Source organism: Muntiacus reevesi, chromosome 15 (genome assembly GCF_963930625.1).
Source record: "Muntiacus reevesi chromosome 15, mMunRee1.1, whole genome shotgun sequence".
Taxonomy (NCBI): Eukaryota; Metazoa; Chordata; class Mammalia; order Artiodactyla; family Cervidae; genus Muntiacus; species Muntiacus reevesi.
The window spans coordinates 29,702,144-30,251,217 of record NC_089263.1 but is presented as its reverse complement, the minus strand read 5'-3'; the positions used below and the strand labels follow the sequence as shown (position 1 = coordinate 30,251,217).

General features: G+C 39.8%; 4 protein-coding genes, 1 non-coding gene and 4 pseudogenes across 9 annotated transcripts in view; 4 read left to right on the top strand and 5 right to left on the bottom strand.

Moving 5' to 3' along the window:
* Positions 1-19,868, bottom strand: part of PSTPIP1 (proline-serine-threonine phosphatase interacting protein 1) — a 41,694-nt gene extending 21,826 nt beyond the window's left edge. The window contains exon 1 of one of the 3 annotated variants that reach the window (XM_065906368.1): positions 19,390-19,868. In XM_065906368.1, the coding sequence (XP_065762440.1) occupies positions 19,390-19,425 (36 nt within the window). In that variant the 5' untranslated portion in view covers positions 19,426-19,868. The remainder of the gene's footprint in view (positions 1-19,389) is intronic. The other 2 variants (XM_065906367.1, XM_065906366.1) reach the window with 2 other exon arrangements.
* A 45,814-nt stretch (positions 19,869-65,682) lies between these two features.
* On the bottom strand, positions 65,683-83,425 carry RCN2 (reticulocalbin 2). Of its 2 annotated transcripts, none has more exons than XM_065905973.1 (7): positions 83,088-83,425; positions 82,589-82,694; positions 79,518-79,714; positions 71,746-71,847; positions 68,358-68,454; positions 67,029-67,171; positions 65,683-66,517 (listed from the first exon to the last, which is right to left on the bottom strand). In XM_065905973.1, the coding sequence occupies exons 1-7, from the start codon at positions 83,229-83,231 to the stop codon at positions 66,365-66,367; spliced, it is 942 nt and encodes a 313-aa protein (XP_065762045.1). In that variant the 5' UTR covers positions 83,232-83,425; the 3' UTR covers positions 65,683-66,364. The 2 variants fall into 2 exon arrangements, with proteins under 2 accessions (XP_065762045.1, XP_065762044.1); XM_065905972.1 differs by having other exon boundaries at positions 71,746-71,859; positions 83,088-83,424.
* Positions 83,426-106,807: 23,382 nt separating this feature from the next.
* SCAPER (S-phase cyclin A associated protein in the ER) lies at positions 106,808-504,812 on the top strand. 2 transcript variants are annotated; one of them, XM_065906683.1, is made up of 32 exons: positions 106,808-106,867; positions 125,704-125,770; positions 142,991-143,108; positions 149,311-149,381; positions 166,531-166,728; positions 189,419-189,519; positions 192,883-192,999; positions 196,790-196,950; positions 211,342-211,604; positions 214,709-214,927; positions 219,821-219,991; positions 220,599-220,668; positions 220,870-220,987; positions 221,268-221,379; positions 225,042-225,182; positions 230,345-230,500; positions 235,549-235,691; positions 240,490-240,571; positions 241,995-242,147; positions 242,722-242,829; positions 270,555-270,691; positions 288,809-288,874; positions 297,251-297,377; positions 359,640-359,755; positions 382,169-382,292; positions 427,515-427,747; positions 440,371-440,526; positions 469,917-470,154; positions 476,084-476,233; positions 498,532-498,723; positions 501,508-501,559; positions 503,806-504,812. In XM_065906683.1, exons 2-32 carry the CDS (start codon positions 125,765-125,767, stop codon positions 503,907-503,909), a joined length of 4,203 nt encoding a protein of 1,400 aa, XP_065762755.1. In that variant the 5' UTR covers positions 106,808-106,867; positions 125,704-125,764; the 3' UTR covers positions 503,910-504,812. The 2 variants fall into 2 exon arrangements, with proteins under 2 accessions (XP_065762755.1, XP_065762754.1); XM_065906682.1 differs by having other exon boundaries at positions 214,709-214,945.
* LOC136147706 (U6atac minor spliceosomal RNA) lies at positions 114,129-114,254 on the bottom strand. The gene has a single exon (XR_010659359.1). It is a non-coding gene; the product is annotated as a U6atac minor spliceosomal RNA (small nuclear RNA).
* On the top strand, positions 182,590-184,013 carry LOC136147462 (mitochondrial intermembrane space import and assembly protein 40 pseudogene; annotated as a pseudogene).
* On the top strand, positions 249,292-250,875 carry LOC136147297 (protein shisa-5 pseudogene; annotated as a pseudogene).
* On the bottom strand, positions 310,029-310,759 carry LOC136147114 (cytochrome c pseudogene; annotated as a pseudogene).
* A 5,592-nt stretch (positions 504,813-510,404) lies between the features above and the next one.
* ISL2 (ISL LIM homeobox 2) lies at positions 510,405-516,080 on the bottom strand. Its single transcript, XM_065906632.1, has 6 exons — positions 515,957-516,080; positions 514,902-515,091; positions 514,381-514,643; positions 512,322-512,605; positions 511,567-511,734; positions 510,405-511,171 (listed from the first exon to the last, which is right to left on the bottom strand). The coding sequence occupies exons 1-6, from the start codon at positions 516,012-516,014 to the stop codon at positions 511,055-511,057; spliced, it is 1,080 nt and encodes a 359-aa protein (XP_065762704.1). The 5' UTR covers positions 516,015-516,080; the 3' UTR covers positions 510,405-511,054.
* A 12,170-nt stretch (positions 516,081-528,250) lies between these two features.
* LOC136147528 (cAMP-regulated phosphoprotein 19 pseudogene) lies at positions 528,251-528,588 on the top strand (annotated as a pseudogene).
* The last annotated feature ends 20,486 nt before the right edge of the window (positions 528,589-549,074 follow it).

Genomic DNA, 549,074 nt, shown 5'->3' with positions numbered 1-549,074 from the left:
CGACTGGAGTGAGTGAGCGCACACGCAGTTCGTCCCCAAACCATCAGACATTCAGTCCAGTTCAGACACTGACAGTCCAGCAACTCTGTTACATTTTGAAACATCAAAAAAAAAAAAAACTTTTGAAGATGATTACTCAGACTCCCTCTGCCTCAAACCAAAGCCGTGTTTCCGTCTGTCATTCAGTTACCATGGATTCTCAGAGGCCAGCTCCGTGCCCAGGCTGGGTCAGAGGATCACTGCCCTGGAGAAGGGCCGGCTGGCTCTGCAGATGTGAGCGGGGAGCCAGCAAACAGCCAGAGGCCCCACCCTCGCCATGTGGCACCTAGGGCGGTCCACCCCAGAGCAGGGTGCCAGATGGCAGGCAGATGCAGCCCCCTCCTGGAGAGACCTCCCCCAAGCCGGATGTGGGACCCCAGGCCTTGCCATTCACACTGGGGGGCCATTCTTGGCCTCCCTTGCCCCACACTCATCAGATCAGGGCTACAGAAGGTGTTCCAGGTTGCTCCGGCCAGAGGAAGCGTATTCCTGCCTCCACCTGAAGTCAGTCAAGAGGCCTGCGTGCTTGGGGCTCTGGGCTCTGCTCAGGGATGGCCCACCTGCTCCCTTGGCTGGATGGCCCTGGATGTGAGCCACGGTCCAGGCCGGCAAGCCGGCCCCAGCCCTGCCATGCCCCCACGTGCAGCTACAGAGGGAGACTTTGTATCCACTGCCACTTCCTCCTCATCACACCCATACCATTCTTGGTGGCTGCATTGGCTGGGCCACAGAGACCAGAGCCCCAAGCAAGTCACTTCCCTTCTCAGGACCAGGTTTCCTCATTGAGGAAGTGTATGCGGTGGACAACCTCTCCTGGCCCCAGACAGCCCACCCCACGTGGGCACAGCCCCCTCGGGGCAGACTGGCTGCCAAGTTTAGGGAGGGGGCCCAGGCCTGCCTGAGAAACTGGACAGAGTTTAGCAGACCATTTATGGGTTCACACCCCACCCTGTGGTCCTGGGCACTCTCAGCTTCTACTTCCCTCCCTGTAACAAGAGGCCTAATGGTTCCCTCCACCTACAGTTGACCTAAGAAGTCAATGAAACAATGTACACAGATGAGATGAGGAAACACAAGGTCAGAGGTTGCCCTGAGCTGGAAACGGGGCTGACAATTATCACAGATGAGAAAAATGGAGAGGTTACCTAGCCTGCTCAGAAGTCCGTGGGAAACAACCAGGTTTTGAGCCCTGCTCTCCCAGGCCAGATCTTAGCTCATCCCCTCACCTCTCTGCAAAGCCCCGAACTCAGTGACTATTCAGCAAGAGTAGCTCCCCACGCCTTGCCCTGGCCCCACCCGGCTCTCACCAGACAGAACCAAGCTGCTCAAGGCTGGAAAACACCGATTATCACCCTACTGAGTTATACACCCTCCCCACCAGAGGGTCCATTTAAAAGGCTGCAGAAGCTTTTTCAAATGTTCCCTTACTTGAAATTCCAGAATATAAAGTATCTCAGAGGAGAGCTAAGCCTCTCACCTCAGAAGGAGAGGCCTGGGATTCGGCCAGAAGTCTGATCTGCCGGGAAGAAGCTGGGTAGTCTTGGTGAAGCCCTTGTCCTTTCTGGGGCCACCTGACTGTGTTATGGGTTTGGGGAGAGGAGTGACCTTCAACTGTCCTTTCAGCCTGGAGGCTGTTGTGTGTCTGTTGGCTTTTGGAAACCATGGCAACCATAACTGCATCTTACTTGGAGATGTCTGAAGTCAGGGGTGGGCTGGAGCTGCCCAAGGCGAGTCCAAGGGCGTGTGAGGCCTGGAGGGGAGCAGTTGGGGACTGACACCCATACGTCTCCTAGGAACCAAGTGGAGGCCGGGAAGGTGGCTGGGAAGAGCTGCCTGTAAATCTCAGCTGGTGAGAAATGCCTGGCAGCAAAGGAGGAGCCCCCGAAAAAGGCTGCGTGGAGCAGATGACGGGGTGCAGCTGGGAGGTATCAGACGTGGACAGCTGCAGGGAAGAGAGTGGGATAGCCAGGGGACGAGGTCCCCAAAGGACCTGCGAAAGTAGCCAGGAGAGGAAGAGCTGACCTGGGGCATCAGTCACCTGCTGCACCAGCTGCAACTGCACCAGGGAAATAAGACCCTTCACCCCTTTAGACCTTCCGACCCCACACCCACGCCATCTGTAGAGACACCAGAAGCAGTAAGCAGTGGGGGTGACAGAGGCCGACCCTGTGCCCATCATAGGCTTCCAATCACAGGCAAAGTGGGGGGAGAGGGGAGCTTTCAAGTGAACAGGAAAGTGAGATTTTGATACAAGGTTGAACTGGAGGGAGTTAGACCTGAAAAGAATTGGACATGCTCTAACACATGCCCAGGGGTGAGGAAGGGAGAGCTACCACTTCCGCTTTGGAAGGCGGAAGGAAAAAAATTAAGTTTCCTGCTTGTGCCTTACCAAGTTCAGAGACTGTTTCATAGAATGCTTACCATTCTTGTCAGAAACCTCTCTAATGACTGATATGCTCTTGGGTTGCTAGGCTCTTTATATATTTTACCTAACTTTTTTTTTTAATCACCTTTTACTGGTGGAAGAAGAGACAGATCAGGGAGACTGGACTCACTCCTTTTATCTCAGGAAGCCCCAGAAGCCAAGGACAGCAATTTTGAATATGGTTATAGGCTGCACGGTACTCGGGTGACTTCACCCTCTGATTTCACCGCAATTTAACAGAAGGGACTTCTGTGGCCGATGCGCCTACCGTAGCTAGTTTACTAGTAACTAGTCCACATGCGTCTACCATAGCTAGTTTACTAGTAACTAGTCCACTGTTGCTTGTCTGCTGGGGGCTGAGAAGCAAAACCATTGGGCTTGTCAGAACACCTGAGGAAGTGAGTAATTAACTCTGGAGACGGCAGAACGTGGGGCGGTTTGCCTCCTGGGTCCCAGTGCCCACGTCTGTACAGCAATGCTCAGCAAATACACTGGACAAAGACTGAGGACGAAGGGAGGCCCTCACGTGGACATGCCTTCATGACAGCTGGCTCCTGAGCCGCCCCAAGGAGAAGACCAGACCATTTGTTTGCAATTCAATGACTAGTTACCCAGCACCTTTAAATAAGCCAGACAGACCCGTCTCCTCTACTTTGTACAACATGTTACTATCCCCATTGTACAGATAAAGAAACTGTGTCTCAGAGAGGATAAGTCAACGAATAGCAGCCAGGATCTTTCCACTGCCCCACAGCTAGTACCACACAGTAGGTCTCAGCTCCACCATTATTGGTTGCTAAACTGAGAGAAGGCACAGAACAGATACTCAGGTGTGGCTTGGATGAATGGGTGGATAGATGAATGAAGGGATGGATAGATGGATGGATGGATAGATGAACCAGAGACTTCAGTGAGCAAGCTGGATGTTTACCCAGAGAATCCCATGAGGAGGGTTGGGTACAGAGAGAGTCCCAGGCCTTAGCCCTTGAGGAGCCAGCAAGAAATGTGATCATTTACAGGCCTTTGTGGGGCCTTCAGTGGAAGAGGGTGCATCTGTGTTTGGTGTCCCCAGAGGCTCAGCCAGGACTCACAGGGAAGTAGTCGGGGAGGCCAACTCCAGATCAGTACAAAGAAGGACTTTCCAAGAGCCCATGTGGCCCCAAATATGGAGCGCAGGTTAGTTCCTTTGCTGGGTCGAGAGTGCCCCGCAGGATCTGGTAAGCAGGTTAGGGATCCTGCAGAGAGGATTCAAGCCTCAAATGATGTGTCCAAGTAGATATTCTGAGTCTAGGTGTCCCCTGACTTAAAGATTAGAGGGTCCCATCCATAAGCAGGCAAATGTGGCGTGATTTATGGCTTTTCTAAGATGGCTCAAGATAGGTGTCAAAGGGAGAGAGCCAAGAAAGCAGATAGACTCTTAAGGAACAAAAAGCACATTGAGTATGGTTAAATGAGCTAATCTGGGGCTTGGGATTAGAAATGAGTTTCCAGAGGGCTCTAGATCTCCACTGAGCCCTGGGCTGAGGCCTCCTCACCCAAGCAGCCCTGTTGCATGATCCCTGAGATGTCCAGGCCCTTGACCTGGGGCCCAGCTGGGCCGCAAGCTTTGGGGAACCTGGAGACCTGGGGTTGGTTGTTTCCTGCAGCCTTGGGTGAGGGGGTGGGGAGCTATTAGAGCCCTGTGAGTATTCGGGGGCTCCTAGGAATCCCACATTGCAGAGTTTAGAGGCCAGGGAATAGCACAAGTACCAGAAAGGGACCTATTGTGCCAACCTGGGGCCTCTTATCTCAGTAATACAGACCCCAGGAGGATTTGAAGATGAGAGAGGTTATATAACTTGTCCAGACTCCAACACCAATTGTGTGGGTGTGCTGGCTTCCGACTTTGTGACTTTGTTCTTTCAAGTAGGCCTCCTCCAACATCAGGAAGGAAAGGCCTCCTCTAGAGCACTCCCCTCCCTCATCCTGTGAAGTCCTGCTCACTTCCCCTCCACTCTTAAAGGCCCAGCTCAATCCCCCACTTCTTCCTCCTGCGTTAAGAAACCAAAATGTGCAGAAGTTAGCACAAGGGACAGGGCAGGGAGGGAACACCAGTCTGGGCAGAGGCCTGGAGGTGGCAGTGAGCCCCTAGGGTTCAGGAGCCTGGAAGCCTGATGCTCAGAGCTGTGAGTGGCCAGGGGGCTGAACGGCCAGAGCAGGTGTCTAAAGAGGTGGCCTGAAACCAGCTCAGGGAGAGCCCCGAGTCAGGCAGAGCCAGTGGTGGGACCCTCCCAGGAGGTAACGGGAACCAGGGCCAGGTTCCAAGGTCAGGAGAAGAGATCAGGCGGGTGGCATGTGGACAGGTAGAAGCCCGTGTCCTCTATGCCTCTAATTCTCAGAGAAGCCTGCAGTGTCAGGACTGTACCCTTATTGCCCCATGTCACAGGTGACAACTGAGGCTCAGCAGCCGCCTGCAATGCAGGAGTTGTGGGTTCGATCCCTGGGTCGGGAAGATCCCCTGGAGGAGGGCATGGCAACCCACTCCTGTATTCTTGCCTGGAGAATCCCCATGGGCAGAGGAGCCTGATGAGCTGCCGTCCATGGGGTCACAGAGAGTCAGACACGACTGAAGCGACTGAGCACGCAGACACTCATGAAAGGTGAATCACTGGCCCAGGTCGCACAGCTGCTCTGCAGGGGGGCAGGAGGAAGACGGCAGGGGCCAGGGCTGAGGGCAGGTAGGGAAGACGGGTAGAGGTTACTGAGCCACCCCGGACTCTAAGCCCCGGAGGAGACTCTGATCCATAAGCAAGGACAGGCAGTGACCACACCCTGTGCATAGCCAGCCCCACGGCTCCTTGCTGCAGGGGTTCCAGCTTGTGAGTGACCACAGGAACTGGGGGCCGGCGCCAATAGCCAAGGCTCTGTTTATACTTGTCTCTTTACCCAAGCATCACCCCTTCCACACCACCTATACCTGTCAGGGGATGGCCCATGGGTACACCCCCTTATCAAGAAGAAGTTCAGGCAGGGGGTGTGGAAAGAGTTCAGGCACTGGGTTCTGGTCCTGGCCAAGCCCATGCATACAGACAATGTGAACTTGGGCAAGTTACTTAACCTCCTGTGCACAGATTCCCTCCTGTATAGAATGACTGTGAACACACTGCCCTCCTCCCAGGGGCCCTGAGGACTAAATGAAATAATATATGTAGGAGCCCAACAAAGGTCATCCTGAGACTTAATGAGCTCCTGGAAAAGGGTGGCCATGGTGACCAGTATATGTTAAGTGAAAGTAAACCAAGAAAGGAAAGAAAAAAGGAGAGCTGGGTTTGAATCCTAGCTGTGATGCTTATCTCGACTGGTTGCTTCCAGTCTTTCAGCCTCAGGTTTTCCATCCGTAAAGCGAATGAACACTTGGACTTGGATGCTCACAGGGCCAAGGAGGGGTGTCTTGCTCGGTGGTATAATCTGCTGCAGGGTGAGAACTGGCAGCTTCTTTTGGGCTCGAGACTTACTCAAGACAGAGATGGGCCCACTCCTCACACCTCTCCCCAGAGGCAGGAATAGACCCGCGGCAGCCCCTGCAGAAGGCCCCTCAGCCTCCTCTGCCGCCCTTGGAAGGTTCTGGACCTCAGTGCTGACCCTGGGCTCTGGCTGCAACACTCTCCAAGCCCAGGGGCTTTCTGGGTCTCCTGTACCTGCTGGGGGTCTGCATGTGGGGTTCTTGCCTTTATTAGGTCATTAACATTCATTTGACCATGTCTCTGTCTTTTAACCACAGTGACAGATTTAATACAGACAAGGAGCCAGAGGCTGAGAGAGTGGAAGGGCTCAACCACGAGGGCAATGGAATCCAAGCAGGGTGTTGGATTCTAAGGGCAGTGTGAGAGACAAAGACGGCGCCCTCCACCATCTTTGGGTTCTGTTTTAGAGACTGGGAAATTGCTTTACCCTGTCCAACACAGCCTGCATGTATCAGGCGTAGAAGCAGTCAGGGAAAACACATCTTCAAGTGGATCAAGATGCCGCCTCTGGGGTCCTGGGGCGCTGGGGCTGCCTGAGAGAAGCCTGTTCTCTCTGGGACCATCACTGCTTAACTTTCCCCCTCAGCATTCACTTGCACCCACACGTTGTTGATGTGTGTTTAGTCGTTCAGTCATGTTTGACTCTTTGTGACCCCATGGACTGGAGCCCACCAGGCTTCTCTGTTCATGAGATTTTCCAGGCAAGAATAGCAGAGCGAGTTGCCATTTCCTCCTCCAAGGGATCTTCCTGACCCAGGGATCGAACCTCTGTCTCCTGTGTCTCCTGCATTGCACCAAACATGTTGGTAGGACTCAAACCAAGACAACTGGATCCTGGAGTGCAAACTCCTTCCCTCATGGAAACTGCAGTCCTTCTAGGCTTAGCGCTGATCTGCATACTGAAATAAAATTCCAGCAACCTCATGGCAGCTCCTGCACTGACCTGAGGCCTAGTTTTAGCTGCTGGTCTTCCCCTAACCCTGGAATCAGCCACACTGTTTCTTTGGTTCCAGCACCCATTTCCATCCTCATCTGGGTCAGAGTGAGAACAACGGCAGAGACCAGCTCAGCACCTACTACTGAGCTGCCTTCCAGTAGTGGAGACCCTCACACTGTGCAGACCTTCATGCCCGACAATTTCAGTATTCATGACAGCTCCATGGACACTGATCCAGGCTTTTCTGTTGATCCCCTGCCTACCACCTCACCCTGTTTGCGTGGACTGACCCCAGCTGACCTTCTGGACCTTCCTACCACTTGCAGTCTGGGGCCCCCAGGATTGGGAGAGTGGTCTCAGAGCTGGTCCAAATGAAGGGGAAACATTCAAGAGGTGACAAAGAAGGGGACTTCTTTTGCTTCTGTGGCTGCCAGTTGGGAAGCTGAGAATCAGAAATCCTGATTTTCAAAGGCTTCTCAGGTCTAAGCAGGCCAAGGTGGACATCAGTTCCCTCAAGGCCTTCTCACAGTCCACTGAAGACGTAAGTGACCCCAGCCTATGGGACAATCATCCTTGAAAGACGAAAGCTGGTGGGGACCCAAGGAAGCTCAGAAGTCATGGGCCTTCCCAGGGGGCCAGAGGTAGGGCAACTCTAAGGAGGAGCCCACCATCTCAAGGGGATCCTCTCAAAGGATGGTGTCTCTCCACATATGTGCAGGCTTGGGAGAGTTAGAGGGGGGTTGTCCTAGACTGGTGGCAGCCTCACGATGCATGCTAAGTCACTTCAGTTGTGTCTGACTCTTTGCAACCCCATGGACCATAGCCTTCCAGGGATCTTCCGTCCATGGGGATTCTTCAGGCAAGAATACTAGACCCGGTTGCCAGGTCCTCCTCCAAGGGATCTTCCTGACCCAGGGATTGAACTCGAGTCTCTCAAGTCTCTTGTGTCTCCTGCAATGGCAGGCAGGTTTTTTACCACTAGCACCACCTCAGAAATGTTCAAACCTCAGTTTCCTCGCCTATAAAAACACCTTGAGTCTAGAGAAAAAGAAACCCTCCAACACTGCTAGTGGGAATGTAAACTGGTACAGCTACTATGGAGAACAGTATGGAGTGTCCTTAACAAACTAAAAATAGAGCTACCATATGATCCTGCAATCCCATTTCTGGGTATATATGTAGAGAAAAGCATAAATCAAAAATATACTTTCATCCCATTGTTCATTCCAATACTATTTACAATAGCCAAGACGTGGAGACAACCTAAATGGTCATCAGCAGATGAATGGATAAAGAAGATATGGTACATATATTCAGTGAAACACTATTCAGCCATGAAAATGAAATCATGCCATTTGTAGCAACATGGATGGACCTAGAGATTATCATACTAAGTGAAATAAGCCAGACAGAGAAAGACAAATATCATATGACATCACTGAAATGTGGAATCTAAAAAAAAAGAACTTATTTATAAAACAGAACTAGATCCACAAGCGGAAAACAAACTATGGTTACCTAAGGGGAAAAGGAGGGAGGGATACACTAGGAGTTTGGGATTAGCAGATACCTGTGTGCTCTGAAGTCACTCAGTCATGTCTGACTCTTTGCGACCCCATGGACCATAGCCCCCCAGGCTCCTCTGTCCATGGGATTGTCCAGGCAGAATACTGGAGTTGGTTGCCATGCCCTCCTCCAGGGGATCTTCCAGACCTAGGGATCGAACCTGGGTCTCCCACTTTGCAGGTAGACTCTTTACCATCTGAGCCACCAGGGATACTACTATATATATAAAATAGATAACCAACAAGGGGCTACTGTACATTACAGGGAACTAGACTCAATGTTTTATACAATCTATAAGGGAAAAGAATCTGAAAAGCATATATATATATATGTGTGTGTGTGTGTGTGTGTGTATATACACACACATATATACACATATATAAAATATGTATAACTGAACCACTTTTCTGTATACTTAAAACTAATGCAACATTGTAAATCAACTGTACTTTATTTTTTCATTAAAAATTTAAAAAAACACCTCAACGCGGGACCTTAATAGCCAATAACATTGAAAAAAACGAACAAAGTTGGAAGACTCACACTTCCTGATTTCAAAACTCACTACAAAGCTATCGCAATTAAAATAGTGTGGTTTTGTCATAAGGACAGACTTATAGACCAGTGGAATGAAATAGAAAACTAGAGATAAGCACCCACATATACGGTCAACTGAGTTTCAATAAGGATAAGACCATGCAATGTGGGAAAGACCATATTTTCAACAAAAGGTGATGGGGAAATGGATAGTCACATGCAAAGGCATGAAGCTGGACTCTTACGTAATGCCATATACAAAAACTAACTCAAAATGGATAAATGACCTAAATGTAAGAGCTAAAACTGTAAAGCTCTGAACAGAAAATAAGGGAAAAGTTTTAAGACATTGAATTTAACAATGATTTCTTGCATATGATACCAAAGAACAGTCAATAAAAGAAAAAATAAATTAGTTAGACTTTACGAAAAGAAAAAAATTTTTTTCATTAAAAGACAGTATCAAGAGAGTGAAAAGACAATCCACAAATTGGGAGAAAATATTTGCAAATCATACTTAAAATAATTACTATCCAGACCATATAAAGAACTTTTAAAACTGAACAACAAAAAGATAACCCAATTCAAAAGTAGGCAAAGGACTTGAATAGACATTTCTCTAAGGAAGATAAACAAATGGTCAATAAATGTGTAAAAATATGCTCAACAACATTAGTCACTGGGAAATACAAATCAAAACACCAGTGAGGGACTTCCCTACCTGTCCCGTGGTTAAGAGTCTACACTTCCACTGCAGCGGGCCCAGGTTTGATCCCTGGTCAGGGAAATAAGATCACACACATCACATGGATAGACAGATAAATAAATAAAAAAGAGCCAAAGTTAAAAGAAAAAAACGAAATATCACTTCATGCCTACTAGGATGCCTATGATTGGGGAAAAAAACAGAAAATAACAAGCCCTCGTGAAGATGTGGAGAAACTGGAACCCATGTGCACTGCTGATGGAATGTAACTAGAGCAGCTTCTGGGGAAATTTTTTGACAATGTCACAGTTACTCAGCATGTTAAACACAGGATTACTTACGATCCAGCAACTTCACTCCTAGTTTTATACCCAAAAGAACTGAAAGCAGGAATTCAAACCAGTATTAGTACATCCACATTCATAGCAACATTTTTCATAATATACAAAATGAGATTAAAAACCCAAGTGCCCAATAACAGATGAATGAATAAACAAAATGAGGTATACATGTAGAATGGAATATTTCTCAGCCATTAAAAAGAATGAAATTCTAATACATGCTAAAACATGGATGAAGACATGTTAAAGACACTATGCTAAATGAAACAGGACAAATACTGCCTGATTCTACTTATACTGGTCCCTAGCATGGCAAATTCATAAAGACAGAAAGTAGAGTAGGAGATGAGAGGAATGAGATAAGGAGTTATTATTTAAGGGGTATAGAATTTCTGTTCGAAATGATGAAAAAGTTTTGGAATTAGTGGTGATGGTTGGTAGCACATTATGAGCGTACAGATGCCACTTAATTGGACACTTAAAAATTATTAAAATGGTAAATTTTCTGTTATGTATATTGATATTGGCCACAAAAAAGTAATTGTATAAGGTTAAAAAAAAACCCTCTATCCTCTACTAATTCACAAGTGAGTCAAATGAGGTCATGTAAATGGTAAAAGTCAGATATATGCTCATTGTTAGCAATGACCATGCAGCAGGAAAACCACAGTTCTCAACACCAATGGAGAACTTTGAAAACTACTGCCCCTCCACGATGAAATTTGTATGTAATTGACCTGGGGCTGCACCTGGGCATTGGGATTCATGACCCCTGTCACATTTCTGATCTTATCTCCAACCACTCTTCACCTCCACCACTCTGCCCCAGCAGCATAGACCTCCTTGTCCCCTGAATAGGTCAAGCACCCTCCTGACTCAGCCCACCGCCCCTTCTTTTTCTCTCCAGTATGGCTCAGCTTCTGCTTTTCTGTTTCCGCAGTTGGGAACCCTGATCCCATCTGGCTGCCCCATCCCCACCCTGGCTGCTAGTCTCTGGAGCATCAGCAGATACTTCCTGTTGCCCAATAGTGGGCGGCCTGTCAACACCAGGGGAAGGGCCTGTCACTCACCGGCCTGCTCCTGTTACCCATTTCTCATGGTGCCAGGTCTCAGCAAACCACCACACGCTCCTGTTAATGTCAAGGGCGCTCCGACCTGGTTGGGGAAGATAGCAGCCAAGCCTAGCTCAGCAGCCCCAACGTCCATCTGGGTGGCACACCCCAGGCCCACATCTCCTCTATAAGTCATGGTTTTCTCTCTATAAAGCAGGAATAAGAATACCAGCCTCATGGGGCTATTGCATCTTGTCACCTGAAGCCATAGGAATGACTGTCAAATGGTGGAATTTAGTATCCAACGGTGAACAGAGTTGGGGAGGCATCCTGAGATTAGGAAGACCCACATATGAGGCTCACGCTGTAGATGCCGATCCGATTATAAGTCAGGATCCCTTGGGATCGCTTCCTGGTCTAGCAGCTCCCAAGGCTGAGCAGCAGCACGTGGTCCCCTGAGGACTGGGCTTGGTGTCTCCATCCTCAAAGCCTTTATCTCAGTTGAGAATCACTCTAATATCCTACAGATGAGGAAACTGAAGCTCAGAAAGGAGAAAGGATTCTCCAAGTTCCCCCTCAGCAAGTGAGGGGGGAAGCTTCAAAGAGGCCTGTCCCCCTTCTGAGCCTGGAGCACAGAGAGTGACTAAGCCCGTGAGGAGGGGCCTTCCGGAGCTAGTTCAGCAGGATGCCCCAGCTAGCGTGGGCAGCCCCCAGGGCACCGGGTACCACTCTCTCTTGCTAGAAGTGAGGGAGTTTCAATTTCCGTAACTAGTTCCCTCCATCGTGTCGTTTGCAGCGTCAGACAGGCTCTAGCTGAGGCAGGCATCCTAACCACAGCCCGCAGCCTCCAAGCCTCTTTTTGCATGAGAGGAAACATCCGTCACTGGAGAGAGTGAAGAAAGGAAGAAAGGCTCTCTGCCTCCACTCAAGGCTGGTCAAGGTCTTTAAAAGCCCAGCCAGGGTCTTCCCTTCCTATAGTCACACTACGCAGTCCTCTGGGCCAGAAAGCCGTCTTACAAACCCACTGCACCCGCTCCCCCTTCCACACCTTTACCCATGCCAGTCCTTCTTCTTGGAGTTTCCTTTGCCCTCCCACCACCTCCCAAGTCCTCCCCCACCTTTCCAAGGGCAAGCAAGGCCCCCCCTCCCCATCCCAGGGGCTAGCAACCCCGGCTGTGTGGAGATGTCGGGAAAAGCCAGCCAAAGTCCCTGAGTTCCTGGGAACCGGACAACAAGAGGACCTTGAGAAGCAGATCTTGTTTTCCACCAAGAATAAAACCGAAGGTGTGGGTTACGTTCTTGACCCAGGACACAGCAGCCAGGAGACGCTACAGGGGAACAGCTGCAGGCATCACAAAAGCAGGGCAAATGCAACCATGAACCTCTCCAGTCACCTCCTGCCATCAGACGGTCGACAGCATCCTATGGAGTGGGTGTGGAGGAACCACAATCTTGGGTCCCTGGGGGCACACACACCACAAAGTGTGCACAGAGTATGTGGAAGAATTCACGCTACTGAACCACAAATGTCACCTAAAAGCACCGTCTCGGCTTAAAAACAGGAATTGCTTAGTTTTGCTTTTTAAACATTTTCCTTTTAAAGCATATGTAATCTGTGACCATTTGCAGAAAATTAATGGTGAGAGAAATCACCTTACTTCCAAAACCATGGAAACCAATGTTACCGAATAGGGAACCACCCTTTCATCCTTTAGGAATTATAATTGAATCAAGAACTTACCAGTCTCCTTGGATTCAGGGCAGAATGGGATGGGGTCCAGCAGAGCTAAGGGAAGGGGTGTCCCTGATCTGCCTTGGATGTATGACCATGAACTCGGCCCTTGACCGCCTTGTGTCTCCGCTCTGGACATGGGAGGACATTGGCAAGTCCTTCCCTGCAAGGCAGATTTGGGGACACACGTGTCACAGGGCATAAGGGGTACTGAACAACAGCCAGGCACAGCCACCTCTGAGAATGATGTAAGTATCTGGGACTCAGAGAAAAACGAATTTTCACAGAACAGGAAATAGACATCTTCTTTTTCATTTTTAATTGTGTAATTTAATTTTCATTGGGTAATATATTTACACGGTTCAACAATCAAACGCTATAGAAAAGTACATAGAATGCTCAATGCCACCCAGCCCTGAAACCCGTCAATCTTTCTTCTTTCACTTCCCCCAAAAGGCCATCACTTTAATTAGCTCTCTATGTGTCTTTCCAGAGATTCTCGTTGTTAATACAAGCCCGTGCGTGCGTGCTAAGTCACTTCAGTCGTGTTTGACTCTTTACAAGGCCCTGGACTGTAGCCCGCCAGGCTCCTCTGTCCATGGGACACTCCAGCAGGAATACTGGAGTAAGTAGCCATTCCCTTCTCCAGGTGATCTTCCCGATTCAGGGATCGAACCCAGGTCTCCTCTGTTACAGGCGAATTCTTTACCCTCTGAGCCATCAGGGAAACCCTAATACAAGCCTACACCAACACTAATGCTTAATTCCCCCCACTTTTCACAATGGGTTGCACACAAGACACACCGCTCGGCTCTGTGCTTTTTACGCAAAACACCATGCCTCAGAGAGCTCTGCGACCTCACAGAAAGAGTCCGTTCTCATCCTTTTCAACAGCCACGGCCAGGGAGGCACAGGGAGGGCAGTAGGCGGCAGCAAAAGAAGGCCAGCCAGGGGCCCCCCGCTCCCACCTCCTGCCTCTGCCATCCCCTCCTGCTCAGGAGGACCCCCTCCTCAGCCACTGGCCTCCCCAGCCTTCAAGGCCACAGGGCCCTGCCCTGCTGCAAGTCCATCCACGAAGCCTGAGTGATTCCCAGCAGAGTCCCTTCCAGGCCACTCTGATCCCTCTTTCCTGGATGAAAAGTTTCCTGCTCAGCCAGAGGACTATGAGGGGTCCCAAAGGGGCTGCTGGTGCTGAGTGCCAGAGAACTGGCCGCACCCTCTCACCCAGGAATGTCTCCTCCTGTGGGAAGCTATGCAAGAAGTGGTTGTCAAGTGCAAAATCTTGATACACAAAGATCGACCCAGAATGCTAAATAGTTGGCAGTAATCTCTGCTTTTTTTTAAGACAGCATATTAAAATGCAGAGAAATTACATTGCAGACAAAGGTCTATATAGTCAAAACTACAATTTTTCCAGTAGTCATGTACAGATGTGAGAGTTGGACCATAAAGAAAGCTGAGCACCAAAGAATTGATGCTTTTGAACTGTGGTGTTGGAGAAGACTCTTGAGAATCCCTTGGACTGCAAGGAGATCCAACTAGTCAATCCTAAAGGAAATCAGTCCTGAATATTCATTGGAAGGACTGATGCTGAAGCTGAAGCTCCAATACTTTGGCCACCTGATGTGAAGATCTAACTCCTTGGAAAAGACCCTGATGCTGGGAAAGATTGAAAGCAGGAGGAGGAAACAACAGAGGATGAGAGGGTTAGAGGCATCACTGACTCAATGGACATGAGTTTAAGCAAGTTCCTGGAGTTGGTGAAGGACAGGAAAGCCTGGCATTCTGCACTCCATGGGGTCGCAAAGAGTCGGACACCCCTGAGCAACCGAACTGAACTGAATCTAAATGTCCAACAACAAAGGACTGTATAAATAAATCACATGTGTGTGTGCTAAGTCACTTAATCATGTCTGACTCTTTCTGACCCTATGGACTGTAGGATCCTCTGTCCATGGGACTCACAGCATGTCCACCAAATCCACAAATTGAAGGACTGTACAGTCATTAACAATGGTGTTTTGAAGATAAGGAAATCACACCCAGGCCCACGCATGTTCAAGATAAAATTATGTCGAGAAAAGGGGTGTCCCCCCACACTTTCCTCCTCAGTAGGGAACCTCAGAGTCTCAGAACTGGAGAGGGGAAGAGGCCACAGTAGCTGCTCAGACACATGGGACCTCAGGCCTCTCCCCCTGCCCCTAGCCCACGCATCCTTGGTGAGTCATTCCCCCACCAAAGGAAGTGGTACCCCCTCTGTCTTCTGTTGCGGAGCTCAGCGCCTCCTCACTTAGCACAGAGGTCTCCAAATGAAGCTGGAGCCCAGCCTCAAAAGGGAGAAATGTAACCTCAAATCAGAGGGAAAAGTTCAGGCCTGGTTTCTTGGTCCCCTTTGATGGTTTCCGCCCAAAGCCATGATGGTGGGGAGGGAAGAGCAAGGCATGACAAGGAGTATATGTGGCCATTACTTTTCCTTTTAACAACCCCCAAAAGACAGGATGTGGGTCTTAATAAAACCTGGTCCAGAACTAGATTTTCCTTCTTAAAACAACATCTTGTGACTTCTTTGCAAAAGGGGTTGGATGTATAGGTCTGGGAGGCAATGAGAGGGCAGGAAGGGAAAGAGCAGCTCAGAGCAGTCCTCTGGGTGCTCCCTGTGCCTGGTCCATTATCAAAGAACTCTAGACCCCAGAAGAAGTCGATCCTGACTTCTTCTAAGGCAAGGCATTCTGACAGTCTCATTTGACTGTTTGGATGGGGGGTGAAGACAGGGGGGGCCCAGCTTAGACTACCTAGTAGAGAACACTTCTCCACAAATATCAGTTGAATGTAACTAAAGCAAAATGAAGGAGAAGATAGGTTCAGGAAGGCAGGAGGACCGTGGAGGTTCTTACTGTTGGTCCACTTATTCTATTAACATTGACCAAACACACACCCTACTCACCAGGCCTATGCTGAGGATGTAGACAGGTGTTTCTTGCAATACACTTTGGCTGCTGCTGGGAGCAGAGCCCCTGCAAGAAAGCTGTGTCTACTGGGGAAAGGAGTGGTAATCCCTCATTCTCTGGGATTCTCTGCCCCTCTGACCCGGTGCTGAGTCAGGTTCCATGAGCTCTAAGGCCCTGTCAGCTCGGGCACCTGGTACTCTTATCCTCAGCTTTCTCTCCGACAGCCCCCTGTTCTGAGGCTCAGTCACAAACTTCCTGCAAAACTGTGATCTTCTTTATCACTGTGTGTATATTAACAGAAATCAAATGATCCCTCCCCTCCCCTGTGGCTAGCCCACCCCAGCCTCACTCGCACAGAAGCCTGCATCTGAATGTTAGGCTGCAGATGGAAGTAGGCTATAAATAAATACTGCATGGTCACACCGACAAGATTGCAAATATAGGCCTATTGAGGGACAGGACTGGTCAACTCTACCACTTCTAACCACTGTGTCTGCTTTTTATAAGTTTTTGTCTCCTCTCTTACTATCAGGCTACCAGCGATCTGTGAAACTGTCTCTAACAGGTCAGTATCAGTTCAGTCGCTCAATTGGGTCCGACTCCTTGCAATCCCATGGACTGCAAGCACGCCAGGTTTCCCTGTCCATCACCAACTCCCAGAGCTTACTCAAACTCATGTCCATCAAGTCAGTGATGCCCGTGATGCCATCCAATCATCTCATCCTTTGTCGTCCCTAACAGGTCTAACAGGTCAGGCCCACCAATATTTAATCAATCAGTTTCCATGTAGTTCCCTACTATTTGCTATATCTATAGGTCAACAGGACCAAGCTTGTTAAAACTGTGGGTAAAATCAGAGTTCATGGGCCCTAACTAAAAGTTCTAGGGCATCTCGAATGAGTAAAGTATGCAAGCTTTAATGCAAACTCTTAGAACCTCAGAAACTATTTTTGTTTCCCTGCTCACAATGAAGTGCTGCCATGAACAGGGCTGGCTCTCACCTGTGTTTTGGATGGTTGAGGCTGCCAGATAAGGGGAGTGCTGCGGTATTAGACACATCCTTCTAGCTCAGGAGCTTCCTTCCACTACAGACCAGCCATTTGCAGGCAGCGTGTTCTCAAGCTGTGGTTAATGGCATTGCCTGGGCACAGGGTGGGGGAAAGCCAGGGGGAAGGGCAGGCTGAGCCCTGTCCCTAATACCCGCACAGTGGTTGGATCACTGTGTCTTTTCCATTTTACAGATCTGTCTGTAAATTGGGGTCCAGAAGACTTTGGTGGCACCCATCTGATCTGATTTCTCTGGGAGGTAGGAAGGACTGAGTTTTTCCCTGCTTCACCAATGTGGCCCAAAGATCCAGTGATGGGCACCATGGCTAAAGGGGCAATGAAGCACCTGAGTAAGCGCAGACACTGGGGCCAACCTGTCCAGGTTTCACCCAGCTGTGTGACTTTCGGCAAGTGACTGAGGCTCTCTGTGCCTCAGCCTCCTCTTGTGAACAACAGGTATCACAATAGCATCCACTTCCTGGGTCTAAATGAGTCAATAGATGCATAGTCCTGAGGACAGCCCCTGGAACATCTTTAGGGCTGGGTTAGTTGTCATTGTGGGCTGGGCCAGGCTGAGACACGTGTTAGGATTCAGAGCCCAGGGGCATCGGCCTTTCCCTCCCTGCTCCGGCCCTCCCTAGGGAGGCAGCACCTCTACCCCAGGCCCCGGGAGCCAGCAGCAGAGGAGAGGAGAGCTTGTGGGCGGCTCAGAGGTGGGGTGAGCAGAGTGTGGGCGGGATGCCTCACAGGAAGCTGCCACAGGTAAAATGCCGCCACCACACCCTGCGCCGTCCTGTACCCCTTCCCCCCTTCCTGCCCAGATCCTGCCTTGGGGCTGCTTCTTGGGCCAGCTCTGTCCTAGGGAAGGTGGAACCAAAGGCTCTGGGCTGGACCAGATGTCCTGGAACTAAAATACAGCCTGGGTGTGCTTGGCCCACCATGGGCTGCTAAACACCTGGATTTTCAAGAGAAAGTCTGGGTCTCTCAGTCATGTCTGGCTCTTTTGTGACCTGTTGGCTGTAGCCCACCAGGCTGCAATGTCCATGGGATTCTCCAGGCAAGAACACTGGAGTAGGTTGGCATTTCCTTCTCCAGGGGATCTTCCTAACCCAGGGATCAAACCCGGTTTCTCCTGCATTGCAGGCAGGTTCTTTACCATCTGAGCCACCAGGAAAGCCCTATCTTTCCCCCAGCTTTGCACTTCAAGTCAGAGCCATGATGTAGTGACTCACGTCCAGTCTGTGCATCCCCTGCTGACTGCAGCCCCCCACCCCTCATGTGGGTCCCAGATGCCAGCCTGGTGCTTGGAAGGGGCCAAGGCAGGTCTGCGTTCCTTGGCTTCTCTGGGCTGGTCCCAGCCCCTCTCTGTAGAGATGGGGAGACGGAGGCTCAGAGAGACAGCCCTCTGCCTACTGTGCAGTTAGAGGAGGCGGGAAGCGAGCCACTCAGACTCTGGCCACGGGCCCCAAGGAGAGCGTGGCCCAGAAGGGAAGGAAGACCTGGCTCGTTAGCTCTCGTCCTCCTGGCTGGAGGCCCCAGGAAAGGGCCCAGGGAGGCCAGACTGTCGGCTGAGTGCGGGCCGACTGAGCAAAGAGCCAGTGTCCTCTGCAGGCTGGAGGGGGTGCCCTCAGGACAGCCACGTTCCCCAGCTCTAACCAGAGAGGCCTCGCTTTTCCCTGGGAGCCACTGGGAACAGACAGCGCTTGAGAAGCAGGGGGGTGGGCTGAGAGACAGTGGGGAAAATGGGCGGTGGGGTCCAAATGGGGCTTGCAGGCTGTGTGGCCTGGGCCCAGCAATTTCGCCCCCACAAGCCAGCTGGGCGCTGGAATTTCATAAGGAAAAGGCTTGATTTACACGTGCGCTGAATTTAAGAAAGCGAACAAGGAATTGCCCAGCCCTGTTGCCTCCCTGAAGGACCCCTAAGGTCTGCAAGGAAGAGGGGTTGGGTAAGGGCAAGAGATTCCCATTTGGTGCTCCAGCGAGATGCAGGGGACTTTGTTACACCCTTGTTTAGCCCTCCCATTCAGTTAGTATGTTTGTTAATTATCTCTACTGTATAGATGGGGGCAGGGGGCGCGGAAATGAAGTTCAGAGAGGTAAAATGACTTGTCCAACCTCTAAATAGCAAAGCCAAGATCCAAATTCAAGTTTATCTGGTCCCCAGACCTGTGACCCTCCCTCCTTCACCTCACAAATCCTCATCAATATCAAATATATCAGATGCTCCTAAAACGTTCCTGCTGTGGAGAGGGGGTCTCCCAGAGGAAAGATCTGCCCTGAGAGCCCAGAGAATATCCATCCCTTGCTTGTTGAAGTTTGCAGAGGAATCAGTGCCCCAGATCGAGGACCCCCATTGTCCTCTTCCAACTCAGAAACAGCCTAGGTCACATCCCTCACCCCGCAACGATAAAGGATAAAAAAATCAGCCATCATTTTTATGAGAACCCCCCGCCCCTGGAAGCCACATCCCCAACCCACCACCCTGAGGAAATGTCAGCTGAGCTGGCCTCCCCAGGCACACTCCACTTGCTCAAACCCACAGCCGTCTTCACTCACCCAAAAGGCATCTTTGAACTGAAGCTGAGGCATCATCCTCAGGCAACCGCCACAGCAAAGCTCGCTCTCCTGCCTCGGTCAGAGCTGAACGAGGGCCAGGAGCCAGGCGCACCGTTCCAGTCCCAGCAGGGCTGGCCCGGGCCCCCCTCCCCGGCCGGCGGCGCCGTCTGCAGCGCCTCCGAAGGCTGCCGTAAGCCAGAGGCTGCCGAAGGGAGGAAAAGGGCTCAACCTGTTTTGTTTGGGGCTAGAATCAGCGGCAAAATGAGGAAGGACTGGTGCCCAGTGACGGGAGGAAGGGCCCCACGGTCCGTCCCGGCCTCTCGCTAGCCCCGCGGAGATGGAGGACTCAGTCCAGGCTGCAGGACCCAGAACAAGGAGGGCAGCCCCGGGTCAGCAGAGGCAGTGGCCGGCGGGAGAGGCGGTCCCCGGGGCCTCTGCAGGAAGGTTTGTGCAACCTCCCCGGGGCAGGCTCCAGGGCTGGCGCCCCACAGGAAGTGGAGCCGCCCGGCTCCCCTGTGCGCCCCGCCTGCCACCTGCCACCCTGCTACGCGCCTCCACTTGCCCCCTTCCGATGTTCTAGCGGGGAATGTTCTCTGAGCCACACGCTCAGAGAGCCGGAGGCCCACTGCAGTTGTGGGCCAGGAGGAGCGCAGGAACCCAGGTGCTGTCTCCCACCACCCCAGCCCCACCCCGGACCAGGTCCAGAGAGGCCAGACTCTCCACCGCTCACCGGCCAACCACTTCAGGAAGGGAGGGGCTCACCCAACCCAGAACATCATCAAACCCTGGGTGCAGGATGCCCCAGTCCACGTCCTGCCCTCGAGGAGATCCCAGTCTGGGAGCAGACATAGCTGTGGGCTTGGGGTGTGGTTGGGGGGGGGGGGGTCGGTGAGAGCACAGGGGTGGGGGGAGCAGGTAACTAGGCCAATGGAGAACAGCCTCCCGGAGCCTGCCTCTTCTCCAGGTCTCCAGATTAGACCCTCTCTGGGGCAGGGAGTCCCCTCTGAAGATGGTGGCTTCAGGCTGGAAGAAAGTGGTTGGACCGAGAAAAACAGGATTACAGAGGATAAATAGGGGAGTTTGAAAATCCAAGTGGAGTCCCCTGTTTTTGTTCTGTCTGGCCCCTACCCTTCAGAAGGACTTTAATCCACCCTCCAACTCTCTGAGCCTTGGTTTCCCCGTCGGCCACCCCTAATCTTTGGAAAAGACACAGTGTTGAGAACATTACTGGAATTTCTACTTTTGGTGGGGCAGGTGCTGGAGGTCTCTCTCTGTGTCTGGTATAACCTTGGGAAGAGCCTTGGGCTGGAGCCCCAGACACCTGGGGAGGCAGGGCCTGCCCACTCAGCAGAAGATGCTGGTGGGGGGGCCGGAGCCCAGGGTGGGTTGGCAAGAAGGGATGAATCAGGATCATCCACAAATCACCACCCTCAGCAATGCCTCCCTTACCACTGACTGTGGTGATCAGACAGATGAGAGCTGCTGCAGAAGAGAGCTAAGTTCCCAAGTGCCAGCTATGTGAACCCAAGGTTAGAGATGGGGCACACCCACGCCTCTGAAATAACCACCAAGAGAGAACTCGCTGGGGAGAGCTGCAGAGCAGTGGAGCTTTGGTGGTAGCCCCCTACCTCCAGAATCCTTGTGCGTGTGTTAGTCACTCAGTTGTGTCCCAACCATGGACCATAGCCACCAGGCTCCTCTGTCCATGGGGATTCTTCAGGCAAGTGTACTGGAGTAGGTTGCCAAGATCTCTTGCAGGGGATCTTCCCAACCCAGGGGTTGAACCCAGATATCCCGCATTGCAGGCAGATTCTTTACCAGCTGAGCCACAAAGGAAGCCCAGAATCCTTATAAACATCTCCAGCATTGAAAGCATCCCAGTTGGATTTTCTGTTGCTTGTAGCTAAAGACAGCTAACGTCAATATCACCTTGAATGCCGAAGGCCAAAGGCTAAGGCTGAACCTCATCCCAGTGGCATCACCACCTCTGATAGCCCCAACTCAGCCTCCCTGGCCTCAGATTTTCCATCTACCAAATGGAGTCATGCTTCTAGTTCTGGAGACAGATAAGAAACTCTCAGTTAATGACAGGCTCTTACCCTCTTATTCCCCTGGAGGAGGAAATGGCAACCTGCTCCATTATCTTTGTCTGAAAAAACCAATGGGCAGAGGAGCCTGGTGGGCTACTGTCCCTGGGGTCACAAAGAGTCAGACATGACTTAGCCCCTGAACACACACGCACCCTCTTATTAGCAAGAAACTTCAAGTCAGGCTCTCTCCCCTGCCTCTCCAGGGGCTCTTCCCATCACCCCTCATAAATTTCTGCTCAAAATAGCCCTCCTCCTTCCCCACAAAGTCCCCCTCTCTACTCCTACCTCCACATCTTTGCCTCTTTCTGCTCCCCAACCTCCCTCCTGACATGCCTTCCTTCATCTTCCTTCCTTGCACAAATCCTCCCATCCCCCAAGGCCCGCCCCAAAGCTCCCACACATGAGGCCTTCCTTTCCCAGCTGCCCTGGTTCAGCCAGGGCAACCCCAGATGGATAGCCATGCTGGTTGCGGGCTGAAGCAATTAGGGAAGGAAGTAATAGGAGGATTCTAAAGAGACTCTAAAGTGCTCTGCTGTAGAGAGGGCTTCCTCCTCTCTCCTCAACTCCCCACTGAGGCTTGGCCACCTCGGTGGCCAACAGCCGACTCTACTTTGGTTTACACTTGCTGAATACTGGGGGCATCATTAAGCCTTTTATGCGGAACACCTCATTTAGTCCTCCCTTATCATCATCCTCACCTCACAGAGGAGCAAACCAAAGATTAAAGAATTTATGTGACTTGGAACTTGCCTGGTGGTCCAGTGGTTAAGCCTCCCCCTTCCAATGCAGGAGGCATGGGTTTGATCCCTGGTTGGGAAACTAAGATCAGCAGGGTGTGGCCAAAAAACCAAAAAGAGAAAAGAAAGAGTTTATCTGATTCATTCAACACCTCACAGTCGGTAAGTGTAGTGTTGGTCTTCAGACTCAGGTTTTCTGATGCCAAAGCCCACATCTTGATCTCCCCTCATGTCTGTTACCAACAATCCCTCTTAACAGTGAATTTCATCCTTCCTTTCTCCAATTCTGCCTCCAGAACCTCTCACTCTGATCCAAAGCTGGAAAATGTGAGTCCACGGAGGCTGTTGGGGCTGATGGCACTATTGGGTGAGACTCTAGCCCTGGCGCATGATCGTCGTCCAGTTTCCCTTTGTTATTTGCACCATCTAAGGATGCTTTGGCCCCAAAGAACACAAAACCAGAGGGTCTGATGTGGAGGACATGTGTTATCATTCATACAAGGGGTCTGGAGGCAGCATGGCCTGGGTGAAATCATTAGGGCCCCAGCTCAGTTTCTCTGTGATTCTTCTCATTTACTGTGTCCCTTAACTTACTGTACCTCAAAGAGTTGGACACGACTGAGAGACTGAACTGCCTCCCTTCTCCAGCTCCAACGGCTCTGGTCTATGACTGCACACACAGCCTCAGAGGAAGAAAAGTGATTCCTCTCCTTTTGTCTCATTTCCTTCAAAGTCCTCCTTGCTCAGGCTCCAGGGAGACCTCCCTTCATGTCTCATTGGCCAGAATGAGACAGAATCACATGCTCAGGTATGGCCATCACTGGCCTCAGGAAGGGGATGTCTTGATTGGGGTGATGGGGATGTTGAGAGCCAACCACCATGACCACCATAGCCCTCTGTCCACCAGGTCCATGAACACTGCTGGGTACCAATTCCTGGCAGACCCTGCTGGAACTGGGGCTCAGAGAGGACACAGACCTGGTCTCTTCCCTGGAGGACCCACATATGGGTTCTAGAAAGATCTCTCCAGACGGGAAGTAGTTGGGAGAGAGTGAGACCAGAAGAGGATGTTATAATAACTCTGAGAGAGGGCTGAGTCCTAGGTGAGCAGGCCAGGAGGAAGGGATGGGTTGGTGGGACATTAGGGAGACAGAGGAGAAGGATGGATACATCTGAGTGCCCCTGAGAAGAAAAGGAACTGCTCTCAGGCCTCCCTTCATCAACAGTTTCCCTGGGGAAGGGAATCCAGTCCTAAAAATCATAATCACAGTTGCATCAAAACATTCACCTTGAGGTCCAGGCAACTATGCTTGGAGCCAGACTTTGCTGCTATTTAAAGAGGGAGTTCCCCCCATGAAGGCTGAGCCCCATCCTGTTTTGCCTGACATTTGAATACATCTCCTTGAAGAACTCAAACTCAAGAAGTAGTAGGTCCGCGGATTGAGAACAAAATGCAAAATCAGTTATTACAATATTGCCATAGCCAGCTCCTTGGAGGGGTTTGGCTCCTGCAGCCAGTTCATCCATCCTCTTGAGCCAAATAAACAACAAAAACAATAATACGAGCCAACATCAAGGAAGTATTACTGCCTGTGGCGCCCGCATGTATTTTACATGCTTGATCTCACTGATAGCTCTCTGCCAGGACCAGCTGTCATTTGCAGCATTGATGCAAAATGAAAGTGTGGGGCCTCTTATTAACAAGGCAAGGGAAAAATTGCCTTTAAAGGTTCTAAAATATAGGCTTTCCCTTTCCCATGTTCTGTCAACTTGCTTCATTTGCTATTTAACGTTGCACCCCCGTGGGCATGGGAACACTTGAGGGAGAAGTGCCCTCCGTCTCTTGACTCACTTGTGCAGGAAACCCACCAGCTGCTGGGTTTCCCCTCCTGCCAGTCACCAGACTGCATTCTCCGGCTGGGGGCAGGGAAGTCGAGCCAGGCATCTCCCTTTCTCACGGTGGAGGGTGATCCCCAAGACTACTGCAAACTCATACCAGGATGCCCTAGGTATGGGTCAGGAGAGAGCAGGAGACCTGAGTCACCTGCTGAATGTGCCATGGCGCTATCAGCTCAGTGCAGGGACAACTACTGCCATGCCCCATCCTGAAATGCTCCCAGGCAACACTGAGTCTCCCCTCAGCTATGCCAGGGCCCTGCTGGGGGCAGAGGGTGGCAGTGGTGGCTAGCCAGGAGTGGGGAGAGGAAAGTTGAGAACCCATCAGGGGAGGTGGTAGGAGACAGGGCCTTGCATGAGCTGAGGCTCCAAGCCCTGAATCCATGCCTCATTGTCTCATCAGACTTCACTTAAAAACAGAAATCTGAAGATAGTATTATAAAGGGTTTTATAAAGGGTGTTATAAAGGGTGTCAAGATGTACAGCCTTGTAGGAAACCCTGCTCACTACCGCCTGTTCTCCACACATCAGAATGACATTTTCACACCAAATTAGATCATGTACTTTCCATTGTCACCTTAGCTATGACTTCTCAATGCTCTTTGAACAATAGTCATTGGCCTTACATGGCCTGTAGATACTGCATGATCTGACCCCAGCCTACCCTTCAACCCCATCTCAAACAGGAAGAATCTTGAGCAATAGGTTTGAGCCTTCTAGAAAAGGGAAGGTGTTATAGAAAGGAGCATCTCAAAGCTCCTTGGTGACATTAGGCATTCAGAAGGCCTTTACCATGAATTTTATTCAGAAATAGCATCACCAGTGGCCCAGGGGGCATTTGTCTTGCCCCTCTCTGCCTGCAGTTCAGGAGACCTGGATTCTATTTCTGGGTCAGGAAGATCCCCTGGATAAGGAAATGGCTACCCACTCCAGTATTCTTGTCTGGAGAATCCCATGGGCAGAAGAGCCTGATGGTGTACAGCCCACAGGGTCGCAGAGCCAGGCATGACTGAGCAACTAACACTTTCACATTCACTTTTCTCATTGTTGTCTTGATAAGGTCTGCCATTGTCCAGGCAGGCCAGGTGACACGTGTATCTTTCCTTCCTGGAGAAGCAGAGCGCGCTGCCATGATGCTGGCATGGCTGTGGGGCGCCCGCTCACCCCATCTACCCCATGGTTGAACTGGAATGTTCCTGTACCCAAGCACCGTGGCTCACTGTTCCTGGGGGAAATGCGTCAGGCTCCTCCAGTTGGCTAGAGGCACATGTCTACCAGGCTAGGGCCCCCACATTCAACCGCAGCTACCCTGCCCCGAAATGGATCAAGCCCGGCTGCAGAACACCCACCGGCATTTCCTAGGCCTTCTTATCTGGGGACATGGAAGCAGACAAGACCGCACTCCTGCCTGTCTGATGGGGGAGGCAGCCTAGGTAGGGAAGTGTGCTGACTGCAGGACAGTGGTGGGTGCCGGAGAGAGGGAAGTCCTCCCGCAGGAGGGGAGCTGGGGCCTGAGTAGCCAGAAGGAGCTCGCTGGTGCAACCAGTCAGCAAGGAGTTTCCAGAAGGACAGCAAAGGCCTGCTGGGGTCTCAGCACACACGCCTGAGGTCTCATGTCATCCAGCAGATATGGAAGCTGAGGTTCAGAGAGTTCAGCTAACTCGTCAGTGCGTGCATGCTCAGTTGTGTCCGACTCTGCGATCCCATGGACTGTAGCTCACCAGGCTCTCTATGGGATTTTCCAGGCAAGAATACTGGAGTGGGTTGCCAGTTCCTGCTGCAGGGGATCTTCCCAACCCAGGGATCAAACTCACATCTCTTGTGTCTCCTGCATGGCAGGAGGATTCCCTACCACTTGAGCTAGAGTCCTACCCTAAGTGGAGTCTTTCCTTCCTAGAGAGTAGGGCTGGAGGTGAGGGGCTAGGGCAGAGTCTGGGGCTGAAGCCTGGTGAGGGGAGTCCTAGAGGGGAGTGAGGGGAAGTCAGCAGCTGAGGAGGAAGTTCAGGGACCAGGGGCCCTGCAGGGGGGGCGGGGCTCCCAGATGATCTGTCTGACACCTGGGGACATCCTGGCCCCAGATCTTCGCAGAGGGGCCTGTGGATGTGGCCTGTGACCCTTAGAATGTGCTATAGATTCCACTTTTCAGTTTGCCCCAGAAAAGCAGTTGCAAAACAATAAAGCTTCTTCCCAGTCATGCAGCTCTTCTGAGTTGACAAGGAGCTTTCAGATTTACTAATTCGCAGTCACCAGGGTGTGACTCTAAGTTTCCAGTCACTCTTCAGAAGCTGGGTGTTGCTGGCCGGAAGGCTTAGAAGACATCACAGAAGTGCTAAGTGCCAGCGGGTGGCCAGCAGGGTCACCAGGACCCCCCCTGCCCATCCCCGCAGATGTGGGGGAAGGGCTCCTTCAGCGAAGGCTGAGAACCATTACCACCAGCTCATCAGTCAGAGGGTGGAGGAATGCAGAGGTGGAAGGGCCCACAGAGACCCTCTTGAGGGTCTCAAATGGCAGGAAGGGGGCCTATCAGAAGACCTGTGGGACTTGGTTAAAAAACATTAGGCTGGATCTCAACTTAGACCTACTGACTGGGTAGGGGCAGGGAATCTGTCATAGTTTCTAGTCACAGTCTGTGAGTCAGATGCAAACACTTGGAAGGGAACTCATTCCCTTACTGCTCCATTTTACAGGTGGGGAAACTGAGGCCCAGCAGGACAGGACCACTGATCGGATTCCTTTTAATAACCGAGAAGGCAGGGTGTGATCACCTCCACCCCCCATTCCTGCTCCGGTCCTTTCCAGCCTGTTTTGGTTTGTGTTTTCCAGAACGGCAGCTGTCTCAACAAAGAGCATCAGCAGTTTTTCAAAATCCTCTCCCCAGTTGGGCTGGTCTTCATTTGGTCAGAAAGTATCTTTGCTCACAGTAAGGCAAAGCTTGATTTTGGCCCAGCTGGTGTTTAATTATTACTGAGATCCTGGCATTCAAAGGCAGGAGACCTTGAATTCAGTCTGGTCTGGACCAGAAAATCACTAAGTTGAGAAACGGGGAAGGGAGCATGGATGTAGCAAAGGAGGCAGCATGCACCAAGGCGCGGAAGCAGGAGGCGACTGGGCACGTCCAGCTCGGGGGTGGGAGGTGGGGAGAGCACTAGACTTGGAGACCGAAGAACAGGATTTGAATCCTGGCTCCAGCCACACCTCACCAAGAAGGCTCCTCGTCTGGAACAAGGGGATGATGAGCCTATGTATTTAACAGGGTTGCTCTAAAATTTATATGAGATGTTTCTAACATGCCTAGCCCAGTACTTAAGAACATGAAAAGTCATCTGGCTCAGCTCCCACGCACAGTGGCCTGTCAGCCCACCGTGATGACAGCATTTCAGACCTGGCAGTGTTGCTGCTAAGGTGCTGTCCTCTCAGGGAGTGACTGGAGAAGACCTACTCCCAGGACTTCAAACAGCAGAACAAAGCCCGGGAGTGGCTGGTGGCCTGAGCAGTCGGAGGGCGTGACAATAGACTCTCATCAGACGGTGAGACCCCACGTTCTTGGGGAGCTGGCGCCCAGCTCTCTAGTTTCTTCCCAAGCCCTGTCCTCAGCAGCACTCCTTTCCAGATATCTGTGATAAAGACATGTGTTCTCATATATTTTTTTTAATTTTTACATTTTATTTTGCTATAGTTTAAAAAGTAAAGAGTACAAGGAACTCTCATCCTCTTTCCCCAGATTCAGCAGATTATTTAAATTTTTACCATGGTTACTTTATTATTATATCTCTCTCTGTACTCACATAGGCCTACTAATTAGATGTGCTTAGTAATGAAGTAGATATTATCTGAGTGAGCTAGAGACATGGAACCCTTTACCCCTAAATTCTTCAGTGTGTATTTCCTGCGAACAAGGACATTCTCTTACATAACCACAGCACAAGTTTCAAAACCAAGAAACTGAACATTGATGCAGTGTTCTTGTCTAGTCCCACTCCTCACTCACCTTTAATTCCATCAGTTGTAATGTCCCTTAAGTCTATTTTCCCCTCCTGGTCTCCTTCCATCTCTGACAGTTCCTCTATCTTCCCTTGACATCCATGATACTGATACTTTGGAAAGTGGCAGGCTGGTCATTTTTGTAGAATGTCTCTCCATGTGGGTTTGCATCTGGTTCTTCCCTCATGATTACATTCAGATCACACACTCTGTGTGACAGGAACACCACATAAGTACTTTTGTGTTCTCAGGGCATCGTGTCAGGAGGCACATGAGGTCAGCTTGTCCCATTGTTGGTGATGTTAACTTCGGTCACTTGATTTAGGTGGTGTCCACCAGTTTTCCCTTTCATATTTAATAAGTATCTTAAAGGAAAAATTTTGAGGCTATGTAAATATATGTATCTGTTCCTCATCACACCTTCACCTGCTTGTTTTAACATCCATTGATGATTTTCTGACTCTACCCTTCCATCTATTAGTTGGCATCCTACTAAACAGAAGTGTTCCCTTTCCCTCATTTATCTATTCATTCATTTATATTAATGAAGACTCAGGAATGTCTATTTCAATCAGTTATAATCTGTTATTACTGTTATTTATGTTGATGCTCAGACTGTCCCAGATTAGAGCAGTTTCTCTTTCCTTTTCATATGACACTATTTGTTTTTGAGTACTTCTTACTTACCTGCCCCTAGCTCTAGAATCAAGGTTTCTCTAAGGATCCCTGATTGCTTTCAATGATGAGTCCAAAGTTTTGCTCTTTTTATTTTTTAAGTCTTTATTGAATTTGTTACAATATTGTTTGTGTTTGTGTTTTATGTTCTGGTTTTTTGGCCTCAAGGCATGTGGGATCTTAGCTTCCCCACTAGTAATGGAACCTGCACCCTCTGTGCTGGAAGGCGAAGTTTTAACTACTGGACAGCCAGGTAAATCCCTGAAGTTTTGCTCTTAACTCACTGCTCTTTACCTTTGTCTCCCAAAAATGGTTGGAGTAGATTTTTAAGGAGTCATGATTTTGTATGAATAGGTGAGCTGAGAAATTTTAGGTCATTGCTGATCTGAGCCCTCAGTGATGGATGGTTGCGGTTTGGAGGAGCCTAGAGAAACATGAATTCTTTTATTATTATCATCATCATCACTATTAATGACAATAAACACTTCCATTCATTCAGCGCTGCTGTGTGCCAGGCTGGGAAGAGGCAGGGCAGCTCATGCAGGTGTTGCATGCCAGGCTGAGGGTTTGGACTTCAAGCTAGGAGCACTGAGGGACCACTGAAGATCTTGGAGCCATCTCCCTTCTTCCCATGAAATCATGCCTCTTTCTAGGGCTGCCTTCTCACTACCAAAAGTCAAGAACTTGTGGCCTGATCACACAGAAAGCCGAAAAGGAGACAAATAGAACAATAATCTGACACCCCTTCCCAGCAGAAAGCATATTACAAGACCCAGGAGCTGGTGCAAGGGAAGGGGAGGAAGTGGTGAGACACAACAACCCGGACATTTCGAAACTGCCAGGCCAGAAAATCAGGAACCATCGTGCTCAGAGGATGTGACTCTCCTGATGGGACTCCTTAATACAAAGACAATGACCTGTCATTTGGTTTTTTTTTTTTTTTTTCCCCCTCATCCACACTTTTAAAAGCATCTAGAGAAGGCACAGGTTTGTGATCTCTAAAATTTCCTTCCCACGGGGCTGCCATGTACAACTGAATAGGTAGTTCACTGCTTAAGAAAGACATGAAGCCCAGGTCCCCTTCCAAAGGACTTGCTGCCCCGCTGCCGGGGGAGTACTCAGCACAGAATCTCCAGCTGTCAATTCCTTCCTTCTCAGCTGCAGGGGGCCGCCTTACCCGAGGTCACACCTTTCTGGCGTGACTATTGGAGGCAAAAGGATAAAGCTCCCTCCATTGAGATATGATGCTTAGACAACTCTGATGATCTGGTGCTGGGTTTGCTGAGCTTGACCGAGCCTGAAACACAGGTTGACTTTCCTCTGCCCAATCCTTTCTCCCCCTTCCTTTCAACAAGTGTGGACCTCTAATAAACATCATGTGCTCCAAACTCTGCCTCAGGGTCTGCTTGTGCAGAATGCAAACTGCCACAAAAGAAGGTTCAGCCAAGGGGATGAGTGAGGGCTGAAAACCAGAGCTTGCTTCTCTAGCCAAGCCGTATGACATGGGACTTCACCCACCAAAGTAGACACCATTTTCTAATTCTCCTCCAGCCTGCCTCAGGGCTTCCCAGTCCACTCTGCTCTGTGGTCACTCTCTCTGAGCAAGCCCTTTTCCTCTGAGCTCTGCACTTCCCCTTTCCAGTAATCCTCCAGAAAAGTCTTCCCATTGCTGCAAGAGACCCAGAGCAGTTCTGTATCCGGCAGAGATATTGCAGCAGAGAAATTGTCTGATAGATATTTAAACTTAGAGGACAAGATGGGGAGTCATTCATCTCTCCAGGGAGTTGCCTGCCCAGAGGATGTCAGAGATAGAAGGACCCCAGAGACTGCTGCAGGTGGGCCAGCCAGGGCCGGCAAAGGGTCAAGTTCTTGTCCGGGGAGCTAGTCATGGAACCAGGTGTGGGCAGCCTGTCAGAGCCCCTAGTCCCCACCCCTGGCCTTGGGACAGCTTCGGGAGACCTGGTTAGTACCTGGATTCACCTTACTTTCCAGTATAGAACCAGCCCTTCCCTTGGCTCTCATCCGCTTGGTCCTGCCTTTTCCTGTGGCCCCTAGCCCTCTACCCACTTCCCGCTTCCTCTCCTTCCCACTCCCCTCCTCAGTCAGCCTGGAAATCACTTCCTCCCTCTGTTTGCCCCCAGAGCCTCCTGTTCACGTTCTTTGGCCCCTTCCTTCTGTCCCGTTGCCTGCAGGGCTGCTGGGGCCTCTGGCTCGGCCAGTGCAGGAGACTTGTGCCTGGACTGGTGGAAGCTGGAGCTGAGGCCTCACCCCGCAGCCTCTGCTTCCAGGGGGCACGAATTCCTCCCAGTCCCGACCAGGACGCTGTCATCTGTGGCCGTCACCATTACTGCGCTCCTACTGTGTGTCAGACCCCGAGCTGTGCGCTCAGGTCTGCCATCTCTCATCCTCAGAAAACAACTCAAGGAGAGTGTCATTGCCCCTGTCACAGGAGAACTGGACAGGATGAGGAAGTAAAGGATCTGGGACTGGAATCCCAAGTCTGTATATTCAGATCCCCATCCCCAACCTATCTTTCTATTATAACCTCCTACTTCTACACAGACTTAAATCCCAGGGCTACAGCAGCCCCCGAAAAACCAATTCAGAAAGATACTTGGCAGTAGATATCAAGGAATCACTGAGGAATTTTTAAAATTTGATACACTGTGTCCAGGAATTCCATGACTAGAAATCTACCCTGAGGAAATAACAAGAAACATGGGAAACAATTTATGTACAAAGGTGTTTGTAAAAGCATTATGTATCATAAGGGGGAAAAAAATCCCCCAATCTACATGTCTAAGCCTAATTAAATTATGGTGTTGCTCTGCTGAAAATATGCTGCAGCTATTGAAAATATTTATAAAGAGTTTAATAATCACATGGAGAAAACATTTATGACTAACGCCAAATGAAAATAGCAGGTTATAAAATTATACAGCTTGAGCTCAACCATGCAAACTTGCTCTGCAGTTAAAATGAGAATAAAGAAAGTGCGAGCTTTCCGCAGCTCCACTTCTTCCGTGTCCCCTACCCCGTCCAGACTCACAGCACCTCCCACTCTCTCGTGGTGTCCTCTTGCTTTGTCTCTCTCCCCACTGGACCATGAGGGTTTCAGACAGGGAGCAGTTGGTATTCTTCCTCCCTGATGGAGCAGCAGGCAGACAGAATCCATTGCTGAGCAGAAACTCAATCCACCTCTGAGGAATGAATGAGCAAGTGAAGAAAAGGAAGGGGTGGGAAGGCTGGCCCAGGCCCCAAGCTGCTTACTTCCTCAGAATCAGTCTCCTGACTGGCACAGTCTTAGACTTGTCTTCTCCTGCCCTGGCTCCAAAAGCCTTTGACAGCTTTGTCACCTGAGAAACAGGGCGGAATTTCCCCTGAGCAGCTCAGGATGTCCAGGTGGGAGCATCCCTATGACCCTGGGTCAGGGGGTTGGAGACATGCCTGAGCTGTCTCTGCACCTTATACACACCATTCCCGCAGGTCCTCACAGGTGTGCCATGTTAGAATTGAAAACTCCCATTAACATTTACGAGCTTCCCTGGTGGCTGAGACCATAAAGAATCTGCCTATAATGCAGGAGACCCGGGTTCTAGCCCTGATTCGGAAAGATTTCTTGGAGGAGGGAACGGCAACCCACTCCAGTATTCTTGCCTGGAGAATCCCATGGACAGCAGAGCCTGGTGGGCTACAGTCCATGGGGTCACAAAGAGTTGGACACATCTGAGCAACTAACACACACACATTAACATTTACAGAAACTGAGACTTAGGGTCATAATTTGCTCCAGCTCTTAACAGGAGTAAGTGACACAGCTGGGCTTCAATCTCTAAAACCCACCCCTGGACTATAAAAATGACTTCGGCCTGTCCCTTCTCCAGTGTGAGCCTCGGCTTCCCCTCTGGACAGTGAGGCTTCTGACTCCGAGGGCAGCCCTTTCCACTCAGATAGCCTGTGATGATAGAATGCCCCGACTCAAACTCCACTTTTCTTTACACACACCACCCCCCTGAAAGTTACTGGAGGCAGCCTAGAGCCTTAAGGACCATGGGACTGCAAATGAGCCAAGTGACACCATGCCCACAGACCCTTCACAGATAGCCTGAGGCTGGAGAACAGCTCGTGCCTGCCCCCACCTCCCTGGATACCGGCAGAACGTTCTGGAGCATTGGAGTATCACATCCAGCCTCAGAAAGACACGTGTATCAGGTTGCTGGCCATTTCCCCTGCTGAAACTCCTGGGCTGGCGTCTGAGGGTCCTGAGAGTGTCCTCCTGCTGTCTTTGGACAACTCAGCTCTCATGGCCAAAGGGCTCCAAGAAACATAGTCATCTCCCTCCACTGTCAACACACACCCTGCCTATGGGAGAGACCAGCATAGTAACTAACAGCCACACCTGCACAGTCTCCCACCCACTCCAGCCCAGGAAGGTGCCTAGGACAGGATGGTAGCCCCATTTTACAGGTGGGCACCCTGAGGCCCAGAGAAGGACATAGTTCTCCTCAAGTCACACTAGTAAGTGGCAGAGCTGAGATTAATCTCTAGCCTCTCAAGCCGGTGTTTTTAGTGCTTTCCCACCAGAGCCTGTGTTTGTCCCACTCAAGTGGTGCACATTTATTAACCCCTGCCACAGGCAGGGAGAAGGCAATGGCACCCCACTCCAGTACCCTTGCCTGGAAAATCCCATGAACAGAGGAGCCTGGTAGGCTGCAGTCCATGGGGTCACTAAGAGTTGGACACGACTGAGCGACTTCATTTTCACTTTTCACTTTCATGCATTGGAGAAGGAAATGGCAACCCACTCCAGTGTTCTTGCCTGGAGAATCCCAGGGACGGGGGAGCCTGGTGGGCTGCCGTCTATGGGATCGCACAGGGTCGGACACAACTGAAGCGACTTAGCAGCAGCAGCAGCAGCCAGAGGCAGGACATTGTGGGGCTGCAAAACAGGCAAGACACAGCCCCTGCCCTTGAAGGGTCTGCAGTTGAGTGCAGCAGGGGAAGAAGCAAGGGCGAGGTGTCAGAGATGTGGTCTGCGAAGCTGCCTAGAATGGTGGGTGCAGAGCGAGATGCCTGGAATACCTGTTGAACAAAAGGTGGGTGGACGGAACGAATGAACTGCCTTATTAACAATGGAGAGGGGAGGCAGGGATGGAAGAAATTGCCTGAGCCAATGTGTGGCACACACGGTTTGACACACATGCAGGATGCACATCTGAAAGAAAGGAGAAACAAAACTCAAAATAGTTCAGGAAGGCCACATTTTGAATCACTGTAAATGCCAGGCCCAGAAGTTTCAAAGATCCTCTGTAGATAAGGGTTGCCATTACAAAAATGTTTTTGGACCTTCGTTTGGCAGCAAGGTATGAATGATCAGGCTAATGATGGCAACTCTGGAGGATAGGGGTGAGGGGTGAGGCTGGAGGCAGAGGGGAAGGGGAGGACTCCAGAGACACATGAGAAGGCTGGCCCCGGTCCGGGATGGGATGGATGTGGGAGAAAGGTGTACGGGTCTGGCTCCTGACACTGCCTTTCTCTGCTCCTAACACCTGGGGTTCCCTGCTGGTCAGCCTCAGCCTCACCCCACCCCAGGGGTCAGTCCTGACTCAGGAAAGGAGGACAAGAAGGCATCCAGCCACAGGTATCATCAGCTCTGGCTGGTCGTCAGTTTCATATCTGGATGAACCACAATAACACCCAGTGGGCACTCAATCCATGACTGTAAACCTAGACGTTAAGCTGCACTTTCCAGATAAATGTCACTCTGGATGTGGGACCGCCCTGCCCACAGCCTGCCAGAGCTGGAGTCATGGCCCTGAATCCCAGCTCAAGCTGCCTATAGCCCCAACGCTAGGGGCCATCTGCCTGCCCAGCCCTAACACCCCTTAGATTGGGATAGTAGAAAGAGGGAGGAAGATTTGAAGCCAGCCAAACTGGGGCGTGAGTTTAGCTCTGTGCTCTTGGAAAGTTACTCAACCTCTCTGAGCTTCGTTTTCCTTATTTATAAGAATCAACCAACAACACTCATGTAACAAAGTGTTAAAGATGGCGTTTTTCTGCTCCCACAGAGTTTTGACTGATGTCCAAAGGTGAAGACAAGAAGAGATTTCAGGGAACTACTTGTCCTTGCAGGACCTGCCAAAAGGGGGCTCCAAATAGATCCTGCACGGCTGCCCAACACCCGCCTTCAGCTCCATATAGAGGTGAGGGCAGAGAGAAGACTGATGAAGACGATTCTGAAGAGAGTTTAGGGGAACGCTGATGTTTCTTTTCCTCTTCCCTCCTGCAGATTCCAAAAAATGGCCTTAAGCCTTGATCGAAAGATCTCTCTCTCTCTCTGGAGAAATTCTCATCTCTGCTTTCCTTGAGGTCGGCTGTGTTCCCAGGCACACTCCATGTGGCCACTCATGGCTGTTCAAGGCTTACATTCTCCTTTTAATATCCTCAAACAAAAAAAGAGACAGCGTCTCATTCAACAGTCCAGTCAAAGCTCCAGCCTGACTTCCCTTTGCCTGATTGGGTCATGTGCCCATCTATGAACCAATCACTGTGGCCAGTGTGGGATGTGCTGCCCTGATTGGCTGGATCTGGGTCACTTGTCCTCTCCCAGAGCTTTGTGGCTCAAGAGTAGAGGAGGAAACCCGGAGGGCTGTAGGAGGAGAGGGAAAGGGATGCTGGGCAGGGGGAGACCTCCATAATCCCTGCTTCAGCCTGTGTGCCTGCTTTCCTGATCAGCATGTCTCCTTCCTCCCCATTTTTCTCTGTCTCAGCACCTTCCCAATTTCCCTCATTGTTCATATTGCTATTTAGAATTATATATTTGCTTCCTTGAGCTTCCCAGGTGACTCAGCGGTAAAGAATCTGCCTGCCAATGTAGGAGACAGCAGAAACGCAGGTTCGATCCCTGGATCGGGAAGATCCCCTGGAGGAGGAGATGGCAACCCACTCCATTATCTTGCCTGGGAAATTCCATGGACAGAGAAGCCTGGCAGGCTACAGTCAATGGGGTTACAAAGAGTCGGACATAATTATGCACACATGCATAAATATACTGTTTGTCTCTGCTCGCCAATATCAGCTCCAGACCATTGGAACAACACAGCTCTTGCTGCAACTAGCCCAGTGCCTGACATATAAGAGATGCTCAGAGAATAGTTGTGGCATGAATGGGTGTTACCCTCATAGTGAGTGCCCTTTCTCCAGGCAGGGACCATGCTCCAGCCCACTCCATGGGTTTCTACTCGCCTCCCCACTCTCCCACTCCCAATCTCACTGGCCTTGCCCCAGGCTCTCCTTAACTGAGAGTCATGCCCACGGGACAAAGGTCCAGAGGGCAAAGAAAAGTCCTCCTCCACACTGTCCTTCCACTGTTCACTGTGTGTCTATCATTCACAGGAGTTGTGGCTGTGTCTTTCTGGAGAAGGCCATCCTCAGGTCCTACCAGGGAAGGTCCATGCTCTCCTGCTAGGAGGTAAGGAGGCAGGAAACAGAAGTGCAGGACCAGGCAGTGTGGAGGGAGGGCTCAGCCTCTCTTGGTCTGCATTTTGGAGGGTCTCCTGGAGCAAGAAGGAGCAGGTGGTGCTATTGGAGCAAGGCAAGAGGGAGCCCAGGTACACGCCCAAAGGAGTTGCCATGTTTCTGCCTGACCCAGTTTCCTTTCATTCTCCCCAAACCTTTATCTGCAGGGTCTTTACCATCCATGTGAGGCAACACTGAGCTGTCACTTGGGAGCTGCCCTTGGTTCTTGCTCAGAATCTCTGATGTTGGAGGAACAGCGCCCCCTGAAGGTTGGCAGTGTGGGGCAGTGGAAATCAGCAAGAGCCCCCTCGGCCCCATCTTATGGCTGGAAGAGCTTCATGTCAGAGTCAATCGGAGTGTTTCTGAATTTTTTTTAGTGTGAGAAGCCTGAACCTCTTGACTTCAGTCCAACAGTTAGTGAAGCTGCCCCCCCAAAGGATTGCCTGGGGGCAGGGGCAGGTGCGAGAGAGTCGCCTAACCCCAGATTGTCCCTGCTCACGTCTTCTGACTGTGGAGACCTGGCCCCAGTCACTTCCCAACCTTGGGGTGAGGGCTGGCTGCCCCCCTATGCTGAGCTGTGCAGGCGGGGCCAACTAGGCATTCAGGACTTGCCAGCAAATTCTTTGGTGATGCTGGGCTTCTCAACTGGACCCCGCAGTGTTGTCTCCGAGAGCAGAGAGGGGGAGAATGGCTGCTCCTCAACTCTGACATTCCTACCCAATCCTGTAGTTTTAGGAGTTCAGCCTAGTGCTGCAGGGAGGATGGGAGGCGTCCTGACTCTTCAGACTTCCAAAACGTCTCCTCCAGGCACAGGGAAGGGGTTTTGGCACTTGTGTGCTTGTAGGTTTCCAGACTAAAACCTCCATCTCAGTCCTATGACCCAGAAATTCTGTTCCTGTGCCCATGATGGAGAAGGGAGGGGCAGCCTGAGAGTCCTCCAGCGGGGGCGTGAATGAGTAACACGTGGCCGATGCACTGCAGGCAGACTCAGCAACGTGGATCTTAAAATCAAGGCGTTCAGTGAAAAAAGTAGGAAAGCAGATGAGACTTTATAACAGAATACCATTTCCGTACATTCATAATACAAGTATAGGTGCATGCTTTTTTTTAGCATTGTACTATTGCCTCTGGTATTAATAAAATGAACACACTATCTGCTATAACTGTGTAAAAGATTTCAAAGACTCTGCTTATTCTTAGGGTACTAGGGGAACATTTTTCAACCAAAATTTGGATGCTCACTTTGTAGACCAGCATGATCATATAACAGTTCTCCTATGTTAAATTATTTTTATTTTGCAATTTTGCATACTTCTTACAGTTGAAAGGTATTTCAGTGGTTGCTTTCAATAATTCTGTACTAGTTCAAATGTACCAAAATTCTATCAGTTGACTTTGGAATAGTACACCTAAGTGGAAATGTGAATTCATGTGTTATTCACAATATATTTTTATCCATCAAAGTATTTTTCATTTTCACATTGCCCAGGCCCTGGATTTGGAATGATATGCTTATTCAACATTTGGATTAAAGTCCTGATAATGTATTAATTCTTCTAAGTTTTCCCTTACACTTAAGAAAAATAAATTATTTTCTGAGTTAAAAAAATATATGTACACAAAACACATGCAAGAACACATGCAAATACAGATATGCATGAAGCACATTAGAGTGCTTACCTATAGTAGATAGGATAACAGGAGGGAACTATGGGATAAGTGCCTTAGACAGCAAGGAGATCAAACCAGTCAGTCCTAAAGGAAATCATCTCTGAATATTCACTGAAGGATTGATGCTGAAGCCCAAAACTTCGGCCACCTGATGTGAAGAGCCAACTCATTGGGAAAGACCGTGAGGCTGGGAAAGATTGAGGGCAGAAGAAGAGAGTGACAGAGGATGAGATGGTTGGATGGCATCACTAACTCAATGGACATGAGTTTGAGCAAGCTCTGGGAGATGGTGAAAGACAAGGAAGCCTGGTGTGCTGTGGTCCATGGGGTCTCAAGGAGCTGGGCACAACAACTTGACAACAACAGTGGGATAAGAGGAAATTCATTAATTCAAAACAAAGGAAGAGGCCTCGCTCAAAGATGATAATGGACCATGAGGCCAAGTAGCTCAATCTCCCTGCCCACAGCTAAGGGCAAAACTGATGAGAAACCCTGCAAGCTCCAGTCTCCAAGCCCAAAGTCACATCCATCTGCTCCAGCTCCGGGGCCAAGGTCTCCCAAGAGTTTCAGTCAACAGCACAGTGGCATTTGGTTTATCACCCACCCATCCAGAGAATTCCTAGGAACTTGTGGTCAAGGTTCAAGAAATTGCACCCTAAAAAGACTATGAGACTGAGAAATGTGCCCCCTAGAGGCCAGAAGAGTGGTCAGAGGTCTATTTGAGTTGAACCAAAACTTCAAGAGAACAGAGGCTGGGCAATCTGTCCTGGCCTACCTCTAAGGCCTTGATTGCCTAACAGCTCAGTGCTCAGGCTGCTGTGACTATGAGGGCAGGGCCCTGGCAGCGCACTGGCCAGATGGGAGCCTGCTGGGCTTTTTGTCCTTACATCCAGCTCCAAAATCAGCCAGGATTCCAAGGACACCAGCTTCAAAAGCACTGCCTTTCTTACAGAGCCCTGAAAAACTACTGACCTTTGATGTCTGTGATCTATTCTGTATCACATATAGGAACCCTCAGCACAATTATAGAGAAGACAAACGTGGGTGGAAGTCGGTACCATTCCTCAAGGCCTGTGCTCACTCTTCACCCTTCCATACGGGGCCAGGAACTCTCCGGCTGCCTGGGTCCATCCTGTGAAAAGAACTGATGCACTTGTTCTCCCTAAGGTGTAAGGGAGTGAAAAGTTTCCCTTCCTAGAACAAGTTGCATGATGCTTTAAGAGCCTGGTGTGCACTGTAAAAGGAAAATTAAAATGGAGTCAGTACTGCTAAGAGAGCTCTCTAAAATGGAGCTGGGAGGCACGGAGTGGGTGTGATATATGCTCACCTCAGCCCAGATGGAATCTGAACTTTGACCCGTTATTGTCTCAACTCGTGCATCCAGAATATCTGCCCAGTGTTCCAGACAGTCAAGATACCACTTGGACCCTTACCCTAAATAATTCGTGACAGCCTTTTCCTCAAGGGGAAATATTTCCTTTCCTGTGTCAGAGTCCATCATAATTCCTGCCAGACCATTTCAACAACCTGTGGTCTTTGCCTTTATAAAATCCTGACTCTTTTTCTTCCCTGGAACCCTCTTTCCATTCTACTCAAATCTGTGTCTCTCAAATTGCAATTCTTTTATTAAAAAAAAACAAACAAACATTTATTTATTTGTCTGTGCCAGGTCTTATTTGCAGCACACAGGATCTTAGATCTTTATTGTGGTATGCAAGATCTTTTTTTCTTTTTTTTTAAAGTTGCAAATGTGATCCCTAGTACCCTGACCAGGGATCAAACCCAGGCCCCCTGCCTTGAGAACACAGAGTCTTAGCCACTGGACCACCAGGGAAGTTTCTCAAATTGCAGTCCTTCAGACCCACACAAATTTCTTTGTTCTTTGAAGGCTGGATACTGATTAGTGTTTGACAGCAATGCCACTAATGCCAAAGGAACAAAGTACTGAGGGTGGAGTTTTAGGCAGCTGAGAAGCAAAGATTGTTCAAATGAGGCCGAGAGACCCTGGCCAGCCATACCAGTAAACCCTGGGGGGCAACGTCCCCTGATGTTTGTTTGGTTTTGGAAAGCATGCCAGTTTCATTTTGGAGGCACAATATGAATTCAATTTCAATAAGGGCTGTGACTTTTTTTAGAGGGTAACATATATATAATTGATCTTATACTTTCCCCTCAAATTGAACCAAAATGATTGTGTTATTTATAATGTTACTCCAAACAGTCAGATTTTAAATCCTTAAAGGATAAATCAGACCCTTTAAGATGCCTTCCAGGGAACTCCTTGGTGGTTCAGTGGTTAGTACTCACTGCTGGGGCCTGGGTGTGATCCCCGGTCAGGGAACTAAGATCCCACAAGTCATCTTGTTGTGGGGTTAGGGCTGGGGGCCAGGAATATTATCCTCCTTCCGTCATCTCTTAGATTAAAGGCACGCATTTAATTTTGGATTTTGGAAACACCAGGGGCCTCTCAATTTTGCTTCCTCTGAGATAAAATTTCTATTCTCCCACCAGCAGTTGCTGGCGTCACCCTGAGGACCCATTGACCCCGAGCCCCCCATGGCCCTCCCTCAACCATATTGGACACATAATCACACAGAGCTGTGTATATCTTCTAGAACAAATTTCAGGTCCCCAAGATTCTGGAATAGCATGCCCACATGGCCCCTAAACTTGTAAGGGTCCCTTCCTCACAACTCTGTCCCTCTAAGGGTGAACTGAACTATTAGTGTGTGCAGCCATAGGTCCAGAGGATGGCCAGGGGCAGCTTTGGCAGAGGATGTGGATGGAGCTTGGATATGTGAGCTGGGATGCCCACACACATGTGCACAAGGTTCCTTGCAATGTGGGACATAGCTGGGGGTGGGGGGTAAGAAAAAGGGAGCCCTTTTCAAGGTTCCATGTTCCAGCACAGAGTTCAGGATTTTTATTTTTATTTTTTGGCTGCTCTGGGTCTTAGTTGTGGCAGGCAGATCTAGTTCCCTGACTATGGATCGAACCTAGGCCTCCTGCATTGGGAGTGGGGAGTCTTAACCGCTGGACCACCAGAGAAGTCCCAGAGTTCAAGAGTTTTTCACTCAAACCTGGTTTTCCAGGCCTGTAAGAAGACACATTTGTCAGGGTAACAGGATAAAATATGTTTTACTTAGTTATTTGTTAGCTTGATTTATAACTCTTATTAATTAGATGTCCCATGGCCCGCGGCCTCCATTGGTACTCTTACCTTGGGCCATGCAAATACTGGGGGCAGGCTTGACCAGGACTTCTCTTGTGAGGCTAATGTACAATCACCCACTCTCTTGTTCTATGAGGCAGGAAAGTAGAGAAGGAGAGGCAAAGGGGACTTACAGGGTAGAGAAAAATTCATGCCCCGAAATGTCCCCTCCAGTCCCTCCTCCACAGGCTGCTGCAGGGATCCTTGCATTTCTTCAGTGCTTTATATTTTTAAACATTTGATTGTGGAAAATCTCAAGCATTTCCAAAAGTAAGCTAGAAGAATGAATTCTCATGTCCCTATCACTCACCTGCAAGGATTATCAACTCGTAGCTAAACATATTCCTTCTTTACTCCCACCCACATCCTGCCACTCCTCTACTATTTTGAAGCAGATCTCAGATACATCATTTCATAATAACTACTTCTGTATATATTTCTAAAAGATAAGGACTCAGGAAAAAATGCAACCACAATAACATCACACTTAAAAACAATAATAATTTTAATACCAAATATCCAGCCAGTGTTCAAATTTGTTTTAACATTGTTTTAAATGTCACAAAATTTTTATCTCATTTTTTCAGTTGATACTTGATATAAATAAGTCCTGCACATTGTAATTAGTAATATATCTTTTAAGTTTCTTTTATATATCAGTTTCCTCCTCACTTTTTTCTGCAATTTATTGGTTTAAGAAACTAGATCATTTATCCTATAGTGGTTTCCACAACATAGATTTTACTGATTGCATCTCCATGGTGTCTTTTAATATTTTCTTAGATCCCATGTGTTTCCTATAATTGCTAGGTTGAATTTTTTGGCAAGAATACTTCACAGAAGCCATGCAATATCTGATTGTCTTTATTTGTGATGTTGGCAGATGTTGCTAACCCAGTGTCACTAACCATTAATTAATTGGGAGTTGCCAAATGGTGATATTCCAATTCTATCATTCCTTTTTCATTTAGGAACTGAATTACTTCTGTAAAGAGAAACTTTCTAGACTTCCCTGGTAGTACAGTGGATAAGAATCTACCTACCAACGCAGGGAACATGGGTTTGATCCCTGGTCTGGGAAGATTCCACATGCCACAGAGCAACTACTGAAGCCCACCCACCAAGAGCCCATGCTCTGCAACAGGAGGAAGCACAGCAATGAGAAGCCTGCAATGAAGAGTAGCTCCTGCTAGAAAAAGCTTAAGCACAGCAACGAAGACTCAGCACAACCAAAAATATATAAATAAATAATATAAAAAAGGGAAAACTTCCTCTCATCTATTATTTCATTATGCAGTAGTGCAGTTTGTGTAAGAAGGACAGATAAATGCTCAAAGTTAATTTTACATCTTTGTTGATTTTCAAAATAATGAATTTGCTAGTAAGCATACTCCAAAGGGGACCGATTAGATTTGTTTCAATATCATTATGAACTCTTGGAATTGAACCTATTTGATGTATTCAATCCATTACATTATTGATGCTAAAAGTGTCCATCTTTGGCCAAAAGGAGCCTCTTCAACTTGACTCCTGAGTCATGAGGATAACCCTTACACTCTCCTAGGAGTCTCTGAGGGCTTCCTTCCCATCTGCTATGACCAACTCATCATGACTATTTCCTGTCCCAACCCTGGAATCAACCATTTCTTCACGGAGCCCTAATGTTTCATTGGGAAATGAAATTTTAAGACTACATTCTGGGCACACTGGGGGTGCTTGTTGATACTGGATTATTATTCCTAGGTCTTTTCAGAGGTCAGAGCTAGAGAACATGTTTTCTGTTAGTCTTAAAGATAAAACATGTAAGTTCATACTGATACTTTCAACTCAAATTCAGCACTATGAGGTTTTTGTATAATTTCTTATTTCTTCCACCTGCATCTCCTTTCTTCAATGCCAAGAGTCTCATTTCTCAGACACCACACAATATAGAATTTTACATAATCTCTCCTTGGCTTCATCCCGCATTGCACTCACAACAGTCTCAGAACACCAGTACCAATTCTTCCGCCTGACGCCAAAGGCTCAGCTTCTCTGTACATTACTGCCAAATCAAACCTCAGATACAGTGTTTTGGGTGAAGAAGAAAAGGATAGTTTTATTGCTTTGCTAGACAAAGGGGGTCACAGCAGGCTAAGTTCAGTTCAGTTCAGTTCCGTCGCTCAGTAATGTCTGACTCTCTGTGACCCCATGGACTGTAGCATGCCAGGCTTCCCTGTCCATTACCAACTCCCAGAGCTTACTCAATCTCCTGTCCATTGAGTCGATGATGCCATCCAACCATCTCATCTTCTGTCGTCCCCTTCTCCTCCTGCCCCCAATCCCTCCCAGCATCAGGGTCTTTTCCAATGACTCAGCTGTTCACGTGAGGTAGCCAAAGTACTGGCGTTTCAGCTTCAACATCAGTCCTTCCAATGAACACCCAGGACTGATCTCCTTTAGGGTGAACTGGCTGGATCTCCTTGCAATCCAAGGGACTCTCAAGAGTCTTCTCCAGCACCACAGTTCAGAAGCATCAATTCTTCGGCGCTCAGCTTTCTTTACACTCCAACTCTCACATCCATACATGACTACTGGAAAAATCATAGCTTTGACTAGACGGACCTTTGTTGGCAAGGTAATCTCTGCTTTTTAATATGCTGTCTAGGTTGGTCATAACTTTTCTTCCAAGGAGCAAGCATCTTTTTATTTCATGGCTGCAGTCACCATCTGCAGTGATTTTTGGAGCCCCCCAAAATAAAGTCAGTCACTGTTTCCACTGTTTCCCTATTCATTTGCCATGAAGTGATGGAATGAGATGCCATGATCTTACTTTTCTGAATGTTGAGTTTTAAGCCAACTTTTTCACTCTCCTCTTTCACGTTCTTCAAGAGGCTTTTCAGTTCCTCTTTACTTTCTGCCATAAGGGTGGTGTCATCTGCTTCTCTGAGTTTATTGATATTTCTCCTGGCAATCTTGATTCCAGCTTGTGCTTCATTCAACCCAGCGTTTCTCAGATGTACTCTGCATATAAGTTAAATAAGCAGAGTGACAATATACAGCCTTGACATACTCCTTTTCCTATTTGGAACCAATTGTTGTTCCATGTCCAGTTCTAACTGTTGCTTTCTGATCTGCATACAGATTTCTCAAGAGGCAGGTCAGGTGGTCTGGTATTACCATCTCTTTCAGAATTTTCCACAGTTTATTGTGATCCACACAGTCAAAGGCTTTGGTGTAGTCAATAAAGCAGAAATAGATGTTTTTCTGGAACTCTCTTTCTTCTTTGATGATCCAGCAGATGTTGGCAATTTGATCTCTGGCTCCTCTGCCTTTTCTAAATCCAGCTTGAACATCTTGAAGTTCATGGTTCATGTACTGTTGAAGCCTGGCTTGGAGAATTTTAATCATTACTTTGCCAGCATGGGAGATGAGTGCAATTGTGAAGTAGTTTGAACACTCTTTGGCATTGCCTTCCTTTGGGATTGGAATGAAAACTGTCCTTTTCCAGTCCCGAGGCCACTGCTGAGTTTTCTCAATTTGCTAGCATATTGAGTGCAGCACTTTCACAGCATCATCTTTCAGGATTTGAAATAGCTCATCTGGAATTCCATCACCTCCTCTAGCTTTGTTTGTAGTGATGCTTCCTAAGGCCCACTTGACTTCACATTCCAGGATGTCTGGCTCTAGGTGAGTGATCACATCATCATGGTCATCTGGGTCATTAAGGTCTTTTTTGTATTGTTCTTCTGTGTATTGTCGCCACTTCTTAATATCTTCTGCTCCTGTTAGGTCCATACCATTTCTGTCCTTTATTGACCCCATCTTTGCATGAAATGTTCCCCTGTTATCTCTAATTTTCTTGAAGAGATCTTGTCTTTCCCATTCTACTGTTTTCCTCTATTTCTTTGCATGGATCACTGAGGAAGCCTTTCTTATCTCCCCTTGCTGTTCTTTGGAATTCTGCATTCAAATGGGTGTATCTTTCCTTTTCTTTCTATAGATATACAGTCAAATCACTGTGTTTGGAATGGTGCCCCTGCCTGCTTACCCTACTGACCATATGCACACGTATGCTCATTTGTTCCATTTTATTTCTTTACTCTTAGAAATTCCTTTTTTTTAAATTTAATTTTGTGGTTTACATTAAATATTTACTTGGTCCCAAAGTCAAATATACAAAACAACCTTTATTCAAATAAATTCAGCTTTTATCTCCATCCCTCCCCTGGAATGGTCTCTCAGCCCATCAGTAACCACTTCTCATTGGTTTGTCATCCCATTGTTTATTTTAAACACAAGTTGATATATCTGTATGCTTATATATTTGATCCCTGCCTTTCTTAAATAACTATTATATACACATTCCCTTTTTACTCAGAATATAAATGGATAAATTCCTCATTCCCAGCTACAGCTGCCTGATACTTTTTTATTCAACCAGCCTTTTGATAGATATAGGGGCTGTTTCCAATACAAAGTCCACCAACTAATTGTTTTTTGTCTTTTGGTCTAAGGTTGCTTGCATGCTAAGTTGCTTCAGTCATGTCCAGCTCTTTTTGACCCTCTGGACTGTAGCCCACCAGGCTTCTCTGTCCATGGGATTCTCCAGGCAAGAGTACTGGAGTGGGTTGCCATTTCCTATTCAGAGGATCTTTCCAACCCAGGGATTGAACCTGGGTGTCTCTTATGTCTCCTGCATTGGCAGGCAGGCTCTTTACCATTAGCACTACCTGGGAAACCTTGGTCTAAGGTTATCTGGATGCAAATCCTAGATGTTGTATCATTTCACAGAGGAGTCTTTCTAAAGTACAGATGTGGTCAGAACCTTCTTCTGCTTGGGACCCATCAACAGCTACTCCTGGCTCTTAGAATAAAGTCTCAACTCCCTAGTTGAGCAGACATTGCCCATCAGATCTTACCTTGCCCAGCTCACCAGGCCATCTGCTGCCCGCTTCTTCCCAGAACCTCTCCTGCTCATCTCCACCCAGGAGAACAGGTCCATACTTCTGTAACCAAGCAAAAAGGGCTCACGTGTGTCCACAGCACAGAAAGTCCAACTCTGACAGTAGGTGTTGGCAGCAAAGTGAGGCTTTTCTGCAGGGTGCCAAGCCTCAGACCCACTTACACTTGGTCTTTGAGTTAGAGACTTTTTAAAGCAGAAGAACAAAGAAGCTGGGGTTACTCATGATCTTGTGACATTTCTGTGACATTTCTTAATCGTGGCTTCAGCAGTCAGGATGTCTCTGGTATACAATTTTCCAGCCAGGTGGTGCATGACCCCAGGGTCTGTTAGCTCATCTTGCCCTGGAGGAACAACCTAAGTTTGTAGGTTATCGAGGTTACCTACAACAGCAGTTTTAGTCCTCTGACTGGCTGACTAGTGTTCAGTGAGCACAAGATTGACGTCAGAGAGGACAAGAAAGGAAATAAAATTTTAGATAGAGAGGCCAATTAACTTTTCAGTTTCAATATCCTAACTTCATGCTGGTTACACATTCCCTATTCTCTGCTTACACGGCTTTTAAAAAGGCTTTTCGTCCTTGTTTTATTCAGCCTGTATAAACCAACTGCCATCAATGCATGGATCCTGAACTATGATTTTCCCATGTTTATCTCCCGACTTCATGGCTTCTTCAGAACTGAAGCTGTAAATATCCCCAGTGCCCAGTAGAAACCCAGCAGCTCCATGGCTTTAGGAAATGTTTGTTGTGTGAATAAATAATTGTCTTTTCTTTTAAAAGAACAAAATCAGCTCCAGGTCACAGCCCTGCCTCTCACTAACCAGAGAAGTTGCCCCATAATGAAATCTCCTTGATGTTTTCTTTCTGTTGCTCTTTTGAAGGAAAAAGTTTCCATCAGGTGTTTATAAGAGAGACTAAAGCTATCATCACTTTGGTGGAGGGGGAAAGATGTTATAATCCAGAAAGTCAAGTGGTCCAAGAATTTTATGACAAAAACTCTGTTTCTGTTGGAAAAAAACAGACTCAGAGAGCCAGCAATGTTGGACAGAGAAGGGAGGGCCTGGCTCCCAGCCGCCTCACAGCGGGTCCCAGGTCCATCTCACATTTGGCCCCTTCAAAGTTAAGGAAACCCCCCTCTTCACTTCTGAGACCCCCCACCAGGGCAGGCTCAGAGAGAATTCTGAGCTCAAATCGGGGCCTCCGCCCTCACCTGGCCTCAGGATGGGAAGCCCTCATTGTGTGCATCTCTGGGGAGGGGCGTGTGAGGCTTGTGACTGCATGCACTCTTAGGTTTTTCTCATCTTCTGTAAGTATTGATACTTCAGTAGCACATATCCAAGGAAGCTTGTGGGCAACTCAAGAGAAGCCTGGGAAGAGAGAGATGTTCTGGTTTGCAAAGAGGTCAAAGAACCACAGAATCAGAGGAGCTCATATCGAAAGGGACTTTGGCACTCACCTGTGCCGATGCCACGCTAAGTCGCTTCAGTAGTGTCCAACTCTCTGTGACCCCATGGACTGTAGCCCCCCAGGCTCTTCTGTCCAGAGGAGTCTCCAGGCAAGAATACTGGAGCAGATTGCCATTTCCTTCTCCAGGGGATCTTCCTGACCCAGGGATCCAATCTGCGTCTCTTATGTCTCCTGCATTGGCAGACAGGTTCTTTACCACTAGCGCCACCTGGGAAGCCCTTGGTATTCACCTAGAATATTCCAAAGAGGACGTGTTCCCAGGATCACCGAAGAGGTCCCTCTTTGATCTGTTTTATAAGTATCGTGGTGGACTATCTCGCTTAAAGAAAGAGTTCTGAGTTTTTTAAAAAAAATCTGCAGAACATTGACCCTAGAGCAGCTTATTACATGAGACAAGAATACCCTTTATTATGGTGTTTCTGTCACAGTGCCACCCAGACTTACATGGTCCTAGAGTCAGGGGGCTCCGTTTTACCTCTAAGATGCTGCACCAATTGTTGGGCAGCTCTAATGAGCGAAAGGAGTCCCCCCCAACCCAACCCACCCCCCCGACACACACACACATGCCTCTCTGTGGTTCTCTGCTTTGGTCCTGATCCTGGTCTTCTTCCCCACAGTCTGGGCTGTGGTCTGTTGAAGGTCACATCCTCCTCCCCGCCCCCCCACCTCACCTCTTCTCCCTATTAAAGGTTCTCGGGTCCTTGGTCTGCTCCTTTGATATTTAACAGATCATTACCTGCCCTAAAGGGATTCTCTGGTCAGAAGTAAAAATGATTTATGGCTATCACTTCAATTGGCTCTGCTACTGATTCAAAATAGCAGTTGTTTTTCCCTTTAATGGATATTTTCCCCCTTCCCAGTTGCTGAGTGCTCTCCCTTTTTAAAGGTGTGAAGATTCCAAGCAGACCAGAGCATGTCTGAGATTTCCTCCCCAGGCATTTCGCAACACTCACTGCCCTCCTTCCCTCCTGCCATGGAGGTTGTTGCTGTCAGGGTCCATGAGGTGACTTCAGATGCACAGAAATACACAGCAGACTTTCTAAACCATAAGCAAAGCAATCTGAGGACCCACACCCACAGGACAGCAGCCCAGGTAGATGGTTCTCCCACTTGGCCTCTAGAATTACCTGGAGGGTTTGGTAAAACACAGACTCCTGAGTCTCTGAATCAGAAGATCGGGGTGGGGCCTGAGAATCTGCATGTCTAACCTGTTCCCAGGTGATGCTGATGCTACTGGTTTCAGAGCTACTCTCTGAGAACCGCTGGATGAAATGGAGAAAGACAGCAAGGTTTCAAGGAATGGAAGTGTTTCTGAGTGCCCAGTAGAAAAGGGTGCAGTGAGACCCACACACTCCACAGGTGCCTGAGTTCACCCTGGTTCCTTCCTCGGGCGCTGCCTCTCCCGCCCATGGAATTGCCTCCACAGGGAGTCTTGCAGGGCTGGGACCAGTCACATCAGCCTTGTTTTGCAGACCACTTCATCTCAAAGACCAAAGGAAACTGCTCCTCTGGACCCAGATTTGGCGCTTGAGGAAAAATTGGCGAGAAAACAGTCTCTTCATCTTCGAGGTGGCAGTGATCAAGGGAACAGCCTTCAACAAGCATTTGAACAACACTCCTGTGTATGCCTAAAGGCCCTGCAGACTGTCCTAGGGATCTGAACAAGGGCAATTTCAAAATTCTGAGAAGACTTTTGGGCCTATTCTGGTGATGAGCTATGGGAACAAAAGAATATTGGAGCTTGGGGAATGAAGAGTCAGTACATAGATGACAGGTTGCAGTTCCACGCCAGGAGATGTGGCTTCTAAGAGATGAGAAACACTTAAATAACAACAATGGCAACCTGACTTTGCAATCCTAGAGGATGCTAGGAAGGAAGAGAAGCTGAGCGGGGTGGGGGTAGGGGGAACAAAGTAGGAGGCTGGGGTGTCATTCGGACAAGGAGGTGTTAGAGTCTGGGGGGTAGGGGTGGGGGTTGTTGGTTTCTAAAATATTTACCACCACCTGAGCATCAAAGACTGACAACAGGCTGTGAAACCTCCTAGTCCCAGAGAGAGCCCTGGCAATTAAGTTTAAAGGGCAGGAGCTGTCAATTGGCGGCCAATATATGTATAAAAAAAGCCTTCATCTCTGGCATCTTAACTTCAACTGTGGAATTCATCTCACCTTGCAGCCTTATCAAAGGTTTGCCCTTCTGTTGCTTAAAAAAAAAAAAAAAAAAACACTTTATTGAGATTTTGAAATGCCAAAGTTCTCAAACCAGCAGCAGCTATCAAAAATTAAAGGAGCTTTAATCACAAGGTATTTCCTGTTTTAACTTCTAAGAGAAACTGCTACAGTACTCACTGAGGCTTGACAAGAACTGTTTCATGACAGCGGGTTCCAGAGCTTTCCTTCACATTGTGTTTTGGCCATGACTGCTTCATCTCTCTATTATTACTTAGCAAGGAAAGAATTTCCTTTTTTTCTAGTCTAAACATTCCCCATGAGAAAAACAGTCTGCTTCTCTGATGAATAATAGGCCCCAAAGCCTGTTAATAAAAAATCAACGTCCATTTAGGAATTAATGGTAGGTAAGAATCACATCATTCATGTTCATCGTATTTCTGCTTCCTGACAGAGTGTAAAAAGTAGATTGCCTTTCCGAGCCGGCTTTAAAGGAGTCGATTCTGTCTCCAAAATGTCTCCACCATCTGTTCCAACCACAGTTGTCTTACCCAAGGGCTCATTACTCCTTCTGAGATGAGTCAACCCCCTCCTACCTGATCTCCCCACTTCTGCACTCCTTCCCTTCTCATCTTACTTATGATCATTCTCTACACACTTCCCTAACACAGATCTTTCCCTAGGACCCACACATCAGGTCCACACACCTCTTAGGGGCGGGGGTACCAGGGCAGCACCCTGGACTATCTTCAAGGTGGATTTCCTGCACCTGACCTGCCTTTCCAGCTCCACCTTGCCCAGGCTCACAGTCCAGCTCCTGCATCAGATGCATTGATTTTTAGTCATGCAGCCAGGAGCACATTCATTCACTCAGCAGATGCTGTGCCCCAATTTCAGTCCTGGGAAACAGTTTAATAACAACAATAAAAACAGCCAACTGAGACCTTTCTGTATACCAGGCACTGTGCTAAGTCTCTTCAGGTAAGAACTCATTTGAGTCACACAATGACTCTATTAGGTAAATATAGCAACTCATCACCTCCATATAAAAGTAAGGAGACAGAGACTCAGAGAAGCTAAGCAGCTTGCACAAGTTCAGGCTTCATAGTTCGTCATTCATTTACTCATTCAAATGGTCTCTGGAGTAACTATTATGTTCATGCATTATTCTAGGTACTTAGAAGACATGAGAGAAGGAAACAAAGAACTCTGCCCTCATGGAGCTTACATTCTGATGGAGGGAAATGGACAAGAGAATAGATGTTATAAGTGAATTATCTAGTGTGTTTGGAGGTGATGAGTAGAACTATGGGAACAAAAGAAGAGCAGAGCTTAAGAAATGAGGAGTCAGTATGTAGGTGGCAGGTTGCAGTATTAAATAAGGGGGTCATGATGGCTGCATTCCCCAGGTGACCTTTTACCATGACCTGAAGAAAGTAAAGGAGGCACCCTATGGCTCTCTGGGGGAAGAGCATCCTTGGGAGAAGGAAGAGTGAGTGCAAGAAACATGCCAAGTGCCTGCTCTGTTTAGGAATTATAATGGTGTCCAATGTGGAGGGAAAGGAGTGAATAAGGGAAAAGGGTAGGGGCAGAATCCTGTAGTTATTTGGTTTTCATTCTGAGTAAAATGACAAAGCAAGGACTTCCCTGGTGGTCCAGTGACTAAGACTCCGCACTCCCAATGCAGGGGCCTGGGTTCCATCCCTGATCAGAGAACTAGATCCCACATGCTGCAGTTAAAGATCCCACAGGCCGCAACAAAGATCTAAGACCCTGCATGCGGCAACTAAGACCGCTGGTAGACAAACACTTCTTTCCAAGGGGCAGTGGGCAGTGGGGCCAACTGTACTCTATGGTCACCTTGTAGAGAAGAGATGATGGAGAAGGGGGTGGTGGGTGGGGGAAGGGGAAGTCAAAAGATGGGTGCAAAGAATAAGAGGCGATTACACTAATTCAGGCGGTAGTAATGAAGGGGTAAGCAGCAGCTGGATTGGACTCTAAGGTTTTTCACTTTAGAGCATGGGGAAGGCTCCATGAAGCCTGCTTCACTCCACCTTCCTCCAGTCTACTCTGCCTCCTTTACAGGTAGTTATCCAGGGGTCTCCTTAAATCATCACAGAGTCATTTGAAATCACACACCCCAAACTGGAACTACTTCATTTAAATTCATTTAATACAAGCATTACATTAAAAAAAAAATTAACATCCACCTTTCAAATTTCCTACAGACATTTTTTGTCTTTGAAAGTTAAATTGTTAAATCCATCATCTCCACTTTTAAATTCCTCTCGTAAAAAGGCAATGTTTCTTCCTGTCTGTTTAAATCATATTCCACCCTGAAATTGGTTATGTAACTTAGGAATGAAAACAATGTCATGCCTTACTTTTCATCTGTCTCCTGGGAGGTGGCTACAGGAGTTGGAGTGGGAAATCAGTAGAGTCATAACCATAAGGCAATTTCATCTACTTTTTCTTAATTAAATGGGAAATATAAAATTCTTTTCAATGAATGTATTAAATAGAAAACACACTCCAGTTCCAACTGGTTGCTAGGTAAAGCAGGCAAGGACAAAAACTCAGAGCTGGAAGGAAATATAAAGAACCACTCCTGTGAACTCTTCAGTAATCCTCTGATGAGGAACCAGATCGGGAACAAAGAGCGCTGCCCAGATTGCACTGAGGTTAAGTGGCTGAAACTCAGGTCCTCCTTCGGACATCAGCCTAGTGCTTTTCCCAGACACAATGAGGCAGCTTCCTGTCAGAACAGACCAGAGAAAACAAAATTATGGGCTTTCAAAACTAGACTCTTAAAGTGATATCCGGAGCAACTAGACCAGTGTTTCTACCTGGGGTGAGTTTGCCTCGGGGGACTTTTGGCAATGTCTGGAGACGCTATTTTTTATCTGTTACAACTGAAGGCAGGGTGCTGCTGGCACCTGATGGGGAGAAGCTGGTGATGTTAAACATCCTGCTATGCACAGCTCCTCCCTGCCCCCAAAAGGAATAATTCAGTCCCCAAAGTCCACAGTGCCAAGGTGCAGAAACCCTGAACTAGACCCAGCTACATATTCAGAGTCACCTGGGTGTCTGCAGACCAACTGGGTCAGAGTCTCTAGGGGAGCGGGCCAAACAACAGTGTTTCTGAAAAACTCTCCAGGTGAAAGTTTGACAATTACTGGTTCAACCCTACCAATTGGAAAATGAATCAACCAACCAACCAGAAACTGAAACTGTCCACCAGAAACTGAAGGACATATAAAGCAGTTTACATCACAGCCCCTGCCTCAGGGAGCCGGCAGTCTGGATGAGGAACAGACCAGGAAACACTGTCCTTTGTTGTGGGTTATTTAGGTGAAGAGCAAGCGGAGGAAGGGCTTTAGCAAACAGAAGGCAACATTGAGCATTGAGAAGTCAGAGGGCTGGCTCCTGAGTTGTAACCAGAAGTGAGTTCACTGGTAGGACTACTTCATCCATTTTGCATTTTTGTATTTACTTCCATGATCAGAAAAAGTCTCATTTTTTCAGTCTGCTAAAATTGGGTTAGATAAGGTACACTATCTTATCCATCAAACTATAATTATACATGATTTAATGATATTAAATATGATGTTACTGAGTCCAGAGAGACTGTTTTATTGATTTTTAAAAAATTATACAAGCAATTTGATATAACTTATATATTAAGAAAATAATTGTCCTTCAACTGTGTTTGGGTTAATTATACCCATCTTTTCCATTGGGAATTGGATTCCTTAAAGATATCTTGGGGTTTCCCTTGTGGGGAATAAAGAATCCATCTGCAATGCAGGAGACACAGGAGATGGGGGTTTCATCCCTGGGTCAGGAAGATCCCCTGGAGGAGGGCATGGCAACCCACTCCAGTATTCTTGCCTGGAGAATCCCATGGACAGAGGAGCCTGGTAAGCTACAGTCCATAGTATTGTAAAGAGTTGGAAACTACTGAAGTGACTGAGCATGCACGCAAGGATATCCTGGTCGGATTCCTAAACTTGCCTGTCATTTTTGTGGTTACAGCTCCCCCATTCCACAGTATGAGACACAATATTTAAGACATAGTCTTTTTCATTTTTAAACTAGTGTCTAGTCAAACCCTGTTTCCCTGCCTCCATAGAGGAACTGGTGGCTGTTGGCAGTGGTTTTCAATCCTAAACAGACCCCACGCTCCCTGTAATAATAATAATGTTGTTATCACCTGACTGCATCACCTGGGCTCCCTGTGGCATTAAGTCCATGGGAGGCACTGCTACAAAAGGCCACAGCAAAAGGAGAGAGGTGAGTGTACTTAATCCCTGCCTCACCGAGTTGCCAACAGTATTAACTCATCTCTGTACATGCAGTCACAGCTCATATGTGTGTGGGTGAGGGGTATGTGAGTGCGCGTGTGCTAAGTCGCTTCAGTCGTGTCTGACTCTTGGCGACCCTATGGACTGCAGTCCGCCAGTCTCCTCTGTCTGTGGGATTCTCCAGGCAAGAATCCTCAACTGGATTGCCATGTCCTCCTCCAGGGAATCTTCCCAACCCTGGGATCAAATCCATTTCTCTTATGTCTCCTGCATTGGCAGACAGGTTCTTCACCACCAGTGCCACCTGGGAAGCTCGGGAGACTGAATACTAGCCTGCGAAGGCTGCCATAACCACAGACTATGTGGCTTCAACAACAGATATTTACTTTTTCACACTTCTGGAGGCTGGAAGTCCAAGGTCAAGGTGTCTACTGGTTTACTTCTGATGAGGCTCCTCTCCTGGGCTTACAGACAGCTGCCTTCTCTCTTTGTCCTCACCTGGCCTTTCCTATGTGCACTTGCACCCCTGGGGTTTCTTCTTCGAATATGGATGCCAATCCTATTGGATTAACGCCCCACCCTTGTGACCTCATTTAATGATAATGACCTCTTTAAAGGTGCTATCTCTAAATACAGTCACATCCTGAGGTGCTGGGGGGTTAGGACTTCAGTTTATGAATTTGAGAAGGCTATTATCTTAACATGGAAATACTTGGGAATGACTATCCCAGAAGACTTCTGGAAGTACTGCTGTCAGATGTTTACACCGTGAATGAGCTTAGATACAAAAGCAGGATACCAAGGTTTTTATCAGGGACTCAGGTGCTGCTAGTAGTAAAGAACCCGCCTGCCAATGCAGGAGACATAAGAGATGTGGGTTCGATCCCTGGGTCCGGAAGATTCACTGGAGGACAGTATGGCAACCCACTCCAACATTCCTGCCTGGAGAATCCTATGGACAGAGGAGCCTGGCAGGCTACAGTCTATGGGGTCGCAGAGAGTCGGACACGACTAAAGTGACAACGCATGCACGCACGCACATACCACTAGTGGCAATGTCATTTGGGACCGTTTTTCTGCAATGGTGAACAACTCTTGGAAAAGTTTTAAATAAAAGAAAGCCTAGCTTCCTTTGATTTATATAGTATTGAATTTCTGGAAATGCAGTGTACATTAAAACTATGTGAAAAATTGTTTAAAGTGGAGTTTGATTCTAGGCTCAGATGATCATAAGCAGGAGTTTCACCTACATGAATGTCCACTGGGACAGTCTAAAACCAGGTAGGACAAAGTACAATTATTTCTTGTCCAGGTTTACCCCGCAAATGACAGGGCACCTGGGCCCCTGACCTTGCACTTCAAATGCTGGCAAAGTGCCCCCAGGGTGTCGCCTCTCCAGCACTGAGTTCAGAGGATTTCAGTGGGGTGGAGTAATTGCAGTCTCTGCTGTCCTCTGCTCCTTTCTTGTGCTGGAGTCTGGGAGGAGGGGTGGGGTGGCAGGCAGTGGGGAAAGATCACGGTCTGTAGTGAGGACTCTCTCCTTTCTGAGGTAGTTATCGTGATTCTGTGGCTCACAGTGACCCATCAGGGAAGTCTTCTGTGGGACTTCTGATGTGAACCCATATATGAGTTTGCTTTTTTCTTTTTAAAACATTTTAATTTAATTTATCTATTTGGCTGCACTGGGTCTTAGTTATGGCACTCAGGATCTTTAGTTGTGGCCTGAGAACTCTTAGTTCCGGCATGTGGGATCTAGTTCCCTGACTAGGGATTGAACCCAGGCCCCCTGCATTGGGAGCATGGGGTCCTAGTCACCGGACCACCAGGGACTTATTAACAGTCACTATTCATACCCCTACATCCAGACCTAGGTTACCGCTAATCTACTTTCTGTTTCTCAAGATTTTGGAGTCATATAGATCATGTGGTTTTTGTGACTGACTTCTTTCACTTAGCAGATGATATAGAGTCATCCATGTTGCAGTTTGTATCAGTACTTCATCCCCTTCCATACCCAGGTAACATTCCTTTATATGAATACACCACCTTTAATTTATCTACGCGTCAGCTGGTGCACGTTTGGATTGATTTCATGCTTTTGACTATTATGGGTAGTGCTGCAATGAACATTTTTGTAGTTTTTGTGTGTGTATGTTTTCATCTCCTCCGGGTATATAGTTGGTTGGCAAAAAAGCATGTTCCCGTTTTTCTGTAAGATGTTCAGAAAAGCCCAAACACACTTTTTGGCCGACCCAATACTTAGGCGTGGAATTGCTGGGTCATGTGGTAATTCTCTGTTTAAGTTTTTAAGGAACTGCCAGGATGTTTTCCAAAACAGTTCCATAATTTTACATTCCCACTGGCAACATACAAAGGTTCTAGTTTCTCTACTTCTGCATGAATGCTTGTTATTATCTGCCTTTTTTATTACATACATACCAAGTAGGTATGATGTGTTATTTCATTGTGGTTGTGATTTGCATTTCCTAAAGGAGATCAGTCCTGGGTGTTCACTGGAAGGACTGATGCTGAAGCTGAAACTCCAGTACTTTGGCCACCTCATGCGAAGAATTAACTCCTTGGAAAAGACCCTGATGCTGGGAGGGGTTGAGGGCAGGAGGAGAAGGGGATGACAGAGGATGAGATGGCTGGATGGCATCACCGACTTGATGGGCATGAGTTTGAGTAAACTCCGGGAGCTGGTGGTAGACAGGGAGGCCTGGCGTGCTGCGATTCATGGGGTCGCAAAGAGTCGGACACGACTGAGCAACTGAACTGAATGATTACTGAGGATTTTCCTGGTGGCTCAGATGATAAAGAATCTGTCTGCAATGCAGGAGACCTGGGTTCGATCCCTGGGTTGGGAAGATCCCTTGGAGGAGGGCACGGCAACCCACTCCAATGTTCTTGCCTGGAGAATCCCAGGGACAGAGGAGCCTGGTGGGCTACAGTCCATGGGGTCAGAAAGAATCAGACCGAGTGACTAAGAACACAATGATGAGTGATGTTGAGCATCTTTTCATGTGGTTATTGGTCATTTGTATATATACCTGGAATAAATGTTTATTCAGATAATTTGCCATATTTTAATTGGATAATTTGTTATTTTATTTTTTATGTTTAAAATTGAGTGGTAAGAGTCCTTTATATATCCTAGATATAAGTTGTTTATCAGGTATGATTTGCAAATATTTTCTCTTATTCTGTGGATTATCTTTTCACTTTCTTAATGTTATCTTTAAAGCACAGAAGTTTTAAATTTTGATGAAATTCAGTTTATTTTTTTCTTTTGACCATGGTCACAAAGATTTACTTATACAATTTCTTCAAGAGTTTTATAGTTTCAGCTCATATTTAGGCCTATGTTCCATTTTGAGTTGATTTTCATATATGGTTTGAGGAAGGGGTCCAATTTCATTCTTTTGCATTAGCTATCCAGTTGTCCCTTTTGTTGGAGAGACTATTCCTTCGCCACTAAATTGTCTTGGCACCCTTGTCTATCACCACAATTTTATTTCTGGACTCTCAGTTCTTTTCTCTTATGTCAGGGCTACACTACTTGACTGCTATACCCATATGGGTTCTTAGATGGACATCCCAAGGGCCGCCCCCATCTCATGCTTCCGTTCATACAGGAGACCAGCTCCTGTTCAACTTCTTTCATTCTCTCCATTGCAAACACCACAGGCTTTAACCCATGGCCTCTTACTGCTAGCCCACAAAGCAAACAGTTCTCTTAGATGAGAAAACGTGCCCATTTTCAGGGACTTCTCGTGAAAAGCTCAAGTATTCATAGATACCAAAAGTTGATGTGGAAGCTCCTTCAACACTGAGCTATGGACTTTGGAGTCTCATCTTAGAGAAATTCTCCAAGCTATGGGGGTAGTGAAAATAATTTAGGTAAAGTGTGGAAAGAGAAAAAGCCATGGATAAAACCCCAGATGGTGGAAGAAAAGCCCATAAAAGAGCCTGAGAAACAGTGATCAAATGGGAAGGAGAAAAATTAGAAGAGCACGGTCTCATGAAAACCGAAAGAAAAAAAAGCATTTTTCAGGAGGCTGAAGTCAGGAGACATGTGCTCAAGAAACTTTATGTGAATTCCATAGTTGGGCTTCTGTTTGGACTGTACTGCTCCAGTGTTCTTGCCTGGAGAATCCCAGGGACGGCGGAGCCTGGTGGGCTGCTGTCTATGGGGTCACACAGAGTCGGACACCACTGATGCGACTTAGCAGCAGCAGCAGTCATAGGGATGCCAGCCCACGTGAGCAAGCAGGGATGGGGACCCAGCTTCTCTGGAAGGAGCCAGCAGTGGTTTGGATTCAAGGTTTCTGTCATCAGAATAGATGTTTCCTCTCCTATGTCCTGTTTGCCTGGGATACTGTCCCATCCCCATCCCTGTGCTTAGTCGCCCAGTCATGTCCGACTCTTTGCGACCCCATGGACTGTAGCCTACCAGGCTCCTCTGTCCGTGGGATTCTCCAGGCAAGGATACTGGAGTGGCTTGCCACACCATCCTCCAGGGGATCTTCCCAACCCAGGGACCAAACCCAGGTTTCCTGCATTGCAGGCAGATTCTTTACCATCTGAGCCACCAGGGAAGTCCCTTCCTTGTCACTGGTGAACTCTACTCTTTTGTGTGGATTTGAATAGAGTCACCATATGCCAAAGGTTTCCTGTGTCCTGTCTGTTTTGCCAGCCTATTCAGTTATAATGTAACTTCATGGATACAAATACAATTAAAAGAGAAAATATCATTTTCTTTTCTGTTTTAAAAGCTCTCAAGATGGGAGGGGCAGAAACCAACAGGTATGATAGTATTGTTGGGTATGGAAATTTATAAAGAAGGTAAGTATTAGGAAACAAGAGACTGAGAGCATGAGCGGTCATGAGAATACTGAACATCTGGAGGAGGATTGGGTGCGGGTTAGGACTCAAAGGCAGAGATAAACTTTGGTGGCTCGGCACTTTGGCTACACATGCTTATTCCAGATCATCTTATCCCTGGAACCAAAATGACCGTCTCAAAGTCAACCTGACAAGCTTACACACTTCACGGCGTTACCCAGTAAACTCTGAAATAACCTACATATTTCCTGCCATTACCTACTAATTAAATCCATCTGCAGAAACAACCTTGCTGAATGGTGTATAATCAATCCTACTGTTGGAATGTATTTTAGGGGGAGGGCTAATTCTTAAATTTTCATGTATTTTTGAAACTTAGGTTTGAAACTATAACTTTGACTTAATCAACTACTTATATTTTGCCCCATTCACATATTAGTCTCTCTTTCCCCTCCCTCTTCCTCCAGTGCACACAGGACCTTTTTGTTTTTCCTGAACTATTTGAAAGTAAGTTGCAGCCATCTTACTCCTTTATCTTCTAAAAAATACTTCAGCATGTAAGAACAAGGACATTCTCATAACCACTGTTGTCAAAAGTAATGACATTTTTCATTGATACAATAGTATTAACTACAGTGCATTTTCAAATGTCAGCATTACTCCAATAACATCCTTTATACCTATTTTTCCTTTCTCTAGGATCCAATCCAGGATCACACGCTATATCGAGAAGTCATAGTTTCTTAGTCTCTTTCAAACTAGAAGAGCTCCTTGGCCTTTTTCTGCTTTTCTTGACATTGCCACTTTTGAAGAATATAGGTCAAATGTTTTGTAGGATGTCCCTCACTTTGTGTCTATGAGGTTTCTTTGTGGTTAAATTCAGACTATGTGGTGTTGAACCCTGAACAGCACTGGGGAGTAAGGGTGCCAACTCTCTGCACAGTGGAAAATCTGAGAATAATTTTCACATGACCCTCTCGATCCGCCGTTCCTCTACATCTACAGATTCAACCCACAGTGGATCACGTAATGCTGTAGAGTTTACTATTGAAAAAAACTCCGTGTATAAGTGGACCCCCTAATTCAAGCCCATGTTATTCAAGGATCAGCTGGAGTTTCTCAGGAATCCCACAGAACTGATGGTGCGCCCTTCTCAATGACCATATTAGAGACACGCACATTGTTGGTTAGTTCCTGTATTGGTGACATTAACTTAGACTGCTTGGTTACGGTTTGTCAGGTTTCTCAGCTATAAAGCTACTATTTTCCTCTTTATAATGAGAAAGGTAATTTGTGGGAAGATGCTTTGAAATTGTAAATATGTTCCTTATCATATTTTCACCCATTCGTTCTGGCATCCCTTGATGATTTTTTTAACTCCAGCATTTATTCTACATTTATAAGTTGGCATTCCACTATATGGAAGAGCATTCTTTTCTCACTCATCTATTTTTTAATTCTTTTTTAATTCACCATGGACTTGGATTTTATTTTATTCAAAAGCTTATAATCTATTATCATGATTTATTTTGATGCTTAAATTATACCGTATTTGGCCAGTGGGAACCCCTACAAACTGATTCCAGCATCCCTTTGATGTGTCCCCATTCTTCTTTCAAGCAATTTTAAGAATTCCACTTTAGTCATTTAGTTGACTCAGCTGGTCCCTGATTTGCTCTGACCTCATGGCTAAGTCTAAGAAACAAGGCAAATGAGATCTACCTGTGCATTGCATTTATTTTTAAAGCATTTAAGATTGCATTATATATTTTACACAATTTTATGCTACTAGCTTATGGTCACATAAAAAAATCCAGCTCTCTATCAATTTAAGTTAACCATAAGGCTTCTTAGTCATCATAGCTGACTGAAATCCTGCTCCAAATGCACTTAAATGCTAGACAAAATACAATAGAAAACATTTAAGATTATAGATCAAAGTATAAGAGCAAGAAAGAAACCTCCAGGTGCTAGAAATAAAGAAGGAATAAAAACAAAAAAGGAATGAACAAGGGCATGATGGCTCACAGGGGAATCATATAGGGCCCCTGAATGTGAACCTTAACCACTGGGGCTGAGGTCTTAATGCCAAAGAAAAAGTAAGATGATGCTTCTACAGTAGGGAGCTGGCCAGGACCAGGAGGCTCTCTCTGAGATGAAGACTAGAAAAACTCCACTCCCTGGTCTAAAAAGGAACAAGAAAGTACAATATCTGCCAACTGTCATCGATGAGAAAGTGTTAGTCGCTGTCGTGTCTGACTCTTTGCAACCCCATGGACTATAGCCCGCCAGGTTTCTCTGTCCATGGGATTCTCCAGGCTAGAATACTGCAGTGAGTAGCCATTCCCTTCTCCAAGGGATCTTCCTGACCTAGAGATCAAACCCAGGTTTCCCACATTGCAGGCAGATTCTTCACCATATGAGCCACCAGGGATGAGAAACTAGTCACCAAAACTTTGCTCAGGCAGATACATAGGGAGTCCAAATTCATACTCCTGTGAAGTATAGAAACTTTTAGGCTAAGAAATTTAACACAGAAACCTGTCTACAACTGATAAAACTCACAAGGCCTAAGGAAGACTTCTACAACCTCGGATATGCAAATCTCTCCATGCAAACAACTCTCACTAAATGTGAATTCAGTCAAAATTTGCAAAACATAATGAAGGTGAGTCAGTGGACTGACAAATGGGACAATACCTAGAACCAACAAAATAATCTCAAAGATACTTAAACATAAATACATTTAAATATCCAAAGGGGGAAGAAATCTTTTTTAAATGAGACTGCAAGACAAGAACAGGCTAACAGACATTAAAAAAAAATTACAGTCATTGAAACAAACTGATATTATGTCGGCTTTTTCTCATCTTGTGCCATTAGTAAATTCATTCAGTAAATATCTACTATGTGCTAATCACATACTGGCCACTGGAAACACAAGGATAAAGACACAGGAGTAGTCCTCAAGAAACTTATATTTCATTCCTTTAAGCAAGGATTTTTAGATAAAGTGATTTATCTAAATCACATTGATTTGTAGATAAACTGTTATACTTTTTCTCTTTATCATACAGGAAATTTTGTAAATGTTTATGTTTTTAAATTGAGCAGGAGAGTGGCATTAATACAAATCACCCTCATCTTCCCTTCTCTAGGCTGTTACTGTTGCTTTGGTGGGTTGTTTGGGAGTTAGTTTTGCTAAGGTGTTGGGGTATAAAAAGTGGAACGGTGGAAGGAGCACAGTGGAGGACTAATTGCTGTAGGATGGTGAGGTGAAATACCTGTAAACAACTAGTCACAGCTCAGTCCTACTTAGCCCAACTTCCCTTTCCCTATCACCACGAATTCAAGATCACAATTAAAGATAATCAGATTTTTTTTTTTTTTTAACAGAGTATGCTAACAAAATCAGTCACTTGCATGAGGTCATTTGTTACTAGATGGAACAACAAAGCACCAATTCAGACAGGCCAGCAGCCAGCACAGAGAAAATCCACCTTTGTTCATGCTTTTAGTGTGTTCTTGTAATGGAATGGTCTCTACCTGCGTTACCAACCATTATTAATGGGACCGCAGAGCAGAAGAGTGATGTCTTCTGTTCTTTGGAAACTGGCCTCAGAAGAGAAGAAAAATAACTTTGTAGAACAGAAAACAAAACTAGGGTGTTTTTTTTCTTGTTTAATCTTGTTTTTTCACAAAACCAAGATTAAAGGCTATGTGAATTTTTAAAATCCCGTTAGCATTTTTAAAGTTTCAAGAACTTAAATGGTTTACTTTCTATAGCTCATGAACTGTCTTTGGTTAATTTGCAATAAAGATATGGTGAACTCCAGGTTGCAATAAATTTGTTATTAAGATATGGTGAACAGGCACTGTGAAAGTGCGTTTTCCTTTGTACTTGAATTGAGTCCTTTTTTTTTTTTCCAAATAAAACTGAGACATTTTAGTAGCTGTTCTGGATGCCCTTAAGCTGAGCTACTCACTGATATCAGTTGTAAAAAATTTCATAGCAGCCAGAAAATCTGGCCAAATATTTGACAAAAACTCAATGTTGAAATGAAGCACACTGGTTGTTAACACTTGTTTCAAAAACTTGACTCTAATTTGCTTTCCCAATTTTAAACTTGAAAAGATCTTATAGAAGTTTTTTAAAGAAGAAATTTCTCACTTAAAAGGAAATACAGTAACACAAAAACCTGAGAGATAAATGCATAATGTAATGCATAAATTTAAAACTGCAAAGGAACCTAAAAAGGACATATACTGTAATAATTCCAACTATGTGATGTTCTGGAAAGGCAAAACTAAAGAGACAGTAAGTTTAGTGTTTGCCAGGGGTTGGGGTGGAAGACAAATGAATAAAGGCAGAGCAGAGAGGATTTTAGGGCAGTGAAACTACTCTGTAGAAAGGTAGATAGGTCATTATACATTTGTCCAAACCCACAGAATGTACAATGTCAAGAGCAAATTCTAAACTGTGGTCTTTGAGTGATAACAATGTGTCAATGTAGGTTCATCAGTTGTAAAAAATTCACCACTCTGATAAGGGATTTTGATAGTAGAGGTGGCTGTGTACGTGTGAAGAACAGAGTTTATGGGGATCACTACCTTTTGCTCAATTTTGCTGTGAAATCTAAGACTTTAAAATCAAGTCGATTTTTAAAAAACAAAACTGCAAAGGAAAGAACTAAGTAAGGCTAACATGAATGTCCTAGCTTCATTTAAGTTCACATCACAAACTATAAAGTCATTTTTTGTCCTGTATATTTGCCCAATCAGAAACATGTATGAACTGATTTGTGTATATACTGTCAGTTTTGCCATTTTGAAGTAGTACCTGGAGTCAAACAAAGGAAGTTATTAAGTTCTTCAGCCAGAATCAGCTAATAATTCAAAAACTCTCATTCTTTAAGAATAAATTCAAATTATCCTAATTCTATTAAAATCAAAATAAAAGCTTTATTTTTAAAGAGGCTTGTTTAAAATTTAAATCCAAATGAAAGCATTAAAAATAAGCTTTTCTATTTTGAATTAGCAAAAGAAATAAACTTTTCTATTCTGAATTAGAGAAACTCTGTTTGAAGCAGATTTTTTTTTCTGTATGCTTATAAAAACCAATTATTTGATGCTAAATCTTCACTTAGTAAGGATAGACTGTGTTTTTACCAAAATCTTAGCAGCTTAATATAATAAAAGTCTTATTTTTTGATCATCTAAAGTCCACTGAGGGTCCACCTGACCTTCCTGGGGTCACTCAGTAATCAAGACTCCTTCGGGACTTTCCATAAAGAAGCCACCTGCCAATGCAGGGACCGTGGGTTCAATCCCTGGTCCGGGAAGATTTCACATGCAGCTAAGCTGTGTGACATAAGTCCTGAGCCTGCTCTGCAACAAGAGAAGCCACCACAAGGAAAGCCCACACACGGCAAGGATGAGTAGCGCCTGGCTTGCTGCAACCAGAGAAAGCCTGTGCACAGCAAGGAAGACCCAGCGCAGCCAAAAAACAAGAAACCTTTAAAAAGACTACTTTGATCTTGTGGCTTCACCATTTCAAGTGAGGCGTCCTCTACAACACCAGGGCAAAGGCATGGCAGAGGTTTGTCACTGGTCTGCTTTGGGAGTGATGTATACTACTTTTACTCACATTTAACTGGTTAGAACCAGCCCTTGTTCACCCACATGGGGGCTGGGAAGTATAATTTCTTTATGCCAGGGATTAAAGAAGTATAGATATGGATGACCACTAATAATGTCACCAAAATTCTTATAGCCACATGAAATCAAGGCTGAATGTAGAATGCTAACTCTTAACTCATCAGATTAAAATAAAAGCTGTATCTGATCCTCTAACAATTCTGGTATAGATTTTGGAGAATCTAGTAAGAAAAACAAATGATTAGCATGCTAATCAAACTAGTTATCTCAAATACCCCGATTTCAGTAAGGCTGACAAATGGCAGATGAGTGATAATTGTGTATCTTTTAATTCTTAAAGAACCAGACAAGTATCGTAAGTTAAAATGAAAACCATGTACTTTAGCCACCAGGGTAAGCAAGCTATCATTAAAGTGTGAGAGTTTATAACCTGCATTCACAACTCACACCAGCAAAAATGGGAGCAATAGAGAGGTTAAGCAGACACAGTTTATTCTATCAGAAAAGAGTTTCAGGTTTTCTCTAATACTCATAAAGACTAGCTGAGCCTCCCAATGCTGTGCATGCTATCAAAGAGACAACTTCAGACTGGAAAACGATTAACAGAATGCATAGCTGACCCCTTCACCCACAAATACAGGTAATTTAAGAAAACAGAAAGAGAAACTATCTGTGAGTTAAAGCTAGGAAAAAAATAAATTTCTCACCTTCTCACTTTTCTTACTCCCCCCACAAAGGTAACAAGCTAACTTCCTGAATAAGGTTAAAACTGACCACATAGGTATGGACAAATGCTTATCAAGTGTGATTGTAATTTCAGTATGACTGATCTCAGGCTCTACTGGTAATTTCAATGCGTACAATCCTTACGATTGTTTCCAGCCTGAAAGAGCAAGACCACATTTGCTATACTAGCAACTGAAACATGTCAGGGGTACATTGAATTACAATATGATTCTTTTATCCAAAAAAACCAAAATAAGAATATGCAGCAAGAATATAATTTAACAAAGTTTTGAGAACATTTACTTCTCAAATACAGGAACGAAAGAGGTGAGGTAATGTATAATACAACAAAACTTGCTGGATTCAAGGTTTACCTGAAAGATCAAAGAAAATCAAACAAACATATAAAAAGATAGGACATTTCATTTTTAATCAGTCAAAAAAAAGAAAAGAGTTCTGGACAAAGTCAAATTCCACACACCGTAATGCTATAGTTACACATTAAATATAATTACTATCTATACATATGCAAAAATATAAAGTTCTATTTCATACAATAAAACCCTTTATAGAAACCATTTTAAAATTCTCACCATTAATATGTGAGGTATAAGTCCTTCTAAGGTTCCTTTAAAGGTTTAAAACAAAATGCTAAATCTAAAAACAATGTCCTTCTGTCAGTTCCCAAGTTAAACCTACTTAAAACAAAAATTGATAGCTTAGTCACATACTACTTAAATAATATTGTTCAGGCATCTCTAAAATCCTCCGTTTTTGTTTTTTTTTTCAAGTATGGAAACAGAACTCAAATATTTCACAATACAGTACTAAACAGATGGACTGTTTAGGAAAGACTTTTTTGTCATATGGCACAACATTGTTTCATTTCTTCAACGTATGTGGAAATAAATATCAGGTTTTTGTTTTACTTTTCTCCTGAAAGGCCAAAACTATAATGTACATTAAGATAATTTTGACTCTGGTAAGACTTAAGAGTGTAAAATATAACATCAACATTTTATCACAAAAGTAAAGCTGGTAACAAACTATAAAAGGAGCCAGTGCTCTACTCAGATACACCCAGGGATCAAAGCTCATCATGATAAAAATATTCATCATGAAGCTGTCTGCCATAATCTGTGGCTTCACTTGTAAGAAATAAGTCCTGGTTCTCCAGAATCTCTTCTTCAGAGAGCTTTCGGTCACTATTCAAATCCATTTCATCAATTAGATGAAGAGCCTTTAAAATAAAACAAAAAGGTGTCAAGCGTAATAAGTATTTTTCAGCAAGATGTTCACATTTTAATGGGATCTGATTTGTCAAAATCATTCAGGTATATCAAGTACTCATTATTGTCTAAGTATCTAAAAGTACTAACTCTCATGACTGGGTCTGTCTACGGCCATTTCTCATTACCTCCTTTCTTAATTTCTGCTGGGTTCTGTCTCCTCCCAACTCAAATCCAATTCAGGATATCTCAAAGTCAAGGAAAATTAGTATAACTCATTTTGAGCCCCAGAGGTAAATACAAACTTTCATTATTCTATTGTACTATTCAATTCATACATAATACCATCTTAACTTCTTTGTCTCTTTGACAGTCTAAAACAGATCTTACATTTAAATCAAGAAATAGCAATGCATTGATCCTAAATAACCCCACTACTTCCTTCTTTGGCTTAAGGTTCTGAATTTCCTTTACTACAATAGCACAAATTTGGGGATGAGAGAATCATTCTGTAATGCTTACCTCTTCTTGTGCAATGCCCTGGTTATTGGGTACAACCCAGGACAACAGTTCTTGCGGATCAAGTCTGCCATCAGCATCTCTGTCGTAATCATTCATGAATCTATCTTTCTCAACAAGTATCCACTCTGGATCTTCATTTGCAGCTATTAGCATATTAATATTAAAAAAGAACATAAACATGCATACACAAGAATATCACATGTATCCAAAAAGAAGTCTGATATAGCCCCAGATAGACGAAATGAATTTAAAGCTTACCACATAAAGGAGGCCCAAAGAAACAAAGCGCTTAACTGAAAAGGGCTTAAATAAGTGCAAACTCTGTAGTAATGTTCAAAAGTGATACTCAGAGTTTTAAAATTGTTGCATAGAGGGGTGGGATATGGAGGGAGAGGAGAGGGAGGTTCAAAAGGGAGGGGACATAGGTAAAACTGTTGCATAGGGACCCCCTTGGCAGACCAGGCCTTGGGCCTCTGTGCTTCCACTGCAGGCACCGTGGATTCAACGCCCTGGTGGGGGACCTAGGATCCCACATGCTGTTTGGTGTGGCCAAAAAGAAAAAAAATCAGCTTTGTTATAAAACTGTTCTGGGATAAAACTCAAGTGAAAAAATGGAAAAAAATACAAGCAAACATGAAAGTCTATGTAAAGATCTTATGGAGAAAAAAAAATTTTTAAGTGTTGCATATTATCACAAACTAATAATTTTGCTAACTGCTGCTATTTGTTCTGATATTGTTTGCCCAAGTTTGAACTGGGTAATGGTTTTATGAACATCATGTGACTAAATCTTCCCGTGTGTTCTTACAATGTGTGTTCTTACAAAGTAATGCCATAGGTAATTTTAAAGTGACATTCATAGTAAGTGACACTAAGCAAAAATTCTGAAAAGACAGCTGCTTACACAAAAAACTGCATTATAAAAACTCCTTAAACAGTAAGCCACTTTCCACAGTCTTATTCTAGTATTTATAGGATTTTATATATTTTTTTCTTCTAATATCTACATGCAAAGGTACAGGAGGTCTGTTTAAAAATATCAACCTTTACTTCCTCAGCCATCTGAATTGATAATTACATTGTATTTGTTTAAAAACAAAGAAAAATGCTTGGCTCTACATGTCGAACTAAAAGAGAGCAAAACAGCATTCTCAGATAGGCTTTAAGTCCCTTTGTTTCGCTAGTATTTTATTGAACTTGGCAGAACAAAGAGGTACCAGACCCAGTTCTTCCATTTTCCTCTGTCAAACAGAGCTCTCAATGAGCAAGACTATCTTTCAATTTCTTCCTTTTTTCCCCCTTCCTTCCACACATCCCCAGTCTACTTACTTGGGTCCCGCCTGTAGTCACCAAGAAATTCTTCCAAACTAACAAATCCATCACCATTTTTGTCATGTTCTTCTAAAGCCTCTTGAATGACAAATTCCTATTGCATGTATGTTCACAAAAAAAAAAAACACAAAATCTGTCACAAAAGTTTCAATCCCATCACCATCTGAATCAATCCTACTATAGAATTAATTATTGATCATTTCTACTATAATTAATCCTACTATAGAAATAATTAACATAATTATTCTTTAGGAATAATTATTTTGTCTATACTTGCCACACAATCTTTCTAAACACTGGAATTTAGAAGCAGGAATAAAACCCCAAATAGCTTAGAATTTAACATCCTTAAGCTTCTGTTACTGAGCACTCTACCTCATCCCCCTGCATAACCTTGGCAATAAACTCACACTTCTATTTTCTGCACATTACCGCCTTCTGAAGAATGATATATCTTATACTACCTTTGTCTTCTTTAATTTCACTTTCCTGCCAATCCATGAACAAGCCAAAAGAACCCTCATCTCAGATGTCTCTGCACAGAACTGTTGCCTGAAATAGGTCAGTACCCTATACAACTTCAACTTCCTTGCTTCCTCTTCCACCCATCTACCCTCATCCACCCTAGACTGCCCCCAAATCGGTTCCTGACTCTTTCTAAGGCTCCTTACCAACTAATCTCTTCTGACCCAAAGATCACACCCTTTCTAGTTATATTTTCCCGAGATGACCTGCTTCAGTGCTTCCCTTACTACATTCCTGCACCACTTGGACCCTTTTCTTATCATGCCAGTCCTCATGCTACATCAGACCCACATCACTTTCTCCTTTATTCCAGAATCTGAGGAAGATACAAAAATAGAAACCTAATCCTTATAAATTTATTTTTTGCCACTTCTGTGGGCTCTCACTGCAGTTTGGAAGTCTGTCTCTGCCTCAGCTTCCCTAACACTCCATGGCTGTCTTTTGACATCTCTATTTCCTCTAAGTCTTAACCGCAACTCTCTCCAACATGCTCTTGGCAAAGACTTCCTGTTTTTCTGAGCATGGTAGAGGTCTTCTGAAATCCTTCCTTCTCACCTTTAACCACCTCTATTTTGGTGCCTGTTCCTCTCATCCTTCTCTTTGATCTCAGCAGTTAAAACTCTGCCCCTCTTCTCTAGGATGAAGCCCTCAACTGTCTTCCGAGATCCTATACTTCCCCACTTCCCGAGTGCTTTCTTTTACTCTTAACTCCAGCCTCTCCAACCCTTTCCACTAGCTCCTTCTTCTATGCCTTTAAAACCATTCAGGTTCCCATGACTTTGCTGCACTCTTTAACCACCATCCTGGTCTTTCTTTTCCTCTCATCTACTGTTCTCATTTCCTCATTACCTGCTGCTGCCTGAATACTTTTTCAGCCTAGATTCTAGCACCACAACTACAGTGAAATATATTCTCAAAAGTCTCTTATTCTAGTCAAATCCAGGGGCTTTATCTACATCTGTATGAAACAACACTTAAGTAGAAGTTGTTGGTTTTTTTTTTCTTTTAAATCAAATATAACAGATTTTCGATACAGAAACTAGGGGATGTTAACCTGGAGACCCAAAGATTAGTTTTGGAGAGAGGATCTGAGAATCTCTTGATTCACAGTATTTTATGTGTATGAACACGGACATGTTCAGGACTTTTCGGGGGCAGGGTACACAACTTGCATCATATTTTTTCTAAGGGAGTCTGTGATCCAGTTAAAGAATCACTGATCAAAATGATTATTCCTCCATTCAAGTAATCTTCTTGGGAAACAACAGACTTATCCCAAGAATGCTGCCTTGGTTAAAATAATTTTTAAAATTATGTGTATGAAAATGTTTTAAAATTCCAACTTTTAATTCAAAGTAGAATCACTTAGTTGATCTTATATCCTGCCCTTTCCTATCCTATATAACCTTAAAGGGGAAAAAAGGAAAAAGGGATCCACAAAGACAATTAAGGTAAACAGAAATTAATGAAGCTGCTCTGAATGAGACACCATCTTAGGATCACGCATCTTGTGTGCTGCCATCAACTCCAACTCAGTACAAAGACCATCCTTTCCCATCCTACATATCCCATTCTGCAATGGTACTGCTTTTGTATCACTGTTACTCAAGCTTCCAACCTCAGAGTCATTTCTGATTCTTGCCCTCTTCCCCTCCCATGCTACATCAGTCAACATTCCTGTCTATGCTTTCTTCAAATGTTGGTCATTCATCAATTCATTCCACTGCCACTTCATATTTCAGGGCCATACACACAATGCCTACATTATTTCACTGCTATCACTGGTCATTCCCTTCTCAGTCTTCAACTGTTCCTTATTCCCCAGATAATCAAGATCCAACATCCTCTGCCTACCATGCTAGGGCTCAATTAGCTGATCTCCACTTAATTCTGGCACTTAAACAAACTGTGCTCAGCACTGTTCTCAAACTAGGTCATGTACTTTGTGGAAAGTAAGAAATCCAAAGCCTCACAATGGCAAGAGAAATGGCACTGATGGTGATGTCTTACCACTGAGCTAGAGAGAAAAAGGTTATCTGCAGTCCTGCTATCAAGGCAGCAGCATCCAACCATGACCCATTAAGCAAAAAGCTACATCTTCCCTCCCTGAAATGTCCAGGGAACCAAGCCACACAGCTGGGGGCTGATGCCAGGCAGCAGACCTCAATGTAAATGTTTAGCCTATTTTTTAAAAGCCATTTCTTACATTAATGTTTACTCTCCAATATGATAGTTTCTGCTCTCAAGAAGTTTACCAAGTCATAGCAGGGACTTAATCAGTGTTGAATTATACCTAGAGCTCAACAAAATTTTGAAGAGCTGGTACTTCTTTTAAGTTCTAAAGGGATGAGAGGACTCATTATGCCTAAAGCTGCAACAACATTATTAGTCATTAGCAGTTGCCTCCCCCCACCTCATCCCACCCCCATACCCTATGAAAAGGGATCTAAATGTGATAGTGTTCCCAGACCAAAAGTTTTCACAAGTAACCTTGTAAACTAAACAGGAAGTTCTAGTGTTACTAGTATTGAAACACCTGAGAAAAGTCTTAAAGCTATAAAAGGACAAGGAAGGCACTGAAGATAACCCAGTTATGAAACAGAAACTAGCCAGGGAAAGACAGATACACATACAGATTTCAGAGATTAAAGAAAACCTCATTCCTTACCTTCTCCCACCCTGTACACACCCCCACTCCACCAGAAAACCTCCTTCTTCCCACTCCTTTTCTGAAGCAAGGAAAAGTTAAGATCATCTCCTAAAATTCTGTTTTCTATATAATTCATTTTCATTACTGTGTAAAAGTAAGTTTTAAAGTTTTGGCTATTCAATAGTTATCTTGAAATTTTTTCTTCCTTACCGTCATATAATCAACTTCTTCAGGATGCTCAAAAGCAATAAACTCTTCAAGGTTCAAACCAGGGCCTGAATCCTGGTTAGCTTTTTCAAATCGCTTCTTGTCCTTTAAATGAAGCTTTGAAAATTAAATATTGAACATTTAAAGGTTTTCTCATTCATCCCATAATGTCATTAAAATACTTTGAAAAATACAAGCTATGTGAACTCTAAAGTACATTTATATCCATTATCACATTTTATCTTCACAACATCCCTTTGATGGTAAGTTGGGCAAATAATAAGCATTTACTAGAAGCAGTGCAGCGACATAGGGAGAATCAGATCTGAATTCCAGCAATGCCACTTACTAACTTGTTACTTAGGGCAAACTGCTTAACTTCTTTGGGCTCCTCAACTATACAAATGGGATAATTTGACACCAAAAACAACAGAAGCAAAAATAAACAAGTGGGACTACATCAAACTAAAAGGCTTCTGCACAGCCAAAGAAATCATCAACAAAATGAAAGCTACTCAATGGGAGAAAATATTTGCAAATCATCTATCTGATAAGGGGCTAATATCCAAAATATATAGAGAACTTGTACAACTCAAAAGAAAAATAAACAGTCCAACTAAAAAAAAAGGGCAGGTCTGAATAGACGTTTTCCGAATACATACAGATGGCCAACAGGCACATGAAAATATGCTCAGCATCATAAATCATCAGGGAAATGCAAATCAAAACCACAGTGAGGTACACCTGACACCTGGATGCTATACAACAAGACAATCCAGCAATTCTACTTCTGGGTATTTTCCTAAAGAAAATGAAAATACCAACTCAAAAAGATATACAAGCCTCTATGTTCACTACAGCATTACTTACAATAGCCAACACATGGAAACAACCTATATCCACTGATGGATAAATGGATAAGAAATTACTATAGCAATTATATAACATATTCCACTATATATATAATAGAATATTACTCAGCCATAAAGAATATAATCTTGCCATTTGAAACAACATGGATAGACCTCAAGGGCATTATGCTATGTGAAATAAGTCAGAGAAAGACAAATACTGTATGACCTCTCACATGTAGAATCTAAAAACAAACAAACAAAAACATTCCTCTAAAACCAAGTTCACAGATGGAGAGAATAGACTGGTGGCTGCCAGAAGTGGCTGGTAGGGAAGTGAGAGAAATCAGTGAACTGTTTTTTTTTTTTTTTTTTTTTTAGTTTAAATAAACTGAACAATTCATAATAAGAAAAAATCTCTATTAAGCAACTGGGATGAGAACTATCAAGCAATTATAAAACATATTAGGTATTCAATAAATGTTACATGTTACTATTATTCATAGAAAAACTGAGATTAAAATGATTTATTGAAAGGGATGTCAGGAAAACAGCTAAAATATATTGAACTTGGATCCTTCCTGTTCTTTCTACAATACTACACACTATCTTCTTTAACAGTCGCAGTAATTTTTTGAATGCCCCCAAAGCAATGAATTTAGATTATCTATTAGTTTCTTGGTGTGCCTATTTCTGTTTCTGGTCTTCAATATGACTTTTCAAAAACACTATAACAGGTTTCAAAAAATAGTCCTTTTATGAGAATACTTCTGGTAAATATTTGGAAGTCTACTCTCTGTAGGCTCTTCATAGTGCTAATTTTCTAAGTCCAGATAAATACATCAAAAGCTGAAAAGCCCCTATCTTGGGGTTGAGTTAAACAATCACACCATTTTCTACTTGTCATGCGCATCTTCCTTTCCTTTCCCCTCAAGTACACTTTGGTGGGAAACCAAGTGTAGCGACTATTAGGAAAAAGCTGCTTTTAATCAATTTTCTCAAAGGTAATTCTGTAATTAAGAGCACTGGAAGCCAATAGTGGCATATTGCTAATCCTGCATACATTTTATTTTGAGAAATTTCTAGGAATAATTTTCCTTTTTATAAACTGATGTGTATTAAACCACACATTTTTTAAAAAGCACAATTTCAAATATTTTAGAAGCTTTTAATTTATGTGTTTCACTGTTGAAAAGAAATGCTCTTTTCAATTTTTTAGAATGCTAGAGGTTAGGTAGCAGTCATTTACTGAAACACTAGTTCTTTTACGATGACTGATTTACAGCGGAGAGGCTCACTTCTTTCCCCAAGGAATTTGTCTTTTAAACACCCAGATTCCACTAGCCAGTTATATTCACCAAATCATGACAGAGAAAAAAAATGTTTCCAAATAGCTGCTTTTAACTTAATGTTTCATAATTTTAAATAACTAGACTAAATAATGTACATGTTATGTTCAGGTTTAACGTGGGGAAAAGTAAAAAAACAAGAACTGGAGGTACTTAGCTGAGTCAATCAAGTTTTTTGAATAAATCACTATTCAAAATACTAAAGTGCTTAGATTTCCTTATGAAAGAACCCTTCAATCTGGAGCAAAAAAGTCCATGTTTCAGCAGAGGGAGCTGAATTTGGCCAAATTTGCCTATGGAAAGAAAGGATCTCTTTCAACAGCTGAGATTTCTTAAAAAAAAAAAAAAAAGAAAGAAGTACTTTTCTCGTTTACATTTCTCAGGTTTTTTAAAAGTTTTATTCATGGTCATTTAAAGAACACAATTTATTAGAGACTCATATTAAAGAAACTAATACACCAAAAGATTTTTTCCAAAGGGGCAAATTTCTAAAAGATGACCACAAAGGACTGTCAGTTTCATAAAACCTCAACATTTTTTTTTTTCTGTATAAAACCCTTGTGTTCTAGTACATAGAAAATACTATGCACAGTAGTAAAAAGATAGAAACTACCATAGTCATTTATTTTTACATTGTAACAGAAACTTGTGAAGAACAAAACTGCCATCTTTTGGTAGACTAAAGATTTTACATGAGGAAATATATAACCTGTGATAATAGAGCAAAAGTCTAGGTCTTAAAATTCTGATTAGCCACATGCATGATTATATCTTACACAAATAAATCTTGCTTACACATGCACATTCAGCAGCTGGCTTTAGAAGTTAGAGGAATTGAGCTTTTGCCAGGTAGGTCCTCAAACTTTAATTATCCTGCTTAAAAGTGCTGACTATACTTGTTCATCAGGTCATAAAGAAATACTTTTTTCCGGCATCTCACAGCCTGCGAGTCATTACTCCAGGTTATCTCTATTCTTTATATGAAAACATTAAAAGTAACATATAATTCAGCTATCAAATTGATTTTGTTTTTTAATAGGCTTCCATACAGAAACATTTTATTTGGATATCCAATTACTTTTTATGATTATTTTATGGTACAATGTTTAGGCTCTAACTTTGATCGAGATCGATGCATTCTTCATCCTTTTATTTTTTATTTTGCAGAATTGTGCAGTTGTGTCTGGGTTCATTTTGACATCCCACATCCACTTTTAGTGGGTTATATATGTAAATATATATATATATATATATAATTCTAACAGTATTATAAATAGAATTTCATGTAGAGACATATTCCTATGTTGTTGAAGAATAAGCAATAGGATCAATAGGACTCCCATTGAGAAGTGTTCATTTCAGGGACCCATTAATTCCTTTAGGCTATAAGGTCCATCTAATTCATAAAGTACAGTCTTATAATCAACATGTCCTGAGTACCTGGGGGGGAAACACAGCATTAAAATCAGACTTCTTTATAAAAAAAAAAAAAGACTGCTCATAAACAGTTTATGTAACAAGTCATGTATTTCTTTAAAGTGAAGATTTTCTTCTCAATACCATCATGTATTATTACATTCCACCCTCCAAAGAATGTAGATTTTAAAAAATTACACAACTTTCCTACTTTCTGATGGGATAATAATTAATCCTTTGAGTGGAAAAAAAAAAACACAGAATCTACTTCTGCTAAGATTTTAAAATACTGTATTTAACATTTGTATTATTGCCTGGCAAAGAAGTCATAATGTCATACCATGGTTTGGTTTTAGGAAAATCTTGGAACGTGAACAATGCTTTTTAAGATGAGTTAATTCCTACAGTAAAGGAGAATAACTAGCAGACAGACAAGTTCTAGATCTCATTATCATCCTTTGTTTTCTTTTTAGCACTAAGTAGTGAAAAGACTGATTTACACTCTTTTCAGTCTGCTGTAAGATGAAGACCCAAGTAAGGAGAAAAGAAGGATATTTTCCCCCTATATATTAAATCTTATCTATTCTAAAGCTGATACAGTTAATAAATGCTTAAACAACTTCCAAAAGCTGATTGTAAGTATTAGAGATAAACATGTGACTCACATATTTTCTTCAACAATTTTCTTTCAAATTAACATAGAAGGATTTACCAGTTCAATGCTACTATTCATTACTATTTCTCCATACTATTATCATCCCCATTTTTACATATGAGGAAGCTGAGGCACAGGAGGTTTAATTTAACCTAAAGGCACACCACTGTCAAGTGGTATTGCGTGCATGCTCAGTCCTGTTTGATACTTTGCGACCCTTTGGACTGTAGCCTGCCAGTCCACAGGATTTTCCTGGTAAGAATACTGGAGTGGGTTTCCATTTTCTCCTCCAGGGGATCTTCCCAACCCAGAGATTGAACTCGCATCTCCTCCAGCTCCTGAATAGCAAGTGGATTTTTTAGCTGATGAGCCACTGGGGAAGCACTTGCTGCATGTAAAGCCAAGTTGACTGGTCCCCAAGCTGGAGTCCTTAACCTCCATACTGGTGGTACAGGCATAGCATATGCATAATCATGTCAACTACAAATTGGCACATGCCATGGAAGAGGACTGGCTCAGAGGTTAAAGCATCTGCCTTCAATGCAGAGACCTGGGTTCGATGCCTGGGTCGAGAAGATCCCCTGGAGAAGGAAATGGCAATCCACTCCAATATTCTTGCATGGAGAAGCCCATGGATGGAGGAGCCTGGTGGGTTACAGTCCATGGGGTCGCAAAGAGTTGGACATGACTGAGCAACTTAACTTTCACTCTCATGGGTGCTTGCCATCTACCTCTACAAGAATTAAATCACGCGCTGCTGCAGCTGCTGGCCTTCAACACCCTCTGAAGGAGCTCAGGACGGACAGCAGAAACCAGGCACTATGTATGAATTCTGGGAAAACTGGCAGGACCGGTCTTCAGATAGTTAGGTATTCTCAGGAGATAACTTTATGAGCCCAATTCTTGTATCTCCTCATCTCTAGAAAAGCACTAAAATCCTTCATGGTTGACAACTGTTTCTCATGACTAGCAGCAGCTTTCTAAGACCAGCAGAAACTTTCTAAAAAATAAAGGTGCTTGACTGTATGTACTCGCCCTTTACCAAAATCACATATATACTGTCCTTTCCTCTCCCCCTACATCTTTGGAGCAGTTTCTCAGAGCTATCTGAGGTGCTGTCTACGAGGCTGCAGTCCTCATATTGCCTCAAATAAAACTTAACACACAACCCTCAAATTGTGCATTTTTTTAGTCCACAATCCTTAGCAGAGAAACAACCAATTTTGAGTTAGTGATGACCTACAGAGTTCAAGTGGCCAATATGGTTCGAAAATAAATAGCATATACAATGCTACAATATGGCCACATTAAAAACTAAACTGTAGATACCAACAGAGGAAGCTCAAAAGTCTTCAAAGCACCCTTGACTAATATTTTGGGACACAACCTTTGCAAAAAGTTGTTTATTTTTTCCACATACAAAAACCTCTTTTTAAAAAAAGTCTTTAAAATTACCTCTAAAATACAAAGTATTCACAATATCAACTTCTAAGGCTTACAGTAATTTGTCTTACAGAGTTGCTACTAATTACTAAGTTTTTAAAAGTTCCTATTAATTCCTAAATATGTCCTCCTCAACTCTGCTTAAGAAGTATATTTCAACAAATCAAACCATGAGACACAACACAACTCACAGTGATACTGAAACTTTAAAAATAAGTTATTTTAAACGGTGCAGCCACTATGGAAGACAGTGTTGCAGTTCCTCAGAAATTTAAAAATAGAATTACTATATATGAACTAGCAATTCCACTTCTGGATGTACGCCCAAAGGAATTAAAGGCAAGATCTCAAAGAGATATTTGTACATCCACGTTCATAGCAACATTACTCACAATACCCAAAAAGATGAAGCAACTCAACTCACCATTGACTGATGGATAACAAAATGTAATATATACATATAATGGAATATTATTGTCTTTAAAAGGAAAATTTGACACATACTATGACCTGGACAAATCTGGAGACTGCTAAATGAAATTAGCTAATCACAAAAAATATATTGTATGATTCCACTTATATGAGGTACCTAGAATATAGTAAGTCTCCTTCATATGAACCTTCAAGTTGCAAACTTTCAAAAATGTGAATGTGCGTCTTCATGTCCAATCACTTAAGTTAATTCACATGTCTGGCGTCCAATGTCACATGCATGCATCCTCTCCAAGTGCTTATGCTTTTGTGTACCTTGCTGTACAGTACTGCACGGACTACGAGCTTTGAAGGTGGCATTAGTGGTACAGAACCAGTCTGCCAATGCAGAAGACGTAAGAGACACAGGTTCGATCCCTGGGTCGGAAGATGCCCTAGAGAAGGAAATGGCAACCCATTCCAGTATTCTTGCCGTGGACAGAGGAGCCTGACATTGCAAAGTCAGATATGACTGAAGCAACTCAGCATGCATGCAGGCACTGTATAGAATACAGTAGTACAGTCTCCTTATTTCAAGGCCAAGATGTCCAGAGGCAAGCATAAAAGCAGCTGTACTTTTCAAGGTACTATACGGTAAGATTAAAGCGATTTTATTTATTTATTTAGTGTGTATTATTTGTGCAAAAAGTATTATAAACCCATTATAATACTATGTAGCTGATTGTGTTTGTTGGGTACAGGCTAACTTTGCTGGACTTAGGAATGCACTTTTGGAACGGAACTCGTTCATATGTTGGGGAATTACTGTAGCTGAATTCAGATACACAAAGTAAAGCAGTGATTGCCAGGGACTGGGGGAAGTGGAAACGGGGAGTTATTTGAGGCTTCCCTGGTGGCTCAGATGGTAGAGAATCTGCCTGCAGTGCAGGGGACCTGGGTTCGATCCCTGGGTGGAAAAAGATTCCCCTGCAGAAGGGAATGGTAACCCACTCCAGTATTCTTGCCTGGAGAATTCCATGGGCAGAGGAGGCTGGCAGCCTACAGACAATGGGATTGCAAAGAGTCAGACACGACTAAGTGACTAACACTTTAATGGGTTTAGAGTTTCAGTTTTGCAAGATGAAATAAGTTCTGGAGACTGATTGCCTGAAAGTGTGAATACAATAAAAAAAAATATGGAACTGCACACTTAAAAATAGTAAAATGGTAAATTTTATGTGTATTTTACCACAATTTTTTAAAATGTTTAGTTATTTTATATAAACCTAGGTACTTAAAAATGGGAATAGATCTCTATAATCTTCCTAATAAATATGACACAAAACCAACCGTTCAATAACACAATAAAATAAAATATTGTGAAACATATCAAAATACACTAAAAAAGCAACCCAGGAAATGAGAACAAGTGATGCAGCTAAGAAAAGGATGTAGGGATAACTGAGGTAGTCCAGAATAAGAGTCCTAAATCTGGCTAGAAAGGAAACATCAAAAGGACCACTGAGGTAGAACAGGTGATTGCCTACAGAACAAGGCAATCCAGTTGATGACCTCAGGCTTCTTGTGCTCACTCATGCAGGAAACTGAACTGAAATGATCAAAAGTAAAAGCTCATGCACACATACTCACCTGCCTAAAAGACTCCTCTTCTGCATCATCCAGAGCAGTGTTCTCATCAAAGTCGATCACCCGATCATACATCTGAATGTTGTATTCATCCCATGACACACTACCATCATTGTTTTTATCATACTCAATAAACTGTTGTTTCGCTTCTTGCATAGCATAATGTTTAAAAGACATTTGAATCCATGAACTGAGTTCACCTATGAGAATTTCCCAGAACACAATGAATGTGACAGTAATTCTGATACTTAAGAGAAGTGAGGATTTCTAAACATTCTTTAAAAGAAAAAAAACTTTAGTGCTTATAAATATTTGATGAGAACTGGTTTAGCTGAGTTCATAGAAATAGGAGGAGGAGGCGAGGAGAGTTGTTTGGAATCTAAGAATGTTATGCATGATCTACCCAGAACGTAAGCCCTTTGAGTACAGAGAGTTTGGTATATTTTGTTCACTGAGGTACTCCAAATGACTAGAAAGCACCGGGCTCAACAAGTATTTATTAAATAAACTACCAATTGGCTGAGAAAGCACTTGACTTTTAAAACATATTATCCAAAAAATTGCAGATAATTTTTGCTAATTGGGCTTTCCTGATAGCTCAGTTGGTAAAGAATCTGTCTGCAATGCGGGAGACCCTGGTTTGATTCCTGGGTTGGGAAGATCTACTGGAGAAGGGATAGGCAACCCACTCCAGTATTTTTGGGCTTCCCTTGTGGCTCAGCTGGTTAAGAATCCACCTGCAATGCAGGAGACCTGGATTTGATCCCTGGGTTGGGAAGATACCCTGGAGAGGGAAAAGGCTACCCACTCCAGTATTCTGGCCTGGAGAGTTCCATGGACTGTATAGTCTATGGGGTCACAAAGAGTTGGACACGACTGGGCAACTTTTACTTTGCTAATTGTCACAGATCTCTCAGGAAGCACAAATATTTGAATAGCTACCCACTTATTACAATACGTATGAGAAAAAAGTGTTCTTCATTTACAAAAGTAATATAAAGTTTAAAATACATTTCACATTGAGTTGAATCAAGACTATATTAAGGAAATAATAGATAAGTAAGTATGATCTAAATTCTGAAAAGTGCACTCAAGTGACTGTAAGTTTGAGAAACATTGTTATAGTATATTACCATTAACTATGTCATAAATCATCTGGAGGAAATTTTAACAAAGTTATGGGTAGCAATTATGATTTATGCCTGTCTTCTAATAGCTATTTGTCTTAACTGGGTATCTGAAAACATAGAAGAAAAGTTTCTAAATCTCAAAATGTCCACTTTCAAATCAACTTTTAAAAATCTATCTTAAAATACTTTTAAATATCTATAGAGATATTTAGTATATGCATCATAGAAAAAAGGGGATGAGGGGAGAAAAACGTACATATTTGTAAGATAGCAAGAATACCCATTTGGTTTAAAGATAATACATATTTAGTTTAAAGAATGGTACTCTGTTAGTTTGGGGGAGGTCAGGTGAATAGAGAAAAGTAAAGATACTTTGTCTCTCCTGAAACTTTAAATTGGGATAGAATAATTGTGGTAACCATGGAACAATTACTTTATACCAAGTCCTCTACAGACGCTGTCTCTAATCCTCAAAACAAGGCAATTAAAATCATTGCTTTACAGTTCAGGAAACTGACATTAGAAATTGAGGACTCATAACTGATAAGTAGCAGAGTCCAGATTCAAACCCCATGTTTGGCTTCAAAGCCCAAACTCCTTCCATTGAACTTTGCTGTCTCTCGAGAACCCGAGTCCAGTCCTGGCCCTTAACATGCAAATAAGCAAAACTTCCCGAAGAGTCCTCAAGCGGAATGATCATCCAGGCATAACAAGATACAGAATGGAACAGAGGCCAGAAATAGGGCTTCACACTTCAGTTCTGCTGTTAGGGGTAAGTTTACCCTCTCAAGGTTTTGTTTTCTCATCTATTAAATGAAGATTTGGACTAAGTTCCTTTTAATTTTTTAAAAGCTTACTATTAAATATTTGAACATATATAGGCCCTTACAGATAAATGCCGCCTAGTTTTCCAAATCATTTTGTGCACTCTCGAATGTATCCAAAGATGGACCTATTCTTATTGGATAATTAGTCTAGAAGCTCTGTTGTTCACGTAGAAGGAACAAAACCTTAATATTGGTGACCACACCTGAGGGCACTTCATTGACAACACATCTTGAATTTACCAATCAGCTTGTAATTCTCTCAAGCAACTTCATTCTTCAGATGTTGAGCAGCATTTAAATGGGAGTTATAGCAAAACAGTTCCTGAATTTTTGTTGAGGATCAATTTGGAAAAGTTAACAGGGTTCTTCAAATGAATTAAGCAATGGGGAGAGGCAGGTGCACAGCTATTTATTTAGAATATTCTTTTAATAATCTGTGCATCTCATTCCTGATTCTAGAACCTATCTAAGAGCACTCAGTTTTTGTTTTTTTTTTAAGTGAAGGATATTAAAGGCTGAATTAAGGGCAGGAGACACGGATTCTAATTCTGGCTTTGCCACTCATTTGAGCAAGGTACTTATGCCTCTGGGTTTCAGTTTCTTCACCCCTACAAAAAAGAGGTGGATATAATGATTCTATGGTTCCTACCAAGTTATAATAGCCTGTCATAAACACAATTCACACGAACAGGTCCTTTTCTACTTGCTTATAAAAAGAAGCAAGTTCTTAAGATTTTAATGAAGCATTTATCAAAAGAGCAATAAACTTAATGCCTTAAGGTTTTAGTATGTTTCTTCAAAATGAGTCACATTGTTGACATTGATAAAAAGTCATGTGAGGAGTTGGGAAATTGCTCCAGGTATGACCTCAACACACCATGAAGGGTCAATGAGGCTTATGTATTACTGAAGAAAGCATTGAGCTTTACTTGGTATCCTATGTCTAAAGATTTCGAGGTATAAAACCTACTCACCATGTCCTTTTTCCCCTCTCACATAGCATCTCTAATTGATTGCAACACTAGTCATCTACACTCAACAGACACCCTGCTTAAATGTTTGTATTTGTCTCCTACAAAGGGATGTCTCCATTGTTAGTTGTGTAGGACGTCCTTACTTTCGGTGAGAAAGCCATCTGAGTCCAAGTCAATTTTCTTTATGATTGACTTCAGTCTTTTGTGTTGCTCTTCGGGGGAGAGTTTAACATATTCATCGACTTCTTCCTTTGGGAGGTAAGCGATATACAGGGGGGTTCAAGCATTAATATCAGGAGGGCAAAATGGTAGAGGAAAACAGAGCTATTAGAGACCTCCCTTGCCGAGGGCTTTTGGGGTGACCCATATCTGCTCTCCAAGGGCCCTGCCCCCAATGATCCCCCCAGTGATCCTGCCCCTTGCTGGGAGAGTAGAAGGGATCCGGCTCTTGGGACGCACTATTTTCACGAGCTTACAGACCCCGGGGTCCATCGGAGAGTGAGCGGCGCCCCGCCCGGCCCCCATTGTCAGGCTGCCCCGACCAGGCCTCGCCCGGCCGCCCCCTTTGTCCCGCGGGGACAAAGCCCGCGGCAGCCGCGCTGCGAGGCCCGGCCCTCCCAGCCTCCGGTCTGGCCGTCTCACCTGGCCGCCCAGCAGCGCCTCGCGATCGTAGTCGGCGCGGTGCTCGCCCTGCCGGTAGTGCAGCTCCTCGGCTTCCCCGGCGCCGGCTGCCGCGGCGCACAGCAGCAGCAGTCCCAGCGTGGCGGGCCTCGGGTCCAGCTGCATCGCGCCGGCCAGCCGCGGACACACAGAGAGGCGAGGAGGGAAGCAGGCGGGGCCCACGCCAGCGGCGGCGCTCGGACGGACGCTGCAGAGAGGCGGCGCGGCGTACGTACGGAGGTGGGAACGGAATGCGGAGAGGGCCGTGGCCTCAGTTTCTAGGGTGCTGTAACGCTGAGGCCCGAGCCACAACTGCGATGGTGAAACGGGCCAGGCCGAGGCCTATATAACCCCGGTATGGGGGGGCGGGGCGGCAGGCTGCGCCGCTGATTGGGTCGCACGGCGCTGGGGGCGGGCCGCGGCGATGTGGCGATCTGCCGCGGGCCGAGAGGTTCCCGTAGGCTGGCGATCGCGGCCGGGAGGGAAGACCCCCGGGGGAGCCTTTCCTTGCGCCACGACACCCTCCAGAAGACACGCCCTCACTCCACCCTCGCCCTGTCTCTGTCAGTCAGCCTCATTCCTGCCCGAAGCTCCCTGTCTACTCCGTGTAACCGACCCTGCTTCCATCAATGAGCAAGGCTGGAGATTTGGGTGAAAATAATACAGTACCTAGGAAAACCTTTGTATTTCCAAGTCTTTCATGTATCTCTACTTACTTATTTGACCAGAGCAGAACGAATGAACCCGGGTACTGAAGCCAGATATTTTATCTGATGCTCAATTTCGCGATTTACAAGTTCTGTGACCTTCGCAAAGTTTGATGTTGTTTAGTCGCTAAGTCGCTTCCTACTCTTTGCTACCCCATGGACTGTATGTAGCCTGCCAGGTTTCTCTGTCCATGGGATTTTTCCAGGCAAGAAGACTGGAGTGGGTTGCCGTGCCCTTCTCCAAGGGGTCATCCCCACCCAGGGTTGGAACCCGCGCCTCCTGCTTTGGAATGTGGATTCTTTACCACTGTCCCTAAGTGAAATGTATAATTCAGTAAATTATGTTTAAGACATAAATTATTCTTTAAGACTAGCGTATACTTGGCCTACTTAATATTGCTCTGCAGGAGACCTGAGACTCCTTCTCACAACCGAGTCCCAAACATTCCCTGCCACCTGCCTGGAGAGCTGGCACTCAGGATGAGACTTACCATCCAGGCATTTAAGAAATATTGACACCTTTTATATAGTTATAGCCGGACATGGAACAACAGACTGGTTCCAAATAGGGAAAGGAGTTCATCAAGGCTGTATATTGTCACCCTGCTTGTTTAACTTATATGCAGAGTACATCATGAGAAACGCTGGGCTGGATGAAGCACAAGCTGGAATCAAGATATGCCGATGACACCACCCTTATGGCAGGAAGCAAAGAACTAAAAAGCCCCTTGATGAAAGTGAAAGAGGAGAGTGAAAAAGTTGGCTTAAAGCTCAACATTCAGAAAACTAAGATCATGGCATCTGGTCCCATCACTTCATGGCAAATAGATGGGGAACAATGGAAACAGAGACTTTATGTTTTTGAGCTCCAAAGTCACTGCAGATGGTGACTGCAGCCATGAAATTAAAAGACGCTTGCTTCTTGGAAGAAAAGTTATGATCAACCTAGATAGCATATTAAAAAACAGAGACATTAGTTTGCCAACAAAGGTCCACCTAGTCAAAGCTATGGTTTTTCCATTAGTCATGTATGGGTGTGAGAGTTGGACTATAAAGAAAGCTGAGTGCCTAAGAATTGATGCTTTTGAACTGTGGTGTTGGAGAAGACTCTTGAGAGTCCCTTGCACTGCAAGGAGACCCAACCAGTCCATCCTAAAGGAAATCAGTCCTGAATATTCATTGGAAGGACTGATGCTGAAGCTGAAACTCCAATACTTTGGCCACCTCATGCAAAGAACTGACTCATTTGAAAAGACCCTGATGCTGGGAAAGATTGAAGGTGGGAGGAGAAGGGATGACAGACGATGAGATGGTTGGATAGCGTCACTGACTCAATGGACATGAGTTTGAGTAAATTCCATGAGTTGGTGATGGACAGGGAGGCCTGGCATCCTGTAGTCCATGGGGTCACATAGAGTCAGACATGACTGAGCGACTGAACTGAACTGAACTTTATATAGTCAAGGCACATGCACATGGGTGTCTGTTTTAAGGCTCATGGTACATGTTCACTATCTTAGGAAACAAAGTTATAACTTTTTCTTAAAATATTAGCTATAATTTATTTTTGAGACTTTCAACAGGGAAAGAAAGCCTACTTAATGTCATTTCTGTGTGAAAGTGGTTTATTATTCAAATATTTGTTGGAAGGTTAATATTATGATTTATTTATAGAAATGCATAATAAAGGAAAGAATAATTTTTCTGTACTTTACCAGCAGATAAGCTCATATAAAAAAGAAGAAAATTATTTTGAGGTGTGCTCAGAATATCCAGTTTAAACAAATTTACGAGGCAATTAAAGTAAAAAGATATTTTAGCTAAATCTTGTCTTGATTTGCATTATAATACTCAACTAAAAATTAAACTGTTTTTAGTAAATTAGACATTTCAAATTTATCATATTCTAAATTTACAATAGAATTCTAGAATTCTTAGGACAGTCAAAATCTGCCTAAACTGAGGATTTATAATCACGTGTCACAAGAAAAGCTGAACAATAGTAAATAATGACCTGCTTGCCTGCTAAGTCACTTCAGTGGTGTCCAACTCTTTCCAACCCTATAGGTAGCCCGCCAGGCTCCTCTGTCCATGGGATTCTCCAGGCAAGAATACTGGAGTGGGTTGCCATGCTGTCCTTCAGGGCATCTTCCCGACCCAGGGATGTAAACCACATCTCTTCCATCTCCTGCATTGGCAGGTGGGTTATTTACCACTAGCGCCACCTGGGAAACCCTCAAATGATGACCACCTGGGAAACCCTCAAATGATGACAGCATGATAAATTTTTTGTTACTTGGCCTCTAAAAACCTCTTGACGCATTTATAAAATGGGCAAAATAAGAAGACTAACTATAGAAGTTTATTATGAAGATTAAATTAATATGCGTCTAGAACAGTAACTGGTACATATGGTAAAGTGTTCAATAAATGTAAGCTTACATTATATGGGGAGAAAAGCAAAAGTTGGTTGTGCAGAAGGAACAGTTTAGTAAGTACCTAGGAAATTCTTTGCAGGCAGAATGCACGTGGAGGTGTTTTTTATTCTACGCCTACCTACAAGGCTCTGTGATTTCTGCCCCTTATCCTAAGTACACTAAACTAAAAGAAATTCATAGGCTGCAGCTTGAGCTTTCTTTCATCAATTGCTCCACTTAGGATCAGGTCTTTTCACACAGAAGAAAAGGCTTTCTGGGTCCTCTTTCACCTCTCACAGTCTCTATGTGGATTGGGTGCTAAGAATTCTGTTCCAAACTGAATGGGCACAAATCAGACAAATTTCTTGAGTCAGATTGGAATTTAATTGTCTTTAATCAGAGACTTCTGGAAAGTGTACAGAATGAAGAGTTCAATGGGATCTTTGGTGTTATATGGGATCTTTCTAGTGTTATAAAGTTCAACATTAAAGTTTTAAGTTTCAGAATGTGAATAGAGGGAACATCTCAGGATTGATTTCTCTAAAACAATTTTGAAAAAGGAAAAGAAAAAACTTTTATTACATTTTCATTTTAGGTTTAGTTCTGGGCTTTGAGGTAGTACATAAAAAAAAAAAAAAAGGATGAATGTCCTCCACTCAGCTTTGCACATATTGTTCTCCAATAAGTACCAGGTAAAATTTGGCCAGCTCCTGATGTGATTCCAATTACAAAATATAGGATACACGATATTATGGAAGTTCTTTTGAACCCAAGGTCTCCCCAGTTGGAGGCTTTGAGGCAAAAGAAATCTAATGATATCTAAAGAGGAGATAGACTGAACAGCATAAATGTGAACAGCATCAGAAGGTCTGGGTTTTATCTTCCTTCAGCCCCTAAACAGATCCCGTTCCTCTTTTGGCTCTTATTTTTTCATCTGTAGAAAAATGATTAGGTTAGCTCAGAGAATCTTAATTTGAGATCTTTGCCTGTTAGGTGGATCCTAAGTGGTATGATAATCACAAAATCCCATGCAAAATTTTGTGCAGAGTAGATTTCTGGAGAGGAGGGCTATAGTTTTGCTTTCATCAGAGCCTCAAAAAAAATCCAGGTGGCAGCCCTTGTAGAAGTCTCAAAGCAGCTCTTCATCTCTTAAAATACACAATTTTATGATCTTGGCAGTTAAGATCGTTAGGAAGCAGATCAAAGACCTATATTTAAGAGAGGCAAGACTGATCCATTTTCATTACTTGTAATTAATCCATTTTATTTAGTGAAAAATAATATCTAAAATAAGCAGGCTGTCAATAAAAAAGGCATTATGAGAATCCAGAGGTCAACTTTCTTGCCCTATAAAAGACATAGTACCTAGCAAATATGTTTTTTTTTAATTCACTTATTTGGCTGCGTTGGGTCTTAGTTGTGGCACGCGGGATCTTTGTTGTGACATGCAAAATACTTTCATTGCAGTGTGTGGGCTCAGTAGTCTCTGCTCTCGGGCTTAGTTGCCCTGCTGCTTGTGGGATCTTAGTTCCCTGATTAGGGATCAAACCCGAGTCCTCTGCTTTACAAGGTGGATTCTTAACCACTGGACTACCAGGGAAGTCCCACAAATATGTTTTTATGTGTATTTTTGAGGTATAATTCACAAATCTTACATGTACAGCTCAATGAATCTATACATATACCAACATGCAAAACCTGCCCAGCACCCTATAAGTCTCCCTCCTATTCCCCAAATATCACCTCTGCCAAACATAGTTACTATTCTGACCTCTGTCATCATAGGTAAGTTTTGCCTGCTCTTGAACTTTACGTAGATGGCATCATACAGGATGTAAAACTACTAGTCTTATACCCTTCTGCTTTGTTGGGAAGCAGTATAGTGTCAAGGAAAGAGGACAGACAATTTTTGAATCCAAAGCACAGTGTTTGAATCAGTCTCCATAGCTCACCCACTTTGTTATCTTGAACAAATGACTTAATCTTTTTAAAATTTTGTAAAAAAAAAAAAAAAATGTAGTAATAAAAACCTGTCTGGTAAGTCTTATGAGAGTAGCTTATTAAATACTTTACGTAAGGTGTCTGGCTCACTGAAGGGGCTCAAATTTGTTTAATTTTCCTTTCCTTTCCCCTAGAAAATTTCTATTCAACCTTCTAGATCCTGAGTCTAGGAGTGCTTCCTAAAGGAGGCCTTTTCTAACTTCCTACCAAGCAAAACTGCTATTCTCTCGGGTCTCTTTATTTTATTATTGTGCTTTGTATGTTCCTCTGCTATAGAATTTAGCAGAGTCTACTGTCAGACATGACTAAGTAAAAACAACTGTAGCTATTTGTTGGTATTACTACAAGAATTTGAGAATCTTGAGGTCAGGAACTATGTAATTTAACCTGTATTTCACCAGTGCCCTTACTAACAAGAGACATGCAATAAATTTTTGTGGAATAAATGAATTCTGCTCCACTGGCCTTCTTTTAGAAGTATGTATTGTAGATAGCGGAATTAACTTTGAAACTATTAAGAGAAAGAATGTGTAGATTTTGAGTTTGTTAAAATGTGTGTTTCAAGGATTAGTGGCTTAAAAAACAAAGTAATACTTAATATACATGGTACACACACTGCGTTACAGGCACATTTCCATGAAAATGAGTGAGATTTGGTACAATAAACAACTTACATGGAAAGGCTAACAAATGGAATGAGTTTGTAGCTTTTCCGAAGTTGGAAAACATAAGACAAAGGAATAGACTACAGGGCAGTGAATGAAGGAGCCACTTATACTGAATGGTCACACAATTAGAGGTATTTTGTTGGTTGTTTAATCTTTTATTAGTCTTTTGAGAAGAGAAGATGTAGAAATTCCAGGGTTATAATGGAATCTTAGAAGATGACAGAAAATATGTAGGTGGGTGGGTGTTATAGTACCTGGAACATACTTTCATTTCTAAGGAGTATCTAAAGTGTGTGCTGTTGTTCAGTTGCTAAGTTACATCTGAATCTCTGCAACCTCTTGGACTGTAGCACACCAGGCCCCTTTGTCCTCCACTATCTCCTGGAGTTTGCTCAAACTCATGTCCACTGAGTCGGCGATGCCATCTAACCATCTCTTCCTCTGCTACCCGCTTCTCCTTTTGCCTTCAATATTTCCCAGGATCAGGGTTTAAGTAGTCATAAAATTGTAATAACCTGTTAGACATAATTGCAACAAATTCAATTTAACTGTTTCTTACTGAATGTGATTTCCCTCAATTAAACAAGGATCTGTCCCAATGATCAAATGTAATGATAGCGCCATCCTCAAATTGAAGCCATCCTCTACATCCGGCAATTCACATTTATGGCCCCACGGCAGTTACACCCATCTCTGGCCCTAAAGGCAGCCTAAGTGGACAGATATTAGCGTGCCTTCCGTGACTTACTCCCCGCACACATGGGGTGACCATACCTACCTCCTGGTTGACCTGGCATAATTATTAATCGTGTCCGCTTTCACACTCAAAAATATCACAAAATGAGTTGACAAGTTATGTCACCTTACCTTTGGGCCTCACACACAAACTGTCCAGTCCTCTCTCTACCCCCCTCTCCTGACGTCCCATGCTTTATTAAGCCTCAGAACCCTTTCCCACACTCTTTCCCTCAAGTTCTCATCAATTAGTCCTTGAAGTGTTAGTCAAACACATCAGCAGTAAACATCAAGAATACAAAGCAGGAAGCGATGAAAGTTGGTTAAAGAAGGCAGTGAAAGAAGGAGTAAAAAGAGGAGGAAGGTTGTGTACTAAGATTTTCTTACAAATTATCATGAAATTGATTTTCTTTTGGCATTATGAAACTAGCTTTGAAGACGGTTTTGTGAGCGGAAACCCCAAACAGACTGACTTCTTTGAAAGCAGAGTGACTTCTTTGAAAGACGCGGCTTCCCGAACCTGTAAGTTTTGGAGTGTTTATGGGAACAAAACACAGGATTGCTTTGTAAGCACGTCAGGCATTCGAGACGTATGTGTTGTCAGATCCGCTGACAAAGAGGAAAACGTTCCTACCATTGTAACTCCGTACAAGGTGCTGTTTGGGCGCTTGTGAGAAATTTGTGCCTTTTTTTTTTTCTTGGTTCATTATCTGGACACTTTTGAGGTTGATTGCTGTTAAAAAAAAAAAAAAAAGATTTGTCCTACAGTGTAGTACAGAAACAAAGGAGTCACACAAGTATAGCATGCGTACTTATTTATTTTAGGAAAATCAGTATATACAAATAAACAAAGAGAAAAATGATCAGACATCCCATTCTTTTTAAAAAATATATTTTTTTGTTTTTGGTTGTGCTGGGTCTTTGTTTTTACACATGGGCTCTCTCTAGTTGCATAGGGGGGAGCTACTCTCTAGTTGAGCTGTTTGGGCTTCTCATTGTGGTGGTTTTCTTGTGGAGCACAGGCTCTAGGGTACACGGGCTTCAGTAGTTGTGGCACATGGGTTCATTAGTTGCGTCTCTTGGACCCTAGAGCTTGGGCTCAGTAGCTGTGGTCTACAGGCTTAGCTGTTCTGCAGCATGTGGGATCTTCCCACACCAGAGTTGAACTGTGTTCCCTGCATTACAAAGGCAGGTTCTTACCCATTGGATCCAGAAATCCCATTCTTATAAGTGATTACTATAAACATTGGTATTGAACTTTACAGAGGTTTTCTGTATGCATTATATACACTTTTAAAGGCAGATACATCTTATGCAAAAATAGGATTAAAAAGGAAGCTGCTACTATCAATAAAATAGCTCAAGAAAGCCAAGGAGCATAGCCCAGAATGACCTACAAGGTCTAGAGACCCCTTAAAAATCCTCAGCAAGTTTCCACATTCCATTTCAGGAATATTGATTTATGAAATAATAATAAGAGCAATATCATAACTCATGTCCAATATAGAACTTACAATATGAAAAGAATTGTAATATAGGACAACAGCAGCAGTAAGGTATGTGGTGGGTAGTAACTGTAACTAAAGGTTTCTAGAATCCTTGCATTGTTCAAGAGTTAGTGAAACTCCTAATTTATATTAGAGAAGTTTCCATAAGTCAAGGATGCATTATTATAATATGTTTTATAACACTAAAAATCAGTAAGAGAATGCATAACTAGCAAGCAATCTAATACAGGAAAAAATAAACTAATAAAAAGAAATATTTTAATTTTAAAAGGGCAAGGAAAGAGAGAAAAAGGAACATAAAATGTAATGGACAGGTTGAAAAGAAACCATAAGATAGTTGGTTTAAGACCAATTCTCTCAGTCACTGTATCAAATATGAATGGAATAAATACTCAAATTAGAAAAGCAAAAAATTTAAGACTGAGTGTAGAACTTCAAATATTTGCTGCTTACAATAAATACACCTTAATTATAAAAACACAATGATGCTGAAAATAAATGAATAGAAAAATATATATCTGCAACCAGTAATCAAAAGAACCCTGATGTTGTTATACTAACATCAGACAAGGAAATCTTGATGATGAAAGACTTTAATAAAGGTAAAGATAACATTTCATAATGTTAAAATCTCAATATTTCATCTTTCTTAGGCACACAGTGCTCTTTAAATTTGTAGAATATCTGAAGGTGATTGATTTCCTTTAATTTTTCATTTTTGATAAAATGATACAGATGTTCTCATTTAAGTATTATATCTTAATCTCATAAAAAGGTAAGAAGAATCCCATAGGACCTTTATAAATCATAAATTTCTGTTTATTGATTTCATAAATCCATATTTATTTAGAATTAACCCTAGCAAATTAACCCTATTTATCCTAGCAGTTCTGGTAAGAGAGTCATAGTGAAGACCACTTGGGTTCTAGAATAGAGCCATATCTGTAGCAGAGAATTTTATTTGAACAGAGAGTTACACTCTATTTTAACCTTGAAAATCATCTACAGTTATGTTATTGTGCCTTGGTAAAGAATGAATTTGTCTATGAAGACATTTGTGAGGACAGATCTCTATCCTTTTTTACCTTAAACCAATAGTCATTGTATCATACTGTATTCATACAATGTACAATACATGAGTCTGAGGATCAAAGAGTGGAAGTAGGAGGGCCAACTCACCATCACTTCCAAAAACTCATTTGAAGAATTTGTTCTTCCTAGCCTCACAATGTCTAGGTCCTGTGTTTCTGTAGAGCTTAGATTCCAGAAAGAGTACACTTCCACCAGGGAACAAAGAATCCTATTTAACTTAATACTATGACTGCCACCTTGCCACTTTGGGGTCTTTGTGAAAAGGAGCTACTACCTTGTGGGGGAAAATAACTTTGATAATCAGGAGGAGGTGGACCTGTTGCTATGTATGGAACAAGCAGGAATGTTTGGCACGTGGGTCATCCAGTAAGGAACCTCTTGATATTCCATGGTCAGTTTTAAATGTAAGTGGAAAAATTCGGCAACCATGACCTGATAATGGCGTCAGGATCCCCAGAGATGAGGATTTAGGTAACTCATTAGACAAATCACATTTTGTTGTTGTTCAGTTACTAAGTTGTGCCTGACTCTTTGCAACCCCATGAGCTGCAGCACGCCAGGCTTCCCTGTCCTCTACTATATCCTGGTATTTGCTCAAATTCATGTCTATTGAGTCAGTGATGATATCTAACCATCTCATTCTCTGCCATCCTCTTCTTTTGCCTTCAGTCTTTCCCAGCATCAGGGTCTTTTCCAGTGAGTCAGCTCTTCACATCAGGTAGCCAAAGTATAGGAGCTTCAGCTTCAGCAACATTCCTTCCAATGAATATTCAGGATTGATTTCCTATAGGATTGACTGATTTCATCTCTTTGCTGTTGAAAGGATTCTCAAGAGTCTTCTCTAGTACCACAATTCAAAAGCATCACTTCTTCTGCACTCAGCCTTCTTTATGGTCCAACTCTCACATTCATATATGAATGACTACTGGAAAAACCATAGCTTTGACTAATGGACCTTTGTCAGCAAAGTGATGTTTATGCTTTTTAATATGTTATCTAGGTTTGTCATAACTTTGCTTCCAAGGAGCAAGCATCTTTTAATGTCATGGCTGCAGTCACAGTCTGCAATGATTTTGAAGCCCCAGAAAGGAAAATCTGTCACTGCTTCCACTTTTGTCCCTTATACTTGCCATGAAGTGATGGGATCAGATGCTATGATCTTAGTTTTCTGAATGTTGAGTTTTAAGCCAACTTTTTCACTCTCCTCTTTTACCCTCAGCAAGAGACTCTTTAGTTCCTCTTCTCTTTCTGCCATTAGAGTGGTGTCATTTACATATCCGTGGTATCATCTGATATTTCCTAGAGGTTGTTGATATATCCCCCAGCAATCTTGATTCCAGCTTGTGATTCATCCAGCCTGGTATTTCACAAGATGTACTTTGCATAGACGTTAAATAAGCAGGGAAACAATATTCAGCCTTGTACTCCTTTCCCAATTTTGAACCAGTTAGTTGTTCTATGTCCAGTTCTAATTGTTGCTTCTTGACCCACATACTGGTTTCTCAGGAGACAGGTAAGTACTGTCCAGCACTAGCGGTCTAGTACTCCTGTCTCTTTAAGAATTTTCCACAGTTTGTTGTGATCTACATAGTCAAAGGTTTAGTGTAGTCAATGAAGCAGAAGTAGATGTTTTTCTAGAACTCCCTTGCTTCCTCCATGATTCAACAGATGTTGGCAATTCAATCTCTGGTTCCTCTGCCTTTTCTAAACCCATCTTGTACATTTGAAATTTCTCAGCTCATGTACTGCTGAAGCCTAACTCGAAGGATTTTCAACATAATCTTGCTAGCAGGTGAAATGAGTGCAATTGTACAGTAGTTTGAACATTCTTTGGTATTGCCCTTCTTTAGAACTGGAATTAAAACTGACCTTTTCCAGTCCTGTGGCCACTGCTGAGTTTTCCAAATTTGCTGGCATATTGAGTGCAGCAGTTTCATAGCATCATCTTTTAGAATTTTAAATAACTCAGCTAGAATTCCGTCACCTCCACTAGCTTTGTTTGTAGTAATGCTTCCTAAGACCCACTTAACTTCACACTCCAGGATGTCCAGCTTTAGGTGAGTGACCTCATCATGGTGGTTATCCAGATCATTAAGATCTTTTTTGTAAGATATAGTTCTTCTGTGTCTTCTTGCCACCTCTTCTTAATACCTTCTGCTTCTGTTAGGTCCTTACCTTTTCTGTCCTTCATCATGCCCATCCTTGCATGACATGTTCCCTTGACATCTCCAATTTTCTCAAAGAGATCTGGAGACTTTCCCATTCTATTGTTTTCCTCTATTTCTTTGCATTGTTCATTGAAGAACACCTTCTTATCTCTCCTTGCTTCTCTGAAACTGCATTCAGTTGGGTATATCTTTCTCTTTCTCCCTTGCCTTTTGCTTCTCTTCTCTCCTTGGCTATTTGTAAATCTTCCTCAGACAGCCACTTTGCCTTCTTGCATTTCTTTTTCTTTAGAATGGCTTTGGTTACTGCCTCCTATACATTTTTTTGAACCTCCATCCATAGTTCTTCAGGCACTCTGTCTACTGGGTCTAACCCTTTGAATCTATTTGTCACCTCCACGGTGTACTCATAAGGGATTTGACTTAGGTCATATCTGAATGGCCTAGTGGTTTTCCCTACTTTCTTCAACTTAAGGCTGAATTTTGCAATATGGAACTCATGATCTGAGCCACAGTCAGCTCCAAGTCTTGTTTTTCCTGACTGTATAGAGCTTCTCCACCTTTGTCTGCAAAGAATATAATCAATCTGATTTTGGTATTGACCATCTAGTGATGTCCACGTATAGAGTCATCTCTTGTGTGAGTGGAAGAGGGTATTTGCTATGACTAGCATGTTCTCTTGACAAAATATTTTGCCCTGCTTCATTTTGTACTCCAAGGTCAAACTTGCCTGTTACTCCAGGTATCTCTTGACTTCCCACTTTTGCTTTCCAATCCCCTATGATGAAAAGGACATCTTTTTCTGGCAATAGTTCTAGAAGGTGTTGTAGATCTTCACAGAGCCCTTCAAGTTCACCTTCTTTGACATCAGTGGTCATGGCATAGAGTTGGATCACTGTGACATTGAATGGTTTGCCTCGGAAATGAACAAAGATCATGCTGTAGTACTGCATTTTGAACTCTTTTGTTGACTTTGAGGGCTACTCCATTTCTTCTAAGAAATTCTCGCCCACAGTAGTAGATATAATGGTCATCTGAATTAAATTCACCCATCCCAGTCCATTTTAGTTAACTGATTCCTAAGAAGTCGACTTTCACTTGCCATCTCCTGCTTGATCACATCCAGTTTCCCAGACTCATGGACCTAACATTAAAGGTTCCTCTGCAACATTGTTCTTTACAGCATCAGACTTTACTTAACAAAATATGCATAACTGTTAATCATCGCTATAACTGGTCATAAGGTTAGAAGTGATATTTATTATTTCCTTCTTTTACTATTCATTCTGTGCTTCTATTGTTCTTTGTCTATGCTTTAGCTGGTTGTGGCCCTTTACCTAGATAGTGACCCCAAAACTTTATTCCTGAAGGATTCAAATCTTTAGTGGTCTTGCCTTTTTTGGGTTCTTTCTTTAGATGGAAAAACAAAGGATGCCCCAGTGATTCCTCCTAGGTACCAGATAGAATCCTCTCTGTCCTCATTGTTAATTGGGACAGACCACTCCATCCAGTATTGTAATCTCTCCTTTGGCTATTAGATTAGTGGCACGAGGACCCCAAAATAGTCAGGTGGCAGTTTCAATTTCTCGTTCAGTTGGACCATCACTGTGTCCCGTCATGAAAGCATGCCTCCCTTGGGGATATAGCAGATGAGGTAGATGCTTCTCTTCCTATCCCTTTGGCCCATCTGAGTCACCTGCAACTGTAGTAGAGGCTACCTGGACAATGAAAGCTTTCCCCCACTTCTCTAGTCTCTCCCTCCAGGTTCTCTTACACTCTGCCAAAGGAAAGCCCAGAAATGTGACAGAGTTAATGTGCTTTAATTGGAGTTGGCAGGTATATGTCTTGCCTTCCTGTCCTACCAAGGGACAATTCTGAAGCTTATTCCATACTGTTTTTCAGACGTTTCTTGGTGATAATGAGCTTCAGTTCCCCATGAGTGATTACTTTCTCATCCTCACACACCTTATTGTCTTTTCTTTTTTCTCTGACTCATTTTCCTCCCTTCATCACTTGTGCTCATTGGAGTGATCTTCCAGATAAATTGCCTGGACACAAGGTCCTGTCTTAGGACACGAACACAAACTAAGACAGGAATCAAGACCTATAAAAAAAGAGGGATTTATGACTGGGGAGAAGGGAAACTAAATTTTGTCAGTGGTTTATTAGGTATAATAGTTTCCAGAACCTGGGTATTGTGACTGTAAGAGAAACAGCACCATCTGTTGGTCACTGACTCAGAGCATAAAGTGTATCCTGGTAGCACTGGATCTCCCAGATTTGTCCCACAAGTAGTGCTGTAACTGGAACTTCCCAAGTGGTGCTAGTGTTAAAGAACCTGCCTGCCAATGCAGGTTGATGTAAGAGACAGGTTCAATCCCTCAGTCAGGAAGATCCCCTGGAGGAGGGCATGGCAACCCACTCCAGTACTCTTGCCTGGAAAATCCCATGGACAGAGGAGCCTGGTGGGCTACAGTCCATAGGGTCACAAGGTTGGACATGATTGAAGCTACTTAGCACAAATGCAGTGCTGTAATTATGACTTCAGTAGGTCATTCCATCAATCTGTTGGATTAGATGTTCTCAGATAATGGGGTACATGGTAATATTAGTGAAAAACAAGAGTCTGAGCCAATTTCTCTTGCTTTCAAATGAGACCCTTGGTGAGAAGCAATCTTATATGGATATCATGATAATGAGTCATGGAATCATCACATTCCATAACTCCACAGATCTTGTTGCTGGTAGAACCATTTTGGATAAGGAAAGAAGAAAGAAATATCTATTTAAGTGAGAATAAATCTCTGGCCCATTTTGATGGAAGCGGTCTAATATAATCAGCATGCCCTCAGTGCCCTGAGGAATAGTGTCATAACAAGGGTTCAATATTGGCTTCTGCTCTTGAAGTCTGAGCTCTCTGCCTTGGGGAGGAAAGTCCACTGTGTGGAGCCCTTATCCCTATTGCCATGGCTATTTAGTACACAAGCCTGGTGAACAAAGACTGGGAGACTGAATAATGGAGCCAACAAATACTCACAGAATAGGTCTTCTCCCTGATTATTAAGAGCTTTCTCTGTTTTAAAAAATTAATTAACTGACTAAAGTATAGTTGATTTACAATAATATGTTAGTTTCAGGTGTACGGAAAAGTGATTCAGTTATGTATATTTTCCTTATTTTTCAGGTTCTTTTCCATTATAGATTATTACATGACAGTAAATCCTTGTTTTTCTTCTTTCTTTCATCAATTTTATAAATGGTAGTTAGTATCTGCTAATCCCAAGCTCCTAATTTATCCTTCCCTATTCTGTTTCCATTTTCTGCTGATGGGTGAGGCTGAGCACCAAAAAATCGATGCTTTCAAGCTGTGGTGTTGAAGAAGACTCTTTAGAGTCCTTTAGACTGCAAGGAGATCCAACCCGTCAATCCTATAGGAAACCAACCCTGAATATTCATTGGAAGGACCAAGGCTGAAGCTGAAGCTTCAATACTTTGGCCACCTGATTCAATGAACTGACTCATTGGAAAAGACCCTGATTCTGGGAAAGATTGAGAGCAGGAGGAGAAGGGGGTGACAGAGGATGAGATGGTTGGATGGCACCACCAACTCAATGGACATGAGTTTGAGCAAGTTCCGGGAGATGTTGCAGGACAGGGAAGCCTGGCATACTGCCATTCATGGGGTCGCAAAGAGTCAGACATGACTGAGTGACTGAACAACAACTTCCCTTTCCCCTTTGGTAACCGTAACTTTGTTTTCTATGTCTGTGGGTCTATTTCTGTTCTGTAAATAAATTCATTTGTATTATTTTTTAGATTCCACATTTAAGTGATATCATATATTTGACTTTCTCTGCCTGACTTACTTCACTGAGTATGATAATCTCTAGGTTCATCCATGTTCCTGCAAATGGCAATATTTCATTCTTTTTATGACTGAGTCATATTTCATTGTATGCACACACACATCTTCTTTATCTGTTCATCTGCTGATGGACATTTAGTTTGCCTCCATATCTTGGCTTCTATAAATAGTGCTGCTATGAACATTGGGGTGCATGTTCACCTTTTCCAATTAGAGTTTTTATCTTTTCTGGATATTTGACCAGGAGTGGGCTTGCTCAATCATATGGTAGAAGAACTTTCTCTTCAGTGGATGCCTTTGGGTAAGCTTTCAAATGAGAAGCAAAAATCTTAATGCATGCATGCTAAGTCACTTCAGTCTAACTCTTTGCAATCCCATGGACTGTAGTCCACCAGACTCCTCTCTCCATGGGATTCTATGGGCAGGAATACTGGAGTGGGTTGCCATTTCCTTCTCCAGGGGATCTTCTCAACCCCGGGATTGAACCTGGGTCTCCTGCATTGCAGGCAGATTCCTTACTGACTGAGCTATCAGGGAAGCCCGCTGAGCCACTAGGAAAGCCCAAAAATACTGTTGGCCAATTTTGAGAGATCCTTTAGTAGCTCAGCTGGTGAAGAACCTGTCTGCCAAGTAGGATACACAGGAGACACAAGAGACAAGGGTTTGATCCTTGGGCCAGGAAGAACCCTGGAGAGAGAAATGGCGACCTGCTCCAGTATTCTTGCCTAAAAAATGCCTTGGATAGAGAAGCCTGGTGGGCTACAGTCCATGGGACTGCTAAGAGTCAGACACAACTGAGCATGCACACATGGTTACTCATGGTATTCATATTCCCCTTCCATAGATTTCCTTGCTACCAATATTCCAATATTATTCTTTACAAGTCTCTGAGCAATAGGCAAATGTTAGTTACTACCTATGAATCAGAGTAGATCTGTACCTCAGGCCATGATCCTTATAGGCTAAGTGGACATCCACATATACTGCCCAAAGCTCTCCCCACTGGGAGAGTTGATTTTCACATTTTCTTTCAAAGCTGCTCCTGGGTAATATAATAACAATCCACTTCCAGCTGATGCCAACATATTGTGTAGGCCCATCTTTAAACTAGGCCCACGCTTTATTTTATTTGGCTTTGTTTTCCTCTAAGTGATGGTCATAGGGAACTCCTCGTGAGGCCCTGGAGTCCATGCCATCTGCCTGTGCCACTTACTTGTGGCATCTGACCCAATCAAGGGTAATCTTTCTATGCTATTTTTAATTGATGATGGTTTGTTGGTATGTATGTCTAATATTGGGCTTCTCAGGTGGTGCTAGTGTTAAAGAACCCACCTACCATTGTAGGAGATTTATAAGACTTGGGTTCGATCCCTGGGTTGGGAAGATCTCCTATTGGAGGCCCAGCAGCCTACTCCAGTGTTCTTGCCTGGAGAATCTAAGGACAGGGGAACCTGGTGGGCTATGGTCCATGTATCACAAAGAGTTTTGAAGTGACTGAAGTGACTTAGCACACATGCACATGTCTCATGTCATGGCACTTCAAGATTGGCAGATCAGAGAACACCAGTCTTTATGTCATCATGATCCAGTCTATCAGAATCTAGTGCTCTTTTAGCATAAGACAGCATAGTATAATGTAAAAAACTTGAGGTCCTGTGCTTTGAATCTCTTATCGGGATTTGTGCAAGGGTCCATACAGAATCCTCACTCATCACAGACACTCAGATCTTCTGGATTATTAGACTTAAATGGCAGAGCCTGGACCTGCTGCAGAACCTTTTCATTTTCTGGGAACACAGGTTTCTCAGTAAATGGCTCAGAGAAATACATCCAGATGTGGTGTATGTTGCCTCAAAAATCCAAATGGGCCCACCATGATCTTTCTTAGTGTTTGGATGCACAAGGTACAGAAACCTGTCTTTAGCTTTTTTTTTTTTTTTTTTAGTTCTACCACTTTATTGCTACCAACCCATCTTCCTCCACCCTCGTGCACACATGCTCAGTCATGTAACCCCATGGACTTCAGCTTGCCGGGCTCCTCTGTCCATGAACTTTTCCAGGCAAGAATACTGGAGTGGGTTGCCATTTCCTTCTCCTGAAACCTGTCTTTAGCTTTAACACAGGGATTCTTGACTTTTTCATCTTGACATTTTGAATTTGATAGTTCTTGATTGTGAGGAGGTGCCCTGTACATTTCAGGATGTTTAGCAGAATCCTTGGGTCTCTGCCCACAAGATGCCGATAGCCACTAACTCCCTTCCCACAGCTGTGACAACCAAAAATGTCTCCAGATATTGCCTGGTCAATGTTCAGTAGGAGACAAAATTGTCTCTGGTTGAGAACCACTGCTGTACAGGAATCCTGCAATACTCCTTCACAGAAGTTGTATGTCTCTGGCATTCATGTATCTTACTGAGAATATTTGCTACTTCCTGTTCACTGAGTCAGTCAACAGATGCTATTAGGGTCTGGATCAGATGAATGTTCTATGGGACGTCCAGATGGTCAAGGTCCATGTGGGCTACACTGTGACAGTATTTAAGAACTGACATGGACCTGAAGTAAAACTGTAAAAGTCAGTTACTGTTCCTGACATATGAAAATGTGTTGCTTTGATTTTCTTTGCTAATTGATTTGAGGGGAAAATGATTTGCCAGATCAACAGCTGCATACTGCATGGGCAAGAACAGCATGGGCAGGACTAGGTTGATATATTTCAGCAAAGATGCCATATCTGGATCAAAAGGTGCAAGTGGAATCACTGCCTCATTTTGTTTTGGTTTTTTTTTTTTTTTTTGACTTGACAAATATTTATTAAGCACCTATCACACATTCAACACTGTTTTAGGTACTAAGAATGTATCTGTGAACAAAGGAATCATGATTTATGTTTATCTATTAATAGTTTGATGTAAATCAAAACTACACTGAGATATCACTTCACACCAACCAGAATGACTATCATCAAAAAACCCACAAACAACAAATGCTGGAGAGGGTGTGGAGGAGAAGGGAACCCTCTTATACTGTTGGCAGGAATGTAAGTTGGTACAACCATGAGAAAACTGTATGGAAGTTCCTTAAAAAGCTAAAAATAGAGCTATATAACCCTGCAATCTCATTCCTGGTCATACATCTGGAGAAAAACATGACCCAAAGGATACATGCACCCCAATGTCCATTGCAACACTGTTTACAATAGCCAAAACATGCTACTGCTGCTGCTGCTGCTAAGTCACTTCAGTCATGTCCGACTCCCTGCCTCCCCATAGATGGCGGCCTACCAGGCTCCTCTGTCCCTGGGATTCTCCAGGCAAGAATACTGGAGTGGGTTGCCATTTCCTTCTCCACTGCATGCATGCATGCTAAGTCGTTTCAGTCATGTCCAACTCTGTGAGATCCCATGGACAGCAGTCGACCAGGCTCCCCTGTCCATGGGATTCTCCAGGCAAGAATACTGGAGTGGGTTGCCATTTCCTTCTCCAATGCATGCATGCGTGCTAAGTCGTTTCAGTCATGTCCGACTCTGTGCGACCCCACGGACAGCAGCCGACCAGGCTCCCCTGTCCATGGGATTCTGTAGGCAAGAATACTGGAGTGGGTTGCCATTTCCTTCTCCAGGACATGGAAGCAACCCAAATGTCCATTGACAAAGGAACAGATAAAGAAGATGTGGTATATATAAACAATGTTTCAAAATCTCCTGAGTAGAAGCTTGGAAAATCTCAATTTCTGTCTAGTTTTGCCACTGTCAAAAGCAGGAATTAAACGGAGGTGAAATGAGACTCATCACTTTTGCATCTATCAAATCTTTGATGGTGGCACCGATCCCCGCAATTCCCAGAAGGCTGTGATATTGCATTGGCTTGGAGAATTCAACGGACAGTACAGTCCATGGGGTTGGAAAGAGTTGGAAACAACCTAGTGACTTACACTTTCAGTTACACTTTACCATTTTGTTAGGGAAGGGCAGTTCCAGGGGCCACTTGGCTCTGCCTACCGTAACAGTCCTTTCTGCATGGGTCAGGAAGCTAGTGCAGGAAATCTGCCAGTTGCCAAGCCTATCTAGTTTAAATATGCATTTAGGACCTGGAAAATTAACTCAGCATGGGTTTACAGAACTCTCTGAGCCCTCTGTGGATTGACTTGGATATAAACTTATTATCCAGTTACCCGAAGCTCTCAATCTATCCAGGGGTCCCAAAGGATTAGCATGAATTCAGATCAGTGTCTAATAATCCTTCAAAGTCTGGATATGTCCCTGCCCTCAGTGCATGCTCATTCTTTTAAAAGGCACAGGTCCTTTGGGGAAAGTCTTAGAGAAAGATTTATGGTATACAGTTGTGACAATGTTGCAGTGTCCTTCCTCAAGAGGACCCAGTTTCTCCTTTAATCACTGGACCCTGGGTATGTGCTATAACCAGGAACTGAATTAGGGGTCAAGACTTCCTTTTGTGGCAATTGAAGTGAGGTTTCTGTGTACTAGAATGTTAGTTTTCCCGGTTGTTTATATCAAGTAAAACTTTAGTAGGCTACCCATCCATTAATATTTGAGTCCTAGGGATCCTGTCATCAAGTTGGTACTCCCACAGGTCCCTGAGGATCAAAACATTGACTGCCACTCTGCCCCTGCAGTCCACTGTGGTCCATCATGATAACTGTGGCTCCTTGTCTCTATGGTTTATTGTTGGCACATGGCCCCTGCCACTCTGGCAACATTCCCACTGAAACCAGGAAACCCATTTCAGTCTTCCTTGGTCCAAGGAGGAGAGGCATTGCAGAGCTTCCAAAGAGGCCTATGTTTCTCTCACTAATGTTTTCTCAGTGTCTTAGTGCCCTCTGACTCCTTCTACAAAATAGTCAGGAGAAGGGTGAGCAGGTTACACATAATAAATTTACTCCAATATTTCTGTCACCTTGACTCTTTCATGTGTGACCCTGTAACTTGACTTTTTTGTGTGAATCTTTACATTTCTTTCTCCCCATTGTGCATGCTCAGTCAATTCAGTTGAGTTCAACTCTTTGTGACTCTGTGGATCCATCAGGCTTCTCTGTCCATTGGTTTTCCCAGCAAGAATACTGGAGTGGGCTGCCATGTCTTCTTTCAGGGGATCTTCTCAACCCAGGGATCAAACCTGCACTTCCTGTATTGCAGGAAGATTCTTTACCCTGAGCTGCTGGGGAAGCCCTCCTTCTCCCCATTATTTGAGTGAAATTCTGACTACTTAGTTTCATTGAACATAGACCACTACTGAATCCTGGTTTCAATCAACCGTATCAGGCAGGCTGCTAGAGATGCTCCTTTTAGAACATTAAGAGCAGAAGGACACCTGTGTTTAATCTGACATATTATATTCTACCCTTTCTTTTGTAATACCTTTAGAATCTACTCTGATACAGTTTTCCAGGCTATTGCTAATGTAAATACAAAAGATACTCTAATTGTTTGGGTGTATAAGTTCATTTATCTATTTATTATCTGGAATATACCTTATAATTCTCTCCTGGTTCCCTGGATTTAACTTTAGAAGTGGGTTTGGAGGTAGTAGGGGGATAGGATTTGGGGGAAGAATAGATATCTCTTTTCAAGGCAACTGCTTCATATATATTCTTTCAACAGGGGAAGGTCAGTTTTCTAAATAAAGGAGATGGGACTTGGGGATATTTGGGGGCCAGTTGGAGGTCACCTCAAATGTCTCCATCTTAAGTCACAGGACCATGCTAGTTTCCAGTTGATGTCCTAACTTTAAGACAGTGACTTAGGCTGTGAATTCAATGTGATCACATTTTAGCAACTTGAACAGATATATTTGGTTCTGATGTTCAACCATGGTCTGTCCTTAAGTGGTAAGAAACAAGAGATTCGTCATGCCACTGTAGAAGAACCACTTTCTGGTTCTCTGATCACACATTGAGCTGAGAGTTTAAAGCTCTGAATTTAATATTTTCCTTCTCTAAGCTGCTTAATCCTTGTGAAGTTGTCCGCCTACTCTGTAGTCCTTGTAATTATCACAACTAACACATAGTGAAGTACAGTAGCTCCAAATTTTCTTATTTCCTTACCTTCATCTGGCATTTTCTTACAAGCAACTGCAGATACTAATTTAAGCAATTATAGTACCATTGCTTGGCGCAGATTACTAGAATTTTATTTTTCACTTGTTGGAGGTGATAATGGCATTCAAGTTAAACAGGTGAGCAAATTAAACTCCTGGTGAACAATGGAAAGATGTGATGTTATCAGAACCTCAAAGCTAAGGCTGTCAGGCAAAATCTAGAGCCATGGCAGGAGGTTCCCAGTTGGAGTCGGAGCCACAGAGATGTTGTGTTAACCACTGGAGATGATGCTCGAGGGAGAACAAGAGAGAAGAAATCTCTTGGCTTCTCCTCTCCTACTGCTCTACGCAGAAAGAGGCAGTGAAGCCAGGGGATTTACCTGAGAGAAGCAAGAGAGGCTGGTTTTGAAGTCCTCTGCAATTCAATTCCAGTCTTATGGTAAACTTTACTTTTTACTGAGTGAGTCCTTGTTCCTTGTTTTCAAGGGGATCTAACCATCAGAGTTTGTACAAAGTGCTTTGGAAGCCCAATGGAGAGAGCAGCCAAGCTTGCTGCGGGTGTGCAGGAAGGGCTATTTGAGGTCCCAGAGGTGAGAGGCAGTTTGCCAGGTGGAACAGAAGAGAAGGAGCATACTGGAGGGCCCAGCGTGTCAGAAGTCAAGAGGTGGGGCAGGACAGGCAGCTAAAGGAAAAGGGACAGTTGTATGATAGTACGTGCCTGTGTGCTAAGTCACTTCAGTCATGTTTGACTCTTTGCAACCCCATGAGCTATAGCCTGCCAAGCTTCTCTGTCTGTGGGATTCTCCAGGCAAGAATGCTGCAGTGGGTTGCCATTTTCTTCTCCAGGAGATCTTCCTGAACCAAGTATCAAACCCATGTGTCCTGCATTGGCAGGTGGGTTCTTTACTACCAGTGTCACCTGGGAAACCCTATATGATAGAAAAAAAAGTGAAAGTTAAAGTGTTAGTCACTCAGTTGTGTCTGACTCTTTGCAACTCCAAGGACTGTAGCCCACCAGGCTCCTCTGTCCATGAAATCCTCCAGACAAGAATCCTGGAGTGGGTAGCCATTCCCTTTTCAAGGGCTTCTTCTCGACCCAGGTATTGAACCCAGGTCTCCTGCACTGCAGGCAGATTCTTTACCATCTGAGCCACCAGGGAACTCTCTATATGATAGTACCTACCTCATATTTAAGGCTAAATGAAAAAAAGAAACCAAACAGTCACTGGTACATTTTGAGCTCTAACTGTACACTAAACTATTTTAAGTGCTTTCTAAAAATTGATTCATTTAAGACTCACAAAAACCCATTAAGGTGTACCTTAATACTACATTTTACAGATGAGAAAAAATGAAGTTTAGAGAGTTTAGTAATTTTCCCAAGGTCACACACTTACATGACCTGACCGCAAAGTCAGAGTCTTTACTTCTTGCTGTCCAGTTCAGTTTAATGGGGTTTGGTGGGTTGGGTGAGAGATTTCAAGATGGGAATGGTCGTTTAGATGCTTATGGAAATGAGAGGGAGAGGAAAAAGGGGACAATGATAAGAGGAATAAGGCCCTAACTACCTTTCATGGAAGAACAGTATGTGCTCTCTTTACCTTACTCATTTTATTTATCATCTCTACCCTGCTCTAGGAAGGCACAGATTTTTATCTGTTTTGTTTACTTATTAATTCCAAGAATCTAGAATAGCATCTGATATACAGTAGGTGTTCAAAAAACACTTGTTAAATGAAAGAGCGAGTTTTCTAAGAAGGCAGGAGGTGGGAACTGCCAGAACCACCAACAGTATGTATGGTTCCTGCCCTCACAGCACTTACAGTCTAGCTGCGAGGTAAGACTCCATTGGATTCCCACACACTGTGGGTAACAAAGAGAGGGAAAGGTATAATGAGCTTGAGTTTCTCAGACGGCTGAGAAGTGACGGGGTAATATTTATGTGATAATTAATGTCTGAATGGTTCTGACATCGTTGAATTACTTAATTCGTATGTTTGTCTTTGAAGTACAGAAAACACAATTGTTAGGACTTCGTACTTTGATCCTTTCAAGTCTGGCCCGCGGGCGGTGCCGAATAAAGCTTTGCAGGAGAGGGTAAGCTGTGTTTGGCTTAGGACTGCACTTCTCTGAAGCAATTTCAGAGTTACAGATTTCTCAGGCGGACTTCTAGGTTCTTTATCTTTGGGACAGACTATGGTGATAAAGGAAGCAGAGGGAAGGGAGGGACTGATTTCGTGAGAGAAACAACTGTGTGGCCAAAAGCGAGGTGCAAGCACAGCCTGGGGAAGGGAACAGACCCGAGAAGCAGCCGCGCCCGGGTCACGAAAGAAACCCACGCCCTACCTCCCGCCTCGGCAGCCCGTCGGCGGGAAGCTGGCTGCGCTTGCGCGCGGGATGCTGGGGAGCGGAGCACCGAGGGGCGCGGCCGCAGCTGGGAGTCACGTGGTGCGCCGGCCAGCCGCCCCGCCCCTCCGCAATCGCCCCGCCCCGCCCCTTTCCCGGCGGGACGCTCGGAGCCGCCCCGAACTGCGCAGGGCGGCCAGGGGTGAGTGTCCGCGAGGGGCGCGCGTTACGCAGAGCCGGGAGATCCTGCACTGGGGTGCGGGTCGGCGGAAGGCGTAGAGGGGGCCAAGGGGACAAAATGGCGGCGGGGTACGCCCTTTCACCCCCTCCCCTCACCTGGGAGTGCGAGCGGAGAGGGACGGGGATCATTGCTGGGGGAGGGGACCGCGGCAGCTCGGGAGGGCCGTTGGGGTCCTCCGAGGAGGCCTGCGGACGGGGGTGGGCAGGCTTTGGGCCTGTCCTGCGGACTCATCTGGGGGTGTGAGCGACAGGGGACTCCGCGCACCCCGCGGGCCGAGAGGTGGGCGGGGGGCTGCTTTACTCCATCAGAGGGGCGGCCCAGGGCGGCCGCGGGTCGACGCTTTCGGAGTGTCCAAACTACTAGGGGCTAGCGGAGGAGCTGCCTTCCCAGCCTTTCATTTGACAGGTGGTCGTCACCGCGTCATTCTCAGCAGGGTTTACCACGCTTTTCCTGCACGTTGACTCGGATATGAGCTCTGCCCGGGAAGCAGGGCGGGAAAGGTCTCTGCATCTTACCGATGCGTAAATTGAGGCCTGGAGGGGTAAAGAGTTTAACCAGGGCCTGGCACCTGGGTGTAGTAGAACCTAGCCTTCTGCCACTTTTGGTGCTCCTTTCCCAGCCCCTCAGTCGCGCCTTCCATCCCCTGCCAGTGAGGGACGGGATTGTTTGAAAGCAGACAGAAAACTGGTCCTCCAAGCAGCACCTGCTGCTGTCAAGTGGCTCCCGCTGAGTTGGGACCCGCCCGCTTGAGAGCAGCTTCTTCCTGTTGTTGGTGAACTGTATTCCTCATTCTATTTGTGCCAAGTTATTCTAACATGAAAATAGCTCTTCAGTATAATATCTTATTGAATAGAGTCATTCTTTATATATAAGCACATGTTGATTTCACCAGCGTTAGCAATTTCATTCCCATCAGTGTCAACGATCCGAGGTGGAAGGATGGGATAAGCGTTGTACCTTTTACCAGTGGGGAAACTGAGGTCATTCCTTACCCCAGGTCAGCCGCTGGTAAATGGTTCATCTGGCACTAAGTTTTTTAAACCTAAGGTTGGTATTCTGACCAGTATCCCACTCTGGTTTATATTGATGCTCTGGTCCTTGTATTTTTTTTTTTTTTTTTTTTTTTTGGTCGTTGTTGTTAAATGCGACTTTTCCTCAAAATGTGTTCGTGGCAGATTGATTTATGCTGCATATTGAAGTGACTTGAATAATATCCACTAAGGAATTAATGTTAATTACAGAGTCAGTTTTTATTATGATTTGAAAAGGTGTGAGTGGAAGTGTGGCTTAAAGGCTTTGAAGGCAAACTGATCTGAGTTTGAATCCCAGCTCTCCTACTTGTCCTTTGACAAATTTTTGTGAGCCTTGGTTTCCTCGTCTGTAAAATATGGATATTATTGTCTACCTCACAAGTAAATGAGGTGTCTAAAGCTTTAGAACTGCTTCTGGCCCATATTAAGCACTCAGCATATGCTTTTTCCTTTTCTTTCTTTCTCCCCACTCCCTTGAGCTGCAATTTTTTTTTTTTTTTTTCATTTTCTGAACCCTGTACAGAGTTCAGTTCAGTTTGGTTTAGGTCAGTTTACCTGGTGGATAGGTATGGAAGCATAATCAGTGTGGCTGTATAGATACAGTTATGAAAAATTGGCTAATTGAGTGTCAAAGGATCTAGTGTTTTAAGCACAGACTTCAAAATTGTTCTTCCAGCTTCATAGATATTTAAGAATCTCTAAAATGTTGATTTGACACTGACTTCACTAATTCCTTCATCTAATCACTATATGAAGGGGATTGACATTGTCCTCTTTCACCTTCACACCCAATCACAACCCAACCTAGTTTAAAGAAGAAGCAAAAATTCTTTGGGAAATCATATAGGAACATTCTTTAAACACTTAGAAAGTAGTAGTGGTATTTAATGGGAAAATAAATAGGATTCTCTTTAATGGTGCAGTCTAATATCCTTTGTGAAATCAGCATTTCTGAAATTGTAGAAATGAAAATGGCCAATGGCTTGTATAACAAAACAAGTCACTAATAAAAGTCTGTTTCCAGTTTTATGCTGGGATGGGTTTTTCACACACGTGTGTTTGGCTTTGGTGGTAGTCTTATGGAATATAAAGAGAAAGATCTACAGTACATTGGTGGAGACATCCTTAAAAAATATTAGAAAGTATTTTTTTGCTCTGTGACATGAAACACTAATGAGTTCATGAAACTTTATTAAAACAATTTCTACATTTTAATGATAACTTCCTAAAGTAAGTTTATTATGTATTTTGAAAGCATATGCAAAGTGGAGAGAATAGAAAAATTAATTTCTATGTACCAATCTATTTCAGTAATTACCTGTTACTGAACAGACAGTCTTGCCCCACAAAAGCTGTCACTTCCCATTCTTTTGGAAGCAAATCTCAGCTATCATATTTCATTTGTAAAGATTTCTATGCGTCAAGCTCGCTTTTAATATATTGTTGGAAAAGAGAGGTAATTTTGATATTTTCAAAGAGGCATGGGTTTATGGGAGAAAATAAATACCTCTTCAGTTAAGTCGCTCAGTCATGTCCAACTCTTTGCGACCCCATGAACTGCAGCACGCCAGCCCTCCCTGTCCATCACCAACTCCCGGAGCCTACCCAAATTCATGTCCATCGAGTCGGTGATGCCATCCAACCATCTCATCCTTTGTTGTCCCCTTCTCCTCCTGCCCTCAATCTTTCCCAGCATCAGGGTCTTTTCAAATGAGTCAGGTCTTCGCCTCAGATGGCCTAAGTATTGGAGTTTCAGCTTCAACATCAGTCCTTCCAATGAACATCGAGGACTGATCTCCTTTAGGATGGACTGGTTGGATCTCCTTGCAGTCCAAGGGACTCAAGAGTCTTCTCCAATACCACAGTTCAGAAGCATCATTTCTTCGGCACTCAGCTTTCTTTATACTCCAACTCTCACATCCATACATGACTACTGGAAAAACCATAGCCTTGACTAGATGGACCTTTGTTGGCAAAGTATGTCTCTGCTTTTTAATATGCTGTCTAGGTTGGTCATCGGAGAAGGCAATGGCACCCCACTCCAGTACTCTTGCCTGGAAAATCCCATGGACGGAGGAGCCTGGTAAGCTGCAGTCCATGGGGTCGCTAAGAGTCGGACACAACTGAGCAACTTCACTTTCTTTTTTTTTTTTTTCCATTTATTTTTATTAGTTGGAGGCTAATTACTTTACAATATTGTAGTGGTTTTTGCCATACATTGACATGAATGAATCAGCCATGGATTGCAACTTCACTTTCATTTTTCACTTTCATGCATTGGAGAAGGAAATGGCAACCCACTCCATTGTTCTTGCCTGGAGAATCCCAGGGACGGGGGATCCTGGTGGGCTGCCATCTATGGGGTCCCACAGAGTCGGACATGACTGAAGTGATTTAGCAGTAGCAGTAGCAGGTTGGTCATAACTTTCCTTCCAAGGAGTAAGCGTCTTTTAATCTCATGGCTGCAGTCACCATCTGCAGTGATTTTGGACCCCCCCCCAAAATAAAGTCAGCCACTGTTTGCACTGTTTCCCCATCTATTTGCCATGGAGTGATGGGGCCGGATGCCATGATCTTAGTTTTCTGAATGTTGAGCTTTAAGCCAACTTTTTCACTCTCCTCTTTCACTTTCATCAAGAGGCTCTTTAGTTCTTTACTTTCTGCCATAAGGTGGTGTCATCTGCATATCTGAGGTTATTGGTATTTCTCCCAGCAATCTTGGTTCCAGCTTGTGCTTCATCCAGTCCAGCATTTCTCATGATGTACTCTGCATATAAGTGAAATAAGCAGGGTGACAACATACAGCCTTGACTGTATACTCCTTTTCCTATTTGGAACCAGTCTGTTGTTCCATGGCCAGTTCTAACTGTTGCTTCCTGACCTGCATACAGATTTCTCAAGAGGTAGGTCAGGTGGTCTGGTATTCCCATCTCTTTCAGAATTTTCCACAGTTTATTGTGATCCACACAGTCAAAGGCTTTGGCATAGTCAATAAAGCAGAAATAGATGTTTTTCTGTAACTCTCTTGCTTTTTCAATGATCCAGTGGATGTTGGCAATTTGATCTCTGGTTCCTCTGCCTTTTCTAAAATCAGCTTGAAATACCTCTTAGTTGATGTATTCATGGTAATAAATATGGGAGTGATCAGAATTGAAAACCTCATTAAACAACTTGGAATTATGAACTGTTTATATTGCTTTTCAAAATACTTACTTTACTGTTATATACTTATTTTCCAGTTGGCAAATGTGAAAAATTACTAGTAGTTTTGAGTGTGCTGACATCAGCATTGTTTCAGTCTCAGAAAGTAAATACTCAAGATTTTCTTTTATTTCAGAAAAGGCAAAAACATGAGTGATAAATTTTATGAATGTTGGACAATAACTGACTGAAACTCTGATTTTTCTAGAATTTATTGACAAACACAAGACAGTTCATAGATGGATAGATGTACTGTCATTACTTTGCTTAGTTGGGCCTATATTTTTTAGAGTCATGCTAATAGCAGGCTTCTTCCTATTTGGGGCCTGCCGTTTGATTCTTGCCTTTTCAGAACCTGTATGCTTGAACTCAGAGAGGACAGAGGCCTTTCCTGGCACTTGAGCCAGTCTTCACATTTTTATCTCTAGGACTCTCAGGTGCCTCTACATTCTGGGACTGCAGGGCAGGGTAGGACAAGTGACTTCAGTTCATCACAGGCAGCAACCTGTTCAGAACCCTTGGGCCCAGTTAGTCGTAGTGTTCATTCCCTGCTTACTAACTTTTGTGTGTGTGTGTGTGTGCTGTATTTTCTGCTTGGCCATTGTTTTCCTGTAGCCTGGAGTTCTCAAATTTAATTTGAGTAGCACTCCCAATATTTTGCCATATTCATTTTTTTATATTAGCTGATTTTTCATTTATGGTGGTATTATGTTTCCTTTTAAAATTTAAGTAAAAATGTAGTTCTTTTCATAGAGAAATGTTATGTAGATAATAGTACAGATGGTAGTTAGGACAAGTATGAAAGTAGTAACTGAAATTTTGGAAATTATAAGTCCTTTTTTTAAAAAAAGCAGCTTTATTGAGATATTTCACATAGAAAATTCAACCGTTAAAGTGTACATTTTAGTGGTTTAAAAAAACTTGCATCTACAAATCAGTAAATGTGATATGCCACTTTAACAAAATGAAGGCTGAAAATCATATGATTATCTCAATAAATGCAGAAAAAAGCATGTGACAACATTTAGCACTCATTTATGATAAGCACTCTCAACACAGTGTGTTTAAGAGGAATATACATCAACATACTAACAGCCATATATGAAACAGACCTTCAGTTAACATCATACTTAATGGTGAAAGCTTAAAGCTATCTCTCTAAAATCGGGTCAAGACAGAGATGCCAACTCTTGCCACTCTTATTCAACGTAGTATTGGAAGTCCTAGCCAGAGCACTCAGGCAGGAAAAGGAAGTAGAAGACATCCAAATTGGAAAGAAGATGTAAATTCATCACTATTTGTGGATAACATGATTTTGTAAATAGAAAATCCTAAGGATGCCACCAAAAAACTATTAGAAATAAATCCAGGGGAATTCCCTGACAGACCACTTGTTAGGACGCCACCCTTCCACTGCAGGGGGCGTAGGTTGATCCCTGGTTGAGGAACTAAGATTCCACATGCTGATCAGCCAAAAAAAGAAAAGAAATAATAACTACAGTATAGTTGCAGGATACAAAATAAAAATACAGAAATCTGTTGTATTACTATATGCTAACAATATGCTAGCAGAAAGAGAAATTAGGAAAAGAATCCTATTGAAATTGCAATAAAATAATAAAATAGGAATAAAAGTAAGGATGGAAAGACCTTTGAATTAAAAAATGTAAGACATTGTTGAAAGAAATTGAAGAAGACACAAATAAATAGATATTCCATGCTTATGGATTGGAAGAATTAATATTGTTAAAAAGGCCGTATTACCTAATGCAATCTACAGATTCAGTGCAATCCTGTCAACATTCCAGGGATATTTTTCAGAGAAATAAAGCCCCAAATTATGAAACTTATATAATATTAAAATTTATATGGAGGCACGAGATTGTGAAAAGCCAAAACATCCTGAGAAAAAAGAACAAAACTGGAGGTACCACACTCCCTGATAGCAAACTATTTTGAAAAGCCATAGTAAGCAATACAGCATGGCATTGGCAGAAAAATAGATACACTTAACCAGTAGAAGAGAATAAACCCACTCATATATGGACTGCTGATTTATGACAGAGGAACAAAGCTCATACAATGGAGGAAGAATGGCTTCTTCAACAGATGGTCCTAGGAAAACTTGACAGCAAGATGCAAAAAAAAAAAAAAAAACAAAAAACCCACCAAAACTAGACTGCTATCTTACACTGTACACAAAAATCAACTCAAAATGAATTAATGATTTAAATGTAAGACCTGAAACCATAAAACTCCTAGAAGAAACTATAGGTAGTTATGTTCCTTGACATCACTCTTAGCAATGTCTTTCTAGATTAGCTGCTTCTTTTTTTTTTTTTTTAATTTTTTTTATTAGTTGGAGGCTAATTACTTCACAACATTTCAGTGGGTTTTGTCATACATTGACATGAATCAGCCATAGAGTTACACGTATTCCCCATCCCGATCCCCCCTCCCACCTCCCTCTCCACCCGACTCCTCTGAGTCCTCCCAGTGCACCAGGCCCGAGCACTTGTCTCATGCATCCCACCTGGGCTGGTGATCTGTTTCACCATAGATAATATACATGCTGTTCTTTCAAAACATCCCACCCTCACCTTCTCCCACGGAGTTCAAAAGTCTGTTCTGTACTTCTCTGTCTCTTTTTCTTTTTTGCATATAGGGTTATTGTTACCATCTTTCTAATTTCCATATATATGTGTTAGTATGCTGTAATGTTCTTTATCTTTCTGACTTACTTCACTCTGTATAATGGGCTCCAGTTTCATCCATCTCATTAGAACTGATTCAAATGAATTCTTTTTAACAGCTGAGTAATATTCCATGGTGTATATGTACCACAGCTTCCTTATCCATTCATCTGCTGATGGGCATCTAGGTTGCTTCCATGTCATGGCTATTATAAACAGTGCTGCAATGAACATTGGGATGCACGTGTCTCTTTCAGATCTGGTTTCCTCAGTGTGTATACCCAGAAGTGGTATTGAAGAAAACAGTGGTTAGATGCCACGAAGTAGGTGGCAATGCCTTAACTGTATGCGTGTTGTCAGGCCCGAGAGCCTCTTCCATCCTTGTCAAGGGGAGTGCTAACCTTCTCTCCTTTCATACAACACTAGATTAGTTTCTTAAGACAAGAGGAAACAAAAGCAAAAGTAAACAAATGGGACTACATTAAATTAAAAAACTTATGCGCGGTAAAGGAAACCATCAACAAAATAAAGACAACCTATTGAGTGGAGGTAGGTATTTGCAAATGATGTATCTGATAAGGGATTAATATCCAAAATATATAAAGAACTAATACAGCTCAACAGCATCAAAAAGAAACCATCCATTGATAAGTGGGCAGATGATCTGAATAGGTATTTTTCCAATGAAGATGTACAAATGACAACAGGCACGTGAAAAGGTGTTCAACATCATTCATTAATAGGGAAATGCAAATCTAAGCTATAATGAGATATCTCCTCATGTCAGTCAGAATGGCTATTATTGGAAAGCCAAGAAATAACAAATGGTGGTGAGGATATGGAGAAAAGGGAAACCTTATGCACTGTTGGTGGGACTATAATTGGTGCAGGCACTTTAGAAGACATTATGGACATTCTTCAAAAATTAGGAATAGATCTACCATATGATCCAGCTATCCCACTTTCTGGTATTTATTCAAGGAGTATGAAAACACTAATCTGAAAAGATAACTGTGCCCCCATATTCATTGCCATATTATTTATAATCACTAAGCTATGGAAGCAATCTAAATGCTCATCAATTGATGAATGGATAAAGAAGATTTAACATAATGAAATACTACTCAGCCATAAAAAGATGAAATCTTGCCATTTGCAACAACATGGATAGAGCTTGAGTGTACTATGCTCAGTGAAGTAAATCACATGGGAGAAAGACAGATACTGTTAAGATTTCACTTATGTGAAATATAAAAACAAAAAATAAGTGAGCAACCCAAACCAAAAGAAACATGTGGATACAGAGAACAGAATAATGGTTACCAGAGGAGAAGGGACAGGAGGGGAGTAGGGTAAAATGGATAAAGGTGGTTAACTGTGTTGACAGATGGAATCTAAATTTTTGGTGAGCACACTGTTGGGTATACGCAAGTAGAAATACCATGTTGTGTATCTGAAATGATGTAACGGTATAAGCCAAGGTGACCTCAATAATAAATGAATCTTAAAAAAGAGAAGGCTCCTGCCAATGGTTCAGTCCCTGGGGAGTGTTCTAATTGGCTTATGGTCTCTGGCAGATACTTCAAGATTAGAAAGTGGGTCCTCATCACTTATGGTCTATGCACTTTTTAATCAGGTGTTTTTGTGCTGATTTCTGGGTTGAGTAAATCTACCTGTGAGTTTTTAAGAGTAGTTGTCCATTCTCAGAAGTTCTGTAGGTTTCCTGGACATATTTTCTATTGTTATTTAAGGGGTTGGAGTGCTTGATGTGGAGTTCAGATCCCTCACTTTTCAGAGAAAAGATCCGTACCTTCTGGTCCCTCCTGACTGTGAATTGACACAGCTGGTATTGGGATTTTCCTTGGTGAAACTATCTCTGCTTCTCTCATCCTCTGCCTCTCATATCTGTATTGATGTACTGCCCTTTTTGTGGAAGTTCTTTTTACCAAGTTTTTATGTCCTTTTCCAAGGAAATTATTCATGTATAGTTTTAGATTTGTTGTATACATAGGAGGAGTTGAGTTCAGGATCTTCCTGCAGCACTATAAGAACCCTTCCCATCCTTTTTTTTTTTTTTTTTTTTTAATAGAAATCTTTTCATAGAGCAGTTTTAGAATTGCAGCAAAATTAGGAGGAAAATACGGAGACTTCCCATGTACTCCCTGTCTCTACTCCTGTATAGCCTCCCCATTATCAATATCCCTTGCCAGAGTGGTACATTCATTACGATTGATGAACCTACACTGGCAAATTGTCGTGACCTAAAGTCCATAGTTTATATTACTCTTTACTCTTGGTGTACATTTTATGGGTTAGGACAAATGTATAATGGCATGTGAGGACTTCTCAGGTGGCTCAATAATAAAGAATCTGCCTGCTGATGCAGGAGATGCGAGTTTGATCCCTGGGTCAGGAATATTGCCTAGAGCAGGAAATGGCAACCCACTCCAGTATCCTTGCCAGGAAAATCCCATAGACGGAGAAGTGTGGCAGGCTACAGTTAATACAGACGCAAAGAGTTGGACATGACTGAGTGAGCATACACACACACACACACATAATGACATGTATCCATCATTATAGTATTATACAGAGTACTTTCACAGACCTAAAGATTCTCTTTTCTCTGCCTATTCCCCCTTCCCCCTCAATCCCTGGCGGTCATTGATGTTTTTCCTGTCTTGGTAATTTGACTTTTCCAAGAGCTTCATTTCTTTTATGAATTAATAATAATTCTATTGTGTGGGTACCACATTTTTTTTTATCCATACATCAGTTGATAGACATTTGGATTGTTTCAGCTTCTGAATACTATAGACAACGCTTCTATGAACATTTGTGTGTAGGCTTTTTTGTGGACCTGTTTTCATTTTTCAGCATGTATATCTAAGAATGGAATTGACGACTTGTAGTAAACTCCGGGAGTTTGTGATGGACAGGGAGGCCTGGCGTGCTGCGATTCATGGGGTCGCAAACAGTCGGACAAGGACTGAGCGACTGAACTGAACTGTAACTCTGTATCTAACCACTCTAGGAATTGCCAGACTGTTCACAGAACCAGCTGCACCATATTGCTTTCACAATCAGCAGTGCATGGTGGTTGCAATTTTTCACATCATCTATAACGCTGCTTTTGTTTGTCTTTTGGATTTTGGATTATAGCCATCCTGGCATTTGTGAAGAGGTATCTCACTGTAGTTGTTAGGTTCTGCTTTGTATTTCACTAATGACTAATACTGTTTAACATCTTTTGATGCTCTCACCAGCCATTCATGTGTCTTTTGGAGAGAAACGAGAACATAGCCTTTAAAATGTTTTTTAAATTTATTTTCTTTTTTTGCCTGTGCTGGGTCTTCATTGCTGTGCAGGCTTTTTTCCAGGTGTGGCGGGTCGGGGCTGCTCTCTAGTCGCGGCGTGCACACTTCTCATTGTGGCGGCTCGTCTTGTTGTGGAGCGTGGGTTTCAGCTGTGGTGCCTGTGGGCTCCCTAGGTGTGGTTCCCAGGGCCTAGGTCACAGGCTCAGTAGTTGTGGCACACAAGCTTAGTTGCTCCCAGGCATGTGGGGTCCTCTCAGATCAGGGAGCAAACCCATGTCTCCTGCATTGCAGGTGGATTCTCCATGACTGAGCCACCAGGGAAGCCGTAGTATAACATTTTTAACCTGACACAATGCGGCATTTAACCTGACTTGGGCTTTTGGTGACACTTCTGTGCTTGCTCACTCTATTGATTTTTCATTTAAATGGATGGCTCCTCAGAAATCCTTTCTGGTATTTAAATTTATGCTACACATGTCCCTTAATGTATTGATTAATCTACAAATTATAGTTCACCCAAGTAAGTGTAATTAGGTCACATTTGCTTATTTTTACATTTGTTTCCTTTGTGTTAGGAGACAGATCCAAAAATATGTTGCCTCAATTTATATCAAAGATGTTCTGCCTGCGTTTTCTTCTAGGAATTTTGTGGTTTCTGGTCTTACATTTAGGTCTTTAATCCATTTGGGTTTATTTTTATATTTGGAGTGAGAAAATGTCCCAGTTTTTTCTTTTACATGTAGCTGTCCAGTTTTCCCATCACCAGTTATTAAAGAGACTGTCTTTGTTCCTGTTGTATACTCCTTCCTCTTCTGTTGTAAATTAACTGACCATAAGTGCGTGGGCTTTTTCCTGGGCTCCCTATTCCATTCCACTGATACATGTGTCTGATTCTGTGCCTTTAGTATATTGTTTTGGTTATTGTAGTTTTGTAGTGTAGTCTGGAGTCAGGGTGTGTGAGTCCAGATTTGTTCTTCTTTCTGAAGATTGCTTTGGCTATTCAGTTTCTTTTGTGATTCTAAATGATTTTTAGGATTATTGGTCTAGTTCTGGGCGAACATGTCATGAGTATTTTGACAGGGATTGCATAAATCTGTAGATTGCTTTAGGTAATATTAACAATATGAATTCTTGCAGTCCATAAACATGGGTCACCTTTCCATTTCTTTGTATCTTTTTCAATTTCCTTCATCAGTGTCTTACAGTTTTCAGAGTGTAGGTCTTTTACCTCCTGGGTTAAGTTTATTCCTATATATATGTATATATATATATATGGTTTTTTTTTTGGATGTGATTTTAAATGGGATTTTTTTTTTTTTTTTTGCTTTCTGATAATTCATTATTAGTGTGTAGAAAAGCAACATATTTTTTACGTTAACCTTGTATCCTGTAACTTTACTAAACTTATTTATCAGTTGTAATAGTTTTTTGGTTGGGACCTTAGGGTTTTTTGTATATAGCATCATGTCATTTGCAAATAGGGATGGTTTTGCTTATTTCCTTCCAATTTGGGTGTCCTGTTTCTTTTTATTGTCCAATTGTGATGTGTAAGATTTGCAATACTATGTTAAAGAGAAGTTGTAAAGGTGGAAATCCTTGTCTTGTTCCTGATTCCAGAGGAAAAACTTTTAGATTTTCACCATTGATTATGATGTTAGCTGTGGATTTGTCATAAATAGCCATTATTATATTCAAATGCGTTCCTTCTGTACCAGCTTTGACGAAAGTTTTTGGATGTTGAATTTTATCAGATTTTTTTCTGTGGCTATGATTATGTGATTTTTATTCTTCCTTTTGTTAATGTTGTGTGTTACATTGATTGATTTACAGATATTGAGTCATCCTTGTATCCCTGGAAAAACCCCTGCTTGATCATGTGTATGATCTTTTTATACATTGTTGAAATCAGTTTGCTAATATTATGTTGAGGATTTTTACATCTGTATTCATCAGAGATGTTGCCGTATAATTTTCTTTCTCTGGAATATCTGTGTTTCTTTTTGGTATCAGCATGATGGTGGCATTGTAGGATGAATTTGGGAGTATTTACTCCTCTTCACTTTTTGAAATAGTTTGAGAAGGATAAGTATTAGTTCTTCATGTGTTTGGTAGAATTCCACTATGAAGCCATCAGTTCCTGAAGGTTTGTTTGCTGTCAGTTTTTTTTGATTACTAATTCAATCTCACTGCTAGTGATTGGTCTGTTTAGGTTGTCTATTTCTTCTTGATTCTGTCTTAGGAGTTTGTATGTTTCTAGAAATTTATCCATTTCTTTTGTGTTGTCCAGTTTGTTGCCATATTCTCATAGGACTTCGTAGTATTCTCTTGTGATTGGTTTTTTTTTTTTTTTGGTATCTCCATGGTATTAGATGTAGTTTCTTCTCTTAATTTCTCATTTTGTTTATTTGGATCCACTTTCTTTTTTTCTTGATGAGCCTGGCTAAAGGCTTTAAATTTTGTCATTTCAGAAAACCAAGTGTTGATTAAATTGATCTTTTCTATTTTTTGGTCTCTGTTTTATTTATTTCCTCTCTGGTCTTTATTATTTCCTTCCTTCTGCTCACTTTGAGCTTTTTGTTCTTTTTTTTTTTTCCTAATTACTTTAGATGCTAGATTGGGTTATTTGCAATTTTTTTTTGTTTGTTTCCTAACATAGGCTTATATTGTTATAAACTTCCTTCATAGATTTGCTTTTGCTGCATCACATAGGTTTTGGAGAGTTGTGTTTTTATTTTCATTTGTCTGAAGGTAATTTTTGATGTCCTTTTTGATTTGTTCATTAATCCCTTGTTGTTTTTTTTAGTGTACTGCTTGGTCCCCAGTGTCTGTGTTTTTCAGTTTTCTTCCTATAATTGATTATTTTTTCATACCATTGTAGTTAGAAAATTGCTTGATATAAACTTTCTTCAATTTGTTTAGACTTGTTTTGTGGCCTAGCGTATGATCTATTCTGGGGAACATGTGCACTTGAAAAGAATGTGTTGATGTACATTACTTGTTTTAAACTGGTAGTCATTTAAATCAAAACATATTCTAAAAGATCTATACATTTTCCTCACCCCCACTATATTTTGTATTCTTTACATTATATTTTACGTCTTCACATGTATCCCTTAACTGTTCATTGTAGTTGTAGTTGATCTTACAATTTTTGTCTTTTCATTTTTATGCTGAATTATTTAAATGGTTGATCCTTAGCCTTTGCTGTATATTTACCATATCACAGCCTTTAATAGTAAGGGCTAAATGGTTACTGTAATAGTGGAATTTCCCTTTAATATAAATTCTTACTTCTTGTTGTAGTCTTTTCTTTTCCACTTAGGGAAGACTTTATAGCATGTCTTTTAGGATTGGTTTAGAGTTGGTGAACTCTTTTACTTTTTGCTTGTCTGAGAAGTTCTTTATCTCTCTTTCAGTTCTGACTCATAATTTTGCTGGGAAAAATCCTAGTTTTTCCCTTTCAGCATTTTGAATATTTCCTGCCACTCCTGTCTGGCCTGCAGGCTTTCTACAGAAGCCTTATGGGTGTTCCCTGTATATGACTCTGTTTTTCTCTTGTTGCCTTTAGAATTCTCTCTTTAAGTTTTGCCACTTTAATTATATGTTTTGGTGTCGGTCTGTTTGGGTTCATCTTGTTTGGGACCCTCTGTGCTTCCTGTATATGATTATCTGTTTCCTTCTTCAGGTTTGGAAAATTTTCAGCCATAATTTTATCAAATACACTTTTGAATGTTTTCCTTCTCTCTTCTCCCTCTGGAACCCCCATAATGCAAATCTCAGTATACTTGATGTTTTCTTAGATGTTGCTTAAACTGTTCTGATTTAAATTTTTTTTTCTTACTGTTGTGGTTGGGTGATTTCCATTTTTCTATCTTCCAGATAACTTGTCAAATCTTCTGTATCACCTACTCTGCTCTTAGCTTCCTTCTAGTTTGTTTTTTTTTTTTAATTTCATTTATTACATTCTTCAGATCTAGCTGGTTCTTTTTTGTTTTCTATTCCTTGTTAAAACCCTCTCTGTGTTCATCTATTCTTTCCCCAGTTTATTTAGCATTCTTATTCCTGTTTTGATCTCTTTTCCTGATAAATTGTTTATATATTTTTTTCTTTCACTTAAAATAAATTATTCTGTCTTCTCATTTTGCTGAGATTTCTCTGTCTTTGTAAAATTAGGTGAAACTGTTAACTATGGTGATCTTAAAGGGGTATCCTTTTGTGGGTGTGTCCTTATACAGTCTGTGTGAGCCTATTGGCTTTGGTGGGAGAGCTGGATCTGAAGTGAGCACAAGTCACATCTTACCCCAGATTTGCTGGCAGCTGTCACTGTGGTGGGAGGTGGGGCTGTAGAAGGAGGAGCAAGAGTCAGAACCAGGTGTGAGCCAAGACTTCTGTGCTCAGTAGAGGACACACCAAGGTGCTGGAGCAGAAGCCTTGAAGGTGGGTCCAAACTGGTTCCATTCCCTCTTAGTGTATGCTCTCTCCTCTGTCAGCCTTGGCATCGTTCTCCAGAAGGGAGCTACAGTGGAGCAAGAGGGGCTGGAGCAGCCACGCAGTGTGGGTTGGGGCATGCGCTGGGACTGTCTTGGCACATCAGAGTCCACACTGCTCCACATATGCTGCCTCTGGGAGTGCCAGTAGTAGCTGCCCTTGCCTTATTCAGATGCAGAGCTGGGTCTGAGTCAGCACCATCCCCTCACCTGTGCCCTTCGCCTTGACAGTGTCGACCTTCACCCTAGTGGGGAGCTGTGTGGTGGAGCAAGATGGGCCAGGACGTGCACTAGGTTGGTCGTGGAAACCAGCTAGAGTCGCAGGCAGTCGCAGTATGCTTCCTCTGCCTTGTTTTGGGAGCAAGGAAGCAAGTGTATGCCTGCCCTTAATGAGTGGAATTCAAGTTTCTCACAGCTCCCCTGCCAATCCCACTGGTGTGCACACCAGCGAAGGAGATTTGTCTTTCTGGTCTCAGACTCTAGGCCTGGGGTGCCCAATATGTGGTTCAAACCCCTCTCTTTCCAAAGAGGATCTCCTAACCCAAGCAATTCCCCTACTTCTGTGTCCCCTCCTTCAGGTGTGGGTTCCCACCTGATCACTTCTCTTTGCTTTCCTTCTGACTGTGTGGATCTTTCTTTATAGCATTTGTTATGTAAGAGTCTTTCCACCAGGCTCCACATTGCTTCTTTGTATTTCCAATCTTTTTTCCAGTGCATATGGATCATATAATATTCATACATAAATTTGTGTCTCCCTTAAAAAGTTGTTGGTATCTAGCCTACAGCTGTCTTTATTGGAAGGTTCACTAATTGATTCTGGAATGTCTAAAAGAAAAAGGTCAAAAGAGGTAATTCTGCTTAATCAACAAGCCAGCCTACTTCCTTCCTTTCCTTAAAAATCTTTGTTCAGTGCCTAGCATTTTAAACATAATTATCTTAAATAGAGGAAAAGGAAGATCACTGAAATGCTGATGTTGTCTTTCAAGATTCTAAAATGTAATAGAGGAGAAAATTGTCATCCAAAGGAAATGGGGGAAAGAATATAACACCAGTTGAGCATCTATTATGTGCTCGTCTTTATGTCTTATTTAAAAAACCATTTGCGGACTTGTTATGTAACCGATATTGTGTTAACTAGTAGAAACTCTAGTGTGCTACCATTTAACTGTAAAGTAGATACAGTTCTCTTTACTCAAGAGAAAACTGAAGTTCTGAGGGATTCATGACTTGTGCGAAAGGTTATGCAATTAGTAACTATAATAATTTGCTAAATTGAGATTCAGTCCCATATTATTGTGCTGTCTTTCTCACTGTGTCGTGCTGATTTCAGTAGAAGTGTTTCTCATCTAATCCTCCTAACAACCTTATAAATTAAGGATAGCCTTCATTTCTTCCCCCCCTAAACTGTGTGTCCTTTGATCAATTTTACTGAGGTATAATTTACAAAAAGTATGCCCACCTTTTTAAAGTGGACAGTTCAGTGAGTAAGAACACAGTTACACATGGTCATGAACCACTACCGCAATCCATCTTTCCAGAAAGTTCCCTTGTACTTCTTTCCAGCCCTTCCCCTCCAACTAAGGTAACTCCCTTTTGATATTTCCACCCGGGATTAGTTTTGCATGTTCTAAAACTTGATACAAATGGAATCATTCAGAATGTGTTCTTTTGCATCCAGCTTCTTTTTCCAAGCAGACTGTCTGAGATATCTGTTTTATTGTATATTCATTCCTTTGTATTGCTCTCTGTTCTACTGTATAGATGTACCAAGATTAGATTATCTTTTCTTTTTGACATTTGGGTTGTTTCCAGTTTGGAGAAATTATGAGTAAAACCCCTTTGAATATCTGTACATAGGTCTTTGTGTGGAAAAAATTCTCTTGGGTAAGCAATCTAGTCTTCATTTTTATGGGTTAGAATACCGATATTTGAAGAGGTTGAATAACTTCTCATAGTCACATGACCAGTGATTTGGTTGACTCCAGTGCTTGTGTACACTTTTTCTACTGTATCACACTTCTCCCTACTTTTCAGAAGTGATGATTATAGGTCAAGTAGTCTGGGAATTCAGACGAAGATCTCTGTTAGCTGGGGATATCAAAATGGGCTTCTTGAAGATGACTTTTTTGAGTTGGTCTTGATGAATTGGTAGGCTTTGAGTATGTATAGGGTGAGAAGAAAGGAACATTTTGAACAAAGATTCTTTAACATGGGTTTCATTCATTGGTAAACAAGTATTTAATGAATGCCTCTCAGATACCAGACACTGTTCTATATTCTGAGGCTATAGCAGTAACCCAAAACCAAAGATCATCATGCAGCTAACTTTCTTGCAGGGAGAGATGGACAGTACACCAAGTAAGTTAAATAGTATAAAGTAATGAATGCTCTAGAGAAGAAGTGGGATAGGGATTGCCAGTAGTGGCAGTCAGGATAAACAGATTGCAATTTTAAAAAAGAGTGCTTCGGTAGGCCTCACTGAGAAAGTTACATGTGGGCAAATAGAGTCAGTCTTGAGCATTCCAGATGAGGACTTTAAAGTGTAAAGAAAGACCTGAGGCAGGAGTGTGTCTGGCATGTTGAGGAACTTAAAGAGGCCATGTTGCTGAGCTGGAAAGAACACCAGAGAAGAAAGGAGTAAGAGATGTGGTCAGAGATGTATGAGGAGTTAGCAAGTTTAGAGTGTGGGGACTTTGACCACTGTGGGAACTTTGACTGCATGAGACGTAGAGGCATTGGAGAGTTGTGAACAGAGGTGGTGTATTTTTTAAAATGTAACATTTTTATTGAGGTATAATCCATATACCAACAATTCACCCAGTTAAAAAGTGTTTTTTAGTATATTCACAGAGTTGTGCAATCACCACCATGTTGAATTTTAGAACATTTTCATCATCCCCAAAAGAAACGCTGTACTCATTAGCAGTAATTCCCATTTCCTCTAACTCTCTAGCCCTAGGCAAGCAATAATCTGTTTTTCTGATTCTATGGATTTGCCCATTTTGAACCTTGCATATAAGTGGCATTATGTAATGTGTAGTCTTTTATGACCAGCTTCTTTCATTTGGCATCTTGTTTTTAAGATTTATTTATGTTGTAGCATGTGCAAGCATTTTATTCTTTTTTTAATGGCTGAATAAGTTTTCCTTGAATGGATATAGCACATTTTATTTATCCATCAGTTTTTGGACATTTGGGTTGTTTCCACTTTTTCGCTATTGGGAATAACATTTCTATGAATACTTGTATGTAAGTTTTTGTTGGAACATACATTTTCATTTGAAGTGCTGTATTTAAAAGGAAGTGGATTCACTTGGTGAAGATAAGTGACCAAGGCCGTCATCCCAGAAAGTTGGGTTCCAATTGCTGCTTATTTTTCTTTGTTCAGCAGCTTTTCTTACAGGATTAAGCCACTGTTTCTTGCAATTTCTCTGTCCTCTTGTTGTTGTTTTTTTTTAAATCTAGTTTCCTAGCTTTGGATTTCTTTGAATGAAGATTTGACCACCATTAAATAGGTTCCCTGAAAAGTAGGATCTGTTCTGTATAGACCTGTAGGTAATCTATAATTAAGATATTCTGATCAAATCTCAGTTGTTGAAAGTTCCTAAGGAGAGGTTACACAGTGTTTTATATATTGAGTTGAAATTCATTAGTGGGCGAAACAGTATTCAGTGAAAACAGTATTTAAATAATGAAATAGAGTAGGAAATATTAGAGTGCATCTCTCACAATAGAGGTAAATGTTACTTCATGAAACTTTGTTTCAATGTAAAGTACGTATTTATAGATTATAGTAAAAAAACTTTGAAGCCTCCAGATTAATATATCAGAGACTATTTATGTAATTAATACTTTTTCTCTTTCATTTAATTATTTTTGGAGAGCATTGAGGTATTGTTCAGCATAAAACATACTATAGTATAACCAAATGACAGAAAGGAGTAATGTTTTTGTTGTTGTTGAATATAATGAGAAAATGGGAATGACATTTTTATCTTTTTATAAACAAATATGATTTTATGACAGTGTTATGGCTAACAGTATGTACTATATATTTTTTTATTATAGGAATCATACTCCATGGGTTTGTGTGGTAAATGAGCTTCTTGGCATAGAAAGGAATTAAAAAATGATGGTAAGTGATCAATTTACCTTAAGCATTAACCTTAGTCTTTTTAGCCTCCTTCTACCTCCTTTCCTTCCTTCTGTTTTTCACTCATCATCCTTTTTTTTTCTTTTTTTTTTCCCATCATCCTTTTTGATGTAATATTTGTTACCTGCAAGATACTCTGTGGAACACATGTTAAAAGCACAGCAGTTAAGGTAACTGACAGTGAGTGTGCTGTTCAACCCGAGAGCCACAGACTCTCACTCTTAACATTTGTATGACCTAGGGCAAGAATACAGGTGGAAGTTAGCTTTTTTTCTTAATGTCTTACTCTTAAAAAGTTATAAGTTGGTTTATGTCAGCAGCTTGATGTACTTTCCTACCCAGGGCTCAGCCAGCTTTTAAAGGAGAAGTGCTGCCCCTGGGGTCGGCAGGGTGGAAGCTGGGCCAGGATGGTCTCTGAATTTCAGATGGGCACTAATGTGAAACTCCCTAGAAACACCGGGCAATGAGTTCACCTTCCCCATATTCTACTTTTTAAACTCAAGATTTACAGGCAGCTCTCAGTATCTACGCAAACTATCTTACTCAAACCCAGGAGAAGGAGGAAATACGGTTTATGGGTTAATCTAGGTGCCCAGAGACTTCTTTAGGAAATGGGGGGTGGCCATTTTTAAGTAAAACTAGATATTTTTGTCTTGGTTTCCCAGCACAGAGGCTGTGCTTTGCCTTCTTCCTTCTCTTCCTCATTGTTTGCTTTTAGGGTGGGGAGGCCTCAGTTCAGTGTGTGAATCCCTCTCTATTAATTCATATATACTCAATTAGTTACTTGCTATCTTTTTGTTTTGACATTTTTGATGTTTTGGTATTTTGATAGGTGTAATCTTCTAAAGTGTAGGACTTAGGGCAGGAGCTTCCTCTTTTGGGTGTAAATGTAGGATTATATCTACTTATATTTTCCTTTCCTATCTCATCCTGCCCCATTCCACACTCCAGTTTCTTTTATATCTTAAAGACATAAATAGTAAGTTCTGAGTTTTAAATTTGTAAAGTCTGTCATTTGGGATCATTTTTCTCCTGCCTTTTATATTCTGAGAATTTCTTACAGTGAGGGCCATTCAGTCCTAAGCTCTGTTCTTGTTTGTCTGAGTCTTTTTTCCTGCCCTGATTTTCAAAGATGGTGTTGCTCAGTGTAGAAGTTTAGATTGAGAAAATTTTCTCTCATTATTCTGAAAAAATTTATTCCACTGTTTTCAGCCTCTTTTTAGTCTTTCAAAAAGTTATTTGATTTATTTATTTATGGCTGTGCTGTGTCTTCATTGCTGCATGGGCTTTTCTCTATGTGGGAAGTGGGGAACTCTCTAGTTGCGGTGTACAGGCCTCTCATTGCAGCGGCTTCTCTTTTGGAGCTCAGGCTCTAGGACGCATGGACTTTAGTAGTTGTGGCACCAGGGCTTAGTTGCTCCACAGCATGTGGGATTTTCCTGGATCAGGGATCGAACCCACGTCTCCTTCACTGGCAGGCAGATTCTTTACCAGTGTGCCACCAGGGAAGCCTCTCTTTGATTTTTTGATATTTCTTTTTGATTTGCTTTGTTTTAATATTACATACAATGTTTCATGCTTGCTAAGTCGATTTAGTCCTGTCCTACTCTTTGTGATCCTATGGTCTGCACGCTGCCAGGCTCCTCTGTCCATGAAATTTTTCTAGGCAAGAATACTAGAATGGACTGCCATGCCTTCCTTCAGGGGATCTCCCTGACCCAGGGATCGAACCTGCATCTCATTATGTTTCCTGGGTTGGCAGGTGGGTTCTTTACCACTGTACAATGTTTATGTGGCTCACAATGCAAACTCTTTTTTTTTCTTAATGTATACATTTTATTGAAGTGTAGTTGACTTACAGTGTTTCAGGTACACAGGAAGGTGATTCTGTTATGCATATACACATATTTAAAATTATTTTTGATTATAGGTTATTGCAACATATTGGCTGTAGTTCCCTATGCTATATAGTAAACCTTTGTTGTGTATCTGTTATTTTAATTAGATATCTAGCATTTAATTAGATATCTAGCATATTTAGTTTGATTCATACTAAATCAAACAGGTAGAATCAAAATGTCATAAATTTTTTAGCTAGGAAAAAAGTCATAAGTTTTCTAAAATATATAATTGCACATAGTATTTATGTATTTATGTGTAAAGGTTTTCTGCTATACTTGATAAAGGCTTGAGAAAGAACATAAAAAAAAGAGACAGAGAAATTGGAAAACATAAACTAAATGAAATGGGAGCACTGAATATAAAATAGAAAAAATTAAACAAACTAGATAAAAGTAAAAGATCATCGTATAGTCCAGTTTTTAAATATTGTTGATCATTAGAAACACATCTGGAGCTTTGTAGAAAAAAAGCAATACCTGGGCATTTGTATTTTTCAAAAAATTCCAAGGTAATTCTGGTATATATCTGATTTTAAAAAGTGATTAGAAGTTTTTCTATTAAATGGTAGCTTTAGTGATAAAGAATTCTACTATTTTCTGTTGACCAATCATAATACAATGGTATTAAGTGAGTAATAGTTATATCATCACAATAGTAAAGCTTCTTTTTAAAACAATTTTCACAATCAATAGCCAGACAAAAAATAAAAGATAATTATATTTGTAAGTTACAATGGAAACATAATTGACCTAACAATATAAAATAATTACATATAATTCGAGGGGTTAAGTAGAGTGATGTGGTTAAATGGAAATGCATACAGGCACATGTTTTTATCCACCCAGCCAGTCTAGGTCACTTGTCCATTCTTCTGGCATTTAATCTGTTTACATTTAAGGTAATTATCCATATATATGATCTTATTACCAGTCTTAATTGTTTTAGGTTTATTTTGTGTAGGTCTTTTCCCTCTCTTGTGTTTCCTGCCTAAAGAAGGAACTTTATGCCTAGAGAGGTTCCTTTAGCATTTGTTGTAAAGCTGATTTGGTGGTGCTGTTCATAACTTAAAAGTTAGCTATTCATAACTTTTGTTTGTCTGGAAAGCTTTTGATTTCTTCATCAGTCTGAACAGAGTCTTGCTGGGTGAAGTATTCTTGGTTGTAGGTTCTTCCCTTTCATCACTTTAAATATATTGTGCCATTCCCTTCTGGCTTTAGAGTTTCTCTTGAGAAATCAGCTGATAACATGATGGGAGTTCCCTTGTATGTTATTTGTTATTTTTCCCTTTTTGCTTTTACTATTTTATCTTTGTCTTTAATTTTTGTCAGTTTGATTGCTATGTGTCTTGGTGTGTTCCTCCTTGGGTTTATCCTGCCTGGGACTCTGCGCTTCCTGGACTTGGTTGAGTATTTCCTTTCCCATGTTATGGAAGTTTTCAGCTATTATATTTTCAAATATTTTCTCAGGTCCTTTCTCCCTCTCTTCTCCTTCTGGGACCCCTATAATGTTAATGTTGGTGTGTTTAATGTTGTCTCAGAGGTCTCGTAGGCTGTCTTCATTTCTTTTTGTTCTTTTTTCTATATTTTGTTCTGCAGCACTGATTTCCACCATTCTGTCCTCAGGTCACTTGTCCGTTCTTCTGGCTCAGTTGTTCTGCTATTAATTCCTTAGTCTAGTGTGTGGTTCATATCTGGTTGTTTGTTATTTAGTTCTTCTAGGTCTTTGGTAAATATTTCTTATATCTCCATTGTGTTTCTGATTCCTTGATCATCTTCACTATCATTATTCTGAATTCTTTTTCTAGAAGGTTGCCTATCTCCACTTCATTTGGTTGTTTTTCTGGGGTTTTGTCTTATCCCTTTATCTGGGACATACTCTCTGCTTTTTCATCCTGATTAGCTTTCTGTACTGTAGTTTTTGTTCTGGCTGCTGTGGGATTGTGGTTCTTCTTGCATTTTCTCTCTGTGCTCTGGTGGGTGAGGCTGAGAGCTCGTGTAACTCCCTGACGGGGAGGTGGTTGTTTCTGTTGTTCAGTTGCCAAGTTGCATCTGACTCTTTTCAACCCCATGGACTGAAGCACACCAGGCTTCCCTGTCCCCCACCTTCTCCAAGAGTTTGCCCAAGTTCATGTCCATTGAATTGGTGATGCCATCCAACCATCTCATCCTCTTGACACCCCCTTCTTCTCCTGTTCTCAATCTTTCCCAGCATCAAGGTCCTTTCCAATGAGTCGGCTCTTCACATCAGATGGTCAAAGTATTGGAGCTGGAGCTTCAGCATCAGTTCTAAAGAGTATTTAGGGTTGATTTCCTTTAATATTGACTGATTTGATTGCCTTGCAGTCCAAGGGACTCTCCAGAGTCTTCTCCAGCACCACAGTTAGAAAGCATCAATTCTTTAGCACTCTGCCCTCTTTATGGTCCAGTTCTCACATCTGTATATGATTACTGGAAAGACCCTAGCCTTGACTATACAGACTTTTGTCGGCAAAGTGATGTCTTTGCTTTTTAATATACTGTCTGGGTTTGTCATAGCTTTTCTTGCAAGAAGCAATTGTCTTCTAATTTAATGGCTGCAGTCACCATCCACAGTGATTTTCGAGCCCAGGAAGAAGAAATCTGCCTCTGCTTCCATGTTCCCCCCTTCTATTTGCTGTGAAGTGAGGGGACCGAATGCTGTGATCTTAGTTTTTTTAATATTGAGTTTTAAGCTAGCTTTTTCACTCTATTTTTCCACTTTCATCAAAAGGCTCTTTAGTTCCTCTCTGCTTTCTGCCATTAAAGTGGTATCATCTGCATGTCTGAGATTGTTGATATTTCTCCTGGAAATCTTGATTCCAGCTTGTAACTTATGTAGCCTGGCATTTCGTATGATGAGCTCTGCATATAAGTTAGATAAACAGGGTGACAATAAACAGCCTTGTTGTATTCTTTTCTCAATTTTCAACCTGTCAGTTTTATGTAAGGTTCTAACTGTTGCTTCTTTACCTGCATACGGATTTCTCAGAAGACAGGTAGGATGGTCTGGTATTCCCACCTCTCTAAGAGTTTTCCACAGTTTGTTATGATCCATACACTTCATGGCAAATAGATGGGGAAACAGTAGCTGACTTTATTTTTCTGGGCTCCAAAATCACTGCAGATAGGGATTGCAGCCATGAAATTAAAAGATGCTTGCTCCTTGGAAGAAACGTTATGACCAAACTAGACAGCATATTAAAAAGCAGAGACATTACTTTGTCAACAAAGGTCCATCTAGTCAAGGCTATGGTTTTTCCAGTGGTCATGTAGGGATGGGAGAGTTGGACTCTAAAGAAAGCTGAGCGCAGAAGAATTGATGCTTTTGAACTGTGGGATTGGAGAAGACTCTTGAGAGTCCCTTGGACTGCAAGGAGATCCAACCAGTCCATCCTAAAGGATATCAGTCCTGGGTGTTCATTGGAGGGCTTGATGTTGAAGCTGAAACTCCGGTACTTTGGCCACCTGATGTGAAGAGCTGACTCATTTGAAAAGACCCTGATGCTGGGAAAGATTGAGGGCAGGAGGAGAAGGGGACTACAGAGGATGAGATGGTTGGATGGCATCACCGACACAATGGACACGGGTTTAGGTGAACTCCAGGAGTTGGTGATGGACAGGGAGGCCTGGCATGCTGTGGTTCATAGGGTCATGAAGAATCGGACACAACTGAGCCACTGATCTGAACTGATACAGTCAAAGGCTTTAGAATAGTCAGTGAAACAGAGGTAGATATTTTTCTGGAATTTCCTTGCTTTCTCTATGATCCAGTGATTGTTGACAATTTGATCTCTGGTTCCTCTGCCTTTTCTAATCCAGCTTGAAGATCTGGAAGTTTTCACATAATGGAAAGCGTTTTGCCATTATGTGATGCTTCCATCTGGAAGCATTTCACATAATGCTAAAGCCTCACTTGAAGGATTTTGAGCATAACTTTACTAACATGGGAGATGAGTGCAATTGTCAGGTAGTTTGAACATTCTTTAGTACTGCCCTTCTTGGGAATTGGGATGAAGATTGACCTTTTCCTGTCTTGTGGCCACTGCTGGATTTCCCAAACTTACTGACATACTGAGTGCAACACTTTAATAGCATCATCTTGTAGGATTTTAAACAGCTCTGCTGAAATTCCATCACCTCCACTAGCTTTATCGGCAGCATTGCTTCCTAAGGTCCACTTGACTTCACACTCCAGGATGTCTGGTTCTGGGTGAGTGACCCCACCATTGTGGTTATCCGGCCATTAAGACCTTTTTTGTACAGTTCTTCTGGGTATTCTTGCCATCTCTTTTGCTCTCTTTCACTTCTGTTAGGTCTTTACCATTTCTGTGCTTTATTGTGGCCATCTTTGTATAAATATTCCCTGGATATCTCTGATTTTATTGAAGAGATTTCTAGTCTTTCCCATTCCATCGTTTTCCTCTTTTTCTTTGCATTGTTCACTTAAGAAGACTTTGTTTTCTCTCCTTGCTATTCTCTGGAACTCTGCACTCAGTGGGGTATATCTTTCTCTTTCTCCTTCACCTTTGATTCTCTTCTCTCAGCTCTACTGTAAGGGCTCCTCGGACAGCCACTTTGCCTTCTTGGATTTCCTTTGGTTTGGCTTGGTTTTGGTTACCTTCTCCTGTATGGTGTTTTGTATCTCAATCCATAGTTCTTCAGGCACTCTGTCTCTCAAATCTAATCCCTTTAATCTCTTTGTCACTTTCACCATATAATCATAGAAAGTGAAAGTGAAGTCTCTCAGTCGTGTCCACCTCTTTGAAACCCCATGGACAGTAGCCTGCACCAGGCTCCTCCGTCCTTGGGATTTTCTAGGCAAGAGTACTGGAGTGGGTTGCCATTTCCTTCTCCAGGGAAGCTTCCTGACCCAGGGATTGAACCCAGGTCTCCGGCATTGTAGACAGACGCTTTACTGTCTGAGCCACCAGGCAAGTCCTTATATAATCATAAGGGATTTGATTTAGGTCATACGTGAATGGCCTAATGATTTTCCCTGCTTTTTTCACTCTAAGTCTGAATTTTGCAATAAGGAGCTCATGATCTGAGCCATAGCCAGCCCCATGTCTTGATTTTGCTGACTGTATAGCGCTTCTCCATCTTTTGCTGCGTACAGTATAATCAGCCTGAGTTTTTGCTATTGACCATCTGGTGGAGTCCATGTGGGGAGTCATTTCTTGTATTGTTGGAAGAGGGTGTTTGCTCTGACCAGTGTGTTCTCTTTGCGTAACTCTGTTAGCCTTTGCCCTTCTTTTTTTTGTACTCCAAGGCCAAACTTGCCTGTTACTCCAGGTATCTCTCAACTTCCTACTTTAGCATTCCAATCCCCTCTGATGAAAAGGACATCTTTTTTTTGGTGTTAGTTCTAAAAGGTCTTGTAAGTCTTCATAGAACCACATGGTACCCCAATAAAAACTGAGCTATTAGGAAAGATGTTGTCAGTAAATGCTGGGGAGGAAGCCAATAAATGTGCATTGTAGAGTGGCAGAACATGCTAAATAGAAGAGAAAATCTTATGTAAATGCCCTGAATTAGGAGGGAGCTTGGTGGCTATAGGGAACTGATTAAATGTCAGTAGAGTTGAAGCATGGCAGACAGGAAGAGTAATGGAAGATGAGGCTAGAGAGGTAAATAGAGGCTGGTTTGTGCTTTTAGATAATGCCAGATTTCTAAGTGGTTGTATATTAGTTTAACTTTCTGTCAGCAGTGCAAGCAGTTGCCCAACTCCTTGCCATTACATGGTATTGTCATTTATTTTAAAATGTTTTAATATTTTCAGTGCTTACTTTTGAGTACCTTTTCATATGATAATTGGTTATTTATATATCTTTTGTGAATGCCTATTCAATTTTCATTTTCTTGTTGAGTTATCTTTCTTTTTCTAATCGATATAAGGAGTTCTTTATTCTGGGTATAAGACCTTTGTTACTTTTACACATATATCTTCTTTGTGGCTTGCTTTTTCATTCTTTTAATGATGTCTTTTTAATATAAGAATGTGTTCTAAGTTCCAGTGACGTTCAATTCATCATTTTTTTTTCCTGTATGATTAGTGCTTTTTTGTATCCCCCATTAAGACTTTTTTCTTTACCCGAAGATTGTGACAATATCATCCTTTATTATCATTATTTTTAGGACCTTTTATTTTCCTGTCATTTCAGATTTAAGAAAGGTTGCAAGAGGAGTACAGATAATTCTCTGATATTCTTTCACTAACTTTACCAATTGCTAATTTTGTCTCTTTCTTTTTCATATTCTCTTTTATTTTATGTGTGTGTGTGTATATAAAACATACATGCATACACACACATATAAAATCACATATAGGGAATTCCTTGGTGGTCCCGTGATTAGGACTGTATGCTTCCACTGTCAGGGGTCTAGGTTCCATCCCTGCTTGGTCAACCAGGATCCCACATGCTGCATGGTATGGCCAAAAAGAAAAATCACGTATACAGACAAAGACATATAGATACTATGCATATACATATATATACTATATATATACATATACATATATACATATATATATAGCTATACACATGTGCATTTATTTGTAGACACATCCCTGCATCAGGCAGATCTCCTAGAGAAGGGAATGGCTTCCCACTCTAGTACTCTTGTCTGGAGAATTCCATGGATAGAGGAGCTTGATGGGCTACAGTCTGTGTGGTTGCAAAGAGTCAGACACAACTGAGTGACTAACTCTTTCACTTTTTCATAAGTACATGCATATTACTCTTCCATGAACCACTTAAGAATATTTTGATCTTGAGGAGACAGCAGTGAGCGGTGGTGTGAAGAGATCTTAGTTCCCTGCCCAGGAAATGAACCTGGGTAGCCTGGGTGAACTCAATGGACATGAGTTTGAGCAAACTCTGGGAGATAATGAAGGACAGGGAAGCCTAGCATGTTGCAATACATGGGGTCATAGAGAGTTGGATAGAACTTAGCAACTGAACAATAACAACCCGTAACCCATATATCGCTCAGTCGTGTCCGACTCTTTGCGACCCTGTGGACTGTAGCCCACCAGGCTCCTCCATCCATGGGATTCTCCGGGCAAGAATACTGGAGTGGATTGCCATTTCCTCCTCCAGGGGATCTTCCCGACCCAGGGATGGAACTCAGGTCTCCCGCATTGCAGGCAGATGCTTTAACCTACAGCCTGGGTGAAAACCAGGAATCGTATCTACTAGACCACATGTAGGGCTAGCGGCTAGAAGCAAAGTTGCTCTGGCTCTTGTGCCTGTTGAAAAATGAATTTCTCAAGAAGGTAAAAGCTATAAAAATAGGTACAGAGTTTATTGTTAGAGACATAGCACAGCGAATGGGAGCGCACACAGAGAAACAGTTCATTTCAGATGGAAGCAAGGCAGAGGCACACACCCAGAGAGAAAGGGTGTGGGCGTCCTGCCAATGGGGAGGAGCACCGAGAGGTGCGTCAAATCCCTTACACAGGGCAGTTCTTTCAGGTCTGTTTTGAAGAATGTCACTTGATTTGGGTTGCATTTTCTTCTTCTTCTTATAGACTCAGATTTTGTGTTTTTGGCAGCATGTCACATGAATGGTGTTGTATCCTTCTCAGTATATCACGTCAGGAAGCATATGATATCAGTTTGTCCTATTATTGGTCATGTGGACTCTGATCACTTGGTTAATATAGGGTATGGTCAGGTTTTTCTTTTTGAAGTTTGCTTTGTCTTTTGAAAGTAATATCTTATTTGTTGAAAGAGAATTTGAGGCTATGTAAATATCCTGCAACTCATCAAACCATCTACCCACTAGTTTTAGCATTCACTGATGATAATAATTATTAGTTATCTACATGCCTATCTATCTGTCTGCCTGCCTTTCAGGTTTCTTGGGTTTTTTATTTTATTTAATATTATGATCTACTGCTACCATTTATTTTGATGCTCACATTGTCCTTGACTTAGCTGGTGGAAGTTCCTTCACACTGGCTCTTGTATCTTTTCATATGTTTCTATTATTCTTTGAGTCCTTCTATACTTTCTAGTCTAACAAGCTATTCTAGATGCACCTTATAATTTCCCTCTCATTCTTTTTCTCACCTTATTACAGGGACTAGGAACTTCAGTATCATGATGATGGAAGTGGTGATTGTAGGCATCCTGTCTCTTCCAAGAGTGTATCATTTAATATGGTATTTGCTGAAGTTTGTGAAGAATTTTTATCACAGATGGGTATCCAGGATTATCACATGCTTTTTCCATCTATTGAAAAGAACATCAAACTCTTCTCCTTTATTTAGTTAACATGATGAATTGCATTCATTGATTTAAAAATGTTAAACCAGCCTTGCTTCCTGAAATCAAATCAGCTTGGTTGTGATGTTTTAACTGGATTCAGTTTGCAGGTGTGTGTGTGTGTAAGTATATGTAATGTAAAAGTTCACATTGTTACTTTTGAAGGAGTTTGAACTGGTTATTTACTTTTCTTGTCCTCTTAGGTTCTAATATTCAGGGTCATGAGTGACTCTGTTACTTGAGATTCAATCCTTCATTTTTTTCTCTGGAAGAATTTAGTATAATTTCTCCTTCAGTGATTTAAGGGAATTCACCAGTGAAACCCATCTAAGCCTGAATTTTCTTTTATGAAATTTCTTCAGTATTTAAAAATTTTAAATTTCTTTAGTAAATACTCAGATTTTTCCCATTTCCTTTTATGCCAAAGAAAGAAAGAAAGAAAGAAAGATAGCACTCAGTTGTGTCTGACTCTTGAGATCCCACGGACTGCAGCCCTCCAGGCTCCTCTGTCCATGGGATTCTCCAGGCAAGAATAGTGGAGTGGGTTGCCATTTCCTTCTCCAGGGGATCTTCCCGACCCAGGAATTGAACCCAGATCTCCCACATTGCAGGCAGACGCTTTACTGACTGAGCTACGCAGGAAGCCCCAAGAGTTTATGCCAAGATTTGGTTAAATCGTGTTTTACAAGGAATTTGTACATTTCATCAAAATTTTCAAATTCATATGCTATTTATAACATCCTTTTATCTTTCTGATGTGTAGAGGCTCTACAATCTTGGTGATGTTCTTTTTTGTTCTTGGTATTGATAATTTTTGCCTTGTTTCTTCTCTTTGCTTCATTAGTCTTGCTAAGAGATATATGCATTTCTTGGTAAACATTCTGAACACTTGCTTTCTTAGGTAATGTACTGTAAGAGTCAAACTTAAAAACTTTACCTCAAGACTGATGTGTATACTTTTTATCGAAACATTTAGTATTTGAACAAGCCTCTGTAAAATCTCCTTATGGCACTAGGTGGCACACTGTGACTTTGGATGCAAATACATATATTTTGTTTGAATCTCTTGGAAGAAAAGAACCTATATGAAAATACTATTTGAAATAGACATCTGAAATATTACGGAGTACCTCGGACTCATTTATTGCTTTTCAAACCCTGATGCTTAAATTAAAAAGTTTAAAATTATATTAAGTTACTACTGAGATTTTTTTTATAAGAATGGATTACTAAAATTGATCAAAATATATGAGTTTTTACTGAAAAGAGTTCACTCAGTTTATGTTGCAGAAGGCAGCTGTCCTTTAAACTTAAAAATAGTTTTCAATCATGTGTTGTAGTAAGATGAGTGTTATAATGTTTTTCTTTATAAAGTATTGGAATTAAGAATGATGACAGTCCTGAGCTGGTGGTTTTTCTTTGAATATGTGTATGTGTACTAAGTATAAAAGAACTAACCTCATAATTTGTAGTAGAACTGAAATGTTTATAGAATAAGAAAATGCTAGATTTCACGTTTTCTGGTACTACAACATTGCTATCTTGTGGTCATTTTAGTTCTGAGAAATTCACTATTTTATGAAGACTCTTGAGTTATAAAGAATATGATAGTAAATTTATGATATATGTTTATATATATGTCTGATATATGTCTATGTATATTTACCTAATCAATTTTCTTTGATTGCATGAGACAATCATCTGAAAAAGAGATGAAAAGTAGGTGACCTATTGACATATAGTCATCTGGCCTGAAAAGAATAGTGATACTTCTTGGTTAAAACAATGCTTAGATAATCTAAATGATAAATGCCAACCTAAGTTATATAAAGCTAATAATCATTGGGAGATGTCTTTAAGCAAAAGGAAGCGATTTTATGATATTACATTGATTGGAAAATATGGGAATAGAAAAGCGATGATTCAAGTGTTTTGCACAGAATGGAGCTGGAACATTGTTCATGAACTAATGAGTTTCAGTGAAAGCTTATGAGTCATATAAGTAGATGTCATGTGTATATCCAGGGTAAGGTCAGAGTAATGAAGAAATGTGGATACAGGTTTTTATTTTAAAAATATCAAAAGTTAAGTTCTGGAGAGGAAAATTTGGGTTAACTTTATAATGCAGTATTAGAGTGGAAGAGAACACTCTTTGTTTTCCTAATATTTTGAGCTAGTTGTTTCATTTATGTATTCTGAAATTCAGAATTCCTTTTGAATTGTGATGTTGGAGAAGACTCTTGAGAGTCCCTTGGACTTCAAGGAGATCAAACCAGTCAATCCTAAAGGAAATCAACCCTGAATATTCATTGGAAGGACTAATGTTGAAGCTGAAGTCCTGAATTCCTGTTACTCACAGATTTGTCTTCTTTGATTATTCCCTTTTCCCCTATGTATGCAGTTTCACTTTCTGTGAATCATCCCCATCAGCATAAAAATACGCTGGCACTCATTTAAAAAACCTTCTCTGTTCATTTCTGCTTCCTTCTTTCTCAGTTCACCTTTATTACAATACTCAAAGTTTTTTTTTTTTTTTAATACTTACTGTCTCCATTTTCTTACTCAACATTCTCTTGAACTCTCAAGTCAAGATTTTGACCCAACTATCTTACCGAATGGGTAGTAATAAGTGACTGATTTGTTTATTATTGATTATTTATTTATCACTGTCTGGACAGTTCAGGGCTGTCTATCTTATTGTGCTGTTGTTTCTTTAAAGGTGAGCTTTCCCCCCCTCTTCTGTATGCTTCTAAAATTTTCCCTGTGTTTCAGGTTAGCATCAATTATTCTGTGGTCAGTCTCAGCATGGTTTTCTTTGTATTTGTATTTGTCTTGCTTGGAGTTTGTAGAGCTCCTGAAATAATTGAGCCTTATATCTCTTGTCAGCTTTATACTATCAAAAGCATTAGTGGGACAGTTGGTGACATTTAAATAATTACTGTAATTTAGATAATTTGGATCAGTGATAATTTTCTGATTTGATAGTCATAGTATAATTATATGAAGGAGTATCTTTTAGATATATGAAATACACATTGACTTAAGGGCAAAAGGTATCATGATTACAGCTTATTCTCAAATGTAAATTGTTTATTGTAGAAGTTGCTTGTGAGCCCCTGCCCTAGCATATGGTGACTTTTTTCTTCTCTCAAAGGCATTTCTATTTCAGCTGCTCAATTGTGTGTGACTCTTTGCAACCCAATGGACTGTAGCTCACCGGGCTTCCCTGTCCTTCACCATCTCCTAGAGCTTGCTCAAACTCATGTCCATTGAGTCGGTGATGCCATCCAGCCATCTCATCCTCTGTTATCCCCTTCTCCTCTTGCCTTTGATCTTTCCCAGTCTCAGGGTCTTTTCCAACAAGTTGGGTCTTGGCATCAGGTGGCCAAAGCATTAGACTGCAGCTTCAGCATCAGTCCTTCCAATGAATATTCAGGGTTGATTTCCTTTAGGATTGACTGGTTTGATCTCCTTGCAGTCCAAGGGACTCTCAAGAGTCTTCTCCAACATCACAATTCAAAAGCATCAACTCTGATGCTCAGCCTTCTTTCAAGTCCTACTCTCACGTCCATACATAACTACTGGAAAAACAATAGCTTTGACTATATGGACTTTTGTCGGCAGTGATGTCTCTGCTTTTTGAAATGCTGTCTAGGTTTGTCATAGCTTTTCTTCCAAGGAGCAAGCATATTTTAATTTCCTGGCTGCAGTCACTGTCTGCAGTGATTTGGGAGCCCAAGAAAATAAAGTCTGTCACTGTTTCCCTTGTTTCCCCATCTGTTTGCCATGAAGTGATGGGACCAGATATCATGATCTTAGTTTTTTGAATGTTGAGTTTTAGGTCAACTTTTTCACTGTCCTCTTTCACCTTCATCAGAGGCGCTTTAGTTCCTCTTTGCTTTCTGCCATAATGGTGGTGGTATTTGCATAATCTGAGGTTATTGATACTTCTGGCAGTCTTAATTCCGGCTTTGTGCTTCATCCAGCCTGGCATTTTGCATGTTGTACTCTGCCTGTTAAGTTGAATAAGCAGGGTGACAGTATAAGCCTTGATGTACTCCTTCCCCAATTTTCAAAGTTATACTTCTCATTAATAAGTTCCTTTGTTTCAGAATAATTTGTTACATTTCTTTCACATATTTCCCAAATAAGCCAGCAATTAAAATCAGCCAGTAGGTGAGGAGAACCCAAAACATAAAGAGTAATGTAAGTATGTAATGTAACCACACTGAAAGGGTGAAGATGAGAAGAACCAATTTAAGTAATTTAAGGAAAATAACGATTTAATGAAGGAAACAACTAATTTAAGTAATTAAGGGAAACACAAAATCCAGTACTTTGGATCCTGTAAGGCTAAAGATAAACCTGTATAGAAATGTAATCTTGCTAATAAATGAGTTTCTCACAGAGATATGGGTTAGCAGTTATGAAACTTTTTTTTTTTATTATTATTTCTTGACTGCACAGTGAAGCTTGTGGGATCTTAGTTCCCAGACCAGGGATTAAACCCAGGCTCTTGGCAATGAAGGGTATTCCCTGGTATCTCATTTGGTAAAAAAATCTGCCTGCAGTGCAGGAGACCTGGGTTCGATCCCTGGGTCGGGAAGATCCTCTAGAGAAGTAAATGGTTACCCACTCTAGTGTTCTGGCCTGGAAAATCCCTTGGACAGAGGAGCATGACAGGCTATAGTCCATGAGGTTGCAAGAGTCAGACATGACTTAGTGACTAAACCACCCACCTCAGCAGTGAAAGCCCAGAGTCCTTACCACTGGACTAGACTGCCAGGGAATCCCGCCCCCCCCCCGCCCCCCCACCTTTCTTTGAAACTGTATAATATATATTAGTATTGAATAGATAAGTAAATATATTTTAGATGATAAGAGCTGGGTTTCTTACTAATGGAGAAATAAATGACAAATAAGGAAAGGGGAAGGCTAAAATGAACTTTTGGTGCAGGATTGAAGTGAGAGGTTCAATATCTTCCAGTTTCAATATCTCTATGCAGATAAATACAGAAACACAGATGTGCATATTGTGGATTAGTGTGCATATATATATTTCCTGTTATCTGTCATGATTCTGTGGGTTGACTAGGTGGTTTTCCTGCCCGGTTGTGCCTGGAGTGCTGGGATGCAGCCGTCAGCTGGGGGCTTGACTGGGCTGGAATGTCCAGGATGGCTCAGTGGATGCTGTCTGTCAGCTGGGAGTTCAGCTGGGGCTGTCAGCCAGAATACCGCCCTTATGTGGCATCTCTCCTGGTAACTTTGGCTTCTCATAGCTTGATGACTGGATTTCCAGAGTGAATATCCCAAGAAGGAGCATTCCAAGAGACCCCGGTAGAGACTGTGAAGCTTTTTATGACCTATTTTCAGAAATTAGCTGTGTCACTTCCACCTTATTTTATAGGTCAAAAAAGCAGGTCACAGAGCCAGGGCATAGAGGAGGGGATTATACAGAGATAGGAACATCAGGACAAGTAGTTTATTGAGGGGAAGTGGGGCATCTCTGGAGACTAGATACCATACTGATGAACCCGTATGTTAGTTTTTGCTCTTATGGGTTTGGTCTCCAATTGGGACTGTTAATTCTTTGCAGACAAGTATACTACCTCATGGGCTTCCCTGGTAGCTCCGCTGCTAAAGAATCCACCTGTGGTGCAGGAGATCCCGGTTCGATTCCGCGGTTGGTACGATCCCCTGGAGAAGGAAAGAGCAACCCCCGCCCCCAGTATTCTTGTCTGGAGAATCCCCGTGAGCAGAGAAGCCTGGCAGACTACAGTCCATGGGGTTGCAAAGAGCAGGACACGACTGAGAGACTGAGCACCGCACAGCGTCAGTCCAGTTCAGTGGCTCAGCCGACGCTGTGCGGCCCCGTGGACTGCGGCGCGCCAGGCCTCCCTGTCCATCACCAACTCCCGGGGTTCACTCAGACTCATGTCCATTGTGTCGGCGATGCCATCCAGCCATCTCATCCTCTGTCATCATACTACCGTACATTTTTGTATTCTTCTCAGTGTCTCATACAGTGCTTTGCACATAGTAATTGCCCAGTAAATGTGTTGTTGCCTAAGGATCCCAAGGATGCTAAGAGGTTAGATTGGCAAGAACCAGAAGAGAAGACGAATGCACCATGAATGTTGGACTAGGATTTGGGGCTGGACCCAGTAGGAAACCCTCTTCAGAAAGTGGTAGATTGCCCACAATGAGTTAGGGTTGGGCAAGGAGGCTGCATCCTTATGCTCATAGGGATGCCTTAGAGCTCTTTTATTTTCATAGATTCTTGGCTTAGAAAAGTGGACTATTTTGGTATAGTGTTTATTTGTGGGAAGGTAATTGGCTTTATGTTATAGGGCTTGGCTTCCATTTGCCCAGGGTCTTGGTGCGGCTGAACCTGGAGGCTAGTGTTGCTTTCAGCTCTTTGGGACTAGAGAAAGCAAGAACACACACTCACGCCCCATTGTGTGCAGGAGGGCAGAATTTTAAATTTTGCAGCTTAAATTTGTAAGTTTATAAGAATTATTATTTAGATTCTCAATAACTTGGAGATAAAATTATGCAGTGGAAATTTACAACTGAGTGAAGATTTAGTTTAGCATTAACCATAGGGAAAAAATAGACCTCTTGAAAAACATTTTATGTTGTGGAGAGCTTTCAAAGAAAATACTTAGCATGTCTGTAAAAACTATGTCTTAACCTTTTGATACATAATGAGGAGTGGTGCTGAAATGGTTACACAGCAGTGTTTGTGCTCCTTAGGACACTTCTTAAAATCTTAGGTTGAATTTATTCTTAAAATGATTTATATTTAAAGTTGTAAAATTCAGTCTTGTAAAATTTTAGAACTAAAAAAAGATCTGTGACTTACTCTTATTTCTGTTTAAGCACCTTTCTGATCCCAAATTAGTTTTAACTGTTTTCTTTCTGAGAAAAGAAGAGTAATGATGAATTTGTTTGCCAACTATATTTTGTATGTTGACTAACAAACCAATGCATGTTCTCTTATCTGTGCATAGGCTTCATTCCAGCGCTCCAATAGTCATGACAAAGTAAGGCGAATAGTTGCTGAGGAGGGTCGTACAGCAAGAAACCTCATAGCTTGGAGTGTTCCACTAGAAAGCAAAGATGATGATGGTATGTATTTTAAAAAGTTTCATTTTTGTTGTAAATTAGAAGATATATTTAGTCTTGAACAGTAGGCAAACTGAAAACTGTTTACAGTTAGAAGTCGTGGGCAATTAGTATGTATGAAATCAGAAATAATTTTTAACTGCTTTTTAAATCTTACCTAATAGGCAAATGTAAATGACATAGTTACAGTTTCATATAGGGATGAAATTGGATGTGTGGTTATGACTGGCAGATGAGTTTTCTTTAAAAATATTCATTTATTTATTTGGCTGCACTGGGTCTTAGTTATGGCACACAGGATCTTAATTGCATCACGAGAGATGTTGCAGCATGAGAGCTTCAAAGCGTGTGGACTCAGTAATTGTGGCTTGTGGGCTTGGTTGCTCTGCGGCATATGGGATCTTGTAAGACTTCTCAGACCAGGGATGGAACCTGCATCCTCTGCATTGCGAGGTGGATTCTTCACCACTGCACCACCAGTCAAGTCCAGCAGATTAGTTTTTTTTTAAGTTATAGGAGATTTAGATTGTTTTTTTTTTTATTAAATCCTTCTTATAGGTTTAAAGAATTCATTGTATTTACTGTGATTAGATACAAGTTGATGTAATGATTTAGAAAATAAAACATATTTCTTTTAGTTCTCATTATAGTTTGAACTAGAAGAAGTGTCTTTTCTCTTCAGTCTGTTCAGTTCAATGGCGAGCAATGTGAGCATCGCCTAGATCCCGGAGATCTAGAAGGTTGAAGAGGGGACGCAGGAAACAGGATGTTGGAGTGTGCCAAAGTAGACCTCACTTTGAAATTTTCTGAAGGCTTGTAGGATAGGTAGTACTGCAGCCTTGGGTTTGTAGGATTTTTTTTTTCCTGGTTAGATTTAGTTATGTATTTTAGGAGGGAAACTCCGGAAGATGGTGAAGGACAGAGAAACCTGGAGTGCTGCAGTCCGTGGGGTTGCAAAGAGTGGGACACAACTGAGGCATTGAACAACAATAACTACAAAAATTACTCTTGTGTTCTTTTCATTGCATGGTAGGAGCACATAGTGTTGGTTTAGCTTGTTGCTAGTGATGTCAGCTTTAGTCACTTGGTTAAGGTTGTTTTGCCCAAGTATCTCTGCTGTTAAGTAACAAATTATTTCTTTTGTAGTTAGTAATTTGTGGTAAGATAGTTTTAGAATATGTAAATACCCTGTTTCTCCTGAGATAGTCTACCCACTGCTTTTAGCTTCCTTTGATAATTCTAAATTTAATAAGTTGTTGCTCTCCTGGTTACAAGGTGGTGATGTGCTAGTCCCATTGTTCCTTTATTGTTAGTTGACATTCTAGTGTAAGGAAAAGCTTTCCTTATCCCCCTTTGTATATAAAAAGCATTTTTATGTATTTTAGAAAGCTTTTATAGACTCATGACTTCTTAGTTAATGAACTATAATCCATCACTCTTGTTTTGAGGGTTAAATTTTTTCTAGATTTGTCTAGTTGAAGATATGTTAAACTGGCTCATTTCTACTTGCCATATTCTTTCTCTCTCAGAATATCCTTACACAATGGGATGTTTCAAGCTATATAGGAATTCACCTGTTTATATCTTTATGTATTTTATGTTTGTGTTTTTTACACTTTAATTTCACTTAAATTTTAGTTAAAATCTTATTTTAAAATTTATTTTATCTTTTTACATTTATAACTTTAATCCATTTGCAGTTTATTCTTTTATATGTTGATCTAATTTTATCTTTTTCAACATGAGTAACAAGTTGTCCCAGGATCATTTACTATAAAGTCTATCTTTGCTCTAGTTGCTTGAGATGCCACCTTTATTGTGAATTTTCATGTGTACTTATATTCTTTTCTACTAGTTTATCTCCTTCATGTGTGAGTGCCACACTATTTTAATTATATAGACATTATGGTATTTTAAAATATCTGCTTGGACCAATCCTTCCTTAGTAGCGTCTCATTGTCAGTCTTCCTAGATATTTTTAGAGAGCAATTATTTTTAATCACAAAGACTATTAAACAGAAGGTAAGTTAAATTTTTCTTTTTAAATTTAGCTCCATACTAGTTAAAATCTTCCTATGGAGCTTACTGTTACTTCATTTCTTTGAAAAATATGGCAATGTTATTTAGTACAAAAGTAGCATGAAACCTAAAAATGTTATGATTGCTTTGTGTTATTATTTTATGAAGTTTTTATTTTCTCAAAGTAATCTGAAGGTGTTATTATTAAAATTGCTTCTACTCAAAAAAATAAAAGGAAGGAGAATATAATAATGAATCCTATATCAGTATATCTATGTATATCCTGATACTGCATGTAAGTATATGAAAAATTGGCCAGTACAATTTTAAAGCTTCATTTACGCTTACTGCAAAATAAGGAAAATAAGAGCACAGAGAACTAGAACTTTCTGAATATCTATAATAATGACAAGGGAAGAATGTTAATATCATAATTTTTAATAAGGATTATTTTATATTGTTAAAATGTTGCCACTTACAGAATAACCTTTATTTTTGCTTTTTAAAAAATAGCTCATTCTTTTATGGCTATATGCAGATATTTCTGAGGCTAATAATTCAATTTTTAAAAGTTTTCTTCTGTTCTTTGTTTTATTCCTGTTTCCTTTAGCACTTGTTTTAAGCTGATTATTCTACTGGATATTCTAATAAGTCTTCTGGCACATTCTTCTCTATGATGAAAGGATGAATAAACAGCTGCATAGGGGAGTAAAGAGTTCTCTGCCTCTAACCCTGGTAGAACAGTGAGACAGGCCCACTGATGTGCAGATAAAGTGTTAGTAGGTGTTATGGCTCACTTCATTCTTACTGTTTCAGCTGTCCTGGCTCAAAATTATTTTGCAGAAAGTAAAGTTATTCTGTTGTACATCACAGAATTTTACTCCTGTTTTGGAATAACTCAAGAATAGAATGATTATAAAACAGTAGTGTCTTTCTTAAAAAAAGCAAGTGAGAAAGCTCTGTCTAACTGCAGAAATACAAAAGAACTGAGAATCTCCCTTTTCAAAATGAAACTGTATTTCATAAATCAGATAAATTAAAACAGAAAATACTGAGTTTTTATTTTTTACTTAATTTATTTTTAAATGAAACAAAGATGAGTATTTTTAATGATAAAAGGTACAATCCACAAAGAAGATAGGTGTCATAAACCATCAGAAACAAGATACATAAAGCAAAAATCAGAAGAACTATAAGGGAAATGATAAATATATATATAATCATAGTGAGACATATTAACATTTCTCTGAGAATATTTTATCAAATACAAAAAAATAAGAATAGGAGCATCTTAAATGATGTCATTAATACTTTATAATAGATTTCTATTTATATTAATTTATATTAATCTTATATCCTCTACAAATATCTTTAAAATTAGTATCTCATACATTGTAGTTAGATGTCCATAGAACATTTAGAAAAGCTGACAAAAAGGTAAATATTACTAAATTTCAAAAAGTAGAATTCTTTTTTTGTGTGTGATTCAGTTATACATATACATATATATTATTTCTGAAATTATTTTCCATTACAAGTTACAAGATACAGAATATAGTTCCCTGTGAAATTGAAAGTCACTGAGTCATGTCCAACTCTTCGCAACCTCATGGACTGTAGTCCACCAGGCTCCTCTGTCCATGGAATTCTCCAGGCAAGAATATGGGAGTGGGTTGCCATTTCCTTCTCCAGGGTAACTTCCCGACCCAGGGATCGAACCCGGGTCTCCTGCATTACAGGCAGATGCTTTACTGTCTGAGCCACCAGGGAAGCCCTGTGCTATATAGTAAAGCTTTGTTGCTTGTTGCATATCTAATTTTTAAATTAGAAATCTAGCATTCTATTTATACTAAGTCAAACAAGTGATGAAGGTGAAAAAGAGTGAAAAGGCTGACTTAAAACTCAACATTCAAAAAACTAAGACCATGGCATCTGGTCCCCTCACTTTATGGCAATAGATCGAGAAACATTGGAAACAGTGACAGACTTTATTTTCTTGGGCTCTGCAGATCACTGCAGATCACTGCAGATGGTGACTGCAGCCATGAAATTAAAAGACACTTCTTCTTTGGAAGAAAGTCTATGAGAAACCTAGATAGCATGTTAAAAAGCAGAGACGTCATTTTGCCAGCAAAGGTCCATCTAGTCAAGGCTGTGGTTTTCCTAGTAGTCATGTACAGGTGTGAGAGTTGGACCATAAAGAAGGCTGAGGGCTGGAGAATTGATGTTTTCGAACTGTGGTGTTGGAGAAGACTCTTGAGAATCCCTTGAACTGCAAGGAGATCAAACTAGTCAATCCTAAAGGAAGTCAGTCCTGAATATTCATTGGAAGGACTGATGCTGAAGCTGAAGCTGAAGCCCTAATACTTTGGCCACCTGATGTGAAGAGCTGATTTGTTAGAAAAGAACCTGATGCTGGGAAAGATCTAGAAGGCAGCAGGAGAAGAGGACAAGGATGAGATGGTTGGATAACATCACCGACTCAATGGACAGGAGTTTGCGCAAACTCCGGGAAATGTTGAAGGACAGGGAAGCCTGGCGTGCTGCAGTCCATGGGGTCGCAAAGAGTTGGACACGACTGAGCAACTGAACAGCAAAAACAAGTGGAATCAAAATGTCACAAATTTTTTTGTTAGGCAAAAATTCCTAAGTTTTCTAAATATATATTATGCATATTATTTATATAAGAGCTTTTCTACTACACTTGATAAAGTCTTCAGAAAGAGCATTAAAAAAAAGAGATGGAGAAATTGGAAAATGTAAACTAAATGAAATGGGAGCACTGAATATGAAATATAAAAAGTCAAACAAACTAGATAAAAGTAAAAAATCCTCATATAGTCCAGTTGTTTAGAAACACATCTGGAGCTCTGGTGAAGGAAAAACAATACCTGGGCATTTGTATTTTTCAAAAAATTCCAAGATAATCTGATATGCATCTGGATTTTAAAAAGTGATTACAGGTTTTTCTATTAAATGATAGTTTTGGTGATAAAGAATTCTATTGTTTTTCCATTTACCAATCATTATATAGTGGTATTAAGTGAGTAATAACTACATAATCACAATAATGAAAGATATTTATCAGTTTTCAAAATCAGTAGCCAGACAAAAAAATTAAAAGATAATTACAATTGCTCACCATGATGGAAACATGATTAACCTAACAATATAAAATAATTACACACAATTTGGGAGGTCAAGCAAGTCACCAGGAAATACTGAGTTTTTAAATGGTAAAAAATGTATTCTTAATTTTATTGTCAAAATAAAATTTGATTTCAAAAAGCATTTTCAAAAGTGTTGTATGTAAGTTGAAGGGTATCACTCATTTGACTTTGTTTTTAAATTGTCAGACTGTCTGATTTTTTTCCTGTTCTAAGAAAGTCAGTCAATTAAAACAGTCTCTGGTACCTTGGAAATTTGTTTTTTATTATACCTGTAGTTCATATTGGCCAGTTCAGTTCAGTCGCTCAGTCGTGTCTGACTCTTTGCAACCTCATGTACTGCAGCACACCAGGCCTCCCTCTTCATTGCTGGAGTTTACTAAAACTCATGTCCATTGAGTCGGTGATGCCATTCAACCATCTCATCCTCTGTCGTCCCCTTCTCCTCCTGTCTTCAATCTTTCCCAGCATCAGGGTCTTTTCCAATGAGTCAGTCCTTCACATCAGGTGGCCAAAGTATTGGAGTTTCAGCTTCAACATCAGTCCTTCCAATGAACACTCAGGACTGATTTCCTTTAGGATAGACTGGTTGGATCTCCTTGCAGTCCAAGGGGACTCTGAAGAGTCTTCTTCAACACCACAGTTCAAAAGCATCAATTCTTTGGCGCTTGGCTTTCTTTATAGTTCTACTCTCACATCCATACATGACTACTGGAAAAATCATAGCTTTGACTAGACGAACCTTTGTTGGCAAAGTAATCTTTGCTTTTTAATATGCTGTCTAGGTTGGTCATAACTTTCCTTCCAAGGAGTAAGCGTCTTTTAATTTCATGGCTGCAGTCACCATCTGCAGTGATTTTGGAGCCCCCCAAAATAAAGTCTGCCACTGCTTCCACCATGTATAGATTATTCTGTGGTCTGTGGAAGGGGATTAGGTGTTAGTATGTCTGGAAGATTTGCATAGCTCAGTTTTATATTATCTATTTGTTGATCTATATATTTATCTATTTTGCTTTAAGGAAAATCTAAATGTCAAACTGGTGGAAAATCAAAGAGGACAATTCAAGGCACTCATAAAACAGCAAAACAGGTACAGCATATATAACTTTATTTTTTTGTTTTTAGTTTCAGTTATAAATTTACTTTTTCAGAATTTGGAGATTATGTTTTATCTTCATATAAAAATTTAATGTAACAACTTTTATTTAACAAATGTGTATAGCATGTTATATGTCTAACTTGTACTAAATACTTTACATAGATTAATTTGCTTCTTATAACAGCCCTTCGATGTTATAGGCATTATTATTATCTTCATTTACAAATGAGGAAACTGAGGTAGAGTTTATGTAACTTACTAGTATGTAACACAGCCAAGATTTGAACCCATTCCATCAGTTTCTCCATTTTACACTCTTAACTCTTTTGTAGCACAGTCCATATTTGTGAGTTCTTCTATGATCTATTTTCTCAGTATAATGATGCCTTTCAATTGTAGGATAATCAAGATGTATTGAATCTAAAATTTTTCAAATTATTCTACTAGAATCTTAGAACACAAGCCTACCTTATTTTTTAAAATGTTTTCGCATATTTATAGTTAACTTTGTAATCTATAGGTATTTTCTCTGAACTTTTCATACAATTTTAGTTTGATGTTATCAAATATACCAATATGTATTATGTAAACCAAAAACTACGCATAAGGAAAACATGGACTTATAATCAAGGTGGCATTGTGAGTCCATAAAATATTCTTCACTTCTCACACACAAGGTATAAATGATAAAATATTTTTTTTAGTGTGTAATATTCAGCAGCTAATTTCCACAAGGTTTTTTTCTTTTTTTTAAAATTTATTTTTAAATTTGCTTTACCATATTGAGTTGGTTTCTGCCATACAGTATTTTTTTTTTTTTAATTAAAGAGACAAAGGATTTTCAAAAATAAAATAAAAATCCCAGTGGATTGGGAGTAAAACAAACAAAAATATTCACAGGTAAATGAAGTTGGGGACACACACTTACTAGACAAGTCCTATGGGATAAGAAAGGCTGAAACACCCTGACTGTAGTGGGAAAACAGATCCAGACTCATGGTATAAAACTTTAGGTTTGTGCAATATTCTGCAGTAGGAGACAAAGAATGCTACAATCTGCCTGGGGTTGTGGCCTGTGATAATTGACATCTGAAGCAATAAAAGAGAATGGCCCTTTGGCTCATGACTAAGTCTGCTATATTCTTGAAGGGTGAGAGCTTTAAGTCCCCAATAAAAGACCTCTGAAGGTGGGACCATGGTGGGCCAGATGATGGTAGCTGTAAAACTAGTACATATGTAGTGAGCATGAGCAAAATGAAAAACTAAAGTCAAAGAAACAAACGCAAAATAAGGTTGCAAATTAAAATATAAGATATAAACAACACATTCCACAAATGAGAGATGAGTTAATGAAAAAAGGTCGCTTTTTAACAATCTTATTTATTTATTAATTTTTGGCTGTGCTGGCTCTTCATTGCTATGTGGGCTTTTCTCTAGTTGTGGCCAGTGGGAGCTACTCTCTGGTTGTGGTGTGTGGGCTTCTTATTGCAGTGGCCTCTCTTGTTACAGAGCACAGGCCCCGGAGCACATGGGCTTCAGTAGTTTTGGGCTCTGGAGCATGGGCTAAATATATAAGCCTGTGTGGTACACAGGCTTAGTTGCTCTGAGGCACACGGACCTTCCCCAAACAGGGATTGAACCCATGTCTTCTGCGTTGCCAGGTGGATTCTTTACTACTGAGCCATCAGGGAAGGCCCAAAAGGTCATTTTTTGAAAGAGGATGTTCAAATAAATGAGTTTAAATTCCTCAAAGGAAAGATAAAATAAAAAAAGGAAAATTCTGAAGTAAAAGATGGATGTTAATTTTGAACATTTATAGATAAAAGTGAACATCTTAGAAATGAAAATGTCAGTGAAAATTTTAAAACCTACAATTAGTAAGAATAAATGATATATTGAAAAAAGAAATTAAAGAGAGAATTCGCGAATTGAAAGATATTACTTAAGAGGATTTAGAACATATCTCAGAGAACTGAAGAGATGGAAAATAGGAAAGAGGAATTGAGAAATTCTAACATATGCCTTCTAGGACTTTTGAAATAGAGGATGAATAGTGGGCATGCAGTATTTGGAGAAGATACTGTTAACATTTTCCTTACTTTGAGTTCTCAAGAGGGTAATTGTAGAGCTAAGCAGGCTATGTAAAAATAGATTTATACTTAGATACATTGTAGAGAAGGACTGTGGTAAAGAACTGGCCTGCTAGTCCAGGATCCCCTGGAGGAAGAAATGGCAACCACTCCAGTATACTTGCCTGGAGAATCTCATGGACAGAAAGAGTTTCACAGAGTCAAACATGACTGAGCAACTTAGCATGCATGCATATTCTAGAGAACCCGCAAAATATTAGAATTAAGGATAAAACTCTTAAAACCCCAGAAAGTAAACAAAACCACAGAGGAATAACAATAACCCTTGTTATGAACAAAAGAAGAGTGGAGCAATATCTGCAGTTATAAGGTGAAATAACTTTTAATCTAGAATTCTGTGCCCATTCAAATGATAATTCACGTGCAAGAGTGAAATAAAGCCATTTTTAGATGTACAAATGCTAAGGGTTTGCCACCTACAGACCGTTAATGAAAGGACTATTAAAGATATACTTCAGCAAAGAAGAAAAGGTAACCTGGAGAAGGGAGCTAGATTAAAAGGTAGCTGTAAAATATGTCAGTAAATCTCATTAACTATTGATGTTTTAAAAAACACTCACACAGTTAAATTTAGAGAGGTGGAGCTACAATTTTAAACAATATTAAGACATAGAATATAGATTATAGGAGTTTGCAGGGAAGTTAGTGTGATAAAATCCTTGTCTTCTTTAAGAAGGTGTCTTTGTTTAAGGCTAGCTATTAAAGGAAGAAAACAAGTGGGCACAATTTCCAAATAAACAGAGGGAAAGAGAAAGTGAATAAACCAAAGCTTACCCACTCCAGTATTCTTGGGCTTCCCTGGTGTCTCAGATGGTAAAGAATCTTTTTGTGATGCAGGAGACCTGGGTTCGATTCCTGGGCTGGGACAATCCCCTGGAGAAGGGAGTGGCTACCGACTCCAGTATTCTTGCCTGGAGAATTCCATGGACTATATAATCATTGGGTTGCAAGGAGTCAGACAGGATTGAGTGACTTTAACTTTCAACTAAATAGAAGACAAGAGAAAGAAAAAAAAAGAGGAAAAAATCATAGTAAATGAAAAACACAAAAGATAGTGGTAGATATTAAATATAAATATTTTAGCTAGCATAATACATGTAAACTGATTAAATTCAGTTCCTAAAAGTCAAGGTGGCTGAATTAACCCTCTCATTTTATTTTATTTTTTTATTTTTTTTTTCAATTATTTTTATTAGTTGGAGGCTAATTACTTCACAACATTTCAGTGGGTTTTGTCATACATTGACATGAATCAGTCATGGAGTTACATGTATTCCCTATCCCGATCCCCCCTCCCACCTCCCCCACCCCACCCCATTCCCCTGGGTCCTCCCAGTGCACCTGGCCCGAGCACCTTTCTCATGCATCCCACCTGGGCCGGTGATCTGTTCACCAAAGATAACATACATACTGTTCTCTCAAAACATCCCACCCTCGCCTTCTCCCACAGAGTTCAAAAGTCTGTTCTGTACATCTGTGTCTCTTTTTTTGTTTTGCATATAGGGTTATCATTACCATCTTTCTAAATTCCATATATATGTGTTAGTATGCTGTAATGATCTTTATCTTTCTGGCTTACTTCACTCTGTATAATGGGCTCCAGTTTCATCCATCTCATTAGAACTGATTCAAATGAATTCTTTTTAACGGCTGAGTAATATTCCATGGTGTATATGTACCACAGCTTCCTTATCCATTCGTCTGCTGATGGGCATCTAAGTTGCTTCCATGTCCTGGCTATTATAAACAGTGCTGCGATGAACATTGGGGTGCACGTGTCTCTTTCAGATCTGGTTTCCTCAGTGTGTATGCCCAAGAGTGGGATTGCTGGGTCATATGGCAGTTCTATTTCCAGTTTTTTAAGAAATCTCCACACTGTTTTCCATAGTGGCTGTACTAGTTTGCATTCCCACCAACAGTGTAAGAGGGTTCCCTTTTCTCCACACCCTCTCCAGCATTTATTGCTTGTAGACTTTTGGATAGCAGCCATCCTGACTGGCGTGTAATGGTACCTCATTGTGGTTTTGATTTGCATTTCTGATAATGAGTGATGTTGAGCATCTTTTCATGTGTTTGTTAGCCATCTGTATGTCTTCTTTGGGGAAATGTCTGTTTAGTTCTTTGGCCCATTTTTTGATTGGGTCATTTATTTTTCTGGAATTGAGCTTCAGGAGTTGCTTGTATATTTTTGAGATTAATCTTTTGTCTGTTTCTTCATTTGCTATTATTTTCTCCCAATCTGAGGGCTGTCTTTTCACCTTACTTATAGTTTCCTTTGTTGTGCAAAAGCTTTTAATTTTCATTAGGTCCCATTTGTTTATTTTGCTTTTATTTCCAATATTCTGGGAGGTGGGTCATAGAGGATCCTGCTGTGATTCATGTCAGAGAGTGTTTTGCCTATGATCTCCTGTAGGAGTTATATAGTGTCTGGTCTTACATTTAGATCTTTAATCCATTTTGAGTTTATTTTTGTGTATGGTGTTAGAAAGTGTTCTAGTTTCATTCTTTTACAAGTGGTTGACCAGTTTTCCCAGCACCACTTGTTAAAGAGGTTGTCTTTTTTTCCATTGTATATCCTTACCTCTTTTGTCAAAGATAAGGTGTCCATAGGTTCGTGGATTTATCTCTGGGCTTTCTCTTCTGTTCCATTGATCTATATTTCTGTCTTTGTGCCAGTACCACACTGTCTTGATGACTGTGGCTTTGTAGTAGAGTCTGAAGTCAGGCAGATTGATTCCTCCAGTTCCATTCTTCTTTCTCAAGATTACTTTGGCTATTTGAGGTTTTTTGTATTTCCATACAAATTGTGAAATTATTTGTTCTAGTTCTGTGAAAAACACTGTTGGTAGCTTGATAGGGATTGCATTGAATCTATAGATTGCTTTGGGTAGAATAGCCATTTTGACAATATTGATTCTTCCAATCCATGAACACGGTATGTTTCTCCATCTGTTTGTGTCCTCTTTGATTTCTTTCATCAGTGTTTTATAGTTTTCTATGTATAGGTCTTTTTTAAACCTCTCATTTTAAAGTGAATTATGTACTGCTTAATTTAAGATTGCTGGGAGAAATATCAATAACCTCAGATATGCAGGCCAAAAGCAAAGAGGAACTGAAGAGTCTCTTGATGAAGGTGAAAGAGGAGAGTGAAAAAGCTGGCTTCAAACTCAACATTCAAAATACTAATAAGATCATGGCATCTGGTCCCATCACTTCATGGCAACTAGATGGGGAAACAATGGAAACAGTGACAGACTTTACTTTATTGGGCTCTGCAGATCACTGTGGATGGTGATTGCAGCCAGGAAATTAAAAGACGCTTGCTGCTTGGAAGAAAAGCTATGACAAACCTAGACAGCATGTTAAAAAGCAGAGACATTACTTTGCCGACAAAGGTCTGTGTAGTTAAAGCTTTTGTTTTTCCAGTAGTTATGTATGGATGTGAGTTGGACCCTAAAGAAGGCAGAGCACCGAAGAATTGATGCTTTTGAATTGTGATGTTGGAAAAGACTCTTGAGAGTCTGTTGGACAGCAAGGAGATCAAAGCAGTCAATCCTAAAAGAAGTCAACCCTGAGTATTCATTGGAAGAACTGATGCTGAAAGTGAAGCCCAGTACTTTGGCCACCTGATGCGAAGAGATGAGTCATTAGAAAAGACACTGATGCTGGGAAAGATTGAAGGCAGGAGGAGAAGGAGAAGACAGAGAATGAGATGATTTTATGTCATTACCGACTTAATAGACATACGTTTGAGTAAGCTTCAGGAGATGGTGAAGGAAAGGGAAGCCTGGCATGCTGCAGTCCATGGGATCACAGAGAGTCAGACATAACTGAGTGGCTGAGCACCAGCAAATATACTGCTTAAAAGAGACACATTTAAAATGTCAAGGAAAGGTTTGAAACAGAAAAAAATCCAGGCAAAATACTTTATGCTTTAGATGTACTCTAAAGCTAGAATAGTAGTATTCATATCAAACCAGGTGAAATTCAACATGAAAAGCATTGATAACCGAAAGAAGGAAATTATATAATGGTAAAATGAATAATTATGCAAGGAGTATAAAAGTACAAATCTTTTAGGTACCTAACAGCATAGGCTTGAAATATTTAAAACAGTCTAATAGAATTACAAGGGGGAAAGGTGAATTCGTGATCATAGTGGTAAATATTAATATCCTTTACTCAGAAACTGATAGATCAAACAGAAAAAATGGTAAGAATATAGAGTTAAGACACAATTATGCTTGAGCTCATATAAATACATACATGTATGGGTATGTGTGTATGTATATTCATTGGCACTCAAATAGTGTACACAAAGCATATGCAAAAATTGATCACTTTCCTAGATTATAAAGGAGTCTCAGTAAATAGAAGTCAGACAAGAGTGTAGAATCTAGACACAACCTGTTCTCTGACTGTAATGCAATTAAATTACAAATAAAATATAAGATTATTTTCACATAATATAAAAAAATAAATTATTGATGGGCTAAAGAACAAATGGGAAAATAAAAAATTTCAGTTATCTGGAAGGATATATTTATGACATTGAATTACAAGAAGCTTTCTTAGATAAGACAAAAGCATAATTGATGGATATATTGAAATTTTTATGCTAAAAAACTTAAGATGATCCTGACAGGGAGAAGATACCATATATGAAGACTTTATAAAAGCTAAAATTCATCAGTAAAAGGACAAATAACCCAATAAAAGATGGGGGAAACTTGAATAGCCGGTAAACCTATGAAAAGACGCTCAGTTTCAGTAGTTATCAGGGAAATATCTCTGCACTACTCATGAAATTTTACCACTTTGCCCTCTAGAAGGAGGTTTATCATCAGCAAAATTTTCTGTGTTCCTCTTTTCTCTGAACATTCCGTTTACCTTCTTGTTCTAGCTAAATGCTAACTCACCTGTGGGGATGCTGCTTCTTCCACAGTTGTTTTAAGTAGTAGTTGTTTCCCTCCCACCTCACCCCCACAGCACTCCTACCTCTGATCCTAGAGGTAGGTTATGTTTCCTGCTTCTTCCTCACTGGTATTTCAGGCAGGCTTTCTCCCATCTCCTAAAACTCCTCAAATTTAAAGCACATGCCATCAGGCTATGCCACCTGCTTCCCCTTCTTGTTGCGGCACTTAAATAGAAGTCCAGGTCACTTCTCCTTAATCCTTGAAGGTATAATTTTCAGGCTCAGTGTGCGCGCTCTACCATTTGCTATCCTCTAAATTTTTTACATTTCTTTCCTCCAGTGGTTTGTCTTCTGCTCATTCCTATGGTCTTGGCTTGTTCTCACTAGTGGTGACTCTCCTAGGATCTCAGTCTCAGCCATCCCTCTTCTACCTGTCATCTTTCTTTCTTCCTTTTTCTCTCTGATCATGTGACTATAATAATTCTTTGCAGTCTATAGATTCCATGCAATCAGTAATTGACTGATCCTACCACCTTTTCATTATCCCTTATACTCCATATAAGGAAAACAATATAATGTTTTCCATATAGGGAAAACAGTAGAATGGGAAAGACTAGAGATCACTTCAAGAAAATCAGAGATACCACGGGAACATTTCATGCAAAGATGGGCACTATAAAAGATGGAAATGTTATGGACCTAACAGAAGCAGAAGATATTAAGAAGAGGTGGCAAGAATAAACAGAAGAACTATACAAAAAATATCTTCATGACCCAGATAACCACGATGGTATGATCACTCACCTAGAACCAAATATCCTGGAATGTGAAATCAAGTGGGCCTAAGGAAGCATCACTATAAACAAGCCTAGTGGAGGTGATGGAATTCCAAATGAGCTATTACAAATACTAAAAGATGAGGCTGTGAAAGTGCTGCACTCAATATGCCAGCAAATTTGGAAAACTCAGCAGTGGCCACAGGACTGGAAAAGGTCAGTTTTCATTCCAATCCCAAAGAAAGGCAATCCCAAAGAATGTTCACACTACTGTACAATTGCACTCATCTCACATGGTAGCAAAGTAATGCTAAAATTCTCCAAGCCGGGCTTCAACAGTATGTGAACCGTGAACTTCAGATGTTCAAGCTGGATTTAGAAAAGGCAGAGGAACCAGAGATCAAATTACAAACATCTGTTGGATCATCAAAAAAGCAAGCGTTTCAGAAAAACATCTACTTTTGCTTTATTGACTACACCAAAGCCTTTGACTGTGTGGATCACAACAAACTGTGGAAAATTCTTAAAGAGATGGGAATACCAGACAACCTGACCTGAGAAATCTGTATGCAGGTCAAGAAGCAAGAGTTCGAACTGGATATAGAACAACAGACTGATTCCAAATCAGAAAAGGAGTACGTCAAAGCTGTATATTGTCACCCTGTTTATTTAACTTCTGTGCAAAGTACATCATGTGAAATGCCGGGGTAGATGAAGCACAAGCTGGAATCAAGATTGCTAAGAGAAATATCAGTAACCTCAGATATGCAGATGATACCACCTTTATGGCAGAAGAAGAACTAAAGAGCCTCTCGATGGAAGTGAAAGAGGAGACTGAAAAAGTTGGCTTAAAACTCAACATTCAGAAAATGAAGATCATGGCGTCTGGTCCCATCACTTCGTGGCAAATAGATGGGGAAACGATGGAAACAGTGAGAGACTTTATTTTGGGGGGCTCCAAAATCACTGCAGATGGTGACTGCAGCCACAAAATTAAAAGATGCTTGCTCCTTGGAAGAAATGCTTTGACAATCCTAAACATCATATTAAAAAGCAGAGACATTACTTTGCCTTCAGAGCTATGATTTTTCCAGTAGTCATGTATGGATGTGAGAGGTGGACTATAAAGAAAGCTGAGCACCAAAGAATTGATGCTTTTGAACTGTGGTGTTGGAGAAGATTCTTGAGAGCCCCTTGGACTACAAGGATATCCAACCAGTCTATCCTAAAGGAAATCAGTCCTGAATATTCATTGGAAGGACTGATGCTGAAGCTGAAACTCTAATACTTTGGCCACCGGATGTGAAGAACTGACTCATTGGAAAAGACTCTGATGCTGGGAAAGATTGAAGGCAGGAGGAGAAGGGGATGACAGAGGATGAGATGGTTGGATGGCATCACTGATGCAATGGAAATGAGTTTGAGTTAGCTCTGAGAGTTGGTGATGGACAGGGAATCCTGGTGTGCTGCAGTCCATGGGGTCGCAAAAGAGTCGGACATGACTGAGCGATTGAACTGAACTGAACTGAACACTACATATGGCCACACTTCCCTGGAAATCCACCTGAGATTCTGTGGTTTGCCTGTCATGATTATGTTCTTGCATATTCTCCCGACTGTCTGGCTACCCTGTCCCTTAGTAGTTCATGTTTGACAGAGCTGTCCTAATTATAGCCACCTTTATACGTATTCTGCTCTGCACTCATGCATTTGAATGTAGCTGGAGAAAAGTATCAATTATGTTGAATAGGCTCTTTTGACCTTTATGACCACTGTCCCGATGTGGCTAATTCTGTCCCCAAATCCTATTTCATGTCCCTCGTTATTCATTACTCTCCACATGCCATGGGCATTAAAAGGGGATAATAAAAGAATACTATGAAGAACCCTTTGTTACAGATAACCAGGACTAAATGAACTGATTGTTTGAAAGACAGAATCTATAAAAACTCACTCAAGATGAAATAGACACTCTGAATAAATATAAATCTGTTAAAGAGATTAAGTCAATAATTGATAACCTTCCAAAACAGAAAGTACCAGGCTGAGATGGATTCATTGTTGAATTCTACCAAGCATTTTAGGAAGACATTATATAAATTCTCTACAATCCATTTTAGAGGGCAGAAGCAGAGGAAATACTTCCTAACTCATTTTATGAGACTGACATTACTCTAACACCACAACCAGACAAAGACACGACAAGGAAACTGCAGACCAATGACTCTCATGAACGTAGATATAAAAATCCTCAACAAAATATTAGCAAGTCATATTCAACAATATTTAAATAGAATGGCACCATGAGCAAGTGGAATTTATCCCAAATGTGCAAGGTTGGTTCATCATTTGAAAATAAATCAATGGAATTCATCACAGCAACAGGCTAAAAAAGAAAAATCCTGTTATTATATCAACAGTTGCAAGAAAAAAAAGTTTGACTAAATTCTCCAACTTTAAGACTAGGAATAGAGGGGAACTTCCTCAACTTAATTAAAAAACAAAACCCTACAGCTAACATGATACTAATGAGAGAAACTAGAAGCTTTCCCATTAAGGTCTGTTATGAGGAATTGCTTTTCAACATTGTGATAGAAGTTCTAGTTCATGCAGTAGTACAAGAAAAGGGAATACAAGGTAAACGGATTGGGAAGGAAGAAATAAAACTGTCTTTGTTCATAGATGACATGATCATCTATATAAGAAATCTCAAAGAGTCAACCAAAAACTCCTATTACTAGTAATTGATTATAGAAGGTTGCAAGATACAAGATTAACATACTTGCTTTAACATCAGTTGCTTTCTTGTGTACCACCAGTGAGTTAGTGGTATTTGAAATGAAATACATAGTACCACTTTATATCAGCACTCCTCAAAATTAAATAGGTATAAATTTAAATAGGTATAAATTAGGTATAAAATTAAGTAGGTATAAATTTAACAGAATATATAGAAGATTTATATGAGGAAAATGATAAAACTTTGATGAATGAAATTAAAGCACTAAATAAATGAAGAGATGTTCCATGTTCATGAATAGGAAGACTCAATATTATCAGGATTTCATTTCTTTCTGTTTTGAAGAATATAGTCAATACAGTCCCAGCAAATTATTTTATAGATATCAGTAAACTACTTCTAATGTGTATATGGTAAAGCAAAAGACACAGAATAGGCATCACAGTATTGAAGGAGAAGAACAAAATTGGAAGACTGACACCAACCAACTGCAAGACTTAAATAAAGCCACAGTAATCAAGGCAGGGTGATATTGGAGAAGAAAAGACAAATAGATATCTGGAACAGAATAGAAATAATAGTCATAATATGACCCACATAGTAGTCAACTGACCTTTGACAAAGGAGAAAAGCCAATACAGTGGTGCAAAAATAGTCTTCTCAACAAATAGTGCTGGAACAACTGGACATTTATATGGGAAAAAAAAAAGAATCCAGACACAGACCTTGCATTCTTCACAAAAAATTAACTCAAAATGAACCATTGACCTTAAATGTAGAAGTGTAAAACTCCTAGCTGATAACCTTGGAGAAAACCTAAAAGACCTTGGGTATGGTAATGACTTTAGGTACAGTAATGAGGGCATGATTTCTGAAAGAAATCATTGATAAGCTGTATTTCATTAAAATTAAGAACTTTTGCAAAAGATGATGTCAAAAGAATGAGAAGATAAGTCACAGACTTGGGAGAATGTATTTGGAAAAAGACATCCAATAAAAGATGTCCAATAACGTCTGGTAACATGAGGTAACTGTTATCCAAAATATACAAAGAATTCTTAACTCAACAGTAAGAAACAACCTGATTGAAAAATGAGCTGAAGACCTTAACAACCAACTCACCAAAGAGGATGTACCGATAGCATGTGAAAAGGTATGCCACATCATTTGCTATCAGGGGAATGCAAATTAGAACAATGAGCTACCATCACACACCTATTAGAATGACCAAATTGGGAACTCTGACAACTCCAATTGCTGGTGAGGATGAAGAGCCACAGAAATTCTCATTCAATACTGGTGAGAATTCAGAGTGAGAATTCAGCCACTTGGGAATACAGTTTGGCAGTTTCTTACAGAAGTAAATATACTCTTACCTTGTGATTCTACAGTCATGCCTTTGGTGTAGATGAAGATGAGTTGAAAACTTATGTCTACACCAAAACATGTACATGGATTTATAGCAGCCTTCTTTATAATTGGCAAAACTTGGAAGCAACTAGGATGTTATTCAGTAGATGAATGGGTAAATAAACCATGGTACATCTAGACAATGGAATATTATTCAGCTCTAGAAAGAAATGATCTATCAGGCCATGAAAAGACATAGGGGAAATTAATTGTGTATTACTAAGGAAAAGAAGCCAATCTGAAAAGGTTACATACTGTATGATTCCAACCTTAACATGTTTTGGAAAAGAGGAAATATGGAGACAGTAAAAAGATCAGTTGTTGCCAGATGTTTAGGTCCATAGGTGTTGTCAGGTTATCAGGGGGAGTTGACAGGAGTTCTAAGAGAGGGAAGTGAGAAATCTCAGTTTTCTCCTTCCCCTTTCCCTCTCTTTTTCTTTTCTTTCTTCCTTGTTTTCTCTCAAAAGTGATTGATTAAATTAGTATATAGCATTTGTTATTTTGAATTTTATTTAAAACATGAAGTTCAGTTGTGTTTAGCTTTTTCCAGAAGTTTAGATCGCTTTTTCTTCTGTTGCATGTCTTGGAAACAGGCACAGTAAGCCATAGCAATGAGATCGGTTCAATCACTCAGTCGTGTCTAACTCCATGAACTACAGCACGCCAGGTTTCCCTGTTCTGTCCTGTCCATCACCAACTCCTGGAGCCTACTCAGACTCAAGTCCATCACATCGGTGATGCCATCCAACCTTCTCATCCTCTGTCGTCCCCTTCTCCTGCCTTCAGTCTTTCCCAGCATCAGGGTCTTTTCCAGTGAGTTGGTTCTTTGCATCAGGTGGTCAAAGCATTGGAGTTTTAGCTTCAGCATCAGTCCTTCCAATGGATATTCAGGACTGATTTCCTTTAGGATGGACTGGTTGGATCTCCTTGCAGTCCAAGGGGCTCTCAAGAGTCTTCTCCAACACCACAGTTTAAAGCATCAATTCTCTGGTGCTCAGCTTTCTTTATAGTCCAACTCTCATATCCATACATGACTACTGGAAAAACCATAGCTTTGACTAGACAGACCTTTGTGGGTAAAGTAATGTCTCTGCTTTTTAATATGCTGTCTAGGATTGTCATAGCTTTTCTTCCAATGAGCAAGCATCTTTTAATTTCATGGCTGCAGTCACCATCTGCAGTGATTTTGGAGTCCAAAACAATAAAGTCTCTCTCTGTTTCCATTGTTTCCCCATCTGTTTGCCATGCAGTGATGGGACTGGATGCCATGATCTTAGTTTTCTGAATGTTGAGCTTTAAGCCAACTTTTTCACTCTCCTCTTTCATTTCCATCTAGAGGCTCTTTAACTCTTCTTCACTTTCTACCATAAGGGTGATGTCATCTGCATATCTGAGGTTATTGATATTCCTCCTGGCAATCTTGATTCCAGCTTGTGCTTCATCCAGCCCAGCATTTGGCATAATGTACTCTGCATATAAGTTAAATAAGTAGGGTGACAATACACAGCTTTGATGTTCTCGTTTCCTGATTAGGAACCCGTCTGTTGTTCCATGTCCGGTTCTAACTCTTGCTTCTTGACCTACATACAGATTTCTCAGGAGGCAGGTCAGATGGTCTGATATTCTCATCTCTTTAAGAATTATCTACAATTTGTTGTGATCCACACAGTCAAAGGCTTTGGCGTAGTCAAAGCAGAAAGTAGATGTTTTTCAGTAAAGCAGAAGTAGATATTTTTCTGGAACTCTCTTGCTTTTGCGATGATCCTGCAGATGTTGGCAAGGAAGTGGTTACCTAATTTTGATTCTTGGCTTTGTCTCTTAGTGTGAGACTTTGGGTTTATCATTTAATTTAGCTACACCTAAGTTTTCTCCTGTAAAAAATGGAGCTAATAGTTGTAACTACGATGGGCTTCCCTGGTGGCTCAGTGGTAAAGAATCTGCCTGCTAAAGCAGGAGACATGGATTCAATCCGTGGTCAGGAAAGGTCCCACATGTCTTGGGGCAACTAAGCCTGGGCATGACAATTATTGAGACTGTACCCAGAGCCTGGGAGCTGCAGCTGCTGAAGCTCTGGTGCCTAGAACCCATGTTCTGCAGCAAGAGAAGCCACCACGGTGAGAAGCCTGCACACCGCAACTAGAGAGTGACCTCTACTTGTCACAACTGGAGAGAAGCCCACGAAGCAATGAAGACCCAGCACAGCCAGTAAATAAAAAATAGTAACTATGATAAAAATTACTTCAAAGATTAAATGAAATATAGCTATATGGAAAGCACTTAACACAGTGCCTGGCACATAGCAAGCATGCCATGAATGTTAAGTGCTGCTGCAGTTATTATTATCACTGCTATTATTTTTATCAGTGGTTGGTAAAGAACCCTATATTTTGAAACTTTATACAGACTTATCAGACAGTTTGACATGTCTCTTCTACCTTTCTTCAGAAGTTTGGCAATTTTGCCGTTAGTTTATTCACATTTTTCTTTGAGCATATTTCTTTTCCTCTTTATCTTTCCCCCTCTAATCATAGCTGACATTTTATGGGTACTTACTGTGGGCTAGGTGCTTTGTGAAATGCGCTGTGAACAGTGAAGCAGAAGTTGGAAGTCTAGGTTCTGGTCCCAGTTCTGTCATTCAGCCTTTTCACTATGTCAAAAAATTGAATCTTACTAAGCCTTAGTTTTATCATGTACAAAATAGGGATAATAATATTTGTCCTGTCTTCATATTAATACTTTGTTTTGAACATTACATGATATGTTTTCAAGTGGGTGGGGCAGATTGAGAGAGCAGCATTGCCGTGTGTACACTACGATGTGTGAAATAGCTAGCGAGCGGGAAGCGGCTGTAGTGCGCAGGGAGCTTAGCGTGGTGCTCTGTGATGACCTAGAGGGGCGGGGTAGGCAGCAGGAGGGAGCCTCAGCAGCAAGGGCATATATATACACTTAAGCTGGTTCATGTTGTTATAAGCAGAAACCAACACAGTACTGTAAATCTATTGTTGTTTAGTTGCTAAGTTGCTTTACGACCCCATGGACTGTAGCCCTTCCAGGCTTCACTGTTCATGGGATTTCTTAGGCAGAAACACTGGAGCAGGTTGCCATTTCCTTCTCCAGGGTATCTTCCCAACCCAGGGATCAAACCTGCATCTTCTGTTTGGCAGGCTGATTCTTTACTACTGGGCCACCAGGGAAAGCATAAAGCAATTATCCTGCAATTAAAAAAAGCCATTCGTAAAATAAATGTGCACATATAAAGTATTGCTATTTTTGTCAAACTTAAATGTCAGATTTGCATAGTACATTGCCCTTCAGATAGAATTACCTAGCTGTGATTTATTCCTTTCTAGAGTCTTTCTTAATAGAAGTCTCACATAGAGCAATCACAGAGAATAGAAACATCTTAACCTGAAAGCAGTTTTGCCTATTATGCATTTTAAGAAAGGTTGGTTAAAGTATTTGAATAATATACATATATACATGATAGGGTAAATACATAAATGGGTAAAAATGAGTTAGAGTATTTTTGAGATTTTCATACAGTTAGTATCTGAACTCACAGGAAGCTACTAGTGCTTCACTGATTATTCTAGAAAAAGTTTGTGATGGAGGTATAATTCAGGAAAATTCAAGTGAATTTTAAGGTTGTGTGAAATATAGGTAGAGAAATGAGGTGGTCTGGAATATCTGGTAAAGGGCTGTTAGCACAGGGCCTTGGGGTGCAGTGTAACGGGAAGTCAGTGGTGTAATTGCAGAGCTCTAACTGGAATATGGTCTCCTGTGGCTCTATGATCTTGCACAAACCAGTCTGTAAATCTCAGTTTTCTAAGCTGTAAAGTGCAGCTAATAATACATACTTTAAAATTTGTATAAGGGGATATTTACTATCATAATTAAATCATTACTACTAGAGTTGGAAAGTACTTGGAGAGCCATTAAGGCAAAGATTTTGTGGGTTGTTGATGATTACTTTAAATTTTATTGCTTGAGTGTTGAGAATCTGGGCCTGGATTAGGACTGTCAGATAAAATATTTACTAATTTTTATTTGCTGTGTCTGACAGTCTTCATCTGGATGAGGGACTGTGGAAGGAGGATGAGCAGCTCCATCTCAGCCTCTTAAGAGTGTGTGTCTTTGTGTGTGTAAATGTTTTGTTTGCTTGCCTTTTGGTAATGAAGATTCTGTATAAGCCAAAGGCTGGCTATAAAAGAGTTTGAAGTATAGAAACCACTGTTACTTTGAAGGCCAAAGCATAAAACAACACTGAAGCCTATTAGCTTCTACTTTGGGTGTTCTTCACTCTGGGACTCTTATATGAAGAAGGGAAAACAGACAAGCTAGTAGGAGTGATTTACACACACACAGGACAACCCAAAGAAACTTGGGATTGTTTGCTGTTCTAACTGTGGTACAAGTATTTATTTACTTATCAGTTTAAGTAGCCACAGAGAGAAAAGCAACTCGTTTGTACTTCTAGTGAGAAGGTTCAAGTCTTCCTATAAACTACTTACTCATGTTTGTGGTGGAATGATTCTTTGGTAGTCTGTAAAAGTATAGAATATAATCTTGTATTTCCAAAGTCTGCCTGTACTACCGAGGAAAGACTGGGTCATATGAATGCTGTAGTTTATTTGGTGAATCTGCTCTGCAGCTGATGCTTGGTTTTATTCATCAATATTCTTTTCTAGTAAATTGTTTTGTATTTGTATGTTGATTTTTACTTTTAGTGGAAAAATGGTTTAAGATGAAGTTAAGTAACTGAATATAAGTAGAGAATATGTCATTTCTAAATGAAAATAATATATGCCAGCAACTTCACAATGATGAAATGGTTATCTATTATTTGTTAATGTATTTAAATATGCCATACATGTATTTTAGTAAACCAGGAGCCCTTTTAGTGCTCTTTTTTGACCAAGAGTCTATTCATCATTAAAATCATCCTAATTTTCAATGAGACATGTAATTGATATTACAAACCTGCTGATTTTATTTAAAATGAGAAGCTTTGTTTTGATGAATTCAGTGTGATGTAAGGTGAAAGGAAGGACATCATGTTTTTAAGTATTTATGTTAAAAAAATGTGATTTATAAAAAAATCTAGTTCCTGGAGGCATCAAAAATTTTTTTTCATGTTTTATTTCCTCAGAACACTACAGTAGACTGTAAAATGACATCATCTACAACTGGAGATAAACACTTTGATAAAAGTCCCACTAAAACAAGACACCCTCGGAAAGTTGATCTAAGAGCTCGATACTGGGCGTTTCTTTTTGACAACCTTCGCCGGGCAGTAGATGAAATCTATGTGACTTGTGAATCAGATCAGAGTGTGGTGGAATGTAAGGTAAGGCTTGCTTTAAGTTTTTGTAATCCATTTGATGTCAGATTCACCAGTTTTTGCTCTATCTAACTTGACTATTTACCTCTGTATACAGTCCTTCAGTATCAACTATAATCTCCATGCTATACCCTACATCCTCAGAACGTACTCATCTTAAAACTGAAAGTCTGTACCCTTTACCAGCATCTCCCTATTTCCCCTATCACTTGCAGCCACTATTCTACAGTTGACTTCTGTGAATGCATCAGGTTTTTCTTTGTTTTGATTTTTTAAGATTACCCTTGTTGTTGTTTGAGTTACCTAATTGTGTGCTTTTATATTCTGTGCAAGATTTGGTAGAAAATTGTCTTGATATATAGTCCTAGGCGAGAAATTAAAGCTTAGGCACACACACACACACACACACACACACACACAATTTATTTAAAGATCTCTCTTGGCTGCATTCTCCATTGGTACTGTAGGTGGCATTAGTGAGATTTTCACATTCTTTGGTTTCATGTTTAATGTCTTTAATTGGACATTGCCCCTTTTCTATTGAGAAACTTGTCACTCTCCTCATCAGCTTTGGTGAGGGGAAAGTGAGATTGATGGCTAACCGTAAACAACTCTGGGTGGGATTAGGATGTCGTTGTAAGGTGTGTTTTCTAATTTTAGATAACCTTGTGTTTGTAATAGGATGTTAAACAGACACATAGCATAATCTGTCTCTGAAAATTCACTAGAAAGCCTGGCCTTTTAGTAGATACAAACTATATGCTGTATTTATACTAAAGAAAATTATTTTGAGAAAAATCAGGATGATACATCTTTATAGAAAGATTACAGAGGCAGCTTCTGTTTCTATAGTGAACATGGTTAAAAATCCTGGAATTCATTATTTAACCTTTGAAACATATGAAGAGTCAAAGCAAAGTTATATGTTGAAACAATAGCTGTGTTTCCTGTAAAATTGGAAACCGCCAAATATGTTTTAGACTAACTTAAAAATATGACTCAACAGAAACAAGTTTCAGAATGAACAGTGATTGAAATCATCCAAGTTTATGCTTTGTTTGTCACAATTAATATTGTTAACTATTAGCATGTAAAACTTTATGTTTTAAGAAAAATATTTTTAAGGAAAATCATATTGTTGGGGTGTAGTCTCCACTCCTTGTTTTCCATTTCAACCTGCGGGGAACTGGATGTATGGCTCTGGGGTACTGGGGGCCCTGTAGAATATAGAGACTGGTATCTGCATCTCCCTTAGAGATTTCGTAGCATAACAAGCTTGCTGGAGTAGCTCATGCCAGCTGGGCTTAGAGGGACTTCAGGGTAGTAAGCTTTCTTTGGAAGGAGTTAGGATGGGACTGTCACTGATCGAGTAAAGAGGACCCCCAGTGCATCTGATGATTTCTGTGAGGGAAGGATTTTAGACATTGGTGAGGTTGTTGGAGTAATAGGGACTTCCTGTGAGGATACTTGGTTAGGTATCAGTAGAATATACCAAAGTCTGATGGAGTTGAGGCAGATCTTGCTTTGGGCAAGGGAGCCAGGGTGAGCCTGACCACTGCCTAGAGAACCACGAATGCTCCTTGTGCAGAAATTACCATGTACTGCAGGAGATCAGTAGGGACTACTCACTTCACATTGTTCCAGAGATGATTAGGGACTCATCTCTGCCTGGCAGCACTTGACTCTTGTTGGTCAGCATAATCTTAGTCTGATGGGCTAATGGGCTGATGACTGTTTGAAGATCCATCACTAATATCTGGTAAGTGGAATATTGCTCTGTTCCCATAACTGCCACTTATGGCAGGGACATAAGTTTGTGAATGTAGGATAGTGTTAAGGGGTACAGAGGAGGAAGAGGGGAAAGACTCCGTGAAAATAAGCCATGTTTTTCCCCACCACAGGCCTCTGATAAAGGCCATCTAGTTCTCACTTGCGCTAGGTTGTCAGACAACAATAGGCAGGTTGTCTGAAGATAGGATTTAAAAATCAAACTTTGATAATTGAATGTGACTGAAAAATTGTGGATTTCACTGAGCATACTCAGCAGGTTTAGGATTCAACTGAGTAGCTAGTTATTTGTGGAAAACGATAAAAGTATTCTATGTTTATATCTCAATAGTTGAGACTTCTCATTTCAACAAGTTAAGTCAGGATCAAAATGAGGTATGAGAAAATGCTTAGAAAAGTATAACATACTATAAAAAGAAAATAAATTTTATAGTTATATGAAAGGAGAAGTCACAGATGAAGATAGGGGAATATAGATCCAGGACAGAGAAGAATCATTATAGAAGCAGGAAGTATATAAGAAAACAGGAATGTCCCAGAGGCCATGGAAGAAGTAGGAGTGGTACATAGGTTAAGCGTGACTGCAGTTGAGATAAAGCTTGGCATTCAAGAGGGGTAAGAACAGATGGGATCAAGGCAGAAACTTGTGATAAGAATTTGAAATTCCATTTGAGGGGTTCTTTGCCCTTTTATATTTTCAAGAAGTAGAAGGTGTGGTGTTGGAAGAGGGTGGAAAGAGCTGAAATAACTGTGATGGAGAATGAAAGGGCAGACTTTTGGAAGCCACAGGGTTGCCTAGAAACCTTGGCGGTCACAGTTGAGACTGGAAATTCTTCTCTTTCTTGTATGTTCAGTTTTCCTGATTAGAGTCTTCTCCTATCAGAGCTCCTGTGAAACTCTTATTAAAGTCACTCCGTGTTGGTCAGCCCAGTGGATGTTTTTCAGTCCCTCCCTTGACCTCTGAGTAGCATTTCACACTGTGACCACTCCCCTTACAGCACTCTCTCCTTTGGCTTTTATAGAACCACCACTGCTAGTTTTCTTCTTTCTTTGTTGGTTGCTGCCTCTGCTTTCTTTTGTTGGCTTTTCCTTCTCCACCTTACCTTTAGCTTTCGGGAATTCATTAAGGCTTGTCTTATTCGCACTATTAGTTTCTCCCTCTGTGTTTTCTCCATGCCATGGCTTAATTTATTGTTGATTTCCTGATGATTTCTTAAATTTATATCTCTAGCCTATACCTTTCTTCTGATTTTCAGACTTGTATATTCAGCTAGCCTAGTTGGCATCTCCACTTGGATATTTCATAAGCATGTCAAACTGATGTATATAGAAACAAGTTCATGATGACTCCCTCTACCCTAAACCTGGAGATATATTTTTCTTCCCTGAATTGGCAGGGAGTCCCTCCATCTTCCTCCCTTCACCCCACCCTAGCCACTGTCCAATGAATGGACCTCTTTGAGTTCAGTTCAGTTCAGTTGTTCAGTCATGTCCAACTCTTGGCGACCCAATGGACTGCAGCACACCAGGCTTCCGTGTCCATCACCAACTCCTGGAGCTTACTTAGACTCATGTCCATTGAGTTGGTAATGCCATCCAACCATCTCATTCTCTGTTGTCCCCTTCTCCTCCTGACTTCAACCTTTCCCAGCATCAGGGTCTTTTCCAGTGAGTCAGTTCTTTGCATCAGGTGGCCAAAGTATTAGAGTTTCAACTCCAGCATCAGTTCTTCCAATGAATATTCAGGACTCATTTCCTTTAGGATGGACTGGTTTTATCTCCTTGCTGTCTAAGGGACTCTCAAGAGTTTTCTCCAGCACCACAGTTCAAAAGCATCAATTCTTTGGGGCTCAATTTTCTTTATAGTCCAACTCTCACATCCATACTGGAAAACCCATAGCTTTGACTAGATGGACCTTTGTTGGCAAAGTAATGTCTCTGCTTTTTAATACTCTTTGAATGTTAGCTCCTAAATCTTTCCAATCTGTCCACTTCTCTTATTCTCTACTGCTACCATTCTAGTCCAACCTGCCATTATATTAGTAAAGTCCCTGGATCACAATTAAAATTTTTTAGCAGAACTCCCTGCATCCTTCCAATCCATTCTCTATACAATAGGCAAACTGATACTTAAAAAAAAAAAAATATGAGCTCTGATTTCTTTCATTATAGCTCCTCAAAAGTTTCCCTTTGCTCTGTGCATTAAAATCTCCAGCATGACCTTCAAATCTTGAGTGAGTTGATTTGTGTAAACCTCATTTCACACCACTCTTCTCTCCTCCCTTCTGCCTAATTTAAACCAGCCTTCTTTCTATTACTCAAACATGCCAGGTACTCGCAAGTCTTCAGACCTTCCTACATTCTGATTTTTTTGCCAAGATACTTCTCATTCTTCTTGCCCAGCACCTCTTCACCTCCCCCATCCCTTTTACCTAACTCCCATTCCTAGTATAGGTTTCAATTTAAGTGTCACTTTCTCAGGGGAGCTTATCATGTTTCAGACTAAATCAGGTCCCTTGCTAATATAGAGTTCACACTCAGTGTCTGCATGGGATTGGTTCCAAGACACCTCTCCTACCCTTGCCATGTGGATACCAATATCCACGGATGCTCATGCCCCTTTTATAAAATGATGTATTACATTCAGCCCTGGATATCCATGGGTTCTGCTTGGGCACGTATGGCCTGACTATACTCTCAGAGCATACTTTCTCTAGAAACATTTTATCACAGTTGAAACTGTGTAATTGTTTATTTTGTTGTTTTCATATCTGTCTCCCTTACTAGACATTAAGCTCCCAGAAGACAGAAACCACACTGTCTTGAAACTGGAACTGGAACACAGTAAATACTCTGTAAATAGATGTTAAATGTCTGTGTGAAGCAATGAGGCTACATACATTGTTGGGGTAAAGACACATCTACACAGTTATGTGATTCCCCTCTACCCTGACTGAATACTTACTAGCATTCAGTCACTTGCTAAAAATGCCCAAAGATGGTGAGTAGATGAATTAATTATGGGTTGGTATTTTTTAGGTAGATTCAGTGGAATTTCATTAAGTAAAGGATTGAAGAGGTTAAGGGAATAGTTGGAGTAGTGGACCATGGAACTGAAGTTTCATAGGAAAAGAAATGGCTATCACAGAAGCCTGATAGATGTGGAGAAAGTAAAGAAGTTAAGTATTTGCAAATATCCTTTGGACAAGATAGGAGTAGATAGAGTGGATTCTCTATAGATAAAAATTGATGTTTATATTTTTAAAGTTACTATTTACAACTATAAATTATTAGCTTGTTTTTTTAATGTCCTTGAACTCTCAGGCACTGAAATATTTTAGTTTCCCACTACTATTGCAATTTCTTCAATATCTCTTTGAATTTCTGGGAATTTTTGCTTTACACATTTTAGTGTCTTCTTATTAATTATATGTGTTGTATTTTTTTCAATTTAATTTAATTTTAAACTTTTTATTTTATATTAGAACATAGTTAGCAAGGGAATGCTCAAAATCCTTCAAGCCAGATTTTAACAGTACATGAACTGAGAACTTCTAGGTGTACAAGCTGGATTTAGAAAAAACAGAGGAACCAGAGATCAAATTGCCAACATTCGCTGGATAATAGGAAAAGCAAGGGGGTTCCAGAAAAACATCTACTTCTGCTTTACTGACTGTGCTAAAGCCTTTGACTGTGTGGATCACAACAAACTGTGGAAAATTCTTAAAGAGATAGGAATACCAGACCACCTTACCTGCCTTCTGAAAAACCTGTATGGAGGTCAAGAAGCAACAGTTAGAACCGGACATAGAACAACAGACTGGTTCAAAGTTGGGAAAAGAGTACATCAAAGCTGTATATTATCAACCTACTTGTTTAACTTATATTCAGAGTACATCATGCGAAATGCCGGGCTGATTGAAGCTCAAGTTGGAATCAGGATTGCTGGGAGAAACCAGCATGAACTCAGATATTCAGATGACACCACCCTAATGGCAGAAAGTGAAGACGAATTGAAGAGCCATTTAATGAAGGTAAAAGAGAAAAGTGAAAATCTGGTTTAAAACTCAGCATTCAGAAAACAAAGGTCATGACATCCGGTCCCATCACTTCATGGCAAATAGATGGGGAAAAAGTTGAAACAGTGACAGACTTTATTTTTTTGGGCTCCAAAGTCACTGCAGATGCTGACTGCAGCTATGAAATTAAAAGATGCTTGCTTCTTGGAAGAAAAGCTATGACAATCCTAGACAGCGTATTAAAAAGCAGAAACATGACTTTGTTGACAGAGGTTCATATAGTCAAAACTATGGTTTTTCCATTAGTCATGTATGGATATGAGAGTTGTACCATAAGAAAAGCTGGATGCCAAAGAATTGATGCTTTCAAATTGTGGTGTTGGAGAATACTCTTGAGAGTTCCTTGGACTGCACGATCAAACCAGTCAATCCCAAAGGAAATCAACCCTGAATATTCATTGCAAAGACTGATGCTGATGCTGAAGTGCCAATACTTTGGCCATCTGATGTGAAGAGCCAGGTCACTGGAAAAGACCCTGATGTTGGGAAAAGTTGAAGACAGGAGAAGGGGACAACAGAGGACGAGATGGTTTGATGATGTCATCGACTCGATGGACTTGAGTTTGAGCAATCTCAGGGAGATGGTGAAGGACACGGAAGCCTAGTGCGTTGCAGTCTATGGCATTGCAAAGAGTCAAACACGATTGAACAGCAACAACAATGTTGATTTTGAGCATTATAATAATTTTTTGAGCGTTTTTGTCTACTTATGCTTAGTCACAATAGGTCTCTCGGTTTTCATAATGGGAAATGGCATAAGAGCATCTAGTCCAGAAACTTCCAAATGAGTTGAGATTAAAAATTCGTTAGTCACTGAAGCAACGTATTTGTATCACTTCCCAGGCAATTGCAAATTTTATTTATCCAAAAAGATTCTGGTAAGGATTAAATTATAGGAGAACACTTTTCATTAGCAAATTTTCATTTGGTAGGCTTTTATTTGTTGAATCTATTTTGTATGTATTCTTTTTCCAGCTTGCTTATATTGAGAATTACGGGGAGATATTGGAAAGAGGTGAATGATAAAGGAATGAAGATAACTGGCTGAATACTATTATTTGACAGTTTTGAAAGTGATTTACTTGCCATTTTGCTTTCAGATGATTTCTTTTTTAAACATTAGATTAGCAGTTTTAAAAAAATAATGCTTTTTAGAACTTGTTTCACTTTTTGTAAAGCATTTGCTTTTTGTAAGAGCCCCTTCGTCCCTGACTTCTCCTGTGATGGTTATTTCCACTTTTCCATCATCACAGAGGTGCACCACTGTACCATTCCTGCAGCTGAGTTGGAGGGCCATATTGATGTCTGGGCCCAGGGGTCTGCGCACCTAGTATTGCGTGTCAGGAGGACAAAGGGATGGCGCCAACCATCCTGCTGTGCGCCAGTAACTAGAATTAGTTACAAACCAATCGAATTCGTTGCAGCCAATTGGTAAACTAATTGGTAATTTTAGCTGTACATCCATATGTAGTTATCTGAATGCCTATAACATTACTTTCAGAGCCACTTTTGTTCTGTTTCATCCTGCTTAACAAAATAGCCTTCATAGCTGTAAGGAGAAGGATGTGCATCAGTGACTGTGAGGCTGCTCCAGCTGCTTGTCTTGTTTGTATTCCCTTGTTCGTAAAACATGACTCAGGTTACAGCTGCATGGTACCGCTCTGATCATTTCTGATAACAGTGAGCTAAACATTCCTTAAAATAGGTTGTTTAAGCCACCAAATGTACTTTCTCTGTGCCAACTTGTATCAGAAATATAGCTGCTTATATTCTTGCCTTTTAGAGGGTTTCTTCTTCTTTTTTTCTTTCAGTGAAAAGGGAAATCACTAGAAAACTTTCAAAGGAAATTATTCTGAATTAAATCTTTCTGTGCCCTAAAGTAGGTCGCTTAAGTTAATGAATTCAATTAAAGAATTTGAATTGTATTAGTAACATTGAGAAAAGGAAGTCAACTAAATTTTTACAATTTTCCTTTTCCTGATCATAGAAAACTTTCATTACCAGTGATTTGGCAATAAGATTACCTTAGAAAGAAAATAAACAGTACTTCTGTGTCAGGAGAGTCTTTTAAAGTGGAATATAACTTTTATGACTAAAGTGAGGTTGGTACTATATTTCATTTATGAATAACTTGGCATATATTTTTTAGTCTTGGGTCTGGTTTCCAAAGTGTACCTGTATGTTTAAAACATTTGTAAGTGAAAGTGTTTTTGAGGTCTTTGAGGCCCACTGATACTAAACCGTGAGTCTAATACTTTATTATGGAAAAGTAATATATTTTTAAAACAAATAACCGTTTTTATAGCTGACTGTCATTTTCTGATAGTCATCTTCTGGGAGAATTGGAAAGTTGCCTTTTATAGTAAAGTGAGACTGGCATGTCTTTACAGTAAGATGAGAGTAGTATGATAGTGGTAAAGTGAATACACTTTAAAGTTCTTTGTCATATGCATTTAAATGGCAACTATGGCCAATTAAGCAATGTCTGCACATAGCTAAACTTGACATCAATTCTCTTTTGTCAGACATGGAGTGGATCTTAGTGGCTTATGCTTTTAAATCTTTCTTGTGTAAAATTTTCATTGCCACTCTCATGTAAAACTAGTCAGTGCTAAGAAAAAAGTCTTTGCGAGATGAGTAGAATGTAGTGTCACAGCAATGTGATTTTGGATTTTCTAAAGAGGAAAATTAGAGTGCAGATAAACTGAATTAGAAGTGATTCCTGTGAAATCCAGTCAGTTTGAAATGTATTTTGTTATTGGAGGCTGAGTGTCAGTGCAAATGCTGTATCTGATAAACAGAATGCAGGTAACCCGTATTATGGAAACTGGTTTTACATCATGCATAATTATAATGGCCTTTGATATATTCAGCTTTGTATCATTTGCCTTAGAAATGCTGGTAAAATTTTAGACATTTACTTTTCCAAATATATTTCTTTTTAAACTGATGATTTCACATATATGTTAGCAGAATTAAAGATTATTTAAAAGACTAACCATTATTATTATTTTTTGAATTTGACTTCAGAAAGCTTCAGTTTAGTAGTAAATATAAAAAGTGTTGATGAAAAACACTGGAGGGAAGCATGCTCTTGTTAATGGATTTGCTAGTAACTTTTTTCATTCCTATCTTCTCTTCCTTTTATTTTTCTCGCTGCTGGTATAGAACATCTTGGAGGTATGACTTAGCAGAAAGAGCAGTGGGCCAGGAGTCAATGCAGTGGGGCTTGTGTTCTGTGCTGTGTTCACAACCAGATCATTAAACTCGGTGTTATCTTGAAAATGAAGTGACTGACTATAGACTATGTGACTTCTTCATTCATTAGATAATCCTCTGAAATTTACCCATTATTTAACATCTTTTGTCACTAATAGTTTTAACTTATTCAGCCCATTTTTTAGAATAAAAATTTCTAAACAAGACTGGAGAGGGTAGAAATTTCCTTTAAGAGGGATTGTAAATTATAATTAATTTCTGTCAGAAAGTACCACTGATAAATGTTACATTGGACATCTGAGGGAATAATCTTCTGTTTAATTCACTCAGGCTAAAGAGCAGCATTTGCTGGCATGCTATCAATGTTTCAAATCACTGAATACCTCTCTCTTGTGGTTTGAATTTCATTGATTCAGTGTTTTGACACATAGTGGGTTTCTAACAAATTTGATTTTGGTGAGTAAATCATAGAATCTTAGAACTGTTAGTAGCGTTGTCTAATCCATCTGCCCGTTATACAGTTACCCTTGACCATATTCCCTCTGGTAACTAATTCTTTTTTTGAGACAGCTCTGGCAGGTGAGAATCTGTCATTTTCACTGAGCATTGTTTGTTCTATAACTTGTATTTATGTGGAAATAATATAATCCCTTTTATGACAGCCTCTCTTATGTGAAGATGTCTATCATACCATCCCATTAGTCTTTAAGCCTAGTCATCCAATTCTTACTGTAGTTCCTACTATGATGTGATGTTAAAATCTTCCTTATTATCACACTTGGTTTATTGTGTTCTACTTTATCTATCTATCCTCCTTAAATTGTGCTTACCATGGCTTAGTGGCTAACAAGTAGCTAGCAACAGAATTAGACTCTAGCTGATTAAATAGAAAAAATAATTCTTTGAGAGGATAGGTCACAGATTTGATACTAAAACCCATGAATCAGGGTTAGAAAATAGGCAGAAATCAGGGAGGTTTTGCAGAGAAACATCTGGCTAGGATGTATTGCTCTTTTTTAAAATACCACCATTTCCTCTTTATCTTTGCCTTGCTTGCTTGAGATTCAGAGTCCCAGGTAAGTGAGTCTGATTGGTTAAGTTCCAATCATACTACTGTGCTTAACTGTCAAGTAATAGAGAGCAGGAGGATCTTTTCCTTTTATATCTGTGCAACAACCCAATTCCCCAAACTAGAAAGAGAGTGCAAATTCTAGTTAGCAGTAAAAAAATGTTTCATACAGACAGAAAACCCACAGAGGAAGTGGTCTCATTTTACCTTATGCTGATCAGACCCCAGCCTTTTCATAGTTGCTATTATAATTGTATTATTGAAGTGTGAGGCCATATTCACTTTTTCCTCTGTCTCAGCAAACTATTTACTCAACTTGAGTTTAGTGTCAAGTAAAATTACAGTCTTTTTTATATGTGTCATGTGTTTTAAAACCCACCTCTGCCTTTTTACTTGTACTGGATCAAAGGGTAGAATCAGAAACTTATCATTTAAAAAAGCTCATCTTTTTAGATTTGCCACATTACTATAGCTTGTCCATGCTGCCCAATAGAAATATAACATAAGCCCCATATGTACTTCTAAATTTCCTGCTTGTTACATTAAAAAGGCAAAAAGAAACATATGAAAATAACTTACATAATATTTTAAATTTAACCCAATACATCAAAAATTATTTCAACATGTAATGAGTATGAATATTATTATTTTTTTACTGTGATCATTATTATTAAGAAATTTTATATTCTTTCTTTTTGGTCAGAGTCTAAGTTCAGAGTAGCTACCTTTAATGTACTTGATAACCACGTGTGGCAAGTGAACATATTTTTTAAATTCTTTTGTCTATGGTGGATTTATTTCATCTGTATATTGGATGAGCATACCCTGTATTTCTTTATCAAAAGCCCTGTATTTCTTTTATCATACACTGGTAAAAATGTTTAGGTAGAGGGACTTTTCATATCTCTGAGGATAACTGGAAGAGCTAGGTGATAAATAATAAATCTACAGACAGCTTAGGGAAGGTGAAGAATTCTTAAGCAGAAGAATAATAGGAGCATGATCCAGGAAAAGACAGAAATCCTTAGGGGGAAGCCTCAGCAATAATAATCTGAGTAATTTATTGGTCAGAGAAAAAATTATAGTAGAAATTAGGAAATATTTTGAACTGAATAACAAAAATAATATATGTGAGATGGAGCCTAAGTCATATCTGAAGGAAACTTTATAGTGCTAAAATGCATATAATTTCTGGAATATAATAAAGTCTGAAAGCCAGTGATCAGAATATCCAGCTCAAGAAGTTGGGGGGAAAAGTAGGCTAAACCCAAAGACATTAGAAGGAAGAAAATGATAAAGAGTAGAAATTAATCAAATAGAACTGTCATGCATCAGACATCATCATCAAAGTCAGAAGCTGCTGCTGTGGTTAATCAAGAAAAGAAATTAGAAAGTATGGAAACTAGTATCAGTGATGAAAAAGATAATATTACTTCTAACATTACTATCAGATATGAAAAAGGTAACTGACTGCAGGTCCTATAGAACATTAAAAATACAAGAGCTCCTTCTCTGTTCTCTTGTTCTCCCACCTCATTTAAAAAAACAGGGATTAGAAGTAGCTGGCAGATGTGGGTTGGTTGCATAAGAAATATTAAGAAAATAAGTTAAGATTTTGAATATAAAGGGAATAAAATTTCAAATTTTCAGAGAAAGGATTTACCAATATGGAAAGGGAGAAGTTAGAATGAACTAAGGTGATTGATGTGAAGAGCCGACTCACTGGAAAAGACCCTGATACTGGGAAAGATTGATGGCAAGAGGAGAAGGGCAAGACAGAAGATGAGATGGTTAGATAGCGTCACTGACTCTATGGACATGAATTTGAGCAAACTCAGGAAGAAAGTGAAAAACAGGGAAACCTGGCATGTTGCCGTTCATGGTGTCACAAAGAGTCAGACGCTGCTTAGTGACTGAACAACAACAACAAATAGGTGATTGATTGAATTTGGAAGCATTGGTATGAACTTACGTTTCCTTTTTAAATACCTATATACAGCTAGATACAGAAATAGGTGTAGATGTGTTCATGTGTATGTGTGTGCATGTGTATGTGTATATTTGTTTTTCTACTGTCTGCTTTTGCTTCATTGACTACACTAAAGCCTTTGGATGTGTGAATCACAACAAATTGGAAAAATCTTAAAGAGATGGGAATATGAGACCACCTTCCCTGCCTCCTGAGAAACCTGTATGCAGGACAAGAAGCAACAGTTAGAATGGGACTGGTTCAAAATTAGGAAAGGAGTACATTAAGGCTGTATATTGTTACCCTGCTTATTTACTTATCTGCAGAGTTCAGTTCAGTTCAGTTCAGTCGCTCAGTCGTGTCCGACTCTTTGCGACCCCATGAATCGCAGCATGCCAGGCCTCCCTATCCATTACCAACTCCCGGAGTTTACTCAAACTCATGTCCATCAAGTCGGTGATGCCGTCCAGCCATCTCATCCTCTGTCGTCCCCTTCTCCTCCTGCCCCCAATCCCTCCCAGCATCAGGGTCTTTTCCAGTGAGTCAACTCTTCGCATGAGGTGGCCAAAGTACTGGCGGTTCAGCTTCAGCATCAGTCCTTCCAATGAACACCCAGGACTGATCTCCTTTAGGATGGACTGGTTGGATCTCCTTGCAGTCCAAGGGACTCTCAAGTGTCTTCTCCAACACCACAGTTCAAAAGCATCAATGTTTTGGCACTTAGCTTTCTTCACAGTCCAAATCTCACACCCATACATGACCACTGGGAAAACCATAACCTTGACTAGATGGACCTTAGTTGGCAAAGTAGTGTCTCTGCTTTTTAATATGCTATCTAGGTTGGTCATAACTTTCCTTCCAAAGAGTAAGTGTCTTTTAATTTCATGGCTGCAGTCACAACCTGCAGTGATTTTGGAGCCCCAAAAAATGAAGTCTGACACTGTGTCTACTGTTTCCCCATCTACTTGCCATGAAGCGATGAGACCAAATGCCATGATCCTAGTTTTCTGAATGTTGAGCTTCAAGCCAACTTTTTCACTCTCCTCTTTCACTTTTCATCAAGAGGCTTTTTAGTTCCTCTTCACTTTCTGCCATAAGGGTGGTGTCATCTGCACATCTGAGGTAGAGTACATCATGCATAATGCTAGGCTGGATTACGCATAAGCTGGAATCAAGAGTGTGGGGAGAAATATTAATAAACTTAGATATGCAGATAATACCACTTTAGTGGCAGAAAGCGAAGAACTAAAGAGCGTCTTGATGAGGGTAAAAGAGGACAGTGAAAAACTGGTTTAAAACTCAGCATTCAAAAAACAAAGATCATGGCCATCCATTCCCATCACTTCATGGCAAATAGATGGGAAAAAGTGGGGACAGTGACAGATTTTACTTTCTTGGGCTCCAAAATCACTGTGGACAGTGACTGCAGGCATGAAATTAAAAGACACTTGCTCCTTGGAAGAAAAGCTATGACAAAACCTAGACAGTGTATTAAAAAGCAGAGACATCAGTTTGCTGACTAAGATCCATCTCATCAAAGCTATGGTTTTTCCCATAGTCATGTATGGATGTGAGAGCTGGACCATAAATAAGTCTGAGTGCAGAAAAATTGATGCTTTCAAACTGTGGTGTTGGAGAAGACTCGTGAGTGTCCCTTAGACAGCAGGGAGATGAAACCAATCAATCCTGAAGGAAATCAGCCCTAAATATTCATTGCAAGGACTGATGTTTAAGCTGAAGTTTCAATACTTTGGCCACTTGAATCGAAGAGCTGACTAATTGGAAAAGACCCTGATGCTAGGAAAGATTGAGGGCAGGAGGAGAAGGGGGTGAGAGAGGATGAGATGACTAGATGGGTCACCCCTCAATGGGCATGAGTTTGAGCAAGTCCACAAGAGAGCAACTGAACAGCAACAGCAACTGGGAGCACTGTCAAGCACTGACACACCAGTATCAGTGAGCACATTAAACACCTGATCTTTAGGTATTTACATCATTTAGGTCAATATATCATTCTCCAGTGAAAAGAACCTGAGCTGCTTAAAGAAATAGCTGATTCCAGGGCAGGGGCAGGGAAAATACAAGATGAGCCTGAAAAATCTTTTTGTGACAGAAAGTAGGAAATAATCTGATGCAGTGGTAGCATGTCAGAAATACATAAGAGCCAGCATCAACAACTTCCCATTTGCCAAATCTGGGACAATTTGAGTATTAAACAATGATAGTAATGGATCATTCAAGAATATAGAAATTGGTGAATCCATACTATTATGAATAAGTAAATTAATAAATAGTCAAGTAAGGGAGAAGAGAAAGCACCTTTTCTATAATAGAATGCTAAGTAATAAATGTAGAAGGAATGATGGATTTAGAAAGCCATCATTTACCAATTGTTATAATAATTTATCCAGGCAATAATCACCAATGGATCTTAGTGAAATTTGTTGAAGAACACGATATTTATAGTTACAGAATATCTCCCTAAAAGATAGTTTTTAAGTACAGACAAAAATAGGAAGTTTAAGTGGGGAGTTGTTAGATACCACTTATCAGATTATCAGATTTATTATCATTAGTAATAGGACATATACATAGTGGGTGCCTCTTTATATTAGGCACTGAGAAGACCACAGCATCACTAATGTGGTGTTTCTGATAATTCATTTAATTTGACCTTAAATTGATTGACATATTACAAAATAACTGCCTATGTTCTTTAGAAGTATGAGGTCATGAATGCCTGAGGAAGAGCAGTAAAAGAATGAAGAAGACAGGACAGTTAAGTACAAGCATGATTCTCAGTAGGACCTTGGATTAGTTTATTTTTCTTCTGTAAAGCCACCCTGCTTATTTAACTTATATACAGAATACATCACATGAAATGCCAGGCTAGATGGCTCACAAGCTGGAATCAAGATTGAGGGAGAAATATCAATAACCTCAGATATTATGCAGATGACACTACCTTAATGGCAGAAAATGAAAAGGAACTAAAGAGTTTTTTTTTTTTTTTTATGAAGGTGAAAGAGTAGAGTGAAAAGCTGGGTTAAAACTCAGCATTCAAAAAATGAAGATCATGGCATCCAGTCCCATCACTTCACGGTAAATGGGTGGGGGATAAATGGAAACAGTGACAGACTTTATTTTCTTGGGCTCGAAAATCACTGTGGTTGGCTACTGCAGGCACAAAATTTAAAAGATACTTGCTTCTTGGAAGAAAAGCTATGACAAACCTAGACAGCGTATTGAAAAGCAGAGATCACTTTGCCAAGAAAGGTCCATCTAGTCAAAGCTATGGTTTTTCCAGTAGTCATTTACAGATGTGAGATTTGGACCCTCAGGAAGGCCAAGCACTGAAGAATTGATGCTTTCAAAGCTGTAGTCCTGGAGAAGACTCTTGAGAGTCCCTTGTTTAGGAAGGAGATAAAACTAGTCAATCCTAAAGGAAATCAGTCCCGAATATTCATTGGAAGGACTGATGCTTAAATTGAAGTTCCAATACTTTGGCCACCTGATGCAAAGAGCTGACTCATTGGGAGATTTAGGGCAGGAGAAGAAGGGGGCAACAGAGGCTGAGATGGTTGGATGGCATCATTGACTCAGTGGACATGCTGCTGCTGCGGCTGTCGCTTCAGTTGTGTCCGACTCTGCGACCCCATAGATGGCAGCCCACCAGGCTCCACCATCCCTGGGATTCTCCAGGCAAGAACAATGGAGTGACTTGCCATTTCCTTCTCCAATGCATGAGAGTGAAAAGTGAAAGTGAAGGAGAGCGCCGAACTGGAAGCGCCGAGGCAGGCGCGCGGCGGGCAGGCCTGGGGGGCGGGTCCGCGCGGGCCTCCGAGCCGCCCGCCCCGCCGCGGAGAGGTCACGGCGTGAGGCCGCCGCCGCGATCGCCGCGAGGTCGGAGTGCCGGGCTGCATCATGGCCTACTGCCGGCAGGAAGGAAGTCTCCAGGCCGCGGTCCGAGGGCCTCCCCGCGCAACCACGAACTGTCCCTGAGCCGACACCCAAACCCTCCAGGCCCAGTTGTCCAGTCTTGTAAAGAGAAGGAAGGATCGAATCATATTTGTGACCAAAGAAGACCACGAGACTCCAAGCAACGCAGAGCTGGTGGCCGACGACCCCAATGATCCGTACGAGGAGCATGGACTGATCCTGCCAAACGGAGACATCAACTGGAACTGCCCATGCCTTGGGGGGATGGCCAGTGGCCCGTGCGGGGAACAGTTCAAGGCAGCCTTTTCCTGCTTCCACTACAGCAAGGAGGATGTCAAGGGGTCGGACTGTGTGGACCAGTTCCGGGCCATGCAGGAGTGCATGCAGAAGTACCCAGACCTCTACCCCCAGGAAGAGGAGGAGGAGGAGGAGGAGGAGAAGCCAGCAGACCCCTTACAGGAAGCAGCTGCCTCCGAGGCCAGTGCAACCAAAGAGGAGGCGGCGTCGAGCTAATGATGGCTGGGGCACTGGGCTCCAGCCGCCTTCAGAGCCCAGACGAACGTCTCCAAGAAAGTGTCTTTTCCCTCTGTTCTGTGCACTGTAATGTACAAAATAAGTTATTGTGCTGATTGGGGTCTTGGCCCTTTGCCGTATATACACTGAAAAACGGGGTTGTGTGTATGTGTGTCTCACACAAACCTGTTGGTGAATATCGCTGCCACTTTTGAGTCCTCAGATTGTCGTGAATTTTGCCACTTGGAAATAACGTGCTGAATCATCTCAGCAACCAGAAATCACTATCTGGGAGTGACTCTTGTGAGTGAGCTGATTTGTTTTGATTCTTCGTGTTCCTTTTAGTAGATTTTATACCCAGTTGGAAAGTGAAATAGAAACAGAACGTTTTCCCTTACAAATGCTGGAGTGGGGCCATTCCTTGTAGCAGAGGTGAGACGATCAGCCCTCGAGTATTTGAGGAGGCAGTATGCTTCGTTTCTGGTTCCTTCTGGTTTCCAGTTTTGCCTTGAGCTCCAGGTTTTCTGCGGTTAGAAAGCAGAGCTTTGGACTCTGAGTGAATCCCTTTGTAAGTGAAAAGCTCTGCTCTGGGACCGCGTTCACACTGGTTCTGTCTCAGCTTGTTCGGATGCAGTGCTCCTGAGAGGTGGGGACCTAATCATTACCAGAGTGCGAGGCAAGAGAGGAAACTGTGTCAATTAAAAGAAAAACATGGTTTTTAAAAAAAAAAAAAAAAGTGAAAGTGAAGACACTCAGTTGTGTCCAGCTCTTTGCAGACCCCATGGACTGCAGCCTACCAGGGATTTTCCAGGCAAGAGTACTGGAGTGGGTTGCCATTGCCTTCTCCACAGTGGACTTGAATTTGAGCAAACTCCGGGAGGTAGTGGAGGACAGGAAAGCCTGGTGTGCTGCAGTCCATGGCGTCACAAAGAGTCAGACATGACTTAGTGACTGAACAGCGACAACAAAAGTACAGTAGTGGAACAGTTGGTAAAATTTGAGTGAGTTGGAGGACCCACACTTCCTGAGTTCAAGCTTACTCCAAAGCTCTAATAATAAAAATGATGAGTTGCCAGTATAAGGATAGGCATATAAATCTGTATCTAAGAATAGACATAGAGATCTTGGAGTAAATCTGTAACATCTGTGGCCACTTTTTTTGTTAGAATGTTTTTATTTATTTATTTATTTGGGCTATTCTGGTTCTTTGTTGCCGAGCAGACTTTTCTGTAGTGGCAGTAAGTGGGAGCTACTCTCGTTACAGCGTGAAGCCTTCTCACTGTAGTGGCTTCTCTCATTGTGAGAAGGGAAGAGCTCCGTGATGCACAGGTTTCAGTAGTTGCAGCTCCTGGGCTCTAGAGCACAGGCTCAATAGTTGTGGCCCAGGGGCTTAGTTGCTCCACTGCCTGTGGGATCCTCTAGGACCAAGGATCGACCCCATGTCTCCTGCATTGGCAAGTACGCCAACAGGGAAGCCCTGGTCACTGTTTTTTTGACAAGGGTGTGGAGAGTATTTCATGGGGAAAGAATCACCTTTCAGCAAACGTTGCTGGGATGACTAGATATCCACACACAAAGAATGAAATTTGGGTCCCTACCTCACACCATATGCACAATTTAGCTGAAAATGGATCAAAGACCTAAAGGTAAGAACTAAAACTATAAAACTTTGAAGAAAACATAGATGTAAATCTTTGTAACCTTGAAATAGGCAATACTTTCTCAAATATTATGCCCAGGGCACAAGTAACCAAATAAAAAATATGTAAATTGAACTTCATCTAAATTTAAAACTTATATGTGTTATTAGGACACTCACAAGTGAAACGATAGCTCACAGAATGAGAGAAAATATTTTCAAACCATATGTCTGGTAAGTCTAATATACAGAATATATGAAAAATTCCTGCAGTCCAAAAATAAAAAAGACAAATAGCCCAGTTAAAAAATGAACCAAGAATTTGAATAGACACTTTTGCATAGATGATATACAAATGTCAATAAATACATGACTATGTGCTCAACATTTTTAGTTATCTGGGAAAATCAAATAAAAACAACAGTATCACTTTACTGTCATTAGGTTGACTAGAGTCAAGAAGTCAGAAAATAGCAAATGTTGGTAAGGATTGAAGAAGATGCAACCCTCTCGTATTGCTAGTGGCAATGTAAAATGGTACAGCTACTGTGGAAAAAATTTTGGTAGTTAATGTTAAATGTTAGAGTTACCATATGGCCCAGGAAATCCACTTCCATTTATACACCCAAGAGAATTAGAAACATGTGTTCACATAAAAACTTGTACATGAATGTTCACAGCAGCAGCATTCATAATAGGCAAAAAGTGAGAACAGCCTAAATATGCATCAACTGAAAGTGAATGAAAGAAGTTGTGTTTACACAGTTATTTAGTTATAGAAAGAAATGGAGTTCAGATGCATGCTACCAGGTAGATGAGCCTTGAAAACATTCAGTTCAGTTCAGTTGCTCAATCGTGTCCGACTCTTTGTGACCCCATGGACCACAGCACACCAGGCCTCCCTGTCCATCACCAACTCCCAGAGCCTCAAACTCATCTCCATTGAGTCAGTGATGCCACCCAACCATCTCATCCTCTGTCGTCCCCTTCTTCTCCTGCCTTCAATCTTTCCCAGCATCAGGGTCATTTCAAATGAGTCAGCTCTTCGTATCAAGTGGTCAAAGTATTGGAGTTTCAGCTTCAGCATCAGTCCTTCCAATGAACACCCAGGACTGATCTCCTTTAGGACTGGTTGGATCTCCTTGCAGTTTAAGGGATTCTCAAAAGTCTTCTCCAACACCACCGTTCAAAAGCATCAATTCTTCAGCGCTCAGCCTTCTTTTTTAGTCTAGCTCTCACATCCATACATGACTACTGGAAAAACCATAACCTTGATGAGACAGACCTTTGTTGGTAAAGTAATGTCTCTGCTTTTTAATATGCTGTCTAGGTTGGTCATAACTTTCCTTCCAAGGAGTAAGCGTCTTTTAATTTCATGGCTATAGTCACCATCTGCAGTGATTTTGGAGCCCAAAAAGTTAAAGTTAGCCACTGTTTCCATTGTTTCCCCATCTATTTGCCATGAAGTGGTGGGACTGGATGCCATGATCTTAGTTTTCTGAATGTTGAGCTTTAAGCCAACTTTTCACCCTCCTCTTTCACTTTGATCAAGAGGCTTTTTAGTTCTTCTTCACTTTCTGCCATAAGGGTGGTGTCATCTGCATATCTGAGGTTATTGTTATTTCTCCTGGCAATCTTCCAGCTTGTGCTTCATCCAACTCAGCATTTCTCATGAAAACATTATGCTAACTAAAAGAAACCGCCTCTAAAGACCACATATCATATGATTCTGTTTATATGAAATGTCCAGAACAGGCCAGTCCATAGATATAGAAGGTTGATCAGTGCTTTCCAAAGACTGGGGAGAATGGAAAATGGGGAGTGACTTCTAAAGATTTCTTTCGTGGAATGATGAAAATGTTTTAGAATTAGTTGCATAATTCTGTGTATATATGATGCACAGCTCTGAATTGCATAATTTAAAATGGTGAATTTTATAGTCTGTGAATTATATTTCAATAAAAAATTGAGGAAAAAAAAGCCTGTATCATGCAAAATCTTCTAGAACATAGAAAAATAGAGAATTCCTTTTAGCATAACCTTGATAACCAAAACTCTTACGAGAAAGGAAAATATAGGCAACACTGAAGTACAGATGCATAAGTCCTAAACCAGATAACAATGTATTGAATCTAGTGATTTGACAATTGGACAGTACATTACAATCAAGTTAGGTTCTTTGCAGTCCTGCAGTGTTCCTTTAACATTTGAATATTAAATTAATGTTATTTACCAGATTAGATGAGTGAAGATGAAAAATCATATGATCATGTCAGTGATTTTGGAAAAATACTTTGTGAAATTCAGCACCCATTCATGATAAAACTAGTAAACTGAGAATAAAAGGGAACATCCTTTGTGATATAAGGAATCTTCCAAAAATTCTAGAGTAAACATCAAGCTTAATGGTGAGATGTTGAGAGCTTTCCTTCTGAAATTATGAATGAGACAAGATAGGCCACTGTCTTTATTTCTTTTCAGCCTTGTGCCAGCACAGGAATAAGAGAATAAGACATAAAAGATATGAGACTTATGGAGAAAAATAAGTATGTCATTATTCACAGATCACATATATATGTATGTATACACACACACACACACACACAAACACACTTAGGAGATCCAGGAAAATCAACATTAACTGAAAAAAAATTTAAAGCAACTACCATTTATTTAGTCTTGAGTCTAGCAAAAGATATGTAAGACCTCTACACAGAAAAATACAATACATTATTGAGACACAGTGAGTAAGATAAATATATAGAGCTATAGGTCTGTAAAGACTAGAAAAACAATGTTATAAGAATTTCAGTTTTCTTTCAGTTCATCTATAAAATCAATGCAAATGCAATTAAGATTCTATTTTTTTTTACCCTTGAGAAGTTGACAAGCTGATTTGAAAATTTGTATGGAAATGCTAATAGGGCTGAAATTAGCCTCGACAACTTTGAGGTCAAAGATAAAGTTGGAGAATTTACTGGGTTTTGAGATTTATTTTAGAGCTGTAGCAATGCATGATAATTTACTACTGGTATAAGAATAGACCAATGTAACAGAAGAGATACTCTAGAAACAGACCCATGCTTTAAAAGATAATTTTGGAGAAATCTTCCTTACCTTGTGATAGGAAAAGAATACTTAAAAATGACACAAATAATATCAGTCTTTACATAAAACAGTCGTAAATTAGACCACCTTAAATTTGGAATTTCTGTTCATCAAAAGATTCCATTCCATTAGGAGAGTGAAAAGGCGAGCTTATATGTGCTGCACATATAATCAACAATAGGCACATATCCAAAAGAAATTCTTCTGCACATCAGAAAGAGAAAGACAATAGAAAAACAGGATGAATCTTGAATAAGCACTGTACAAAAAGAGGTTGGGCAATAAGCATATGAAAAAGTGCTGAGAATTGTTAAATCAGAGAAACACATACTAAAACCAAAATGAAACCATTACAGCCCCATCAGCCAGAATGGCTCAGGTTAAAAACACAAAAAGAAGACCCAGAATGGACAATTCCAGGTATAGATGAGGGTGTGCAACAAGTAGTGTTCACATACACTGCTGCTGGGTGTGGCAACCACTTCGGAAAACAGTTTGTTACTATATATGCAAGCGGAACATAGGCTTACTCTGTGACTCAGCAATTACACTCTTGATCATACACTCAGCAGAAATAATACATATGTGCAGTGAACATGTACATGAGTAATAGCATTTAACTTGTAATATCCCAAATTTGGAAATTACTTCAATGTGCATCAACATTAAATTGTATAAATATTAGGTAAATAAATATTAAAATAAATACCAACCAATAAATTTTGATAAACTGTAAATTGGGTAAATAAATGTTAATAGAATACTGTTCAGTAGTGACCTTGGAATATGACAGTAAGTGAATGGCAGGTACATTCTGCAATATGGATGAATCAGATAAACAAATATACGACAGAAACCACAAAATAATACATAGTCTATGAGTTCATTTTATGAATTTCAAAATCAGGCAAAATAAAACTATTAGAAGTCAAAGCAGTGGTTACTTTGGAACAGTGATTTGGAGGGGGACATCAGGGAACTGTTATTAGAGACTGATAGTGTTAAATTTTTTGCCTTGGATGGTGGTTGCATGAGTCCTTACTTTGAAATAATTTATCAGTACATGTTTCATGTACTTTTCTGTTTATTAAATATAGCAATAAAAAGATTAAAAGAATATTCAGTTGAGAAAGTCTTGAGGAGGAGTATCAATACCATCTCTTAGTCTTTAGACTGTGAGCTTCACTAATTTCTTACCAAACAGAATGAAAATAACCCCACCTCCCCAGATATCAGTAGGCTTTGCTGCTTCCTCAGTGAGGAGTATTAGTGTAAAAGTTATTAATTCCTAAGTCCTTTACTCTAAAATTTTTTTTCTTGAAACTCTTTAGTTTCAGAATGGAATCTAATGTTTGTTGTTTGTTTTGAATTAGGAGGTGCTGATGATGCTGGATAACTATGTAAGAGATTTCAAAGCATTGATTGACTGGATTCAACTTCAGGAAAAGCTAGAGAAGACAGATGCTCAAAGCAGGTAATGAGTTCTGGTCTTTATATTTATAGCAGCTGGCAGATTCTAAAGCATTTATTAAAATTAACAATGAACTTGACCTCAGCTTAACTGGAAACTTGTCTAAATCTAAAAGTTGGGAGCTGCGTTTCTCAAGTTCAGTAACAAGTATTTTATTGGGTACCTACTAGTGCAAGGCACTTTTTATCTTGTACAGAAATTTAACTGCTGAGTAAGATACACTTAATGCTTTCACGAATTTGTAGTCCAAGGGTGGGATAAAATAGAACCGATTACTATGAAAAAATTGTCAATATTATAGGTGTTCAGAGGACAGAGTCATATCTCCGTTGGGGAATAGATCAGGAAAGAATTTGAGGAGGTTGTAGAAGTGTTTTTAAAAATGTGATGGACTTTAATAAAGTTGGGCTTTCAGATGAAGGGAATAAGGACAGCTATAGAAGTTCAGAGTGCATGTGAAGTGACAGTAAAGTAGGGAGAAGTATAGTATTCTTAAGGTAGTAGGCAGTGAGGACAATTGATGAGGTTAGGGGAATAATGAAAGATCAGAGCTGTTTTAGAAACCTTTGTTTGGAATCAGCGCACTGTGGAGCTGCAGTGTGTGCTGCACACAGTACACCTTCATTTGGAATCAGTCCCAGTGCCAGGCTCTGGGACTGTTGTGACTAAGAAAACAGACACAGTCCTGCCCTCAGGAAGTGCACAGTGCATACGGGAAGCACACAGTGCATACGGGAAGCACTGAGGCTGAATACTTATCAGTGTACAGAGTCATCCCGAAGAAACATGCTATACTTTGGGAGTATAATAAAAGGTACCATCAACCAGTTTGTTAAACCCAGGAGGATTTCCCCAAGGAGCTTATATTTTAGTGAGGCAGAAATACCAAGAAGCAGTTAGCTTGACAGGGAGAGAAGAAAAACGTAATCCCTGGTAGAGGTGACAGTATAGGGTATCCTGGAGGTGCAGAAGAGCGCAGAATAGTCCAGGAGCTCAGAGTTCAGCAGGGTCGGAGTGAATAGAACAGGGAAAGAATAGCATGAAATGAGCCTAGAGAGGTAGGCTGAGACCAGATTATGTAGGATGTGATAAAACTTTAGTGTTTACTTTGGGCCTTAAGGGTTTTTAAGTAAGGAAATTACACATCAGACTTGTTTTTTTTCTTTAAAGATCTTTCTGACTAGTGTGGGAAGGTTGAGATTCAGCAGTATAGTTTATAGATTAGATGCTGGCTACTCAGGCTCGAGGAAAGGCGGCAGGGAGAGCCGAGAGATACTCCAGAGACGGATAATCCAACTGTATTTAGTATCGTTTTGGTTATGTGCACAGGCAAAAGAACAATTTGCTCTTTAGTTTAGACTTATAAGTGAAGCCTGAGCTTTTGTGAAGTGGGTCAGTTCACATGAAGCTACAGTGATGCCCTTTTACCCAGAGAAAACAGGCCTAGGCTGCCTCTTTTCTTTGGATTTAACCTTGGTTCAGTCTCAGTGGAACCATCCTGTTGAGAAGGCATCTTTTCTCCCGTCCTAGTCTGTCAACCCCAGGAGGAAACCAGGAGAGTGAAGTAATCCCAAGGGACAAATCCAGAAAGTCTTGGTTCCCAGGAAACCAAATTCAAGGAAACGGGTTGTCTTTGCAATAAGCAGTTTCACCCTTACCCCTTGGTAACAGGTGATTAGATCGGGTGGGAGTGGGGGATACATTCTTTAGTGGGGTTGAACCAGATCATCATGCTGATTTGGAATTGGTGACTGTATTGCCCTTGAAAAGATAAGCAAAGGAAATCAGGTTCAAAGAAAACAGAATAGATGTACAGAGAGGGCAGAAATGAGGGAAATCATCTGGTCTTTCACAGTTTGAGAGTGTTGCTTTAAAGCCTGCCTCTTCCAGACCTAATCCTCATGAGCCACCTTGAGGATGTCCTTATCCTTGTAAGTTTATATCCTTGCAATAAATCTTTCTTTTATTTTTTTTTTTAGCTTAATGAAGTTTCTGTCCCTTGTATCCAAAAAGGGTCTGTAATGTAACTGTCAATGCATTATAGAAGCTAGCTAGTTTTTTTTTTTTTTTTTTTCCTTGCTTGCAAACTCCAGGCTAGCAGTGTCTATGTGGAAGATTATAGTGAGAAAGATTCTGAGGCCAACTCCAAGCTTAACAGCTATGCCTATCCGAGCATCATAGTTCAAAAATACACCTGAGGCAACACTTTAAAAAAACACATTTTATTTATTTGGCCGCTTTGGGTGTTAGTTGCAGCCTGCGGGATCTTTCATTGTGGCACATAGAGCCTCCAGTTGCAAGGTGTGGGGCCCCAGAGCGTGCGAACTTCAGTAGTTGTGACATACTAGCTCTCCAGTTGTACACAGGCTTAGTTGCCCCAAGGCATGTGAGATCTTAATTCCCTGATAAGGGATTGAACCCATGTCCTCTGCATTGTAAGTCGGATTCTTAACCACTGGACCACAAGAGAAATCCCTGAGGCAACTTTTTTACCTTAAGAACTTCCCAACATTTCTCCTCTTTGCCTCCTGAGGCAGCTCACAGATATAAAAAGCAATCTTTAATTTCCTATAGGTGGCATTATCCATCTTTCATTCATCATCTCAGGCATCAAAATTTATTTCCCATGTGATTTGGCAATAAAATATCAAAAGCTTTAGATTTTATTTGGATAAACATCTATATGAATTTTCTTGTTTTCTAGTAATTAGCATCATTTTTTAATGAGAGAAGAAATTCACAGTCACTAAATTGAATAAAGAGTAAGAGACTAGGAGATTTGGAGAGTTATGAAGTTCTGATTGAGGGCATGGGTAGAGAAGATATTGCTTGGGGAAATTTTTTTCAAGTAGAGATGATGCATCCTATCAACTGATTGGTGTGGGGCCAGTGAAGAAGGAGGAATAGTTAGCTTTTCTAGCAAAGAACAGTGAAATGTTTATGATGTTGCTCTTGTGGGTGAGGTAGAGGATGAATGTGTAGTCTTCAGTTTAACCCTCAGCACTGTCTTTCTGTTTTGATCTCTGCTCTACACTCTTAGCTCTCCAACAACACTGGATACAAGTAGCCAAAATTAGTACCATTACCTTTTTAATGTGTTTATAGCTGGGTGTATGGAAGCTTTTAAAATATAAGTAGTTTATGTCATGTCTTTGTAACCCCATAACCTGCTGTAGTGAATGGAAAATCCTGGACCTTACATCATCTGGAATTATTTACTGGTAATATGGCAAATAGCTTTCTGATAGACAGTGTGATCTGCTTATGTTTTCATGCACTTAACAACAAAGAGAAAAGATTAGATTACCCTACCACCACTGCCGCCGCCTCTTTTCTCTTTTAATCTTGTGTGTCTTGAATTGGCAGACCAACTTCGTTGGCATGGGAAGTAAAGAAGATGTCCCCAGGACGTCATGTGATTCCAAGTCCGTCAACAGATAGAATAAATGTAACATCAAGTGCTCGAAGAAGCTTAAATTTTGGGTGAGATGAACTCAAAAAAGGCTACTAAGGCTTGCATTATAGTAAATAAATTTTTTGTGGATAATATGCTTGTATTATAAAACTTGCATTTCTCTATAAATATTTCCTTGTACATGTTTTTGTTTATGCTTGATAAAAAGTTAAAATTCAGGAGAGTAAAGTTTTAACTTTTAGGAAGTATTTTATGTTCAAACATAGGATCCCAAAGTTAAAACTCAGAAACATATTTCATGCTAAATGATTAGTAGCATGAACTGTCAATTTTATAACAGATGACCTAAATATATCATAAACTGTGTTATATATCATATGGACAGTAATATATCTTTATACATTATAATCTTATCAACAGTTTTATAATTGCTATTTTATGCAGTTGTCTTTTATATCACACAAGAGTTATAGGAAGAAATAAGTTTGTGTTGTCTTTTGTATTTACCTACATAGTTATTTACTTTTGGTGGTTCTCTTTATCTCTTCATGTGGATTCAGGTTACTGTCTAGTGGCCTATCATTCAGCTGGAGCTGTCTTTAATATATCTTATTAGGCAGGTCTGCTGGTAGCAGTTTTTCTCAGGTTTTGTTTATCTGAGAATATCTTAATTTATCTTTCAGTTTTTTGAAGGATAATTTTGCTCTACATAGAATTATTGATTGAGAGTTTTTCTGTTTTAGCACTTTGACTATGTCCTCTCACTGCCTTCTGGCTTCCATGGCTTCTGATGAGGGATAAGGTGTTCTTCTTTCATGAGATACCTCAGTTCTCTCGGTGCTCTCAAGGTTCTCTTTTTGTCTTTGGTTTTCAGTAGTTTGATTATGATGTATTTAGGTGTGGAGTTTGTAGAGCTTTTTTAGATTTGAGGATAAATGTTTTTCATCAAATTAAGTTTTGACAAGTTTTTTTCCATTATTTCTACAGATACTCTTTCTGTCCGTTTTTCTCTCTCCTCTCTTCTGGAAATCCCACTCATACTGGGATTGTGTTACTTATGATGGTGTTCCACAGTTTTTGAGACTCTGTTCAAATTTCTGCATTCATTTTTCTTTCTGTTTTTTGGGTTAGATAGTCTCAATTTACCTCTTTTTAAATTTGCTAATTCTTTATTTTGCAAGCTTAATTCTGCTGTTGAGCCCCTCTGGTTAATTTTTCATTTTCATTATTGTACTTTTCAACTCCAAAACACCTATGTAATTCTTTTAAAGTATTTATTTGTTTATTTATTTGACTGCGACAGGTCTTAGTTGCAGCACGTGGGATCTTCAGTCTTCACTGTGGCATGTAGGATCTTTAGTTGTGGTGTTTGGAGTCTACTTCCTTGACCAGGGATCGAACCTGAGCCCCGTGAATTGGGAGCACAGAATCTTAGCCACTAGATCACCAGGAAAGTCTCTGATTATTTTTCATATTTGATTTAATTTTTATTGATATCCTGTATTTGGTGAAACATTTTTCTCACACTTTATTTTTAGACATGGTTGTGTTTGTTCTTAAATATTCTTTGAACATATGTATAATAGCTCATTTAAAGTCTTTGTCTAGTAAGTCCAGTGTTCAGGCTTCCTTCAGGACTTGTTTTGGTTGCTTTTCTGTTGTGTGTCTGTGAGTAGGCTGTACTTTCCTGTTTCTTTGCGTGTCTTACGGCTTTTGTTAAACATTGGACATTTGAACAGTATAGTGTGATAGCTCTGGAGAGCAGGTTGCTGCACTCGCCAGGTTTGTGTCACGGTTAGTCTGCTACTGTTTGTTTCGTGACTTTCTTGAATTAGTCTTCTGGAGTCTGTGTTCTTTGTTGTTATAGTCACTAAGTCTCTACTTCATTATCTTAGTTGTCAGCTAATGATTTGACAGAGATTTCCTTAAATGCCTTGAACCAATAAATCTCCTAGCTCTTTTCTAGTTTTATGTGTGATCACCATGTCTTCAGTGCTCTGGAGTTTACAATTCTAACTTTGCTCTCAATTCCTGCTTCCCCAGAGCCTCAAGGGCAGTCAGAGGTGAGAGATTAGAGCTGTTCCAGACTTTTCCTTAGTTTGCACACAACCCAGAGCATGTGTGTGGTCTTTTTGATTTCCAGGAATGTATTAGAGCTTTTCAAAGTCCCCCATGGACTTCTCATTCTCCATCTTTGCCTTTTAAGTTACCCCTGTTTGCCCAAAATGCTGTTGATACCTCTGGCACCTATGACGTTGTTCGTGGAAGTTATCACTGTTGTTTTCCTTAAGTTTCCATAGCAAAATTAGCTTTTAAAGATAAATATCTGTTTGGAGTCTAGTTCTTCAGAGTGAGTCTTAACATTTGTAGTGTGAGGGTCAGTAAGTAGTTTGCTTGGTCATTTATCTTTGTTCTGTTAAAACTTATCTTTTCTTCTTGGCTTCTCATTGCTCCTGTCTCCATGTCCACGGTCAGTTTCATCTCCTGTTATTGCTGGACCTTGCATATATGTATATTATTATTAGATTTTCAGTGTGTTAAAATTTTTAATGTTTATTTTTTGTTCTTACACTATGACCTTCTTTAAGGCAAGATGTTTGTCATATTTTCTGTGTCCCAAGCATCTAGCTTTGTACTCAGCCCTTAGTAAGAGCTCATTAAGTGTTATTCAGTAGAATCAATTTTTTGCTTTAAATGAGATTATTAGATAATATTGCCCTAGGTGAAGGTTGATGGACTTTGGAGCCTTATAATAATTGAACTTTAGTGGAGTTGGGGAAAGATATATAAGCAAATAAAAGCAAATGTTTGTATATTCCAACACCATTTTAAGAGAAATTCCCCTATAATGCATTCCATTGGTCTGTAGTGCAGAGAGTCTTGTATGGTGCATGGTTTATTTTAACACTGAAAGTCTTTAATGCATGCATAATAAAGTTCTCATGTTGATCTTCATGTGTTGTATCATTGAATTAATTGACACCTTTTATTATCATCATAAAATGATAATAAAGTATGCTGAAAAACTGTGGCTTATAGGCGGACTTTAGTATATATACTCACTTCTCTTCTTACTGGTTGAGTTAATTACTTTAGACTCTGCAGTTAGTTACCAAACTTGTTTATTTAAGTTGTCTGTATTTTAACTCATGACTTAAATATTAAGTAAACCACTAAAATATGAGTATAGAATGAGTCATTGTTTCTGTGAAAACTAAGGTGAGTTTTTGGGAAGCTTTGATAAAGTGAATGGTTAAAGTTTTGCTGTCAAATGAGGAGTGGATAGGACAACTATAAAAGCTTGGAGAGGTTATTAAAGTTGAGAAGAATTATGTACTTAGATTATTTAATAGTTGTCACTAAATTATCACTCCATTTCAAAAAACCCAAAATTGAACATTGTCAATGAGGCATCATACTTGAGGTTCATGTAAGAAATAATACACGTGAAAAACCCTGTTTTAATAGTGCCTGTGTTGATATATGGTCAAATTAATGGACATTTATATTATTAATAGATAAGAGTTTTAAATGAAAATAAAAAGTTAAGGGTATATGTGCAGGTATATGTGCATATTTTTTTAAGATTCTCCCTTTCACTGAGATTTTCTTTTAAACTGAACTAGTGACAGCTTTTAGATTATGTTTGTTCCCATACTATATGTTATGCTGGACTAATGAAGTATTAGTCCAGGATATTTATGAATACATTTGCCTTCAGTTGCTATGATAGTATGTTATCCTGTATGTGTGAATATACATTCACACATATAATTCATTTAAAATTTAGATATATTAAGTATATATTTAAAATTTTAACATATATTTATTTATTAAATTCAGTCATTTTCTCCATAGGGGTTCATCTGGCGCAGTGGCTGCTCCGCGCCTGGCTCCCACAGGTGTCAGCTGGGCTGACAAGGTGAAGGCTCATCATACAGGCTCTGCTGCTTCTTCAGATGTAGCACCTGCCCAGTCTTGCCCACCAGCGGCAGTGCAAAAGCCTTCCCGCAGAAATGGCAAGTGGTTCTGAATCAACCTTTTTATGCAGCAGACAAGTGGATTTATTTATTTTATTTGAAATTGGTCATAGTAGCATTGTATATTTATCTGGGTGCATCATTTCTGTGATGTTAGGTTACTTTAGTTACAATCATAAAATAATCTTAAAAAACTATATGAAAACTTAGGAAGATCATTCTAGTCTCAATTTTGAGAATGATGTCTTTTGTCAATTCATTTATTAAGATCCTTTATAACTCTTTTGACTTAAAGTAGAAAAGAAATACAGTAGTTCATCCTCTAGTTAAAAATATCATGCCAATACTTCATTAATATTTAAATACTATTTAAATGCATTTCATTAATATTTTAAATACTGAAATAATATCCTGTTTATCTTTACTCAAGTATCTTGTTTTCCATACCATCAGAATAAATAAAGGTCAAAAATAAATAGAAGGGCCATTATCTAAAGATCCACCTTTATTTATTCCATAGAGGTTTTCTACATAAATTCAGGGTGGATTTTTTTTTTAATTTTCAGCTACATTAGGTCTTCATTGCTGTGCCAGTATCCTCTAGTTGTGGCCAGTTGGGGGATCTACTCTTCATTGCGGTGTGCAGGCTTCTCATTGAGGTGACTTCTCTTGTTGCAGAGCACAGGCGCTAGGGTGCACGGGCTTCAGTAGTTGTGACCCATGTGCTCAGTAGTTGTGGCACGTGGGCTTAGTTGCTCCACAGCATGTGGAATCTTTCTGGACCAGGGATTGAACTGGTGGCCCCTGCATTGCAAGGTGGATTCTTAACCACTGGACCAGCAGGGAAGCACTGGGGTAGATTTTTTTATATATATACATTTTTAGAGACTTGGATTTTAGAGTGATAGTAAGAAATAATGAATTTATATTATGAGTTAGAGACAACTTGAGAATACTGCTTTCTTTTCTCTTTGATGAAAAATCTGTTTGGAGCTTTTTGGTTGGTAAATGTTTTATTGGATATAACAAACGTAATGCAATAGCTTCATTACTGATATTGTGTTGTTTTTTCCATTTTGGTCTCAGTAAGATGTATTGGCTTGTTTCAAACATATGCCTTACTTTTATAGAATATATTGCCTGTGCTTTCTCTATTGAGAAAGTAGAAAATTGAGACTCGGCAAGAGTTCTTTCTTAGGAAAAGGTAGGAAAATGTATAATCATAAAGCTTAGTGTCTGTATCTTGAAAGGGTCTGAGAGAGATGTATTAAAAAATCAAAACCACAAGGAATTATATTGGATTGGCCAAAAAGTTCATTTGGATTTTTCTGTAAGATGTTACAGATGTATCATAGTTTTGTTTAAAGCTGTATTAATGAGTGTGACTCATTTGGTTGAAGTGAAATGATTGATCTTAATTATGGCTAGACTGAAAAATAATATTGTTAATGTACCAGGGAATTTTGTTTTTGACCACTTACTAGTTTTCCATTTCGGGGTTTTGATGCACTGTTGTGCACTGTGAGCAAGCTCTGGGAGTTGGTGATGGACAGGGAAGCCTGGTGGTGCTGCAGTTCATGGGGTCACAAAGAGTTGGACACGACTGAGCAACTGAACTGTGCACTGAATTATGGTGTATAACTTAAGTTTAATTTATAACTGCAGTAGCTATAATACTCAAGTTTTTAATAATATGCTATAAAGTTGGTTTTTGTTAAAGATGACAAAGTGAGCACAAACAGTTATCTTACTCTGTCCCCAAACTCAACTGAAATTATATGGAAGGACTTAAAGAAAAAGAGACAGGAGAAGAGATGATATGAGCAAAATTTGGAAAGTTGGAAAGTAGAAAGACCAGTGGTGACATTTGAGTAAGCTCGCTGAATTTTCAGCTCTGAGAGTGGGCAAAACTGTCAACGTCAGGCAATCCAATTTGTTCCATATAACTTCCAAAAGATCAAAAATTGGTGTGAGCCAGTATCTTTGGACGTGAGAGTATAGATAGGGATTACAAGTTAAGAAGAATCTTGAGTCTTCCTCAATTCTTCATTACTCTGAATAGTAGGAGGAGAGTAGATGTATCTTACTCACCCCACAAAATATTGGGGGTTCATTCTCTTGAGAAGGTACAGAAGATAGTATTTGACCCAAGGGATACCATCTACATTGAAAGATGGGAGTATTGTATTGAAAATAAAGAAGTTAAGTGAAAGACTATTCATAATGTTAAGACGCCTCAATCTTTCTTCCTCTTCATACCCTCTCCTCCTACTGAACTGTGAGGTTTCCAGATCAGAAGAACCCATACCTGAGTAACTCATCCAGGTCTGGTATGCTGCTGCTGCTGCTAAGTCGCTTCAGTTGTGTCCGACTCTGTGTGACCCTATAGACGGCAGCCCACCAAGGTCCTCCATCCCTGGGATTATCCAGGCAAAAATACTCGAGTGGGTTGCCATTTCCTTCTCCAATGCATGATAGTGAAAAGTGAAAGTGAAGTCACTCAGTCATGTCCAACTCTTCATGACTCCATGGACTGCAGCCTACCAGGCTCTTCTGTCCATGGGATTTTCCAGGCAAGAGTACTGGAGTGGGGTGCCATTGCCTTCTCCGCAGATCTGGTATAGATCATGAGATACTGGTCTTTGAGGCTGATTCTGTAATTGGATGAATGTCTGGTAGTTTTGGAAGACTTTGGCAATTTGAAGCTAGGTTGTGAATTGTGTGATTGTTGCGAAAATGGGTCTGGACAATTTCTCTCATCCATGTGCATGCATACCATTCCCACTGTCAAGTAGTAGAGTCTGTTTTTCTCCCCGTAAGTCTTTGGTTGGTCCTGTGACTTGATATGAATGTACGTAGAGTGACATTTAGTAAATTCCCAGCGTACTTGGTAAAGAGTCCTTGCAGCGTCAGTTTTCTTGTTAGAAGTCAACTGCCCTGTAAAGAAGCCCAAGATAGTCTGCTGAATAATGAGAGACCATATGAAGAGAAAGTGGCCAGGGGAAGAAATATCTCAAGTCAGTAACTAGTGTCAAAACTGTAGGAATGTGGTGAGGTTATCATGCACTCTCTGATTTCAGTTGAATAACCCTAGCTGACACCATATGGAGATGAGAAGAGTACCCTCTATACCTCCCCCACAAAAACTGAGCACTCTTCAGGTTCCTGACTCAAAGACTTTCATGGAAATAAGGTGATTAATATTTTCAGATGTTAAATTTTAGTTTTCTTATATAAAAATAGTTAATGAAACTATCCCCTATTTGAATAATAATGGGTTATAGAAAGATAAAGGAAAAAGTCATGAAATAATTAAAGGAACTTTTGTTTAACCTGAAGATAATAAGTTTTTAACCATAAGGGCCGTTCATTAAATGTCCAGTATAATGGATGAAAGTAGAGTGACATCAAAATTTGTTGGGAAATTTATGAGTAATACAGGTGATGAGAGGCTCTAAAAATAGAAAAGAATCAGTTTATATACAAATGACCAAGAATCAGAATTGATTCTGAATCAATTAAAAAAAATCAACTTTTGCGGAATTACCAGAAGCCACAAGAAAATCGAACAATGTCTTCAAAATTCTGGAGAAAGGTAATCTCAAAGCTAAAATCCTATGTCCAGCCAAATTATCCATTAGATGTGAGAGTCAATTAAAGACATTTCAAACATGCAAGGTCTTAACATTTTTTTTTTTTTAACTTCATCAACACTGTCACTACTACAGACAAGAGGCAAAGGTAATAATTTTGTGGTGGTGATCCCAGGATGTTTGCATTGTGCATGTCTAGGGAGCAACCAATCCAGATTTTTTTATGGTCACAGTGCTCTGTAAGAGAGGAATCCAAAAAGATAAGTGAAATTCTTAAAGCAGCTAATGTGGTTGCACATGTTAGAAGAGATTTAAAATTTTAAGAGACTTGGTATTGAATTAATTCTAAGTCAGTAGAAAATACTGAGGTTAAATCATGAAGAGATTCCAAAGTTTTATCACTTTATAGAATAAAAAGGAATATAAAGAAAATAAAGAATATAAAGAAAATTAAAAAAAAAAAAAGAAATAGAATGCAGAGAAGAGCATAAGAGGCACACACGTAAATGGAGTCTGTGAAGGGATGGAGTGAATGGTGCAAAAGCAACATTTGAGGAGGTAATAATCACTGAAGATTTTCCCAAACTGCAAAAGACATAAAAGTCTTATATTTCAAGAAATGCTGTAAACCTCTAAGTAGGAAAAATACAAAATAAATCTCATCTAGATGCAATATACTAAAAATACTAAAAAAAAATACTAGAAAATCTTTGCAAATAATCAGTTTAAAAAAAAGACTTTTCACACGAGCAACAGTAAACTCATGGCAGATAAAAGCCAGATGAGAGTAGAATGAGATCTTTAAGGTGCTGAAAGAAAATAACTGGCAAGATAGAATTCTACATCCAGCAAAAATTACCTTCAAAATGAAGGTGACATAAAGGTAATTCTAGATAAATAAAAAATTAGAGAATTTGTAATTAGCAGACTTACACTAAAAGAAATGCTGCAGAGTTCCTCAGGTGGCACGTAAATGATCCGAGATAGAAACCCAAAAATACGTGAAGGAATGAAGAACACTGGAAGGAGTAGACGTGTAGATAACATTAAATGTGTATTGACTGTATGGAACAATGTCTTGTGGAGCTTGACATGTATGTAGAATGAAAATTCATGGCAATAATTCAAAAGATAAGAGCAGAAAAATGGAGTTTATATTATCTAGGTTCTAGCATTTGCTGCTGCTGCTGCTGCTGCTAAGTCGCTTCAGTCGTGTCTGACTCTGTGCGACCCCATAGACGGCAGCCCACGAGGCTCCGCCGTCCCTGGGATTCTCCAGGCAAGAGTACTGGAGTGGGTTGCCATTTCCTTCTCCAATGCATGAAAGTGAACTAGCATTATCTAGGAAGTTACAAAATAATTTGTATTAGATATAAGTCAGGGATGCGTTATAAACTCAAGAAGGCAAAAAAGAAGAATAAAAGAATGTTCAACTAATAATCCTTTTGATTAATCCAAAAGAAAACCAGAGAAGAGGAAAAAAGAAACACAAAACAGATAAGACAAATAAAAAACAAACTGTAGTGTATTAGAAGTAAATGCAATTCTGTCAGCCCCTACATTAAATATAAATGGTCTAAATACTAAATTTTAAAAACAAAAATTATAAAGCCATATTAAAAAAATAAACCTGTATTCTACTTACAAGAGATGTACCTTCCATATGAAGACATGGAGAAGTCAAAAGAAAAAGACAGGGAAAGATGAAAGATATTCTATACATACCCTTTTCAAATCAAAACTAGTATTTTTAGAATAACCAGACAAAATGGAGTAGATAGGAAGCATTTTAAAGAGAGATTTTTTTTTTTAAGTACTAAAGGGTCACCTCATCAGAAAGATAAAGTAATTCTGAATTGCTTTAGACATAAACATATATAAACATATCTTTAAGACATATAAAGCAAAACCAGGCAGGAGTGAAAGGAAAAATTGAAAAAAGTCTATATTTATACTGGAAGATTTTAACATAACTATCTCAACTGATAGTATATATAGATAAAGATCAGTAAATATAAAAATATCCAAACAACTTGATTAGTTAACTTTATGTAATTGATACATCTGACAAATAATGCTTTCTCTTTAACTTTTTATTGATATGTATTTTAATTATTGCACTAATCCTCTGTTCTATGTCTAATTCATATTTTCTTGAATATATTAATAACAGCTATTTAGAAATTTTGTGTCTGAGAAGTAAAATGTCAGAACTATCCATGGATTTGTTACTTTGAAAAACATTTTTGGGGAGTTTTTGGGTTTTTGTTGTTCATTTATTATTCAGTTATTTTATTAGTATGCAGCTATATTTAATTGAATGTTTAACACTGTGTATTAAAAGTTACAGGGGCTTTTTCTAAAAATGTATTTTTTTTTATGGCAATAAGAGAACAAACAGAGCACCTTAATCCTGTCAGGGTTGCCTTGAGGTTTTATTAAAGTTGATATGTTTTAGTTTTTTCTTGTTCCTTTTGGGGTCTTAACTGAAAACCTGGGGTGTTTGCCAAGACCACTTCATTCCTGAATTCCAGCTTTTGTTTCCTCAGCACCGTACAGTTGCTACAATATCTGCTTAGCTCGTTAGCAACCCAGCTGCTGTTGTCTTCTGATTTCTTGGAGTCTTGCCTTGTATATGCAAAGCTTAGCAGTTGTCAGACTTCTTAAGGGAAGATTAAATGCAGATTTTTTTTGGCTTACTCTTCTTCAGTTCCCAGGTCTCCATGATTATTTTTCCTTGACGTCCCAGTTGCTTTAGATTCAATGAACTCCAGTATCTGTCTGAGCTAGATAGGACTGGTGGTTTCTGCAAGGAGTCACTTTGCCTGCACTGTGAATTCCAGCAGTCTTCAGGGAAAATTCTAGGGTGAATGTGGATCTCATATTGTTGCCTCTTTTCTCAGAAATTGTAATTCCTCAAATCTTGCCTATATTGGTTGCTTTCCGGTACCTTTAAGCAGTTCATTTATATATTTTGTCTAGCTCTTGTAGTTGTGTTTGACAGGAAGATTAATTTTAATACAGGCTACTTACTTTCTTATGGCTGTAACTGTAAATTGAAATACATATTCAAGCACACATGGAACATTTACCAAAATTGACACATGCTGAGCCATTAAACGTTTCAACAGCTGTTGGATGATTGAACTCATTCTGTCTGAACATGGTGGAATGAAGTTAGAAATTAATTATAAAAAGATAGCCATGCAATTCTCAAATTTTTATAACTTTGGAATATATTTCTGAAAAGTCCACAAGTCAGGGAAGAAGTCATGATGAAGTTAGAAAGAAAAATGAACATTTAAAAATCTTTGGGTCTGGTTAAAGCTATGCTTTGAGGAAAATTTCTAGCCTCAATTATACCAGCTAGAAAGGAGGAAAACCTATAATCCACATTTTGTCCATCTCAAGAAATTAGAAAAGAACAAGTTAGACCCAAGGAGCATGGAAGGAAAAGGTTTATAGGTGAGAACACAGAGAAATTAATAAAGCCAAAGTGTAGTTATTCAAATAGACTAATAAAATTAACAGATTTCTAGTAATAGCAAGAAAAAGAGGAGACAAGGCCTAATACCAGGAATGAAACAAGGGCATTGTTAGAGATCCCACAAATACTAAAATTATGACCAATATTATACACCAAACTTAGAAACTTAGAAGAAATTGATAAATAACTTGAAAAATATAACAAAAATTGCATAGCAAGAATTAGAAAAACTTGAAGGAACTTATAAGTATAAAAGAGAATATGGGTTAATAATGAAACATTTTTTCATAAAGAAAATTCCAGGTCACGATGGCTTCACCTATGAAGTCTTCCAAAGATTTTAGGTAAAGATAGCTTCAATCTTAAAGAAACTCTTGCTCAGAATAAAAGAGAGATCATTTTATAACCTTAATATCAAAACCTAAATGATATTACAATAAAGCAACATTTTATCTTGAACATTGAACAAAATATTAGTGAGTTAAATATAGTGATAAATAAAAATAATAACAAAAAACAGGTTAAGATTATCCCAGTGCTTTTGAAATTATTGGTTGTATTGACTTGAATTTTGTACTACTTTTTTTTTTTTTTGGCCCCACTCCGCGCCCCCAGAGCCAGCAGTGGGCGCAGGAGGAGCCTTGTACTACTTTATTAATGACATTTGTGAAAATTCTGGAGTGTAAAAATGGTGGTGTAAAATATAGTTTTGAGCTTTTGGCACATCTCTAAAATTATTGTAAGTATTTAGAAGTTCTCTGATAGTTTAAATAATGATTTACTGTTTTTAAGAAGTATCCTTATTTATGGGAATGATTTTTCGATATAGTTTTTACTGAAGTTTTCATTAAAAATGTAATTTGTCCACAACTAATTTCTTAGTGTTTAATAGACCTGTGTTATAGTTTCTATTTTGATATACTCTTCTTTTGAATTGCTTCATTTATTTCAGGTTTTTAAAAAAAATTGTGTGATAATGTTTGTATTGGCCATCTTATTGGTTTCTGGATTAGGTCCAAGTTTTAAGCAGTATTTTTTTCTGTAAAGAAGCTTTCCAAAAGGGCTGTTTTTCTTTATAAAGTAATTAATCATAGTGTTCCTAAGGATGAGCCAGTTAAATTATCTGGAATCAAAAATCTTTTGTTGAACTTAATTTCATAATTTAGTTGTTTTTTTCTTTTTGTATATTTGGTTTTTATGAGGTTGATTTTAAAATTTTTCTTTATATATACATATATATACTTAAAGTATAGAACAGAGATAAATAAATTTTTAAAGAGTTAAACGTGAATTAAAATTGAATATGACTGGAAGGTATATGATTTAAGGTATTATTAGTAATTTTGTTGGTTATGTTAATGATGATGTTATATTTTAAAAATTCTATCTTTTAAAGACACATACTGGGTTTCCCTGGTGGCTCAGTGGTAAAAATTCTGCCTGCCAATGTAGGAGACACAGGTTTTGATCCCTGATCGGGGGAGATCCCACGTCTGCAGAGCAACTAAGCCTCTGTGTCACAACTGTTTGAGCCTGTGATCCTGAGCCCACGTGCCTCAGCTATTGAAGCCACATACGCCCTTCTCTTGAGCTCCACAAGAGAAGCCACTGCAGTGAGAAACCCGTGCACCACAACGAAAGAGTACTGCTCATTACTACTGGAGAAGAGCTCGCATGGTGCAAAGAGCCAGCAAAGCCAGACAGAAAAAAACCCAATGCTTTGAAAAAGTACATTAGAAAAAAGGACACATACTGAATATTTCCAGGAGAAGTGATGTTTCTAGGGTTTGTTTTAAAATATTACAGGGTTTCCCTGGTGGCTCTGTGGTAAAAAAAATCCGCCTTCCAAAGCAAGAGACACAGGTTTGATCCCTTATTTGGGATGGTCCCACATGCTGTGGAGCAGCTAAGCCCATGCACCACAACTCCGGAGCCTGTGCTATAGAGCCCGAAGCCACAACTCCTGAACCCGCGGGCTACAGCTACTGAGACTCCGACACCCTAGTGCTCATGCTCCACATGCTCTCACACCGGTGAGAAACCCAGGTTCGTCAACTAGAGAGTAACCCCCGCTCTCTGCAACTGGAGAAAATCTTCACAGCAACGAAGACCTAGGACTGCCAAAAATAAATAAAATTTCTCAGAATATCTCAGAAAATATCTCAGAAAAAACAATAGGGAAGAAGAAATGAAATAAGAGCAGTAGAATGTTGATAATTATTGAAGCTTAATGATTAGAGCAGGGAGTTCATAATACTATTTTCTGTGTACTGTATTTGAAAATCTTCATAATAAAATATATAAATGTAATAAATAATAAAATGAAAAAATAGTAAAAAGTTTAAGAAAACAACAAAAAATCTAAGCGTGCTTTCCCCTTGCAGATTTCAAAATGCATATTTTTCAAATAAAAGATTACAGGTTCCATCTAGTCCTTATTTTAAAGTATAAATAAATGTAGTAACATAGTCACAATATTTAAGCAATAAGGTAATGAGTTAATATACTAGTCACAGGAGTGAGCATTTTGTAAGTATTTTTTTCCCTTGAAATAAAATATCTTCCACACGGTGAATCATATAATGGCATGGCCTATTGTTCAGTCACTCAGTTGTGTCCGACTCTTTGTGACCCCATGGACTGTAGCATACCAGGCTTCCCTGTCCTTCACCCTCTCCTGGAGCTTGCTCAAATTCATGTCCATTGAGTCAGTGATGCCATCCAACCATTTCATCTTCTGTCATCCCCTTCTCCTCCTGCCTTCAGTCTTTCCCAACATCAGGGTCTTTTCGAGTGAGTCAGCTCTTTGCATCAGGTGTCCAAAGTATTGGAGCTTTAGCTTCAGCATTGGTCCTTCCAGTGAATATTCAGGATTTATTTCCTCTAGGATTGACTAGTTTGATCTGCTTTCAATTCAAGGGACTCTCAAGAGTCTTCTCCAACACCACGGTTCAAAAGTATCAATTCCTCGGCATTCAGCTTTCTTTATAGTCCAACTCTCACATCCATACATGACTAAAGGAAAAACCATAGCTTTGGCTAGACAGACCTTTGTTGGCAAAGTAATGTCTCTGCTTTTTAATATGCTGTCTAGGTTGGTCATAACTTTCCTTCCAAGGAGTAAGTGTCTTTTAATTTCATGGCTGCAGTCATCATCTGCAGTGATTTTGGAGCCCCCCAAAATAGTCAGCCAGTTTCCACTGTTTCCCCATCTATTTGCCATGAAGTGATGGGACCAGATTCCATATCTTAGTTTTCTGAATATTGAGCTTTAAGCCAACTTTTTCACTCTGCTCTTTCATGTTCATCAAGAGGCTCTTTGGTTCTTCTTCACTTTCTGCCATAAGGATAGCATCATCTGCATATCTGAGGTTATTGATATTTCTCCCTGCAATCTTGATTCCAGAAAAGCTTCTTCTAGCCCAGCATTTCTCATGATGTACTCTGCATATAAGTGAAATAAGCAGGGTGACAATAGATAGTCTTGACATACTCCTTTTCCTATTTGGAACCAGTCTGTTGTTCCATTTCCAGTTATAACTGTATGCTTTTGTTTTATTATCTAGTATGCCACTCTGAGTCTTTTGGTTGGAGAATTTGGTCCATGTTCTTTTTTTTTTTTTTAACTTATTTAATTTCTCTTTAGGAAATTCCCTCTGGTCATCCTTTAAGGGCTGGTTTGCTAATGACACACTTGCTTAGTTTTCGTTTCATCTGAGAATGCCTTATTTATTCTTCATTCCTGAAGCATAGTTTCACTGATTTAGAATTTGCGATTGATAATTCTTTCAGTCCTTGAAAGTTGTGCCATTTCCTCCGGGCCTTCAGTGTTTCAGAAGAGAAATTTGCTGTCGTTAAAACTGATGTTCTGCTATAGATAATTTATCTTTTCCCTATGGCTTCTTGTCTCCCCCAGCGGCTTCTTTTAAGAATTTTTCTTTGTTTTTTGTTTTCAGAGGTTTCATTATGATGTGTTTTAGCATCAGTTTCTTTGGATTTCTTAGTTCTTTTAGTTTTATATGTTTTTAGTTCCTTTAGTTTTATATCTTTCACTAAGTTTGGAAAGTTTTTATTCGTTCTCTTCTGTGCCCCCACTGACACAAGGGAGGGGCAGTGTGAAGGGAGGACTGACTCCTGACTTACCTGTGTGAGGTGGAGTGGAATCTTAGCTTTCTGATGGGTCCTGCTAGCATCATCACAGGTGAGATGGGATCCATGTGCTGAGTAAATGTGTCTTCTACTAATTTATTCTGTGGCAGTGATGTTGGTGAGGGTGAAAGCTCAGCTTTCTATATGGGACCTGCCAACACTGCAGGTGAGGGAGATCAGAATATTGACTCATTCTGTGTGTCTTTGATGTTGGATGAAGGTAGAGGCTGTGCCCAGCGTCGGACCCTTATGACAGTGTGCGTGGGGCGGATCAGTGTCTACCACTTCTGGCTCTCACTGCCTCATTAAGTCTCACTGCTGCTCAGTGGGTATGAAAGTTCAGTTTCCCACTGACACTAGGATTGGGGAAAAGTAGAGTGTTGACTAACTCCAGCTCCTTCTACCTTGTTTAATGTCATTTGGAGGGAGAAACTCAGCTCACTCTTCACCTTTGCTGACACTGTTTTGGTGAGGGAGTTGGACCATCTGTTTCTACCACGTGGGCAATGGAAGCTCAACTCTCTACTTACCCCTATTGAAACCATAAGGTGCAAGTTTTCCACTGATGCTTGGCTGAATAGAACGAGGATTGCCAAAATGATTATTTTCTTAGGTCATCGTTTCCTCTGCCTTTCGACTTGGCAAAACAAGCTTTGCTGATGCCTGTTTTGTCTGTATCATTTGTTCTTTCTGGGTTGGAGGCCTTTGTACCATCCTGTCATATATAGAAAGCAATTAGGAAACACAGAGAACTCATTGCTATGCTGCTTTTAACTCCCAGGGTCACTAGGCAGTCCACCTATCTCTTTCTGTCTTTTAAAATCTTCCTGTGCTTATTTTGTGTGTTTTTCCAGAGTTCTTAGTTGTAAGAAGGAGGACCTGGAGATGCAAGTCAGGCTACTCCATCTTGGCCAGAACTAGATATCTTCATGTTGACACACTACATTTTAGCCTATAAACTTAAAAATTATGGCTACTAACTGTATAGGTGTATACCTCAGGTTGTGGCATTTTGAAACGTAGTAGAAGATTCATATTTATTTTAGGCTATTTTGCTCTGTGTCTTTGGACATAGGCCCTCATTTTTTTATGTGTATGGTAAAATACTGAACTAGTTCCTCGAGTGTTCATTCAGTTAACATTCTATAATCTTATGATCATTAAAATAGTCTTTTTTTTCCTTTTTTGCTAAGTCAGTGTATACTTTGATACTAAGGGGAAAAGTACTTGAACTTTGGAGATAGGCCTATGTTTGGATTCTAAAAGATGGAGAGGCAGTTTTTACATATCCATTAGACCATTGACATCAGAACCAATTTGCCTGGACTTACATCTTGGCTTTACCTTTTGTCTCAGTTTCCTCATTGGTAATATGGGAATGATAGTACTGATCTTAGGGGAAGATTAAGAGTTATATAAGGCATTTATAACAGTGGTAGCACATAGTATACATTCAGTTCAGTTCAGTTGCTCAGTCGTGTCTGACTGCAACCCCGTGGACCGCAGCATACCATGCTTCCCTGTCTATCACCAGCTCCTGGAGCTTACTCAAACTCATGTCCATTGAGTCGGTGATGCCATCCAACTGTCTCATCCTCTGTTGTCCCCTTCTCCTCCCACCTTCAATCTTTCCCAGCATCAAGGTCTTTCCAGTGAGTCAGTTCTTCACATCAGGTGGCCAAAGTTTTGGAGTTTTAGCTTTAGCATCAGTCCTTCCAATGAATATTCAGGACTGATTTCCTTTAGGATGGACTGGTTGGATCTCCTTGCAGTCCAAGAGACTCAAGAGTCTTTTCCAACATCACAGTTCAAATGCATCAATTCTTCACCTCTCAGCTTTCTTTGTTCAACTGTCATATCCATACATGACTACGGGAAAAACCATAGCTTTGAGTAGACAGACCTTTGTTGGGAAAGTAATGTCTCTGGTTTTTAATATGCTGTCTAGGTTGGTCATAGCTTTTCTTCCAAGGAGCAAGTGCTTTTTAATTTCATGGCTGCAGTCACCATCTGCAGTGATTTTTTTAGCCCAAGAAAATAAACTCTCACTGTTTCCATTTTTTTTCCCCATCTATTTGCCATGAAGTGATGGGACCGGATGCCATGATCTTAGTTTTCTGAATGTTGAATTTTATGCCATCTTTTTCACTCTCCTCTTTCACTTTCATCAAGAGGCTCTTTAGTTCTTTGCTTTCTACCATGGAAAACTAACCAAACTGACCACATGGACCACAGCCTTGTCTAACTCAGTGAAACTATGAACCATGCCATGTAGAGCTACCCAAAATAGACAGGTCATGGTGGAGAGTTCTGACAAAACGTGGTCCACTGGAGAAGCGAATGGCAAACCACTTCAGTATTCTTGCCTTGAGAATACGTGAAGAGCATGAAAAGGCAAAAAGATAGGACACTGAAAGATGAACTCCCTAGGTCGGTAGGTACCTAATATGCTACTGGAGATCAGTGGAGAAATAACTCCAGAAAGAGTGAAGAGATGGAACCAAAGCAAAAACAATACCCAGTTGTGGATGTGACTGGTGATGGAAGTTAAGTCTGATGCTGTAAAGAGCAGTACTGCATAGGAACCTGGACTGTTAGGTTCATGAATCAAGGCAAATTGGGAGTGGTCAAACAGGAGATGGCAAGAGTGAACATCGACATTTTAGCAATCAGTGAACTAAAATGGACTGGAATGGGTGAATTTAACTCAGATGACCATTATATCTACTACAGTGGGCAAGAATCCCTCAGAAGAAATGGGAGTAGCCATCATAGTCAACAAAAGTGTCCGAAATGCAGTACTTGGATGCAGTCTCTAAAACAACAGAATGGTCTCTCTTCGTTTCCAAGGCAAACTATTCAGTATCACAGTAATCCTAGTCTATGCCCCGACCAGTAATGGTATACATTATATAAATGTTATTACTTTCTGACTGTGGGGTCTTAGGTCAGTCTTAATCTCAGTTTTATCATTTGTAAGATAGGGATAATTATACCTACCCTGTGTGGTCATAGGAATTAGATAATACACACATATACACACACACATGTGAATGCACTTTGCATAGTAATTAGTGTCATGTTTATAGCTTAGTTACATTCAATGAGAATTAGATTGTAAAATATTTTTATTTTATAGGTTTTTGAAAATTTATATCTTCTAAATAATTCTTAATTTATTTTCTTCTCTCAACTGCATAGAACGGAAAGATGCTGAAGGATGGGAAACTGTTCAGAGAGGAAGGCCTGTTCGTTCACGATCAACAGCAGTGATGCCAAAAACTTCATTACCAACAGAAGCATTAAGATCAAAGGATGACAGTGATAAAGAAAATGTACATCTTTTGCCTGATGAAAGCGTACAGAAAAGTGAATTTGTTGGAGATGAACCTTCTAATACTATAGAATCTCGGCCCAAGGACCCAGTACACTCATGTGATCATCCTCTTGCAGAAAGAACCCAGGTAGTACATTCTGAAAGTCCTTTTACTGCTCTTTATATGGGAGATATATATAAGTAGGAATGTCTTAATTTTTCTACTTCATTGTTTTACTTTTATTGTGAAAAATTTCAGATCTATAGAAAAGTTGCAAGAACAGAATAATGAACCATCTGGTACCCTTTTTCTAGATTCACAGATTAACATTTTGTCACAGTCCCTTTTCTCTCTTTATTTCCATGTTACTTTTGAAAGTAATGTACAAACATCACAGCCATTCACCTTTAAATTCTACAGCATGTATATCCAAAGAACAGAAAACTCTTTTCCATAATCATATTATAATAATAAAATTCAGGAAATTTGACATTTATATAATTTGTTATCTAAACTTATAGTCCGATTTTCAAAAATTCCAGTTGTCCCAGTAATTTCTTCACAGAAATTTTTTCCCTGATCCATGATGCTTAGAATCATACATTGTATTTGACTTTGTTTCTTTAATATCTTTGACCAGCATCAGTTACTCACCCTGTCTTTATTTTTCATGACATTCATTTTTTTGAAGAATACATTGCAGATTTTCTTGGTACAGTGTTTTTCAGTTTCTTTATTCATTATTCACTTTAGCTTATGCATTTTGGACAAAAATAAAGCAATTGTCAGCCTCACATCTAAAGAAATATCATACCAATGTGCCCATGTTTGTTGACTTTGATTACTTTGTTAAAGTGGTGTCCTCCTGCTTCATTTGTAGCGTTATTTAAAGTGATGAAAGTAAGAATCATTTTTCACTTGCTCTACTTTTGTTTTCTACAGTCCAAGTATAGAGTGACTTGCTAATATTTAAAATAATTCCTTAAGATTAATATTCCCAGTACTACTTCTTTTAGTCCATTTGAAGTTTATTTTACTTGTTTGGTTTAGCAATGCATTTTTGAAAGATATTTGTTTACAGAAAGATTTATGTTCACTTAGTATAGTTTTCTGCAAAGTCATTAGTGAAATATAAGAGATTGTTTGATATGGGTACAGAGACTAAGTAAAAAAGTTGTAAAATAACTGTAATATTTCTCAGTTCAGAATAGTAGCTTTTTAAAATTTTCTTCTTTTACCTGTAGAATATTTCTTTTTTTTTAGACTCCCATTTTTTTTTTTCTTAATGATAATAATAGCTCTTAATCCTGCATTATTCTTAATGTTTTAGAACTGTTTAATGTGTATATGTTTTATGCCCACATGAGATTGAAAACTCCTTGTGGGTAGTATCTTATGAAAGTGTGAAAGTGAAAGTCACTCAGTCGTGTCCAACTCTTTGCGACCCCATGGACGTGGCCTGCCAGGCTCCTCTGTCTATGGGATTCTCCAGGCAAGAATACTAGAGTAGGTCACTATTCCCTTCTCCAAGTTATCTTCCCAATCATGGGGTCGAATCCAGGTCTCATGCATTGCAGGTGGATTCTTTACTGTCTGAGCCACCAGGGAAGCCCATATTGCCTTTTAATTTCCAATAATATGGAGCAGAGTCATAGGCACATAGTAAGTTCATCAGTACACAACTGTTGGGTAAAACTTTAAGAAACTTTTAAATGTAGGTAAGTTTGATGAAGAAATCACTTTTTACATCATTTAACCAACATTTAGCATTTTTGCTAACATACATTTTAACTATAAAATTTAACATTATAAAAAAAGTGCTAATTTTGTGTAAAGAATAAGTTTATATGATTTTAAGATTTTAGAAATAGTCTATACATAGAGCTTATGAGTAATTATTGCTGAATTATTTCAGTATAAAAGTTCACTGCTTATGGTGGCCAAGCTAATATTAATAGCTGTGTTTTCTCCACTCTCATTCTGAAAATGGAATTAGCATATTCATATATTTTCACCATTACTTTATAGTTTAGCTTTGATTCTGTTATTTAAGTTGATACTGGTTTTTTAATAAACAGGATTGACTATATTGTAAAGATCAGTAATGCTAATATAAATATTACTGAGAAGATTATAAACCATGATGACTGATGCATGGATAATGTTGATAGCAATATAAACATTGTGATGCTATTTGAATAATGCGTATGCTAAAATGAACACTTTGGGACACTTTAAAGTTATAACCAATAGAATTTTTAAAGTAGTTTATAAGATTTGGCCAAGTTTAGTATTTACATAAATACTATATCAAGCCTGGGTTTTTATGGTCACTGCAGTGTTTATCTGATGTTTATTTAAGTAGTGGTGTGAGTGAGTTTTAAATTCACAACTTTAGATTTTCGTTCTTCTCCTTGGAGTTCATTACTCTTGAGTACTGAAAAGCATAGCCCCATTATTTCTGTACTCTGTTAGAAAGTGAAAATAAAGTCCTGTTCTGTTCACTAAACTCTAAAATTTTTAAAAGATGTAACGTATTTGACCTAAGCAAAAGTTGTATTTGTTCTAGATGGTTTTCACATTTCTGTTGCTTTTGTGTTAAATATTCTTAAAGGGGAATGGAGAGGCTATTGAAGTCTAAAGAATATGAATTGCTTAAGGAAATTGCTTGCTGACATATACTCTACTTTTTATGGTATATTTCTCTTTTAGATCTAAGATTTGGTATTATGTACCATGTGAGTCTTCATGAAAGATGCATTAAGGTTGTATTAATGTTATCTAAAGAGAGTGAGTTCCATGTTTTGAGTAAAATGCCTTTAAAGTACATATTTGGTGAGAAGTGCCTTCATTTGATATTAGTTTTCATAAAAACTATGTAAATACCTTTAGTTATTTGAACATAAAGCATAATATTTATTATATTTGTGACTAGATTTCTTTTGTGAAGCATATAGTATAGCCATCAGGAATCAGCCTACTAAAATCAAACATAATTGTAACATATATTGCTTAATTTCTTAAAGCACTTCAGTATCCTTAAACATAGTAGATATGTAAATAAAATTTGTGGCTTCTTAGCATTTCTTTTCTAACACTTAAAACGTACCAAAATAATGAGTGATTGGTCTGTTAGCCAGCCAACTGCTGCTTCACAGTTGGTGGGTTAAGCAGAATCAGCTTTTCTAGAGTGAAATAGTGAGTGAGTATTTTTTGTTACCTCTGATTCATTCTACAATATGTTTTGTTAGTTCACAGTGAGTACACTGGATGATGTCAAGAACTCTGGGAGTAGTTTCTTACCAGACAATTCTGTTCCAACTTCTGAAATACCTGCTGTTCACATTGATACAGAGTGTGTTTCAGTTATTCAGCAAGCTGACACACCTTCTTTGCAAGCAAGTGAAGACAAATTTTCAGCAGAAAAAGCAAGAATAGAAACTGAAATGGATCCTTCAGATATTTCAAATGTGAGTGCTGCTAACTTGGTAAGAACAACTTCTCAGAATTCTGAGTAGATATATTAAAGAAGCAAAAATTCCAATAATGCATTTCTCTACACTTTACAGAGCACTTTTAAGCATAGCATTTTATTTGTTTTTTTATGTTAACATGTTATTCTTATAGCAAACTTTGGATGTAGTTAAGATTCTTCTTATTTTGTAGAGGATAGAAATGAGACTGGGAGTCAAGTAACTTGCTCAAAATCATTTAGTTTTGTATGATTTGGTCCAGTGTTCTTTAGCATTAAGAAACTATAACATTAATGTCTTCTATGCAACATCTACCACTCTGTTGGGAAATGGTGTGTAATGAACTTAGTTTTAAAATTCTCTTAACAGAATACTTTAGATAGTTATCATTTGGAATTGGTCTTTAAGATGAAATTTGTCATCCCTATTGCTGAATCTTTAAAAATGCATTGACTTGAAATTATTTATAGGATTATGTTTTTGGATGAATAGTTAATTCTGCTCATGTCTTTCTCTTTTCCACTTAAGTAGTAAGATAGCTTGGCCTGAGGATAGTTCAGAATAGGTCATGCTGGCATTTTTAAAAAGTAATTTTCAGAAGGAGTAGCTCCATATAAAAAGCTGTTGAGAAAAGTCATTCCAATTTTCATTTTTAAATGGCCACCATATACTATAATTTCTTTTTAAACTTAGTGCTTTATGATGCTGAAAGATGATGTCAGCAGATGGTGCATGTGGCGTGCTCAGTAGCCTCAGTCGTGCCTGACTCTTGTGACCCCATGGTCACCAGCCGGGCTCCTCTGTCCGTGAGATTTTCTTGGCAAGACTACTGGAGTTGGTTGCCATGCCCTCCTCCAAGGGATCTTCCTGACCCAGGGATCAAATCTGTGTCTCCTCCATTGAGGTAGATTCTTTACCACTGAGCCACCAGGATTAGGCCAAATCATATATTTTAGATTAGATATAGATGAAACTTGATATGAGTTGTTTAAGGAAAAATAAGAGTTATAGTAATAAGAAAAACAAATTAATATTTAGATTCCTTTGTAAAGGAATAAGGGTAATTTGTTTTTAACTTACATCTTTTAGTGTGAATTTTTTGAAAGTTAAATGTAATTACTGTCATATAAGTAAGTTTAATGTATGGGGTAGAAATTATGTTTTCTTTTCATAGATATCATATTAAATTTCATAGGTATCATATTAAATTATTTATTTTGTGAATTGATTCTGTGAGAATCAAATTTCAAAAGAAGAAAAACATCCTATACTTAAGTAAGCATAAAATAATTTTTTAAAAATTCTTCTCTCATCATTTTTATTTTGATCACATAGGTAAAATTAGCTTGTGGTGGAATATTGAAATATTATTTTGAGCGTGACATTACATACTTGAAAGAAAATAAGTTCCACTTTACATATGAATATTAGTATAGTCTTATACTAAGTTTTAGAGGAAGTTTTAGAGAAGTTTTAGAGGAGTTTTAACTAAAGCAAGGTTTTGAAAAAATTTTATATTTTTAGTTTGTCTTGGCAGTGATACTTCTGTGGGTTGCTCTAGAGAAGCACCTCATTGTTGAGATTCTAAGTGAAGGATTATAGAGAACTGTGGTTGTATTGAGAAAACTGTTTCCTTTTTTCCATCTATATAATATTGTCTCATAGATGGTTAGAGTAAAAAAAATCTGCAGTTCTCTTATTTATTTAACAGAAAGCTAAGCTAAAAATGACTGTGAGAACCTTTATGTTTAAGGTTCACTTTTGCCAGCATTGTAAAAATGTGCTGATATAAATCCTAGCTACCCTGGATTAATTTTTTTAGATTTACTGAAATTCCAGATTTTAATGAAAATTTAGAAATTTAGGAATGATGATGTATACAGATATTTGTTTGAATTTCACAGTGTGGAAAATAGTAGAAGTTGTATGTGGATAATTAAATCATTTCATTCATAAGCTGTGTTACTATGTTAAAATATTTTCATGTCTTAAGAAACAAAATAGAAATGTTCTCTGGAGAAGATAAGATTAGGAAGGAAATAAGCTCACATGAGAACATACCTTCTACAAAGTTAAATCTATTCAACTTTAATAGCTTTCTAATCATTGTTATTTGTGATGTTGGTGTGACACCTTAAGAAGTTAGTTTCTGTAATATTCAAGAGTTTTTAGAGAAAAAACTTATGATGCAAAGAAATGATTTCTCATCTAAACTCCTTCATCCCATTCTCTTCCCCAAGGACAATCTTGTGTGTTTTGAGGGAGCAGAGTATCACCAGGGTAGATGCAGTTGGGAGGGGTGGCTTTAAAGAAGCTACCAATGTTTAGGCTTCAGACCAATTCAGTAATAAGCTGAAGCTCAAGCACTTGCATTTTTAATACCTTTGAGGTGTTATTGATTTTCAATAAACTGCACATATCTAAAGTATATACATTGATATATTTTGACATGTGTTTATACCTATGAAATCATCACAACAATCAAGATAATGAAAGTATCGATTGCCTCCTAAAGTTTTACATTCTCTTCTGTCATCCTTCTTTCTGCTCTTCCCTGTTTCCCCTTCCCAGGTTAACACTGTTCTGCTGCCACTACATACTAATTAGCATTTTCAGAATTCTCTGTATATGGAATAATATAATTAATGTAAATTATGTAATGTTTAGCCTCTTTCACTTAGCATAATTATTTTGAGGTTCACTGACATCACTGTGTATGTTCATAGTTCCTTCTTTTTCTGTTGTCTTTAGGAGTACTCTGTCATATGCATGTAGCTCAATACGTTCATCCTTCCAGTTGTTGACAGATGTTTGTTTCCAGTTTCTCTGTTATGAATAAAGGCACCATGAACATTTGTCTTTGTTTTAAACATATGTTTTCATTTCTCTTGAGAAAATATCTAGGTCAGTTTTGTTGATAATGTTGTTCAGGTCTCCTTTGCCAATTTTTTGTACCTATTCCATCAGTTGAGAGAGAGGTCTTGAAATCTCTGTGTGTATCTGTGGGGCTGCCTTTTTAAAACCAACTTTATTGAGATATAACTTGCATAATATACAGTTTATCCTTTTAAAGTGTACAGTTCAGTGTTTCTTAGTATATTCACAGAGTTGTGCAAACATGACCATGATTAGTTTTAGAACACTTCATCACTTCAGAAAAAACCCGGTGTCCATGAGCAGGCCTCGCTTTCTCCCTACCCTCCCAGCTGTATACAACCACTCATCTGTCTTTTCTCTCATAGATTTGCCTGTTCTGGACATTTTATAGAAGTGGAACACAATATGTGGTCTTTGTGAATGGTTTCTTTCACTAAGCATGTTATTTTCAAGGTTCATCTGTGTTTGAGCCTGTACCAGTATGTGAACTTTACCATATTTTATCCATTCATTAGTTTATGAACATGAGGTGTTCTCGACTTTTTGGCATTTGTGAATAATGCTACATTAGGTATTTGTTTACAGGTTTTTGTGTGAATGTATGGTTTCATTTCTCCTGGGTGTACATCTAGGATTGGAACTTTTGGGTCATATGGTAACTTTCATATGGGCTTCCCTGGTGGCTCAGATGGTAAAGAATCTGCCTGCAACACAGGAGAACTGGGTTCAATACATGGGAAGATTCCCCTGGGGAAGGGAGTGGCTACCCACTCCAGTGTTCTTGCCTGGACAGTTCCATGGACAGAGGAGCCTGGTGGGCTACAGTCCATGGGGTCGCAAAGAGTTGGACACAGCTGAGCGACTAACACGTGGTGACTTTATTTTTAACCTTTGTGTAAAACTATCAGACAATTTTCCGAAGTGACTGTACCATTTTACATTCCCGTTAGGTTTATTTTGTTTTGCAATCCTGTCAGTTTTTGCTTCTTTTGTTTTGAAGGTCTGTTCTTAAATTCACAAATCTTTAGGATTATTTTGTTCTTAATAAATTAGCTGTTCTATCATTATGAAATGATCTGCTTTATCTCTTGTCGTATTTTTTGTTCTGAAACCTACTGTGTCTGATATTAATAATTCAGCTTTCTTTTGATTAGTGTTAGTATGGTAGCTCTTTTATTTGTAATCTGTTTATACTCTCATATTTAAATTAGGTTTCTTACGTGCAGCATGTGGTTTGGGGTCTTGCTTTTATCCAGATTTGAGTCTACTAGTTGAGGTGTTTAGACTATTTCTGTTTAATGCGACTATGAATATGGTTCTTTTAAATCTGCCATCTTATTGTTTTTCTCTTTGACTCATCTATTCTTTATCCCGCTTTTCCTACTTTTCTCCCCTCTTTTTAATTAATTACATTTTTAAATTTGTCTCCTTTGTTGGCTTAGTAGTCATAAATCTTTGTTATTTCAGTGTTTGCCTCAGCATTTATAGTATACATGTTTAAGCTTATTATAGGGATTTATCAATTAATTCTGGTACATATTATTTGTATGACATACTTCTAATGCATAATTTTAAATTAGGTATATATGTTCAAAAATATTAATAACACCATTATGGCATAATTTTTTAATGTTCCTTTTTAAGAATAGTGTTTTTCTTTTGTTTGTAAGATATTTGGTCTGTAACTGTTTTGAATTTTGGTGCTCGAATGAAATTCACACTTTATCATTAATAACAATACCTCTTATTTATATAACTTCACAGTTTGTCATACACAGCAGAGTGGTAAGAAAGTAAGTCATGGGTTATTGTATCATTTTATGGAAAACAGAATAGTCTCTTGCTTTTAAGAAATTTCTGAGTCACAGAGCTGGACCCCAAGTTTTATAGTTTTTTATCAATGGTGTTTTTATGTATATGTTGAGTATATGATTAGAACATAAAGAGAGAAATAATTACTTGACTTTCCAGTCTACTGATGATTCTTCTTATTGTTTGTTTTTAACTTTATAGTCTATGGCAGAAGTTCTTGCTAAAAAAGAAGAGCTAGCAGATCGTCTAGAAAAGGCCAATGAAGAAGCCATTGCCAGTGCTATTGCTGAAGAGGAGCAGTTAACTAGAGAAATTGAAGCTGAAGAAAACAACGATATCAACATTGAAACTGACAATGACAGTGATTTTTCTGTGAGCTTTTAGCATTTTTATTCTCTGGGTGATTGAGATATACAATAAACAATAGGAAATCCTTTTAAAGCACTTTACCAAGTGTTCTTTATATATGATGCAATTGACAAGCTGGAAGTTGGTTTCTCATTTTACAAATGAAATTGAACCTCAGAGTAAGGAAATACATAACATTTCTCAGATTATAAGTGTATAGATTGAAGAAGAATCTAAGATATCTTTTTCTATTCTACTGATAAAAAGCAAATGATACATTGCCTTGCTGTCACTAAGCGCTCATGATGTATATGTTGATGAGAGGGATTTCTTAAAGAATGAAAGTAACTGTGAATCTTTCAAACATTTTTCTATTAAATTTTAATGCCCAGCAAGCACTTTTGAGCTTTTATGATGTATACTCTGAATATTTCAGAGTTTTATGTAGTAATAGTTTAAGGCCAATACTTTTCTTTTAAAATTATTTCATTCATTTCTGCTGTTAATGTTGGTGTTGGACTGTTTGCTAAATGAAATATATGAGCAATAGATAGGAAAATTTCATTTATAGTTCCTTTTATTAGTTCATAATTGGTTCAACTATTTTTCAATTTTTCTTATTACATTTTAGGCCAGCATGGGCAGTGGCAGTGTATCTTTCTGTGGTATGAACTGGAATGATGTCCTTGCAGATTATGAAGGTAATTATGTGTGCATGTTTGTATGTGTGTGTGTTGTATGTATAGGTAGAGCAGTACAAAATAGATTGTTAATACATGTGGTTTTTGTGTAAAATGAATAATTTAGAGTAGGATGCCTTTTAAAAATCAGTTCTCAAAAGTTGGTTTTGTAGAATTACGTGGTTAAACAGTTAATAGTGGTTTTCTTTTTTCTGAAAATAGCTCGTGAATCTTGGCGCCAAAATACATCCTGGGGGGATATTGTAGAGGAAGAACCTGCTAGGCCTCCAGGACATGGAATTCATATGCATGAAAAACTTTCCTCACCATCTCGTAAAAGGTCTGGCCTTTGAAAATTAATTTGAAATATTTCACAGGAAGGGAGCTAGCCATTCTTAATTATTAAATGAAGTCATTATATACTGATAACTATTTTAAGGTACATTATTCAGGACAGTTTCAGATCTTTTGAAGAGTGACAATGTTTTCCTGAAATGTTAGGCCAAATTAATTTTGTATATTGTTTATATTTATTTTAAGATCTTTGAAGACCAAAGAAGATATTTTTGGCTTTATCATGTAAACATTTGTGTCTCTTGTCCATTTGTTTGTATTAATAGAACAATTGCAGAATCTAAGAAGAAACATGAAGAAAAACAAATGAAAGCACAGCAGCTAAGGGAAAAGTTACGTGAACAGAAAACATTAAAGCTTCAGAAATTGTTAGAAAGGGTGAGTTTTTAATTTTTAAAGAATCATGATTGCCTTAAAGTGCTGGGCTTATTTTCATACTGACTCTTTCTGCTTTCAGAGAAGCTAAAAGAACAGTAAAAATAAATTTACTAGAAAATAAAAGCATTTCTATCTACTGAAAAATTACCTGTACCTTTCTAAAAAAAGAAATCATAATCTGTCATTCCTAAAAACCTAGTAAATTGATGATTTGCAGTGTGCATGGATTATTAAAGCTGCACTTTGTCTTTTGCCATTTTCATTGGGGGTTTCCTTGGTCAGTCTTGTGCAAAGTGTTCAATGAATTGGTAGGATAGTTTTGAACCTGAGATGGTCAGATTTTAATAAGCAGGGCACTAATTAGATTTATGGGGCTTCCCTTGTGTCTCAGATGGCAAAAGAATCTGCCTGCAATGTTGGAGTATTTAGAGCAGTGTAACTTTTGGTCAATGTGGTGTAGTGGAAAGAACATGAACTCTAGAGATAGCCAGTCTGGTGAAATCCTGATTTTAACCACATGATAGCATGTGGTGGGTGCCCTTGGCAAATTACTTAATGATATTGCCTTTTAATTTCTTCATCCATAAAATGGCATTTGTAACTGTTAACCAGCTGTGTTGATGAATGTAGCAAGTATGTAAAACTGTAGCATGGTACTTGGATGACTGTTGTTCCATATATATATATATGGTCATTCTTATTGTTAATTACACATGGCAGATGTGAGTACTGTGTTAGTTATGTAGGCTGTGTAACAAAGGACCTCAAGACTCAGCAGTTTAAAACAACACACGTTTATTAGCTCACAATTTCTTGGGCATGGAAACTGGAAGTGGCTTATGTTGTGATTTTTTTGTTTGTTTGTTTGTTCAGAGTCTCTCGTGAGGTTGCAGTCAGTGTGTTGGCTCAGGCAGCAGTCGTTTGGAAATGAAAGATCCACTTTTAGATCCCTCATGTAGCTTTTGGCAGGCCTGGGGTCCTCTTTAGTGGTTGGTTGTGGACCTCCATTTTTTGCCATGTGGGTCTTTCCACAGCCCAGTGTTCTCATGACATGGCTGCTACCATTGCCACAGAATAATCTGAGAGAGAAAAAGAGAGAATAAATAAGTGAGCTGCAAAAATGCAAGCTGCATTGTCTTTTCATAACCTAATCTTAGAAGTGATGTACTATCACTTTTGCTGAATTATATTGCTCCTTGGAAGGAAAGTTATGACAAACCTTGACAGTGTATTAAAAAGCAAAGACATCACTTTACTGACAGAGGTCCACATAGTCAAAGCTATGATTTTTTCCAGTGGTTGTGTATGGATGTGATATTTGAACCATAAAGAAGGCTGAGCACCAAGAATCGATACTTTGGAATTGTGCTGGAGAAGGCTCTTGAGAGTCCCTTGGACAACAAGGAGATCCAACCAGTCCATCCTAAAGGAAGTCAGTCCTGAGTGTTCATTGGAAGGACTGATGCTGAAGCTGAAGCTCCAGTACTTTGGCCACCTGATGCAAAGAGCCAACTTACTGGAAAAGACCCTGATGTTGGGAAAGATTGAAAGCAAAAGAAGAAGGCACCAGAGGCTGAGATGGTTGGATAGTATTACCAACTCACTAGGCATGAATTTGAGCAAACTCTGGGAGATAGTGGAGGACAGAGGAGCCTGGCATGCTACAGTGCATGGGGTTGCAAAGAGTCAAACACAATTTAGTGACTGAACAACAACAGATTGGTCACAGTCCTGACCAGTGTGGGAGGGGAATATGCAAAGGTCTGAATACCAGGTGACTGGGATCATTTGGAGCCATCTTGGAGTCTGTGTCCGACAAAGACTTGACACAGCATGATAGAAGCCATGTGGCCCCTGTAGTGTGTTAGTCACTCAGTCATGCCTGATTCTGGCCACCCTGTGGGCTGTAGCCTGCCAGGTTCCTCTGTCCGTGAGATTCTTCAGGCAAGAATACTGGAGTGGGTTGCCATTTCCTTCTCCAGGGGATCTTCCCAACTCAGGAATGGAACCCGGATCTCCTGCATTGCAGGCAGGTTCTTTACCGACTGAGCTATGAGGGAAGCCCTCTCCTGTAGTATAGGTAAACTCTTTTGTTTACCTTTTGGTCCTCGAAAGGAGGACTAATAGGCATAGGTTAAAAGTATTTTCATTCCTTTTGTGTGTTTTAATATTGGGAGAGATAATTAGATCGAACAGTTTGATTGTAAAAATGAGGTGACATAAGATTCTCCTTAATGCAGTAGAAAAGTTGGTGGGAAAAGAAGAAAATCTGTAATTTTTCTCTTAACATGAATCTCAAGAATTTAATTATTTTTATTTTAATCATTTAGTTTGGATAAATCAAGTATGAAAAACAGTCTCCTTGTAATGGGATTCTACAAGAATTAATATATTTTTTCATTTTAAGCTTCAGAAAAGTGTTCTAACACAATTATACTTTCCCTTCTTACTGTGTTTTTATTTATTTATTTTTTATTTATTTTTCTTACTGTGTTTTTAATACAAACAAAATTACATAGTTTATTTTCTCACTGTATAATATAATCTCCAGATAATTCACGCAAACACAATAATAAATTCTTGAAATTGTGCAAGACCTTAGAAGTTCTCTGGTTTAATTTCCCATCAATGTCAGTATCACTTTAATTAATTCAAATGATAAATCTCACCTTCCATTTGTACAGTGGTTATTTTTTTATTACTGTTGTTACCTATATGGTCTCATATGATCACAACAGTACTTCTGTGAGGCACACAGAGTTGAACAGATCCTGAACCCCATTTTATAGATGTGAGAACTGAATCTAGGAGAGACTAAGGGCTGTCTCCAGTGTCATATGACCAATCATTTGCAGAGCTGGGGCTTTAAGGACCTGTTTTTGCCTCCTATTTCAGTGCTCTTTCTGCATCATACCTTTTAAGGTGGTTAAACCCATTGTTATGTAGCTGAAATTCAACTTAAATGTTAGTTTTCTTTCCATTTGTGTTAAGTCAGCATTGATTTTCTTTATTCTTTTTGGTGCTGGTTCTAAAATGTTGAAGCACAGGACAAGTCTTTTACTTCTCCTGTTTGATATTGTTTTAAGGAATTAAATGCAACTATCATAATTATCTTTATTCTTCTATAAGCAAAACTCAGTGTGTTCCTTCAGAGAATGTTCTTATGCAGATAATTGTGACTTTTCAAACTTCTCACCATTTTTTAACTTCTAGGGTAAAATTACTCATTTGTCTTGAATTTGAGTTATAGAGACAATGTTTATAAGGATAAAAATTACTATTTTTAAGTGTGCTTATAGTGCAATATAATAATAGCAGCAAATATTTCTCTTGAGCAATATCTAATATACTATTCTAAAAGTTTTACGTATATTGACTGACTCAGTCTTTAAAACCTATGAGTTAGATACTACTAATGTTCTTTTTATAGATGAGGAAACCGAGATGTAGGCTAAAAAAGTTATCCACTTAACACATCTAGCAAGTGACTGGTAGATTATGAACTGTCAGGCTTTATAGTCTGCGTTCTTAATAATTAGTCATGATCTTTAGATCTTTCCTGGTTCTTCACTTTGTAATTCCTAAGCTATTTACCTGTTTGAACTTCTTGTCAAATGACTGTGTATGCTGAAATTAGTAATGTGATAATTCACTGCATATAGGAGAAAGAAGTCCGGAAGTGGAAAGAAGGGTTATTAGACCAACGACGTAGGATGATGGAAGAGAAATTACTTCATGCTGAATTCAAACGAGAGGTACAGTTACAAGCAATTGTTAAAAAAGCACAAGAAGAAGAAGCTAAGGTATGTATTAGGTGTCTTGAACATTGAATTAGTTGCTCAAGTACTTTTTCGATTGTTACATGAGAAGTTAATATTTATCAAGTGTTTATTCGGTACCAGAATAACAGCATTTTTACAGGCTCATTTGAAACTTTTTATGTACAATATTTTATTCTTAAAATAATCTTATGAGATATATATTATTTTTATAGCTTTATTGAAGTATAATTTACAGATGATAAATAACACATATGTGAAGCATCAGTTTGATGAGTTTTGACATATGTATTCCTGAAACCATGAGTATAATGAAAATAATAAACCGTTCCATCACTCTCAAAAGTTTCTTCATACCACTTTGTAATTCTTTCCTTCCTCCAACTCTTTTACCATGCAATTGCTGATCTGCTTTTTGTCACTATGGATGTTAGCATTTTCCAGAATTTTATGTGAATGGAATCATAGAGTAAGTACTCTTTCCTCTGGAATCTTTCACTCAGCATAGTTAGTTTGAATTTTATCCATGTTGTTGTGTGTATCATTTCCGTTGCATTGCTGAGAAGGATAACATTGTGTAGAAATGCCGTAGTTTGTTAATCCAGTCACTTGTTGATGGACATTTGTTTTCATTACAGTTTTTGGCTATTGTAGATATAGCTGCTGTGTAAATTCATGTACAAGCTTTTGTGCAGATGTGTGCTTTTATTTTCTTCGGTGAATACCCAAGAGTGGATTGGCGGAATCCTATGAGAAGTTTAATTTTTAAAGAAACAGTTTATATACTCTTACCAGTAGTACATGAGTGTTCTAGTTAGCCACATTCTCACCAATACTTGACATGGTTACACATTGTAATTATAACCATTTCATATTAGTCTGTATATATAGCTCTCATGTGGTTTTAATTTACTTTTTGAACATCTTTTTATGTGTGTATTTTTTCTGTCCGAAGCTCTTATTTGGTGCACTGTTTATTCAGATATCTGTTGATTTTTAAAAGTTAGATTGTTTTATTGTTATTCAAACAAGTGTTTTTTTAGCTTTTTTGAGGTATAATTAACATGAAATAGATACTTACATGATGATTTGATATAAATATGCATTGTGAGAGAATTCCCCTCATTGAGTTAATTAACATATTCATCACCTCACATAGTTATCTTTTGTGTGTGTGTATGAACATTTAAGTTTTCCCGTATCATATTTTAATTATACAATACAGTGTTATCAACTATAGTTACCATATTATACATTAGATGCTCAGGTCTTATTCATTGTATAACTGAAAGTTTGTATCCTTTTACCAGTCTCTTCCTATTTCTGTCTGTCTCCTTTCGGTCCCTGGCGAATAATTTACTACTCTCTCTTTCTTTGGGTTTTTTTTTTTTTATTTGAAGTTTCAGTTCAGTTCAGTCACTCTGTCATGTCTGGCTCTTAGCGACCCCATAAACCACAGCACGCCAGGCCTCCCTGTCCATCACCAACTCCTGAAGTTTACCCAAACTCATGTCCATTGAGTCGGTGATGCCATCCAATCATCTCATCCTTTGTCGTCCCCTTCTCTTCCTGCCTTCAATCTTTTGCAGCATCAGGGTCTTTTCAAATGAGTCAGCTCTTTGCATCAGGTGGCCAAAGTATTTGAGTTTCAGCTTCAACATCAGTCCTTCCAATGACCATCGAGGACTGATCTCCTTTAGGATGGACTGGTTGGATCTCCTTGCATTCCAAGGGACTCTGAAGAGTCTTCTCCAACAGCATAGTTCAAAAGCATCAATTCTTCGGCTCTCAGTTTTCTTTATCCAACTCTCACATCCATACATGACCACTGGAAAAACCATAGCTTTGACTAGATGGACCTTTGTTGGCAAAGTAATGTCTCTGCTTTTTAATATGCTGCCTAGGTTGGGCATCACTTTCCTTCCAAGGAGTAAGCATCTTTTAATTTCATGGCTGCAATCACCATCTGGAGTGATTCTGGAACCAAAAAAAAAAAAAAATAAAGTTAGCCACTGTTTCCACTGTTTCCCCAACTATTTGCCATGAAGTGATGGGACCAGATGCCATGATCTTAGTTTTCTCAATATTGAGCTTTAAGCCAACTTTTTCACTCTCCTCCTTCACTTTCATTAAGAGGCTTTTTAGTTCCTCTTCACTTTCTACCATAAGAGTGGTGTCATCTGCATATCTGAGGTTATTGATATTTCTCCCTGCAATCTTGATTCCAACTTGTGCTTCTTCCAGCTCAGCATTTCTCATGATGTACTCTGCATATAAGTGAAATAAGCATGGTGACAATATACAGCCTTGACGTACTCCTTTTTCTATTTGGAACTAGTCTGTTGTTCCATGTCCAGTTCTAACTGTTCCTTCCTGACCTCCATACAGGTTTCTCAAGAGGCAGGTCAGGTGGTCTGGTATTCCCATCTCTTTCAGAATTTTCCACAGTTTATTGTGATCCACACAGTCAACAGCTTTGGCATAGTCAATAAAGCAGAAATAGATGTTTTTCTGGAAGTCTCTTGCTTTTTTGATGATCCAGCAGATGTTGACAATTTGATCTCTGGTTTCTCTGCCTTTTCTAAAACCAGCTTGAACATCTGGAAGTTCACGGTTCATGTATTGCTGAAGCCTGGCTTGGAGAATTTTGAGCATTACTTTACTAGCGTGTGAGATGAATGCAATTGTGCGGTAGTTCGAGCATTCTTTGGCATTGCTTTTCTTTGGGATTGGAATGAAAACTGACCTTTTCCAGTCCTGTGGCCACTGCTGAGTTTTCAAACATATTCAACTTGTGTAACTAAGACTTTGGACTATTTGACCAGCATTACAGATTGGATTTTTTTCTTCTGTTTTTGCATATTCTTCCCTCTGAATTTTATGTATTTTGTTTGGAGCATTAGGGTCCCATTTCTTTTTCTTTCATCTTGATTATGCTTCACATGTGACCCTTGATACAGTATGATTAGTTTTCCTGAGCATACCTGTTTGTCTTATACTTTTAGTGTAGTTTGAGAAATGATTGTGTTGTTAATTTACTTATGAAAGTGGCTATATGGCATGGAGATTGGGAAATCTTTTTTAGAACTTCATTCACATGTGAGTTTGACACTTGCTTTGCTTGAAACATATCTAGTGATAGGTTTTATTTCATTTAGCATGGGTTCCTGGAGTCTGTACTTCTGTCAGAGAGAGAAGCTCCAGTGTTTAATTCCTGGTTTCACTCTGCCTTTTTTTACAACAGCACGCCGTCCTTCTGACTTTCAAGAATGAGGCATTTCATCCCAACTTACATTTTCCAGCTTTTTTCATTAGCTATACTTTATTCATAAAAACTGTACTCTCTAGCAAAACTTGACTGTTAAGAATCAATATATATAAAGTTGAGGATGAAGTATATGTAGTTCAGTACTTTGTACCTAATTATAGCTTATTTGGTGTATGTTGAAGAAAATTGATTTGTATAGTAACTAAGACAGTGTGGTACTGGCACAAAATCAGAAATGTAGATCAATGGAACAGGGTAGAAAGACCAGAGATAAACCCACGCACTTATGGTCACCTAATATATGGCAGAGGCAGGAATATACAATAGAGAAAAGATAGTCTCTTTAATAAGTAGTGCTGGGAGAACTGGACAGCTGCATGTAAAAGAATGAAATTAGAATACTCCCTAACACCATGCACAAAAGCAAAGTCAAAATGGAATAAAGACCTAAATGTAAGACTGGACACTATAAAACTTTTAGAGGAAAACAGGAAGAACACTCATCTTTTTGACCCACCTCCTTGAGTAATGAAAATAAAAATAAACAAAAGGACCTAATTAAACTTAAAAGCTTTTGCACAGCAGAGGTAACTGTAAACAAAACGAAAAGTCAACTCTCAGAATGGGAGAAAATATTTGCAAACAAAGCAATTGACAAGGAATTAATCTCCAAAATATACAAACAGCTCATGCCACTCAATACCAAAAAAAAAAACAAACAACCCAGTCAAAAAATGGGCATAAGTCCTAAATAGACATTTCACCAAAGAAGACATACAAATGGCCAAAAAGGACATGAGATCATGTTCAGCATCACTAATTATTAGAGAAATGCAGATCAAAACTACAGTGAGGTATCACTTCACATGGATCAGAATGACCATCATCAAAAATGCTTCAAATAATGTTGGAGAGGGGATGAAGGAAAAGGAACCATTTTGAACTATTGGTGCAAATGTAAATTGATATAGCCATGATGGAGAGCAGTATGGAGGTTCCTTAAAAATCTAAAGATAGAACTACCATATGACTCAACAATACCACTACTGGGCCTATACCCTGAGAAAACTGTAATTCAAAAAGATACATGCACCCCGATGTTCATTGCATAGTAGCCAGTTCATTGCACATTGTACAATAGCCAGGACGTGGAAGTAACCTTAATTTCCATCTACTGATGAATGGATAAAGAAGTTGTGGTACATATATTCAATGGACTATTACTCAGCTATAAAAAGGAATGAATTTGGGTCATTTGTGGAAATGTGGTTGGACCTAGAGACTGTCATGTACAGTGAAGTAAGTCAGAAAAAGACAAATGCCGTGTGATAGCACTTGTATGTGGAATCTAAAATATGACACAAAGGAACCTATCTACAGAACAGAAATAGTCTCACAGACATGGAGAATAGGCTTGTGGTTGCCAAGGGGAGAGGGCACAGGGGAGGATTGGGTTGGGAATTTGGGGCTAACTGTTAGCCCCATAATAACTATTAGCCCTATAGTAGATGCAAACTATTATATATAGAATGGATGAATAACAAGGTCATATTGTATAACACAGAGAATTAATACATATATGTATGTATAACTGAATCACTTTGCTGTAAATCAATTGTATTTCAATAAAAAATTTCAATGGCAGGCCTTTATTTACTCTATTTCACTTCTAACTATGGCCTCTGGATTTGTTATATACACTAGATTATTATCCATTTGGGGAATAAATATTGAAATAAAAGACTGTAAGTCATTCATTTTTTGTTCTATGCCTTATACAACTGGTTTATATTATTAAATAAAGACTGTTAAATTTCTTAACATGATGTGTTAAGAATCTGATGTGTCTGATGTGCCTTAGAATGAGCCTAATTTGAAACTCACTTTCTGTGTTTTTTTGTTGTTGTTGTTGTTGAAGGTAAACGAAATTGCCTTTATAAATACCCTCGAAGCCCAGAACAAACGCCATGATGTTTTATCAAAATTGAAGGAATATGAGCAGAGGCTTAATGAGTTACAGGAAGAGCGTCAGAGAAGACAGGAAGAAAAGCAAGCACGTGATGAAGCTGTTCAGGTAGAATTTTATTCAGCAGGCATTTGTGAGCACTGTCCATTTCCTAGGCCCTGGGCATAAAAAAAGAAGTCAGTCCTAGGTTGGTTTCAGAAGTCTGAGAGCAAAGGCAGTGTGTACTTCTTCAGATAACGCTATCAGTGTCTTTGTCAATTTGAATCTCTAATCTCAACCAGATGAAGAGCTAAATTGCTCTGGACAGATTATTATCTATTCTTTTCTAATTAGGTTGGGAAAGAATATGTTCCTTTCGTCTATTAAAAGTGGGTTGTGTTTGAACCTGTTTATATAGCCTTAAGGAACTGGGCAATTTTTATGCTTATAACAGGGAGTGCCTGTCGTATTTTGGGCAGCATCATCAGGTACTTAAAGCTCTGTAGCATACGTAAGTCAGCTACCATTTTCAGAATGGGAAGAAGGGTTTTTTAACTATTTTAGATCTTCCTCAAGATCAACTATGAATGCAGACACATACTTTATCTATTACGACTAATATTTCTTTGTTTATTCATTCAGTGATCATGTATTGAATTATTGCTGGTATCCATGTGCTGAGCTTTGCTTGTGTGTGTGTGTTAGTCACTTAGTCGTGTTCAACTCTTTGCGACGCAATGGACTGTAGCCCGCCAGGCTTCTCCGTCTATGGGATTTTCCAGGCAAGAATACTGGAGTGGGTTGCCATTAGCTTTGCTTAAGGACATGAAAAAGATATGTCTTTGATCACAATGCAGAGACGTATATGTAAATAAATCTTAACCCATTAGGATAAGTGTAACAGTAAAAGCATTTTGGAAGCACAAAGGAGAACACATTACTCAAATTGAGACATGAGAAAGTCAAGAAAAAGCTTTCTGGAGGAGATGGTGCCTTACCCAACATTTGAGTAATGAGATAGTTGCAAATGGTGGAAATAGGCATTCCATGCAGAAGGAGGTATGAGCGAGTACAGCATGTAGAGTTATAGACTTGATCATGAAGAACTTTGTTGTTACGTTAAAACTTAGGGACGTTATTAATATTTTATGCTTCTTTATCTCACTGGTAATTTTAGAAGATTAAAATATCAATACAGCTTTCAAGTTTATTGGTTACTTCATGCTATTTTTGTGTACTAGCAAACAGTCCCATATTCACCCAGTCTCTGCTTGATTTGAGTTCAGGGTCTTATTTTAATCTTGAGTGCCAAGCTAACTTATGTTTAAAAATACAGGATGTTACTATTAGAGAAAATTTAGCTTTTCCTATCAAAGAGACAGTAAAAAGTTTCATTATTATCATTTAAAAATTAAAGTTGTCCATTAACTAATATTCTTAGATGAGTAAATGAAATAGGATATTTGAATTTTTAATTTGTGCCATCTCTTCAGCTTTATTGCTATTTTTCTTTCTGCAGTGGGACCATTTTAGACTAATAATCATTTTGAAAATTGTTACTTTTGAATAACCATTATGCATTAGTAATTCAAAAATAAATAAATAATGGTCTTTGCCTTAATGGTAAATAATAGAACAGTGTGAAAATGTAATAGAAACCTGTATAGGCTATAGTGGTATCACAGAATAATTAGCTCTATTGATGAGAGGGGAATGTCAGGGAAAGTTCTCTGGAAGAGGTGGCTTCTTAGCTGGATTTTGTGGGAAAATATGTGAGCAGTATTGTATATTTTTGAATAGACTTCTGTGGTTACTTTTCTACATTTATTTTGAAGATTTGAAAATACAGCAGTTATTTTATGTTTAAAAATTAGTCTTATTTCATTATTTGAAACACTTATTAAGGCTTAAAGGAAAGCAGGTCTTTTCTGAAAGTAGTAAGTGATTTTTTGTAATCACTAACACATTTTTTGATTACTCAGAATTTTCTTTTTTAAAATGTTGAAATTTCTTATGGATTTAATGTTCAATGGAAAATTTAAAACCTATGTACATAAGTTTAATCTATATACTGATAGTAGAAAATTTGTTGGTTTTATATACATAAATATATAAAATTTAAAAAAAATTTTTAATGTATAGTCTTTACTGGATGTGCTAGGCACTAAAGCCGAACATATAAATATCTTAATAGTAAGATACTAACTCAGAGAAGAATTCAGACAGGCCCCCATCTGTTTTAATTTTACTTTTGAAAAACTCCCAAAATTAACTGTTAAAGGCAGTTGTGATTCTTGGTTTTTTTGCAAGTGGAATACTAAGTTAATGAATGCTACCATTGCACATTCTTAATTTGCCATTTTTGTTATATAAATTATTGATAAATTAATTTAATGCCCAATTTCTTAGATAGTCTGCCTTGTCCTCTTGCCATAATCTTTTGATTTGCAGGCATAAAGGGCAGGGTTACAAAATCCTTTCTTTGGCCACCATAAATATATCCTTGACTGTGAAACAAAGCATATGGGAGTCTGAGAGGTTTCAGAAGGCTTGAGAGGTAGATGTCTTTCCAGTTCAGTTGCTGTAGGTTTATACTTTATATTTGTAAGCTTACAGATTTATGATGAATATTATTTTAAAACTTATGCTTCATTTGCTTAATAGGTATTTATCAAACTTGTGCTCTGTGCAAGATGCTTTTATGGAGTGCAGAGTTTCCTGTCTTTAGGAAACATATTTTAGAAAGGAAGATACTAACTGAATTTGCTAGTTTTACTCGTTGGTTATACAATTAACCAATTTTCTTTTCTACTTATTAAAAACAACAGAAATTAGAGGATTGGATTTTTTTTGAAATTCAATTATTTCTGTTAGTACAATGTTGGAGTATTTCTTATATCCATAAAAACATTCAACAAGTTGACATTGTATTAATATTTATGCGTACAACTTAGTTGCATTGCATATACATATAAAGTAACTGTTTTATATAATATTAGTATGTTTAATTTATAAGACCAACTTATAATTTTTAAAAGTATATTCCATAAGATTTTGTTTTTATAAAATATGAAATGAAAAGTTCTGTTTTAATTATACTTAAGCTTTATCTTTTTACATTTTAGTGTGGCAGTTGTGTTTTCAGATATACTGCAGATTTTTTAAAAAAAAACTTCAAGTAAATTTGAGGTTAAGAGAAAACTTTCATGTATGTTTTTTATTGGAGAAAATTTTCTGTACTGAACTTGATTGTTTTTACGATTCGGTTTTTCAGATAATAAATAGCTAAACAAGTTGCTACATATTATACTTAACTTAGTAGTGAGAGGTAGCTGTAACATTAATCCATGAATAGTATTTCAGAAAGTAATGACTGTTTAAAATCTATTTGGATACTTTTAACAGTTTGCAGTCTGTCAGACATACTCTTCTGAAATCAGTACATTTCCTCCAGCTCCCAGTCCCCTCTCCAAAAAGAAACAACAAAGAAAGAAAAGAATTAGGTACCCTTTGGTGGTCCTACTTTAAAAAGGTTTTTTCCCCCTGCATACATACAACTTCTTGTAGAGATAAAGTTACCATTGTGAGTTTAGTTAATTATTAGAAATATTTACTTCTCTCCTCAGTGTTCTTGAGACAGAAACTGCTTTATCTGCAGTCATTTACTGAACACTTTACTACGTACTAAACACTTTGCTCAGTGCTTACCTATATTAATAATTTAGATCTCACAATAAATGGTGTGTCTTTTTAAGGTAAAATGACTTGCTCAAAGTTATCTAAGTAGTAGTTACTGGAGCCTAGATCGGTGTGTTCTATTTATCATAAGAAGTGTGACCAGGGAGATGTTGTGTACCTAGAGAATGGGGATGAATTGAAAGAAATACATTGGTATATCGAGTAATATGGTGAAAATTTCGCCTACTCCTAGTAGGCAAAAATATATACAGGAAGTATATCACAGTGTTTTAAAGAAGTATTTTCTACCTTAATAATGATTATAATAAGTAATTACTGAGAATTTAGTATATGCCAACCCCTGTGGTAAGTGCTTTTCCTGTATTATCTCATATGTTCTTTACAGTATACTTAAAAGTACTATTTTTTTTTTTTTTTTTTTGTCTTCTAGAAAACTAATTCACATCTATTATGTAACTAGACCAGAGTCACCCGACAGTAAATAATGGAATCAGGAAACAAAATTAGAGAATCTAATGCAGTATCCACTCTCTTATCCACTATGCTATATTATAATGCCTCTTTCTCCTGGCCACAAACTTGTGCCTGTGTGTGTGTGTGTGTTCAATTGTTCAGTCATGTCTGACTCTTTGCAACACCATGGACTGTAACTCATCAGGCTTCTCTGTCTATGGGATTATCCCTGCAAGAATATTAGAGTGGGCTGTCATTTCCTCCTCCAGGGGATCTTCCCCACCCAGGAATTAAACCTGTATCTCCTGTGGCTCCTACCTTGGCAGGCAGATTCTTTACCACTGAGCCACCTGGGAAGCCTGGCTACAAGCTTTTCTTCAGTTAAGACGAAAGCTTAGTTCAGAAATAAATTCTTTTAATTATGCTTTCTTCATCATATTCTGTTATTTCTACAACCATTTAAACACAGGGGTTTAGAAGTGATTAAACATAAAATATTTATCAGATTCTCACAGAATATAAATAGTATAATATCTATTAAAATAACATCTATTCTTTATTTTTTATTAATTTATTTTAATTGGAGGATAATTACAATATTGTGATGGTTTTTGCCATACATTGACATGAATCAGCCATGGGTGCACATGTGTGCCCCCATCCTGAACACCACCCCCCACCTCCATCCCCACCCCATCCCTCTGGGTTGTCTCAGAGCACTGACTTTGAGTGCTCTGCTTCATGCATCGTACTTGGACTGGACATCTATTTTACATATGGTAATAAACATGTTTCAGTGCTTAAAATAGCATTTATTCTTATAATTATTTTGTAGCACTAATAAATGACATGTGAAGGCCAGATATCATTGATAACTTGATTTTTGTTTAAATTCTGAGAAACATAATAACAAGTCAGGTATTTGTCTGTCTTGAATTTATAAGTCTATGTCCAAGCTATGTCACCTTTAATCATCTTCATCTTACACGTAATTCTAACATCTTTTAAAACATTTTTAATACTAGGAACGTAAGCGAGCTCTAGAAGCAGAACGGCAGGCCCGTGTAGAAGAATTGTTAATGAAAAGGAAAGAACAAGAAGCCCGAATTGAACAACAGAGGCAAGAAAAGGAAAAAGCCCGTGAAGATGCAGCCCGGGAAAGAGCTAGGTACTTCATTTGCTATCTCTATTTTTGGTCCTGATGAACATTTTGTAGTGAGTGCATATTCAGATCAAATTTTGAAGCTATTTACTATCATGTAGATTTTTTAGAAATAGTCACATATATAGAAATGTTTTACTGAATTTTGATTTCCAGGAATTAAGACACTCTACTTAATATGGAAACCTTTTGAACATTTCTATTGGATGGGAAACTTGATGTTTCAAGATATTTTCAGTTGTAAGAAATAGAATTTGATACTAGCTAACTTAAATATTGTGAGGAAAAGTGACAGGAAGTTAGAGGACCAGGTTTGGACTTGGTCAGACACCAAAGGCTAGGTCCTAGGAGCTATAGCAGTGGTCCTTTGATGGAAGTAATCCAGTTAGTATGTTGTCTTTCTCATTATAATAAATGACACTTAGCCATTCCTACTTTTTAACATCTCTTGTTTAAGATTCAAAGACCAGGACACTCAAAGCTGGTGCTCTGGGACAACCCAGAGGGGTCGGGTGGGTGGGGGTTGGGAGGTGGGAGGGGAGTTCAGGATGGGGAGACATGTGCACCCGTGGGTGATTCATGTCAGTGTATCACAGAAACCACCACAATATTGTAAAGAAATTATCCTCCAATTAAAATAAATTAATTAATTTTAAAAAGATTCAAAGACCAAAGACAAAGCATTTAATTGGCCAAATTGATTTGCACCTTTTGATCTTGTTTATGAAATTTTTTAATATCCCGTGTCATAAGGTATTCTTCAAAATGTTATGGTTTTCAGTTTGCTACACATTTAGGTTTTATATCCTTTTAAGGTAGCTTTTAGATATAGTATGAAAAGGAAAATCTAAATTTATTCATTTGCCTATGATACTCATTTATCATAGCACCATTTGTTGAAGAGTCTAGCTTTTAACCATTGAACTGCCTTGCTACCTGTTCACGATCAATTAATCATAGATGTGACAGTTTATTTCTGGACTCTGTCCTTTTCTTTTGATACCCTTTTCTTTTGGTGCCTCTTCTTACTTTAGCACCACACTGTTTTAACTACTGTAACTTTATAGCAGGTTTTGAAAACAAGTAATATAAGTACTCAAGTGTTGTTGTCCTCTTTCAAAATTGCTTTCCAAATAATTTTTTAGGGTATGTTCATCATTTTCTTAAAAATAAAAAGCTTCCAAGATTTTTTATAGCAACTGCCTTGAATCTGTAGATTGTTGTGGGGAGAATTGCCACCTTTATAATATTGTATATTATGATATATGAATATGGTGTGTGTCTCTGTATCTGCTTTAATTTCTCTCAACAATATTTTGTAGTTTTTAGAAAATGGATCTTGTAATTCATTTAATTCATTTCTTAAATTTAGTTCATTTCTTAAATTTATTAAGTACTCTTCTTGAGGTCATTGAAAATGGAATTATTTTATTTCATTTTTGGTAGTATTTTGCTGTTGTATAGAAATACAATCAATTTTTTTATTTACCTTATTTTACAGTTTTTTAATGATCTTGCCCAATTTTCCTATGAGTGTTTTCCTATTAGTGTTTTCTTTTTTGCTGCTGTTGTTCTTTAGGACATTTTCATAAAGGCTCATGTCATCTGCAAATAGTCCTTGCCTTACTTCTTGCTTTGTAATACGGATGCCTTTAATTTCTTTTTTCTTGCCATATTGCACTGGCTAAATCCTTCAGTACTTTGAATATTCTTACTATTATTTTTGATGAAAATTCGGCCATTAATCATACTGTTTTGCCACTGTATATGGTGAGGGTTTTTTTGTTTTGTTTTCAGTTTCTTTTTTACTTGGTTTTTCACCAGTTTCATTATGATTTGTCCAGATTGTTTTTCTTCATGATTATCCTACTCTATTACATTAGTGTTTTCATCAAATTTTGAAAGTATTCGGCCACTATTTCTTCAGATATTTAATTGTCATTTCTCTTCAGGTTCTTCTGAATTGTAGCAGTTTCTCAGGCTTTCCATGGTTTTGATGACCTTGACAGTACTGAATAGTGGTCAGGTATTTTGTAGCCTTTTCCTCAATTAGGATTTGTCTGATGATGTTTTTCTCATGGTTATATTGAGGTTATGGTTTTGGGGAGGAAGACCACAGTGGTGAATGTGAATTACCATTTTTCAAATGTCAAAAGTTCATGATATCACCTTGAGTTTTCACTGATTTTGTTAGTCTTAATCACCTGGATAAGGTAGTTTTGTTAGACTTTTCCATTGTATACTTTAATTTTAATTTAAATTTCCAATATACTATCATCCTTGAAAGCAAGTCACTAAGCACTGGCTAAGCTGAAGAGATGGGGAGTTATTCTCTACCTCCTTGAGAGAAGAATTCCTACATAAATTGTGTGCCCTTCTTCTGTACAGGATATTTGTTCTCCTATTTATTAAATTCCTGTTTTATATCAATATGTCATTTATACATCAATATTATGGCATTTATTCTGTTACTCAAATTGGTTCATCTTTGGACATTGAGAGCTTTTTCATTTGACCCCCGTTTGCCTTAGATACACTTCTTCATTTTGGTTTTTGAGTATATCCTTACTTTCTGGCACTGAAAGGTGCTTCAAATTCATCTTATATTTTCCCTGCTGCACCCCTTGAATCAGCCATTTGTTTAAGGATTCCTAGTTTCTTTCGTTGGAAAGTTTTTTAAAAAAATCTTTCTCTATTGCGATTCTCTATCTGTTGAATCATTGTCATGATATTTTTTCCTTAGGTTGACATACTGTCTTTTAATTCGTAATAACATATTTATAATAGCTGTTATAGTCCTTGTCTACTAAATCCAACATAAGGCTTCATTCAGAGAAAGCTTCATTTGACTGCTTTTTTCCTAAACATTGTCTTACTTCTTTGGACATCTCAAAGTTTGTGATTGTTTCCTGTCCTGTTCTCTTTGTCTTTGGGGATATTAGCCTTTTCTATCCCTTTAATAATTTACAGATTTTTATACAGGAAAAGAGATAAATGTATATTTTAAATGTGCCATAATTAAATTACAGTTCCAATGAAGTGAAAGTGAAAGTCGCTGAGTCGTGTCTGACTCTTTGTGACCCTGTGAACTACACAGTCCCTGGAATTCTCCAGGCCAGAATACTGGAGTGGGTAGCTGATCCCTTCTCCAGAGGATCTTCCCGACCCAGTAATCAAACTGGGGTCTCCTGCATTGTAGGCGGACTCTTTACCAACTGAGCTGTCATGGACTGTAGTCTGTGGGGTTGCAAAGAGTCAGACACAACTGAGTGACTTTCACTTTCACAGTTCCAGAGTTAGTGTTTAAACCCATTCCTGGGTCCAGAAGCCTATTAGGTTGGTGCAAAAGTAATTGCAGTTTTGCACTGTTGAACTTTTCCCTTTGATATTGGCATACATTCTTAAATGTGGTTATGTTATACATCATTTTAATGCACATTTCTCACTTTATGTTTTTTCTAATGATTTATCACTTGCTGTTTATTTTATATTTATTTTAGACCATAGAAATTATGTTAGACAAAAAGTAAATTCAAGCAATTTTTTTATTAAAGTGCAAAATAGATTGTAAAGCAGTAGAGACAACTTGCAACATCAACACATTTGTCCCAGAAACTGCTTAACAAATGTACAGTGCAGTTCAAGAAGTTTTGCAATGGAGATTGAGAGCCTTGAAGATGAGGAGTGTAGTGGCCAGCTATTGGAAGTTGACAATGTCCAATTGAGAGCCATTGTTGAAGCTCATCCTCTTACAACTACACAAGAAGTTGCTGATGCATGCAACACTAACCATTCTATGGTCACTTGGCATTTGAAGCAAATTGGAAAGGTGAAAAAGCTCAATAAGTGGGTACCTCATGAGGTGACCAAAAGTAAAAAAAAAAAATGTTGTTTTGAAGTGTCATCTTGTCTTATTCTGCACAACGGCAGCAACCCATTTCTTGATCAAATTGTGATGTGCAATGAAAAGGAATTTTATTTGATGATAGGCAATGACCAGCTCAGTGGTTGGACCGAGAAGAAGCTCCAGAGCACTTCCCAAAGCCAAACTTGCACCAAAAAAGGTCATGGTCACTATTTGGTGGTTTGTTGGCGGTCTGATCCACTACAGCTTTCTGGATCCCGGTGAAACCATTACATCTGAGCAGTATGCTCAGCACATTGATGAGATGACTGAAAACTGCAATGCCTGCAGCTGGCACTGGTCAACAGAAAGGGCCCAGTTCTTCTCCATCCATGATGATACCTGACTGCATGTCGCACAACCAAAGCTTCAAAAGTTGAACGAATTGGGCTACAAAGTTTTGCCTCATCTACCATTTTCCTGATCTCTCGTCAACTGACTACCACTTCTTCAAATATCTCAACAACTTTTGCAGGGTAAACATTTCCACAAACAGAGAATGCAGAAAATGCTCTCCAGGCATTCACCGAATCCCAAAGCACAGATTTTTGCACTACAGGAATAAACAAACTTGTTTCTCATTGGCAAAAATGTATTGATTTTAAAGGTTCATATTTTGATTAATAAAGATGTGTTTGAGCCTAGTTATAATTATTTAAAATTGATGGTCCAAAGCCACAATTACTTTTTCATCAACCTAATATTTGTATAACTAACAATGTCTGTTGCTTCCCAAATGTTTAATGTGCAATAATATATCCAAGACTTAGTAGGCACTCTGAAAAAATGATTTTAAAAGCTCTAAAATACATATGCCTATGTGTCCTAATTATATTTTTTAACTGCATGAAATTTGTTACTATAAGCATTGAGTTTATAATTTTAACTCTCTTCTTACAGAGACAGGGAAGAACGATTGGCAGCACTCACAGCTGCTCAACAAGAAGCTATGGAAGAGCTACAGAAAAAAATCCAGCTCAAGGTAGGAATGTTATATATTTTACTTTGAAACTTTAGAGCTGTTTTAATGTAGCCTGAGATTAATATTTTTTCTTTTTAACTAATTGTATAAAAATTGGATTAATTTGTGTTACTAAATTTTGGAGTTATGTGGTTTGTCTTTGATCATTTCCAACTCAACTACCTGAAAACAAATTATTTTAATTAGATAAGGCCATTGAGGGAAAAAATGTAAAGAATTTTAACATTTGTTGGTTTTACTAAGTAATCTGTTAATGACTCGAGGACATTAACTATTAAACTTTTAATATTTATAGACCTCTAATAATTTAGAAATAAAATATTTCAGTGCTTATAAATTGCATAATTATAGCTTGGGAGATGATATGTTCTAGAAAGTCTTTGCCATTGGTAGTTTCTAGCAGTGTGAATATTTTACATTATGTCATAATTATTTACATGTTGGGGTTTCACAAGGGTAATAAATTCCATAGAGTAGAGTATTATTAATCAAAATATGAACCATTCCGAACAGTAGAGTAATACTGTTTGTATTGTCCTAGAACTTTATCATTGATTTAAATCTAATGCAGCAAATACTTATTGAATCTGGTGGTAGGCATGGGGATACAGAGATGAGTAAGACATGGTTCTAAGTTTCAAGAAACTCATAATCTAGTGTGAGATTCAGATGCTAATCAGATAATTTCTATATGGATAAAGGTAATCATGGAGCGTCATGAAAATACAGAGGTGGAAAATACCTAAGCCAACATGAAGGGTTTCAGAAGTCAGGGAAATAATTTTAGAGGATAATTTCTGAGCTGAATCTTTAAAAAAAGATGAGTTGAATAGGTAGATGGGTGGGATGGCACCCAGCTGTATAAAATGATATGAGCATGAAGTCAAAAGTCTGAAATAGTGTTTCTGGGTTTGTTTGTTTTTTGTTTTCTGGGAAGTTGTTGGAGATGCTGTGGGTAGAGGTCTGTGTCATGATGGGCCTTTTCTGCTGAGGATAAGCTTGGTCTTTATGGTGGGGCAGCATTTCCCATAGTATGTTCCACAGAGTGCTTCTCGTGTATATTACGGTCAAAAGGGTATGTAAAATGTTGCTCAGTATAATCTGGGTTTGTTACATCAGTGCAGAGTGACAAGCCTAGAGCCAGTAAGTAGCTTCAACTATTTTCCAAAGTTATTTCACCACAGAAACTCTTCTGTAAAATGCTTATTAATAACCCACAGTGTAATTCCATGGAGTACCCTTAAAAAATATTACTACGCATGTAGGGGATGATAAAGGGCTTTATATAAATTCTTATCATCAGCGTCCAATATTGAATTAAGACATTCTATTATTTTAGAAAGTTTAATAGAAATACTGCTTTTTCAGGTTCTCAGTGTAATGAATACATTTCTATATTTTTACACTTTGATTTCATTTACAGCATGATGAAAGCATTAGAAGACACATGGAGCAGATTGAACAAAGAAAAGAAAAAGCTGCTGAGTTAAGCAGTGGACGGCATGCGAATACCGATTATGCCCCCAAACTAACCCCTTATGAAAGAAAGAAGCAGTGTTCTCTCTGTAATGTCTTGGTAGGTTGTCAGTATCAGTGTTGTGATGAGACGTTACAATTTATTACTGAAGTGTATTAAACTATGGAATATATTCTCTAGTCTTAAAAGTCATACAAGGCATGTGCTGAGTACCATGAATTTCTTTAATGATTTTTATGCAAAGTAAGTATAGATAGTACAGAAACAGTATCAGCATCTAGGAGTAGCAATGCAAAGGACCAAACCATGCAGTTGCTGCTCAGATGGATGTTTACCTAATGATACTAATGATATTTTAGCCTAATGATACCTAGGTCAATATTTTGGGATATTAGGACCACAAAAGTGAAGCAACATTTTTCAGTGCTGAAACTTGCACCTTTATACTTAGAAGAAATGATATCCTGTTAAGGTTGGCTTTGATGACATGCCTTTTTTATCATCTGTCTTCTAGAGGAGTCTTAGAATTATATTCTAAAGAAAATATTTTTAAGACTAATATATAAATCCTAGAGCAATTGCAAGTTGCATATATATACTGTATAGAATGTATAATATTTAAAATAAGATATAATTAAATGTTCATTACATTGCTTTTATATTATGCTTTTAGATCTCTTCAGAGGTGTATCTTTTTAGTCACATTAAAGGAAAAAAACACCAGCAAGCTGTGAGAGAAAATAGCAGCATCCAAGGGCGTGAACTTTCAGATGAAGAAGTGGTAAGCTTTACTTTGGTTCATTTACATGTATTTATTGAGTACCTTCTATATTCTCTTCTATAATGAAGAAATCCATGTTCATATGTGTCTCTGTGATTATCTAAAGCTATATTTATTAACTACTACAATATGGGTTTCCCTGGTAGCTCAGTGGTAAAAAATCTGCCTGCCAATGCAGGAGACGTGGACTTGATACCTGAGTTGGGAAGATTCTCTGGAGGCGGAAATGGCAACCCTTTCCAGTGTTCTTGCCTGGAAAATCCCATGGACAGAAGGAACCTGGCAGGCTATTGTCTATGGGGTCACAAAGGAGTTGTACATGACTTAGCGACTAAACAACAACAATATAGTATACAAATATCTTTATTTTAGTATATATATTAATAAGAAACATAGAAATAAGAATTTAATACTGTTTATATAATTTCAATGTATAAACGGGTTTATGGATATATACACTACCATGTGTAAAATAGATAGCTTAGTGGGAACCCGCTATATAGCACTGGAAGCTCATCTTGGTGTTCTGTGATGACGTGAGGGGGGTGGGGGTCAGGTGGGACAGAGCTTCATGAGGAAGGGGATATATGTATACATTTAGTTGATCACTTTGTTATACAGCAGAAACTAACACAACATTGTAAAAAAATTATACTCCAATAAAAAAAGAAAAAGATTAATAAAAGGTTTATGATATTTTGATATTTTAGTAATTTAAGAGTTGTTCAGTGATACTCTATGTTTCTTAGAAAATAGCTAACAATATAAAAATCATAGAAATTGGTAATTTTGTATCAATACAGTACATAGGAATTTTTCAAAATGCATTATTTACCTACCTATAGTTACTGTTAACATGGAATTTAGATTTGTGCAAGTATTTTTATAAATGTTTTAATTCAATTGTTCTTGAGATATGGATGATACTACTAATTTCTTAATTTGTTGGTTCTGTATGTACAAGTAAATTTCTAAAGGTACCCAAAGATGGGAAATTCACGTTTTTCAGGTATCTCTTAAGATATCCAGGAAAGGTTATTATGGTTCTTTGAGGGCAGTACTTGTGTGTAAACTTAAAAAGTGAAAATATGTGTTTAACTTTTTTGTTCTAATTATGGTATATATTAATAGAACACACAGATTTAAAGTATATAACTCAATGAACTTTTGCATTTGTTCCACTGACGTCAGCACATCAATTGTTTCTTGAATCCTGGAAGGCTCCTTCATCCCCTGTCTCAGTCATGCCCCGCCCCCAAAGGTAACTAGTCTCTGACTACCATGACAGTCTTACCTGTTCTTGAACATCATATAAATGCTATCTTACAGTATATACCTTTTGTGCTTGGGCTTCTTTAACTTATCCTTAAGTCTGTGAGATTGATCGCTAATGTTTATGTGAAGCTCTCGATCATTCTTTTTCTTAGCTTTTTGTCAGTGCCTTCCAGACAGAGACCTTCAGGAGCACATCTACAGTTGAGTAGAATTGGATTTTTTGATTTGTTACAAAAAGAGAAAGTGCACACTGGGGAAATTGTAGAGTTTCTCAGTAAGGTGTTGGAACGGATTTATTATAGGAATTGGGTTTTTGCTTAGGTGATTTGGATAGGGGAGAGTATTCAAAGACATGAGACATTGCTCTGGATTGGATACTGTCAGGAAGCAGGAGTAATTTTGTGGGTTGTTTTTTTAATGTATTTATTTATTTGGCTGAGTCTGGGTCTCAGTTGCGGCAGGCCGGATCTTCCTATCGGCTCGTGGGATCCTTTGCTTCTGTGTAGTGGCGGCATGTGGGCTCTAGAGCCTGCAGACTCAGTGGTTGCAGGACGCAGGCTCTCTTGATGTGGTCCATGGGCTGAGTAGCTGTGGCAGGGGCCTAGGTGGTCCCCAGCAGTTCCCCAACGGACCAGGGACTGAAGCCATGTCCCTGGCATTGCAATTTGGCCTCTTCAACGTTTGGACCGCCAGGGAAGTCCCTTTTGGTTGGTTCTTAATAAATCTTACCTAGGTAGGAGGAACTGAGCTGCTGTTTTCTAAGTTTCCGATATGACCAATGTTTGAGGAGAAATTACACACGGTTAATTTGATTCACTCCTTCTAAGGATTTCTGCCCCTTGAGTTCCAACTATTTTGACAGCTCTAAACCAAATTCTGTCTCCTCAGCTCAGTAAGACTGGCACTTTCAACTTTCACTGTTCTTGCATGCCAAAAATTGGCATAAACACTTAGGGCAAAATCCAGAGTGAATGTGGAGCTCACCTCCTGTATTTCCCTCCTTTCAGGGATCATGGTCTCAAGTTCTGGCTGTGTTGGCTGTTTTTAATGCCTTCAAGTAGATCTTTTGTATATTTTTTGCTACTTTTGGAGTTGGAAGGTTAGTCCAGTATAAGCCAGTTCACTGTGGCTGAAAGTGGAAGTCTTTAAATATTTAATTTCTGTATATCCATTGTTGGACATAATGCTTGTTGCATAGTAAGGCATTTAAGAAAAACTTATTGAAATAAGTTGAACTGTAAGGTTATATAGAATGACTTTAAGTACCAAATAATAAAAGTGAAATAAAAAATGAAACTAATCAACTATTTAGTTTACCAAAAATATTACCTATTACTCAAATTGGGTATTTTAAGTATTATGGAATTTTTTTTTTTACTTGAATCATTCATGTGGTTGTCCCCATTCTCTACTTAGCTTTGCTGTTTATAACTAGAGTCATGTGAATGTGTGTTTCACTTTTTAAAAAAATCCCAAGTTGTTTCATTAATTAAATTTTTTTGTTTTGTTTTGCTGGGTCTTTGCTGAATGGGCTTTTCTGTAGTTGCAGTGAGCGAGGGCTACTCTTCCTTGCAGTGTGCGGGCTTCTCATTGCAGTGGCTTCTCTTATTGCAGCTTCTGGACTGTAGATCACAGGCTACTAGTTGTGGCATATGGGCTAAGTTGCTCCACGCCATGTGGGATCTTCCCGGGCGATGGATCGAATCCATATCTCCTGCATTGGCAGATAGATTCTTCAACACTGAGCCACCAGGGAAGCCCCATTAATTAGAATTTAATTAGACTATTTAAAAGAAAATCTTCCACTTAAAAAAATTACTTGTAACTAAGTTCTCTTAATAAAAAAGTTAAATATTCTATTTAATTTACAAAACAATATTCTAAAATTTTGTGCAACACTGCTACTATGTAAACTGAAATCTAAATTTTATGTGTTTTTATCTTATTGAGAAAAATAGAGAAGGAAGGGATATTTGATTCATGCATTTACTTTGGAAGAAAAATGTATAGTATTATATAACTTTTATAGCTACTAAAGCATAGTTTGATGTTTAGCTGTTGTGGTTTGAGATTTGATTGATATATTCATTTTGTGTACTGTTTCAGTTTAGAAGTATTAAATTTTCTTTAAGTTTTCACTTCATTCATGTAGTTATTTTGGTAATAGCCCCTTTTTCCTCAAACCAAGTGTGCATATGAGTTGCATGATATATAAAGGCCATTTTATACTTACTCATGCACACATTTCATTTTTAATCAGTGAAGGTAACTATAGTAAACATACTTGTTCTACTTAAAGTTATTACTTGTCATCTGTGATGTCTTTATATTATATGCACCTTATCTGTGACCCTTCTTCTTTGACATATAAGATTTTATTTATACCACCTCTGACCTAATAAAATTGGACCTTTGACCTTATGCACTTGACATATCAGATAACTTACTCTTGATCTCTGACACATTTTGTTTTAAGCCTGTTAAACATAATAGGTAGCTGCTGAGCAAGAAAGGCTTAATGTTTTAGTTTTTTATTGTAATTTGACCAGGAAATTTTTCTTGTGTTTCTTGAGACTTTGCAAGAAAAGCTACTATATGTTCAATTTTTTTCTCTTTCATCATCTTAGAATCCAAATATTTAAAGAACGTGATTTCTAAAGGACAAAGAAACTGGTACTAGCTTAAATATATTCCAAAATTTAATTTTTTAACACAATACTAGAGAAATAGTAAAGTATTAATTTTAATAAAACTCTGATTTATTTTGTAATCTTGTTTTCACATTCTCTGAAGAAGCTGATACTGGTTTTCGCAGGACTTATATAAAGTACATTTAATTCTGTAAAGAGAGTGAAACTAAAAAGATTTTAAAACTTTTTTTAATTAATGTATTTCTGTGTTTGTGAGACTCCTTGGCTTTAAAAGCATATAAATTACACTTGTTTGTCAACTCATATATTCACATATAGAGACAATAATAGTTTATTTTCATTTCATTAATGGAAAATATGAAAAGAACTTTTATGAAGGATCTTAATTATAATTTATTGGATATTTACAATCAAGTATGATTTTACAATTCCTAAGTTAGTATTTCTTCTTGGTAAATTATAGTAGATAGGTGATTGAATGAACATTTTAGGTAGTGAAAATAGAAAGATATCATTGTATTTAATGGAATATAAGCCAGTCTCTTTGGCTCCAATGTGCCCATGATTGATGTGGAAGAGGCAGTAGATGTCTTCCAGAATTGATGGCAGACTGAGAAATAACAGTAAATACTTGTGTTTCTACAAAGTACAAGTATTTGCTATTATTTTATAATCATGTTTAGGAAAACGTCTTCTGCCCTTCAACAGCAAATCAAGTCAAATTAAAAAACCTGCAGCTCATTTAGAAAGGACCTTCATTTTCCCCATATACCTCAATAAGTACAATTATGTTTGAGAAATGATGTAAAAAGCATCTACTGTTTCTTATAGGACATAGTTTCCATTGCTTTCATTTTCTCTTTAATAGGATGGGAAATTTTTATAGTTGTTTATGTATATAATTCACACATACATATAGCTGATTGTTAATATGTGTATTTCTTCTAACTTTTAGAATTCTTATGGTAGTAAATTCACTCCTATTATACCTGATATGTGCAGGGAATAAGTAGCTAGCTATCGCTGATTCAGTCTTCTTCATTGATTCAAGGAAGAACTTTTAAGTAGACAATCAACTTGTTTAAATCTTAGTTTGATCCAGGAATTTAAATAGTTTTCACAGTTAGTACACAGCCGCTTTTGTAACAGTCCTCAGTCCCTATCCTCTTGCTTGTCTCCTTAAAATGGCATCTGTGCATATCAGAGTAAGAGTATGGCTTATGTAACCCCATGTTAGGAGGAAAAGTTGGGATCTCACTACATAGTATCTTTTCTTTCTTTTTTTTTTTTTTTTTTTTGTTGGAGAAGACTTTTTTTTTTTTTTTTTAATTAGTTGGAGGCTAATTACTTCACAACATTTCAGTGGGTTTTGTCATACATTGATATGAATCAGCCATAGAGTTACATGTATTCCCCATCCCGATCCCCCCTCCCCCCTCCCTCTCCACCCGATTCCTCTGGGTCTTCCCAGTTCTCTAGGCCCGAGCACTTGTCTCATGCATCCCGCCTGGGCTGGTGATCTGTTTCACTATAGATAATGTACTTTTCTATTCTGATTTCCAGTGTGAGTTCCTGGTTTACCTGGTTAGTTAATGTACTCATGGCCACCAATCCTAAAGGGTAGCTAGTGAATTCCTGATCTTTTCTTTCCACTTGGACAGTGTTCCAGTGGAGCACGAGCCATTTATTTGTCTCTTGCTGATCAGGCCACCCCTGAGGTCTCTCTGCCTTCACTTCTCTGAGACTTTACCATAGCCTCCATTCTGGCCCATGGCATGCCTACTGGCTTCTACCACCTAAGAACTAATGGCATTTGGGGTAAGCTTTTATTTTAATCAATACCTAATTAGGTTCTTTATCTGAAATTCTGTGGCCAATGTTTTAGTTCCAAAGTAGTTATTCATAGAGGAGCAGAGAATGCCTATCTATCTCTGATCAAAGTTACAAAATTTTAGTAATAATTACTCTGTCAACTTGGCTTCTCTTGCATTTGGCAGAGTAGGCACATCTGCAGTATCAGGAAAATCACAAAACTATAAAACAGAATTTTCACAGTCATGTAATTTAGTCCTCTCTCTCAATAAAATTTTTTTTAAATTATGAAGTATTTTAATGTCAGAAAGCAATGTAATAAACCTCATATTCCTGCTTTCTGGATAATTAGGTAATAGCACTTCTTTTTTTCTTTATATTTGGAAGTATAGGCTAAAACATGAGAGTCAAAGTGTGGTGGTAGTTCCAGGTTCAGGAATAGAGCTTAAATCCTCATGTTCCACAATGAAAAGTCAAGAGCTAATCCTAAAATTGAAAAATGTAGAAATAACAACACAAAATACATTAGTATAAAAGAAAAAAGATAAACTAATGAGCTAAAATCATTGCCTCTGGATTTGACAAAAAAGTGGGGAGACTAGTAGGAAATTACTTTCTTTGAACTATTGACTGTGTTAATTATGTGTATCGGGTAACTTTGATAAAAGGAAAAGCATTTTAAAAAATTAAAGAAGAAATAGGAAACTGAGTGGCCCCAGGATGGAATGGGGAAGCCCCCGGGGTGCTGGAGACCCCTGACTGAAGGCGGAGACTAACATGGGGGATCGAACCCATGCCTCCGGTAGCGGAGGTGTGGAGTCTCAGCCACTGGAGCATTGACTGGCTTTCTGTCAGGTTTGGCACAGTGATCGCCATTGGGGCGACCCTCTTTGTGATCGCCGTGGTCACCGTCATCGTCTGCTGCACCTGCTCCTGCTGCTGTTTGTACAAGGTGTGCCGCCGACCGAGTCCGGTTGTGACCACCACCACGGCCACCGCGGTGATGCACGCCCCTCACTTGCAACCGCCCAGCTACCCTGGACCAACATACTAGGGCTACCACTCTGTGGTCCCCCAGCCGGGGATGCCAACAGCACCCTACCCGACCCAGCCCATGGGCCCCCCCCGCCTACCACGAGATGATGGCTGGAGGTGCAGCCCTGCCCTACCCTGCCAGCCAGCCTCCTTATAATCCGGCCTACATGGAGCCCCCGAAGGCAGTCCCCTGAGCACGCCCTGGCATCTTTGGCTACCAGCTGATCTGTCCCGTGTGTGTGAATGGGTGTGCGGATGCGGGCCTCTTCTCCCCAGACGTGGTGTCTGTGTCCCGTTTGTACCTGAGGCTTCTGGTGATGGTGATGAGGGGTGCGGGAAGCAGTCCATGTCAGAGTTGCCGGGACCATGCTGTGCTCCCCTCCTCACTTGAGATTATGCTGCCCGGAACCCCAAAGAACGGTTCTTTTCCAGCCACCCCAGCAAGACCTGGGGCTGGAGCAGGGATGCTTGTCGTGCTAGGACAGCACAGCTTTTGTGCGGGCAGGATGCACCCGTCCTCCAGTTTCTGTGGCATGACTAGCCGTGGCATGAGGCCAGGGCTTGTCCCCAGGTTTGTCTTTGAAGCACCAGAGCCACGGTGTGGGCTAGTGGGTGAGGCTGAGGACCTGGCTGCAGGTGGGTCTCGACCTTTCCCGAGGCTCCTGCAGCCTGGGCTGTGCCCCGTGGAGGGTGGGTGGCCGCCTGATTATCTGAACGCCTCAGGTGGAGCCCCACCCTCCCTGAAAACTTATCTTCCTGGATCCTTCTTGCACCCTTCCTGGGATCACCTGGAGGCCCACACTTACCCATGGTTCTGGTTGCCCCGGTTGGCACTGGCCCCTTTCACAGGTGGACAGGGCAGCCCCTGACCACTTATCCACTTAGGTGTCCTCCCTGCAGTGTTTTTATTTTACTTTTAGTTAAATATTTTACCTTGTTTTCTGTTTCAAAATGTGTGTAATGGTTGCTGTGAGGCTGAAACCGTTGGGTCCTAGAGGGACTTCCCCAGAGAGAAGAGGACTCAGAGTCCCTGCTTCCCCATCACCAGCCCCACAGACTACCCGGCTGCTGGACCCCAGGCCTAGGTATGTCCTGGCAGTGGGGACACCTGGGCCAAGGTGTCATCTGGACCAAAGGTGGAGGGGACCCTGAGGGGGCTCCTGTGACCTAGACACATACCTCGGTGTTCCCCACCCCTCTCTTCGTGTCTTACCACATCGTAGGTCGGGACCTTTTAATGTGTTTTGGAGTCTCAGGTCTGCACCCTTGTTTGTAATAAATGCAGATATTTCGAAAAAAATTTAAAAAAAAATTAAAGAAGAAATAGAACAACAGAGATGTGTCCCTGTTGCTTGGGACACATTTTTGTTCTTTTGGTTCAAGATTAAAATTAGATAAATGAATGTGTCTGCAAGCATAAGAGACCACAGTAGTGAAGTTGGATATTTTGGCAAATTACATCCTTAGTTCTTTATTCTTTTAAATTGTTGCAATAGCCTTTGATGCCATTATAAAAAGGAAAATACTGGATTCCATTTAGTGCCACTTTGAGATTTGGTCAGGTAGGTGATGTATTCCTAATTTCAGGTTGGCTTTTTAGCTCTTTTGGTATTGTAGAACAAATGAATTAAAGCATGTATAATTGACTTTTGCTAGGGTTTCATCTGTTCTAACCATACTATAAGATTTGGGGTACAAAGTAACCTTAGATTTATGCCTGTAACTAGTTCAGTGACTTGGCATTTTATGCTGAATGAAGTTAAGACTTTTTAAAAAAAATTCTGTTTATCTTCTGATTTGGAGGTTTCCTTTTTAAAACAATTTATAAGTTTTCATAAATGGCTCTTATCAAGGTAAAGAAGTTCCCTGGTTTTGTAAGATATTAAAAAATAAGTAGGTATTAATTTTTACTGAAATTTTTCCTTGATTTTTTGGAAAGGTCACATTTTCCTTTAATTTTTTTGATGTAATATATTACAGTAATGACTTTTCTAATATTAAGCTTACTTGGTCTTGATTTAAAGATATATAGTTGAATTTGTTTTGCAGATATTTAATTTAGACTTTCCTTTCTCAAGATTATATTAGCTTCATAATATAAACTGGCTAGTTTTTCCTATTTCTTTTTTTTTTCTTTTGTACTCCAGGATAGGTTGAATAAATAAAAATAATCTTTATTTGAAGTCTTTATTTACTTTTGACTGGGTAGAGATTTGTAGTTTTATAATTATTTTCTCCAAAGAATTGAGTAGATATTATTTGCTGTCTTTTGCTTCTCCTCTTAGTGTGGTCAGTTTGTTCTTCATTATTCTTTTTTCAAAATTGCCTTGGTTTTCCCTCCACTTTTCAATTTCTGCATAACCTTTGCTGTTAACTTGTTAAGAACATCCTGTTTGTGTTTTGATTAAGATTGCATCAAGGTAAGAGTAGACATCTTTTAAATATTCTTTCTAGGAAATTCCCTTGTGGTGCAGTGGTTAAAATGTCACCTTCCAATGCAAGGGGCATGGGTTGGATCTCTGGTCATGGAGCTAGAATCCCACATGCCTCACAGCCAAAAAACCAAAACATAAAACAGAAATAATATTGTAACAAACTCAATATTTTAAAAAATTCTTTCCATCCAGCCACATGTTTGTCTACTCATCTATTACATTTGTATGTATGTATCATTTAATACTTTGGTCACCTGATGCAAAAAATTGACTCATTGGAAAAGACTCTGATGCTAGGAAAGATTGACGGCAGGAGAAGGGGTTGCCAGAGGATGAGATGGTTAGATGGCATCACCGACTCGATGGACATGAGTTTGAGCAAGCTCTGGGAGTTGGTGATGGATAGGGAAGCCTAGCGTGCTGCAGTCCATGGGGTCGCAGAGTCGAAACATGACTGAGAGACTTAACTGAACTGATCATTTAGTTAACTACATAGTTTTCTTTATTTAAGCCTTAAGCTTTCTTGCTGGGTTTAGTTTGTTTCTAAATAATTACTGAACTTTACAAGTATTTTGAATTTCAGTTCTTCTTTAAAACAAAGATATTTCCAAGGTTACAAGTTAGAGTGGTAGTAATGCCTTTTGTAAGAATGCTTGTGTGTATTTAAAAGTGTGAAGTGATTCATGAATTTGACTGTTAGATATTTTGCATAGGGACTATGATGCCAAAAAGAGCACTACTTTTTGTTTTTAATTTCAACTTTTATTTCATTATGGTCATTGATTATGGCTTATATAGGTTCTACTTTGGGAAATTTATTGATTTTCTTTATATCTTCATGCATTGTAAAATTTTAATAATATTTTTTTCTCTTTGGATATATATATTTATCAGATTTGTTCATTGTTATGCAAATATTCCTACTTTTTAAAACCTGTTTTTGTGCTCATCAATACCCTTTTCTCAAAAATGAAGACTGCCAGTATGTTCTTATTATTTATTCATGCTTCCTTGTATTCTTAAAGTCAATTTTTGCAATATATGTATCCTGGAGTTTACTATCATGGTCATAACTATTTATACATTTTCATCTTACTGATCAATTATACCTTTAAAGAATATCAAACATCCCTATTTCTTATTTAATGCTTCCTAGATTTTTTTTTTTTTGGTATCATATTATTATGGCAAATCTAGTGTTGGTTAGGTTTTTGATATGTCCTTGTATATTCTTCCTGTTCCCTCCCCTTTTAGTTTTATTTTTGCATCTAGATCTATTACTAAAAAAGTATGCTTTTATTTTAGTGGATTTTTGGCTCTATAAAAAAGTACCATCCTGTATGTTATTTCTTTGGACTTAACTCTTTTCTATTTGATATTATAGATTAATACAAATTGAGAATTTCCTGCTGTATTAAGGCACTTTGAAGTATAACTGTTATACCTTAAAATGCACTTACTTTAAATTTACAGTTCAATAAGTTTTGGCATATTCATAACCCATGATCGAAATAGTAAACATAATAGTCACCTCAAAAAGTTGCATCATCTGCTGTATCTTTCCTGATTTTCTGCCTACTTCTGTTCTGTCAATTTTTGAGAGAGGGATATGGAATCATTTATTTTAATTGTTACTTTTTCTATTTCTTTTGACAGTTCAATCAGTTTTTGCTTCATGTAGTTCAAAGCTTTGTTATTAGGTTCATAAATGTTAATCTTTGTTATGTCCACTTGATTAATTGACCCCTTTTTATTATCAAATGACCTTTATTTCTAATAATACTGTTTGCTACCTTGTGTAATATTAGCATAGCCATTCCAGCTTTCTTTCTTATGCAGTGTTAGAGTAGTATATTCTTTTCTATCTTTTTATTTAACCAAATATTTATATTTTTGCATGCATCCTTTTGTTAAACATTTAGAAGTTAATAGACATAAAGGAAATGTTTATTCTGGTGCCGTTGACTATGATATGAGGCTGCCTATTCTCTTAAGCCCTTGTCACCACAGGCTGTGAAAACCACTCAACTGGGAGGTCTGATGCTATGAACATTGTCTCTGATTTTGTATTGAAAGGGTGATATTATTTGTGTTTGATGGTAATATTGTTACTAGAATATTATTGAAATGATTTCTAAGGATGAGGCTTGATACTAATCTAACTTGCTGTATGTGAAACCTTAAAATTCTGCAAAGACATCTTCCATTATAAGCCTTGGTTCAATACAACTAAACCATTCCCTGCTGTAGTACTGAGCTCAGACCTCTCCCCATCTTCACAGCATGATAAATTAATAAGCTTGTTGAACTCTAGGCTTTTCTTTGAGTCATCTGTTAAACCTCAGATTAGATCAGAAAGGAACATCAGAATCTGAAAAAGAAGTCTTTACCTCATTTATCATCTCCACCTACCAGAAAACTGATGGAGTATTTGTAATTGTCACTGAGTGGCAGGGGGACAGATGGTGGACTATCATTCTATCACAAGGTGGTCTTTTCTCTTTACATGGTGTCTGTTTCACAGTATTTCATTAGCTTCATTTTTCTCATCCGTCACTTCAAACAGTATAATGCATAGATTGTAATAGATAAAAACATAAGTGTATCCTACACCTGTAGAAAGGGACCTGGGAAGAGTTGAATCTTTTGTTTTATTAAAATAGCCTATCAAGTTTTATAGGTTGTCATTGTTGAAAGTGTTTAATTTTTCAAAATGGTGCTGCCACAAGGGGCATTATTTTGATTTTTTTTTTAAAAAGGCGTTATATTTTAGATTTTCTTAAATTTACTGTTTGACTAAATTTAAAATTTTATTTAAATAAAATGGAACTCTCAAACTTTTTTTAAAAGCATTTCTTCAGCACCTGCTTGTGCACTCTGCTCTAGTCCAGGCGCCAGGGAAGCAGAGATAAATGTCACTTGAGCCTGTCTCTTCATTTTATGTTATCTCTGATAAATTTCATAGTTTCATGAATCTCTAAACACACTTATTTAAATATGAGTGAACTAATTCTTATATATGGTGCTTTCACTTTTGAATCGTGTTTGGATGATAATTATAGACACTTTGATATGGCTAGTGCCATCCAACAGGTCAGTAATTATAAATCAGCTTTCCTCTGAAATATTTCTGGGGGATAACCTGCTGGAATGGCTTTATGGAAGAGTGTTATCAACCAAAATAATAGTTTACTATAGAGGTCCGTCTGGTCAAGGCTGTGGTTTTTCCAGTGGTCATGTATGGATGTGAGAGTTGGACTGTGAAGAAAGCTGAGCGCCGAAAAATTGTTGCTTTTGAACTGTGGTGTTGGAGAAGACTCTTGAGAGTCCCTTGGACTGCAAGGAGATCCAACCAGTCCATCCTAAAGGAGATTAGTCCTGGGTGTTCATTGGAAGGACTGATGCTGAAGCTGAGACTCCAGTCCTTTGGTCAACTCATGCAAAGAGTTGACTCATTGGAAAAGACCGTGATGCTGGGAGGGATTGGGGGCAGGAGGAGAAGGGGACGACAGAGGATGAGATGGCTGGATGGCATCACCGACTCGATGGACATGGGTTTGAGTAGACTCCGGGAGTTGGTGATGGACAGGGAGGCCTGGCGTGCTGCGATTCATGGGGTCACAAAGAGTCAGACACGACTGAGCGACTGAACTGAACTGAACTAAACTGATAGATGCTTTCAGTCTTTTTTTTTTTTTTTTTAATATTATTTTATTAGTTTGAGGCCAATCACTTCACAACATTTCAGTGGGTTTTGTCATACATTGACATGAATCAGCCATATATTTACATGTATTCCCCATCCCGATCCCCCCTCCCACCTCCCTCTCCACCCGACTCCTCAGGGTCCTCCCAGTGCACCAGGCCCGAGCACTTGACTCATGCATCCCACCTGGGCTGGTGGTCTGTTTCACCATAGATAATATACATGCTGTTCTTTCAAAACATCCCACCCTCATGTTCTCCCCCAGAGTTCAAAAGTCTTTCAGTCTTATTCATAGTAAAACTCTGTCTCTTTAACGTAAACTCTTAGCATAAGCCCTTGGCACACTTCGTATTGAATTAAATGTTAATAAACTAAATGATGGGCTTCCCTGATGGCTCAGACAGTGAAGAAGCTGCGTTTAATGCAGAAGACCCTTGTTCATTCCTTAGGTCGAGAAGATCCCCTGGAGAAGGGAATGGCAACCCTCTCCAGTATTCTTGCCTGAAAAATCCCATGGACAGAGGATCCTGGCTGGCTACAGTCCACAGGGTCGCACGGAGTGGGACACAACTGAATGACTGATGCTTTCACTTTTTCACTTTTAAGCTAAATGTTAATGAGCTTATCTGTCATTCATTATTTTCAATATACTATGTCTGTGAGAGTGGTACTCAAGATATATGGTAAAGTGTTGTCTAAAAATGCCTTGTTGCTTGTAGTTGAGTGTGTTTTTGTTTCTTTCCTTCTTTCAGCTGCTTCTCCTTTTTCTCCTGATTTTCCTTCTTCTTCTTCCCTTCCCAAACACCATCATTTACCCAGTCTGCCATCTCTTCTTCACCTCTCATTTTTCTTACCATCATTCTCTAAAGAAGGAAGAAACTAAGTTCCTACCCTCCAGTCCCCCACACTTGCCCAGTTTTTGTAGAAGACAGTGAGGAAATATTGTAAAATGCCTCGTATTTATCGTACTTGTCATCCCAGGCAGGCTTAAAAGAGTGGAGTGCCTCATAGTATTTTAAGAATTTAAGAGAAAACATTATTGGTTTCTGAAATTGATTAATATCTTTGGATTTTAGATTACAAAGTTGAGAAAGTACAGGATGAGGTTGAGAGAAAAATGTTTTTCCAAACAAAATGTTGAAAACTCTTGCATTAATTTCTCATCTATTTAGATTTGTAACTTGGCATCCACCTTGCTCTTTTTTTAATTCCCATCCTGCTCTTGAAAGTAAACTTTTGGCTCCAGAGAAATATGCCTTTTGAGCATGACATTGGATTTCTATAAAGAAACAGTTTTGATTTTCAAGTAAAAATACATTTGTATTACTGTAATGAAACTGTGGTTCTTTTTATTCAGTGAAGACATATTTAAATCTTTTGATCTAGGAAGGGTAATATCCTTAAAAATTCTCAGTTCTATATTACAATATTTTTAAATAATGGGAAGCAAGTTGTTTTCTTCAATGTAGCATATTTTATGAAATGTATTTATTGTGAGGTGTAACACTTGAGAGAGCTCTAAAAATTATAGTTTAATAAAATCCTGTGTGTGTCATTTATATTTTCTTGCTCATCAACTATTTTTAGAACTTTGACATTGTTTCCCAAAGATCATGAACCTATCTATAGCTTAATTTTTTCCTGTCTCTTTTAAAAAATAAAGAACCTTTAGGAGGAGTCTGATAGAATATCAAGGTCATAAACTTCATTATGAATTATTTCGTCGAATATAGTAAATTATGTTAGAAAGGCCAGTGCTTTGGTCTAGTATGCCATAAAAGGTAATTAAAAGAATAAGAAGGGTATAAACTTTGATGAGATCATCTGTATAGGTATTAGTTTCCTTATATGCATTACTAATATTTCATATTACAGTAATGTTTAAATAAGAAGTCACAATTATGACTTTAAAACTAGATTTAAATGTGTGTGTGTATGTGGAGTTAGCCATACTTAATTAGATTTTGGACTTGAGACATTGATTTATTTCATTTTATTTTATTTTGTTATTTTTTATTTGGATTGTAATTGCCTTATGGTGTTGTGTTTCTGCTGTACAACAAACTGAATCAACTATACATATACATTGATTTTTTAGAATGTTAGAAAATGGGGGTCTTTAGAATTTTTGTCTAATGCTTTTATTTTACTAGTGAGGAAACTGAGGCTCAGAGAAGTGACTTAGCCATGAGTTGTAGAATTTATCCTGGTATAATTCTCTTGACACACAGTTTAGTACTGTTTCCACTGCACCAATTTGCTTTTCTATTCCTAAGGAAAAACAGTGTCTCTTTCTAATGCTTACGTAGAATTAGCGGTGTCAAATAGAATGGCCAATGAAGACTCATTTCTGATTTGTTAGTAGTAGAGTAGTACTTGCACTGAGCAGGATTCCATGAGGATAGAAGTTGTATGTTTTTTTAATTCTTATAAGGAAGAAGCCTATGCAGAGGCCTTCAGATGATTTTTGGTCCTGATAATTCATATTTTGGAAATGAGTCATAGACACATTTGAGACACACTGCATCCCAAAGTGTATATTTTGCTTTTCCTTGTGCCTGTGGCGTAATAATTAGGATTGTGAGTAGATACCAAAAGATGAGTGTGTTTTTACATAGTTACATCTATTCTTTCTGTAGTACAAATGAGCCTGTAGAAACTGTAACATTATACAAATCAATCCTCTTTAAATAATTTGCTTTTTCCTTTCATTTCCTTATTAGCATTAATTTTACAGTGATTAAAATATTAATATACATAAATTGTGGAAAATTTAAGAAAAACTGAAGTTTGCCTACTGTTAATAGTTGATCTAATTTTCTGCTCTTTACCTGTGAATATCTTAAACACTTGGTTATACATAAACTGCATTACAAATTTGAATTTTTATTTACCATTACTAGTGCTTAACACGAATCTAGCCTTTCTGGTACCATATTAATGCATGTGCCATAATTTAGGTAATCAGTTCCCTACTGCTGATATTTTGTTGTAAATCTCACTGCAATGAATATATTTGTAGAGAAATATTGTTGTACCCTTATATTTCCTTATGGTAATTTTGTAGAAGTAAGTTATTTGAAGTTTATTTTTTACTGAGAATTTTATTAAATATTCAGTAGACTGGACTGTGAAACTGTTTGGTTGTTCATATTAGAATGGAGGCAGGAATATCAGTCTCTTAAAAGCTCAATTTTCGGATGACCAGGACTATAGATAACTTTAAGCAAGCAATATTTCAGGTAAAAGGAGATGAAATTGCTGTATTTGTCTTGTCTTAGCCAGTTCCTTGGGATTTTAAGAAAAGATGTCATCAAGGATTATTTTTTTGCAGGATATTGTCTTCTTCTGTCATTAAAATAGATGTCAAACTGGGAGTCCACTCTCTTCAGCAATTGAGAAGTGCACAAACAAGTAAATTTCAGTATGAGACTAGTTCTTGGATGCTTGAGAGATAAGAATATTGTGATTTCATTTACTACTTTTGGCAAGCCAAACATATAATTTTAAAATTCATGTGTGTAAATTATTTTTCCTTATAAGATTTTCTAAACTGATGGAGAATTTTCTAAACTGATGAAGAATTTAAAACACTTATGATTATAGACAGAATAAGATGACAAACCTCCATGTACTCATCACTCAGCCCTAGTACTGAAAAACTCATGATGCATCCTGCCTTATTGAACTTTTCCAATCACTTTGCCCAAATACTATTTTGACATCAGCTCTAAATATCATCTCATAAGAGCTATTTTAAAATGATTTACTTTCTACTTACACGTTTACTATAAATGAGAAAATTAAAAATGCATCAATCATCTAATGACAAGTTTTAGTGTTTTGCCTTATTTTCTTAGTCATTTTATGCACATGTGCATACACATATAAAAATTTAAAGATATAAACATATAATTAATATAAATTTTGTACATAATTGCATTAATTGGGAGAGACAAAAGACTAACCTGCTATAATAGTGGCAAAGATACAATGATTTTTTTTTTAAAAAACATAGATCTTTATTCCTCACAATAGAGTCCTGAGGTAAGCAGTTATAAGTGGTCAGGGTGGCTTTATGTCATGTGGTTTTTTTCAGAGTTATCTTCCGTTACTATCATCCCCTAATATAGTTCTAATATTCAGAGCTATGTTACAGGCCCTTTTGTGTTCCAGTTTGCAGAAGGGGAAGAAAATGAATGGGTCTTCAAACGTTGAACATGTATTCATAGTCCATTGGTGAGAATTCAGTCACATGGCTACCACTTGTTACAAGAAGAATGGCGGGACTTCCCTGCTGGTCAGTGGTTAAGACTTCGCCTTCCAATGCAGGGAGTGTAGGTTTGATCGCTGGGCAGGGAGCTAAGATCCCACATGCCTCATGGCTAAAAAGCCACACCATAGAAACAGTGTTGTGACAAATTCAATAAAAGACTTTAAAAATGGTCCATATTAAAAAAAAAATCTTAAAAGCAAAGAAGAAGTGGGAAATCTCGTCCCTAGCAAAAGAACTATGTGACTTGCTAAAGCTTTGTTACTGTGCAGTGTGCAGTAGTTCTCTATACTGTCTATTGCCTGCTCACGGGCAGGCAAATCTAGAGACTTGATCAAACTAGGCATTTAGCCCATTTGAATAAACTGTATTTGGTGTGAGTTCTTTCATCAAAATGTGTGCATAATGTCTCATAGACTTTCTTTTTGTGGTACTGACATATTAGCTTTTGATGCTTTTAGCTTTTGATTTTAATGGATACTTAAATCTGTTAATTCATAAATATGGGGCTATTCAAATTCTACATTTTACTTTCACTTATTATTTGGAATACATTTATAAAGATATTCTTTCCCTCATCTACTATTTGGTTACTGATTAGTAGGTTAAATTTTTTTATTTTTACCTGTTTCCAGTATAATGAGTTTCCTATTATCCTCCAAATGTGTCCACAATTAGTTATTTTAAAATATATATCATTATAAACTCTGGAATTATTGATGGTTTTCCTTCATTGAAAACTTTTCTTTTTTTTAAAGCTCAAATTATGCTATCTGTTGGTCAGTGGGAGCCTCTTAGAGTTTGCTCTCAAGTTCTTTTGACATAAGCCTGATACAGTTTGTTAGTTACCTTTTTACTTGATATGGCAAGACGTTTAGTTTATAGTTAGCTGTTTCATTCAGATGTCTTGATTACTTTTACTGTGAAATGATATTTCAAGAGCATAAAATATATGTGATGTGTGTGTCTGTATGTTATACACAAATACACACACACACACGCATGCATGCGTGAATGTATACTAAGTCACTTCAGTTGTGTCTGACTTTTTGAAACCCCATGGACTATAGCCTGTGAGGATCCTCTGTCTATGAGATTCTCCAGGCGAGAATAGTGGAGTGGGTTGTCATGCCCTCCTCCAGATATACATACATACATAAGTTTTGGAACATATATTTTGGATCCCAAGAAGAGAAAATGTGTCACTGTTTTCCACTTTGCCCCTTTTTGTTTGCCATGAAGTGATGGGACTGGATGCCATGATCATAGTTTTTTGAATGTTGAGTTTTAAGCCGGCCCTTTCACTCTCCTCTTTCACCTTTATCAAGAGGCTCTTTAGTTCCTCTCCACTTTCTGCTATGAGGGTAGTATCATTTGTATATCTGAGGTTGTTGATATTTCTCCTGGCAATCTTATTTCCATCTTGTGCTTCATCCAGTGTGACATTTCGCATGATGTACTCTGCATATAAGTTAAATAAACAGGGTGACAATATACAGCCTTAACATACTCCCTTCCCAATTTTGAGCCAGTCCACTGTTCCATGTCCGGTTCTAACTGTTGCTTCTTGACCTGCATACAGGTTTCTCAGGAGAAATGCTCATAATCTCCTTTGCTTCATCTGACATTATGTACACAGCAATCTTAGACTAACATTACTAATAATCCTACTGCCAATGTTAATTACTGAGAACAGGTTAAAATTCTTTTCGTGTTTTTCCCCATTCTCATCTTTTTTACTAGTAATTCTGTGAAAAATCTGACATGCAACCGTTTTACAACTATATCTCCTTAGCTTTTAGTCACTAGTTTAGTCTTAGTTCTGTACGTATATGAGAAATATTTACCACTGGTCCTCATGTCTCTGTCTCTATAGTCATGCTGGTTTTCTGACGCTTGTTCTATAGTAGATTCTTCAGGAAGGTCTTATGAAAATAATATTCTCTTTAGATTTTTTTAATGTTAATAACAATTTATCTGTGCTTTCTATACTTGAAAGCTGGTTTTACTGGGTATAAGGTCCTTAGTTCACATTTCTTCCTTTGACAATTCTAAACAAATTTATAGTAGTCCCCTCCCAACCTTGGAGGATATATTCCAAGACCCAGTCTCAGTGAATGTCTGAAACCATGGATAGTACTGAATACTATATATACAGTAAATCCTTGAACAACACAGATTTTAATTATGTGAGTCCATTTATACATGGCTTATTTTCAATAAATGCAGTACTACATGATTGTGGCTGGTAGCATCTGTGAACATGAAAGGTCACTGTAAGATTATGTGTTGATTTTTGACTGTGTGGGATCAGCATCCCTAGCTCCCATATTTTTCAAAGGTCAGCTGTATTGTCTTTTTTCCTATGCATAAATACCCATGATAAAGTTTAATTCATAAATTAGGTAAGTTAGAGAATATTGAAATTTCCAGCATCACTATTCTTATGCTTAGAGATCATTTTTAAATAAAATAGGATTACTTGAACACAAACACTGCCATACCACAATCCATGTGATAACCTGGATGGGTTCTATGTTACTAATGGGTGAATAACATATACAGTGTGGAAACACTGGAAGGGGAAGATTTACATCCAGGCCATGTAGTGGGGTAATGTACGTTTTCATCACACTTCCCAGAACAGTACCCAATTTAAAACTTATGAGTTTATTTCTGGAATTTTCCATTTACTATTTTTAGACCATGGTTGACCACAGGTAATTAAAACCAAAGAAAGTGAAACCAAGGATAAGAGGAGACTACTATACTTCATTTTGTTCTGGCATGAAATATTGCTGTAAGGCCTGATTATCTAATTTTTTTATAGATTTTATTTTTAGAAATTATAATACTATATGTTTTGATATTAGCCACTCTGGATCAGTATTTTCAGATATGTGGTATACACTTTCAACATTCAGTTATATTCTTTTTTAGGAAAGTTTTCTTGAATTATATTATAGTTTTTTAACATTTTATTTGTTCCCTTGTTTTGGTTTTCTTTTTCAAGTGCTCCTATTTGGTGTATCTTTGCCTATCTTTTGTATTTCCACTTACTCTCAAATCATTTTTTATTTCTTTTAAGTATTTTTCTCCCTTTTGTCTTTTTAGTTGTCTGGGAATTGTTGTGTTTATTCACTCTTGTCTTGTATTTTATCTTCATTTCTTAAATGATTTATTTTCTTTTGCCATCTTCATTGAGTTTTGTAACCTAAATTCTGAGTCTTTGAGATGGCAGTCTGTGTTAGAACATTTTCTATATTTGTTTTAGCTTATTTTGAAATAGAAGGTTACATATTCATCTTTTATGTGTATGTTTTTTTGGGGGGGTGTTTTCATTGTTTGTAGTGTTGCTCTCTACTTATTTGTTTTTCTTTTAATGATTTCGTCATTTGATCTTGATACCTTTGTATTGCTTACTTTTATGTGGAATTTGTTTTATAAGACCTGTATAACCAATCCATCCTGAAGGAGATCAGTCCTGGGTGTTCATTGGAAGGACTGATGCTAAAGCTGAAACTCCAGTACTTTGGCCACCTGATGCGAAGAACTGACTCATTGGAAAAGACCCTGATGCTGGGAAACATTGAGGGCAGGAGGAGGAGGGGATGACAGAGGATGAGATGGTTGGATGGCATCACCAACTCGATGGACATGGGTTTGGGTGGACTCCGGGAGTTGGTGATGGACAGGGAGGCCTGGCGTGCTGCAGTTCATGGGGTTGCAAAGAGTCAGACACGACTGAGTGACTGAACTGAACTGAACTGAATGAGTTGTGATTCAGGGTAGCTATTTTAACTTAGAGCTTTCTAAAGTTTTCTAGTTCTGTTTACCTGTTCTGTTTGTATCCAGGCATTTCCTCCCTTTGTTTCTGTTATTCCTAGTTTGCTTAACTAAATTCCTTCTTTAGCAGTTTTCTTTGTGGCTCAGTTTTGAGAGGTCTTAGGGCTTAACCTGGACTTCCCAGGAGGCGCTGGTGGTAAAGAGCCCACCTGCCAATGCAGGAGACATAGAGATGCTGGTTCTATCCCTGGCTCGGAAAGATCCCCAGGAGGAGGGCATGGCAACCCACTCCAGTGTTCTTGCCTGGAGAATCCCCATGGACCGAGGAGCCTGCTGGCCTGCGGTCCGTGGGGTCACAGAGAGTTGGACGTGACTGAGCGACTGAGCTGGGCTTAGCCTTCACAGACTATTCTGACCTTCTTAATGCAGGCACCGTTTACTCTCCTGCCATTTCAGTGGTCAGACCTTTCTCAGTTTTAGATGCTGTTCTCAGATTGGCCTGTTGAACTCTGCAGTGAAAAATGATTTCCTTTTTCGAGTTCTGTTCTCAGGTTCATTATTCACTCTGACTGTTTTCCTCTGATTTCTCCTTCAGAGACACTGAAACCCTGCGGATCTGTTGGTAGTTTGTCCTCACCCACTCCTTCTTGGAGGCTATGCGGATACCTGTCACTCACTTGTTGTAAATATTTTCTATGGGTTTTGGTTTTGCTGTCCAGTTGCTCTTTCTGTTTTATATGGTGATTCAAAGAGAATCCATAACTTTATTATCACTGCCTTCATCTTCTCAGAATCCTCATTATAAGTGTTTTAATGGCTAATAATTCACAAGTAGAAATGTATTATAATTTTCTAAATCACTTCTCAGTGTTGAAAACCTCCTTTGTGCATGTTCTTCCTCTTCAGAAACCATCTCAAAACCTGCCTATATAGTCTTCATGGTTTTAATGGAAGAATAACAATTAATTATCCTGTGTCACTACCAACAGTGCGTCATCAAAATGCAGTCTCTTTCTTACAGAAAGTGAAAACATAATGCAACCCACTAGAAGCAAATCTATGAAACCTTGAAATGTATCTGTAGAAAATTAGAAAAGACATATTTTAAATCACAGAAGACAAAATACAAGCAAATGGTTAAGCATATTAATATAAGTTTTTCAGCTAACAAATTGACCGATTTACAAAACAAAACAAAACCAAACAGAAACACTTAGGTACTGGCAAACCATTTGTGGGGATTTATATTCATTTTGGTTGCCTTGGAATACATATGAAAAGCCTTAAAAATGTGTGTAACCTGTAGCCCAGAAATTTCAGTCCTATGCTTTGATCATAAAAGAATAATTTAAACTTTTTTAATGCTTATTTATTTGGCCACATCAGATCTTAGTTGCGGCCTATGGGTACTCAGTAGTTGTGGCATGTGGGCTCTCCAGCTGCTGCGTGCGGGCTTAGTTGCCCCGCGGCACGTGGGATCTTTTCCCAGCCAGGGATCACACCCCACCCATGTCCACTCCATTGCAAGGTGGGTTCTTAAGCACTTGACCACCAAGGAAGTCCCTAAAAGTTTAGCTATATTTGTTTCCCTAGTATTTATCATATTGAAAATAAAAATTCAAATGTTTAACAAAAAAGCATTTAGTAAAACTAGGTATACTGTAAATAATCAGTAGATTACATTGTAGAACATTATTTCATGGAATGAATATATTTGCAATATTAAATTTAAAAAACATTGTAAAATATTATAAAAGATATGTACATTTTAATAAAAATGTATGTGAAGAAAAATGTCTAAATGATATACTCAATTATTTTAAGGTGTTAAAATTATAGGAGATTTTTATTTCTTAATTTTGTTTGTATATTTTGTAATTAACATGTGTTGACTTGTATTTTTTAATTAATTAATTAATTGGAGGCTGATTACTTTGCAGTATTGTGGTGGTTTTTGCCATACATCCTTATGAATCAGCCACGGGTGTACATATGTACCCACATCCTGAACCGCCCTCCCACTTCCATCCTCACCCCATCCCTCTGGGTTGTCCCTGAGTACTGGCTTTGAGTGCCCTGCTTCATGCATCGAACTTGCACTAGTCATCTGTTTTACATGTGATAATATGCATGTTTCAATGCTATTCTGTCAAATCATCCCACCCTCGCCTTCTCCCACATAGTCCAAAAGTCTATTCTTTACATCTGTGTCTCTTTTGCTGTCTTGCACATAGGGTCGTCGTTACTGTCTTTCTAAATTCCGTATGTATGCATTCATATACTGTATCGCCTTTTCTCTTTCTGACTTAACTTCACTCTGTTTATTTTTTATAATTAACATGTGTTGATTTGTATTAAGAAAAAATTAGGTCAAACAGAAATATATTCTCATTTGGTTTTAGTTTTGAGATTGTTTTAAAAAGTTAATGTTAATGAGAGTGCATGATGCATGCTGTGTGTGTGATTGTAATGTCTTTTAAAAAGAGGCAGTTTTTGTTAGTTCTGGATGGAATCCAAATTTTTCTGTGTAATGTCTGCATTTTAGACCATTAATGGATTCTATTAGGTATGTAAATAGCATTTGTATGCAACTGAAAATAGTATAATTAAGCATTTCACAAAATTGAAAATGTCATTTAAAGTACTCCTTTTCCTTAGTGCGGTGATAGAAACTAGATGTCAGAGACTTAGCCCACTTGAGCAGTGTTAGAGGGAGGGAATGTGGAGTAGGAAAAAAGCTCGGTCTTGCGTGTGTGCGTGCTAAGTTGCTTCAGTCATGTCTGGCTCTTTGTGACGCTATGAGCTGTAACCTGCCAGGCTCCCTGTCAATAGGGTTCTTCAGGCAAGAATACCTGAGTGTGTTGCCATGCCTTCCTCCAGGAGATTCTCCCAACCCAGGGATGAAATCCACGCCTCTTATGTCGCCTATATTGGCAGGCGAGTTCTCAGCGCCACCTGGGAAGCCCTTTTGAACTTGAGTTTTATGATCATGAACATAATATTGAACCTTTTTAAGCCTTTGTTGAACATCTGTAAAATATAAACATTTTCTCAACCTTTCTATAGGGTTGTGAAGACTTTAGCCCTTTGCTCATTACAGCAAGTATTTAATAAATGATAACTTGGATGGTGGTTTTACATGACTTGCTTTGTGTTATGTATCTTTAGGATATATGTTAAGGGAGTTTTATTTATTTATGTGACTGCTTTAATTTGACTTGAGACCTAGGTTATTTTTTCAAGTTGCATGTATATGTATATTATATATACTTATAACTTAAGTAATTGCCTTTGTTTAGTGCCAAAGTATAAAGATGTTGTATATAACAGGCCTAATTTATCAATGAAAATAATCACTTCCACTTTTGAGAATATTTTCTGCCTTTGGTTGGGGTGATTTTGTTTTACTGTTTTGGTAAGTTTATGATTTGAAAAGTTTCTGTTTTTTGTTGAAGTGTGGTTGATTTACAGTGCTATATTAGTTTCAGTTGTTCAACACCGTGATTCAGTATTTTTATAGATTATATTCATTTAAAGTTATTGTAAAACACTAATTATATACCCTGTCTTATACATTGTAAAACACTAATTATATACCCTGTCTTATACATTGCATACATCTTATTTATTTAATAATTAGTAGTTTGTACTTGTTAATACTCTTCCATTATCTTGTTCCTCTCTTACCCCTCTCCCCAGTGATAACCACCAGTTTGTTCTCTGTGACTATAAGTCTGTTTCTGTTTTATTATATCCATTTGTTTGCTTTATTTTGGGGATTCCATATATAAGAGAAAATATACAGGATTTGGCTTTTTCTTTCTGGCCTCACTAAGCATAAAAGTTTCATAATAAGCACAACGCTATGGCTCAACTCATTTTCTAACCATATCTCTATAAAGTACTAGCCAAAAATATAGACTCCATAATCATATTGTATGGATTTAAATTAGGCTGTATCACTATCTACAAAACTGCTAATCGTCATGATTTTGACTTTCTAACTTCAGGAAAGTTATTTGATTCTGTAGTCTGTTTCCTAATAGTTAAAATGAAAGTAATAACAATATATACCTTTTAGTGTAGTTCAAAGGACTAAATTGATGATCATATGTAAAGGACTTACCTCAGTGTACATTGTATAATAAGCCCTCAGAATACTATTTTTGTCCTTTTTTTATCAAGATATAATTGACATAGAACATTTCTGTTAGTCTTAGGTATGCAACATAATGTTTGATTTTATATATATATATATAATCTGTATATAGTGAAATGATTATTGTAGTTTAGTTACAGTCTATGACCACTCAGAGTTACAATTTTTTTCTTGTAATGAGAACTTTTAAGATCTACTCTCTTAGCAACTTTCAAATATACAATACAGTATTGTTAACTATAGTCACAATGTTATACATTACAATCTGAAGATTTACTTAATCTTATAACTGAAAGTTTGTATGTTTTGACCACCTTCATTCATTTGACCACAGAATTGTATTAGATCTTGTTACCTTCTTTTCATCATTCATTTAACCTATACTTATTGAGTGCCTACTGTATGCCAGGCACAGTACCAGACACTGAACCATCACCAAACAAAACAGTCAGTCCCTTCATGAAACTTATGTTCTAGTGCAGGAGATTACAAATGAATATTGATATCAGGCACTGATGATAGACAAGTCCTATGAAGAAAAATAAAATAATAAGGTGGTAAATAATAGAAGGTGTTATGTAAGGTTGAATATTCATTTTAGCTGAGACCATGCAAGTACCTGGAGAAGAATATTCTTGGCTATGGAAACAAGAGTCTTGAGGCAGTACCATTCCTGAGGACTGTGAAGAACAACATCCTGAACTCCACTCCCATATCAAACTGGCTCCTGGGCCTCTCCACTTGTGTTTCCACTGTAAGCATTTCCAAAATAACATTCTACAACAAAACTCTTATGCTCCTCGTATACATAAAGTTTGCTGTTAGAGTTGCACAACTGCTCAATCTAATATATCAGTAAACCCCATCAGTTCTACTTTTTAATATACCCACTCCATCCACAGTGGAGTGAACAAAGGAGAGAGTAAGGTAAGATGAGGCCAGAGAGGTTGATGATGTGGGGCTTAATAGACTGTGATAAGGACTTTGGACTTTATCCTGAATGTGATGAGAATGCAGAATTTTGATAAGAGGAGTGATATGTGATTTATATTTTTAAAAAATTGCTGATTTTGTAAAGAAAAGATTTTGAAACCATAGAAGCTGCAAGAATATTTAAGATGCTATTTCATAATGCAAATGAAAGCTGCGAGGCCTTAGATTAAGTGATGGTGGTGGGGAGAAGTGATTGGATTGAGATTAATATGGGTATATTTGAAAGGAGAGCTAATAGGATTTACTGATGTATTAGATGGGAGCAGTTATGCAAATAGTGGCACCACTTACTGAACACTCTAAGGTCAATTTTTAATGTATATTAGGAGCATCAAATATGTAGAGTATTATTTTGGAAATGCTTATGTTGGAAATACTCCACTTAAGTGGAGATTTTCAGTAGATAGATATAGGAATTGAGTTCAGGGGAGAGGTCTGGATTAGAGGTAAAAATTTGGGAATTGCCTCTGTGAATGATATTTCAAGTCCCTGCACTTGATAAATAAGTTTTAATAGAGAAGAAGGAAGTTATAAGTCTGAGATGTTTAATATTTATCAGTCAAGAAGAGGAAAAGGATCTAGCAAAGAAGACTTAGAAGGTACAGCTGGAGTTAGGAGGAGAGTGTGATATCTAGAAAGTGAAGTGTAAAGAAAGTGTGTCAGGGAGGAAGAAGTGATCTATAGTTCTAATGATGTTGGAAATTTAAGGAGAGGGTCTAAAATAATTTCTGGGAAGGAGAATGTAGACAAAGTAGACTAAGGTTGCTTGATTGCCTGGCAGTTCTAGAGCCCATTTGAGGTGTAATGTTATAAATTTAAAGTGAGATCTTGTCACCATGGTTTGTAATTATAGCCATATTAATCTGCTCAGTTATGAGTACAAAGTAGAGAAAGAGTTAGATTTAGGGTTGAGAACTTCCATGCAGGTATGAAAGAAGAATAGAGGGACAAGGGAGTTGTGTACGTGCAGGAGAGTGATCATAAAGAGGTGCCATAAAATCCAAGATGGCTAAGGAGGGAAGTGGAGCCAAACTCTTTGTACTTCAGCCAGACCAGATTTCTGCTGCCACTAGCCACATTCTGCTTTCTCACCTCTGCCTGTTTTCTGGGATACCCTACTCCCTTCTCCTTCCTGCCACTTTTCGCAACTACCACCCAAACAAACACAGACATACCCAATATCCATATGTTCAAATTCAATCCATCCTTCAAGGGATAGCAGACATGGTGCTTCCTTCTTAAAATCTTTCCTCATCACCCCAAGTGATCTTGTTTCCCCTTTTGAGCTCCTGTAGTACCAAGCTGGATTTTACAGATTTGAGTATGGTATTTTACCTCTTCTACTGCAGTGTGGAGTTGCAGGGCACTTGAGTATGTCCCTGTAACCTTAGCATTTAGCTCAGTTGATGTGCAGCAAAGTTTGACAGGTCAATAAAAGTCTCAAGTTAAATGATTTCTTCAGTGTTTACCAAAGCAATTTTTGAAACCAGTATTTCATAGAGATTACTTTTACTTTCATCTGGGTATTCTTTTATATTCACTGTAGTCTGTAGCAGTGCTATGTTGTTTTTAATTATTATTTAATTTATTTATCTTTCAGGAGCACCTTTCCTTAAAGAAATATGTTATTGACATTGTGGTTGAAAGTACAGCTCCACCAGAGCCTTTGAAAGGTGGAGAAGAGCGGCAGAAGAATAAGAAGAAAGCCAAAAAGATAAAAGCGCGGATGAACTTCAGGTACCATGAAAAGAAAAAAGTGAAATTGTTAGTCTCTCAGTCATGTCTGACTCTTTGTGACCCCATGGCCTGTAGCTCACCAGACTCCTCTGTCCATGGAATTCTGCAGGCAAGAATACTAGAGTGGGTAGCCATTTCCTTCTCTAGAGGATCTTCCTGATCTAGGGATCAAACCCGGGTGTCCTGCATTGCAGGTGGATTCTTTACTGGCCAAGCCACCAGGGAAGCCCTCAGGTACTATAAATATGCTTAAAACAAAGAAAAAGTTTTAGTGGTTTATCATTTTTAATGCAAATCCAAGGAAGACTCTCTGCCCCTCCCCAAAAGTTTAAACTTGTTTGCTTCAAGAAAGCCTTGAAAATAATACTGATGAGCCTAATTTATAGCCACTTTCTTTGATTGAGAAAGAAAACTGAATATCGATCTAAAGCCCTTGCTTTCACCTGTTAAGAGCTCTTCTTATAATTGGATGCCAAAGCCCTGCCAAACTTGTGCCTCCTTCAGCATACAATAGTATGTTTAAGTATGTGTAAACCAAGCCTATTTTTCTTTCCAACTATTGATTTTTAAATGAAGTATCAAAGAAAATCAATAGCAATCAACAAATAGAAGTCTGCTGGCTGTAGTGTCAAATCCCATGACTAGGTTTAATCAATTTGGTTGCCTGTCACAACAAGAGAAAGTTCAAGAAATATCTTGAAATGGAAAGTGAGTTGTCAGACCTGTAGTTTATCATCAGCCTCCAAAGTGACATCTGAGGATCAGACAGCTGTGTAGTACATCATTACCTCACAAGATCTGAGCATCATCTGATGACTGATGAGTCTTGTTGCAGAACACAAGTGTAGATCCTCCTTAGAAAATAATTCTTTGCTATTTGAAGAAAGGTTGTCTGAATTTATTGTTGCACCTTTATTCCTAACTGGTTAGGAAAAGAGAAGCTTGACCTATGGAATTATAGCAATACAGGTCTAGAATAATGGTGAACAGGTATTACCTCTCTATAGTTTGCAATTTCAGATTGTAAATAAAGAAGATGTCCATTTGTTCTTTCATAATCAGTGAAAACTTGAGAGTACTCATTCAAGCAAAGAATAGAAATGGCTTTTTTTGTGGTTTTTTTTGTTGTTGTTGTTGTTTTGTAGTTCCTTGAAGTTTCTAAGAATAGTTTTGCAGTATATACTTTATGGTATTACTGACCTTCATTTCTAGTTTATGGTGAGAACTTGCTGACCTCCAGAAATGGTATTGAGTCCATCCTCTGGACCTTTCTTTTTTTTCTCTATGTACACATTCCTTTGGTTAGTTCACCAGGTGTTTGTCTTTAAATATTCTCCATCTGTTGATGACTACTAGTTTTATATCTCTTCAATTGTACTCAAATTTATTGTGTCCAAAACAAGTTTCTATTTTCTTCTCTGCATCTGCCCCTTCAATACCTCTCCCTTCAAGTTTTCTGTATATTAATAACCAGGTACTCTATTCTAGTTGTGTATGCCAAAACCCTTGAAATTGTCCTTGACCTTTTTCTTTCTCCCATGTCTCATCCAACCTAACTGCAAATCATGTTAGCTTTGCTGTAAAGTACATTCAGAGACTGTCTTTCTCTAGCATCACTACCTCCCCCCTCAATCAAGCCTCCATCATATCTCACCTGGATTATTTCAGTACTTCCCTGACTAGTCTCTTTGTTCCTATCCTTGGCTTCTCAGAGTCTATTCTAAACATGCTGGCCACAGTAAACCTGTTAACTTATCAGATCATGTCACTTCTCTTCTGAAAGCCTTAGGGCTTTTACACTCCAGTTTTCCTCTTTCTGGACAGCTCTCCCACATATATCCATAGAGATTAGCACTGTTACCTCCTTCAGGTCTTTGCTCAAATGTTAACATTTTCAGTGAGGCTGTCCTTCAGGCCCTGATATATATATATAGTAATGCTAGGTTATTAAAGGAAATCTTTAAGTTACAGGAAAAATCCTATAATTCTGATAGTGCTAATTTTTTTGGCATGTATGTATCCTTTTTATGCTTACATACCTATATCAATACACATTTTTTCATTGCAGTATGATTTACATAAGTGAATGTAGAGATCTCTAATATATTTGTCGAGTTTTGTCAAACCTACATACTCATGTATAATCCATAAGAGCCTTTGCATTGTTTCACAGTGTCTTTGTGTCTCTTTCCAGTCAGTCTTTCACCACCCTTGGTTCTTGGTAACCACTGACCTGCTTTCTATCATCATAGGTTAGTTTTTCCTGTTCTAGAAATACATACAAATGAAGCCTTTGTGACTGACTTCTCTTACTAAGTACAGTTGATCCTTGAACATTAAGAGCGTTAGGAGCACTGACTCTCCATTCAGTCAAAAAATCCACACATAACCTACAAGTTGGTGCTCCATATCTGCAGTTCCTCTGTGGTTCCACCTCCATGGATTTAACCAACTGGGGATTGTGTAGTAATGTGGTATTTACTATTGAAAGCAATCCAAGTACAAGTAGACCCAGGTAGTTCGATGCCATGTTGTTCAAGGGTCAACTGTATACCATTTTTGCAATATATCTGTGTTGTGACATGTGTGTAGTTTGTTTTTTTTTCATTGCTGAACATACCATTGTGTGCATATTCCATGAATTTTTATCTGTTCATCTGTTAATAGACATTTGGGTTTTCACTTATTTGGCATTTGTAAATTAACCTTCTATCAAGTCTTTAGGTGTATTTACATTCTCATTTCTCTTGGATAAATACTTAAGACTGAAATTCCACACTTTTTTCACATTAGTGGTACTATTTTACACTTCCATCAGCAACCTGGGGGAGTCCCAGTAGCTCAACATTTGTCAATACTTGGTATTTTTAATTTTAAAATTTTTGACCTTAATTCCAGTGTGAGCATAGTTGTATCTCTATTCTAAGTGCAAATTCTAATTTGCACTTCCTTAGTGATTGATAATATGTATTGAGTATCTTTCTGTGTGATTTTTCACCATTCATGTCTTCCCTTATGACGTGTCTGTTGAAGGTTTTTGCCCATTTTAAAAGTTGAGTTGTTTGTCATTTTATTTATGAGTTGTTTATATATTCTAGCTACATTTTCTTTGCCAGTTATGTGTTATGTGAATTTTTTTTTAATCTGGAGCTTGCCTATACATTTTGTTAACAGTAGCTGTTGATAAGCAAAAATATTTTTAATTGTGATGATGTCTGTTTTATCAATATGTTCTTTTTAGGTCTTATGCTTTCTGGGTTCTAAGAGGTTTTTGTCTGACGAAAGGTTAAAAAAACCTTCATATTTTTTTTTTCTAGAAGCCTTGTAATTTTAGTTTTGGCATTTAGATTTATGATCCAGCTCAAACAAATTAGTGGGTATGATATGAAGAATAGGTCCAAGTTTATTTTTCTGTATAGTCAGCCCGTTGTTCCAACACTATTCACTGAAAAGATTTCCATTCCCATTATAATGTTTTAATACTTTGGTTTAAAAAAAAAATCTCCCCTATGTGAGTGAGTCTATTTCTGGACTCTCCTATTCTACCCTGTTTTTCTATTTTGATATCTAATAAAAAATATAAATCAGCCCATGAAGTCTGAATCTACTTCTGCTCTGTTTTCTTCCATTAATTTGTTCCTTTTCACACTGTCTTGATTACAGTAGCTTTGTAGTAGGTCTTAAAGCAATAGAAGTCTTTAACTTTGTTTTCTTTTTGAAGTTTTGTTTTTCCATTGTCTTACATTTTCACAGAAATGTTAAGATCAGTTTTTAGTATCTAAAATTAAAAAGTCTCTTGGGATTTTGATTGGCATTGCACTGATCTGTAGATAAGCTTAGGAAGAAAGGATATCCTGATAATTTTGAATCTTCCGATTCATGATAAGATATGTATCTGCATTTATTTAGAGCTTATTTAATTTCTCTAGTAGTTTTTTGTAATTTTCAGTTTAAGTGCTTTACAAATGCTTTATTAAATTTATCCCTAATTTTTAAGTTTTTGTTGCTATTGAAAATTATATTTGTAATATTTTTTGTTGTTAGCATATAGACAGAATTACTGTTTGTCTATCAAATAGATATTGGGACCTTTCCAAATAGACTTATGAGCTCTAATAGTTTTATAAATTTATAAGATTTCTTTATGTACATAAACATATCGGAATAAAATCAGTTTTATTTGGTTTTTTTCTACTTAGTATACTGTTTATTTTTTTCTATTGTCTATTGCACTGTTTTGCACCTTCTACAAAATATGGAACAGAAGCTTTGGTGTTGATCTTAGGGAGAAAGCAGTAGGTTTTTCACTATTAGGTTATATTAGCTATAACACCATACCTTACAATTTCTGAAGATGTCATTTCTCAGGTGGAGGGAGCTTTATTGTATTCTTAACTTCCTGAGTGTTTTTTTCTTAGATTGATATACCATATTCTCAAATGCCTTTTCTACATCTATTGAAATGCACTCTTTCATTTTCTCAGTTTGGTGCATTATGTTGACTTGTTATGACAGCTTTAGTAAGATATAATTTGCATCCTATTCCCATGTAGGGTATATAACTCTATACTGACTTTTGAGTGTTAAATCAACCTTACACTGTTTTAATAAACCCCATTTTCTCATTATGTGTAATTTTTTTTATATTGTTGGATTAAGTTTGCTAACTGTTTATAAAAGATTGGTGCATTTGTGCTCGTGATGTATGTCGATCTGTAGTTACAATATCTTTGTTTGGGTTTTGTAATCAAGAGAATGTTGGCTTGTTTAAGTGGGTTGAAAACTGTTTGTCTGTGTCTGCAGGAGTTTCTATAGGATTAGAATTAGTTTCTTATTTAAATTATGTATATAATTCATCAGTGAAGTCATACTTTGTATTTCTTCTTCAGTTTTGGTATTTTGTGTCTTTCAAGTAGTTTGTCTGCTTCATCTCAGGTGTTGAATTTATTAACACAAAGTTTCATGCATTATTCCATTATACTTCTGATTTCTAGTTCTGCACATAGGAAGCTTGAAAATCACCACTCACTCCATCCTAACAACAGGTAAAAATGTGAAAAAAGTGAAAAATCAGCAACTCTTCTTAGATCCATAAGATACATGAAGTAACAGTGTAGGATGCAGCCTTCCAAATTGGATAGACAGAGAAGCACATAGAGAAAATCACAACTTAACGAGAGCAGAAACCTCTGTGAAAATCAGTACTGGAGTAGGAAAACCTGAACTATAATCGATGAATCTCCAGATGTTCAAGGTGGACAAACATGGGAGTCAGAACTACACGAGATCCCCACACTTCTGTGTACTTCACCTCTAAGAGCTTGACCCGGTTCTCAAAGTGAGTGTCACAGCAAAATGCTTTTGTTTCCAGCAGGGAATAAGGAACTATTTTGAATATGCCAGTTTTGTTTTTCTTAAAAATGTCTGCCGTCCCACCATCACCCTGTTACCAATATGAGACCAAAATAAAAATAATAGGCCAATACCACTGATGAACATAGATGCAAAGATCCTCAACAAAATTCTGTCAAGCTGAATCCAACAATACATTAAAAGGAGAACAACTAGGTTTAATCCCACGGATTTAAGGATTTTTTTAGTATCCCTAAATCAATCAGTGTGATACAACATATTAACAAATTTAAGAGTAGAAACCATTATGATCATCTCAGTAGATGCAGAAAAAGCTTTTGCTAAAATCCAGCATCTACTTATGATTAAAAAAAAATGCTCTTCACAAAGTGGGCATAGAGGAAACCTACCTCAACATAACAAAGACCACATATGATGAACCCATAGCTAACATCATACTCAATGGTGAAAATCTGAAAGCATTTCCTCTAATATCAGGAACAAGACAAGGATATCCATTCTTGTCATTTTTATTCAGCATAGTTTTGGAAGTCCTAGCTATAGCAGTCAGAAAAGAAAAAGGAATCCGAACTGGAAAAGAAGTGAAACTGTCAGTGTTTGCAGATGATATCATAGTATACATAGAGAAAGATGCTACCAGAAAACTACTAGAGTCTATCAGTGAATTTGATAAAGTTGCATCATGCACAGTTTGTACACAGAAATCTATTGCTTTTCCATCCACTGACAATGAAAAATCATAAAGAGAAATTAAAGAAACAATCCCATTTATCATTGCATCAAAAACAATACCTTGGAATAAATCTGCCTAAGGAGGCAAAAGACCTATACTCTGAAAAGCATAAGGCACTGATGAAAGAAATCAAAGATTACACAAACAGATGGAAAGATATACCATGTTCTTGGATTGGAAGAGTCAATATTGTCAAAATGATTGTGCTTCCCAAGGCAATCTGCAAATTCAATGCAGCTCTTATCAAATTACCAGTAACATTTTTCACAGAACTTGAATCAAAAATTTTAAAATTTGCATTTTGTTACAAAAGACCCTGATTAGACAAAGCAATCTTGAAAAAGAAAAATGGAGCCGTAGGAATCAGGCTCCTTCAGACTGTACTACGTAGCTACAGTAATCAAGACAGTATGGTACTGGCACAAAAACAAAATAAGGTCAATGATGCAGGAAAGAAAAGTCCAAAGACAATCTCATGCACTTGTGGTCACCTAATCTATGACAAATGAGGCAAGAATATACAGTGGAGAAAAGACAGCCTCTTCAAAAAATGTTTCTTGGAAAGCTAAACAACTATATGTAAAAGAATGAAATTAAAACACTCCCTAACACTATACACAAAATTAAATTCAAAATGGATAAAAGACCTAAATGTGGGACCTGACACTATAAAACTGTTAGAGAAAAACATAGGGAAAACACTTTTTGACGTAAATGGGACCTACTTAAACTTAAAAGCTTTTGCACAGCAAAGGAAAGCATAAACAAGAGAAAAAGACAGTCCACAGAAGGGGAGAAAATATTTGCAAACAAAGCAGTAGACAAAAGATTAATCTCCAAAGTATACTAATAGCTCATGCAGCTTAACATCAAGACCTAACTAGACATTTTATCAAAGAAGACATACTGGTGACCAAGACACACATGAAAAAGATGCTCAACATTACTAATTATTAGAGAAATGCAAATCAAAACTACAATAAGGTATCACCTCACAAAAATCAGAATGGCCATCATAAAAAATCTACGAACAATAAATGCTGGAGAGGGTACAGAGAAAAGGAAACCTTCTTGCACTGTTGGCGGGAATGTAAATTGATATGCCACTATGGGGGACAGTAATGTTCTGTTCTTAGCTGCTGCTGCTAAGTCACTTCAGTCGTGTCTGACTCTGTGCGACGGCAGCCCACCAGGCTCCTCCGTCCCTGGGATTCTCCAGGCAAGAACACCGGAGTGGGTTGCCATTTCCTCCTCCAATGTATGCATGCATGCTAAGTCGCTTCAGTCATGTCTGACTCTATGGACAGCAGCCCAACAGGCTCCTCTCTCCACAGGATTCAGGATTCTGGAGACTACTGGAGTGGGCTGCCGTTTCCTTCTCCCGAACAGTAATGTAGTTTCCTTAAAAAACTAAAAATAGAACTACCGTATGACCCACTACCAATCCTACTTCTAGACATATACCCTGAGAAAGCCATAATTGAAAAAGACATATGTACCCCAGGGTTCACTGAAGCACTGTTTACAATAGCCAGGATATGGAAACAACCTAAATTTCCATTGACAGATGAATGGATAAAGATGATGTGGTATATATATATAATGGAGTTTTAATCAACTGTAAAAAGAATGAAATTGGGTCATTTGTAGATATGTGGACGGACCTAGAATATATCATACAAAGTGAAATAGGTTAGAGAAAAACAAATATCATATAGTAGCACATATATGTGGAGTCTAGAAAAATGGTACTGATGAACCTATTTGCAGGGCAGAATAGAAATGCAGAAGTAGAGAACGAACGTGTGAACACAGTGGGGGACGGGGAGAGTGGGATGAATTGAGAGATTCAGTTTGACATAAATACACCACCATGTCTAAAATGGATAGGTAGTGAGAACATGATGTATAGAACACCACAGCTTGGTGTTCTGTGATGACTTGGATGGTGGAATGTGAGGGAAGGAAGATCAAGAGGGAGGGTATATATGTATACGGATAGCTGATTCACTTCACTGTACAGCAGAGACTAACACAACATTGGAAAGCAGTTATACTTCAGTTAAAAAAAGAATGAAATAATGCTATTTGCAGCAACCCAGATGCGCCTAGAGATTATCATACTAAGTGATATAAGTCAGAGAAAGACAAATCTCATATATCACTTATATGTAGAATCTAAAAAAATGATATAAATGAACTTATTTATGAAACAAAAATGAACTCACAGACATAGAAAAGAAACTTATGGTTTTCAAATGGGATAGTTGTGGGGGGCATAGATTAATAGTTTGAGATTAATGTTTGCATACTATTATATATAAAATAAACTACAAGGATCTATTGTATAGCACAGGGAACTGTGTTTATATCTTGTAATAACCAATAATGTAAAATAATCTGAAAAAGAAAAAATACATTTATATGTATCCTGGAGTCATTTTGCTGTGCAAAATTATAGATTAACTGTAATTCAATTTTTAAAAAGAGGATGAAAGTGAAAGTTGCTTAGTCATGTCCATCTCTTTGCAACCCCATGGACTGGAGCCTGCCAGGCTCCTCTGTCCATGGAATTCTCTAAGCAAGAATAATGGAATGGGTTGCCATTCCCTTCTCCAGGGAATCTTCCTGACCCAGGGATCAAACTCAGGTCTCCTGCATTGCAGTCGGATTCTTTACTGTCTGAGCCACCGAGGAAGCACGTAAAAGAGGGTAGTGGCATTTTAGCTTACCCTGATCATATCTCAACTTCCCAACTCAGCAGAAACTTTGAAGACAACCAACTGCATCCCTGTTACAGGTACTTAATATTGGAGAAACGCTGGGCTGGAAGAAGCACAAGCTGGAATCAAGATTGTCGGGAAAAATATCAATAACCTCGGATATGCAGATGACACCACCCTTACGGCAGAGTGAAGAGAAACTAAAAAGCCTCTTGATGAAAGTGAAAGAGGAGAGTGAAAAAGTTGGCTTAAAGCTTAACATTCAGAAAACTAATATCATGGCATCTGGTCCCATCACCTCATGGGAAATAGATGGTGAGACAGTGGAAACAGTTTCAGACTTTATTTTTGGGGGCTCCAAAATCATTGCAGATGGTGACTGCAGCCATGAAATTAAAAGATGCTTACTCCTTGGAAGGAAAGTTACAACCAACCTAGATAGCATATTAAAAAGCAGAGACATTACTTTGCCAACAAAGGTCCATCTGGTCAAGGCTATGGTTTTTCCAGTGGTCATGTATGGATGTGAGAGTTGGACTGTGAAGAAAGCTGAGCGCTGAAAAATTGATGCTTTTGAACTATGGTGTTGGAGAAGACTCTTGAGAATCCCTTGAACTGCAAGGAGATTCAACCAGTCCATCCTGGGTGTTCACTGGAAGGACTGATGCTGAAGCTGAAACTCCAATACTTTGGCCACCTCATGCGAAAAGTTGACTCGTTGGAAAAGACCCTGATGCTGGGGGGGATTAGGGGCAGGAGGAGAAGGGGACGACAGAGGATGAGATGGCTGGATGGCATCACCGACTCAACGGGCATGAGTTTGAGTAAACTCTGGGAGTTTGTGATGGACAGGGAGGTCTGGCGTGCTGTGATTCATGGGGTCGCAAAGAGTCGGACACGACTGAGCGACTGAGCTGAACTGAACTGAATACTGGAGAAGAACAGATCTTGTACTCAAAGAGCCATAGCTGTTTTTACCTCTCTGATGGTTCTCTGAAAGGTTAGTTTTAAGAGTTTGTCCTTCTTTTGCCTAACTCAGAATTCTCCCAGAGCTGAGGAGGTTACCTGGGGATAATTGTCAAAAACAATTTGAAGGCAAGTGTATTAATTGATGATACCTGGTGCAAGGAGGGCATGGCAAGTCATTCCATTACTCTTGCCTGGAGAATCCCCACGGACAGAGGAGCCTGGCAGGCTACAGTCCATGGGGTTGCGAAGAATTGGACATGACTGTGCGACTAAGCCCAGCACCCAAGTACAAGGATATACAACTAGTATAAATAATTGCCTAATAAAAACTTGCAGGGAAAGGTTGAGGATTGAGATGCTTTGGAAAACAAAGTCTTTGAAAATCTCCCACATACTCTGAGAAATCTAGAAGGCCACATGTATCCCCATGGATGGGTACATGATTAGAAAAGACCCAAGACAACCTGGAGTCTTTTCCCTACCTGACCATCAGGCTTTTGTGCAAGCAGGAAGTGAGGGCTAAGACAGTGTTGTAATCTGCCTGATTGTGTCTTGTTGGCTTGCCCCAGCACAGTCACATAGCTCATCTGCAAATACTAGATAGGGACTTTTTGTTGTTATTATTTATGGTATTCACAGAAATCTCTTGGATCACTAGCTGATTCCTAAAATAATGGAACCAAGACTTTAGAGATCATAATGACAAAGAATATAAACTTTAGAATATTAGTTCAGAAAAGTCACTAAACAAATGTACAACAAGCAAAAATAAACCCTGAGAGGAAAGAGAATCTGATTTCCAATGTTGCCACATTATAATGCTTAAAATATCTGCTTTTTAAATATGGCATTGATTTTTTTTTTTTGTAACTTTAAACACTTTATTTTGTATTGGGGTATATAGCCAGTTAACAATGTGGTGGTAGGTTCAGGTGAACAGTGAGAGGACTCAGCCATACACGTACATACATCCATTCTTCCTCAAACCCCCCTTCCATCCAGACTGGTATGTAACATTGAGGAGAGTTCCGTGTGCTGTACAGTAGGTCTTTGTTGGTTATCCATTTTAAATATAGAGATGTGTTCTTAAGGAAAAGTTGCAAGGCATGCAAAGAAAAAGAAAAGTGGCCCATACTTTGGGGAAGAGGAATTAATGGAAAGTGTCCCTGGGGAAGCCCAGACATTGGCCTTCCTAGACAAAGACTTTAAAATTTTTAAATGTACTCAGAGAGGTACAGGAAACCATGTGAATGATATCTAACCAACTGGAAAAGGTTAATAATGAGATTTTAAAAATTTTAAAGGAACTAATAAATTTTGTAGCTGTAAAGTGCAAAAATTGAAATGAAAAATTACTTGAAGGATTCATCAGGTTATTTGAGCAGGTAGAAGAAAGAATTGGTGACCTTGAAAAGTATCAGTTGAGATTATCCTTTCCATAGAAGAGAAAGAAAAAAGAATGGGTAAAAGAGACCTGTGGGACATTATCCAGCGTACCAACATAAACGTAAGGGGCATCCCAGGAGAGTAGGGAGAGCAAAGGGCAGAGGACATTTGAAGAAATATATCTGAAAGTTTTCCAAATTTAATGAAGTATATGAATCTGCAGATCCAGGAAGTTCAACAAACTCAAAGTAGAAGAAATGCAGAGATCCACGTTATGACACATAATCAAACATTGGAAGATAATGACAAAGAAAATCTTAAAAGTGTTAAAAGCGAAACAACTCTACATATATAAAATATCTGCAGTATAATAATAGCTTATTTCTTATAGGAAATATGGAGGTCAGAAGCTAGTAGGATAAGCATATTCAGTTTCCTGGTAGAAGAAAACAAATTGTCAACCAAGAATTCTATACTTGGCAAAATTTCAAAAATGAAGGAGAAATTCATACATTTTATGATAAACAAAAGCCAAGTGTTTGTCTCTAGTAGACCTGCACTTTAAGACGCTCTAAAGGAAATCTTCAGTCTGAGATTAAAATAAAGTAGACAGTAACCTGAAACACGCAAAGAAATACAAAACACTATAGAAATAACTATATAAGTCAGTGTATATGTAGTATTTTTGTAACTCCTCATTTTTCCCATTTGAATTAAAAGTGAACTGCACAAAATAATAATTATAAACCTATGTTTATGGGCACACACTGTGTAAATCTGTGATTTATAACTCTAGCATAAAGGATAAGTGCTATATTATTGTTGTTTAGTCACTAAGTCGTGACTGACTTTTTTGCGACCCCATGGACTATACTCCATCAGGCTCCTCTGTCCATTGGATTTCCCAGGCAAGTATACTGAAGTGGATTACGCTTTCCTTCTCCAAGGGATCTTCATGACCCAGGGATTGAACCCACATCTTCTGCTTGGCTGGCATCTTCTTTACCACTGAGCCACATGGGAAGCCAAATGCTACATAGGAACACTTCTGTATACTGCTGAAACTTAAGCTCATATTAATTCTAGCTAGAAAAATAAGATGTTTATTATAATTCAGGTCACCTACAAAGAGACTAAATAACTAAACAAATATATATGTACATATATATACGTGAAGAAATGAGAGTGGAATGAAGATGGTACATTTAACACAAGATAAAGCAGTAATGAAGGAAATGGGGGACAAAAGAGAGCTTGCATAAAATAGCAAAATGGCAGGAGTCAGTCTGCCCTTATCAGTAGTTATGTTAAATGTAGGTGCGTTAAAGACTCCAGTGCTCCCCGGTGGCTCAGACAGTAAAGAATCTCTTTGCAGTGCAGGAAACTTGAGTTTGATCCATGGGTCAGGAAGATTCCCTGGAGAAGGGAATGGCAACACACTCCAGTGTTCTTTCCTGGGAAATCTCATGGACAGAGGAGCCTGGCAGGCTAGAGTCCATGGGGTTACAAAGAGTCAGACACAACTGAGTGACTCACACTTTCACTTCAAAGACTCCAGTGAAAGATACAGGTTGGCAGAATGAATTTTTTTTAAATGATTCAACTATATGCTATCTACAAGGGACTCACTTAATATATAAGAGCCCAGCTGGCTTAATGTGAAATGAAACAGATACTTCATGAGAAGAATAACCTCTGCAAGGTAATGTAGCTAAACTATATTAATATAATACAATATATATGTTAAGACCAAAGTTGTACAATAAAGAAAGAAGGACATTTTGTAGTGATGAATGAGTCCATCAAAAATATATAACAATTGCAAACATATGTGCATGTGAGAAAGCCACAAAATACATTAAGGGAAACTGACAGAATTGAGGGGAGAAATAGGCCATTCACCAGTAATAGTTAGAGATTAAAGCAACTGAAGCTCTATACGTTGCTGGTAGAAGTACAAATTGGAATGACCCATTTGATAAACATTTTGTAAATTAAGGTTAAGCAGGTGCTTGTCATAAAGCTCAGCAATCCCACTTCTATATTTATCTAAGAGAAATTAAAACATTTATCCATGCAGTGATTTGTCTACAAATGTTTATAGTAGTTAGTAGTCCCAGATTGGAAAGTAAAATATCCAACTGGTAGTGGATTAAACAAATTATGGTATCCAAAGAATGGTACACTGTAGAGCAGTGGAAAGGAATAAAATAATAATATATTAAACATTATGAAAGACTCTCAAGAGATTTATTCTAAATGAATTAATTCAGATACAAGAGAGTATGTACGATTGTACTGATTTGATATTCAGAAAGCTTTGGGGTAGAAAGTAGACAGCTGGTTGCTAGGAACGAAAGGGTAGGGGAAAAGGGAAGAGAGTTATTGCAAAAAAAAAACATGAGAAAACTTTGTGGGTGGTAGAAATGCTTTATATATTGATTGTAGTTTCATTTACATTGGTAGGCCCAATTGTGAAAACTCATCAAATTATAGGTTTAAAACTTCAAGTTTTTATTGGATGTAAGTTATACCTCAATAAAGCTGACCCAAGAATAAAAAAAATTATAAAGACAAAAAATGAACATTTTGAAACCAAAGTATGGGGTTGGGGCAGAAAATATTTGAAGTAATGAGGTGTTTTTTTTTGGAGTAAGAAAAAATGGAAATAAACTATTTGACATTTGGGACAGTAAGAAAATGAAGCTTATGGAAATATAGTAAAAAAAATTACTCAGAATGAAATTTTAACCTTAAGTTATTTTATCAGTTGAAGTAGAAATGATCTAAACAACTCAAGGATTAGAACAATTTTCATATCTCCTTCCTGGAAAATGGTATGGATTTATTTGTTTTTATTTAACAAATACACATATGGCACTTATAATGTACTATATCTTTATAAAGATAAAAACAAATTAAATAGAAGTTGATAAGATCTAATTCTTTGAGTATATTGGTAACAAAAGAGCCTAAGAAAAGGCTAGCCAAAAAAAAATGGAGTAAATAAATATCCCACATTATGTCTGAGAAAAAATATAATCATGATAACAAGGAAACTAAAAGTGAGGAAATGTAGTATATAACATGACACTAATAAATTTAAAATATTAATAAAGTGAGTCATTTTCTTAAAAAGTAAATAGTCAGAATTCAATTATAATATTCAGTCTTATCTCTCATTATTCCCATATTTTAATCTTTTGCTCCAGCCAGAGGGATCTGTACGCAGTTCCCTCAATATAACTTGTGTTTCCCTCTGTGTCTTCATTATTGCTCACTTCTGTCTCCTGTTAATGTCATTTTCTTTTCGTGTATTCAGATGCTACCTATCTTTCAAGCAGGTACACTTTCTATTTCCTTGAGGAAACTCCCCGTAGCATCTTAGGTGGTAATGAGCACTTGTGACAGTTCACATCTGTTACCTACTCAGCTTTGCAGAATTATGTGCCTTTTAATGCTGTATCTTCCTCTTCCTTGTGGAGAATAAATATCTTGAATAGCTCCACTATGTATATACCTCATCCCTGCCATATATAACTGTTATTATCCCCCACATTCTAGTTTAGTTTATACAGAGTATGAACTCTGGAAATAAGTTTAATTGTTTGTTAAAAGTGAATCAAGATAAGATTCAAGTTAGGAAAAAGTGCTTAACTATCATTTCAGGTAGAGTTAGGATATCTTTGGATAGTATTATAATTTTCTAGTTAAATGTGCACAAATGGGAGAATGTGTTCAGTCTTTTCCACTTGAAGCCTCAGATGAAGAAATGTTTTGATATAATAGACCACTTCTTAAACCTTAATTTCTTTTTTTGTAAAATGAGGAAAAGATATTTTTTAAGACTGCACAAGACAGTGAGTGTATAGCTTCTGGCATGTGTGCTTGGAATGCATTGAACCCTACATAATTGTAATTTTTCCCACCTTCATATGAGGTCATAATGACAAGTAGACTGTGGATATTTCCCCATTTTGATATGCCTTAATATTTTGACTGAGAGCAATGAGCACACTGAAAGCTTCCCTGGCTCAGGTGGTAAAGAATCTGCTGGCAATGCAGGAGACTTGAGTTTGATCCCTGGATTGGGAAGATCCCTTGGAGAAGGGAATGGCAACCCACTCCAGCATTCTTGCCTGGAGAATCCCATGGACAGAGGAGCCTGGTGGGCTACAGTCCATGGGTCGCAGAGTCACACATGACAGAGTGACTAAAACTCACTTTCAATGAGCGCATGATAAAGAATCTGCTGGCAATGCAGGAGACTTGAGTTCGATCCCTGGATTGGGAAGATCCCCTGGAGAAGGGAATGGCAACCCACTCCAGTATTCTTGCCTGGGAAGTCCTGTGTGCAGAGGAGCCCGGCGGGCTATAGTACATAGGATTGCAAAGAGTTGGACATGACTGAGTGATTAACACTTTCACATTCAATGTGCACATGTAGGCTGAAACATACATAATTTAATGTTTAATTCTAATTTAGCTATTTCTTCATTCCCAAGCATAACCTATGCTAGATTGATTTTTTCTCTCATTAGGCCTGTTGTAAATTGCATCTTTCAGGTTTTTATGAATCATTTTTTTTTTTCACCAGTCATCGCTCTCTGGATTGGTGTACATTGTGATTAGTTCTTTCACAGGTCACTAATTAGAGACTAGCACCCTTTGGATGAATGGTCAAAATTTAAATTTTGACCTCTGAAAAGAGAACCTGAAAAATCATTGTTAATATATTATAGAAGTGACATTTGCTGATTGTTGACCTATTGATGGCTCTTAAGTGCTGGAACACACAAGCTGGAGCTTAGCTGAACAATGACAGAGAAATGTTATTAGCTTTTGCAGACTTTTGGCGTTTGGCTAAATGCCAATATTAAATGTTTATGCTGACTAGTATAAACAACAAAAGCAAAATAGAACAAATCTTTGAGTATCTGGTCATCATTTCCACTTTTAAAATTACTTCTAGACTTCAATGACTATTCTTTACACAGAAGAACTGTACAAAAAAGAACTTAATGACCCAGATAACCATGATGATGTGGTCACTCACCTACAGCCAGACATCCTGGAATGTGAAGCCAAGTGGGTCTCAGGAAGCAATACTATGAGCAAAGCTAGTGGAGGTGATAGAATTCCAGTTGAGTTATTTAAAATCCTAAAAGATGGTACTGTGAAAGTGCTGTACTCAATGTGTCAGCAAACTTGGAAAACACAGCAGTGGCCGCAGGACTGGAAAAAGTTAGTTTTCATTCCAATCCCAAAGAAGGGCAATGCCAAAGAATGTTCAAACTACCACACAATTGCACTCATTTCACATACTAGTAAAGTAATGCTCAGAATCCTTCTGGCTAGGCTTCAGCAGTATGTGAATCAAAAAATTCCAGATGTACAATCTGGGTTTAGAAAAGGCAGAGGAACCAGACATCAAATTGCCAACATCTATTGGATCATAGAAAAAGCAAGGAAACTCAAAAAACACATCTACTTCTGCTTCATTGACCCTCTAAAGCCTTTGACTGTGTAGATCACAACAAACTGGAAAATTCTGAAAGAGATGGGAATACCTGTCTTACCTGTCTCCTGAGAAACGTATATGCAGGTCAAGAAGCAACAGTTAGAACAGGACCTGGAACAACAAACAGATTTACAGTTGGGAAAGGAGTACATCAAGGCTGCATATTGTCACCCTGCTTATTTAACTTTATGCAGATACATCATGCAAAATGCCGAACTGGATGAATCACAAGCTAGAATCAGGATTTCCAGGAGAAATATCTACAACCTCAGATACTCAGGTGATCCTACCCTAAGGGCAGAAAGCAAAGAGGAGCTAAAGAGCTTCTTGATGAAGATGAAAGAGGAGAGTGAAAAAGCTGTCTTAAAACTCAGCATTCAAAAAACAAAGATCATGGCATCTATCCCATCACTTCATGGCAAATAGATAGGGAAACAATGGAAAGAGTGGCAGATTTTATTTTCTTGGGCTCCAAAATCATGATGAACAGTGACTGCAACCTCAGAATGAAAAGATACTTGCTCCTTGGTAGAAAAACTGTATCAAACCTAGATGGCGTATTAAAAATCAGAGACATCGCTGTGCCAACAGAGGTCTATATAGTCAAAGCTATGGTTTTTCCAGTAGTCATGTATAGATGTGAAAGTTGGACCTTAAAGAAGGCTGAGCACAGAAGAATTGATGCTTTCAAATTGTGGTGTTAGAGAATACTCATGAGAGTCCCCTGACTTCAAGGAAATCAAACCAGTCAATCTTGAAGGAAATCAACCCTAAATATTCATTGGAAGGACTAATGCTGAAGCTCCAATACTTTGGCCACCTCATGCAAACAGCCAACTCTTTGGAAAAGACCTTCATGCTGGGAAAGATGGAGGGCAGAAGGGAAAGGGGGCAACAGAGGATGAGACAGTTGGATGGCATCACCAACTCAATGGACATGTGATTTTGCAAAATCTGGGAGATGGTGTAGGACAGGGAAGTCTTGGGTGCTGCAGTCTATGGGGTCACAAAGAGTTGGACATGACTTAGCAACTGAACAACAACAGCAATTTTGCATTGAATACCTCTTGAGGTACATTGATATTCAGCCATCTCAACCACCTTATAGAAACTTAAAATGGCTTCAAATTTAATTATGATTTTGATATTTTTGAAAAATAAGCACCATTCTGTATCAAGTCCCTAACTCAGAAATGTTTTTATGATTTTCTGTCGAGAGGAAATATGTATTTTTCAGTCTTTTTGGATCACATTTATAGTATTGTAAAGAAGCAGTGTCAGAAATGGAATTGTTAAAAATGAGCATAGTAATATTCTTAATACTGGGAGGGGAAAAACATAGCCAAAATTTTATTTTGGTATAAAAATTAGCAACAAAATAGCTAATAATGATAAAACTCTTTTCTCTCCAGGGCCAAGGAATATGAGAGTTTATTGGAAGCAAAAAATTCTGGTTCGGACTCACCCTATAAAGCAAAGTGAGTATTTTAGCCTACATTTTATTGATTTGTCTCTTTAGTCTCTGCCTATAACAAAAGTTTATCTAAACCATTATCGTTCGCTTGTGGTCATAGACTTTTGTATCCAATGCCTAGGATTTTATTCTTCTAACACCATATATCCAACTGGGGATGATTTTGGCAGAGGTCATTTGTCTGTATCTGGGGATATGTGATAATATTTTGGTTATCACAGATTGGAAAAACTGGTGCAGCTGCCATCAAATGAGTAGAGGCCAGGGATGCCTTTACACTTTTTTCAGTGTGTGAGATAGTCCTCCACAGCAAAGGAGTATCTCATTCAAAACATCAGTCATGCTGAGGTAGAGAAACCCTATTTGAACAAAGCAAGTTCTGCCAAGGCTGTACTGATTCTTACTCTGAGGAGATCTCATTCAGGATTGTTGCAAGGGCCACTTGACAGTAAGGATTTAGACTCCACCATTGGGTGTAAGTATAATTACTAGGTGTATTAGCTAAGGAAACAAAAACATCGTCATTTTGTTTATCTCAAATAGACTGCCAATAGCAATGCAGCAAGAGAACGGTACTCATATAATACTGCTGTTAGGAGTGCAGGTTGGTATAGTCTTACTGAAAGGCCATGTGAATCTGGAGCTTAGGATGTCCACTTTGATTTTCTTTTACTTTTAAGATCTTTTATTCATTATATATACACGATTAAGTTCCAGTACTTAAAGTTTTATTTTTTAATTATAGTTGATTTACAGTGTTATGTTAGTTTCTGATGTACAGAAAAGTAATCCAGTTATACATACATTGTTTTCAGATTATTTTCCATTGTAGTTTATTAAAAGATACTGGATATAGTTCCCTGTGCTGTACAGTGGAACGTTGTTGTTTATTTTATATAGTTTGCTGGTCCCAAACTCATCTAATTTATCCCCCCACTACTTTGGACATTCACTTTAGAATTCAACTGCCCAGTGAAATAATGAAAAATGTGTGCAAATATTTATATACAAAGATAACTATTTTTATGTTACTTTCAATAGTGAAAAACTCAAGAAACAACTTACATGCCACAGATGGAGAAATATCTATAAGCAGTTGTTGGTATAGATTATGCAATAGCATTTTAATGTAGCTGTTATTTACATTTGTAGTAGAAATATTCTTCCCTGTCAGAAATAAGACACCCATCAGGTAATACTTTATTATTGTTTTGAAGCTATTAGCCATTGTTATTTTAAAAGAAAAACAGAAGTATAAAGTATTAAAGACATTAATGAAATTGTTGAGATTATGATCATACTGTATATCTGGAAAACCCAAGAGAATCAAGTGAAGAACTAGTCAAAATAAGAGAATCAATTCACTAAGATGGCTGATTTCCAAATTTATGTGACACTGTTAATAATAGGTGATGTTAAAAAAAAAAAAAAAAAAAAAAAAATAATAGGTGATGTTTACTGAACCTTTACCTTATGCCAGGCTCTTTACATGTGTTGACTCATTTATAACTCACATCAACACAATGAATTTCATGAGGAAACTAAGCCCTAAATAAAGTAAGTAACTTGCCTAAGGTTATGCAGCAGCATATCTGGGATACAAAAGTAGTAGCTTTTCTTTTTGATAATCAGAAAATATAAATATCATTTATAATAGCAATAGAAAAGTAAACTTTTAAGAATAAGCAAGAAATATGAATGCTCTACAAAAATAAAAGCTTAAAATGCTAACAAGGGATATAAAAAAATGACTCATAAAAGTTAAAAGGCAAATTGTACTCTTGGATAGAGGACAACGTATAGTAAATTCTCTTTAAATTCTCCTACAAATATGTGATTTCAATAAAATAACAACCTTCTTAAAACTAGAGATAGAAGCATTTTAAAGAACATATAGAAAAATAAAGTTTCCATGAAAAAAAATTTTAAAGAGGGAAAATAAAGTAGGATTCAGCTAACAGGTGGTTAAAATAGTTTTGCATTGGCATGTGAATAGTAATACAAATTAATGGACTTGGTTTTTAAAAACAATCTAGAAATGGATCCAAAATTTGAGGAAATTTAATATATGACATAGTATAGTGTTGGCAGAGATGGCCAGAAGTTGCTGAGCCATTCCTGAAGGCATGGCTCTTTGCAATATAACTTTGCCACCTCTCCATCAAGGGGTGGACTCTTATTAACCTTACTCTTCAATTTCGCCTTTGGACTTGTTCTGATCCAAAGTCTACTGCAGAAGCAGTATGTGACTTCTGAGCCTTAGCTTCAGAAGTCTTGGAGCTTTTGCTCACAAGTTTGCTTTCTTGTTCCCCTCTGACTGCCATGTAAGGAAGCTTGGGTCAGCCTCCTTGATGATGACGGATCACTTGGTCATGGTGAATGATCCTTTTAATATGCTGCTGAATTTGTTTGGCTTGTTCTGTTGAGGGTTTTTGCGTTAGTTTTTTTGCATAGTGTTCATCAGCGATAGGGGATATCAGGTCAGATCAAGCCTCTGCTTGTGTCACATTTGCTGATGTCTCATTGGCCAAGGCAAGTCATTTTGTCAAGTCCTTAGTCACTCTGTGAGGAGACTATTAAGTCATGGCTAGCAGGATATACTTCAAGGGGGGGACCTTTAACATAATAGTCTATTCTGCAGCTTTCTCTGGATTCTCCTCTTGACTAACTGCTCTTCTTCATTAACTGTTGTCTCATTGTTTCTTGTCTCTTTGAGCTCTGACATTAGCATGCCTTTGTCCTGAGAGTTCTGGTAGAGAATTACTCTCTTGGTAATCTCATTTGTTTTCATGACTTTAAACAGCTAGTATCCGGAGGGACTTTAAATTCTTGTCTCCAATCCAGACCTGTCCCCAGAACTCCAGAATACAATATCCAGCTTTCTTGTTAGCATTTTCACTTGGCTGTCTCTCTGTTCACTTGAATGCCTCAGGTGAACATGTGTCAAGGTAAACTCCTGAATTTTGTTTCCAAAACTTACCCCTCCTGTTTTTGTTTATCTTAAGAAATGGCAGGTCCATCCTTACATGAAGTCATCTAAAACTTTAGAGTCATCCTTTTTCTCAAAAAGCTTAATTATTGTAACTGATTGAAATAGGGAACCAAAAAGGAGATAAAAAGGCATGTCTCCTTATAAAATTATTCTGTTTAATAAATGAAAATGACTTTCTCCAGTTTCCCTTCCCCCTTCCAGAAAAATTCAGTCCTATAGCTGTTAGATGAGAGCACCATCAAGCAGCCATCTGCCTTGGCTGGATGACTGGATGCAGTGGGGGCAGAATGGTGGCTGTCAGAGCCTGAGTGGACTAGGGATGGGTGGTCGGGTGTGAAGGTTCAAAGCCGAGCAGAGTACGGGAGTGTCCCTGTGGGGTAGGACACCATGGCCTGGTGTGGGGAATCAGAGCCAAGTGACGAGGGCATATCCATGGAATGTCATCCTTGCCCAGTCTGTCAGGGGAGCCTTGTAAAGGCTGTGAAACCCATGCATGGGTGAGAAGAGCAGAGGAGACCAGTGTGGGGAGTCAGAGCCAAGCAGGTAGATAATAGTGTACATAAACAAAGATGGGTGATATGTTGGGGGGGGTTGTTCACGTAAGTAAGTATATTAAGGATGTTGGAAGACAGATTGCTCACTGTTAGAGAAGAGAGTTAAAAAATATACTCAAGGAGAATAGAAAATCCTGCAGTGATGAATTGACATTGTAGATATCAGTTTTAACTTGTATTTTCCAACATATATGTAGAAATAAATATAGATGCAAAGTGTAGGGATACACACACACACACACACACACATGCCCTTGGAGCAATGTGGAGTGGGGTTTAGAGGTACTGACCCTCTGATCAGTCAAAAATCTGCCGGTAAGTTTTACAGTCAGCCCTTCCCCTCCGAGGTTTTACATTCACAAATTCAACCAACCATGAATCCTGTGGTACACACATAGTGTAAAAAATCTGTATAAACGGGCCTGTACAGCTCAAAGCCCTGTTGCTCAAACATAATCTTTTTGTATATATAATTATATATATTTTATATTTATTTAGATAAAATAATGTGCACACATTTTCTAGATCCTTCCACCAAGGATGAGGGTCTTGGGAACAGCAGCACCTTGATAGCATTGAGCACATCTAGTATTAAGTGTAAGGATGACATAGTTCCCTGAAAGGGTAGATGGGTTCTTTATCCACAAGAAAGGATGCTGGAAGCAACAATGAAAGATGTTCCATATGGGAAGCAATATATGCACACTGGCTTTTTTCATTTTATAAGAGGATTTCTTAAACTCTTAACATTTAGAAATACAGGCTTAGGCATATTAATTTAAAAATGGAAGGGAAACCTGTAGCCTTAAATTTAGACTGCGTACCTCTCAAATAGAGAAGGTTAAGAAAAAATGGAAGTGAATATATTTATGTCTTCCTGCCCATCACACTTAAAGAACAATGTTATTTCCTAACATGGACACAGATTCCCTTCTTACAGTTATAAATCTTCCCAATGATCCTAATGAACCTCCCAAAACTTTACTGTGATAAAAGTTAGGGCTCCTTATAGAGGAGCCCTTATGTTTCACATTTACCAGTAACAGATTTGAACTGAGAATTGTTAAAATGTGTTCAAATTTTGAGAAGAAAATATCTGACCTTAAAAAATTCTCCACAAAGCCATTTACCTGTCAGATACTTCTCATGCTCTGGGCTAGGAATTATGAATTTTTCTTTTCATGCTAGAAAAATTATCTACCAGAATTTACACAAATAGCAATTTCTGTATTAAAAAACTGCACCCTCTAAACAGCTCCTGTTCTTGCCCTATAAGGAAATTATAACTTTCAGGAATTGAGTCCTGTGACATTCAATCATTATTTATAGTATGAATCAAAATCTAATGCTTTTTTTCTTGAGAGGAGCTATGTTATTTGTGGTACTTCTGTGGAGGCCAGGAATGAAGCAGAGGTTTAGCTCATGTTACCACAGCATCCCCTTCATTTGGCATTCTTCCTTGAAGGGTAGGTTCATATGAGTCCCAGATTTGATTTACCTCAGGGTGAAATATAAGCCTCTTGTATTCTGTGAATTAAAATGGTCCTTGTGCCTCCCTAAATACCCCTGGTTTTCAGTGGAATGTGAGCATTCTTGGTAAGAGTACTACTAGATTCATATGCATCTGTTGCTATGGCTGGGTATTTAGTTACATGGTGTGCAGGCTTTATTCAGCCAAGAGCTGAAGTGGCTACTTATCTGTCACACAATGGAGTTTGCTGCCAATATTCGTCCACATGATAAGGTCAGTTACTTTAATCGGATGGGACTCTAGCCCACATTCGATTAGGAGGAAAAGGACTATGTTGTTCTTAGTCTATTTTTGTATTTTTTATATTCTCGAAATGTTAGATTGAGACAGTCTGTTAGTAAGTAGTAATAATAGTTGATTATTTATTGATTATTTATTCAATGTCTACTGTAGTGAATGGTGTTAGGTACATTACATTAATCATCTCTAATCTTCAGAAGCTCTAAAGAAAAAAATATATGTATATATAATCTCCACTTTTAAGTTGAAGAAATTGAGATTGAGTATTTAAATAACCTCCCCATGGCTTACATAAAGCCAGAATTTAAGCATAGGTATTTCTGATTTTAGAGTTTGTATTCATTCTGTGACTTATCAAAGTAAACTCCATATGGATAGCTTAGAGTTAAACTGGAGTTCACAAGCGCCTTTTTGAACTGCAGCTGCTATTGTATTCTTTGAGGAATTAAAGATTTTTACATAAATACATTTTTAGATGAAATTGTGTTCTAGGATATTATTCATTTGTGAATAAAATTTTCTTACTGAATTGACTGATACGGTGTGGAGACAAAGCATGAAATCTGAAGATGAAAGGCATAGGTTCCTAGTTCCAATAGTGCATTTACTAGCCGTGAAGCCTTGGGAAAGTCACCTCATCTTCTTAAGCCCTAGCATTCAAACAGGGATGGATAATGTTTTTCAGAGGACAAATGGGATCATGTACATGAAAGTATTTTGTAACATAGAGGTTATGGATATTATTAAGAATAGTATAAAGAAGAAATTTCTTCTTAGACCATACATCAGTACTTCTAGAGTGTACTTATGTAACGGTGCTATGGATAAGATGGTGAATGGTTTGATAACCCTCTCATAAGGTTAATATTGTGCTTCTGCACTGTTCAGTATGATAGCTTCTAGCCAAATATGACTGTTGAAATTATTAAGATTAAATGAAATTAGTTCTTCATACCGAAGCCTCTTCACTCTAGGGCCTGTGAGCCACAACTGCTGAGCCTGTGTGCTGCATCTATTGAAGTCTATCTAGAGACCCTGCTTAGAAACAAGAGAAGCCGCCCCAAGGAGAAGCGTTGGTACCACAACTAGAGAGTAGCCCCCCCTTTTGCTGCCACTAGGGGAAGCCTACACACAGCAACGAAGACCCTGTACAACCAAAAATAAATGAAATAAAATGGTTAATTTTTTTTTTTAAGTTCTTCAATCATACTGTCTTTCAAGTGCACAATAGATACATTTGGCCAGCAGCCACCAGGTTGTACATAATAGTTATGGAACACTTCCATCATTACCAAAAATCCTGTTGTCAATCTCTGCGTGAGAGAGACTTGTGATAGTGACTTGAAGGAATAGATCAGAGAAAGCAGTGTTTGAGCTAGGAACTTAGGGAAGAGTAGGATTTTTCTGGAGGTGGGGGAAGTAGTTCAGAAGGAATGAATAAAAGAGCATTTGCAAAGATACTGAAGCAGGGAAAGCAGGATTTAGATCCAGAAAGACCTCATGCATATAGAGCCAGTGTGGTAAGATTAGCCATACATGGGAGGAGTCAATCTTCTTTGATTGTAATAGGAGAAATAAAGGAGAGTATGGGTGAAATGCTCACATGCTTATAGATTTTTGGCAGAAAGTGAGGATTTACTTGTTCCAGTAGCTTCCATTTTCCCTATGAAATGTAAAATCTTCTTATATGAAAGCAAGGGGGAGAAGGAAGAGTGGAATTATGAGGAGATGGAGCAATATATGAAGAAGTCTTCATGGAAGAGGGCGAGAGTGAGCAGACTTGGGCAAACTTACTAGTAAGATTCTGAAGCCATAGTCATGCCAATCTTTTGTATGGTATGAGTTTTTCTCAGTGTCAGAAATGGAAATGGCTGGCAGATGTTCACTAATCCAACTAAATTAATGTTTGCAAGGCACCGAGAGGGATGCCTGGCCCACTAAACAAACGTTGATGATTGTTACCATAACTGGGGGTTAGCTGTAGGAGTAACAGAGCAACAGAGAGGGAAGTGACTGTATAAAGTGATTATACACATTTACAAGGAAGTGATTATAATGGAGGCCAAGGGAATCAGTCATAGATAAAAATGGAAGTAGGGTCACAGGGAAGTGGCATATGGGGGAAAGTGGAGAGATACGGGATGGTGTCTGGTGAGCGTCCGTTGGTAGGATGCTCAGGAGAATAACAGGATAGGAGGAGAAGATTGCTGAAAGAATGAGGTGTGTGAAACAGAAGAAGTAAGGGCTTTGAAGAAACATTACTGCAGTCCACTTACTAAAGAGTCTTAGGAAATACGTGTTATTTTTGTGTGTGCTAAGTCACTTCAGTCATGTCTAACTCTTTGTGACCCCATGGACTGTAGCTCGCCAGGCTTCTCTGTCCATGGGATTTTCCAGGCAAAAATACTGGAATGGATTGCCATGCCCTCCTCCAGGGGATCTTCCCAACCCAGGTTCGAATCCACATCTCTTATGTCCCCTGCATTGGCAGGTGGTGTCTTTACCGCTAGAGCCACCTGGGTTCCCCAGGTATGTTATGTGTTATTCTTGGTGAAAAGCAAATAAAAGCAAATGCTCTGTTGTCTAAATGACATCAGCAGTGACAGGAAATCCCCAAATTGCTTATAAACTGGAACATGGGGAATTTGACATTCTGAGAATTTACAATGCTTATAATTACCTTAAAGATTTACATCAAAATATGAAAACCTGCTCAGGCTCCTCTCCTCATTTTCTCTGCCATCATATTCTGACCGTCCCCATCATCGGGTCTGTTCTAGTGTAAGAGTAACGCAGAAGCTGGTGGCAGCAGCTGCTCCCACTGGCCCTGTGGATGGACAGTACTGTCCTCTGGGTCTGTTTCATGACAAAGACTAGATTGGTGTTTGTGAATATAGAGTAATACTGGCCTCAGGAGTGATTTGTTTTTCTTTTCCTTAGGTACTCTACGAAGCAGTTTCCAATATAATAATGAAAGTAACTTTTGTTTAAAAGTGTTCTGGAAAATGAAATATTGTAGTCTAATTCATTCGTGTCATTCTTCTCTTTTATTTTGTATCCAAGGCTTCAGCGGTTAGCCAAAGATCTTCTAAAACAACTACAAGTACAAGACAGTGGCTCATGGGCAAGCAATAAGGTTTCTGCTTTAGATCGGACCCTTGGTGAGGTCGCTAGAATATTGGAAAAAGAGGTATGTAACTCATCTCTGGCCTCTGGCCATAGTCTTTATGTTTCTTTCTTACTGACTTCCCTGGTGGCTCAGATGGTAAAGCGTCTGCCTACAATGTGGGAGACCCGGGTTCAATCCCTGGGTCAGGAAGATCACCTGGAGAAGGAAATGGCAACCCACTGCAGTATTCTTGCCTGGAAAATCCCATGGACAGAGGAGCCTGGTAGGCTACAGTCCATGGGATCGCAAAGAATCAGACCTGACTGAGCGACGACTTCACTTTCACTTTTCTTTCTTATTATGACGGGCCATGGGACTACAACGCAAACTCTTAAGTATATGTGTTTCTTTGGTGTTTCCAAAAGCCAGTCAACCATTGGTGGATATTTTTTCTTTTTGTTCTTAATGATATTGAAATTTTTAGTTGTCTTAACTGAAGTCCTCTATGGCAAAAATACTTTCTTTACGTTGTGGTTTTCTCAGTCATATTTTTCCTAACATAACATTCTATTTTAAATAGAATCAGAGTAATAAAGATATACAGTTTTATGGCAGAAAATATAAGACTTTGAATTATAAAGCTCATAAATCACAGATTTTCACAAAACACCAGTTTCCTTCCTGTTTCCAATAGAAGATTTGATAGTTTTCTTTAATGACTTACAGGCATTAAATATTTCAATGACAGTTTAAAAAATTCTTAATGGTTTTAAAAGTATTTATTATTCACTATAGAAAATTTTAAAGGAACAAAGAAGAAATAAAACTCCCTGTAATATCCACTATTGACATTTTATTGTGTTTTTTCTAATATTTTACTGTACATTTTTACAGTATTTTATATTGCTAATTTTATCATAAATATTTTATCATATCTTGTAAATTCTTTTTAACGGAATGAACATATCACAGTTTATACAATTTATATCAGTTAGGTGGCTTTCTAATTTTTTTGTTTAAGGTAATGTTCATCTTTGTTTATTAGCTGCAGTTTTTGTTTTCTAGGTTTAAACTGTATTGTGTAATATTTTATATATATGAAAGAATGTAGGAATAAAAATTACATAAATGCAATGGGTTATGATCTCATGACCAACCCAAGAACTAAGTTGATCCCAGTATATTTATTATTTATAGTTCCCACTGGATTCCTTCTTCACCCTATCCCCCTGCCTCTGCTCCCTTTCAGGAAATACTGTATAGAATTAAAGGGGTATCCTTTCTTTGTTTTATAAAAATAGTGTTATTGATTTATCACATAAATGTATATTTAATTAATATATTATTTTGTTTTGCTTGTGTTTGACCTTTATAAAATATTACACTGAAGACTTCTTGATTTTTTTCAATCAAAATTATGGCTCTAAGTTTTATTTAAGCTTATAAATGTAGCTATTTTTCATTAATTTTCTCTCTCATATAGTGAGTACTACACTGCGTTAGTACTACAATTTTTTATATCATTCTCCTGACAATAGATGTTCATTTTCAGGATTGGATGTGTGTGTGTGTGTGTGTGTGTGTGTGTGTGTGTGTAGACGGGGATGATTGGAGAGAGGGAGAGAGGTAAGGGGCAGTGCTGCTCAAACAATTTCTGTATTAGAACAATTCAAGAATTTCTCTAAAGCAGGGAAGGAGCCTCAGACTTTAGTCTGCATCAGAATCACCTAGAGGACTTGTTAAAACACCTTGGATTTCTGATTCAGTAGATCTGGAGTGGGTCCCAAGAATTTGAATTTCCAGTAAGTTCCCAAGTGACATTGATGCTGCTGGTCCAAGGACTATATACTTTGAGAGCTTGCTCTATGCTAGGCAATATGCCTCAGGGGCAGAATTACTGGGTTTTCAGTCATATGAATAACCAACTTTACAAGACAATGCTCAGCTGCATTTTGGCATCAAACAATCCTCTTTAGGAACTGAAAGCAGCATACTCACTGTGGCATGACAGCAGAGCCAGGTGGAGTCAGTTCTTTTGTATAACCTGTCCTTTTCAAAGTATAGGAGAGTTCAGAAGCTGGTAGTTGTCCAGCATGTACTGGATGGAATGTTTAGAGGTTTTATATGCCTTGGGGAAATCTCTAATTATTTTGAAATTAGCAGATACTGATTGTTTTCTTTTTGTTTTTAAAAGAGGGTACTTTGAAATAAAAGGCATTGCTTGAAGATACTACCATATAAACTTTATCTTACGAATATTGTTTTAGATTGAAGTAGTCACATAATTTTTGAGTAAAAAGTAAAATGATCTGTGTAAGAAAGGTATTCAGTATGAAAATCTAAGTGAAGTTATTTCATTCACAAAGGGGCAATTTACCGGAATACCACTGATTCCTTATAATTTGAGGGAGAAAAATGTTGTCTGGCTCCCAGTCTAAATGGTCTGTGTCAGGAACCTTGCTGTAAAACTGTCCTCAGAGTATATACTGCAGGACCACCTAAGAGTCTAAACTTACCTACAATAAGATCCTTTTGCAACTTTTAGAACTAAAATCCTTTTTACTTTGGCAAGACAGGCACACTTTATGTGAAATCCTGTTCATAGAGTTATACTGACATTTCAGTGTAATTCAGCTGATGGTATTTATGATTTCAGTCTAGGAATTATAAATAACCATTCCTTTTTGTTTGGAAAACTGCCTGGAGTAACAAAATCATTAGCGCCAAAGCCAAATACCCAGTGAGGAATTTGAAGACAGCCTAGAAGTGACAGGGGTGGGACTGGTGGAACTTGGGCAAGCACTCACTGAGGAATGGTGAGAGATTGATCTTGAGGTCTTTGTCCTCTTAGTTTAGACCTCAACACACTGATGCTTTCTGTTACTGCTTCGGCACAGTTTCCCTCAGATAATTTTTCTGAAGTTCTGAAAACTGTTTTAGGGCTAACAGGTTAAAAATATGAAGCACAAAAGTGTTCTGTCTGGTCTGGTTTCCTTGGTGTGTATGCCCAGGAGTGGGATTGCTGGGTCATATGGTAGTTCTATTTCCAGTTTTTTAAGGACATGTGTACCCCAGTGTTCATCGCAGCACTGTTTATAATAGCCAGGACATGGAAGCAACCTAGATGCCCATCAGGAGACGAATGGATAAGGAAGCTGTGGTACATATAAACCATGGAATATTACTCAGCCATTAAAAAGAATTCGTTTGAATCAGTTCTAATGAGATGGATGAAACTGGAGCCCATTATACAGAGTGAAGTAAGCCAGAAAGATAAAAACCAATACAGTATACTAACGCATATATATGGAATTTAGAAAGATGGTAAGTATAACCCTATATGCAAAACAGAAAAAGAGACACAGATGTACAGAACAGACTTTTAGACTCTGTGGGAGAAAGCAAGGGTGGGATGTTCTGAGAGAATAGCATTGAAACAAGTATACTATTAAGGGTGAAACAGATCACCAGCCCAGGTTGGATGCATGAGACAAGTGCTCAGGGCTGGTGCACTGGGAAGACCCAGAGGGATGGGATGGAGAGGGAGGTGGGAGGGGGGATCGGGAAGGGGAACACATGTAAATCCATGGCTGATTCATGTCAATGTATGGCAAAAACCACTACAATATTGTAAAGTAGTTAGCCTCCAACTAATAAAAATAAGGGGGGGAAAAAAAAAAGCCAAGCCATGTTAAAAGAAGGGAATTGGATTTTATTCCAAGTATGAGAAGACACAGTACAAGATTTTAGGCAAGGGGTTAATCTGACTCATATTTTTTCAAGTCTCTTCAGGAGATTGTATAATAGCAAATAGTTGATAGAGAGACACAATGGAAGTTAAGAAGCTTCAAAAAAAAAAAGTGTTCTGTCACAAAAGAGATTTGGAGACTAAGGAGATCTGGGTATTTTAGTACTTACTGTGTGACTCGCCTTCCTTCTGGCTTAGGTTCTCTGATTCTATTTGTAAGCTTTGTTGTGTGCGTTATGCTTTTTAACAAACTGAGCCACAAACCGCTGCTTAAAGTATAAAATCTAATAGGAGATTTTCTCTTCACAAGGATTAAAGTCACCAAAGCCTACACCCTGACATAATCATGAACTGTCTCACCTGCCCTCAGAGATTGCAAAGAAAGTGCCTCAGCATAGTACAGAAGGTATAACCATAATCCAGCCCTGGAATAGCTTTGCAGTCCAAATTCACATCACCCATACTATTTTAGATGTTGAATTGAGTTTAAAGTAGTCCCAGATTGATTAGTAGCATCCCCTAGGAACCTGGCAGAAAGAAATGCAAATCCTAATTGGAAGAAGACACCTTTATCCTAGGCCTCAAGGCATTTTGTGAAGTAATTTTATGAGAAGAAGTGGCCACAGTCAAAACACAACCACAAAAGTAGATTAAGTCATTATGAATAAGCTCAAGCAGAAAGCAGAACTGCAAGACTTTGTAAATACCAGTCATCATAAAACTGTGTATTTTATGTGTTAGGAAATAAAAGACAGGATTGAAAATATCTACAGTTATGGACCTAACAATAGTGACACAGGAGGTATTTCAGAGTAGCCCTCTCACTGATGACAGTTAATAAAGCTAAACAAACTATAAGCTGGTTTCAAAATGCTAATAGAGTAGTAAAAAATTACTGGTCCAAGATCTAGGAACATGGCATTTTAGAGCTGGTTATAGTTGGTGATCCAAAAAAGGTGGATGAGAAGCTGAGTAGTACTTTTAATAATATTGCAGAACTGGTGGAGAAGAACCATTAGCATCTAGGACTGTCAGTGCTAACACAGTGGCAAAAAGTTGGTGTTTTGGGTTGAGACTTTAAAGGACTGAACTAAGAGAGAGGGTAAACAGAAAGTGTGCCAGTCACTGCGCAAACTACAGCTAAAGGTCAAACCATCTGGGTAGCTGGGAAAATCCTGATCATTGAAAAAAAAAAAAAAAAACAGGAAAGTGATCTGGGATTGCTAATACCTGCAGGTACCTAACAAAAGCAAATAGAAAATCTACTCTGGAGGAAGACATTATAATAATCAACCTAAGCCTCAAATTATTTCAATAATGTGATTTTAAAATATATTTTCTGGCAGAGAAAGATAATTAAGCATATAAAAGGCAAAACAACATGGATAAAAATCAATAGAAACGGTGAATGGTATTGTTTCCTTAATTTCTCTTTCTGTTTTTTCATTGTTAGTATATAGGAATGCAAGGGATTTCTGTGTGTTAATTTTATATCCTGCAACTTTACTATATTCATTGATTAGCTCTAGTAATTTTCTGGAAGAGTCTTTAGGGTTTTCTATGTAGAGGATCATGTCATCTGCAAACAGCGAGAGTTTCACTTCTTCTTTTCCTATCTGGATTCCTTTTACGTCTTTTTCTGCTCTGATTGCTGTGGCCAAAACTTCCAACACTATGTTGAATAGTAGTGGTGAGAGTGGGCATCCTTGTCTTGTTCCTAATTTCAGAGGAAATGCTTTCAATTTTTCACCATTGAGGGTGATGCTTGCTGTGGGTTTGTCATATATAGCTTTTATTATGTTGAGGTATGTTCCTTCTATTCCTGCTTTCTGGAGAGTTTTAATCGTAAATGAGTGTTGAATTTTGTCAAAGGCTTTCTCTGCATCTATTGAGATAATCATATGGTTTTTATCTTCCAATTTGTTAATGTGGTGTATTACGTTGATTGATTTGCGGATATTAAAGAATCCTTGCATTCCTGGGATAAAGCCCACTTGGTCATGGTGTATGATTTTTTAATATGTTGTTGGATTCTGTTTGCTAGAATTTTGTTAAGGATTTTTGCATCTATGTTCATCAGTGATATTGGCCTGTAGTTTTCTTTTTTTGTGGCATCTTTGTCTGGTTTTGGAAAACAATACCATTCACCATTGCAACAAAAAGAATAAAGTACTTAGGAGTATATCTACCTAAAGAAATGAAAGACCTATACATAGAAAACTATAAAACACTGATGAAAGAAATAAAAGAGGACACAAACAGATGGAGAAACATACTGTGTTCATGGATTGGAAGAATCAATATTGTCAAAATGGCTATTCTACCCAAAGCAATCTATAGATTCAGTGCAATCCCTATCAAGCTACCAACGGTATTTTTCACAGAACTAGAACAAATAATTTCACAATTTGTATGGAAATACAAAAAAACCTCGAATAGCCAAAGTAATCTTGAGAAAGAAGAATGGAACTGGAGGAATCAACCTGCCTGACTTCAGACTCAACTACAAAGCCACAGTCATCAAGACAGTATGGTACTGGCACAAAGACAGAAATATAGATCAATGGAACAGAATAGAAAGCCCAGAGATAAATCCACGAACCTATGGACACCTTATCTTTGACAAAGGAGGCAAGGATATACAATGGAAAAAAGACAATCTCTTTAACAAGTGGTGCTGGGAAAACTGGTCAACCACTTGTAAAAGAATGAAACTAGAACACTTTCTAACACCATACACAAAAATAAACTCAAAATGGATTAAAGATCTAAATGTAAGACCAGAAACTATAAAACTCCTAGAAGAGAACATAGGCAAAACACTCTCTGACTTAAATCACAGCAAGATCTTCTATGACCCACCTCCCAGAATATTGGAAATAAAAGCAAAACTAAACAAATGGGACCTAATGAAAATTAAAAGCTTTTGCACAACAAAGGAAACTATAAGTAAGGTGAAAAGACAGCCCTCAGATTGGGAGAAAATAATAGCAAATGAGGAAACAGACAAAGGATTAATCTCAAAAATATACAAGCAACTCCTGAAGCTCAATTCCAGAAAAATAAATGACCCAATCAAAAAATGGGCCAAAGAACTAAACAGACATTTCTCCAAAGAAGACATACAGATGGCTAACAAACACATGAAAAGAGGCTCAACATCACTCATTATCAGAGAAATGCAAATCAAAACCACAATGAGGTACCATTACACGCCAGTCAGGATGGCTGCTATCCAAAAGTCTACAAGCAATAAATGCTGGAGAGGGTGTGGAGAAAAGGGAACCCTCTTACACTGTTGGTGGGAATGCAAACTAGTACAGCCACTATGGAAAACAGTGTGGAGATTTCTTAAAACACTGGAAATAGAACTGCCATATGACCCAGCAATCCCACTCTTGGGCATACACACTGAGGAATCCAGATCTGAAAGAGACACGTGCACCCCAATGTTCATCGCAGCACTGTTTATAATAGCCAGGACATGGAAGCAACCTAGATGCCCATCAGCAGACGAATGGATAAGGAAGCTGTGGTACATATACACCATGGAATATTACTCAGCCGTTAAAAAGAATCAGTTCATTTGAATCAGTTCTAATGAGATGGATGAAACTGGAGCCCATTATACAGAGTGAAGTAAGCCAGAAAGATAAAGAACATTACAGTATACTAACACATATATATGGAATTTAGAAAGATGGTAACGATAACCCTATATGCAAAAAAGAAAAAGAGACACAGAAGTACAGAACAGACTTTTGAACTCTGTGAGAGAAGGTGAGGGTGGGATGTTTTGAAAGAACAGCATGTATATTATCTATAGTGAAAGAGATCACTAGCCCAGGTGGGATGCATGAGACAAGTGCTCGGGCCTGGTGCACTGGGAGGACCCAGAGGAGTCGGGTGGAGAGGGAGGTGGGAGGGGGGATCGGGATGGGGAATACGTATAACTCTATGGCTGATTCGTGTCAATGTATGTCAAAACCCACTGAACTGTTGTGAAGTAATTGGCCTCCAACTAATAAAATAAAATTAAAAAAAAAAAAACAGTCCTATTCTAATGTATATGCTTGATGCATGGCATGTGAGGGACTTGTTTATGTGTATATAGAAAAAGGAGGTGGGGTGAAGCATTAGGAGAAAGTATGGTCTATTTTGTGAATGATGCTATGGTGATTAAATATCCTTATTTTTAAAAACTGAAACTTGACCTTAACTCACATCATAAACAAAAAATTAATTCTAGATTGACTTAAATGTAAATGAAAAAATAAAATTAGGAAATAACAGAAGATTGTCTTCTTGACTTTGGGATTTTGCCTAGATAAGAAAAGTACAAAAAAGACATTAACCATAAAGGAAGGTGTTGATAAATTTGCATAAAAATAGGAACTTTTATTCATCAAGAGACTCCAAGGAAAGAAAAGAATAAAAAAGAATAAGAATGGGAGAAGACATTTATATGTACAACTCACAAAGAAGGGTATCCAGAGCATATAAGGAATCCCTACAAATTAATGAGGAAAGAAAAACCCCAACAACAACCTAATAGGAAAATGGTCAAGAGAATGTCATTCCAAAAGGAGAAATTTAAATAGCCAATAAATAAATGCAAAGATAGTCAATCTCTTTAATAATCATGAAAATCTAAATTAAAAATTTGGTATTATACTGTGAGTCATCTATCAGAATGGCAAAAAATTAAACACGGAAAATAGCAATTACCAGCAAAGATCTAGAGCAGTGGGAATGTTTATACCCTGTTTGTGATGTTAGTGCTGCCACTTTATTTTTTTAATTTTTATTGAAGTGTGGTTCATAGAAAATGTTGTATTAGTTTCAGGCATGCAGCAAAGTGCATTGGTTATATGTATACATATATCCACTCTTTGCCTGTGTAGGTCATTACACAGTCATGAGTAGCGCTCCCTGTGCAATGCAGTAGGTTCTTACTAGTTACCTATTTTATGCATAGTAGTATGTATATGTCAGTCCCAATCTCCCAATTTATTCCTCCTCCTCTTTTCCCACTTGGTTACCTTAGGTTTGTTTTCTACATCTGTAACTCTATTTCTGTTTTGTAAGTAAGTTCATTTGTACCGTTTTTTTTAGATCCCACATAAGTGATATCTTAGGATATTTGTCCTTCTCTGTCTGACTTATTTCCCTCCGTACAACAATCACTAGGTCCATCCATGTTGCTGCACATGGCATTATTTTGTTCTTATTCATGGCCGAATAATATTCTGTTGTATATATATCCCATATCTTTATCTATTCATCCTTCAATGGATAATTAGGTTGCTTCCATGTCCTGGCTGCTGTAAATAGTGCTGTAGTGAGCCTTGATGGGGTGTGTGTATCTTTTCAAATCATGGTTTTCTCCAGGTGTATGCCCAGGATCAACTAAAGTTGAAGGCATGCATATCAAATTTTACTTTCAGGTCTATATCCGAGAGAAACTAATGCATATATGCACAAGGAGATGTGCACAAAAATTCAAAGGTGGCATTATTTATAATTACCAAACATGGAAGATAACCCAAGTATCCTTCAACAGTGAATGTATAAATTACGGTAGCAACATGGATATGTCTCACAATGTGCAGTGAATGAAACAATTCACCAAATATGTTTATACTCTATTGCAGTTCCAATTATATGAACTTCAAGAACAGACAAAGCTAACCTTACTGTTTTGGAATGTAAACCTAGGTGGTAGAACTATAAAGAAGATACGGGAAGTATTTCTCATAAAAATCAGGATAATGATTATCCAGAGAGGAGAGTACCTGATATGATCAGGGAGATTTACTGAAGGGGTTTCCAGAGTGCTTCTAGTCTTTTTTTCTTGACCAGATGGTGCTGTTATGCTCAAATTACTCTTTAAATTGTGTTATGTGTTTTCTATTTTTTTCTGGCTTTCTATATGTTTGTTATGTTTCACAATAAAAATTACACTAAGAGTTCAAGTTAAATTGCTTCAAAGACACTTTTGTTGCACAAATGTTTAATTATTTCAAATAAGAGTTTTTAAAACATTCTTATATATGCAGAGACACTCTCCTCATTCTTGCCATTGTATTACATTTGTTCTAAGTAAATGTGATTTGTATTTGTATTGGCTTTCTCAGTACTCTGCCACACTGAACATTACATTTAAGTTTGGATAGTAACAGCATCCCACAAGCTTTCTGTGGTTTATCAGTAACATGAGACATTTGTATGCTGTTGCTATAAGTAAACAGTTTAAGCAGATGGATTGGACATGGATTTTGTCCAGTTGCCTTTCCTGACTTTTTTAGAATCCTGCCAAATTTAAATAGGGATTCAGCTGTGAGTCTCTTCAACCTCAATAAGTAAACCACATAGCTGACAGCATTCATAATTTAACTGAATCGAGAGATGTCAAACCACAATTGACTTTTTGATACCTATAGCACATGCTGCCATGCTTTGGTGCTTTTGAAGTTTATCCTGCAAAATTCCACCAACAAAAAACTGTAGAAGATGGAAAGGTAGAAACTCTGCCTCACCCCATCCTCTTCTTTCCTGCTTTTCACCAGCTGAGGTTTGTGGCTATTTAATACATGCCTAGACTCAGAGGAGATAAACCACTAATCCCTAGGAGCTTTTTCCACCTAATTGTGTTCAGAAATTGTGTTCAGGTCCTGCTGGACACTGCCTCTTGTCCAAACCTCATGGTTGTGTTAGGTTTTACTTCTCTTATTCTCAGCTGGAACTCTTCAGTTGGGAGAAACTGGAAAACATTCAATTGTGGGATCCTCTTATTTTGATCCCGTCACTTACAGTGGTCTCAATTTATGGAGTTGTTTCCTCATAGCAGCTGCCTAATAATATATAGCTTGTATGACACCCATATTTTGTCAGAAGGTGTCAAGTATATCATATGGCCCAAAGTAAAATGAAAGTATTTCTCATACCTTCTTCAACTAGCTTGTTTTAGTCAACTAAGTGGAATTATTATTTTAAGAATCATACTGATCTTTAATATGTACACGGTTTGTATTTTTTTTAAAAAGAAACAGTGAAGGAAAGGGAAGAAGTGTTTATATATTTTGCTTTAGGTGTGGTTATATACGTATGTCCAGTTGCCAAAATTCGTCAAACCAAATACTTAAATCTCTGCATTTTATGTTAATTATCTTTCCGTTAAAAAAAAATAGGTGATCATGACTGCAAAATAGTATATATTATATTTCAGATGATGAGGCTTCCCTTTATAAAAGCACACTACTTTAGTCATCTCATCTGAAATCACCTACTGTGGTTTCTTTATGAAAAGTCCTCTCTTAAAAGCAAATAAATTTGTTATAAAAATTCAGTTATGAATATTTGCACTACTAGTTTATAGCAACATTTGTATACAACTTGTGATATTTTCTATTATGATTATGCAAGTTATCTCTTTGTGGACTATTCTTAAATTCTTTTTAAGAACCTCTTACATAATATAACATAGAAACTTATATAAAACAGACTTGCACAGAAAAATTAATAATTATTAAGCAAAAAACCTGGTGACTACTCCTTGAGAAACATCATTGTCAGCATCTCAGAACCCTCCAACCCACCTACATTTATTTTGCCAGTCATACATTTCTCTTAGTATTTGGATAAATTATTACTTTGGCTTTTTGGAAACCACTTTTTTTTATTTTATGATTTTGTCCCCTAAAGGCTCCTTCCTAAATAATATATGTTAGTTTAAACATGTCTAGTTTTGAACATTATATAAACGGAATTCTCTTCTCTGTAATTTGATGTTTTGCTTCTATCAAAATTATGTATTTAAGAATTTATGTTGTTGTAAGGGGTTTTTCCCATTGTTATATATTGTCATTATATAAATTTACCACAGTAACATTTATCCATTTCACCACTAATGGACATTGGGTTGTTTTGATGAAATACGTGCTTCTAAACATGTATCGTTAAACTCATTTGCAAGAATTTCCCTAGGGAGTGGAATTCCTGGGTCATTTGGTATGTATATCTTTAATTTTTCTTGATAATGCTGTATAGTTTCCAAAATTATAACAAGCTACTCTACTGCCAGCAAAGTATGAAAGTCCTTTCTCTTTTTCTAACACTTGATATTATCAAACTTTTTAATTTTTGCTAATCTTGTGGATATGTAGTAGTACTACTTGCTGTAGTTTAATGTGCATCTCTGTTTGCAGATAGGTTTGAGCACCTATTTATACTGCTTGGCCATTTGAATTTTTTGTGACATGCCTGTTCAAATCTTTTGCCCATTTTTCTACTAATTTGTTTTTTTATGTTCTGGTTACCACTTCTCAGTTGTTCAAGTGTATTAAATATATACATTTCTATTACTCAGCTGTCATTTTACTCTCTTTTGGTTTTTTTGATGAACAGAAGTTCTTTTTTAAAATTAAAGTATAGTTTATATATTTACAATATTATATAAGTTACAACTGTACAGTATAGTGATGCACAATTTTTAAAGATTTTACTCAGTTTATAGTATTGGCTTTATTTCCTGTATTGTACAATGTATCCTTGTGACTTGTTTTATGCATAATAGTTCGTACCTCTTACTACCCTACCAAAATATTCCCCCCCACCCCGGCCTCTCCCCTGTGTAACCACTGATTTGTTCTCTATATCTGTGTCTTTTTTATTATGTTCACTAGTTTGTTGTATTTTAGATTCTAAGTATAAGTGATATCATATAGTATTTCTTTGTTTTATTTTTTTTTTTATTTTTTTTTTTTTAGATAGAGAATTTTAATTAAATTGGCATAGTTTATAAAACCAAAAAGATAAAGTGAAATTTGTCAGTGTATTTTCAATCCTTGCCTTAACAGGCTAATGAACACAACTTCGAACACATGTGAATCCTCCTCTGTTCTATGAGACAGTGAAGCGACCTTTTCAGTATTTAAATATATTAATATAACCAGTTATAGAAATCTAAATATAAAACCAATCTCTTATAGGGTTTGAGAAGGAATGCACCATCTCTCTAAAAAGTTTAATATTCCTTATTCAAGTTCAATCATCTCTTTAGAATGGGAAAAGTGATAGTACTTGTTGAACCGGAATTACTATCAAAATTAAAAAAGCTGACCATATTCGTTTAGCCACAAACCAATCTTATTTAAATCAGGACTGTCCAACAGAATTATTCCATCAGCCATTCATGATCTGAATTCTAGTGTGTGAGATCAATTTAAATATGGTACACATAAAAAGTCATGAGACACTTCTGTTTTATAATAAATAAGGCAGTGGCCAACTATTACTCATTGGTAGCTTTTTTGAGATAAGCTATCAAGTCCTCCCTCTCTCCCTTCTTCTTAATGCCAGCAAAGATCATCTTTGTTCCGGGGATGTACTTCTTGGGATTCTCCAAGTACTCCATCAGCGTCTCCTCTCCCCAGGTGATACCTTTGTTCTTGTTGGCATCTGTGTAAGAGACTCCAGCAGCCTGACCCGTCTTTCGTCCAAACAGACCATGGAGGTTTGGCCCAGTCTTGTGCTTGCCTCCCTTTTCCACAGTATGGCACTGGGCACCCTTCTGAACAAAAATCTTCTTGCCCTTCTCAACATCACCCATTTTTAAATCGTTCTTTCTCTGGGCGCAACCGAGAAGTTCCCGCTCACAAGCCGAACGCCCCGCTTTCTAAGCCCAAGGACACGCCGGTACGTGCCTAAGTACCGGTGTTGGTGCAACCAAACTCGTATTTCTTTGTTTTAATATGGAAAAACTTATCAGTATTTTATGGTTAATAGTTTTTGCTTATCTTTATAAGCAATTGCCCTATTCCTGAGTCAAGAAGTCTTTTTTATATTTTCTTGTAGAAGTTTTATAGTTTTGCTTTAAAACTTTTAGTTTATTATCCATCTGGAATTAATTTTTTGGCTTATTGTGAAGCTTAATTTCATTTTTTTCCATCTGGGTGCTTAATTTTTTGAGCACCATTTATTGAAAAGACTAGTTTTTCCCTGTTATTCTTTGGTGCCTCATCTATCATAAATCAAAGTTTTATAGATATGCATTTTTCTTCTATTTTTTGTCTTAATTTATTCTCTCCCCAGCTGTCTCTGATACACTGTTAAAACTATCCATTAAATTCTTAGTTTTAACCACAGTATTTTATTTTCCATGTCGAGAAAGCCTGTTTACTCTTTTTCACATCTGCTATGACTTTTTTATAATTCCTTGTTCTTTGCAGATATTTTTGAGCTTATTTTTTATTTATACACAGAAGATATCATTTTACAGTCTGTTTGATAATCTCAATATCTCACATCTTAAAGTATGTGCTTTTATACATTCTTTTTACGTCTTAGTTCCTTTTTCACCTATTAATTTTTCATTACATACTGATAAGTGTAATTGTGGAGAACTTTTGCATCTATGTTCATAGCGTACTAGTCTGGAATTTCTTCTAATGTCTTTGTCTAGCTGTGAATATCAGGGTGATACCAGCTTCATAGAGTGAGATAGGAAGTGTTCCCTACTTCTGTCTTTTGGCATAATTTGAGAAGGACTGGTGTTAATTCTTCTTTAAATGTTTAGTGGAATTGACCAGTGAAACCACCTGTCTGAGTTTTCCTTTGTTGAGAGATTTTTGATTACTGATTCAATCTCTTTACTTGTTACAAATATATTTCAATTTTCTATTTCTTCTTAGGTCAGTTTTAGTAGTTTACATATTTCTAGGAATTTGTTCGTTTCATCTGGGTTATCTTAACTTGTTGGCATATAATTGATCATAGTATGCTCTCATAATCCTTTTATATCTGTAAGGTCAATAGTAATATCTCCACTTTCATTTCTGATTTTAGTTACTTGAGTCTTCTCTTTTATCATTAGTTAAAAGTTTGTCAATTTTGTTGATCTTTTCAAAGAACCAGTGTTGATTTTTCTCTTTGTTTTTCTATACTCTATTTTATCTCCACTGTAATCTTTATTTCCTTTAGTTTAGGGTTATTAGCTTTGAGGTTAGTTTGCTTTTCTTCTAGTTCTTTAAAGTTTAGAGTTAAGTTATAGATTTGAGATCTTTGTTATTTTTAAAGCAGATATTTACATCTATAAATTTTTCTCTTAAACATCACTTTCAGTGAGTTTCATAATTTATATTATATTCATTTTCATTTATTTCAAAACATTTTCTGGTTTCCCTTGTGATTTCTTCTTTGACCCATTCATTGTGAACGATGTATTGTTTAATTTCCACATATCTGTGAGTCCTTCAGACTTTCTTCTGTTACTGATTTCTGATTTCATTCTTTTGTGGTTAGAGAATATACTTTGTATAATTTCAGTCTTTTAAAATTTATTTACATTTGTTTTATGATCATTGTAGTGGAACAATTTTAAAAATAATTGAAAACCTAATATAATGGTGCCTTCCTCTGGAAATATTTTTATTTATTTTTGGTAGGTGCTAAGTATGTTAATGTTTCCAGAATCTTAATTCAAATTCAAGGCCAAAGGTTCCCTAGGTCTCCTGGGGTCTCCTAACAAGCTGCAAGTATATGGATTGGCTGTCTAACTTCCATTTCATGCTTATTATGAGAGTGAATCTTTTCAGTCTTGGGTGGAATGGTTCCTTAGCGTCATTTTATAAATGTTTCTCATGGATCAGCGAAAGCATCCTTGAGGGCTGTGCTTCTGTCTCTTGATTTTTACCTTTTCCTGGATATTCAACTTGCAGTTCTCTTTCTGGTGGTTTTAATTTGTGTAAAATAATTTAAAGAAATGTTTTATTCAGCTTTTTTGTCGTTTTCAACAGGAGAGTTTATCTTAATTGCTAGTTTCTCATTTTAGAATGAGATAGTCCTTCTAGTGTCATTTTAAATCGTATTTTTAAAATAAATTACACACTGGGAGAATATTAAAGTAATGTCTATAACATCAGCATTTTGGGAAATGGCTTTTATATTTAAGTTAGCTAGTTGTGTAACTGAGGATCAACTTGTTTCATATCAAGCTATGTCGCAAATAGACGAAAACAGCTGTGTGTCCCCTTCCACTTAGAAAAGTATCACACATAGAGGCTTTAGTTTAAAAAGAGAATGCCTTTGCTGATGGATCAGTGAAGGTCCTTATTCAGAAAAGTATTTAGTTCATTGACCAGAACTGTAGAACATTACAGTTGTTTATAACTAAATCCCTACTATGCATTTTTAGTGGTTATTTGTTATTTCTTCTTCAAACTAGGGGCTTCACTGGTGGCTCAGTGGTAGAAAATATTCCTACCAATGCAGGAGACTCAAGTTCAATCCCTGGGTGGGGAAGATTCCCCTGGAAAAGGAAATGACGACCCATGCCAGTATTCTTGCCTGGGAAATCCCATGGGCAGAGGAGACAGGCAGGCTACAGTCCATGGGGTCACAAATAGTAGGATGCGACTTAGTGACTAAACAACAAAAACAGCTTAGAATTAGGTAGAATATGTTTTTTTTAAGGAGAGCTAAGCATGAGAAATCAAAACCAAGTTCGCTATTTATCTAGCTAGGTAAATGCCAATATACTGTCATTACCATCTTTTCCTTAGCTAAGAGAGGCTTCTCAAAGCTATTAGATACAAAAGTAACCTTTCTTGGAATGTCAGCTTTATACAAATATTAGAGACCAAAAAATCATTAAAAATTCTTTTACATTCAGGTTTTTATGCAAAAGATCATGGGGCAAATAATTGACAATATTTCACCAAGGTGTGTCAGTTATTACGTTAGGCAAGAAATGTCATAAAAATGATATTTGAGAGCCAGAAGTAGGACCATGAGTTATTTAATCTGTATTTATGTTGCTAAAAATGACAATGCTGCTGCTAATATTAAGAATAAATTATTAGAGTTCTTTCTTCACTAACAAAGTTCTTATTGAGTACATTGTTGCTATGATTTAAGGAGATAGACAGCACTGTATAAGAAACCCTTTCAGCCCAGCATATGATAGGAGTGATTTTACCTCTCAGTAAGATGTGCTTTTTGAAGTTTCTGCCTATAGCATCCCAACAGTATTCCATCATGCTACCTCTCTGGCAATGTTCTGCTCTTGGGCTCACCTTAGTGATTGATTGCTGGATGCAGTGAGTAAACACTTACTGTTTTAACTACATTTGTATAAGTCTGGGTTCTCGGAAATAGTGACACTAAAAAACGAGAAATTGCCCGTATAAGGACCTTGATGCTAGCTGTCTTCAGTTCAGCTCTTTTTTTTTTTTTTTTTTTTGCGTTAATAGACTCCATGACAAATACCTTATTTGTAAATAAGACAAGAAGAAAACTATTTTCTTCCTCAAGAGTATGTAATATAAAACATTGTTTTCTAGTTAAAATAAGCATAAATGAGATCATGGAAAAGAATGCAGAATTTTTAAATTTTTGAAATAAAATTCTCATGAAGATGTGTTTCTTGCTGGTACTAAGAGTATACTCCACCTTCCCCTGCATGTCCCTGAAAACTCACTATTTTTCTGCATTAGAAATTCTTAAATGAACATTTGGAGAAATGCTACCTTGTAATAAATTAAATCATCTAGATTGTCCTCTATCCCATGCTTAGAAACTGTGGAGAAATAAAGGATTGTTGAAATTACATGTGATGTTGGTGAAAACTGCACCATCTGTGGGCAGATACTAAGGAAGCAGATGAGAGCAGTGTTGAAAGCATGGACCTAGAACCTGCTGCCTATTTACCTGGACAAATTAATTATCTGTCTGGGCTTCAGTCTTCCTTATCAGTAAAATATATGATGTTGACATGTCCCAAAGGATCCTGTGGCTGTTAAATGAAATAATGTATGTTAAACTCACAGCAATAATTAGGCATTCAGTAGATGTTGATACAATATAATGCAGTTATTAAGACCACAGTCTTTGTAGTTATAAGCCTGAATTCAAATCACAAATCAGCCATGTAAATAGTAGCTCTGTGAGCCTAGCCAGATTATTAACCTTTGCAGGAAACTTCATTTTCTTCCTTTGAAAAATATGAGTAGGATTACATAGCTCTTTGTGAGATTAAAATTTAGTAGCAACATAATCAAATGTTATTTATTACAAGAATTAAAATATAGCATCTAAATTAATATAAACCATCATTTTTTTATTTATTTTTTATGTTTATAACTTTTATTGTTTTGGCTATTTTGTTCAGGCTAGAAACAGTATCTAAAACATTTCAGTGTTCACACTGTATTAAAGGTTTGCCTAAATATGGAATTCTATCTTTCTTTTTTTTTTTTCTTGAGTGGTGAGAACATGATTGTTTATTTTCCTTTTTTTTTTCCATTTATTTTTATTAGTTGGAGGCTAATTACTTAACAATATTGTAGTGGGTTTTGCCATACATTGACATGAATCAGCCATGGATTTACATGTATTCCCCATCCCGATCCCTCCTCCCTCCTCCCTCTGGGTCTTCCCAGTGCACCAGGCCCGAGCACTTTTCTCATGCATCCAACCTGGGCTGGTGATCTGTTTCATCCTAGATAATATACATGTTTTGATGCTGATCTTTCGAAACATCCCACCCTCGCCTTCTCCCACAGAGTCCAAAAGTCTCTTCTGCACATCTGTGTCTCTTTTTCTGTTTTGCATATAGGGTTATCGTTATCATCTTTCTAAATTCCATATATATGTGTTAGTATACTGTATTGGTCTTTATCTTTCTGGCTTACTTCACTCTGAATAATGAGCTCCAGTTTCATCCATCTCATTAGAACTGATTCAAATGAATTCTTTTTAATGGCTGAGTAATATTCCATGGTGTATACGTACCACAGCTTCCTTATCCAAAACCATCATTTTAAATATTAAAGGAGAAAAACTATTAATAGAAACAAAAGGCATAAATTAAAATTCAACACTTATTCCTAACTGTTAATAATTTTAAAGATTTAACTTAAGAAGAGCCTAGTTTAGAGTGGTTACGAAAAAACTGCCAGAGAACATCATGTCTAATAATGAAACATTGATTCACTGTCCTGGAGGTCATGGCCAGCTCAATATAACAAGAAAAAGCAGTGCTGATAACAGATGTGCACCAGTATAGCCATGTGGATTGTTTGAAGTCATTTCTTGCTTTTGATTGGTTGATATATGGTGAAATATGTTGCTAACATATCTGAACATGCCTGAGTACTCCATTATCTTACCCACACACACCTATATCCCCTGGCCAGCTCCCGGTGCATGCCCCTGACAACAACGAGAGGAAACCCTTGCAGATGGCTAATGAGCATCACAGAAAGCTGACTCAACTCTGAGGAACTGAGAGAAATCACCCAAATGTGAACATTCAGCACCTCCCTAAGGAAAGCAATGGAAGGACTGATGATGAGGCTGAAGCTCCAATACTTTGGCCACCTGATGCAAAGAGCCGACTCATTAGAAAAGACCCTGATGCTGGGAAAGATTGACGGCAGGAGGAGAAGAGAATGACAGAGGACAAGATGGTTGGATGGCATCACCGACTCAATGGACTTGAGTTTGAGCAAGCTCTGGGAGTTGGTGAAGGACAGGGAGACTGGCATGCTGCAGTCCTTGGGGTCGCAAAGGGTCAGACACTACTGAGTGAGTGAACAGCAAGGGAAAGCAAAAGGGAGGCTGTCAGCACATGGACTGGCTTAGCAGGATCAAGAGAAGGCATATAATCTTTAACAGTCCCTCACAAGAGGAACCAAAAGTGTGGAGCAAGTGTATTCATGGAATAGTTCTGAGAAACCTTAGAATCACTATCAAAACTGACCAAGTTAATTTTTCCCCCAAAGTCAGACTTCTTTACTGTGATGGCTTCTTTAAATGATAATACAGCAGTGCAAGACATGAAGGAAATATGATACAACCGAATGAACACAGTTTTCCAGCAACTGACTCCAAAGAGATGGAGACCTAAAATTTAACCCAAGCAAGAATGAAAAGGAGTGAAGAAAACCTAACAAGAACCATGGTCTACCAGTAAAAAAAAAAAACCAGTCTGCTTTATTGAAGTACAAGTAGGAGAAGAAAGGGTCTCTTGAGAAAGTTTATTTAAAGAAATAATGCCTGAGAACTTCGCAGTTATGGGAATTTGGAAAGAGTTTTGTGTATCCAAATTCATGTAACTCACAGCTGCCCCAAAGTTGCAATCCCAAATAATCTTAAAGACCCAAAATATAATACAACTGTTTAAAGTCAAAGACAAAGAAAAATTTTAAAGCAGCTGAAGGAAAAAAAAGATCTTCACATACAAAAGACTGTTCCCACCCACCCACCAACAATAAGGCCATCAGTGCATTACTGCCAAACAAGAATACTATACCCAGCAAAGCTGTCCTTCAGAAATGAAGGTGAGATAAAGACTTTCCCAAATAAAATCTGAGGGAGTTCATCACATTATTCCTGCCTTGAAGAAGTGCTGCAAGGAGTTTTTTAAAGCTGAAATGAAAGAATACTAATTAGTGACATGAAAATATAAAACTATCTAATAATGAAATGAATGTTAATCACTTAAGTCTTGTGTAAATCTTAAAGGACAAAAGTATCAGAAGTAACTACAATAGTCTGTGATAAGAGACTATTATAAGTTGTTTTACATAAATTTCATGGTAACCAAGATGCAAAACCCCCAAAATGGTCATACCAAAAGAGGAAGAAAAGATAAGAGAACTACAAAGTGGCCAGAATACAGTAAAATGACTTTAGCAAGTCCTTACCCATCAAGAATTACTTTAAATGTAAACCGATTATCAATCAGAAAGCATAGAGTGACTGAATGGATTAAAAAGAAAAAAAAAAGACCTCAGTATATGCTGGCTGCAAGATTAAAAGCTGTCCCTCTAAGATAAGGAATAAGACAAGACCACTTACTGTCACCAGTTTCTTCCAACATAGTGCTGGAAGTTGTAACCAAATAAATTAGGCAAGAAAAAGAAATAAAAATGAATTCAGATCATAAAGGAGGAAGTAAAATTGTCTCTATTGGCAGTAGATACATCTCATATATAGAAAGTCCCAAGACTCCAAGAAAAGCTGTTAGAACTAATAAAATCACTAAAGTTGGAGAATACAAGATGAATATGCAAAGATCTGTAGTTTTTCTATACACTAACAAGGAAGTATTTGAAAAAGAAATAAAGGAATCCAATTTACAACAGCATGAAAAACAATAAAAGACTTAGAAATAAATTTAACCAAGAAAATGAAAAAATCTATATACTAAAACGATAAGAAACTGATGAAAGAAATTGAAGAAGGCACAAATAAATGGGGGTAAAATCTCATGTTCATGGATTAGAAAAATTAATATTGTGAAAAATGTCCATATGGTACTTCCTTGCTGGTCCAGTGGATGAGATTCCACCTGCCAATGTAGGGGACACAGGTTTGATCCCTGGTCCAAGAACTAAGATCTCGCATGCCATGGGGCAGCTGAGCTTGTGTGCCACAACTACTGAAGCCCAGGCACCCATGCTCCACAATAGGAGAAGCCACCATAACAAGAAGCCCGCTCACCACAAATAGCGAAAATTCCATGTGATGCAACAAAGAGCTTGTGTGCCACAATGAAGACCCAGTGCAGCCAAAAAAAAAAAAAATTCCATACTAACCAAAACCATCTATTGATCCAATGCAATCCCTATGTAAAGCTATACTAATCAAATATAGTTTAGTGCTGGCATAAAAACAAACAAACAAGTGGAATAAAATTGAGAGCCTAAAAATAATACATATAGAGTCAACTATTATTTGACAAGGGGGCCAAGAATAGTCAACAGGGATAAAGATAGTCTCTTCAAAAAGCAGTATTGGAGAAATTGGATAATCACATTCAGAAGAATTAACTCAAAGTGGAATGAAGACTTAAATGTAAGGCCTGAAGATGTAAAACTTCCAGAAGAAAACAAGGGAAAGCTCCTTCATTGGTCTTGGTCATGATTTTTTTGGATATGACCAAAATTACAAGCAACAAAAACAAAAATAAACAAGTCAGACTATATCCAACTTAAAGGCTTTTATGTAGCAAAAGAAACAAGCAACAAAATGAAAAGACAACTTATGGAATGGTAGAAAATATTTGCAAACCATATATCTAATTAGGGGTTAATATCCAAAAAATATAAGAAACTCCTGCCACTCAATAGCAAACAATAATAATAATCTCATTTAAAAGTGGGCAAATGTACCTAAAATTGATATTTTTAAGAGCACATGAAAAAGGCCAACAGGTTCTTGAAAAGAACATCATCATCAGGAAAATGATTATAGACTCACAATGAGATACCACCTCAGTCTGTTAAAATGGCTGTTATCAAAAGGATAGCAATTATCAAAGGTTGGCAAGGATGTGGAAAATAGAACTTTATACACTATTGATAATAATATAAATTGGTATAGATTGGTATAAGTATTATGGAAAGCAGTATGGAGGTTCCTCAAAAAATTAAAAATAACGCTACCATATGCTCTAGCAGTCCCACTTGTCAGTATATAGTTAAAGGAACTGAAGCCAGTCTCTTAAAGAGATACCTGCACTCCTGTGTATATTGCAGTTTTATCCACAATAGCTAAGACACTTGCTGGTGTTCAGTTGCTAAGTCATGTCCGACTCTTTGCGACCCCATGAACTGCAACATGCCAGGCTTCCCTGTCCTTCACAGTCTCCCAGAGTTCGCTCAGAATTATATCATTGAGTTGGTGATGCTATCGAACCATCTCATCCTCTGCCACCCTCTTCTCCTTTTGCCTTCAGTCATTCCCAGCGTCACAGTCTTTTCCAGTGCGTTGGCTCTTCGCATCAGATGGGCAGAGCTTTGGAGCTTCAGCTTTAGCATCAGTCCTTCCAATGAATATTCAGGATTGATCTCCTTTAGGATTGACTGGTTTGATCTCCTTGCAGTCCAAGGGACTCTCAAGAGTCTTCTCCAGCACCTCAGTTTGAAGGCATCAATTCTTGGTGCTCAGTTTTCTTCGTGGTACAACTCTCAAACGTCCATACATGGTTGCTGGGAAAACCATAGATAGCTTTGACTGTACAGACCTTTGTCAGCAAAGTGATGTCTTTGTTTTTTAATATGCTTTCTAGGTTTGTGATAACTTTCCTTCCAAGGAGAAAGTGTCTTTTAATTTAATGACTGCAGTCACCTTCTGCAGTAATTTTGAAGTCCAAGAAAATAAAATTTATCACTGTTTTCACTTTTTTCCCCATCTGGTTGCCATGAAGTGATAGGACCAGATGCCATGATCTTAGTTTTTTGAATGTTGAGTTTTAAACCAGCTTTTTCATCCTCCTCTTTCACCCTCATCAAGAGGCTCTTTAGTTCCTCTTCACTTTCTGCCATTTCTTCACTTTTTGGTATCATATGTATATCTGAGGTTGTTGATATTTCTCCTGGCAATCTTGATTCCAGCTTGTGATTCATCCAGCCCAGCATCTTGCATGATGTACTCTGCACGAAAGTTAAATAGGGTGGCAATATACAGCCTTGATATACTGCTTTCCCAGTTCTTAACCAGTCTTGTTGTTCCATGTCCAGTTCTAACTATTGCTGCTTGACCTGCACACAGGTTTCTCAGAGGACAAATAAGATGGTCTGGTATTCCCATTTCTTGAAGAATTTTCCACAGTTTGTTGTGATCCACAGAGTCATGAAAATAAGCTAAACATCCATCAGCAGATTAGTGGATAAAGAAAATGTGGTGTGGAAATATGCAGTGAATGTTATTTAACCTAGGATAAAAGGAAATCCTCGCATTTGTAACAGCATGTATAGAGGACATTCTGTGTGAAATAAGTCAGAGGAAGAACAACAAATACTGTGTGGTCTCATGTATGTGGAATCTAAAAATCAAATTTGAAAAAATAAAAAATGAAAATCAAATTTGTAGAACCAGAGAGTAGGATGGTGTTTGCCAGGGCCTGGGGGTTAAGGTAAATGGGAAGCTGTTGGTCGAAGAGTATAAACTTCAAGTTATAAGAGGAGTAAGTTCTGGGCTCTAATGTACAGTGTGGTGGCCGAAGTTAACTATACTGTATTATATATTTAAAAGTTACAAAGAGATTATGTCTTAAAGGTCCCCAACTTCCCCCGCACATACACACACATATAATGGTAAGTATGTGGGACAATGAAGGTGTTAATTACCCTTATTGTGATAATCATTTCATGAAATATATGTGTATTAAATCAACCTACTTTTTTATTAAACCAGATACCATAAATGTGTACAATGTTGTGTGTCGATTATATCTCAATAAAACTGACAACTTTTGAAAAGATAGTCACTGAGGGGAAAAAGCAAAGAATTAAATGAGGGTTTTTATTGTTGTTGTTCAGTTGCTCAGTCGTGTCTGACTCTTTGAGACCCCACTGACTGCAGCACTCCAGGCTTCCCTGTCCTTCACCGTCTGCCGGAACTTGCACAAACTCATGTCCATTGAGTCAGTGATGCCATCCAACCATCTCATTCTCTGTCATCCCCTTCTCCTCCTGCCCTCTCTCTTTCCCAGCATCAGGGTCTGTTCTAATGAGTCTTTTTATAAGGTGTAGTAAATGTGTGATGTTGGTACAACTACATAGTAGAAAATATTAGCCCTGAAACTATTTTACATATATAGGATTGTGTATGTGTATATAACACATAGATGTACACATATACATACGTATATAGAGGGAATCCTGGTATTTTGACATAAATTGCATATTCAGTAGTAGAGATAGAAAGGACCCTTCAGTAATTGGGACTGGAACAATTATTTTTCCATATTAATCAATGAGTGGATGTATGTGTAAGTGAATTAAGTGATGGGATAAGACCACTATCTCACAAACTTGAAAATTGTGTGAAAATTAATTCAAGTATAAGTTAAAGTCCTATATGTACAAAAGCAGAACTTTTTTTAGTTTAGAAAAAATATAGTATATCTCCATGGGATTAGTTCGAAAATAATTTAGTATCTCAAAAGTATGTGTAATTAAGTAATATGATTGACCACATTGATGTGAAAAACAAAATTCTTCAAATAATAGCTTTGATAAACAAAGTTATATGGTATGACTGAAAAGATATTTGCAACACATATAATGAGAAATCAGGCTAGAAGAATGTATTAGTTTTCCTACAAATCAGTAGGAAAAGGTCAACCCATTAGGAACCTGAGTGAGTCATTAAAAATAAAAGAAATCCAGATGTCCATTAAATATTTGGAAAGATGCTCAATGTCATTAATAATCAGATTTCTGTAAATTTAAACAAGTTACCATTTTACTCCCAGTCTGGTGAAAACTGAAAATGGAAAATACTATGTGTTTGAAAGCATATGGTGAAAGGAATCCCTCATACACTACTGGTGGAGTATTAATTGATACACTACTTTGTAGAGCAGTTTGGCGAGATTTGGTAAAGGAGAAACTTTGCATGACCCATTTGACCCCCCAGGGTTCTATTTGTAGTTTCATACTTTGGAGAAACTCCTGTACCTGGATGCAGTGAGATCTATATAGGGACATGTGTTGCATCCTCATTTTAATAACAAAAGCCTGAAAATAACCAACATGCCATCAATAGGGGAGTGGTAATAGTAGAATGAACAAGTTGCAGCTTTGTTGTATAATAAAATACTATGGAGCAGCTCATTGATTATTTATTTAAGAAACATTAATGAACTTTCAGCTGTGTACTAAACACTTTGGATACTGAGGACATGATGGTAACCAGCATGAAGTCTTTTAAATTGTCACTTAATTTCAGGCCATTATAATGAATGGAGGTAAAGCGTACATTCACTTTGTGGAGTCGTCATGCTTTATACTTATAATTTATGCACTTTTCTATATGTATCATTAAATGAAGCATTTACTTTTTAATTTTTTAAAAATTTATTTATTTTGGGCTGCGCTGCATCTTTGTTGCTGTGTGTGAGTTTTCTCTGGTTGCAAAGAGTGGGGGCCACTCTTGCTTGGGGTGTGTAGGCTTCTCACTGCAGTGGCTTCTCTTTTCGTGGAGCATGGGCTCTAGGATACTCAGCCTTCAGTTGTTGTTACTTAAGGGCTCTAGAGCACAGGCTCAGTAGTTATGGTCCATGAGCTTAGTTGCCCTGTGGAAGGTAGGATTTTAATTCCTGGACCAAGGATTAAACCCATGTCCCCTGAATTGGCAGTCTGATTCTTAAGCATTAGACCACCAGGGAAGTCCCCAATTCAATGCTTTTTGATGTATTTGCAGAGTTGTGTAACCATCACCACAGATGGTTTCAGATCTTTTCCATTACCCTTAAAAGAAACCTTGTACCCATTAGCAGTCACTCCTCCTTTTCCCCTACCCCTTCCATCCCAGGCAACTACTTATCTACTTTCTGTCTGTTTGTACATTTGCCAATTTTGGAAATTTCACATAAATGGAATCATACAGTTTGTCGACCTTTGTGGCTGGCTTCTTGCACTTAACATAATATTGTCAAGGCCCATCCATATTGTAGCGTGTATTAGTATTCTGTCCTTTTTTGTTGCCAGATAATATTGCATTCTATAGATATAACACATTTAATTTTGTTGATAAACATTTGAGTTGTTTTTACTTTGGGACTATTATAAATAATGTTGCTATAAATATCCATAAGTAAGTTTTTCTGTGGCCATATGATTTTGTTTTTAGGGGTGTTTGTATGTAGGAGTAGAATTGCTTAGTTGTATACTATATTCTAGATTTAACTCTTTGAGAAACTGGCAAATTTTTCCAAATTGTCTGTACCACTTTACATTCCCACTAGCAACATACAAAGATTCTAGTTTCTCCACATCCTTGTTAATTTCTGTCAGTAGATAGATATACAGACAAATGTAGATATCCTAGGGAGTGTGGAGTGGAATTTTGTGATTTTAATTTGCTTTTCTCTTATAAGTAATAGTATCAAACGTGTGTGTCTGTATTGGCTGTTCATGCATATATTCTCTGAAGAAATGTCTATTCAAATCCTTTGTCCATTTTTAAGCTGGGTTATTTATTATTGTTGAATTTTAAGTGTCCTTTATATATTCTGGATCTAAATCCTCTGGATCTAAATCCCTTATCAGTAGTAGGACTTACAAGTATTATAATTTCTCCCATTCTTTATGTTGTCTATTCACTTTGTTATTGGTGTCTCCTTTGAAGCATAGAATTTTATTTTTTTATGAAGTTCAGATTATCTGTTTTTTCTCTGGTTGTTTGTGGATTTTGTGTCTTAATTCAAAATCATGACTGAGGTCTTAGTTTTCATGGTTACCTTATAAATACAAGCCTTCCCAAAATGGAAATCAGAAAATTATTTTTCCAGCCTCTCTTGACAGCTTGGCACAGGCATACTATCTAAGTTCTTCCAGTTAGAAGCACACATGCCAGATTTCGCATCAGAGTCTAAGGTGGTAAGAAAGAAAGGCACTACCAAGAGTTCATTCCAGTGAGAGTAGCAGGAGACACCTCCAGTTCTCAATTTCAACAGTGGCAGGAATTCGCAGTAGTTCAGTTCCTTCTGTCCACAGTGCAAAGTACAGCACTATGCCCAGCAACTGCAAGCAGTGTCTACGCTGCAAGTTCTCTTCTGCCATCCTGAAGTGTATCCATTTTGTGTGAGAATGGTAACTGCCAATCTGTTTCCCGTCACTGTAAATGAGGGAGAAAAATCATATTTTAAACTCCCAATTCCTTAAACTATACTTAAACTATAAAACACAGTAAAGTGCATATATAAATGATAGACACTTACGATGTAAAATGTCCAAAACATCATAACAATTAATATGATTGTTAATATTTTGTTTTGCATCCAATAGCATGTTACATATTCCCTTTGTTTTCAGTCAGTGAATTTTTTGAAGTATGTATATGTGCTCTGACATTTTATGAGTTCTGTTTGGAGTATAATTCAACTTGCATATCATTGTATTTAAAATGTACTGAGTTTGGGGTATATATAAATTTTTCTGTGTATACATCAACTGAAAAGCTTGTAATTAAAGATAAGTTCATTCTATAAAGTTTGGATTTTAAAAACCAAGAGATATTGTACTAGGAGAATGTTATCCGTAGAAATGTTGTTCAGAGGTATGCCTGTTTTTATTGAGCACTTGTAACATGCCAGGTACCCTGCAAGGGATATGATTCTTGTCTACAGGCCCATATTTTAAATAAAACATGGTTGTATTTTCTAACCCTGTCCTAAATACCCAAAAAGTTAATATAGAGGGGAAAGTAAGCAGAAATTCTTTTTTCTCTAACCAGATAAGCTTTCCTACTCCTCTCACTTTATGAAAAATTATAAAACATCTCATCAGATGAGTTCTGGATTCTAATCCTAGCTCTGTTTGGGTATAAACCTAGGCAAGTCACTTCCCTAGGTGACAATTTCTTTATAAGTTGAGAAGTAGACTGAATTAAGATTTCTAGGGTTCTGTCCAGTTCTAAAATTATCTGAAATTTTGCTTCAAACACATATAAGTAAGTCATATAAGCAGAAAATACTCAAATGAGTGCAACACTTTTAGAGCTTCTCCCTTCTAGAATATTCAAAATTTCTGTCAATAGCTTGTATTCTATAATTGCTCTCAGAAAAACCCCAGTGTTCCCCTTGTTTAGGAATGTCCTGATCTCATAGGATAGGAAGACAGTGATCAAAAATTGTTTTTTATCTATTTATTTTGTTAATTTAAAATATGTAACCAACAAGTATTAAGAAAAAGCACAGGAACCACAAAATTGATTATTAACTTTTCATCATATATGTTTCTAGGTGAAGGTCTATAATAAGAAAAGGGCAATGAGAAGATAAATTTCACAGTGTTAATAGGCAAGTCCTCTCTGGAGTAGTTTTTTCTTTTTCCAGGCATTACTCTGCCACTAGTGAAGTCTCATTATTTCTAAGTGTCCTAATCAATAAGGTCATGAAAGATTGATGTCAGGAGCTGTCACTGTGTTTATGACAAGAAGCATATAGAGTCATTTATAGGAGTGGGCAGTAATTCTCCTGTTAACTTGTAAGTCAGGGAATCAGTAAGCCCATCTTACATGTCTTTTGGTGGTGAAGAGAATCTCAGTGGTGTCCATCACTGACTGAGGAGAAGGCCAATATTGTTAATTGAATTTCCCTAAAGAGAACAAAAACATACCATCATGTCAGGGGAAAGGGAGAAGTAGAAAATCCATACAAGTCTCTGATATGTATGAGTTAGTTGCATTGATTTTCCTCTGCTAATGGTATGGGATGGATACAGAATTGTCCTCAGAAAGTAAAAGGTTGATTACAACAGCTCTTCTCCACGTAAGACTTTTAGGAGCAAACTGCCAATGTTCCAAATAAAGATATGTGTATTTTATTATAATTTTGAAGTAAAACATTTTAGTTTTATTCTATTAAAGTAATACATATTGTAGAAAAAGTGTAACACTTAAACATTTTCTTATTATTTCTTATGAACATGCTTTTTAAGAACCACACAGTTTTCTATCATATGAGAGTACTATAATTTAGTTGGTTAATCATCTGTTTTGGAGATCTTTAGGTTCACAAAGCCTTTTGGAAAGAAAAATAATCTTTATTTCTATAACATGTTCATTGTTTAAAACAAAATTAACTAATATAGAAACAGAATAAGTGAAAGCTCCTTCCTCTTTCCCTCCTTGGCCCTCTTCTCAGATTTAACAGCTGTTAACAGTTTGGAAGATATCCTCCCGTATTTTTGGTTGTTTCATATTCTTATGCATATACGTGCATACATGTTTTTTCTAGTTAAAAAATCAAGCTATATGTATTGTTAGTCGTTTCTTTTCAGGTATTATCAGTATTATCCTACATGAGCACATCATCTACCTGATTCTCACCATTTTAATTAGCTGGGCTTGTTTTTCAGTTGAAAAAAATGGCAACACATGGCTTTAGAAAAAATTAAGCCATCCAAAAGGGAATTCCGTGTAAAGGAAATTTCTCTTTTACTTTACCCTGGAAATTCTTTTTAAAGACTGAATAGTGTTCCATGGAATAGTTGTACAATCAGCTTATTTAACCATTTTCCTATTGATAGACTTTTGTTTGGATTGGGGGGGTTGCTTTATCAATAGTGCTTCAGTGTACATCCCTGTATGTATGCCGTCATGGGCCTGGGCTTATATTCCAGGACGCGTGCCTGTGTGCTGAGTCACTTTAATCATGTCCAACTCTTTGAGAGCCTTCGGACTATAGCCCGCAAGGCTCCTCCATCCATGGGATTATCCAGGCAAGAACACTGGAGTGGGTTCCCATGTCCTCCTCCAGGGGATCTTCCTGGAGGATAGATTTACTAGATATGGAACTGAAATTCTGATTTTTTAAAAAAGCTAATTATGTATACTTCAGACATGTTAGAACCTATTAGGTTGGTACAAACGTAATTGCTGTTTCAGACCATGAACATGAAAGTGAAAGTCACTTAGTCATGTCCGACTCTTTGTGACCCCATGGACTATACAGTCCATGGAATTCTCCAGGCCAGAATACTGGAGTGGGTAACCTTTCCCTTCTCCAGGGGTTCTTCCCAACCCAGGGGTCAAACCCAGGTTTCCTGCATTGTAGGTGGATTCTTTACCAGCTGAGCCACAAGGGAAGCACTTTAGACCATGAATTTCACATAAATCTTTAGAGTGAGGCTGAAACACCTGTTTATTAATGAAAGTAGGAACCATTACATTTTTGCCAAGGGGAATAAGTTTGCTTATTCCTGTAGTGTAAAAATCCACGCTTCCAGATTCGACGAACTCTTGGAAAGCATTTTCTGCCTCCTGCTCGTTGTGGAAGCATTTTCCCTGCAAAAAGTTGCTGTCAAGATGCTTGAAGAAGTGGTATGCTCAAGATGCTCTCGATTGGTGAGAGGTCAGGTGAATATGGTGGATGAGACAAAACTTTATAGCCCAATTCGTTCAACTTTTGCAGCATGGATTGTGCAATGCGTGGCCGATTGGGCACTGTCATGGAGAAGAATTGGGCCCCTTCTGTTGACCAGTGCCAGCTGCAGGCATTGCAGTTTTCAGTGCATCTCATCTATTTGCTGAGCATACTTCTCAGATGTCATGGTTTTGACGGGATTCAGAAAACTCTAGTGGATCAAATCAACAGCAGACCACCAAACAGTGACCATGGCTCTTTTTGTGGTGCAGGTTTGGCCTTGGGAAGTGCTTTGGAACTTCTTCTTGGTCCAGCCACCGAGCTGGTCATTGCCAGTTGTCATATACAATCCACTTTTTGTTGCACGTGACAATCCGATTGAGAAATGATTTGTTGTCGCAAAGAATAAGAGGACACTTTGAAATGGTTTTTTTTTCAGTCAGCTCATGAGGCACCCCCTTACTGAAGTTTTTTATCTTTCTAGTTTGCTTCAAGTGCTAAATGACTGTAGAATGGTCGGCATTGAGTTCTTCAGCAAATTCTCATGTAGTTATAAGAGGATCAGCTTTGATGATGACTCTCAATTGGTCATTCTCAACTTCCAAAGCCCAGCCATTATTGCTCCTCGTCTTCAAGGCTCTCATCTCCTTTGCAAAACTTCTTGAACCACCACTGCATTATACATTCGTTAGCAGTTCCTGGGCCAAACGCATTGTTGATATTGCAAGTTGTAGTCACTGATTTACAACCCATTTTTACTCAAATAAGAAAATTACTTGATTTTCTTTTTGTCTAACATTTTTTCCCTAGTCTAAAGTGAATATAAAATAAAAAGCAAGTAGTAAATCATTAGCAAAAAGCAAAGTGAGAAATGCATGTTAAAATTATATATAACCACATTTATTTAGGAATGTATTCCAATATCAAATGGCTAATTTCAGCAGTGTAAAACCTCAATTACTTTTGCAACACCCTTATATAACCTTCTTTGCCAGGAGAAATATCAATAACCTCAGATATGCAGATAACACCACCCTTATGGCAGAAGGTAAAGAGGAACTAAAGAGCCTCTTGATGAAAGTGAAAGAGGAGAGTGAAAAGCTGGCTTAAAACTCAACATTCAAAAAACTAAGATCATGGCATCTGGTCCCATCACCTCATGGCAAGTAGATGGGGAAACAATGGAAATGGTGGCAGACTTTATTTTCTTGGGCTCCAGAATCACTGCAGATGGTGACTGCAGCCATGAAATTAAAAGACGCTTGCTCCTTTTAAGAAAAGTTGTGACAAGCCTAGATAGCATATTAAAAAGCAGATTCATTATTTTGCCAACAAAGGTCTGTCTAGTCAGAGCTGTGGTTTTTCCAGTAGTCGTGTATGGATGTGAAAGTTGAACCATAAAGAAATATGAGCGCCAAAGAATTGATGCTTTTGACTTGTGGTATCGGAGAAGACTCTTGAGAGTTCCTTGGACGGCAAGGAGATCAAACCAGTCCATCCTAAAGGAAATCAGTCCTGAATATTAATTGGAGGGACTGATGCTGAAGCTGAAGCTCCAATTCTTTGACCACCTGATGCGAAGAACTCATTGGAAAAGACCCTGATGCTGGGAAAGATTGAAGGCAGGAGGAGAAGGGGACAGAAGACAAGATGGTTAGATGACATCACTGACTCAATATACATGAGTTTGAGCAAGTTCCAGGAGATGGTGAAGGACAGGGAAGCCTGGCATGCTGCATACAGTCCATGGGGTCACAAAGAGCCAGATACGATTGAGTGACTGAACAGCAATAGGCTGTCATAAAAATTCATTTGGCAATGTTTTAATCTCATAACTGTAAATGTTATTTACTATAACCTTATAGTATATAATTATAAAATAGTAGAATTTGGTTTGCAGTGCTATCTTAATTAGAAGATAACTTGAAGTCTTCTGGAGAACTGGGCTGGACTTGCATAACTTTTCATAAAGGCTGTACAGAGAAGTCATAACAACTATCTCCCATAGGACTGAAGAAATGAAAGAATGAGATTTATTTAATTTTATAGAAAATTAGAGTTATAAATTTTATTCCATACTCTTCCACTTAAAGTTATTGAAAAAACAGAAAGCCTAAATAGATTTTAAAATTCGGCTCCAATTAAAAGCTGTCCTTTAAAGAGACAGTTTCACCCTTTTTCTACTGGTTAAAACTGTCCTTTAGAGTAAAAGAAAAATTTACCCTTTTTCTACTGGTTTGTAGTTCTTTTGTCTCTCATATTACTTATTCTTGCCTCAAGTAAGTTGTGACAATACCTTTGGTGCATATTTTTTCAAGACTGATGACAACACTTATGACCTCCCAAAGCTGCTCCCTTGGTGACCACTAATGGTTTATCCAGTGTCAAACAAGATCTTTGTTTTCTTGATTTTAGATAAATTTGCAGGCCACTGCTTCACCAGTCATGAAGTCAGTTGTTTACATTTCAACAAAATGTTTGTCATAACTTTCAAATACAGAGGAACTGTAGACAGACGGTGTTTATCACATTGTAGAGACTGTCAGAAATGGTTGGCCTCAACATAACTGAGTTGAGCTCAGTGTTTACATTTTCATCTGCAAACTGTCAAGCCTGCTCACTGGAGTGACCAACTGCAGCATAAGAAGATGAATAGCACAGCATTTCTTATACTACTTGCCATATATTGGTCTGAAATAGTCTTGTTCCAAAAAAAAAAAAAAAAATGTGTTTTACAGATGATGGCTAAAGGATGAGAAGAAGCCATTCCAGTATTAGAAATTTTAAGATTACTATTATGGTTAATGACCCTCTTCTAAAAGTGAAATGTGGAAAGTCACATGTAGAGTGTGTTTCCTGTGGTGATATTTTTTTCCTGTCATCTCCAAGTTCTATCAGAAAAATGTGCTGACAAGTAGACAGAGGAGGAGGTTTTAGAAAGAAGTGGCCCTCTGCTTGCACTGTGGTCATGTCAACTATTACAGTCAATAAAAGCCTGTTTTAGGCATTCGCTCAGTCTTTTATTGAACAAGAATGGGGGTGTATAAATAAATTTAATGTTGCTTAAGATATGTCCAGAGATCATATACATGTGGATAAATACTGACATACTGAATTTTTAACATTTCATTCCTGACTGACTGCATGCTGCTTCTTCCTCTGAAACACCTACTTCCTGAAACCATCTCCTACTCATTCTTCAAAACTAATTTCAGTAATCTCCACTTTCAGGAACCTTATCCCAGTCCATTGTTTAGCTTTAAAATCCTTACCAAGTTTTTTCATAGCTGCGTAATGAAGTTTGTCATTTCTGCCTCATAATATGATTACCTATTTTCTTGTTTGTCTCCCCTACTAAAACCGAAAGCTTCTAAAATGTAAGGGCTATTTTATTTAACCAATGTGCCACTAGAGAAAAGTAGAGTGTTTGGCATACAGTAGGTGCTCAATAAATGTTGAATTATTTAATTTAGGACATCATATTTCTGCTTTAGAATTCTAGCATTCGTGGCCCCCCTCACTGATTCTTTCCTTCCCCCTTCTTGAAGACCTTCATCCCTTGTTAAACAGAACAGCATCTTTGTATTGAGCCTGCACCATCTTTTCCTTCCGGCATTTCCTTGCTTCTGCAGTAGGCCCTCATTTCCTCTGCTTATCTGGATCTATTCTTTTCTTCAGGATCACATTCAAGATGCATTTCCTTTCGAAAACCTATAATTAATTGATGCTATCCTCAGTGCTTTCAAGAATACAGTGAGGAGTATAGGCCCTCAGATACTTAATGATAAAACAAATGAGTAATAGATAAGTCAAGGAATAGAAAGTCACTATTAGAAAAATATGGTAAACAAGAAGGAAAAGAAGTGATGGGAAAAATCATCTCAGTGGAGCTTGAGTATTAGTCATATAATCAGTTTACTGCCAGTGTAATCATCTCCGTGATGAGGGAAAGCAGTGCCACGGAAATGACAAGCCTCAGCTTCTTGCTCCAGGTGTGTCATTCCTGGATATTTGTGCTGGGGAATGACAAAACCTCTTAGCCTCAGTTTCCTTGCCTGTGAAACAGTAGTCTTGAGGGTTCATCCAGCTCTCCAGTCTTGGACTCCTACAGATATCTAAAAGTAGAAAAACTGGTTTTGGGTGGAACTCTTTAGATTGATTAAAACTCAGATAGCAGATGTCTCTGGAACCATACTGTGGACACTTCCCTGCTGAAAGGGTTGTACAGTCATGGCAAGGGGAGTTTTAAATTATTATGTGACTCAAGAAGACAAGCATTCTAGGATTTCAAGAAAATTCTTACATCATTCAAAGAGAATTTAAATGTAATTTTTCCTCTAATTGCCTCATAGCACAATTATAGAAGTGTAGTATATGAATTAGAAAGTTTTCGGCAAGCATAGTCAGAAGGTAGTGGAATCTCAGAATGTACCATCTCTCCAATCCCATATCAATAGTAATAATGCTTATATTTGTAGACTGCATCCTGGTTTCCAAAGAATCCTTCTCATTTCATTCCTCATCCTCTTACAGTAGTTAGACCAAAGCTGATGGGTCAGTAAGAGTTTGAATGAGGATAAGGACACCAAAGGTACCATGGGGCTGGCAAGAGGGAGAAAACTTAAGTTCTGTCTACTCCATCTTAGAGAAGATGTTTATTCTTGCTAGGGGATGATTTTGCTTTTCTGTGTTTCTCTACCATGACCTGATGCCAAAGAGACAAGGAACTTGCTGAGGAAAAGCACATGGACACCATCCAGTTATCCAGTTTATTGACTTCACTAGATTGGCAGATGGGCCACAAGCTCTCTGTGGGGGTGCTGAAGGCTTCCCTTACTCAGAGCAAAAGAAACTGGGAACGTAGAAGAAGACTTCTCTGGACAACATGGTGAAATAAATGCAAACTAATAATACTTATTCGTGCCAGGTACGCATGTACTATTCTTCCCTGGTGGCTCAGTGGTAAAGAATCCACCTGCCATTATAGGCGACACAGGTTCGATCCCCAGGTCGGGAAGATCACCTGGAGAAGGAAATGACAACCCACTCCAATATTCTTGCCTCGGAAACCCAATGGACAGAGGAGCCTGGAGGGCTATAGTCCATGGGTTGTGAAAGATTCAGACACAACTTAGCAGGTGAACAACAGCAAAACCAGTATAGTGACACGTGTAATCCTCACAGCAGTCCTCTTTATTATCCCCACTTTACAAATGAGGAAACTGAGGCACCTTTCCAAGGTCCCACAGTAAATAAGTGGCGAACCAGGAGTTGCAAACAAATAAATTACTGCCTGGGGCCATGCTATTAATCACTGCCATCTACTGAGTAAAGCAAGTTGATCTGTATCTTTAAGTGAGGTGGTGGCAGATTAAAGTAGGTTGACATAGGTAGGAATGAAAAATAAATGCATTTGGAAAGTATTCAAGAGATAGAATCAACATTGACTATGAGGAGTATGGAAAGGAGAAGCTTAAGGTGAAGTGGATGATTCTGCCTTTTAGTATCAAGTTTATAGGACAAATAAGAACAGATTCCATCTTGGACATGTACACGTGGTTGTGGTACATCCATCCATGTGGTGAAATCTAGTGTGAAATTAACTGTAAACACAAAGGGCTTAGAAGAGGCATCTAGGCTAAAGATAGAGATTTAGTATCATCAGCCCTGGACACAGTGGAAGAAATAGTAGAAATGGATGATAATCTGTGAAGTAATGAAAGGATAGAGTGGAGGAGAAAAACCTGAAAAACAATATTTACTGTAGAGTTTGGCAGACTAATGCTCATGGACCAACGCTGGCCCACTGCCAGGTTTTTAATGGCTCACAAACTGCGAAGGCTTTTTTCATTTATTTATGATTGCATTTTATGGATTTCCCTGGTGGTTCAGATGGTAAAGCATCTGCCTACAATACGGGAGACCCAGGTTCAATCCTTGGGTTGGGAAGATCCTCTGGAGAAGGAAATGGCAACCCAGTCTAGTACTATTGTCTGGAAAATCCCATAGATGGAGGAGCACGGTAGGCTAAAGTCCATGGGGTCCCAAAGAGTCAGACACAACTGAGCGACTTCACTTCACTATGATTGCATTATACATGGGCTTTCCTGGTGGCTTAGTGGTAAAGAATCTGCCTGTCTAAACAGGAGATGTGGGTTTAATCCCTGAATGGGAAAGATCCCCTGGAGAAGGAAATGGCAACCTATTCCAATTGCCTGGGAAGTCCCATGGACAGAGGATCCTGGTGGGCTACAGTACAAGAAGTTGCAAAAGAATCGGACACAATTTTGCAACTAAACAACATTTTATATTATAGTCTTATTTTTGCCTGTTGACCTGCAAAACTTAAAGTATTACTATCTGGTCTGTTGAGAAAACTTTACTAATCCCTGATTGAAGCAAAGGAAGACAAACCTTCGACGATGAAGATAAATGTTAGAGAAGGTGATGGAGAAAATCAGAAGACTAAAGAATCATATAAGCCAAGAGGAAAGGCAGGTTTTTCAGATAGTCAGAAAAGTTAGAAAATGTTGGCATAATAAGTTTATATACTGGCACCTCTACATAACAGTAATAAAAGATATTTTAAAACTAAGAGGATGTAACCAGGTTGAAAGTTTGATTGGGATTTCTGTGGACCAGAAATGGAATGTATAGCAACCGGAGTATTAAAAAGGGCAGAAGTCACCATTCCATAGCGCTGTTAGTCCAGAGACCTTGGTGACCAGAAGGTGGGCTCCTGTGAGCTGAAAGGGGTAAACACCCCATTCAAAGTCAGGCTCACAGCCTGAGGACAAAGCTTGGGTCGGGGACTTTTCCACTCCTGAAAGGTGGTTGAAGAAAAAATGCTGCTGACCACTGGGAGGAAGAGAACACACAGCCTCAAAACCAAGCCCCCTGCCTACTCAGGAACCAGGTCGCAGTATCTCCAGGATCATTCCTGGAGTTCCAACCTCCGAATTGCCATTTACGTGACCTTGGAACCATAGATGCCCAGGGGAAACCACTAGGAAACTAGGTAAGGCAGCATAAAGGGTTAGACATAATAAAACAAAGCTCCTATGCTTAAAATGTAGCTGCAAATCAAAATTACAGGCATGAGTAAATAAAATGTTAGGAAAGATGGCTGTGAAACAGATTTTTTAATGGAGCAAGAGTTTATAACAGATGAAACTAATTTTACAGACCTCTCTGAAAGTAATTTTTAAAGAAATATATTTAGTAGGCTCAAGGAGGTAAATGAAAGTACTCTTTTAAAATCAATAGGAAAGCATGAAAAAAAAAGCAGAAGTGAAATAGTAGGTAATATGAAAAAGAACTAAAAGAAATACAGGAAATAAGAATATAACTCTTGAAGAACATAACTTAATAGAATAAAATATAAACTGAAATTAGACAAGGAAAGAGTTAATCAGTAACTTGGGAGGTGGTAATAACATACCCCAAACACAGAAGAAAAAGGGATGAAGGAATGATTAAGAATCATGATTGTAGACTGAGGGGTTTCCATAGCATCTATTTGGAGTTCTGAAAGGAAAAAAATAGTGAGAAAAAGAGAGTTAATATTTGACACTCAACACCTGAGAATTTTTAGAAACGGAAGAAAAGCATGAATTCACATTATAGGGAGACGCTAGATGATCAAAGAGAAAAAGAAAATATGTAAAACTACCAGAATAGAGACAGATTATCTGAAAACCACAGGTAGACTGAAACTTCTTGTCAGCTATGAGACATGCCAAAAGTCAACAGAATGGTGTCTTCAAGATGTGTAATATCAGCCAAGAATTTTATGCCCAGTGAAACATGATTCAGGAATATAGGAAAATTGAAGACATTTTCAAACATTCAAAGGCAAATAAATAGAAGTAGTACAGACTTTCACTAAAAGATAGTTCAGCAGAAGAAGGTGAGTTCAGAGAGAAGGCATGTGGTACATAAAAATGGTGAGCCTAGAAATTGTAAAAATGCACCAGTCTGCTTTTTTAACTATTTAACTATTTTAATTACATTTAATTAAAATAGGCATCTGTTAAGGGATGCCTATATTTTAGGTATGCATAGAAAATGTAACTTTATGAAAAAAATAAATTCTATCTTGCAGTCATGTATTAGCTTAGTCAGTATTAATATGTACCAGTAATTATATTTAATTTTTCATAAATTAAGGGTCCTTTGATGGATTATTTGAATAATCCAGTTCTCAGATCTTCCCTTCATGTAAACCTAAAGTTTGCGGAAGCATTCACGGTTATTCCTGAGAACTTTCAAAATTTGGTTGCAGTTCTTGTTTCATTCCAGAGATCACCCTCTCATGTATTGGTAAGTCTCTGAATGAATGATAAAAATCTCCAGAAACTGTTAAAAGTTGTCTTAAATATCCCCAGAAGTACAGAATGAACATTTCTCAACAGAATGTAGGACTGTCCTCGTTTCCTATTTCTGAGTATCATAACAATAATATGGAAGCAAAAATATGCCATAGGATGTAAATAATAATGAAAATATTTTAAAATATTCACTCAGATATGTGGTGTTCTTGTTTGTAATGGAACCATTCACAAAAGCCTACTAACCCAAGTGAAAATATCTTCCCAAGGAGAAATGATCTCCCTCTTTTTTGAACTCTAAAACACTTTGTCTGCACCTCTCTTAGGACAAGTATCAATTTTTGCCTTGGCTTGCATCGACAGTTACTTGTTCTTTTATCTCCTCTCACGCTAGTCTTTTCAAGGTCTCTACCATGGCTCTCTCTTTTCCACAAGATAGATGAGCAGTCTATACACACAGCACACACATGTTACATGAGCAGTCATTTTGTGTATCTGAATTTTGTGGATTTTTTTTTTTTTACTGTAACAACAAAGCATTTTATAGGAGTGTGTTACTGCATGGTTTCTTGAAAAGCTATGAAAATTTTACAAATTTGCTGGTAAAGTAAGTAAAGTTTCTATATGAATATTTGGGCCATTAATATAAGAAAAGTTTGTGTAAAGCTAATTGTGTTGATGTTTTGAAGGAACTTCAAACCATAGTTGTATAAGAGTCTTTTTTAAGTCACGACAGTCATTCCAGTCTTATGAAAGTCAGGAATTGATGGCATGTAGGAGGTAGCTAAGGTAGAAAAGATTATTTATTTTACCCTGATCACACACAACAGTTGGGATTTTTGATAGTTGATTTATGCACCCTTTTTTTTTTCACTAAGACACTGAAGTGGCAAGTATATCATCCTCTCCATAATACATGACAACATGCTGTAAATGTTATTTTTCATGTATAAAGCATGTACTTTCTTTAAAAAAAAAAAAGATAGCAATTTCTCTTCTGTATTCTCAAAACCCTCTGATTACACTTCTGTTATAGCATTAACTGTGGAATTACAGTGATTTGTTTTCCTAACATAGTATACTTCGCACCTCAGTACTGTCATTGGGTGCATACCCCCAGATTGATAAGGAAACACAGCCTTAAGTGACACAAAAATGTTTATTGAATGAATGAGTAAGATGACTCACTGAAGTTTTGTGTTGTTGTTGCTCAGTCACCCAGTAGCTTCCGACTCTTTTTGACAGCACGGACTGCAGCACGCCAGGCCTCCCTGCCCCTCAACATCTCCCAGAGTTTGCCCAAGTTCATGTTCATTGCATCAGTGATGCCATCCAGCCATCTCATCCTCTGACTCCCTCCTCTCTTTCTGCCCTTGATCAGAACTGTAGTTGAACTCCCGTGAAATACAGTTGTGTATGGTTGCTTATGTTTTCTGAACATAGGGGATTCTTAATCTCTTTGTTGATTTTTAGTTGGTTCTATCAGATTCTCATAAAGGGTAATCAGTGAACATCCTGAAAATCAGTAACTCAGAAATTCTGGCTTCTGTGAGAGAGAAAGAAAGAGATTGAGAGAGAAACATTATCCATACCAGAACTTAGGATCAAACTTTTGTCTGATTCTAAGTTTTTGTCATTTATTATGCAAATATATATTTCTGATCTATTAATTAAGACTTTATCCAGTCCTGTCAATTCAGTCTGAATCTTTTGTAAAGCAGAAAATACTTCTATAAGTGTTCTAATTTGAATTTTATATACCATGTTTACTTAAAACAATGTGCTACTCTTGGTAAAGACAATTCTACATGAGAATTAAGCTAATCTGGCTATTCTGCAAATGCTGTAAATATTTCAAATCCAGTATTTCAATAAATTGCATGATTTTTAATTAGACCATTTTGTTATCATTTTAAACAGCTGTATTAAGATACAATTCACATTGGTTGGAATTCACCCTTTTAACAATATGATTGACTGTTTTTATATATTCACAAAGTTGAGTATAATCTTTAGAACATTTTCATCACCCTGAAAGACACTTTAATCATCTCTCTAATCTCCCCCATCCCCCTTAGCATTTTGTTAGCATTTTCACTTGAAGTTTCCTGTCTTAATATAATGATCAAAGGTTCACACAATGTATTTCAACCATCTATTTCTCTATTCCAGGTTTTCACATCTTACTGCAAGCTATTAGTTTAAATGAACCCCAGATTTAGTAATTTGAATATTATCAGTTTATTCTTTCCTTTCAAGTAATAAAACTTAAAAATTAGTATACTGCTTGAGGAGCAACTGTTGCTTTATTGACAGAGTTAAAATCATATTTAACTGACTTAATACCAGTGAATCAGTATATAGTGATTAAATCGATATCTCTCCATCAAATTGAAGTTGGAATAAGTCGTACTGGATGAATGTATCTGTTATAGTTTGGATTATGTGTATTCAATTCATACTTCTTGGCCTAAGTTGTTATTTATCACAGATTTAGACAGTTACAAGAAAATTAAAGTCGGTCATAAAGCATCTTGAATTTTTCAGAATGGGAAACCCCGTGTGGATGATCCCAGTGCTGCATTTTGGACTCTTGTTGACCATGACGGCTACTCCATTTCTTCTAAGGGATTCCTGCCCACAGTAGTAGACATAATGGTCATCTGAGTTAAATCCACCCAGTCCAGTTCATTTTAGTTCGCTGATGCCTAAAATGTTCATGTTCACTCTTGCCATCTCCTGTTTGACCACTTCCAATTTGCCTTGATTCATGGACCTAACATTCCAGGTTCCTATGCAATATTGGTCTTTACAGCATTGAACTTTACTTCCATCACCAGTCACATCCACAGATGGGTGTTGTTTTTGCTTTGGCTCCATCTCTTCACTCTTTCTGGAACTATTTCTCCACTGATCTCCAGTAGAATATTGGGTACCTGCCGACCTGGGGAGTTCATCTTTCAGTGTCCTATTTTTTTGCCTTTTCATACTGTTCATGTGGGTCTCATGGCAAGATTACTGAAGTGGTTTGCCATTCCCTTCTCCAGTGGACCACATTTTGTCAGAACTGTCCACCGTGACCCGTCCGTCTTAGGTGACCCTACATAGTATGGCTCATTCATTGAGTTAGACAAGGCTGTGGTCCATGTGATCAGGTTGGTTAGTTTTCTGTGATTGTGGTTTTCGTTCTGTCTACCCTCTGATGGAGAGGATAAGAGACTTATGGAAGCTTCCTGATGGGAGAGACTGACTGAGGGGGAAACTGGATCTTGTTCTGATGGGCGGGGCCATGTTCAGTAAATCTTTAATCCATTTATCTGTTGATGGGCAGGGCTGTGTTCCCTCCCTGTTGTTTGACCTGAGGCCAGACTATGGTGGAGGTAATGAAGATAATGGGGACCTCCTTCCAAAGCTCCCATGCAGCACTGCTGCATTCAGTGCCTCCAGCCCTGCAGCAGGCCACCACTGATCCACGCCTCCACTGGAGACTCCTGGACACTCACGGGCAAGTCTGGGTCAGTCCCTTGTGGGGTCACTGCAGAATGATTTCTGTTCTTTTCCAAGGCAAACCATTCAGTATCACAGTAATCCAAGTCTATGCCCGACCAGTAATGCTGAAGAAGCTGAAGTTGAATGGTTCTATGAAGACCTACAAGACCTTCAAGAACTAACACCCAAAAAAGATGTCCTTTTCATTATAGGGGACTGGAATGCAAAAGTAGGAAGTCAAGAGATACCTGGAGTAATAGACCAATCTGGCCTTGGAATACAAAACAAAGTAGGTCAGAGGCTAACAGTTTTGCCAAGAGAATGCACTGGTCATAACAAACACCCTCTTCCAACAACACAAGAGAATACTCTACACATGGATATCACCAGATGGTCAATACCGAAACCAGATTGATTATATTCTTTGCAGCCAAAGATGGAGAAGCTCTATATGGTCAGTAAAAACAAGACCAGGAGCTGGACAATAATAAAGGCTGAACTTTTTTTAGAATTGATGCTTTTGAACTATGGTGTTGGAGAATACTCTTGAGAGTCCCTTGGACTGCAAGGAGATCAAACCAGTCCGTCCTAAAGGAAATCAGTCCTGAATATTCATTGGAAGGACTGATGCTGAAGCTGAAACTCCAATACTTTGGCCACCTGATGCAAAGAACTGACTCATTGGAAAAGACCCTGATGCTGGGAAAGATTGAAGGCGAGAGGAGAAGGGGATGACAGAGGATGAGATGGTCGGATGGCATTACCAACTTGATGGACATGAGTGTGAGTAAGCTTTGGGAGTTGGTGAAGGACAGGGAAGCCTGGTGTGCTGCAGTCCATGGGGTTTCAAAGAATCAGACATGAGTCAGACACAACTGAGCGACTGGACTGAACTGATGTGGATGATAAGCTATGTTGTATATTAATAGTCTGTTTTGATTAATAGAAGTGTTATGTAAGTCACTCGTCAGAAACACATGAAATGATCTTTTTATTTGTGTCATTTACACTAAGTTCTTGCTAGCACAGAGCATTTCTGAATTAAAATCTCTGCAGAGAAGCAGTAAAATGCATAATATACTAATGAATAATACATTAACAGCCTTATAGTCAAGATCACTGATAAACAAATTGGTAGCCTAGTGTCTGGGGACACATTTAGGTTGCTGACTCCATTTGATAGAGGACTTTTTGGGCTTGTCTACTATCTATGTCTCAAGTGCCATAGAAACAAATTTAATAAATTCCTTATCTAATTTAAATGAGTATTTAGGTAAATTCATGATGAGTCTATGCTACTTCTTTCATGTCTTTGTATATGCTTTGTGTACATTCTTTGTATCCTTTGTATACACTTTGCATAAGTTTTGTCACATATATATTCTTGTTCCTCATTGTAACATTAGGGACAGGAATGGATTACTAAAGTACATCTATGAAGGGTGACTTCTCTTATCACTTCAATTGATAAGAGAATAAAATAAGTATAGTTACTTTTATATTTTGGTTTACTTAAAGCAATAAATTTAATTTTGAGTAAAGCATTCACCAGTAAGAATTAAGTAGTACTTTATGATCTTACTTTCACTGAGTTTATAATTCTTAAATATTTTTGAATAGAAGCTGATTATACCACTAGAATGCTAGACTATAAACTTCACTAAAGGATGGGCATGTCTGTTTTATCTGTCTGCAGCTCCTAATGTAAGAACATAATAGTTGCTTGTTAAATGTTTGTTGAATAAATGAATGAAAATGTCAAGCAACGGTGGGCAGTTAGAAAGTACTCTGCAGTTAAGAAAATAGTAACTACTCTAGGTATTTCAAAAAGAAATGTCTTTAAAACAAAGATTTCATCGTAAAAATTATTGGACAGATTGGAGGACAAAAGAAGAGGGTGATGGTACCCAGAGAGTTATACCTTGAGGAAGCTATTCCTGCTCCCTCCATGCCACCCAGAGCTGGAGGAGTAAAAGATGGGAATATAGAATTGCCTAGAACTTGTCAATCCATAGCAACCCCTGGCATTGCTGGATCTCTGCCTCTGCCTTTTCAAAAGTAACATTTCTGATAAATGATAATGTAATACATTGTATGTACATGCTGTATAGTGCAAGTTTAAATTCTGGTGTAATGTCTATTGGACACAGCAATCTGTATAGAATGTGATTCTTGTGCTGCCTGGCTATTTTGGTATTTCATTTGTTTAGAGGCCACTGTCTTTTGATTTATTCCTTTGTAAATTGGGAGGTGTTTTATTAGTATCAACACAGGAATGTACATTTAAGTACCTACTCAGTGCTAGGCACTGTGTTAAGTATTAGAAGTATAAAAATTAATTTTTAAAGTACAACTTGTAATAAATAAGTATACCTGACGTAACACTCGTATTTTCGTGTAAATATATTCAGACCATGTATGTACTTCACGGTTTAGACCTGCCATTTTACTTTAAATAGCTCTAGTTCTTCGTCTCAAGTTGTACGATTCCTGAAGAAAAAGGCAGGATGACGTAACTGAGTGTCTGCCGCCGTCTACTGACTGTTAGCAGTGCCCCTCGGAGGCCATCTGAGATAGGATAAGTGTGTTTCTCAGCAGACTAGAGAAAGGATGACTCGACAGAAACAGATTTACTTAATATAGTGCACATTCTGAGAAGACATAGTCATGTCTGTGAGTATGCAGTAGCTTACAAAGGTTAAATATAAGCTGCTTTCTGAGATTATAGATATACTTACTAGGGCTTAGAAAATGTGAACACAAGATTATACAAAAATCTTACATTCTCATCTCTTTGAACTGTTCTATGTTCAAACTGTTCTAAATTGGCACCTATATGATGATGCCACAGGACTCCTTGTAAGTTCAAATTGAAGAAAAAGAAAAGTAGGCTTTTTTGTTCAGAGGCATGGCAACCAATATATGATATCCATTGGAAGAAAAATTGCCTTTCCTAGAAAAAGCAGTATATCTTCACTTCTTCCTTCCCCTCCTCCTTCATATTTTACTCCTTTTTCTTTTGTGTGAAATTAATGTTATTGAACAAAGATGGCTGATTAATGATAAATGCAGTAAAAAAAAAAAAATGTCCAGCTTTCAGTCCTCTATACAAATACCCGATTGAAGCCACTGTTCCATTTAACAGGACTGTGTATTAAAAGTTAAAATGGTGTTTAAAAGTGTTTTTCACTTGGCATTGTGAAAAGGAGGTGTGAGACCTCTACCTCTCCTGCCATGCATGAACCCTGTGTTCTGTGACTGCCACATATTCATTACCTTGAAAATCATTACATTCTTTTTATGCCTCCTTTACTCAATTGATAGACTCTTAAGCTTTTTCATGGAGGAGAGTCTGATCCTGTGCTAGACCAGTTTGTATCCTTTCTGCTTCATATGTAGAAGATGACTGGTAAATTGATTCTTCTTTCTCCTACTTCCAATCAGTAGCCAAGGCTGTTGTTGCTTTTACTTGTAAATATAGGTTTTAGCCAGCCATCTTACCTCTCTATTTGAATTGTCACTGATGGTGTTTTTGTCTTAACCCACTCCAGTCTACCCACAATATAGATTCTAGCATGTGCTTTTAAAAGTGGGGGATGAGGGGTGGGAAGTGTGTCTGTCGCTCTGCTTTAAAAACCTTTTGGCAGCTCTCTGTTGCTTTAGAATAAGATTTAGATTCTCTGTCTTTGAATACAAGGTCCTCTGAAAAGTTTGTTCTCTTCCTACACCCAGACATCATCTCTCAACATTTCCCCATCACATCACACTCTTAACCATTTTCAGCAGCTTATTATCCCTTGAGTAGGCCTTATACCCTCTAATTTCCATACACCTCACCCCCTAGAACACCTCACTGTCTCCCGTTCAGTGCCTTTGCCTCCCTCAACCACACACACACACACACACACCCCCGTAATCAAATACTTCTACCTGGATGGCTACTTTTGAGGTTCACCTCTGGTATCGCCTCCCTGTCATTCTGATCTTCACCCAAGCAGGTTATGTACTTAACTGTGTAAGCCCAAACTATACCCTGTACCTCCATCATACTGTTTAGTCGCTAAGGTGTATCTGGCTCTTTGTGACCTCATTGACTGTAGCCCGCCAGGCTCCACTGTCCGTGGAATTTCCCAGGCAAGAATACTGGAGTGGATTCCTATTTCCTTCTCCGGGGAATCTTCCCAACCCAGGGATGGAACCCCCATCTCCTGCATTGGCAGGCGGATCATTTACCACTGAGCTACCAGGGAAGCCCCATACCTCCATCATACACAAGACTCACCACCCTATGTCGCATTCATCTGTTTTTGAGTCTTTCTCAGTAGAATGTGAGGTCCTTGAAGATAGGTCCTGATCCTCTGTGCTTCTGTATTTCTGGCATTTAGCAAACATGCAGATAGCTGGCAGGCAATAAATGTTTGTTCAAATAAACTGAATGGTTTGTTGGCTTGTCTTCTCATCCATTCCTTGGCTTAAGGCAAGCAGATGCCTGGACATTCAAGAAATGCTTGCCAGGGCCAAATAGCTTACTTTACAGAAGGGGCTAATTTGGCAGATTTGGTAATGCCAGGAAAGAGTTCTGGGAATTACCTCACAAAGGCAGTCTATTCAGAGGGAAAAATTGGTGTTATCTTGAAGAGTTGCAACAATGACTTGTGTTTGCTTTCATTTATATATTTCAGTTTTATTTCAACTAAGGACAGAAGGAAGCTGGAGAATATTTATATCTTAAAAAAGCCTATATATATCAGGAATAAAAATAAATAAATAAAATTTTTTTTAAAAAGCCTATATATAATTTACATTATTTACTTCTTGAATACAAATCCAAAGTACAGACATTAGTTATTAGTTAAGCTTGATTCTTTGCTATCCTTCACTTTGGTCTTCTAAAGCACCAACTGCAGTTCCTTATATATTCTGGGTACCAGATAGATTGTTGAATTGATATAACAAACTTGTTCATATATGGACCCAAGAAAATAAATTGTAAAATATACCATAAAAATCTAGTAAAGGTCTAAAGCACATAACATTTGCCAGACTACCCAAAATGGCACCTTAAATAAGGGAACATTTTCAAGTTCCCTCTTAATCCAAAATTCTTAGTTTTTATAGTTCTTTTCTGCCTCTTACCATTTACTCTTAGCTTTGAATAATGGCTTTTTTTCAAAGCTTCAGTAACCTTATTCTCAAGTAAAGTGTAGAGCCAGTCCTTATCTGGAGGTGTATAGTTTATTATGTCTATAATGCTATCTTCTTGTCTAGGGAAACCTCCTAGCACTAATCTGTATCATTGCACTCACCTTACAGACCTTTTAGTTCAGTGAAACAGTTTTGTTTTTTAGTGCACAGTATGCAGAGAAGTAATACGGTGTGATGGTTAAAGCTCAAGATTCTAAAATTAGACCTACCTGAATATGAGTCATAGATCAGCCCTTACTAGTTATGTAATCTTAAAGAAGTTACTTATCTTCTCTGAGCTCTCCTTTCTCCGTGTAAATAGGAATGGTAATTGTATCAACCTCATTATATGAGACACTGCTTGCAAGGCAGCACTTAGGAGAGTGCTTGACGCATGTGTGTACACGTTTTAAAATGTCAGTAAATTTTTTCATGTGCCAAGCACAAGGGAAATAGCAGTAATTAAAGACAGATACAGGCCCTGCCCATATAGGCAGTTGAACAGTTAATTATTATAAAAGAGTGTGATGAGTTTTTTTTTAGGACGTATTAAGGAAATACAGAGTTGTTTGTGGAAATAGTCAGAAGACTATAGCCTTGAGGCTCTTTGGAGGAAATAATATTAAAGCTGAGACTAATGGAGTGAGAAGGTAGACTCAAATAAAATAAAGATATTTATGAGAGAAATCATACATTAGTGAAAATTTGAGAGACCAGAAACACTCTAGGATATGTCCTCTCAAGAACTTTAAGGGTCTGCTCTTATGGGTACTGGGGTTTCCCAAGTGGCTCGATGGTAAATAATTTGCCTGCCAACGCAGGAGACTCAAGAGATGCTGGTTTGATCCCTGGGTCGGAAAGATCCCCTGGAGTAAGGATATGGCAACTCACTCCAGTATTTTCCCCTGGGAAATCCCTTGGACAGGGGAGCTTGGTGGACTATAGTCCATGGGATTGCAAAGAGTCAGACACTGAGCGCACACACACGTCCATGTTATGGGTATTAGCATTGAATGAACTGAAAGTGAAATGTGAAGGCTGGAAAAAGCATAAACCCTTAGCAGGTAGGAACTAATATTTGCTTGATGATGTTATATTAGGTAATTAGCTTAAGAAGCAGGGATAATATAAAGAAGATAATGACAATTACTAACGTTTAGCAGATCAATTTATTTAATTCTCTTAATAACCTTTCAAGGTGGGAATTATGTGGCCTCATTTGTAAGAACACGGAGGTATGGAGAGGATAAGTAACTTGTCTGATGTTATGCCTAATAAGTGAAAGAACTGGGATTCAAACCACGGCAGCATTAATCCACAGGCCATGCTAATAGTTTCTAAATGGTAAATATGACATGGTTTGCATCTAATTCACATACCATAAAATTCACCCTTTTAAAGTATACAGTTCAGTGGGTTATAGTATATTAACAAGGTTGCACAGTCATCACCATTGTCTAATTCCATAACATCATCACTCCCATACCCCATTTTCCCCTCCCCCAGCCCCTGGCAACCACTAGCCTACTTTTATCTCTATAGATTTGCCTACAGAATTAATTTTTTGCAGTGACCTTATATCGAGGCCTTGTTAAACTTGCTTACTATTTTTTTAGAGCTTTTGTGTACACTCATCTGGATTTTCTACATAAATGTTCAAGTTGTCTGAGAAACTGAATATACAAATAGAGAATAGCCAGCCCATCTGTAGCAGTGACCTACGACCTCTGAAGCAGTCAACCCAGAATGGTCAGAAGTTGATCAGTGACCGTCAGCTTCATGGTTTTGATCCTGCTTCTTGCTCAAGACCAGCCAGACAAAGATGAATGTGCTCCTCAAGCCACCAATAAGATGCCCCCTTGTAGTTTACCTGCTTCTGGCTTCCCATGCCAACAGCATCCAAACACTATATACTTGAAGCCATCTCTTTCCTTCTTTATAAAGCTTTCCCATCCCTCTGTCTGACTTTGAGTCTCTGCCAAGTGCAGCTGTTGGTGGTTGACTATCTGTTGTAGCAAACTCTGAATGAATAACTTCTGTTCTTTAAAAGTTAGTCGCACAGTTGTGTCCCAACTCTGTGACCCCATGGACGATAGCCTTCCGAACTCCTCTGTTCTTGGAATTCCCCAGGCAAGAGTGCTAGAATGGGTTCCATTTCCTTCTCCAGGGGATCTTCCTGACTCAGGGATCGAATGCCGGTCTCCTGCATTGTAAGCAGATTCTTTACCAACTGAGCCACTAGAGAAGCCCTAGCTCCTTAAAAACAAGCAAACACATACTGTTTGTGCCACAGGAACTCACAGTCTGAAATATCATTTTTGCCCATCTTTCCCAAAGCGCTCTCCCTATCCCTGCTGAAAAGGCCTCCTAGGTTGTTCGCCGTTTAATGTTTACACATGAATGTCTCCAGAAATATGGATTCGTTTTAGGATCTTTACATTTCTTTTCTAACTGATGACTTTACTTCTCCATAATGGGAGGACATGGACTTGCATGCCGACTTAAAACTAAAACACACCTCAGACTAAAGACTGTGTAAATATAAGTTGATCACCAAATTTCTCTTTTGATGAAATTGAGTATTCCTTGTAAAAAGAGATACATATATGCCTTTTTATAAAGAAATAAGATTCTGTAATGTTCTGGTGTTCTCCAGACTTAATGAATCCTCTTGAGTTTTGTTTGCCTTGAATAAGCAGACTTTTAGACATCTTAGTTCACCTTTAGAAAAGGTCTTATCTTATTCGCGCTAGCTAAAAGTGGTAGCTCAGAGCATCTCTAGTGTACCAATTCAGTGGGGCAGCATTAGCCCTTCAGTAAACATTATCATACTTGCTTTAGCAAAATCAAGAAGACCAGATAGTCTGAAAAAGTCTTTCACACTGCTCTCTACAGAAGAACATCTTGTTTGCAACGTCTTAATGGGGAACAGAAGCGCTGTGTAAAGCAGTTTTCATTTCTTTTAACTAAAGTATGAAAAGAAAAAGTGAAAGTCGCTCAGTTGTATCCAACTCTTTGCAACCCCATGAACTGGTCCTTGGAATTCCAGGCCAGAATACTGGAGTCGGTAGCCATTCACTTCTCCAGGGGATTGTCCCAACCCAGGGATCAAACCCAGGTCTCCCACATTGCAGGCGGATTCTTTACCAGCTGAGCCACCAGGGAAACCCACAAATACTGGAGTGAGTAGCCTATCCCTTCTCTAGCGGATCTTCCTGACCCAGGAATCAAACTGGGGTGTTCTGCATTGCAGGCAGGTTCTTTACCAGCTGAGCTACAGGGAAGCTAACTAAAGTGTAAATAAATGCAGTCATCTTGAAGTCCAAAATCTGAAAAGGTGCTCATGTTTGCTTTCTTCCTTGCCATGTTTTGTATTGGATAGTCTCTTTAGTAACAGATTTAGCAGTGATTTTATCTCCTCTATTTTCCCTCTATACTTTAGATGCTAGAGAACCAGGAGGGGCTGAACCAGAGTGCAGACTCCAGATAATCCATCTGGGAAATGGATTGCCTGTGATCACTAGCTACTTCCCCCCTTTCATTTCCTTCGGACTAAATTAAGCAGACACAGTGCTTCCTAGCAGGATCATTTCTAAAATCAACTGTACCTGACTTTCCTAGTGCCCTATTGCAAGGTTGTGTGTGTGTGTGTGTGTTTTGTGTGTGTGTGTGTGTGTGTGTGTGTGTGTGTGTGTGTGTGTTTAATTGAAGAATAATTGCTTTACAGAATTTTGTTGTTTTCTGTCTGCAAGGTTTTTAACCTCACTACTTCTTGGGGAAAATGTCTTGCAATAAATATCCTATCCTGGTCACAGGTAGAGAAGGCATGCTTTGAAGATTCTGAAGCAGTATCATGCTCCAGTTGGAAGTCTTTGCTGGATTTCACTGATAATCAGAAAGGAAAGGGTTTTGAAAGCCGACCCTCGGCCATAAAAAGTACTGAAGGCCAGTTGGGACTGGAGCTGCGGGGGGAGCCCATCCCGGGCCCCCTGGGGTCTCTTCTAACCCGGGTCCCACACTCCCTTCCTCCTCACCCAGGGCCTGCCGCCCTCCTGCCGTGTGCACATTTCTCCCCATTTCCTGACAGTCTCAAGAGCTTCACCACCAGATAAAGAACTACTCGTATTTCAGTCCCTCGGAATCTAGTTAGCTCTCATTTCCTTTTTTATTTACTTGTGATAGTCAAACTTGGCATTCCTTTACATTCTCTGAGTCTGGATTATTTCAAGAATTTAAAAAAAAAATTTTTTTTTTAGTTGCTAGTGAATGCTAATATAAGAGATCAGGATTCCCTCTCTAATGCTAAAAGTAACTTCACCGTGTCTTCACAATAACATGGAGCTCAATGCAACGTGGGTTTCCAGATTTGATCCTGGAACAGGAAAAGGGCATCAATAGAAAAACTAGTAGAAATCCAAATGAGGTTGTAGTTTAATTAATAGTATAGTGTAATTTCTTACACTATAAGTTTTGATAAGTGTGCCATGATATTAATATGAGGGAAGGCTCAACTAAAGTATATAGGAACTCTCTACTGTCCTTGTAACTCTTTAATCTAAAACTATTTCAAAATAAAATATCCTTTGAAATTTCAAAATAGCATCAAGTCCAAGATGTTACAGAACTGGGATGTTTAGTGCTAAGTGTGCCAAAAGTCCAGCACATTCCTTTAGCCACACACTCGATTTTCCCACAGCTTTCTTGATGTAGATACATCGTGCCCTTGGAAGTCAGATAAACCTCGGCTCGATCCCTGGCTCTGCCACTTGCTAGCTGTAAAAATTTAAGCAAGTAACTGACTCCTCTATTTCGTTAATGGGATGATGATTCAGACCTCATCATCATCGCATTATACAGGGATGTTTTGAGGGTTAGATAACAGCCTACCGCCTGCCACATGTTAAGCCCTTGAATTTGTCACTTTCAGCCCTCTATGTTGGCACTTTGAGAAAATTGCTCTCCCCCTCCCTTCTTTAGGACATAAAGGGCCTGGGTCATTACTTTCCTTGAGAACTGGGGGGAGGGGATGAATGCCAGGTAGGGCAGGACATCAGCAAAGTTGTCCACAAAGGCCTTGCCATTGCCGTTCACATTCCTGGCTTTTCCCTCTGGGCCTGTCATCTTCAGGCAGGCCTAACCCCAGGGCTGGCCTTGCCTTATCAACCATAGTTTCTAGCTTACCTTTATCCTTGCCTTGCCTTTCCCAGGCACATGAATGTTTCTAAGCCTTTTTCTTTGTCATTGTGGATTCATGGGTTTTCTTTCCTCAAAAGAGAATTTCTGATGTTGAAGCCCAGAAACTAGACAGTACTTTTATACTCAGCAGCTATTTATTGAAAACCTATTTTTTGCTAGACCCTGTATAAACATCCCAACTATCAAAGAGCTCACAGTCTACCTTGTGATTAAATAGATAATCACTCTGATCTATTTTACTATTAAATTTTAATAGAAAAATCAGTCAGGAAGTGCAAGTGTTACTGTGGAGTGAGAACAGAGCCCTCTGGAAACACTCATCTCCATTTCCCTGCCATCTCAGTGAACAAGAGCCTCTGAGCTCTCAAGGTCCTGCTCCTTGGGAGCTGCTGGACTGAAGGAGTTTGTCCTTGTTACTGGCTTTTGTCTGAATCACTCACTTGTCCCAAACAGATTCTCCTTGGTCTCATGGTCCTGAGTTTCTTCTGCTTCCCAACTTTAAAGCATCTAGACTGGACTAGATGCAGGAACAAGGAAAACAAGGAACTGCTGCAGTCGGACTCTTCAGATTCTCCCATAAAGCACTGGGTAGCCTGGAAGTTGGGAATGGTGGGAGAATAAAGGAGTTGCCCAGGGAACCTCTTATGTAGGTCCTTGACTGTGTCCTTTGTCTTTTAGTTTGATAGCGTGATAACTCAGAAAACTGTTCTTGTTGACCCTTGCTGTATCCTGAAGACCTTGTCCTCTGTGTGCATACAGCTTTTTGGACATCCCCTCGGCATAGCGCTTACTTCACAGCCTTGCATTGGTCTGTGTTAGATCTGTCTCTCACTGTGGCTTGAGTGCCAGGCCTGACCCAGGGCCTGCCACTTGGCAGCTTTGTGGAGTATGGAGATGAAGGAAGATCAAAATAACTCTATAATATAGAGTTTTGTTGGATTGCAGTCATGAACTCTCTACACTGGTCTTTGATTGTCTGCCTCACAGGGGTTTAAAGAGAAGGAATGAGAGCCCTCAGGCCTGGTGTCCTGCTTTCATCCTTCAATTCCTGCACCACCCCCTCTCACTCACCCTGCCTGGCCTCGTGTAGTCCAAACAGGTCAAACACGGCACAGTTCAGCTCCCTCGGGGAGAGCCTTCCAAAGGGTCCATGTTCCGATTAGCATCACAAAGGAATAGTTCGTCTCATCTTGAGAAAGCTTTTCCACCCTCTTTCAGCACCACTTACCTTATTACCAGACCTTCAAACTGTAGCTTATGATTTTACACCACTTTTTGGCACCACAGTCACACAAATTTACAATTTCCTTGTGCTAATCTTGATCCCAGATACTGATTCTTTCAGGTGTGAGTGTCTATAGCTGAAAAGCTGAGCCAAACCTTTATGTAGATATAGGAATATGAAGAAGCCAACATTAGAAGGCTTAGGAGAGAGAAACCATACACAATAGAAGGAGTCTCAGCTCATTATGCTTGCTTCTCTTAAGCTGACAATAACCAGTGAAGATCGTAGTTGAGTAGAGATGATGTCCTTTAAGTGTTAGGAAACTTTTCCATATGGGAAAACAACCATAAAAAAATTCACCCCAGAATCTTTTTGTTTCTATAAATTGGGCTGCTAAGTTCTGAATTTGTGGACTTGCCAAAACCTACTTGTATTGTCTCTAAACAGGTCCTAAGGTACCACCAGATGCTCCAAACAAATCTAGCCTATCCTGCTAATGAACATGAAAACAGTTCTCCCCATCTGCTGCCTCTGTCTAAAAGGCTAGGAAGGCCTTCCTCTCTGATCACAAAGAACGTAATTACTGTCTGTAGAGAAGTCAAGTACAAAGGCCACCAGCCTTTGCAGGCCACCAGAGATTAACAGCTGCCTCTCCTTTAATTGGGAGAGGTAATAACAGTTACTCTAGTCAATAATTGAATGGATTCCTAGGCCATGTAATTCAGATTGAAGCTGTCATTTCTTGCTGGCCTTTAGCTAAGCTGGGTTATTAGAATGGAGCCTGTAAGCCTATTCGTCAGTTGTCAGTCTCACAGTGGGAGGGAGCAAAGGAAGGCAGAGCTATTAAGGTGTTATGTCAGGTATTGAATACACAAGTAAAGCCACAGGTTTCCACTTTAGAGACATTTTTTTTTTCCTTGCTCAAATAAGAATGAAGAAGCTCTTTATGAAAGTTCTGATTCCATGATTTCTATCTGAATGCAGAGCATTTGGAAAAGGGGTGGCAGGAAAAAAGAAAAATACCTAGTTTATCTTTCTAGATGAGAGGTTTTCAATCAGTTAGCAGACTTTGCTTGGTGTCTGTAGTCTGTGCATCCTGAGTTTGACCCTGACTGAGAATGCAGAGGGAGGAGAACTTAGGCTTCATGTAGTGCATGAACACAGAAAACTCTGGGATAACGTCAAATATGAGAAGGGCCATGAGAGAAAGACAAAGACCTTTGACTTTAGTTGAGGGGATTTGGAAAAATGTTATGAATGATCTGATCTGGGTCTTAAAGGATTGAGAGATTGCTGTTGGAACATTACAAGTTGAGAAGGGAACAGGATGGATAGAGAGAATTTATTATTGTTCAGTCACTCAGTCGTGTCTGACTCTTTGTGATCCCGTGAACCGCAGCACGCCAGGCTTCCCTATCCTTCACTGTCTCTCAGAGTTTGCTCAAACTCATGCCTATGGAGTGGGTGATGCATCCAACCATCTCGTCCTCATTTTTAGTATAGCTGCTTTTTTCTAGACACTGAGAGGCATAGGAACAAGTATATAACTGTGTATTTGAGGAACATCCAGCCTCATTGTGGCGTCCAAGAATATAAAGAGAGCAGTGTATAGGAAGTACCACATGATTGGCACAAGGAGCTGGTGTAGTAGGAATGGAGAGGAAGAGGAAGGCTCTCTGCATCCTTTAGTCTACCTGAATTATTGTGTGAAAGGGATCTTCATTTTTCATTTGCGTAGAGTGTTTAACACCATATGCTTAAGAAGGTGTTTTTCCCCCTTGGTTTTAACATTTGGGGAACTCATCGTTGAGCCAGTATGATTTTCCCCTTTCTGTCACAGGCTATCAGAGAATTGTCTTGTCTACCTTATGTGCAGAGAGGGAGAGCTGTTCACTTGCACTGCGTTAGGCAATGAGACCCACTGGGAGATGTTCCTCTTTGTTGTGCTCACAGGCCCCTGTGTTGTGTTAAACTGTCGTATCTCACAGGACATTTTTGCTGTTTGAAAGAAGGGTTTCTGTTTATTCATCCTTTTGTTCTGCTCCTCACCCATCAAGAATTTACCGTCCGTTTTCTATGCCAGCACTAGGGCTGCAGAGATAAGTCAGCTGCCACTCTTGAGCTTGCAAGCAGAGAGAAATAGAGCTCTGAGAAGAGCAAAGATGATGGCATAAATAGGAGTTGGTGTGGGGCGCAAGGGAGAACTTAGGACACTGACCAGTATTTCCATTTAGCCATGCTCTGTGGAAGAGAATCCAAAAGTGGCTTTTTAGATCTATAATCCAAAAGTGTATATAACCAGAACTGCCCTTGACTCTGGGGAGAAACTTGTGAGAATTCCGCCCCCCCCCCCACAGTTGGTTTTGCTTTTTTGCTTTATTTCTTTGAAAAGTTGCAAATGATAAATTAGAACTTCAATTTTCAATAATACTTTAGTAAAAAATTTGACTTTCAGTGTCCTTTATGTTCCTGAAATCAGCTTATTTTTTCCTGCTTAATGTCTATTAGAGCCTGTGTCTTAAGTTTTTCAAGAGGTCACATCCATGTTGTTGGCATTGCATGAAAGACTTTGAGTTTATTTTGTTTTGTTTTTAAGGCATAGATGTGTACATTAAGATGGTCTGCTTTCCCTCAGGCCTCTTCCCGCTCACTTTTGCAGTGCTGACCCAGTTCCCTCCCGTGGTGGAAAGATCTACAGGAACAGCAGCAGTGCTGTTCTGTTTCTCTGTGGACAGATTGCGTGGATTGGTGCATCTGCTTGGCTTAAAGTATGACATACTTTGTTTTTGAGTTGAGAAGTATCAAAATATAGAGGCTTTATATTGAAACAGAGTATGAGTGGAGAATGTATTTCCTTAATGTCTATTAAGGAGTCTCAAGGTGAGCATGTCTTTTAGTCTTAAAAACCTGAATTTCATTGTTTGGTCATTTCCATCCTGGTGAAAAACTACTCCATTTGGCTACATGCAATAACAGGAGTGGGAATTTTATCCTGGGCTCATACTAGAGCAATTGACTGCCTGTGTTTTCACAGTTAAAATTGTGTTAAAATACCTTTGTGAGTCTTCTTTTTCACAACTGTCATTCAGCAACCACTGATGATGTATTTGCTGAGTACACCCCAGTCTGCTAAGTGTTGGGGATGTGATGATAAAACAGACATAGTCCCTAACTACAAGAAGCTCTAAGTTTAGCGGGATACAAAGAAGAAAAGCTAGAGGGTCATCCCTTCTGAGAAGAATAGTATACCCCAAAGCACAGAGGCGTGAAAGAGCATGGGCCATATGGGGAATTCAGTTGAAACAGGTAGGAACTTGGCAGGGAAGGAGACTGTTAGAGAGGGTTCAGATTCTGAAGAACTGTGCGAAATAATTTGGGCATTCAGTACACAGTGAGGAAGAAATTGTTCACATGTTCTACCCCCAGAGTAGCGTGATCACGTTTACTCTTGCTAATATTATCTTCATTGCATATAAAGGCATTCAGAGCAGGACTACTCAAAAGGGAGTCCACAGGCCAGTGCCAGGCTATTGTCACTAGAAATGGTGAGATAAGTATAGAAATCAAGAGTAATTTCATGACTTTCATCTAATATTTTTAAATGTGGGCTCAAGCTTAGTATGTCTTTTTTCCCTCATTTGTATACTGTTTCACAAAAGTATTGGTCACAATGGAGTGAAAATCTTAAAAACAAGCAAAACACCTGACTTGTGTTAGAGGGTTTGGGAAGCACAGCCCTAGAGAATGAGGCTGCTGTGAACCTGCATCTGGAGATGCTAATTAGGAGGTTGCTGCAGGGCCTCCAGCAAGAGACCAGGAGAGCCTGAACTGACATGGTAAGAGTAGGCATGGACAGAAACGGCAAGAGTGAAGAGCTGTAACAGGAGAGGAATAGCCGGAACTTGAGCCTGAATCACTGTGAAAGCTGCGGAAGAGTCTAGAAAGGCAGATGTTCTTTTAAGAGTCTGCTGAAAGTTGGCCTCTTGCTCTGGGGCAGTTTTTTTAAGAATTACTTATGTATTTATTTATGTGTTGGCTGTGGTGGGCCTTTATTGCTGCACATGGACTTTCTCTAATTGTGGAGAGCATGGGCTACTCTCTAGTTGCAGTGCGTGGGCTTCTCATTTGTGGTGGGCTCTCTTGTTGTGGAGCACAGGTTCTAGGGCGCAAGGACTTCAGAAGTTGTGGTTCGTGGGCTCCAGAGTGCCGGTTCAGTAGTTGTGGCAACAGACTTAGTTGTTCTGCAGCATGTGGGGTCTTCCCACACCAGGAATAGAACCTGTGTCCCTTGTGTTGCAAGGAAAATTATTAACCCCTGGACCAGCAGGGAAGCATTATTATCAGCTCTTCCATCCCTGTTCTACAGAGATGTTTCCCTTACTTTTAATGTGGCTATTTTTGAAATATTATTAAATATTTTTAATCTATAATTCCTACTTCAGTATAGAAGAAAGGAGATGAACATACGTGTTTACTTCCCTCTCATAACTCAGAGCCCCTCTGCCATTTTCCCTAGGCTTTAGATGCTGCCCTAGACTTCCCAGGCTACCCTAGGCCTGGCTCTGATAAACTGCTTGCAGGATAACTCATCACTACCTATTTAAATATTGGTATGTACTATATGATCTCCTTTATATGACATTCTACAGTAGAGAAAGCTAACCTGTGGTACCATTAATCAAATCAGCGGTTGCTTCAGGGAGGAAGGATTGACTGTGGAAAGGGCATGAGGGAACTTTCTAGGGTAATGGAAATGTTCGGAACTTGATAAGCATTCATCAAATTTAATTGAATGATATCCTTACAACCTGAGCCCTCACCCTGTTGTAAAGTAATCGTCAAATTTTTTTTAAAAAGCCAATAAACAAAAGGTGTTCAACCTCATTATTATCAGGGGAAGGCAAATGAAAACCTCACTCAAATGCCAGTATGCACCCGTTGGAATGACTAAAGTTGTTTTTTTTTTTTTTAACTGATAAAGCCAAGTTTTGCTGTGAATTTAGAATAACTGAAATCGTCGCTGCTCTGCAAGGTGTATAGGAATTGTTCTGAATATGTTGGAAAGGTGTTGAGCCGTAACTGATAACCCTGAACCTGTGCGCGCACTGTGACCCAGCAGCTCCGCCCTTCAGCATGTACTCAGCACATGTCACATGTGCCCAACACGTGTACAGAAAGGTTGAAAGCAGCATCGTCCAGAGTTGCAAAGTAGAAACAACCCAAATGTCAGTCGGCAGTGAAACATTTAATTAAGTTGAGGTATATCATTAGATAAGGGAATACTATGCAGCAAGGAAGAGGAACTAAATACTGCTACAGACAATAATATTGATGAATTAGGGGGAAAAAATAATAGAGCAAAATTATTAGAGAAATACACATCAAAACTACAATGAGAGATCACCTCACACCAGTCAGAACGGTCATCATCAATAAAATCTGCAAACAAATACTGGAAAGGATATGGGAAAAAGGGACCCCTACTGCACTCTTGGTAGAAATGTAGATTGGTACAGTCAATATGGAGAATAGTATGGAGATTCCTTAACAAGCTAGGAATAACGCTAGTAATGACCCAGAAATCCCACTACTGGGCATATACCCTGAGAAAACCAGAATTCAAAAAGTCACACATACCCCAGTATTCATTGCCGCAGTATTTACAGTAGCCAGGACATGGAAGCAACCTCGATGTCCATGGACAGGTGAATGGATAAAGAAGATTGTGGGATATAAATACAGTGGAATGTTACTCCACCATAAAAAGGGATGAATTTGAGTCAGTTCTAGTGAGGTGGGTAAACCCAGAGCCTGTTATGCAGAGTGAGTCAGAGAGAGAAACACAAGTATCATATATTAACACATATGTATGGAATCTAGAAAAATGGCACTGATGAACCTATTTGCAGGGCAGGAATAGAGATACAGACATAGAGAACAAACTTGTCTTCTGTTCACATAAAGCATGGGGGAAGGAAACTGGGACAAACTGAGAGACTGGCATGGACATACATACACTAACTTGTGTGAAATAGATGACTAGTGGGAACCTGCTACCTAGCAAAGCGAGTCAGCTCGGCGCTTTGTGATGGCCTAGAGGGATGGAACAGGGGCTGTGTGGGAGGGACGATCAAGAGGACAGGGAGACATATATATATACACACATAGCTGATTCATAATGTAGTACTCCAGAAACTAGCACAACATTATAAAGCAGTTACACTGCAATTAAAAAAAAAAAAATGAATCAAGCAAGAAGTTAAATATTGTAGAATACATGGAGTGTGAGTCTGTTTTTATAGAACTGAATAGAAGACAAAAGGAATCTATGATTTCAGAAATCAGGATAGCCTCTACATCTGGCAGAGAGGGAGAGAGAATGAGTAGGATGGTATCAGGGGTCCTATGCCATGTTTTAGAGCTTTATTTTTTAATTTTGTAATTGTTACATGGTGTGTTCAATTTGCCGTATAGTTATGATATAACTGTATGGTTATGATTAGTGCAGTTTTATCTGCGTATGTGATGTACTAATACAAAGTTATTACTATTTTCTATTTATACTGACATCCCAGCATAAGAAGAAAGAGTGGTCACAGCATTATGGTTTTAAATAATTTACTGAGCACCTACCTAGTTTTTCAGTTTTCTGATTGTTCTATTGCAAGCAAAACATTTCTTCATTAATAACAACATAAATTGTTAATTGTTAATCTTAAAAATTAAGGTTAAAATCTTATCTGGGACTTATAAGTGAAGTATTATCTGGGATTCATGATGAACTTCTTATAGTCTCATATTGTATTTTATTGTGTACCAATAAGGAATAAATGAATGATTAAGATATTATACTGTCAAACTCCAGACATGTTCTAGAACCAGTAATTTCTAGCCCACATAAAGCAGGCAGAGCATTTTTCTTTGAGTATCAGAGGAGTCAGGCAAACATGTTTGGCAGAACTTGTGAATAACTCATATCTCTCTCCCAAGTACCCCCTCCTCCGCCCCCTACCAAAAGTCCCTCAGACATTTTAAGGCTTGATAACTGTGAGAATGCTATTAAAACAAATGCAAGGTGGTGTTGTAGTAGAGACATTGAATATTAGTTTGCTAGGACTGCCATAACAAAGTACCACAGACTGGGTGGCTTAAATATAATAGAACTTTCCTCAGAGTTCTGGAGGCTGAAGTCCAAGATCAAGGTGTTGGCAGGTTTGGTTTTTCCTGAGGCCCCTCTGCTTGGTTTGTAAAACATACCTTCTTGCTGTGTCCTCACACAGCCTTTTCCTTTCGACATCCCTGGTTTCTCTTCTCTGATAAGTTCACCAGTCATATTGCATTACTGCCCCACCCTGCCAGCCTCGTATTAATTTAAATCACCTCTTTAAATTTCTTATCTTCCAACACAGTTACATCCTGAGGTCCTCGGGGTTGGGGCTTCAACACATGAACTGAGCAGAGACTGGGGACACGATTCAGCCCACAGCAGGTTGCCATCCTATTTTTCACATATTTGATGCAGCAATTCTGTGGATGTTTAAAAATTCTTGCCTTCCTCGTGCTAGAGGAAGGCAAAGAACTTAGATATCCTTTCCGCAAGAACTGTATATAATTCAGAAATTGTCTAGAAAAAAATCATAGGTTGAGATCTAAAATGGTTACTTAATATTCTCCCTAAAATAGCTGAAGTGGCTTTAAAAAAAAAAAAGATGCAGCTAACTGCTTAGGCATTAAATTATCTTGTATTACTAAAGAGGAAAGTTCTAGCAAAGGAAATCTTTGTGGAAGTCAATTTATCTTGTTAGGTGGTAATTAACATTACAAAAAGATCCAGTTTTTTAAAGTATTATTAAAAGGTTATCTATAAAATGATTTTTTCCTGTGCTTGGAGTGCTTCATCCCTTTCCCTTTCCTTTTGCCTGTCTTAAAACCTCAGCTTTCCCAGAAAAGCCTGTTCTGACCTTCTCCCCAATATAGAGTTAGTTTCCCCACTGCTATATAGAGCATCTTTTCCTTCTTCTTCAGAGTACTTGTTATAGTGGAAATTGTTATACATATTTGATTAATGTTGGTCTCATCCACTAAATTTTAAGCTTCACAGGGGACAGCAACCATGATCTTTTTTGTTCACCACTTTTGACCTGTAATTCCTCACACTGAGTAAGCATTCAATAAGTGTTTATAGAATAATTGAACCAACAGAATATTTCACGCTACAACTAACTATTTCATTTGGTTATAATTTTATGTCTGGGAAATTGGGCTAATTTCTCTTTGTATTTCTATTTAGAATGTAGCAGATCAGATTGCATTTCAAGCCGCTGGTGGATTAACAGCCCTTGAACACATTCTTCAAGTAGTGGTCCCAGTCACAAATGTGAACACTGTTTCACGAATTCCTCCTAAGTAAGTATAGTTTTTTAATCTGTCTTTCACGTTTCATTTGTGAGTCATTTCTGCCTATGGTTTCCATATGGGGGAACCACAAGAAAATTGTATGTGTGTGCAGGTTTGAATAGCAAAAGCTTACACTCCCCATTAGGGAGAAAAACAGAGGTGCTTGACTTCACTTAGAAAACTCAAATTGAGCCTAAAAAGCCTTATGAAGGAAATTCCTTTGGTCTGTAACCTTTCCTAACCCCAAATCAAGAAGACCTGATGAACTTGTGAGACGTTCTAACCACTTAACAAAATTTGAACAGAAATGAATACTAATAAGAGAAAACTAACTTTTGTATTACATACAAAAAAAGGTGAGTAGATACATTAACAAAGGACTGAGCTGTGAAATTTGAAAAAGTCCCTAACTTACAGGAAGAGCAGTTGGGGGCCAAGACTGCCGGCGGCGTCTAGAGTCCCAGCCAAATAGTTGGGGACTTAGCTGTCATTTGGTCTTTAACTGTAAATTGCTCTGTCCTAAGGATCATGTACCCCCTTTAGACACAAGACCTCCTTTCTTATTATTTTAAGTTACCCTCTGGTCCCTGGTCACCAAGGATGTAGTAGCAGACAGCATTATTTCAGAAATATTGTATTCCTGAGTTGTAACATGCAAACTTTTTGGATATTTTGTGGAGAAATTTGTAGAGTTTAAATAAAAAGTTTTGATAAAAATTCACTTATGTCACTGGAAAACTTTTAAATATTTAATTAGCTCAACTAAAGTGAGTGCATCATTTTTCCACTGGATGCAACAGGAAAAAAAAATTCCTTGAGTATGTTATCTTTTTTTTTCTGAGAGACATTTGGTAAATTAGAAATAGCACCAGCTTTGGAGTCAAACCAATCTGGGTTCCAGTTTTACCTCTGCCAGTTACTAGCTAGGAGAATTGGGACAAGTGCCTTAATCTTGTTGCATCTGTTTCCTCATTTGGTCAAACAGGGGTAGTCATTTTCACCTCACAGCATGGGGATCAACTGAAGTGATAATGTATGTGAGAGTTCTTTGTAAACCTTAAAAATGAAAGTGAAAGTCACTCAGTCGTGTCTGACTCTTTGCCACCCCTTAGCTGCCAGGCTTCTCTGTCCGTGGAATTCTCCAGGCCAGAATACTAGAGTGAGGATCCATTCCTTCTTCAGGGGATCTTCCCAACCCAGGGATCAAACCCAGGTCTCCCACATTGCAGGCAGATTCTTTACCATCTGAGCCACCAGGGAAGCTTATAAACCTTAAAGTATTTTTATAAATGTTAGGTGACAGTTTTTAAAATAGCAGTCTTGCTTGGTTTAAGACAGTGTTATCAATTTGATGTGAGATATTTCTGTGTACACACTTTGACACTGAGTTAGTTTGGGTTCTTTTGCTTTACTGACAAAGTAGAAATAAATGAAAGAAGGTATAAGTACCCCGTAAAGTCAGAATATCTTTCTTTGGAGCAGAAAATTCTCCCATAGGGTAGTTATAGCATACATATAGATGTCCTGTCCCAAAAGAGTTGCTGTTCCCTATCAAAGTGGACTTTATTGACAGTGTGTTACTTGACATGTTGTCATCCCTCAGTGTATGTTGATTGGCAGGGAGAGAGGAAGGAAAGAATCAAACACAACATTTGAGATAAGAAAGGAAATGGTATTTGATTCTTTGGGACAGTGCTTTTCATAACTGTTAATTCATATTGTTCATCTTAAATGCACTTGGTAGCATTTGTTTTCTTTCTTTTTTGTTTTATTGTTGTTGTTTTCTGTGTTTTTCAGTAGGCTTCAACATGCTTGACACTGAGGTCTCTTGATGGTAACCTAGATTAAATGCCTATTCCCAAAAGCTGCCTTTATCATTGTGGCAAAGGACATGTTCTGGTACTTGTCTATGCCTCTCGTTGAGAGAACAGAAGAGGTTTTTTCCACAGTTCCTAAAAAGATCTAACCAGGAATTAGCGCACGTGCTTTGGAAAGGAGCCATGGAACCCTGAGCATCCAGATCAGTGCTTCTCTGATGGTTACCAGCTGCCGAAGTGCCAGGACTCAGAGTCTGTTTCTTCCTCTCATCTTAGGCTAATAGATTTGTGTTTCAACAAGGTACTGCTTACTGAGTGAGGCCAGCTTAAAAGGCTGTGGGCATCTAGCACGGACTCCAAGATTCCCCTGTCCTTAGCACAGCTCAAGATCATGACTCTTCTTTCTAACCTAGCCTCCCTTCTTAGGGCGAACAGATTAAGGCTGAGAGTATTATGCTGCTTACTTGGAGACAGGAAAAAGAAATACCACAATTTTGTTAGATTTAAATGGAGACTCAGAGCACACTGGTGGGCATCAGTCAGTGATTTAATTTGAGAAGTATTCCTGTTCATATTCCTTCTAACAGCCTTCTGGCCTTGGGACTTGCATAGTTGCTGGGTACTCCCTTTATTCTCAACTCGCCCACATCCTCCCCTTCTATCCTCTTGAGCTCCCAGCCCTCAACATCATGAACTTTTTGCCACCTTATTAGCACATCTTGTTTTCTGCCTCCTGTGGCATTCCATGGCTCTTACCTAGAGCAACTGGTTGTTGTTGGTTTTGTTTTAACTATCCTGCATTAGTTCAGTTTTCTCAGTGATAAACAGAAGAGGCTTTGAGAAAGTTCAGTCACTGTCTAGTAATATTTATCATGTGGATCATCTCGACAGTTACCATGTGGACCCCCTGTGACTGCAAACCCTTTGTTCCACTCCCCTTGCAGCCCAGAGCTCTGGAAGTGGATAACAGAACTCCCTGATCCTCTTTCCTCACCATTTTGCTCATCTCCCTTTTTACTCCACGTCATACCTTAGCAGTTGTCCTGTAATTATTGCTAGGTAACTCCCTCTGAGTGAATATTTTGCTTTCAGCAGATTTTTTTAATGTGAAACTGAGGATTCTACCCACTTCTGAAATTTTTAATTTTTGAAATCTTTCTGAATCTTCACTGTATTGCTTTTCTTTTTTAGAACCAGAGAAAGCTCATAAACCTGCTTGAATCCTTTTCAAATTATTATTGATTAGGTCCCATTTGTTTATTTTTGTTTTTATTTGCATTACTCTAGGAGATGGATCTGAAAAGATACTTCTGCAATATATGTCAAAGAGTTTTCTGCCTGTGTTTTCCTCTAGGAGTTTTATATTATCCAGTCTTACATTTAAGTCTTTAATCCATTTTGAGTTTATTTTTGTGTATGGCGTTAAGAGAATGTTCTAATTTCATTATCTTACATGTAGCTGTCCAGTTTTCCCAGTACCAGTTATTGAAGAAACTGTCTTTTCTTCATTGGATATTCTTGTCTCTTTTCTTGTAGATTAATTGATCTTAGGTGCATGGGTTTGTTTCTGGGCTTTCTGTCCTGTTCTATTGATCTATATTTCTGTCTCTGTGCCAGTACCGTACTGTTTTGATTAGTGTGAAACTACAAAGTTCTGTAGTATCGTCTGAAGTCAAGGAGCCTGATTCCTCCAGCTCTTTTTCTTTCTCAAGATTGCTTTGACTATTCAGAGCCTTTTGTGTTTCCATACAAATTTTAAAATTTTTCTTCTAATTCTGTGAAAAATGCCATTGGTAATTGGGATTGCATTGAATCTATATTTTGCCTTGAGTACTATAGTCATTTTAACAATATTTATTCTTCCAATCTAAGAACATGGTATATCTTTGCATTTGTATCATCTTCAGTTTCTTTCATCTTCATCTTACAGTTGTCTCGGCCTTTGCTTCCTTTGCTAGGTTTATTCCTAGATATTTTACTCTTTTTGATGCACTGGTAAATGGAATTATTTCTTTAATTCTTCTTTCTGATCTTTCATTGTTAGTGTATAGAAATACAACAGATTTTTATATATTAATTTTGTATTCTGCAACTTTACCAGATTCATTGATGAGTTCTAGTAGGTTTCTGGTAGCATTTTTAGGATTTTCATGTATCACATCATGTCATATGCAGACACTGACAGTTTTATTTTTCTGTTCCAGTGTGGATTTTTATATTTCTTTTTCCTCTCTGATTGCTGTGGCTAGGACTTCCAAAACTATGTTGAATAAAAGTAGTGAGAGTGAGCCTCCTTGTCTTGTCTGATCTTAGAGGAAATGCTTTCACATTTTCACCATTGAGTGTGATGTTAGCTGTGTGTTTGTCATGTACAATGGAATATTCAGTTCAGTTCAATCGTTCAGTCATATCTGAATCTTTGCAACTCCATGGACTGCAGCATGCCAGGCTTACCTGTCCATCACCAGCTCCTGGAGCCTACTTAAACTCATGTCCATCGCGTTGGTGATGCCATCCAACCATCTCATCCTGTCTTCCCCTTCTCCTCCCGCCCTCAATCTTTCCCAGCATCAGTGTCTTTTCCAATGAGTTGATTCTTCTCATCAGATGGCCAAAGTATTGGAGTTTCAGCTTCAGCATCAGTCCTTCCAATGACTATTCGGGACTGATTTCCTTTAGAATAGACTGGTTGGATCTCCTTACAGTCCAAGGGACCCTCAAGAGTCTTCTCCAACACCACAGTTCAAAAGCATCAATTCTTCGCCACTCAGCTTTGTTCATAGTCCAGCTCTCACATCCATACATTACTGGAAAAAGCGTAGCTTTGACTAGATGGACCTTTGGTGGCAAAGTAATGTCTCTGCTTTTTAATATGCTATCTAGGCTGGTCATGAATTTCATGGCTTGGTCCTTGTAAGAAAAGTCATCTCCAGGCCCAAATATTGTTGTTCGGTCACTAAGTCGTGTCCAACTCTTTGTGACCCCATGGACTGCAGCACACCAGTCTTCCCTGTCCTTCACTATCTCCTTGAGCTTGCTCAAACTCATGTCCATTGAGTCAGTGAGGCCATCCAATCGTCTCATCCTCTGCTGCCCTCTTCTTCTTTCTTCAGTCTTTATCAGCATCAGGGTCTTTTTCAATGAGTCGGCTCTTCACATCAGGTGGCCAGAGTATTGAAGCTTCAGCTTCAGCATCAGACCCTTTTCAGACAGCAGTAAATATTCATATTTCATAAAGAAACCAACAGATCTTTTGGGCCACCAAAAGTCATCACTGGGCTGTCTTTCCTAGGTTGCTTGGAATTCTTGGTCCTTGACAGATAGTCATGGACAATACAGGGGCCGAAAGTTAAGTTATTCTACTTAACTATTCTAGTCTCCAAGCTACTCTAGGTTAGCCTCCTGCAGAACTAATTAGCCCCTCTTTCTTCTCCATCAATCTTGCTTCTCTTTCTCCATTGTCCCCCTGGACAGAATTTTTATTTGGAAATAGCCTTATCAGCATGAAGCCTTGCATGGTATAATGAAGAATAAACAGATTCTGGAGTCAGATCTGAGTTTAAGTCTCTGCTTTTTACTTAGTAGCTATGGTATCATGGGCCAAATAGTTATAACAGAACCTTAATTAAATGGTAATACTACTATGCAGGGTAGGACTTGTTGGCTGCTAGAAGTACATGTGTTCATTAAGTGCTCTGCACAAAGAAAGCACTTAGTTTAATATCAGTGGGGTGGATTTCTTTTCTTTTTCTTTTCTTTTTGGGGTTTTTATTGTTTTGACTACATGTTACCCTACTTAATTACTGAACTTTAAATCCCTGTGTCTGTGTCGCTTTGGGTTCTAAGAATCTATGATCTATTAATTTTACTTGGTCATTTGTTTTTTCTGCCCTAAGTCCAGACTTCATCCGGGTTAATTTTGGCTCAGCCTGTCAAGATTCTTTTTGGATCCTGATTTGGCTGCTTACTTAGTTTTTTTTTTCTTTAACACTGTGTCACATCTGAAGTTGATGTGTAAAAGATACATATATTTATCTAAATCATTTAAGAAATATCAAACAGGTTAGAGAATAGTCCAGTTTAACACTGTATTAATGTTCCCAGGTATTCTACTTGTGTTATCTTTTTCTCAAAGGGACTGTAATTCCTTGGGATCACAGACCATAGTAAATGCTTTATTTTTCAATCATATGATGTCTTAGTATCATTTCCATATATGAATGAATGAATTTTCTGACATAATGCAAGTAAAACAGTAAAAGAACACACTACATCAAATACTTAACTCTGTGGACTTAAAATATGTTTATATCTCAGTCCCAGATGAATAAGGGTCTGATTTAGACCAGTCTGTTAGCTAGACTTAAGGCAGTATATTTTTATTCCATCTTTAAATTTCTGTGAATCTTATATCTGTAACTGCTTTACTTAGAAGGTCAAAGGGAATGCTGGAACTGTATTCTTGGTTTTTGTCCTTATCACAACCTTAAAATCAGAGCACCCCATTTTAATCTATGGTGAAAAATAAATTCTTCCCACTGCTGTGGCCTTTATAAAGTATACCCATGTATTCATGTCAAACAAATTAATTAAATTCCCTTTTTTCTTATTTAGAGTATATACATTTATCTATCCATAAATCGGTCTCAGGTAACACAATAGTCACTGAATACAGTAAAAGTAAATAAATTTAGAATGATGTGAGTTAGAGCTTGACTGACTAGGAAGATCATGAATTTATTATCCAAGGTAAGATAAACATAAACTTGTGCAGTTTATCTCCTTGGCAGTACTGCGTTTACTTGATTCTTTGAAGCTGGTGAGGGGACAGAACTTAACACTTACTGAGAGCACCCTCAGTGCCAGCCACAGTGCCCGATGCTCAGCACGGCTTCCCTTGTTTACCCCGTTAGTCACCAGCAGCCAGGTATGTGGCCGCTGCCAGCATGAGGATTGAGAGCAATCATGTTTGGGACACGACTACAACCTGAGAGAGAGCCATGATGCTCTTTCTCGGAGAGCGTGTATTCTTTCCAGATGACAGAATGTTCTGAATTACTCTCCCATGATTATTGAGGTTTCATCCCTAGAGGCTTCTGTTCCTTTCTCTGGGTCTTGTGATCCTCACAGGGTAGCAACTGGTGCAGTTCATCTATAGTGGAAAAGGGGTATTCTGGTGGATGCCAGAAGCAGGTAAAGGACGTCGGGCTTCTGATTCTGATACCCAGGGAAACTGTCCTCTAGGGATTCCCCTTTTGGGATCAGTTGTATGTACATATGGACATAGGAATGGGATTGCCACGTCTAGGAGCCATTAGAAATAGGTCTTGTCCTTAGGGAACTTATAGTAAAGGAAAATGAAATGGGTTAAACTCTAAGTACCACTGATACTAGCCTGCCTGTGTTACCTTTGTGGAACTGTCAGCCTGGTGGTATACATAAGCTCTTCATAAAAGGAATGCTTTGCTATATATCTAATGTCTGCAAACTTAGCTTCGTCCGATGCATGGCTTCCTGTGCCTGGCCTGTAACTTGCTGCTTACTCCCATCTCTTGTTCGACTGCCTTGTCTGTTCTCTTTGGAGCTCATCTACTGTTGGAGCTTTGCTTTTCTCTTCAGTCTGCAACACAGTCTAGACTCTGTTAATCCTGTTTTCACCATGAGTTTCCTTCAGTGTTACCACGTATTTCTTTTCTGGGCTTGTCCTGTTCACCTCACCTCCAGTGCTGTTTGTTGTCCTCCCTTTTTCTGGGGGTTATGATATTACATGTTCTAGGCTTAAACCTATGCCTCCTCTTCTAAGCAGCTGTGTTTTATGCCATGGGATGTTTCCCTCAATGACCACAGCTAGTTAAACCAAGATTGAACATTTGACTCAAAAGCAGCCAATCTTAGAGTCTTAAAACTCAGCCCAAAAAGTTAAACTGGACCAGTCAAGATTGTCTCTCAGGAATTTGCAGTTGGAAAACCGTAAAACTCCAACCTATTGTGTGTGTGTGCGTGCGTGTGTGTGTGTGTGTGTGTGTGTGTGTGTTTAAATTTGAAAAATCACGCAGAGTAACTTCTGGGATGGTCATTACAGGGCTGTGTTCACTCCAAGTTTAGCAGGACTAATGGAGGCCTTTGTGGGGAGAAGGAGGAGACCAGAGCTTTGTGAGAGACGAGGGGGCTGGAAATGAGGGGAGGCCCAGTCCACAGAGCTGGCATTGTTCTTGCCCTCCTGAAGTCTGGGAGCTCATTTTCTCCTGGATTCACGTGAACATTCCCAACAGCCTTACAGTAAATGCCTCTCTTTACTTGAAATATTGTGAGTGAATTTCTGTCCCTTCTAACCTAGATTCTGATACTTTAAAATACAAATATTAAAAGATGTTTTTAAGCTCCAGATTGAATTGAAAATATTGGACTATGTAATAGAGCCTTCCTTGCAACCTCATAGCTGTTTTTCTACATTCTTCCATATCAAGAAAGAATGAATGAATGCCCAAAGTTTAAAGTAGAAATAAAGAGAGAAAGCACATTCTACATGTTCTCTAGGGTATCATTCTTTATGAACATTAAATATTTCTACAAGCTCAGACTGACTGAACTTTCCTTTTCTCTTCTAACCTTCATTTGGAGAACTTGTATAGAGAATTAAATACATTAAACGTTCTGTACCTGTAAAGTACTCTAGAGTGCAGATCTTACTTTCTGGATCAAAGATTAGACAACATATTGTTCTTTAATAAAATACATGAATTCTATAAGAACAAGTAACAATACTACTCATGTTCTTTATAGTCCTCAGATAGTAACTTTCTTGGTGGCCCTTGGGTCACACAGAGTGGTTTCCTCATTATTAACCTTATAATTAGGATTTAGTTTGAATCTCAGTAACATTGTCTTATTTTCATAAAAACTAAAAAATATATTTTCTTAGCCTCTGTTTTCTCTGACTTGACCATAATGGACCATAGTCCAACTTTTTAATATAGAATAAGTTTGTTCATGATGAACTTAATCATTTCACTGGTTCTCTTCTGAAATTAGAACCAGTTGCCTTCATGCATTAGAGAAGGAAATGGCAACTCACTCCAATGTTCTTGCCTGGAGAATCCCGGGGACGGGGGAGCCTGGTGGGCTGCCGTCGGACATGACTGAAGCGACTTAGCAGCAGCAGCAGCAGCCTATTTTGAAGTTGAGATTAAGATGTTTAGAAGGTGAGAAGATTGCAAGAGTAGTTACTCCCACCAGCTCCCCACTCAAATCCTGACAGCCTGATGCAGCTCAGAATGTTAATCCTATACTACAAAATAAAGCTTTATGACATTTTTAAGAACTGAGTAATTTGCCTTTGTTTTAAGACTCAGTAGTGCAGTTTCAACTGCTAGGCGAAAGATGAAACATTGTAAAAAACAAATGTTTATAGTACTCAAAACAAGAAAGAAAAGCATTGACTTACTTCAGTCTAAGCTTTTTTGAAATTGCAGTTTTGTTCCTCTCAAGGAAAGCACACAGTATCTCCATATTACTAAACATCTATCCCAAAGCATGACATAGTCATACACCTGATGCAAGTTTCAGAGCCCTGCCTCGTCCTGTTCCTACCTCTGTCTTTCCCAATAAGAAATGCAAAACTTCATTCTAGGTGGGGTGGTTGTGTTACCAGAATTACACTGGTACATTCCGGATTCATGATTCCTGATAAAATTTGCAATTTTAAACTTTTTTTCTTAGCCACTCTACATTAAGGCATTTTCTTTCCATGTAGACAGTTCTCACGTAATAGTTCATTGGTTGAACATTTCTGGTTACCTGTTTACTTAAGAAAATCTTTAACTGTCTTTGGACTATCACTGTTAGATCACTTCCTGGGATATTACTAACAACTTATTTGAGGCTCTAACTTTCTTGCTCTTTCCTTTACACTAATGCCTTCTCCAGGGAGAAGGCATTTTCATCAAGCCTAGCTATTGATTCAGAGATCAGGTTGTTGCCTTACTGAAAATCAAAATTCATATAAATACTTCTCAACATTGACATTTGAGTTAACATGAATACAAATCTCTCTCTATTTTTCAAATTTATGCATTCCAGCAAAAAAGATTGTAAAACTAATTTCTGTTAAGTGAATCCTATTTTCTTATTAATTTCTTTCATAAAATCAGCAGTGTATTTCTGTAAGGAAAATGTCAATGACCTAAACAATTGATGTAGAATTTGTGGCCAAGTCCTCTGGGGTTCTAGACAGTATAACACAGCAGTCTTGCTGAAAACACACTGTAGCGCTTTCAGAATTGTGAACTATGTAGGTCTTTGCTAACTCTGTAACCTCTTTTCTCTTGTCACCTTCTGAGATGGATTCTTGAGGAACACCTAAATAGGATGAAGATTACAATGTCATATTTTGCAAATATATTCACAGTCTAACACATAATGTATTTTAGGCTAAAATTTACTTCTGTGTTCAAACTACCATACACTTTTGCTTATTTCACATGCTAGCAAGATAATGCTCAAACTCATTAAAGCTAGGCTTCAACAGTATGTGAACCGAGAACTTCCAGATGTATAAGCTGGATTTAGAAAAGACAGAGGAACCAGAATCAAATTGCCAACATCCACTGGTTCATAGAAAAAGCAAGGGAATTCCAAAAAGCCACCTACCTCTGCTTCATTGACTCTGCTAACGCCTTTGACTATGTAGATCACTGCAAACTGTGGAAAATTCTTAAAGAGATGGGAATACCAGACCGCCTTAACCTGTCTCCTGAGAAACCTGTATGCAGGTCAAGAAGCAACAGTTAGAACCCAACATGTAACAATGGACTGGTTCCAGATAGGGAAAGGAGTATGACAAGGCAGTGTATTGTCACCCTATTTATTTAGCTTCTATGCAGAGTACATCATTTGAAGTGCTAGGCTGAAAGACTTGCAAGCTGGAATCAAGATTGCTGGGAGAAATATCAACAACCTCAGATATGCAGAGGATGCCACTCTAATGGCATAAAGCGAAGAGGAAGTAAAGAGCCTCTTGATGAAAGTGAAAAGAGGAGAGTGAAAAAGCTGGCTTAAAACTCAGCATTCAAAAAGCAAATATCATGGCATCTGGTTCTGTCACTTCATGGCAAATAGATGGGGGGAAAGTGAAAACAGTGACAGATTTTTATTTTTTGGACTCCAAAATCACTATGGATGGTAACTGCAGCCAGGAAGTTAAAAGATGCTTGCTGCTTGAAAGAAAAGCTATGACAAACCTAGACAATGTTGTAAAAAATAGAGACATCACTTTGCTGACAAAGATCCATATAGTCAAAGCTATGGTTTTTCCAGCAGTCGTTTATGGATGTGAGAGTTGGACTATAAAAAAGGCAGAGTCCTGAAGAACTGATGCTTTTGGACTGTGATGTTGGAGAAGACTCTTGAGAGTTCCTTGGACATCAAGGAGATCAAACCAGTCAATCCTAAAGGAAATCAACCTTGAATATTAATTGGAAGGACTAATGCTGAAGCTGAAGCTCCAATACTTTGGCCACCTGATTTGAAGAGCGAATCATTGCAAAAGACTCTGATGCTGGGAAAGATTGAGGGCAAGAGGAGAAGGGGGCAGCCAAGAACAAGATGGTTAGATGGCATCATCAATTCAATGGACATGGGTTTGAGCAAGTTCCTGGAGATGGTGAAGGACAAGGAAACCTGGTGTGGTGCAGTCCATGGGGTTGCAAAGAGACAGACACGACTTAGCGACTGAACAACAACAATAAACATATTCACTTTCTCATTAGATCAGTTCTAGGACTTAAGCCAGGATCTGTATTTAGAATTAGAGACAAGGGACTATAATGCACTGATGAATTAAACTCAGCTGGGATTTAGAATCAGAGCATTAGAGTTCAAATACCAGCTTTGCCAGTGTTTAATGTGAGACCTGTCTTTAAGACCTTATTGTGCTGTAGGATTTTTCATCTGGGGGATGGGAAAAATATTTCTATCTCACACGGTTGTTGTGAAGGTGAAATGCTAATATATACGAAAGGACTTTGTGAATTGTCACACTCTAGCATGGGATACTAGTGGCATGGGGTCACAATGCCCTGCACACTGCATGGTGTGTAACATCCCTCGACCCATTAAATACCTCTGCCCCCAGTCATTGTGATGACCAAATGTGTTATTACACATTTCCACACCCACCTAGGGGATTGGTACCATTGGTTGTGTACTGAGCAGTAGAGTTGTGGAAATAAAACTGTGTCCATAACCATCAGCAGGCTCATTAGTTAAAAAGTGAACTAAACAAGGGAATAGGTAATTTGGTGCTAAGTGTAATTGTACAAGTATGCGCCAAGTGCAGAGACAGCGAAAAGGATGGCGTCATTAACAGCCAGAGGAAGACAGAGTCTTTCCTATAGGTTTTAAAAGATAGATTCAGAGTTTGTCAAATTAACAAGTCTTCCTCAGCAGAGAACACAGCATGTGCAAGAACATGGAGACCTGAAATAACAGCATATACTTGGGAAACTGTAAACATTTTGATAATATTAGGACACTGTCAGTACAGTATACAAAATAACTAAGTTCAAATGAATTGGACAAAATGACTAATTCAGGGGAAAGTGAAAGATATTTATTCCTTATTTTTTTCACATTTTGAAGAAAGTTAATATCTTTTTCATTCCTCATTTTTCTATTATTGTCTCATCTTTCTGTTACCTTAATTTAAGCCTTCACTGCACATGCTGTTTTACCCAAAGAGGAATTCACTCATTTAATATATACTTTTATTGCCATGTGGCTAGCACTTTGTTTAGTATTGTGGGTGAAGGATGAGTGAGAGAGAGAGAAGACCTTTACAACGAAGTTGTAGTGAGTCCCTGCTAAACACTTGGCATTTTCAGAAATATAAGAGTAATAAAGTTATTTTATATTAATCAATATATTACATTTATTTAACAGAGTCTTTGACACATGTTCAATCAATTTATCACATTATATAAATGAAGAAACTAAGGCTTAAAAACACTGAATGATTTATCGTCTCTTATCACTTTGGCAGCTAGGACTGAGCATTCTATTCTGGTATTCTTCCTTCTCTATCTTATTGCCTGTATGGTATCACCAAAGAGAGAGGTTTTCAGTCTGGTTAAGAGCCAAAGGGGGACAAGAAGAATGATCTAACAGAAGTTCAGAAAGATGAACCAAAACCACTTGAAACTATTTGTATGTATGAGACAAAATATTCAGAGAAGGTCTAGCAATGAAGTCTACAAAAGCAGTACAACATTTCTGTGTTACCTTAAATACCCTTTTCATGATTTAAATCAGGTGGTAAATATAAAGTAAATTCATCATAAGACTTATTCCCCATCAATACCAGATATAGATATAGAGGTGGAAACCACATACCACCTTATGTATCTGCTACATTACAGCCTCTCATTAAGTGTTAATAAAATGTTATTTGCTGATGTGGGTGAAGTTTAGGATACAATCCATTGTTAAAGAACAATTCCTCATTTCTAGGCAGGATTATTGTAATGTAATTCTAAATAGCTATTTTTAGATCAAGATTTACTAAAAGTAAATAACTTTCCTCAAGATAATGAGAGCTTAAAAAATTGTTTTGAAAGCTAATTAGCCGTGTGGGTGTGTATGTGTGTGTGTGTTGTGTGCTCAGTCGTGTCCAACTCTTTGTGACCCTACAGACTGTAGCCCGTGAGGCTCTGTCCGTGGGATTTTCCCAGCAAGAATACTGGAGTGGGTTGCCATAGTGATTGATAAATACTCTTCCCATTTGACATATTGAGGCATTTTGTTTGTGTCAGAAGGCAGCACAGAAATGGTTACAGTTGACAGCTGTTATGCCACTAATAAGATTAAAGTAAAGAAATTAGTTGTGTCGACTTTAATCTGCTGTTTAACACTGCAAGCCACCTGGGGTCTTCTCCAGAGCCTATGTGTTTAATTGTGACTTTAAAATTATATAACCAGATCCTACTTAAGAACATATCTAAAGACCAGCTGATCATAACTGTCTTGTTATGAGACAAGACAGAGTTTAACACTAGACTTCAAATTAATGTTTTAATTTTATGCTCATCCTAATTTTTAAATGTATTATTGTAATCTTTGCAAGAAAACACCTTCTCAGTGGGAGGTTAATTTTAGGAAACGCAGAAAGTCTAATTAGGTTGTACTTAAAATATATGTGATTTCTCATTTAAAATTAGAGTATGTCTCTATGGAATAATTAAACTGCTTATTCTAATTATACCAAATTCACCAGCTAAACAAGAACCTTTGAAATAATTCATCTAGTTGAAGATTTCTTTCTCCAGCTCCGAGGCATCATTATACTTAGGAAAATCCCTGAATTAAAAAATTAATTTTAGTGTTTTAAAAATGTTACATTGTAGAATATGATATGCAGTGTAGCAGTCATTTGTAATTGTTACACTGAGTTTTGATGCAAACTGAGGTGTAGAGCACATAATTCACATCTGCATAGCAAAGATTGGTTGGTCGGACAGCACCATTAGCATCCCTTCTCTACCCCAGTCTTGAGCTGTCTTTTATTTCCAGTTCCTGAATGTTGGCTCCTCAACCACCCTAAAGGAGGGAATCAGAGGTGGAGAAGGCTGTGTGAATTTATGCTAATCATCACAGTGCCAGTGGGGAAAAGTTTTCCTCTTTACCTGCAGCTCACACTGATTCAAATGTCCACTGCAAAAATTCCCCGAAATTCTGTCACAAATCCACCTTCTCTGTGGTCACAAAAACATTAAAACTGAATCATCTGTTTATTGTTAAATTTTCTGCATCATTCTTCTGTCCCCAGATTTATTGCCGAAAAAACATTTTCTTCTTTTTTTAAAGTTTTATTTACTTTAATTTTTGACACTGGATCTCTGATGCTGGTGGGCTTTCTCTTGTTGCAGAGATCAGAGACTTCTTTTGTTGCAAAGCACAGGCTCTAGGGCGGGCAGCCTTCAGTAGTTGCGGTTCCCGGGCTCTAGAGCACAGGCTTAGTAGTTGTGACCCACGAGCTTAGTTGTTCCACAGCAATTGGCACCTTCCTGGACCAGGAATCAAACCCATGTTTTCTGCATTGGCAGGCCGACCCTTTACCACTAAGTCACCAGGGAAGCCTGAAGAAGGCATTCTCTTATTAACCAAGACTTGCTTATCTAATTGTACTAGTTCAGTATTTGAATTTTGTTATTCTCCATGTCAGAAAGAGGAAAGAGAGCTGTTATGTAGAAGAGTTTGAGGGAAAAATCCCTTTGAGTCCTGAAATATCAGTATGAAATTATGAGATACTTTTAGCTAGGGGAATGGAGCTCCCACCCCTCTTCACTCTAATGATTGTTTAAAAGTAGAAAATGTGACTAATGAATGTATTGGTATGTCCCACAGTTATCTGTTCTCGTATGTTCTGCTTGAAACAAGGAAGACAGCTGTCCCTTCATTTAGACAGATCCCTGTGCCCAGCCAGCTGTGTGCTGCGTGCTATGAGGATTCCAAAAAGCATGAATCGGACAAGGACCTGAACTAGAAGTCACTCAGAGTAGTTGTATGATAGAGTTTTCAGTGCTTTGACGCTGGTCTGTTTTTAGCCTTCCTAACTGGCACATGCAGCTTTCACGTGGGCCAGTCCTCCAGGGCCAGGCCTGCATCACAGGCCCCATTGTGTGAGCAGCCACTTGCTTGGTGGGTGCAGTTAGCATGTTAGAATTCTAGCTGCAGTTGCATCTCCCTAGTTTCAGATAATTCTTTTTGATAGTATCTAAGCAAGTTGTTTTAGTTTGGAGCTTTATAATGACAAAACATAGTTTGAAAATGGTGAATACAAACTATATACCATTTATTAGATGCTTAATGCAAGCAAAATGTACTTAGTAAATTATAATATGTTAGGAAGCTCTAATTTTAATATTCATGTCACCCCTCCCTGGGAAACTTGTATTACTCCAGGTCTGTGTATCTGGTTCAGTCCAGATAATCTTTCCTTAAACAATATCATTTGCTAACCATCCTCTGTGATTTGTGATATTCTATCCCTTTCCTGCGCTTATTCACATCAAGCCAATTCTTTCCTTCCATGAGGACTGAAGCAATAATTTACAAAAATTCCCAGTTCCTCTTTGCCAGCTGTATTGTTGTGACTCTGCTACTTGGCACAGGATTTTGCTCCACAGGAACATAAAGCCTTCGCTCACCTCCATGTATATAAGTGATATGCCATCTATTATGAACAAATGCTTAATGCAAACCAAAGGCATTTGGTAAATTATAATTTATAAGGGCTCTGGTTTTAAACTGCCAATGGCAGTTGTTTTTAAATGTCTGTTTTCTTGACACTGGTATCAGATAATGGATATGTGAACAGTGTTTTCTGAAAAGCCTTAGTCACTACGAACCTCATAAGGATATAAATTTACGTACTTCCTAAGTTATATTATCAAGTCCTCTTCGACTGCAACTCTCTAGGGCTTTTCTATTTAACTATTTCATAACATCTTAGATACTAATCTTAATGTCTGAGGTGTACTACACTTGCATTCAAATAATGTTCTTCTTGGATTTAAAAAAAAAACAAACCCACCTTTGTGACGCCTTTTCTGTCCTCTGTTTTTCAGAGAAAACATTTTCAGTGAGAAGACCTACTGATACAAGATTCACTCATGTATTCATGATTATCTGGAGCAGAAAGCCCTTATCTCCACCCCCAACCACAGTGTACTTTTGATGGAATGGACAGTAAGATTTTACTGTCTTCTCAGAAGATACTTTTAAAATCTGGGGCTTTCTGTTTGATGTTAAAAAGTGCTTCCAGTCATGTGGGTTTTAAATTACAAGGAAAGCTGCTTGGGCAGACCACCCAAGCTGGGTTCAAAGAAGTGATCATTCTAAGACAGGTGCTCTTCAAATAGAGGTTGTCTTTCAAACAAGTTCTACTGAGTGGACAAGTTTTTCCTGACCCCTGGGATTTTTTATACTACCCCCTCCCAGTTTTTCTCATCAGAAACCAGTTTCTTTGTGGAAGTTTCTTGGGAAAGTTTTGTAAGCATAAGACTATATAGATGTAACATTCCACACTTTACTATTAAATGCAGTTTCTTTAATGTAAAGCACAGAGGGCATTAGGACAATAATCCCACACCCTGTGCTGTTTGCTTTTTCATGTGTAGATTTACTTATGCCCTGATATTCCACAAAAGAGTTTAGATAAGTTGTAGGGTTTTCATTGACTAAAAAAAAAAGAGAGATTAGAAATCAAGACCATAAAAATTATAGATCAAAATCAAAGGGAAAAGAGGGTACAATTATAGAACTATAAATTCCACATGTCATTCTAAATATAGTACCATCATTTTTGAAACTTTGAGAGATCTGCAGTTGTATATATTGGTCCCACTATACAGCTGCAATACATAAAGCAGTGTGTAATTGCCTTTATATATTACAGAACTTACATAAATTATCAACTAGACTAGAAAACCGGGAAACACAGCCTGTGTATACTGTGTATATAGTTATAGTAAAGGTGGCGTTTCAAACCAGTAGAGAAAAGATGAATTATTCAAGAATTTCTTGGGTGGGGGAGGGAATTTAGGCTTCTGCTTCATGCCACACATCAAAATAAATTTTAAATGATTTGATAGTAAATTGTAAAACCATAACATTACCACACACAGTGATGATTAAATACATACAAATGGCTGGATACAAACATGTAGTTACCTCATCTCATGGTAAAGGGTAACTTTCTAAAGGAAAAAGGGACAGGAAGAGAAAATAAACCACAAAGAATCGACTAGCTACATGAAATTGTTTAGCTTCAGTATATAAAAGATGCCTTAAAAATAGTGAGCAAAATTATTGGCAGTAGATAAACTGAAAAAAATATTAACAATATGTATTAACCCTTTGCTATATATATATAATGAGAGAATCCTTATAAATCATTAAGAAAAAGAAAAAAACCTTCAATGAAAAATTTTAGAGGATAAGAATAATTAACAAAAAGAAAAGTTTAAATGGCTACTTACCTCATATCTTACCCCACAATCAATTTCATATCTTGTATTTAAATGTAAAATCTATGAAAATACCAGAAGTAAATTTTTAAAAATATTTTTGTAATGCTGAAGTAGGAAGACTCTTCTGACACAACATCCAGATATACTGACGGGAAAGTTTGACAGATTTTATCAAATAAAAATGAAACCATTCTTTATGACAAAAAGCAAAAAATTTAGATAAGCAACAGACAGGAAAATTTATTTGCTGTATATGGTGATAAAAGGTTCATATCAGAACTTCCCTGGTGGTCCAGTGGTTAAGAATCTGCCTTGCAATGCAGGCGACATGGGTTCAGTCTCTCGTCGGGAACGAACACCTCACATGCCATGCCAGCGCAAAGGCCTGAGTATAGCCTTTACTTACCCCACATACTTCAGAGTCCACACACCACAACCTGAGAGTCTGTGCGCCACAACAAAGACCCCACACACTGTAATTAAGACCTATTGCAGCCAATAAACAAAAAGTTAATACCTTTGTTATTGGTAAAGGGCCTTAAAATCAATAAGAAAAAGACAACCCCCCCATAAAAAATGGGTAAGAGGTTCACAGTGATAATTAAAGAAAATATAAATACACATTGCCAATAAGCACACGAAGTGAAACGTCCTTAATCACACTAGCAGTTAAAGAAATGCAACTTTTAACATTTTTAGCTGTCAGATCAGTAACAGATTTTAAAAATGAAAGTATCTGATGTTAGTGAAAACATGGATGAACTTTTTCTGGGAGTATAAATTGATTTAAAATACTTTTTTTCTGGAGGGCAATTTGAATTTTGCAATGCCTATCAAAAATCTTAAAGTAAATCTTCATATCCTTTGAACCAAACTACCATTACCGAACATTTACTCTCAGGAAGCAGAAGGGTTTGTTGGGTACAGCCGTGGTGAACGCTGGTTGTGCAGTTGAGCACCCCCTGCATTTATGGAGTTCCCAGGCACACAGTGTGGCCCTCCCTCTATATGTGAGAGCATACCAGGAGTCTGCTCCCCAGTACTCTTTGTGTCTAGGATATAAACTTGTGACCTAGGCTTCACAACGCAGCATACCCACTCCAGACTTTTACTCTGAGGCTAATAAAGTAAGAAGCAAGGACATCCCACACTCTCTTCCTTTGACAGTTGCAGGCAGCTGCATCTGTTGTCCAAGGTCATAGTGTGAGTTCAAGCTGTGACATATGGTGCCTAGAGTTTTTTTGTTTTGTTTTGTTTTGTTTTAGCAGATCAGGTTCATGGTATGTGATTTGGATATTGGTCCATGCAGTATAACTTTGATGAAGGTGTTTTCTAAATCCTATGATATATCCAAAGCTTGTCAGTTAATTTCCTTCCTGTTTAAATCAACCAGAGCTTTCTTCCCTTGGTGTATAACTAAGAACTCTGAATATTAAAACAGCATTCTTTCATTATGTTGAAAATTGGATACAATAGTAAGGAATTGATTGATGTAAAATTTTACATACATTGGATGATCCTGTCCCTTCTTTTGAAAGCTACAGTATTTCTTAGTTTAAGTAGTTTGATCAGAAAAGGAATTTAAAATAAGAAATTGGATGCTTACAAATTTGTTGGAAAAGGTTGCAGACCTCTTTATTGACTCCAGAACAATACCAAACATGTCCACTGGGGGCACTGCTCCCTCTGAGGCCAAAAAATGAAGGAAGAAGAAGCTAATGCCACACACAGCTTTCTGTCACACTCAGGAAACCACAATGGGTACTGGAAGCTGCAGATCAGAGATTAGGAAATCAAATAGTACAAGTTTTCCCACTGGTTCTTGACACACAGAATCTGGAAAAGGGAACCTGAGTCTACTGCAGGGAAGCCTCACCTTTCCAAACCTTGCTTGTTGACAGCAACAGCCAACAGCAGGGAAAATGGCCTTGGCTCCAAATCTTGTATGATACCATTTGTGTAGGGGGGAAACTCTTGCCTATGCACAGACTACTGGAAGGACATGCGCACTAGTAACCGTGGTGATTTCTAAGGTAGGGAATTGAGGGGCTGAAGGACATAACTAAGGGGGAGGTACTTTTCACCATACTTCTTGGTATGTGTTGTACTACGGTCATCACTCCTAGTTAGAAAGTTACCAAGTTAAATTTTATTAGTATTAAAGCTCAGGAGTTTTTACTGTACTCCAAGGGAACACACCTGCAGGTCTCTGAGGAGTATTTCAAGGCTCTTTGAGAGGAAAACAGAGTGGGACTCTGGGTCAGAGCAACTCTGATTTTATCTGTTCTTTGGTTTAAGCTTCTGAAAAAGATTTCATTAGCTTTTAAGCTTCTGAGCAAGAAAGTAAGAAAGCTGTTTTTTAAAAAAATTTAAGACCAGTGTTATGGAAGAATATTAAATGTCATGGAGAAATATTCATTTTACACATATTAACTAAGTGAATATTTCTAAGATGAGAAGACTAGAAGTACAAGTACCAAGTATCATAGTTTTTTACTGTTTATTTGTGCTCTCTTTCTTACAGTTATTATAATTATCTTTAAAATTATTTTTATAATCACAAATACATGTTATTTTTTTAACTGAAAAGAAAAGCACTTTTGCCAATTTAAATACGTTAGCTAATAAATAGTGCTTAATTGCATTTGTGGTAGATTTGTTACGTAGAACCTCCAACTGATGTGTCATAAATGTGCTACACCTAAGACACATAAGACCCCTGGACAGTCCTCAGGGGTTAAGTCAGGCTGGAGCTGAGCCTCCTCCTGCTCCCTTCAACTTAGAATCCTTTCATTGTTCATGCCAGTATACCATGTAAAAACTTACGAAGCATGGTGCTTTATTATTCTGGAAATTACAGCTTTCAGAGCATGCTTTAATTTGATTTGATTTTTAAATGTTTTAATTGTGACTTATAACAAGAATCATAAGATTAATAACTCTAATGAAGCCTATCATTATGAATTATTTAACCATGTGCCAGGCACCATCCTAAGTACTTTGCATCTATTATTTCACTTAATTCTTATGATGACCATGTGAAGCTTAGGTATTATTATCTCAGTTTTACAGATAAGAAATTGGATGCTAAGATATAAATGAGTAACTTGCTAAAACCTCAAATGACAGAACTAGGTTTCTAACCTAGTATCTTATTCCAGTATCTCTCCTCTTAACCAACATACTCTAATGCTCAAGTTTCAGGAACCTATCAATTATGTTGAAGCAAGTACCACTACATCAGCCAAACAGATGATTACAACAGGAGCTGTCTTTACCATCTTTCTCCCACTAGAGCATCAGCTCCATGAGAATGGAGAGCTTGTCTGTCTTGTCTACCTAGCACAATGCCTGGAAAATCATAGGGAATTACATATTTGTTGAACAAATGAATACTTACATGTTGATTCTTAGACCTATGCTTCTCAACTCTGCCTGTACATCAGAATTGCTCATAGAACTTTTGAAACATGCAGAATGTCTAGAGCCCTCCCACTCCCACTAGCATGTCCAGGGGAGGAATTCAGGCAAGTCTGTATCTTTAAAGATACACAGGTGATGTTAGTGCTCTGTCAAACTCTAGAGCCCCTATTCCAGAGCAGTGGTCTGGAATTTTGTTTTAAAAAAAAGTGAAATTCATTAAAACACAAATTGCTGAACTCCACCCCCAAAGTGTCTAGTGTTTAGTAGATCTGGGGAGAAGTCTGAGAATTTGCATTTCTGAAAGTTCCCAGGTGATATTGATGCTACTGGTTCATGGTTCACACTTTAAGAATTATTGTTTTAGAGGATTGGTTGTAAGGGACTAAATCAAAACATTTGTACATAGGACTTAAGAAGGGGATTTAGTGAGGCCAGAATCAACATTGATCACTCAGGCAGTGCAGGTTTATTGCAGCTTTCAAAGCACTCACAAGAATGCCCATTGAGTTTGTTGCTCCAAAACTTTCTTTGAAAAATGGGATATAATTTTTTAATACCAAAGGGAAAAAAAAAAACCACATTTCTTTGATGGGTTTGACCCAAGACTGTTTTACTCTTTAGGTCCTCTCCTGCTGAGGCACTCTGGGCTCATCTGTACAATCCCTGGGCAGGTGTGGTGCTCACTCCCCAGACCTCTGCGGTTCTTGTCTCACAAGGGAAAACCTGTTGTTTCTCTTCATGTGTGCTCCTTTCCTCCATCATCTGCCCTTGTCAACCAGGAGACCTGGCAGCAGGAGCTTTGGCACACTCTTTTTTCTGGATACTATTCAAAAATTCTAGATCCCAAAATTCCTGGGTAACATCTAATCTTAGATTATTAAGACATTGTCAGTAGACTGGTAAGTACTTTTCCATTGCCTGCTGCTGCATTAATAAGAGGCAAGAATTAGTTTCTAATGAGCACTAGGCTGTGGATAAAAATTAAAAGCTTTTATATCTAGCTGATGGACCTTGCACCTAGTAATATTTGGCTTGGTTTTTTAAGAGTGATTTCTATCCTGTGCCTGCTGCTTTTGTACCATTCATTTTGTGTATTTCACATTATTTAGAGAAGAACTGCACAAGTTTTATAAATGGTGTTTTTCTCCTTCTGTTAGGTCTCTTTGCAATGCAATCAATGTTTACAACCTCACCTGCAATAACTGTTCAGAAAACTGCACTGATGTTCTGTTTAGTAACAAGATTACCTTCTTAATGGACCTCCTCATACACCAGTTGACGGTATGTAATATTATTGCTTTGAATTAGAAGCAGTTAAGATTTGAAAAATATCCCCTATGGAGAAAACTAAAAGAAGCCATCTTATTTATTATCCAGATTAAAAAAAAAAAGTGAAGATGATTTGGAGAGTAAAATAGGAACTGGCAGAAAAACCTCTTCATTTGAAAACCTTATAATGCATTCTTCTAAGTCCCAGTATTTGATGGATAATGTTCTTGTAGCACTTGCTGGGATCACAGATTTCCATGGTTAGACTGGGACTTTGGAATGAGTTAGGCTCAAAGCCATATCTCTGAGGTCATAGGAATTAGTGCTGTACAAGGGAAGAAAGTCTCATAACCTCTCTTGCCAGCTCAGTTTAAAGGGTCACTTTATGTTTATTTGGTAAGAAACATAAAGAAAGAGAAGTAATGCCTTAGTGATGAGGCAGGATGAATGGTGGGAGAAGATGTTAAAGAAATGCGATTTTTTTAAAAAAGGTCAATTTAAGATGGACTTTTTGAGGGCCCTTGATGTATTTTTTGAAGCAAGAAACTCCTCTGTCACAAAGGGGCAAACCTGTTATACTTTTGGAATAGGAACAAGCAGCCAATTGTAGCCTTAAATTTTACTTCAGTTCACAGATGTTGAAAGAGGTAAGCTCAGTATAATATCCAAAGGTTTAGGTCTGTCAGCTGCAGCCTCCAGAACACAGCCCTGGGGCCAGAAGTTTCCTGGTGAAGTTTCTGAGCCCCCGAGGTATTGGCACAGAATCACTCTCAAGCTGCAAGTTTATAACACAGGAGATTTATTTTTCAGAACCGATTTATTTTACTCAGCATGTAGTTCTAATAGCTTTTCCCTAAACTGTGAGCCTTTTGCTCTCTTTCCTTCTCCATCTGGTTAATTTCTACATCCTGAGACCTCTACTAAGACATAATGGCACTTTCCTCATGAAACCTTCCCCAACCTGACCCTCTCCCCAAGCCCAGGTTAGGTGTTCTTCTTATATGCTCCTGTCCCTTAGGTCATTCATAGGATTAATCACATTGAATTGTAATTAACTGCTTACTTGTCCATTTCCCCAATTAGCCATAAAATCAATGAGGACAGGAGGTGATTCATCACTTTCTCCAAAATCCTAAAACAAGGCCTGACACAGTAGCTTCAGCACATTGTTGATGAACATATAAGTAAACAAATGGATTCCCATATGTTTAAAGCTGAAAATCAGAAAGGAAATGATGAGGCTCTCACATGCTCTTCTCATGACAAAGAGAAGGGACAGCAGTGAGAAAGGACAAAACACAATAGACCTAGAACAATACAGTGCAATAAAGGTTGTTTGTAAATGACACTGAGTCATCACTTGAGGGCTAAGTTAATATATGGTTTATCTATAAAATAAGGCATTGAAATACAAGTAATGAATTTTAGCAAAAATTTCTATCAGAAATAGTTGAAAGCCAGGGACAAGGAGAAAGACTTAGCATTTGCTGTATGACCTTATGTCCCAGGCATTTTAATATATATTGCCTCATTTCATTTTTAAAACAGAAAGTCAGTGTTAGTATACTGCTTTACAGGTGAAGAAACTTGAGTCTGAGAAAGGTTGACTTGCCCAAGGCTACATGGATAATCATGGAGTCAAGAGCCCAGACTAGGTCTGTCAAACCCCAATTGAGGGACATTCTACACAAAAATTGACTCATACTATTCAAAAGTGTCAGTGTCATGAAAGACATAGAAAAGTTAAAGAACTGTCACATATTGGAGGAATCTAAGGGGATCTGACAACAAAATGTAATGTGGGATCCTAGACCAGAAAAAGGATGTTCGTGAGAAAACTTGAAACTTCAAATAAGGTCTATAGAATAGTTAATTTTATTGCTCAGTGTTGATGTCTTGCTTTCAGTAATTATACTGTGATTTTTCACAATGTTAGCAGTAGGGATATGGGTGAAGGGAACTCTATTTTTGCAACATATCCTGCTTTTGAGTCTTCTTGCTTATTCCTTGACATTTCAAAGCCATTCTCTTTTGTTACTTTACCCTGTTGAAAGTATATAATTTCTATGCTTCCATTATCAATTGTAAATTATTTCAAAATAAGAACTGGAAAAAAACAAATAAACCCCATGCTCTCCGACTATTCCATGCCACATTATCTGGAAGAATATACTGTGTGAAACCTATTCTATATTGGTAATGGAAGAAGATACATAAATGTACTTTGAACAGAAAAAGTAACAAAGGGAATGGTGTTTGAAATGTGAAGGAATGAGCAAGAAGACTTATTGACAAGATCTTCCATCCTAGCTCTTCATTCTTTTCTGATCAAAACCTGTTCTTATCATATAAGGTAGTTTGTTTATCCTCTCACTTAATAATCATAAGTGCCTACTATTTCCAGTTGCAGAGAAGTGTAGGGTATGATCCTAACCATCCAGGAAATTCCTGCTTTGGAGTAGGAACAGATATGCAGTTTGCACATAAAAATGGTGTGATGTCAGTCTGTGTAGAGTATGGTAAAGCCCAGAGAAAGGAGGTCGGTAGCCTCTGCCTGGACCATCACAAAGCTAGACCGTAACTCCTCATAATAGCTTTCATTTATTAAGTGCCTGCCATGTGCCAGGAGCTTGTAAGTAGCTTGATCCTTTCCCTCCACTTTGAAAGCCCCAGTTTCCTTTGAATCATATTCCCTTACTTGTGACCTCAAGATTTCTTAACACTCAGAAAGCTTTTAATCTCCCAACCAATGAATTTCACCACATTCTATGTTTATTTTGTTCAGTTTAGAACTTGAATCCTGGGACATTAGTTTGTCAAACACATTTTATCCCTCCTTCCCTTAAACGTGGCACTTCCTGGTCTTACTGTTCTTTTTGGCCTTTTATTTTCTGTCAATTCTAATGCTGCTGTGATGGAGTTTGTGATAATTGAAAGAGGTATGTTTTCTAAGTTGGAGAGGCAGAGGTGGTGGTGGTTATTTTTACATTTCTGGAAATCACTTGTGCATGTACATTTTTTATTGCTAACTTGTTTTGACGTACATGTAACTGAAATGTGGATCACTAACGTGTAAGTACCCTTTCAGCAAAGGGGAGGAGGCTGTCATCACACATCTTCCAGAAGGACTATAAAGAAGCATAAAAGAAGTTAATTAATTCAGATCTGGTAGAATTTATATGACAACTGATTATAGGGCAGTCAGCCTTTCTTCAACAAACTGAGATAGTTTAGAAGGCTTTTCTCCCCTAATATAGCTGTTTGGAGTTTGTTTTAGCAGTCTTGTATTGCATCTCAATTAAGTGCAAAGCGTTGTACAGATGCCAGGATTACAGAGGTGAATTGGACACAGTTCCTTCATTCTAGAAGCCCACAGTTAAGGAATAAGCAACTTGCATACATTAATATTAAAGAAAAGTTGTGAGAAGTTCTGTAACATAATCAGGGCTACAGAGTAGTGCACACAGCCTAGAGAAGTACCAGGCACATAAGGAAATGCCTGTTAAATATTTGATTAATGAATGAGTGAGTTCTAATTTGGAGCATTGGAGAGGCTTTCGGGAAGAATTTGGATTTGCCTATGCCTTGAAGGGTAAAAATTCTACAATTCTGGATTATGATTTTTACAAAAGCTAAATTAGCATGAGTGGCACTGAAAAAGTATGTGCTTTTTCTTGCGGTGTAGATTCAAAGTAAGATTTTTAGGATAAGGTCTTGAGGAATTTATTTGGAGCCCTATAAAAACAATACATTTAGATAGGCATTATCTTTAAAAAGTATGAAAACTTTAAACTGTGTTAAAGCAGATTTCAATAACTGAATGTTAAGACTCTTCTCTGTGCCTGAATCATTACACTGCATATGAAAGTAGGCCTCTACCTTCAAAATGTCTCCTTGAGGAGACTAGACATGAACATTAGAAGGCAATAAAAAGACCACTGAAAAAGAGCAAACTGGCAAAATAGATAGTCCCAGTTCTCATTCCCAAAGAAACACTTAGCAACTATATACAAACCAAAATACTGTTATGAACGCAATGACATAAATCAAAGCAAGATCTTCTGTGACCCACCTCCTAGAGTAAAGGAAATAAAAACAAAATAAACAGCTGGGACCTGATTAAACTTAAAAGCTTTTGCACAGCAAAGGAAACCAAAAGCAAGGTGAAAAGACAACCCCTCAGAATGGGAGAAAATAATAGCAAATGAAACAACTGACAAAGGATTAATTTCCAAAATATACAAGTAGCTCATGCAACTCAACACCAGAAAAGCAAACAATCCAATCAAAAAGTGGGAAAAAGACCTAAACAGACATTTCTCCAAAGAAGACATACAGATGGCTAAAAAACACATGAAAACTTGCTCAACCTTGCTCATTATTAGAGAAATGCAAATCAAAACTACAATGAGGTATCACCTCACACCAGTCAGAATGGCCATCAGCAAAAAGTCTACAAACAATATATGCTGGAGAGTGTGTGGAGAAAAGGGAACACTCGCACTGTTGCTGGGAATGTAAATTGACACAGCCACTATGGAAGACAGTATAGAGATTCCTTAAGAAACTAGGAATAAATCCACCATATGATCCAGCAATCCCACTCCTAGGCATATACCCTGAGGAAACCAAAATTGAAAGAGACACATATCCACATTGTTCATTGCAGCACTATTTACAATAGCTAGAACATAGAAGCAACCTAGATGTCCATCAACAAATGAATGGATAAAGAAATGTACATATACACAATGGAATATTACTCAGCCATAAAAAGGAATGTATTTGAGTCAATTCTAATGAGGTAGATAAACCTAGGACCTATTATACAGAGTGAAGTAAATCAGAAAGAGAAGGATAAATATCGCATTCTAATGCATATATATATATATATGGAATCTAGAAAAATGGTACTGACAGGGCAGCAATGGAGAAACAGACATAGAGAATAGACTTATGGACATGGGGAGAGGGGAGGAGAGGGTGAGATGTATGGAAAGAGTAGTATGGAAACTTACCATTGCCATATGTAGAATAGATAGCCAACAGGAATTTGCTGTATGGCTCAGGAAACTCAAACAGGGGCTCTGTATCAACCTAGAGGGGTGGGATGGGGAGGGAGATGGGAGGGAGTTTCAAAAGGGAGTGGATATATGTATACCTATGGCTGATTCATGTTGAGGTTTGACAGAAAACAACAAAATTCTGTAAAGCAATTATCCTTCAATAAAAAATAAATTAAAAAAAAACCATTATGAGAATTCAATAAAACAGTTTAGATATTACAGTCCAAGGTGATCTCAAGGCCAGGAACAACCACACTGATGTGAGTAAGAAAAACTATTTTGGTTTACTCACAATCTCTCCTCTCTTGAGTTGGCACAGCTTGGCGTTGGAAGATGATACCCCAGCTCATGGTTCTCTGCTTTAAAGGGATAGGAGTTGAGTGTGAATCCAGCATTCTGGATTTTTGGAGGGCTGCCCAAGGGACTTGTATCTGCCTCACCTGACTCATGGCACTGCGAGGAAGCTGGCATACTTTGGATGCCTGGCAGCCCTTGAGAACAGCAGAAAGCAGGGCAGCTTACTGCTGAGAATCAGAGAACCTGCAGTGCTACATACAGACACCAGAGGGAGCAAGAGATTACAATCACCTGAGTAAGAAACCAGCCAGGCTTTCTAATTGAGAAACTGCGCATGCAGGCCCAGAGAAGTCCTGTCTCCTATAAAAATGCTTCGTAGTACCTCTGACTCCCTAGTCAAGGGAATTGTGCCTTCCCCTTTACAAAGCCAGTATGTACAGTCGAAAAGTGATACCTCTTTTTTCAAATGTGCAGATTCCAACAAAAAGTTACAAGACACACAAAGAAAAAGGGAAGCATGGACCCTACAAACAACAAGATAAATCTTCAAGAATCAACCCTAAAGAAGCAGTTATATGAATCATGTGACGAATATTCAAAATAATTATTCTAGAGACGTTCTGTGAACCCAGAAAAATGATATATGAGCAAAATGAAAAATAAAAAGAGATAGAAAATATAAAAAGAACTAAACAGAAGTTTTGGAGCTAAAGAATAAGTTATTGAACTGAAAAAACTAGAGGAATTCAAGATCAGCCTTGATCAGACAGAAGAAAGAATCATTGAACTAAAAGATAGGTAATTTGAAATTATCCAATCAGGAATAAAAATAAAGAATGAAAAAAAGCCTAAGGGACTTATGCTATACTGTAAAGTAGACCAATATATATATTATGGTGGTCACGAAAGGAGAGAGAGACAAAGAGAAAATGGGGCAGAAAACTTATTTAAATAAGTAATGACCTAAAATTTCCCAATCTAGTGAAGGAAAGGGAATCCAATTTCAACAAGTCCAACAGGTCCTAACTTTGGTGAACCCAAAAAAACCTCACATAGACACACTATAATCAATTATCAGAAGTCAAAGATAGAACTTTGAATGCAGCAAAAGGAAATCAACTGGTCACATGCAGAAGAACTCTCATAAAACAATCAGTGTATTTCACACCAGAAAACCTACATGCCAGAGGGGAGTGGGATGTTATCATCAAAATGATAAAAGAAAAAAATGCCAACCAAGAACACTATATCCAGCAAAACTATCCTTCAAAAAATGAAAGGGAAGTTAAAACTTTCCCAGATAAACAGAAGCTAAGGAAATTCATCACCACTACTAGACCTACTTGACAAGAAATTCTAGAAGGAGTTCTTAAAGTAGGAGGAAAAAAGAAAGACACTAAATAGCAACATGGAAACATATGAAAGTATAAAGCTCACTGATAAATGTGAATATAAAGACAAATACTAGATGCTGTAATACTGTAATGGGAGGTTAAGTCAGTGTTAATCTTGACATAGAAATTAAAAGACCAAGCTGTTAAAATAGCCGTAACTATGAAAGTATGTTAATGGATACATGATTTAAAATATGTACTTTGTGACATGAATAACATAAAATATTGAGGGGAGAGAAGTAAAAGTATAGCATATTAGTATGTGATTGATATTAAGTTATCAGGTTGAAAGAGATTATTATAAATTGCAGCCACAAGGAAAAATACCTATAGAAGATACTCAGAAGAAAATGAGAAAGGAATCAAAGCATGTTACTACAAAGGAAGATGGCAGAAGAAGAATGAGGGACAAAATAACTGTATAAGACATAAAATAATTAACAAAATGACAATAGGTATTCTGTCTCTATCAGTAATTACTTTAAGTGTAAGTGGTTTACTCTCCATTAAAAAGACACACACTGGCTGAATGGATAAAAACACAACACAAGATCTGACTATCTTTTGTCAACAACAGACTTACTTTAAATTTAAGGACACGCATAAGCTGAAAGTGGAAGACTTGAAAACAATAAGTCACGCAAGTGGTAACGAGAACACAAGTAACCATCCCTGTATCAGGCAAAATAGACTTAAAAGTCAGAAACTCTCAGAAGAGATAAATAAGGACATTATATAGTAATAAAAGGCCCTTTTTAAAGGAAGGTATAACAATTGTAAACACACATGCACCCATCAGAGCACTCAAATATAAGAAGCAAGTATTGAGGAACTGAAGGAAGAAGATGACAATAGCTCAGTTAAAGTAGATTTCAGTACCCCACTTTCAATGATGTAAACATCTAGAAAGCAAATCATTAATTTTAAACGAGGATTTGAACAGTGTTATAGGCTGCACGGATCTAATATACATATATAAAATATTCCACCAACCAGCAACATTTTCTCAAGCACACATGGAACATTCTTCAGGATGGATCATACATTAGGTCACAAAACAAGTACACAAATTTAAGATGACAGGTGTATTTTCTGACCACAGTGGAATGAAAATAGAAATTAATAACAGAAGGAAAACTGGAAAATTCACAAATATGTGAAAATTAAAAAACTTGATGAAAAAACAGTGGATGAGAGAAGAAATTAAAAGAGAAACTAAATAGTATCTTTAAGAAAAATTAAAATATGGCATATGAAAACTTATGGAGTGCTGTAAAAGCAGTGCTGAGAGGGAAGTTCATAGCAATAAATACCTGAATTAAAAAGGAGGAAAGGTCTCAATCAATTTAACTTTATACCTTAAGAAACTAGAGAAAGAAAAACTAAGCCCAGAGTTAGCAGAAAAAGGAAATAATTAAAGATTAGAACAAACTGTTGTAAAAACAGACACATAGACCAATAGAACAGAATAGAGAGCTTGGAAGTAAACCCACAAATATACAGCCAACTAAGATTTGACAAGACGTTAAAAATATGCAAAGGAAAATGTTGTCTCTTTAGTAAATACTGTTGGGTAATCTTTAGTAATCGCTGTTGGGAAATGGTGGCTATCCACATGCAAAATAATGAAGTTGGACTCATCTCACACCATACACAAAAATTAACTGTAAATGGACTTAAAACTTAAATGTAAAACCTGAACCCATAAAACTCCTAGAAGAAACATAAGGGTAGAGCTCCTTGACATTGCTCCTGGCAGTGATTTTTTTTTTTTTTTTTGGATGTGATACGAGAAAGCATAACAAAAGCAAAAATAAACAAGTGGCACTGCATTAAACTAAAAGTCTTCTGTACAGCAAAGGAAATAGTCAACAAAATGAAAGGGCAAACTGCAGAAGGGGAGAAAATATTTGAAAAGTATATATCTGATGAAGGGTTAATGTCCTAAATACATAAATATAAAAATCAGAAACACAGAAAGTAACAGGTATTGGCAAGAGTTTGGAGAAATGGGAACTCTTGTTTCCTGGTGGAAATGTGAATTGTTGCACCTACTTTGGAAAACAATAATGACAGTTCCCCAAAAACTTAAAAATAGAACTACCATATGGGATTACTTCTTGGTATTTACCCAAAAAGAATTGAAATCAGAAACTCTTGAGATCCTTGCACTCTCATGTTCACTGTACCATTATTCATAATAACTAAGAGAAGGAGATAACCGAAATGTCCATTGAAAGTGAAAAGTAAAAGTGAAGTCACTCAGTCGTGTCCGACTCTTTGTGACCCCATGGACTGTAGCCTATCAGGCTCCTCTGTCCATGGAATTTTCCAGGCAAGAGTACTGGAGTGGGTTGCCATTTCCTTCTCCAGGGGATCTTCCTGACCCAGGGACTGAACCTGGGTCTCCTGTATTGCAGGCAAACACTTTACCATCTGAGCCACCAGGGAAGCCCATTGGCAGTTGAATAAAGAAAAATGTATGTGCATGCACTGGAATATTATTCAGCCTTAAAAAAGAAATCTTCCATATGTGACAACATGGATAAACCTTGTAAAATAAGCCAGTCACAGAAGGGCAGATACTGTATGATTTCACTTACATGAGACATTTGAAGTAGGCAGATTCACTAAACTGAAAGTCGGGCGCTAGGATGAGGGCAGAGGGAAGGTTGCTGTTCAGTGAGTATTGAGTTCAGTTATGCAAGATGAAAAAGATCTAGAGCTCTGATTTACAACCATGTGCATGTAGATAGACTACGAAATATACTTAAAATTATTAGATGATAAATCTATGTTACGTGTTTATCACCACCAAAAAAAGACAAGTACGAGTACTACTGAGTACTGTGAAAATAGATTGATTGACTTTTAATGTGGGCAAGTTCTACATAATCCATATTACAGATTGGTAAATTGAATTATGGCAAAGAGATCATACAACTACCTAGTGATAGAATCATGACCTGAATGCAAGTTTCCTGAGTTCTTGGCTAGGACATTCCCTTCCTATAACCTAAATTGATGTGTCCTCACTTTATTGAGTTGACAAATAAGATAAAGTAATATCTTTGTGACTTTAATTTTATACATGTTTAATATTTTCACCTGGGTAGTATACACTGAAGAAGCATTTAATTAAAAGATTTATAATTTCTTGATGTTTCATTGCACTTTAAAAAGGCATTCAATATTTTATTAGCATTCTTATTTTTAATTCATAGTGACCTGCTCCTCATGGAATATTTAAAGAATACTCATAAATTGTGTGTATATATTTTCTGGAGCCAAAGAAACTGTTAATTGAAAAGTGATGTACAAACCTTAAATAATTGATATGATACTGTTGTATCAAAGAGACTGTTGGTGAGCACTGCAGAAGATGACAAGAAAGCCCTGTATACTAACAAAGAAAATATAAATGCAGCCTTACAGCTAGGGGATTGTTTCTCACTGAGTCTGGTGCAGAGCCATGTGGATGCCTATTTTATTTTCATTATATCATCAAAGGCCTGGAATTGGCCATTCACCACATTCTCTTCTTTGTACCAAGGAGCCAGAACATGAACTTCATAGTTAATTACATGGGAATAGAAATCCTTCAGCTCTCCACAAGTAGCATTGGCCTTTCTGATGCCACTTGCATCTTGTTTCTCCTTTCCTCACTGTGTGATACTTGCTCAACATGTCAAGGGCACCCTAGCCATTTCTTCATCAATAATATGAATTCTGTTTCTCATACACTATATATCAGTCAGTTCAGTTGCTCAGTTGTGTCCGACTCTTTGCAACCCCATGGACTACAGCACGCCAGGCTTCCCTGTCCATCACCAACTCCCAGAGCCTACTAAGACTCATGTCCATCGTGTTGGTGATGCCATCCAATTGTCTCATCCTCTGTTGTCCCCTTCTCCTCCTGCCTTCAGTCTTTCCCAGCATCAGGGTCTTTTCCAATGAGTTGGTTCTTCACATCAGGTGGCCAAAGTATTGGAGCTTCAGCTTCAACATCAGTCCTTCCAATGAATATTCAGGACTGATTTCCTTTAGGATGGACTGGTTTGATCTTCTTGAAGTCCAAGGGACTCTCATGAGTCTTCTCCAACACCACAGTTCAAAAGCATCAATTCTTCAGCGCTCAGCTTGCTTTATAGTCCAACTCTCGCATCCATACATGACTACTGGAAAAACCATAGCTTTGACTAGACAGGCCTTTGTTGGTAAAGTAATGTCTCTGCTTTTTAATATGCTATCTAGGCTGGTCATAGCTTTTCTTCCAAGGATAAAGCATCTTTTAATTTCATGGCTGCATTAACCATCTGCAGTGATTTTGGAGCCCCAAAATATAAAATCTGTCACTGTTTCCATTGTTTCCCCATCTATTTGCCATGAAGTGATGGAACTGGATGCCATGATTTTTGTTTTCTGAATGTTAAGTTTTGAGTCAACTTTTTCACTGTGCTCTTTCACTTTCATCAAGAGGCTCTTTAGTTCTTCTTTGCTTTCTGCCATAAGGGTGGTGTCATCCACGTATCTGAGGTTATTGATATTTCTCCCAGCAATCTTGATTCCAGCTTGTGCTTCATCTGGCCTGGCATTTCACATGATGTACTCTTTAAAAGGCTGATGTAATCCTTAAAACACTATATATATTTTTTGTATATATAATATATTTATTGATACAGAGTGTATCAGAACCAGAGAGGAGGCTTTCATAGTATCTAGTCTGGTCTAGTCCTCCTTGTCTTACAAATGAGGACGATGGAACTCAGAAAAAGAGAAGGATGGGAGATGTGTGGGCTGGGTATTTGCCAAAATTTCACAGCCTGTTTCCAATAGAATTAGGATACAAATTCAGGTCTCCCAAATCCCAACCTAACTTTTTTCCACTATATTACATGGCACATTGTTCATTTAAGTCTGGTAAGAACAGTTCAAGGATATTGCGACTGGTATAGAACTTTACCCTTAAAGCTACATTCAAAATTGATCTAGTGAAAGAATATGGATCAAGTTATAACTCTTAAGTGCCATTCTGCTGCAGTCACATGAAATCATATCATCATCATTATTACTGTCACCTATAATCACGGAGGAATTGACAACATCCAGCATCATAGTGGAGATTTTACCATACTACTTTCAGACGGTGGGTAAAGCAAACAGTATGGTTAAATACGCACTAAATTGAATAAAGCAATTAGCAAACTTGATACACATAGATAGAACCATATGTGAAACATTAGAGAATATAAATTTTTTATAAGTACATATGGGAAATTTACAAGAATTGATTATGCACTAGGCCATAAAGCAAGTCTTAACATACTTGAAAGAATCAATATCATACAAATGATCCAGTTTTGCTTCCAATATTATTGAATAACCTCCTGCCAGAGTGACCCTTCTGCAGATGACAGGAGGTATAAAGTATGAAAAAACCTACCTGAAGGTGCCACAGACCTATCAAAAGCAGACAGATTCTGATTGGAATAGACATTTGGAAGAAGGAAACAGCATTGAGTAAGTTTCCTGGTTTTATGGCTTTTGGCCTGAGGGCAATACCACATAGGATGGCTAAAACTATCAGAGAAAATCCACAGTCTTTCTAGCCTGAAGAACTGGAAGACAGAATTTGGGGCAAAGGCAACTGCAAGAATGTGAGGATGACATTCAAAAAGGAAATAACCAGAAAGGAGGATTCCCTGACTTATTTATAAATATCTGAGTGACCCTGGTACCCTATGTTTATGGGAGACTCCAAGTACTTCAGCTAAAGACAAACTGAACTGAAATTTCAGTTGCTATCCATGAATAAAGTTTTGCAGTTGAGTCCAGCAAAGTCATATGCCTGCTTCTTTTTTTAAAATCAAACTGAAAAATATAATTGAAGTCAAAAATTCACTGAATGAATTAATAAATGATAATGATGAAAAATAGAAAAATAACATGAGACAAACACCACAGTAATGCTTATTGCAGGAGATAATCATCAATGGATGAAAAAATTAGTGAGTAAAAGTATAATTAGAAAAAGGATTTTTTGAAGTTTCAGAATAACTTTGAATTACAGAGAAGGAAAATAGAAAATTTGCAATGGAGAAACTTGGCAGATATACTACCTTAACTGTGTGATCAAAACTAACATCACTAAAAACCATATATCAACATCATTTACTTTCTAGTATTATATTCTTAGAAGCTCACACTGTCATTCCGTGTTACTTTTGCCAAATATGTCATCTAAATATGAGAAAATATCAAACAGTTCCAAATTGAAAATGGTCCACAAGATAGTTGATTAAATGCAAAGATTGAAGAATTCATAGAGACTAGAGAGATGTGACAACTAAATTCAATGTGGGATTCTGGATTGGATCATGAAGCACCCCCTCCCCCAACAAAAAAGGACTTTAGTGAGAAAAACTAGGAAAATTCTAATGAGGTCTTTAAATTAGCTCATTGTTTTATATCAGTGTTAATTTTCTGGTTTTATTAATTGTGCTGTAATTATGTAGGGTGTTAACATCAGGGATACCTGGGAGAGGTGTAAAATTATTTACAAAGTAAGTATAAATTAAAAAGAAAAAGTTCACTGGTGGACCTAACTGAGTAACAAAGGAAAGATTATTGAACTTAAAGTTATATGAATAGGAATAACCAGTCTGATCAGTGTGTGTGGTGGAGAGATTGAGAGGACAAAAGGAAACAGAAAGAACAGAACCTTAGGGAATTGTGGGACAGTATTAAACAGTGTAATATGTATATTGGATATCCAGAAGAACAAAGAATGAAGCATTAAAATATTTTTGAAAGAATAATGTCTTAAATTTTTTCCAAATTTGATGAAAGTCATAAATATACAGATTCAATACTAAATTCACCAACCCCCCAAAAGGATAAATACAAAGATAATAATGTCAAACTGCAAAAAATAAGTATAATAAAAAGAGAAAATGTTGAAAGGTGCCACATTGCATACAGACAAATAATGATTCAGGTATTGCCTGACATCTGTCTCATCAGAGGCCAGAAGACAGTGAACATTTTTCAAATGCTTAAAATTAAAAAAGAAAAGAAAATTCAATCCATAATTTCTATATCCAGCACACAAAAGAAATGCTTCAAGAATAAAGGTGAAATAAATACAGTTGACATTTTAAAATATATGCCTTAGACAATTAGATGACAAAAGATTGCACTACTAGAAATGGTAAAGTTCTTCAAACTGAAGACAAATGACACCCAGTGAAAATGACCATCTTTAAGAAGGAATGAAGAACTCTGTAAATGAAGATGTATTTCTTCTTTGTTTCTTTAACAAAACTTTTAAATATACATGATGGTTTGAACAGAGTTTTTAGTAAGGTTGTTTCGTTGCTTGGTTTTGTCTAACTGACTCTTTACCACCCCATGGACTGTAGCCCACCAGGCTCTGCTCTCTATGGGATTTCCAAGGCAAGAATACTGGAGTGAGTTGCCATTTCCTTCTCCAGGGGATCTTTCCAGCCCAGGGACCAAACACGTGTCTTCTGCTTAGCAGGCAGTTTATAATATGTTTAGGTGTACAGCATATGATGCATAGTATAACTATAATATAAAGGATGGAGAAATTCATATTTAAACTGAATAAAAAACTCAGACTTAAACTGAAAAGGTAGGGAAAACCACTAGGCCATTCAGGTATGACCTAAATCAAATCCTTTATGAATATACAGTGCAAGTAACCAATAGATCAAGGGATTAGATCTGATAGACAGATGCCTAAAGAACTATGGCTGGAGGTTCATGACATTGTACAGGAAGCGGTGACCAAGACCATCCCAAGAAAAAGAAAGGCAAAATCGTTGTCTGAGGAAGCCTTACAAATAACTGAGAGAAAAAGAGAAGCAAAGGCAAGGGAGAAAAGGAAAGATATACCCATCTGAATGGTGTAGAGTTCTAAAGAATAGCAAGCAGAGATAAGAAAGCCTTGCTCAGTGATCAGTGCAAAGAAACAGAAAAAAACAATAGAATAGGAAAGACCAGAGATCTCTTCAAGAAAATTAGAGACACTGAGGGAACATTTCATGCAAAGATGGGCACAATAAAAGACAGAAGTGGTATGGATCTAACAGAAGCAGAAGATATTAAGAGGAGGTGGCAAAAATACACAGAACTATACAAAAATATCTTAACGCCCAGATAATCACGATGGTGTGATACTCACCTAGAGCCAGGCATCTTGGAGTGTGAAGTCAAGTGGACCTTGGGAAGCATCACTACAAACAATGTTAGTGGGGGTGATGGAATTCCAGCTGAGCTATTTCAAATCCTAAAAGATGATGCTGTGAGAGTGCTGCACTCAATATGCCAGCAAATTTGGAAAATTCAGCAGTAGCCACAGGACTGGAAAAGGTCAGTTTTCATTCCAGTTCCAAAGAAAGGTAATGCCAAAGAATGTTCAAACTACCACACAATTGCACTCATTTCACATGCTAGCAAAGTAATGCTCAAAATTCTCCAAGCGAGGCTTCAATAGTACATGAGCCAACAACTTCCAGATGTTCAAGCAGGATTTAGAAAAAGAGGAACCAGAGATCAAATTGCCAGCATCCACCAGATCATCAAAAAAGCAAGAGAGTTCCAGAAAAAAACATCTACTTTTGCTTTACTGACTACGCCAAAACCTCTAACTGTATGGATCACAATAAACTGTGAAAAATTCTTAAAAAGACGAGAATACCAAATACCATCTTACCTGCCTCCTGAGAAGTCTATATGCAGGTCAAGAAGTAACAGAGCTAAACATGGAACAATGGACTGATTCCAGATTGGGAAAGGAGTACATCAAGGCTGTATATTGTCACCCCGCTTTATGCAGAGTATATCATGAGAAATGTCAGGCTGGATGAAGCACAAGTTGGAGTCAAATTGCCAGGAGAAACATCAGTAACCTCAGATATGCAGGTGACACCACCCTTATGGCGGAAAGCAAAGAGTAACTAAAGAGCCTCTTGTTAAAGGTGAAAGAGAAGAGTAAAAAAGCTAGCTTAAAACTCCACTTTAAAAAAACAAAGATCATGGCCTCGGTCCCATCACTTCATGGCAAATAGATGAGGAAACAATGGAAACGGTGAGACTTTATTTTCTTGGGCTCCAAAATCACTGAAGATGGTGACTGCAAGCCAAGATGTTTGCTCCTTGGGAGAAAAGCTCTGACCAACCTAGACAGCATATTAAAAAGCAGAGACATTACTTTACCAACAAAGGTCTGGATGGTCAAAGCTATGGTTTTTCTAGTAGTCATCTATGGATGTGAGAGTTGGACCATAAAGAAAGCTGAGTGCCAAAGAACTGATGCTTTTGAACTGTGGTGTTGAAGACTCTTGAGAGAGTCCCTTGGACTTCAAGGAGATCAAACCAGTCAATCCTAAAGGAAATCAGTCCTGGGTGTTTCATTGGAAGGACTGATGCTGAAGCTGAAGCTCCAATATTTTGGCCACCTGATGTGAAGGACTGACTCATTGGAAAAGACCCTGATGCTGGAAAAGACAGCAGGAGAAGGGGACGACAGGATGAGATGATTGGATGGCATTAGTGACTCAGTGGACATTAGTTTGAGCAAGCTCCAGGAGTTAGTGATGGATAGGGAAGCCTGGCGTGCTGCAGTCCATGTGGTCGAAAAGAGCCAGACATGACTGAGCAACACAACTAAACTGAAAGGGTGGAGAGGACAGAAAAGCAGTAACATTACAAAGTTTCTGCTTTTTACGCAAAACGGTACTGTCTCAACTTGATAAATAAACAATGAAAAGTTAAACAAAAAACAATAAATAGTAGGTCCAACCCAAATCTATCAATTATTATGCTAAACAAAACGTGCAAAACTTTCCTTGAATAAGTTACAAGGCATAAATTGTCAGAAAGGGTAAAAACAAAGACCCAACAAAATGCTATCTACATGAGATGTACTTAAAATGTAAAAATACAATCCTGTATAAATATGAGTTGAAACAAAAGAGTGAAAAAGACTCACATAGTAAACATAAACTAAAATAGCTACATTCATATCAAATAAAGAGGAGTTTAATGTAATAGTATTAGAAGATGTAAACAGCAACACTGCAGATAGATTATAGGTCAACCAATAGAAAAATATAGCAATCATAAATGTGTATATGCTTAATAACAGCTTCAAATTCAGGAAGCAAATATTAACAAAATTAAAGGGAAAAATAAATAATTCCATTCTCATAGATGGATATTTTAAAAACCTTCCTTTAGCAACTGCTAAAACAACTTGACTAAAAACAAAAATTCAGTAAAAAAAATATAGGTGATACCACCTTGATCTAATTAATATTTATACTTCAGTATACCCAGCAACTACAGAATGCACACATTATCTTCCAAAATACGTTGTGTGTTCAAGATAGACTATATGCTAGGCCATAAAGCAATCATAATAAATTTAAAGAAACTGAAAGTATATTCTCTGACCACAAGGGAATAAAATTAGAAGACAGTAATAGAATGCCTACAAAATCACAAAGGAAATCAGAAGATATTTTAAAATGATGATAATGAAAATATTGCATATTCCAAAAAAAGCAATGCTTAAAGCAAAGTTTGTACATTGTTTTTTGTTTTTAATTTTTTTAATTTGTTTTATTTTTTTGACTGTGGTGGCTCTTCACTGCTGCACACTGACTTTCTCTGGTTGTGGTGAGCGGCAGCTACTCTCCATTGGGTGCGAGAGCTTCCTGCTACAATGGCTTAACTGGCTGCAGAGCATGAGCTCTAGGTGGCAGCCTTCGTAGTTGCAGGCATGGGCTCGGTAGTTGCAGCTCTCAGGCTCTAGAGCACTGACTCAGCACTTGTGGCATATGGGCTTGGCCGCTCTGTGGTGTATGGGATCTACCCGGACCTGGGATGGAATCGGTGTCCCTTGCATTGCAAGTCAGATTCTTAACCACTGGACTACCAGGGCAGCCCAAGTTTGTAGTTTTTATTAGAAGTATTATACAGTTAATTCACTGTGAATATAATGCAGTTAAGATGGAAATCAATAACAAAAAGGTAAACAATCGTATACATTTCAAAATCTAGATACGTAACAAACTCAGGAGTCATACAGTAAGTCACAAATTTTTAAACTTAAAATAGAACAATAATAAAAATACAACATATCAAAATTTTGGGGTGTAATAAAGCAAAACTGTAAAATATATATATATATATATCTTTGAATGATTATATTTGAACATAGTAAAGTATATAAGTAGTTGAGTATTTGACTTAATCTTAAAAAAAGAGAAGCCAAATTGATCTAGAGAGAAAACGTGGGAAATTATGAAATAATTAGAAAACAAACATTGGAGAATATCAACAAAGCAAATATTAGTTATTCATAAAATCTAATAAAGTGAGTTAGTGAAAGTCGCTCAGTTGTGTCCAACTCTTTGCGACCCCATAGACTATACAATCCATGGAATTCTCCAGACCAGAATACTGGAGTGGGTAGCCTTTCCCTTCTCCAGGGATCTTCCTAATCCAGGGATCAAACCTTGGTCTCCCTCATTGCAGGCAGATTCTTTACCAGCTGAGTCACAATAAAGTAGGCAAGTTTCTGTCAAATTTGACCACGAAGAAAGAGTAGAGACACAACTAATATAAGGAATAAAAAGAATTAACTACAGATGGAAGAGAAGTTAAGAGAGTACTTAAAACAACTTTATATCAGTGCATTTAAAATTTTTAGTTAATTTAACAAATTCCTAGGAAAATATAACTCAACAAATTTAAGTAGAGAAAGCTTAATAAGTTCTTTAACCTTCAAAGAAATTGAATTAGTTATTTACAGTCTTTCCACAAAGAAATCACAGGCCTAGATGATTTTATAGCAAACTTCTATCATATACTCAAGGAAGAGATCATTTCAATCTTAAACTATTCCAGAAAGAGTAGAACTTCTTCCCAATTCATTCTTTGAGGCCAGTACAATCTTTGTAGAAGAATGGTACAAACAAAACCAAATAAAATGGTACAAGAAAAAAAGTTGCAGACCAGTCTCTCTTATGAATCAAGAAGATACAATTCTAAAAATATTAGTAAATTAAACAAAACCAAACAAAAATGGTACAAGAAAAAACGTTGCAGACCAGTTTCTCTAATGAACCAAGAAGAAAAAATTCTAAAAATATTAGTAAGTTAAATTCATTAATTTTTTCCAAATACTATTTTTATAAAATGTGAAAACAAGGGAAACTAAAAATTATATTCTCTAGGGACACATAAATACATGATTTTAAAATTTTTATTTAGCAAGAGAATGACAAATGCAAAATTCATGATAATGGGTTACTTAAGTAGAGGCATGGAACAGGATAGCAGAAGGTCTGAAAGAGTTGGACTCTGTTGGTATTGTGCTAATTAAATTATTAAACTTTTAATTAATTAAAACCATAATTTCAGTCTTGGTATTCACAGTCTTGTAGATAGTTCAGTTCAAATAAGCAAAAACACAAATATGATGAAATATTTTAAGAGTTATGATGAGTCAAGACAGGATGCCGAGACTTTCAAGGGCCAGGGGTAGTTGCTAGAGAAGCTGATACCTAAACTAGGAACTGATTGATAAGTAACTTAATCATTATCTAAGGAAATGAGAAAAAAATATCAGTCTTAGTAAGCTCACAGCCCAAGTACAGGCAGAGGGAAAGAGTTATTGCTAAGTGGCAAACGCTCCAGCAGGACAGAGCCAGATACAAGTCAACGTGGATACTCAGTTAACAAAGAAATGACATGGCCTTAGCTTTTACCCTACAGAAGCTTGCTTGTTTTTCAGGTTTCAAATGTGAGTAAAGAATTATTTATTGTACTGCTACTTTTTTTTTTTAATGTTGAGGGTTTTTTTTTTAATCTATTTTTTATTGAAGGATAATTGCTTTACAGAATTTTGTTGTTTTCTGTCAAACCTCAACATGAGTCAACCATAGATATACATATATCCCCATCCTTTTGAAACTCCCTCCCATCTCCCTCCCCATCCCATCCCTGTAGATTGATACAGAGTCCCTGTTTGAGTTTCCTGAGCCGTACAGCAAATTCCCGTAGGCTATCTATTTTACATATGGTAATGTAAGTTTCCATGTTACTCTTTCCATACATCTCACCCTCTCCTCCCCTCTCCGCATGTCCATAAGTCTGTACTCTTATGTCTGTTTCTCCATTGTTGCCCTGTAAATAAATTCTTCAGTACCATTTTTCTAGATTCTGTATATATGTATTAGAATACAGTATTCATCTTTCTCTTTCTGTCTCACTTCACTCTGTATAATAGGTTCTAAGTTCATCCACTTCATTAGAACTGACTCAAATGTGTTACTTTTTATGGCTGAGTAATATTCCATTGTGTATATATACCACAACTTCTTTATCCATTCATCTGTCAATGGACATCTAGGTTGCTTCCTTATTCTAGCTATTGTAAACAGTGCTGCAGTGAACAATGGGATACATGCTCAGCATCACTCATTATTAGAGAAATGCAGATCAAAACTGCAGTGAGCTATCACCTCACACCAGTCAGAAGGGCCCTCATCAAAAAGTCTACAAACAATAAATGATGGAAAGGGTATGGAGAAAAGGGAACACTGTTGCACTGTTGGTAGAAATGTAAATTGATACAGCCACTGTGGAAGATGGTATGGAGATTCCTTTAAAAACTAGGAGTAAAACCACCATATGACCCAGCAATCCCACTCCTAGGCATATACCCTGAGGAAACCAAACTTGGAAGAGACACATGTACTGCTACTTTAAAGAAAAAAAAAAAGGCCTATATTTTAAATAGATACAAATAATCAATCTATCAGCTTAAGTAGGAAGACCTATATCTCAAATCCTATTCCAGCAATCACTCTGCCAATTTTTAACCAGTGAAAGAGAAATAATTATTTTTTAATGAAATATTTATGCTGTACCCATTTCTTTAAAATAAAATGAAAATGTGATAAAGGATAGGATATTTACCTAGTTTCAAAGTACATTCCTATAAAATTGTTATTAATTACAAAATAAAAATAACTTTGTAGTGGGAAAACCTGGTACTGAGGTGATCAAAGTGAGCATTATCAATTGTGCAGCAAACCAAAATTGTCTGCCATTTGATAGGCTACAATGAGATAGCTACATTATCACTACTGTGATAATGCTACCAAAGATACATAATCTGATCATGAGGAAACATGAGACATACCTAGTGTGCGACAGTCTTCAAAATAACCTGAACTCTACAGAAGTCTCAAAATCATGAAAGTTCAAGGGATCAGTGAAGAATTTTCTAGATGGGAGGGAACAAGTGATGATAACCAGGTAGAACATGGTTTTGAAGTATATTTGCAACTTTTCTGAAGTTTCAGATTTTATATGTATACAAACACACCCATATACACACAGAGAGACATATATTCTTTAAAGAAGAACAGAAATAAAAGTTCTAGCAACCTGGAGTTTGATTATTTGATAAGAGGTATATGGTTTTTCCATCAGCTACATGCACTGACCTCAGCAACTAAAATCCCCAGGTGGTACAGTGGGAAAGAATCTGCCTACAATCTGGGAGACCCAGGTTCTATCCCTGGATAGGGCAGATCCCCTGGAGAAAGGCATGGCAGCCCACTCTAATATTCTTGACTGGAGAATCCCATGGACAGACGTCAGAAAGCGTTGGACATGACTAACACTACTACTAAATATGGCCTTGAACTGAAAAAGTTTTCTTCATTGGTAAAATTATTGTTTTTATGAAAGGAAAGTGAGGCTTTTGTTACAGACTGTATATCTATACCTATACAGTTGATGTAAATCAAATCAATTATGATTATACAGTGGAAGTGACAAGTAGATTCAAGGGATTAGAAATGATAGACAGAGTGCTTGAAGAACTATGGACAGAGGTTCGTGACACTGTACAGGAAACAGTGATCAAAACCATCCCCAAGAAAAACAAATGCAAAAAGGCAAAATGGTTGTCTGAGGAGGCCTTACAAATAGCTGAGAAAAGAAGAGAAGCTAAAGGCAAAGGAGAAAAGGAAAGATATAGGAAAGATGATACCCATCTGAATGCAGAGTTCCAAATAATAGCAAGCAAAGATAAGAAAGCCTTGCTCAGTGATCAGTGCAAAGAAATAGAAAAAAACAATAGAATAGGAAAGACCAGAGATCTCTTCAAGGAAATTAGAGATACCAAGGGAATATTTCATGCAAAGATGGGCACAATAAAAGACAGAAGTGGTATGGACCTAACAGAAGCAGAAGATATTAAGAGGAGGTGGCAAGAATACACAGAAGAACTATACAAAAATATCTTAATAACCCAGATAACCACGATGGTGTGATCACTCACCTAGAGCCAGGCATCTTGGAGTGTGAAGTCAAGTGGACCTTAGGAAGCATCACTACAAACAAAGTTAGTGGGGGTGATGGAATTCCAGCTGAGCTGTTTCAAATCCTAAAAGATGATGCTGTGAGAGTCCTGCACTCAATATGCCAGCAAATTTGAAAAATTCAGCAGAGGCCACAGGATTGGAAAAGGTCAGTTTTCATTCCAGTCCCAAAGAAAGGTAATGCCAAAGAATGTTCAAACTACCACACAATTGCACTCATTTCACATGCTAGTGAAGTAATGCTCAAAATTCTCCAAGTGAGGCTTCAACAGTACTTGAAACAAGAGCTTCCAGATGTTCAAGCAGGATTTAGAAAAGGCAGAGGAGCCAGAAATTAAATTGCCAGCATCCACTGGATCATCGAAAAAGCAAGAGAGTGCCAGAAAAGACATCTACTTCTGCTTCATTGACTGCACTAATTCCATTGACTGTGTGAATCACAACAACTGTGGAAAATTCTTAAAGAGATGATAATGCCTGACCACCTGACCTGCCTCCTGCAAAACCTGTATGGAGATCAAGAAGCAACACTTAGAACCAGACATGGAACAACAGACTGGTTCCAAATTGGGAAAGGAGTACATCAAAGCTGTATATTGTCACCCTGCTTATTTAACTTATATGTAGAGTACATCATGAGAAATATCAGGCTGGATGAAGCACAAGCTGGAATCAGATTGCCAGGAGAAACATCAGTAACCTCAGATATGCAGGTGACACCATCCTTATGGTGGAAAGCGAAGAGTAACTAAAGAGCCTCTTGTTAAAGGTGAAAGAGAAGAGTAAAAAAGCTAGCTTAAAATTCCACTTTAAAAAAATTAAGATCATGACATCCAGTCCCATCACTCCAAGGCAAATAGATGGGGAAACAATGGAAACAGAGACGGACTTTATTTTCTTGGGCTCCAAAATCACTGCAGATAGTGATTGCAGTCATGAAATTAAAAGATGCCTCCTGCTTGGAAGAAAAGCTATGACCTACCTAGACAGCATATTAAAAAGCAGAGACATTACTTGCTGACAAAGGTCCGTTTAGCCAAAACTCAGGTTTTTCCAGTTGTCATGTATGGATCTGAAGAGTTGGACCATAAAGAAAGCTGAGTGCCAGTGAATTGATGCTTTTGGAATTGTGGTGTTGGAAAACACTCTTGAGAGTCCTTTGGACGGCCAGGAGATCAAATATCCTAAAGGAAATCCTAAGGGATTTCCAGTCCATCCTAAAGGAAATCAGTCCTGAATATTCATTGGAAAGACGGATGCTGAAACTGAAACTCCTATACTTTGGCCACCTGATGCGAAGAGCCAGCTTATTGGAAAAAACCCTGATGCTAGGAAAGATTGAAGGCAGGAGGAGAAGGGGAAAACAGAGGATGAGATGGTTGGATGGCATCACTGACTCCATGGACATTTGAGCAATCTCTGGGAGATGGTGAAGGACAGGGATTCCTGGCATGCTGCAGGGGTTCCAAAGAGTTGGACGTGACTGAGTGGCTGAACAACAACAATGTAGTTGAAACATGTTTTTAAATGCCTGGAGAGAAATTTTGAAAACATCTGTTTGACTTGTGTTTTGAAAATTCCTTAAACAGGGTGACAGCTATTCACTGTACACTTCGTGCCAGCTTGAACTCACTGTGTCGTCATCTGACATAAAGATTCAAGAAAATGGGTGATCTCAGTGCTCAGACTGGAACCTGTAGTATTGTAGGTGTCCTATAATAGAATGTTCTAGCTGCAGGGAGAAAACTACTGCAGATGAAAAGCACAGAGATTTGCATCTATCAAGTCTAGATGGGCTTCCCAGGTGGCTCAGTGGTAAAGAATCTGCCTGCCAACGCAGGAGACATGGATTTGATCCCTGGGTTGGGAGGATCCCCTGGAGAAGGAAATGGCAACCTTCTCCAGTATTTTTGCCTGGGAAATCCCATGGACAGAGGAGCCTGGCAAGCTGTAGTCCATGGCGTCACAGAAGAATTGGGCAAGACTTAGCCACTAAGCAAGAACATCAAGTCCAGATACAGTCTTGGTAGTTTTTGTTTGTGAGGAGGAAGAGAAGCCTGCAATAAACCTAGCGAAGGTGAGACCCATACACATGCACATTTGTACCCGTACTCAGAAAGCAGAAAGGAGAGAGAAAATGGAAGAGTCTAAAAGGACGACAAGTGGAACCCAAGAAGAGAGGGAAACAGAAATAGGAGATCTAGGGTAGGGGATATAGAATGGAGGGAAAAAGAGACAGCTAGTGGGCCAGGTGTAGGAGGTGAGCAGAAATTATAAATAGAAGAGTGAATACAGAGAAACTGGGCCTTTCTCAGCACCCTATAATGATTCAGTCTCTCTTCCTGTCTTCTTGAAGCTTACATCCCTCCATCTTCATGTTTGTCCTCAGACACAGTAGGGCATCAAGCAGAAGGCCTTCTGGCTCTTCTAGTAAGTGAAAGAGAGCAGGAATGCTAGATGTGAAAATGGCCATACACACAGCTGAGTTCCTGTTTCTCTGCCCTTGCCCAGTTCTCTCGGGGTTTTATGAGATGCTGGAATAGACTAAAAGCATTCTTTATGTTGGGCCTCTGCTTTTGCTTCATTCTTTCTCACCTGTGAAAGAAGTCTGTTCAGAGAGAAAAAAGTAGTAATATTAGGTCTCATTAACACCTCTGACTGCAGCAAATGAGAGTCTTAAAGTTGACCACACTCAGTATGTAGTTTTGTTTCTTGAATGATAACTTGCTTTCTCTTGAATCTTGACAATATAATTGAACAAATCCTGTTGCTTTTAAAAGTGTGGTTGAAGTTTAGCAGTTTCTCACAAACATATACTAGCCCTATGCGTGCATGCTAAGTCACTTCAGTCGTGTCTGACTGTTTATGACCCTACAGACTGTAGCCCGCCCAGCTTCTCTATCCACAGGATTCTCCAGGTCAAGAATCCTGGAGTGGGTTGCCATGACCTCCTTCAGGGGATCTTCCCAACCCAGGGATTGAACCCATGTCTCTTATGTCTCCTCACTGGCAGACAGGTTCTTTACCACTAGCACCACGTGGGAAGCCCCACATACCAGCAATGTCTCTCCTTGCTGTCCACCCAAGAAAAGTGAAAACATTTCTTCACAAAAACAGCTTGCATAAGAATGACATTAGCAACTTTATTCATAAATAACTAAAATCCTTAAACAACACACATATCCACCAACAGGTGATAATGATCAACAAATTTTGGTATGTCCATACAATATCCAGCAATAAAAAGGAATGGACTGATAATACACTGAACAGCATGAATGAACTATTCAGAAAAAAAAAAGCCAGATTCAAAAGTCTACCTACTGTATAATTCCACTTATTCAAAGTTGTAGAAAATACAGAATAATCCATGACACACAAAACATATCAGTAGTTGCCTAGAATGCTGAAGGTATTGAAGGACGTTGACTTCAAAGTAGCAAAGGGAACTTCGGGGGCTGTTGAAAATGTTCTCTATTGTGATGGTCTTACACAGGTACATACATCTGTGAAAACTTACTTTAAAGATACCCTTAAAATAGTGAAGTTTACAGTAAAATTTATTTTTAAAATTTATTTTTAAAATGTGCTTTTGAATATGTAGCAAAATGCTATCAGCTGATAAATCTAGGTAAAGAGTATAGTTCATTGTTTAATATTCTTTGGCTTTTCTAACAGCCTGACATGTTTCAAAACAAGAATTGTGAGAAACGTGCCTTTGTTTCCATACAGACAGGTCTTTGGCTTTTGGCACTGTAAGCTGAGAGAAATTTAACTTTTTGCCCTAGATTTGGAAGGGGAGAAGTACTATTTAAGAGGCAGCAGTGTAAAGACACTGATTACATTACTGAAGGGTGAAAAAGCTAGGGGACTAAGGACTACACCATCTTTATATGCTTTTATATCCATTTTCTCTTTATTTGTTGCTGATATGAATAGCATAGAGGGAATGGCTATTGATCGTCTCTCCTGTTTTAAGCATATGTAATTTATTCCATTTACTTGTGTGCCTTCTTTAGGCAAAAATATGTTATACTAGACATCACAGGAAATCAGAGACAGTATGGTGTGGAGCTTGCTTTCAACAAATCATAGTCTTAATGCAAAGGTCAACAAGCTAGGACCTATAGGCCAAACCATCACCTGTTTGTAAATAAAGTTTTATTGAAATACAGCCACACTCATTTGTTGCATATGACTGTTTTCTCCCTACAATGGTAGAGTTGAGTAATTTTGATGGATACTGTATGACTGCAAAGCATAAAATATTTGCTCTATAGCCCTTTATAGACAAAGTTTGCCATCCTCTGGTCTTGTAAAATGAGACATGAATGCCAAAGCAAAGAGTGCCATGAGCAGAGCAAAGAACTGGATATTCTGAGGGTTCAGAGGAAGGAGAGATTCCTTCCTAAGAGGAAAGTTGGAGAAGGCCTCACTGAGGAATTATTGGAAGCTGAACCTAAGTAGGAATTAGGCAAGTGGGAGTGGAGCAGGAGGCTTGGAAGGAACACGTGAATGGGCTCTTGAAAATCACCAGGTATAGAGAAAAGAATGTCCAGTTCACCATCCTTAGACCTGCTTGCCAACAAATCATAAAATATCAAAAACTATAAAGATCTTTAAGGATTCTCCTACAGCCAGCCCTTTCAAGTTTCAGGTGAGAGAACAGAGTTAAAAAGGTTAAATAGCTCATGCAAGGTCACATGCAAGGTTAGCGGAAGGAGCTATCCTAGCACCCATTGCTTTTGCCTCCACACCTTGTGATGGGCACCCTGAGGCACTTCGACAAGCACTGACTGAACTGAAATGACTTGCCTTCTTGGAGGAAGTCTCATCTAAGTTGTGGGCATGCAGATCAGACTGTCTAGAAGACTTTTGTCAAATCACACTTGTTGTCCCTTCCTTTGAGGTTTACTGCGTGCAGTGAGAAATGTCAATGGGGATTTGTTTCCAAAATGAATGCTGTGAAAGAATAAGACCAAAACCTTTATTTTAATTGTGCATTTCACATATGGTTTGATATATGTTTGATAGGTATTTTTAGAAAAACAAATGACATAATTCTCAAAAACTACCTGTTGTCGCCTATAATTAACTTGGGAGTATGTGGCTTCTATGTTGGATCAGAATACCCATCCTGAGACTGGCACTTTTGTCTTTTTCTCTGTTTCATCCCTGCATGTGTTTTTGACCAAGTTGCCAAATGTTAAGCTATCATTTGTAAAATGCCAGCATCATCAGCTTTATTGTGTTACTATCATTGTTTAGTTGCTAAGTCATGTCTGACTCTTTGGGACCCTGTGGATTGTAGCCCTCCAGGCTTCTCTGTCCACGGGATTCTCCAGGCAAGAATACTGGAGTGGGTTGCCATGCCCTCCTCCAGAGGATCTTCCCAACCCAGGGATCGAACCCGTGTCTCCTGTGTTGGCAGGTGGATTCTTTACCTCTGAGCCACCAGGGAAGCCCTCCTGAAATTTAGCATGCCAAAAACTGGGCCTGTCCTCTCCCCTTTACCGTCCTGCTAAATAACACTGCCATCTGTACCAAAAACCTAGGGAATGTTTTAAAACCGTACTTCCCCTTTATTCTTCTTCCTCCCCATTCACCAAATATGCAATGAATCAGATGATTCTGTAGCCCCCATCATCTCTCATTTGTAGCAATATGGTAGCCTTCTTCCCTGCCTTCAATTTTAATCTCTACCATAACACCACATTATAACAAGAGTCCTGTGTCTAAAATGAATCCTTCTTTGACTCACCCATCACCTTCAAGGTTAAGAGCCAAAATCCTTAATGAAGCACACCAGGCATGGGATCCTGTCGTCTTATTTCTTGCTGCTCTGGCTACACCCAGCAACCTGCAGCTCTCTGAGTGTCTGCACTCTTCCAGGCCTTCTTCCACGCTGCATTCTTTTGTGTATCCTACGGCCCCCGCCACCACCACCCCACCAAGCTCTTCTCACTAAACTCTTCTGTTCGGTGAGACTCAGCTCAGGAGTTACCTCCTTCTCCTGGTATTCCTGTGCCAATCCTCACGGAGATTACTTCTGGGGTTGTACTTATTGCATGGAATTCTAATTATTCTTTACTTTCCTATGAACTTTTGAAAGCAAGACTGCTTTTATTTTCATCCATTGAGCTTATCACAGAGCTCTAGGACGTAGTATTGGGAAAATGTTTGATAAATGAACGAAAGAAAGTATGGTAAGCTCATGTGCTTTAGAGAATTTTAATGTCATTTCAAATATCATTGAAATGTGAATGACAGACATTTCCTTTTTCACATGAATTTATCTGCTTCATGATCTACATGCAACTATTTCTGTAACCTAAGGGATTCCTCCAGAACTTAATCTCTTTCCTATAAAGTGGGTAACATGGCTCAGTGATTATCTGTAACATCTCTCTCCTCACATCTTTTATTTAAACCTATCTAAAGAGATTAACCCCAAACTCAGCTACCATTTCTATATGTGCACAATGTAAAACTACCTATGGGAAAATAGCCTGTACATGTTTTTCCCTAAAGTTCTACCTTTAAAACTTCCATTAAGAGGAGCTTTGCAGCTTTTGCAGACTATGAAACATTGTCTTTTGGGTAGCTGTTACAATGGGAGACAGTGTTTAAATGATTCATTAGCATTGGATGAAACCTGAATTTTCATTTATCTAATTGTGGTCACTTGTCAGAGTACTCTGAAAAGTGGTGATAAAAATTTCCTCACACTTGTTTAGTGCTTTCTAATTTTCAAACACTCTCACATGTCATCTTAATTAATCCTCACTACAGTATTATAAAGTAGTTTAAGGCCCAGGCTTAGCAGTTCAGCTGCCTGGATTGAAATCTTGATTCTACCATAATATAATCTCTTTAAACCCTAGCTTTCTTGTCTGAAAACAGGAGTAGCAATGCTGCTCTGTGGGGATACCATCTGGGTTCAGTTCAGTTCAGTCAGTCTTGTCCGACTCTTTGTGACCCCATGAACTGCAGCATGCTAGGTCTCCCTGTCCATCACCAACTCCCAGAGCCTACCCAAACTCATGTCCATTGAGTCAGTGTTGCCATCCAGCCATCTCATCCTCTGTCGTCCCCTTCTCCTCCTGCCCTCAATCTTTCGCAGCATCAGGGTCTTTTCAAATGAGTCAGCTCTTCACATCAGGTGGCCAAAGTATTGGAGTTTCAACTTCAACATCAGTCCTTCCAATGAAACACTCAGGACTGATGTCCTTTAGGATGGACTGGTTGAATCTCCTTGCAGTCCAAGGGACTCTCAAGAGTCTTCTCCAACACCACAGTTCAAAAGCATCAATTCTTTCATGCTCAGCTTTCTTTATAATCCAACTCTCACATCCATACATGACTACTGGAAAAACGATAGCCTTGACTAGACAGACCTTTGTTGGTAAAGCAATGTCTCTGCTTTTTAATATGCTGTCTAGGTTGGTCATAACTTTCCTTCCAAGGAGTAAGTGTCTTTTAATTTCATGGCTGTAGTCACCATCTTCAGTGATTTTGGAGCCCAAGAAAATAAAGTCAGCCACTGTTTCTTTCCACTGTTTCCCCATCTATTTGCCATGCTGATGGGACCGGATGCCATGATCTTAAGTTTTCTGAATGTTGAACTTTAAGCCAGCTTTTTCACTCTCCTCTTTCACTTTCATCAAGAGGCTCTTTAGTTCTTCTTCACTTTCTGCCATAAGGGTGGTGTCATCCGCATATCTGAGGTTACTGATATTTCTCCCAGCAATCTTGATTCCAGCTTGTGCTTCATTCAGCCTGACATTTCTCATGATGTACTCTGCATCTAAGTTAAATAAGCAGGGTGACAATATACAGCCTTGACGTACTCCTTTTCCTATTTGGAACCAGTCTGTTGTTCCATGTCCAGTTCTAACTCTTGCTTACTGACCTGCATACAGGTTTCTCTAGAGGCAGGTCAGGTGGTCTGGTATTCCCATCTCTGGAAGAATTTTCGACAGTTTATTGTGATCCATACAGTCAAAGGCTTTAGCACAGTCAATAAAGCAGAAATAGATGTTTTTCTGGAACTCTCTTGCTTTTTCGATGATCCAGCGGATGTTGGCAATTTGATCTCTGGTTCCTCTGCCTTTTCTAAAACCAGCTTGAACATCTGGAAGTTCACGGTTCACGTATTGCCGAAGCCTGGCTTGGATAAGTGCGATGAACTGAGTGAAGTCATTAGCATTGGTATCTCACGTTGTTAAGTGCTCATGTTAACTGTTTTTATGCTCCCTACTGGCTCTTTCACTATTTCTGTTACCACTGTAAGAAAAATCCCTGCATAGTGACAGTGGATATTACTGTCTGGAAGAATCAGAGGCCTTAAGAAGGGGTTAAGCACTCAGGCTGTGCGCTTCTGCGATGGTGGTTTCAGAGAAGGCTGAGTAGAAAACTGGGATTTTAATCATCACCTACCAGTAATTAGCCCCTCTCTTCCCACCAGGGAGCTTCCCAGGTGCCTCAGTGGTAAAGAATCCACCTGCCAAGCAGGAGATGCAGGTTAAATCCTTGGGTCAAAAAAATCTCATGGAAAAGGAAATAGCAACACACTCCAGTATTCTTGCCTGGGAAATCCCATGGACAGAGAAGTGTGGTAGGCTACAGTCCATGGGGTCACAAAGAGTTGGACATGACTTAGAGACCACACAGCCTCTCACCAGGGTCAGTACAGACCATGCTGAGAGCTTGAATTTTCACCTCACCCAGAAACAGTGAGACTCCCTCTTTCTCTCTCTCACCAGAGTGGGATCAGAAAGGGCCAAATAGGATGCCAGGACTTACCACCTTCCTCTAGTAACAAGTCCCACCACCCTTACACCTTCCAGTGGGAACCCTCCTGTGGAGGCCATTTGGGGAACAGTGACATCTACCTCTCCCTCCCCAAACCAGCAAGCCGGTGGGGTATCAGTGGAGAACTAAGTGAGGAGCCTGAACTCCTGTTCTCACCCAACAATCATGGGCCATCATTCTCCGCCAAGGGTGTCAACGAAGGCCCTCCAGGGAACCTGCACTTCTGTCCCCACCTGAGAGTAACAGGGTGGTACCCTCGACCCCATACCAACACAGTTTCAGAAAAGGCCTTTTAAAATGCACGATTTAAACAAGATCCAGAGCCTTAAAATGTAATACCCAAGATATCAAAGATGTAGTTTAAAAAATCAGTCATCCAACCAAGAGCCAGAAGAATATGTACCTGAATGAGAAGAGAGAGCTCCAGTGTGGACAGTGACTGCAGCCACAAAATTAAAAGACACTTGCTGCTTGGAAGAAAAGCTATGACCAACCTAGACAGCGTATTAGAAAGCAGCATCACTCTGCTGACAAAGGTTCATATGGTCAGAGCTGTGGTTTTTCCAGAGGTCGTGTATGGATGTGAGAGTTGGATCTTAAAGAAGGCTGAGCACCACAGAAATGATGCTTTCGAACTGTGGTGCTGGCAAAGACTCCTGAGATCAAACTAGTGAATCCTAAAGGAAATCAACCGTGTATATTCTTTGGAAGGACTGATGCTGCAACTGAAACTCCGATACTTTGGCCACCTGATGTGAAGAGCTAACTCATTGGGAAAAAACCCTGATGCTGGGAAAGATTAAAGTCAAAAAGAGAAGGAGATGGCGGAGGATGAGATAGTCAGATAGCATCACCAACTCAATGGACATGAATTTGAGCAAACTCCCCAAGATAGTGAAGGACAGAGAAGCCTGACATGTTACTGTCCATGGGGTCAAAAGAGTCAGACATGACTTAGTGACTGAACAACAACAATAGTGATAAAATGCTATCATTGGAGGAAACTGGGACATGTATATAGAACTACTCTATACTTTTATTTTCAGTTTCCAATTAATCTACAATCATTTGATATTAAAGAGTTAAAAAAGCTCATGCCCGCTCACCCAGCCATATTCCTGTGAGCGTCATAGTCCAGCATGCTTTCAGCATCTTGCTTTGCTGCCCTGAGCTGCCTTACAAACCATCATAGGGTCTAGCTAGATACGCAGGTATTATGAGCCCAACATTCCGTTTATGATGCACATTTGTTCTCCTCATTGCGCCTCTTACTCTTTTTACTCCTGACACTTCCATCACAGCAAATAAAATACTCTTTTCTGTTCTGTTTGACTTTTATTTAGGCTGTGTTGGTCTCTTGCCATTTACTAGGCTATATTCCAGAAAGTCCTTTAAACGTCCACTAGAAATTAAATGACCTCAAAATACTTAATTCTTATGATTTAGAAATCCCACTTCTGGGTATGTATCCAGATACTAAAATAAGCATCTCGAAGAGATATCTGCACTCTCATGTTCACTGCAGCATCATTCATAATAGCTAAATTGAAAAAAGTACCAAACTTAAGGGAACCAGCAGAAGTGGTGCTGAGGAGGAGTTTTATAGCTGTAAAGACTTGTATTAAAAAATAAGAAATATCTCAAATCAACAACATACTTTATAACTTAAAGAAAGAAAAAGAACAACAAACTAAACTCAAAGAAAATAATATAGCTTAGAGAAGAAAAAAGCTAAAGAAAGAATAGAAAGACAACACAGAAAATAATGAAGCCAGAAGTTGATTTTTTTCAAAAAGATTGACAGAGTTAAACCTTTAGTTATGTGGACAAATTTTTTTTTAAGGATAAGAAGTAGAAGACTGAAATTACTAAAATCAGAAGTGAAAGTGAGGCCATTACTACCAATTCTATGGAAATAAAAAGGATTGTAAGAAAGTACAGTGAACAGTTGTACACCAAAAACTTGGATAACCTAGATGAAATGGACAAATTCCTAGAAGCACAAAATCTACCAAGACTAAATCATGGAGAACTAGAGAATCTGAATAACCTATAACTAAGGAGGTGGAATCTGCAATTTAAACTGTTACAACAAAGGAAAGCCCTTTACCTAATGGCTTCACTGGCAAATTCTAGCAAACATTTAAAGAACTACTATCTGTACTTCTCACACTTTAAAAAAAAAAAAATGAAGAGAAGGGAACATTTCCTAACTTATTCTATGAGGCCATCATACCTTGATATGAAAGCCAGTCAGGACACTACAAAAGAAAACTGCAGACCAGTATCCCTTGTGAACATTGATGTAAAAATCCTCAAGAAAATACTACCAAGCCAAATTCAGCAGCATATTAAGAGGATTATATACCACTAACAAGTGCAGTTTATTCCTGGATTTCAGCTTGGTTCAACATACAGAAATGAATCAGTGTATTACACCACGTTAACAGAATGAAAGAATGAAATGTACATGATAATCTCAATTGCTACAGAAAAGCATTTGACAAAATACAGCACCATTTTTGTGTCAAAAAAAAAAAACAGTATAAACTAGAAACAGAAGGAAAATGTCTTCACATAGTAAAATTCATATATGAAAATCTATAGCAAACAATATACTCAGTGGTGAAAGACTAAAAGCTTTCCCCCTAAGATCAAGAACAGGCAGTGTCCATACTCACTGCTTCGACTCAGTGTAGTACGGAAGTTCTCGCCGGAGGAGTTAGGCAAGAAACAGAAATAAAAGTCATGCAAATTGAAAAGGAAGAAATGATCATTGTTTTTTCCTGATATGATCTTATATGTAGAAAACCTTCAAGATTCCACACAAAAGAAAAAACTGTTAGAACTAGTAAATGAATTCAGCAAAGTGGCAGGGTACAGAGTCAACAAGCAAATGTAACTTCGAAACTACCATAATTCTATGGTGTGCATGTGTGTGCGTTTGCAGTCATGTCCAACTCTTGCGACCCCATGGACTGTATCTCACCAGGCACCTCTGTCCATGGGATTTTCCAGCCAAGAATACTGGAGTGGGTTGCCATTTTCTTCTTCAGGGGATCTTCCTAACTCAGAAATCAAACCTGCATCTCCTGTGTCTCCTGCCTTGTCAGACGGATTCTAAGACAAAATGAATCAAGGAACTAGATATAAGAGGTAAAACAATAAAACTTGTGGGAAAACGTAGGGCAAGGGTTTCATGATGTTGGATTTGGCAGTGATTTCTTGTCTATGACACAAAAGGTACAGTAACAGAAGAAAATAGACATATTGGACTGAATGATTTTTTTTTAATTTGTGCATCAAAAGACACTATGAATATAGTAAAGAGGCAGCCTTCAGACTAGAAGAAAATATTTGCAAATCATTTATCTGATAAGGTATTAATATCTAGAATATATAGGAAATTCCTACAACTCAGTAACAACAGCAGCAAAATAAAGCCCAATTAAAATATTGTCAAAAGACTTGGACATTTCTCCAAAGAAGATATGTGAATGACCAATAAGCGTATGAAAAGATACTCAACATCATTAATCATTAGGGAAATGAAATACTACCTCACTTTCATTCATAAGGATGCCCATTGGCAAAAGATTTTTAAAAAAAAATGGTTTGGTGAGGATATGGAGAAATTGGAACCCTTGTGCACTGCTGGTGGGAGTGTAAAATGGTTGCAACCATTGTAGAAAATGGTGTTTTCTTTAAAGTGTCTAAAGGAACTAATTATTGAAAAAACTAAAAATTACCATATGGTCCAGTAATTTCACTTCTGAGTGTATACCGAAAAGACTTATAATCAGAATCTGCAAAAGGTACTTATACACCCATGTTCATAGCAGCATTATTCACAGTAGATAAAATGTGGAAACAAACCCAAATGCTCATCAATCAATGAGTGGATAACTAAAGTTGTGGTATATCCATACAGGGAAGTGTTATTCAGCCTTCAAAAGTTTAGAAGGAAATTCTGCCATGCACTTCAGCATGCATGAACTCTGAGGATATTGTGCTAAGTGAAAAAAGCCAGTCACACAAAGACAAAATACGGTGTGATTCCACTTATGTGAGGTACTTAGCATAGTCAAAATTACAAAGAATGTTGAATATTGGTTCCCAGAGGCCCTGGGAGGAAGAGAATGGAGAGTTATTGTTTTGTGGGTATAGAGTTTCAGTTTTACAAGATGAAAAGATTTAAGGTGATGGATGTTGGTGATCGTTGCACAGCAGTGTGAATGTATTTATTACCACTGACCTGTGCACTTAAACATGGTGAAGAGGGTAAATTTTGTTATGTGTATTTTGCCACAACTTTTTAAAAGACATAAAAATGGGTTAAGAGAGTAGTCTGATAATTGTCTCATATACCTTAGAAGGTGATATAGCCCAGGCTCTGGAATCAGACTACCTGGATACAAATTCTAACTCCATAATTAGCTAACTTCTAATTTTGAACCAATTTCTTCACTTCTCTAAAACTCAATTTTCTCACCTATATGGGGATAAACAATAGTACCATTTTCAAAGAATTTTGTGATCTTTTAAAAAGACTTGTTAAGTACATATACGAGGAACTGAACATTAGTTACAGGGGTAGAACAGTGTATGAAGCACATTTGTCCCAGTCTTCACAGAGCTTCTGTTTTACCAGGTATGGGAAGTAGTCTTCATGTGATTAATTATGTGATTACTGTTGTGACACATGCTAAAAGAATGTGTACAAGGTACTACTAGGAAAGCATAAATGGGAACTGATCAAGTTAGGAGGATCAAGAAAGGCCTCCCAGAAGAAGTGACATTTATATTAAAATCCTGAAGCTTTAGTTTTTGCCTGTTAGCTAGGCAAAAAGGGAGGTGAGAGGATAATCTAGGCAGAGAGAATAGCTCCTGAGAGAGCTCTAAGGTGGAAAAGAGCTTGCAGAATTCAGGGAACCAAAGGAAGGCCATTGAGTCTAGATCCTCATGAGTAAGAAGTGAAGGGAATCAATTTAGGCAAATAAGGTAGATTTTGGCCAAAGCTGGACTTTGTAGGTTCAGTTAAGTTTCTGACTTTAGTCATAAATGTACACTCTGGAAGGATGTCAGATATGATCAGAAATGGATTTTCAGGGAACAAATACGAATGCAGAGAAACCAATTAGATTATCAGAGTAGTCTATAAGAAAGATTATGGCGACTTGGACTAGTATAAGTATGGCCATCAAAATGGAGTCAAGAAATATTCAGGATGTAGAATTAGGGTGTGTATATCTGCTCAGTTCGAAGAAGGCAATGGCACCCCACTCCAGTACTCTTGCCTGGAAAATCCCATGGACAGAGGAACCTGGTAGGCTGAAGTCCATGGGGTCGCTAAGAGTCGGACACAACTGAGCGACTTCACTTTCACTTTTCACTTTCATGCGTTGGAGAAGGAAATGGCAACCCACTCCAGTGTTCTTGCCTGGAGAATCCCAGGGATGGGGGAGCCTGGTGGACCGCCGTTTATGGGGTCACACAGAGTCGGACACGACTAAAGCGACTTAACAGCAGCAGCAGCATCTGCTCAATTATTTCAGTCGTGTCTGACTCTTTTGCGATACCATGGACTGTAGCCCACCAGGCACCTCTGTCCATGGGATTCTCCAGGCAACAATACTGGAGTGGATTGCCATGCCCTCCTCCAGAGGATCTTCCCAACCCAGGGATCGAACCCACATTTCTTGCATCTTCTGCATCAGAGGCAGATTCTTTACCACTGAGCCACTGGGGAAGCCCTTAGAATTGGTAGCTTTTGGTAATGAATATGTAGAGTAAGGGGGGCTTCCCAGGTAGCACTAGTGATAAAGAACCCTCCTACCAATGTAGGAGACATAAGAGTTGCAGGTCCGATCCCTGGGTCTGTAAGATGCCCTGGAGGAGGGCATGGAAACCCACTATGCGTATTCCAGATAGATGGCTTTATCTGAATAATTTCATGATCATAAATTAGACCTACAGAATCATAGACTCTGAGAATAAAAAGAGGCCTCAGAGATTAACCACTCCATCCTCCTACTAGGAGAGATACAGTGATGTTGGGATAAATCACTATACATGAAATCAGGCCTTCTGAATTTAAGAAGCTGTGCTATCACTTACTGACTTCACAAGCTTGTTCAAGTTGTTTTACCTTTCTGAGCCTCTGTTTTCTCACTTGTACAATAAGGATAATAACAGATATATTTGAGGGTTGCTGTAAACATTTAATGAATTAAAGTACCTCTCATCATCTTACTTCCAACAGACTCAGCAAATTTTAAAGCCAAATGCCCTTATTTTATGCATAAAGATTGGACATAAACAGGTCATGTTGGTAACAATGGCTACGGTAGAATGAGACCCTAGCCTCCTAGCTCCCAACACAGTAATCTCAACACATCAGTACTGCTTTGTAAATGCTTCTAGAACCTACTCGTTCTTGCATTTCACAAACATTTAAAAGCACCAGGTAGATAGTAGGCACCTTAATTGCAGAGACAAATAGCTTACAGTCCAGTAGAAAAGACAGATTGTTACTGTTGTTAGTTACTAAGCCGTGTCCGACTCTTTGCAACCCATGGACTGTAGCCCACCAGGTTCCTCTGTCCATGGGATTTCCCAGGCAAAAGTACTGGAATGGGTTGCCATTTTCTTCTCTAGGGGACCGAACCCAGGTCTCCTGCATTAGCAGGTGAATTCTTAAGCACTAAGTCACCAGGAAAGCCCAGAAAAGATAGATAAGAGACATTTAAAATGCACTGCTATTAGTGCTACAATAAAGCAGAATGTGCACAGGGTGTTTGGAGACTGCAGTGAGGCACACGACTTATGTTGGCAGGTGGGGGAAATAGAAGACATACCCCATAGAGTGCAGCAATTGAAGTAGGAGTAAGAGGTGAAGACGAAGTAGAAGACCACATGGAGAAGGGGGTAATAGGCAAATTCCTTTCTGCCTTCTACTCACTTTACTGATTCATCCAGGGTGACTGCATACTGTACATTTTTGTTTTTTAAGTGCTGGTTTTACTTTTGACTTGTGAATAAGTTATAATAATATCTTTTTAATTGAAAATCACTGTCTAAGTGCATTCAACAAGTTATTTTTCTAACACCTTCTACATAGCCAGCGGACTTCCCATGTGACTCAGTGAGTAAAGCATCCACCTGCCAATGCAGGAGATGCAGGTTCAATCCCTGGATAGAGATCCCCTGGAGAAGGAAATAACAACCCATTCCAGTATTCTTGCCTGGAAAATCCCATGGACAGAGGAGCCTGATGGGCTATAGGGTCACAAAGAGTCAGACATAGCTAAGCGACCAAGCACACATACATATAACAAGTGTTGTTTTAGGCACCAGGCACAGAAAGAAAGTGAAGTAGCTCAGTCGTGTCTGACTCTTTGCGACCCCATGGACTGTAGCCTGCCAGGCTCCTCTGTCCTTGGAATTTTCCAGGCAAGAGTACTGGAGTGGATTGCCATGCCCTCCTCCAGGGGATCATCTTGACCCAGGGATCGAACCGAGGTCTCCTGCGTTGCAGGCAGACACTTTACCATCTGAGCCACCAGGGAAGTGCAGGAAGTTGTTTTAGGTGCCAGGAACAGAGCAGTGAACAAAACAAAATCTCACCCTCATGGAGCTTATATTCTAGCTTGGGGAGAGAGGAAATATCAATACATAATAGTTTAGAAGGTGACCGTTGAAGTGGGAGAAAAATAAAGCTTGAGTAACAGGAAAGGGAATTGGGTTTGCGGGAGAAGGCTGTAACTTTTAAAGTGGTAGTCTGGGAACGCTTATGGATAAGGTGGCATTTGAATAGAGCACTAGCAGAAGAGGGGGAATGAGTCATGAGGATACCTTGTAGAAGAGTATTCAGGCAGAAGAGATAACAGAGCAAGAGCCAGCAGAGTGTAGTACATGAATTTAGAAAGATTACTGAAGAAGTATATCAAGAAGGGGTTCTTTGGCCATTATGCATTTTTGGACTTTAACTTTGCAGAAAATAAGAAGCCAGGGATTCTTTGAGCAGAAGAATGATACGATTCAACAAAGAAATTTCCAACCATCAAGACCACTAAGGCATGCACTATAGAGTTTGCTAAAATTATTTTATGTAGGATTTTGACTGCATAAAATATATAAACAGTTTGAAAGGCATAAATGTATTAAAATACAAATGTATTTGGGATAAAATACAACATCCTCTAATACTGTCTTAATATTGTTTGTGGAATTTTAAAAAGATAACGTTGAAAAACTATTAGCCATTACTATGTAATTTCTTTTCATGCTTTCAAACCAAATAAATCATCAGGGTAAATATCTTTCATGACTTCTGTTTTTATAACAGCATGTCATAATGTAACATGAGCATAGATGTTTTATAAAATATCAGTGGTACAAAGACTGTTGTATGTCTGAAGACAGTTTGTCTAAGGAAGTAAAATGGTACCAACAATGTAGAAACCTGTGTCTGATGCTGGAGCCCTTCCACATTTTTTTGCCCTTTTTTTTTTCTTATACTCTGACACTGACTTGGTAGGAGCTTTCTAAACAATCTCCTGTTGGTTCTTAGTGAGTTTAATTCCTATTCCAACCATTGTGAACACACTGTACAACTTAAAAATACTTAAACCCAACTTTACAATACTGAAAATTAGTTGGATAGTATTACCACTGATTACCAAGTTAATTTTGTCTCTCATGGGATCATATTACAGAGGCATAGATTTATACTACTAATAAAAGCATCTTTCTGGGTTGCAAAAAAGAATGTAGGAAGTTTTTGAAACATGGTAGGAGGTATTGGGGGGGGAGAATATGAACTCATCTTTTAAAAGTGATAGTGACTTTTAATTTAATTTTGCTAAAACACTTTGCTTCAGGGCTTGGCCCTATACATATTGGGTTTCTCCTTGGAGTAGGTTTAGAGAACAGTACTTGTTCCAGCCCTGATGGTTTCTTTCTTTTCAGGCAAATCTCTTTCTCCCCTGGACCATGATTTCCTCAAATATAAAATGAAAAAATCTGATTCTAAGTTTCTTTCTAAATCTAAAACTATATGAAATACTGGCGGATTTTGAGAGGGCCATATGTTTTTTGAGAGGAAGGAGAAATTTAATAAGTGTATGTACATGAAATCAACTTATAGTTTGCTGCTACTGTGAGAGTGAGATAATGACCACACCAGTGTATCCTAAAGAAATATACTAAAGGAAATACCCTGCATCCATTGAAGAGAAACTGTGGCTTTTAGATTTCTGCCTCAGAAGTGACAGATTGAGAGGAGCCAAAAGCTACATAGCTCTGATTTTTCCCAGGCCAAGCCTGGCACATTACAGCAGGAGGTAAAGTCATATGCACGGCTACATGCTGGGAAGGTAACCTTCCCCTGCCCTCCACAGACCACCCACCCCAGGATGGAATGCGTTCCGGACTCAGGTAAACCAGGTGTGCAATAGACAGTGGGCAGGGGGAGGGGAGGATGTTGCCAGAACACCTTTCCTAAAGGACAGGCCCCTGAACTTGCCATGTGCCCTTGGCCCAGCAGCGGTGTTAGAAGGAAGTTCAAACTCAAGTGTTAGAGTATATAAGCATATATCAGAACTCTAGATATGCATTTTATCTACTAAGTATCCCAGAAGAGCAGGCCACTAATGAGTTACTTTACCTCTGACAAGTAACAGTGATACCCAACTAGACAAAAGACAACGGTACAGAGTACTGCTCTGGATAGAATATCCTTTACAGTGTAGATACCTTCTCCTTAAAGTTTCTCTTTATCAAGTCTCATTCTTGAAGACTAGAAAGAACTTTTTGTCTAACCTGAAGATAAGCCCTTTCATACCTTAATTTGGGCAGTTTTGAAATTCTTTCTTAGGTGAAACTTCAGTTTCCTATTAAAACATTTCAGTAAAGTGATTTTAAACCGGCAGAAGAAAAATCTATGTAGAAGGATGGGGAAAACTTCTGTGACCATTTGAGTAAAATGATGTCCTGATGAGACAAAGTCTTCACCGAAGGTTACAAGCAAAAGAAAACTATTCTCAACAGTGAAAGGATCAGTGTTAAATGAGGAAATTAGAGATAAAAACAGATTTGAGGGGGAAATCTGATGAGGTGAGGGGCTTAGACTGTTGTAAAATAAGAAATCAGGGTGAGAAAAATAAAAGACTGTTCAGTACAATGAGAGCCTTTGGACTCAGGTCCCTGGTCCCAGGGTTCATCATGACTAGCCCAACAAGGGAGGCTTGACTCCTAACCAGGAGGAGAGCTCTGTGGCTTCTGCAGGTCACAAGAGTTCTTCGTATCATTGGCAGATTGCTAGAGGAGTTTTTCCATTTCTGTTTACTTTATAAGAAACTGGCAAAATGGTGTTTCTAAAATTAAGCAGGTGTATATGTATACTCCTAAGTATTTTATTATTACTCAGCCGTTAAAAAGAATTCATTTGAATCAGTTCTAATGAGATGGACGAAACTGGAGCCCATTATACAGAGTGAAGTAAGCCAGAAAGATAAAGAACATTACAGCATACTAACACATATATACGGAATTTAGAAAGATGGTAACGATAACCCTATATGCAAAACAGAAAAAGAAACACAGAAGTACAGAACAGACTTTTGAACTCCGTGGGAGAAGGTGAGGGTGGGATGTTTCAAAAGAACAGCATGTATATTATCTATGGTGAATCAGATCACTAGCCCAGGTGGGATGCATGAGACGAGTGCTCGGGCCTGGTGCACTGGGAGGACTCAGAGGAGTCGGGTGGAGAGGGAGGTGGGAGGGGGGATCGGGATGGGAAATACGTGTAACTCAATGGCTGATTCGTGTCAATGTATGACAAAACCCACTGAAATGTTGTGAAGTGATTGGCCTCCAACTAATAAAATAAAATTTAAAAAATAAATAAATAAATAAATAAAAAATTTAAAAAAAAAAAAAGAAAAGAAAAAATGGGGAAAAAAAAAATAAATAAAATAAAATAAAATTAAGCAGGAATCCCCAATGGAATAGAAAAATCAGAAGTTGTCAGCTTTGAACAAAAAATATAAAAATGGTATAAACATATATCTGATTTACTTGACCGTGATTGAACTTATTTTAGGGGACTGATGAAGAAGTGACATTTGGTCCTTGCACCACATTTATGGTTTCTGAATAAGAGGCTTAGTATATTGCATTCATAATTATTGCAACAGTCTTTAAATAAAATGTTTTCATGCACTTTGGTCACGAGTAAAGTTCTTATTAATTAAGAACTTTTAATGGAAAAGAGATCAGAAAGGCAGTGTTTGACCCATGATCAGTTTTCACCTCCTTCCACTAGAGACAGTTTCTCCAGAATTCTCGGAAAAACAGATGGCCAATGGGAAGTTGGTGTGGAGTGAGAGAAAGCATGTGGCTTTAGAGTCTAACAAACTAAGGTTCTAATCCCAGCTCTTTAACTATAGCTGTGAAACTTGGATGTGTTGACTGCTATCTCTGACCTTTGAGATGTTAATCTGCAAAAATTAAATGTGATGGTATAAGGAAAATGCTTAAGTACTTGGCATAGAAGAAAATCCTAAAAAATGTTAGTTTTCATCATTTTTTCTCTGCACCCACCCAAATAAGTTGTCTTTTTTTGAATACCTGAAGGTTGTCATTTTGAGCATAAACAGTTATACTGTTTTGTAGTAAATAATAATTTCAGTGCAAAAAAAAAATAATAAGTCCAGTAAAAGCAATGAGTCTCAGATTGCAGAGCCTTTAGTATTCTTATATCTGTTTTTTTTCCTTGTGCTTCAAGAATTAGTGTTATATTTTGCTTCCCTGATAGCTCAGTTGGTAAAGAATCCGCCTGCAATGCAGAAGTCCCCAGTTCGATTCCTGGGTCAGGAAGATCCACTGGAGAAGGGATAGGCTACCCATTTCCAGTATTCTTGGGCCTCCCTTGTGGCTCAGCTGCTGAAGAATCTGCCTGCAATGCAGGAGAGCTGTGTCTATCTCTGGGTTGGAAAGATCCCCTGGAGAAGGGAAAGGCTACCCCCTCCAGTATTCTGGTGTGGAGAATTCCATGGACTGTATAGTCCATGGACTTGCAAAGAGTTGGACATGACCGAGTAACTTTCATTTTCACTTTGCTACCTCTACAATGGCCAACACTTCTCTTTCATATTGTCCTTTCTGTTCAGCTATAAACCAGTAAACCACAGCTTGCTACACTTATTTGTAAAATCAGAGTCTACAGAGTCTAAATGACCTTACAGTAAGCAGAGAATCTCTGTTTCTTTGACCATGGACATACTGGATATTCAAATTTTAGATGAGCAGGTGATTAAATAAATGACATTAATTTTGGTATCTCGGAAGTCTTTAATATCTTCATGATTCTCAACTATATTTTTAAAAGATCTGATTACTGGGTAAAAATGCTTCTAGAAAAGGGAAAGATTGCTAATAGCACGTGTATAGTGTTTTATTTGACAGATTTAGTATCAGTACAAGGTTTTTGAAATGAAAGGAATATGAAAATTTGTGATGTATGAAGAACCCTGACTTTACCCAGAAATGTGTTTCTTGTATTCTTTCTATAGTTTGTAAAAGAAAAGGAAAGTTGTGCCTTTATGGTGATTTGCTGAGTTATACATGTGAAGTATTTACCTAAAGTCATGTGACCTGCTAGAGGAGGAGCTGGAACTTGAACACGAAGCTATCTGATTCCACGTCTAAGCTTTCTTTCTCCCCATCTCTGGCCTGTTGTCTCTGCCCCTTTCTTGGTAGCAAGGTCTTCAGGAGCCTCTGCTCCTGGGAAGAGTGAACCCTTAAGTAGCCAATATCACACGCCAAGGCACAGAGTTCCCAGTCTGGTAATTACATATCTAGCCACTGTGCTTCCAGTCATCCTTCTCTATGAGAGCTGCTGTTCATACCCAGTTGTATTTACTCCTGGCAACAGTAGGAATCATAGTAAGAATAGCAGTTGCTCCTTCTTTTTGGATGTAGCAGATGACACTTCTGTGGGACTTACCTATGAGCCAGACATTGTGCTAAGGCTTTACATATGTTGACTCATTGGATACTGTGATTATCTTCATTGAACAGTTGAGGAAACTGAGACACAGAAAGGTTAAGGAACATGTCTAAGATCATATAGCTGGGGCTAGAACCCAAGCCCAAGTTCTGACCCCTTGTCCAACTTTAAACAGCCATATTTCTTCCTGTAAACTATAAGTAAACAGCTCAATATGATCCTGTGTATTAGGGGAAATACTATTATATTTTACCATTTTGTAATAAGAAATGCAAATTTTTTCCTCATAGAGGAATTTAGATTAGATGTTTTAAAAATCTACTTTGACAAGAAACAGTGCTGTTGTGGGAGGGGGGACACCTTCCAGGGCCCAAGAGTGGGCTCTTGTCTAACAGTCAGAAATGAACTGTCCGAGGAGACACGTGCTGACAAAAGAAGAGACTTTACTGGAAAGGGACACCCCGCTGGAGAGCAGCAGGGTCAGGGAACCCAGAACAGCTCTGCCACGTGGCTCGCGGGCTCGGGCTTTGTGGGGATGGGATTAGTCTCTGGGTCGTCTTTGGCCAGTCATTCTGACTCAGAGTCCTTCCTGGTGACACACGCGTTGCTCAGCCAAGATGGATGCCAGCAAGAAGGATGCTGGGAGGTGGGTGGGCACGTGGTGTTTCCTAAACTCTTCCGGTTAGTGCTGGCTTGTTAGTTCCGTGCTCCTTCCCAGGACCTCCTGTTGTAAAATAACGCACACACGTGGTTACTGTGGTGCCTGACCAGGGTGGGCGGTTTCAGTCAGTGTGCTTCCCATTAACAGTGCTACCAGTTAACCAGGTGGTTTGTTTTCTGAGTTTATACAAATTTTTAATACTTTATTCAGTGGAATAGGTAATATTTATTGAGTCCTTATTATATGCTTAGGATGAGCTAAGTGTTTTATGTTATTAGCTTATTTAGTCCTCATAAGAATCCTATGTTTTCAGTAATGTCATTATCCCTGTTTTATGAGAAAATCGAAAATTGGAAGTAGCGACCTGCCCAAGGACGCCTAGCTACTAGGGGCAAAATTGAGATTTGAACTGACAGTCTGACTTTAGAACCAGTACTCAGACATTCAAATAGCACTTCTAGAATTTCAGAATTATTTATGATTCCAGAAATTTTCCGTATCATCTCTGTTTATTTTTGGTGGTTTTATTGAAATACAATACTGTATTTTTTTCATCTAGGTTTATGTTCCAGATGAAAATAATGCTATTTTGGGAAGAAATACAAATAAGCAAGTTTTCGAAGGCTTGACAACTGGACTTCTCAAAGTCAGTGCTGCGGTTTTTGGCTGCCTCATTGCCAATCGACCAGATGGAAACAACCAGCCAACTACACCAAAAATATCAACACAGGAAATGAAAAGCAAACCCTCACAAGGTGATGCTTTTAACAGTCGAGTTCAGGACCTCATCAGGTAAATTTCTAGATTTCTTAAAACTTGTTTGTTTAAAAAAATTATTTTAAAATAATTTTAATTCTCAGGGCCCGTGTGATGGCAAGTGTTCTAATACCATCCACAGATTCCTGATAGAAAATATACCACATTTTGTAGAGAGAAGGAAAATCCTATTAATGAAAAGTAATATAGTTAAAGCTTATCTGTCATTCTTGATATTTAATATTCAACATTAGAATAGGTAGTTTCCAAGCTTTTTGTAACTGTTTTTGCTGTCAACTCTTTCCAACTCAAAGAATTTGTAAGAATTCCCGTATCTCAGGTCATCTCTGCCTATAAATTTGGTCCAGATTCTAAGTACTCATAATAGCTATCATTAATTGTAGCACCCATTATTAGTAATGTATTGTGTTGTTGTTTAGTTGCTGAGTTGTGTCTGACTCTTTGCAACCCCATGGAGTGCAGTATGGCGGCTTCATTGTCCTTCACTATATCCCAGAGTGTGCTCAAACTCATGTGCATTGAGTTGGTAACCTCATTTTGTCAGAACTCTCCACTATGACAAAGAACTTTTGACTCCCGGTGTGGAAAGGAAGAATCTTTTAGGGGCTTCCCAGGTGGCACTAGTAGTAAAGAACCAGCCTGCCAGTGCTGGGGATGCCAGAGACAAGAGTTCAGTCCCTGGGTTGGGAAGATTTCCTGGAGGAGGGCCTGGCAACCCACTCCAGTGTTCTTGCCTGGAGAATCCCACAGACAAAGGAGCCTGGCAGGCTACAGTCCAGGGTCACAAAAAGTCTGACATGACTGAAGTTACTTAGCACTCACACAGAAAGTGTGGAAACTCTAGAGGACAATGATATCCTTTGGATCCTCTGTAGTTTTGCCCCAGCTGATGCTAGTGGTAAAGAACCCACCTGCAATGCAGGAGACATAATGAGATGTGGGTTTCATCCCTGGGTCGGGAAGATCCCCTAGAGAAGGACTTGGCAACACACTCCAGTATTCTTGCCTGGAGAATCCCATGGACAGAAGAACCTGGTGGGCTACAGTCCATAGGATCACAAAGAATTGGACACAACTGAAACGACTTAGCTTGCACACACTCCACTATGACCCATCCGTCTTTGGTGCCCCTGCAAGGCATAGCTTATAGCTTTGTTGAATTACACAAGACTGTGATCCATGAAGGGGAGTAAAGTATTGTAGTAGAATCTTTGCAGTACTGTAAGTGTAGGATTTCTAATTCAGACTTTGTTCAGTTCAGTTCAGTCGCTCAGTTGTGTCTGACTCCTTGAGACCCCATGGACTGCAGCATGCCAGGCCTCCCTGTCCATCACCAACTCCTGGAGTTTCCTCAAACTCATGTCCATTGAGTCAGTGATGCCATCCAACCATCTCATCCTCTGTCATCCCATTCTCCTCCCGCCTTAAATCTTTCCCAGCATCAGGGTCTTTTCAAATGAGTCATTTCTTTGCATCAGGTGGCCAAAGTATTGGAGTTTCAGCTTCAGCATCAGTTCTTCCAATGAATACACAAGACTGATTTCCTTTAGGATGAACTGGTTGGATCTCCTTGCAGTCCAAAGGACTCTCAAGAGTCTTCTCCAACACCACAGTTCAAAGACATCAATTTTCTGGCACTCAGCTTTCTTTATATTCCCAACTCTCACATCCATTGATGACTACTGGAAAAACCATAGCCTTAACTAGATGGACTTTTGTTGGCAAAGTAATGTCTCTGCTTTTTAATATGCTGTCTAGGTTGGTCATAAATTTTCTTCCAAGGAGTAAGTGTCTTTTAATTTCATGGCTGCAGTCACCATCTGCAGTGATTTTGGAGCCCCCCAAAAATAAAATCAGCCACTGTTTCCACTGTTTCCCCATCTATTTGCCATGAAGTGATGGGACCAGATGCCATGATCTTAGTTTTCTGAATATTGAGCTTTAAGCCAACTTTTTCACTCTCCTCTTTCACTTTCATCAAGAGGATCTTTAGTTCCTCTTTGTTTTCTGCCATAAGGGTGGTGTCATCTGCATATCTAAAGTTATTGATATTTCTCCCAGCAATCTTGATTCCAGTTTGTGCTTCATCCAGCCTGACATTTCTCATGATGTACTCTGCATATAAGTTAAATAAGCAGGATGACAGTGTAAAGCCTTGACATACTCCTTTCCCTATTTGGAACCAGTCTGTTGTTCAAACTTTGTAGGTAAGGAAATTGCTCAGTGGGGTTAAGTGCTCTCCCCAAGGTTATGTATTGAATAAGTTTAAAATTTAAGTAGGAGAATTGAGACTGGAACTCAGGTCTGTCTGGACTTCCAACAGCTGTATATTTTCCACTACACAAATGTGGCAATTTCTAACACCTGTCCAAGGTCAATCCTGCTTCCTTCCACAGTCACCTTTTCTCCGGGGAAATTTATTCCTACTCTTGACATTCAAATTCTTTTTCCCTAGTGAATCTGGAATCAGATAGGACATTTAATTTCCCAACAGGATTCCATCTGGTGTTAATCAATTACCTGTCCCACCTAGCAGAAACTCCTCTGTGATCTGCACTGATCTCTGACTCTCAAAACCCATGCAATTTGTTACTCTTTGAAGCTTATAGTAGGTTAATAGGAGAAAGAGAATGCCCTCTTCTGCATTCGCTTCTTTCTCAGTTCATAAATTTCATCTGGTCTCTTATAGTGCTTTCTTGGAAACAGTTGTTTCATTCAGGATCTTTCTTACCCTTGATTACTTTGTTAACTTGTCCCTTGCAGCCGCCTTCCCTCTCTCCCCAAGCATATTTATTGCTCCAGAGTACTAGGCAGGCCCTTTGGGTCCACAAACCATTTATCATGCAGCACTTGACTTTGACCCTCCCCGGCCTTTCTCCCTGTTGCTTGATCTCATTCAATTTCCCCATGTCCTTTTGGTCTGTAGAACCTGGCCCTCCCTGCTGATAAATGCCGTTCAGTCCCAGCATCCTCCCTTGGGCTACTGTGTGATGCAGCAGCCCTGCATTCTTGTCATCCAGACAACTCAGCTACATGCCTCAGCTACAGTGAGGCAGAAGGCCAGCCAGATGCTTCAGTGCAATTCCAGTGGGCCTTCCAGGAGAAAGTACCTACATTTTTACACTTATTATTATATTCACCAGATCCTTCATTTAAAAAAAAGGTCATGGGAGGTGGGGGAGGGGGATAACAGTGATGATCTGCCAAACCAAATAATTCATGTAATTCCTTTTTAGGCATGTAGCTTAAAAAGGATGATAGGCAATTACAGTGCTTCAGAGCAAAACGATGCCACTCTTTATCTGGCTTGAACCACTTTTGGTAAATATTGTTTTCTTATAGATAATGCATTGTTAGCTGGCTTGATGATCCCTATGTGTAGGACCACAAACTTTATCTCAGATCTTCCTAGTGAAGCAAACAGAATATGTGTAAATAGTTTCATGCTTCCTTTCTCACCTTCTCAAATATGACCTGACAGGAAATCTCACTCCACTCCCTCCTACAACCTGGGCCTTTTTTGTCAGTTTATAAATCTCTAACACTGTAAAGTTGTGAGGGAAGAGTTCCAGCACAGTTTTTGGCACTGGTCTCTTGCCTATGCCACTAAGGTAGAGCTGGAACAGGGTACATCACTCTGGCGTATGTCCTTTTTCTCTCCTTATCTGGCATGGAAGAGGCAAAGGGGTGTCTAACCGAGATGAGGTAATAACAGTATTTATTCTCCTTATTTTAGATGGTTCAGTCAAGTTTATAGCCCTAAGGGATCCTCAGAAATATCTATCACCTCAAAATATTGCCACTTGTACTCACTTTATGCGAGACACTTTACAAGGTCCTAGGATACAAAAACAAATTAGAAAAAAAAAAAAAAAAAACCTTTAACAGAATATCCAAATAATATCTTTTGGCTATAAAACATTGGAATATTTTTGTAAGATGGAAATATTGGCAATTTCAAGTGTTTAGCATAGTTCTAGGAAAGCAGTGTTGTGTATAGGATAGAAGCAGATTGCAATGTGAAAAAACACTGGTTTGAAATTTGCCCAGGAAATGCATCAGTCCTGAATCGCTGCAATTCAGTTTTTCCCTGGCTCTACTGAGATATGGGTGGACATATATAACATTGTGTAAGTTTAAGATGTACAACTGTGATGATTTGTTACACACATATATAAGGGCAAAATGATTACCATAATAACTGTTCGTTAACAGCTCCATCACCTTACGTAATTACCTTTTGCTGGTATGTGTGTATATTGAAACATTTAAGAGTTACTGTTTAGCAACTTTCAGGTATGTAGTAGTACAGTACTGTAGCTTTTAGTCACCATGCTGTATGTTACATTCCTAGAACTTACTCATCTTATAAATGTAAGTTTGTACCCTTTAACCAACATCTCCCCATTTCCCCTACCTACCCCCAGCATTGGGCAGCAACCATTCTACTGTTTCTGAGAGTTCAACTATTTAAGATTCCACACAGTATTTGCCCTTTAACTGTCTGACTTATTTCACTTAGCATAATGCCTTCAAGGGCAACCCATATTGTTACAAATTGCAGGATTTCCTTATTTTTTATGGCTGAATAATATTTCATTTTACACACACACACACACACCACTTTGCAGGTGTGCTCAGTCGTGTCCAACTCTATGGAATTTTCCAGGCAAAATTACTGGAATGGGTTGCCATTTCCTCCTCCAGGGGATCTTCCTCACCTAGGGATCAGTGTCTCTTGCATCTCCTGCATTGGTAGGCGGATTCCGTACCACTGAGCCATCTGTCTGTGTGTACTTAGTCACTCAGTCATGTCCAACTGTTCGCAACCTCGTGGACTCTGGCCTGCCAGGCTCCTTTGTCCATGCAGATTCTCCAGGCAAGAATACTAGAGTGGGTTGCCATGCCCTCCTCAGGGGATCTTCCCAACCCAGGGATTGAACCCAGGTCTCCCGCATTGCAGGCAGATTCTTTACCATCTAAGTCAACAGGGAGGCCCATGAATACTGGAGTAGGTAGCCTCCAGGGTATCTTCCTGCTTTGCAGGCACATTCTTTACCAGCTGAGCTACCCGGGAAGCCCACTGAACCACCTGGGAAGCCCTATATACAACCTTACCACTTTTCTTTATCCATTCATCTGTTGATGGACACTTAGCTACTCTGGATAATGCTGCAGTGAACATTAGAGTACAAGTATCTCTTTAAGATAGTGATTAATTTCCTTCAGATATATACCCAGAAGTGGAATTGATAGATCATATGGTGTTTCTGTTTGTAATTTTTTGAGGAATACTCTACTGTTTTTCATAGTGACTATACAAATATACTTTCCCACCAATAATCTACCAAGTTTCACTTTTCTCTCTACATCCTGCCAATATTATTTCCTGGTTTTTAGGGTTCCTTTTTTGTTTGTTTTTGGTAATAACCGTCCTAACAGGTATCAGGTAGTATGTCATTGTGGTTTTGATTTGTATATCCCTGATGTTTAGTGATGTTGAACATCTTTTCCTATATCTGCTGGCCATTTGTATCTGTCCTTTGGTAAAATGTCTATTCAGGTGCTTTGCCTATTTTTAATTGAATTATTTGTATTTTTACCATTGCGCTGTAGGAGTTCCTACAACAATTTGGGAAACATAGAAGTTCACAATGCATTTTTAATATACAAGCATTGTCTTTAATCCCACCAGCCAAAGATAATCATTGGTTTTAATTTTGGTTTTGGTGTATTTGTGGTTATTTTATGAAAACAAATTGTAATACTTATACATACTTTTTATGTCATACTTTTTTCGTCATACTTTTTAATTTCTGTTTTTCCAAATCAACAGAAACTTGCAAATGAATTTATACTGGCTTTCCAAGTATTTAATTATGTAGCAATGATTTGCTTCGTGCGTGTGTGCTAAGTTATTTCAGTCATGTCCAACTCTTTGTGACCCTATGGACTGTAGACTTGCCCCTCTGTCCACAAGAATTCTCCAGGCAAGAATACTGGAGTAGGTTGCCATGCCCTCCTCCAGGGGATCTTCCTGACCCAGGGATCAAACCCACATCTCTTATGTCTCCTGCATTGGCAGACCAGTTCTTTACCACTAACGCCACCTGGGAAGCCTAAGGTGATTTGCTTCAGGTGACCTATTACTTAAATAGGTTTGTTCTACTATTTTACTATTATAGATAACACTGTAAAGAATATCTTTCCCTCTAATTGATTATTGTTTTCTATTAAATTTAGAGAAGTATAATTTTGGGGTCAAAGAATGTGTATTAAGGATTTTTATCCAAATTGCCAAATTGTCCTACATAGAGATTACATATGAGTATGTCCTTGTACCTTCAGCCTAGACAGTGTTGAATAGCATCATTCTTTTGAGTCTGAGCCAGACTGAGAGGTGAAAATATTTCATTTCTTTATATTAGTAGTGATACTGCACATTTTAAAATGTTCATTGACCATTTTAATAGGACTTCCTTGGTGGCTCAGTCATTTGTGAATTGCCTTTTCATGTACTTTGCCCATTTTCCTATTGGAGGTATTGACTTTTTTAGTTGTAAAAACTCTTGGTAGATGATAAAATCATTAGGCACCTGCATAGAGGAACAACCATATGAAGAGGTAGCAAGAAGACAGTCATCTGGAAGCCAAAAAAAAAAAAAAAAAAAAAAAAGCCTCAGAGGAATTCAACCCTGCTGGCACCTTAATCTTGGCTTTTTTGGCTTCCAGAACTTTTCTGAGATATGGGTGGAATATACTAAAGAACAGCCAACCATCTTGTACTATGAAACGGATTCCAGTGCTGTAGATGATACTGCTATTTGTCAGGATCCGTGTTGATTCCCTGTAGTAAATGCTCTGCTTATAAGGTCTTCATTCATTGCTTGTGAACTTACTGTGCCATCAAACAGATGGCCTCACCAGAAGTCCAGATAGTAACTATCCATAGACAAGAACCACTGTGAAAACTCAGAATGAAGAAAGTGGGTAAGCCTGAAGCATCCCCCCTGGACCTCAGAGACCAAGAAGCAGCACATTAGAAGGGTAAGAGGAGCAGCTACACACTGGCCACAAGACCACTCCCAGTAAGACTGAAGCATCCCCCTCTAGACTCCAGAGACCTAGAAGTGCTTCCACAGGCCAGCACAGTGCTATATGCAGCTCCCCGCGCCCCCCGCCCCCAGCCTGTGGTTTCTCCAGTACTAAGAAGGAGCCCAAATGGACATCTAGCTCCCCCAGCATTGTGGGACACTTCCACTTTGGTCTCACCGAACAAAGATTACTGGGGGAATCTGCAGGGCTTGACCACTGGGGAGCAAATAGAAAGGGGGAGTGTGGTGCTTCAGCACTCAGATCTTGTGGGATTGTGCTCCTGGCTACTATGGTGGCCAAGCAGAGATCCCAGGCAGCAGCTCTGCCCATATATGAAGTTGAGCTGTAGCCCCATCTGGTCAGGGAATTCAGTTGGCAGTTCTGTTGCTTAGGGTCCCCAGGCTGTACCGGCTATCGAGCTTATTTTACCATGCAACCTGGGCAAGAAAGCAGGTCATCATCCATGCCTTCTTACTCAGCATTGCCTTCATTTCTGACCATCCAGGAAGGTCAGCTGTGGAACCTAGGGAGCTACAAAGTCCAAACTACAGCCCTGTTCAGGCAAGGAGTCAAGCCAGCAACCATGTCCAACTGTTGAGCTCAGCCTCTGACCCCACATAACCAGAAAGACTGAACAATAACCTTGGGAAACCTTAGAACCCAGCTATGGTCCAACTCAACTACAGAGCATAGCCTGCAGCCCCACCCTATAATGGAACCCAGACAAAATTCTTCTCAACCAGAGAGACAGTTTCTAAACCCACCCATCTGTGAGATACAACGGGAGACCGCTCCCAACCAGAGAGGCCAGCCAGCAATCTTGCTCAATATGAGAGCACAGCCAGCAGCCTGATCAAGAAGCCCAGCCTATGGCAGAGCCTTTCAGAATATTGAGGAAAAAACTGCCAACCAAGAATGCTGTACTCAGCAATGCTGTCCTTCAGGAATGAAGGAGAAATAGACTTTCTCAAACAAAAAAAGCAGAGGAAATTCAAAACCACTAGACCTCCCTTACAAGAAATACTATAGGGCATTCTTCAGGTTTAAAGAAAAAGGTGATAATTAACAAGATAAAAACATATGGATGTGTAATACTCACTGGTAATGCTAACCATATAGTCAAAATCAAATCTCTGGTATTATAATGGTGATACATAAAATTCACTTACAAGCTAGTTTGAAAGTTAAAAATCAAATGTAGTAGATACAACCATAACCACAGAAATTTGTTATTGAATGAACACTATAAAATATGTGAACTGTAACATGAATAACCTGAAATATGAGGAAGGAGAAGTAAAAGTACAGTTGACTTTTAAACAGCACAGGTCTGAAATGTGCATGTCCACTTACATGCAAGTTTTTTTTTAAATAAATACTACCATAGTACTGCACAATCTGTAGTTGGTTGAGTCTGCAGGTGCAGAACCAAGGATATGGAGTGCCAATGATGGGACTTGAGCATCTGTGAATTTTGGTATCCACAGCAGGTCCTGGGACCAGTCCCCACAGATACTGAGGGACAACTGCATAAATTTTCTGTATGCTGTCAAACTTATCAACTTAATACAGAATGTAATATGCACCACAATTTCCTTATCCATTCATCTGCCAATGGACATCTAGGTTGCGTCCATGTCCTAACTATTGTAAACAGTGTTGCAGTGAACATTGGAGTACATGTGTCTCTTTCAAGGCATCAAAAGAGACACAGATGTAGAGAACAGACTTTTGGGCTACATGGGAGAAGGTGAGGGTGGGATGATATGAGACAATAGCATTGAAACATGTATATTACTATATGTAAAGTAGATGACCAGTGCAAGTTTGATACATGAAGCAGGGCACTCAAAGTCAGTGCTCTGGGACAACCCAGAGGGATGGGGTGGGGAAGGATGTGGGAGGGGAGTTCAGGATGGGGGTACACATGTGTACCTGTGGCTGATTCATGTCAATGTATGGCAAAAACCACCACAATACTGTAAAGTAATTATTCTCCAATTAAAATTAACTAATTAAAAAAACAGAATCCAATAAATATATTTCACAAAGAAAAACCTATAGTAGATACACTTAGAATAAAGAAGTCAAAGCATGCTGTCCCAAAAAGTCATCAGGTCACAAAAGAAGACAGCAAGAGAGGGAACACAGGTCAAGGGAGCTAAAAAACAGAAAATAATTAGTGAAATATCAATAGTAAGTCCTTAGCGACCAGTAATTACTTTAAGGGTGAATGGATTAAATTCTCCAGTCAAAAGACACAGAGTGGCTGAAGGATAAAAACAATATCCAACAACATACTGACTGTAAGAGACTCATTTTAGCTTTAAAGACACAAAGACTAAGAGCAAAGGGGCGTGAGTATTTCAAAGAAATGGTAACCAGAAGGAAGGAAGGATAGCTATATTTATATCAACAAAAATAGATTTTAGGCTAAAAATGGTTAAAAGAGACAAAGAAGATCATTATATAATGATAGAGGGGTCAATCCACCAAAGATATGACAGTAATTATTTATGCATCCAGCCCCTAAATATATAAAACTGATACTAACAGAACTAAATGGAGAACAACAATACAGTAATACATGGGGATGTTAGTACCCCACTCTCAACAATAAATTCCTGGAGAAGGAAGTGACAACCCACTCCAGTATTCTTGCCTGGGAAATCCCATGAACAAGGAGCCAGGCAGGCTACAGTCCATGAGGCTGCAAAAGAGTCAGACATGACTTAGCAACTAAACAGCAACAAGAAACACCAAACAATAATAGATAGATCTTTCAGACAGGAAATCAATAAGGAAACAGCAGATTTAAACAGCACTTAGGCCAAAAGGACCTAACAGACATATATAGAGCACTCCATCCAACAGCAGCAAAATATATATTACTCTCAAACACACATGGAGCATTTTCAAGGATGAATCCTATGTTATGCCACAAAAGAAATCGCAACAATCCAAAAACATAGAAATTGTATCAAGTATCTTCTCTGATACTGGATATAGTGGTGTGAAACTAGAAAACAGTAACTTTTTGTAGTTAATACACAAATCATCACATTGTATACCTTAAACAATGTGTATATTAACTATATCTCAATAAGCCTGAAGAATAAAGCATTAACCTTATCTTATAGGTTTCAAATGCTCTTTTGGTTTGTCATTATTCCCTTCAAAAATATTTAAATTTTCTATGAGTTAATGTAGTGTATCAACCTACACCTTACAAAATTATCAATACCTATGTACCAACTTGACATCATTTTTCAGTAACATAACATTTTTCCATATTGTCTTAGAACTTTTTTCATATTGGTAAGAAACCAAATGTTGCAGGTACAGCTAACTCTCCATCTACATTCCTTTCCCTTACACAGTGATTTATCCCTTGAGAGAGAGTTAGAGTATGTGTATATAGTTCTCATGCATCTTTTTATATTATTTTATATATGTATGTGTAATATATATGTGTAGTATATATATATTTCTATATATTCATATAATAAATATCCATAAACATTTCTGTTTTGTATGTATTTAAGATTTACATAAATACTATCATACAATTCTTTCAATTTCTATTTTCACATGTTGAGATTTATTTATGTTGATTCATATAATTCTGATTAATTCATTTTAACTGCTCTACATATTTTTTTAAATGAATAAATTCCCAGTTTGTACACCTATTTGAGGGCAGTAGTTTCTATTTTTTCACTATTTCAAGCAATGATACAGTGAATATCCTTGTAGAAACTTCTTTTGTACCTATACACGAGTTTCTCAAGTGCATATGCCTACAGTAAGAATTTTGAATCCTATGATAAATCCATGTTCAACTTTACCAAGTAACATCAAATTGTTCTTCAAAGAGTACATTTCCCATTGGTAAAGGATAGGAGTCCCATTTTTTCATATCTTTATCAGTGTTTTATGTTAACATACTTAGTGATTTTTATCAGTCTAATATTCGTGAAATGGTATTTTGTGTTGTGTTAATTTTTTTATTGTATTTATAACTAGTAAGTTTGCATGCATCTATTTTTAAAATACTGCCATTATTACTACTAGTAACAATAAAACTAATAATAAAATATGTTAAGTTCTTTGCATGTATTAACTTATCAGTCACTTATCACAAGAACCTTCTACTAACACTGTTATATCAAAAAGAAAACAGAATAAGAAGGTAATTTGCCCAAGGTCATCCAATAACTTGTGGGACTAGGGTTCAATGTGTCAATATGTCATTTTCCTTTATTATAAGATAATAGGGCTGGTGGTCATCATTTCATATTTCCCAATTTTAAAACTGGGAGATGCTCAGTAACCAGATGAATATATTTCCTAACTTAAAAAGAGAAAGGGAACATTATTTTATACTTTGTAAATAGTAAACTTAAAAGAGTCTACCAACATGAATTATTATTAATCAGATTCTCCTTCCTTTTACAAAAGAAGTGTATTAGTAAATGAACAGTGATAGGGATTTTAGTGCAGTTACAAGCAGAAGCATCAGTTCCTTTGCACATATCCCTGAAAGATGTGTTGATTTTCAGAACTGCTGTATTCAGAATCCTTCACTTTTCATATATGTGAATGCAGTAGCACTGAATTGGTATAAAATCTCTTAAGCTAAGGCTGATTTATCTACAAGGTACTTTATAGTCTTCAAATATTTTCAATTATTTCTGATTTGTGGACTGAGAGCTACTATTGTTGATCTGAGTTAATAAACAGTTCTAGAAAACTGTTTAATAGACTGAAAAGATGAGAGTAACTTCTGAAGTGATACTGTCAACTCTAAGAACTGGTACTTTTCATAACAGAGGGCAATTGGATTCTTGCTGCTTGTTGTACTCTTAATGGTGATAAGGTTTTAAAAAGTAGAGAATCTACGGTGGCATTGGAAGTTTAGGTTATAACAAGAGTGCCTGGGTAGCATCATCCTGAATCCTTGCATTCTAGTGAATTTAGCTCCTAGTACTTTAAGAAGTATTCCTTTTCAAGAGTATGGAGATCCTTATAAATCTTTTTAGTTATTGTCAGACTCTAGACTGCTGAGAATGATCAGATAGTCACTTTCTTAAAGAAAATAGCATTAGAGTAGCCAACAGAAGTAAACAGAACCATTCATAGAAATAACTGATTATTCAGGGATAAATCTAAGGAGATAGTTGCTTAAGATATTGTACTCAAACCTGTGTTGTCTTTGCTTGTCAGAGAGGCCTAAGCCTGTGTTTATTAAAGTTTCTCTTTGAAGGTGAGGGCTTCCCTGGTGGCTCAGCCAGTAAAGAATCTGCCTGCAATGCGAGAGAACTGGGTTCGATCCCTGCGTTGGGAAGATGCCTGGAGAGGGGAACAACTGCTCACTCCATTGTTCTGGCCTGGAGAATTCCATGGACAGAGGAGCCTGGGAGGCTACCATCCATGGGGTCCCAGAGTTGGACATGACTGAGCAACTTTCACTTTCACTTTTTGAAGGGAAAGATGTTACCAGGCTACGCACATTGGTAACACATATTTGTCCCCACATCTAGCTACGTGGTGAACATCGGTCTGATCGACAAGCTTTGTGGCTGCTTCCTCTCGGTGCAAGGCCCAGTGGATGAGAATCCCAAGATGGCTACGTTTCTGCAGCATGCCGCAGGACTCTTACGGGGAATGTGCACGCTTTGCTTTGCTGTCACCGGAAGGTAAGGCTTCTACTCGATGTCACTCTAGACTGAACTTTTGAAACATCTCTTGGAATTTGCTCATTCTGGAGTCGTTTCATAGGGATGTACATGGTCATCTTGGCCTCTTTTCCTGTTTGTGCTACGTCTGTCCTTACTGGCTTCCCATACTGAGACTTGTCTAATGTTTCTCATTTTTCCCTGGCTACAAGCTCCTACCGGAGCCTGTTTTTCTTGTTGGTGTCATTAACTTATCTATAATTTCTATAAGAGACCATCCAGTCCCACTTCCACCGAGATTCAGGGAATCAAGTGATTTACCTTGAGTCAGGAGGTCAGTAACAAAGCCTAGACCAATCAAGTCAGATCCTCAGCGTAACATGCACAGCCTCACAGTGCCCTGACCATCACATGCTTTCAGTTACAGCCTGCTGGGTTCTTTATTTTCCCCTTTGTTCCTTCTTCCAGGGTATCTCTATGAATAAGAGAGGAGCCATCCAAAAACAATAACTCCGTGAAGTCACTCGTGCCCCGTGGGCATGATTATAGCCAGTGTATCAGGAACTACTAATAGCCTGGTTGGCTGTCTAAACTCCCCACCCCATCCTGTGGACTGTCCTCAAAAGCAGTAATTTTCTAAGAGAGACAGTAACCACCTCGTGTTCTTTCCTCTTCCTCCCTACAAAGTTCATAATTGTTTGCAAGAGTGACTCAGTGTTTCTGACAGAAATATGACATTTCCCTCAGACATATTGAGGATATTCAGTAAAATAATTTTCTTACAATTAAAGTCTAAACAGCACTGCATGCCAATTATATATATATATATATATGCTGTGCAGTGCTTAGTTGCTCAGTCATATTTGACTCTTTGTGACCCCATGGACTGCAGCCTGCCATGCTCCTCTTTGTCCATAGGGGTTCTCCAGGCAAGAATACTGGAGTAGGTTGCCATGCCTTCCTCCAAGGGAATCTTCCCAACCCAGGGATCGAACCCAAGTCTCCCACGTTGCAGGGAGATTCTTTACCCTCTGAGCCACCAGGGAAGCCCAAGAATACTGAAGTGAATAGCCTATCCTTTCTCCAGGGGATCTTCCTTACCCAAGAATCAAACCGGGGTCTCTAGCTGAGCTACCAGAGAAGCCCATATATCTGTGTGTATGCATATATATATATATATGTAGGGATTTATCAAGAAAGAAACTATTTGAAGCTAATTAAGTCTAATTACTTAAAGAAATCTTGTCCAGCCATATTCAGTGTACCACAGTGCTAATGTCTCTTTTCAAAATATTTTAAAAGAGAATTTGTTTTCAGAAATTAACTTTCTCAACATTTGTTGGTCTGTTCTACATAGGACCTTGATAGCCACCTAGTCTTTATTCTTACCCAGTCCCTCCAGCCCCAGTCACATTTCTAGGAAGATTAAGACTGTCTGAGTATCAAGGAAGTCAAGCATGGCCTTTAGTCACTATTACACTTGATCTGTTCCCTCTAGAAATGTAGCCAGTGTCTACCTTCCAAGGATTTGATGAGAACTCAGGAAGGGGCTATTTGTAGGTCAGTGACGTAGGTAAGTTCTGGTAGCAACAGTAACAGGGATCCATCCAGGGCATTGGCCCCTGCCAGTTTAGAGGCCGCCATGCTGCCCAATTCACTCTGTGCAGTAGCCTGGCCACTCCCTGGGAGGGATCATCTCACCCAGAAGACCCTTCCAACACTGGCTCTTTCATGTACACACCATTATAAACCTGCCAGCATCTCAAGTATTTGTCCTCTGTACTCTTCCCTTGAATCCAAATGAATATCACACACATAAACATTTCCATATATGGTTGTTGTATAGTTTGTGGGCATCAGCGTTCCCTTAACACATGGACTTAGTCACTTGAAATCTGTGGGACTTGAAAGAAGCTTAAAGGTCATTCATAGCTACTCATAGGGAAAGCAGCTGAGCCAAAATAATTTGAATTAGGACTCAAGGTTCCTCCTCTGGTGTTCCCTCTTATACACATGCCTTCATAGTATTCAGAATATGGGAGCATGCATTTTGTTTCTTTGAAGACTTTATCAATTACATATATGGAGGACAGCGTCCTCTTCTTTTTAACACACACAAACATGTCCTTGTCTAGTAGACATTGACTGAACATCTGCCCTGGGCCAGACTTCAAGCTAAGTACTGAAGCTCCTCAGGGAGCCCAGAGTCTGTCAGAGGGTCAGACTTGTGAATTAATAGCTACAATGTAATAGCTGCAGCAGAAGAGAGGGTGCACAGAAAAGGAAATAAAGCACTTCCAGAGGAGGTCAAGAAGGGCTTCAGTGACCTAAATCGTAAAGGATCCAGAAGACAAGCGGAGTAAAGAACTCATTTGGGAGAAAGGGCATAAGGATACTGCATGATATAGCAGGTGTTACTGGCACCTGAGGCCTATTAGGTGGTCACCTGCCAGTGACTTTCTGTATTTCACTACCTGGGGATATTCTCTGGACAAGTAGCTGTTTGCTAGAAGTTACAGGAGAATTAACACCCAGGAGTCACTCTCCAACAATAAATTGGTGGATAACATCCCAGCTGCACTAACCCTCAATGGGACAATCCTGAAGTATGTTCCTTACAGTCTCTCCAAGGGGCCCCTTGAGTGATAACCTGTTCATTAACACACACTTGATTGATTTTTCTCCCTGCCATCTTTCCTTCTCTACTTCCTTCCAGGTAAACATCACACAACCGTATCTTTGTTTCAGAGTCTGTTTGGGGGACAGCCCAAACTGAGAGTTATGGATATAGAAGACATTGTCTCATGTTCAGTTTGATGTGGTTTATAATAGGGTGACTGTGAAGGGTGGCAGGAGCTTTGACATTCAGTGAGCTTCATAAATGTTCACATTTCCGTTATAGGATGATCACTCCTAAAAAGTATAGAAATGGCTGGAATGGCTTGAGTTTAGTAGGCTTGAGCCCACTAGAAGGAGTAGGCTTTTTTAAAAAGTTTATTTATTTTAATTGAATGCTAATTAATATACAATATTGTAGTGGTTTTTACCATACACTGACATGAATCAGCCATGGGTATACATGTGTTCACCATTCTGAACCCCCCTCCCACCTTCCTTCCCCATCCCATCCTTCAAGGTCATCCCAGTGCACCAGCCCTGAGCACCCTGTCTCATGCATCGAACCTGGACTGGCGATCTGTTTCACATATGATCATATGTTTCACATATGATATATACATGTTTCAATGCTATTCTCTCAAATCATCCCACCCTCACCTTCAGTTCAGTTCAGTTCAGTCACTCAGTCATGTCCGGCTCTTTGTGCCCCCATGAATCGCAGCACTCCAGGCCTCCCTGTCCATCACAAACTCCCAGAGTTTACTCAAACTCATGCCCATCGAGTTGGTGATGCCATCCAGCCATCTCATCCTCTGTTGTCCCCTTCTCCTCCTGCCCCCAATCCCTCCCAGCATCAGGGTCTTTTCCAACGAGTCAACTCTTTGCATGAGGTGGCCAAAGTATTGGAGTTTCAGCTTCAGCATCAGTCCTTCCAGTGAACACCCAGGACTGATCTCCTTTAGGATGAGCTGGTTGGATCTCCTTGCAGTCCAGGGGACTCTCAAGAGTCTTCTCCAACACCATAGTTCCTTAGGAGTAGGCTTTTTAAATATCGAGGACCTGTGGAGACAGTGAAAACAGAGAGGAACAGATACAGTGAGGACACAGAATAAATGTAAGTGAGATGACATAGAGCTTAATAATATGGGAGGATAAAAGGAAATGAGGAATCCAGAATGACTTGCAGGTTTCTGATGAAATTTTTGAGCAGTAGATGAGATGTTCTCCAAATTATAGGATATACACCACCATGTTCCATGATTCTAGACATGCCTAGGATTATCCAAGCAGACCAAAGTGTGAGTGTGTGTGCATGTGTGCATGTAGGTGTGTGTGTATGAAGTTTATATATAAAACGATAGTCCATATGTGTGTGTCTGTGTGTGTATGGGCTTCCCAGGTGACACTAGAGGTGAAGAACCTGCCTGCCAGTGCAGGAGACACAGGAGATGAGGGTTCAATCCCTGGGTCAGGAAGATCCCCTGAAGGGGAGGGCATGGCAATCCTTTCCAGTATTCTTGCCTGAAAAATCCCATGGACAGAGGAGCTTGGCAGACTATAGTCCATGGGGTCGCAAAGAGTCCAACACAGCTGAAGCAACTTAGCATGTGTGTTGTGTGTATACTCATAAAATGAAGTATAATTATTTATATGTACACATTCAACTGGATTTTAAATGTCAGTGATTAACCCTTAGTAGTTTGTTGTTGTTGTTCAGTCACTAAGTCATGTCTGACTCTGCAACCCCATGAACTGCAGCACGCTAGGCTTCCCTGTCCTTCACTATCTCCCTGAGTTTGCTCAAACTCATGTCCATTGAGTCAGTGACACCATCCAACCATCTCATCCTCTGTCACTCCCTTCTTTTTTGGCCTTAAATCTTTCCCAGCATCAGGGACTTTTCCAATGAATTAGCTCTTCGCATCAGATGACCGAAGTATTGAGGCTTCAGCTTCAGCACCAGTTCTTCCACTGAAATTCCAGGTTTATTTCCTGTAGGGTTGACTAGTTTGATCTCCTTGCTGTCCAAGGGACTCTCAAGAGTCTTCTCCAGCACCACAGTTTGAAAGCATCAATTCTTTGGCACTCAACCTTCTTTAGGGTCCAACTCCCACATCCATACATGACTACTGGAAAAACTATAGCTTTGACTATATGGACCTTTGTCAGCAAAGTGATGTTTCTAGTAGTTTTTAAGAATTCTTAATCTATTTTTTCCCAGTATAATTTCCTTCCCCAACCTCAGTTACTCAGCAGATTTCTATTAGTAGGCCTTCTTATGAAAGTAGGTCCAAGTAGTTCCCTGGCTCAATTTACCTAAGAAATTCTTAGCAGTATCAGTATAACCTGCTTCTGAGACAGAGAGAATGGTCCGTCACTGCTTTTCTTCCTCTTGTCTTTCCGTCTTCCAGCATTTCCTGAGCACTGCCAAGCTATAGGAACACAGGGAGTTTTCCTATCTCTTCTGATTTGTTTACCTCTAATAGTTACAGACCATTTTGTACTACTTCCATATCTTCATAGAAATTGTATTTCTGAATTGTCAACTACAGTGGCCTGTTGAAAGCACTTCAACAGGGTTTCGGCACCAGGTCATAGCTGTGCCTGGGGAGAAAGGTAGCTTGGCGGTTGTTCTGTTGGAGTAATTCACATAATTCTTGTTTGGGCTGCGTGGAGAAGCCAGCCAGAGCCAGAGTGTCGAGCAAGGCTTTTCCTCAAAGCCCTTTTGTGACCAACAGGAATAAGAGACAAAGGGAAGCCAGAGAAGCCTTCAGAAATTGCCTCTTGTGAACTGGCAGACCTGAGATAATTAGGGACACTGATGGATCGCACAGGGGTTTGAGTAAACACTCTGCAGTCTGCCAGTGGCTGGCCTTTGTGGTGGTGATTGTAGCAGGTCTGCCTTTGCTCTCCCCTCCCATTGTGCCCTTAATCTTCTAATTTTTTCCTAGGCTTTGTGAAAGACAATTTAGGTGTCAGAATGTACTCTGTTAATCTCTGCTTCGGTGTGGGTAGGGGAAGCACTAACTGATTATTTTTGTACCAGGCTTGGTTTTAGACAATAACTTGCGTTTCTTTAGTGAAAATTGAAATTGCAATCTTCAGGTGAAAAGGATTGATTTTATATTAGGAATATGTCAGAATTTTAATATGGGAATTTTTCACCAGCTATAATTCTTGATCACTGCAACAGACTTCAACAATCTGTAATACAACTTTTTGAAATGCCTGTTTTTTCTTTACTGTTGTCAGTTTTCCATTCTTGGGCCTACAAGAAGTAAAGAAAAGAGGAAAGTTTTCAAATCTTGGGGCAATGACTCAACTGCCATAATTGGCTGAGGCTCCCTGCAGCGCCCTTAAGGTGCTCCTTAGCTGAACTAATGGGATCAGAACCATAATGAGTAATTACACGTTGCAACCAACACAGATCTTTCACTTAGTCAGCAATCATTTCTAAATTCATAACTATGCAAAGTAGTATAGCAGGTGGGCCAAGAAGTAGTGGGATTCAAAGCGAAAGAGTTTACAGTCTTTATGACTGCACAGATGAAAGAGAGAAACTTGTAAAAACTAGCTAATTATGATTGGTTGGAAAATACTGTTCTGAATTCTACAATATTTTTGCACAAAAAGAAGTCTGTTAATATGTGTATTTGTTGTTTTCCACTCTTACATCTGTAAACAACACTGACGAAATAGATTCTAGCCAAGGTCCCTAGAAACCTGGGTCTTAAAAAGATAAGAATGATTCGTAATTTAGCCCATTAATTATGTGGATATAAATGAGTGCTTCTCAAGTGTTTAAGGGTGCTTGAAAACCATTTGTTCGAGCAAAGGTAAACTTTAACTCTGCCTGCCTGAATTATTCATTCATTCATTAGACAAATATTTATATAGTGCTTGCTCTGTGCCAGGCCCTGTGCTAGACTTGGGAGAAAACAAAAATGACTCAGACATTGATCATATCCTCAAGGAGCCGGTAAGCTAGTAAAGAAGAGGTGTATACAAATAACCGTGGTATAAGGTAGAGAGCAATACAGAAGATAGACGATAACATAGAGAAAGCACTCAGCATGCTGCTTGGCACATAGTAATTGCTTGATAAATATTGGATTATCATGTCATCATTGACAGAGTTCAGAGGAGGGAGAGACCACTCTTAGTTGCAGGAATCAGCTGTTTTCAAGAGCAACAAAAATTTAATCTGGGCCTTGAAAGATAAAAGGGTTGGAACATTTAGAGTTGGGAAAAACATAGACAAAGAAAATAGCATAAGCAAAAACATCAAAGCAAAAAAATATGAAGAATGAACAGAGTACATGCTTTAGCTGGATTTTTAGATGTCTGCAGTGGTGATTTTAGTACCTCCCAGGCTGTTACAATGTTCAAGTGAGATAATAAATATAAAAATACTGTGTGATATATAAAATGACCTGCTGAATGTGGTGGTGACAGTGGTGTCATTAAAATCCTTTGATCAGGGGATTTCCCTGGTGGTCCAGTGGTTAAGACTCCACATTCCCAATGCAGGGGGCCAAAGTTTGATCCCTGGTCAGGAAACTATTAATAGATCCCATATGCCACAACTAAGAGTTCACAACTAGGACTTCCCTGGTAGCTCAGTCAGAAAAGAATCTGCCCACAATGTGGGAGACCTGGGTTCGATCCCTGGGTTGGAAAGATCCCCTGGAGAAGGATCTCCCCTGGAGAATGGCAACCCCACTCTGGTATTCTTGCCTTGGAGAATCCCACAGACAGAGGAGCCTGGTGGGCTACAGTGCATAGGGTCACAAAGAATCAGACGCAACTGAGCGACTAACACAACAGAACACAAGAGTTCACGTGCTATAGCTAAAAATCCCACATGCCGCCAAGTAAATAAATAAATAGTTTTTAAAAGCCTTTAATTAGGGCAGTGACATACTAAGGACCACATTTTGGAAGTTATCATGTGAAAATGTATGGGAGAGGTTACAGAAAGACCATTAACACTCATCTGGGCAAGAGACAAAAGGAATGGAAAAGAAGAATCTTTTTCAATCCCCTCATAGTTTCTCTTTTTAGGTATGGTATCACCAGTGTCCCAGGCATCAGACTCCAGATGTCACCTCTGTCTCATGTGTCTTCCTTGTAACCCAGATCTAACCTGCTGTCACGTTCCACTGACTGGAAGGAACCTTACTGTCAACTGAGCCCATTCTTTGGTTCAAATTTGTATCTCTTCAATAACCTTCCTCAGTTTATATTCGAGTATCTTCATTGACAGGGAACTGGGGGAGCCTATTCAGTCCTTGTTCAGTTTTAGTGCTGTTAAAGCTTCTCCTTATACCAAGCTGTAATCCGCCCCCCCAATGCTGCCCACTAGTACTAGTCTTGCTTACTACTCGGCAGCATCCAGACCATTCTAACCCCACTCTTCTCCCATCTCACCCTGCCACACACTCTCTCTCCTTTGTTTTTCTTCTTGTTCCAGTCACTGTGGCTATGTAACAGATTACCCCAAAATTTACTCACATGAGACAACAGTCTATTCATCTCACAGATTCTGTGTGTCAGGAATTCCATCAGACACAGGGAGAATGACTTTCTTTGTTTCACAGTGTCTGGGCCTCAGTTGGAAGACCTGAAGGCTGGAGGTTGAAATCATCTTTGTACTTGTTCACACATGTCTGTTCTCACCTGCACCCTTTCTTCTCTGCACTCTCATGCTCACTGTTTGTTGGGGACCTTTCCATTTGGTCTCTCTGCACAGGCTAACTTGGGCTTCCTCACAGCATGGTGACAGGTTCGAAGGAGGAGCACCTTGACAAAGGAGAGAGCCAAGTAGAAACCATGTCATGTTTTATGACCTAGGTCAGGGTTCATGCAGTATCCCACCACTGAATTCTCTTCAGCAAAGCACCAACAGAGTCCCACCCAGCTTCAAAGGGAAGAGAAATAGACTTCATCTCTTTGTGGGGAATATAAAGTTTCTAGAAGAGCATATGATACCAGAAATACTGCTGTGGCCATGTTTGAAAATTACAGTCTGCCACATTCTGGCCTGCCCTAGAGATCAATGTTTTCCCAGTATCCTGTTCTCATCTGTATTCTTTCCTCCTTGCACTCTCATGCTTGCTGTTATCACCCTTCTCTTGGTATCTTTAGCTGCTGCCCTCAGAAAAAAAAGGCTTGTTCGTATTGGGAGATGGGAAATGAAGTAAATGCAATAGGATTAAGCAAGTGGAACTAAAGGAAATAACATTTGTTGAACACCATTTACGTGCCCCAGATGAAGGGCACTTCATGAGTTATCTCCCAGCAATCCTCACACTGTCCAGGGGGTCATTACAGCCTCTAGACTTGTAAGGAAGAGTGACTGTCCTCATCCTTCAAGTTTGGAAAGTGAGAAGAATACAGGAATGTCTGGACTGTCTCTATATTCACAATTAAGCAAATGTTTGTAGAGAGATTTCTAAGAGATCTGTCCCAGCTGGTAATAAAGCCATAGTTGACTTGTAAGGGCAGAAGGATTATCGCGTCATTGCTGTGATTCACGCTGTGTGTCTACTGTGTGCTAGGCACTATCCCAGAAAAAGTGGGCTGTCTGGGCCTGACCCACAGGGCTAGCATTTAGGGGCAGCCTCTTCTGGCTACGACTCCCAGAGGTGATAGGATGTGATGAAGGAAGTCTGTCACTATGTATGCAGGCTCACCAGACTTAGCATAGCAAAATCTGTCTGGGATACACTTGCAGCTGAACCCACACTGATTCTAGGACTCTGGCGGTCAGGATCTCAAGAGGAAAATCCTTTTATAGAGTTGTGTTGAAGAGCATGGGTTTGGGAGTCAGAGAAATATGAGTGCTGGTCCTGCTCTCCTAGCTTTGTGACGGGTGACAGATTCTTTAGCTTCTCAATGCCTGTTTCCTCACATTATGAGCATGAATTTGCTAATTCTTCTTCAAAGAGTGGGACAAGGAATGGGGCAGACAGGGACTAAAATGTCTGTCAGCCTGAACTGCCCAAGGTAGCTTTTATATATATATTTATTATACCCCACTCTGTTCCAAAAAGATTTGAGTTGGGTTACAGAGTATGTGTGTCTTTTTATTTTTAAAAAAATGAAATAATTATAATAAAAGATAATAGGGAAAAGTAAATTAATCCAGAAGCAAGTAAAATTAAGACATAAACTGTATTCATAAACAAGGCCCTGATAGACATTTCCTCTTGGAATTCCTACTTGCAATTTCTTCCAGGAACTGATATTTAATATGTCAGATTCTAAGCTCATTGGCTTTCATCCAAAGTTGGCTTTTTTTCCTCCTGATTACCTTATGCTTCTCATGATTCTAGTCATATGAACAGATTTTTATGACCCCAAACCTTTATTATTTTTAACTTCTGTCTTTCAGAATCCAGTCCTACCCTATCTAATTAAATAAAAATAAAAAAATACTTGCTTCAGAAATGTGAGATGGCCCCTACTATTTATACCTATGACTTGATATCTGTCTACTTCCAATTCACTAGATCTTTGTCCTGAGTATGTCTTCAAATGAAAAGATTTCCTTAAGGAGAGAGACTAAATGACCTAGCAGCTCCCCTTTGGGCACCTAGCACCTGGGCTAGAAACAAAATAAGAAACTGGGAAATAGCCATTACTGACAGCGTTAGCAAATACCAGTGTGTACTAAGGACCTATGCCAGGGCTCCATTTCCTGTACCCACTCCTAACATATGAAGAAGAGTCGCCCGTGTCTCACGCTCTTCTCCCCCTAAGGCGAGAAGGAGACATCCAAGGCCTTCCTGCCTTCGGTATACCTCACTGAAGCCAGTTCTTTCCTTCTCTCTGTCTCTGTCTCTCTTCCATTGCTTTAGCAAATCTTTATTAATTGCTATTTACTTACCATTTATGTGCCAGACATTTGTCAAGGTGTTAGGGATCCAGTGGTGAACAAAAACTCCATGGAGCTTGCAGTCTAACAGGAGAAAAAGATGACAAACCAGTAAATGAATAAGATAATTTCAGCTAGTGATAGTGATATGAGAAAATAAAGCAGAGTAATACAGCAGAGTGACTTGGGTAGACAGAGTGATCAGGGGAGGCTTCTCTGGGAAGGTGATACTGAAGCTAAGCAAATAGAGTAGCTAAGCCTACTCTATAAAGACTTAAGGGAAGAGTATTCCAGTTGAGCAGAACAGGAAGTTGATGACTCCCAAACATCTGAAGTGGGTGTGTACCAGAAGCAGAGAAGGCAGTGTGCTGGAATGTGATGAGCAAGAATGTGCTAGGAGATGAAGTCAGAAAGTAAGGGCCAAGAGATGAGAACAGAGGGTGAAAGTTTGGCCTTTATTCCAAGTGTGGCAGGAAACCACTGGAGGATTTTAAGCAGAACAGCATGATCTGATTGTTTTAAAAGTAATAGATTTTATTCTGTGTAGAATGAATTATAGGGGAGAGAGTCGAAGCAGGAAAGATTGGTTAGGAGGGTACCACATCGTGCAACCCAGATATGACATTGTCCCCTCCCAGTTACTCACCCAGAAGAAGTAATTGCTTTCTTTTGGCAACACAGCAGAGCCTCTGACAGAGCTCCTTCAGCCTAACTGCCAAATACTAAAGATAAGAGAAGCCCAAAATGTCAGCTAAACTAGCCAAAATCAGCACAGGACCCTTTTGTGTTTACAGTCACTATGAGAACTGAAGATAGAGAGGTCAGAACTGTCCCGCGTGAGAAGCACTCTTGCACAACCCTAGCATGTAGTTCCAAGATCTAGGACCACATGCTGTTGTCTGTCGTCCAGAGCCTACCACCTTCTCACCTCATGGGCTCCGCCTGCCCTTCCTCCATTTATCTTTGGTTGCCCCCAGACTGTCCTGAGCTCATCACCATTTTAGTTTGAACTTTCTCGGGCCTCCATTCAGACCTCTGCCAGGGACCTGAGTTTCTTCTTAGGGGCCTCACCCTTTACCTTCCATTCTCGTTGGTGTCCTCCTGGTCTTCCTCTTACTCCAGCGTGTTTTAGTTTGTTGATCCCAAACCACAAGAATGGCTACCTCTTGTTTTCATCGTCTAGCACTTCTCTTCCCAAAAGGGTTTCCTTCTCAAAAGTTCCTGTTGGAATGAAATTGAAATTCATAACCAGGTGAAACTCTTTCCAAGTATAAACCAGTCTCCGCCTATCTAATATTCTCACTCTTTAGTTACCCATATATTTTCCCTCTTCTCTAACCAAATGTCCAGACAGTCTTATAGCGCTTACACATGTATCTTTTCCACTTTTAGTTTTCTCTTACTCTCATATCTCCAGTAAGTCATCCTCATTCCCTTCTTCAGGGCTCCAAATTAGAGCTACATTAAACAAATTATTTTCTCCCTGTAGCGTATACATAGTGTGTGGGAGAGGGAGGAGACTATAATTTTCAGAGTCACATCTGTTGTTAACAGTCCAGAACTGAACAGAATCTTAGACATCATCCTGTCCAATGCCCAGCCAAGTTTTGATGCCACAGCCCTCTGCTACTTCAGTGAATGTGTTCCTCTACTTATTGCAGAATAGTTAAGAAAGTAATGGGCTTATCAACAGCCCATTTAACTTTTGAGTGTTCTAATTGTTAGAAAATTTTCTGTAAGTTTAGTATCTACTTTTGGGTAACATCTCTCCTCTGGGATCATAAGTAACAGTGTAATACCTCTTCACTTTGAAGATAACCTTTTAGCCCCCAGTTCTGAAATAAATTTCCCAATTCCTTCAAATTTTCCTCAGATTATGTTGTTTCATATACTTTTCCCACCAGAAATCACTTTCCTTGGGAACTTTGTGATGCATCAGTGACCTGAACATGGTACTTAACCCAGTGCTAGAACTAGTACTTCCAGAGTGGTTGTTCAGTGCAGTGTAGCAGGTTAAACCTCTCTTGTTGCATATACTGTATTCCTGTTAGCTCAGTCAAAATTGAATTATATTCCTTGGTAACAGGCAAGATTGTTTCTTTATTTGAATAGGTATATAACTAATATGCTAAGTCTTTTTTCCCCCACTTACTGTTGAAAACTGTATTCCAGTCCCCTATCCCTCTTCCCATCCTAAATGTATGCAGTTAGTTTTTACAATCTAAAAATAGTATTTAAGTCATTTCTATAAATTTTACCTTAGTCCTCATTTTTAATTAAACTTTTTTATTTATTACTCCCTTCTCCTTGAAACTATCTTCACTTTGCTTCTAGAACATCACACTTCCTTGCTTTTCCTCCTACCCCACTGGTTTCTGCTTTTCAGTTTTCTTTGCTGATTTACTCTCATCTTCCCAACTTCTACATGTTGGAATACCCTACAGCTCAAGTCTCAGGCTAATTTATGTTCACTCACTAGATGAGCTGACTTTAAATACCATCTGTCTGTTGATGACTCCCAAATATCTCAAGCCCAGATCATTCCTCTGAATTCAGACTTGTATATTTATTCATTTATTCAACAAATGTCTACTGAGTGGCTACTCTATGTCAGATACTGTTCTAAGCCTTAGGGATAAGATATACAGAATTCCCTACCCTTGGAAAGCTCATTTATCCAACTTCCAATCCAGTACCTTCACTTATATGTTTAACAGGCACCTTGAATTTAGCATGTTTACAGCCAAGCTCCTCATTGTCCTCCCCAGACATTCCCTATCCACTGTCTTCCCTGCCTCTGTAGATAGCTGCCACATTCTTTCAGTGACAGGCTGAAAACCACTGAGCCACTTTTCACTCCTCTTTTTCTTATATTTATGCTCAATCTATCAGGATATCATTTTGCCTTTCCTTTCTGAAGATTTTCAGAATCTACTCACTTCTTACTACATCCATGGCTACCATCCTGGTTCATCCACCATGATTTCTCACTTAGATGATTGAAACAGTCTCATAATTGCCCTCTCTGCTTCTGCCTTGGCTTTTCTAAAAACTTTAACCAATTATCTCTAGTGATTATTTTTAAGCCAAAGTCATACTACATCACCCCTCTGCTCAAAACTTTACAATGACTTTGTGTCTCCTGCAAGTAAACCCTTATAATGTCCTTACAATGGTCTGCAAGCCCCTACCTGATCTTCTTCCTATTTCTTCTCTCACCTCTTCCACCATTGCTCTTCTGCTTGCTCAACCAGGTATAGCCACACTGGCCTTATTGCCGTTTCTTGAATATGTCACGCATGCTCCTGGCTCCAAGCCTTGGGACTTGATACTCCTCTCCCTAAAACACCCTTATTCCAGGTATCCACATGGCTTCCTTCCTCACTCCCTGTAGAATTCTGTTATGTAACACTTTAGGAAGGGCTTCCCCAACCACTCTGTATAAAATAGCATCACACGCACCCCCTAGATCTTCATTCCCTACATACCTGCTTCTCCATTATAGCACTTAGCACACCTGACATACTATATTTATTTGCTCATTGTATCTCCTGTACTAAAAGGTAAGCTTTATGAGAAAAAGAACATAGATTTTACTACTGAATCCTAGTGCCTATAAAAGTGCTTGCCACAAAATAGGTCCTCAAAATATTTGTTGCATAAGTGAATTATCAATGAATAGGCCCATTGTGGTAGGCAGAATAATGCCCCTCCAGAATATTCTACCCCAAAGCAAAATACACATTCTTCTCAAGTGTACATGTGATATTTACCCAGGTAGAATACATGTTAGGCCACTAATTAAGTCTCAGTAGACTGGACATCATACAAAATCTCTTCTCTGACCATAACAGCATGAAGTAAAAAATCAATAATAGAAATAAAACTGAAGACTCACAGATTTGTGGAAATTAAACAAAACACTCATAAACAACAAATGGTTTAAGGAATAAATCACAAGGGAGCTTTGAAAATACTTAAGAGAGGAATGAAAACAAAAACACAACATCTCAAAACTTAGAGCCTAAATCAACTGACAAAATGGCAACAGTGGCTGAATGGATACAAAAATAAAACCCACATATATACTGTTTACAAGAAACTCACTTCAGATCTAAAAATACACACAGACTGTAAGTGAGAAGTTGGATAAAGGTCTTCCATACAAATGGAAATCAAAAGATAAATGAGGTAGAAATACTCATATCAAACAAAATAGACTTTAAAACAGACTGTAATAAGAGAGAGAGGAATATTACACTGATCAAGGATCAATCCAAGAAGATACAAAAATTGTAAGTATATATGCATCAAACATAATGGCTCCTAAATACATAAAGCAAATATTAAAAGACATAAAAGGGAGCTTCCCTGATGGTCCATTGATTAAGAATTCACCTGCCAGGACAGAGGACATAGGTTCGATCCCTGGTCTGAGAAGATCCCATATGCCATGAGCAACTAAGGCCACGAACCACATCACTGAGCCTGTGTGCCACAAATGCTGAAACCCACATACCCTAGAGAACATGCTTCACAACAACAAAAAAAAGGCACCGAAATGAGAAGCCCATTCATTGCAACTAGAGAAATCCCTGTGCAGCGATGAAGACCCAGAGCAGCCAAAAATTTTAAAATAAATATAATAAAAATTAAAGACATATAGGGAGAAATTGACAATACCACAATAATAGTCGGAAACTTTAATATCCCACTTAGGTCGATGGACAGTTCATCCAGACCAAAAAATCAATAAGGAAACACTAGCTTTAAATGACACATAGACCATATGGGCTTAACAGATGTATTTATAAGAATCCATCCAAAAGCAGCAGAGTACACATTCTTTTAAAGTGCACATGGAACGTTCTCCAGGATAGATTGCCTGCTAGGCCATAAAATAAGTCTCAATATGGGACCTCAAATGGGACCTAATGAAAATTAAAAGCTTTTGCACAACAAAGGAAACTATAAGTAAGGTGAAAAGACAGCCCTCAGATTGGGAGAAAATAATAACAAATGAGGAAACAGACAAAGGATTAATCTCAAAAATATACAAGCAACTCCTGAAGCTCAATTCCAGAAAAATAAACGACCCAATCAAAAAATGGGCCAAAGAACTAAACAGACATTTCTCCAAAGAAGACATACAGATGGCTAACAAACACATGAAAAGATGCTCAACATCACTCATCATCAGAGAAATGCAAATCAAAACCACAATGAGGTACCATTACACGCCAGTCAGGATGGCTGCTATCCAAAAGTCTACAAGCAATAAATGCTGGAGAGGGTGTGGAGAAAAGGGAACCCTCTTACACTGTTGGTGGGAATGCAAACTAGTACAGCCACTATGGAAAACAGTGTGGAGATTTCTTTAAAAACTGGAAATAGAACTGCCATATGACCCAGCAATACCACTTCTGGGCATACACACTGAGGAAACCAGATCTGAAAGAGACACGTGCACCCCAATGTTCATTGCAGCACTGTTTATAATAGCCAGGACATGGAAGCAACCTAGATGCCCATCAGCAGATGAATGGATAAGGAAGCTGTGGTACATATACACCATGGAATATTACTCAGCCATTAAAAAGAATTCATTTGAATCAGTTCTAGTGAGATGGATGAAACTGGAGCCCATTATACAGAGTGAAGTAAGCCAGAAAGATAAAGAACATTACAGTATACTAACACATATATACGGAATTTAGATAGATGGTAGCGATAACCCTATATGCGAAACAGAAAAAGAGACACAGATGTACAGAACAGACTTTTGAACTCTGGGGGAGAACGTGAGGGTGGGATGTTTTGAAAGAACAGCATGTATATTATCTATGGTGAAACAGACCACCAGCCCAGGTGAGATGCATGAGTCAAGTGCTCGGGCCTGGTGCACTGGGAGGACCCTGAGGAGTCGGGTGGAGAGGGAGGTGGGAGGGGGGATCGGGATGGGGAATACGTGTAACTATATGGCTGATTCATGTCAATGTATGACAAAACCCACTGAAATGTTGTGAAGTGATTGGCCTCCAACTAATAAAATAATATTTAAAAAAAAAATCTCAATAAATTTAAGAAAATTGGAATCATATCAAGCATCTTTTCCAGCCACAACTCCATGAAACTAGAAATCAATTACAAGAAAAAAACTGCAAAAATTACAAACAAGTAAGGCCAAACAATGTGCTACAAAACTGCCAGTTACAGTAAGCAAAACATTATGTCACTGCTACAAAAACAGACCCAACTCAATGAAACAAAAATCAACCCACACACTTCTGGTCAATTAATCTATGACAAAAGAAGCATGGATATTCAAGGATGAAAAAACAGTCTCTTAAATAAGTGATGTGGTGAAAACTGGACAGCTCCATGTTAAAGAATGAAATTAGAGCATTTTTTCACATAGTATGCAAAAAACTCAAAATGGATTAAAGACCTGTTCTAAATGTGAAACCCAAAACCATCAAACTCCTAGAAGAAAACAAGCAGGATACTCTGACATAATTCTAATATATTGGGGATCTGACTCCTGAGGCAAAGAAAATAAAAACAAAAATAAGCAAATAAGACCTAATAAACTTAAAAGCTTTTGCACAGCAATGGAAACCAAAGACAAAATGAAAAGACAACATTTTGAATGGGAGAAAAGTTTTGCAATTCATACGACTGATACGGGGTTAATATCCAAAATATATAACTAGCTCATACAACTAAATGTCAAAAAAAAAAAAAAAAAACACAACCGTATTAAAAAATGGACAGAAGTCATGAAAGGACATTTTTCTTAAAGAAGACATAGGCCAACAAGCACATGAAAAGATTGTCAGCATTGCTAATCATCAGAGAAATGCAAATCAAAATCACAATAAAATTAAGCTAGAGCACATCTTCACAGCATACACAAAAATAAACTCAAAATGTCATAAGAACTTAAATATAAGACACAAAACCATAAAACTCTTAGAACATAAGCAAAACAGTCTCTGACATAAATCTTACCAGTGGTTTCTTAGGTCAGTCTCCCAAAGCATTAGAAATAAAAGCAAAAATAGACAGGTGGGACCTAATCAAACTTATAAGCTTTTGCACAGTAAAGGAAATGATAAAACAAAACAAAAAGACATCCTGCAGACTGGCAGAAAATATTTGCAAATGATGCAACCAACAAGGGCTTAATCTCCAAAATATGCAAACAGCTCCTACAGTTCAATAACAGAAAGACAGACAACCCAATCAAAAAATGGGCAGAAGACGTAAACAGACATTTCTCTAAAGACATACAGATGGCCAATAGGTGCATGAAAAGATGTTCATCATCACTAATTATTAGAGAAATGCAAGTCAAAACTACAATGAGGTACTACCTCACACCAGTCAGAATGGCCATTATTTACAACTCTATAAATAGTAAGTGCTGGAGAAGATATGGAGAAATGGGAATCCCTTTATACTGTTGGTGGGAATATAAATTGGTACAGCCACTACAAAAACAGTATGAAGGTTCTTTAAAAAACTAAAAATAGAGTTGCCATATGATCTAGCAGTCCCATTCCTGGACATATACAGTACCCAGACAAAACTATCATTTGAAAAGATATATTCACCCCTCTATTCATAGCAGCACTATTTACAATAGACAAGACATGGAAACATCCTAAATGTCCATCAGCAGATGAATGGGTAAAGAAGAGGTGGTACACACACACACACACACACACACACACACACACACACACACACACACACACACACACAATGGAATATTACTCAGTCATTAAAAAGAATGAAGTAACAACATTTGCAGCAACATTGACGGACCTAGAGATGATCATACTAAGCAAAGTAAGTCAGAAATAGAAAGGCAAATACCACATGATATCACTTATATGTAGAATTTAGAATGTGACACAGATGAATATATCTACGAAACAGAAACAGACTTACAGATACAGAGAACACATTTGTGATTGTTCCATGGAGGGAATCGGGGAGGGAAGGATTGGGAGTATATATAATAGATAAACAACAATATCCTACTGTACAGTACAGGGAACTATATGCAATATCCTGTGATAAACCATAATGGAAAAGAATATATGTGTGTATGTATACATATATATATACACACACATGTACAGCAGAAATTAAACGCAACACTGTAAGGCTACTATACTTCAGTAAAATTTTTTTAAAAATGAGGTATCACCTCATACCTGTCAAAATGACTATCATCAAAAAGACCACAAATAACAAATATTGGCAAAAAGATGGAGGAAAGGAAACCCTTGTACACTGTTGGTGTAAAGTAAATAAGTCTTGCCACTGTGGAGAACAGTATGGAAGTTCCTCAAAAATCTAACAATATAACTGCCAGTAATTCTTTTCCTGGGTGTATATCCAAAGAAAATAAAAACACTAATTTGAAAAGATACATGCACCCCAGTGTTTATAGCGTCCTTACTTTCAGTAGCCAAATATGGAAGCAACCTAAGTGTTCATTAACAGATGAATGAAGAAAGGTGCATGCACACCTACACATATACACAATGGAATACTACTTGGCCATAAAAAATGAAATCTTGCCATTTCCAACAACATGATTGGACCTGGAAGGTATTATGCTTGGTGAAATAAGTGACACTGAGAAAAATTGCTGCTGCTGCTGCTGCTAAGTCGCTTCAGTCGTGTCCGACTCTGTGTGACCCCGTAGACGGCAGCCCACCAGGCTCCTCTGTCCATGGGATTCTCCAGGCAAGAATACTGGAGTAGGTTGCCATTTCCTTCTCCACTGAGAAAGACTAATACTGTATATTACCACTTTATGGGGCTTCCCTGATAGCTCAGTTGGTAAAGAATCCACCTGCAATGCAGGAGACCCCAGTTCTATTCCTGGGTTGGGAAGATCAGCTGGAGAAGGGATAGGCTACCCACTCCAGTATTCTTGGGCTTCCCTTGTGTCTCAGCTGGTAAAGAATCTGCCTGCAATGTGGGAGACCTGGGTTCGATCCCTAGGTTGGGAAGAGCCCCTGGAGAAGGGAAAGGCTACCCAATCCAGTATTCTGGCCTGGGAAATTTATATGTGGAATCTAAAAAGTAAAGCAAATGAAAGAATATAACAAAACAGAAACAGACTCATATATATAAAGAACAAACTTGTGATTACCAGTGGAGAGAAGGAAGGGAAGAGGGGCAATAGAGACATAGAGGATTAAGACATACAAACTACTATGTATAAAATAAACTACAACGATATATTGTACAGCACAGGGCTTACAGCCAATATTTTATAATAGCTTTAAATGGAATATAATCTATAAAAATTTTAACCACTACCTTGTACACTTGATATACAATTGATTCATTATATAATACTGTAAATCAACTATACTTCAATAAAAAATTAAATAAAAATCTTAAAGTTCACAGGACATAGTAAAAGCACTGATAATGGGAAAGCATATAGCTATAGACATTTATACTAAAGAAACAAGAAATATCTCAAATCAATAAATTAACTATATAACTTAAGGAACTGGAAAAAGAACAAACTAAACCCAAGGCCAGCAGAAAAGAGACAATTAAAATTATGGTAGAGATCAGAGAAGTAGAAAATAAGATAGCAATAATCAGTGAAACCAAAAGTTGGTTCTTTGAAAAGATCAATAGAATTGATGAACTTTTAGCTAAATGAACTAAAAAGAGAATTCTCAAATTACTAAAATCAAAAGTAAAAATTGTACACAAAGATTACCATAGTTCTTGAACAAGAGTGACACTCAAATTCTTGAAGCATTTTTTTTAATAGTACAGTATTATATACTTGTAATTTATTAGAGTAGATTTTAAGCATTCTACCCCAAAAAAGGTAACTATATGAGGTAATAAATGTTTTAACTTGATGATGGGCATCATTTTACAATGAATATGTTCAAATCATCATGTCTCATACAGTAAATGTTACAATTTTGTTAATTATATTTCAGTAAAACAGGAATGGGGAGAATGAAAATGGGATGTACTACCAATTCTACAGAAATAGAAGGGATTATAAGAGAATACCATTAACAATGTATACCAGTAAACTGAGTAATCTAGATGAAATGGACCGATTCCTAGAAGCACAATACCTACCAAGACAAAATCACAAAGAAATGGAAAATCTGAATAGACGTGTAACTAGTAAGGAGATTGAATCAGTAATCAAAAGTCTCCAAATGAAAATCCTGGACCTGATGGCTTCAGTAATGAATTTCACCAAACATTAAAGAGCTAGCACCAGTCCTTCTCAAAATTTTCCAAAAAATTGTAGAGTAGAGATCTTTGTAACTTACTCTATGAAGCCAGCATTATTCCTGATTCCAAAACCAGACAAAGACACAAGAGAGAATATTCCAGATTGATATTCCTTTTGAACACTGATGTAAAAATCCTCAACAGAATGCTGCCACACCAAATTCAGTAGCATGTTTAAAGGGTTATACACCATGACCAAGTGGGATTTGCTCCTAGAGTGCAGTAATGGTTCCACATATGAACGTCAATCAATTTAATAGGTCACATTAACAGCATTAAGGTGGGGGAAACATGGTCATCTCAATCTATGCAGAAAAGCATTTGATAAATTTCAACACTCTTTCATGAAAAGAAAATAGTATTCAACAAACAAGGAATGAAAAGAAGCTATCTCCACATCATACAAGCTTTTCCTCTAACATCAGGATAAGGCAAGGATGCCCACTTCTGCCACTTCTATTCAACATAGTACTGAAAGTTTGAGCCAAAGAAATTAGGTGAGGAAAAGAAATAAAAGGCATGGAAATTGGAAGGGAAGGAGTACAAATTTTCTGTTTGCAGATGATATGATCTTATATGTAGAAAACCCTGAAGAGTCCACACATACAAAAACCTGTTAAGACTAATTGAATTCAATAAACAATACAAAGCTCACAAGAATTAGTTACATTTCTATAACAGTGAATAATCTGAAAAGGAAATTATGAAAATTCCATTTATAATAGCATCAAAAAGAATAAGATACTTAGGAATCAACCAAGAAGATGAAAGACTTGTGTAATGAAAAGTACAAAACATTACCAAAAGAATATTAAAGAAGGCATAAATTGGAAACACATCCCATGTTCATGGATTACAAAACTTAATATTGTGAAGTTGTCATTACTACACAAAGCAGTCCCTAGATTACTTGCAGTCTGTATCAAAATCCCAAAGACTCTCTTTGGAAAAAATAGAAAAGCCCATCCTTAAATTCATATGGAATCTCAAGGGACCCCACATAACCAAAACAGTTTTGAGAAAGAAGAACAAAGTGGGAGGACTCACACTTCCTGATTTCAAAATTTACTACAATGCTACAGTAACAAAGTAGTGTGGTAATGGCATGAATACAGACATATGTAACAATGGAATAGGATAGAGAGCCCAGACTTCAACCCTTGCATGTATAGTCAAATGATTTTTGACAAAGGTTCCAAGACCATTAAATAGAAAAGGATAGTCTTTTAACTGGATATCCATAAGGAAAACAATGAAGCTGGGCTGTTACCTAACACCTTAATATAAGATGGAAGAGACCTAAATGTAAGACATGGAATGATAAACACTTTGAAGAAAACACAGGGCAAAAACTTCCTGACATTGGGTTTAGCAAGGATTTCTTTGAATATGACACCAGATGCACAGGCAAGAAAAGAAAAAGTAGACAAATTGGATTGCATGAAAATGTTTTGATTTGTGCATCAAAAGAATATCAATAGAATAAGGAAGCAACCCAGAGAATGGGGGGAAATATTTGCAAGTCATATATCAGTTATATGATAGCTGGTATTCAGGAACTATGGAAAACTCCTAAAGCTCAACAACAACAAAATAACCACATTTTAAAAATGGACAAAGGATTTGAATAGAGATTTCTCCAAAGAAGTAGTACAAATTGGTCAATGAGCACATGAAAAGATGCTCAACGTCTTTATAGGGAAATGCAGATCAAATTACTATTAGATATCACTTCATACCCATTGAAATGAATACTATAAAAAAGTACCAAGTTTTGGTGAGGATGTGGAGAAATTGAAACCCTTGTGCATCATTGGTGGGAATGTAAAATAGTATAGCTACTGTGGAAAATATTATGGCAGTTCCTTAAAAATTAAAAGTAGAATTACCATATGATTAAGAAATTCCACTTCTGTTTATATATCCAAAAGAATTGAAAACAGGGTTTTGAAGATATGTTTATATACCCAGGTTCATAGCAGCATTCTTCACAATAGCTAAAATAGAAGCAACCCAAGTGTCCATCAGTGGATGATTGATAAAATATGATGTATACGTATAATGGAATAATGCACAGCCTTAAAAAGGAAGGAAATTCTACCATATGCACTGTGTGGAGGAACCTTGAGGACATTATGCTAAGTAAAATAAGCTGGTCACAAAAAGACAAATAGAATATGATTCCACTTATCTTACATACATAGAGATCAGAATTATGGACACAAAGTAGAATGGTGGTTGCCAGGGGGAGAAGGAATGGAGAGTTATTATTTAATGAGTATAGAGTTTCAGTTTTACATAATTAATGAGTTGTGGAGATGGTTGGTAGTGAATGTATGTAATACCATTAAACTGTATACTTAAAAACAGTTAAGATGGTAGACTATTTTACCACAATGGAAAAAAACTGGGGTTGGGGGTAGATAATAGCTCTGCCAAAGGTATCTGTATCCTAATCCTCAGAACCTATAAATGTGTTATTTCACATGGCAGAAGGAATTTTGCAAAACGATTAAGTTAAATATTTTAAGATAGAGAGTGTAGTCTTGATTACCCAGATGGGTCCAGTGTAATCATACAGATCCTTGTAAGTGAGAGAAGGAAGCAGGAAAGCCAGTGTTAAGAGAGGGATTTGAAGATGCTGTGCTGCTGCTGGCTTTGAAAATGGAAGAAAGGGCCAGGAACCAAGGAATGCACTATACTCTAGAAGTTGTAAAAAGCAAGGAAAAAATTCTCTCCCCAGCCTCCAAAAGGAACAAAGCTCTGGTAGCACTTTGATTTTAGCCTACTGAGGCTTATTTTGGATTTTTGACCCCCAGAATTTTAAGAGAATAAATCTGTGTTGTTTTTCAGCAGCTGCTCGCATGCACACCTGCCCAGTCATTCAGTGTTGTCCAGCTCTTTGTGACTCCATGGATCGTAGCCCACCAGGCTCCTCTGTCCACGGAATATTCCAGGCAAAAATGCTGTAGTGGGTTGCCATTTCCTACTCCATGGGATCTTCCCGACCCAGGAATTGAACTCGCGTCTCCTGTATTGGCAGGCGGATTCTTCACCACTGCGAAGCCCTTTGAACAACTAGCTTGTGATAATTTATTCCAGTAGCGATAGGAAACTGATGCATACACCTGCCCCTGTTAGACTTGTTCTTCAGTCACAAAGTCGTGTCCGACTCTTTGCGACCCCATGGACTGCTCCATGCCAGGCTTCCTTGTCCTCTATTCTGTCCCAGAATTTGCTTAAATTCATGTCCATTGAGTCAGTGATGCTGTCTTACCATCTTATCCTCTGTCACCATCTTCTCCTTTTGCCTTCATTCTTTCCCAGCATCAGGGTCTCTTCCAGTGAGTCGGCTTGTCGCATCAGGTGGCCAAAGTATTGGAGCTTCAGCTTCAGCATTAGTCCTTCCAATGAGTATTCAGGGTTGATTTCCTTTAGGATTGACTGGTTTGATATCCATGCTGTCCAAGGGACTCTCAAGAGTCTTCTTAAGCACCACAATTGGAAAGCATCACTTTTTACTTTGGTGCTCAGCCTTCTTTATGGTCCAACTCTCACATCTGTACATGACTACTGGAAAAACCATAGCTTTGACTATATGGACCTTTGTCAGCAAAGTGATGTCTTTGCTTTTTAATATGCTGTCTAGGTCTGTCATAGCTTTCCTTCCAGGAAGCAAGCATCTTTTAATTTCATGGCTTCAGTCACCATCCATGGTGATTTTGGAGTTCAAGAAAATAAAATCTGTCATGGTTACCATTGTTTCCCCTTCTATTTTCTATGAAGTAATGTGTCTGGGTGCTATGATCTTAGTTTTCTGAATGTTGTGTTTTAAGCCAGCCTTTTCACTCTTCTCTTTCACCTTTATCAAGAGACTTTTTAGTTCTTCTTAACTTTCTCCCATTTGAGTGGTATCATCTGAATATTTGAGATTGTTGATATTTCTCCCAGCACTCTTGATTCCAGCTTGTGAGTCATCCAGCCCAGCATTTCACGTGATGTACTCTGCATATTAGTTAAATAAGCAGGGTGACAATATACAGCCTTTACATACTCCTTTCCCAATTTTGAACCAATCAGTTCTTCCATATAAGGTTCTAACTATTGCTTCTTGACCTGCATACATGTTTCACAGGAGACAAATAAGATGTTCTTGTACCCATCTCTTTAAGAATTTTCCACAGTTTTTTGTGATCCACACAGTTAAAGGCTTTTGCATAGTCAGTGAAGCAGAAGTCGATGTTTTTCTGGAATTCCCTTGCTTTCTCTGTGATACAAAGGATATTAGCAGTTTGCTGTCTTTCTTCTGCCTTTCCTAAACCCAGCTTGTACATCTAGAAATTCTTAGTTCACATACGGCTAAAGCCTAGCTTGAAGTATTTTGAATATAACCTTGTTAGCATATGAAATGAGTATAGTTGTATAGTAGTTTGTGCATTCTTTGGCATTGCCCTTCTTTGGGATAGGAATGAAAACTGACCTTTTCCAGTTCTGTGGCCACTGCTGAGTTTTCCAAATTTGCTGACATACTGAGTGACATAGGGGATAGTATGAAAAGGCCCCTGTTAGACTGTAACCTTCTGTAAGGCAAGGGCCTGGTCTTCCTTGACTTTGCATCACAGGTGGTCGTTGTTCCTGGAGCATGGACACTTTGGCTTTGTAAGCAAAGAGTATATAACAGATAATCGTGTCCCTTTTGCTCACCGCAGAGTCTGATGAATGATGATATTCCTGGATGCGGGTCCGCTTTCTCAGACTATCCCAGTATATAAGATCCCACAGCTGGAATACCTCTCTAAGAAATAATTCACTTCTCCTTGAACAGTGAAGTTCACATTCATCACTTGGGCGGAGAGTGACTTAACTCCGTCCACCCCAAGTCCTGTGCAAACCTTTGGGCAGAGTGTTCTGGGTTCAGAGACTAAAATGGGAGATTCTAACAAGATACCTCAGGGATTCTAGATCTAAAGAAGGGAGCAAAGGCCAAATCCCAGAAGCTCAGAGGGCTGTCTAGAAGATCACCAGCACTGAAGGGCGTCAGTGTGGTTGTTACCAAACCAGAAATCTGGGACCAGGGATACAAGAGTCAGCATGCCAAGAATAAGTGGGGAAGAGGAGGTTATAGTGTCTGCAACTCTCACGGCTGCCTTTTTGGGCCAAATAGGGCCTAATACATAGTGGTTTAAAATCTCAGAGATGGAATGGATGGCACTTGATTCATACCCTCACAAATTACTGCTTTTTTTGCCTAGCTATACTCTCCTTTAAGGCAAAGTAGGGTTTTCAAGAACTGTGCAGGAGTACTGATGGCCCAGTTGTAGTTTTTCTTAATTGAATATAACTTTTAATGAACAGAAATGAATATACATTTTAGAGACCAAACAAAAACACTTTAAAATCCAGTAAAATTGAGAAGATCTTAGGGTGTAACATATAAAATTTCAGATCTGATTTTTCATATCTCCCATGTATTTTGAAAAGAAAACTTTATAACCTGTGCCTGATATGAATAAGGCCTTTTACTTTTTTATTATAAACATTTAGGCTTAAAGTGATTATAGCTGACATTTAAGACCAACAGGAGCCATGGCCTGTTCATGGACAAACTATCTGTATTTCAGACTAAATCAAAAATAAACATTTTCTAAAGTCCTTTCAGGTCTACATTGATCCTGTGGAAGTCAAATGAAGTCAACAAGCCCTCTCTCTCCCCTCCATTCTGTATATTCTGTAGTCTCACTTTGAAATGAATCATCCTTTCCACAAAGCAATATTATATACATTTTGAACCATTTCCACATCTGAGTCCTTGAATGCTAATTTAATTGATTTTTCTGAATCATCATTTTTATTGCATCAGAGGAATACTGCAAAAGATCCTAGGTCATGTTGTTTTATAGTTTCATGTTTTCCTAATGAGGGGGTGGTGCGGTGTGGGGAAGGGGTGGAGAGAAGAGATACTGCTATGATCTTCATTTGCTGCCTTTTTAAAAAATTTACTCTTTTGAAGAAATAATAGCAGTAAAGTCATGTCATTTCATAAATGCTTGCAAAGGTTAACTATTACAAAGTGTTCTAAATGATAATGCTATATCCCTGAATATCTGCATTTGAATATGCTGATAATCAGGTTAAAAACAGCACAGGCAGTAAGAGGGAGGTCACCATGCTGAATCACAGAGCAAATCGCAGAAAAACTCTTGTCAACCAGTCATGATGTCACTCAGCTCCAAGCTTCTGGAAGCCTATTAGAAATTAACTTTAGGGAGAAATGTCTTCTGACTTGTCATTGGTTCTAAAAGGCATTGGTTAAACAAACACAGACCCCTTTTGGGAATCTGTATAATAAACTCAGGCACATTAATCTCCACTTGGAGAGGTTAATCTCTCCTCAGTCTTTAGTCAGGGTCTGACCCCTAACTCTTAGGGCTATAATGGAAGGAAGGGCAAACTGAACTGACATGAGCTAACAGTTTGTGTAAAGTGAATAAATAACAAATAAAGCAAATAAATAACATTTCTTAACTTTTTGTTTTTATTGAGTCCCATAAGACAGTAAGTGTCTCTGTGATGATACAGAATTACATTGCAATCTGTGTAATTTGTTTAACAGTGTTCAGTTTATCCCAAGATTTGATTTAAAAGAAGACATGGAGATAAAAAGAGGAGTCACCTATTTGACCTAGATGTTTTGATGTTTGGACAAACACCACCTTTAAAGGGTCAGAATTTTTGGTGGTACCCCTGCTTTTGCCACTGACAAATATTTATGACCTCAAACATCTCACTGAATCTCTGAGGGTCTCAGTTGTGTCATGCGTGCAATCAGGAGAACCATACCTTCTCCACCAACTATGAAGAAGTAGGAATGAGGCAAGGTGGAAGCTGTGAGTGTAGTTATCAGGTCCTGCCATGCAGATGAGATGGTAGTATTTTATAAGAGCTGCTTTCTTGAGAAGAGAACAAGTGTCAGAGTCAGTTCATGCTACACTCTTAGCAATACCAGAAATAGTGCACATTCAGGAAGTGCTTACTATGGTTATGACTAAAACTCTGATGAAACTAGCAAATCAGAATGAATGAAATAATCCCTTTAGGGATAAGTTATGGATTAGGAAACCAGACAAGACACTAGAAACTTGCCAGCCAGCACTTTGAAATTTGCAGTCACTTAGTGGCATCTCTTCTGTGCTTCTGGGCAAGTTTATGAGATAAGCACAGACCTTCAGTGCCTCTCTCCCCTTCTAGATTCCTGTTGAAAGGAACAATAACAGTAGAAAAAGGAAGATCAGGAGGAACCTGAGTTAGTGTTGAAAGTAGGGAAGGGCGTCAACCTGTGACAGAAACGTAAAGACATGTTGTCCCATGAAGGACGGTGACTGACCCACTTGGAGCAAAACTGCGAGACCTGAGCATTTGTGCATTGGTAGAACACGTGGCTGCTACAGCTACCAACCTTCCTTCTCCGATTCAAACCCTGGGGAGAAAAAGTGAGGCCCTTTTTCTAGGCATTTCAGCACAAAAATCTCCCTCCATTCCATTAGCTCTGACAGTGACACCTGCCATCCCCAAACCTTGCTGAACCATCAGAGAAATAGAATGTACCCCTTACCTTGGACCTATTCACCCTTGAGCCAGAGTGAATAGGAAGGGGGCCCCACCTGAAGCATGTTGGCTGTGAGAAGGGGAGAGAAACCTGGATGTAGTTTCTAGGGGGGAAAAAAGGGGTGAGTGAATGCTTGCCAGACGCACTTACTTATTAAACTGTAGGCTCGTGGTCACTAGATACTTCACGTATACCTGAGTTCAAGAGTGAGATAAATTTAACAAACCCTCACCAATGCAATGGACATGAACTTAGGCAAACTCCAGGAGGTGGTGAGGGACAGGGAGGCCTGGCGTGCTGCAGTCCGTGGGATCACGAAGAGTCAGGCACGACTTGATGACTGAACAACACTTCCCATTGACTTTAGGAACTGTTTGCCACTACCATTGCTTCTTGCTTATCCATAGCATTGCCTGCCATTGTTGCTAAGCCGACTCCAAGGTGGTTTGTATAAAGCTAATCCAGCACCAGCAACCTGTCCTTCCAGTGCTCCTCCATGACAGAACTATGCCTTCAAAAGCAGTTGAAGTGTCTGCCTGTCACAGTATACCAGCACACTGCTGGGTTTTTGAGGCCTCATGCTTTCCTGATAACTGCTTCCCCTGAGAAAACCCCCTTGTGTAAAAGCAAGCCATGGTGTTCCTGACTTCCGAGTCTCAGCAACTTTCGCGGACTCTGTCCAGTTCCTGCAGACCTGGAGTCTAAACACAGTGGGGCTGCCCAGACTGCAAAGGGCCCAGGGGCAGTAGCAGCCTCAGTGGCCGCAGAGCACTCCTTTGCCACTGGCGCAGCGGCCTGGCCTTCTCGCTGGAGAAAAGGGCAGGCCACAGAGCACCGGGGTGGGGGAGGGCTGACTTTATTCCTTGAGGTTTCTTGTTACCTCCCTACACAACTCACATGGTTTGCTTTTAACGGTCTGCTTGTCTTGTTCCATTTGACCTGTAAAAATGCTAACATCCTTTAAGTAGATTTCTCTTAAAGAGTTGAATGTTTCTTTGTCAGGTCTTACAGCATATTTGATGATAATCGCCAGGATCCCACAGGGCTGACAGCTGCTCTTCAGGCCACAGACCTGGCTGGAGTTCTGCACATGCTCTATTGCGTCCTCTTCCACGGCACGATCTCGGACCCCAGCACTGCCAGTCCCAAGGAGAGTTATGCTCAGAACACAGTCCAAGTGGCCATCCAGAGTTTGCGTTTCTTCAACAGCTTCGCAGCTCTTAATCTGCCTGCTTTCCAGGTACCAGGAGTTGGTTAACCAACCAGGAGTTAATAATTTTATGTAGATATGATGAGAGGTTCTTCTCCTGGATTGGAGTGTCAGGAATAAGCTACAATAACGGGCATTACAGTACATGCTATTTATTAAGCTACTGTATTCTAGGAAATGTATTAAGTGCTCTGCATATGCTTTCTTATTTATTCTCATGACTACCCTCCAAAATGTTATTATACCCATTTTACAGATGGGAAAGCTGGCAGTTAAGTAAATTCCCAGGGTTACACATAGCTGAGCCAGGACTGGTACCCATGGTTATATGAACCCCAGCCTGTGCCACTCTGCTACTTACAAATCTTCTGTCTTGATTTCTTTAGAAAAACTGTTATCATCCTATGAATATTTAAATATTAAGGAAAGTAATGGTTTCTTATATAAACAGAACCAAAATTAGATAAATTGTTTTGATTGGTGACTTTCTATGGATGATTTAACTGACTGGTGTCCAATGTAAAGTACGTGTGTAGTTAAATGTGCAAACCCCTATAAATTAAGTTTTTATAGCTAAAGAAAGAAAAATTGCTTTGTGCTAAAACACCAGACTGTCAGCTTAGAAACAAATTTTTTTTCATGTAGGAAATTTAATTTTCAAAAACACTGAACCTTTGGAACAGAGCAAGCCCCAAGGAGTAGACTTTCTCTTTCAGTTTATTAACTGTCAAGTGATTTCATTAAAAAAGGAACAAGCTTGGCAGATGATGAACCCATAATTTAGATGAATTGCTTTGCTTAAAGGGAAAAAGGTTACAGAGATACAAATGTATGAAAAGTGTGGTCTTTGGCCTTCACAAAATGGAAGAAACACTTCTATTTTGTAGCTAGTGACAAATGTGTAATTCTTGTTCTCTTGACAGCTGGAAATTATGAGTCAGTTGTACCACTGGATTATGGTTCAACTTTGTAGAGTTAGTTTATCCCTCCTAAGAACAGAAGTCTCTTCCTTGGGGTTAATGCTTTTCAGTTTTCAAAGCACTTGAACCAGCCTGAGGTGGTAACTACACAATATGTAAAGTTCCCAGAGGTTACAGCTGCACCTTTAACGAGAGAAAATGCCAGTGGCTCTGGCCTCTGGGTTGTACATAACATTTGTGTTCAATGAAGACTCAACCCCACTATGTTGTATCTGGAAACAGCTTGGAAATCAAGATATGCTCATTTTATGTCCTCAGAATATGGAGACCAGCAGGCTACCCATCAGCTAGATCCAACTAGAGTGATTTCTTTTGTTACCAGGGACTGTGAAAAGCAAGTAACAAATAAAAAGGATTCCTCAGTTTCTGGTTTTATGGGTCTTCTGACCAGGGTCTATACTGCTGCAGGGGGCTCCACTTCACGCACGAGCATTTCCATTAAGTGGGCCATTCGGTCAGTCACTCTGCCTGTCAGGGAGCCCCAGGCCCCTGCCCCACCGCACACCTCCAGGAGCTCACAGCCTGTGCAGCCTCACTCAGGAGAACCACCCAACTCCTTCCAGCTCCGCTCCCTCGGGGCCTTTAGGCACAATGGCCAATAATGTGAGAAAAGTTAAAAAAGCTCTTCATGCCAAACTAAGATTTCTCCTCTCCAGCTCTTTGCCTCATCAAGCCCAAAATACACCCCCTACTTGAACCACGTTTGCTTCAACCACAGGAAAGATACCAAGGTAACTCAGGAGTGTTCCAGCCATTCTTAGAGTGAAATGCCCGCCTCCTGAGTGGAATGTCTTTTCTTGACTGGTTCCCAACAGTTCTTTTGCTTCTTTCTCCTCTGTCCTTCCTGTTACTCCATATTTCTCTTAATTCTCCCCTGCTCTATCTTCTTTTCTTGATCTCTTTCCTGACTCCCCTGTCTTCTTTTATTTTAGTCAATTTTGCCATCACTATTTCTCATTCTCTCCCCAGACACTGTTTCCAGGTTCCCTTTTCCCCTTAACGCTGGGCCAGGAAAGCCTGCAGGGGCCTTTCCTCTTGGCTGCCATCCTTTTGTTGCTCAGAGTCCAGCACGTGTTTTTCTCTTACTCTCATACGTCAGGATGTGCAGGGACCCAGATGCCTGGAATTGCTAGCCTAAGGGCCTTTAATACATCTACCAGTGATTACCTTATTGCACCAGTTACTTTTATCCATTTGAAAAACAAACTTAGTGGGGTAAACAGCAACCATTTTATCATGATCTTAGCTTCTGTGGGTCCACAATTCCAGCTGGGCTTTTAACAGTGGGAGTGGCTTATCACTACTCCACAATGTAGGGCTTCTGCTGAGGGGCTCAAATCCTGGGGTGGAGAGTGTGGAGAGGAGGCGCAGGTTGACTCAGATAGCTGGGAACTGAAATTAGCTGGAGGCTCCTTCATGCTCATATTTTATGCCCAGGAATCCTCCAAGACCAGCTTCACCAGGACTACTGGCCATAGACTCTACATATGGCTTCTCTTTGTGACTTGGGCTTCTCAGAACATCATCGTGTCTGTGTTCTCAGTAGGAGTGTTCTGAGAGGAAACTTCTGGAAAACATGTGCTCCCCAAGGATCAGACAGAAGCTGTATGACTTTTTATGACCTGGCCTCTGAAGTGGTATGGTTATATATCAGACATACTCTATTGGTTACAGCTTTCCAGATTCAAGAGAAGACATAGGTCCCTTCTCTCAAAGGGAGGGCTGGCAAAGATTTATAGTTGTTTGCTTAACCAACCACTGTAGTCTGTTCAGCATGCTAAAGCAAAACGTCTTTCCACACAGACATTATTGATGTAAATAGACATCTGATCAAGCGTGCAGTGCTCAAGTAAATGTGATACAAATATACAATATTTGCATTGTAAAGCGATGGGTGAGTTTGGAAGAAAAGTATTTTTATGATAGATATGGTCAGAGAAGCTCATATTCTAGTTCATTAAAACAACTTATTGTCAAAAGTGAGATTTTAGGAACTATGTTTATAATAAGCACAGGATCGCTTCTCAGCCTTTTGGCTAAGATCAAGTATAACAAACACAGAAAAAGAGATTTTAGATACAATATGGGTCTGACCTCAGAAAAAAATCTGGGAGACAATTTATGAACTGCCCGGAAGGATCAAAGGAACTGAAGAAAACTGAAATGAAATCAGTGGTCTGACCGTCTGAAAAGTTAGACAACGTGAGACGTGTCAACAGATTGAGTCCCAGTGCGTCACAACAGTGCATCTCTGTAGAGCTGTTACAGAGAAACATCCTCATCAAGACCTCTGGGTCTGGAGTCAGACTGACCTGACCTTGAGCCATCATGCTACCAAGTTGTGTGACCTTAGACAAGTCATATGAGTCCTTAAAATTCAGTTTCTTATTTTTAAAATAGAGATTAAAAACACTTATCCCACAAGCCTAAGGATTAAATGAGACTACATAAAAGCACCATGCTAACTAGCTTGCTCCTTGGAAGGAAAGCTGTGACAAACCTAGACAGCATATTAATAAGCAGAGACATCACTTTGCTGACAAAGGTTTGTATAGTCAAAGCTATGGTTTTTTCAGTAGCCATGTACGGATGTGAATTGTTGTTCAATTGCTCAGTTGTGGCCGACTCTGCAACCCCATGGACTACAGCACGCCAGGCTTCCCTGTCCTTCACCAAAACCTTCAGAGTTTGCTCAAATTCATGTCCACTAAGTCGGTGATGCCATCCAAACATCTTGTCCTCTGTCATCCCCTTCTCCTCCCGTCTTCAGTCTTTCCCAGCATCAGGGTCTTTTCCAATGAGTCAGTTCTTCGCATCAGGTGGCCCAAGTACTGGAGCTTCAGCTTCGGCATCAGTCCTTCCAATGAATATTTAGGGTTGATTTCTTTTATGATTGACTGATTTAATCTCCTTGGAGTCCAAAGGACTCTCAAGAGTCTTCTCCAACACCACAGTTCGAAAGCATCAATTCTTTGGTGCTCAGCCTTCATCATGGTCCAGTTCTCACATTACTATGCTGACAAAGGTCTGTGTAGACAAAGCTGTGGTTTTGCCAGTAGTCCTTTATGGATGTGAGAGCTGAACCATAAAAAAGACTGAGTGGGAAAGATTGAAGGCAAGAGAAGAAGGAGGTGGCAGAGGATGAGATGGTTAGATAGCATCACCGACTTAATGGACATGAATTTGAGCAAACTCCAGGAGATAGTAAAGGACAGAGGAGCCTGGTGTCCTGCAACCCATGGGGTTGCAAAGAGTCAGACACAGCCTAACAACCGAACAACAGCAACAAAGCTAGCACATGGTAGGCCCTGTAGACCGACTCAGACTCCAAAGGGGTGAAGAATTTACCCAAACCATCTTGCAGGTGTTTAATCAGAAGGTTAAATTTTGAGTGCCGCATTCCCACTCTTCCTGTACCTTTCTTCAGAGCCATAAACCTATGTAATTGTTTTGTGTGACAACGTGTTGCATAGCAGTAACAAAAGGTTATCCATTAGAATATTTTCTTAACTGGTTCCATTTCATTGTATACTAATAAGGCTGTCAAAATATTTTTCTCCCTTCAGCAAAGACTTTTATTTCACTCTGAATTCATATTGGCACAGATGGCCTTGAGATCCCAGATATTGTATATTGCATACCCTTTGACAGTTTTTACAATTGAAGGTGGTCTCAAGAAACAAATCAATGTACTGACTTGGCAATTAATTCTGGCTAAAAAGGAAATATGGTTTCCTTGAAAAATTGGTTTAATTTTTATATTCAAACTTGCATGCCCCTTGACCTGCTCTTATCAGTAAAGGTTAAACAGAGGGCAGTGGGTCACAGCAAGCTGGACACAACTAATTAAATAAGGGCTGAGCTGAGAAGGTGTCACTCCTTGATTTAAAAGAGCACAGCCCTCCCGAAGTCTCTTTGGGGCTTGAAAAACATCTTGTCTCAGTGCAATGAAACTGAGGCAGAAGGCACTCTTAAAATTTAGCAGTAATTTTGTTTCAACAGTATTAATTAAAAAGACTGTGTTTCACAACAGGGTTAGGCAGAGTGAATTCATTGAAAGTTCCAAGCTGCAACATATCTGACCTGGTTCAAGCCAGCCAAGACCTCCAATCGAGAGATGAGTTTAAGACACTGCCGTATCCCGCAGGCCCGCAGTGGCGCTTCATTCCAGTGTGGGCTGCGAGTGTATTCTGTGGGCTTCGCCTCTCCCCTTTGCCCTCCTGTCGTTCTGTCTGTTTGACATGTTTATTAAATAGAAGCTTCAGGCTGCACAGACAGACTCGGGCTCTCCTCCCGCGGCGCCCACCACCGGCAGCCGCTTGCCTGTCTTGAGAAAGGATCCCAGAAGCCTCGTAACTGAGGGGGCTGCATTTTGTTTGTTTTTTCGGGGGGAGGTGTTTGTTGGGGATTTTTTACATTCTTTTGGGAGCTGTGGGAGCTGTTTGAACAATAACTAGTTGTTATTTATATATATTTTGTTTTTGAACTTAAGTAAATAATTAGAATTGTATTTTAATCTCTGCATATGAGGAAATATTTTCTCCTTAAAAAAAAAAAAAGTATTGGAAGTTAGCTAAATGGTAGATTTGCAGGTGAATTTTAATATCTTTACATTTTTCCAAGTTTTCTACAGTGAGACTATTGGTGCAATGAGAAAAAAATACCTCATTAAAAATGGGATAAATACTCATGCTTTAGGTGAACAACATCTTGATCCACATAGTTACAGGCATCTGGTCTGCTATGCTCTATTTTCTTTTTTTTTTTTGGGGGGGGGGTGGCGGTTAAGTGTTGCATTTGTTACAGTCACTTATTAGAACAAGAATCCTTGAACTGAGCTGTTAAGCATTGTGTTTTCGAAATTTCCTATGCTTTCCTGGCAGCGTGGCACAGAGTGCACCGGCCCCAGGCTAGCTTTGTGATTTGCAGCCCTGGCTCTCCCTGGCTGGGGAGTGCTAACTGCTCCTTGTCTTTGTCAGTCTATCGTAGGGGCAGAGGGCTTGTCCCTCGCGTTCCGGCACATCGCCAGCTCCCTGCTGGGCCACTGCAGCCACGTCTCCTGTGAGAGCCTCCTTCATGAGGTCATCGTCTGTGTGGGCTACTTCACTGTCAACCACCCAGATAACCAGGTAAGGGGCCCAGGAACGTTCCTCAGACTGCCTCCCCAGCCCTGAGAGTGTGAGGTATTGGAGTGAGAAAAGGCAGGCGAGCCTGCTGGAACCCATCTGTTCTGTGTGAGGCCCTTGAGGCAGGCTCCAGGGATATGTCTCTGGTTTCTCCTCTCTAGAAAGACGTGATCAGCCCTAGATCAGCACGAGGACCTCCTCTTAGAGCTAGAAAAATAAAATATTTTTCATCAAATATTCTTGTTAAGCTACATAGAAGTGTCTCTTCCCTTACCGTGTAGATTCTGATGCTTTATTCATTTTGTTTGTTTGCTTGTTTGGATGAAATAGATAACACTTTCAACTTGCATCACTTTGCAAATAGCATCAGAGTCCATTGCTTTATGAAACTGCCCTTGGTCTTTGGCTTCTGCCGAGGTGCTTAAGAGGGTGCCAGATGGTGTTGGAGGGGAGCCTGAGAAGGCAGGGCTTGGGCCTTACCCCCTTGAATCACCCAGAATACTTTTGCATTTAACTGGGTTTTTTTTTGGTTTCTGAGCGAGATTTCACTTGTAAATAGGGTTCTGTTACTTTAAAATGTTGGGAAATCTGTTTTACAGATTTTATTTTTAAAATAACAATAATAAAATATTTCTCCTTATTTTAAAAAACAGAGTTATGGCATAACATATCAGATTGTAATTCCTGACAACCTAATTTATCTAAAGCCTCCTACTCAGCAACTCTAATTGTGTGGATTATATCTGAGAAAAAGGCCACCAAACAACCCTCGCTCCAAGTTTCCTAATTTTTTATTTTAGGCAACTCTGTAATAAATGTGCTTACTAGGTTTATTAGCCTGCAGTAATCTAGACCAGGAGAAGGCAATGGCAGCCCACTCCAGTACTCTTGCCTGGAAAATCCCATGGATGGAGAAACCTGGTAGGCTGCAGTCCATGGGGTCACTAGGAGTTGGACACGACTGAGCGACTTCACTTTCACTTTTCACTTTCATGCACTGGAGGAGGAAATGGCAACCCACTCCAGTACCCTTGCCTGGAGAATTCTGGGGACGGGGCAGCCTGGTGGGCTGCCATCTATGGGGTCGCACAGTCGGACACAACTGAAGCGACTTAGCAGCAGCAGCAGCAATAATCTAGACCAGGGCAGGAGAAGGACAGGAGATAGTTGTAGTGCCAGAGCCAAATACAAGGTGAGAACCTACACTCTAAGAGCTGATGAAACTGCCCATCTGATAAGGAGAAAGAAGATAGAAGAAACAAGACAAGCCCAAGAACTTAGCAGGTGTAGGTATTGGGGTTCACAGGGACACTAACCCCAGTATTTTATTTCCCCAGATGATTGTTGATGCCCCCAGTGCTGACCCTGAGTGAGCATGGAGGCAAAATGCATGTTGTCTACCCTCCCTCTAAGAAGGTTAAAGAATATGCAGTCCATCCCAGAAAGATTTCCATGATTAAAATGCAGGAGATGCGGACCCTTGCCAGAATAAGTGTCATACATAGAAAAATTCTCTTTCACAGACCTCGTTGCCCGGGGGGCAGACCTTTCTCCTCTCCCACCATGGGAGCACTCACACAGCACTCTCCCCAGCCAGCACCTCCGGATAGATGCTCTGTCCTTTCTGGACCAGGCCCCACAGGGTCACGAGTCTCTCACAAGCTACTCAAGGAGGAACATCTCCTAGGTTATCTTTTCTTCATGTGTATCCATTTGACCTACTAAACTGCATCTCATTTCCCTTCAAAAGTTTGTCTTTTGGTTACAAAAGTATCCCTTACTCATCATGAAAAAGATAAGCAAGCCTAAAGAAGGAAGCAGAGTCCCAGTCATTCCTGGTCTCCCTGTTGAGACAGCCACTGTTACCATTTTGGCAGGTTCCTTGCAGTCTGTTTTCTGTTAACATTTTGCCAGTTAATATTGTTGAGATATAATTGACATATAGCATTGTATTGGTTTTAAATGTGTAGTGTGAAGACTTGATCATGGTTATGTTGCAAAATGATTAGCACAATAAATTTAGTTAACAGTCATTACCTCACATAGTTAAATTTCTTTTTATTGTGATGAGAACATTTAGATGTACTCTCTGCGACTTTCAGATATGGAATACAGTATTGTTAACTTTAGTCACATGCTGTATATTACATCCCCAGAACTTATTTATCCTATAACTGGAAGTTTGTACCTTTTGACACCTTCACTCATTTCACCCACATTCTGTCCCTCCATAAACATTTTTACCTAGCTGAGCTCATATTGTATATACGGTCTATACTGCTTTATACACTTAACTTTATATCAGAACCCTTCTTTGTGAGTATCACTTTTAATGGCTACATGACTTTACCTTATGTAAGTCATTCACTATTTATCATGACACTATCTCCTGCCCTTGTAAAGAGGTGAGTAATTTGTGTGTGTGATGATATGTTACTGTACAGTTCTACAGCAGAAGGTTTAGTTCCTTCAGCACACTCATGTTTAGGGATGGTTTGAAACTCTTTGCTTAAATCAACTGTGTTGTGATGAATTTACTGAACTGTGTGGGGTTTCAGAGAATCTTTCTGCTGCTTCTCCCCTGCAGGTAAAACACATGCTCTAAGTGTCTCTGGGCTCATCAGAGTCAATGAGAAATGGGGACGGGGGAACTGGTGTTTGGAAATGGCATGTTAAAACTGACATGGACCTGATGGCAAAGTAATGCCTGGGCATGTTGGAACAAGAAAAAAGCAGATTCAGTGGGCAGAGAGAGCAGCAAGCAATGCAAGGAGACAGAGACCCTATGGCTTCTCAGTCAGGGAAGAAGATGCTGTGGGGTTTAGAGATAATTGTGGAGAGGTAAGTTCACTATGAGTAAAAAGTTAGAAAAGTTAAAAAAAAAAAAAAAGGCCAGACCTCCTTTCTCAACACCTTGCCTCCCAGAAATCCTACCTGGACATCCACTTCTGATTTGATGGAAGGTCAGAGAAGTCAGTTCAGTCCTGATGCAATTGCTGAAACAGTAAAGTATCTGCATACGATGCAGGAGATCTGGGTTCAATTCCTGAGTTGGGAAGATCCCCTGGAGAAGGGAATGGCAACCCACTCCAGTACTTTTGCCTGGAGAATCCCATGGACAGAAAAGCCTGGCGGTCTACAGTCCATGAGGTCGCAGAGAGTCAGACACAACTGAGAGACTAACACTTGGTGTCAACTAGAGAAGAAATCAGAAATTGCTAGAAATGATAGTAATTGTCAACCACTGAGACACTGAACCTTAAGGAGATGCTGTTTCTAAGCATAACCTATTATAGTCATAGAATTCTTTATTTGTTGCTCAGTCGTGTCTGACTCTTTGCAACCCCATGGACTGCAGCACACCAGGCTTCCCTGTCCTTCATCATCTCCTGTAGCTTGCTCAGACTCATGTCCATTGAGTTGGTGATGCCATCCAAGAATTCTCTATACTACCCTCATATCTGTTGTCTCTTGGACCTTCCTCATTAGCATTTCACTGAGGCTATAAGCAGAAAATTTATTCCTACCTCACAGACAGGTGAGGTATTAGGATTCAGCGAGGTGAAATAAGCCCCCTGAAATGACATAAAGAATTGGAGAAACTGAGGCTCAGAGAAGGAAAAGGAATTGCCCAGCAAGAATTCACAGAACCCAGTCTCCTAGTGGGCAGTCCTGATGCCCTTTCTGCCTCACTTCTGTTATTATGATAGTGAATTTATTTAACCTCATGCCACTTTCTTTAAATCAGAGAAATTTCAGAGGAGAAATTACAATGCTCAACTGATTTAATGTTTCCGTATCATCAGGCAGAAATCATGTTAATTTGCAGGCCTGTTTGTCCACAGAGGCTCTTTTATTCCTTCCAGGGAAACAGCTTGTGTCTTTATAAGACAGGAGACCCTGAACTCCTGCTGCAACCGAAGGCTGTTTTATTAGGTAAACTGCTTTGCATAAACGATTGACTCTTCTTATTTGCCACCATTTAGTCTATTAACTGGAAGGACTGAGCCCCATGATACCAAGGATGACTTTAGAAGAGAAACCTGGATAATAAAAGCAATGCCCCATCCTTGATAGAACCAGTCATCTGTTTCCTGTAAGGTTGCAGTTTCTAATTAAAAAATTTTTAATCAAAAGCTTCCTTGTATTTTATAGTACTTTCATGACTCTAAGTTCCTTCCCATTTAATTATTATAATGAACGTAATTAGTATGTGCTGTCAGGCCTTCACTTTATTTACATTTTATATTGGATAATTAAATGTGGTCTGATAATTAAATTAACTCAAATGACAGATGATTTGACTGCCTGCATATTACTGTATTGGGAATAAGCATCTTTGCATATTCATTTTAGTTAGTGACTGACTTTTTCACCTGGTAAGACCCCATAGATTCCTGCTATCAGAGCTGGAGTCTCCCATGATAGTTGAAAGGAGGAAGGCTCCCATTGGCCCACCCTCCCCCATCAGCTTCTCTGAAGGGAGTCATGCAGACTCTGTCATCATCTGCTTGTCCATTGATTGGGGGGTGCGGGGTGTGGGGCGGTCAGAACTGGCCAGTCAGCTGGACAGTGAGGCTTGTGAAGCTAGATTCTGCCTAAGCTGTGTGACACGCAGTTTCCAAGTCTCTTGTCACTTGATGACTTAGTAAGAAAATCAAAAGGGAATTGACTAGATGTTCCTAAAATGTTGTGCTCACCTCAGACATTTCCCTGCAAACAAAAACAGGGGCAGTCTCCCGGTTGTATACCGCCTGCTCGTGAGGGACGCAGAGTTGTGTTTTAAGAGTGGCAGTTTCCCAGTACATTTTTGCTTTTAGAACTCTCAGAGGTGCCCTAATTCCTGCGCAAACATTCTTACTTTGCTCCTTGTTTTTCTCAAAGGCAGATGGTCCTAGGTCACACCCATTTGGTAAACTCCTCCAGCCTCATCCAGGTCTAAGAGTAGAGTGTGCTATGGTGGGCTCAGAGGAAACTCCAGCCTTCAAGGCCTTTCTGTTCTTCCAGTGTTGGCAGCTTATTCCTGAGCTGTCACACACACACATTCAGCTTTCTGTATTTTCTTTCCTTGTGTGACAGATACAGTTCCCTTTCACAAAATAATAATGTATCATGTCTAAGGAAGAGCCTAAGAACTTCAACAGTATAACTGTCTTGAAGTTACTCTCAGTATTTACAGCAACAAAGGAAGCTATGGGGTTTGTTCCCAAAAGTAGAATAAATAAACTTCCTAATTAAAAATAACTTCTGCCTAAAGATTTATTTGGAGGCTTCCGGTGAGTGACCTGGCTGGTGTTAGAATGGAGAAATTTGCCAGTTAGTGATTTTGGCCACTTGGAAAAGTCACCAATATCACAAAATCCAAACAAAAGATACCTTTACGCCCCTCATCTCTTTGGTGTCCCCATCTCGCTTTTCCCACTCAAGGGTAGTTTGAAGTACCGCCTGCTCATAGCAAGTACCTTTTTACTCCAAAACCACCTGAGAGGTTTGCAAGGAAATCCCTCCTTGGCTGAGTGGCTGCATTGCTAGGGAATTAACTGGAGTAATGGGCAACCTCCCCAAGGGAACCTCCTCTGAGTCTTCAGGTGGACACTATCACCACTCAAGACTGACACTGACCAGGTATAGCACTGGTCAGCACTCAGATAACTGAGAAAGGAACCTTTTCCCCACCCACTTTGTACAGAATCTTGCCCTGATTCATGGCTCTCTGTACCCTCCACAGATCCCCCTGACTGTGGTTGATGCAGCAGCTGTTAAGGTGGCACCTGATTAGATTCCCATCTTGAGTCAGTCGGCACTTCAGGTTTTGAACTTGATCTCTGATGGCACTAAAAGTCAGATGTCACAGAGGATGAGAGCACAGGCTCTGAAAACAGCCGGCTTTGAAATCACTTATTCTGTTCTTCCCTAGCACTGTGACCTTGGTTTGGTCAAGTTACTAAACTGTGAGCCTCGGTTTCCTCATCTGTGAAATGGAGGGCATAATACCACTACTGCCCGTGTTGCTGAGTGAATTAAATGAGACAACACAGGCCCAGACTCATAGTGCATGCTCAAAAAAGGCAGGCCTTGCTGTCCCAGTGGCCCTCTTATCATCAGCTTTATGGCACTGAATAATACGGCTGAGTCAGCAGTAGGCTGAATTCATAATTCTGGCATGGTGAACTGAAAAAAACATGGTTGTACAGATAACGGTGGCTGAAGCCATGAAATTAAAAGACAGTTACTCCTTGGAAGAAAAGCTCTGACAAACCTAGACAGTGTATTAAAAAGCAGAGACATCACTTTGCTGACAAAGATCCATATAGCCAAAGCTGTGGTTTTTCCAGTAGTCATGTACAGATGTGAGAGTTGGACCATGAAGAAGGCTGAGCACTGAAGAACTGATGCTTTCGAATTGTGCTGGAGAAGACTCTTGAGAATTCCTTGGACAGCAAGGAGATCGAACCAGTCTATCCTAAAGGAAATCAACCCAGAATATTCATTGGAAGGACTGATGCTGAAGCCGAAGCTCCAATACTTTGGCCACATGATGCAAAGAGCCAACTCATTGGGAAAGACCCTGGTGCTGGGAAAGATTGAAGGCAGGAGGAGAAAGGGGTGACAGAGGATGAGATGGTTGGATGGCATCATCTCAATGGACATGAGTTTGAGCAAAACTCCAGGAGATGGTGAAAGACAGGGAAGCCTGGCATGCTGCAGTCCATGAGATCTCAAAGAGTTGACATGACTTAGTAACAGACTGAACAGCAAAAACAAACTATCCTTCCTTCACCAGTCTTCTCAGTTTCTCAGTTTGGGAGAACTCAGGTTCGGAACACTCCAATAACATAACTGTCATGAAATCTAACTTTGAAACTGAAAGCTCACCATAGTTACGTCTCCACTGCACTGTAAAGGCTGGCAGCCCACTAAACTCCTTCAGCAGTGTCTGTGAGGCGAAGAGCATGAAGAGGGACATTGTGAGGGTTGGTTTAGCCACACAGTGACATGAAGTTAATCCTCTGAGATCCATCCCAAGACTGGGCAGAGCGCAGAAAACGCACAAGGGGAAGAAGCCAAACAATGAACCGTCAGCACCCTAGTCCCAGGCACCCAAACCAGGTCCTGTGAACAAGGTCCAAGGCTGAACACTGCCGCCAGCTGAGGGGTGTATGTCCAGTCATCCTTGGCTCACTTGGAAGTCTTCTACTGGTGTGGAAAATGAGGCCAGAAAGAATATTCTATCAAAGTTTAACTAATGACCAATCATAAAACTAACTTTTTCTGAGCCTGCCTTCGTGTTCAGACTTAAAGGGTACCTTTTTAAATCACTGAGATAGACTGTAAAGACTTCTGTAATCACAGAGAAAACACCTCTTCTGACGTAGGAGATCTTAGTAAAAGCCCGACATCATAGAACAAACACTGGGACAGCAGTCAGAAGGTAAGGTCTTCTCACAACTATGCGGCTCTGTGACCCTGGGCAAGTCGCTGCCCTTCTCTGGGCTTCACTTTCCTGTCTGTCAAAAGAATTAGGCTGGGTGCTCCCAAGGACCCTTCCAGCTCTGACAGAAGACAAATGTATAGAAAGATGAAGTGAGAAGTCATGTCCAGGTCAGTATAGGTGCTTGAATTTAATAGTTTTCATTTCTAAATGTAGTCATCACAAATGTTCTAGCAGCCACGCTGGTCTCCTTACTGTTCTGCAAAAACACCTCTCAAAACTTTGTTCTTACTGCTTTCTCCCTGGGAATCTTTTCCCCCAGAAATCAGCATGGTCTGGGGAGTGGCGGGGGCGGGGTGGGGGGTGATTTTCAAAGGCTTTTTTCTTAGTTGTCATGTTATCAGAGTGGCCTTTCCTGACATAGTATCTGAAATCAGCCCCATGGTTCCTGTTTTCACCTTTACCTAGCTGTATTTTTATTCATATACTTATTGCCCACCCCAACACTTATTTTGTCTGTCTCCCCTCTCCCACCCCATGCTACTAAAGTGTTAGTATGTCAAGAACAGAGTCTTTGTCTGCAGTGCCTACAGGAGTGTCTGGCACATAGTAATTACTTAATATTTGTTAAATGAATTATTGGATATTGAGATAATGTATCTCTTCTAGACATTATACTGTAGAGAAGGTTAAAATGGCCCCAGATTTTAAAGAATACAGCACTTCTGCTTTAGTGACCAAACCTCCTAAACTGACTTTTAGCTAAAAATTTAAGAGCCATTTCTTTGGCATGGTAAGTTAGTTACATTTGAATTTATGCTAAGAGAAACATCTTAGTTTTGTTTTTGCTGGAGCGAGTAGTTCTGAGATCTGAAGGAAACCACTGTGTTTAAGGTTTGGCATATCCTGTGTTTGAGGAAACAGCAGTGTGTGAGAGAAAGCTTTGGAGGCAGACTGAAGTCCATGTCCTAGCCCCACCTCTCACTTGAGTGATAAACTTGGGCAGGTTATCCTGAGTGTTGTTTCCCCTAAGCTATAACATAGAGACAGGAAATTGTTGTAATGATTAAATGTCATCCTCAAAACTTCCCTGATGGTCCAGTGGCCAAGACTCCACGCTCCCAATGCAGGGACCTCAAGTTCAATCCATGGTCTAGGGACTAGATCCCACATGCTGCAACTAAGAGTTGGCATACCACAACTGAAGAGGCCATGAAGATCCCACATGCCGCACGCTGCAACTAAGACCCAGCACAGCCAAATAAATTATTTTTTAAATGTCGTCTTTATTACACAGACCCCAGGTTTGCTTGACTCTCAGCTATGAGAGGGGATGTCTTTCAGATATTTGCTTGTCAAGTTGGTGGCGTATGTCACAGAAAGTCTTTTGGATATGTGTGTTCCACTCTGAAACCGTACACTGTAGGAAAATCTGTACTTAAAGACCCCCAAATCACCATGTCATTCATTGTAATAGCAAGTTTCGGGGGGAGAGGGGGTTAAAATATTTTTCTTAAGTTTCTTCATGTGTATATAGTTCCTTTGGGATCGTGCACCTTGGGTCTGCATATCTCGTCAAAGAACCCAGTGTGTAGGAGTTCTGTCATGGTAGCCGTGAGCTGGCCTCTGCTTTAAGGCACTGGCAGTGTGTGTTTCTAGCATGATGAGAGGATTGTGGGCTCTGGAGCCAGGTGCCCTGTGTTCTGGTCACAGCTACCCCCCTTACCAGCTCTGTGATCCTGGTCAAAACCCTTAGCTTCCTGGTGCCAGTTTCTTTAAATCAAGATAACACTGATAGCACCTCAGAGGGTTGTTGTGCAGATTAAATTAGGTCATGAGCATAGTGTAAAATTAGTACCTTCCCTGGGCCTGAACAAAAGTTAATTGTGATGTGACTGAAATGTCTGCCTTCCACCTCCCTGCTCTTAATGGGAAGATCCTTGGAGTGTCCACTCGGTCAGCTCTGACGCTTGATACCACCTTAAATAGGCCATCTCTGCTGTCAGAGCCTGTGTCCCCGTCTGTTGAGAAAGCTGAAGAGAACTCTGTGTGTCTTCGTGGACCCAGAGGATGTAGGAGCCTGAGGAGGACCTCCTGTAGGGCTCTCAGCTGCCACTCGACGCGCTGCCCCAGCACAGCTGCCAAGGGAGGTCTGGGCGGGCCAGTGTGGCCCTGTCCAGCTGCCAGCTCCCCGCCCCAAGGGGCATGCGTGGTTCAGCCAGACATACCTGACAGGTAATAAACATAGGCTTGTCTGAAAGGCAGTGGAGGAGAATCTCTGCTCACCATTTGGGGCTGCAGAAATAAGAGGAAGGGAGACCTCACACCCAAATAACTCTCTTCTATATGGGCAACTGCTAAACTGAAAACACACCACAGAAATAACTCAGAGGTGCCCTGAGATGGTGTTAGGAAAAGAAACTGGAAAATGCCTCACATGAATCAATGTGAGCATTTAATGGACCTTAATTGGAACCTTATCCTACTGTACTTAGAACAGAGAGATGAAAGCAAAAGAAATCTGAGAGACCATTTATTTCACTTGAGAAAGCAGTAAACTAAAACTACAAAAAGATTTGACTACTATTATATTTTTTATGATTAAATAAAATTGTCATAGACTGGTGCTGGCGAGCCCATAAGTGCTCTGTGGAATGCATCCATGCTCTTTGGCTGCTGCTGGGATGTGATCAGAAAATCTATCAGGCTGTGCTCTGCATTTATTAACTCTGCTATTCTCACACCACCCAAAGGCTCTGTAGTGAGCAAGGCTTGACCCAAGTTCAAAATCAGTATAGTTGAGAATATGAGGAGAGCGTATTTTGTGTGAAGACTTTTCATTCATTCTTAAGAAAAAAATATATCCTAAGCTATTTTCACCATATTTAAATGTAGTGTCTGTGCAAGTATAATCACCAAAAGGTGCTCATGTGTGTGAAACCTTGTAACACAGGCTTATATTATTTCTGCAAGTTCACAGGCCTTCAGAGATCATCTAGTCCAGCTCTCCTCATTGCCAGACAAGAGAAGGACTTGCTCAAGTCCCTAGAGCCAGACCTCCTGACACAAGATCTAGGACTTTTTGTGACCAGTCTTCTCCCTCCTCTCCCCACCCCCTACCTTGTGGTAGGTGCAACATAGATACTTCAAGTAAAAAAAAAAAAAAATCCAAAATAAAGAGGTCCCTCAAATGTATGACAGTATGGTGGGTCTGTATCATTTCCAAGGTCTGTGCTCTTTAGACAAAGTTTTTTCTCAAACATAAATTAAAATGAAAAGAGCACTTATGGGTATAGTCCTTGACAAATTATAGAATCCATGACTTTTAGGCTTAGCCAAGTGTTTAAGAGAATCTAGGCCAACCTTCTTGTGCTGCAAGATGTGTTTGAAGGGAATTTAGAACATGCTTCATTTAAAAGGTAACTCTTCTCACAAAATAGACAACATGAAAGAAGGAAAAAGAAGTTCTAACATGGAACAGAGGCTAGAGGTGACTTGTTCTTGGGGAAATGCCAGTATCATGAGCTTTGTGTCCATATGAGCATTCATCATTCTTTCCTTCTCTCAGTGACCAGCTTTTACTAAATGCCCACTCCATCTCAAACCAAGTGCTGGAGGATGCAGAAATGAATAGAGCCCCGATCTTGTCCTTGTGGAACCCAGAGCCTAGGGGCAGTGCTATTGGTGCTGAGGCTCATTCCTTCCTTCTACAGACATTTAACAACTGCCTGTGATGGTCCAGCGACTGTTCTAGCCACCCAGGAGACCAAGAGAAACAAAACAGACTAAGTCCCTGCTCTCTGGTTGCTGATACTCTGGGAGGAAAGGGAGAGACGATCAATAAGCAAAGCTGGATGGGTGCCTGAGCTTCATTTAGAAATACTTCACAGTGGGGGTGGTGCTTAAGCTGCTCTCTGGAGGTGGAATAGATACTTACCAGGTAGCAAGGTTGGAAAGACATTCTGGGCCTAGGAAAGACCGTGAGCAAAGGTGTGTGTGCACGCTTAGTCACTCAATCGTGTCCAAGCCTTTGTGAACCCATGGACTATAGCCCGCCAGACTCCTCTCTCCACGGGTTTCTCCAGGCAAGAATACTGGAGTGGGTAGCCATTCCCTTCTCCAGGGGATCTTACTAAGATGTAAAATGGCCTGGCAGTTTTAGGGAACGGCAAGCTGTTCCTTCTGTCTGTAGGTTAGGAGGTAGTGGAGAGAAGACAAGTTAAGGGTGAAGAAGCTGCCCGGGCTGAGACCTACATGCAGTTGGTAGGTCTTAGGGATTTATTCTCTCAGAGATGATGAGGAACCCCTAATGTTACTAGCAGGAGGAGGAGATGTTCAAGCTGTGTCTGAAAGTCCACTCAGGATGTAGAGAATGGGGAGATAGGCCTCAGGACTTCTGCAGTGGAGCCCCAGGATGGGAGCTGGTGTCCCTGGTTATATAGCATTGCTCATCCTCACAGGAGCAGGGTGGTGTCTGAGGGGGGCACCTTCCCAGAAGCCTTCTTTGCACCCCTCTGCCAGCAGTACTCAGCAAGCAGCCTGTCACCCGTAGGAAGCAGGGGGCACACGTCAGGGGCCTTGTCACCCAGGTTCCCTGGAGGGACACTGCAGGACAGCCACCCCGCCCCTCGCTGCATGAGGAAAGCCCTCGTTTCTGTAGGATCACCTGGTTTCCAGAGCCTCTGCAAGGCCCAGCCCCTAGATACTGGCTTTAACCTCTCCTCCTGCCCCTGACTGCTTCCCTGCCTCCTTTCCTTCTTCCCTCTCTCTCTTTCCTCCTCGACCCTCGGCGGGCGCTAGACAGCAATGAATCCCTGGACCACCAGGAAGAAGGCTAGTGCTCCAAGGGCCTGCCTCCCACACCGTCTGCCAAGATCTCTGCACTTAATCTCAGCCTCGAAATCTATCTTACAGCAGAAGCAAGTTTGGGAAGAGAGGAATGTGTTTGCAGCACTAGCCAAGGGAATCTTTTTCTCTGCCCCGAATTTGGTTTGATTATGTATGTGGACAGACTCTTCAAATTTTTCTCATGTGATATTTAAATAAAGCCATTTCAGTGCCCAGCCTACTCTACCCCCAGGGCATCAGATCAGAGAAACAAGGTGTGTGGGTGGGGGTGTTTGGGACATACCTTTTTCTTTATGTGATTCATAGAGGTCACTGGCCTCAAGGCCCCTGCTGTCATATCTTTCCTCTCCTGGGCTTGGGCGTCAGGTGTGATGGGACTTGTCAGAGAACACTGTGGACAGAGAGGCTTGGCCTCTGCCCTGGCCCGGCCACTAGGACTGCTGCCCCCTGCACGCCAGCCTTGTAGCAGGACCAGTTTCACAGGGAGGAATGCAACAACTACTTTGTTTCTGCTCTGCTAGAAAAATATTCTTTGTTCCAATGATTTACAGACCCTCTCGGCTGTCTCTTATAATGAATTTAGATGTCTAGACACCTATTTTTTGCCCCTTTGTTGAGGACATCTTGTCTCTGACAAGAAAAGGGAAAAAGCAAAACAAGAATTCCTAGGCATAAAGAATTCTCCTTGGTGAGATTTAACTATTTGTGTCCATTGCTGTCTGATCTCGTACTCCATTCACCCTACCAGCCTGGCTGATGGAGGTGGTTTGGCCTTGGGCTTGACAGACCAGCTCATAAGTCTTGCTGTCCCTACCCATGCCCCACCTGCCCCTGCTTTCCAGACTTTTGTGCCCAGAGACTGTTGGAGTCGATGGGGTGCTGCCTGAGGGACTGAGTCGGCTGTTCTTGTAAGTCCAAAGATAGCGACTCTGAGGACCTTGAAAGCCCTGGGAAGAGTAGGCTCAGGGCTCTGGTGTGGTGGTGGGTATGTATAGGCCCCTGGAGTCAGGTTTCGACACCAAAGCTCAGTCCTCATTCATTCATTCCCCAGCTGGTTATAGAGCACCTGTGATTTGTCAGGCACAGTACTAGACACTCTGCCACACACCGGGGACACAGCAGTGAATAAAAAGGACATAACCCCTGTTCCCACAGTGTTGAAAACTGGAGACTCACATCAGCCTGTCTTTGCCTGAACAACTGCTCATGCTTCTGGAGCCAGACAGGCCATATGTGTGTTTCTGTCTTCCGGTCCATGGCAGACATGGGACTGAGCTTCCAGCGATCTAAGCAGTTAGCAGCTTGCCAGAGGGCATTCTGAAAGGAAAAAAAATAAAAATAAAATGCAAAGCCTTCTCCTAAATAAGGGAGAAATTTAAGATCACTGTTAGATCTTAGGAAAATTAGCAGGATTCACAGAGTATAAAGAAGATAAGACAGAAAGTAACCACTTTCTATTTTGCTTCCTTGAATGTAGGTGAATTCTGGAGAGATGGAGATTTTGCTATAGGACACCATGGTTATATCTAAGATGCTTGGAGGGATAGTTGGATGGATGGATTTAGAAAGGGGCCAAGAAACTGCCCCACAGAACCTTTTTCTAGTTTATTTCTGTTATTTAGTGTTATGGTTTTGGTATGGTCAGGGAGAGAGCTGTTCCCATATAAGTGAATTTTGCAGAGGACTAAACTTACCTTTAAAACACAATATTTATTTAACATTAACTACTTGTGTTCATTTTTAAAATTTTGGTCTCTTATTTCTTAAACTTAAATCATACTAATATATATTTTTGATGCCTTAAGAAATGAATACCTACTATAGTATCAAGTACATGAGCATTATCATGTATGTGAAGCAAATTTTTTAAGTATAGAGTACTAAGAGAAGGTCATGGGTTATAATATGTGTTACTACAGTACAGTAATGTCACTCAAGGCCAACCATTTATACTAAATGATTCCAGGCAACTTTCTCAACTCTTATTTCTTCTTGAAATAATTTTAATTCCCACCCCCTCACTTATTAGTGTTAGCTGGTGCTTCTCTCTGTCTCCAGCAGTCTCCTAATTTGCTGGTTCCAGTCCACTTTTGTTAGACTTGCTTCTGAAATGTGAATTGGTAGGCTGAGTTGGAGCTTGCAGAGCTTAGCTTAAATAATTGACGTGGGTTCTGTGGACAGACTGGGCACTCTGTGAGGGCAGGGGTGCCTCTGACTCATTCACTGCCCCGCTCCCCAGCCTTGCCTAGCACTTGGCCAGAGCGGATGCTCAGCAGAGTTTTGATGAATGAACTGGTTTGCCTGCTCAGCAGCCTGCTTGCTCACTTCCTGGTTCTTGGCTGCATTCCAGGTGGTCACAGTTGGAGGAAGGGGGCCTTCTGGGTGAGGAGAATCAGGCTGTTTTCCATTTACATAACATGATAGAGCCCCCAGAGGCCTTTCTAGCCACTCTCCTTGGGATCTTTGAAGTGACTACGGCAGTTGTCATTTCACAGATTTGAAAAACGCAGACTGCCCAGGCCAACTGCTTTTCTAGACCAGATGCATACATACTCAGTAGCTTACCTCCACTTTCCTTTTTTTTTCCTTCCTGAAATTTAGCTGTTGGGAAAAACTCTTCAGGTCATACCAAGGATTAGCATTATAAAGACATCGTAGGTGATAGTGGTTGTTTCAAAAACAACGCCTGGTCTGTGATTTTGTACGCAAAATCCAGAAGGCAGCTAATTACATCACCATCACAAGAGGGTCCTCATTAGAAGTTGCATGTTCCAACAGTTCACTCCTGAGAATCTAGCCCCATCACCAACCGATCCTCTCTTTCAAGTTCTTATGTCTGATAGTTTGAGACAAACCCTTGGCACAGCTTAGAACATAGCCAAGAACTGGCTATTTGATACCTAGCCAAGCAGAATATAGGTTTTTGAAGAAAGGTCTTTTGTGTTGGTTTAATCTGTATATGTCAGTTGGTTTAGTCTGTTTAGAATGGCAGTATGTCATCCTCCTCTTCATCTGGGCTGGCAAAGTTGTGTGAGAAGCTGGCTGGCAGCCAGTCATTGGAACGAGCTCAGGGCTTGGCGACAGAGAGCCCCTCTGCCTAGGAAGGGGCAGCCCCCCGGGTGTGATAGCCCTGGACGGGCCTGAGAGGCGAGAGAGAAGCCAGCTCTCAGACTCAGAAGAGTTTTCCAGGCCCAGCTCCATAAATGACTGGCCAGTGGACCTATAACAAGTCTCTCAAACTTTCCGAGTTTCAGAGCTCTTCTTATAAAAGAGTATAGCCATCCGTGTCTGCCCCCCTCAAGGGAGTTGAGAGCCTGAGATGATGTAGATAGAGGGGCTTCGTAGACTACTGTGTACCGTCTCCGCCAGTGACAGGCTTTCTGCTGTGTTGGATGTTGCTGAGGTTCTGGCGTGCTACAGTCCATGGGGTCGCAAAGAATCAGACATGACTTAGTGAATGAACAACAAGCCACAACTGGCAATTTTGTTGTCTAGACAATTTTGGATTCCTTCACATCAAGTGAGAGACCAGTGTCACCCCACTACCCACAAAGGAGGAGGGTTTTTTTTTTCCTTTCCTTATAACCAGGCCAGGGAGCCCCACCTGGGATGCTGAGAGTCTCAAGCTCAATTTCCTTCTAGGGGAGCAGACGAATGATCACAGAATCCATTCTTTAGGGATTCTTAGTTCAGGCTGCAGTAACAAAGTTCCATAGACTGGGTAGCTTGTAAAATAATAGGAATTTGTTTCTCATTGTTCTGGAGGCTGGAAGTCCAAGATCAGGGTTCTGGGGAGGGCCCTCTTCCAAGTTACAGACTACCAGCTTCTCATCATATCCTCACAAGGCAGAAAGAGGACTTGAGGACTCTCTGGGGTCTCTTTTATGAAGGTATTAATCTCATTCACAAGGGCTTCACTCTCATGATCTAATCACCTCCTGAAGGCCCCATCTCCTGATGCCATCACATGAGGATTAGGATTTCAACATAAGAATTGAGGGGGGCACACAAACCTTCAATCTATGGCAAGGGACTAGCTGAGCAGACCTAAGATGTTGTGAACTGGAGACCTGCTTCAGAAAATGGCATCTGTACCCCATGAGAAGAGATCTTGGTATGATTCTCCCCCAAGGCAAGGTACAGAAGAATGCGTTAACTAGGGACCCTGTGTCACTTTGATTCGTTCATTCCAGTAACTCTGAGGTACCCAGCCCTCTAGCAGAGCAGGGGAGGACAGAAAAGGAAACAGTTCCTGCCCTTCTGGAACTAGGAATTAAGCTGCTCACACAATTTACAATATAAGAGCTGCTGCCTTGTCTTTGCATTGAAAAGCAGAGGCAATCTCTGGCCATGCTGCCTGGGAAGGCTTCCTGGGCTTAAGGATTTCCTTAAGTGCTTGGAGGGAAGCTCCTCCTGGGTCTGAATCAGGAGCCCACAACACCAGCCTTATTAGCTCTGGCCCTTCCTGCTGTTTTCAGATTGACAGATCTGGCACAACAGCCCCAACACACACACACAGACTAAGCTTAAGACTGTTTCTCTGTACCACTTACCTGTGTTTCTTGGATCGTGCTTATGCTAGGATTTTCTTTTCAGAGCTGTCAGAATGCACTTCCTACCCCGCCACCACAAGATCCTGGCTGGCATCCCCAGCCTGTTTGCACAGCTCTCTCCTGTGGAGGCAGGGCCAGGGGGAGGCCGCGGCATGGCTTCCCAGGTGGTATGAAGCTTGCTGATGAGTCCCAGGCAGAGCAGGGCCCGCTGCTGCCAGGCGCCCTGTTCTGATGAGCAGCCCTTACGGAGAGGCAGGGGCAGGACGACAGAAAGCACTCGTTAGGCCTCACACACTGGGAGGGGACTTCTGGTTCTGCGAGTGTAGGGAAGCCAGATCCGGCAGGAGGAGACTCAGGGCAGCAGAACTGGTGAGCTAACCAAAGGCTCCTAACTAACATTACCTTTTACATTGTGATCACAGACGCGGTTTTCTTTGATCCTCTAAACCCTGAAGGCTGCCATCTGCCTCTATTTCATTGAAAGAACACTATGGCTCAAACCAGTTAACCAGTCAGAGCCAGGGCTCCTTAATACCAAGCTCCCTTGAGCCTGCAGATTCATGCTTGTGGCCTCTGAGAGACAACTGGCCCAGGCACTTCTAAAATACATCAGGTTAGTGAGGGTAGCCTGCTAATGATACTTCATGCTGGCCAGGGATGACAAGGAATCGGACCTGAGCTGTGGATTGAATTGTATTCCCCCAGAATTCATATGTTGAGCCCTAACCCCCAGTGTGACAGTCCTTGGAGATAGGACTTTTAAGAGTTAATTAAGGTCAAATGAGGTCACAAGGGTGGGTCCTAGTGTAATAGGATTGGTGGCCTCACGCACACTCACTAAGGCCGCATAATGACGCTGTGAGGTGTCAGTGTGCAAACCAGGAAGAGAGCCCCCACCAGAACCCCACCTGCAGCACTCTGATCTCAAACGTCTGGGCTTCTGAACTGTGCGAAAACAAATTCCTGTCATTTAAGCCACCTAGTCTAAGGTAGTCTGTGATGGCAGCCTGAGCAGATGAAGACGGGCTGGCACTGAATCTAGGTTGTTTCTTCTCTCCACGTGAAATTCCTCCACCTACAGTTCTAGGCGTTCAGATCTGATCTAACCTTGAAGGTCCAACCCACCTGCTCAGTGCAGCCTTCCTTACCTTAGTTAGGAGTAATCTCTCCCTCCCATGGGATCCCCCAGTACCTTATCCTTCCCTCTCTGATGACCCAGGCTTCTCTGTATTATTGTCCTTCGTGGACATACCTCATCTCCCTGAGAGATGAGGCCTGACTCCTCTCCATGTCCCCTTCAGCATTTGGCACCGGAAGTATTCAGTAAATGGCCACTGAATTTAGAGCTCTCTTCTGGCTTCCTCAATTGGGGCACCCAGTTATATACTTCATTTGGTAGGAAATGCAAAGATTAAGGCTTAGTGGGTGTCCAGGGATCAGCACATGAAAGAATCAACATGTCCCACTTGTCTACTCCAGATTCCTTTTATTTTTATTTTTTTCCCAGATGTCTTTTTAGTGCCGGTATTCAGATCCTCCTGGCCCTCTTTCCAAGGCTATAGCACACATTGGCAGCATGCAACTTTCCTTTTCCAAAAAGCCCCTTCTTCCCAGAATTGTTGATAGTTCCAAGAAGAAAAGGAAGTGAGGGGCTCTCACCCACTTCCTCTCTTACCCTCTCCCTATTCCTTCTCCCAACCCCTTGCCAGTGAAGAAAAAAGGTAGTGAGTGCCAGGGCGTACAGGTAAAAGGTGCCTTTCTTCAGTGCCCGTGGAACTACTCCTGCTGGCCATTGCTTAGAAGCCCAAAGGAGAATTCTCTCCAGAGGATGACCAAGAACGTGTCCAAGAAGGCCTTGAAGTGCTGTCTCATGTTCTGATACAGTCAAGTAGTTTCAGTGTGACTTGTCTTAAATTCAAAATGCGGGAATCTAATTCTCAGTGAGAAAGAGTATATAAAAGACCCAGTTCTTTTTCTTTATTTGAGTGCTACTGGCTCAGACAGTAGACAGTCTGCCTGCAATGCAGGAGACGTAGGTTCCATCCCTGAGTCGGGAAGATCTCCTGGAGAAGAGCTACCCACTCCCGTATTCTTGCCTGGAAAATTTCATGGGCAGAGGAGTCTGGCAAACTATAGTCCATGGGGTCACAGAGAGTCAGACACGACTGAGCGACTCACACTAACACAGGTATGTTCACTTTGTGAAAAATCAGGCTTTTAACTTAAAGGGGATATGCATTATGCTTCATTGAAAAGTATACTTAAAAAAAAAAATTTAAAACCCCAAACAACTGAACAGTTTGCTTAGGTCACACAACTAGTTGGTGACTAGAGTAAAGGCCAGAACTCAGATCTCCTAGCTCTGTAGTTAGTATGTATTTTAGAATCACACCCAGGAGCAAGAGGCAAGTTCAGTTTCAGTCACTGTTGATCTGAAAGTGAAAGGGAAAATCAAGTCGCTCAGTCATGTCCAACTCTTTGCAACCCTGGTAGACTGTTTCTCCGTCCATGGGATTTTCCAGGCAAGAATATTAGAGTGGGTTGCTATTTCCTTCACCAGGAGATCTTCCCGACCCAGGGATTGAACCTGGGTCTCCCACATTATAGGCAGATGCTTCACCGTCTGAGCCACCAGGGAAGTCCTTTTTGATCTGAGTTGCTAGAAGTTCTCTTGGTTTCCTTGGAGTCCTAGTCTGCATCTGAAAATGGACAAAATGTTTGAGAGGAGGTTTCTCATTACTACTGAGGCTACACCAGCTCCCTACCTGTTGTCTGATGACTATGGCCTCTAAAGAAATCTACAGGCCGGTCACATCCTTCCTTGGTTCAGTGGTGGGGAAAGGGGCTCTGTGAAAATACTTTTTGACCTGTGTGCCCTGAAAGAAAGGGCAGGTGGCCTGGCCAGGTTCAGGGTGGTGCCACCTTAGGCCTTTGTCCGGACAAAGGTGACAGATCAGTTACTGATTTAGTTGCAACTCCAAGAGGAAGGTATATAGAGAGACATACTGACATCATATGGTAGGAGATTTCTCTTACATATGTTTCTTTCATTCAGCAAGACGTTCATGTCCTGTGATGACTCCCTGTTAACTTTCTACTGATTTTGGACAGCTTAAGCCGTCCCAAGTGACATTTGACTCCCCCCTAAGGCCTGGGACTGAGTGACTGGATGAAATAAAACTGAGTCCTGCCCTCATCCCCTAACCTGTCAGAAGCCTCTCAGGCAACTCTCTCCTTGTCCCCAAGGCCCTGAGCATTGAGGTCAGGCTGTTTGCATCCCCAGCCTTGCTTCCCTGCCCCTACAGGAAGTACCTGACCTAACTCAGCTGACTGCTCACCTGTGCCCGAGCCCGCCGGCCTCACCCAGGAGTCGTCTCACCTGCTGAGCCTCGGTGCTGCGGGTTGGCCCCTTCCGGGCTTCCTCGTGCTGTCTCCCCACAATGTCCGAAATGTGATTTGAGGGACAGTGCTAACTAGATGTCGTCCTCTGGCTCACTGCCAAGCCAGGGGGGTAGCTCGCGGCACCCCTCGCAGACCTCTGACTGTAGTCTGGCTACGTCCTGTCTTGGGTGGTCCTGTGGGTAGAACTCCTTACCCCCAGGCACCCAAACCGCCTACCTCCACTTGTGTCTTCTGCGGTCAGGGGACTTAAAGATAGTGGCCTCTGACAGGGCATCTCACTACCCTGCTGGTGACCTCTGTAAACTCACTTTTTCAACAGGCAACTCATAGCCAGCTCTGTTCCCAGAGGGGACTGACCCCCAAGGGACTGACCCCCCCTCCCCAGTGAGGGTCAGGAGTCCAGGTGGAATAAGTTACGGTTAAGCTCTCATGTTCTGTGCTGATTTACCAGGAACCAGGAATCGCCATCTTTGAGTTTAACATTGTGCCTGTGCCAGCCAGACTGTCCAGTTTAATATCTTTTCAATTAGGGAGTCTTCCAGTAATAGCATTTTAACAGTGAAGTTCCAAAGAAAAAACTTGTTCTTAATTTTTGTCCAAAGAGGGGGAAAGAGGCTTCTAATAATGGTATCATTATAAATTCTAAAGTGATGATCATTTGGCTGTGCGACAAAATTTGTAGCTAATAATTAAAATAAAGATTTAAGTAAATGCTTTATCAATAAAGTGGATGATAGGGGCACATTTTTCTCAGCCAGTGTCAGGGATGGCAGCCCGTAGCCATGTGCTGAATTGTCACACTGCAAGTCTTTAAAATTCCTGCTGGATTTGAAGGTATTAACAAGTCCCTATCAACATTCTCTAAAGGTTTTTGATGTCATTTTAGCTATTGAACTAAAATATGTGAACTATTACTTTGTTGATTTTGTTCTTAAACCAAACTGCATTATCATCTGAGAGTGTGTTCTTAAAGTATTGTTAAAAGTACTTTGAAAACTTGTAAATCCCTATAATTTATGTTTCTCCTGCCTCTGCTGTTTCATTCTGTCCTTCTGGTTTTAATTTGAATGCAGTCCTGTCTGGGTGTGTACCTGTAAAATTGTGTTTTTCCAAGTACAATTTACAGTCTTGACCTTAGATTTTACAGTGTTCCTAACCTTCCATGAGCTTCTTCCTATACCAAGAAGTGGGGCTTTGGGTCACCCAGCTCTTTTATATTAGAACAGTCTAATCAAGGTTACTTGAAACAGATCTGATTTTGACGTTTCTTAGTTTATCATATAGGCCTAGGGAGTAAGTTCGGAGGGCTTCCCTGCAAGCCCATTAATTGCATTGCCCCATTTCTTAAAATGTACACAGTTGTAAACCTAGACTGCTTTAGGACAACAGTCTCGTTTATCTAAACAATTCTCCTTTTAGACTCAATGGTACTGATGGAAACACAGATAAGCTGTATGGATCGGAGGAAGGAACTTTTGGAGCTGTGTTTTTTTTTTTTTTTTTTTTTTTGGCTGAAACTGTTCCCATTCCCCTAACAAACCCCTTTTTTTCTTTCCAGGGGCTTGTCTGCATATGGAATAAACTGATCTGTGTTCAGTATATTCCATGAGCTAGGGTAGGGGAAGACTGCAGTGGGAGGGTATAGGAGAGGGTATCTTCTGAGTGAGCTCTTGGCAGGTTTTAAGGAATATGGCTATTTTGCTTTAAGGGGAAGAGTGAAGGGTGAGGCACTGTGTTAAAGTAGTGCGTATCCTAAATCCATTTCGTGGGCATCCTCTCTCCATGATGAATCCATGGTTCCTCGTGGATTATAAGAATTTTTAAATGGATATAGAACTTTGGGCATCTTTTCCTTAAGTTAGGAAATGAGATTTCTTTCTTTTCTGCTCCTTTCAAATATCACTTAAATTAAGCTCTGATAAGGAGTCAGGAGTGTTTTTCTTTCCTCCTTACACTTCCTCAGCACGTCTTCCGTGATTCTTGCTGGCACTGCAGGCTGAGGAAGCGGGACATGTGTCAGGCCAGGGCTCCACGGCAGCTGACCTGGGGTTCCTCCTCTGTCGCAGGTCATCGTGCAGTCCGGCCGCCACCCCACAGTACTGCAGAAGCTCTGCCAGCTGCCGTTCCAGTATTTCAGTGACCCACGGCTGATCAAAGTGCTCTTCCCGTCACTTATCGCTGCTTGTTACAACAACCTTCAGAACAAGATCATTCTGGAGCAAGAGATGAGCTGTGTTCTACTGGCCACGTTTATTCAGGTACCTTCTGTATTTATGCCAAATTCTCTGACTCTGTGTGAAAGCTAATGAGACTGAAAAATAAAAATGAACCAGCTGTTTACCCTTGCCATCCACATTACCCCAAAATTTCACCTATTTATGTGCTTGACTGTCATGATAGTAAAACTGGGGTTTGAGTATTGCATATATTTCTATTTGGAGGATTTCAAGAAAAAGGTATTTTTCCAGTTAAGCCTGTACTAAGGAAATGTTTTTAAAAGACTTCTTTAAGGCTTTAACTGTTACTTCATCTTGCTTTTTGTCTATTTATAGGGAATAGATAATAACTGCTGAAGAAAGATTAAAACTGCAATTTATTTGTAAATTTTTAAATAAATATTCATATATATATACAGACACACTGACTGTGTGTGCATAAGAAAAAAAAAACATTTTGTTGCTTTTTCTCAAATCTAAAACTTTTAATTATGGCCTTATATTTTGCTGATCCAGTGAAATTCTATAGGACTCGAATCAGAATCAGTACTGTAGCAAAGCAGTATTTCCACATCTAAATTAACCCAGTCAACTGACAATAGAGAACCAGTTTGGTTATTCTTTAACATTTGCTAATAGCTAATCGTGTTATTTCTTTTCTGTCATTACACAATGACATTATTTGCTGAAAATCTTCCATTATTTTTTCAAATGTTGCACCCTAAAGCCAGTACATGTTTGTTCCATGACACACATATGCTTAATAGACAGTGTTTTCTGTTCATAATAATAATGAAACAGAAAGCAGAACTTTGTATTGTTATTGTTCCTTATTCTGGCTAACACACATGTATCACTTTTGAAAGGGCGTAACAGTGCCCAGCTGGGTGGGATGGCTAAAGAATCCCCCAGGCTTTCTTCACCTGAGAAGTGGTTTACATTTCTTAAACTATCCTCTACTAGATGATCAGCTAATAAACAAACTAGATCAATTATGCTTAGAAATGTTTTGTTTTCAACTTGTTTGTTTTTGAGTCTAGATTCCAGTTTCCAAAAAAAAATTTCAAATATATTCAGATTTATAGGTAGGGTATATATATATATTCAAAAAAAATCTTATAGTTAATAATTAAAATCTTAATGAAGTTTTATATAACCATCATATCAAGATTCTTCATATATTCTTACAGCCTTAGGATTAAACAGGAAATACATTATAGAGAATTTTAAGACCATGATCTTAAAATTCATTCTTTCATTCAACAGGTAAATTTTTAGTGCCTCTGGTGTGCTGGGCACTGCTCCAGGCACTGGAAATACAGCATCGAACAACACAGATACAAATTCCTGCCTTGAAATGTAGAGTTGGGGGAGTCAAACAAAAAACAAATAAATGAGCAAAATAAATAGTATGTCAGATTGTGTTAAATGCTGTGGAGAAAAGTTTAAGGCAAGAGAGGAAAGGGGGACAGGGTCCTCCAGAGAGATGACATGCAGCTTTTTGTGGCCTGCACAAAGAGGCCTCAACCAAGACAGTGATTATTGAGCAAAGACAGTTTTGTAGCTGTACCATCTTAGTCCCTTACATTTTTTTCAACTGCTTGGAAAACAATTTATAAAAATATAAATGGTACCAGAATCTAAAGTAAGGATCATATATAGTATTTTCATCTGGTGTTGATCTCAGAGTACTTCTAATTTGACTCTATTATAGTTAATACACAATTAAGTATAATTTAATATAAATCTAATACATTAACCATATATTTTAGCACAGATTTTATAAATAACTATGGAAATTTCTTATAATGCTTATTTGGGATAGGATGTTAAAAACAAGTTTGGTTTTTTTCTATAAATTATTGTGCTCAAGAGAATGAAAGTACATTGGACTTTCGTTTAAAATGGTTCTTTAAGGTCCCCTGTGTTTCTAGTGACTACTAGAAAATATTAAAAATAAGAGCTAGCAGTTTGTCCTAGGTTCCTGAAATTTCACATATTATAGATGACCTTTTTCATGTTCCATCGAAGAGTAAAATTGCTGGACTTTAAGATTTAGCTACAGAATGGATGGACCTAAAGAATATTATACTACGTGAAAGAAGTCAGAGAAAGACAATTACCATATGATTTCACTTATATATGAAATCTAAAAAGTGAAACAAACATAGCAAACAGAAACAAGCTCAGAAATACAGAGCACTGGTGGTTTGGAAAGTGGGATGGGAAGGTGGGCAAAATACATGAAGGGGATTAAGAGGTACAGACTTTCAGCTATAAAATCAATGTCATAGGAATTTAACGTACAGTGTAGGGAATACAGTCAATAATAAGATTGTATGGTGACAGCTGATAACTAAACAGATCATGGTGACCATTTCAAGATGTAGATGAATATGGAATCACTATACTGCACAGCTGAGACTAATATGATATTGTATGTCAATTATACTTCAATTAAAAAACAGCTACAGAATACATAAGGGCTTTTATACTTGTGGGTTTTGTTTAATGTTAAAAGTCTGTCAATATTTTAAGACAGCATTTGGCTAAAGAATTCAGTTTGTTAGATATAAAACAAAGTTATACATTCCACAGCAGCAACAACCTGGCCGTTGGTGATATTTAGATTTGAGTCATCATTATTTGATTTAAATATGAGAACCTGAATTACATAACATCAGTTTCTTTAGCTTTTATATTTGGGCTCCAAAGTATTCATGGTAAAAATAGCTATCTCAGATTCAGAGGCATTTTTAAAGCCACTCTCAGCAAAGTTCTCCATGCATAGCATTGATATAAAAACACTTTTCTCGTTTCTCACAGGATTTTGCACAGACTTCAGGTCAGGCAGATAACCAGTCTTATCAGCCCAAAGGTATGTCTCTGTTGAAATTAAATGTTATGTGTTTGTTAGCTGGACATTTCTCACTCCACCCTTTGCAACTGTTAGAGAAATCAATTTATTACATCACCTGAAATATTTGAAGTTCAGATACCAAGTATATTTCAGAGAATAAAAAATTGATTTTGTCATCATACATGAGTGTATCAGAATATACAGAGAAATCCATGGAAGTAAAAGAAAAGCATGAAACATCTTTATATAATTTATACTCACCTCATACAAGTTATAATAAATGGTGAATAATTACTAAAGAGCTACCTACCTTAAAATAGAAGATACAATCAGATCATTAATATAGGCCTACATTACTCACATAAATGCTGAAATTACATACATTTAGTTCCCTACCCGTGTTCAGAATAAAATTGTCACTGATAGTAGCCCATATGTTCCCCTAAAATTCCAGCACTTGAATTTTTTATTGAAAATAAAAATTGTAAAATTGTTTTACATGAAGAAAGAGCACAGTTCAGGGGCCAAAAGATTTATTAAAAAATGTTTTTTTCCCTGTAGCATTTCTGTTGAAGTGAGTCCTGTGATCACAGTTGAGATGTAGAATTTTCAAGTGCACTTTTACTTTTTTAAATATTCTGCTACCCACACTGTTATTAAGAAGTACAAGTTGCTCTTTGTCTGACTGTCATGTCAGCATCTCTGATTAATGAGACCTTCATCCAGACTTTCCCCAATTTTTTAAAGTGGCCAGAGGTCTAGTCCCAGCAAGATCCTCTGGGGCACCCACTCAGTAGCCCTCACTTTGGGGGAGGAGAAGGTCACCCTGGGCAGAGGGTGTATGTGTGTCTCACAGTTCTTTACAATGGACAGGTGCTGAAAAGTATATAAATGAGAATATAACTCAAACTGTAACAGTATCATGAAAAAATGTCATTTCTTATTGGCTCAGACACTCTCAAGTAAACAGAAAGCTATGCCCCTTTTTAGAAATTCAAGTCAACATCATAGTTGGTACCATTTGCCAAAGTCAGAATTAGTGTGCAAATTCACTTCTTCCCTGACTCAGTCACAGCCTTTTTTTAAGTTGTTAGAGGCTAGAAAAAAAATCATAATTTGTAATAGTAATTTGTTACTATATCTTAAAAACAATGGTTTAAATGTTGAATTTTGAAAATGCCTAGAAAAATCTTCTGTTTATTTTTAATTGTACAGCAGTTTTTTGTTTGTTTTTTGTTGTTGTTTTGTTTTTTGCCAGTAAGAAGTATAGACATTCTTTTTCTTCCTCTTCCTCCTGACATAAGGATGAGTCACCATTTGCTGCCTATCTGTCAGGCATGTCCCAGGGGCTGCCTCTATCTGCTTGGTTTCAACCTCTCTTTTCCAAGGGATCATCTTCTCTGACTTTCATGCTTTCCCCAATTACTATGGGATTAATCTTCAAAACAGCAAATGGGGAACTGTTCTCTGCTTTGCTTAGAAAAGTCATCACTATACTGGTGACAGCTCATAATATGCTTACCTGATTTTAAAAAACAATGATGCCACACTAAGTTGCTAGTCTGCACCTGGACATCTGTTCCCCTATTGCTTAGAATGTCCCCATAAAATGTTTCAAGATGTTTTGAGTTCATTGCCCAGGTGAACCTCTAAATTCTAAATGTGAAGCAGCTTCTGACACACCCCATTCTTATTGCTAAGGAAGAATTCCCGTTTCCAAATCCTCACTGCTGGATGACTGGCTGACCAGGAGACTGTTTCAGTAGCCAGTAAAGCTCCTGATAGTTCCCTCTGCTTTGTTGGGCAACTGAATGCCAGATTTGAGCATTTATTAAAGTTATGTTTAAACTAAAATCATGTTTTAGATCAAACAGACTATTTTAGAAAACAACCATTAAGTTTATGTACAGATATAGCCTTTCCAGGCTAACTTAAGGATGGAATACATAACTGTCCTTTTATTTTGTTCACCATACTTATTTTTCCCATTTTCTTACTCCAGAGTCCAAAAACAGTGTTTTTCATAATGTTTTACCTAGAGGTTAATGTCTGAGTAGTTTAGAAGCGTGAAAGAGATTGTAATTAAAATACATATTATATATTTCATACTTCAGATATAGGTGAGTTACCTTTACTGAAATTTGCATCATGGTTTCTTTCAAATGTATGTCTCCATTTTTGACTCAGATATCAGAATAATTTTCATTTCTTAAATGTTGAAGACTTTAACCTGTTTACTATTCTCTTCTTTATCCCCCCCTCAGGAAAATGCCTTGGTTCCCAAGACTATCTTGAACTGGCTAACAGATTTCCTCAGCAGGCCTGGGAAGAAGCTCGACAGTTTTTCTTAAAAAAAGAGAAAAAATAAAGGTTTTGGTTGGTTGTGTGTTTGAGTACCCTCATTAATATTTTTAATTGTTCAAAACACTGTAACTACTCCTTAAGAAGTTCATTTTCACATGTTTATACTCTGTAGATATGGTATATACTTTACGCTATTTATAAAGACTGTAGATACTTTAATGTTCTTTCTAATTCTGTGAGTTTATTTCATTTATGCACAATAGTTTGAAGTTTGGTAACTTACATCCTATGATAATATATACTTTGCATTTGTAATATGGGTGAAATTAGGCAAAAAGTTAGCAAGTCTGTTTTGTTCTTGTAATAAAATAACTTATTCTGTTTGCAGTGGTGACTTTTCTTGTGAAGGCAATGCAGATTTGAAAGAAAAACTAATTCCAACCCCGGAAGTATCTTAAAGACTAAAAGTTAACCTGCTTTAAAGTTCCCTTATTAGGTTTGAGTAGAAGATGTTTGTAACAGTTTCACATTCTAATTACATAATATGTTCTAGCAGCTATCTGAAATTAACTTAGAGCATTGTATTCATTTGTCTGCCTAAACTTTCCCAGCGGCCACTACCGAGAGTCTCCTATAGAAATAGGATTGCTGAACTGAAATTCTCCAAAATAAAAATGAGGGATCCAAAAAAGATCAAATATAGTGAACCATCCTAAAGTATTTTCTCAAGTAACTGCAATGAAGCCGAAGTAAAAATAAAACATGGTCACCAAGGTCCTGAATAGACGTTTTTACTCCTGTGCAAGGCTCACAGCTGAACGGGAGGAGCGTCTGCCAGGAGATGTTGACCTTTTCATATCTTGTTTTCATCGTTTCACCACCTTAAGCCGACGGTCAGTGCTTAAGCTGACGGTCACTGAGTGACACTGGGGGTTATTTCTGTCAGATAAGGATCAAACATTAACAAGAAAGAAGATCTGATGGGGGTGGTATTAATACTGTAAGATTCAAGACTGGGGGCGGAGGGGACGGAAAATGCAGGAGTTACACCGGATTGTTAAAAGCAAACTTACCTCCTGTTCAGGACACTAATTTTTGGGTCCTCCCAAGGCTGTCAAGTTATGTATATGCAGTTTTTGCTTCTTTGCAAATAGAAAATAAAGAGGTCCAATTTCAAACAAAAGCGAAAGGAAGCAAACGCAATCCCTGTGCGCTCTGCACTCCTGCTGCACGGTCCCTGGGGTCTTCCGCGCGCTCGGGCTGCGGGGCCGAAGCCCGGCTGGGCTCGGGGCTCGGGGCGGGGGAAACCCCTCCCGCTTCAGCGGAGCCCGCTCCCAGGGCTTGGCGAAGACTCGGCCCGGGGCGCCAACCCAGGGCCCGGGGCCCTCGCCGCGGCGCGCGCAGAAGTACCTCGAGCCGCGGCCGGGCGGAGCCCAGCACACCGGGACGAGGGGGCTTGGCCCTGGCGCCCGCACCTCCCCTCCTGCCGGGGGCCCGGGGCTCCTCCGTGGCCAGAGGGCCTGGGAGCCAGGTACCGGCGGCCGGCTTCTTGCGCGACCCGCCGCCACCCGTGGCCCCCCATCCAGAGGAGGTGTTCCCAAAATCCTCTTGCTCCCGCACCTTGGGGAGTGGATGCAGAATCCTTGTAGCTGAAATGAATAATCAAATATTTATAAGATTTCCTGCAAGACGCTTCACAATAGAAATATACTTATCTGGTCGGAAATTTGCCAAAAAGTCATAAATAATGGAGACAGCTGTGATTAACCTTCCAGAAACCGTACCAGAATTCGCAATTAAACATTTAATTGAATGGTCTCATTTGGCCCGCCCTCCCCCCGTCCGGGAGAGGAGGAGGTTTGATTGAGACAAACCCCCGCTCCCACCCGGCTGGGGAGCCTGCGAAGATCGGGCCCGGGGGCTCCTTCGGGGGTGACTCCCGACCCGCGCGGTTTCTGGAGGTCTCAAGTTCCCTACTTTATTATTGCGCGCTCCGCGGGGCCAGAGTGATTGAAGCTCTAACTCCCCTGGGTTTTACGACTTCTAAACTCTCCCGGGATGGGGAAAGCACAGCGCGCAGGTGAGCGCAGGCATATCTTGCTCCAATCTACGGGGACGAGTGCCACCCACTGGCGTTCTCCTGGGCGCGGGGGCCAGGTCCCCGGTCCCCCGAGGCTCAGAGGCCACAGGTGGGCCCGCTGGGCCGAAGCGAACAGCCCCGGCTGGGTCCAGCCTGGTGCGACCCGGCCCAGCCGGAGCGTCTGTAACTTTTGCGCCCGGGCTTTAAAGCCCAGAATTGAAGCCAAAACGGAAAAGGCCGCCCGAGGCCCGAGAGCGGCGACATTTGAACGCCCAGCGCCGTTGCCCAACCGAACTTCCCGCTCTCGGCTGCAGCTCGCTGGCCCGGAGCTCTACGCGGCTCGTCCTTCCCGAAGCCCAGCACGATCTCCGGGCCACGGCTTCCTGCCGAGTTCCGGCGCCTCTCCCTCGCTCCACGCAGTCTGGGGCGCTGTGAGCCTCGAACCCTGAACCTAGGTCCGGAATGCGCCTCCTCTACCATTTTTCCTTCCTTCCTTCCCCAGGAAGGAAGCCACCTGGGCCAGTTCTTCCAGAGCTCCTTGCCAAGCTTTCTGAATTCTTGGGTCTCAATACTCTGGGAAAGGATTACTCCTCACTACCCCTCTTCTTCCACTTCGTCTCCCTGGTCCCACACCCGGAACCCAGAGGTCTCCCGCCTTCCACATGACACCCCCGCCTTAAAGATCCTGTTTCCCACTAAGGAAACTCTCTGCCTTTCTGAACTCCTGCTCCTCCGCTCACCCCCTGACCCACTCTCTCACCAGCTCTTGACCTTATCGACCGGGCGGTGCCCCATCCAAAAGATGGACTCACCTAGCACTCTAGCCTTTCCGGCGTGATTTCTACGAGGCGCCAAACTTGCTTTATAAATTGAACCACTCCCCCACAGCACTCCACATCTGTTTCCCAATGGAGTATTTCTCTGGGCCCTTTTTCGCTCCTATTACTGCTCTCAGCCTGACTCCATTTATCAGCATCTTCCATGCAGTCTCCATCAACAAGGTGCTAGCCTGTAATTGGTCACACAATCCTCCTTATTGCACCGAATGCCAGTATCTTGAGGAAAGTTTACCTTTACATCAATCAGACCCATATTTAAAAGCCTCTAATCTTCCCTACATCAGCTTAATAAACTCTCTGAATTTCCTGCTTTTATCACAAGTCCATTGGGACTCCTCTGCAAATAGTTTATTATTCATTCATTGTTTCCCATCTCTAGCATGCTGCTTGCTATTCAAGCAAATTCCCTTGCTCTCTTTGGTGAATACTTACTTGTATGGGAAAACACAGCTAACTAAATGTGTGGCAACCTATGCCCTCTCCCAGACAGCAGTGGCAGAATCTCACATTTTTTAAGAGAACAATCTTAGACAATGTCTTGCTTAAACTTAGTGTTTGCAGCTCTGACAAAACTAAGCTTTAAAGCTATTTCATATTCAAAACTGAAAGGCTGATTTCTGTTACAAACCCCATTAAAAATTAAAGTTCATTGGGAATACTGCCACAGGGACTCTGAATTTCCCAGAACTGTGTAGCCTTTCAATATGTATTAAATTTTGTGGTAGGGCAGCCATAAACTTTTCCATCTCTGGGAATCTCTTTCCTGCTTCAATTACATAGAGCTACCCAAATTATTAGATAAATCTGCTGAGAAAATCTTATTCTAAGGTGAATCTACTTAAATAACTAACTCCCATTTTCCACCCTATGGTCTCTTTTATTGAACTGACTCTTTTACTACACAACTGGGTATCTCACTTTAAAAGTTCAGTAAGCATAAAATACACTTGTAATTGTTACAGGTAATTTAAATTACAAGGAAATCCCTACTGTATTACAGGGGATGTTTAAAGATGACCTGGGAGCCAGTAAAATTGATATTTATTAATGTAACTAACCTACCACAGATCTGACACCTCACCAGGGACCATCATAATAAGGTTTTACAGTCAAACTTGCCTCTTGGAAACCCACACGGAAAACGATGTGCCCCTTTGAGTGGCTAGCAACAAACTACAGAAGAGCTTCTGATGTTTTATACAGCAGTACACACGGATACAGGGCTTCCCAGGTGTCTTAGTGGTAATCTGCCTGCCAATGCAGGAGACTCAGGTTCGATCCCTGGGTCTGAAAGATCCTCTGGAGAAGGAAATGGCGACCCACACAGTATTCTTGCCTGGGGAATCCCATGGACAGAGGAGCCTGGTGTGCTATATAGCCCATGGGGTCAAAGAGTCATATGCAATTTAGTGACTAAAAACATCAACACATAGCTACAGGTATCCTAAATACACAGTAACCACTTTGATCAGAATAATTTCCTGATATTCAAAAACAGACACACTCATATAAATATCCAAAAAGGAATCCGATTTTTGATCTATGGTTGGCCAGGGAAGAAGTGATTGCAATTAGATAGGCAGATGTTTCCATCTGTAGCATTAAAATACTGCAATCTGTCAAAAGTAAAAATTCAAAGCTAATTAACAACCATAATGACATTTTTCAAATTCAAGGACCTGTTATTTCCTTTTAAAAAAAAGCAAAACCCGATATTCTGGATCAATCAAAAATTTTTAAAAGTAAGGCTTTTGGAAGTTTAGCCCCCTATCCAGTGGCCAACCAGAAGGTAAAAGGAAATATCTCTATTTCTGCTTGGGAGGGAAGAATCTAAGTTAAGGGAACAAACCCTCAAAGACTCTAACCCTGATTATTAAAACCGTTTCTGGGCACTTGAGAGGTAAAGCTGGTCCTCATTAACCCTAAATATCTCTTCCTTTATCTCCAAGTTTGCAGCACCATTTCCTAAATCCTGAAGAAGGAGAATAGTCTCTTTAACGTCTGTGCTAGCATCACCTTGACTTTCAAGAAGTAAAATATAAATGTGGCCCGATCTTCCCACCTCCTCCCATTTTCTTTCAGTAATTGCCAGCTTTGCTGCCAGCCTCCCGTTTCTAATGGGGGGGCGGGGGGGAGTCGCTTTCAGAATTCAGCCATCAGCTCAGCTGAAACATCTACAGTGGCCTCTGGCCATCCAAGCAGCCCATGGTTTTTTAATAGAAGGCGTCGACTTCTCTATCCAACGACCAAAGATGCCCCCCTCCGACACATTTTTTCTTACCAGCACCTACCTGAGCTAAGATGGCAACTTAGTAAGGGTGTTGCCCGCTTTCAAAACAATTCCTGGACAAAGGATATACCTTTGGGTTCTTTTAACTTGGTGGGACAAGGAAACAGAAACCCAACGCCAGAGATTCTTCAAGAGTAGTGGAATCACTGGTAGGCTGGCAGCTTTCTGAGTCCAAGTGAGGGCTGGTCTAGGAAAAGAATTATCCCAGGCTGCCAAAGGGTTAAATATTTGTGAAGGGTAAAACCTGAGCCTCCCGGTTTTTTTTTGTGCTCGCCCGGGGGCCTGCTAGAGATTCAGTATCTCTCGGTTATTTCCTGCGATCACTAAAGCCAGTTTTCAAGAAAACAAGTCGCAGGGGTTTGAAATGTCACACCAAGTGACCTGGGCACGGCATATCCAGGGGCCATTCCCAGCCCCCTCCCACCCGAGCCAGCCCCCGCCCCCTGCATTTCGGGTCTGGAAAGAAAATAAACCAAGGACACGCCAGACTGGTTCTGGGTGGACTTATTTTCCCTGGCAGCCGCGATCCTAGCGGGGGCTCGTTGTGGCTCCTTCAGTGTATCGCTTGCAGGTGATGCCAAATTCAGATAAGGAGCCGCCGCCCGGCCTTCTCCTCTGTCTAGACGGGGGAATTAATAAATGCAGCGAGATTGATCACGTCGCGCATCCACTCTGGGGACAGAGCCGAGGATGAGCCGTCAAGGTCCCCCTTTTCGACCCCGGGGCCCGCGGGCTAGACTCGTGGCTCGGTGGCAGGGCCCGCGTGGCAGGCGAGCGAGGGTTCTGGATGTGGGAGTTCGGGCATCCAGACCCGCGGAAAGAGAACCGCACGCAGGTAGGGCCCGAGTGCACCGGGCCGAAAAGAGTCGGAGGACCCTGAAGAACTCCAGGTTGGGTTCGGCTCTGGGAGCTAGGGCTCCGGGAGCTAAGACAGAACCGCTCGCCTCAGCAAGCAGAACAGCCGACATTGGATCATCGCAGGTTTCCCGCCCAAAAAGAGTCACCCCGCTGCCCCGCGGGCTTCCGCGGCGAAACGCCAGGGATGAGGAACGAGCCGAGGGCGCGCCGGCTTCCGGGAGGGCCTGGGCGCTCGAGCGCTTCGGGGGCCTCGCGGGGCCGCAAGGGACGCACGGAGCGCAGAGACCGAGCCCCGCCCCCCTCGCGACGCCCAATCCCCGCCGGGCCCGCCTCCGGGCGGCGCGGGAACACGCGGGCCAGCGGCGCGCGAGGCGCGGGCACGAGCCGTGGGCCCTGGGCCGAGTGTCATTTTCGTTGAAAGAAGCTCCAAGCTCCAACCTGCCTTCGTCCAGCCCTCCCGCTGCGCCAACAGCACACAGGAGCAGCGTCGCATAGGGTTATTATTTTTTTTATTAAGATCAAAATATTCGTCCCACTATGAACTTGCTGTCCTCACAATAAATAACAATAACTTACGTTTTGTTCGGCAAAGGCTCACACACTCTGTCCTCCGTCGACTGATAATTTAAAACATTTTCAAGGAAAGTCTCGTCTCTACTTTTTTCCGGCAATCATGCGCTTTGGGGGATTGAGTGTCTGTTCCTTTGGATTGCCCCCGTCCTCTTCCCCGCTAGAGAGCGGGCGAAGCCACCAGGTAGCGCGGGGCCAGGCCAGGGCAGGAGCCATGGTCCGCGCGGCCGGGCGCGGGACCTACCCCGCTCATGCTCCACGCACAGGTGGGTACGTGGACTGGGGCGCCGCGGACCGAGGGAGAGGAGAGGGCAGAGCTAACGCTAGTCAACCCAAATTCTGGTTTTGTAAAAATAAAAGTCCTCGGAGCGGGACTCTCCAGTCTGATAGAAGCAGGTTGCGTCCAGGCGATTTTGGCTGTCCCGACCTCCTCTCTCAGTCCCTTCTCTTTTTAAATAACAATAATCATAATTACAAAGGCGAGAGTTTTCGGAGCTGGTACGGCCTGAGCATGGGTGAGTCTCATGCAGGGAGCATGCGAGGTCCGCGGGCTGGCGGGGAAGGGTCCCCCCTCACGTCTCCACGGGACTCGGCACCATGCTGTTGGGGGTGTCCGGGAGCTGCGAGGACAGGGAGGTCACGTCGCTGCCGGAAGAGTTGCCTAGGGAGCCGGACTCGGAGAAGGAGACCTGGGGCAGCGGAGACACCGGGAAGGAACCGGTGAAGACGTGCCCAAGCTGGTTTTCCGGGGCCGCCAGCTCCCTAAGATATCCTTGGGACAAGTAGCAGGCTGGGAGCATGCCCTTGGAGAAGTCGGCCCGGCCCCCAGGCGCACGCAGGAGTATTAGGGCGGGCGGGGGCACGGTGGGTTAATCCCTCGACCTCTCCTCCTGGCGCTTTAATCCAGGGAGACCTGGTTTAGAACCAATTATGGGCCGGGTGCGGTTGCAGCCATCAACCTCCCCCTTCTCCCGGCCCCTCTTCCTCTCAGAGTCCCCCACCCCTTCCCACCTTGGCTAAGTGACTAAATCCACCCCACCTCCCCCGGAGTCCAGCCTTCCGGGTGGGTAGAGCAGGTCCTCACCAGCTGCTGGAAGGCGGGTTGATCCAGGTCACTCTGGAGCGCGAACTCGCTGAGCGCTTTCCACGGCGGCTGGTACGTCTGCACCTCGACTGCACTGCCCTGCACGGCGCTCTCGTGGCGGATGGGGCTGCCCGCCACCAGGGGCGTCCCGGTCAGTCCCTGGAGGCTCTGAGGAACAAGCAGAAGAGGGGAGGCAGAAGAGTTAGGTCTTGCGTTTCCCGCCACCTTTGAGACCGGGATCCCAGGCCCTGGCACATGATTTGGAGCCTGAAACTGGGGAGGCATGCACTTGTCCGCAGCGGCCGAGTGAGCCCGCCTTCTCCACTGAAGACACCCCGAGCACCCAAACAGCCACCACGGGCCAGCCTCAGTGCTGGAAGCCAACACGACAAGGGAACAAAACGCGAGGGCTGCGTTCCCACCCCCTCTCCAGGTCTGCAGAGGGAAAGTGTTTCAACCGAGTCCCGCTGAGAGATGGACACAACCCTCCCCTACTTGCTGGAGCTTGAAACCAGGTTGCCTTGGGCTCCGAATTGAGCCCGGGACCCTAACTCCGGTCTACCGATGGGGCTGGGGAAAACCTGACCTCAAAAACAATAATTAAGGTGCCTTCCAACCCAACGGTAAGTCTCGCTCTGAAAGCACAAAGACACGCTATTTGGAGTAAACAATTCCGCCCTGGATCTCCCGAGAGCCGGCCCATTCGCGCCGATGCCGCGGTGCGAACCCGAGGCTCCACCCGACCCGACCCTCACCGTCTTGTCGTTGTGCTGTTGCTGCTGCAGTTGCTTCATGAGGATGGATTTCTTCTTGTCCTTGCACCGCTTGTTCTGGAACCAGACGCGGATGACCCGCGGGCTCAGGCCGGTCATCTCCACCAGCTGCTCCTTCATGAGCGCGTCGGGCCGCGGGTTGGCGGCGTAGCACGTCCGCAGAGTGTGCAGCTGCTTCTCGTTCAGCACGGTTCGCACGCGGGTTGTCTTCTCGGTCTGTTTGTGCACGTGCGGGCGCAGCGAGGGCTGCCGGCCGGATCCCGGGTCTGCGAGGGAGTGAGAGGTGAGCCAGCGGCCGCCACCCACTCCCCCTGCGCCCCGCCCCGCGGCGACCGAGCCCCGCACGGCCCGATCTCGTTTGTCTTCTTCCGTTTATTTCGTTTTCTGGTTCGTCTGGTCTCCCTTTCCGTCTGTTCGCCCTACCCGGAGAAAGGTGTGCACTTTCGTCCCTTCTCTAGTTCTTCCACCGGGCTCCCCGCCGCGATCCCCGCAAAGCAAGCAGGGCCTGGGAGTTCCGAGCGAGGCCTGTGCAGGACAGGAGTAGTTCCACCCTACTGTGCCTCCTCCGCTTACCCGACCCTCGGAATACCCGCAAGGCCTCCGCCGGACAAGGGAAGCCTTCCGGAAGAGACGCAGTTTCAGAAGAAGAGGAAGGAGGCGCGCCTGGGACGCTGGAAAGGGAAGGGACCAGAGCGCCGCGCTGCATTGGGACAAGGGGGCCTGTCTGCCTCTCCAGGGGATCCCCCAAGAAACCGTCTCCCTGATTCTGGGGCCGCTCGGACAGGGCCAGACCGTGTGTCATTAAGACCTGGCCTGGGGTCTGGAGTGGGTCTCCCGGACCTGGAACAGTTCCTTTCTAACAGCCCTTGGACTTCGGCTCCAGGGTCTCCTTTCTTAAGGCTCTAGTTTCCCTGTCCAGCGGCCGTTTTCCCGGCCGGCGCACAGCCGCTGGCACTCTCCTCACTTGGCCTTGGGTTCTCTCAACCCCAGGTTGGGTAGAGTCAGGTACTGAGGGTCCCATTCCGGTGGCCAGAAACCTTCAACCAACAAAAGGGAGACCAGGGTTCACTCAATACTGGCATCACACCCCCATCTGAACCAGGTCTACCTACCCTTGGATACAAGTCGCACTGTTTCAAATTATATCCCCTTCCAGGCATCTCTAGGTCTGGATAAATATTCACAAACAGCCCATCTAACTCAATGTCCTCATTCGATACTAACGAGAGGGACAGTGAAAGCTCGATCCCTTCGAGCACACAGCACTCAGAGGCTCAGCCTGGTCTGCAGACTGATGCTTCAGGTCTGTGGCTACTTGCTAGTAACTGCTCAGCTGCAGTCACCATTCCCACTGGGTAACCACACACTTAGAACCAGTCTCTGGACATCTCCTGATTATGACCTAGAGCACCCCCTGGGGTGTTTGCCATTATCCCTGAATCCACCGTGCTTCCACTTCTTTCCCACCAAGAAACGTTTGACTACATTGTTCATCAGACTGGGCCTCAAAAGAAAAACGCAGACATTCGCTCTGTTGGCTGATGAGCCTTCAGAGCTGTACGGGTAGACTTCTGCCTGGCTGAGCCCAGCTCTAGGCTGGGAACTGTATTCCTTACACACATACCCCCAGGCAAACCTGTCTTTTCTCTCCGGCAACACACAGACTGCTTGAAATTCCCAGTACAAGGTCCTTAGAGTCATCACTTGAGATGCCCCATTGTCATTTACCTTCCTCCTCCTCCTACTACAGTGTCCCACACATTCCTGAGAACACAAATCTCCACAATTCCGAACACTCATACACACAACCCCGGCTCACGTTTACCCACAGGCAATTTTCCCGGTCACACACAAGCATACACTCCGTCGCGTTCTAGCAGAGTTCTGCACTCACTCAGAAACCCCCACAATGCTGGCAAACGGAAACACACCCAAGTGACAAGTTTTCGCCGGAGCACAAGCACCCGTCTAAGAACACACACACCCATGTGTGCACAGCACCCCGGAGCTGGCGGGGCAGTGCCCGCCGCAAGCGGCTTACCTGGCAGATGCAGGCCGCGGGCGCCGGGAAGCGGGCCGGGGCTGCGCGGGCTGCCGGCCGCCGCGCGCTCGAGCAGGAGGCCGTGGTCGGCGCGGCAGAGCAGCTCGTGCTCCCGCAGCGAGAATTCGTCTCCGGGCAGCAGCTGGCGGCTGCATACGGAGCAGCGGAAACACTCGATGTGGTAGACGCTGTCCCGCGCCCGCATCACCAGATCGCTGCTGCTGAAGCCCACCTGGCACTTGGCGCACTTGATGCCGAAGAGCCTGCGGGCCCAAGGCACGGGCGTTGTCAGCAGAGGGCCTGTGGCCGGCCTCGCCCGCCGGGCTGCTACCCGCCCAGGGCACGCGCGCCCAGGAGGCTTTGTGGTCGCGAGGGTGGCTGCGGGGCCCAGCCCTCGGGGGTTCCCAGGCCGGGAGACGCGTGGCGGCACGCGTTCGGGGCGGGGGCACGCAGGCGGCCTGCCATTCTCGAGCCCCGGCCCGGGCGGGCAGTGGCGCAGCCCGGACACTTGCGGGCCTCACCTGACGTAGTCCCGCTTGCAGTAGGTCTTCCCGTCTCTCACGAAGCACGTGCACGTCTCGTCCAGGTACTGGCTGCACTCGGCGCACTTGAGGCAGGCGGCGTGCCACTCGAGGTCTGGCGACACCCGCAGAATAAACTGATCGTGGATCTGACTCCCGCAGCCCACGCACATGGCCGTCCCGGGCTTCTCTGCCGGGAAAGGGCGCGGACCCCGCGTCAGGCCTGGCTGCCCTGAACCCGGCCAGGGCCGCTCCAGCCCCAACCCAACCCGTTCGCGCTCTCTTTCAAAAACTGGGACCCCAAGTTAAAAAGGAAATGGGCTTTGCAAAGGTCCAGATAATTGGGAACGAAAAAAACGAAAAAACACAATCTTCTGAATCTGTGAAGGTTTTTCGTCTCTCCCCACCCCCTCCTCAGTTTTTTTTTTGTTTTTTTTTTTTTACGGTATTACATTCACTTGGACACAGGCGTTTTATTGATATGTCCTGTAACTAAAAGCTAAGATGTAAGTGAGAAGAAAGGGCAAATAGACATTTAAGCCCTGCGGACGCCACCCCATCAATACTGACGGCGATGTTCCGGCATTTCCGTCCACACACTCCCTCTCTCCGCGACTCCCTCCTATCCCAACACAGACACATCAGCTTTTAACGGAGTCCCTGCTCATCCTCTTGGACATTTTTTAGCTTAAACATCCTAGATCAAGCTAAAAAAATCTTCCTTATTTGAAAGGCCGAAAGACAAGCAAGCAAACAAACAAAAAACCCCACATCCCTAAATCAAACTATTGCCCTAGCGCAAAACAGAAGCAGATTTCACAGCCCGAGGTCAGCCTAGCAGGCTTGAGAAAGAATGTTTAATTATAAACTAAAACAACAGGATTCCAAAGGATAAACGGTCCTGCAGGAAAATGTATTCGTTTTGATTTTTTCTCTCCCAGTGTCCTGTCAAATAGAAGCCACTTGTAGAATCCGCTAAACATTCTTCTGCATTAGAAATATTGCATATTAAGCGCACACACACACACCACACACATATACAGAGAAAGACTTACTCTTGGAATGATCCCCCATAGTACCCAGAAAAGGATAGTGAAAAATAATATCCACCATGCAGAAAAGAGATGTGCGCAAAGCGTGCGGCCAGGGGCAGAAGGACGAGGGTCGTGCGCCCAACCTCGGTTCTTTGCTAACTAACTCCTGCCCCGCGGAGTTGAAGGAGCGATTCCGCACCGGCCCGCACGCAGCATGACGTCAGCACGCACTCGCCCGTGGCAGGAGCTGGGGGCGGGACCTGTGGCGTCACGAAGCTTCCCCAGAACCGCGGGGGATGCGAGGGAGGTGTTGGGGACCTGGGGGCTGATGGGCGGGGTGGGTGGAAGGCGGGGGTGACAGGGGATTGGCTGGAAGGAAATAAGCCAGCCCTGATTGGCCCAGAGTGAACAATGGAGCGCGGCCCCCACCCCGGAAACCTACAAGGATCCTCATTCTGGCCCCGGGTCGGGCTATCCCGGCTGGATCTTGCGTCACTGCTGAGCTGTCTTCGAGACCGCTGCAGCTCTGAGCTTCCTCTTAGACGCGGGGCGGTCTCCCCAGGCGTGCTCGAGCAGGGTGATGAATACCTGGGGGAGTAAAGGGCGGAGGTGTCTCTTTTAAATGCTCCTTTCTTTCATTAACAACAACAAGAAAATTCACCCACTTGTGACGAGAGCTGGGGAGAAGGTGGTCTGTTTGAACAAGACCTTCACCGTCCAGCCGGTCAGCGTTCTTCTCTCAGACGCCTTTGTTCTCAGGTTCCAAGCTAGAGAGAGAGGTTAAGGGTTGGGTAAACTCTGTTTAGACGTTCCCCACCCGTCCGCCTGCGGAAAACTCCGAGTTGGAGCGTTAGGTGGATAGCACCAGAACGCAGAATCCGAAGACCCTCGCCGGATCCAGACTCCAGCCTTGACTTGCATTTGGGGCGGGGGTGTAATTTGACACGGACTCCCTCATTCTTTTCCCAACTCGAATAGCATAGCTCCTAGGAACAAGACTGGGGTCGAATGTGTGTCTCACTTCCAGAATAAACGATATTTATAAACTCTTCTGTTTTATCTCACAAACGAACTGCAATGCAAATAATTAGAAACAAATGTGGTGCGCAGGGTGATTTACTATCTGTGCAGTGGCTTGTCGTTCCTTAGAAAACTTGCGACTTCTGAGCAAAGTCCAGGCATTTCTTTCAAAGAAAATTGCTGTGGGTTTTTTCTGAAAGGGTTCAAAGACTGGCCCATGAATTATAAATCACACTTACCCAACCAGGGTGGCTATTGTTTTTCCCATTAAAAGGTGTACCAAGAACTTGGTGTACGCTTGAGTGGGGCGCAGGTGGGCTCCTAGGCATAAAAAGTCTCCACAGGAATCTCAGGCTCGGCCCACGTCGACCTGAGGGCACGGTGGAGCTCCACGGCCCTTCTGCTAAAAACGTAAGGCTTGTCGGCCTGCTTGTCGGTGGGCTCTGGACTGCTTGCTGGGAAATGGGTACAGTCAAGTATGCAGGGAGAGGCTTTGCGGAGAGCTGGGGCTAGACCTTCAGCGCACACTGAACTCACTACCCGAGGACGGTCCCCGCACAGCCTGCGAGCGCCCCTCCGCCGGCCAGCGCTGTGCTGAGCGCTTCACGTGGTAGCCCCGTCGGGCTTGTAAGACTTTTAACCACCGCCACTACCTTTGGAACGTTTGGTCTTCTCACTGTCCGGTTCTTCAGCACAGCTTACCAGCTGCTGTGCCCACATGCCATTTCTTGAGTCTTTGGCCACTTAGCGCCCCAAACAGCACTCACCCTCAGTGTATGTGGAGCACGTCGGGTGGGGAGAATGCTCTGTTTGAATAACGTGTCTATGAAAATAAATGGGGTTGAGGAACGAGGGGGCGGGTATGGGTGGATATGACTGCACGTGGCCACTCTGTGACCTCAGGCATGTTATTTTACTTCCCTGACCTTCAGTTTCCTCATCTGTAAAATGGGGGAGAGGGGTTAAAATAGTATCTACCTCTACTGTTGTAAGAATTATTCTCAGGAAAAGGCTTAGAACAATATCTGGCACATAGTGCAATACGTGGAAAATATGACACTTATCATTGCTGTTTCATATTGGGAGTCTGTGTGTACATCGTGCCTTACCTGTTCGCGGTGACTGCCTGCCTCTGGGTGTGGAGGGGAAGTCTCAGTATATCTGTGTGTATGTGTCATCTGATGGTTTCTTTGTGCATTTCCATGTATGCTTGTTCTGTGTGTCGCTTCTGTGGGGATGGAGTCTCAGAAAGTGTGGTCTGAGTGAAGAGTTTGTGTACAGATGATATCTGTGTAGTTGGGCACAGTCTCAGGACAGGGAGGCCATAGGTGGTAGGTACCCTTCTGTAGTAAACGAAAAAGGTGCTCTTGGCTGGTTGTCCTCCCTCTCCAGGAGCTCCGTGCCTGGCCAGACTTTCAGCTCCCAACAAGAGCAAGCAAATCAATTAACTCAATGGCTCAGGCAGCCAGGAGGGGGCGGCTCTGGGCTGGAATCCTAGGTATAGACTGTTGATCTCTTGGGCCAAGAGAAATTCCTCCTACAACCCAGAAAAACTAATTGTTTGAGACCTTATTAGGGAAGGGGGTGTTGTGGGGGCTGTGGGCAAGAGTGGGAAGGAGGGGAGGTGTTGGGGGGCAGTAGGGTAAGTAGTTGATCTCTCCTGGGATGTCAGATAGCCGGGTCATAAACCAGTATTCTTTCAGTCTCCATCGTGTGCTAAAACCCTGCTATTAGCCTATTAGGTCTTTACAGCAATGTGATGAGGTGGGTGGGCCTCCCAGGGGCTCTAGTGGGAAAGAACCCACCTGCCAATGCAGGAGAACACAAGAGAGGCGGGTCCAATCCCTGGGTGGGGAAAATCTCCTGGAGGAGGGCATGGCAACCCACTCCAATATTCTTGCCTGGAGAATCCCATGGACAGAGGAGCCTGGTGGGCTACAGTCCATAGGGTCACAAAGAATCAGACATGACTGAAGTGACTTAGCACACATGCACATGAAGAAGTGGGTAGTGTTAGATTCCTTCAATCCCCGAGGAAACTGAAACTTAGGGAGGTGACATGATTGCTTCTGGTCACAGGATAAATCAGAGCTGGCATTCACAGCAGGTCTGCCTGGCTCCATAGGCTTTGCTGCTTCCACTGTGGTCGAAGACCCACGTGAGTGTGGTTCCATCTGTCACCAGCTTCACTTCTCTGGAGCTAGAAAATCAGGGACTGTTTTCAAGACCCCTCCATGTGGGTCTCCTGGGTCTCAGCCATCCTTGAGAGTGAGCACAAGAGTGAGAGAAGCAAAAGTCCTTTCCCCCTGGCACAGCCACAAGGTGCCATTGATCTGAGCCTGCCTTGGGTATCTGCTTCCCAGCTACTCCCACGGGCTCCTTCTCCATGTCCCAGACTACAGGGCACAGGAGATCTGGGGGCCTTCCTTTTCTGGGCTTTAGAGCACTCTCTACCCTTACAGGGAATAGCAGCTTGAGCTCCAGAGCTCTATGTATTCCATAAAACTAGCCCTGGCTATGACCCTCCTCCTGGGAAGATTCTGGAAGCACAGAGAAGTCTCTCTGGATTCCTTCTCCCCAGACCTCCCCCACCCCACCATTGCTGCCTTAAACTCTACTCACAGTTCCCCTAAAAGATAGGCTTACTGTACGGAAATCCTTGAGAAAGCACAGAACAGGTGGTCACTCACAATACAGGTACAGCAGCTCCTACCCTGAAAGCAAAACCTGAAAGAAAGAGCAGGAAGGAATCGGGCAGGGGGGCTGGGGCCTGGGAGCAGATCACAAAGCAGGCTTTATTATCTCACAGTTTTGCTTAGTCAAGCCTCCCCTCTTTCCTTCTAGAGCTCGCGAACCAAAAATCTGCAAGACCCTTTGGAGACTTTCTCTTTCAGGCCTTTGTCTGACAGAGAGAAAACTGCAGACCAGAGAGGTGGTCATCCTTGCCTGGCCTCCTCCTCCTCAAGCACAGAGCTCACAGACAGCTCCTACAGGCCTGCACATGCACACACACTCCACTTCCTTCCCCGCTAACTGCCTTCCTGTTCTTACCCACTCAGGAGACATTTACCTGCCGCGAGATGTTTTGTCTCCTATTCATCATCAAGGAACCACATATATGGGGAAGAATGTGGGGCTTAACCTTCATGTTGAGAATCATCGTCATCATAGCTAACATACAGGACTCTAACTTGAAGCCACCTTCACACACAGCACTGCCCGTGCGTCACTACAATTCTAGGAAGGAGTTACTATTTTTAAAGTTATCCCTGTGTCTGGGATGTCCCTGGTGGTCCAATGATTAAGAATCCACCTTGCAATGCAGGGGATGTGGATTTGACCCCTGGTTAGGGACCTCAGATTCCACATGCCACAGAGCAACTAAGTCTACACACTGCAACTACTGAGCCCTCATGCCACAGCTAGAGTCTGTGCGCTGCAACGGAAGACCCTGCAGGACGCAGCGAAAATCTTGCATGCTGCAACTAAAATCCAATGCAGCCATGTAAATAAAAGTTGTCCCTGTTTCACAGATGAGGACCTTGAGACTTGGTGATATTAGGTAATTTGTTCCAGGTTCCATAGCCGGTGGTGCCAGGGCTTGAACCAGACTCTCTGCCCCCTGACTTGCTGGTAGTATCATTACCCTATATGGGCTCCGAATCACTCACAAAGGGCATGTCACAGACACACTGTCTGCCCAACACAAAGGAAGCTGTTGCTCGTGATGGCAGCATTAATCCCACTGTGAGTATCAGAGAGGAAACTGGAGGCCGATGACCTGTCTTCCAGCATGTAAGTGACAGAAATAAGCCAGGTCCCTTGACCCAGGCCAGGGGTCTTCCTGCTGGAGTTCTTTGGGATGGGATTTCTCTTTGCCCACCCGAGGACCAGGGCTCTCCTCTGGCTCCTGCCTCCATCCCCTTCCCAGCCCACACCCTTGTCTCCAAAGACAGTTGGAGACATTGTACAGAGGAGGCCAGAAGGGGTCTCAGCACCCACATCATCACCACCATAGGCTTCTGAGAGCTCGATTTTGGAGGGAGTTTGGCACCATGTTTCAGACAGCAGCTCAGGCCTGGGAAGAGCAAGAAACTTGGCAAATCAGAGTCAGATTCCAGGCCCCCTGATATCCAAACCCATCCTCTCTCCGCAGGCTCTCTTGCCTGACCCCCACCAGCTTCCTCTGAGCCAATAGGCACCCAGTGACACAGGGCGGGCCCGTCCCTCCCTAACATTCACTGAACATTTGCTTCTGGCCAGGCCTGGGGCTCAGTCATCTTAAGAGGTCTCATTTAAAGTTCCCAACAACCCCCAGGACAGGCTGGATTACGTAATATGTGGATACCAGTGCAAAATGAAATGTGGCGTCCCTTGCTTAAAAATTAGTAAGAATTTCAAGATGGCAGTGTCAAAGCGTGAAGCCAAGGACGGGGCCCCACCAGGTGCAGCTCATGAAGCTGACTCTGCATCTGAGATGTTGAGGCAGGTCCTTTTACCATCTTCCAGCAGCTCAGAAATGAATAAATTAATAACCTAAATGAGTTAATACATCTAGTAAGAGGTGGGACTCAGACTTAAACCCACTAGTCCATGAGACCAGTTATCAACTTTCACTATGTGAGTCTTTCCAGATGGGATGAACTTACTTGTTGGCTACTTTGTTTATAGTGGACATGTGACAAAGGTCATTCTGTGTTAAGAAATCCAGAGTCTGTAGCACTCTTGCCCTTGGGGGATCAATCCGATCACTATAGAAGGATGAGAAAAAGTAGCCCTTTAAAAACAAAACCACCTGGGAGCCTTTGTTTCTTTCCAAATCACACCCTCATAGCTGCAGGGGATAACCTGCCAAGCTTACGTCCCAGGAGGGGAGGAGATCATAAAAAAGACCCATGCTGATGGCTTTAGGGACAGTTGTGTTTTTCCTATCTTTCCAGAAGGGGAATCCCCAGCTGGCTTAGGTGACCTGGATGTGGTTCTGAGCAGTCTGGCCCCAGGCACTGGCATTCTTGGCTGACTTCTGTCAGCCTCACAGGATCTACCTTCTAAAGTGTGGTTTCATCCTATCATTATCCCTCCCTTTGCCAAGATCAGGATACTGAGCAAAGTGAGAAAGAAAAGGAGAGAAGGAAAGAGGGAAAGATTGAGCTCTAAAAGGAATAGAATCACCAAACCAAGATTGGGTGGTTTTGCAGAAGGGCTGGCCTCTTACCAAATGGTCCAGGCTAAGGTTGGGGGCCTTGGTTGGACAGGGTGCCTTCACTGAAACAAGGCTAAGGAGGAGAGGATGATGAAGGGAGGCGACACACAGTCTCTCCTTGACCAAACTTTAGCCAGGCTCCTCTGAGCCCTTTCTCAACTAGGCCTCAGTCTTAGCCTGTAGATTTGAGCAAAACACGAACATAGTTTCTCACATCTCAAGTCCACATCCCTAAGATCATCCCAGCCCCACTTAAAGTGTCTACCTGAAAACACTCAAGGCTGCTGAAAGAATTTACTTTTTGTTCCAACCAACACCTGAAGATAGGGCCAGCCTCCTATCTTCCAGCCTCTGTGGCAGGGCAGGAGCCTACCTTGGATAAGAACCCATTAGCAAACCCCAATGGATTTCTCATGGACCAACCCCCGCTTCCAGCCTTTTGCAGTTTTTCACCTTGCTGACTCTTATGAGCCCTCCTTACTCCCTCACTCTCCCTTTAAGGTGTCTGGTCACCTCTATACAAGTTGCAGTTGAGTTCAGTTTATGCGACTCTTATCCCTGATACAAAAGATATTATTAGTTAAAATCTGTCCTCGCCACTTTACCTCATGTTCGACTTTGTTCACCTTTAACTTATGATCAGCTCTGAGAAGAGAGCTACCAAACCTGGAACAGGTTTGTGCTCCCCAGGGAAGGAGCACAGAATGGGTTGGCTGGAGAGACTGCTTAGAGCCTGTGGCATCTTATATGAGCCCTATAGGATGAGTACCAAGAAGAAAAGGATCAGGAAAGTCTGCTTGGAAGAGGAAATGGTCTCAAAGATAGAGAGAGGAGATGAGTGGCGCAAGTGCATTTGGGGGAAAGGTGAGCAGCTGGGAGAGGCAGAAAAAACCAGGACAGTGACATGAGCAAAGCCCTAGAGAAAGGGGACAGGACAAACACTGTAGCGGACCTAAGGCCGGTCCGTGTGACTGGACTTTCGTGGAGGAGTCAGCATGAGTGAAAGACTGAAAGGGAAGCTCGTGTCAGACTGTGTGTAGCCTCGAACTTCCACTGAGGAGTCTGAGGGATTCTCTTGGCCAAAGGGAACATCTATGATCCTGTTGCCTGGCCTGAGTGATTCGGATGGAAAATAGCAAAAGCGTAGTGTGCTATGGAAAGAGTGGGTGCGTCAAGCAAGACAAGAGAAAACAAGGATGTGAGTCAGGAGGGGGTAAGGGGCCAGGGGTTGAAGGAAGAGATCCTATGGATGGACGGCTCCTCTCTCCATCTAGAAACCTAGAAACAGCAGGTTGACAGCAGGCTAGTTTGGGGAGAGTTGGCTGGTGATCAGTTCCTGGCAACCATTTCCATGGGATCAAGGGAAGCATTTCTATTCATAGTCTAGAAGAATGAGGAAAAGAATACCACTCATTTGTAACTTACTTGTTAAAGATATTGAAAAATACATCTGGTTTGAGATACAGACACCAATATTGTGGGCAACAGTCCTGTTATGTGGGTTGTATCCTTCCTGGGGTTGGCTTTCTCTGCTCTGCTCCCGCACCAGAGGTCTGAGAATGTGGGCACGGAATTGGTTTGCCCTGACTCATTTGGTCCTAGCATTTCCCTTGAGCAGTATTTCTAGAGCAAATAAGAGGAACATCAGCTATCAGAGTTCAGTTTGACTTGCCAGCAGGAAATGGAATATTGTAAAAAGTCCTCCATCCTGCACAGATGTGTGAATGTGTGTGTGGGGGTCAGACTTTGGGGGCCAGTTATAGCCCCTTTACCAACCATAGATGCTTACCTTTATGATACTAAAACAAGCAGAAAAGAAAATATCATATATCCTCAAACATGAAGCTGTCTCTTCAGAAAGTTGTTGTCCTGATAGTTTAAAGGTTTTGAAGGATGTCTTTAATTCTTTCCAACATAGGTTTGTAAAAAGCTAAATGTGTACGTGTTCCTCATAACAAAGACTATGGACTTGGGGATTTTGTTGTCTGTTCATCACCTGGAAACAAAATAGGAGGCATCAATAACACCAAGTGCTTGGCTCTATTCAAAGCCCATGAACTGACAGTTTTTCAGAAGAATCTGCAGAGGATCCTCTTTCACCAGAAAACATCTTCTGGAGGCTAGAGTTACTAGTAAATTCCAAAAACAGATAATAAATGAGATGATAGAATATGGGTTGTCACCTCTTGTCCAATGGGATTATCCAGGGTCTAATCTTGGACAGATTGTGATTAATGTGATTGCGGATGGGGCATTAATCCGATTCAGGAGGGAATCCAAGCAGATTTTCATCTGCGCCGAGTGTGTAATGGGTTTGGAGGCAGCAGAAAAGCAGCTTGTACCAGATTTCGCCGCATCACTGTGATGAGGTCTATTTTGATCGACTTGAGTTATGGACAATATAAATTATTTATAGCCACTTTAGACATGCCTTACACTTGTAGAGACCTTCAGAACAAAATAATAACACCCTTCTTGCTGTTGTAGGAATCTCATTCAGCTGAATCCCGGTGCCCACAAATGGTGGAAAAACAAGGGAGAGAAGAAATTTAAAGGTTGGTAACTTCGGCATCAAGTACTCACTGAACATTACAAGGGGCAAGAGGTTGCAGGAGGCAGACCAGTGCAGGAGGCTGAGGTACACTGGGTGGTCCAGGCCCTGAAGGGATTCACTCTAGATAGCGAATGGGGAGATGGACCAGACTCAGGAAGGCAAAGGCAGCCACGGGAGGCAGTGTGTGATGAGGCTCAGACAAGCCGAGCATGGAGGAGAATTCCCCACGAGTTAAACAGCATTTGTGAAGGAGATAGAATTTGAGCAGGGTCTTTAAGGGTGAGACAGCTCCGAATGTGAGTGAGGAGGGAGACAATGTGGGACCGAAGGCTGGATGCAGGTCTGCACTGGACAGGGAAGTAAGACCCGGCAGGGCTAGGGGTCAGGGATGGTGGCGGGTGGCGCCATCATATACTGAGCAGCCACTCTGTGCTGGGAACTGTCCTTCATCTGTCTCACTCGGTCCTCATAATCAGCAGGGTGCTTTGGGCTAAAAAAGGCCCAGGTGAAAGGGGCACAAACAGAAAAGGAACTGGCTCAAAGAACAAGCCCAGAGGCAGGGCAGATCTCAAGTTAGATGATCCAGGGGTTCAAAGGTGTCATCAGCACAGTCTTTTGCTGTCTCTGCTCTGCTATCCACAGACTCGGCTTCATTCTGAGGGAGCTTCTTATGGTCACACAACAGCTGCCAAAATACACGCGTCTCCTTGACTGCGACCAATGGGAAAAGCTGGCTTCCTAGGGTTCTCATCAAAGAGCAAGAAAGCTTCTTATCACAATCCCCTGGAAAACCTCTTTTCTGTTTCACTGGCCCAACTTAGCTTAGATTTGTCCATTCCTGAACCAATTACTGCAAGGAATTTGGGATTTTCTTGTTGGTTTAGACTAATCAGCATAGGTACATATATCCCACGAGGGGGTACTGATAATTGTTTAAGAACTGATTCTCACAGAATGCTTTCATTGATTTTTGCCAGACTCTTACTGATTTATGGTTGCACAAGTAAGTTAAAAAAAATCTAGTAAATAAACAATTATCAAAATATACTAGGTAGGATATCTTAAATGAAAATATTTAAAGCCCTGTCATTAATCCAATAAGACACGTGGAAGGTGTACACGACTAAACCTATCTTGACGAGGTTATGAAAAAGACACACAGTTCTAAACATGTTCAGGTATGGAAATAAGGGAAGTCGATTCTATAATCTGTATGTGTACAAATCTATAAATGTATCTCGGTGTGCCACAGATACAATTAAATTGCCAATGGAATTTGACAAAACAATTCCAAAGATAAAATGAAAGAAGAAATGTTTGAGAATCATGAGGAAAGTCTATGAAAGAAGAGAAATGAGGGGTGATTTTTTTTTCTACTATACTCAAATGCATCGTAGAGTTCTAATAATGAAAACAGTTTGATACTAAAGTAGAACAGGATAGACCTAATGTAACACATGGAAAAAGCCAAATTTAGACTTTTGATCTGATATAAATTCAGTTGAAAAGCAAATGATTATTCAGCAGATATCATCTGTATATTTGAAAGCAGTCAAAGTTGGGCTTTTCTGTACCACCGTTTACCAAAAACCTCTTCAGATGGATTAAAGATTTAAATGTAATGATGAAACCACAAAAGTACTAGACAAAATGTACGTGACTCATGCTGTCACTTTGGAATGAGGATGGACTTTCCAAGTGGCACCACAAAAAGGAAAGACCAATGGATCTGACCACATGAAAATGCAGTGGCTGTTTATTATTTATGACAGACAAAGGGGTTGATATCTTTAAAACAAAAAGTATTAACAACCCAAATAAGAAAATGATGAATGCAGAAACATGAACTGCAAAGAAGAAGAAACCATGGTTAATAACACATGGAAAATTTGCAGTCTTGTTAGTTATATTAGCATACAACTCAGTGGCTTAAGACAACACCCATTTATTATTTAAGAGTTTCTGTAACTCAGAAGTCTGGGCATGGCTTACCTGGGTTCTCTGCTCAGGGCCTTACAGGGCTGAAATCTAGATGATGGCCAGACTGCATTCTCATACGGAGGTGCGGTAGGGAAGGATAAACTTCTGAACTCCCATATTGGTGATGGAATTCATTTACTTGCAGCTTCATTTCATGATGATTTACTTCTTAAAAGTCAGTAACAGTTTCTACTGCTCTGAGCCTAACTTCAGCAAGCCCTTTTAAAGGGCTCACCTAATTAGGTAAGGCCCACGGAGGATAATCTCCATTTTGATCAACTGAAAATCAATTGATTAGGGACTTTAATTACACCTGCAAGATCCTTTTACTTCTGCCATATTCTGTTCATTAGAAACAAGTCACAGGTATTCATGGGGACTGAATTATACAAGGGTTTGGATCACTGTGGATTATTACCATATTAGTAACTAAAGCATCATATAACAAAAGTATTTTTTTTAATTTATTTATTTTTGGCTGCACTGGCTCTTCGTTGCTTAGCTTATTGGATGGAGCATCAAGGATACAATATTCTGAAAAGACACAACAATCTGAGATGCAGGTTGGTGAATTTTGTCAAAGCCTTAAAACTGTAATCCCCTTGATCAAGCAAATCCTCTGCCAGAAATTATTCTACAGAAATACTTATGGATAATGTACACAAATAATTAATCATGAGGTTGTACATGGCAGCTTTATTTATAATACCAGAAACTTGGAGGAAAAAAGGAAAAGGAGCAAAAATAAAAGAATGGTTAAGTAAACTGGTAAATCCATATGATGGAAGAGTACTGGATCAGACTATTTTGGAGTCTGGGCTCCAGAGCCAGGATCTCCTGGTTAGAAAGATTCCACAACTTAGCAGCTCTGTAAAATGGGTGTATATCTTAAACACTCTAAGCCTCAGTTACAAAGAGGAAATAATAATAGTACCCACTTTACAAGGTTGTTGTGTGGATTAAGTGGCTCATACCTGTAAATGCTTACCCCAGGAGCTAGACCAAGTCAGCACTTAATTGTATAGGAAGAGGAGGATAGAATATTATGAAATTACCATACAACTTATACAAAATGTTAAAAAGTTAAATGATAAACTCAGAAAGCAGAATAGAAGGGCATCTCTTATTTTCACTTATTTTCACTTAAGAAGTGAGACTACAGAGGATTGCTATGTTCTTCTTTGTGAGTTTTTACATTTACCAATTGTCCTGCACCTATATACATATGACTTTACAGGGAAAATATCCTAACTGATATTTTTTAAAAGCAAGGAAAAGTGGGAGCCCTAAAGGTCAGGGAAAACCCCAAGGGTGAGGTGGGGATTGAACTGGTTCTTGTATGACAGTGGTTCTCAAACATTTGGAATTCAAGAACCAAGGAAAAACCAGTAGGGACATCACACAAGACTGCCACTATTCCATGATGCCAGGTGACACATTAAAAAATTCCACTGTCTTGACATGAATCAGCCATAGAGTAAAAGATAAAAAAAAAAAAAAAAAATTCCACTGTCTCGGGCACTTCTCTTCTCAGCTTCTTGTCCGGAGAGGGAGCAGTATGTCTGCAGAAGTCCCCCAGGCAGCCTCTGCAGAGGAGCAGAAGGAAATGGAAGATAAAGTGATCAGTCCAGAGAAAGCTGAAGAAGCAAAAGTTAAAGCCAGGTATCCTCATCTGAGACAAAATCCTGGAGGTTCAGATTTTTTAAGTAAATGACTGCATAAAGGGTAAAAATATTTTGACTCTGGGGATTGCAACATGGCTAAAGCAAAAAGAAAGAACAAGCAACTTCCTACTGCAACCCAGGATGAGACAGAGTTCACTGGTGACTACATCCCTCTCCACAGGACCTTCCTCAGTGGAAACCATCTCTTGTTGCTAGCAAACTGGCTGGCTGATTAAAAAGAGCTGAACCGCATGAATCTTCTAAACCCCGTTATTTCTCCTTAATATGTTCCTCCTCTGCTTTTTATTTCCTTTTACTCATTAAGTCATTTGAGAGTGATGGCTTTGCAGGTAGCGGTAGTATGTGCTGCTATTGTAAGAGAATATACATGTGTAGAGTTTTTGATTAGTTTAACAGTGCACTGATGAAAAGAACATGTTAGAGCAACATAAAGCAATCTACTTAAAAATGATTGTATATATTGCCTAACTCCTAGTGTAGGGCTAGATACAAGTAACAAGTTTCGCAGTTTTAATGTTGACTTTCTTTAATATATTTTAATTATAGCTTTGTATATTACTCCTATTTCATATAACCTCTGCTGTTAATTTCTTCTGGATTTTCCTTTGGGGTTTTGTAAAACAGATTTAAGACCACAGTTAGAAGAAAGTTCACAAGTTTCAAACACAAATAGATGGGGCTCCAAAAGATTTGTATCCTATGCTTGAACTTGAATGGCCTTAAATATGTTTCAGCTTTAACAACAGAATTTTACTTGGGCAATATTTGTCCATTTTGGTGTAACTTACGTGACTCTATTGCTTAGCAGCTGTTGTTGAAGCTAGTATTCTTATTCAGTTCTATAGTGTTCAGAATAGCTTTTGTCACTGAAGATGTGAATGAAGTGTGCATGTGCATCGACTGTTGAATTCACTTTTGTGCCATTTTTGCAAATACAATAATTTTGCACAAATTCTCACAACTTTCTGTATTACTTTCACATATTAAAGAGTAGATAATGTGCCAACCAAAAGCACAAGTGTCCCTACAAAAGACTCTGTATGTCATTAGAGTTTTTGTGTAGTAAGAGCAGTTTATAGTCTTTGGGTTATAGAATACCAAACTGAAGTCTTTGCTCAGTCTGCCATAGACTTAAGCTTCTTCATTTGTTACTAATACCCATGACATTCAGTGTCCTTGTGCAAATATGATGTGTTGCTTAGGCATATCTTTTGTCCTATGCAGAACATTTCATTTTGACTTTTATCAAAATTACTGTTCATATAATTTATGTTAACTTTTTTAATGTAGAAACTTTTTACTTCCACAGTCAATTTGGGTGATACTAGAATAAAATATTTTGCCTCTTGTGGCCCCCTCCCTTCTTTTTTTCTTGCTTCTTTGACTCACATTGTGTTGAGCTGTGCCATTCAGCCTGTTCAGAAACATAAGTGTCTATATCTTTACTCTTGAAATTTGCTCTGCTGAATGCTATATTTTCTAACCCAATAATGACATTTTCCTTATAATTTCTCAGTTGTTAATTAACCACTCTTAATCCTGTGTGTCTGGTGTTGGAGAAGACTCTTGAGAGTCCCTTTTACTGCAAGGAGATACAACCAGTTCACCCTAAAGGAGATCAGTCCTGGTGTTCATTGGAAGGACTGATGTTGAAGCTGGAACTCCAATACTTTGGCCACCTGATGTGAAGAGCTGACTCATTTGAAAAGACCCTGATGCTGGGAAAGACTGAGGGCAGGAGGAGAAGGGGACAACAGAGGACGAGATGGTTGAATGACATCACCGGTTCAATGGACATGGGTTTGGGTTTGGGACTCCGGGAGATGGTGATGGACAGGGAGGCCTAGCGTGCTGCGGTTCATGGGGTCGCAAAGAGTCGGACACAACTGAGCGACTGAACTGAACTGAACTGAATCCTGTGCTATTACTAAATGACACTTGTTTAAATAAAAGGAAATTTATAATAAAACGTGAGAAGACTGGCCCAGGAATCTACTCAGGATGTGCTGAATTTTAAGTGATTATAATGAGCTAAGTGAATTAGACTTGTGACAATTAGAGCAATTTACATGATAGGTGGAACAGATAATACATATTTAGATATTTTGCTTCTAAATATGTCATTTTAATAAAATGTAAATTTAATTGTATGTGTGGTTTGCCTAGTTAGTAAGAACTTTAATTAACAGACTGCTGGGACAAATTACTGGTCTTTTAAGAACTCTTCCCATATGCTGTTATGCTGTAGCATGACGCTAGGGATCAGTAGCCTGAGATGATAGTGCTTTTTTCTTCTTCTTTGACTTGTGCAAGGCCTCCACCTCTTTTGGAGCCAGGCATCTTTTCTGGATCTTTGCTTCATTAAATACCTGCTTTCCTTTGACCCCAAACCACCATAGATGGTGCACTGAGCATAGCACCTGCACCTAAAGGCTGCCTAGCACTCTGAGGAAAGCTTGCTGATTATCTTCCTGCTCTACCTACCCCAAAAGAAGAAAACAATAAAAGCAACAATGTGCTAATTTGTTACTATAAGGATTGGTGGTGGTTTAGTTGCTAAGTCATGTACGACTCTTGCGACACCTTGGACTGTACCCCACCATGCTCCTCTGTCCATAGGATTTTCCAGGCAAGAGTACTGGAGTGGCCTGAGCATACACACCGAGGAAACTAGATCTGAAAGAGACGCATGTACCCCAGTGTTCATCGCAGCACTGGTTATAGTTGCCAGGACATGGAAGCAACCTAGATGCCCATCAGCAGACGAATGGATAAGGAAGCTGCGGTACATATACACAATGGAATATCACTCAGCCATTAAAAATAATTCATTTGAATCAGTTCTAATGAGATGGATGAAACTGGAGCCCATTATACAGAGTGAAGTAAGCCAGAAAGATAAAGACCAATACAGTATACTAACACATATATATGGAATTTAGAAAGATGGTAATGATAACCCTATATGCAAAACAGAAAAAGAGACACAGATGTACAGAACAGACTTTGGGACTCTATGGGAGAAGGCGAGGGTGGGTTGTTCTGAGAGAACAGCATTGAAACAAGTATGCTATCAAGGGTGAAACAGATCACCAGTTCAGGTTGGATGCATGAGACAAGTGCTCAGGGCTGGTGCACTGGGACGACCCAGAGGGATGGGAAGGGGAGGGACGTGGGAGGGGGGATCGGGATGGGGAACACATGTAAATCCATGGCTGATTCATGTCAATGTACGGCAAAAACCACTGCAATATTGCAAAGTAATTAGCCTCCAACTAATAAAAAAAAAAAAAGAGTACTGGAGTGGGCTGCCATTTCCTTCTTCAATGATAAGGATTCAGTTCAGTTCAGTCACTCAGTTGTGTCTGACTCTTTGCGACCCCATGAACCACAGCACGCCAGGCCTCCCTGTCTATCACCAACTCCCGGAGTTTACCTAAATTCATGTCCATTGAGTCAGTGATGCCATCTAACCATCTTGTCCTCTGTTGTCCCCGTCTCCTTCTGCCCTCAGTCTTTCCCAGCATCAGGGTCTTTTCAAATGAGTTAGCTCTTCACATCAGGTGGCCAAAGTATTGGAGTTTCACCTTCAACATCAGTCCTTCCAATGAACACCCAGGACTGATCTCCTTTAGGATGGACTGGTTGTATCTCCTTGCAGTCCAAGGGACTCTCAAGAGTCTTCTCCAACACCACAGTTCAAAAGCATCAATTCTTCGGCACTCATCTTTCTTTATAGTCTAACTCTCACATCCATACATGACTACTGGAAAAACCATAGCCTTAACTAGACATACCTTTGTTGACAAAGTAATGTCTCTGCTTTTTAATATGCTATCTAGGTTGGTCATAACTTTCCTTCCAAGGAGTAAGCGTCTTTTAATCTCATGGCTGCAGTCACCATCTGCAGTGATTTTGGAGCCCCCCAAAATAAAGCCAGCCACTGTTTCCACTGTTTCCCCATCTATTTGCCACGCTGATGGGACTGGATGCCATGATCTTAGTTTTCTGAATGTTGAGCTTTAAGCCAACTTTTTCACTCTCCTCTTTCACTTTCATCAAGAGGCTCTTTAGTTCTTCACTTTCTGCCATAAGGGTGGTGTCATCTGCATATCTGAGGTTATTGATATTTCTCCCAGCAACCTTGATTCCAGCTTGTACTTTTTCTAGTCCAGCGTTTCTCATGATGTACTCTGCATATAAGTTGAATAAGCAGGATGACAATATATAGCCTTGACGTACTCCTTTTCCTATTTGGAACCAGTCTGTTGTTCCATGTCCAGTTCTAACTGGTGCTTCCTGACCTGCATACAAGCTTCTCAAGAGGCAGGTCAGGTGGTCTGGTATTCCCATCTCTTTCAGAATTTTCCACAGTTTATTGTGATCCACACAATCAAAGGCTTTGGCATAGTCAATAAAGCAGAAATAGATGTTTTTCTGGAACTCTCTTGCTTTTTTGATGATCCAGCAGAAATATATTTGTAATGAGAGTAAGTAGGTTATTCAAAAGCATGTATAATCATTGTAGGATTGACTTAAGAGTTACAAAATACCCAAAGTAGAATTTCTGTAATATGTAGTGGGGTTTTGGTTTTATTTTGTTTTTAATGACTATTTGCAAGCTATCACTGTTAAATTCACACACATCAGATTAATCTGAAAAACCATGTTTTTCTTGGTTATGGTAGTACTCCTGTTATGGTTTGCAACAAGGGATGTAACCTCTGCCTGAGTTTTAGTTTGTAAAATAAATACTAATAGTAACCTACCTCAAAACTTGTTGAGGATCTGTGAAATACTGAGTAAGTGCCCAAAATAAAATATTGCTGTCTTTTTATTTTAAAAAAAATTTCACCATAATTTTATAAAATAGGTAACATATTAACACCAATAAAGAAAGGTCTGTTCTCAGAATAAATAGTCCTTCCCACTGAGCTTTGTGAAAAACTAATTACACTATTTTTATTTCTCTCATTTGACTGCAAAAGGTCAAATACTCTTTCTTTGGCTGAAGATTGGGAACCACTGGAGTACAGTCTTGGCAATGAGAAGGGTGCACCAACATCAGGCACGTGGCAGCTACATAGGGAGACAGGAATGAATCCAAGATGTGGGGACTTTGGAGGGTCTGGACCCTGCTCAGCCCCAAAGTTCTCATTGCAGTTTCATGGTGTATGTGATTAAGTGCAGAGACTCCTGGGGGCCACGTGATGCTTTAGTTCTTATGGGTATGCTAGGGATTCCCTAATGGGAATTGCCTGAAACTCCCTTTATAAGCACTGAAAATACAGCTGTGAATAAGACAACTATAATCCCTTCCATTTCTCATGGAGGAGGAGACTCTAGGACAAGTGTTTTTCATTAAATCTATGAGCTCAGAGATGGTATCAGTCTCCTCTCCTGCATCCTCCACAGGCCTGGCAGAGGACAGCAGGCTTAGCAAAGAGCTACCGAACCACAGAATTTTTGGTGACCTGAAAAGTCTGGTCAAGGGCATTAGAGGGAATGACAGCCATCCAATGGGACTTTAGTTGGTGTTTCTCAGACACCTTCTACATCAGCAAAAGTTCCAGTGTCCATTTCTTTCCATGGGTTTATTGGAAAGGTATGCATGTTTTATTAAACTTGGAATCAGACTTCAATATTTATGTATAAATCTCAAGCTTCACTTTAGCCTTGTGAAGGCTGGTGAGATGCAAGGCTAATTTGATAATGGAGGTAAATTCCTTTGCCATTAATCCTATGAATCATACATGTCTCCTCTAAGAGCCTGAAATATAAATATTTTAGCACAGGTAAAATATCAGGAGAGTCACGTCTCACTAATTAGGATAAACTGGGAGGTCAGAGTGCCTTCTATTAACAGAAGAAGATGTTACGCTCAAGGTCACCTTATTATATAGTACATACAGTATCTATATGTACATTAGATTAAACATCAACAAAATTGACAGTGGATGAATCATTGCCAAAGAGAGCTTACACCTTAGTTGCTTTCACATAGAGATAAGGAGCCCAGAGTTTTAGAACCTTACTTATTAGTTTGCCAAATAATTGTTTTGGAAAATAACTGTTTGCTGGACTGTGGACACCATCAATTTGCCTAGTACACCTTTTTCTCAGAGACAGTTATAATGATTGTCTTTACTTCTGCTCAGATCCTTAACGTAAATTCTCAGACACTAAACCGAAAATCGTGGAGTCTTCCAACTCATAATAGTTACATTTAGGGGAGGTTTTCTCTAGAGAGCATTACTTGGATAGTGGCTGTATCTCTGACTATCAAGATCTCCTTTCATGGAGTTTTTGTTTCTTTCTTTCTCTTGAGGGAAAAATATATTTCTTGAGCACTTACTATGAGCCTCTACAATGAGAGTCCTTGGGGCAAGGACGTCTGTGTTATACCTCTTGGGCCTAGAAGGGCTCAATAAATGGCTGTTGAATTGCTAGTGTCCAGGTGTGCCTGCTGGGTGCTCCATCCATAGGTGGTACCCAGCCTCCATGATGGTCTGCAGTGATGCCTGCCTCCTGTTCTTTTCACCCTGGTGCTGTCCTCTCCCACATTGTATCGGGTTGGTTAGTGTGATCAGAATATGGCAGTCGTGATGGTATGTCGCCATCGAATTTAGGTTGTAAGAGTGCAGTGTCTTGGCATACACTCTATCTTATCCTCTGACCACTGACTTTGGGAGAAGCCATGCAGATAGGTTCCCATGGTAATAAATGGAAGCCTCCTGCCAATAACCATATGAGTGAACTTGGAGGCAAATCCGCCAAACTCATGCAATCGACAGAGAATGCATCCCTGGCCAATAATTTGAGTGCTATCTTGTGAGAGATTCTATACCAGAACCATTCAGCTAAACTGCTCCAGGATTTCTAACCCTAGGAAACTGTATAAGACAATAAAATTGTTTCAAGCTGCTAAATTTGGCAGGGGGTGGGGTGGGGATTCATTGTACAGCAATAGATAACTAATATCTAATTCAAAATCTAATAATAGATAACATAAAATCCCACATGTTTCTTATCAAAATCCTTTAAGGCATTAGCAGCACTCTACTAATGAAGACAGGCTTCCCAGGTGGCACAGTGGTAAAGAATCTGCCTGCCAATGCAGGAGATGAAAGAGATGTGGGCTCAATCCCTGAATCAGGAAGCTCTCCTGGAGCAGGAAATGGCAACCCACTCCAGTATTCTTACCTGGGAAATCCCATGCACAGAGGAACCTGGTAGGCTACAGTCCATGGAGTTGCAAAAAGTCAGACATGACCGAGCACACACGAACACACACACACACACAGAGTCAAACACACACTAATGAAGACACAAAGGATCAGTGATATTAAAGAATTTGTCTAAGACATCTCAGCCAAAACACCTTCTCTCTCAGAAGACAAAAATATCACATGTCTCTTGCCCAAATAATCATACTGTTAAAGTCTGTCACTCTGCTATCACTTGGGATTTCAACATGTGGTAATAATAAGAGTGGTGATTATTAAAAATATACCAACGGAAGCTGTTTGTATAACCCGTAAATGTTCAAGGTCTCATGGTCATGATTTTCAAATAGAAAAATGACAACACATGGGAAGGAACAGACACAGTGAAAGGAGAATCTGAAAGTGGCACCATTAAAATCATCTGCATGTATTTTTAGCACCAGGAAAGAAGTCTTGTTGGCAGACACTGCTCAAAAGGGGAGGTCCATTTCTATATGCTATATTTAGAAAGGCAGAATATCATTGCAGAATAATTGCTTGTTGGAAGCACAAGTGAGCCTTGAAACTATGAAGCAGGTTTTAAGAATACAGGCCCATTTCTACGTGGTCCCTATTGAAGCAGAGGAGGGGCCCACCCAAAAGCAGTACTCTGGGTGTACCAATCTTATCAGCCTCTAAATTTTAAGTGAAAAAGTGGGCTTGCTGTGCATATGCAGCTTCAAGACAAATCCCTGGTTTTGCTCCTTCTAAACCAGACTGCTGCCCCTAAAATACTCCTGGAGAGCAATTCTGGAGCAGCCCTGGAAAGCATTTAATTAAAGCCATCTAGATGAAGAGCAGAGAGAACTGAAGGATGTTACGCATAATAAATCAAGGTGTAAAGCAGCAGTTCTCATTCATGGAGTCTTGAAACACCGGTGGGTCCAGGTTGGTGTGTGCGAGGTGCTAAAAGACCTTGTAATCATTAGTGATTGAATTACTGGCTTTTTTCAGATGTTTGTCTTTTAATTTTAATTTTCCTTATGTGGGTCATTTTTAAAGTCTTTCGAATTTGTTACAATATTGCTCCTATTTTATGTTTGTTTTTTCTTGCCCCAAGACAAGTAGGATCTTAACTCTCTGACCAGGGATGGAACTTGCATCCCCTGCATTGGAAGGTGAAGTCTTAATCTCTGGACCACCAGGAAAGTTCCTAAATGTTTGTTTTTTTTTTTAAACAGAAAATAAATGAGAGGACTTATCATAATGTCCCTCATCCTTATATCCTAATGATGTGTGTGTGTGAATCTATATACTATACAATTTAAAGTATACAATGTGATGTTTTTAGTACATTCATAGAGTTGCAAGATCATCACTTCCCTCACTTGTAGACATTTTCATTACCCTCTCCCCGAACTCCATACCCATTAGCAATCACTTCCCTCACTTGCCCTCAGCCATAGGCAACCACTAATCCACTTTCTATCTCTATAGATTTCCCAATTCAGGACATTTTATAGACATAGAACCATATAATACAAGGTCTTTTGTGACTGGCTTCTTTCACTTAGCATAATATTTTCAGGGTTCATCTATGCTGTACTGTGTCAGTATTCCTTTTTATTACTGAATAATAGTCTATTGTATGGATAGGTCATATTTTATTTATCCATTAATCAGTTGGTGGACATTTGGGTTGCTTTCAGTTTGGGGCTTTTATGAATTATGTTGCTATGAGCGTTTATGTACAAGATTTGTGTGAATATGTTTTTATTTCTCTTGGGCATATACCTAGGAATGGGATATCTAGTCATATGGCAATATGATAAACATTTCAAAGAATTTCCAAATTGTTTTTCAAACCAGCTACATCATTTATGAGGGTTCCCCCCATCAATGTGTGAGGTTTCCAATTTCCCCACAAGCACTTGTTTTATCTGTCTTTTTGATTATAGTCACTCTAGTGTGGTTGAAGTGGAATCTCATTGTTGTTTGGATTTGCATTTCCTTGATGACCAATATTGAGTGTTTTTTCATGTGTTTATTGGCACTTGAAGACTTTTGTATACATTCTTTGGGGAAAAGTTTATTCAGATCCTTTGCCTGTTTTGAAAATTGGGTTGCCTTTTTGAGTTGGAAGAGTTCTTTATATATTCTGGGTACAAATACTTTATGAGATATGTGACTTGCAAATATTTCTCCCATTCTCTGGGATGTCTTTTTAGTTCCTTGGTGGTGTTCTTTGAAGCACAAAACTTTTAGGTATTGATAAAGTTGAATTTATCAATTTTTTTTTTGTTGCTTATGCTTTTGATGTCATATCTAAGAAGGCTTTACCTAATCCAAGATCATGAAGATTTATTTTTTATTTTTTTCCAAGAGTTTCATTGTTTTAACTATTATATTTAGGTCGATGGTTCATTTCTTTAAAATTTTGAGCAAAAGGAAATGATGAGATTAAAAATTTTTTTATTGGAGTATAGTTGTTCTACAATATTGTGTTAGTTTCTGCTGTATGGAAATAACAGGTTTTAATTTAATATAGTATGCCATCATTTGCTGTTTTAAAAACCTCTTATCATATTGGGATAAGCAGTTGACCCAAAATAAAATTGCACATTATCTAGAAAAATACCAATATTAAAAACATGTAAGAATCACTGGCAGACAGCCAAAGCACAAAGTTTACATCAGAATATTAATTCTATTGTAATTTATTAACAAATAAAGTATTGATTTTAAGTGTGTTTAGATTAAGCCTGCTATTCACAAAATTAGAAAAATACCAAAACAACTCCAAGAAAAGAAGAGAAGGGTTAATGTGGAAAAATGAAACATTAATTCTTAGGAAATACAAAAATGTTAGAGCTATTTTAATTTTCAAAGAATTTATACTTTTCGTGAGTGGAATTAAAGACATAAAAGAGAGTTTGCTGAAATCCAAGAATATAAAGTAGAATATGGATGAAATGTTTATCTTTCAAGGATAATGTAATTTAACAAAATAGGCTTTATAAGACCTGACAATTAACAATAAGAACTGAAAATAATAGTGAAAGCCCCTTGAAATGCCTTACATTAATATGGTGTCAGAGACTAACTTCCAAAATGTTAGAGGAACTAATAAGTCAGGTACCATTTAAGTATTCCATGTATGGAGAAGAGAACAAATGCTTGCATCTTGCCTTCTAGTCCGGAGTAAAAATAAGATTTGGGATTCAACTAAATCTTTCCAAAATGGCTTATGAGATGGCTTTTGTACTCCTTACTCATATACTTAGAGGTGAATATCTTGCCATGCTGTTCATAAGTTGGTGCTCCTTCGATTTATTTGTCGTTGTCATTGTTGTTCAGTTGCTAAGTCTTATCTGATTCTTTGCGACCCCACGGACTGTGGCACACCAGGATTCCCTGTCCATCACCACCTCCCGAAGCCTGCTCAATCTCATGTCTGTTGAGTCAGTGATGCGGTCCAACTCTCATCTTCTGTTGTCCCCTTCTCCTCCTGCCCTCAATCTTTCCCAGCATCAGGGTCTTTTCAAATGAGTTAGCTCTTCACATCAGGTGGCCAAAGTATTGGAGTTTTAGCTTCAACATCAGTCCTTCCAATGAACACCCAGGACTGATCTCCTTTAGGATGGACTGGTTGGATCTCCCTGCAGTCCAAGGGACTCTCAGGAGTCTTCTCCAACACCACAGTTCAAAAGCATCAATTCTTTGGCACTCAGCTTTCTTCACAGTCCAACTGTCACATCCATACATGACTACTGGAAAAACCATAGCCTTGACTAGACAGACCTTTGTTGACAAAGTAATGTCTCTGCTTTTCAATACGCTATCTAGGTTGGTCATAACTTTCCTTCCAGGAGCAAGCATCTTTCAATTTCATGGCTGCAATCACCATGTATAGTGATTTTGGAGCCCCCAAAAATAAAGTCAGCCACTGTTTCCACTGTTTCCCCATCTATTTGCCATGCTGATGGGACTGGATGCCATGATCTTAGTTTTCTGAATGTTGAGCTTTAAGCCAACTTTTTCACTCTCCTCTTTCACTTTTATCAAGAAGCTCTTTAGTTCTTCTTCACTTTCTGCCATAAGGGTGGTGTCATCTGCATATTTGAGGTTATTGATATTTCTCCCTGCAACCTTGATTCCAACTTGTGCTTCTTCCAGTCCAGCGTTTCTCATGATGTACTCTGCATATAAGTTAAATAAGTAGGGTGACAATGTACATCCTTGACGTACTCTTTTTCCTATTTGGAACTAGCCTGTTGTTCCATGTCCAGTTTTAACTGTTGCTTCCTGACCTACATACAGGTTTCTCAAGAGGCAGGTCAGGTGGTCTGGTATTCCCATCTCTTTCAGAATTTTCCACAGTTTATTGTGATCCACACAGTAAAAGGCTTTAGCATAGTCAATAAAGCAGAAATCGATGTTTTTCTGGAACTCCCTTGCTTTTTCGATTCAAGGCATCAAAATAATAGGCAAATTCATAGACAAAAAGTGGATTAGTCATTTCTCAGGGCTGGTGGTATGGGGAAATAGGGATCTGATAGCCTAAGAGTCTGAGGTGATGAAAATATTCTAAAATTAACTGTGGCTTGCACAACTCTGTGAATATGCTAAAAAATTTATATACATGAAATGATATATAATTATATCTCAAGAAAGCTGTTGTTACAATCAAAGCAAACAAAAAGAGCAGCGATGAAGACCCAGCACAGTCAAAAATAAAAAAATTATTTTTAAAAATATCCAAATCAAGCATTGACAATCATGTGCACCAGCTTGGTTGTATTAATGACTTCGATGCTTGGGTTCCACATAAGTTAATTAAAAAAGCCATCTTGATGCTGTTTCTGCATGTAGTTTTCTACTTAAACATAACAAAACATTCTGTTTTTAAAACAAATTGTGATGGCTGATGAAAAGTAGATACTATACAGTAATGTGGAGCAGAAGGGGTCATGGGGCAAGTGAAATGAACCACCATCAACTACACCAAAGGCCAGTTTTCATCCAAAGAATGTGATGTTGTATATATAGTGGGACTGGAAGGGAGTCCTCTATTATGAGCTCCTTCTGGAAAACCAAAGGGTTACTTCCAACAAGTACTGCTCCCTATTAAATCAGCTGAAGGCATCACTTGACAAAAAAGTGCCCGAAATTAGTCAGCAAAAAATGCAGAGTCTTCCATTAGGATAAGCAAGACCGCATGTTTGATGACCAGGGAAGAACCATTACAACTTGGCTGGGAAGTTCTGACTCATCCACCTTATTCACCAGACATTGCCCCTTCAGATGTCCATTTATTTCAGTCTTTAAAAAATTCTCTTAATGGAATTCCCTGAAAGACTGTTAAAGGCACAGAACAGTTCTTTGCTCAAAAAGACAAAAAGCTTAGGGAAGATGGAATTATGAAGTTGAAAAATGACAGAGGGTAGTGGAAAATGGGCTTCCCAGATGGCACAGTGGTAAAGCATCTGCCTACCAGTGCAGGAGACATAACAGACGGAGGTTTGATCCCCGGGTTGGAAAGATCCCCTGGAGGAGGAAATGGCAACCCCACTCCGGTATTCTTGCCTGGCCGTCCCCTCTGGTCGTCGAGTCACAGAGAGTCAGACACAACTGAGTGACTGAGCACACACATATGCAGAGTAGAACAAAATGGTGAGTACGTTGTTCAATAAAGTTCTTGATGAAAATGAAAAATGTGTCTTTTACTTGTACTATATAAACCAAAGGAACTTTTTGGCAACCCACTAAATTGGAGAGCCAAGCAGAGTCCAGATCAAGGAGGTCTCTGCAGAGCTTTGGAGTGTTTCCCCAGCATGATGGAAGCAATTGAGCCAGGGTGATGAAATGTGCTTTATGTTTTAAGAGCATCACTAATTGTTCTGAGAATTGCCTTTGAAGGCAAGGGCAGAAACCCAGAGACTAGTTAGGAGGCTGATTCAATAACCCCAGGAAGAGATGACTAGAGATGGCTTACACTAGAGTGGAAGCAGAAGACTAAAGCCTAAGAATTTGCTGATGGATTGAATGTAGGTTGTGAGTCAGATTACAAACAAAAAGAAATGTTGCAATTTACGTTGGCATCAACATCCTGATTGTAAAATGTAAATTGCATGAATTATAAATTTCATAAATTGCATATCTGCTCTATGTTTGAATAGATGAATTTTAATCAGCTTTGTTGTTCAGCCGCTGAGTTGTGTCCAGATCTTTCCTATCCCATGGACTGCATGCAACACACCAGGCTTCCCTGTCTTCCACTGTCTCCTGGAGTTTACTTAGGTTCATGTCCACTGAGTCAGTGATGCCATCCAAACATCTCATCCTCTGCCACCCTCTTCTCCTCCTGCCTTCAATCTTTCCCAGCATCAGGGTCTTTTCTAATGAGTTGGTTCTTCACATCAGGTGGCCAAAGTAATGAAACTTCAGCTTTAGCATCAGCCATTTCAATGAATATTCAAGGTTGATTTCCTTTAGGATTGACTGGTTTGATCTCTTGCAGTACAAGAGACTCTCGAGAGTCTTCTCCAGCACCACAATTTGAAAGCATTATTTCTTTGGCATTCAACCTTCTTTATGGTCCAACTCTCACATCCATATATGACTACTAGAAAAACCATAGGTTTGATTATATGGACAATTGTAGGCAAAGTGATGTCTCTGCTTTTTAATATGCTGTCTAGGTTTGTCTTAATTTATCTTCCAGGAAGCAAGCATTTTCAAATTTCATGGCTGCTGACACCATCCACAGTGATTTCGGAGACCAAGAAAATAAAATCTGTCACCGTTTCCACTTTTTCTCCTTCTATTTACCATGAAGTGATGGGACCAGTTGCTGTGATCTTGGTTTTTTGAATGTTGAGTTTTAAGTAAAATTTTTTCACTGTCCTCTTTCACTTTCATCATGAGATTCTTTAGTTCCTCTTTGCTTTCTGCCATTGTTGTTGTCATTGTTGTTCAGTCGCCCAGTTGTGTCCAACTCTATGCGAACTCATGGACTGCAGCACACCAGGCCTCTCTGTCTCACCAACTTCTGAAGTTTGCCCAAGTTCACATCCATTGCATCGGTGATGCCATTCAGGCATCTCATCCTCTGACACCCTCTTCTCCTTCTGCCATCAATCTTTCCCAGCATCAGGGACTTTTCCATTGGGTCAGCTATTCACATCAGATGACCAGAATACTGGAGTTTCAGCTTCAGCTTCAGTCCTGCCATTAGAGTGGTATCATCTGCATATCCGAGGTTGTTGATATTTCTCCTGGCAATCTTGACTGCTGTATGTGTGTGGGGATGGGTTTTAATCAGCTTTATTGAGGTGAAATTCTCCAATTTTAAATGTTCTGTTTTTTGAGTTTTGATAAGTGTAGACTGACATATATAGACAGATACTATATATACATATATACCACATTATATATATATATATATATATATATACACACACACACACACACCACATTATATATATATGCAGATGATACCACTCTAATGGCAGGACTGAAGCTGAAGCTGAAACTCCAGTATTCTGATCATCTGATGTGAATAGCTGACTCAATGGAAAAGTCCCTGATGCTGGGAAAGATTGATGGCAGAAGGAGAAGAGGGTGTCAGAGGATGAGATGCCTGGGTGACATCACTGATGCAATGGATCTGAACTTGGGCAAACTTATATTGGGCAAACAAGTATATATATGTACATATATATCTACATATATATACACCACATTTTATATATATATATATATATATATGTGGCTGCTGCTGCTAAGTCGCTTCAGTCGTGTCCAACTCTGTGCGACCCCATAGACGGCAGCCCAGGAGGCTCCGCCGTCCCTGGGATTCTCCAGGTGAGAACACTGGAGTGGGTTGCCATTTCCTTCTCCATTGCAGAAAAGTGAAAAGTGAGAGTGAAGCCGCTCGGTCATGTCTGACTCTTAGCAACCCCATGTACTGCAGCCTACTAGGCTCCTCCATCCATGGGATTTTCCTGGCAAGAGTACTGGAGTGTGGTGCCATTGCCTTCTCCAATACATACACACACACACACACACACACACACACACACGCATACACACCACAATCAAAATACAGAACACTTTCATCTCACTGAAAAGTTCCCTCATGCCCATTTACCTTTAGTCTTCACCCTCTATTCCAGCGCTTGGAAACCACTTATCTGCTTTTTGTCCCTTTAGTTTTGCCTTTTACAGACTGTCATATAAATGGAATTGTATGTCTTTTGTGTCTGACTTCTGTCACTTAGCATAATGCTTTTGATATTCACTCACGTTGCTGTGTGTATCAGTAGTATGTCTTTTTTATTGTGTTACAAAGGAATCTAACAGATCATACTTAGCTTGGGTTACCATAACAAAACACCACAGACTAGGGGCTTAAACAACAGAAATGTATTTTCTCACAGTTTTGGAAGTCCAAGATCAAGGTGCCATTGTGGTAGGGTTCTGCAAAGCCTGGCTGGCAGACAACTGCCTTCTCTCTCTGTCCTCAAATGGGGGAGAAAGGAGGGATGCTGTAATTTCACAACCAGTTCCCCACCTCCATGACCTCCTCTGATCCATATTATCTCTCAAAGGTCCTATCTTCAAATCTATTAAACTGGGCTTCAATATATAAATTTTCAGGAGACACAATTCAGTCCACAGCACAGTGGAATACAATAGACCATGATTTGTTAATTCATTCATCAGTTAATAGGCATTTGGGTTATTTCCCATTTGGGGCTGTGATAATAAGCTGTTATAAACATTTGAGTACAATTTCAATCTAGTTCCTGAGTTAAAAATCACAATAAAACCTTACCACTGCTAAACTGTCAAACTGCTATGTAGTACAACAAGTTGGAATATTCAGCTTCTATTTCAGACTCCCCCCCCCCAAAAAAAAATTAACAGAACTGATGTTCCAGTGTCTCCAAGTTTATAGTTTACGGGAACTTGAATAGAATTTGTATCCTACTGTTGTGAGAAAATTGTATAAATCTTAATTATGTTGCATTGGTTCATAGTGCTTTTCAGGTCTACTATATCCTCTTATTTTTCTATCTATTCATTCTATTAATTTTTTACAGTTGATATTGAAACTCAAACTAAAAACCTTAATTTATCTACTTAAAAATTGTAATATATAGTGGAACTAGATGTAACTTTGTTCTGTATTTTCCAAATCTCCTGTAATTGTGTTATCACACTTATATGACTTAAAAAATTAAAAAAATGAATAAACAATCACAGAACTGGTAAGAGTCCATGAGAGTGAATGAATTTCACCACTGACATGGAGACAATGACAAATAACAGATTCAAAATATTTTCAACGAAATATCTGTTGACAAATAATACAGTGAATAAATACAGGCTTTATACACCTTATGTTTTCATAAGTTTTTAAATTTGTCTAAACGTTTTTCTGCTTCACATGTGTTTTTGCCACCATTAGCTGTAACGCATCATAGCAGATTCCACTTAAGCTTGTACTGATTTGTTTTCTCAGCTTCTTAGGAAACAGTCTGTTCATTCAAACTATTCACAGAGGCCTACTGCAGTCATTTCACACTTGGCTCTGATTCCTTTAATAAACAAGACGAACTGAACATTATTACTAATAATACCTGTTTACTCATCCAAAGCTAAGGAAGACTACTTGAAATAATTTACCTTGATTTTTAATTGATTATTGATGTTGCTTTTCATGCCCTCATTTCTTCTACCCCCAAATCTAACTGTAGTAAGCAAGCTAATTTTCTTAGGACACATTTTGTCAGCTGGTACAATCAAAGCAAATTTAATTAACTCAATATCAGTAAAACAGTTTCCCATGATTGGTTAACAAATGAGCCACTCAGAAATTTACTTTGGTTGCAGATTTGTTTTCATTCTTTACACTTGTGAAGAAATTCTGGTGTAATGAGCTGCTGCTGCTGCTGCTGCTAAGTCGCTTCAGTCATGTCCAACTCTGTTCGACCCCATAGACGGCAGCCCAGGAGGCTCCACTGTCCCTGGGATTCTCCAGGCAAGAACACTGGAGTGGGTTGCCATTTCCTTCTCCAATGCATGAAAGTGAAAAGTGAAAGTGAAGTCACTCAGTCGTGTCCGACTCTTCTCGACCTCATGTACTGCAGCCTACCAGGCTCCTCCATCCATGGGATTTTCCAGGCAAGAGTACTGGAGTGGGTTGCCATTGCCTTCTCCGGGTGTAGTGAGCTATTCAGTTTTAAATACTGCAGATGATACATTTCATTGTTAATTTTCTATTTTTTCTGATGATTATTCTCCTATGGGTGGACAGTAATGTGATTAGCCTGTTAATGTTGATATATACTGTATTCTTTTAGCATGGCAATAGTGTTATTGTATAATGAACACAGTGCTTTACCATCTAATTCAATAACAGAATAATTCACATTCCACTGGATTGTTGTTCAGGTTGCATGTCTGCCCAGTTTTTCCCTCTGCCGCATCCTTTCTGGCTCATCCTTTACACAGGTATGGATCTTAAGAGCACCCCCTCCCAACAGTTGTCAGGTATTTTAAACTTGTCTCAGAGCCCGATTCCATAAGAAACAGGAATGTGTTTCTATTGGAAGTGGAGTGGTCTGAGAAAGCAGGTGATGAGATGCAGTTTTGGAGCTGTATTACTCTTTGCTAGACCAGTTCTGAGGCCCCTCTCACTGCCAGTAGCTGGAATACAGATAATCCTTTGCATAAAGTAGTGGTGCAGTTGTTACAGCTTTCAATAGTGGTGAACTGGGATACTTTGCTTGTGGAAGGGAATATACTAGGCATTTAAGAGAAACAGGGGAAATAGTTACTATGAGACAATGGCATTGGGTGGCAATTGCTAAGCTCTACTGATGCCCTAGAAAAAAATATAAAAAACTAGGAGTGATTAATAGTCAATTAAAAAATAGTCAATTTAAAACCTGTGTAAAAGTTGGAGGGCTTCCTTGGCAGCATACAATGAAGCAACCTTTAAGATTTTAAAGGATTCTTCTCATTTTTCCAATAAATTTATCAGTATTATCCCTGAAGACACCAGACTAAACCCAGAGGATGACAGTGGACCACCCCAAACTCACCCGAGGAGTAGTCCTCCTGCAGCCACCACACCAGTTCGGGCATCTTAGCTAGAGCAAAAGAACACAGCCTCAGGTACACTTTATGTGGACACTACTTTGGTGAATAAGTTCTTTTCTATACCTATGAGGAAAGTAGGTCAGAAACAGTATGCATTCACATGGAACATCAATGTTATACATTTATAACTTTACTCCAGAGCTATGTTAACTTTCAGCTTCTATGGTAAGACAGCCTAAGAGATCAAGACCGTTTAGACACCCTGCAAAACATCACACTGCTCCATTACATCAATGACATCTCACTAACTCAGTCAGATGGACAAAAGGTGGCTAGCTCAGGGAAGAAAAAGATTTTATATCAGATTGAGGCTGTAGTCCCAGCAGTACTGCTATTTGGCCATTTATGCTTCCATAGCTGGTATTAATGTTGGATGTGCATCTTGAATCACAGACCTTTATATGGTGTTATACCTTCTGTAAGAAGAATATGTGAGTTCAGGAAACAAGGGGTGGAAGCAGGAGGGACCTACTTTACCATCACTCTTGTGAACTCTTGAGGAGCTTGGGCTTCCAGGCTTCACAGCCCAGAGTATTTAGAGTATTTACTTCCCAGAGTATTTACTTCCATTGAAGTATTTCGCCACAGTTGCAACTTGGGCTTTCTGGGCACCTTGTATGCAAGGACCAGCAGGCTAGAAGCAGAGTCATCATCCTGGCCAAGAGTGACTCACTTGGGTGCTTCTCAGTACTCTCTTGCCCAGTTGTGACAATAAATGAACAAATACAACTACCCTGGGCTAAGCAGGGCCAGTAGTCAGAGGCTTGGATCAGCAGGCAGACCATTGAGGCCAGAGGAGGTACCAGCTGAGGGTAGAGGAACTTGGCGAGGCTGATGAGGAAGGAGACAGCGAGTACCAGGTGTGGTCCCCAGAGAGCTGCCGCAGCTGGGGCTGTAATTCATCCCACAAACTCTCTCCTCTTTTAAGTTTTCACCAGGAATCCTAGAGAAGCTGCTCCTGAAACTGGCCTGTGGGGAGGAAAGAGGTGAGGTTAGGTGTTTTTTCAAAGAGATTGGAGGTTAACTGTGGAGACTTCAGGGTTTGACTGTGGCAACTCCTTTCTCCCTCTTCTCACCTTTCCCTTCCTCCCTTTTCTCTTTGAACAAACATGTCTACAACCACTCAGCAAACATGAACCAGATAACAAAAACCATTGGCTGGGTCTTGCCACAAAAGCAGCTCATAACTGAGGAGGAAAGACAGACACCCAGATATCTACAGGGGAAGTCCTCTAAGATAGATGTTTTAGTACACATGTTTTTCAGTGGTTGCTGGCTGGCTTGTGAACATAGAATTAACTGGTCACCACTCCCCCGCAAAGTCCCAAGGGATGTCTCTTGTGTGCTCATGAGCAGCTCTGGTCAGTTATCACAGACCTGGACAGTTTTCTGCCTTTTCCTTGATTTTGGTTCTGCTCTGCCAGGAACCACCTCGTCCCCGTGGACATTGCGTGCCTCTGCTGGGCACAGCTGCTGCTGATTCACTGGAGCCTGGGTGGTGCCCAAGCTGCCCCAGTGAGGGTGGAGGTGGGATGGGGGTGGGGAAGCCTCTCTTCTCTTTTGGGTTTTGCTTTGTCATGGGTGTGAAGGCAGGGAAGGAGGTTGGTTTGTGTACCAATTTTTCCACATCATTTTTAGTAAAATACTCCTTTCAGTTTTTACTTAAAGAACCCTGCCCTCTTCTTTCCACTTCCATAGGACTGTCCAATTGGGAAACTGGGTTAGGAGGCAATGCAGTGATAGAAGGAGTACTAAGTGGCACCTCCTACATGTGGACTCCCAGAGGGGGTCCATACCTCCAGCCCACCCTGTGGGCGCAAACGTATTCTAAGTAGATGTAACTAATGTTCAAGTTATGGTCACAGAACCAGGAAAGTAAAGAAGAGGAAAGGGTTCATTCACCTTTGGGGAAGGCCTTACAGAAGAAATGTCTATGAACTGAATATTTAAGGTGGCAAAGGAATCTGCCAGATGGAAAAGTCTTGCCAGGTCCAGACAGAGGCAAAAACAAGCGAAGTATAAGGCCTGCAAATGTTTGTTGACTCAAAGTTCTTGCTCCAGGGAATTTATATTCCCATGCAAGGAGATTAGCAAGAAACAAAAGAACAGAAACGTGTAAGCCGTTAAGTGGTGATAAATGCCAACAACGAAAGTCAAAGGAGATGGCAGAGAGTGCAGAGGGAGGAGGACTGTCTTCTGTAGAGTGGCCAAGGTCAATCTTTTTGAAAATGCGGCTGTTGAACAGAGACCTGAATGAAGTGAGAAACAGAGCCACGTGTTCCCCGGTGAGGAGCATTGCAGCCAGACGGAACAATGGGCG

What these genes read in the sequence shown, in the direction of transcription:
- RCN2 (XM_065905972.1), bottom strand. Translation starts at nt 83,231, where the DNA reads ATGCAGCTGGACCCGAGGCCCGCCACGCTGGGACTGCTGCTGCTGTGC. An exon ending in AGGCGCTGCTGGGCGGCCAG is followed by an intron (nt 82,695 to 83,087) that starts GTGAGACGGCCA and finishes TACCTCCCAAAG; the next exon opens with GAAGAAGTCGATGAATATGT. An exon ending in TGACTACAGGCGGGACCCAA is followed by an intron (nt 67,172 to 68,357) that starts GTAAGTAGACTG and finishes ATATGCTAATAG; the next exon opens with CTGCAAATGAAGATCCAGAG.
- SCAPER (XM_065906682.1), top strand. An exon ending in CTCATAAAACAGCAAAACAG is followed by an intron (nt 149,382 to 166,530) that starts GTACAGCATATA and finishes TTATTTCCTCAG; the next exon opens with AACACTACAGTAGACTGTAA. An exon ending in AAAGCGCGGATGAACTTCAG is followed by an intron (nt 270,692 to 288,808) that starts GTACCATGAAAA and finishes TTTTCTCTCCAG; the next exon opens with GGCCAAGGAATATGAGAGTT.
- ISL2 (XM_065906632.1), bottom strand. Translation starts at nt 516,014, where the DNA reads ATGGTGGATATTATTTTTCACTATCCTTTTCTGGGTACTATGGGGGAT. An exon ending in TATGGGGGATCATTCCAAGA is followed by an intron (nt 515,092 to 515,956) that starts GTAAGTCTTTCT and finishes CTTTCCCGGCAG; the next exon opens with AGAAGCCCGGGACGGCCATG. An exon ending in AACCCGCCTTCCAGCAGCTG is followed by an intron (nt 511,172 to 511,566) that starts GTGAGGACCTGC and finishes CCGCTGCCCCAG; the next exon opens with GTCTCCTTCTCCGAGTCCGG.